At 42.2% G+C, this 534484-nt stretch overlaps 4 protein-coding genes across 6 annotated transcripts; 1 reads left to right on the top strand and 3 right to left on the bottom strand.

Annotated features, from left to right (window-relative positions):
- Positions 1-40803: 40803 nt before the first annotated feature.
- On the bottom strand, positions 40804-99399 carry ntsr1 (neurotensin receptor 1 (high affinity)). The gene is made up of 4 exons (XM_061696517.1): positions 98669-99399; positions 65274-65475; positions 54706-54790; positions 40804-41712 (listed from the first exon to the last, which is right to left on the bottom strand). Exons 1-4 carry the CDS (start codon positions 99368-99370, stop codon positions 41457-41459), a joined length of 1245 nt encoding a protein of 414 aa, XP_061552501.1. The 5' UTR covers positions 99371-99399; the 3' UTR covers positions 40804-41456.
- A 21073-nt stretch (positions 99400-120472) lies between these two features.
- plagl2 (pleiomorphic adenoma gene-like 2) lies at positions 120473-192270 on the bottom strand. The gene is made up of 4 exons (XM_061696651.1): positions 192053-192270; positions 128310-128437; positions 124905-125363; positions 120473-123172 (listed from the first exon to the last, which is right to left on the bottom strand). The coding sequence occupies exons 3-4, from the start codon at positions 125213-125215 to the stop codon at positions 121717-121719; spliced, it is 1767 nt and encodes a 588-aa protein (XP_061552635.1). The 5' UTR covers positions 125216-125363; positions 128310-128437; positions 192053-192270; the 3' UTR covers positions 120473-121716.
- Positions 192271-200557: 8287 nt separating this feature from the next.
- Positions 200558-210278, top strand: pofut1 (protein O-fucosyltransferase 1). 2 transcript variants are annotated; one of them, XM_061685427.1, is made up of 8 exons: positions 200558-200710; positions 201288-201409; positions 201761-201943; positions 203358-203470; positions 206071-206263; positions 207368-207610; positions 208680-209015; positions 210169-210278. In XM_061685427.1, the coding sequence occupies exons 1-7, from the start codon at positions 200572-200574 to the stop codon at positions 208974-208976; spliced, it is 1290 nt and encodes a 429-aa protein (XP_061541411.1). In that variant the 5' UTR covers positions 200558-200571; the 3' UTR covers positions 208977-209015; positions 210169-210278. The 2 variants fall into 2 exon arrangements, with proteins under 2 accessions (XP_061541411.1, XP_061541404.1); XM_061685420.1 differs by having other exon boundaries at positions 208680-210278.
- A 9369-nt stretch (positions 210279-219647) lies between these two features.
- Positions 219648-482521, bottom strand: plxna2 (plexin A2). 2 transcript variants are annotated; one of them, XM_061685441.1, is made up of 32 exons: positions 482069-482157; positions 442906-444206; positions 438802-438984; positions 371699-371833; positions 328433-328533; positions 319422-319545; positions 310518-310671; positions 302460-302556; positions 297197-297311; positions 295969-296169; positions 295273-295369; positions 292074-292273; positions 281314-281465; positions 278107-278224; positions 277861-277997; positions 273076-273243; positions 271868-271961; positions 260717-260956; positions 260193-260336; positions 252680-252914; positions 250526-250668; positions 248313-248581; positions 241179-241245; positions 240150-240296; positions 236976-237135; positions 236620-236723; positions 232115-232214; positions 228764-228954; positions 226922-227091; positions 226586-226798; positions 226253-226403; positions 219648-224249 (listed from the first exon to the last, which is right to left on the bottom strand). In XM_061685441.1, the coding sequence occupies exons 2-32, from the start codon at positions 444103-444105 to the stop codon at positions 224154-224156; spliced, it is 5706 nt and encodes a 1901-aa protein (XP_061541425.1). In that variant the 5' UTR covers positions 444106-444206; positions 482069-482157; the 3' UTR covers positions 219648-224153. The 2 variants fall into 2 exon arrangements, with proteins under 2 accessions (XP_061541425.1, XP_061541436.1); XM_061685452.1 differs by lacking the exon at positions 442906-444206 and having other exon boundaries at positions 482069-482521.
- Positions 482522-534484: the final 51963 nt, after the last annotated feature.

The raw sequence follows: 534484 nt of genomic DNA on the forward strand, positions 1-534484 counted from the left end.
GATCATGAAGGCCACGGACATATTTAAGTTGCCATTGGTTGTCAGTAGCTCATTCTGTATTTAATAAGGGTATCCGCTCACATTGTTTGTTGCTAACTTGCTATACCAGCTAAGAGCAGTGACATTGCTCGACTCACGCACGGATCGCTGCGATTACACATCGTCGTCTTTCACACACAGATGTCTTCGTCGAGACTTTCATTGTGCCACCTTTAAAGGAGAGAAGCTGCTTTGATTGTCAGCCGCCTGTAAACACACCCACTGTGGTGCAGCCCGCCCACTCACGGACTCGCTGGGCAGCGCTTGTCTACGAAATTTCCAGCACTGGTCTAATCCACCCCTGGTTTATAATTTCACCACCCGCAGCGCCGGATTTAATAAAATAAAATAATAAAAAAAAGCCCCCATAATGTTCGATCATGTAAAGTCAAGATCATAAACTGAAATACAAACAAATGGCCTTCCACTGCATCTACAGTACAATTCAGGTCCATGTCGCTCACAGCCACTAGGGGGCATACTTGCATGGCATCTGGGTATTACTATATGTTTTGATGTATTGACCAGCAATGTTTTCTTTTTTTTTAGTTAACTCACCTTAGCAAAAGCCTTTCCCGCATTCAAATTGCAATTTCTACTCACTTCTAAATGTTTCAAAACATGCTTGTGTCATCTGTCCGCTCTTGTGTCCCCAGTGGCAGAAATGCTGCAAGGTCAAACTGCTGCACCAGGAAATATGTCACGACTTCACGGCCTGCTAACGTTGACGCCGCACGGTGTGCTACAACTGTTGTGCACGGTGCATGCACGAGACAGCACAGCCTCCAAGCCTCCTCACCAAGAACCATGTATTTGCATAATGGTCAGGCCGATAGCACACAAACAGGTTGAGCTTTAACATGCATGACTGTGAGACAGCGTCCCCCCTTTCAAAATAAACTGACAGACTGAGTGCCATTGAGGGCTTCCAAAATAAAACACGCAGCTTCGATGTTTACATTTCATATACGCACACACAATCCATTTACACAGCATCCTCGGGTGCTTTCAATGACAAAAACATGCATCGGGCTTCTTACCAGCAGACCCACCCCCCTCCCTTCTGGCTATGTTGTGTTAGTCCTCCCTCGGCTCCAGGGGCTCCATTTTTGGGGAATATTTTCCTGTGGCCGAGCACTGTGCAGGATGCAGAGGGGATGTTGGCACAGGAGGAGGAGGAGGAGGAAGAGGAGGAGGAGGAGGAGGAGGAGTGGTCCAGAGGAGGGAAGGGGAAGAGGCAAGAGGTGCACTGGAGTGAGGGATGGATGTACACAGCGCGAGGGGATTGTTGATGGAGACATCTGCGTCACGCAACGTCACAGTATTTAAAGGGAAATGACACTCAAATGGTGCAAGGCCAGTGGAGCTTTTAGGATTATTTTCATATTATCCTTTGAATCACTTTTGATCATCTTTTCATAATTATTCAATGGTGATTTGTTTTATTTTACTGTGGTTACTGTGTGTTTTTCATATGACGAAGATTTTGGTGAGGTGAGGATTTTGGTGAGGATCCACACATTCATGATGCCCCCAAAATGCCCCCCCACATATACACAAACATACACACACACACAAGAAAAACAATCCCGTCCTTTTGGAATGGGCAAAACTCTTTAACTGTATGAAGAAGTAAATTTCCATCCATTGAAATTCTGCAGCGCTTCTCCTCATTAGGTTTCTTTGTGTATGACTGCAAATTTCACAGAACACTGCAAAAATACAAAACATTGGGCCCAAACATAATGGTGCCAAAAAAACAAAACCTCATATCACATGAAGTCATAACCTTCTTCCCACACACATAAAAAAAAAACAAGACAGTCACGCTTGGCTGTCTGTAATAGTCCCGTTGACTTTGTCAGTTTTCGTCCAAGTCTTCTGACTCAGAATTAAAATCAACTTTATTTGCCAAGTATGTCAAAAACACACAAGGAATTTGTGTCCGGTAGTTGGAGCCACTCTTGTACGACAACAGACAGCCATTTTGACAAAAAAAAAGAAAAAAATTTGAGAAAATGGAACATTTTTTTTGGGAAAATTTGAGACATAAAAATTTAAAAACACAGTACGGAAAGTCACTGAGGAATGATACCGGTAACCGTAATGTGGTAATGCTGATACAATATATATCGATTTTCTTTGACAATTGTGCAAATTTTGCAGATTCCTCTAGCAATTTCGAGCAGTTTCAAATGACCAATAGAGCGATAATCTGGTACAGTGACCATTATGCAAATGGGGCAGAGACTTCTCAAGCACGAGTGGCCAGTATTGGTCAACAACAGATATGCAAATAGTAGAGTGGCGAGACTACTACAGCGAGTGCACGAATCATGTAGAAATGTCCAGACAGAGATGTGACAATAACGCTAAAATTGGAGGCATATTACAATTGAATTGTAGGTTAGCTGTTTAAGAAGTTGAAGTTGCAAGAGGGAAGAAGCTGTTGGAATGCCTGCTAGTTGTAGTTTGCATTGATCGGTAGCGTCTACCTGAGGGAAGGAGCTGGAAGAGGTGGTGACCGGGTTGTGGAGGGTCCGAGAGGATTTTGCACGCTCTTGTCTTAGTTCTGGCAGCGTGGTAGGTTTCTTGGGGACTGGGATGACGTTGGAGTGTTTGAAACAGGATGGTGCTTCACACAGTTCCAGAGATCTATTGAAGATCTGCGTGAAGACTGGCGCCAGCTGGTCCAATTGATATAGTGACACAGTCCCTTTATTCTTCGAGCCTGCCAGTTCAGTGTTTCAAAGACACTCCAATCTGTGTAGTCTAAACAGTCTTGAAGTTGTAACTTTTCTTCATTGGTCTACATCGTCACTGTTTTTCCTTGCTTGTTTTGTTATGCTGATCTGAAGTGAATTAAGCAGTGATCAGACGAGTCCAGAGCTGCAACGGGGGATAGCACGGTATGCGTCATTTCGCGTGGTGTAGCAGTGGTCGTGAATGTTGTTTTCCCTGGTAGGACAGTCCAAAGCCTTTACTGGTCTTTGTGAGAAGATGAAGAAAGACATCAGCTTTGTGCTCAAAGAAACAGGCCCCAATTTCAAACTCAGTGAATCCATTTGTAAGTAAATGCAGATGAAATCATCATTATTTTAGTATTCATACTTTTTGACATTTTTTGTTTCGTGTGCGCTGTGAGATCTTTCGTGTACCTTGACTCAATAAAGGTTGGAAACACTGAGCTAACCTCTAAGTATAACACCTCTCCAGATAATAACACTATTTCATAACACAACTTCAATAACCATCGTGTAGTTTAATCATGTCAAACACAACTGCACTGCATGAAAAATTGCATGCAATCAATGAAATGCTAGTTATAGTTTGAGCTTGTATAAAACACACCTCTATGTACTTCACACTTACGCGCTAGTTGTGTGCTTCTGTTCAAAACACGCATTAATCAGTTATCATGTCGCAGTGACGCCATTAACACGGAAGGCCATTCATAAAGAAACCCGTTATGAATTTGCCGGTGCTGTCATCCGGTGGGCATGTTGAAACGTTGCAGAGAACGCGTTCAGAACAACGGCATGTAATGCTTAATATTGGTCAACAGAGGTCACTCGCGGATCATTTTGCTCAAGGGCCAGACTGCACAACCGGTAATAATAATAATAATAATAATAATAATTTACCCCATTTTGCTAAACATAAACATTATTTTGAAAAGCGTAATGTGGCCTGTTATAGAAATGACTCATTTACAGTGTGTGTCATTTTCACAAATGTCAAAGTCGCTGGTGAGCTACAGCAGGCAACATCTATTAAAATGAACACATTTCTTCGATGAATAATAGCTTTGAACTACAATAGAACTAAATTACTATAGAAAATGATGATGCAGCACGGTGCGCTAGTGTTGAGCCTGTTTGCCTCATAGTTTTCATGTCCATGGTTCGAATCTCAGCTCCAGCCGTCTTGCGTGGAGCATGTTCTCCCCATGCATTCCAAAAACTTGCACGTTAGCTTCACAGGGCTGGACGTTGCCCGTCGCTGTGAGTGAATGGTTGTTTTGCTATACGTGCTCTGCGATTGGTTGGCGACCAGCCCAGGGCGTATACTGCCCTGGGCTGTCAACTGGACGAGCTCACCTGGGACCATAGTGCCTAATGCCTTGAAATCATCTCTGTCGGGATGCTGAGGGTCTGGTGCGTGCGTGCGTGCGGGCAAAGGTTAGTTTGAAGTGGCGTAGGAGAAGACAAATGCATGTGATGGAATGAAAATGAAAAAGTATTTCATGAACATTCACTAGAGCCGAGGTGTCAAACTCAAGGCCCGGGGGCCAGATGCGGCCCGCCACATCATTTTATGCGGTCCGCGTCAGCAAATCATGCTCGCCAACGTCCGGGATTTTTGCTAAAATCTGTATCTGTATAATCATCAACAATAATGTTGAGATACTTGCCTTTTTCGGTTACCAAACCCTTCTTCTACAGTAACTTAAACAATACTTGAACAAACTATTATCCTTGCCTTCCATTTTCAAAACTACTTATCCCTCAATTTGTCGTGTAATGGTAATAATATGTTTTGGTCATGAAACATTTATATGGTTTCACTGTTCTAACGGCCCTCTGAGGGAAATCATAACTACAATGCGGCCCGAGACAAAAAAAAGAGTTTGACACCCCTGCACGATTATGGACTTCCGCACATCTTACTTGCTGCCAAAAGTAATTCCTTAGTTCAATTTAAGGGCTGACAATCCGGATGTTTCCGAGCTGGCAGGATGAGGAAGCTAACAGACACGACCGAGGCACAGCAAGCCAAGGGGCTCTGTTGTTACGTTGTTGTTATTTCCATCACGTATTGGACGGCCCCTGAACGACCATAAAAATGATCCTTCCGCATACAAAACACTACATGGCCAGGCACCGTCGTATCTTAAAGAACTTAAATTGCGATGCCTTATCAACCTAGTAGAGCGCTGCGCTTTCCAGAGCTGCCTAAAGTATACGCTGCATTTATTTTGACGTGTGTCGCCATTGCAAATGATGCCGATGCAGATTGCAGCTCGCGGGCACCATCTCGTCATTTAGAATAAATTCTCATTCACTAACATATGTACGGCGGTGCGAAGAAAATTGGCCGATACGCATGTGACATGAAGCCAGTGGTGACTGCGCATACGCTCAACTTGCGCGCAGAGTGAGAACATTTGTACACATGTATTGGCGAAATGAGGCCCAATGTCAGCACGCTTTAAAAATACAGAAGAAAATGACGTACTTTGAAAGACCATCACAGCTTCTGCGCAGTCCACGTAGGCCGCCGCTTCGTCACCGGTCTCTCCGCGATCAGCCGCCGTTTGTCGAGGAACATGCTTGAGATGGAGCTCAACTGAACTGAGGAAGGAACGAATCAGTTTATAAAGTGATTACATTCAGTATGTTCACTCAAAAGATTTGTTCATTTGAAAAAGTCGTTCACGAAGGACATTATCAAGCTCCATCTACCGCTGTTAAAAAAAACAACAACTTTAATACGGTGGGCTTTTAACATTTTCAATGTGCATGCGCACCTCTTATGCGCACCCCTGACAATTACTGTTGAATATACTGTACAGTACGACTGCCGTTGTGCCCATTGTTCTCTCATCCCTCCTCTATTCTGTTTTCTCTCTCTCCTCTCTTGCCCTCTACTCTGTCTCTCCATCTATCTATCTATCTATCTATCTATCTATCTATCTATCTATCTATCTATCTATCTATCTATCTATCTATCTATCTATCTATCTATCTATCTATCTATCTATCTATCTATCTATCTATCTATCTATCTCTCTGTATATTTATTTATTTTTTTTGTCACAACACTATCACTTGGTGGCAAAAAAATGAAACTCATCTGTCAGATAAGGTGAAACGTCAGTCATGACGTTGACATTGCCAAGTGGCCAGCAAATAATGTGGAGGCTTTGCACAAATATCCAGATGGTGTGCCAGATGATGTTTTTGAAAAATTTGTTAGTGTGCTTTTCTATAAAAAAAAAAAAAAAAAAAAAAAAAAAAACGAAACAAAGAAACAAAAACAAGTGGCTCGTGCACGCAACATGTCCTCCTCATTCAGCGTTTGCAGAAGGGGTGCTGGCTCCATTGTCACCTTATGTTGGATTTCGAGTGTGTGAAATATTATGTTGCACAAGTCTAACAGTGAATATCACGGAAAACTTTGTTTTAAGGACCCGAACAAATATCCTGCAGGGGCATTTGCACTTCCAACTGTTTACAGTAGATTAAACAACAATTGCATCTACCTGATATCCAAATGAATCAACTAATAGAGTTTAAATAGAAAAAATACAGACAAGCAAATGAACACATTTCCAACGTTTGACAATTTGACTAACCCAAACGAGTTCATTGCATCTAGGTAAGGAAACATGCCCAGTATGTAGCCAATAACATGGCGCCTTAATGACATTGTTACCCCCATGAAAGTTATTGAGAAAGGTCATTGTGGCTGTTCCATACATTCGCTATCTTGTAGACACACAGTTATTCGTTGTTTTCTTCGTACACTCCACGGCTGGCACCAGACAGCAGACAGCACGATAAAACAATATGCTGTTACAAACTGTTAAGAATTTAGATAATAATACCCGGTGTTCTAAAGAATTTTACATCATTTGAAACATGAATATCCGAGGAACTATATATCCTTGGCAAACTAAACAGGCTACATGTTGAAAAATAAAAGATTTAGTCAACAAAATTCCAACAACATAGTCAAAGTTTTTATATATAGGCAATATGTATATATGTTCAAACAAAGCAATCAAACTGATATCATTAATGACAAATTTCACAAAGCTTCCAAATGTTCAATATGTGCAATGCTCGTAACATGACACACGTTTTCCAAGTTTGTGTTCCTCCTTTTGTTTTGGTGACACGTCCAAATATGATTTCCAGCTGGTGTACAGTACTTTTATTGAAAATAAATACAGGAAGTATTTAGTATCAATTGGAAGTGCAGGGCACGTGAACATGTCAGCATAAATCCAAGCCAAAGTGATAATGCCAACTATTAGTCTGTGCCACATTTTCAGATGGGGATCGTTTTGAAAATGCTGTCATCTGTATGTGAGACCTTTTGAAAACACACATGCATGCACACACATCAAACAGATAGTACTGAAAACATGAACTCCCTAAAAAGCCAATTACAGGTATACTTATTTTTTCCCCCCAATATTATACAAAATGTGGGTTTCTCTTTTACCAGACATTCTCACGAGACAAAGCAAAAATGATTCAATGATCTGTATGTTGTTTCGGCGGCTGCTCCAGTGGTGTTGTGAAGCACGTGTGACAGCGGTCAATACGTCAAAGGGGAGTCGATGAGGTGATGGGTTAAAAAGCATCAATAAGTCCACCGAGCCATCTTACCTCAGCTTCAGCCACTTAACCCTGCAACGGCAGCCCCTCCTCCAGGGCGGGATGGTCATGTCAACTTTAAGTGCTTTGTGTCACTTCTAGGATGGAATGGATGGAAAATAACAAATAGATATGTGGGGGTGCAGTCATGTTGACACAGTAAAAAGTAAATAGTAGGAGATTTTTTCAGACAAAAGGGCTTGATAAAAGAATTGGAAAATGTGAGTTCTTTTTTTAAATTACATTTTATTTGGTTTTATGAAAATGATCAGTTTCGATTGTAAGCCAAATCAGTAATCATTGGAGATCAATGGGTGGCAGCACAATTTGCAAACCGGTTCCTCTGCGGTTCGCTGCCGCCTCGCAACACAACGCACGTACGGCCAGACGGCAGAGACATGTTAGCCCAAATAACATTACAATTCAGTATTTTTTTTTCAGGTTGTGGGCATGGTTTGATGGCTAACTTCACTCTATAGTGGTAGAACTTGGTCCATTATGAATGGGAAAGCGGCAATTATGGGCAGTGCATGGAATAAGGGCGCTGGGTGATTATATACTGAAGAACAGAAAGTTTCACGCGCACACAGGCAATAAGTGAGACGTGAGATTGAACGTGAAAGGGCACCTGCTTCCCTCTTTGTGTCGCAAGCTGACGTAATCAAAGGACCAGAAGATCAGAGTGAAGAACATTCATTCTTTGCGTGCTTTGTGTGACTGGAGCTGCTGCCGTGATCTAAGGGCTGACCAGGTCCAGAGACCAGACCATTGTTTAATAAACAGGGCCGCAGATCTTCTAAAAGTCTCTGCTGATTCATTTTGTTTTTCTGGGCCTTCGGTAGCCTGTGCATATCCCATCAAACGAATGTCACATGAAGGTTTTCATCTCAGTGCACTTGATATTTTCTCCAGCTTTGAATATCATCAGCCTTTGAGAACTATCCCAAGCTCGCTGAGAGTTTGGGATTGTGTGCAATACTTTAATCTAGCATTGCACACAATCAGCTGCCTCTGCCAGCTGCTGTCATATAAATCAGTGATGATGCACAGAGCAATGTAAAAAAAAATAGATAGCAGAAAAGAGATAAGACTTCACCTGAAAAAGATAAGCAAATTGTGTTGTTTAATCTTGACTTGATTAAACCCATAATTCAAATCTAAATGCTCCAGTACAGAACAAAATTATTACGGCTCAAAACTAATGCCACTGATGTTTGTCCACATTACAATACTTGCTCAGTTAAAAAGAAAGAAAATCAAGAGAGAGAGAGAGAGAGAGAGAGAGAGAGGGCAAGCGAGAGCGAAAGACTCAAAGCTAATAATCAGTCTGTCTGAAGAGACTGACCTTTTGTTCAAATTGTCTTGCAGAAAATCAATAATCCAACTTGAAATCTAATAAAAGAGCGGTGTCACAAATTCTGCCTTCACAAAGTTAATAATCCATCCTTCCATTTTCTGAGCCGCTTCTCCTCACTAGGGTCGCGGGCGTGCTGGAGCCTATCCCAGCTGTCATCGGGCAGGAGGCGGGGTACACCCTGAACTGGTTGCCAGCCAATCGCAGGGCACATACAAACAAACAACCATTCGCACTCACAGTCACACCTACGGGCAATTTAGAGTCTCCACTTAATGCATGCTTTTGGGATGTGGGAGAAAACCGGAGTGCCCGGAGAAAACCCACGCAGGCACGGGGAGAACACGCAAACTCCACACAGGTGGGGCCGGCGATTGAACCTGGGTCCTCAGGACTGTGAGGCTGATGTTCTAACCAGTCGGCCACCGTGCCGCCAGTTAATAATCCTTTTATGTCAGTCTGTCACAGCCTGACATGTAACGAGCAGGAGCACATTTCATTTCCTCATTGAACCTTTATGTATTTTGCGGTGTAATTTTTGCCTATACAGTGTATTGTCGTGGCGGCAGGTGGTAAAAAAGCTCCTCAGTGGAAGAGGCCGGCGGGTGGATGAGATCCGCCTGGAGTTCCTAAATTCTCTGGGTGTTTTGGGGCCGTCCTTGGTTGGCGACCAGCCCTCAGAAGTGTCTTCGATGGTGAATGGGAGTTCGCCCAACCAGTCTAAATGTGTTTTGTGGACTTGGAGAAGGTGTTCGACCGTGTCCCTCAGGGAGTACTGTGGAGGGTGCACCGGGAATATGGGATACCAGACCCAGAAGTGCTGTTCAGTCCCTGTATGACCGGTGTCAGACTTTGGTCCGCATTGTCGGCAATAAATCAAATATGTGTCCGGTGAGAGTTGGACTCCGCCAAGGCTGCATCCTTTATGGACAGAATTCCTAGGTGCAGCCGAGGTGTTGAGGGGGTCCTGTTTGGTGGCCTCGGCATTGCGTCTCTGCTTTTTGCAGATGATGTGGTTCTGATGGCTTCATCGAGCCCTGACCTTCAACTCTCGTTGGAACGGTTCGCAGCCGAGTGTGAACCGGCTGGGATGGAAATCAGCACCTCCAAATCTGAGACCATGGTCCTCAGTCACAAAAGGGTGTAGTGCTCTCTCCGGGTCGGGGATGAGATCTAAGTTGAGGAGTTCAGGTATCTCAGAGTCTTGTTCACAAGTGAGTGAGGAATGGCGAGGGAGATCGACAGGCGGATCAGTGCAGCGTCTGCAGTGATGCGGACTCTGTATCGGTCTGTCGTGGTGAAGAAAGAGCTGAGCAAAAAGGCAAAACTCTCTATTTAGCGGTTAATCTACGTTCCTACCCTCACCTATGGTCGCGGGCTGTGGGTTGTGACCAAAAGAACAAGGTCCCTGATACAAGCGGCCGAAATGAGTTTCCTCCGCCGGGTGTCCGGGCTCTCCCTTAGAGATAGGGTGAGAAGCTCGGTCATCTTGGAGGGGTTCAGAGTCGAACCGCAGCTCATCTGCATTGAGAGGAGCCAGATGAAGTGGCTCGGGCATCTGGTTAGGATGCCCCCCGGATGCCTCCCTGGTGAAGCCTCGGGGACGACCCAGGACACGCTGGAGAGACTATGTTTCCCGGCTGGCCTGGGAATGCCTCGCGTTCCTCCCGGAAGAGCTGGACGAAGTGGCTGGGGAGAGCAAAGTGTGGGCTTCCCTGCTTTAGCTGCCGCCCCCGCGACCCGACCTTGGATAAGTGCAAGAAAATGGATGGATGGAACAACTGTAAGTTCCATAAAATCCAAACTATTGGGCCAATCGTAATATTTTCAGAGGTTGAAGCTGCCATGAGTACAAATGTCCATGTAAATTTCAGTGATGATTGATGACAGTTTTGGACATTAAGTCACGTATATGATTGCTTAAGAGTTTATGAGGCTTGCAAAGATGTGGCACTCGCCTGCCTTCTTTGTATCATTTTAATCAATGACGCCCAAATAAATTTGTGATTTTTCAGCATATTAAATTCGCGATTGATCATGATTTTGGGGTGCTCGCTGTTGTTCATGCGAAACTGCAATGATACATAACAGCAATATAAGGTATAATACCAACTTGAACAAAGTGGTGTTTGGAAACTCAAGCAAGCGATCGTTTAAAAAAAATAAATAAAAAAATCCTGAAAATGTGTCACTTTGAGGGTGAGGAGATTGCACCCAACAACTACAATATGTAAAATATGACTTACTGCTGCCACTTTATATTAGAGTACATTTCCTTTTCCACACCAGCTATGCAGTGAAGTTCGTCTCCATTTCTGCCACTGACGTCACACCAAGTCATGGGGGAGGGCGTGTCAATTTTGGAGATGAATCTAATGCCCTTAAATCATTGAAATAATTACATTTAATCATCACAAAAAGGAAGAAAATATACAGCTTGATTTCTTAATGTTACTTTTTTTCCCTTGTAATTGATGTGTGTCCAAAGCCTTTTGTCCTTTCTATTCGAGTAAAAAAAAAAAAAAAAAAACCTCCTGTCTTGAAGGCATAAACATTGATCTTTGCTGAGAGCCAAGAAGCAGGCTTTATTTATTTCATTATCAGTTCTTTTGTCTTTTTTTTTTTGACTTACAGACTCCCCTGCAAAGCGAGATGAAGCCTGCTAACATCTATTAACACTTGAGACAGTTTTCATTTTACGCCATCAGTTAAACACCATGACCAGCCTTAAGAGCCAGGGACAAAAGAAGGGGCAGAGATAGATTCCAGTGTCAGTATAGAAAAGCTGAAAAACTCTTTTCATTAATGTATTATACCTAGATCGTAACTCATAGTTGTACGTAAGAAAAATCCAGCTGACATTTGGCAGCAGGCTTAGAACTAGTGGCTATCACATCGTAGTCTGTCAGTCGAGAGGTTCTGGGTTCGAATCTCGCTTCAGGCCCGCCTGAATGGAGTCTGCATCCTCAACCTGCGCCTGTGTGGGGTTTCTCTGGGGACTCCGGCTTACTCCCACATTCAATAAACATGCATGCTAGTTGATTGAAGACTCAATTTGTCATATGTGTGAATGTGCCTGGTTGTTTGTCTATTTGTGCCATGTGATTGACTGACAAGCAGTCCAGGGTGTACCCAGCTTCTCGGCTGGGATATGCTCCAGCTCACCGAGAATTGTTGGAGAAAATGTCGTTGTACAATCTCATTGGCATTCCACTGTATATTAAATTGAATCCCTTTATTCACCCACATGTTCATTACAAAATGTTCCAATCAATCGTTGAACTCAAAATCGACAAGTCCAGGAATAGCATTTTGTGACTTCTTGTGAGTAATTTGGCATTTGAACCTGATTAGCTGCACAGCAAAATGTAATGCTTCGCCATTAGTGAATAAGCATGCCTCCCATAATGGACTCTCCATCATCATCCACTCCATCAAGTTGAATTCTTTGAATGCAGGATCATTTGTGACATATGCATTTGCGCCCACAATGTTCTGAGTTGGACATTTTTGCAGGGCGGCACGGTGGCCGACTGGTAAGCACATCTGCCTCACAGTTCTGAGGACCGGGGTTCAAAGGTCAACCATCTCACATCAGGAGAGTAGACTTTCGCCTTTGTTATCGATTGATGTGATGTTGCTTCCATGTGTCATGGCAGTGAAAAACGCATGCAACTGGATATCCTCAGATACATATTAGACCACGATTGAATGTGGTAACAAATCTGATATGAAAGGAATATCTGCCAATGTGACAGATATACCCTCTCAATGCAGAACTTCATTGGAATGTATACAAGTCTATACAAACAAAGCGTGAATGTTTTGTACTGTATACCGATGAGAATGATGTAAATATGGCACATTGGAGCACTGAAACACATCCCTGGTTACCAGGGTGACGCGGCACACTATTGCACCGTGAGAGATCATCAGGGGTGCTCCTGAAGTTATCCATCACTTTACTACATCCATTCATCCATTTACTGAGCCGCTTCTCCTCACAAGGGTCGCGGGCGTGCTGGAGCCTATCCCAGCTGTCATCGGGCAGGAGGCGGGGTACACCCTGAACTGGTTGCCAGCCAATCGCAGGGCACATACAAACAAACAACCATTCGCACGCACAGTCATGCCTACGGGCAATTTAGAGTCTCCAATTAATGCATGTTTTTGGGATGTGGGAGGAAACCGGAGTGCCCGGAGAAAACCCACGCAGGCACGGGGAGAACATGCAAACTCCACACAGGCGGGGCCGGGATTTGAACCCCGGTCCTCAGAACTGTGAGGCTGACGCTCTAACCAGTTGTCCACCGTGCCGCCTACTTTACTACACATTCTGAAAATTATAAGTTTCAGTTACAAATATAGCTTTAATATAGATGAACATCTATCCATGCCAGTGACATATAGTGAACAATTAAAGGACCAAAAGCGTTCAGAAGGCCTGTATTTCTGTCATGGTCTGTGTTTTGCTTTGGGTTGTGTTTAGTTTTGTTCCATGTTTTCCTGTGTTCCATGTTTGTCGTGTGCTCATTAGGTTGTCGTGTCCACCTGTTCTCGTCTACTTTGTGTCGACCAATCAGCTCTCTCCAGCCACTCGTGTCTTGTCCAGGTGTTCCTCGTTGTCTCGTCAATCTGTTTGTATTTAGTTCCCTGGTTTCTTTCAGTTCTTGTCGGTTCATTGTCGTTGTCACATGTCTTTGCCATGTCATAGTCGCCAGTTGTCTTTATCATTGTGGTATGTCATTGTCAGGTGTCATTTTCCATTTCTATTCCACGTCTTACTCACAGGTCATAGTTTGTTTCCAGTTTTAGATATTTGAGTGTTTCTTTGTTACTTTGATTTGATTGGTATCTGTTGTGGGACTTTGTTCAGTTTTCCCTTTTTGAAGATTAAATATTATTATTTTGAGACTCCCACACTCCTGCCTTGCCTCCCTGCTTCCCTGCAATTGGGTCCACCAAGTTCTTGCCTTGCGTTACTCGCCCTCGCCCTAACCACGTACGTGACAGAATGAACCGACCAGAACAAGACCCAGCGGGAAGAACATGGCGTCACCCTGGACACCACCAAACTGCCTCCCACCGTCCTCAGCCTGCCATCCATACCTACCCTCCTCCAGTAAGCCCTATCGTTCAGGCTTTTCTGTCCTTTTAATCGGGTCCCCCCACTTGTCCTAGTTATTCACCATGCCCTACTATTTTACATCCACATGTTTCTTTAGATTCTGGTTTTTCTGATTGTGAAGATGGCCCCGATTTAGTTAACCTTCTGTTTGATTCTGAATCTGACACAGATTTAGATTTTTCTGGTTGTTTCCCTAGTTTATCCCGTCCTCGTCGGTTTTTGTCACGTCTCCCCGTTTCCAACCCCAGTGAGTCCAAAATATTTTCCTCGGACCGAAAACCGGCAGGCTCCCGTTCCTGCCCCTCGGCAGCCGCGGCAGGCTCCCGTTCCTGCCCCTCGGCAGCCGCGCCAGGCTCCCGTTCCTGCCCCTCGGCAGCCGCGCCAGGCTCCCGTTCCTGCCCCTCGGCAGCCGCGCCAGGCTCCCGTTCCTGCCCCTCGGCAGCCGCGGCAGGCTCCCGTTCCTGCCCCTCGGCAGCCGCGCCAGGCTCCCGTTCCTGCCCCTCGGCAGCCGCGCCAGGCTCCCGTTCCTGCCCCTCGGCAGCCGCGCCAGGCTCCCGTTCCTGCCCCTCGGCAGCCGCGTTCCTGCCCCTCGGCAGCCGCGGCAGGCTCCCGTTCCTGCCCCTCGGCAGCCGCGCCAGGCTCCCGTTCCTGCCCCTCGGCAGCCGCGGCCGCCACCCGTCCCTATTGCCTGGCCCCTGCATTACCATTGTGTTCGGCACCGTGGCCGGCCGCCTGAATGGCTCTGTAAAGACCCTGGTGCTTGGCGTCCTGGACGACCTCCTGAACCGCTCAACCAAGCACCTCAGCTCGGGTGGCTTGGATGGCCACCAGACTGACCTGAGGGGTGGACTCTGACTCTGACTCTGACTCTGACTCTTGATTGGTATCTGTTGTGGGACTTTGTTCAGTTTTCCCTTTTTGAAGATTAAATATTATTTTGAGACTCCCGCACTACTGCCTTGCCTCCCTGCTTCCCTGCAATTGGGTCCACCATGTTCTTGCCTTGCGTTACTCGCCCTAACCACGTACGTGACAATTTCATTAACAATTTCCCTTTATGTATTTTTTGTTGAAGAAAATGAAATTGACAGTCATTTCAAATATCAATCCATTTTGGAGCAATCGGTGAATAACTAATTGCCTCTGTAATCAGTAATTTATTACATTGTCATTGATTAAAATGGTAGGAACACGGACCACCCAGCTGTGCCCATTTAAAGTCACACAACGCCACCACCGTACAAAAGCCTTTGACTTAAAGCAAACACCTGTGTTACGTCATCTTCCCAAACTCATTTTCAAAGGTGAGTGATGCAATCACTGCAACAAAGAGCTGGCGAAACCTGTGGATACAGGAGGATGCACGTACCTCATGCAGCCTCCTCCCTTCTGCAACGATGCATTACAGCGATTAATTTTAACGAAACAAGACGACTTCAATGTATCTAAACTCACTATTTTCACTCGCTATTGTCTAAAAGGCAATTCAAACCTTTAATATAGACGACAATTACGCAGCAGAACATGTATTAGTTTAATAAGGAAATGTCCTCATTCTCCATCGCTGACGTCAGCAGGCTCACGGCGGTTTGGACCTAAATGTGAACAGGCCCAAATCTGGCTGACAAGCAAACAGTGTCATCAGAAAACAAGCTTTAAATTACTACTGAGTCTATTTTGGGGTAAATGTTACTTGCAGACATTGTTTCTAAGTCCAGATAATAAAAATAATTATAATAATAATAATCTGAATAATGCATACCACTTACATGGCACTTTTGAAGGCACTCAGACACGTTACAACTGCACACATTATTCATTCACTCCAGTCACATCCAAGTGGTGGTCAGCCACTTGCGTAGCCACACCTGCCTGGGGCATTCTGACATATGTGGTGGAAGGTACAATAAACCTGTGTACAAAATCACCTGTAGCCATTCCTTCCTTCAACAGAATATGTTCGTATTAACTTGTGCTCACTTACAGCGGCATGTACACCATTAATGAAAGCAATGTTTATTACTTATTTTATTTATTATTATTATGCGCTTTGTATTATCTTGTTGTTGTTGTTCTTTACTGTAGCTGTTTGTTCTCCTTCTCTCTGTCTGTCCCCTCTTAACCATTTAATGTGACATATACTGTTATAAGTTATTGTACGACTTGCATGACAGTTAAGATGTTACTTTTACTTTTTACAATGGTTAAGCAGATGATTTCTATTTCTATTATTTCCTATGGGGAAAATGTTAGTTTTCAAATGCAGACAAACTGGAGTGGAACAGTGGATTTCACATTATTAGCCAGACTGATAATAATTTGTTACTATGACGAATCAATTTCACTAGCCATACATAGCGTAATGCTCACTTACAGACACAAATATCACTTTGAAAGCAGTTTAGAAATATAGCATCAACCTTTTTCCCCTTTAATTTCTAGTTCAGCCACCTGAAAAACCTGTCACCTCGTCACAGTGAAAGCCCACTAATGAGTTCAAACTATAAACATGTTTCTTTCTTTCTTTTTCTTTGTCAAGCTTGCCCATGTCCCACTGGGTGTCGAGAAGCTGAACTTTAGACAAAAAAATGTCAAGAATGGAACCACAGCTTAAAAAAACATGATTTACAGACCTCCTTTCATAGTTTTGGATTAACATCACTGATCTTGCTCTAATTGGAAGGGTTAAATAACAGTTACCTAGGGCACATATAATTTCTGAAGCTAAGGCATGTTCATACAGTATATACATACATATATATATATATATATATATATATATATATATATATATATAGTATATACACCAAGGTCTAAAAGTGACTAATAGTGCAATGATGACTTGACTGCAAGTCATGTTAATAAGAATCCAGCAGTCTATGGTCCGTAAATCGCGGCTATATTTGTGGATTTGAAAAACACGGGCAAATAATTTTGAGACATATCTCTCCCTATATACCTCGGCAATATCTTTTGTACTGTACATGACCCCGCCCCGTGTGTCCCGATTCACTGAGCAGTAAACAGTAAATGTCTGAGCACAACGGCTACGCGCCCAACCCGGAGTGATGTCATAAAATGTGACGGTGGCGATATAAACCAGTTGTTCTCATCATTAACTATAATATTTATACTACTCATCTAAGAATAGATATACATTCATTCATTTTCTGAGTTGTAATATTTGTATGATATTTTGTTTTGTTATTTGACTTTTTTTTTCTTATTCAATGTGACTCAGCTGAGCTGTAGGGCAGCGCCCCTCGTGCCCTTATTGACCAGCTGCCACTGTACACAGGACATACACATAGATCATTTTACACTTGGACTATGTGAGTCCCAGCATGCACTTGTCTGGAAACAGGAAACAATGAGTCCCAGCCCTTGAGCATTGAGTCCCTGCGGCCTATCATCACGGAGTACAGCTACAGTGAGACACTATATGACAGTTGTTGCTTTGCAGTCCCACTATATTGCAGATTTTTATTTGTATAATTTGTACGCTTTTTTTGTGTTATCCATTGCTCTTGCTCTCTCTGAATATATTATGTTTCAGCCTGCCACGATTGCAATTTTTTTAGAATGATATAGTTTCCCAAAAATGATCACTATAAACCGATAGTATCGCTGTTATTCTTGATGCCACTGATACGATATTTTAGAGCATAATAATTCAAGTACATCCTTTTTAAGAACAATTAACTTTCAATTCTAAACAGCATTGAACGTTGGCATTGTAATGCAGAGTAATAAATAAATAAATCATATAACTAAATCTGACTCAAGTGTTTCACAAAAATTACACTTAAAAATGTTAAAAACTTGGCACATAAGTATAGAATCATCAACATACTAAGGAGGCCTAAAAAATGTCTTAAAGTCCGCCAAATTTGAATGAATTAAAAAAAGCACCATATATGTACTTGAAAGCATTTGAGCTTTGCCACTGTTTTTAAATCTGTTATTTTTTACCCTTTATGTTTATTTATACTATGAATGTTGTCGTTATTCACTGTATAATTTCTGCCGCCTCTTATCTTTAAAAAAAAAAAAAAAAAAAGATTCTATCTCTCAATAAGCTTTTACCTGGTTCAATAAAAGAGAAATGAAACTGAAACTGTGATTTGAGACCTTTGCCTGTCAATAGAAAGACATTGAAAATTAGTTCGCTGAAGTCAAATACTGCCTGAATATTGTTAACATGTGCCGCTGTGGTTATGGTTTACAAACAGTTAACTTTCCCATTTGTGTGTGTCTGTGTGTGTGTTATGTGGGGAGTACACTCAACTATGAGCGCTGACGTCACCGCGGTCAAGTGAGCTTTTAAGCTCCAGCCCTTAGCTCGTTAGCTTGCAAGCAAACGAGTTCCCTTTGTCCCAGTTGTGTGCATCTACGGAGCAAACGCCCATCTCCAATAATTAATAATGTATCAAATTAACCTGTAGCCTACATCTGACTAAAGAAGTGATGTTCAGCTTGTCCCTGTCAGAGGTCATCACTCGCATGATTTGTTTGTCCGACGCAACCCACCCATTTTTATCTGGGCTTTTTAATAAACCCAATTAACTTTTTTAACTGCACGTGTGCACGTTTGCACATAAAATTGCTTATGATATGATACATACAAGTGTTGCTTCTGCAGGAGTTTCACTAAGTCTCTGATTGCATACATGGATAGACGGACTGATCTTTTCTCTCTCTCATCTCCGTGCAGTCAGGCTTTAACACAAACACTTCTGATTCTACGGGGCTTGTGTCAAAATAAATGCAAGAGTTCCAAAGTAAGCGTCTGTAAATGAACTAAAACTTGCTTGACAGGCAGAACAATCCCCACGGGCCGGAATGGAGATTCGATCCTGTTCCCTACACCCCTGTTGCTGTTTCTCTTTACAACTTTAATTACATACCCTCTTGTTACACTTCTTATTGAAGATTGCAGATGTTTCTCATGGTTCACTTGTGTACAAAAAGTGTCGTGCTCAAACAAACACATTACAGACTGGCAAGCAGTGGTAGTGGTTATTGACCATGAGCGAGTTTTCACTTCTATTGTGTCAACGCCACCAATCAGCTCCATTGATTTCATGTCTGTCTACATTTGTCGAGATTGGCTGATTTGATTAACGGTCCAAAAAGCAATCAGAGAATGCAGATTATTTTTTCATTCTTGATTTTAGTGATGGCCAGATTTTCACTTTAGAGTAGCAGATATCATTTTATAATAAAAAATAATAATAAAATAAAAAAATAAAAAACCTTGCCTGCCCTTGTATTCTGCCAGTCTCATCTCAATTTTGGCTATCCTTGTTATGTTGTGTCATTTTTGTTTGTTTTGTTTCAGCTTCCACTTTTTAGGAGTGTTGTTCCCCTAATATTATCCAAGTTCCCTTGATCCTGTAAAGCTAAATCTGAAGGAAAGCAACATTGCTTAAACAAAAAAAAAAAAAAAAAAAAACCCTGAATCAGGACCAGAAGTATGGTGCTTTTATTTTGATGTGCACATCTGTGGGTGGTAGAAACGAGCTAGATTACCAACTTTTGTCTTCAGTGTTGCCCACTTAAACACTGTCTTTATGTTTAGCCACTTTTTCAACCCTTCTAGGCAAGGCAAGTTTCTTTAAATCGTGCATGTCATACACAAGATAACTCAATGTGCTCTACATGATTAAAAGCATTTCAACAGAAACAGCAAAAAAGACATTTAAAAACAAAGTACAGAGATGAAAATATGCATTGTTAATTATTATTATTATTATTATTATTATTATTATTATTATTATATAAGAAATGGAAAAATGTGCAATCATAAGCATGAGACAAAAAAACCCAATAGATTTTAGCCTGGACTTAAAAACATAGGCACTTAGGGCTGACTTGACTTCTGTTGGCTTCTGTATTTCATTTGTGTGCAGCATAACAGCAAAATGTTCGCTTTGGACTCTGTGCTCCACTATCTGACATGACTCTGTAAGATCTCTAGCAACTATTAATTCAAAGAAGCGGCAATGCCAATGGTGGTCCTCACGTTAGCAACATTCTTATTTCCAGGGAACAGGGCCAGGGGGCTTGCTCTGAGAGTGATTTGGAACTCCCAGCATGGAACGACTAATATGAGTTAGCAGTTGGGACTAAAAAAAAAAAAAAAAAAAAAAAAACTATAGTAAAATTGATGCATAATGTAGTTGCTGTTTTTGATGATTAATAATGATGTAATTGTAATGTGTACATCAAACTTATAATTTTTGTTTTCTAATTAAAACCAAATACCGTATGCTGTCTCTCCACAAATAGCAGCTTATTAAAACAATACAATTGACTGCTTTAGATAAAGAGATTGAAATCATATTGAAGACAATTAAGGATGGAATTTTGGTGTGGCCCTTGACAACCGTTCCAGTTTCTCACATAGCCCCTTTGGAAAATTAATAATCCACCTCTGATTTAAATGCTGCTGGTGGTAACACTGCGAGAACACGGGCGACATTTCTCAGCCAAGAGCGCAGTGCATCATCCTCCTCATTTTTGCACTCATCACAGCATTCATTGTGCTTTATTTTCATTTGTTAAGGTTACTTTCATTGTTCATGCATCTGTATGCCATAGTAATTGAGCTGCAATCACGAATCCAAATTGAGCCATTCTGGGGGGCACTGACAAACAATTTAATCATTTAATTTGGAGACGAGCAGCATTTTCTCATTTTGAATTGTCACGTGGCTTTCTGTTAGGGAGTTTGCAGTGGTGACTGCAAATGCAATTTTTTTTTTCATGCTCATTCAGCCTTTGAGCCTTTTTGCAAGATGCACTCCTCCCATTAAAGGTCCGAGTCGTCCGTGCATATTCTGAGGCCTATTCTAGTTTTTCTTGTTGGATTAATTAAATGAGACCTGATATTCTTCACGGTGGTCTGATTGCATTGTTAATTCAAATTAAATGTCTTCAAAAGAATCTTACCAATTTGTAACCACTGTTAGAAGGTTGCATCAATAAAATGACATAGGGAGATCTACTCTATTTCACGACAGCAGTCAGAGCCGACAAATTGGATTCCTGTGTTTTGTTGCAAACACAAAACTTCCTGAAGCCTTGGGGTTGGGGACGCAGGAATCAGGATGGCACCTTGCCGAGACTGTCGCTCGCCACTCGACTGACAAGGAGGAACGTGCATGGGGTTTACTAATCAAATCTATCTAGAGTGGATTCGTGATCATCTTGTTAGGATGCCTTCCAAAATCGAAATCAATCGGGCTCCTGCTTTGACGGTGAAACTCTGCAGGTTTGTGGAAAATTGACTGACTGGATGCGGACGTGAACTGAGAAGCTATTTGTGGAGCCTTTGTAAATAAACACCAGGCATTCAACATCCTGTTCGACATTGCAGTGATGTTTACTGATAGAATCAGTTGTAACAAATGCAGTGCAATAGGAGGATGTTGTACCCCAGCAACATGCTCTTACTAAGAATTTTGTCGGAAGTTGTATGAAGTTAAATTTTAGCACAGCATTGGCATACGCACTTTTCCTATTTTTATTTGTATCCCCAAGTTGTATACACTGCGAAGACTGGTCTTAAAAAAATAAAAAAATAATGCAATGAGGACTATATGAATGAATGTGATTCATGATCTAAGGACAGATAGTTTATCTGTCAATAGAACAGGAACGTTTGGCTTGCCAAGTAAACATAGTAAGCCTCAAAAGCCCCACTGATGTCTTAAAACGTATTCACCTACTGAATTGTGGTATTTCTTATTTTAGGCTCAACTTAATCATATCCATCCTTCCATTTTCTGAGCCGCTACTCCTCACTAGGCTCGCGGGCGTGCTGGAGCCTATCCCAGAACTGTGAGGCAGATGTGCTAACCAGTCTTCCACCGTGCCGCCCTTTTTAAACATCAACTGCATAATCATTTTGACCAATAGTAAGCATTTTTCATGTCAGTTGGTCTCCTGGATGTTACTGTAACACACTTACAGGTCATTGAGGAATGTTAATGAGTCTCTTGTTGGTGACCCAGCCGTTTCTGTCTGACTGCTTCTCCCCTCTCGGCCTGACTGCAGCTAATGAAAGTGATGGCACCCTCATGAAAACCTGTGGGAAAGCCATCTCTAAGCTCCTGCGCTGGCTCGACAACAATTTATTCTGCAAATTCCCAAAGACTGGATTTTAGTTTCCTCCTGCGTTGGTTTACTTACCTCCAGTGACTGGGTGGTAACATGCTGTTCATATGCTTGACCTGGCCTTTTGGGTTATTTCTCTTCCTTTTACAATCCATTTTCCAAGTTTAAGTGGCATCAGATTTGGGATGTTTGATGACCTGATTTGTTACATCATAGAAATACATTTTCCAGTAGGGAATTATGGAAATAGAAATTCTATTTTACAGGATTCAATTATTCCCATCATAAAACCTGAAGAAAACAATCAACTATCCATCCGTCCATCCATTTTCCCCACTGCTTCTCGTCACTAGGGTCACGGGTATGCTGGAGCCTATTCCAGCTAACTGCGGGCAGGAGACGGGGTACAACCCTGAATTGCTCTCCAGCCAATCGCAGGGCAAATAGATACAAACAACCATTCGCGCTCACATTTACACCTACGGGCAACTTAGAATTTTCAATTAACCTGCCATGCATATTTTTGGGATGTGGGAGGAAACCAGAGTACCTGGAAAAAAAAAAACACAGGCACAGGGAGAACATGCGCCGGATTTGAACCCCGGCCCTCAGAACTGTGAGGCGGATGTGCTAACCAGTCGCCCAATTTTTAAAGCAACATTTATGTGTCCTGTGATTGGCTGGCAACCAGTCCATGTATTCCATATGATTCCTCTAGCCCAAAGTCAGCTGGAAAGGCTCCATCTCACCTTTGACGCATACACATAGCAAAAGCGTAATAAAGTACATAATGGATTCCAGTCATCATAATGCAGAATCATTGGGAACCATTAATTTGGCATACCTCAAAATGGTTTTCAGAGATAAGAATTGTGATGAGTCAAAAGTGATGGTGTAAGCATTTTTTGTAGCGCTGTATATAATTCAACAATTCAGTTAAATTTTATTAATATGGAGTCCAATCACAAAAGGAGGTTTATACATGGAAAAGCCAAATCATTGTATTCCGTTTTTATTTATGGTTATACACATATATATATGTAGATTAGATTCACACTCCTAATTAAAGAGACCAGCTGAACCCCGCATGAGCAAGTACTAGGTGACTATATATGTGTATATATATATATATATATATATATATATATATATATATATATATATATATATATATATATATACACACACACATATACACATATATATATATATACACATATATATATATCAGTCACAAAGGGATTTTTCCCTGTGTGACTGACGCATCCACAATCTGTAGTGTATTTGTAACAGCATAAGTATATGATCATATATATATATATATATATATATATATATATATATATCCATCCATCCATCCATTTTCTGAGCCGCTTATCCTCACTAGGGTCGCGGGCGTGCTGGAGCCTATCCCAGCTGTCATCGGGCAGGAGGCGGGGTACACCCTGAACTGGTTGCCAGCCAATCGCAGGGCACATGCAAACAGACAACCATTCTCACTCACAGTCACACCTACGGGCAATTTAGAGTCTCCAATTTATGCATGTTTTTGGGATGTGGGAGGAAACCGAAGTGCCCGGAGAAAACCCACGCAGGCACGGGGAGAACATGCAAACTCCACACAGTCGGAGCCGGGTCCTCAGAACTGTGAGGCTGACGCTCTAACCAGTATATATATATATATATATATATATATATATATATATATATATATATATATATATATATATATATATATACATATACACACACATATATATATACACACACACACATATATATATACACATATATATATGTGTATAACCATAAATAAAAACGGAATACAATGATTTGCAAATCATGTTAATTGAATGCACTACAAAGACAAGATATTTAATGTTCAAACTGATACAATTTATTGTTTTTAGCAAATAATCATTAACTTAGAATTTTATGGCTGCAACACGTTCCAAAAAAGATGGGACAGGGTCATGTTTACCACTGTGTTATATCACCTTTTCTTTTCACAACATTCAATAAACGTTTGGGAACTGAGGACACTAATTGTTGAAGCGTTGTAGGTGGAATTCTTTCCCATTCTTGCTTGATGTACAGCTTCAGCTGTTCAACAGTCCGGGGTCTCCGTTGTCGTATTTTACGCTTCATAATGCGCCATGCATTTTCAATGGGAGACAGGTCTGGACTGCAGGCAGGCCAGTCTAGTACCGGCACGCTTTTACTACGAAGAGTGAGCAATTAAACTATGAATTATTCTGTTTTTATTTATGTTGAACACAACGTCCCAACTTAATTGGAATTGGGGTTGTATTATTATATCCTATTTGGACCAACCCTTCAGTCATTCCCCAAACAATAATCTGGAACCCTTGCTACATGGAATAAATGACAGATTATATTTACCCTAAATTTATCGTGACTGACACGTCAAAATTTGAGCGCTGCTGTCAGTTCTGACTCCCTTGAATGCCTTGTGACATATTTTGCTCCAACTACGCTGCAACAACTAATATTTCACGTGTATCATTCATATTTGAAGACATTTTGAACATTATCTTTCCACTCAGTTTTTGCACAATAAGCGCTTTTAAATTTTTCGATCATCAAGTGCATATTTAAAAGAAGAGCGCATGGTAAAATAAAAAAATAATGAAAATGTATGTATTGTATTTATCCTTTATTTATCCATCCATCCATCCAGTTTCTGAGCCACTTCTCCTCACTAGGGTTGCGGGCGTGCTGGAGCCTATCCCAGCTGTCAAAACTAATTCAGATCAAAAATGTATTTTCCAAGAATGTCCTGGCTATTGGCTGGCAAACAGCTTGCGGTTATTTTCGAGGGATGCATGGAAGTCTCTTCTCTGTTTCCGGGATGGATGAGTTTCACTGAGTGGCAACAACACCAAGTGCCCGGTAGGCTGCGATGCATCATCATCAGTGTAATGTCGCTTTGTCTGGGAGACAACAAATGGTGGTGCATCCTAATCTCAGCCCGTGAGGCAACTTTGTAAGATGACAAAATTCACTGTGATCAGCAGACAAAATATTAGTTTCTGCACAGCAGCTTCCTTCGGCAGGAAAGTGTTAACGTGTACCTCAGACACAGGTGTGTGGCAAAGTGAAAGATGTGCTTCATTATTCCTACATTGGGGAAATTTGCACTACTGTATACAGGAAGTGCTTATACTGTAGATGAGAGAGAGTCAAGTCTCTTGTGGGTGTAAATCATCTGCGGCACACCATAAGGTCTTCTTGGAGCAATCGCACATTTTTGGGGATAGACTCACCCATGGCTTGTGAATTTCATCCATCCATCCGTCCATCTTCTGTAACCTTTATCCTGTTCAGGAGCCAGTTGTCACTCAATCCCAGGGCGGTTCTGGCTGCTGCAACGAGTAAGCATTGGCTCTCACACCACCTGTCAGCTCTGTGAACAACTGCATGACCATGGGCTTGCCAAAAACTACTCTCAGTGATTCCCAAAGGTTTCCATGCCTTGCACCCTTAAAAACGTTGTGGAAGATGTTTTCAGACCAACTACAATATCTCATTTATATCTCACGCCATCGCTTCAAAAATCAACTTAATTGATTCAAAAATAGGACAGAGGGGACTCCCGGGCTGGCTTGAGCAGACTGACATGAAAAGCAGGGTGGACCCGCATCGACCTTGGGAGCCTAAACTTCACGGTGACAGGGTTGATGATCTTTGTGATCGGGAAGGGCCAAACGAACCTGGGAGCGAGCTTCCAGGACTCCACCCGGAGTGGAATATGCTTGGTGGAGAGCCAAACTCGCTGACCCACTTTGTAGTTCGGGGCCGATGTCCTCCGACGGTCAGCAGCAGTTTTGTAGGACCATCCCTGGTGCAGCAGCATCTGGCGGGCTTGCTCCCAGGTCCTCCTGCAGCGTCTCACCAAGGTCAGTGCCTCTCGGTTTGTCCGTTGGTTTCAGGGTGAAACCCAGATGACAGACTGACGGTAGCACCTATGAGATGGCAAAACTCCTTCCAAAATTGCAAAATGAATTGGGGACCCCTATCAGACACCACATTCTTGGGGAAACCATGGAACTTGAATACCTGGTGTATCATTAACTCGGCAGCTGAGGTGAGTTTCGGGAGTTCAATGAAGTGTGCCATCTTAGATAACCTGTCCACAACTGTGAGAATGGTGGTATTTCCTTTAGAGGCCAGTAATCCTGTCACAAAGCCTACGGAAATGTCTGACCAAGGACGTTGTGGTATTGGCAGGGGTTGCAACTCTCCAGAAGGACGTTTGCGAAAGGACTTGTTAGCAGCACATACCTGGCAAGCATTGACATACTTAGTATCATCCCTTCTAACATTGGGCCACCAAAAGCGCTGTTCGACCAAAGATTGAGTCTTGGCAATGCCTGGGTGACATACAGTCCGGTTAGTGTGAGCCCAGTGGATGACTCTTCCCCTTAAGGTCGGAACCACATAAAGCCTGTTTTCAGGGCAATTTTCAGGGCTAAGAGTGCTCTTCAGAGCCTCCTTTACCGCAGTCTCAATGTCCCAAACAAAAGCAGAAACGAAACAAGACTTGGGCAAAATGTTTTTAGGGTTGGACAATGAATTCTCTGCGCAGAAAATGCACGATAAAGCATCTGGCTTACCATTTTTAGAACCAGGTCGGTAGGATAATGTGAAATGGAATCTAGTGAAGAACAGAGCCCATCTAGCCTGCCTCAAATTTAATCTCTTAGCAGTTTTAAGATATTCCAGGTTCTTGTGATCGGTCCATACTAAAAACGGAGTATGTGCCCCCTCTAGCCAGTGCCTCCACTCCACCAAAGCCACCTTGACTGCCAGCAGTTCACGGTCACCGATGTCATAATTTATCTCGGCTGGAGTCAGTTTTTTAGAGAGATAAGCACAAGGACGTAATTTACCATCCTTGAGACATTTCTGGGAGTGCACTGCTCCTATACCGGCATCAGACGCATCAACTTCTACCACACACTGCTGTTTGAGATGGCAAAGTGAGGATGGGAGCGGAGGTAAAGCTTGATTTAAGTTTCTGAAAAGCTGCCTGACAAAGCGGGTTCCATATGAAAGGTCTGTGTGGCGAGGTAAGATCATGCAAAGGCAAGGCTATAGAACTGAAATTAGCAAACCCCAAGAACCTTTGTACATCTTTGCGTGACGTGGGAGTGGACCAATTAGTCACGGCATCAACTTTGCAAGGGTCCATTTTTTTTTTCACCTGGAGCCAGCACGAACCCCAGAAAAGAAACGGACGCCTTGTGGAACTCACATTTCTTAGCCTTGACATACAGTTCATTCTGCAGTAACTGCTGCAACACAGAGCGGACGTGAATGTTGTAAGTCTCCTCATCGGGGAGAATATCAAAATATCGTCCAAATATACAAAAACATGCACATTCAACATGTCACGGAGGACATCATTGACAAAGGTCTGGAACACAGCTGGAGCATTAGTCCAAAAGTCATCACCAAATACTCGTAATGTCCCGTTGGTGTGTTGAATGTTGTTTTCCATTCATTCCCCTCCCTTTTCCTAACTAAATTATATGCATTTATTAAGTCTAGTTTGGTGAAAACCTTGGCTCCCTCCAGGAACTCAAAGGCGGTGGAGATGAGACGAAGAGAGTACCTGTTTTCCAACGTTATGTCGTTGAGACCCCGGTAATCAATACAAAGTCACAGAGTCTTGTCCTTCTTGTCCACAAAGAAAAATCCGGCTCCCGCAGGGGATGAAGATCGGAGAATAATACCGGCTGCCAGTGATTCATCCACATACTTCTTCTTAGCCTTGTGTTCCGGCCCTGAAAGAGAGAATAACCTCTCTCGTGGGGGTGTGGTTCCAGGCAGCAAGTCAACAGCACAGTCATAAGATCTGTGGGGCGGAAGGGATTTGGCCTTGGACTTGAAAAAAATGTCTTTAATGTCCTGTTAACAGGTGGGCGCTTGGGATAAATCAGGATCCCCAGATGGGGTCTGTGGATTGTCATTTGAAACATAGCCCTGAACATCACATGGAGGCTTGAAACAGTTCTGGGCGCAATTCCTGCCCCATGACATAACCTGCCCAGAGGACCAGTCACTGCCCTTCCCAGTAAGCATTGACGTTCCTCAGGGGAGAGACGGAACCTGCCCAGGCGCATGGGTTCATCCGTGGTGGCGCTAGCCAGTGGATTGAGACCGGAAACAGGCGATCTGCCTTGGTTTGGCTGGTCACCGAGGCTCGTCTTCCAAGTGCGCGGTGACGCAGCCCTCCGCCGAACTCCGTCCAGCTCGCGATCCGAAAGCCTCTTGTCGATCTTTACGGCAAGAGCGATGAGAGTGTCCAAGTCGGTCAGCAGGTCTAGCGGGGCCAAATGATCCTTGACGGTGGGGGATAGTCCTTGAAAAAAAGATGCATTGAGCAGTGCCCTATTATTCCACTGACTCTCAGCTGCTAGAATGCGAAACGCAATCGCGTAATCTGAAACCCTGCGCTTGCCTTGTTGTAAGGTGACAAGGGAGCGAGCTGCCTCACGATCTGGTGTGGAAAACTGAAAAATTTGCTCCATAGTCTTTACGAATAAAGCCCACGAATGACACGCGGCGGAATTGCGGCTCCATTCAGCAGTAGCCCACGCCTCTGCACGACCAGTCAGGTGGGAAATGACAAAAGAGATTTTTGCCCGCTCGGTGGGGAAGGCAGCTGCCTGCAGCTCAAAGTGGAGTTCGCACTGAGTGATGAACGGCTTAATATTCCCAGAATCACCAGAGAACCTCTCCGGTCGAGAGAGCTATGGGCAGACAGCAGCAGAGGTGGCAGGTGGTTGCATGGTAACTCTTTCTCATGGAGATGTTGGTACCGTGGCGGCATTGTGTGCTGTGCCAACTGGTTCCTTCTTTTGAATCATTTTCCTGAGAACTTCAAACTGTGAGGCCACCTGTCTCATCATATTGTCCTGATGTTCTGATAGTCCCTCTAGATGAAGGTGGAGGGCAGCAAGCTGCTTATCCTGCTTCAAGAGGCGTTGACCCTGCGCTTGAAGGGCTTTGCGCACCGGGTCTGAGTCTGCTGGGTCCATGTTATGGTCAGTTCGTTCTGTCGTGAACGGAACAGAGGATAGGACCCAAAAATGCACGACTCCAAAACAAATGGACAGTTTCAAAAAGAGAGGTTTCATATACGGGCAGAGGTCGGTACACAGGCAGGCAATCCAAAAAAGACAACAGAATCCAAAAACATGAGGCAAAAAGGCGAGGTCGATAATCGGAACAGGGTCTAGTCTTACTGTGAGTCTGTGACGTGGAAACAAGGAATGCTGGAACGAGACAACAAGGTACAGCGAACTGGCGACGAGAATGAATGAGACACGAGGTTAAATGCAAGGGATAATTAGGGTAAACGAATCACAGGTGGTGAAGATGCTCTCAGACAAAAACCGGAACACACAACCATGACAGAATTATCAATTAAACTATGAATTACAGTATGCTGATTTCAATGTAAAATGATTGGATGACATTGGGCGCTTCATCAGAACATAAATAACTCATCACTCATAACTCATATATATATATATATATATATATATATATATATATATATATATATATATATATATATATATATACTGTATAAGATGTCTATGACTTGCAACTGTCAAATTATTCCAAGAATCTAAAATAATAGTACACACTCAATTTTGCTCTTGCAAATGAGCGACTGTACACACCGGACATTATGTAAATTGTGCAGAAAGGAAGTGCAGAAGGGCAGGCTCACAGATAGGTGGGCGGGCACTCCAAAGACCCAGCTATTTGTTTACAAAAAGTTTTTTTTAGAAGCGACTGATACAATACCTCAAACATTTGGCTCAGACGTCTCTAAAATCTCTATTATTCTTTGGTTTGCGTTGAACAATAATCCTTGAAATGTGGAATAAAACCGAATGGGAAATTTATATTGAGGAGCCTACTTAAAACATCTCTTTTTGATAAAGCTTACAGTTTTACCTACCTGAGGAATATCCTTAATCATAGTCATAGTCGCTTGTCATGCTGAAACAGCTGCAGAAGCTGCCACTTGCGTAGGTCATCCCCCTGATCAGGAATAATTATATACAGTATATAAGAAAGAAGAATTATTGGATCCCTCACTGAATTTGTAAGTTCACCCACTGACCAAGACATGAGTGGTTTATAATTTTAAAGGCAGGTTAATGTTAACAGTGAGCGAAAAAAAGATGAAAATGTATTTGCATTTGCGCAGTTTGGAGCTAATTGGCATACTGGTTTATTTGTAACCAAAATAGGTTTGAAGTGTGTGAATGCGTGTGTGTGTGTGTGTGTGTGTGCTCAGGGCAGAGCACCTTTTGTTTGAAGCCACCCACTTTTCAAGTAAATAAAATAAATCATCTTGAGGCTTCTGCTCCAAATTAGATTCTTCAGGGGTTGTGTTGTTGATGTCATAACACTTTAAAATAATGTACAGGTGATGTTTTAAGTAACATTTCAGCATATCTGTGATTGGCTGGCGACCGGTTCAGGCTGTTCCCCGCCTCCCGCCTGAAGATGGCTGGGATAGGCTCCAGCAGCCCGCGACCCTAGTGACGAGAAGCGGTGAGGAAAATAGATGGATTTCAGCATATGTAGTTAAGTGTCAGTGCAAAGTAAACGTCGTTATCTGGAAAACAACTTTAAAGTGGAAACTTGAGTTTTGCATGGTGTTTTTGTTGAGAAGTTCCTGTTTTAGTTATTTTCTATCACTAGTTTTGATAGCCTTGTGAAAAAGCATTCACCTGTTTCATATTTAAAGAAAATGCCCAAAAACTGTGAGACCAGGGTGCTTCTACTGTACCTATTTTGTGGTAGGTTAATTCAAACAGGATTACAGTAAAGTTCGGACTATAAACCACAATAACCCCCCCCCAGGTTTAACCCTTCTGCGAAAACAAAGATGCGGTTTAGTTACAGATTTTTCTGATACCGGAGTGTCATGTTCTTGTCTATTCTTAATTTCTCTTGAACTCACCAAACTTGTGTTTGCTGTTCATGATTGTATTTTTTATTTTTTTTTGATAAGCTCCATGTTGAAGTCTGTTCATGTTTTTTAAATCAAATCTACAAACATTTAAATCATCTCTGCTCAGCTCAAGTGCGCTGCACACACTCATCATGCTGAAAATGCGACATTATTTTTGATGTACTGTACTTATTTTGTTGTGGCACTATCTGTATTTCTGCTTCTGCGTTATAGGCTTGTATAGGTTTGTACATGAGTGGGGAAGCCGAGTATGTGCGGTTTCTAAACTAGTGCGGTTAATGTGTGAAAGAAATTCTGATGTTGTAATGTTTTTTATTTTATTTAGGTTGCGGCCAACTGACTGAATTTTAATCTCTCGGTACATAGCTGCTTAAAAACCGCTTAAAGGGGCTTGCTGAGTGCAATTCTTCTCTTAAGCCCACAGCTATCAATTGTCGGGAGTGTTCGTCAGAAAAGGTCACAACCTGCTGTGCTAAGTGTGTGTTTGTACACCTTTCAATGTCCGTACTCTGGTGTGCTGACGAGAGTGATCGCTGAGGAGAAAGTGCAGGAGAGATGTGGTTCGTGCCCTCTGCTTTTTCATCATTATTATTAAATCAAATAAATCTCCATTTATACAGACATGTGAGATGGATCGTTGGTGGACGACTGGCCATGAATCATCTGAAAATAAGCACGTTTCTTTGATATGAGTGTAGTTAATAATGGTTTGAAACAAATTCAACTATATTAAACTTTCATTTTCTTTACTTAAAACAGTTTTAGTGCTACTTACAGCGATTAACAGACTCTCAGTTTCAATACTTACCTCAAATATACAAAAAGTACACTATTAAAAATATGCTTTTGGCTAACAACACGCAGTGGTACTACTACCACACAAATTCAGTGGTGTAATCCTACCAGTGGTGGACTATCAAGGCGAGGAAAGCCTTTTCTTCTGGCCTAAACACTATCAGAGCACTCACCTTGACTCGAAACCTGACATTCCAATATCTGTTCCATGAAATGTATTAATTTATTAAGTCTATTCTCTTCATTTTGTTCTTGGCTGCACAGCTTCCAGTACATGTGGATACCAGACAATTAGTCCAATCAGATGTCAGCCTCTGTGTGCTACACTATAAACAATGTTTTTCCCTAATATACAAGAAGTATTATTTTGACTTCAGCTGTATTTGAAAGCAATTACACTAAAAGTGAATTTGATACGAATAATTAAATGGTATGCACTTACAAGTATAAAAGGGAATCTGGTAGTGGTGTGCAATATTGCATATTTTGGTTTCAAGCCGATACCAAGTCAATAGAAGACCATAATTGCCGACACTGATACTTTTCAATAATTATGGTAGATGCATAATCGAATTGCTAAATGTCAGTTTATTTTCATGACCTTTAAGTGTTTTTGTTGTTTTCATTCTTAAAAAAATATTAAATAGTTAAAACCCCTTTCTATTATTACATAGTTAAAACCTCATCCATCCATCCATTTTCTGAGGTGCTTCTCCTCACAAGGGTCGCGGGCGTGCTGGAGCCTATCTCACCTATCATCGGGCAGGAGGCGGGGTACACCTGGTTGCCAGCCAATTGCAGGGCACATATAAACAAACAACCATTCACACTCACATTCACACCTACGGGCAATTTAGAGTTGTCAATTAACCTACCTTGCATGTTTTTGGGATGTGGGAGGAAACCGGAGTGCCCAGAGAAAACCCACGCAGGCACGGGGAGAACATGCAAACTCCACACAGGCGGGGCCGGGGATTGAACTATGAGGCAGACGTTCTAACTCAGGGGTGTCAAACTTAAATTCACGGAGAAATGTAGCGTTAAGGTTTATCATTGACATCAAACTTAAATTTTGCTTAAACACTGAATCTGGAATAAACAAACTTTAATATAAACACGAGAAATTAAATTTGCGATAAAAGACATCAGTGGTATTTCTTTGTTGTTTTGTATTTAAGTAGATAACATGAATTATTCTGTCTCTCTATCTTCTATTTATCTATCTCCAACTACCTTTCTTTGTATGTAAATCTTTTTTTCAAAGGCCAACAACAAAACAACCCATAAAAATAAGAATGTCCTTCAATGAAAATCCAAACTTCAAACTATTAACAGTCACTGCCTAGGAGTTGATAAAGGGCATTAAAAAAAACAATTCAATGATGTTATATTCTTTGCTCCAGCCACGTTGCTCCGCACACGACAAACAGGTCTGTCTTTTACCTTAGTGAACAGACAATCTGCCTTCCACCTGTCTTGGATGTTAACAGTTTTCCATCTTTCGTTTGGCCATTTTTGGGAAGGGGAAGTGTAAATTTGCCCGAGGAGACTGGTAGCATAGTTGCTAACGACTGCAACAGAAAGGGAAAGGGCGCTCGCCGGTCTCGACTGATGGGCCAACACACTAGCAAAGCATTCTGGGATTTGTAATATTAGTGGCGCATGTGCTACATACTGGCGGACCAGCTCTAATACACATTTGATATGGTCTTGCGGGCCAAATATAATTACATCGTGGGCCAAATTTGGACCCCGGGCCTGAGTTTGACTCTAACCAGTTGGCCACCGTGCCACATAGTTAAAACCTAGGGCAGGACCAGGCCAAAGTTGATTGGTAAATAGAAAATGCTTTATTATCTTTATTTATTAATTAATTATTTTTTTAAGAAACAATACAACAGTAACAAAACAAATTTTCCTCATACATTGTCATGTCTGGATTATTTTTTCTTAAATAAACAATTCTAGTAAATGCATTCATGTAAATTAAATTTCAATGGTGTTATATTGTGTTTTTGAATAGTGTTGATGGATCCCTCGGTGTGGAACCTGTCCCATCCACCTGCTGCTGCTCTCGGGTGGACCCCAGGGCTCGATCCCGCCCCTCGATCGATTGGGTGGGGTCCCCAGCCTCAGCAATTACAGGACACTTCTGTCAGTCTTTGTGTATGTGAAACGGTCTCAATTCACTTGCATGTGTCCGCAGGCACACACCCCTGGGACTCTTTCGCTGGGTGTGGGGCCACTCACTTATTGCGACAAATAAATCATGAATATGCAAATTGCTTGTGTATCCCCTCACTCATACTCTCATCCTGTAGATTTTTATAATTTATATAGTTAATCCCACCAAACTTCAGTTGTACAGCCGGGTTCACGATCCTTGTCCTGCATGCTTCTTCTCCTGTCCTTGTTCTGTTCTATCTTGTCCTGTCCTTCCCTCACAGGGTGGAGCCCTATAGCCCCATACAACACTCATTATCTAATGTTTCATTGTTGGAGATATACAATGATTTACTTTTCTCATCCTGTTTACAGTTAGTGCTTTGTCTTTTGTCTTCGTTTCTCTCTCCCCTCTAGAAACTTTGTTCTGTTCGACTTATCGATTCTGATTCTCAATAAACATCAATTATAGTACTAAAAAACCACAGCGGAAGCTTAAAAACTCTACTGTGACACAGTAAAACTGTTGCGGCATAAGAGGGATACAGATCCTCCATTCTGCTTGACCTAAGAGCCGAATAGGACAAAAATAACAACAACAACAACAACAACAAAACAATCTCTATCTGTTGCTGTATCTTGAGCGCAGACATCATAAACTTTTTAATCTGCACCTCGGGGTCTTCCGGAGCATTGTCTGGAATGCCTGAGAAAATGAGGTCGCCGCGCATGGTTCTTGATTGAATGTCCAACGTAGTTTCTTTCATGAGTTTATATTCTTTCCATTCCAATCTAAGAGTTTGTAGTTCTGCTGACGTTGACATCATGTTTGATCGAAGCGCAGTATTATCTAATCTTAGCTCATTCACTTGTTGTTGCGTGAATTCCAAGCTCTTTCTTAGTTCGGTGATCTCCTGGCGAAGCAAATCAAGTGCAATTGACAATTACTTGTCGATTGAAAAGACGACACTCGTCTGTATCTCTGTCGAATCAAGCAAATCCTCCGTTGAGGTGGAAGGATCAGCTTTTTTCCTCTTCAGCGGCAGCTCGACGCGATCCTCCATGACGAGACCAGCTGGCGTTGACGTAGCTGCGCGGATAGCAAGTGGCTCTCTGTAAATTACCGCTGCTAGCATAGCTGGCGAAGGAAAAAAGAAAAGAATGAAGCGACCAGCCGCCGTTGAAAAAGACTTGTGAAAAGAGAAATTTTATCTTGTAGTAGCTGTTTTTTTTCAAGACTGTGTAAGGGGCGCCGCCATGTTTTTCGTCTTCGGAAATCACGCAATCTCTCGCATTGTCACAGCATGCTCCCATCCCTCCGAACTCAATATGGACCGATCTTCTAATGCGTAGCTAGCACAGCTATTAATGTTAGCTCACTGGAGCGCATTGATTGTTTAGTGAACTATAAGAGACAACACAATCACTGACATTTTAATGCCTTTTAGCAAAGCAAACTACATCAACACAACACTGTCTTGTTTCTCCTCCTTTTTGTGGTGATTTCAAGTAGCAAGCCATTTTAATCTGTGAGGCCGGCCACTAGATTAGGGACAGCGAGCAAGATGGCAGCCCTCCAGGCTTGTCGTCGCTGAACTTTTGCACACTAAACATTCTGAAGTCATATCCCATATTTAAATGGGTGTTTTTGCATTTTGTCAGTGGAATTTGCATAATTCTGAAGAACGTAAATAAATAGGAAACTGATCATTTGGGGGAAGCCAGCAACCGCAAGAGTCAGTTTTATTTAACTTAAATCGTACGTGCCCATCCTGCGAAAGATTGTATTTAAAACTTGGAACACCGGGAAAAGCGCGGAGATGCAGAGTTGAAAGGAGTTACGTCATACTTAAGGGACTTCATAGCGTGGCTCCACTCTTTGTGACTGACTAACTCCAAGTCAGCCTTGAATCATCCGTGGGCTCCAAATTAAAATTAGCAATGCGGTGCAGTATTTTCTGTTGGCATTATGTTTACATGATAGGAAAATGTTCTTCTCATTGCATTTTGCCCTATGCTTCACTCAGCGGTATCGTGTGTTGTCTCAAACTATATAAGCCTCACACAAAGGCACACATCAATTATCGACAGCGATGCTTTTTGTTCCCTGAAACTTGAACTGTTTAATTTTACTTCGGGAGCATGTCGTAGCATTTACTGGCAGGTAGCGTTTACAAAAATCTAACCCTGACACCGTGGCGACTTTTGCAGTGGCAAAAATATTTTGCCGGAAGTCGCACCCCTTCCTTAGCATAAACCCTGTTGTACCGAGTCAGACTCCAGCATCACAAGTTTTTAAAAATATTTTTTTTTTTATTCCAATCACAGTGAAGATGTTTTGTTCTGTGATATTGAAGAAATCAATATACAACAAATATCAATAAAATAATATGATTACACAGGTAGCGCTTGTCAGCAGAAAAACATTTTTAAAATAAAAGACCAGACACGGTAGGTCAGAAATAATTTGCTGTTTACTGTGATTAAATGAACAGCATTTTTGGAATAACCTCGTCAAGGAAATTATACATTTTTGTTTACCTATTGATGAACAATATATTGATGCAAAATATTTCATAGTTACGCAGCAGTGAATACATTAAACAAAATACATTGTTTCAGCATATACTGTACTACAAAGTTCTTGACAAAGGCAAGACAGAAAACAACAAGAAATTGCACTTTTGAATCTGTATGGTGTCAGAGAAAACACAAACAACAGGAATGCAAGTTTATCTACGGAATCCCAATAAAGGTTAGATTTGGACTAAAGTAGACAATCATTTACACTTCACAGCAACAAGCAACATTTACATTTAACTAATTGTACATTCACAGCCTTTATTTTTTCTTTCTTCTGTTGTATTTTTTATTTTTATATATATATATACACACTCACACACACATTACATTACAAATGACATACTGTAAGTATACGTAAAGGTAAATAATGTGTATGCATGTGTATGTACAGTATATTGTAATGTGCAGTGGTGGGGCCAAATCATTGCTTTGCAAGTCAGAAGTCTTTACCCTTAAGTCCCGAGTCAAGTCCCAAGTCGAGACAGGCAAATCCTGAGTCAAGTCGCAAGTCCAACACTTTGAGTTGCAAGTCCTTTCGAGTCAATTTATCAACAAAATAAAAAAAATAAAAAAATATATAGAATATTTTAATATTTAATTAATATGTGGCGGCACGGTGTGTGAGTGGTTACAGCGTCTGCCTCACAGTTCTGAGGACCTGGGTTCAATCCCTGGCCCCGCCTGTGTAGAGTTTGCATGTTCTCCCCGTGCCTGCGTGGGTTTTCTCCGGGCACTCCGGTTTCCTCCCACATCCGAAAAACATGCATTAATTGGAGACTCTAAATTTGTCCGTAGGTGTGACTGTGAGTGCGAATGGTTGTTTGTTTGTATGTGCACTGCGATTGTCTGGCAACCAGTTCTGGGTGTACCCCGCCTCCTCCCCGATGATAGCTGGGATAGGCTCCAGCACGCCCGCGACCCTAGTGAGGAGAAGTGGCTCAGAAAATGGATGGATGGATATGTATATATTATTTACTGCCGGCACAGTAGATGACTGGTTAGCACATCTGCCTCACAGTTCTGGGGACCGGGGTTCAAATCCCGGCTCCCGCCTGTGTGGAGTTTGCATGTTCTCCCCGTGCCCACTCCAGTTTCCTCCCACATCCCAAAAACATGCATGGTAGGTTAATTGAAGACTCTAATCTGTCCGTAGGTGTCAATGTGAGTGTGAATGGTTGTTTTTTTCTATGTGCCCTGCGATTCGCTGGCAACCAGTTCAGGGTGTACCCCGCCTCTCACCCGAAGATTGCTGGGATAGGCTCCAGCACACCCGCGACCCTGGTGAGGATAAAGCGGTACAGAAAATGGAGGGCTATTATTTACTGCATTCATATATTTAATATACTTTAAAATCTTCCATCCATCCATTTTCTGAGGCACTACTCCTCACTAGGGTCGCGGGCGTGCTGGAGACTATCCCAGCTATCATCAGGCAGGAGGCGTTGTACACCCTGAACTGGTTGCCACCCAATCGCAGGGGACACATAAACAAACAAACATTCACACTCACATTCACACTTAGGGGCAATTTAGAGATGTCAATTAACCTACCATGCATGTTTTTGGGATATGGGAGGAAACCGGAGTGCCCGGAGAAAACCCCCGCAGGCACGGGGAGAACATGCAAACTCCACACAGGAGGGCCGGGGATTCAACCCCGGTCCTCAGAAATGTGAGGCAGATGCTCTAACCAGTCGTCCACCGTGCGCCACTTTAAATCAAGGGCATTGAACCATGTTCTTGTCTACAAGCATTTCTAGTGAGGCAATTTCAAACAAATATTAATAGGCATTTCTTGTGATTATCAAAAACATAAGGCAATTTAAAAAAAGAGGAACACACGTTTATCATCTTGTTATAAAGGCACAATTTTATCCAACTGTGGTATCTCAGTTGGAACACTAGGCAGCACTACGTAAAAATATTACGTCAAAAAGAGGCGAAGAAGAACAGGACACGAAGAGGAATCAAGAATGTAGCTTCATGTCGAATAGATGCTAGCTGTGTGCTGATCGATTGGTAAATAAAGTGAATAAAAAAAGAAATACAAGACTGATTCTTGAGAACACTACACTGACTAAACCAGACTGTAATGAACAGGAAGCCCAGACAGCACCCTGTTGGTCCGCAGTGTAACTATTTGCGTGATCGCTCACAAAGCTAGCTGCTAATGCTAATGACAACAAGCATACGTGACGTCAAGCCATGCGATTCCCACAATGCAATGTCGGATCGGTCGTGGCCCGGGTTCACAACGTCCGCCACCGCCGCCGTCAACCTGCAGGGCGCCGTTGGAAATTCAGCTACTGTGGGTCGAAGTCGAAGAAGAAGAAGAAGAGTGGAAAGCGGGTTCTTCGGCATAAAGAGAAAAGGAAAGCACAGAACCTAGAACTGAATGTGGGGACTTTGAATGTTGGGACTATGACAGGAAAATCTCGGGAGTTGGTTGACATGATGATTAGGAGAAAGGTTGATATATTGTGTGTCCAGGAGACCAGGTGGAAAGGAAGTAAGGCTAGAAGTTTAGGGGCGGGGTTTCAATTATTTTATCATAGTGTAGATGGGAAGAGAAATGGAGTCGGGTTATTTTAAAAGAAGAGTTGGCTAAGAATGTCTTGGAGGTGAAAAGAGTATCAGATTGAGTGATGAGGCTGAAACTTGAAATTGAGGGTGTTATGTATAATGTGATTAGTGGCTATGCCCCACAGGTAGGATGTGACCTAGAGGTGAAAGAGAAATTCTGGAAGGAGCTAGATGAAGTAGTTCTGAACGTCCCAGACAGAGAGAGAGTCGTAATTGGTGGAAGGAGACTTGGTGGTGGAACCATACAGTACAGGAAATCATACAAGTAAAAAGCTTTGCTAAGAAGAAGTGGGACACTGAGAGGACCGAGGAGAGGCGAAAGGAATACATTGAGATGCGACACAGGGCAAAGGTAGAGGTGGCAAAGGCCAAACAAGAGGCATATGATGACATGTATGGCAGGTTGTACACTAAAGAAGAAGAAAATGATCTATACAGGCTGACCAGACAGAAGGATAGAGATGGGAAGGATGTGCAGCAGGTTAGGGTGATTAAGGATAGAGATGGAAATATGTTGACTAGTGCAAGTAGTGTGCTAGATAGATGGAAAGAATACTTTGAGGAGTTGATGAATGAGGAAAATGAGAGAGAAGGGAGAGTAGAAGAGGCAAGTGTGGTGGACCAGGTAGTGGCAATGATTAGTAAGGGGGAAGTTAGAAAGGCATTAAAGAGGATGAAAAATGGAAAGGCAGTTGGTCCTGATGACATTCCTGTGGAGGTATGGAAGCATCTAGGTGAGGTGGCTGTGGAGTTTTTGAACAGCTTGTTCAATAGAATTCTAGCCCGTGAGAAGATGCCTGAGGAATGGAGGAAAAGTGTGCTGGTGCCCATTTTTAAGAACAAGGGTGATGTGCAGAGCTGTGGGAACTATAGAGGAATAAAGTTGATGAGCCACACAATGAAGTTATGGGAAAGAGTAGTGGAGGCTAGACTCAGGACAAAAGTGTGAATTTGCGAGCAACAGTATGGTTTCATGCCGAGAAAGAGGGGTCCAAGCAGGTTGGAACGAGTGGAGGAAGGTGTCAGTTGTGTTATGTGACAAGAGTCTCTGCTAGGATGAAGGTCAAAGTTTATAAAACAGTGGTGAGGCCAGCCATGATGCACGGATTAGAGACAGTGGCACTGAAGAGACAACAGGAAGCGGAGCTGGAGGTTTCGGAAATGAAGATGTTGAGGTTCGCTCTCGGAGTGACCAGGTTGGATAAAATTAGAGAGCAGACTTCTATGGTTTGGCCACATCCAGAGGAGAAATAGTGAATATATTGGTAGAAGGATGATGAGGATGGAGCTGCCAGGCAAGAGAGTGAGAGGAAGACCAAAGAGAAGGTTGATGGATGTCGTGAGGGAAGACATGAGGGCAGTTGGTGTTCGAGAGGAGGATGCAGGAGATAGGCTTACATGGAAAAGGATGACACGCTGTGGCGACCCCTAAAGGGACAAGCCGAAAGGGAAAGAAGACGACTGTGTGAGAGAATGACCTCTTGATCATTTATTATTATTATTTTTTTTACAAGAGAGTGCCCATCAGGGCGGTAACTTCTCTTAAGATAATAAGAACACATTTTAGCAATGATAGCATAGTACACTCTGACCTAATAAATTATCAGTAAGATGCGCAGCATTATTTTGTCACTTGTCATGTTTTCCTGTAGTATAACAATAGGTGATACATATAGTGTAGAGAAGTTATGAATTTTGGTTTCTCAGTGCTTTGGTTAAATTAGCAAGTATTTTCAAGTCAATAGGTTGTAGTCCAAGTGAAGTCATAAGTCATTGCTGTTCAAGTCCAAATCAGGTTGCAAGTCTTGTAACATATTGTGAAGTCGAGTTTAAAATCATCAAATTCATCACTTGAGTCTGATTTGAGCCCAAGTCATGTAACTCGAGTCCACACCTCTGATAATGTGTATACGAAAGTGTGGATGGTTAAGCTACAATGATGTGGAATAAATTTGTCCGAAAATGTATATCAAGTAGATGCTGCACTGACAATGAAAATTTAAAATAAGAGCGCCTTTGTCATTGCAACTCCTTGATCACCAATTTTAGTGGTTTATACAACTAGTGGATCAGCCAGGACACAGTGGTGTTGTCGCGTTAGCATCATCGCTAACGTTCCTGTTCAGAGTTGTAAGCAACACACTAAAGCGAGCAGATGTTTATTTCACAACTGTTTCGCAATAAGGGTTAAAGTTGTGGATTATTTCCAAATCCATGACAGAGATGACTAGTAATCATAAAATGGTGGTGTTACTGCGATGTGTTCCAATGGAATCAGTAGGCCGTCTCCTTGATGATGTTTGTGGAGAGTGTGTGGTTGCTGGAGATGCTGAGTGAGTGGCGGGTCAGAGGGCCGGGGTGCCTTCTGGGGGCGTGACGGTAGGGCATGCAGAAGTAGCGCAGCGTGGAGAAGAAGATCTGGCGGAAGGGGGCCGACACCAAGTTGTAGAGGATGGGGTTGATGGCCGAGCTGACGTAGAAGAGGACGTTGGTCAGCATGTAGAAGTAGTGGTAGAAGTCGTACAAATTACTGGGAGGGAACAAAGGAGTCATTGTTACTTAATGGAAATCCCCCACGTTTTTTCATCTTAAAGGCTTCAATTGGAAATGTATACAGTTAATCTCATCTCACATCTCATGACATAATTATTCTATTCAAAACTCAACCAAAACACTTGTTCCGTCCATTTTGTTTACTAGCCTGCAGATATACGAGGTGTACTATTTGCATATCTGTTGTTGACCAATACTGGCCACTTATGACAGAGTAGCATCTGCTCCATTTGCACACTGACTGAGGAGTATCTGCAACATTTGCACAATCAACATTGTCCCAGATTATCGTACTACTGCTCAGTGACTGTTTTTTTTTTTTGTTTTTGGTCAATGTCTTTATATCTCAAAAGTGTTCTCTGTCAATTTATTGTCTGTTGCCGTACCAGAGTGGCTCCAATTACCGGACACAAATTCCTTGTGTGTCTTTTGGTCATACTTGGCAAATAAAGATGATTCTGATTCTGAGGTGTTATCTTTGTAACTGCAACTCAGCAATTTAGTAAATTCTCAGTTCATATCAATTCGTGGTTAAGTCCTCGTTTTTGCCTTCTTTGATAGATCACAGTATAGCTTCCACTTCAAGAAAAAAAAATTACCTTTATTGCCTTTACATTAATTTCACGGCCTTTATTCATGTTTGAGTCGTCTAACAAATCATCACCTTTTATTTGCATTAACCACAGTGGCTGTAGGATTGGGTCTTAATGTTCCTTTAATGACTTTTGTCATGGGTGGCACAGTGACTACTACATCTGCCTCATAGTTCAAATCCGTCTTCGCCTGTGTAGACTTAGCATGTTTTCTCCGTGCCTGCGTGGGTTTTCTCTAGGTACTCCGGTTTCCTCCCGCATCCCAAAAACATGCATTCTCGGTTAATTACCTACTAAATTGTCCGTAGGTGTGAATGTGAGTGTGAGTGGTTGTTTGTCTATATGTGCCAGGCAATTGGCTGGCAACCAGTTCAGGGTGTACTCTGCCTCTCACCCAGAGTCAGCTGAGATAAGGCACCAGCACACCCATGACCCTAATGAGGATAAGCGGTACTGAAAATGGATGGATGAATGAACTTTTGTCATATATGTGAAACATTAAATATGGTACCTTTGAGTGTGACAAAAAAAAATGTAACCTGTCCTGCTCAGCTGCATGAGTGAGTCATGCAAAATCTGTAAGCCTTTTGTGCTGGAACAAGTTTTGCTCTGCAACAGGGGAGTTTGAAATACTCCCTGTTTATTTATTTTTTTCTTAATTATTCTGATGTTTGTTGAAAATGCAGCTGGACAGAAAATACTTTTAGGAGACAAACTGAGGGACAGAATTGACAAGGGAAATGGGGATGCGAACCACAGCAGAACAATAGTTGGACATTCTAGATATTTGACGACAAGTAACATCGCAAAGTCAAACCGTATTCTTATTTGTGGACTGGGACACACACGGTGATGACATGCAACAAGTAACCAGTAGGACAAGATGAGAGAGGACAGAAAAAGGCATGGTAGGACAGGATGTGGGAAATGAGCAAGGCAGTGCTACTGATGAGTGGTGTGGTGGAATGCTTTTATCATGTCTTAACACCTGTAAGAACCTGTGAGTTAATATCCTAATACAACCTGCGTCTTTGTTAGTGGTCCCAGTACAAACAATTAAAGCCTATAGCAATTCTATGGAACGTATTAGTGAATAAACACCAAATAAAATGCATGTTAGTCAACTAGTGTACACAGTTCCTGTGCCGGCACACTGAGGAAGGGCGGGCCGGCCCCCTACACCCACAAGGAATGGTGGGGGCACCAGCGTGCCCATCCCGTGGGGGAGTCAGTCAGGGGGACGCTACCCACTCCCCAGGACCCAGGGCGGTCCCCCAGCCCAACTGAAGCGCACAGACCAGCCCCCAAGGGAGAGGCAAGGAGACTGAACCACCATCCAGCCCCCAGGGACCCTGAATGAGATGTGAATGTGCCCAATGTGTGAAATATGTGCAGTATGAGTAATAGAAATGTTCAGAGTGGGTGAAGTAAGCGGTTAGACCCCTGCGGGACTAGCCCGGTCCGAGCGGCTGAAAGAACCCAGAGAAAAGGGAGGCAGCCCTACAAAAAGGAAAATGGAAAAGGAAAATCACTTATTATCCAAGTGGAGCAAAAAGGTCCACTTTTTGAAAGTGTCGTGAATCCGTACACAATGAATAACAGCACTGCACTGAGTGGGTGCAGTGTATTGTTTATAACATGAGAAATCAAATGCAGTCAAATACAAGAATAATCCACACTAAAATATTGTACAATATTATGTATGAGTAAAGTACATTACGTATAAATATAAATACTTAATATACAGTAGTCATGGAAATTTGTTTTGATCCATTGTTAGTTTCTCATTAATTTTTAATGCCAGGTGTAACTAAAAATACATTTGTTTGGATAAATATAATGATGACAATCAAAATAGGTCAAAGTTTAATGTACGGTCTGGTATCAAGGTCTAGCAATTTTCAATGGTTTTCTTGATAATAACCAAAATCATATTTAATAATACAATTAAGTGTATGTGTTTTTCAGGTAAGATGCATTTAGTGCTACCAGGCATTAAGATGAACAGGAAATTGAAGGAACAAGAGTGGCGTAATATTTGTCATATATATTATATATACTGCATATAGGTGTATAAATTTGTTAAATTAAAAAAAGACAAAGGTTAAGAATAGGTTAATTCCATTATTAGATCATTTTTACAAATTTATCGAAATCTTTTGAATTAATACAATTATATAAGTATTTGAAGTTGTTTTGTCAGTTTTCATTCCAATGCTTTTACAAATTTTTGAGATTTGTGCCGTGGTATCGTTTCAGTACCGGTATCAAGCTACAGTAATTTCTCGTGTATAATGCGCATTTTTACAATGCATGATTTTGCTTTTACCCATTTGATCAAAACATGAAGTATTAACTGTATTTTGCTAGAATGTTAGAATTGTTAGAATTATTCTGAAGTGAAGTACAGGAAGTCCTCCATTTACGAACGAGTTCCGTTCCTACACTGGCGACGTAACACGAATTTCCGCGTAAGTCGGATTTCACCGTTAAAGTCGCAATTTACGGCGCAATATTGCGATTGCGACAGCAAGCTCAGTGTGCGTGGGCGTGTGCGTCGATGTGTGAGTGAGACGGGACTGCGCAGGCGTCATCTGGCGGGACTGTGAAGGAGTAAGGAGTGCGCGCCGGTGCGAGTGTGTACAGTAGCAAGTGTAGTGACGGCGACCGGGGAAGAGTAGCGATTAGCAGAGGACCCGTTAACGTTGAATGTGTAGAGGAGCTAATAAAGCCATTAAAGCAGCAAATCGGTACTTCGTGCCTTTATTGTTGCCACCACCCAGCTCAGCTGTGCAACGAGAGAGCGTCTCCCGACCACGGTCAGGTGACTGTAGCAGGAAAGGTTAACACTTCGTATAAAGAAACTAAAATACATTTTTAAAAATGCTGTATTTACCATTACTGCTGAGCGTGTGAAAAAAGGAGGGCGAAAAAGGCACGAGCTAAGTATGGTGCTGGGACAAAATGGCGGACGAGGCACGGGCGTCGTAAAGTCGAAACGTCGTAGGTCAAGTGCGTCGTAACTCGAGGACTTCCTGTACTTTATTTGAACACGTAATACTTTCTTTTTTATTTACTTGCTCTTTTTTATTTACTTGCGCCAATTTAGTTATATATATTTTTTAATAGTTGGGTTGGACCACAAAAATCAATGTCTGGTTTCCATTCATTAATTTTGATTATATTTCTATTCATTATTACTTGTATCAATTTCCGTGACCATTGTGTTCATTTCTTTCTTTAACGGAAGGGCGCCTACATGTGTACTTCCTTCAATTCTCTAAATACCCAATGAACACATCAGTTTGACTTCATGTACCCTCTCTCGTTCTCTGCCGGATCACTGATTCTGTTCATCACCGTCTAATTTATTCTAAACAATACAGCCAGATGACAGAAAAAGGTCAGCTGACCACCACCAGTGGTTTTAAAAAGAACGTTATCATGCAATTCCTGCAATTAGTTGTACAGATTTAAGCAGCCTATATCAATATACTGTACATACTGTATATATACATTTCATTTTGTCATGCCATTTAATTTAACTGTGATTGTGGCCTGATAACAGAACGGTGACTTGACTATTAAGAGACTCCACCATTTTGCCTCACTTGGGGGCTGGGCGCTTCGGTTAGGCTAGGGGACCGCTCTGGGTCATGAGGAGTGGATGGCGTCGCCCTGGCTGGGTCAACCGCAGGAAGGGCTCACTGGCTTGGCCCCCCCTCACGGATGGAGGGGCGGGCTCGGCACACTTTTCCTCAATATGCCAGCTCAGCAACTCCATACACCAGTTTACTAACATGCATGTGATATGGTGTTCATTCACAAATAAGTTCCTTGAATTGCTTATGCTGCGACAACTAACAATAACACAGGTTATATAAATATATCAGCTCACAGGTTCTTACAGGTGTTTAGACACAATAAAAAGTGTCCCACCATACCACTAATCAGTAGCACATTTCCCACATCCTGTCTTGTCCTCCCCTTTTCTGTCCTCTATTATCTTGTCCTGTACGTTTGTTGTTGCATGTCAGCACCGGGTGCAACCCCTGCCCCTTCATCCACAAATAAGAACACGATTTGACTGTTGTAGCGTTACTTGTGGTCAAATATCGAGACTGTCTAACTATTGTTCTGCTGTAGTTCGAACCCCTATTCCCCTTGTCCGTTCTATCCCTCTGTCTGTCCTCTAAAACCCCTTTCTGTCCAGCTCCATTTTCAACAAACATCAGAATTAAAAAAAAACTAAGCAGAGGGAGTATTTCAAACTCCCCTGTTGCACAGCAAAACTGTTCCAGCAAAAAAGGCATACATCGTCCTGGGTCATTCTAGGGGCCTCCTCCTCCGGAACACGTCACCAGAGAACCATCAAGGAGGCACCTAACCAGATGCCTGAGCAACCTCATCTGCTTCCTCTCAATGTGGAGGAGCAGCAGCTCGACTCTGAACCCCTCCCAGAAGACCGTGCTTCTCACCCTATCTCAATGGGAGAGCCCGGACACCCTGTGGAAGAAACATATTTTGGCCGCTTGTATCCTCGATCTTGTTCTTTCGGCTGTCCCTCTGATGAGCTCATTTCGAATTTTATCCAACCTGGTCATTCCGAGAGCAAACCTCAACATCTTCATTTCCGAAACCTCCAGCTCTGCTTCCTGTTGTCTCTTCAGTGCCACTGTCTCTAACCCCTACATCATGGCTGGCCTCACCGCTGTTTTATAAACTTTGCCCTTCATCCTAGCAGAGACTCTTTTGTCACATAACACACCTGGCACCTTCCTCCACCCGTTCCAACCCGCTTGGACCCGTTTCTTCACTTCCTGACCACACTCACCATTGCTCTGGACGGTTGACCCCGAGTATTTAAAGTCATCCGCCCTTGCTACCTCTTCTCCCTGTAGCCTCACTCTTCCACCACCACCACTCTCATTCATGCACATATATTCTGTCTTACTTTGATTAATCTTCATTCCTCTGCTTTCCAGTGCATGCCTCCATCTTTCTACCTGTTCCCCCACCTGCTCCCTGCTTTCACTGCAGATCACAATGTCATCTGCAAACATAATGGTCCACGGGGATTCCAGTCTAACCTCATCTGTCAGCCTATCCATCACCACTGCAAACAGGAAGGGGCTCAGGGCTGATCCCTGATGCAGTCCCACCTCCACCTTAAATTCATCTGTCACACCTACAGCACACCTCACCGCTGTTCTGCTGCCCTCGTACATGTCCTGTATTATTCTAACATACTTCTCTGCCACTCCAGACTTCCACATGCAGTACCACAGTTCCTCTCTGGGTACTCTGTCATAGGCTTTCTCTAGATCTACAAAGACACAATGTAGCACCTTCTGACCTTCTCTGTACATTTCCATCAACATCCTCAAGGCAAATAATGCATTTGTGGTACTCTTTCTAGGCAAGAAACCATACTGTTGTTCGCAAATATTCACTTCTGTCCCGAGTCTAGCCTCCACTACTCTTTCCCATAACTTCCTTGTGTGGCTCATCAACTTTATTCCTCTATAGTTCCCACAGCTCTGCCCATCACCCTTGTTCTTAAAAATGGGCACCAGCACACTTTTCCTCCCTTCCTCAGGCATCTTCTCACGTACTATAATTCTATTGAACAAGCTGGTCAAAAACTCCACAGCCACCTCTCCTAGATGCTTCCATACCTCCACAGGAATGTCATCAGGACCAACTGCCTTTCCATTTTTCATCCTCTTTAATGCCTTTCTAACTGCTCCCTTACTATTCATTGCCACTTCCTGGTCCACCACACTTGCCTCTTCTACTCTCGCTTCTCTCTCATTTTCCTCATTCATCAACTCCTCAAAGTATTCTTTCCATCTATCTAGCACACTACTGGCACCAGTCAATATATTTCCATCTCTATCCTTAATCACCCTAACCTGCTGCAGTTTTAAACCGGATGCCCTTACTGACGCAACCCTCTGCATTTATCCGGGCTTGTGACTGGCCTACAGTTTGCACTGGCTTGTGCCCCCCATAGGGCTGCATTTTAATGACTCTTTAATAGTCGATATAATAATATAATAATCCAATTGGGACTCCATGGAGGAACTGTGTGACATGGGACAGACAGGCAATAAACATGCAATATAGGTAAAGCTAAACTCCAAGTCATAACACATCGATATGTTGTGGCGGTACATCATCTCAGTTACGAGTCCACTCTATTGATCAATTGTTTTCGTAGAGATGGAGGCCGGAGACAAGGGTCTTGTACAAAGGTGTATACAGTCAATGATGCGTGTGCCTGTCAGCATACGGGTGCGACATTAAGGATGAATGAGTACAGGAGGGAGGAAGAAACCAGGGATTGTTTTGAGCGTGACCGTTTCATTATAAATATATACTTTCTGTGTTTTGTACATGGAAGGGAGGTGGACACATGCAGCATTAGCACTGGAAGAACTCTGAAAGAATATGAATCATTAGCTACAAAACTGACAATTATGACTACATTTGAAACAAGCATGATTAAACAAATGTTGATCCTTAATTATTTTGTCAATTGTGGAATTACTGCTAGCATCAGCATGTTATGTTAGAGTGAATACGTTTTTTAAAAATGGAGCCATAAAAGAATAAATCATTTTGATACTTTGGCAGTCAGTTGACTTGACGTTCCACTGGATTTGTGCATTTCAATGTGACAAAGTTCAGTGCAGTCTCATTATTTTCTAGTCCAGCTTTACATTCTGCCATTCATCCAGAAACCATGAATTCAATCCATCCAGCCATCCATTTACTATACCGCTTATTCTTCATTAAGGGTTGTAGGTGTGATGGAACCTATCTCAGCTGACTTTGGGCGAGAGGCAGGACAACGCTGGACTGGTCGCCAGTCAATCACAGGGCACATTTAGACAAACATGCCCACTCACGTTCGCACCTTTAAACAGTTAGAGTCTTCGATTACAGTTCGGACTATGTACTGCAACTGCAGTATTTCCCCTAAAGGATGAAGATTTTATTTAATTATTTTATCCCCGTTTCATTAGCTTCATTTAATATTCATGAATTTTTCGATGAACTCCAAGTTGAAATGTTAACTTCTCAAATTCTGCTCAAGCGCACACCCCCATCTTTCCGAAAAGATGATGTTATATTTGCTGTGAATCTGTGTTACTTTGTGATGTTTCCAGTTATTTATTTCCTACAGTGAGGTTGGAAAGTTGTTGTTTTCTCTCGTATTTGTTTGTGCCCTCCACAAATGTGCAGTGTTTAGTTAGTAAGATATATAACATCTCTCTAAATTAAAGGCAAAGTGTTCTTTGGGGTGTCAATATTTTTAGCATGACTGTATTGTCTTTTAGATATATTTGTCGTAAAAAAACATCCTCTCACTATTCTGGAATTTAGCAAATAGAAATAATTTAGCTAATCCTAATTGACCTAAAACAGGAAAACTTTAGTCAGATTTTATGTCAGACAGTCAAGAAAAAAAGGTGTAATGTGTCTTTTCATACAGTCATGGGCAAATCGAACATTCACCAATACTCTCAGGCATAAACTGTATTCTCCCTCTTCAGTGGAAGCAATTAAAACTGCTGGAGTTAAGTCTCCTTATGCTTATGCTTGTACCTGTGTAACACTACTGCCACCGTCAGGCTAAGGCTTACTGCACACTGCACGATCCGGTCAAACCCGATTGGAACGGACCATCGCATAAAAATAAGAGTTGCCGACACCCCCCACCCCACATTGAGCGAGTAGATATATGGATGCCCGAACAGCGAGCCTAGTATAGGCGTTTGATGCTTTATATACATTATATTGTACTTGATCACATTTCCACAACCAAAAAAAGATAGATTCATGGTTAAGAAAGAAGCGGGTTGCTGAAGAGTGGATGTAGTTGAGAATAAAAGCAAGTGTGTGTGGATATTTTGAAGGAGTTTCGCTGACTCCATTCATTTGAACATACCCATCATGTGATTGGCTGTAAATCTGCAACATTGCGACAATGTGCGCCGGCGATTAAAATTTTGAATAGCGGCAAAAACTGTGGCAAACTGATCGGCTATTCATGAAATCATTTGCCAAACTACGCATACTGCACGACAGTTCAGTAGGGTTTGTCGGTGTTGCTCGGTGTGCGGCAGCCTTAAGACATGCACACTAGATGTCATGATCCAATTATCTCTCTGCTCTGCTCTGTTGTGCTTTGTTTTACCAGTCGCCTCAGTGAATGTGGATGGGCGGAGTCACCTGCACACACTTGGAGTCAATGTCAATCACCCGGCTTCTTAAGCAGAAGAAAAGAGGAAAGGAGACTGTTGCTTACTTGTCACCTTTGCCTGTTCCAGTTTTGATAGTTTGCTTTGTGTCGTCCATGTTCCAGCAACGAACTTTCTTTTTTTTCCCTTTTTTTTTTGTTCCTGTCGATAGTACTTTTCATGTTTTTGTTTTCTTGTATATTCTTAACTTGTGTAGTTAATATTTAGTTCATTCTGTTGTGCTAGTTTTTGTTTTCTTGTGTGGTGAAGATTTTTTTCTTGATTATTTGTTGGCATCTTCCTTCCGCTGTGGCTCTTTCCATCTCTTAAATTTTTACTGTTTACCTCACTTATATATTTTTTGATTGTTTGTTGTCAATGTTTGCTGTTCAGTGGTTTGCGTCTGTATATAGCATCTACATGCTCCTTCTGTTCAATAAAACTGTGCGTATGGGGTGGATTTGGGCCCCTGCGGCCTCCTGCGGGTGGGCCGGTTTTGGGGTGCCTCGGTGGTGCCGATGGACCGCCTTGGGTGGCTCCGTATGGGTGGTGTCCCGTCCACCGGGCCGCTCTCGGGCCACGGTGAGGGCACAACAAGTACGGGTCACTTCAAAAGGTTACTGTGCATGCGAGACCGTGTCAATTCATTTGCATGTGTCCGCAGATACTCACCTCTGGGACTCATTACGATATACAACCCCAATTCCAATGGAGTTGGGACGTTGTGTTAAAGGTACTTGTATAACTCTTATAACTATGCGAGCTTCCTGGGTATCCTCTCCCTTGCACTCTGTTTCTATAGATATTTAGAATTTACATAGCAACTCCCACCACACTTCAGCCGTGCATCCGTGTGCACTACCTATGTCCAACAGGCTTCCCCTCCTGTCCTTGTCCTGTCCTATATTGTCCTGTCCTTCCCACAGAGGGTGTAGCACTACTGACCCATACAATACTTTCATTTAATGTGTCATTGTACTAGGCATATAATGATTTATTTTCTTCATTTTCCAGACAGCTAATGTCCTGTCTTTGTTGTCTTCTCTTCCTATGTTATTTAGTTATCCTTTCACTGTCCCTCCCTTTTGTTTTTTCTGTCACGCCCCTTTAAAACTTTGTTCTGTCCGACTGAATTTTCAATAAAAATTCACCAGAATACAAAGAACCACTGTGGCACCTTAAAAACGCCACTGTGGCACAGTAAAATTGTTCCGGCATAAAATGGATACAGATCCTCCTTTCTGCTTGACCTAGCAGCCGAACAGGACAAAAAACAAACAAATAAATACAATAAAAAAAATAAAAAAAAACATTGAAGGCTGCTTTGGGGTCCAAGATTTGGCGTATTACACCAGAGGGGGCAGTACTAATAAAATTAGATTGGTTTATATGGAGCAGATATTGTACCCCAAGGTTCCAAAAAAAAAAAAAGAACAACAACAAAATAACCCCCAAAATCATTGTGGCCTTCTGCACATCCACAGAGCTTTAAATGATTTGGGGTGAATTGCGATAAAGTAGTCTTGGTCACGTAGTACAATATGACGAAGCGAACATTGTGGTGTTTAGCTTCTTCCAAAATGTAACATTACTAGTTACTCTTGCAATAATACATTCTATGAGTAATACACATTACGTTACACTACTTTTGTGTTGCTTACAAAATAAAACATTACCAGTTCATTTTTTTATAACCACATATTAAAATAAATGGTGCTAAACAGAAACCTCAGTCATGGTGAGAGGAGCAACATGTGCCAACTCAGTGAAGTGTAGAAGGAAGAAGCAAATCATGTTAAAGTGCTATCAGAAGCATTTTAGTAGACATGTTTGGAAACCACAAAATTAAAATACTGGACGTGTGAATGAGAAATAATATTACCAAAATACTATGAGTTTAGTAAAGCGTTACAGAAAAAAGCGCTAGTTGCTGAACTTGTGTCAAAATAAATTACTCCCAATACTAGTTGGCAATGATATTAAAAATAAGAATGGTATGCACACCACAAAGTCAGATTTACACGTTCGACCCGTGTCATCAGGTTGATGCACAAATTACTGCTATTACTAAACAGCTGTTAACTTATTTTTTATAAAAAGGATGACAATAAAGAAGAAAAAAAGATGTAGTGCAAAATTAAATTCAAATTTAGAAACAACACGTAGTTTAATCCTCATTATTATTGGTTAACGTCTCTAAATATACAACCCCAATTCCAATGAAGTTGGGACGTTGTGTTAAACAAATAAAAACATAATACAATGATATGCAAATCATGTTCAACCTATATTTAATGGAATACACTACAAAGACAAGATATTTAATGTTCAAACTGATAAACTATGTTTTTAGCAAATAATCATTAACTTAGAATCTGCACTGTTATGGACGCAAACTTCAAAAGCCAACATCTGTGATGGAAAGGGGCTGTGTTAGTGCCAATGGCATGGGTAACTTACACATCTGTGAAGGCACCATTAATGCTGAAAGATACATACAGGTTTTGGAGAAAATATGCTGCCATCCAAGCAATGACTTCTTCATGGACGCCCGTGCTTATTTCAGCACGACAAGGCCAAACCACATTCTGTACATGTTACAACAGCGTGGCTTCGTAGTAAAAGAGTGCGGTTACTACTATGATTAACATATTTTTTTTGCTTCATATATCATGGCTTTTCATACTTTAGAGGGGACAACTAAGCAAACAAAGAAATGAACTTGGTATGTCTATAATGTCCGGTACAGATTCAATTGAATTCTAAATATATTGTGCCAAATCACACACATCACATCGAATCGCATCATAACAGAAGTTCTCTCAGGGCACTTTACACATGGAGCAGGTCAAAGATCACACTCCTCACTCATTAAAATCCAACTGAGCAAGCACTCGGCGACAGAGGCAAGAAAAAACTGCCTCTTTCAAAGAAACCTCAAGCAGACCCGACATTCAGTGTGGAGCGGCCATCTGCCTCGACTGGCAATTTCCACAAAGCAGACTTGAACTTGTCAGGAGTTGACTTTATCGTGAAGGGTTGATTGAAGCATGTCGCTTTAGAAGGGACCGCAGATGTTGTACGCATGGGCGCTCTTTTGGCTCATTTCGACCCCAGGCGGTATAAAACATACACAAATGTCAATATTTTACACACATTTGTTGTGGTTGTTGGTCCTAAAAGTAACATAACCATAACTGTAGTAGTGCAAGAACTATGTTGGTTCACACGTTGCATGACCAATTCTAAATAATTTGTCTTGGTGCTGTTTGTTCTTGCTTTCTGCTCTCTCTCTCAAGTGCAAATGACTTCTAAGGAAAGTGTTTTTGTTTTTAAATCAATGAGGTGCTGTTACCTCTTTTTGACAGCAAAAGTGACCTAAAGGAGACTGTGTCTGATGATAAGCCATCCTCTTCAGAGACTGATTCCCTCTGTCCCCCACCCCGCATTGTCTCTTGACTAGCAGCAAACACACTACTTTCCAAAATTGGAAAGTTATTGTGGTATGTCACCCCTAATGAACGGCCAGGTAGAGTTAACATTGCTAATGTCAGCTAACTGATTATAGATACGCTGTTAGCAATGTCCAAGACACAACCAGCATTAGAAATCCTCATCACACCAATAATCTTTTAATAGAGACAACACATTTAGAGGGGAGGTGCACGAATGGGGACAGCTGCCAAGACTTGAATGTGACCCAGATACAACCCTACATGGGGTTGAGCAGTAAGTCGCTCAAGGAGTGGTGGTGGTGTGTCTGCTTTATTTAAATTGAATGTGATATTTAGATCAACAACAAACAAATAAAGGAACCTGACACAGGTTTGGTCAGATCAAATTGACCCAAAGGATAAAAGATATCAACAAATTGAAAGGTAACAGGAGGATTACGAATGCTAATCATTACATGGAGGAGCAGAAACAGGAGGCATGATGAGAACGTTAAATGGGGGTAATCCAATCAACAAGATGAATCCTCCCGTTGGCAGATTCTCTTAACTGATGGCCTTCCAAGAGGCAACTACAGCCAATATGTGTTTGTTTGTACGTAACATAGTCGTGTTCAGACACGCGGTGCGCGGTGACACTCAAGGAGATGCTGAGAGAGAAAGAGCCATTACTCACTCGGACCAGTCAGAGACGTAGCAGAACATGAGGCGGCGGGCGTGGTAAGGCAGCCAGCAGACCACAAAGGCCATGACCACTGCTCCTAAACATAAAGAATGCATATGTTTTTTGCATAGTTTCCCAACTTTAATGTTTAAGATCATCAAACAAATGTAAATATCAGACAAAGCTAAACATAAAATGCAGTTTTGAAAATGGTAATTTTATTTATTAAGGCGGGGGAAAAAAACTAGTATTCAAATCTACCTGGCCCTGTGAGAAAAAGTAATTGCCCTTCTTGTTAAATCATGAATTAACTGTGGCTAATCAAATATTATGAAGCGGAGTTCATTTTCACTGACCCGATTACCCCCAGAGCTGTTCAAAAAAGGGGGGCATATGGAACAAGAGTTTGAAACGACTTAGCATGGCATTGCAGGCTATTCATGAAAACAGAATACGAAAAGACACTTGCCTTAAGGACACCAGGAATTGTAGTTTCGAGAAAAGGTGTGCACCATTTGCTTAGTTGTTAATGGGAATGATAACAAACTCACCAATTAGTATTTTAGGCACAAATTTCACCTATTTTGTGGTCATATGTTAGCATTTTGTGTGCATGTCACAACTATATTGTGGCCAAAATAAAATTCCCATGTCATGCCTGGAGCTCTGTATATGTTAGTGGATTTATTCTCTAGAACTGTTTTTGCTTTCAATAAAACACACAATTTTGAAATTGATGTTAGACTCATCACATTCGCTGTACACAGCACAGCATTAATTAAGCACCTTCTGCAGGTCAGTAAATAAAATATCTCAACAATACATTCATAACATCTGGACTGAATTTACCAGACCATCATCATAAAAGGAAAATGCATTAATGCAAATTGAACTTCTATTGCGTTAGAATACAATGTTAAATCACTACTGGCTTAACTGTCCAATTATGGCACATGATGGAAAGGAAGTGAAAAGGATAAAAATAAAAAATACAAATAATAAATAATTTAGATTTTTAGCCAAATCTGACTACTTTTTGATTTCCTTATTTGTGTTACCTTTGTGTTTCAAACAAAACAAGACATTCATGGAGTTCAGCTTTTGGAAAAGTGATCAACATTTTTGCCTGTTTTTTTCATTTTTTTTTTTACATGTTTTGAATCAAACGCTAACCCAATCATTCCCCAAGAAAGAGTGCCAGTCCAGAGCTCAATTTGAAATTGTAAGGCCCACCAAAACCTTAACTCAAAATTCTAATGTGATACTGTGATCAATCATTTTCATAACAATGTTCCATAAATGGGCGGCACGGTAGTTGAGTGGTTAGCACATCCGCCTTACAGTTCTGAGGTCCTGGGTTCAAATCCGGCCTCTCTGTGTGAAGTTTGCATGTTCTCCCTGTGTCTGCGTGTGACTGTGTGCCTGTTTCCTCCCGCATTCCAAAAACATGCATTGTAGGTTAATTAAAGACTCTAAATTGTCCGTTGGTGTGAATGTGAGTGCGAATGGTTGTTTGTTTATGTGTGGCCTGCGATTTGCTGGCGACCAGCATACCCGCGACCCTGGTGAGGATAAGCAGTTTGGAAAACGGATGGCTGGATGGATTTTCCATAAATATGTGCAAAGCAGTGGCTTTTTATGTTTCATTAAAATAGCTACATAGCTATTATATCTTAATGCGTTCTGTTCAGCGCGGTTACATTACTAGTATTACATTTTATTGTTTATTTGTTCAATTTTATTGATGAAAGGCCTCATGCACTCGCGCATATGTTAAAAATAAATAAATAAATAAAGTAATAAAAATATGCATTAAAAAAAAAAAACTGACATAGGGGCACCTTGGGCATCAAGGTCAAAAGGGCAGGTGCCCGGGCAACTTATCAGGTATAGGGGGCAATTACTTTTTCACACAGGGCCAGGTAACTTTTAATATATTTTGTTCCTTTAGTAAATAAAATCACAATTTAAAAGCTGCAATTTATTTTGACTTGCGTTATATTTATTTGATTTAAAAAAAAATGTAAACATTAAAGTGGGGAAACTATGCAAAAAAATAAGAATTTGGGGAAAGGAGAGGCAAATACTATTTCACGGCACTCTATCTATCTATCTATCTATCTATCTATCTATCTATCTATCTATCTATCTATCTATCTATCTATCTATCTATCTATCTATCTATCTATCTATCTATCTATCTATCTATCTATCTATCTATCTATCTATCTATCTATCTATCTATCTATCTATCTATCTATCTATCTATCTATCTATCTATCTATCTATCTATCACCTGTCCGTCCGTCCGTCTATCTCAGATATGTGTGATGGGTTGCATTGAAAACCCTTCAACTGTAATTTATCGTCCAAAAGGTGATCTAGACTGAGTTTTAAATGGGTCTGGTGTGTGTTTACTCTCTCCCCAGACCTGCATTATTAAGTCAGGGGCAGGAGGGGGAATCTCATTTTTCTGCAACCTTTTGCAGAATGGCAGCTCCACGCTCAGCCTCTCCCGATTTTCACCACCAGTCAGTCATCACATTCACACACACCTTCTCTCCTCATGCAGACTATCTTTGGCTTTTTTTTTCACCCTTATTTCAAACGGAGGAGCAGCCTCAACTCGAGGTGTTAAAAGAATATACGTAGGAAGGTGAGTCATGACGTAATCAGACTAGTGGAAGACTTCAGTAAGAATCAAGCACCAGCATAAATCTTGGCACTTGTTACAATTAAAGCTAAAATCTGCGATTTCTGGCACCCCCAAATGCTGGAATTCAGCATACAACAAAGCCGTCATCGCTTCGATATGACGTAGGCTAAATGCGTGTCCGGCCTCCCCCTCCTCCTTCCAAACCCGCATGCTTTCTCCTTTCTCTATGGCTCAGTCGACCTGTGTGCTGTCCATGAATGGGCCTGCCCGTTCGTATATAAAATACGGCATTTCCATAACATCATTCTAGAGCGCCACCAAGTGATCTAGTGCAGTAATGTTTAGGATAGTCACTAAATATTAAAAAAAATATATTGAAAAAGACAGAAAGCGGTGTCAGAAGCTGATAGGCTAAATCAGCATTTGTGTTTGTTTCAAAATTTGTGGTCTATCCATCCATCCATTTTCCGTAGCGCCTATCCTCATCAGGGCCGGGGCGTGGTGGAGCCTATCCCAGCAACCTTCGGGCGAGACGCAGGGTACACCCTGAACTGGTCGCCAGCCAATCGCTGGGTGCACAAAGACAAACAATCATTCACACTGACATGCATACCTATGTGCAATTTAGAGTCGTCAATAACGTACTATGCATGTTTTTGGGATGTGGGAACTTCAAAATAAAAGCTTAAAATGGCATTGATGTCCAATGTAGTAATCTATGTCGCTTTTATTTTGAAGTTGGACCTCTCAGCATGTTGGCGGAGAGCCGTCGTGACACGGTAAGACACTATTCTCAATCGTTGTTGCGGCTACCTTGACTTCAACTTTTCGGCTGCCCTGACCGCAATGAAAAAAAAAAAACAGGAGTAAATAGAGAGGGAAATGACAACTGTTGAGTTCTTTGCTGTTTGTGACAGTGCACAACTGACCAAGCTTAACAACCAAGACGTACCCGCCCTTGACAATTCATTATATTGACGGTGGGTATTTTCAAATGAAACAGACTAATGTTAGTGCCTTTTATGTTAGTGCCTTTTATGCAACTGTATTTGCTTCCATTAAGTTACAAATCGTAATTGCACTTTGTAATAGCACATTTATTCAGTTAACCCTTAGTAAAGTACTTTCTTTTTTTTTTTTTAACTCAAAGGTTTCTGAACTGAAAAGATTTACAGATTGTTTGTTAAAAAGTAGTGCAGTAAAATTAATGATTTTTCCCAACATGAGGAATAATCTTGATTAATAATCATAATTCCAATATTGAGTCAAAATAATTGTGATTATTATTTTGGCCATAATCGTGCAGTCCTAGAGGTAGGCGATTTATTAAATCTGATTTTGGACTAATTCATGATACCAAAAAAAAAAAAAAAAAAAGCAGGACTAACTCAAGATGAGTAACTCGCCTGTACATTTAAATTTAGACCATTGTGATACACGCAAATCCTTACACTGAGTGTGAGCCCTTGTCGAGGGCAGACTTGTGATAAGGTACGTAACGTGACGTCGCATTCAATGTGAGTCGAGTCGAGGTCAGCATTTGCTATTTGATGATGAAATGGTGACACTACGGAGAAATGTAGTTAAGCTAGTGGTGTCGCTAGTATCCACCACTGCTGTCTTTGGTTGTAAACATAACGTTACCCCCGGAGGACAGTGCGAGACCTCTCGCGCTTGTTTTTCGAGATGAAAACCATAAACCTTCAGGCAACTGATTCCTAGCCTCACGATATCCGGTCCACAGCCCTACAACCGTAATCTAAGGATTACTGGTGGATTTTGTATCGATAACAGAGTCTGCTATCGATACAGTCATCTCTCTCAACTTTACGAATGCATTTTTACACTTTACACTTGCATTTGGCGTGTGCCGTGTGCGGGGAAGAGGAGGGGGCTGGCTGGTTGCGTTCCAGGAACTCTCAACGACCGCTTCCAACGGAAATAATGAAGTAATAAGTAATAAATCACCTTTTTTGTTCACATACGGTATTTTATTTGCAATAAAAGACTGAACAGTGCTCTTCGGTTTAATTTCTCAGCCATGTCGCTGTCTCGATTTGTGCATTATGCCACCACATTGAAAAACAAAGCCCTTAATTTTATCATCGGTTGCACATGACTAAAATGTGGTAAACTGGTGTGAGTTCTCCTTTTCCATCCATCCATTTTCTGAGCCGCTTCTCCTCACTCGGGTCGCGGGCGTGCTGGAGCCTATCCCAGCTGTCATCGGGCAGGAGGCGGGGTACACCCTGAACTGGTTCCCAGCCAATCGCAGGGCACATACAAACAAACAACCAGTTGCACTCACAGTCACACCTATGGGCAATTTTGAGTCTCCAATTAATGCATGTTTTTGGGATGTGGGAGGAAACCGGAGTGCCCGGAGAAAACCCACGCAGACACAGGAAGAACATGCAAACTCCACACAGGCGGGACCGGGGATTGAACCCGGGTCCTCAGAACTGTGAGGCTGACGATCTAACCAGTCGGCCACCGTGCTGCCTGAGTTCCCCTTTTCTCCTTGAAAATAATAAAATTATATTACTGTATTACATTGAGGACTCCCCCCCCCCTCCTTGAGCCGTCACCTTGTCGTGGTGGAGGGGTTTGCGTGTCCCAGTGATCCTAGGAGCTACGTTGTCTGGGGCTTTGTGCCCTGGCAGGGTCACCCATGACAAACAGGTCCTAGGTGAGGGACCAGACAAAGCACGGCTCAAAGACCCCTAATGATGACGACAAACATTGGAATTCGTTTTCCCTTGCCCGGACGCGGGTCACTGGGGTCCCCCACTGGAGCCAGGCCTCGAAGGAGAGCGCCTGGTGGCCGGGCCTGCACCCATGGGGCCCGGCCGGGCACAGCCCGTAAGGGTAACGTGGGTCCCCCTTCCCATGGGCTCACCACCTCTGGGAGGGGCCATAGGGGTCGGGTGCAGTGTGAGCTGGGCGGTGGCCGAAGGCGGGGACCTTGGCGATCCGATCCCCGGCTACAGAAGCTGGCTCTAGGGTCGTGGAATGTCACCTCTCTGGCAGGGAAGGAGCCCGAGCTGGTGTGTGATGTCGAGAAGGTCCGGCTAGATATAGTCGGACTCACCTCCACACACAGCTTGGGCTCTGGTACCAGTCCTCTCGAGAGGGGTTGGACTCTCTTCCACTCTGGAGTTGCCCACGGTGAGAGGCGCCGAGCAGGTGTGGGTATACTTATTGCCCCCCGGCTCGGTGCCTGTACGTTGGGGTTCACCCCGGTGGACGAGAGGGTAGCCTCCCTCCGCCTTCGGGTTGGGGGACGGGTCCTGACTGTTGTTTGTGCCTATGCACCAAACAGCAGTTCAGAGTACCCACCCTTTTTGGAGTCCTTGGAGGGGGTGCTGGAGAGTGCTCCCGCTGGGGACTCCATTGTTCTGTTGGGGGACTTCAATGCTCACGTGGGCAATGACAGTGAGACCTGGAAGGGCGTGATTGGGAGGAACGGCCCCAACCCCCGATCAGAACCCGAGCGGTGTTCTGTTATTGGACTTCTGTGCTCGTCACGGATTATCCATAACGAACACCATGTTCAAGCATAAGGGTGTCCACACGTGCACTTGGCACCTGGCAGAATCCCCTGTCAGAAGGAGTTTCAACTCCCACCTCCGACAGAACTTTGCACATGTTCCGGGGGAGGCGGGGGACATCGAGTCCGAGTGGACCATGTTCCACGCCTCCATTGCTGAGGCGGCCGAACCGGAGCTGTGGCCGTAAGGTGGTCGGTGCCTGTCGTGGCGGCAATCCCCGAACCCGTTGGTGGACACCAACGGTGAGGGATGCCGTCAAGCTGAAGAAGGAGTCGTATTGGGCCTTTTTGGCCTGTGGGACTCCTGAGGCAGCTGATGGGCACCGGCTGGCCAAGCGAAATGCAGCTCTGGTGGTCGCTGAAGCAAAAACTCTGGTATGGGAGGAGTTCGGTGAGGCTATGGAGAAAGACTTCCGGACGGCTTCGAGGAAATTCTGGTCCATCATCCGACGTCTCAGGAGAGGAAAGCAGTGCACCACCAACACTGTGTATAGTGGGGATGGGGCGCTGCTGACCTTGACTCGGGACGTTGTGAGTCGGTGGGGAGAATACATCGAAGACCTCCTCAATTCCACCGACACGCCTTCCCAAGAGGAAGCAGAGAGTGGGTTCTCTGACGCGGGCTCTCCTATCTCTGAGTTTGAGGTCACCGAGGTAGTTAAAAAGCTCCTCGGTGGCAAAGCCCCGGGGGTGGATGAGATTCGCCCGGAGTTCCTCAAGGCTCTTCATGTTGTGGGGCTGTCCTGGTTGACACGCCTCTGCAACATCGCGTGGACATCGGGGACAGTGCCTCTGGATTGGCAGACTGGGGTGGTGGTCCCCCTTTTTAAGAAAGGGGACCGGAGGGTGTGTTCCAACTACAGGGGGATCACACTGCTCAGCCTCCCTGGTAAGGTCTATTCAGGGGTGCTGGAGAGGAGGGTCCGTCGGGAAGTCGAATCTCAGATTCAGGAGGAGCAGTGTGGTTTTCGTCCTGGCCGTGGAACAGTGGACCAGCTCTACACCCTCGGCAGGGTCCTCGAGGGTGCATGGGAGTTCGCCCAACCAGTCTACATGTGTTTTGTGGACTTGGAGAAGGCGTTCGACCGTGTCCCTCGGGGAGTATGGGGTACCGAACCCCCTGATACGGGCTGTTCAGTCCCTGTACGACCGGAGTCAGAGTTTGGTCCGCATATCCGGCAGTAAGTCGGACTCGTTCCCGGTGAGGGTTGGGATCCGCCAAGGCTGCCCTTTGTCGCCGATTCTGTTCATAACTTTTATGGACAGAATTTCAAGGCGCAGCCAAGGCGTAGAGGGGGTCCGGTTTGGTGGCGTCAGTATTGCATCTCTGCTTTTTGCTGATGATGTGGTTCTGTTGGCGTCATCAAGCCGTGAGCTCCAACTCTCACTGGAGCAGTTCGCAGCCGAGTGTGAAGCGGCTGGGATGAGAATCAGCACCTTCAAATCAGAGACCATGGTCCTCAGTCGGAAAAGGGTGGCATGCCCTCTCCAGGTCGGGGACGAGATTCTGCCCCAAGTGTAGGAGTTCAAGTATCTTGGGGTCTTGTTCACGAGTGAGGGAAGAATGGAACGGGAGATCGACAGGTGGATTGGTGCAGCGTCTGCAGTGATGCGGACTTTGTATCGGTCTGTTGTGGTAAAGAAGGAGCTAAGCCGAAAGGCGAAGCTCTCAATTTACCGGTCGATCTTCGTTCCTACCCTCACCTATGGTCATGAGCTGTGGGTCGTGACCGAAAGAACGCGATCCCGGATACAAGCGGCCGAAATAAGTTTCCTCCGCAGGGTGTCCGGGCTCTCCCTTAGAGATAGGGTGAGAAGCTCGGTCATCCGGGAGGATCTCAGAGTAGAGCCGCTGCTCCTCCGCATTGAGAGGAGCCAGATGAGGTGGCTGGGGCATCTGATTCGGATGCCTCCTGGACGCCTCCCTGGTGAGGTGTTCCGGGCACGTCCCACCGGGAGGAGACCCCAGGGACGACCCAGGACACGCTGGAGAGACTGCGTCCTTCTGCTGGCCTGGGAACGCCTCGGGATCCCCCTGGAAGAGCTGGATGAAGTGGCTGGGGAGAGGGAAGTATGGGCGGCCCTGCTAAAGCTACTGCCCCCGCGACCCGACCCGGATAAGCGGTAGAAAATGGATGGATGGATGGACTTTTTTTTTTCCAGTGCAGTTGCGGTATCACTGTCAATGGGTGGCAATTCTTTATTAATTTATTTATTTTACTTTTCCCTACAGGTGTTCCTGTGTGCATACGGAAGATTAGATAGGATTTTGGCCGAATGCCTTTTTCAGCTATTGTGTGTACGTACACTTTAATTAAGAAACCTATGCAGAGTTTGATTCCCTGGGAGGGACTCAGAGTAAAGCTGGTGCTCCTCCACATCGAGAGGAGCCAGTTGAGGTGGATTGTGCGTTCAATTTTTTTTAAAAAAAACACCTTTGTTTCTGTCATACGTGTCCATAAAAGGCCCCTCTGACAGCTACTTCTGTTTGACCCAGTTTTGTATCCGCTTTGTCCATAGTTGGGTAAGACCGCCCCCTTTCCTCTGATTGGTTGATTCTGTGTAGAAAACCCATTTGTGAGGGCATACGTGTTTGTTATGTTGACAGCGTTGACTCGGGAGCGTAGCGGGCAGAGGAGATCTTCGCTAGTGACGTAGATAAGCACGAGAAATTCTAATGACCTGATTTCAGGCCTCTCGACAGAAAACCGTCTGGAACTCAGGAATGCGTGGACGATTTTAATTCATATTTCACATGTTTACTGAGACACCATATAGACAATATTTCATCCCAAATACTTCAAAAAGTTGGCTTAGCAAATACAGCGGCTGAAATAAGTATTTAACACGTCACCAATTTTCTCAAATATATTTCCAAAGGTGTTACTGACATGAAAATTTCACCAGATATTGGGAACAACCCAAGTAATCCATACATACAAAGAAAGTAGGTCAAATAAGCTCAGAAAGTAAGTTGTGTGTAAAATTTTGAAATGACACAGGGAAAAGGTATTGAACATGCCAACTGGTATTTATTTAATACTTTGTACAAAAGCTTTTGTTTGCAATGACAGCTTCACGATGCATCCTGTATGAAGAAACTAGTTGCATGCATTGCTCTGGTGTGACACAAGCAGTCTTCAGATCTTGAAAGTTCAGTGGGCTTCTTTTATGGACCTTGAGTTTCAGTTCTTTCCATAGATTTTTGATTGGATTCAAGTCAGCCATTCATTCTGAGCCATTCAAGCAGCTTTACTTTTTTTCTTTGAAACCAATTGAGAGTTTGCTTGGCAGTATGTTTTGGATCATTATCCTGCTGAAATGTCCACCCTCGTTTCATTTTCATCATCCTCGTAGATGGCTTCAGATTTTTGTCAAAAATGTCTCGGTACATTTGCCCATTCATAATTTCTTCAATAATGTGAAGTTTACCAGTACCATTTACTGAAAATCAGCCCCACACCATCATGTTCCTACCTCTGAACTTCACTGTTGGTATGGTGTTTTTAGGGTGATGTGCAGTGCCATTTCTCCTCCAAACGTGGTGTGCATTATGGCATCCAAACAGTTCAATTTTGTTCTCATCAGACCAGACTATATTCTCCCGATATTTAACTGGCTTGTCAAAATGTTGATCAGCAAACTTTGACATGCTTTTTTTTCCTCAGCAATGGGGTCTTGCGTGGTGAGCATGCATATAGGCTATGGTGGTGGAGTACATTACTCACTGTTTTCCTTGTAACAGTACCTGCTAATTCCAGGTCTTTTTGAAGTTTTCCACAGGTGGTCCTTAGCTCTTGGGCAACTCTTCTGATTATTCTTCGCAATTCTCTTCCAGAAATCTTGCGAGGAGCACCTGATCTAGGCAAATTTATGGTGGTATGATTGGCTTTCCCTTTACGTATTATGGCCCCAACCGTGCTCACTGGAACGTTCAGCAGTTTTCCCAGGACCCACACAAACATGTAATGAGTTTCCTTTCTTTATTAAGCCACCAGGACAATCCCGTTGTCATTTTGGGGTTGAAGCGATATCTAAATCCAAACCTTTTTTCAGACCTTTAAATTAAATAATTTAAAAATGATAGCATTACTGTGTGCTAGAGTGTTGTTTCTGCAGGTCAGTGTGAAAGTGATTTTTTTTTTTTTACAATGCTGATGTTTGTACATGAAACATTTCAACATCAATAAATAACAGTGGATATTATCAGTGGACAAATAGTTTTGAAGTTTTGTTTTCCTTAATGCTGTAGAACAAACTGCTGCGCAAACAAGTGGTGATCAAAACAATACCTCTGGCCTTTACGCTAGGCTGTAAGTAATATAGTTAATAGACTACAATAAACACAGAGCATCAATACAGACAAAGACTTACGAAGAACAAGAACTCCATGGCGAAGTGACTGAGCACGATTGGGCTCCACTGAGACGTTGAGCATTGTGGGATTCCCACCAACGATGCAGATACGGTTGTCTTGCTCTGCCTCATGGAACATTCGCAACAGCTGATTGGCGATGATCCCGTTCAGCGCGGAAATGGCCACCATGGGTACCACAAAGGACAAGAAGGCATTCACCTATTCAGAAAGAGACATAACAACCAGGTTAGCGCTCAACTGTTTTTCCATCTGTATTTTACCTTCAACCACAACGCAAAAATGGCATTCAATAGCATGTAGGCCTCCATCCATCCATCCATCCATTTTCTTTCGCTTATCCGAGGTCAGGTCACAGGGCCAGTAGCTTTAGCAGAGACTGCCCTCTCCCCAACAACTTTATCCAGCTCTTACGGGGGGATCCCGAGGCCAGCCGGGAGACACAGTCTCTCCAGCCTGTCCTGGATTGTCCCCAGGGTCTTCTCCCGGTGGAATCTGCCCAGAAAACCTCATCAGTGAGGCGCCCAGGATGCATCCTAATCAGATGCCCGAGCCACCTAATCTGGCTCCTTTCACTGCGGAGGAGCAGCGGCTCCCGTATCAAGGGGTTCGGTACCCCATACTCCCAAAGCACCCCCCATAGGACTCCCCGAAGGACACAGTCGAACGCCTTCTCCAAGTCCACAAAACACATGTAGAGTGGTTGGGCGAACTCCCATGCACTCTCGAGGACCCTGCCGAGGGTGTAGAGCTGGTCCACTCTTCCACGGCCAGGACGAAAACCAAACTGCTCCTCCTGAATCTGAGATCCGACATCCCTGCGGACACTCTTATCCAGCAACCCTGAATAGACCTTACCAGGGAGGCTGAGGAGTGTGATCCCCCAACGCGATCCACGCGTTGTTGCAGACACGTGTCAACCAGGACAGCCCGACAACATCCAGAGCCTTTAGGGGCCCCTGAGGCCTTTCCACCAGGGAGCTTTTTAACCACCTCATTGACCTCAACCCCAGAGATAGGAGAGCCCGCTTCTGAGACCCCAGACTCTGCTTCCTCATGGGAAGACGTGTCGATGGAAATGAGGAGGTGTTCAAAATATTCTCCCCACCGACTCACAACGTTGCGAGTCGAGGTCAGCAGTGTCCCATCCCCACTATACACAGTGTTGATGGTGCACTGATTCCCCCTCCTGAGACGTCCGGACGTCTTTCTCCATGGCCTCAGCAAACTCCTCCCACGCCCGAGTTTTTGCTTCAGTGAACACCAAAGCTACATTCCGCTTGGCCAGCTGGTACCCATCAGCTGCCTCAGGAATCTCACAGGCCAAAAAGGCCTGATAGGACTCCTTCTTCAGCTTGACGGCATCACTCATCGTTGGTGTCAACCAATGGGTTCGGGGATTGCCGCCACGACAGCCACCAACCACCTTATGGGCACAGCTCTGGTTGGCCACCTCAGCAATGGAGGCACGTCCTCTCGGACTCAATGTCAGGACCTGTCCCTCCACCCAAAGCCGGAGGGAGGCCACAGTCTCGTCTACCGGGGTGTACCCCAATGTACAGGCGCCGAGCCGGGGGCAATAAGTATACCCACACCTGCTTGGCGCCTCTCACCGTGGGCAACTCCGAAGTGGAAGAGAGTCCAACCCCATTGTCAGTTAACACAATTCATCTCTACATCTACAAATGTAAGTTAAAACTGTACCATGCAAAGCAAAAGCCATATATCAACAACACCAAGAACCGCACGAGCTCATCTGAGATGGACTGAGGCAATGTGGAAACGCGTGCTGTAGTCTGTAGTCCGCATTTTGAATTGTTTTTGGAAATCATAGATGTCTTGTCCTTCGGGCCAAAGAGGAAAAGGACCATCCAAATTGTTATCAGCATCTGTGATGGCATTGGGGTGTGTTATTTCCCATGCCATGGGTAACTTGCGCATCTGCAAAGGCACCATTAATGCTGAAAGGTACATGCAGGTTTTGGAGCAACATATGCTGCCATCCAAGGAACGTCTTTTTTGAGGGATGTCCTTGATTGTTTCAGCAAGACAATGACATGCCACATTCTGCATGTGTTTCAACAGCGTAGCTTCGTAGTAACAGTGGGAGTACTAAAGTGGCCTGCCAGCAGTCAAGGCCTGTCTCCCACTGAAAATATGTGGCGCATTATGAAGCGTAAAATACGACAACAGAGACCCCAGACTGTTGAACAACGTCCCGACTACATTGGAATTGGGGTTTGTACAACAACAACAATAAACATGCAGTATTTTAAATGAATACCCCTCTAAAAGTGTCGCTGCTATGTTATTATCATTGATCTACAGATTGCCATTAGATTGTGCAAGTGTAATCGTGACAAAAATCGATAATACCTCTATAGCATATATTGGTTGAATTAAAATGCAATTAATTTTGGAGAAAAGAATAACCTGGAAGCAATGCCTGCGTTACTTCGTAATTTTAAATGTAATCATTAAAATCAAACTATTTTATCTCGTAAAGGGGAACCATGTCACTTTTTATATGTATAAAATTTAGGGAAAGTGACGAGAAACCTTTTTATCAGTCTCGTAATCTGTATGTTGCTACACTTTATGAAATTTTGAGTTCTAGATGACAGAGGCTGACTTAAACTCAGAACACACAAAATACAACCAAGAGTGGAAGTTTATGGTATATTTAATGACATCTACAAGGGATCTAGAGGGAAACACAAAGTTAGTTAGACAACTAAAGAAAGAAAAGAACACTAATAATGGCAAAAAAGAGGCTTACAAAAAGGGAAATAGAACATCGTGTGTTGGATTGAAGTGGAAAACGAGAGCGTTTAAACCGTCCATTCCAGACGAGAGAGAGAGAGAGAGATTGTTCGTGTTGTTCGTCACGCCTTGTTGGCTGTTGACCGTTTCTCTTCCTGCCTTTTTTTGTGGCTCGCTGGCAATTCCAGAGCGATCTCGCTTGGCTGGAAGCGTACCTGGTACCTTAGTAGCAGCTGCCCTGATCGCCTAGCGGTGGCCCACGGATAGCCTGGGAAGCCGAGTCGGTTCTCATCCCGGGGCCTTCGCGGTTAATGAGCTGTGTGCCCGAACAAAGAAAGGGCAGGGGGGAGGGGTGGCCGAGGCCAGCCCGGCTGGCGAGCTGCCAGCAAGACAAGAGGAGAGGGGGAAAAAAAACACAGAGAGTAAAAACACACCAGCAGTTCTGGCAACTGGGTCAGAGTCTCTACACCTACAATGGAGTCCTATTGAAGTTGGCCGAGTAAGCTGGCTGACAGCATCCATCCATCCATCCATTTTCTGTACCGCTTCTCCTCACTAGGGTCGCGGGCGTGCTGGAGCCTATCCCAGCTATCATCGGGCAAGAGGTGGGGTACACACTGAACCGGCCACCAGCCAATTGCAGGGCACATAGAAACAAACAACCATTCATGCTCACATTCGGGCAATTTAGAGTCTTCAATTAACCTACCATGCATGATTTTGGGATGTGGGAGGAAACCGGAGTACCCGGAGAAAACCCAAGCAGGCACGAGGAGAACATGCAAACTCCAAACAGGTGAGGCCGGGATTTGAACCCCGTGCCACCAATACGACAACATTTAATCTCAATTTCCATTTTGTGCTAAATGCACTTTGTCCATTTTTTGTTACAATTGTATAATGACATATAGTGGAACGAAATAAGCCCTAAAACTGTGTGCGTCACCACCCATTTCCCGGCTGTTCAAAACAAAGTGTTGATATTCACACAACCTTGTCCATCTGGACACCTCAAAAGCATGGAAGCAAGTGCGCTCATACCAAGCTTACACGCAGCACCCAATTCCCCCCCCCACACACACACACAGTGAGAGTTGTCAGCCTGATCCAGGGTGAAAGAAGAGCTGAGTGAGGACAACATCTAAAGAAGGTGTGAATCGCTGTGATCAACACAGCTTGTGGAGGTCGAGCAGGAGTGTTAGCCTCTGGCAGCTTTTGTCTATTATGTGCATATGCTGCCAATGTGTTTGTCATGCTCACATATATTGTATATGCATGTACAAATGTACATCAGAATCAGAATCATCTTTATTTGCCAAGTATGTCCAAAACACACAAGGAATTTGTCTCCGGTAGTTGGAGCCGCTCTAGTACAACAGACAGTCAATTTACAGAACACTTTGGAGACATAAAGACATTGACAAAAAACAATTGTGCAAAAAGATGCAGAGTCCTCTAGCACTTAGAGCAGTGTTTCGATATCAAGAGGTCATCAAGACCCAACAGGTATCATGGTGTGCAGCAGGTGCCAAGGTCAAGCAGCGAGGATGTCAAAAAAGACATGGGGAGCAATACTGTATATAAATTGTGTGTGTCTAGTGTTGGTATTTGCAACACACTACTGTTTTCCAGACAGTAGTGCTGGTTTCAATGATTATTTTAGTTTGTTTAATTTCTGTTTAGATATTCCATTCTATTACCATCTTTTTTTTTTTTTTTTTTTTTACCCCGGCAGCACATTTGATTGCGACAATTGCTATAGTAATAAAAATACTTAGAAAACAAACATAGAAGAATAAGTGGAACTAGAACTGGAGGACAATCCAACAGGTGAGAACGAATAGAGACATATCAATAGGCTTCACTTTCCACCAGTCTGTACTGTAGGTTATTGTTACTGTCTGTATGTTGACGACATTGGCTCCATCCTGTGAATATAACACTAGAAATGTATTAAAGTGTGACAGTCCTTATTTAGTTTAACTGACACAATGCTTGCAGGCTTCTGCACTTCCAAGTCTACAAAAGGAAATACCAGGTTCTGAGATTGATCATAAAGAACCCAGGAATTTCCCATGATGATTCCGTCATAGGGGCAGCACAGTGAACGAGTGGTTAGCACGTCTCCCTCACATTTCAAAAATATGTCTCATCAATAAAAAAATCATTGTAAAACTAGAATTTGATGTGGTTTCTCATTGGACATCGGCATGTCATGAGATTTCAGCACAGCTAGCATCAAGGACATCAGCATAGAATGCCAGACCACAGCATACTACACAAGAGCTCTTTTCTGGCAACATCCAAGGATAAATGCATTTTGGGGTTACTTTTTCTTTGGCTTTTCGTGTCTTTTTTGCCACACTTATTTCAAATGAAGGAGCTGCCTCAACAAGGAGTGTCACGTAATTGTCACTCAGTGCAAAAACCTATTGAAATAGGACGAAAACAATACTTGTCTTTATTAAAAAAAATCTCAATACAAATGATGGAGTGAATACTCAAAACCAGATGTGCTTCTTGTTTACAAATAATGTCAAGATGCAGCTCTTTTGTTGAACTTGTTCGCTTACACTGCATTGCGCAGCTTTGATGATGCAATATTTACATTGTTGATGTCATTATAGCCATCCTGCCTACACACCCAACTGGATTATACAAACCACATGGGCTGAACTTTCTAAACCAGCTGAACTTGACTGGACCACTTCGGAACCATAGCTTTTGGTTCATTTATAAGAAATGTTAAGCTGTTTGAAAGGATGAACAAACTCTTTATACTTTATACTTTTGCATGTAACAGTAGGAGTCATAGATCCCGAAAGCAAAGAAAACCGGATGTTTGATCAGGTTATACAAATACATAATAAACATTTTGTGGGGGGAAAAGACCAACAAACAAAAGATGTGAACTGACTGTCTTTCATAGGCCGTTTTTCACCCTTGCATAACAAAGTTGTGCTAGCTAGTGCTTCCAGCACACTTGGCAAGAGAAGTCTGTCATCAATCAGAACCTTGGTGCTGCTGTTCCATGATACATTTGAGGTTTATTTGTACATTTACATGATAATACAATTCATTCGATAGCTGCTATATAAATGTAAGCTACTATTATTATTACCGGATAAATATTCTCCATCTGTTTTCGAGACCGCCTATCCTGTTCAGAGCTGCAGGGAGCTGCAGCCTATCCCTGTCGACTTTGGGCAAAAAGCAGACGACAACTTGGACAGCTCGGTCACCAGTCAATCACAGGTCACAGACAACAAAAAGTGGTATTTGAACAAACACTGCTCATAATTACACCATCAGTGGCCACAGTCCAAATTAAACTAATAAAAACATTCATGTGTTTTTCTTTGGGTTTTTGAAAATATTTGCATAGAGATGTCAAAATGATCAAAGTTCACACCTGCAAAAACTGCAAACACTATAATATGCATGCAAAATCTTCTGATGAAGCTTTACAATTTGACATACTGTATGTAAGAAATATGACTCACTGAAAACACTGACAGACAATTAGTGGTGTCGTGAATGCACACTTTTTTGTCGTAAAAGTGTGATAAGCACGTCTGAGTGGGCCAACATTGCCGTTTTGGTTTTGACATATTCGTGCATGCCTACACTGAATATTTAACACACATCCTCTGTGAGCGCACATTTTTTTCAGTTTGTACAAGTAAACAATGTCATTTTTAAAAAAAATTCACTTTGAGACTAGTTTTCAAAGGAAAAAAAGCTGCCCTGTAAATGAAAGGCCCCAACACTTTCAGCACTTGTGGAATACATTTTGTAGACGTTCATCCATCCATTCTCTTACACCGCTTATCCTCACTAGTCCAACAACAACAAAAAGATGCTGGAGAACAAATCTTTAATTACTCCAAGTTTTTAATTACAACTAGAAAAATCTCATTTAACTTGAAGTGTGCTCTTAATCTGATTTGGAGGATGCTAGAAGAGCCACCAGCAGTCAGTCATAAATCTTCAGACAAGAAGGGAAATTAGACAAAACAGTGCCTTTGCACTTCATCAACATGTTCGAAGCCTGTGAAATTGGGACGAGTGTGAAGGTGCAGCTTGACCTTGACGCTGTGTTTTTTGCCTAAATGTCAATGCTTGACACCATTTGTCTGAACCGCTCAAGCATTGTAACTCAAGTGACAACATATCATTTGTTATTCTAAACCCCTACTGTGGACAGCTTTTTGACTGTAAATTTCCCTTTCCAACCAGAGGTTTCATCTCACTGTGACGCCAACGTTTGTCTTGCTGCTTTACCCTCAGCTTGCCCCTTTCAGCTTCAATCAATCTTCACCTCCTTGGAGTCAGAGAACCTTTCCAAGTCACCCTTCCCATTCATTAGAGCCATTAACTTTTTTTTAATCCATGATTCCCTGCGGCACAGCGCTGCATGGTTTCTGTCGGTATCAACATCCCTCACTGGTCACAGACATTCTCCGCATTGTCACTGCAGATGCAAGTAAGTAAGCCCAAGCAAATATTAACTTTTGAAATCTTTTGTAAAGGTTTATCCTATCACCCCAATCACACAATTTGTAAAACTGATTTATCTTTCGGATGCTGTCAGCCAGGACAGCACGGTGCTCGAGTGGTTAGCACAACCACCTCACAGTTCTGAGGACCCGGGTTCAATCCCCGGCCCCGCCTGTGTAGAGTTTGCATGTTCTCCCCGTGCCTGCGTGGGTTTTCTCCGGGCACTCCGGTTTCCTCCCACATCCCAAAAACATGCATGAATTGGAGACTCTAAATTGCCCGTAGGTGTGAATGTGAATGTGAGTGCGAATGGTTGTTTGTTTGTATGTTCTCTGCGATTGGCTGGCAACCAGTTCAGGGTGTACCCCACCCTCCTGCCCGATGATAGCTGGGATAGGCTCCAGCACGCCCGCGACCCGAGTGAGGAGAAGCGGCTCAGAGAATGGATGGATGGATGGATGGATGTTGTCGTATTCTACTGAAGTGTTTTAAAAAAATTAACCCTTTGAGCAGCTGTTACATGTTGAATATTGGCCACTAAAGCACGATGATGGTTGCTGCACAATGAGGATCATGCAGCAGAGACAAAGTGCCTTGGTGTGTCGACAAAAGTTAAGTGTCTGCACAGTCTGACATGTTTGCATTTTTCTAACTTATACAGACGGTTGTTAATGCGGACAATCCCTATTCTTATCCCGAATAAGCAAATAACTGTGATAAACATAAGAATACTCTTTATAAGAAAGTAGCTAATGGTGCAACACTTTGCTGTTCAATAAAAAGCATGTCAGCTTTTATTTAACATTGTTGTGTACATTCAATGCACTTATGTGTATTCTTCAACACTCCTTTTTAAGTGATCAATGACTTTTTATTTATTTATTTATTTTTTAAAAAATTGCAAAACGTTAATTTTACAGTGAACTCTAGACTGTCTCCTATGTTTACAAAATGTTTACGTTTGCTTAACTGAAGACGAAGGGGCCTATCTCACTAGTGGAGACGTCACTGTGACTGCCAAGGCTGATCAGTTGCGTCAATTGCGCCTGCGTGACAATATTTGTGACAATGTGACAACCAAATCACCCGGAGGTTCCTGATATAGGCATGTATTCAGTACAGTGGTGCCTTGAGATATACATTTAATGTGTTCCATGTCATGCTCTTAACTCAAAATATTCCTATCTCAAATCCACTTTCCCCATTGAAATGAATGGAAATGACATTGATGAGTTCCAACCGCCCCGTCTCTCCCAGAATAGTTTTTTTTAAATGAGGAAAAAATAGGACTCTATAATATTGTACTTTATAAAAACACATGGGTATAAAATAATTACATAGAATGTAAAGCATTATCACGGATTGTCCATAACGAACACCATGTTCAAGGATAAGGGTGTCCACACGTGCACTTGGCACCAGGACACCCTAGGTCGCAGTTCGATGATCGACTTTGTGGTCGTGTCATCAGACCACCTTGGACACTTGGGTGACGAGAGGGGCGGAGCTGTCAAATGATCAACACCTGGTGGTGAGTTGGCTCCGATGGTGGGGGTAGATGCCGGTCCGATGTGGCAGGCCCAAACGTATTGTGAGGGTCTGCTGGGAACATCTGGCAGAATCCCCTGTCAGAAGGAGTTTCAACTCCCACCTTCGACAGAACTTTGCTCATGTTCCGGGGGGGGGGACATCGAGTCCGAGTGTACCATGTTCCGCGCCTCCATTGCTGAGGCGGCCGACCGGAGCTGTGGCCTTAAGGTGGTTGGTGCCTGTCGTGGCGGCATTCCCCGAACCCGTTGGTGGACACCAACGGTGAGGGATGCCGTCAAGCTGAAGAAGGAGTCCTATCTGGGTTTTTTTGGCCGGTGGGACTCCTGTGGCAGCTGATGGGTACCGGCTGGCCAAGCGGAATACAGCTTTGGTGGTCGCTGAAGCAAAAAGTCGGGTATGGGAGGAGTTGGGTGAGGCCATGGAGAAAGACTTCCGGACGGCTTCGAGGAAATTCTGGTCCACCATCCGGCGTCTCAGGAGAGGAAAGCAGTGCACCACCAACACTGTGTATAGTGGGGATGGGGCGCTGCTGACCTCGACTCGGGACGTTGTGAGTCGGTGGGGAGAATACATCGAAGACCTCCTCAATTCCACCGACACGCCTTCCCACGAGGAAGCAGACAGTGGGTTCTCTGAGGCGGGCTCTCCTATCTCTGAGTTTGAGGTCACCGAGGTAGTTAAAAAGCTCCTCGGTGGCAAAACCCCGGGGGTGGATGAGATTCACCCGAAGTTCCTCAAGGCTCTGGATGTTGTGGGGCTGTCCTGGTTGACGCGCCTCTGCAACATTGCGTGGACATCGGGGAAAGTGCCTCTGGATTGGCAGACTGGGGTGGTGGTCCCTCTTTTTAAGAAGGGGGACTGGAGGGTGTGTTCCAACTGCAGGGGGATCACACTCCTCAGCGTCCCTGGTAAGGTCTATTCAGGGTTGCTGGAGAGGAGGGTCCGTCGGGAAGTCGAATCTCAGATTTAGGTGGAGCAGTGTGGTTTTCGTCCTGGCCGTGGAACAGTGGACCAGCTCTACACCCTCGGTATTGTCCTCGATGATGCATGGGAGTTCGCCCAACCAGTCTACATGTGTTTTGTGGACTTGGAGAAGGTGTTCGACCTTGTCCCTCGGGGAGTCCTGTGGAGGGTACTTCGGGAGTACGGAGTACCGAACCCCCTGATACGGGCTGTTCGGTCTCTGTACGACCGGAGTCAGAGTTTGGTCCGCATATCCGGCAGTAAGTCGGACTCGTTCCCGGTGAGGGTTGGACTCCGCCAAGGCTTCCCTTTGTCACCGATTCTGTTCATAACTTTTATGGACAGAATTTCAAGGCGCAGCCGAGGCATAAAGGGGGTCCGGTTTGGTGGCCTCAGTATTATATAATATATCATCATCTCAGAACCTCAGATGATGTGGTTCTGTTGGCTTCATCAAGCCGTGACCTCCAACTCTCACTGGAGCAGTTCGCAGCCGAGTGTGAAGTGGCTGGGATGAGAATCAGCACCTCCAAATCTATGACCATGGTCCTCAGTCGGAAAAGGGTGGCGTGCCCTCTCCAGGTCGGGGATGGGATCCTGCCCCAAGTGGAGGAGTTCAAGTATCTTGAGGTCTTGGTCACGAGTGAGGGAAGAATGGAACGGGAGATCGACAGGCGGATCGGTGCAGCGTCTGCAGTGATGCGGACTATGTATCGATCCATTGTGGTAAAGAAGGAGTTAAGCAGAAAGGCTAAGCGCTCAATTTACCGGTCGATCTACATTCCTACCCTTACCTATGGTCACGAGCTGTGGGTCGTGACCGAAAGAACAAGATCCCGGATACAAGCGGCTGAAATGAGTTTCCTCCCCAGCGGGGCTCTCCCTTAGAGATAGGGTGAGAAGCTCGGTCATCCGGGAGGATCTCAGAGTGGAGTCGCTGCTCCTCCACATCGAGAGGAGCCAGATGAGGTGGCTGGGGCATCTGATTTGGAGCTGGAGAGACTACGTCCTTCGGCTGGCCTGGGAACGCCTCGGGATCCCCCCAGAAGAGCTGGATAAAGTGGCTGGGGAGAGGGAAGTCTGGGCATCCCTGCTAAAGCTAAGCGGTAGAAAATGGATGGATGGACGGATGGATGGATGGATGGATGGATGGATGGGTAAAGCATTACACAGTTAGTGCCTCACGATCTAATGTTTCATCCATTAGTCTGCTGCGCCTTCTGGTTTGCCCGCCTTGGCCACCGGGAGGCATTATTGTATATTACAAGAATAGACTTGTTCTTCTGCTGTTCTAATGTTCAGTAAGTTGCTGTAATATTCGTATTTTTTTTTGTCAAGGATGAAAAATATATGCCTTTGAGTAATGTTATATTATCTGTCTCTCTGTGTTGTTACACTATATGCGTTCAAATAATTTCTAATAATTAAATTTCTTAAAGGGTTCTAAAACTGCGACTGTTGATGCTAACTGTTAACATGTCATTGGCGTTTTCCATTCATTTGGCCGTTATTTGTTAGCAGTGCTTTGTGGCTGTAAACTCAATTCAACTTACTTCACCATAGGCAGCACTTAAACAAAAGGTGAACATTTAATCAAAAAGAGAGGCTTCAAGCTGTTTAATACCACTTCCAGTTGAAGTTCATGGTCAAACTAAGCATAAAATAAACAGAATTATAAGTTTAAAATAACCACAGCTTTGCCTTCGGAAAGTCTGCTAGCTTAATGCTAACAGGAGACTCCTGGAGACGGCACGGAGACGTCTCCACGACCAGCGGAGACTCGGGTTACCATCACATCGCCAACTTGTCTCCAGGCCACTGAGCTCGTGGTCTAATTTGTCTACAGTGTTTAGGAAAACATCGGTGTTTGGTTCATGGAAGTCTATCAACTGTGTTTGATGTTTTCAAAACCATTATGTTCATTTACAATGAGAACGAGCAATATAGAAATTGGATGGATGGGATTCATTTAGTTTCAATAAAGCCTGTAAATTACCTTGTATTTTTACACAAATATCTCTGTTACGTTATTTGAAGAATTGTAATGGTCTTTGATGTTTACAAAACTGCATACAGTATTTTAGGTTCTTTGAAGACTCAATGGATTTTTGTCTTTACAAAAGTTTGCCCGTTAGGTTATTTGAAGAATTAAATGCTTCTGTAATGTTTATGAAAACATGTTTGGTTCTTTGAAGACCATAAAATACTGTAGTTTTACATGTTTACAAAACATGTCATTAGGTCATTGATTCCCAACCAGAGTGCGGTGGCGCCCTAGTGTGCTGTGAGAGATTGTCAGGGAAATTATCCAATTTCACTAATTTGTTCAAAAATATGTATTAATTACAACAGATCTTTGTTAATCTAGTACAGGGGTCACCAACCGTTTTGAAACTGAGAGCTACTTCTTGGGTACTGATTAATGCGAAGGGCTAACGGTTTGACACACTGCTGAAATAACACATTTGCAAAAATGACCTTTAATAATACGTTATTATTAGGGGTATAACCATTCAGTCATGTTTTTGGGATGTGGGAGGAAACCAGAGTGCCCGGAGATAACCCACGCAGGCACAGGGAGAAAATGCAAACTCCACACAGGCGGGGCCGGGGATTGAACCCCGGTACTCAGAACTGTGCGGCAGACGCTCTAACGAGTCGTACACCGTGCCACCCACACTGCTTCACTTCTAGCCATTAGTATTTGGCTGTTTAGACAAGGATTCTCAAACTTTGGGTCCAGCGAGGCACCCCTTACAGTGGAGACATTTTTCTAAGGACCCCCTCATTATTCATTCCCCCAATTAAACAACTCTTTCCAGGGAAAAAAAAACTACCTGAACCAGTAAATTCACAGCTGAAATAATATACCTGTAAATAAAAATAAGTTGCTGTTCTCCTTTGTTTTATTGCCAAGAAATGCAAGTACATCAGGAAAATCTTTATATTTAATGACCACAATTAATTTGACCTGATTTCCTTACAAGAAACAAGAGGAATCTTGGAAGTCACATTGGTTGGATTTTGGGCTAAAAAGTTACAGAATTTATTTCCAGCCACTGCATTGTTTCAGATCGTATCACTCTAAATGAACCAATATCATCATTGAATCGAATTGTAATAAAGATATGAATTAAATCGTTGCCAAAACAAATCATTACACGCCGAGTTATTATTATGTTACTATTAATAATAATGATAATCATTTATGTGAAGCCACTGATCATGTTAATGCTTTCTCAAGATAATTAGGAGACACATATGCAACACTTTTTTGATATAAATCTCTGCCAGTGTTTAAAAATTTTAAATGGTCACTTCCGCAACATTTCTCGAAAATCACAACGTCCCATCAACTTGTGAGCTATTTTTAGATCAGGCCCTCAGGCTACTCATGGGGTTCTTGGGGGCTACCTGGTGGCTTCAGGCACCACGCTGGTGACCCCTGATCTCGTATCTATGCAGTACACACATAGTGAAAGTCAGAACAGTTAAATGGTCTTCCATTAGTCCATTTGTGAGTAAACTAAGACGAGATCATCATGATTTCCGTTGTCCTACTTTTTGATGTTTCGGTTTGGTGGTGTGGCATGAGATGGCTCATGGCTTTGCTCATTAAAGGTTGGGAAACCTTATTTGAAGAACCAAAATGTTTTTGAAAAACACTAATGCTAGGTTATTTGAAGACTAAATCGTTTTTGATGTTTACAAAAATGTATCTGTTGGGTTACTTGAAAAATAAATGTCTGATGTTTACGAAAACATGGCAAAGTGCTTCACAGAGCAGGTAATAAAAGACAACAAATTCCTCTCACCTGCCTGCATTTCCTAAGACATCCCTATACTGTCCGTGCTGTGTAAGAGCATAGTCTAAAAGGACAATTAAAAGACAGTATGGTTGAGAACAAGATCCCCTCAGGCTACTCTCATTTCATTCACATAGTTTTGCCTTGCTGGATGACGTCAATGGAGGAAGACAAAAATAAAATAAAACTGTAGTTCCAACTGTAACCCATTACAGTGGTGATTTGAAAGGCATATTATACTTAGCATTAAAGGCATTCAAAGTCACCACACAAGTTGGAGAAGTTGATTTCCAGCTCACCCTGCCGTCACAATCATTAATTCCAACGCATATTTATCTCCCTTCCACTGCGTGAGGTATAAAAGTGAAGCATCGCCCAAATTAAGGCAGATGAGATGTACTGTACTTGGTAAACACAGACATAACTCATCCGCTTTGAGTCAGCTGCACTCCATCACTGCTCTGAGGACACGACGCAGTTGTACATGTTCACTCACTGACAAGTGGGATAATATTAATAATAATATATGTTTTCTTTGACAAAGCTGACACATTAAAAGACTTTCACTTGTGACAGGCCCTTGGAGGCATCTTCTAATGTTATAATATTCAAGACCAAACAAATATTCCATTTTCATCCATCCATCCATTCTCTGTACCCCTTATCCTCACAAGGGTGGTGGGTGTGCTGGGGCCTATCCCAGTTGACTTTGGGTGAGAGGCGGAGTACATCCTGAACTGGTTGCCAGCCAATCGCAGGGCACATATAGACAAACAACCCTTCACACCTATGGCCAATTTAGAGTTTCAATCAAATTCAAATCAATGAAACTACCATGCATACATTTGGAATGTGGGAGGAAACCGGATTACCCGGAGAAAACCCACAAACTTGATTTGAACCCACAACCGATTTCTGAAATATTAATACCAATGGGATAAAATTGGAGGTGTAGGCTAACGGCCAAATCCATTAGCGGAGTTGTTGATTCCAAAGAGCAGCATAATATTAGCTATGAGAAGGAGAGCTACATCCACGCTGTGGCAACTCCTGCGGGCACTATTGTTCCAAACAATATGACATTGACATAGAAAAAAAGTGATCCTATAATATTGGAAAGAGTAATTTTCCCCATGGTCGATCAAGGAAATAATGTCAAATGCGTCAAATCCCTTGTTTGTTTGTTTTTGTTTATGTTTGATGGGAACCTTTTGAGGTCAGACCGCGTCGGATCCACTTGCTCACTAGAAGTGGCTTGCTTTGGAAGAGACGCGACTGGTGTCAGAACCATAAGATAAGAGCCATGATAAATGATAAGGGACAAATGGAAAATGCCAAGTGTGTGGTGGGCCACAAGTGCATTAGTAGAAGCAGAAGCAGGTCAGAGTGGAGAGGGGGACAGCTGTGCAAGCAAGCCACTGCATTTGGGCTTTTCTGTTACGGGTTTCACCGTCAACGTCCTTCAAAAAGTCAATGTGTGTAAATGTCCTCAAAGCTTCACTAGCGCAAAGATTATGTCTCTGTGAGCTCCTTATTTAATGAAGAAATAATAATTAAAAAAAAGATTCCTACGGTTTATCTCTCTTAAATGTCTAACTTCCTGGCTGGGGGTGTTTTCATGCTATTAACAACCAGTAGAGGGCCTATTTATCTTTTCCTGAGGCAGCCTGCTCTCATAATTGCCGTGACCCGGTTGTTTTTATCTAAATAAACATCGATCTCACTTTCAGCAGGGAGCAATGCAAATATTTGCACAACTTGACAATGCTTATTCAAAGGCTCCGCATAGACTGTTATAGCACGTCGCCCACAGGATTTTACTGCATATAGAAACAATAGCATGTTAATGCATCTGGCTCTTGTTGGTCTGCAAGAAGTAATGGATGATGTCAAATGAAAGATTTTTGATGGAGAGGAAAACATGCATCCTCCCATTTGACTCAAGAGCAACATCAACCTCATTAATGTCATGTTTTCACACACAATAGGTTGAAATACTTTAAGTCTCATGGTATTTGGAGATTCTGAGCTTTTGAGATAATTACATTTAATTGATAGGTTGCAAATAAAAAAATTTCATTTAAATCAGGTACATCTATCCAGCATGAGTGCGCACATCTGTGACAACTACTCATTGAAGATGATGACATTGGGTCTTGCGTTTTTAATGACAGTCTCCCTTGCTTTGGGAATGGCTTGAGCGCGACAACCGGTAATCACAATGAACTGCACCTTCATTCTAAAGGACTTAATTTGTAAGTAACACTAATTAAACCCAAACAATAACCCCTCATTTGGCAATCTCCGTACTGTTTGGAAGCAGGTTTGTCATTTCCACAACCGTTTCCGATCTCAGCGACAGATTAGTTGCCAGGCCTACATCTTGTGGCATCTACTAAACTTCTGTGCAAGTGGTGGAGAACATTCAATGAAGGATTATGATAATCCATCCATCCATCCATCCATCCATTTTCAACACTGCTTATCCTGGTTAGGGTCGCGGGACGCTGGAGCCTATCCCATCTGACTTCAGGCGAAAGGCGGACTACACCCTGAACTGGTCGCCAGTCAGTCGCAGAGCACATATAGACACGGACAACCATTCGCACTCACATTCACAAAGTCACTGAGTGGAAACTGAACCCACGCTGCCTGCACCAAAGTCAGGCGAGTGTACCACTACACCATCAGTGACTCAGATTATGATAATAACAATTCATTTTATTTATTGGCACATTTCAGGGCCCTCAAGGAAAACGTGCTAACAGTAAAAGAAAAATAAGCAGTTCAATAAAAATAACATCAATTATCAATGATGCAATAAATTAATTAATCAATTAAAATAGAAAATGGTATAGATAAGAGTGGGCTAAGATAAATGACTGATGTCAGAGTGAGTAGGCCAGTGGTGGGCAACATAAATGATGAAGATGGAGACCAGATGTATGACAAAAATGTAATTTTAAATCTGGACAAAATATGTTTTATTTTTCTAACCAATGTAGATCACACTATTTTAATACATTTCAGGTTCAAATGCATGTATAAAAGATCCACTCTTCAACAACAAAAGGTTTAAAGCAAACAGCAAACCACGTGATTCCCCCCCCAGTGTAGAGCTTTTGTCCATAAAAATTAGCATTCAAAGATGGCACAAAATTGCTGAAGAGCAAACCAACCACAAAGTGCAAGAACTAATTTTGTGATTTTCCCCCCCCCCCCACCAAAATCAACTAACTCAAAGATCTGTTGCTGCATGTGTCATGGGTGTGTGTTCCGGTTGTTGTTTTCCCCCGGTCTCGTACACACCTGCTCCTGAGAGCATCTTCACCACCTGTGCCTCGTTCACCCTAATTACCCCTTGCATTTAACCTCGTGTCTCATTCTTTCTCGTCGCCAGTTCGTTGTACCTTGTCGTCGCGTTCCAGCATTCCTTGTTTCCACGTCACAGACTCACAGTAAGACTAGACCCTGTTCCGATTATCGACCTCGCCTTTTTGCCTCACGTTTTTGGATACTGTTGTCTTTTTTGGATTGCCTGCCTGTGTACCGACCTCTGCCCGTATATTAAACCTCTCTTTTTGAAACTGTCCATTTGTTTTGGAGTCGTGCATTTTTGGGTCCTATCCTCTGTTCCGTTCACGACAGAACGAACTGACCATAACATGGACCCAGCAGACTCAGAACCGGTGCGCAAAGCCCTTCAAGCGCAGGGTCAAGCAAGCTGAGCAGCTTGCTGCCCTCCACCTTCATCTAGAGGGACTATCAGAACATCAGGACAATATGATGAGACGGGTGGCGTCACAGTTTGAAGTTCTTATGAAAATGATTCAAAAGAAGGAACCAGTTGGCACAACACCCGATACCGCCACGGTACCAATGTTTTCATGTGAAGCAGTTACCATGCAACCACCTGCCACCTCTGCTGCTGTCTGCCCACAGCTCTCTCGACCGGAGAGGTTCTGGGAATATTAAGCCGTTCATCACTCAGTGTGAACTCCACTTTGAGCTGCAGGCAGCTGCCTTCCCCACAAAAATCTCTTTCGTCATTTCCCACCTGACTGGTCGTGCGGAGGCGTGGGCTACTGCTGAATGGAGCCGCAATTCCCCCGCGTGTCATTCGTGGGCTTTTTTCGTAAAGACTATGGAGCATATTTTTCAATTTTCCACATCAGATCGTGAGGCAGCTCGCTCCCTTGTCACCTTACACCAAGGCAAGCGCAGGGTTTCAGATTACGCGATTGAGTTTCACATTCTAGCAGCTGAGAGTCAGTGGAATAATTGGGCACTAAAAATGGAAAGCCAGATGCTTTATCGCGCATTTTTTGTGCAGAGAATTCTTTGTCCAACCCTAAAACCATTTTGCCCAAGTCCTGTTTCGTTTCTGCTTTTGTTTGGGACATTGAGACTGCGGTAAAGGAGGCTCTGAAGAGCACTCTTAGCCCTGAAAATTGACCTGAAAACAGGCTTTATGTGGTTCCGACCTTAAGGGGAAGAGTCATCCACTGGGCTCACACTAACCACACTGTATGTCACCCAGGCATTGCCAAGACTCAATCTGTGGTCAAACAGCGCTTTTGGTGGCCCAATGTTAGAAGCGATGTTACCAATTATGTCAATGCTTGCCAGGTATGTGCGGCTAACAAGTCCTCTCATAAACGTCCTTCTGGGGAGTTGCGACCCCTGCCAATACCACAACGTCCTTGGTCAGACATTTCCGTGGGCTTGAACCAGGACCTGGAGACTGGGCTCCAATGTCTCCCTTCACAGGAGCCACGATCCTGGTCTCACAAACTGGTTTGGGTCGAATTCTCTCACAATTCCCTCCCCTCTGCATCCACTGGTCTATCGCCTTTTCACGTTGTGCATGGTTACCAACCATCTCTATTTCTTGCCATAGCCCCAGAGTCCACAGTTCCAGCGGCATTGACCTTGGTGAGACGCTGCAGGAGGACCTGGGAGCGAGCCCGCCAGATGCTGCTGTGCCAGGGACGGTCCTACAAGACCACAGCTGACTGTAGGAGGACACCGGCCCCGAACTACAAAGTGGGTCAGCGGGTTTGGCTCTCCACCAAGTATATTCCACTCCGGGTGGAGTTCCATCATGGGTGTGTGTTCCGGTTGTTGTCTTCCCGCTGTCTCGTACACACCTGCTCCTGAAAGCATCTTCACCACCTGTGCCTCGTTCACCCTAATTACCCCTTGCAATTTACCTCGTGTCTCATTCTTTCTAGTCGCCAGTTCGTTGTACCTTGTCGTCGCGTTCCAGCATTCCTTGTTTCCACGTCACAGACTCACAGTAAGACTAGACCGTGTTCCGATTATCGACCTAGCATGTTTGCCTCAGGTTTTTGGATACTGTTGCCTTTTTTGGATTGCCTGCCTGTGTACCGACCTGCCCATATATTAAACCTCTCTTTTTTAATCTGTCCATTTGTTTTGGAGTTGTGCATTTTTGGGTCCTTTCCTCTGTTCCGTTCATGACAGAATGTCATTAAAAATTCCATAGTAGGCTGACTCACTGTTCACTGCATTGTTGAAAGAGCACTGCTCAAAATCTGCCCTGGTCGAAATGATACATAATGATAACCAAGCCATTGGCGAAGCAGGATGTGGGGTGGGATGAGACGAGAAATTAATTAGTAATTCTTAATACTTGGGGTATTTTTTATGAAAGCATGTTATACACACATTATTAAGGCACCTGGGAATTGTTTTCAATTGTAAAAAAGGAATGTTTCCTTGAATTGGACATAGAAAAGGTGTATTTTCTTCTAAAGTGACTGTAGTCACCGCAAAAAGACAGTATTAAGAGTGTTTTTGCAAAATGAATGTACAACCTGAGACAACATGCAAGTGTCCAAGCTGGTCCGCCAAAATTTCAGATCATTAAAGTTGGTGCTCTTAGGTTACCATAACAATTACCGTGATGTTATTCTCCTTACTACAAGCCAGTGTAGCATCCACATAGTTATTAAACAGTTCCTTCTGGCTACAATTAAATTAATTTGAGGGGATTCATCTGTTTTTTTTTTTATGATCCAATGTGGTCGAGTTGGGTTCCTGTTAAGGATAACCACACACGAGGTGACCGGACATCATGCAGTCGGGAATGATGTTGAACAACTACTTTTTAGACTAACAACAAAGAAAGACATCATTTTAGCAGGGGCTATTAGTTTAGGTGATTGTGATGTTTATACACTCAACAGCCACACACATTCAGTAGCTGTGATTGTGTTGAGAAGTCAAATTCTGGCAGTTGTCCTAGCTTGCGGGAGGAATAATTGCATCGATTATATGAAATTATCATGCAATGGAATGAAACCTCTGTGGTGTGTTCTTTTAATATCCATGTGCAGACAGCATGCAGCAGGTGCAAGCAGTGATTATCTCTAGTTGTTGCAGTATTCGTCCCAGTGGTGGTGAAATATTGAATGGGGCACTGTGTGAGACCCCTTAATTCCCCCCAGCCCCCTCATCTTTCTCCCCATCATCATTGCTAAATGGTAGTGTAGGCTGGCACAACCACTGTTGCTGGCACAACCACCTGTTGCCATAAAGTACAAATAGATGACGTTAAAATTTCCTCACGGGAATATACACTGGGTAGGGAATGTTTTCAGACCCCCTTAAATGTTTCACTCTTTTTATATATTGCAGCCATTTGTTAAAATCATTTAAGTTCATTTTTTTCCTCATCAATGTACACACAGCACCCCATATTGACAGAAACAAAACTTAATTGTTGAAACTTTTGCTGATTTATTAAATAAGAAAAACTGAAATATGACACAGCCATATGTATTCAGACCCTTTGCTATGACACTCATATATTTAACTCGGGTGCTGTCCATTTCTTCTGATTATCCTTGAGATGGTTCTACACCTTCATTTGAATCCAGCTGTTTGATTATTCTGATTGGACTTGATTAGGAAAGCCACACACCTGTCTATATAAGACCTTACAGCTCACAGTGCATGTCAGAGCCAATGAGAATCATGAGGTCAAAGGAACTGCCTGAAGAGCTCAGAGACAGAATTGTGGCAAGGCACAGATCTGGCCAAGGTTACAAAAACATTTCTGCTGCACTTAAGGTTCCTAAGAACACAGTGGCCTCCATCCATCCATCCATCCATTCATCCATTTTCTGAGCCGCTTATCCTCACTAGGGTCGCGGGCGTACTGGAGCCTATCCCAGCTATCATCGGGCAGGAGGCGGGGTACACCCTGAACTGGTTGCCAGCCAATCGCAGGGCACATACAAACAAACAACCATCCGCACTCACATTCACACCTACGGGCAATTTAGAGTTGTCAAATAAACTACCATGCATGTTTTTGGGATGTGGGAGGAAACCGGAGTGCCCAGAGAAAACCCACGCAGAACATGCAAACTCCACACAGGCGGGGCCGGGGATTGAGCCCCGGTCCTCAGAACTGTGAGGCAGACGCTCTAACCAGTTGTTCACCGTGCCGCCACAGTGGCCTCCATAATCCTGAAATGGAAGATGTTTGGGACGATCAGAACCCTTCCTAGAGCTGGCCGTCCAGCCAAACTGAGCAATTGGGGGAGAAGAGCCTTGGTGAGAGAGGTAAAGAAGAACCCAAAGATCACTGTGGCTGAGCTCCAGAGATGCAGTCAGGAAATGGGAGAAAGTTCTAGAAAGTCAACCATCATTGCAGCCCTCCACCAGATGGAGCTTTATGGCAGAGTGGCCCGACGGAATCCTCTCCTCAGTGCAAGACACATGAAAGCCCGCATGGAGTTTGCTTAAAAAAACACCTGAAGGACTCCAAGATGGTGAGAAATAAGATTCTCTGGTCTGATGAGACCAAGATAGAAATTGTTGGCCTTAATTCTAAGTGGCATGTGTGGAGAAAACCACGCACTGCTCATCACCTGTCCAATACAGTCCCAAAAGTGAAGCATGGTGGTGGCAGCATCATGCTGTGGGGGTGTTTTTCAGCTGCAGGCACAGGAAGACTGGTTGAAATCGAAGAAAAGATGAATGCGCCCAAGTACAGGGATATCCTGGACAAAAACCTTCTCCAGAGTGCTCAGAACCTCAGACTGGGCCCAACGTTCACCTTAAAAAAAGACAATGACCGTAAGCACACAGCTAAAATACCGAAGGAGTGGCTTCAGAACAACTCCATGACTGTTTTTGAATGGCCCAGCCAGAGTCCTGACTTAAACCCATTTAGGCATCTTTGGAAAGACGTGAAAATGGCTGCCCACCAACGTTCACCATCCAACCTGACAGAACTGGAGAGGATCTGCAAGGAGGAATGGCAGATGATCCCCAAATCCAGGTGTGAAAAACATTCCCAAAAAGACTCGTGGGTATATTAGCTCAAAAGGGTGCTTCTACTAAATACTGAGCAAAGGGTCTGAATACTTATGGCTGTGTGATATTTCAGTTTTTCTCTTTTAATAAATCTGCAAAAATTTCAACAATTCCGTTTTTTTCTGTCAATATGGGGAGCTGTGTGTACAATAATGTGAAAAAAAATGAACAATGACTTTAGCAAATGGCTGCAATATAACAAAATGAAAAATTTAAGGGGGTCTAAATACTTTCCGTACCCACTGTATAATAAGTATCTATAGTGGTATACACAGAATGCAAGGTATGGAATAATATAAAATGTGTCTATTGCTATGGGTATGTACAGTATCTACAGGCTGTGCACCAGCTGTGACCTAGACGAATACAACACAAAGTGCATGCAATAAATCCCCCAAAAATAAATAAAATGGTTATAAGGTCATAATACATCAAATGTGCAAGCAATTAATAGGACGTATGGAACTCTATTTTCGTGAACAGCGTAATTCAGCTTACCAAAATAGTCTTACACAGCGGTCTCCCTTGCGCCAAGATTTAGACATGGTCTGAGTTGGGCTACATTTACATCGACTTTCTGCCACCAAATTGTCATTCCACCAAGCATATGTCCAAGGATACTCTCTCTGCTGCTTCAGAATGCCCAGCTTGGCACAGACTTGTCTGCCAAATTGGCAAACATGCACAGGGAGCCAAAAATCAGGATATGCAGTCATTTGCGCCCCCCCCCCACAGATGCGGCATCCACGAAAATACAGCCTTATGTCTACAAACTGACATTTCTAGATTCTCAGTCAATAGACAAAAAGCAGATGTATGATGAGACATAAAGCTTGTTGATCCACTTTGGCAGGAAGCATGAGAGGAATTCTGAGACCAGTTCATGGGCGATTCCACAATACGAACGCAATGAGTGGCATTGCAATGTATTGTGGATTCACTTTTCTATGAGTGACCCTGCTCGCTTGCCGTACTGTGACTGTGGGATTGTATCATAGTGTACTCGTTGGGCTCTAGTTATTTACAAATATGTACATATTTTACCGATATGTCATGGCATTACCCATAGCATTTTATGTGGGAAGGGGTCATCGTTGCTGCTCCCCCAGCCATGCTGCACACTTTGCACATACCAATTACTGCCACTGATTCTTCTTGTGAGTTGGGTCACACATTTATCACCTCATGAGGTTCATCGCGGATCGCCAACGTGAGCTGAGAGCAAACCATCGCGGAATGGAACTTGGCAAATTGGACTGTTGACCTGATTCAGAGAGCCTGCAACAAGGCAGTGAGTTGCTGAGAAACTTTCATGGGTCTTAAGAGGGGAAATGCGCTTAATGTCAGAGACAGATGACAAGTCGTGAAAACTTTCCGAGAACGTTATCTAAAACTGGGAACTAAACTAAACTTTGTACTAAACTGCATACTCCTAAAGTTCACATATGTGTGAATAAAAACAAAACAGACGTTTAGCAAGCAGTATAAGCAACATCTAAACATGTTTTGCAATTGAAATTCATACTTTTACAAAGTGAAGTGTAGACACAGCAGGAGTCCACTTTGTGCAATGACAACAAACCTGCCTGAAGGTGGACAGCTAGGCCATTAGTGCACACAGCAACCCTCGCTTGCAAAATGTAAATATTCATCCAGCCATTTTATATAGCACTTATCCTGTTCAGGATCAGAAGGAGCTGGAGCCTATCCCAAATGATCACAGATGTAAAGCAGATTACACCCTGGACTGGTTGTGAATAGGCTTTTCACGATCAGGATTTTTGGGGCTGATCACCGATCAGCGAGTTTAAAAAAATGATAACCGATCACCGATCCGATCACAAGATGGAGGAATGTGTCTATTTTAATGACCTGTTCATTTACTGTATATACTTGTGTACTTAATTGCTCGAAAAATTATATTTACAATAAATAATGTATCTTTGTTCCTCTATTTATGCCAGTGAGGCATAGTGACAGACAGAACAAATGATAAATGGTCTTGTATTAGATAGCAGGAAGTAAATGCAGTAACTTATGTATCCACATTTTGTGACATTTTTGTTTGTTGGTGTTCTCTGAGATTTTTCAATTGTAAAATATGTTTCTTGGCTCCATAAAGGTTGGAGATCACTGCTCTCGTCAGATCGTGTATTCTAATCAGTCAGGTCGAACCAACATTCCATGACAGAAATAATGGGTGCTAACTTACTGTAATTACTTAATTTTTAATTAAATTACTTCACCCACACCGAAACGTTTGAGCATGATTCGACAGAACGGCGGCATGTTTACGTCCATCCGTTCATGTTACCACTAGCTTGCTAGGCTACATAACGTTTTGTTGCCTGCTTGCGAGCCGTATCGTATTAAAAGTAAGTGAAAATACCTCAAGCAAGCCTTAAACGAACGTCCTCTCCTGTCCTGAGCACTGGTGACCACCAACAAACATTTTGGCCCATTTTGTCCTTATAATACAGTCGAGCCGGCTCGCTCCAGTCTTATTGTCGGTAACGAGTGTATCCGGTCGCATTTGAGTGGACAAGATAAAGCCCAATGATCGTAAAAAACGGGATGCGGTGGTATCGGAATACAAGATTTTATTGCAGTAGTCTGACAGTGCAATCGTAAAAGAGCAAATTTGTCTTGTCGTCTAATCCGGGCATTACGTGTTTCCTGTCTCTGACGTGTTGTCTGTTCCACACCGCCGACATGTTTTTTTTGTTTTGTTTTTTAAAATTAATTAATTGGCCGTCAGATATTTAAAGTACTACGTCAAAAGACACGCGACAAGGATAAAAATAAACTAGCTTTTGGATTCAAGTATACTGTGCACGATGGCGACGCGGAGTAAATGTCTTTGCGGAGCCGATCGATGACGTCATTGATCGGATCGGCAAATTATGACATTAAAGCCGATCAGCCGATCAGGATAAAATGCTAAATATCGGCTGATACCGATCAGCCCAATAAAATCGGTTTAAAGTCTAGTTGCCAATCACAGGGCACATACTGTATGGTGACAGACAACCACTCACGCGCACATGCACACAGTCACTGAGTGTGAATTGAACCCACTCTGTCAGCACCAAATTCAGGCTAGTGAACCACCACACCATCAGTGACAACATGTAAATCTATTGGAATTAATTTAGCAGAGTCAATAGCACTGAGTTAAATTCCATTATAGTTTCTCCACATCCTGTAGCCTGCAGAAAAAAAACTAAGATTTGCTCTAGCTCAGGAATTCAATTAGCCCCCTTGCAGCCTTCTTCGCCAGTTTGGTTTATGTCTTCCATCTTCTGGGAAGTCATCTCAGTCATTATGAAAAGAGGAAAATATTAACAGGCGCCCTGTTGGAAATTTTTTGGGTTGTTACTATATCTTTAAAGACTTCTGTCATGGGCGGCCTGGTGTACAACTGGTTAGCACATCTGGCTCACAGTTTTGAGGACTCGGGTTCAAATCAGACCTCACCTGTGTGATGATTGCATGTTCTCCCCGAGCCTGTGTGGTTTTTCTCCGGGTACTCCGGTTTCCTCCCAAAAACATGCATGGTAGGTTAATTGAAGACTCTAATCTGTCCGTAGGTGTAAATATGAGAATGAATGGTTGTTTGTTTATTTGTGCATTCTGATTGGCTGACGGCCAGTTCAGGGTGTACCCCACCTCTCGCCCAGAGGCAGCTGGGATAGGCTCCGACACAATAAATGGATGGATGAATTAATTTAATCAGGGAACTGTATCGCCATAAACTAGAGTTAAGTTAAAAAATAAAAGACAAACAACCCCCCCCCAAAAAAATCCTAACATGGTTATTATATCCTAATGATTACTTATTCTGTTAATTAGAATACCATAAAAAACAAAAGACATCTATAAACGGCCAAAGACAAGTATTCAGTGTGATCTCCCCTCATTTTCCACTTTTATTCATCATATACATACATGCATGCCATGCATTCCAATAAGACTGTAAAATGAAAAGGTTAATACTTACAAAGGAACCTCCAAAGTGGAGCACACCTCATTTTGTAGCATGTCGAATTAAAACACAATTATTGGGAAAAGCATGCTGCTGAAGGCTTTAGAGTTGAAAACGTACTTCACGACACCACAGTACATCGAGGAGCGACAGATGAATTGCTTTTCTTTGGCTTTTTTTGCATCAACTTTGCCAAAAGCGGAGAAAATAATAAACATGAAGTTACATGAAGTGAGCAGACTCACTTTTATAGCTGTAAGTTTCCATCAACACTTGTCTTCACTTGTTGTGTTTTGTTTTGTTTTACAGTGGTTTATTTCTTTTTTCATTTGTGTGACAGTTAAAAATGTTGAAAAGTAAGATCTGTTAAATGTGATAGGAATCATCTTTACATTAGTAATTAGACTATGTTTTATTGTTTTTATTAATATGAGCAGTGGTAAACCTATTCTTAACCTTGTGTGAGAAGAATATTGAAATGTTACTTTTACCTGTAGAGTTAAAAAAATAAAAATTAAAAATAGAAATGTGTCCTTTCCAATGGGGAAAATTGTTTAGAGGGTGACTTGTGTCCCAGAATGGATTGTGTTTGACCTCAGACATTCCACTGAAGAAAAATAATAATAATAATAATAAAGATAATAATAATAAATAAAAAATAAATAATTAAAAAATAAAAAATAAAAAAATCACACACATATATACAATTGTAAAATTTAAATGCAAAGGAATAATTAGTCATTGCTAACCTTAGTCTGTGCTTGTCCTACTATCCTGTTTTATTTTGTCAAAACTATGTGGATAAAGGTAAACAACATACAGTAGCTCAGAGCTTTACACACTACTGTATATTTTTTTTGCGATATGTTCTATAAAGAATCTCATCCTTTAAAACTGATCACAGGTATACTTCCTTTGGCAGAAGCACAAGTTGATCGATCGATCGACATAATTGTTTTGTTTTCTTTCTCTGTCTGTCTCACTTTGATATAACAAGGGGGATTTTAGTCTGGGCTGCAGTAAGGAGCAACATGTAAGACTTGTACCTTTTCCTGTTTTTGCAAGGATTTTCTTTTTTGTAATACAAACCCACAAAGACAAGATTGCTTCCTTACTTATTCTGTCAGAAAAAGATTTTCCCAAAACAATAGATAGATAATATGCCGGAGCCTATCCCACCTAGCTGCGGGCGAGAGGCGGGGTACACCCGGAACTGGTCGCCAGCCAATCGCAGGGCAATTTAGTCTTCGATTAACCTAGCATGCGTGTTTTGGGGATGGAAACCGGAGTACCCAGAGAAAATCCACGCAGGCACGGAGAGAACATGCAAACGCCACACAGTCTTGGCCGGATTTGAACCCAGGTCCTCAGAACTGCGAGAGAGATGTGCTAACCAGTCATCCACTGTTCCACCAAATATTCTATTTCAAACTGAAAAAGCAAACAAGTTTCCCCCTTCAGTGTGTGCCATATGATCAACCAGCACGTCTACAAAGAGATTGTGCACCGTTTGCTTCGTTCAGTCCGCGAGAAGAGGCAAGTGTTGTGGCAGGACCACTCGCACCTGCTCACAATATCCTGAGGATGCGACAGTTCCTGGCCAAGAACATTGCCGTTCTGGAGCAACCTTGAGTCACTACTTCCCTGACCTGGCTCAGAGTGATTTTTTTCCCTCTTCCCAAGGTCATGGGGGTCATCACGGGACCTGTTTTGTCGACGTGGATGACATCAACATGGCTGTGATGACGGAGCAGCGGAGGTTCCTAGAAGAATCCTTCCAGGAGTGCGTAAAGACGTGCCAGATAAGGCTGGGAATGCCGTTCAACTCCAGGGGGATTACTTCAAAGGGGAAAACTTGTATTTATGGATGGATTTAAAATAAATATTTTGTGACACTACTGCTGGAACTTTTCGGACACACCTTATACTTTCTTCCTGCTTTGAGGAAAATTTGATAAATTACGATAAAAGACTTTCTGAGCACATCTATTGCGTTATGGGAGCAAAAGTTAATGGTCTTTTGACAAGGTTTTCCAATTATTTATGTTAGCCACTGCCTTTTCACTCCTCAGTCGTTCAATCTTCCCCCAGTGTCCCTCGAGGTTGACAAAACATGCTTGGAGTTTTTGGGGGGCGTACACCAGCTTACACAGCCTCCTTTCTCTGACTCGCTTATAAAATGTTATTGCACCGATTTGATCATTTCCTGCTTGCCACCATCGTCCGATGCCCGAATGTCCCCAGACTGCAATGAAGCCCAAGAGATTTTATAAACAGTTGGGAACATAACATCTATAATTATTTCAATTGCATGAAACAGTCTTGTGTGGTCAAAAATGCCTCCCCTCAGGTACTGGCTACAGTATTTGCTGAAGCCAACGGCCTTCCTAAAAAGCATCAGAGGATACAAATTGTTAGCCAGTATACTGCGCCAGTGGAGTGATGAGCAGTGGCGAGTTCACATTGGGGTCGATTGAGTGGAAGAAAAAAAAAAAAAAAAAAAAAAAAAAAGCTTGTAGCTTTTCTAAGAGTATGGATTTCATTGTAAAAATTAATGTGGATCACAAAACGTCTCATCACCCTCATGGTGGGATTTTTGCAATACTGTGCTCAGTATATGTCTGTTTGTCTCCCTATTCCCAGCAGTCCCTAGTCCGTCATTCAAACCGTGTCGTGGGCATGACTGACATGAAAATATTTCATTGGCTTTTTCCATACGAAGTAAACTGGAGCTCTGACTCCAGCTCCGGTTGGCAATTTAGCATGTGATTGTTCAGTGTTACCTTCTTCTCAATGCTCCTTGCAAGTGTTTTCATTTTGTATTTGTGTATTTGAATGTATGTGTCTGATTTTGCATCGGCGACTCTTGCTTTCCTTTCTCATTTTTCACTCGAGCAACTGCATAGCTGAAGCTCACTCGTAATTTAAATTTTGGATCAAATAACGAAGCAAAAAATATTGACCAAGCGACAGCTTGTAACTTAAAAAACTTGTGAATTGGGGCACTCAAATCAAGGTGCCACTGTAATTGAAATATGAATAATCTGTTACCAGGTGGAACCTGTACTTGTCCACAAGGTTTGGTCTACCAACATTCAGATAGTATTTTACTTTTTCAGTTGAGTGGCCAATATCCCTACTACATGTAGCAATGAGATGAAAATGTCAGCTGCAGCAGATAAAAATGAAAATGGGCGGCACGGTGGACGACTGGTTAGAGCGTCTGCCTCACAGTTCTGAGGTCCCGGTTCAATCCCCGGCCCCGCCTGTGTGGAGTTTGCATGTTCTCCCCGTGCTTGCATGGGTTTTCTCCGGGCACTCCGGTTTCCTCCCACATCCCAAAGACATGCATTAATTGGAGACGCTAAATTGCCCGTAGGTGTGAATGTGAGTGCGAATGGTTGTTTGTTTGTATGTACCCTGCGATTGGCTGGCAACCAGTTCAGGGTGTACCCCGCATCCTGCCCAATGATAGCTGGGATAGGCTCCAGCACGCCTGCGACCCTAGAAGCGGCTCAGAAAATGGATGGATGGATGTAAAAAAATGTTAAAATAAATTTCAAAAATAAATAAAATAAAAACATTACGATAGCAGGAAACCTGCAGCAGACGATACTGATGAAGATTGCCCCAACAAACCATTTGGCAGCGAGCCTGGGAGTTAATGTCCCATCCCTGACTCTCTCGCCTCATTCCAAGGCTCCAACTGGGTGACAAAGCATCCGTAGAACAAGTCACATCATTATTTCCTCGATTATCACAAATCTTGTTGGGCTACTGAGTCAATGACAACTGTGTGCATTGGAAACAATATCAGGGAAGTTGGAGCTATCATTTCTACACAACTTCAATTTATATCAAGGACACAGAATGGCAGAATGTTCTTCAGAAATATTGTTTTGTTATAAAGAGAGCTATTGTACTGTGTTATGTGAGCCAGAGAGAGGTAAATAAAATTCATTCACGCTGTTATTTTAGCATGCATATTCTACGTAGCATGTAAAATGTGCAGTGTTTCGTTGGTAGTAATTAAGCCTCCAATTGATTTCCTGAAACCCTCGGAAGAAGTGGCAGGATTAAGGCTTTTTATCGAATAAAGGATTAAGTGTAATGTAGGGTGACATGAGCTCATTCATTACTGATACTGATCCGTGACTGCATTTTTCAAACTGGTAGTTGGATTAAATTTTGTAATGACATATTCATGTGGCAGCCCTGTGGCCGACAGGTTAGCACATCCACCTCACAGTTCAGAGGTTATGAGTTCAAATCCGGGCTCTGGAATTCCAGTGTGGATTTAGCATGTTCTTCGTTGTGTACGTGAGTTTTCTCCGGGTACACCAGTTTCCTCCCGCATTCCAAAACATGCAAGTTAGGTTAATTGAAGACTCTAAATCAGGGTTCCCCAAACTTTTTTCTGTGAAGGCCACATAACTAACATAGGTTCGAGCAGCCCGCGACCCTAGTGAGGAGAAGCGGTAAAGAAAATGGATGGAAGGATATCTTAACTGAACCATTTTAGAGGTTTTGTATGTTCAATACCTTAGTTTTGTTTCAAAATGGCGTTTCACATAAATGCATTTTTATTCAGTCCTCCTAGTGGGAATTTCCCACTGGAAAGTACAAACAAAAATGGCTCAGCCTGTTCCATTTCAAGCACCATTTGTTCCCCATTTTGTCTTCCTTTGTCAGTCATTTTCTGATCTTACTCCATCTTTAAATCAACTTACGCATTCTCTCTCTCTCGCTCTCTCCTTGTCGCTGTCTGCTCTGCGTGCAGTCAGTGATTTCAGTGATTACCCCCTGCGATGCAGATTTGATTGGCCGAAAGGGGTGGCGGAACACGCATGTGATTGGTCGGTATAGTTCATCACTACCGTAAAGCCTGAAATATGTCGCACCGCTTAAAATCGAAGCACCCCGTATGTATTGAATCATAACCATTTTTGGCTATGGTGTGGTACCGTTTGGGTCTGCCAGCTAGCGATCTCTATTTTAACAGATGTCGCCACAATCGAGCGAGCCACGGCAAGTCGTTTAGCTCCTCAGCACAATGGCTACTTAGGTTGCGGACTAGCGACTGGAATAAATAGTTAACTTTCACTAAAATGTCTCAGTTGTTTGAATCTACGGAGCCAACACCGTTCCGCCAGCAGCTTGCTGGGTTGTGAGTGGGGCACCAGGTATCACCACAACAATGCAAATTTATCGAGTCCGGAAAAAGTCTTGTGCCCATTGCCTTTATGGAACAATAACCCGCCATATTTTTCCTCTGATTGGTTAGCACCAAGACAGGACTCGTACTTTTAGTGGATAATGATTCACTAAAGCACTTTAGCAACACACACACAAAGGTATTTAGTCAGCCACCAATTGTGCAAGTTCTCCCACTTAAAAAGATGAGAGAGGCCTGTAATTTTCATTATAGGTATACCTCATCTATGAGAGACAAAGTGGGGGGGGGGATCCAGAAAATTACTGTCTGATTTTTAAAGAATTTCTTCGCAAATTATGGTGGAAAATAAGTATCTGGTCACCTACAAATAAGCAAGATTTCTGGCTCTCACAGACCTGTTACCTCTTCTTTAAGAGGCACCTCTGTCCTCCACTTGTTACCTGTATTAATGGCACCTGTTTGAACTCATCAGTATAAAAAACACCTGTCGACAACCTCAAGCAGTCACACTCCAAACTCCACTATGGCCAAGACCAAAGAGCTGTCAAAGGACACCAGAAACAAATTTTTAGACCTGCACCAGGCTGGGAAGACTGAATCTGCAATAGGTAAGCAGCTTGGTGTGAAGAAATCAACTGTGGGAGCAATTATTAGAAAATGGAAGACATGCAAGACCACTGATAATCTCCACGCAAGATCTCTCCCCGTGGGGTCAAAATGATCACAAGAACGGTGAGCAAAAATCCCAGAACCACACAGGGGGACCTAATGAATAACCTCCAGAGAGCTGGGACCAAAGTAACAAGGGCTACCATCAGTAAGACACTACGTGCCAGACGTGTCCCCCTGCTTAAGCCAGTACATGTCCAGGCCAGTCTGAAGTTTGCTCGAGCGCATTTGGATGATCCAGAAGAGGATTGGGAGAATGTCATATGGTCAGATAAAACCAAAATAGAACTTTTTGGTAAAAACTCAACTTGTCGTGTTTGGAGGAGAAATAATGCTCAGTTGCATCCAAAGAACACCATACCTACTGTGAAGCATGGGGGTGGAAACATCATGCTTTGGGGCTGTTTTTCTGCAAAGGGACCAGGACAACTGATCCGTGTAAAGGAAAGAATGAATGGGCCCATGTATTGTGACATTTTGAGTGAAAACCTCCTTCCATCAGCAAGGGCATTGAAGATGAAATGTGGCTGGGTCTTTCAGCATGACAATGCTCCCAAACACACCGCCCGGGCGACGAAGGAGTGGCTTCGTAAGAAGAATTTCAAGGTCGTGGAGTGGCCTAGCCAGTCTTCAGAGCTCAACCCCATAGAAAATCTTTGGAGGGAGTTAAAAGTCTGTGTTGCCCAGCGACAGCCCCAAAAGATCCCTTTTTTGACCCACTGTTGGTAAGCAATGCTGTGCTTCAGTGGGCACAGATTCGCCATGCCTTATGTGTCCATGATCATTTTTGTGCGTGTCACGCACGTCAAATGAAATCCCTCTGGTAATGATGATAGTGTGTTGGTATTGAGTGGTTGAAATTAAGAAATGTGCCACATACCAGTATACTGGTTTAAGCCAGCTACTTACATCATATCAATGGAAGACATTCTATTGCGCTGCAGGTAAAGCGCTCAGACCCCACACGGAGAGAGGTGGGACTGTGGGAGGGAGTGGGTGGAGCAAACCGTTTTTGAGGCAATGGGTTGTTAATATATTACGTTAAAACCAAGTTCCATGGTTTTACACTACTCTAGGTTAAAATGACAGTTTAAAAAATATATTTCTCTAATTTTAAGGGTGCTTCGTTATTCCCCAAAATGGGCGAGAAACACCTATGCCATGAATCACTCTTTTTTTCTCTATTTATTTTACAACAATGTGTCATCATCCAGAGGTTGAAAAAAGTAACAAGCTTATTTTGACCTGGAGTAAAAAGTACAGATAACTGTTTTCAAATATAAGGAGGAGAAGCAAAGAGTGGTCAGAAAAAATATATATACTCAAGTCAATACCAGATAGGTCGACTGAAGTACATTTATGTTGGGCCACTGGTGAAAACCAATCACAAAGCTTGCTTTTTGAACGCAGAGGATTCCTGTTCTGCACGCCAGTCCAGCAGCTAAACTAAGCAGGGAGAATCCTTTCAAAAGTGGGAGAGAATAAACTTTTTTTTTTTTGGGGGGGGGGGGGGGGGGGTCAACCAACATTTATGAGCGAATTGTCTTCATCTTACCATCAAATGCCAAATAATGGAATGACTAACTGTCAAAGTCTAGTTGAAAAACAAAGAGAGCGAGCGTCACCCACCTGGAGCACCGTCTTCATGGTGACAGGGGCCACGGTGGCGGTGCAGATGTTCTCGCCCTGACGCGCCTCCTGGCCCATGATGAAGAGCATCGGCGTGGCCAGCGCGAAGGAAGCGAGCCACATAGCGCTGATCAGCTTCTTGGTGCGGCTGCCGGACATGATGCTCTTGGCTTTGAACGGATGGCAGATGGCCATGTAGCGCTCCACGCTCAGCGAGGCGATGTTGAAAGCGGTGGCGTACGAGCAACTGTCCCGGAGGAAGTAGTAGCCGCGGCACACTGCGTCCCCGAACACCCACGGGTGGTGGAACCAGATGAAGTTGTACAGCTCGATGGGCATAGAGAGGACCAGGATGAGCAGGTCGGACACGGCCAGGCTGGCCAGATGGTAGTGGACGGTGCTTTGCAGGTTCTGCAGACTCTTTTTGCTCAGGAGGGCGTACAGGGTGATGGAGTTGCCCAGCGAGCCCACGGCGAACAGAAGCAGGTAGATGATGGTCACGATCACTTTGGAGTACGCGTCCGTGTTCACTTCCAAGTCCTCCTGGTCGAGGTCGGGTGTGCTGTTGTAATGGAAAGAGTGATTGCCCAAAAGTAGCTCCGCCAGTGCGCCGTGGCGGTGCGCGTCGCGCCCAAAACGTGTCAAGTTGAAATCCATGTCGCCTCTACTCGCATGCAGACGCACACTTTTATTCAGGAACATGGACGTCCGAACAACGTTTGACCTGAACATCAGATGGACACGATCTGTGTGGGGACTACAGAGGCGATCAGCTTTTATATTTTGCAACCAGGAGGCGTGCACCGTATGCAATTGGCGCTGCTGCTATGACGCAAAAGTCAAGCCTTTTGATTTGCGTTTTTTTTCTCCATCAACTTAGTACACATTTCAAACCAAAATCATAAACATTTACTTGTAATGGAGGTGTTACCCCCCCCCCCCCCCCCCTCTCGATGTCATACGTGTATACGTGATTATATTATGTAGCAGTGGCGGTCCTATCTTAACTGGTACCATATGCCAGACCCCCTCCTCCACAAACACGCGCGCGCGCACTTATAAAAAGCACACATACTAGCGTGAGCCACATTAAAATGTATTTAATTATAAAGAAATAAGAATATTGCAGCAACAAAGTATATTTAGACATAAGAAAATAAACCAAAAATTAAAAAGATGCAGAAGATGCTCCAAAATATTTGAAGTGTTCCTCAAATGCATATAAATAAAATATAATTTGGATGTGAAACGTGCATTGAGTGAGCATGTTGATACGTGATATTCTTTCAACGTGTGAACTTACGTTTTGATCTAATTTCCTTTCATTTGAACCAAAGGGAAAAAAAACAAAGAGAGATGCAGAATGCATGGAAACTTGGAAAGTTGAGCCTATCTTAGCCCGAGGATCCAAAAACTCATAAGAGGTTATCGACGGTTTCAAACTTGAGGAAAAAAACAAATCTTACAAACTCATACTTTTCTATCTAATGTCAGTTTTGAAGCAAAAAATAAAATCACGCAAGCATCTTGGCGAGACGCTTATAAAAGAGACATTACCAGGCGTCATAAAGCACTATGATAATAAAATGTGCGCCGAAGATTGTAAACATGCAGACAAAATGGGAAAGGTAGGTACAGCTCGGCAATTCCCATGAGCTATAACTCAGCAAACTAATGCTTCTTCCCAAGTCCTCGTGGTCAACAATGTTGATACTGGGCGACCCTAAAACGAAACGTCCGTGACGACACACAGCCACGTATGTCCAGAAGCGGACAAAACAATCACCAGTTGAACTGAGCTAGTCATCATGACTTAAAAGTTCCAAAAGTCAGGCAGTATTCAGCAAGCAGAAAATCCCCCCCAAAAAAGCAGTGCGTGTGTGCAGTGGCGGTCCTAGCTTGAATGGCATGGTGTGCGAGACCACCCATGGTTCTTTAAATATTGTTTGTGCAGAATTTGTGAACAGAAAATCTTCAAAATAAATAGTTGTCTTGTTGTGGTCTATTTAAATAATTCATTTGACACTTAAAAAAAAATACAGAATATATATATCCATCCATCCAGCAGGCATGGTGTACGACTGGTTCGTACATCTGCCTCACAGTTGTGGCGACCGGGGTTCAAATCCTGGCCCCGCCTGTGTGGAGTTTGCATGTTCTTCCTGTGCCTGGGTAGGTTTTCTCCAGACACTCCGGTTTCCTCCCACATCCCAAAAACATGGTTGATTGTAAAACTCTAAATTGCCCGTAGGAGTGAATGTGAGTGTGAATGGTTGTTTGTTTATATGTGCCCTGCGATTGGCTGGCAACCAGTCCAGGGTGTACCCCGCCTCCGGCCCGAAGATAGCTGGGATAGGCCCCAGCACTCCCGCGACCCTAGTGAGGAGAAGCGGCTCATAAAATGGATGGATGGACACTACAAAGACAAAATATTTAATGTTCAAACTGATGAACTTTGTTTTTAGCAAATAATCATTAACTTAGAAATTTATGGCTGCAACACGTTCTGCGACAGGGTCATGGGACAGAGACATACCACTGTGTTACATCACCTTTTCTTTTAACAACATTCAATAAACGTTTGGGAACGGAGGACACTAATTGTTGAAGCTCTGAACGTGGAATTCGTTCCCATTCTTGCTTGAGGTACAGCTTCAGCTGTTCAACAGTCCGGGGTCTCCACTGTCATATTTTACGCTTCATAATGCGTCACACATTTTCAATGGGAGACAGGTCTGGACTGCAGGCAGGCCAGTCTAGTACCCGCACTCTTTTACTACGAAGCCACGCTGTTGTAACACATGCAGAATGTGGTTTGGCATTGCCTTGCTGAAATAAGCAGGGGCGTCCATGAAAAAGACGTTGCTTGGATGACAGCATATGTTTCACCAAAACCTGCATGAACCTTTCAGCATTAATGGTGCCTTCACAGATGTATAAGTTACTCATGCCATTGGCACTAACACAGCCCCATACCATCACAGATGCTGGCTTTTGAACTTTGCGTCCATAACAGTCCGGATGGTTCTTTTCCTCTTTGGCCCGGAGGACAAGACGTCCACAATTTCCAAAAACAATTTGAAATGTGGACTTGTTGGACCACATAACACTTTTCTACTTTGCATCAGTCCATTTGAGATGAGCTCAGGCAAAGAGAAGCCAGCGGCGTTTCTGGGTGCTGTTGATAAATGGCTTTTGCTTTGCACTTACGGGGAACTATATTTACTGACATTGGTTTTCTGAAGTGTTCCTGAGCCCATTTGTTGATATCGTTTACATATTGATGTCGGTTTTTGACTAAATAAGGGTCCTCCCTTCAGTACATCTAAGCTGCATGGCACTAAGATGACACCAGATGGCGCCAAATAAATTTCTTTATATTAGACATGCCTTTGACCCTATTACAAAAATAGCAAATGTGATAAATGGAGTGCACTTATATAGCGCTTTAGCTACACCATCATGGTGCCCAAACTGGTTTACAGAGACTCACATTTACCCATACTTTCATTCGCCAATGGGCGGCTGCTGCCATACAAGGCTCTGCCATGCTTAGTGGGAGCAATTTAGGGTTCACTGTCTTGCCCAAGGACACTTTAACAGCAGACAGTAGGAGTCGGGGTTCTAACCACCAACCTTTCGGTCACTAGATGACCTGGTCTACCAAATGAGGATAGATTCCTTTATCACAAAAGGTTCCTGTTCTATGATTATTATTAAACTTTTACTCTTTGCCCTCACTGGTACCCCACCTGTGATGGCATCACACAAAAGCCAAACAAAAATTGTCTTGTCTTTCGAGATTGGCCAAAACTATTGCGATATTTTGCTGAGGCCTTGTTTGACTTTGTGCTCTCTGGAGTATTATACTTTAGCTTTCTGGCAGAATTCCTAATTGCACATCTTCGGGGGCATTTGGCTTTAGATGTTCCACCATAATTGTTATTTGTTCCAAAGATCAGCGCTGAAAACCAGATGTTGGTGAAAAGGTTCCACTGCACATGCATTAGATTGGTTGCTTTGGTGTGTGTGCCAAACACTATGGACCTCATAAGCTCACTGGCATGTTTTGTTCGCAGTAAGTCTTAAATCTGCCAATTACTTAACTGACCAATCTACAGGTACACAGTTGTGAGGTAACTGTGTGTGTTCCTCAAATGTTCTTCAGACATGAGTACCAGTGTTGATCCTTGAGGTTAAACTGCTAAACAAAATAATCACTCCTGCACTGTAGATGGCTGTCATTAGTTGGCCCTTGAGTGTCTGGGGAAGCTCACCATCTAGACAATATGTTTCCCTTTAAGCGACACAACTTCCATTGCGTGTGTTAATGAGCATTGTTTCTTACATCTTTGCTCAGCATCTATATTTGTCAGCCTTTTAACTGATGTGAGGGGAGTTATGGACTTTACAAGCGTGGGCTGCGACTCATGTTTAATTGATACTGGGCATGTAATTACAAAAGTGTCACGGGTGCTTTATGTTTATGTCTATGCCATGATGGGCTGCATGATTGCACTCATCAAAATGCTGATTGAAGTCACTGATGCTTCTCACCCAGTCATGGTGTAAATGTGCGTGTGAAGGCTCGTCTGTCTCTATTCTTGCCCTTTGACTGACTGGCGATCAGTCCAGCGTAGTGTGCCTTTCGCTCAAAGTCAGCTGGGATAGGCTTCAGCTCTGGACAACACCGAACAGGGTAAGTGGTATATGATAAACACTTAAACCACAATTTAGTTGAAACATTTTTTTCTTCGCATTTTAAAAAGTTTCTCTAATGAGAATGTGACAAAACTGACCTTCAAACTGACCTTCAAAACTGACCTTCAATATGCATACCAAGGAAATAAAACAAACAAACCTGTGATGGCATCACACAAAACAAACAAACTGACGAGACAATGAGGCACACCTGGATATGATGAGTGGCTGGAGGGAGCTGATTGGTTGACACAACTAACAGTGTCAGAGTCAGCAGGTTTGCATGGCGGTTGGTAGCAAAAGGTGGTGGATCCAAGTGCAGGGAAGCAGGGAGGCAGGGTAAAGTATCTATTTACAAAAACAAAGAAGGTAAAAAAAAAAAAACAAGGATCACAGAAAAATTTATATACTAAATTAACAAAGTCTCGGAAAAATCAAGACTCATTGTACCAAAGAAACACTAATAAAGAAAAGATCACTACATAATACATGACAAAACCAGGGATACATGACAACAACATCAATGAACAGAAACAAGCTAAAAGAAACTAGTGAACTAAATACAGGCTAACTGGCGAGACAACGAGGCACACCTGGACAAGAGATGAGTGGTTGAAGGGAGCTGATTGGGAGACACAAGGAACGGGGTAATGAGTACAGCTGGCAATGAAAACCTAACGAGCAAAACAAGACATGAACAGGTCACAAGAAGAAACAAACTGAAACAAAACTAAATATAATCTAAACCACAAAAACACAGATTATGACACAAACAACTGTTGCTTTAATCCTTTTGAAGTTAGTAACAGTGTCGTGTAAACGTGAGGTTTTTACTGAGGTTGGATTTACACCGCCGGTCCAAGTACGATTTAATGCCTTTATTTATTTATTTGAAGGTCCATTCAAGTGACACATATCCGATATGGTTGTGTTCACATTCGAGATTCACACTCATCAAACAAAACTAACTGCGTGTGCAAACACACTAATTGCACCGAAAAAAAACCAATACTTAAACAAACAGTCCATGTTCAGCTGAGATAGACTCAAACCCACCCGCAACCCCAATGAGGACAAGCGTTATAGAAAATGGATGGGCTAAGTAAGTGACTCTTGACATATCAGTTCTCTTCAGACACATATTTAGTCTCCAGATTGTTCCCTCTATAACACCATTTATTCTAGGCTGTTTCCCCCCCCCATCCGCATATGTCACTGTCTCAGCCATTTTGGTCAAACTCTTATTCAGGTTTCTGTTGGGCCTTTTATATGGGCCCAGATTGCGGTGGCACATAGAGCCTAAGTGGTGATCGTGATCATCAGTCGTCTCGCCATTGTCCACATTTTATCAGCCCTGTTGCTCGAATGTGTCTTCCTCCCCTAGTACCAATAATCTCACCTCACCCAGGTTAAACTGTGGCTGGAGCTTGTGCGCAGCAACAACTGAAACTTACATTTCCAGTGGTAACCTCATTTGCAGTCAAGACCGAGTGTGCTCCAGCACCAGGGCTTGAGACTAATTTTTTTGCTCATCAGCCATTGTGGCTTCCCAGAGTCACTAGGCACTCGGCATTTTTAGTAGTCGCAAATTTTTGTTTGATAATCATGTTTAAAATGATTAAAAGTACTCCGGTTTCCTCCCATGTTAAAAAAAACATGCAACATAGATTCATTGAAGACTCTAAATTACCTGTGTGAAATTAAGTGGGAATGGTTGTTTGTTTTTACAGTATATGTGCCCTGCGATTGGCTGGTGACCAGTTCAGGGTGTGTCCTGCCTCTCGCCCAAAGTCAGCTGCAATAGGCTCCAGCACATCCTCAAGTGACCCGTCAGACGGATAAGCGGTACAGAGAATGGCTGGATGGATGGTTAAAGCGAGATGAAATAACCAGTCCTAACCAGTCCAGCTATTGAAAAGTTCCATTTGTAGCCGCTGGGTATTTGCAAACAACTAAAAAGTAAATGCTAAAGCAAGCATTAAAAAGTGTAAGAGTTGACTTTTTTTTTTTTTTTTTTTTTTAAATAATCAAAACATGCATAACTAAATACAAGGGACTATAGATTTTAATAGTGTAACTGCTTTCAAAATATACAATAATTCAAATTACTTCTAAATACATTAGTGGGAACAATTTTAATTTTTTTTTTTTATGAAGGCATTGTGAATTTATGGGTCCCATCAAATCCTGCATGGCAATATGAAGTAAAGTGGCATGCTGTATAGTAGTCTTAGATTAATTGTGGAGTGGATTATGGGTGTTATGTGAGAGACATGACTGTTCAGAAATTGTTATGGTCGTACTGTTCATAGAAGAGTTGTTAGAATATTATTTGTTCACAGGCACCTCACATACTTTAGGTTTCATGTTGTATTGTCTAATTTTGATGTGCACAGCTTGTAAGTGAAGGCATCACTCATGGACTGATTTTCATGTGTTTCATGTGGAGCATTTACAGTATCTTTCTGTCACAAAGATGCAATTTACACAACTTTAAAACGCTGCATTATGTTGTATAATGGCGTACATGGATGCTGACAGCAGTGTTGTACCTGAATGAGTTCAATGAACAAAAGTTCATGAACTAGTTCATATTTTGGGCAAATGTGAGCTGAACTTAATTCATTTCTGCCTGACGAACGTTATTGAGAATGCCGCATGATCGGTGAGGAGTGTCTGTGTGTGGGCGTGTGTGTGGACTCAACAAGGAAGGGGAGGAGCCAAGCGGCAGGCACACAGGCGGAGTAGATGAACAACAGCATAGCGGCAGAATCTGCGTGCAGTACAAACAAGTGAATACAATGCAACCCGCCAGTGGCTAGTAGGAGTGGCTGTGCTATCTGCCACGGTGATAATGGGCCCACAAATGGAAGCTTGACAGGCGTCAGCATCGAGCCCTGTCCAGGATGCCCAAGGGTAGACTCCTCAGCAATTCAAGGCCCCAATCCTTGTTCCTCAATAATTGCAACCATCTGCTTTTTTTCCTGAGCTGAAGACCGTATGACTTTTTACATTTTTTAAATGGGTTTTTTATTTTGTGCAAACAAAGGATGCTGATGTGTCCCAGTTGCATCCAAGGATGTATCTTTCACCATTCAAATCTGTCACAGCCAACTCAAGTTTCCAGATCATATAACATCAACACCTAACACGTAATTTCTCACGTATAATGCGCACCCATGTATAATACGCACCCCCAAAGTTTACCTCAAAATTATGGAAAACGCCTATGTATAATGCATTATTACAATGCACAATTTTGCTACCCATATGATCAAAACATGATTATCTGTATTTTGTTAGTTTTTTCAAAGAATTATTCTGAAGTTAAGCACTTTATTTGAACACGTAATCCTTTTTTTAATTTACTTGCTCTTATTTTGAAATTCACAGCCCTACTTTTGTTTAGTAAATGAGAAAACACACAGTTGTGCTCATATGTTTGATTACCCAGGCAGAATTTTTAAGATGGGTACAATTCTTTAAAAAAAAACATGAAGGGCCAGGCAAAACACATTTTATTTTAATGGAAATCAAGTTAAACGGTCAGGCATTTCAGAAAAGCATTATCATTAAACAAAACATAACCATAACGAAATTAATGATGGTTGTTCAGTCATCAGTCATATTAAAATCAACAACAACAATATTTCACTAATTCTGACAGGGTATGTAAACTTGTGAGCAGTCAGGCGTACCCCTGTCATATTGGAATTAAAGTGTAGACTGCACTTTTTTTATAACCACTAGGTGGCTGTGGCATTTTGGAATGAAAGTGTACAGCTTTTTCATAACCACTAAATGGCGGCATACATTTATCAAGTGTGAACGTTTTTTCCATTTACCCCTATACCTATGTATAATGCGCACTATCGAATTTTGATATTTTTTTGGGGGGAAATGAGCATTATACATGAGGAATTACGATATCCGATGTCAGATCGCTGAGGGAGCAGTTTAAGCAGGAAAGGCCAGACTTCCCTCTCCCCAGCCACTTCCGGGGGGAGGCCGTGGTGTTCCCAGGCCTGCTGAAGCTCACGAGGGAGGCGTCTAGGGGGCATCCTAACCACCTGCCACCTCATCTGGCTCCTCTCAAAAAAAAAGGAAGAAGCTCATTTTGGCCACTTGCATCAATGATTTTGTTCTTTCCGTCACGACCCACAGCTCGTGACCATAGGTCAGTGTTTTCCAACCAGGGGTACGCGAGCACATTGCAAGGGGTACGTGGAAACAGGCTTGGACAGGTGTTACGGTGTTACTCAGTATTAAAAAATTTTTTCACTGTAATCCGTTACTGAAACAAGACATAATCAGATTACAGGTACATTTATTAAGAATTTAGATTATTTCGCAGGGTTAAATTTTTAACGCAGGGAGAGAGAGAATGGTTGTTGAACTGTGCACTTACCTGCTTTCCCACAAGCGGGCCAGGCAACTTGTCAGGAGTTCAGCAGCGCAAAGAGTGGGTAAATGGAGACAACACAGCCACCACACCCACTGCATGAATGGCCATGTTGCCTTCCCAAAAGCGGCTTGTTTAAAAGCGAAGGAATGTACAATGACTGTGGATCGTATTCACTGGATGACTTACTGTATTTCATTTTGGATCACATTTACAAAAGAAACTGACATGTCAAAGTCATTCGGACTGCTACTGACTTCGGCCATGGGGGCGCTAGTGTAGCGAGCTAGCCCAGGAGCCTGCAGATAAATTGTAAGTAAACATTTACCGATGACTATTTAAATATATTATCACTGCTAAACCTGTCAAAAAAAATGTGTTTACGCAGTCATGTCAAGTAAATAAAGTCTGCCTTCTAGGACAGTTCGAAATCAGCTTTACTCATGCAACTGAGCAATTCTTTAAAATTCTAATTTTAAGGCAACATATTTATTTTTATGTTTAATTTGAGTTAAAAAGAAGACAATGCCTGAGAATTAATTTTAAAATTAAGGAGATCAAATGATTTGCATTCAATAATCAGTCGCATTAAGCTCTACGTTTTTGAGAAACTACAACACGTATGAGTGAGGGGGTACTCATAGGTTGACAAAATTGTTCAGGGGGTACACAAGACAAAGAAAGGCTGTGAACCACTGCCATAGGTAAGGGTAGGAACATAGATCGACCGGTAAATTGAGCGCTTTGGCTTTCGGCTCCGCTCCTTCTTTATCACGACAGACCGATACAGAGTCCGCATCACAGCAGACGCAGACACATGTCGCTCTCCCGCTCCATTCTTCCCTCACTCTTGAACAAGATCCCAAGATAGAAACTCCTCCACTTGGGGCAAGTTCTCTTCCTCAATCCGAAGAGGGAACTCCACTCTTTTCCGACCGAGGACCAAAAAGGCAAAAAGGGGGACAACCCCCTTACCAAAACAGAGGCACTGTACCAGTTGTCCACGTGATGTTGCAGAGGCGTCTCAGCCAAGACAGCTCAACAACATCCAGAGCCTTTAGGAACTCTGGGCGGATCTCATCCACCCCTGGGGCTGCCACCAAGGAGCTTTATAACCTCCTCAGTGATGGACACTCCTGCAGTCTTTGTTGTACAAGATATATAAAATGGGAGAGAGGACACAGCCGTGTGGCGAACCAGTGGAGGAGAGGAGGACATTTGACAGAGCCCCATTCATGCTGACGCATTGGAATCTGTCAGTTAAAAAAATCTAAAATTCAGCCAACAATACTCAGACCAATCTTAAAATTTGATAATAATTAAGAGGCTAAAATATGGGGCTGGCTTATGTTCGAGGGCGGAAGTAAAATCTAAAAACAATAAATGTGCATAGGTGGCGAGACCTTCGAGTTGTTTGAGAACAATGTTGAGAAGAGTTAAAACTGTCTCATCCACCCACGCCTCTTTTACTCTTATATGCGACTTGCAAGGGGTCCAATATGTCCTCCACAGCCTCCACCAGCTCTCTCGGTTATTTTCCCCCCAAAAGCCTTCATCACTAGTGAGGTCAGTGCTATGGGTCTGTGATCATTGATGTACTTTGGGTATTTTTCTTTAGCTTTCGATCTTTTCCGGCATTGTTTCCTGGTGTTGTTGATATACTGCATTGCTTTCACTTTGCATGATAGTTTTAAGTTTCATCTATAGATGAAGCAACAAATTGTGTTAACTGACAATGCTTTTCAGAAGTTTTCCTAAACCCATGTGCCCAACCTTGCTTGTAAACAGCTGAGCCTTTTGCAGATGCTCCTTTTATACCCAATCATGACACTCACCACTTGTTTCCAATTAACCTGTTCACCGATGGAATGTTCCAAACAGGTCTTTTTGAGGATTCCTCAACTTCCCCAATCTTTTGTATCCTCTGTCCTAGCTTTTATGGGATGTGTTACAGGCATCAAATTCAAAATGAAAGAATATTTGCAATTAAACAATAATGTTCCAATAATGAGAATTCATACACAACAATAATGTTGACTTCGAGATACAGGCTTTTGGGCTAGTTATGTTTATTCAGATGCCTAGGTGTCACAACAGCTGGTGTCAGAGTCACATTAGCAAAAAGACCGCCTAAAATTCTCCGTCCCAAGCTTCTAAAGTTCCAATCTAGTTTAAATCATCTTGGAAATTATTTTATACTCTGCATTTAACAAACTTAGGTGGTGATAGGAACTTTGTCAGGTTTAGGCAATAGCGTAAAAGCTGCTGATTCGAGAGTCAGTGGCAGTGGCAGTTTGATGTTCCTTCATCGTCCTTCCTTAATCGTATTTGTCATCGGAGACAGCAATTAATATTAAAACATCTTATAATACTGTCACAGGAAAAATGTGAACCCCAGTAGATGAGACACGACAAGGACTTTTAGAGGAATGTGAGATACAGTTAAATAAAAACTTGGATGCAAGGAGACAGTTCCAATACAACCAGGTTGGCGGCTGCAAAGAAGTGCCTAACAATTTATTTTTTTTAACTGAAGTTAATTATGCAAACATGAAAAGACAGCTATCTTCCATCTTTTATGTAATTGGCGCCGCCAACTTATCATAGTTTATTTTGTAATACTATGGTATCAGATTGAGTAGATAAGTAGACAGGAACAAGATAACCTTTTCTGTCTTCTCACTATATACCGTATGCAAAAAGAAATATTTTTGTAATATAAATCTCCTATTTCTTCTGAAATGAATTACCATTAAGATAATCTATTAATGTGATGTAGAATAGATTAGATAATTAAAGTGACAAAAACACTCAGCCCCCAAAGACAAGAATTACAAAGATAATGAAAGTTGTAGCATCCAGTTCGGTTCCCCTATCTCTTCCAACACAGGGCATTGGTTGACATACCATCGTTTTAGTCAGGATACGTTCAATCAGCCTTTGAAACAATCCTCGGATGCATGGAATGCAACAATAGCCGCAGGTAATCGGAACAGCTGTTGCTACACCCAATGACACAATATAGACCCCATCATTTTTGACCATTTGACCACCAGCTTTCTCGTAATCTTGTGAATTGATCTTCCAAACAACCTCAATTGAAAGACACGTCACACATTCCCAAGGCCCTCGTAACACTTCCATCTGGGGCTGTGTTATTCTACTAACCCCTCCCTCTTTAGCTAAGAGCATATTTAAAGCCATTCTATTTTGCCATGCTAGAAGAGAAGTGGGTGCAAGTTGATCAGACAACCCTTGAACAGCATCTTTAGTATAGTTGAACATTTCCTGGTTTTAATAGATGTCATTCATATATTTATATTAATCAACATTTTGTTAACAGTTGGCCAAAGAAGAATTTATTGAAAACATGCAGCAATTTGTTTTTTTGGCTTGAACACATCCTGAACAACCCTCGGAACTCCAATAAAATCAATGTAAACTTGGTGCTCAAATGCACCAGTTGAATTAACAGCACATTTAGTTCTATACAGGGAGATGTCACTGTGGTGACTTCCAGCCAATGTTTCAATGAAGAAGGTGCCCATTGGGTAGAGGAGAGTAAATGACCCAGTCCAACTCTGTGGATGAATTTGACTCAGTTTCATATGCACCAAAGGTCTGCTGTGGACGTCATTTGGTGTAGAAACATTCACACTGTCAATTGTTGGGGAGACACAACGTCATTAGAGATGTAGATGGTCTCCGTTAACTAAGACTGATCCTACCTCCTCGTTCCCGGGTGCTGTCCTCCCAAAATTGGGGTAGTTACCTGTATAGGCTGTCACCATTGGAGGCACTCAACCCCAGTTTTTACTTCTGGAAGTAGTTTATCACACTTAAAGGTGAAGTAAGCAGTTAGGGAGGGGACACACACACACTTTTTTTGGGTCATACTGTATATGTTAAAATTCTCTGCATCCCTAGACAGTAACATATTATTTTCATATTATATTTTCTCTTGCCTCATCTAATGCCTCCAATTTAATTTTCATTATTAATTTTGAACGTCTCCGTGGAGTAGAGAATTGTCCAATTAGACACTGCACAGAGTGGAGGCGTGGCCTGGGAGTGTGTCAATCATTTTCGCTTGTATGCACATTTGTGCCAGAAGGAAGCTCTGAGAACAATGGCGGATGCGGAGGCTTTCGACGGCCACATAATGGCGTCTCTGTGAATGGAAAAGTAAACGCCTACAGAGGTCTGTCAACCAATCAGCGTTCGTCAGATTGTCCACTGGTAATTCCTGTGCAAGGCTGGATGGTCCAGATGGATGGAGTAGTGGATGGTTGCTGGACGGCCACCATATCCCAACAACTCTGCGATGTCAGCAAAGAGTTGGCAGACTGGCAGAGTCATGTATTTAGCCGGAAACATGCCGGGGAGAGCTTGTCAGGGACTTTAGGGTCCCTGAAGGTGTGAAGATGACCTACGAAAGGCATGGGGACTTTCTGACTGACCACTTTCTTCAATGGTACCAACTGAAGAATGGTGCTTTTATTCGCAAAATCATCTTCAAGCATGACAATGCTCCATCTCAAAGAAATTCAAGCAGAGACTCCAAAAACACAAGTTTAATGGTTGTAAGAATTGTGAAGCTGTTATGAATAAGGGGTCCTATGTCAAAATACATGTATCTTGACTTATGTATTTGATTGAAATAGCTTTGGATTTCAGTAAATATGACCTACATATGCTGGAAATTCTATACATAATTATTTTCAGTTCTTTACAAACTGTCAAATGTCTTAAACTCTGTTGTGCGTAATAATTTGGAACATTTTCTGAGCCGCTTCTCCTCACTAGGGTCGCGGGCGTGCTGGAGCCTATCCCAGCTGTCATCGGGCAGGAGGCAGGGTACACCCTGAACTGGTTGTCAGCCAATCGCAGGGCACATACAAACAAACAACCATTCGCACTCACAGTCATGCCTACGGGCAATTTCGAGTTCCCAATTAATGCATGTTTTTGGGATGTGGGAGGAAACCGGAGTGCCCGGAGAAAACCCGCGGAGGCACGGGGAGAACATGCAAACTCCACACAGGCGGGGCCGGGGATTGAACCCGGGTCCTCAGAACTGTGAGGCTGACGCTCTAACCAGTCGTCCACCGTGCCGCTGTCAGGATTTCAGATGACAGAAATTAACAAAATGACTTTAGTCATCATTAACTAGATCCTGTCGATCCTGCTCATCTAAAAATAGACATACATATATTTAGAAGCATTTTAATTTCATTATCAGTAATTCTTTTCTCATTTTTGCGCTTTATGAAAAGTAATGGCGGCACCCTAGCGCCCTCTATTGACCAGCCACCACAGATAAACAGACAGACATGCCAACCAGTAGGTCACCCTACTGCCCCTGTATTTTAGTTCCTATATTATTTTCAACTGTGTAATCACAGAAAATCTGATTAAACATAAAATTTTGCTGACTCATGGCACACTCTAACCCTTAAATGTAAGCATACTGTGAAATGTTCTTGAGAAAACACTTTGAAAATGCATCAGTGGGACCCAACAACAATTTGTTCTTCAGAAATGAGGCCTACTTACCTTTTGTACAATTTTGATTTGATTTTCCAACAAAAGTCTTGAAAACTTATGTTGCTTTGGGATGTTTCTCGAGAACCATAAGGACCGCAGTAGTAGCTTGCGGGCTGGTTCCAAATATAGCTGGATGGGGTATTGTGATTTCCTTGGAATGTTGTAGAAATGATCATGTACAAAAAATCAAAATGTAAACATTTGAAGAGATTCATGGAAATAGTGTTGCATATTGATATTTTTTATCATTTTCTACCTTGTTAAATCATTGTTGGTAATCATTATGCTGTTTAATGAATGTAATCAGTCTCCTCACACACAGTATATAAATATCATTAATCGCTAAAAACAATCTATAATAAAATTTACTTTGTGAAATGTGTTTTCAGAAGTGTGAATCAAATTGGTAGCCCTTCACATGAATCAGTATCCAAGAAACAGCTCTCAGTTTCAGAAGGGTTGTTGACCCCTGGGCAAGATATATATATATACATATAGATATATATACAGGAAGTCCTCGAGTTACAATGCACTCGACCTACGACGTTTCGACTTTACGACGCCCGTGCCTCGTCCACCATTTTGTCCCAGCACCATAGTGTTTCTGCTTAGTTATTGCATAGTGCTTGTCTGTGTTTGTGCGTCGGGAGTATCTTTGCCTTTTTCGCCCTCCTTTTTTCACACTCTCACCAGTAATGATAAGTACAACATCTTATTTTTTTATTTTAATGTATTTTAGTTTCTTTATACGAAGTATTAACCTTTCCTGCTACGGTCACCTGACCGTGGACGGGAGACGCTCTCTCTTTGCACAGCTGAGCTGGGTGGCGGCAACAATAAAGGCACGAATCACCGATTTGCTGCTTTAATGGTACTTCCAGTGTTGCACACTGTCAGTGTCCAATGAAAAGCTTGTTTTAAACAAGACAAAATATATTCGGTTAACCCCCGCATATTGGTGTTTCGGCATTCACAAATTCACCTGTTCCCTGATTTAAACAAAATATTAGAACCGTTCCTGAGTTATTTACGGAACAACTAATTTGTTCCTTAAAATATAATAAAAATATATCTATAAATACTAAAGATATAGAAATATTATATTTGTATATTTAGTACGTGGTTTTCATTTCACATGAATTTCCACATGGATTGGTGAAATAGGCCATTTGGTGTGTCAAGTTACACTACCTTAGTAACTCTCGAGGGAAAAAAAGAAGCCAAACAAAAAAGGGTACAAAAAAACGTATGAAAGGCCTGTTTTGTATTTTTAATCATGTCAACATAACACATTACAACTCAAACATCATACACTATACTGTACAATAAGTCAATAGTTTTGTTGTTGTGATCATCATGTCTTTGGATCAACCAATATACAACTCTGTCACTTTTACATTGCAGCAACTGATTGCATGTGAGATATGTAATACAAAAAAGACTTATTGCTCATTGATAATTCCTCCTTTATCCCAAGCACATCGTTGTAATAGTAATCTGTGTAACTGAATGACATCCTGTAAGCAAATAAACCTGTTTTCACCATTTTTTTCTGTTTGTTCCAGAGGTGGCTGTCATAGCAAGGGATACAAATAAAATGGGCAATGGCAACAACAACAAAGGCTGGAATGCACAACTTTAACATTAAACTAAATATATAGAAAACTACATTTGGATGTTGTCTATCAGACAGTACCCAGTTTCTTAGTTGAAAGCAAAGAGAAGGGACAAAAAGATTTTTTTTTTTTTTTTAAAAATGCATGCACCTGCTAGAAAAGAGGAAGTGTGAGGGTAAGTGCATCCCTAGCAGGTGCAGCTTGAGGTCATGGAGAACACAACAGCACCACTGATACATAAGAGCCATGTCCGAGTGTAGTTGTCAGTGAGGCGTCAATAAAGACCATTCAGAACAGTACTTGGAGAGATTCCATTCAGTGTAATAGTGTAACTTGTAAAGTCATACACAATACTTGAGGAGCGCCTCACAATTAATTGTGGCTAAATAATCTGCCCAGCCATTTTCTGTACCACTTATTGTGCAGGGTCTTAAGTCTTTATTAAGTAGTAAAAATACATTTATAAACTACTTATTAACCCTTTATCATGTTGTCCTAATTGGTGAGCAGTACCAATTATTTTCATGATTGCTATTATTTTTCTGTACTGATTGGCTAGTGGAAGTCACATTGTTCTGCTGTCTTATAAGAGCCCCTAATTGAGTTATCCCAGAAAGTTCATTGATTTCAGATAAAGACAAAAACTAACTCATAAAAATTTAAGTTTGCTTCGTTTAATCTTCAATGTTACATGGGGTGTGACTGGTTGTTTATGTTATACCCCGCCTGTCACCTGAAGTCATTTGGGATAGGCGCCAGCACACCTGCGACCCTTGTGAGAATAAGCGGCTCAGAGAATGGATGGAAGGCTAGATGTTATATGGTGGTTTCTATTTTCACTGGACTAAATCACAATTCTATTTCTTTAAAAATAATATCAAATATGTTTAAGTGGCAGCACGGTGTAGGCGACTGGTTAGCACATCTGCCTCACTGTTCTGAGGTTGGGGGTTCAAATCCCGGCCTCGCCTGTGTGGAGTTTGCATGTTCTCCCCGCCCCTGCGTGGAGAACTCCGGTTTCCTCCCACATCCCAAAAGCATGCATGGTAGGTTAATTGAAGACTCTAAATTGCACGTAGGTGTGAATGTGAATGCGAATGGTTGTTTGTTTCTATGTGCCCTGCGACTGGCTGGCGACCAGTTCAAGGTGTACCCCACCTCTCGCCCGAAGATAGCTGGGATAGGCTCACGCACGAGTGAAGAGAAGCGGTACGGAAAATGGATGGATTATGTTTAAACTATGTGTGTTTCTGTGAGTTAAATGTAAACAACGTCACATCATAGTAGATGACACTACCTGCCCCCCCCACCTAATTTTTTGGGGAAAAAAGAGGTGTCCACTGTTATGTGAATATTTAAGTGGAAAATGCACTAATTGGGGCCTGGCAATATGGTTGGTTCGGTTCATTGACGAGCCTGAATTTTCTGGCGATGTGAATGGCAGGTGATTTGTCTTGAATAGGCTCCCCTACCTTACAGAGGTTAAGTGCTATAGGTTACAAAATGATAGTACATTACTGAAGTGGCTAGGATAAATACAATTTGTGTGCTACTCTGACACTACTCAAACATGTGACGTAATAATTAGTGAGCTTTGATTTCTTAATTTTTTCCCCCCCTTTTCTTCAATTGTGTTTCTGAGCCCTTCATACTAAACAGTATGCTGTTGTGTTCTTATGGCACTTGCCTGGAAAATTAGATTGGGTACATTAATGACAGAGGGCTTATTTGTTTTGTCGGGTGAGAGGACGTAGGAAAAGGGGCTTTGATGCATTAAAGGTTATTAGTGAAAAGTCCATCCAAAATACTATTACTCTTTTTTTTTTTTTTTTTTTTTTTTTTTTTAGAAGAGAAATACACAAACGCTGGTAAAGGTCTACACATTAAGCTAATGACACATACATATACAGGTTCAATACAAAATTTAAAAACCATATGAACATATAAGCTGAAACTTTATAAGGAAAAAATACTCTTATTTTTCAAAAAGGTTTGAAAGTGCTAGAACTCAGATTAGCTCACAGAAACCCAGGGAGGACAAACTTAATACATGCCAAAAGCTTTTCAGTTCTTTATGTCTTTTTGCAGTTTTTTAAAAATCTTTAGTAATATTTGTCCCAAAAATATAACATGTTCAATTTGATTGCTACATTTGGCTTAAGCCAAGAGGGTTTTTCTTGGAAACAACCTTTCATTTGAATCATAACACATATCAATTTAGAATCTTGCCTTATTTATTTTCCTCATGACATCTTGTCTTCATTCCTCAAAAAGGTGCTGTCAGCTAATTCCTTTAATGATCAATAAATCACATCATCACTCATTTATAAGAGTCCGATTTTAAAATAAGTACGTTGCGGGGGTAAAAGAGTTAAAAATAAACTTCAAATTAGTTCCGAAGTTGAAGGATGAAATCATTTAAGGGATGAATTGGTGATCACTGTGGGACAGGTATTATGCATTGAGCAGCTGCTAGCTGTCAAGTGTTTTCATCTCCTACAGTATATCAATCAAAATGTCGGACAGCATGTAGTATCTCTTGACAAGCAATTGTGCAAAAGTGTAGTTTCTTCTCCCCAGGTTTTGGTAAGAAAAATAAAAATGAGGTGATGTGTTGCGTTTTTTTTCTCTCGAGGTCCTTTGTACAAACAGACAATAACAACAATATCCACAAAACAAATAAATGACGACACAAAAAAAAACAAAAAAAAAAAACGAAACCCCGCCATTGTTTCAGACCCTTTTTCTTTGACTCTACTAAGCAGCCGAGAGAGAGGGAGGATGGGTTTGAGGGGCTGATGTACACTTTGTCAGTTCGGAGATGGTTGTGCAGCCTTTTGTCCATTTTGCAACAACAACAACAACAACAACAAAGAACCAGACAAACAAACAAAAAAGAGATCATCTAGTGGTCTACAGTTGTCCGCAACCGTAGCTACAAGCAGCAATTTGTATTTTATTTTTTTATGTGCTATGCTTTTTTTTGTATGTTACTTATCAACATCTCAACATCCTGATGTGGGTGTGGCCCTTCTATCACGATTGGACCAGCGTCTTTTAGCTGAGCTGCACGAGCTTGGCCACAGCTTTAGATGCAAGTCCATATAGTGGATAGAGAAAGTATTTTTGTGTGTTGAAAAGTGGAGCACACAAATGAAACTAAAAATTATTGTACACACCCTCAAAGTAATACTTTGTGGAAGCACCTTTTGCTTTAATGAATGATTGATAGGAGTCTATCAGCATGACACATCTTAACCTTGCAGAGCCGCACGACTGCGTCAGATCTTGAGGGCGTCTGTTGTGCACAGCAGCCTTCGGGTCCAACCGCCTTCAATGGACCTTATGTATGGAAACACATTAGGCATTTCCGGTGAAAATGTCAAATGGCATTACGGTTTCCACTGTCAGTATGTTACAAGCTAATGGGACACCACCTGACAGAAAAATAACCTCTGTTGTGAAACGTGTGATAACCTGGGTTTGTGTAATTGGAATATTCAGCGGGTGGGTGCTCGTGCTTTTCGAGTTTGAAATGGCATCAAAAGTTTTTACTTTTAAAAGACGAGGAGATGGCGGCACGGTGGACGACTGGTTAGAGCGTCAGCCTCACAGTTCTGAGGACCCGGGTTCAATCCCCGGCCCTGCCTGTGTGGAGTTTGCATGTTCTCCCCGTGCCTGCGTGGGTTTTCTCCGGCCACTCCGGTTTCCTCCCACATCCCAAAAACATAGCATTAATTGGAGACTCTAAATTGCCCGTAGGCAAGATCGTGAGTGCGAATGGTTGTTTGTTTCTATGTACCCTGCGATTGGCTGGCCACCAGTTCAGGGTGTACCCCGCCTCCTGCCCGATGACAGCTGGGATATGCTCCAGCACGCCCGCGACCCGAGTGAGGACAAGCGGCTCAGAAAATGGATGGATGGAAGACGAGGAGATAGCTCCTCCCGGCAACAGTTTGAGTTTTAATACGTTTCCCATGTTTTGTTAATTTGAATGTACTGTATACTTGGCTCATTTTCATGCTGAAAGATTCAATTCCTCTTTTTGGGTGACATATATTTCTTCCAGAAAACCCATCCATGCCCAGCTACAATAAAAAAAAAAAAAAAAGTTAAATGGTTAAACATGGACGCTATTGGAAAAAGCATACTTGTTCTAAAAACGTCAGCAGTAGAAGAGTATACCCACAGCGAAGCACGGCGTTGGCAGCGTCATGCTTTGAGGCTGTATTTCTTCAAGAGCAAGGGCTCTTGTCAAGATAGAAGCACGTGTGAAGAGGTCCAAATAGAAGTCCATTTAGACAGAAGAGTGGGCAAATATTGCCAAGTTAAGTCTACCAAAAGAGACAGTCATTAAAGCAAGATGTGCTTCAACAAACTATTGCCTTTTTGTTTTCCCCCCTACTAACGGATCGCTTTACTTTTATTTGTATTTTTAAAAATGATTTCTCACGGTCTCAAACCATACTTTCTATATCCACTATATACCTTTTGAGGCGTAGGGTTAACTTTGGGCTCAGGTTCCTATAGGCTGGCGGTGAATAGGTTTGAAAATATCTTAGCTTCATTAAAGAGCCATCCGGGAAAAACTTCCATCATCCGGACAACGACCTACGATCACACGTCGCAGGCCGTCCATGTCAGCGTTTCTATCGACACATTCTAGCTCGCTCAAATCCTAAGTGATGATTAAGCCACTAACAGCCTGCTATAAATATTGTAGCATCCACAGTTCTGATTCTACTACGTCAACTCAAGTACATGTGAAGGTAATAACTGGATAGAAAGCTTAAGGGAAAAAGCTAATACTTCATCCAATGTTTGATATAAAAAAAAAAAATGCAAGATACACACAAATGTAAACCTGCCAGACATCCAAAAAGAAAAATATCCTCACTTTGTTGAACTACCTAAAATACACACTTACTGAGATAAAAGTATTTATGAGATATTTCGTACACTGCAATAACATTCTTTAACTCATTTTTCCTCATCTGTCACTGTAACTCTTTTTGTTTTACGCATTCACATATGTCAGGGATCCTCATGACATCTTTTCGGAAGAGAAGGCCTAACTTAAAGAGGCGGATTTTATGCGACATGACCTCACAAGAATTTAGTTAGAAAGTGTACAAAAAATCAAGCAGGATTTTACGTTTGAATGGGATCTGAGTGATGCACTCCAGGCTAAAAACAAATAGCAGGTTGTCCAGCAACAGACGCGCCGCTGTGCTAAAAAGGATCTTTTGCCAAGTAAAGCATTACACTGGGTTCCCAAAAAAAAAAAAAAAAAAAAAAAAAAATTGTAAGTTGTCCGTTTTCTCAACTGACTGAGGACAATTTTTCATCGCTGACTACAAAAATGACATCCGTTTCTCTTATTCAGGTCACGTTTTTATGCCAACTTGTTAACAGTTTATTAATCAAATGTTACAAACTTTGCTAACTGTAAATTGAATAATAGACATTGATAAAAGTAAGTACCTGTAAATTGAATCACGTCATCATTGTTCAAAATTCAGGCCATGAACCTCTGTTTATTCGAATCTCTAATGCGAAAATACCTGTGCATGTAAACAAAAAGCTATGGCAATAGTTCCAAAAGTTGACCTGATTGACCAAAACCAATGTGATATTTGGATTCAGTCCATCAAATTTGTCCTAAATCAGCTAGAAAATCTTAGACAACAAATTGGTTGTTGACCAGTGTTATATTTTGCCATTTCAGTGAGGAGGTTGTGGCATATCTTTTTGATAACATTCAATGTTGAACAAAAAACCCCCAAAGATTTTACAAGAAAAAAATGTTTTTGACTTTCCATACAAAATCCTAAGAAATTCTGGCAAGAACAGGCTCTTTTTATTGGTTAAGTTAAGAATTCTCCACAAGAATCCCTTTAGGATGACTGCAGGGAGGAAGGATAGCCTGTGTAAAGTAGCCCGAGTGGATTCTGGGTGTTGCAACCTCAATAGTATAATCATGAGGGAGGAAACAAAGCGGATTCCGAAACATGAAGTGCCTTCTGCTAAAATAAAAAAATAAAAAAAGTGCTTCTCTTGAGGAAAAGTTTTCAAAAAACAGCATCATTTTTAAACCAACACTTTTCACATTTATTTCCTCCTTTTTCCCCATTAAAACGCCACATGCTTTTTTTTTCTGATTTCCATTCAAACTTGACTTCAACAGCCGCCAAGCAACAAAAAGGCCATCCGTCAAATTTCTTATATGGGAAAACAGCATCCCCCCCCAAGAAGGGTCACATTCATGACATTTGAGGTAAATTGTGGACTCTAGAGCTATTTTTTTTTCTCAAGATGAGAAGTTCTACCATGGTTTGGGGAAAAGGAAAATTAAGTAAAACAAAAATATCCACTTCAAACTATAGTTTTTTCTGGGTCACAACAATAAAGATGGTCACTAAACTTTGATATATTTGTTCTATTATTGCTTTAGGAAGTAAGCAGTACCATGCCTTTTGGCCTACTGATTCTGCCTGCTACACTACTAAATAGGGGGATGCAAATATAAGGGGACATAAATGGCAATGGAAGAAAAAAATAAGGGTTAATACATAATTAAAACGATAGGAAAAAGGGAAAAAAATTAAAATAAAAGCTGCTTCCTTTTCTTTTTCACCCCTTTTTTCCACAAAGTGATGTTTAATTTCCTTTTGAGGATTAATAAAAACTTTTGTGTGCTTTCATTTAAGGCATCTAAGTGTTCTTTCTTTCTTTTTGTTTAAATTCAAAATCTATTTATGTTTTAATCTAGCCCAAAACTCTCATTGAAAGGCCTGGTGGAAGCGAGGCAGTGTGGTGGTACTAAGGCTGGAGCTGAATACTGGTGGAAGAGGGTGCAGGGGCCCAAGTCCAAGACCCCCGCTGGAGCTCTGATGCTCCTGAGGTTGTGGTTGCAAAGAGGTAAGAGGTGCCATGGTGGCTGTTGCGGCGTGAGGCTCTGCAGCGTGCAGAGATAAGGAAGAGGAGGAAGACGAGGAGGTCGCAGACGAGGTGTAGCCCATCACCAGTCCTCCTGTGCTCATGGGGGCGCTGTAGGGAGGCAGGTTGAGCGGGAGGAAACCCAGCAAGTGGGAGAAGTCCATGTTAGCAGCAGACAGAGACTCGGTGATCACCGCGGGGCTCTTGGACAGCAGAGGATGACCGCAAAGTTCTTCTGCCAGGCCAGCAGGAGGCTCCAGTCCATCCTTGGGGGGTGAAACAGCAGCGTGAGGCTCCCCGGAGGGGAGTGGGCCTGGCAAGCCACTCTGCAGATCCATGAGGAAGCTCTCCATCTCCACTTTCAAGGGTTTGTCCAGCAGGTATGAGGTAGATCCCAGCTGGTACTTGGGGGCTTGCTGGGAATGGTGCTGCTGCTGGGGGACCAAGGGCTGGTGGTGGGGCGGGGGCACCGGCGGGGAATGGTGGTGATGGTGGTGGTGGTGATGGTGGTGGTGGTGATGGGAGTGTGGGTGCAGGGATCCAGTGGACTCCATGTGGCAACCCATGCCCACAGATAGAGGCGTGGACATCAGGGGCGGGTGAGGGTGGGTCACCCCTGAGTTTGACATGACCTGCAGGTGGTGCGGGTCGTACACGCCCATGGGAAATGGGGGCACGCTTGGGAAGGGCTTGCCCATCATGGAGTCCTTATTAGGAGCCACGCTGCACATCATGGGGCTGAGCTCCTCCTTCACAGAGCAAGGAGGCGACCCTGAGGTGAGGAGGCCCAGCATATCCGGCGGCTCGGTCTTGATCTTCAACAGCTCCTGCGAGTGGCTCTTCTTCACGTGACGCGTCAGGTGGTCCTTCCTGCCGAAGCGCTGGGCACAGTACTGGCACAGGAAGTCCTTTCGGCCGGTGTGGACCACCATGTGTCGCCGCACGTCCTTCCGCGTGTAGAAACGGCGATCGCAGTGGTCGCACGGGTGTTTCTTCTCCTTGGCCCCGCCTGAAGATTTCCCAGAGTGGCTCTTGAGGTGCTCCAGGAGGACGGGCGTGCTTTCGTACCTCTGCATGCAGACTTTACAGGTGAGGTCCCCCGCTGTGGCTGAGTGCATGGCCACGTGTCGCTTGTACCCCAGCTTGGTGTTGTAGTGCTTGCCGCACTCCTCGCACTTGAAAGCCTCCTTGTTGGGGTCATGGGTCTGCAGGTGGTTCTTCAGGTGGTCCTTACGGTGGAACATTTTCTCACAGAACGAGCACTGGTGGGTCTTCTGTGGAGAGTGTGTGGCCATATGCCTGCAGAGGACCACATGGGATGAGCAAGTCAGGAGAGATTGCATCTATTACATTATGGTCGAGGACATTTTGTTTTTATTGATTTGCAATCACAATCAATGAAAACGTATATGATTTTTACTGCAGCTGCATTGAAGGCAGCAGTGGAAACAAGACACATTAACAAACAATGGAGGAGAACAAGTGTCTCCTGTATATACTTCTTAGTGTTAGTGAAGAGACCGCAGTAAAGTGGAGATCTGCCGAGTATAATACTGCAGCGTCCAGTGTTTAAGCACAGCAACACAGAAAGCTAATACCAGTACCTCTATCTGTGTCTACGGTCACAATTTATAGCTGTCTATAGTCTGCCACAACATTAGGTATGATAGTATACACAGTAGTGGTAGTATTTTGCAGCGGTCACATATGTCAGATAAAAGTTATGTGAAGTCAAAAGTCACGTACGTGAAAGTTGCAAGTCTCAAGTCTTAACCGTCATGTTTCAAGCAAGTCCCAAGTTATGGTGGGGGAAAAAAAAATAAGTAAGTAAAAAAATAAATAAATAAACATTTAAGCAAGTCAAGTCATTACTTGGCTTTATCAAGTCATAAGCCAAGTCACACAATCTTGCTCAGTCACAACAATTATTGGAGTGCTAATTATTATTTTTTTACTGATCCTCACACAAAAAAATACATTTACACCTATAAAAATGAATTGAACAACTTCAATTTATATATACTTACATTATTTAGAAGTAAATCCCCCCCCCCAACATTTGCACGAGTATTTACAGCATATGTGATCATATGTAATATGTCATCATAGATCATATGTAAAGCTTGTGGTGCCAACTTGTTTTCCAAATATATAAAGTGTGTGTGTTAACTGGGTGAATGAGCGGCATTAACTTTGAGCACTTTGTAGGTTATCGCTTTATGAAGTTCAGTCATTTGCTTGCATTAGTTTACAGGTGGAATATACCACATCAATATGCCAGACGCGCGGAAGAGCAGCACGGAAAAGAGTCAGCCCACTCAAGGAAGCGTCTGCTGTATGTACTACACGTCTATGCTAACACATTTGCAATCACAGTTTTCTAATGGTATAGTGTACAGTCTCCTTATTGTCTATCACATTGTTGTCTTCTCAAATAAATGCATGAGATGAAGTTTAGTTGATGACTGAACAGCTATTGGTGTGCTAAACTGTGAAGCTAACCTAGCTAGTAGCTTACCTGCACTGTATCGGTTACATGGTGACAGATGACGGTAGACGCCATAGTGTCTCTTGTGTTTGAGTTACAAATCTTGCATGTTGCCATTTTCTTTTTCCCGATTTCGTCGAAAACGTAATCCTTGAATCCTAATGTTATTATCTTTGGAGCTCCCTCCATGATACTAGCTTAATGAGGGATGGTGGTTGGCAGTTTTGCAGTGCGCGTGACACAGAAAATCTAACTTTTTTTTTTCAAAAATAAAAAGCACACTATATTGAAAATTCAGATTTTCAAATGTAAACATTACGACTTGTCAAGTCATGTACTGTAGTTCAAGTCCAGTCGAGTCTCATGAATACCAAGTCAAAGTCAAGTTGAGTCTTCCATCAATTTTATCCACGCAAGTCACAAGTGAAATTGGCAACTCAAGTCTGACTCGGGTCAAGTCATGTGAGTCAATTTCCCCACCTCTGCTATTTTATATGTATATTGTGACTTTGACCTATCAAGCATATGATAAAGGCTGAGTACCTGAAGAGTTTGTATTTGGAGCTGAAGGCCTTGGGGCAGTGTGGCTGTGAGCAGTGGAAGGGTTTCTCTCCCGTGTGACTCAAGGCGTGGAGCCGGAGCTTCTCCTGAGAGGCGAAGAGAGCCCCGCACACTAAACACTCGTTCCCTCTTCCCACCTCTTCTTCCTCTTCTTCCCTCTCTTTCCCCCTCTCTGGCTCTGCGCGTGGCAGCGGGCCGGCGCTCCCAAACAACTTGACGGCGGTCCGTCGTCCCTCTTCCTCCGGCGTCAGTGCGGTAATACGGTGTGAGGCATCGGCGGCAGCAGCTGCCATGGCAGCACTAGAGTGCCGCTGCCATGAAAATCTACTTGGGGCTGCCGTGCCTTGCAAGCTCAATGTCAGAAGTTGGAGGGCCGGCAGGCGGGCTGATGGCAGAGTGGTGGCTCAGTAGAAGCTTGAGCGATGTCGGTGAAACAACAATCTGCGGGAGGACACATGGACAGATGCTAGTCTGCATCCTGATGATTGTTGAGCTGTGCTTGAGCAAGGCACTGAACCACCCTACACTCAGCTCAGGGGCTCCCCATCCCTCTGACTACCCTCCTTGCATCCCTTCATGTGGTTCTCTGTCAACTGTAATGCCTTCAACATAGTAGCTACAGAGTGCAAAATAAATTTTCTTTTGGGGATTACCGTAATTTCTCGTGTATAATGTGCATCTTCCCCCCCAAAAATTGTCAAAAATCAATAGTGCGCATTATACATAGGTATCGGGGCAAATGAAAAAAAAACTTTCACATTTTATAAATGTATGCCGCCATCTAGTGGTTATGAAAAAGCTTTACAATTTCAGTTCAAAATGCCACCGCTACCTAGAGGTTACGAGAAAGGTGTCGATTTTCATTCAAATATGCCACCACACCCTAGTGATTATAAAAAAGGTGTCACCTACACTTTCATTCCAATATGACAGGGGTACGTATGACTGCATATATTTACAGTTGTGCTCATAAGTTTACATACCATGGCAGAATTTGTGAAATATATATATATTTTTTTTTAAATATGACTGATGACTGAACAACAACCATCATTAATTTATTGATGGTTATGCTTTGTTTAATGATAATGCCTTTCTGAAATGCTTGACCATTTAATTTGAATCCCACTAACATAGAAGTAAATATGTTTCGCCTGGCCCTTCATGTTTTCTTCAAAGAACTGTAACCATATCACAAATTCTGCCTGGGTAATCAAACATATGAGCACAACTGTGTGTTTTCTAATTTACTAAATAAAAGTAGCGCTGTGAATTTCAAAATTAGAGCAATTAAATAAAAAGCAAAATAATAATAATAATTCTTTGGAAAAAAACTAACAAAACAGAGATAATAATATGAACAGTTTGTTCATATGAGTAGAAGCAAAATAATGCATTGTAAAAATGCATTATAAATAGGTAGAAGGTTTTTCCAGAATTTTGAGGTCAATTTGGGGGGTGCGTATTATACACGGGTGCACATAATACATGTGAAATTACGGTACAACTTGTGTAATAAATTAAACATTCAAAAGGGTGCAAGAACAAATTGAAGATATAACGTACTCATGAATTACCATGTTTCCGCAAACAGTGCCCCCTACTAAACACCTCTACCCAAATGCAGTGGTACATTGATTTAGGAGTATAGAATGGATATTAGATCAAATAGACCGCCGGGAATGAACAATGTGTCCAAAAGTAGTTTCTATTTACTGGCGTTGTGGCGCAATGCAGGCAGCGAATGGGACTGACGTATGCCCGGGGCACAGATGTACAATATGACTAAATCCAATTCCAAAAGGCGTGCCGCCCGTGCCTCCGTGGCAGTCATGTTGAATGTGGGGCATTGACGTGGCGGCCATGTAATGATGGTTGTATCTATTGTCTTTTGTGCATAAACCGTGAGAGAGTGGCATGGCTCTGAGGAATACAAAACACAAGTCTTTGGAGTCTGGAACATGCTATTTTTGGTACACTGACAGTTTTTTTTTTTTTTTTTTTTTTTTGTCAAGCCCTTCGCCTTTGACAATGGATTTGTAACTAGGAAGCACAAGAATTCCTCGCGGCTCATGAAAGCGACTCGCCAATGATGAGTACTGTACGTAAACAACGTCACCATGGCCAAGCACACCGGCATGGTAAGTTTGGATAAAATGTGAAACGTTCATACATTTTCAAGCTTTTTTTAAATATTTATTTACAATAACATTGTACTGTACTGGGCATTTTAGACCATGAAAAAACAATAATAATTTGTACTGTACAGTAATATGGGTGCATTATGGAGGTTCCACTGTATATCAAACTAATTTTCGGTATTAAATTTAATTGAAATGCTATTAATTGGTTCCATACACCTGAAAGATCAATTTTTCTAAATTAAAATGTTTTCATTTAAGAATAGCATATCATAGAATGGTATTGTATAAAAAAAAAAATTTTTTTTTAAATCTTAAAAAAATCATACCTGTATAAGAGAAAAACTGGTTTTTCGAAAGTGTAATTACTGTACGTAATGTAGTATTTGTGTGTTGGATGTTCCTTTAGGGAGTGTAGCCTAGTGAGTGACTTCAAGAGCGAGAGTCTGCTGGAGTTTTCTCATTTTTTATTCATTTGTTTGAGTGTTTGTCCTGTTCAATAAATGGCTGAAAGTGAATCGGCGGCTGTGGCTGGCCTTGCCCACATGCAAGGGTATTAACGAAACCCACTTATTTTTTACATTTTATTTATTTATTTTAACTTCACATAAAGATTACTTTTACCTCAAATTTTGTCACGCAGCATAAAAGCAAAAACTCGACCAACCAACATCTTGTGACTCTCAAAAACTTGGGGCACTTGTAAGTCGAGGTACCACTGGAGACGCTCCTATTGAGAAATAGGAGAAAATAACGAGGTAGTAGATGTAATTAACTCAGTTTATAGATGCTATTGTTCAAATATACTGTAGGCTCTAAAGAGTTAACTGCTAATCCAATTTGTATTCCATTACTAATAAACAGCAGCACCTAGCAAGGCACATAAAACATCTAAGATGAAATAAAGTGTGGAGACTTACCCCATATTGTACAAATATTCCCTGGCCACTATTAAACATGATGTTACAGTAAGTTATGTGGGAATGCCGCTTTTAACAGCGATTAGCTTCCTATTAGTATAATCGATAGTAAAATGTTGTGTGCATCCATGTTTATCCATTTAATAGTCAAAAGGTGGCACTGTTCCTTTCAGCATCTTGGAACTGGGATATTTCTGGGTACTATTAGGTCACAAAATAAGACACTGTAACTGTAGATTTTCACATCAAACTTTTGTGCAAGCTTGCACCACTGTCCCTGTTACTGAACATATAGTATTTGGTCCGATAGAAAGTGTCATACTTACTATTCCTGGTGTCCGTTTTTATTCCATTGATGTGTAACGCTTTTCCTCCTTTTACATCTCCTCCTCACCCAGTTCCAACAGCCAAGCTTGGCAGCGAGTGCCAAATACTCTTCTGCATCTTGACTCTTCTGCTGGGAGGGAAACAAACACAAAGTTCACTATCACAAAGTCGAGTACAGATAGATACAGACAGACTTTATTCGTCCCGTTGCGAGAAATTAGATTTTTCTTCCCAATAAAACGAAAAGCACGTAATGCACTCAGTGTAGAAAGGTATATAAATCGATTACTCAATCATTATGAATTACGTGGACTGTGTAAACTTGATTGTTGACTAATTGATTGAGGAAGTTGAGGAAAAATGGAGTGCGATCAGCAAAGGCAGTGTTTATTTAGTCTCAACTAGTTTGTAGCCTACACAAGAAAAACAGCTAAGAATATACGATACATGCAAGAAATACTTTAATAAGTTGCTAAGCAAATGTCAGAATCAGGGGTCGCCACAATTTGTTTGGTACAGTGTTTACGCCAGATGCCCTTCCCAAAGCAACCCACCCATTTTTATCCGGGCTTGGTACTGTCCGTGGCTGGGTATTGGGTCACCGGGAATTGAACCCGCGCTGTCTGCATGAAAATCAGCAGCAGGTAAATATTAAAAAATAATTCAAATGCACATTTTTTAAGAAATCAAATTTGATCACACAGATTTTTTAAAAACATTTTCATATTTTACTATCCTTTATCATGAAGTGCTTTAATGTGGACTCTTGATTTCAGTGTGCTCTTGACATTTTACCATTTGCAAAAGGAATGGAAAGGAACTTCATATCTATTCCCCTTTTTTACACCCGAATTATATTTATATAATATTTATATATATATAATTAACATAATTAAGGATGACCAGGCTGCAATGGATGTCGAGTGGGCAACAGTTATCACATCGTATGGTGGTGTGCAATGTTAATTAAGACGACATAAGAGTACATTTAAAGAGATGAAGCGCCACAGGGAGATGTCTCAAGAAAGTGGTTTGGTCTCAGGACCTGGCCCGGTCGGTCGGTGCAGAATCTATACGGCAACGGCCTCAGATTTGGTCATCGTTAACTAGCCCATTGTGTATTTGAATGTAGATAAATGAGGCAATCATATTAGGAACAGTTCTCATGATGTTTCTGTGCTGGTCTATGGGTCAGTGCCTTGCTCAAGGGAACTTCAACAGTAGTCTGGATTAGCAAAACTACCATGGAAATTAATGGGAATTAACCAGAAATTTACCAATTTGAAGGTAGGCTTTTATAGGGAACTTAAACATAATTGGGGAAAATATATTTTTGCATAATTCTGACAGAAACAACCATGCAAGTGCTGTTTGCATATCTATGCTTTTTCTCAATCAAATGCAGGTGGGTAGAGTAGCCAAATACGTAGGGTAGGTGGTTAGCGTAGCCAAATATTGTACTCAAGTAAGTGTACTGTTACTTCAGAATAACATCACTCAAGTAAAAGTAAAAAGTAGTCCTCCAAATAATGACTTGAGTAAGAGTAAGAAAGTACTTAGTGAAAAAACTACTCAAGTACTGAGTAACTAGTGAGTAACTTCTGATTTTATTTTAACTAGAGCATGAATGTTGAATAAAGATAATAAAAAATAACTAAATTCCTCTCGCTCTCTTGCCTGGCAGCTCATCATCCTTCTACCAATATACTCACTATTTCTCCTCTGGAGGTGTCCAAACCATCGAAGTCTGCTCTCGCTAACTTTGTCTCCAAAACATTGAACCGTGGCTGTCCCTCTGATGGGCTCATTTCTAATTTTATTCAACCTGGTCACTCCGAGAGCGAACTTCAACATCTCCATTTGCGCCACCTCCAGCTCTGCTTCCTGTTGTCTCTTCAGTCCCACTGTCTCTAATCCGTACATCATGGCTGGCCTCACCACTGTTTTATAAACTTTGCCCTTCATCCGAGCAGAGACTCTTCTGTCACATAACACACCTGAAATCTTCCGGGGTCCTGCTTGGACCCGTTTCTTCACTTCCGGACCACAGTCACCATTGCTCTGGACGGTTGACCCCAAGTATTTAAAGTCCTCCACCCTTGCTATCTCTTCTCCCTGTAGCCTCACTCCTCCCCCACGACCCCTTTCATTCATGCACATATATTCTGTCTTACTTTGGCTAATCTTCATTCCTCAGCTTTCCAGTGCATGCCTCCATCAATATCACTTCATCTAAAACATAGCATATGAAATCTTTATGAAATAAAACATTTGTAAAATAACAAATTAAAGAAAATTCAGCTCCACATATATTGTTTCTACAACCCCAGTTCCAATGAAGTTGGGACGTTGTGTAAAACAAATAAAAACAGAATGCAATGATTTGCAAATCATGTTCAACCTATATTTAATTGAATATACTTCAAAGACAAGATATTTAATATTCAAACTGATAAACTATTGTTTTTAGCAAATAATCATTAACTTAGAATTTTATGGCTGCAACACGTTCCATAAAAGCTGGGACAGGGTCATGTTTACCACTGTGTTACATCACCTTTTCTTTTAACAACATTCAATAAACGTTTGGGAACTGAGGACACTAATTGTTGAAGCTTTGTAGGTGGAATTCTTTCCCATTCTTGCTTGATGTACAGCTTCAGCTGTTCAACAGTCCGGGGTGTCCGTTACGCTTCATAACGCGCCACACATTTTCAATGGGAGACAGGCCAGGCAGGCAGGCCAGTCTAGTACCCGCACTCTTTTACTACGAAGCCAAGCTTTTGTAACACGTGCAGAATGTGGTTTGGCATTGTCTTGCTGAAATAAACAGGAGCGTCCATGAAAAGGCCGTTGGCAGCATATGTTTCTCCAAAACCTGTATGTACCTTTCAGCATTAATGGTGCCTTCACAGATGTGTAAGTTAGCCATGCCATTGGCACTAACACAGCCCCATACCATCACAGATGCTGGCTTTTGAACTTTGCGTCCATCACAGCCCGGATGGTTCTTTTCCTCTTTGGCCCGGAGGACACGACGTCCACAATTTCCAAAAACAATTTGAAATGTGGACTCGTTGGACCACAGAAGACTTTTCCACTTTGCATCAGTCCATCTTAGATGAGCTCGGGCCCAGAGAAGCCAGCGGCGTTTCTGGGTGTTGTTGATAAATAGCTTTTGCTTTGCATAGTAGAGTTTCAAGTTGCACTTACGGCTGTAGCGCCGGACTGTATTTAATGACATTGGTTTTCTGAAGTGTTCCTGAGCCCATAAGGTGATATCCTTTACACATTGATGTCGGTTTTTGATGCAGTGCCGCCTGAAGGATCGAAGGTCACGGGCATTCAATGTTGGTTTTCGGCCTGGCCGCTTACATGCAGTGATTTCTACAGATTCTCTGAACCTTTTGATGATATTATGGACCGTAGATGATGAAATCCCTAAATTCCTTGCAATTGTACGTTGAGGAACATTGTCCTTAAACTGTTCGACTATTTTCTCACGCACTTGTTCACAAAGAGGTGAACCTCGCCCCCATCTTTGTGAATGACTGAGCAATTCAGAGAAGCTCCTTTTATACCCAATCATGGCACCCACCTGTTCCCAATTAGCCTGTTCACCTGTGTGATGTCCCAAACAGGTGTTTGATGAGCATTCCTCAACTTTTTCAGTCTTTGTTTCCACCTGTCCCAGCTTTTTTGGAATGTGTTGCAGCCATAAAATTCTAAATTAATGATTATTTGCTAAAAACAATAAAGTTTATCAGTTCGAATATAAAATATATTGTGTTTGTAATGTATTAAATTCAATATAGGTTGAACATGATTTGCAAATCATTGTATTATGTTTATATTTGTTTAACGCAACGTCCCAACTTCATTGGAATTGGGGTTGCACTTGTTAAACAGCACAATAGGCTCATCAGACAGAGATTACAAAAACAGGAACAAGGATGCAGTGGATTTAAAAGGTATACACACCCCTGTTCAAATGCCAGGTTTTTGTTTTATCAAAGAATTTTGATCAAGATAAATCATTTTAAAACCTTTTCCACCATTAATGTGACCGAGAATTTGTACAACTCAACTGATTTATTTTTGTATCTTTTTCAGAGGAGGTGAAAATAAACAACAACACCAACATCTGCAACTTACGGCAGGTGTTTTCTCAGGTAAGAAGTGGGCTGAAATGGCTACGCTGCATGTTAAAGCTGTTGTTTTTTGTAGTCTGTAATGTAGTCGCGCACGGCTGTCACGACTCACTTTGATTGGCCCGCGATGCCTAATAGAGGACCTTGTGTCCTTTGATTTGTGAACTTGAGTCAAATATCAGTGGTAACATTTGAGTGTAGCAACGGCGCCTTATGCAGAAGTCAAAAATGAAAGTCTAGGTATGCTTAGTTAAAACTACTCTCACAAGTACAATTTTTTTCCAAAATGTTACTTGAGTAAATGTAACGGAGTAAATGTAGCACATTACTACCCAACTCTGCACATAGCATTACTCCATCACATGCGCAGATAATTTCTAGAATCTAGACTTTTTAGGAGAGGAGCTCTTTTCTTTTAACATGAATGGGACATCTTTGGTATTTTGGATGGAAGTGGCATTTTTGTTCATTTTAAAATGGGTTGGTTTGAGAAGGATGGGTAATATTTACCTCAACATTCATGTTTTAATTCTTCATTTAAATAATGGATTTTTCAATATAATAATTCAAACTTTAAAACAGTTTAACTTCCCTTGGTATACTACCCTTGGGAAATTTACAGTAGGTTTTACACCCCTATGCACCCTTAGTCAGGATGCAGTCTAGCATCTCTCTAGCAACTACGGGTCGTTGTCATGAGTGTCTGCAGCAAGTCCTTTACGGATGAGCTACTTTCACTCACTAGAGGGCGCTACATGACAAGTGTGACGAGGTTACCAAAAGTCTTGTCATGGCCATGACACTACATTAGGACCAAACATAACATCCTCCTGTTCTGAAGTGTGCTCGTGCATGTTTGTGTGTGTGTGTACATGTATGTACTTGTCATGAAAGTGGATGAGGATGCTGGAACACTTAAAAAAAAACACTCCTGGCATTCGGGTAGACAACGTCAACCCCAAATTCGACGCAAAATGGACACTTGCACACTTTGAGGTCAAATAAAAACACAACTCGCCCCACAGTTTAGCAGTCCACCTTTAACCCCACCAACCGTCAACCCCTCAGATTACACATTCCTTTATGCACCCCAAGTGACCTCTGCCACAAACTAACACGGCAGCGAAGTCCAAGGTTGAGCGGACACAACAACGGCAGGGTCATGTGACTCCAGAGCATGTACTTGGAGGTGTGTATACCCATGTGTTGCAGAACGCACACAGGCACTCACACACACACACACTTTCTGTGTAAGAGGTCACCAAGTTGAATGACAGCTAATAGGGTGGAATTTGCTGCAAGTGTTTTCACAGATGCGTCGGATATTTATGTGTACATAAATGCGTCCTTATATCTCTGTGAGCACCACATGTTGGTGTACACAACACAACGCACACACACGTACAAACACTGATATATATATGGATGCAAAAAAATGTGTCCTTATGGCTATACTTGAGGACCATATTAAATAACTTTTGAGTTGCTCACCACTCCCACTGTGACTGCTATGGTGCAAAGTGCATACCTGTACCCACAACACACACACGCACACATGCACACATGTACAGTATATGGTGTGGAATACTATTTATATACAGTGGGTATCCATTAATTGAAAAAGCAAAAACATGTGTAGGACATAATTTTTTCTTGATTGAGATGTCAAATTTTTGTTTGTTTTGTTTTGTGACAGTAAAAAAGATGTTTTCATGGTTGAATGTTATGCTTGTTTCAATTTCGGACTTTTCAGAGAAGCCCAGTGTAAAAAGGTGAATTCAATTTGAAATTCTTCATTCCTGTACAAAATTATAAGACAACAACAGCTAATGAAACCAAAATACTATCAACCGCATTGAAGCACCGCATGATGACAGATAAGCAAAAATGCTTAATATTACTGCAGCTTGCAGTACGGTGTCCGACTGGTTAGAGCGTCAGCCTCACAGTTCTGAGGACCGGGGTTCAATCCCGGCCCCGCCTGTGTGGAGTTTGCATGTTCTCCCCGTGCCTGCGTGGGTTTTCTCCGGGCACTCCGGTTTCCTCCCACATCCCAAAAACATGCATGAATTGGAGACTCTAAATTGCCCGTAGGTGTGACTGTGAGTGCGAATGGTTGTTTGTTTGTATGTGCCCTGCGATTGGCTGGCAACCAGTTCAGGGTGTACCCCACCTCCTGCCCGATGATAGCTGGGATAGGCTCCAGCACGCCCGCGTCCCTAGTGAGGAGAAGCGGCTCAGAAAATGGATGGATGGATGGATGAAATTACTGCAGCTTACTGAGTTACTTGTAAAACTCTTCTTCATGTTTGTCTCTGTGTGTATTATACTGACCCAAGGTGGCCAAGGTGCGCACACCAGAAGGAGCAGCACTATGTCCATTGAATTAAAGAAATGTGGCACAAACTGTAAATTTTTTATACATAAAAATATTATAGTGTTTTTTTTCCTATTAAAAAATGCATTCCATTTTTTGTTGATTTTCTTTTTGGAGGCTGGAACAGATTAATGCCATGTCCATTCATTTCAGTGGGGAAAGATCATTTCAGATACGAGTGCTTTGAGTTATGAACGTGGTCACGGCATGAATTAAACTTGTATCTAAAGGCACCACTGTACACACAACATGTAACACACACGCACACACAAACACACACAGGATAACTACTGTGAGATATTAAAATGTAATTTTGTGTGTTGCAAATGTTATGTCACATATGTCACGTGTGTGCTCTCCTGTGAGTGTGTGTGTGTTTACAGTGGTGGTTAAGAGGACCTGACAGCTGTAGCATTGTGCGGTGATCATCACCCAGCAGGGGCGATGCAGGGGGGTGACACCCATCCCATTGACCACCCTCAGGGAGCCCGGCTCCATTGTTGCAGCCTACCCACGTCGCACATTCCTGCCCTGAATCATGCCGTGTTGCACCGCCCGCACAACAGCGACATGCAGCACACATAGTTGGGCTCGTGCAGCATCATACAAACACATGCGCACACACACACACACGCTCACATGCTCAACTCTACCAAGTTGGAACCCCGACTTGAAGCAAAGTTCTAGTTTCCAATCCTAGCAACGTTCTGGAATGATAATATTATGCTGCAACAATGTCTTATTTATTTGTATAAATGTGACAACATTGAAGTCCTAAATCTGCAATGAATGTTTTTTCCTCTTAGAGATTCAAGGTGAAGACCATACACACATACCGATCCCATATTCAATTACAGGCCACCACTTGTTTCCTGATTTTACAATACAAATACCCCAGAACACAACAACCCGAAATTGGATTATCATCACATAATACACTTTTCATAGATACCGTCCAACAGTACTGTCATTAAGTTCAATGTATCGTCCACAGGTAAAGGAGGACAAACGTTGACAATGAGGTGCAAAAGTATCCTTTACCCAGATCTTCACTAAAATTGAGTAGATTCTTCTAATGTAATACGCCATCTCTCACTAATGTTTAGTAAAAATCGGTTTGTAAATTTCTGTGTAATACTGCTAGACAACAAACAACCAGAAATAACAATGTAGTGCAAAAAGTAAGAAGCATAGAAATGTATAAAAAAAAAATTATTAAAAAAAATCTTTGAGCTGCGATTTTCATCCAGAAATGAAAATAAATGTCAAATAAACTTGGTTTGAGTTGACTTCTGTATTATTTATATACATTTGTGTTGGCATGGCAGTAATAATAGCATCTAAGCACAGATGGTTTAAGAGCTTCAGCACAAATAACACAACTGCGAGCATTCCCATCGTCTAATTGCACAAGCCTCACTGCGCTCATCACAAAAGCCGGACCGGGAACTTTGCTTCCAAAATGTCTTCGCCGCCCTCGTACGTACGGTTGCTGGAAGTGCCGCTCACTTCCCCTAATCAGGAAGGCTGAAAGCAGCATTGAACTGCCACTTTCCGCCTGGGTGTCTTTGGTTTCTGTCCTGGATGAAAGAGCTTCCACATTCCTTTCCAGCAGGGTCAGAGGTCATCCTCTGCACTGCACTGCCTGCCCGCTCGCCACGGCTCCCGCATGCTGAGTGACTGCTATTAACCCCTCTGATGCCGGCCGTGGCCATATGCATGTGAGAAGGCGAGCGAAATGTTTGTTGGATGCTTTGTAATGTGGATCATTGTCGGAACAACTGCAGCAGGTTGACGCAAGCTAAACGACGTCGGCTAAATGCTGGCTCAGTGAGGGAGGGGAAGGGCGCTGCTCGACTAAACTTTATGAAGAGCCTAAATACAGAGGCTGTGGAGTTTAGGTGACAACAGCCGCTCTTGTGAGGAGGGGTAGTCAGGCAAGGGGGCGGCGGAGGGGTCGGTGGTGGTGGAGTAGTGGAGAGCAAGGGGGTGGGGGTTGTGCAGTTCCTCTCAGAAGGTGAATGTGCTGCACAAACATGCTAGCTTAATCACATTCATTTAATTCTACATAATGTTGCTGTGGCGGCACGGTGGCCCGGGTTCAATCCCCGGCCCTGCCTGTGTGGAGTTTGTATGTTCTCCACGTGCCTGCGTGGGTTTTCTCCGGGTACTCCGGTTTCCTCCCACATCCCAAAAACATGCATTAATTGGAGACTCTAAGATTGCCCGTAGGTGTGACTGTGAGTGCGAATGGTTGTTTGTTTCTATGTGCCCTGCGATTGGCTGGCAACCAGTTCAGGGTGTACCCCGCCTCCTGCCCGATGATAGCTGGGATAGGCTCCAGCACGCCCGCGGCCCTAGTGAGGAGAAGCGGCTCAGAAAATGGATGGATGGATAATGTTGCTGTCCAATAAAAAGCTCCCATCTTCAAATTGTGTGAGTTTCCTCGGTGACAAAAACTGTTAGTAAATTAAACATTCAAATGGCAAATTTAAGAAAATCGAACTTGTTTGAAAATTTACTTTGAGTTTGAAACGTGTTCTAACTTCTTTGGCATTGTGTTACCATGTTGTAAGACACGAGAAAAAAAATTAAGCATTTCTCTGTTTCACTATTTCTATTCACTTGTGATTTTATTGTATTTGAGGATAGTCTATAGACTTGCGCATTTTGCATGTGACCATAATACAGGTCTCATTTTTGGCAAAATATTTTCACGATTGTGGCATATAGTACAACCGTATGTCGTACTATGTCAAGTGTCGTGATGTTGATGCATGTTAGATCGTACAACCTGAGTTCTATGATGAATAATTTTCTTGTGAGCATACAGTTGTTTTCCATGCATTAGTGGACATAACATTTTGGCGATGAAAATGGAGCTTCCTTTTGCACCGCTGCCCTCTTTCCTCACCACCAGAAGATGGATGGATCGACAAAAAGGTAGCCTTAGTGAGTTTGGATTAAATTCAAAACATATGCACATGGACTAGTAGACCTGAAGCTTGTAAACAACAGTGGCAATAGGGAAAAGCATAAAAAGGAGGCAAAACAGTAGTTGTGTGTAGTGGTGGAGTCAAGGGTCTTTGCAGCAGTGCAATAAGTCTATTATGACTGGCGAGAGGTCAAGCTTTAGTGAACCCATTGAACAGGAGCAGCCACCTAAAAGGGGGAAGGAGGTCCACCATTGGCAGTGATCCTTTGACGTACAGGAAGGCTGTCTTTTTACAACTACACATTGCAATGCGCACACATATGAGAACATTAGAATACACATGTATATTTTCAATGCATTTTGTCTTCCATCCAGAGGGACACTGCAATTTTAGTCACTTATTCCAAAAACGGAGCAGCCATGACAAAGTCCGTTAAGAAAAAAACATGTGGAGAAGAAAGAAATATATATAAATTATATACATAACATAAATTATGTGGCCTAAAGAGATTACAAAGCAGTAGGAGTTCAGTGCCGCCATATGTGTCGTACATTGTCAAAGTTAGTTTTAATATAACCAGTGGTAACTTTTTTTCTGAATATGACAATTAAGAATGTTAAAAAATGAGATTATTTTTTTGTTTGTTTTTCATTTTATTACAATTTTATGATAGTTACTGTCATGATGCAGGCCCTGCAGTTCCTATTTTGGAGCTTGGGTGGCGCCTTGCGCCTCGTCTCTCCCCCTTTGTTTCCCCAGCAATCAGCATCACCTGTGCAGCGCACCTGTCTTCAAGCACCACTTATTACGGCCTGCATTTAAGCCTGCCAAGTCCCGCAAACCTTCGCTTGAGTATTATCGCTTGTCTGTGACTCACTGGCCGACGCTCGTACTTCCAGGTTTTGTGGTATACAAGTAACTATCAGATGACCCATATCTGTACTCACTCCTTGTCCTAACGGTTCACCATCTCGCCTTGGAGATCCTTCCCAGAGCCAATCCGCAATAAACCATTCTAAAATCTACTCCCTCCGCCTCAGTCTGTTCTTGGTTCCAATTCAATTCACATACGACTTCGTACTGTGACAGATACTCAGGCCATCATGGATCCAGCAACTCCAGAAGTGTTGAGGGAAACGCTCGCCCACCTGCGCGCTCATATAAACAGACAGGAGGAAGCCCACCGCGAGATCATGGACTCATTGAATGCCCTTAGTATCACTCCTGTTCCCAGCAATCCTTCCGTTAGTATTCCTCCCGAGCCCGCAGCCTCCCTTCAACCCTGCCTCCCGTACAAAGAGCCTCACGTTCCTCGGTTCACGTAGTCAATTTTTACTCAATTGTACTCTAGTATTCGACCTACAACCGCTGAGCTATCCTACAGACAGATCCAAAGTCGCTTACGTCAATAACCTGCTGCGCGGAAGAGCTGCCAAATGGGCCACTGTACTTTGGCATAATTCCTCCCCAGTCCTTTTATCACGAGGCTCCTTTATGGCAGAACTGAAGTAAGTTTTCGATCTCCCCGTTAAGTGTATAGAAGCCACTCGGCGCGTCCTAGCTCTCACTCAAGGTTCGAGTTCCGTGGTTTCCTACTCGATTGATTTCCGGATACTTGCAAGTGAATGTGGGTGGGACGACGCAGCCTGAAGGGGAATGTTTTTTAAGGGATTGTCAGAAAAACTCAAGGACGACTTCGCAACAAAAGAGGAACCCACCTCCCTCGAGAATTTAATATCAGTAGCCATCAAACTTGACAACCGCCTCCCAGAGAGTTTGTGAGCGAAGAAATGTACATGTGCTCTGCTCCACCCACGGGGGCTCCGCCTCCAACCACTCAGCTGCTCACTAAACCCTGTGCCGCCTCCTCTTCACCCACTACTGGAGTAGAGGAACCTATGCAACTAGGCAAGACCCGGCCGATTAGACCCCCTGGAACGGCAGCGCCGCTTCTCTTAACGATTATGTATTTATTGTGGGCAATCAGTTCACGTCATAGCCAATTGATCCCGCCGCCCAAAAGACCAGGCTCACCATGACCCGAGAGCGCCGTGGTGAGCCAAACCAACACCTCCCCAAGCTCTCCCTCCCGTATGACTGTTCCCGCATTTATTCTTGGTCCCGTTCACAACACACCAGTGACAGCCCTCATCGACTCTGGCGCTGATGACAATTTTATTCATGAGGGCTTGGCGTGTCAGCTCCAGCTTCCCCTCAAGCCCTTCCCATTCCCTAAGAAGGTTACGGCCCTGGACGGGTGACTCGTCTCCCACCAAACTGCACCCTTCAACCTGCTTATTTCTGGTAATCATCGTGAAACCCTCCAGCTATTTGTGATTCCTACCCCGGAAACTCCCTTAGTCCTTGGCATACCTTGGCTCAAAAAACACAACCCCCCCCATAGATTGGACCCGCCTGTCTATCACCTGTTGGAGTCACTTCTGCCATTCCCACTGCCTTCTTTCGGCCATCCCGACCTCCACCACATCTCAGCCGCCAGCTACTCCAACCATCCTCTCCCGGGTACTTGAAGAATATCATGACATCTCCCCCGTTTTCAGTAAGGACCTAGCCATCTCTCCGCCCCTATGACTGAGCCATTGACCTCTTACCGGGAGCCCCTCTTCCTTCCAGCCATCTCTTTAATCTTTCCCGTCCTGAAAAAGAGGCGATGGAAAATTATATCCGCGACTCTCTTGCCTACAGACTCATCCGGCCCTCTTGCGATCAACTTCTTAAACACCTAACCTAACATTCCATTACAATAAGATGGCAATTTTTTGACTTGAGTTCGTTGTCACATTTCTGTGGGGCCAATTATGTATTACTCGTGCACTCACTGTGGTTGTCTCGCCATGCTGCACTATTTGCATATACTGGCCACTCATGCCAGAGTGGCATCTGCTCCATTTGCACACTGATTGAGGAGTATCTGTAACATTTGCACAACCAACATTGTCCCAGATGATCGCACTACTCGTCACTTTAAACCGCATACACTCCTTGAAGTCTCAGCGCCCTTTGCACAATGGTCATTGCACCGGACTATTGCAATATTAGTCGTTTGAACTGCTCTAAGTGCTAGAGGACTCTGCATCTTTTTGCACAATTGTTTTTTGTCAATGTCTTTATGTCTCCAAAGTGTTCTGTAAATTGACTGTCTTTTGTACTAGAGCGGCTCCAACTACCGGAGGCAAATTCCTTGTGTGTTTTGGACATACTTGGCAAATAAAGATGATTCTGATTCTGATTCTTCGCCCCTGGGAGCTGGCTTATTTTTCGGTGAAAAAAAAGATAGCACTCTCCGCCCCTGCATCGACTTCCACGGTCTTAATGACATTACAGTAAAAAATAAAGCCCAGCTGCCCCACATCAATCCCTCCTTCGATTATAGGTATTCACAAAGTTGGACCGGGGGAATGCGTATCATCTTATCTGCATTAGAGAGGGGGACGAATGGAAAACTGCCTTCAACACCCACCTCGGACACTTCGTATACTTGGTCATGCTGTTTGGATTAACCAACCCCCCTGCCATTTTCCAAACCTTCATAAATGACGTCCTCCGAGACATGTTCAACTGATTCGTCTTCGTATATTTAGACGACATTCTCATTTTCTACCGCTCCCCCGAAGAACACCGCAGTCATGTCCTCCAGCGTCTCCTTGAGAACCGCCTGTATGTCAAACAGGAAAAGCGAGAATTCCACCTCTCCTCCGTACACTTCCTGGGCTATATCATCGCCAAAGGACAGTTACAACCAGACCTGGCAAAGATCCAAGCAGTCGTCAACTGGCCCATTCCCTCCACCCGAGCTACAACTTTTCCTAGGCTTAGCAATTTCTACCGCTGCTTCATCCGTGAATACAGCAAGGTTGCCATACCTCTCACCAGTCTCACCTCCACCAGCTCCCCTTTCCATTCAAATGCCTCAAAGAACTGTTCACCAGTGCCCCAACCCCTCCCTCCAGTTCGTGGTGGCGGTTGACGCCTCTGACACGGGAGCAGGAGCCGTTCTATCCCAGCAGGACCCAGTTTCCCAAGAACTACATCCCTGTGCTTTCTTCTCCCGTCGCCTTTGCACATCCGATCAAAATTATGGCGTCGCGAACTGTGAGTTGCTAGCCATCGTTTGGGCCCCGGATGAGTGCAGACACTGATTGAAGTGGACCCTCACACTTATCTCCGTTCCGCCAAGGGGCTTAATCCCCGGCAAGATCGCTGGGCTTTATTTCTCAGCCGGTTCAATTTCTGCTTCTCCTTCCACCCTGGTTCACGCACGCAATGGCAAGCCTGATGCCCTGCACCCCCCTCCAGTCCAAATGAACCAGAATCCATCCTCCCTTCCTCGTGCTTCGTGGGAGCAGCCACTTGGAAGATGGAACAGGTGGTTAAAGAGGATCAGAAGACTCACTCGGATCCCAAGACAGGACCTCTTAACTGACTGTTCGTACCCGATTCCGCACGCTCTGACGTCCTTCAGTGGGCCCACAACTCCAAGCTCACCTGTAATCCCGGCATCACCCGCACCATCAATTTCATCCAGCAAAATTTCATGTTGCCCCAGCCTAGTCAAAGACACCCGAGAGTTTGTTCTAGCCTGCTCCGTCTGTGCCCGAGTTAAGGCTGCACATCAACCCCTCGCTGGTCTGTTGCGCCCCTTACCCATTGCCGGAGCGGGCAAATCAAAACCTGGAATCCACTCTTCGCTGCGTCGCTGCTCGCCATCCTGCCTCCTGGTGCACCTTCCTCTCGTGGGTCGAATATGGCCACAACTCCCTCACCAGCTCCGCCACAGGTATTAATCCCTTTATGGCATGTTACGGTTTCCAACCTCCTTTATTTAAAGACCAGGAGCATGTAGTGGCATTTCCCGCGGTGAGGGAGCACCTTCGGCGAGTCCAATCTGTGTGGAAGGAAGTCAAGGCTGCTCTAACTCGGTCTACGGAGAAGAACAAGCGGTTGGCGGATCTTCATTGATCCCCACTCCGCAATGCAAGGTGGGTCAGATGGGTTGGCTCTTCTCCTGTGACCTCCCACTCCAATCGGAGTCCTGCATTGGTCCATTTACTATCACCGAACTCATCAATTCCACCTCTGTTCAATTAAAACTCCCTGGGTGGGGTGGGAGGGTTGTCTGTTGGGGTCGCCCCCACCGGCCCGCGGACCGCCCCGGGTCCCTCGGTGTGGGACGTGTCCCGTCCGCCGGGCTGCTCTCGGGTGGACCCCTCGGCCTGATCCTGCCCCTCGATTGATTGGGTGAGGTCCTCAGCTGCAACGGTGCGGCCACAGCAATTACAGGACACTTCTGTCAGTCTTTGTGCATGTAAAACGGTATCAATTCACTTGCATGTATCCGCAGACACACACCCCTAAGACTCTTTCACTGGGTGTGGGGGTCACACACTTACTGCGACAAAATCTCATGAATATGCAAATCGCTTGTGTATCCCCTCACTTATACTCTCGTCCTGTAGACTTTTATAATTCACATAATTCATGCCACCACACTTCAGTTGTACAGTTGGGTCCTGTCCTTCCCTCACAGGGTGTAGCACTACAGCCTCATGCAACACTCATATATTTAATGTTTCATTGTTGTCGATAATGTAATGATTTAATTCTCTCATCCTGTTTACAATTAGTGCTTTGTCTTTTGTCTTTGTTTCTCTCTCCCTTCAAGAAACTTTGTTCTGTTCGACTGATCAAGTCTGATTCTCAATAAACCTCAATTATAATACCACAGTGGAAGCTTAAAAACGCCACTGTGATACAGTAAAACTGTTCCGGCATGAAAAGGATATAGATTTTCCATTCTGCTTGACCTAACAGCCGAACAGGACAAAAATAAATATATAAAAAATAAAACTCCCCCAGTCCCTCAAGATCCATCCAACATTCCACGTGTCTCTGCTTAAGCCGGTCTCCAGCCGTGCCCCCTCCACCCCACCGTTTCATCGATAAACATCCTGCCTTTACGATGTCGCGCATCCTTGATGTCCGTCCGGCCTCGGGGCAGAGGATTTCAGTTCCTGGTTGACTGGGAGGGATATGGTCCTTAGCAACTCTCCTGGATTTCCCGCAGACTTATTTTGGAGGACTCCCTTATGAGGGATTTCTATGCCGCCCACCCTGGGAAGCATGGGTGGACGCCTGGAGGCCTCCGTTGAGAGTGGGGTGGGATATGGGGGGGTGTACTGTCATTATTTATGCCCTGCAGTTCCTCTTTTGGAGCCTGGGTGGCACCTTGCACCTTGTCTCTCCCTCTCCCCCTCTGTTTCCCCAGCTATCAGCATCACCTGTCTTCAAGCAGCAGTAATTACGGCCAGCATTTAAGCCTGCCAAGTCCAGCAAACCTTCACCTGAGTATTATCACTTGTCTGTGACTCACTGGCCGACACTCGTACTTCCAGGTTTTGTGGAATACAAGTAACTATCAGACGATCCGTATCTGTACTCACCGACCTTGTTCTCTTCCGTCTCCAGTGTTGCTCCCGTGCCTTACCCGGCTCGCTGTCTGCTCCAGCCATGCTGCCAAGCTTCCTCACCTGCGCACGTTCCTGCTTCCTGCTCACTCCTTGTCCTGACGGTCCACCATCTCGCCTTGGAGATGCTTCCCAGAGCCAATCTGCAATAAACCATTCTAAAATCTACTCCCTCCGCCTCAGTCTGCTCTTGGGTTCAATTCAATGGACCGGGGATTGAACCCTGCTCCTCAGAACTGTGAGGCTGACGCTCTAACCAGTCGGCCACCGTGCCGCCTATTTGGGAAAATGTGTTTCAAAATTCAACCATTGTCACTAATCTAACTTCTACTGTTTTTTTCCTTTTTGTAGGAAATCCTGCTATATTCTTATGAGAACAGGCTGTTTTAGAGACAGAGGCTGCTGCATCTCTCAAACAGTATCACTGCATTAGAAGGTGAAATATTCAGATTTATAGTAATTACTATACTGTTCCTTCATCATTTAAAAGAAAACATGTACATCAAAACATATCCTTTGCATAGCAAGAAAGCATAATAGAAATGACTGTCGCTAGTTGTATACCTATGACAATATTACTGTTCTGATCATTGTTGAAATGCCATGAGTACTGTTGTTAAAGATAGGAAGTATGCAGTGCACAGAGGTATCTGTATTCAAGCCAACAATGTAGCCCCTTCCTCAGCAAGGTTTCACTTCCTCTCCCACTTGCATCCTCTGACCCCGGGTGTTGCTCTGCACACAGAGTGGTGGCACCCAAGAGGAAGAGTGTGTGGCTGTTCCTCGTCAACCTCTTTATAGCCTTCCTACCGGTCGACATGGGATGTGGCCACTAAAACCGTTCTGGCTAAAGTTAGTCTACCACCCTGTGGTCTGCCTGAGACGTGGCACGTCAAACTGTCACAGTGGGACACTTCCGCCACTGGCCGCCACCGGCTTCCTGATGTCAGCCCGCGGCTGCGACCCAAAGGGACCCTTAACTGACGTTGTTTCCCTACTGATGACAACAAGTTACTGAACTTAAAGTTGATTTAAACAACAGTGTACAGCTGATTCAACAACAAATAAATATGACACAGCTGCTTCTTGTAAGATTTTAGTACCAACTTTATCAGATAAACCTTTCAACACAACCAGAAAAGTAGATAAGTCAATACCTTGTAAAATACAATGTAATACATTTTAATGCGCCCTGAAATACATGCACTAAAACAAACCCATACAAATAAATAATATCGTTTATTTTCCCTACTTCTGTTCAAATCTCAGCCTTAGCTTAGAAGAAAGCAAATGCTATTGCATGATCTTCGACCATGTTGGGATTTCAGCGACATAAAGCTTACATAGTGAATCATAAAATAGGTTTGAACTTAGAATTTGAAATACAAATACAATGGTACAGTAACAATATAATACAGTGGATATAAAATGTCTACATACCAGATTTTTGTGATTTTAGAAAATTATAGATAAATCATTTGACAACTTTTTCTATTATTAATCTTACCTGTAACCTGTAAAACCTCGTTGAAAAAAAAATATTTTAGAAAGGGATATAAAAATCACTGATAAAGGTGTGCGTACCCTTTTATTACTGATGATGTGACCACAATATGTTCAGAATTAAACAATCAAAATCAAATGTATACTAAACGGGAGTCAGCACACACCTGCCACCATTTTAAAGTGTGAGTAACGCTGAAAAATGTTTATTCTAGTTGTCCTAAAATTTTTGGAGTTACATTTCAAGGCACAAGCCCTGGTCCTCAGAGAGCTTCCACAGCATCAGAAAGATATCACTGATTCAAGGTAACCATCAGGAGAAGGGTAGAAAATAATTTCCTAGCCATTTAATATACCATGGAACATCATCGAGTGGAGAAAATACGGCAGAACAGTGACATTATCAAAAACTCCCTCCAAAATGGATGACAAGAGACGAGAAGAAAACTGGCCATGCCAACAGCCTCACTGAAAGTAATGTAGGAATTTCTGGCAAGTCCTGTTTTTCTTCAGCTCGAACTGGGGTCTTCGTCATGGTGGAGGGAATTATGAACAGGTCTATCGGACATCTGTGGGGTGGTCTGAACTTGCTGACAGATATTGGGTGTTTTTGTAAAGAAGCGTGGACAAATACGGCACAGAAAGATGTGCCACACTGATGGTCTACTGCCCAAAATGTCTGAGTGCTGTAATACAGTTTCAATTTCAAAACATGATCGTGAAAACAGGGCTCATTTTGTCAAAACACTACACACAATCCACACAACCACACACCCAAGTAGCAGAACACCTCAGATTCTTAGCAAAATGAATCAATCGTAAAAACTGAAAACAAATTTGTAAAAAAAAATATTTAGTTACCATATGAAATACACATTTCATATGACATTATTTTGTTTGAACCATTTACACACTGCTGTTGTTAACCTAAAACACTTTTAGCTATTCGACTTCTCAGTGATTAGAGGACTTGAAGTGAAGTACACAGAGAAAGTGCAAATATACAATACATAAATTCACCAAACACGAGACAAGACCAATACTGCAGACTCATGAAAAGCTAATTCATTTCTTTCCATATACCCAAATCAATCAACATGGAGAACCACAACAAAACGTCTCAGTTTTCATGCTACTACAGTAATGTGCATAAGACTGTAAGATCAGCAAATATCAGACAAACACAGGTTACAATTACAGTATTAAAAAGAAAAATACCATCTGGGCACTACTTGTGTCCAAAAATAGTTTCCAGTTGTCACCTGAACCGCGTTGGCAAAATCTGTTAGTTCCAGAATTGGTCACTGTTGTCTACACACGTATTTCCGGCTCACAAATATACAATAAGAAAAGATACAGCCAACAGACGTGCCCATGCCTATGTGGCGCCCATGTTGAATGTGGTGACATTCCATCAAAGACAATGCACTGACATGTGGTGGCCATGTTGAACGTGGTGAATTTCCATCAAAGACAATGCATTGACATGTGGTGGCCATGTTGAACGTGGCGACATTTCCAGGCAATGCACTGACGTGGCGGCACAATGGCAGGAGTTCTATCTATTGTTGCAAAGGGCTCTGCGTAGAGAGAGCGCACCATGGCGTGATGGCGCCGATTTCTTTTTACTTTAAGAGATGTATCTGGAGCTGTACTGGAGTCTGGAACATTCTATTTTTGCTACAGTAACAGTATTTATGTCAAGCCGTTCGTTTAATCTTAATGTTAAATTGGAAAGAGGAAACACACAAATTCCTAGCGCCTCATGAAAGCGACCCGCCTCGACTTGCCACAACTGACTGTTACCACCAAGCACACCAGCGTGGTAAGTTTGGGTAAAATTTAAAACTTTTCAATTGATATCTTTAAGCTTTTTTTATATTTATTTACAAAAGGTTTGTACTGCAATGTTGTACTGTGCACTGTTATGGGTGCATATGGCCACAAAAAAAGGTGCTTCACTATAACGGACAATCGGCTGTAACGGATGACCCACCCATACACCCCCTCCCCCCCACCACACCTTTCAGTCCGTTAAATCGAGGCGCCGCTGTACAGTACGGAAATCAACATCTCTTCTTCCATTTTGGTTGAGGACAGGTGAACTCACGTGCTGCATTTTATTGTGCTTAAACCTGATTGGTGTGTCTACAATTAAGCAATCATGTGGGCGTGCACCTGATGGCTGTTTAACCAATTGGCTCATGAGTGTGGTCATTCAGTTAGTGCTTTGGAATTGCAAGGAAGTGACTTCATGATATGCTGTACTTCTGTGTCTAATGTATACAAGTGTGTTAAGTGTTTATGCTGTGATTTTAGTGTTTATACCGTTAAAAAAAATGATAATAATAAATAAAAAGTTGATGCAACAAAGTATTAGTTTGAGGGTTATTTTACTTTTTTCCCATTAAAAGATTTCATTTTTTACAATTGAGTTCTATAGGTTATAGGTCCCAATATTGGTGAAAAAGTTATTAAGTCCCATTTTTTTATGTATATAACAAAAACCTGGCATTTGAACAGGGGTGTGTATACTTTTTATATCCACGGTACATCACATAATAATTTGCGCAAAATAGAAAATGCAGGGTGGCAATTGTACCCCAATATTAGTGCTCTTTCGTTATTTATAACAATTAATTAATTCTCTTTAAATCAGAAGTAACATGCTAAACTAACCATGTGCATGACACACATCATTCGAAATAAATGTTGACACATGGGGAAGCATTGTATGTGTGTGTGTGTGTGTGTGTGTGTGTGTCTAGGGGCAGTTCTGGGGAAAGCCCTGGCAGGGAGTCCCAGCCATGACACGGCGCACCGCAACAGCCGGAGATGTGGGCACAGTGCCAGCGGGCGTCACGCCAGTCGCACGACCCTCCTGCACCACCGCCCCCAACCTCTTCTTGTCATGTGTAAAGAGCAAAAAGTGCAAACTTGCACACTTTCACCACCTCCTCACTGGCCCTTTAATGTTTAAAAAAAATCACGCGCAGAGCAGAGTCCAAAATTAGTGTAAAATAGATATCGTATAAAATAAAATTAGTATAAAATATCCAGCAAGGTAGGCTACCTATCAGCAATAATACAGTATGTACTCTGTAACTGGCTGATGTGCTTTTTGTTTTACCAACAATTTATCGTTCAGCAACAACATACTAAATTGAAATTCAATAAATGAATTACAGTAAATATAATTCAGTATAAAACTGAAATCTGGAAGGTGCAGTCATGCAGATGAACAGCATGTTGCCAAGCAGAAAATAATGGGTAACTAACCAAGTGTTAACCAAACACTTGGTAACTAGTTAGTTACGTTTTCTCAAGTGTTTGAGAAAAAAAAATTGTTTTCCCATATGTTACAGAGCGTAAACGTAAAATGTGCAAATATTGTTTTAATTATTATGTCATTTCTCTTTTTACAATAATAATGCATATTTAATTCAATGAAAAAAAACGACATTTTTTTCCCTAAATGTATTGTTTTCAGTGCAATATGCCATTTAAAAATGTACTGGCATTACCAGATAACTAGCAAGCCTTTACTGCTCAGTGACTGTTTTATTTTTTTGGTCAATGGCTTTATGTCTCAAAAGTGTTCTCTGTCAATTGACTGTCTGTTGTCGTACTAGAGCGGCTCCAACTACCGGAGACAAATTCCTTGTATGTTTTTTGGACATACTTGGCAAATAAAGATGATTCTGATTCTGATCTGATTTTGATTCATAATTGTTGTAATAAAAACCTACACTTTAATTTATGAGCATATTGCAGCAATATCCTTATCAATTCACCTCACTGATTTATTGATCCAATTCTCTTCCATTGTGTTGCTGAACCTTAGTAAATGCTTGTGTAACATATTCTTCATAAAGCTGTTTCACAGCGGCAGAACCACTGCATATGGCCCAGCTGTTAGGACAGAAATGAATGCCCTCTCCATATATTGATTGATTAGCGAGCTCTGGCGCTCGTTCATTTTCATTGCGATTTCGCTCCCTATTAAGTCCTGGCGTTTTTTCATTGCGGTCAGGCCAGCTGAAAAGTTGAAGTCAAGCCAGCCACTACAACGATTGTTAATGGCGGACACTTCTGTAAATGAAGCACTTTTCATATGCAGCAGTGCTTGCATTTTAAATGTAGAAAGTCGCCGACGATCAGGCTTATTTAACTGTGGCAGCCAAAATTGCGGTCAGGATTCAAATTCGATTAATTGTGCCGCCCCAGAGTGTAGTATAAAGAGCTACTTTCATTTTCACCGCTGATTGTGTTCACTAGAGTCATCAGGTAAAATAAACACGTCCTCTGAGTTGGCATCACTATTTCTATCAAAGACAAGGTCACGTTTGACCGGGTAGTTGTGGTCCGTGACTGGCGAGTGTACATCAATCAGCCTGCCATTCATTCATTGTACAGCTACATTACAAATCGCAGCTCTGAGTGGATAGTGTGGTGAACACTTTATCACATTTATTGAACCATGAAAAGATAGATTAATAGTCAAGGAAGAAGCGGATATCTAATGGGAGGACTTGAGCGAGCTGACATTTATTTGAATGTGTGATGGGTAAACAAGCTTTGTTTTTTCATCCACAGGCACATTATAGATTATGAATATAGTTAAGTGGAAGAAAACGGATGGATGGATGGATGGATGGATGGATGGATGAAAGGTATTCTGCCCTCCTGTTTGATTGTTTTTGAGCATATTCAAATACACAAAATTCATTTTCATCACAGGTGAATATCTTTTTTCACCCTAAAAAATAGAATGTAAAACATTAAATGTAAACTTAAATTTAACATTAAACAGTTTGTTTTTATACACCTTGTTAAAATCTAAGATCATTTAAACCCTAATTTGCTATTTTATTAGACTAGAAAATGATAATTCATTTTTGAACACCCTGTATTTTAAAATGATACTGTTGCTTACTGCCACGATCACCTTTGTAAAACTGAGTGCTAAATATGGTGTGTGTGGACATGCGGCGTGTTGTGTCGGGGTGCTGCGACTCACTTTTGTTTAGCCGTGTGTGTGTGTGTGTGTGTGTATTTCACATAGGGTCAGCAACAAACAATCTCCAAGTTTGGCAACGTCAGCGTCGCTTAATACAACAGGCATTGTTAAAGCAGCTTCGCTTTACAAAAGTCTACAGGTTGCAACACATCCATGCAGCCTTCTTTCATGTTTTTTTCTCCCTTGTTCAAGTTTTATTTTGCTACTAACTCTCTTCTGTCTGGTGAGCGCTCCCCTTTCATTCTTCGTGTGTTTTTTTTTCAGAGTGAAGAGAGCATCTGTACGAGCGCGTGCTCAGGATTGCATGACTTTGACGTCGACTAGTAACTGATAACATCATTCATATTTTGTCATTACAGTAGCGTCTTATCAGGCAATGCAAAAGGACGAGAAGGGGTTGATCAACAGCCTGTTTGGTGAGACAATGAACGGTTACTGTCAGCTGTAAACACAATAACAAAAACATTCAAATAGTTGTCTGCTCAACTGTCTGCCTTCTGCCTCCACATAAGCGCTCCTCTCCCCGGTTGCACCCGCCCCCACCGCCCGATTCGCGTATCCAATCACATTCAGACACCTTTACGGACTGGCAGACAGTCTGAAATTCTAGAACTTTAACACCAATTCACCTAATAGAACTCCATTGTTGCTAAAGTACTATTACTTGAAAAAAAAAAAAAAAAAAAAAAAAAAAATCACAGGAGGAGGGAAGGTTTTGCGATCATCAGTGGTGCGCATGCTCACTAAAAATATTAAAATAGCACCAGATTCAAGTGTGTTACTGTGAATTTGCATACCAAACATTTTACGGGCCGCACAGAGTGAACAAAACCAAATCTTTTTTCTTTTCTTTTTTTAACAGAGCAGTTTTCGAATGACTCGTTTGAATCATTGAAAAATCAAATCTTTGGGGTAAATGTACTGAATGGAATAACAGTCATGAACTAATTTGTTCCATTCTCATTTCAGCTGAGCTCAGTCACGAGCACGTGCTCCGCGAGAAGCTCCGCTGCAAACGGTACAACTCAGTGGTTGAGCGCTGACGAGATGGCGGACTTCGTGGGAGTTTCGGTGCACAGCGGCAGGCCGAGGAGGTGCGTGCCACAAGTCTCCCACTAATTACAACAACTACAGTCAGCGTAATGCTTATTGTTTGTTTTTAATTGTTTCTACGCTGCTCCGTCAAAATAGGTCTTCATGATAAACTGGTCTGTGGTGCAAAAACCGTTGGGCACCGCTGCCCTACAGAAATCAGCTAATAGTCCCTCCCACAAGTCCTGAAATTCATGTGAAGATGTCGGTGTGTTGTAAAAGAGCACCAAGCAACAACCTCAGGTGCTCCTCTGAGAATCAGACTGAAATTTTTATGAGCATTCCTGGCAATAATCTATCATCACCAGTGTTGTACCTGAATGAGTTCAATGAATGAAAGTTCATGAAGTAGTTCATATTTTGTGTGTATGTGAACTGACCGTAGTTCATTTCTGGTTGATGAACGTTATTGAGAATGTACTCTTTCAGGCATCTGTGAGCACTTTCTGAACTATAGTTCATTTTCATTCAAGAGTGCCAGGTTTTGTTATGGGCTTTCAGGACAAAACCCAGATGAACACACTATATACGTGCCTTCAACATCCATCCATCCATTTTCTGTACCGCTTCTCCTCACAAGGGTCCCGGGCGTGGTGGAGCCTATCCCAGCTATCTTCGGGCGAGAGGTGGGGTACACCCTGAACTGGTCGCCAGCCAATCGCAGGGCACATAGAAACAAACAACCATTCGCATTCATATTCACACCTACAGCCAATTTAGGGTCTTTAATTAACCTATCATGCATGGTTTTTGGGTGTGGGAGGAAACCGGAGTGCCCGGAGAAAACCCGCGCAGGCACGGGAAGAACATGCAAACTCCACACAGGCGAAGTCGGATTTGAGCCCGGGTCCTCAGCACTGTGAGGCGGATGTGTTAACCAGTCCAACGTGCCACCTCCCTTCAACATATTTGGAAAAAAAGAACTGTGAACTAGTTCATTTTTCAAATGGTGAACTGAAATTTGAACTAGTTTGCGTAGAAAAGGAAGTTTCCCCAACTGATCATCACTGACAATGGACAGCACATACAAAGAATTTACACAGAATAGCAAGTACATCAACAACAAGCACCAAATCAGCTGTTACATTACGTTATGTTAAGCTTCATCTTCTATTTAGTCAAAGCGTAAAAGAAAACACTAATGCTCATAAAACAATTTAGAAGGACAACACACAGGAGTCTGTGTTGTCCATGTCAAAAACACATTTAACAGTCAACTTCAAGATGCAAACGTCATTGCAGAATATTAAAGTCAACTAGTCGAATCGTGTTTTAAATCCAGTGTGTGTGTATGTCTGTGTGCGCTTGGTCAAAGGTAGCTACTTGTAAAATAACATTTTTGCATTAACAGGGCCTTGAAAAATGGGCAATGGGAAGCCTGCATTTTTTGCATTTCTCTGGAACGTGATCACGTTCTGTGAATTGGAGGCTGCAGGCACCTTAGGGTGAGTAACGGCAGTGTGACGGCTGGTAAGGAGGGAGGAAGATGAGCGGGGACAATGACACAACAAGGAGAAATAAAATATGAGAATTAACAACATACCTTATGAAGAATTACGACAAAGACCTCAGCCAAACAGTAAAGTGAACGGAAGCAGAAAAGACCCAAATGCATGAAAGAGCCAAGCTGTTTGCAATCAAAAACAAATTTTAGGACGCTTTTTGAGGCACTCTGCGTCATTGCGTAGTGGTGGGTTGCCAGCTTAGCAGCGTGCACGACTCAAGAAAATAATAAATGTCACACTCTCTTGGATATTGCTTATCTATTGTCATTCGTAGAAATATGAATTGGGAATGAAGGGTTTCCATTTGTAAGAGTTAAGTAATAAAGAGTTTTAATCACCTTTTTTTCCCCCAATTTGGTGGTGGCTCCTGAAGCGACGGCGCTCTTAGCATCCACCTACTGTATATTGCCTAATGGGCGAGCCGGCCCTGTGTAAATGCTTAAGATATCAGCGTATAATTTTACTAGGTACTATTCATAAATAATACTGAGTCATAAATAATGTTCTAAATTTGTTGACAGCATTTGATTGCAAATTTACAAAATACGTGATGTATTGCCATAACATTAAAAAATACAAATAGACATGGTAAAGAACACAACAGAAAATATTCTATTACAAAAATAATAAATAAAATTAGCCATTTGCCAATAAATCATGTCTTTGATTCTCATTTGCTCTGACATGCACTGTGAGCTGTAAGGTCTTATATAGACAGGTGTGTGGCTTTCCTAATCAAGTCCAATCAGTATAATCAAACACAGCTGGACTTCAATGAAGGTGAAGAACCATCTCAAGGATGAGCAGAAGAAATGGACAACACCCGAGTTCAATATATGAGTGTCGCAGCAAAGGGTCTGAATACTTATGGTTGTGTGATATTTCAGTTTTGCTTTTTTAATAAATCAGCAAAAATGTCAACAATTATGTTTGTTTTCTGTCAATATGGGGTGCTGTGTGTACATTAATGAGGAAAAAATGAACTTAAATGATTTTAACAAATAGCTGCAATATAACAAAGAGTGAAATATTTAAGGGGGTCTGAAAACTTTCCGTACTTTCCGTATATACTTTCCGTAGATATATATATATATATATATATATATATATATATATATATATATATATATATATATATAGTAACTGTGTTTATAGTGTGTTACTGCATGGATATGTTCCCAGCATAAATTGTAATACATGTATATGTATATATTAGAAAGAGAATGATCACAAAAATCTATTCTGTGTAAATACTGAACACTAACAATGTGGCACCGTTGCAGAAAAACATTGTTCCGAATCAGCATCAGCTTTATTGGCCACGTATGTTAGAAGAAACACAAGGAATTTGTCTCCGGTAGTTGGAGCCAATTCTAGTATAACAGCAAACAGCCACTATGAGGAAATATAAAGTTAGGAAATAAAAAAAAAGAAGAAGTGGTCAGTCATTGACGAATGAAAGTGTACCACTTGTGTGGTGATACTGATATAATGGCAATTGTGCAAATTATGCAGTCCTCAAGCATTTTAGAGCAATTTAAAGTGACTAACAGTACAATGATCTGATACAGTGACAATTTTCCAAATGGTGCAGAGAATTCTCAAACACGAGTGGCCAGCAGTAATCAACATCACAATGCAAAGAGTGCAGTGTGATAAAACAGTGAGTGTACGAATAATGTAGAAGTGTCCCGACACTTAAGAAGTTAATGGAAAGTAGGAAGAAGCTGTTGGAATGTCTACTGGTTTTAGTTTGCATTGTTCGATAGCGCCTACCTGAGGGAAGGAGCTGAGGGGGTCCAAGAGGATTTTGCATGCCCTTGTTTTAGTCCTGACAGCGTGCAAGTTCTCAAGAGTGTGTAGGGGGGTACTGATAATTTTTTTCAGTGGCCCTGATTCCCAATTGTAGTCTGATTTTGTCCTTCTTTGTGGCAGGACCAAACCGGACTGTGATGGATGAACACAGAACCGATTCGATGATTGCTTTGTAGAACTGCCTCACCAACTCCAGTGGCAGGTCGTGCTTCCTCAGAAGCCGCAGGAAGTACATCCTCTGCTGGGCCTTTTTGAGGATGGAGTTGATGTTGGTCTCCCACTTCAGGTCCTGGGAGACTCTAATTCCCAGCCACTTGAAGGTCTCGACGGTTGACACAGGGCATTTGGACAGCATGAGGAGCAGCTGTGGAGAAGGATGTTTCTTGAAGTCCACGATTATCTCTATTGTTTTGAGCGTGTTCAGCTCCAGGTTGTCTTAGCCACATCAAAGCTCCAGCCGCTGCACCTCCTGTCGATACGCAGACTTCTTTGATGAGACCGATGACTTGTGGTGTCATCTGAAAACTTCAGGAGTTTGACAGCCAGGTGCGTTGAGGTGCAGTCGTTCATGTAGAGAAAGAAGAGTGGCAGAGAAAGGACACATGCTTGGGGGACCCCGGTGCTGATGGTGCGTGTGGATTAGGTGGTGTCCCCCAGCCTCACTTGCTGTGTCCAGGAAGCTGTAAATCCACTGGCAGATTACAGGCGAGACGCTGAGCTGTAGAAGCTTGGAGGAGAGGTTTTCGGGGATGATGGTCTTGAAAACAGAGCTGAAGTCCACGTTGACTGTGTCATCCGCAGACCTGTTTGCTCGCTAGGCAAACTGCAGGGGTTCCAGCAGGAGTCCTGTGACACTCTTGAAGTGGTCCAGCAAGAGGCGTTCAAAGGACTTCATGACCACACGTCAGGGCCAAAGGCCTGTTGTCATTCAGTCCTGAAATTGCAGGTTTCTTGGGGACTGGGATGATGATGGATCGTTTGAGGCAGGATGGGATTTCACACAGTTCTAAAGTTCTGTTGAAGATCTGTGTAAAAACCAGGGCGTGCTGGTCCGTTGTTGTACGTGCTTCTATTCTATACTGTACATGTGGGTTTGGTAGTAGCAGTATGTTTCCATTGGAAGAAGCTCATTGTAGATGTCAAGAGAAAAGAGCCTATTTCTGCTTTCAGGTAAGTTAATCAAATAGTATTGAGAAAATAATGATTCACAGCTGGTGTATGAGTACTGGGTCAAAAGAGTTATCAAAAGAACTTACAATTCTGCAGAAGTCTGCCATTGTTGTGATGGTCATGATATATGCATAGGCTATACTAAACACTTCACACTGATTTCCGTGTTAAAACCTCCACTTTGCGACCTTTTAACAAATGCTCCAAATGCCGTTGCAGTTTAAAGAATGGGCCAAACTTGGATTGAAAATGGTGATTTGATTTTGAAGCTCCAGTCTGTTTGAGATTGCTGCACCAAGCAATTGTCAATAGTTATTGTAATTGTTAATACTTTTTGGATCCTTTCCTATGAAACAAGTCGTCTGGTTAGGATTTCATAGCTGTGCTTTTTAAAAAATGCTGCACTTTGTTGCAAGTTGGTGGGGGATTTTCCATCAAAGCAAAGCTACAAAATTGTTTGCATGTGCTTTCAATTACAGTTTCCAATAGGCCAAAATTGCAATCGGCAGGTTAGACTTGACTAGAAAATTGGAGTGCAAGAATCTCAACATTACAGGCAACCACCATATGACTGAATAGGAACTTCCCACTGACTCCACACCAAACAAGAACATCATCAACATCAACAACAACAACGAAAACAAACAACAACACCAGGCAGACATGTTAACAACTACTCCACTGTGCTGCCTGTTATAACGTTACTGAATTCACAAAAGCCAACATTTAAGGTCCCATGCCATCAAAATCCCAAATTTTCCACTGTTCCACAGGTCAAAATGAGTCCAAGACCCGATTGAAGTTTGACATCTATGCAATTTGTCGGTTGAATGCAGTAGCCTTTGAACACCAAAAGGCTTACAAAAATGGGTGGATTTGAAATCGCCGACACTGGGATGTAGTTATGCCAATTAAAGACCCAGTGAAGTCATTTTTGCTTTTTTTTTTTTTTTTATATATATATATATTAAATATGTTTGAAGGTAAAGGCTAAAAACATGCAAAGACTGACAAAAAATAAGGACTAACTTGTTGAGATACTACAGCATTCAACAGTTTTTCACCATCTCAGTTGTTGTTTTTGGAGCAGGGCTAAAAGCTAGCCCAATGGCCCATGTAAACTGGGGCGTAAACTTTCTTGCATGAGTCTGCCCTCCCCCACTATAATGTATAACTACCAAGCACCCTTATTCCATGCAGTGGCCATTCAACATATTTGCCACTTCCTTATTCATAATAACTTGGCCCAGTTCTAACACTACAGCGGGCAGTTAGCCATCAAACTATGCCTACAACTCGAAAAAATACATCTTCCCTGAAGTGTTATGTGTTTTGTGTTAGTTGGGCTACAGTGTCTCTGCCGTGGTGTGCTCCCGCGCATGGCACATAGCGAGGCAGAGGAGAAGCAAACGTCTCATGCGCCCTGGTGGCAGTTAGAGTTCCCGCCAGCGGTCCGGCGCAACATCGTTAGGGCCGTCACAGCCTTACAGTCGCCGACCGTGACATCACGGGGCAAGGAGGAGGAGGAAAAAAAACCCATACTGCTTTGGCTCATTATGCCTAAGTGAGAGCATGACGAACAGCTGAAAGTTCCGCAGGGTGGGATTTTCAGAGCATTCAGCCCACAGCGTCTGGAAGCTGAAATGTTTCTTGACCAATATGAAGCTTGATTTCACATACTTCACTTTTTTTTTCATTTTCAACTTTGGCAGGCTTATTAAAAATACTCTTCAGTGTGGTGTGTCAAATTTACAATACATATTTTTGTGTCAATTTACTGGGCGTTTAATATTCAAGTACCTGCCGCCTTTGCTGGAGCTACATGCACTCTCATCTGAGGAAAAACGGCTGAGTGACAACGCGGCTACATCTTGTGCAAAACTTAAACTTTGCGTCACCTGCCAAACTCAGAGGAATTGAGGAATAAATTGCCACAATTTATTTTTCGAGAAATTCCTAAAAGCATTTCGGAGCCACAGTTGTGCTGTGTTTGGGCCCATTTCGTGGAGGATGACTTCATAAACATAAGCTTTCACACACTGCTGGAAAGGTTTTGAGCCGTAGAGCGGGCGGCCGGCCGACCCCAAGCCGTGAAAGTACAGTATATAAAAGCATATATGTGTTGTGTTTTGTAACAATACTTTTTTGTGTTTTTATAATGTATAACGTAACTGTGGATTAAATATTGAAGCTTCCTGTTATTGTTGCCAAAATGTGAGAGAGATAAAAGCTGCGCGCCGGTTACGTTGAAGTGACTGACTGGGAGCGGAGCACCATCCACTCTTCTCTTTTACTTCACACATCGCCTCCCCAGTGGGCTTGTGAGTCGTCAACTCTCATTTCCACCCACGTTCCCTATTAGTAGGCGAACAATCCAACGCTTGGTGTATTCTGCTTCACAGTGTAATACCCCATATCGAAGGATCCGTCACTATGAATGTTTGGCTGCCGAGATATCGCCAATGGCCGATCAGAACAAAGCTGTTTTCCATATTTAAACTAAGAATAACAGCGATCCAATCAGAGCAAAGTTTATTCACATATCAAATATGAATGATAAATCTGGCCGTTTCAACTGCCAGGCAAAAAAGACCAACTAGAATAGTTTGAAAAAGGGCATTCAGGCCAGTTTCAACCTAAATTATCTTGCAAACCCGATAAAAGGAACTCAGAAATTATTAAAAAAAAAAAAAAAAGTATTTGAATAGCATGGGACCTTTAAGCTTGACACTGTCATATACTGCCCTGCAGTTCCATTATAGTAGCCTGGAGGGCTCTTTGCGTCCTCTCTCTCTCCCCCCCTCCCCTCTCTGTTTTCAGCTCCTGTCTCCAATCAGCCTCATCACCACCGGTATTTAAGCCTGCCCGTTCCAGGAAATCCTCGCCAAAGTATTGCAGCCTCTCCTCGCGGTACCACGGCTCACCGTACTCAAGTAAGCCACTCAACTCCTCGGTCCCTTGTTAACTCTTGTGTCTCCTCGTTCCCAGTGTTCCTGACTCACGTCATTCCTGCTAGCCGCCTGTTCTGTCCACTGCCTGCTACGTGTCCATGCCGCCGCCTGCCAACACATCCAGGACCACCTCCAAAACCTTTGCTCAATAAACTGTTCATCATTTTACATCAGCCTCCGCCTTCTCTTGGGTACAGCATGTAGCCAGTTTATTCTTCATTGCTCACTCGTATTCAATCTCCAACCGTACAGTTATCCCACCGAACGTTTCAAAGTAGCATATGTGACTAAGCTCCTCTGCAGCAAAGCAGCAAAATGGTCCACTTCATTATGGCACAACTCCTTCCCGGTCCTCCTTTCGTTCGATTCCTTTTCTGCCAAGCTCCGTAAGGTTTTCGATCACCCCGTTCCCCAAAGAAGCCACCCGTCGTCTCCTCACACTCACTCAGGGCGCTAAGTCCGTCGCGGAATATTCCATCGACTTCCGTATCCTTGCTGGTGAATGCGGGTGGGATGACGCAGCCCTTAGGGGAATCTTTTCAAACGGTCTCTCCGAACAAATCAAAGACGAGCTTGTGGTCCGGGACGAGCCCTCCTCTCTCGAGGCTCTAATCGCCCTCGCCATCCGTCTGGATAACAGACTGCGAGAGAGAGCCAGTGAGAGAGGGCTATGCTCGCGTAAACACTCTCCCACTCTGAGCACCACGCAGTCAACTTCTCACCCGCCTTCTGCACCGTCTTCCGCACTTTCGTCACTCCCCGTTGCATCCGATTAATCCATACAAATTGGTCAAACACGTTTAGATCCACAAGAACGTCAGCGTCCTGCCATCCAGCGGCTGTGCATCTACTGCGGTCAATCCTGTCATTGTATTTCTTTGTGCCCCCTCCGACCATAAAGACCAAGTTCACCGCGTCCCGAGAGCGTCGCGGTGAGCCAAACCTGCGTTCCCTCGCGCATGACCGTTCCAGCTTGCATTATCATTTCTGCTCATAACACCCCCATTGATTCCGGTGCCGATGATAATTTTATTAACGAAGAAATAATTCACCCACTCCAAATCCCTCTCCAACCACTTCCATCCTTGAAAAAAATCACAGCCCTGGATGGCCGAGTAATTTCCCTGGTCACCCATCAAACCGTGCCCATCACTCTTCTTATTTCAGGCAATCACCGCGAAAACATTTCGTTTTTTGTCATTGCTTCCCCTGAGACCCCCTTAGTTCTTGGTATTGCCTGGCTCCAACTCCACAACCCCACCATAGACTGGACTCGTTTATTCATCACCGGATGGAGTCCTCATTGCCATTCCCACTGTCTGCTCTCTGCCGTTCCACCCTCAGAAGACCCACCACCCTCTGCCGCCCCAGTGGACCTCTCCCAAATTCCAGAAGAATATCATGACCTCGCCCCAGTATTCAGCAATGACTTGGCCATCTCTCTGCCCCCCCCACCGCCTGTATGATTGCGCCATAGACCTCTTGCCGGGAGCTTCACTTCCCACCAGCCGACTCTACAATATCTCCCGTCCCGAAAAAAAGGCTATGGAGGATTACATCCGCGACTCCTTGGCTGCTGGCCTCATACGCCCCTCCTCGTCGCTGGTCGGGGCTGGATTTTTTTCGTAGAGAAAAAGACATCACTCTCTGCCCTTGCATCGACTACCCAGGACTCAATGACATTACAATTAAAAATATTTTTTCACGTGGCTAGCAGAAAGAAATTATGACGTCGGAAACCTCCACCTCCAGAGAGCCCAGGCGGTTTTGAAGGACGTCCGGGCAGCGCTGAACCGGCCCGCGGCACCAAACAAGCAGCTCGCGGACCGTCATCGCTCCCCGACGTCTGAATACAAGGTGGGTCAATCAATCTGGCTCTCTTCCCACGACATTCCCCTTCAAACAGAGTCCCGTAAACTCGCTCCACACTTCATTGGTCCTTTTACCATCACCAAAATCATTAATCCCACTTCGGTCCAGTTAAAACTGCCACAGTCCCTAAAGATACATCCCACATTCCACCTCTCCACCTGCATAAAATATAACCACAACAGTAATGCCTGACATAACAATGTCACAGCAAAAAGCAACTGCATTTGTCATGTGTTTTTCCTTGCACACATGTAATTATTGGACTTCAATGTAAAGAATCGTAATTTTTCCAGGACCAAATATACAGTATGCAGCAATCCAAAGCTTAAAGTACAGAAACCCAAAGTGATACACTTGCTGTCAGATATTGTCGAAGTGAGACAGCAAAAGATTAAGTTATTTTGGGATAGATGCTATCAAGATGCTAAACTTGTTTGCTATTTAGCGATGCCAAAGTAAAAAACATAAAAAAGAAACTGCAGCACATCGGAGTGAGTCATTAACACACAAACACCGCCCTTTCCTTATCATTGAATTGAATGACCGGGATGCCAGAGGGTGGTCTTCCACCTCACTACCTTGCCAACACGTCATTGTGTGAGTGTGTGGGGGGATGCAAGTAGCTGTGCTAGTCACAAAGAAAGCTTTAGGTTTCAAGATGGAGAGATGGAGATGCGGTCAATTGCCAAACGTGGGTAATTTGTGTATGTGAATGGACAGACAGATGTGCAATTGAACAAAAAAAGGTGATGTGGCCATACCAGTCATTTCGCCCAGTACACCAGATAACTCAAAAGATGTATACTGCTGTTCGGTTTGTGAAATAAAGTGCATAATCCTTAAAATCAGTTGAAAAGGTTGGACAGATCACGAAAGTTTACCTACCAATCTCACCGTAGATCTCAGCTACCAAGCTTTGCCATATTAGGTTCATTCGACAACTAAATTGTCCCTGTGTTACCAAAAACATGTATGTTAGGTTACCTGAAGAAACCTGAGCTGGCATCTCCCAGAGCAGTTTTACGAGTTTTGTGAAATTGCTCTGGGAGATGCCAGCTCCAGACAATTGTCCCAGTGCACTGAAATAACCCAGACACAAAGAAATGCAGAGTTGAAAGGAATTTTGTCATAGGTGATATGGCATTACTCTATCTGGTGAATGGCTCCAAGGTAGCCCTTAGATCACGGATGTCCACATGAAGACCGGGGGGCTGGCCATTATTTAGTGGTTTGAAATTTCTAGTCAACGAGATGACATGCCGACTTTACCACTTCGCAATGATGTTTATAGCATGAGCTCGATGAATTGCCAATCGTGTTTTGGCAACAACACGGACAGACACCTCGCTGAAATTAACGGGTGGTGGGTCCGCGTGGAAAATTAGCAGCGGTGTATAAAGCATGTGGCGATATAAAAAAATGAGACTGGTACCATGGTCACTTGCAAAATATGTAAGTCTACCCTCAAACATAGCAAAAGAATAAGTGCTATGCACGCCCCTCTGAAAAGACATCCACTTTTAGATGCTGCATTTCAAGATCCAAAATCAGTCATTGCAATTTGTTTTAGGGTTGATAAATCACACTGCGTGTGCGAACGTTCAAAACGAACTATGAGGCAATTTAGTGCATTTGACAGACACAATCCAAGGTGCTCCCAGTTACTGCAGTGGATCAGCATCCACATCGGCCCGTGTGTGACAAGCGTACAGTGGACTTCTTATCAAACTGGATTATTTCTAATTCCTGTATTGCTTTTATATTGTGCAAAGTGGTGGTTATCATTAATAACTGAAAAGGTCAGCTCGTGTTACAGTAATTCTATTGATGCCTCATATGCCCGTGTGTGACCGAGTGTGCAGTGGACTTACTAGTCATTGTATTTTATTTATTGATGTGACGCAAAGTGGCAATTATTATGAATAGATGACAAGGAACAGTTGCATTTAAGTATTTGTAGGACACACCTTTGTTGCACGATTGGTCATGCACCTCTGCCTGTGCATGACCAATCGTGCCGGGCCATGGCCCACCTTTTCTAAGTGTGCCATATGAGATGAACTGTACCAATCTTGAGTACACATCAGAGGACTCATCCTAGTCAAACATATTGGACTGACAGCAAAGGTGGGTGTTAACGTGCTACATTTGCTCTATTACATTTACATAAGTAACTTTTTGGATAACGTCTTGTCAGAGTAGTTTTGATGCAACATACTTTTTACTTTTACTTGAGTATTTTTGTTAAGACGTTTGACTCCGTTACACTGACCTAAATTCTGCTTGCTAAATGTATTCTATTATTTACCTATTATTGCTTGCACGATCTCTTCCTTTGCGTTTGTCAGTTAGACTTCAGCCACACGTGCTTTCACATGAGTCTGTTTCACCGATCCAACGTAACCACTACTCCATTTCACCAATCAAACAGAGCCAGGCAGTCACATGACCGCGCACAAAGGGCCAAATTCTCCTGCTGGTGCATAAGTCTGTATTTTACACACCTGCCTTGCGCGCTGTCAAGGTGCGCCGATTCTCCTGTAAGGACTTTTGACACACCAACCGCGCTACCTGGCTAGTTTGTCTGTGACGGCTTGAGACGTGTGACTCACTGGAGTCTGCAGGAGAGTGGAGTTCCCGGAATGTGGAGTTTTCCTGGGACATGTGAATGCCATTGAAATCCATTTGGGATATTTGTCATGCTTCAAATGTGAAATTAACTCCTGTAGTGGATGGAAGTTAATCGTCGCCAGTGAGACGTACACACAACGCTAATCTAAAAGGCTACGATGAAAGAGCATGTGTTTTTGTTTTATGTATTCAATAAATCCATCCATCCATCCATCTATTTTCCATATCGCGAAGCCTCACTAGGATTGCAGGCATGCTGGCGCCTATCTCAGCTGACGAAAGAAACAACCATGCGCACTCACAGAGTTTTCAATTAACCTAGCATGCATGTTTTTGGGATGTGGGAGGAAACCAGAGTACCTGGAGAAAACCCACGCAGGCACGGAGAGAACATGAAAACCCCAAACATGGGAGACTGGATTTGAACCCAGGACCTCAGAACTGTGAGGCAGATGTGCAAACCAGTCATCCACCATTCCGCCTTCAATAAATCCAATAAAAGGAATTTAATCACAAATCGGAGTACTGTGCTCATGACTGAACTGCAGGGAGCCTGCCCACATCAATAGAAAAGTGAATGAACCAGCTTTTGTCATCACTTATACGGATTCCTCAGCTGACAATGATATACTTTAGATAACAAAAAGAAAATGATTCAAACTCTCACGCATCATTGCGCTATTAAGATGACTGCAATTGTTTCAGACTTGTGGTAGGGACACATTACGGCCATTGGGCAGTCTGTGAGTGGACCAGCTCCAGTATCCCGCCGGGCCACGTCAGGCGGGCCATAAATGGGGCCATTGGAGCACGAAAACAGTTAACTGAATCAAAACGCGCAATATGGAGTTTAACCTTTCTGGGGCGCTACCCTTACTACAACCTCTGGATTGCACATGAAAAAACGCGTTTGGTAAGTCTTACTGAGAATGCGCCCTCGGACATGTCAGACATGAGAGGGAACGCCCACACTTCAGGGTTACTCCACCCAGAATGTGCAAATGCTAGAATTAAGTGCAGATTGGGCACAGTCAAAAAAGTGCAGAGCTGCGTGCCACTTTTCACTTAAGCATACGGGAGAATACGGCCCAGTCTCTGTGGCCCCACACAGATGCCAAGTCTTCAAAGTGACTCATTTATGTGAAGACTGGAAGAAACAAGAGTGTAAATGTGCACATTCCTATTTTATAATTTTATCTATTTGTTTCATGCTCTGTTTTTTTTTTTTTAAATCAATGAATCAGAAGTTACTCAGCAGTTTTTTCATTGAATACTTTCTCTCACTTAAGTCATTATTAGATGGACTACTTCTTAATTTTACTTAAGTCATATTATTTTTTTAAGTATTTCTTTTTAAATACCCGTATACATGTAGACATAGGCCTGAGTCTGGTCATCTGAATCTGTCACTCTGTGTACCTCGTCTCTATGATTTTATTTATTTATTTATTTTTAAACCTGTCCTGTTCAGCTGCATGGCCTTGCGGAATGGTGGATCTGTATGCCTTTGTGCTGGAACAGTTTTGTTGTGCAACAGGGGAGTTTGAAATACTCCCTCTGCTTAATTAATTTATTTATTTTTTAATTAATCTGTTTGTTGAAAATGCAGCCAGACAGAAAAGGACTTTAGGGGACAGACAGGGGCGGCACGGTGGACGACTGGTTAGAGCGTCAGCCTCACAGTGCTGAGGTGCGGGGTTCAATCCCCGTCCCCGCCTGTGTGGAGTTTGCATGTTCTCCCCGTGCCTGCGTGGGTTTTCTCCGGGCACTCCGGTTTCCTCCCACATCCCAAAAACATGCATTAATTGGAGACTCTAAATTGCCCGTAGGCATGACTGTGAGTGCGAATGGTTGTTTGTTTCTATGTGCCCTGCGATTGGCTGGCAACCAGTTCAGGGTGTACCCCGCCTCCTGCCCGATGACAGCTGGGATAGGCTCCAGCACAGCCGCGACCCTAGTGAGGAGAAGCGGCTCAGAAAATGGATGGATGGAACAGACAGGGGGGCAGAGTGGACAAGGGGACTAGGGGTGAGAACCACAGCAGAACAATAGGACAGTCTCGAAGGTTAAACACAAGTAACATTTCAACTATGGTTTTGATTATAATTGTCCACATATATCTATCTAAATAATCTTTTTAACAGTGAAAAAAAAATCAAAGTCAAAACAGAACCTTACAGTGCCTCCTCTGCCAAGTACTATACTTCATTTTGCCCCAGTGGCTCCAGACACAATTAGTCAAACATCTGTTCCACACAATTGTCAGAATTCCAACCCATAAAAAGTATCTTTTATGATACCGAACCCGAGTACCAGTGATGGCAAAGAGGAAAAAATGTGATCGTTCCCGGGTGCTCAGTTCTCAGTAATATGGCTAAATCAACAATAATAGTAGAAGAATCAGACCAGTGGTGGCCAAAGTCCTACCCAGGGGCCATTTGCGGCCTTCTGCATATTTTTGTTGCCCCCCACCCCACATATTTTAACAATAAAAATAAATGTTGAAAGCTTGCACACTATTTTTTTAAATTAAATAAAAATGTAACGTTGAACTTTATAACTTTGCTACTACATTATTTGGAAATATTTAGTTTAAAAGTGGCGGCACGGTGGGCGACTGGTTAGAGCGTCAGCCTCACAGTTCCGAGGACCCGGGTTCAATCCCTGGCCCCGCCTGTGTGGAGTTTGCATTTCTCCCTGTACCTGTGTGGGTTTTCTCCGGGCACTCCGGTTTCCTCCCACATCCCAAAAACATGCATTAATTGGAGACTCTAAATTTGTCCGTAGGTGTGACTGTGACTGTGAGTGTGAGTGCGAATGGTTGTTTGTTTCTATGTGCCCTGCGATTGGCTGGCAACCAGTTCAGGGTGTACCCCGCCTCCTGCCCGATGACAGCTGGGATAGGCTCCAGCACGCCCGTGACCCTAGTGAGGAGAAGCGGCTCAGAAAATGGATGGATGGATGGATATTTGAAAAGTAAATGACATGGTGACATGATTTTTTAAAATCTAAAATAATTAACAAATGTGAACCTTACAAGATACCAGACTATTTGTTTAATTTAAAAAAAAAAGGTTTAAACTTGAATGTTGTAAGAACACACAATTTTCAATTACAAAACATCAGTATCACACCAACACTGATACCTTTTTTTCACTTTTTCTCTTTTTACGTACGGAAAGATTTCAAGGCCCCTTTAAATTTGTCCATCCATCCATCCATCTTCTACCGCTTATCCGAGGTCAGGTAGCTTTAGCAGGGACTCCCAGACTTCCCTTTTCCCAGCCACTTCATCCATCTCTTCCAGGGGGATCCCGAGGCGTTCCCAGGCCAGCCGAAGGATGTAGTTTCTCCAGCGTGTCCTGGGTCGTCCCCGGGGTCTCCTCCCGGTGGGACGTGCCCAGAACACCTCACCAGGGAGGCGTCCGGGAGGCATCCGAATCAGATGCCCCAGCCACCTCATCTGGCTCCTCTTGATGTGAAGGAGCAACGGCTCTAATCTGAGATCCTCCCGGATGACCGAGCTTCTCACCATTTAAATTTGTCACTTTGTTATATTGCAGCCATTTGTTAAAATCATTTAAATACTTTTTTCCCCCTCATTAATGTACACACAACACCCCATATTGACATAACAAAACGGAATTGTTGAAATTGTTGCTGATTTATTAAATAAGAAAAGCTGAAATATGACACAGCCATAAGTATTCAGACCCTTTGCTGTGGCACTCATAATTAACTGGGTGCTGTCCATTTCTTCTGGTCATCCTTGAGATGGTTCTACACCTTCATTGGAGTCCAGCTATGTTTGATTATACTGATTGGACATGATTAGAAAAGCCACACACCTGTCTATATAAGACCTTACAGCTCACAGTGCATGTCAGAGCAAATGAGAATCATGAGGTCAAAGGAACTGCCTGAAGAGCTCAGAGACAGTATTGTGGCAAGGCACAGATCTGGGCAAGGTTACAAAAACATGTCCGCTGCACTTAAGGTACCTAAGAGCACAGTGGCCTCCATAATCCTGAAATGGAAGACGTTTGGGACGACCAAAACCCTTCCTAGAGATGGCCGTCCGGCCAAACTGAGCAATCGGGGGAGAAGAGCCTTGGTGAGACAGATAAAGAAGAAACCAAAGATCACTGTGGCTGAGCTCCAGAGATGCAGTCAGGAGATGGGAGAAAGTTCTAGAAAGTCTGCAGCCTTTCATTAAACGCTGCTTTGTCAACAGGTTCAATAGCTACATCTCTTTGCAATAGTGTGAGGTTGAGAAGTTCCGCCTAGATATAGTCGGACTCGCCTCCACACACTGCTTGGGCTCTGGTACCAGTCCTCTTGAGAGGGGTTGGACTCTCTTCCACTTCGGAGCTGCCCACGGTGGTGTGGGTATACTTATTGCCCCCGCCGGGGACTCCAATGCTCACATGGGATACGCCAGTGAGACCTGGAAGGGTGTGATTAGGAAGAACGCCCCCCCTCCCCCCCGATCAGAACCCCTACCGGTGTTCTGTTATTGGACTTCTGTGCTCATCACGGATTGTCCATAACGAACACCATGTTCAAGCATGGCACTTGGCACAAGCACGGCACTTGGCACAAGGACACCCTAGGTCGCAGTTCGATGATCGACTTTGTGGTCGTGTCATCGGACTTGCGGCCACATGTCTTGGACACTCGGGTGAAGAGAGGGGCGGAGCTGTCAACTAATCAACACCTGGTGGTGAGTTGGCTCCGATGGTGTGGGAAGATGCCGGTCCGACGTGGCAGGTCCAAACGTATTGTGAGGGTCTACTGGGAACGTCTGGCAGAATCCCCTGTCAGAAGGAGTTTCAACTACGACAGAATTTTGGTCATGTTCCGGGGGAGGCGGGGGACATCGAGTCCGAGTGGACCATGTTCCGCGCCTCCATTGCTGAGGCGGCAGACCGCAGCTGTGGCCGTAAGGTGGTTGGTGCCTGTCGTGGCGACATTCCCCGAACCCGTTGGTGAACACCAATGGTGAGGGATGCTGTCAAGCTGAAGAAGGAGTCCTATCGGCCCTTTTTGGCCTGTAGGACTCCTGGGGCAGCTGATGGGTACCGGCTGGCCAAGCGGAATACAGCTTTGGTGGTCGCTGAAGCAAAAACTTGGGCATGGGAGGAGTTCGGTGAGGCCATGGAGGAAGAATTCCGGACGGCTTCGAGGAAATTCTGGTCCACCATCTGGCGTCTCAGGAGGGGGAAGCAGTGCACCATCAACACTGTGTATAGTGGGGATGGGGCGCTGCTAACCTCGACTCGGGACTTTGTGAGCCAGTGAGGAGAATACTTCGAAGACCTCCTCAATTCCACCGACACGTCTTCCCATGAGGGAGCACAGTCTGGGTTCTCTGAGGCTCTCCTATCTCTCTTTTCTATGACATCCAGTCGTAACGGAGATGGGAAAAGGATGCACGTTTATTTTGAGGCTCATAAAAGCGACCTTTGACTCGCCACCACAACAACTTTCTCCCACAAGCACGCCATTCTTACCCCTCCCAAGCACCAGTGACCACGGCGTGATAACAGCACTTTCAGGGCAGAATTAGACCATCACAGGAAGTTTGGATAAACTTCAAACATTTTCAAGCTCTTTTATATTGCGTTACATAATTTTGTACTGTACTGGGTTTTTCTAGGCCACGAAAATCACATATAAACATGAATTTTCAAATGTACTATTCAACTATAAAACTGCACATAATTATTACTTCCTGATTGAGATTGGTTCTCGTGGTTGAATTTTGCCCTGCAATTGGCTGACGACCAGTTCAGGGTGTAACCCGCTTCTCGCCCGAAGATAGCTGGGCTAGGCTCCAGCACGCCGGCGACCCTTGTGAGGATAAGCGGTACAGAAAATGGATGGATGGGTTGAATATTATGCTTTATTAATTTCTGACTTCTCTGAGAAGCCCAGTGGATTAATTCAGTTTGAAATTCCTCATTCGTTATCAAAATGGTAAATTGTCAAGAGATCATAAAACTTTAAAGAATCTATATTAAAGCATTTGAAAGGTCTAATGCTACGTTCAGTCAAACGCAAAGCGAACTTTCTCGCACAAGTTCAATCGCGCGAGCTATTTATACAGATGAATGCGCATTGGCTTAATTTTGCGGCACATTGATATGATCCTCCTAACTCTTCAGCGGGTTGTCGGCGCAGTCGCGTCTGACTATGAAGTGCTATGAGCAGCCACGGCAAGCTCTATGTGTCCTCCCGGCTAGTTCCTCTGATTGTGTGAGTTTTTCTATGCTTCCAGGCCCACCGCCTCACAATTCTCTCGGCTGGCGATGGTGCGATGTGAGCGTTCACGGCAGTGAGCCAGATGGCCCGTACCCCCGACTGGCCGTTTCCTCGCCATTGTCCAAGCCGATTGACTGTCACGATGCAATTTGTGACTTGAAGTTTAAATTTCCCAACCCAAGCTAATGGGCAAAGAAGCAAATTTTCATGTGCTCATCCCACTTGTATTGTATCAAACGCATCATACATGTGGGTATTCATGGGAACTGCATTGACCATTTATGTAATCAAGTTGGGTGAGTGGTTAAATTCGCGTCCAGTCTGAACGCAAAAAAAACTGTTTGGCATTCTGCGCGTCAGCAAAAGATTTGATTTGATTCTCTGCACGTTTGTAACAGACCCACTCACTTGTAATCAAAGTTACAGTATGTCTGAGAACACTTTTTGTTGTTTTTAACTTGTTTTAACACTTGTGTGATAGTTATGAATATTAATGAAGGCCTTGCGTGTCCAATTAATTCTGTAATTTTTCATATGGGGAAAAAATATTTAAAATCAGAACAACGGATTGTGTTCCTCTTTTTTTGTTTTTCTATTCTCTAATTTCCTCCATAACTCCCAAAACGTTGATGGATCTCAACATCTATTTGTTTTTCCTATGTGCCTATAATGTTACACACACACACACTTTGGTTGAATAGATACAGTATGTACAGTACAGGCCTACAAACAAATGCATGGTCCAATAGCCGGTACGGAAAGATGCTTGCTGGCAGAACAGAACGATCCAACCAACCCGAGCAGAGAGCCGAGGGAGCCGATGATATGACGAGATTGGCCCGGCTTCGAATGGGCTTTCGGGGGGTCTCACAGAGTGGAGGTTTGGTGGACACGGGAGGAGGGAGAGCGTGTCACGTGACCGAGTCCAGCAGAGAGTGTTATAATAGGCCCCCTCTCGGAGCTGAGAGGCAGAGGCTGGATCTGAACCAGAATCTCTCTACCACACACAGGCTGGCCATTGTTGCCTATTCACTGCACTCCATCTCTGGCCACTTTATCATTCAATTAGGACAGCTTTCACAGCGCACACCACAGAAAAGAGGCCTTCAATCAAACTGAAAACTTCACACTGGCCTCGGAGGGGACGCCGCAAAGGGGACTTGTCGTTGTCGGCCCACTTTCGCTTCCCCAACTTGTTGTTGGACGAGCACGGACAGGGAGGGAAGACGGGGAGGAGAGAATGGATGCAGAGATGTGAGGGAAGAGTATGCATGTGGAGGAAGTAGGGAGGGAGGGAGGGAGGTAGGTAGGTAGGTAGGTGGGTAGGTTGGATGGGATGGGATGTTGGATAGATAGATAGATAGATAGATAGATAGATAGATAGATAGATAGATAGATAGATAGATAGATAGATAGATAGATAGATAGATAGATAGATAGATAGATAGATGCACGGATGGACGAACAGAGAGAGACAGACAAACAGACAGACAGAGGTAAATACAGAATGGTATAAAAGATGATCTGAAGCATTGTCTCTGGCAGCGAGCTGCATAAATCTGTTTGAGTAAGAGCTCCTTTGCAGCCGTAGTGTGTCATGGAGAGGATGTGAACGATTGTCCAAGATAGAGAGTAGTTCCACTCAGTGATCTTTGGTCCCTCACTGAATCAACCATCTACTGTGCATCTTCAGTCCCATGATGTCACCAGCCTTCTCGATGAGTTTATTATTACTTTTTGCGTCCCTGGCACTGGTGCTGCTACACCAACAAACAACAGCAAATTAGATGGCACTTGATACTACAGACTGTTTGAACATCTCCACCATCTTGCAGCACACGTTGAAGGATCTGAGTTTCCTCAAGAAAAAAAGACTGCTCATTCCCTTCTTGTTAACAGCATCCATGTTGGTACTGTACATGTTTGCTACCACGTGTGTGTTTATGAAACTGGTGGAATGCGTGGAGTGGGTGAGGGATTAAATGTAGTTATGGTTATGGGGGGAGTGGCGGGTAAAGGAAGAGGTGGGGGAACAAAGGAAAGCTGGGGGGGAAGAATGGTACAGAGGAGCCCTCTTGAAGAAAGTAAGCAGACATAGAACTATGCTTGAGAAACACGGCAGAAGTGATCAAAACATGGGCCGGGCTGAACCCAGATCAGGGGATCCATAAACACCTCAGAGGAACAAATGCATGATGTTAACACATCCAAGCTCTCAGAGACCTACACTAAGGCTTAAACATTTGTTACCTGTGAAATCAATTATTTCATGAATTTTCTACAGTTTATCCTCTTGAGGGTTGTGGTTGAGCTGCAGAGTCCACCCTATCTAGCTGGGATAGGCTTCAGCACCCATGCGACCCTAGTGAGGATAAGCAGTACAGAAAATGGATGGGTGGATGGATGATTTTTTTAAATTATTATTATTTCTCATGCCACACAATAAAGCAATCAGCAATCAAGCTATCAATAGAATAAATCCCGATTCATTCAGTGTGGATTCCAATGAAAATGAATGGGAACATACTCGAAAGAAAACTCAACCATCATAAAATACCCAAGTTGATCAAAAACTATATTTAGAAAGTTGAGTGATTTTGTAAAATGTTTATCATACTATTTGTTTTTGTATATTTTTTATGTCTTTGCAGTACATGGGCAGCATGTTATGTAGGATGTAGCATGTCTTCCTCACAGTCGAGAAGTTTTGGGTTCGAAGCTTGCATGTTCCCCCAGGTTGCAGGTTTTCTCCAGGTACTCTGCCTTACTTAAGTAGTGAATTATTCGCTGGGATTCTGCGTTGTCCAATGTTTGGGATCATTTCATCCTTAATAAAGCGAGCTAAAGTGCAATGTGCCCATTGCAAAGTAGCCTACAAATAGCTTAAGTTAGTGGTTCTCAAACATTTTACACCAAGTACCACCCCAAAAAAAATCGTAATCTCTCCAAGCACCATTATAACGGCCAACATTAAAATACAGTAAAAAAAATTGCAGAAGTCGAGGTTTTAGTCCTAAAAAGCACATTGACTTCACTTAAGTTAAATACAGCTGAACTGTACTTGAAAAATGTAATGCACTTGAGAAGTAACAAAATGTGCTGTACATGAAAAGTAAAAAAAAAAAAAAAAAAAAAGTAATGTAATGGATTTAAGAAAGTTTAAATAAGCTGTTGCATAGCTACATGCCAAATTCTAAAGTTTCATTGTATTTCATGTTTTGAATGTTTTATATTTTCATTGTACTCGCAAAAAAACTAGAGAGAGCCCACGTACCCATACCATACTTTAGTAATCACTGGCCAAAGTTACATAACTGCACAATTAATGTTAACATCGTTAGCTAAATTAATATAGCCTACCACTGCTTGTTAGAACAAATTGTAATCCCGCCGCAAGTAGGTGGTTAGGATAGAGGGAGGAGAGACATAGCCACTGGTAAACTTTCAATCGCCTTATTGAGCAAAGGGTAACAAATACAGGAAACACAAGCGCATTCTTAGATGACCAGCCGATGGTCAAAACTGACGCCGTCACTCAACACGTAGAGTGCGTCACGGTTTAGCTAGTGAACAGCCAGCCAAGTCGACCTTCTCATGCACTGACTTCCACATCACTTCCACGTCAAAAGGCCAGGCCTGCCTTTTAAAGGCACACACACATTCGACGTCACAGATACAGTACTACAGTACTGTGAAAATGTATGGGCCCCCTTGTCAGAAGCTTTTATTTTTGCATCGTTTCCCCACTTTAATGTTTAAGATCATCAAACAAATGTAAACACAGTCTCGGACAAATATAACCCAAGTTAAATGAAAACGCTGTTTTTAAATGGTGATTTCATTTATTGAGGAAAAGAAAACTATTCAAAGTTAAATGTGTGCAAAAGTAATTACCCCGTTTGTTAAATCATGAATTCATTGTGATTAATCACAATTCCAAGTCTGATTACCTCCAGATCTGTTCAATCAAGAAATCACTTAAACAGAATCTGTCTCTCCAAAATCAAGTTGGAGAAAAGATCTAGAAAAGCTGCAACAAAATGACACGATCCAAAGAAATTCCGGAACAGTCAAGAAATAAAGTAATTGACATGATATTTACATTCTTTTAATAATGTTAACCATTAAAGTAGGGAAACTATGAAAAAATAAAATAATTTGAGAAGGGGGCCAGTACGGGGCAATACTTTTTACGGCACTGTATAGTGTAGAATGTGGGGATGGTGTTCCCAAGTGGGGTGCATCTGCACCTCACATGCATATGTATATTTCTGTAAAATATGCATGAAGCTTTACGATTCATTTTCACATTCATTTTCTGAACCACTTATCCTCACAAGGGTCGCGGGCGTGCTGGAGCCTATCCCAGCTATCTTCGGGCGAGATGCGGGGTACACCCTGAACTGATCACCAGCCAATCACAGGGCACATACAAAAAACAACCAATCGCAATCACATTCACACCTACGAGCGATTTAGAGTCTTCAGTTAACCTACCATGCATGTTTTTGGGATGTGGGAGGAAACCGGAGTACCCGGAGAAAACCCACGCAGGCACGGGGAGAACATGCAAACTCCACACAGGCGGGGCCGGGGATTGAACCCAGGTCCTCAGAACTGTGAGGCTGACGCTCTTAATTTCAAATACCATCATCATATTTTTCATGTTTTATTCTTTAAACATCACTGCTGTATACAGCACTTTGATCAAGTGTTGTTTTAAAAGTGCTCTGTAAATTAAGTTGGTTTCAATTAAATGGAAATCTTTTATGCAGTTGCTTGCTTCCCCTAGCTTATCAGAGCTATGGATTTCAGTATTTTTTGCTTGCCTCTTCCACGCAGACATGGCCAAGTGGTTAAGATTGTCACCTGCCACCACAGGAACTCTAGTTCAAGTCACCAATTGGCAGAAGAATGTGGGCAAAAAAAAAAAAAAAATCCACTTGAAAAGATGCAGCAACAGACCATCTGCTCCCAAAATCCCCCGGACCCATGGCTGTGGGTTCCTTGAACAAGACACCGATACCTGAACTGCTCCCAAGGCACTTAAGTAGCCCCCTGCTCCAGTGTGCCACTAACAGTGTGTGTTTGTTTTCTCCACAAATGTGATAGGTCAACTGCAGAGGAAGGAATTTGTGTGCATGTGTGTCCACGGCAATAAAAAGATGATTCTTCTTAAGACTTCATTTTACACTTGTGATGTGCTCTCAAAATTTCCAATAGTGAAAACCATCGGGGGCATGTAAAGTGCAGCCTCTGCCACTTTTACAGCTGTTGACAACTGCGACGCAATCTAAAGAGATCATGTGCAGCACACCCAACAACAGCGCTGTTGGAGGGAACACTCAATTGGGAGGCAGCTATTTGGGATTTAAATCAAACCCTACAATATCTGTACAAGCAGTGCGCATAGCTATTATCAGTAACATTAGGGTTACATTTGGTCTCCTGCAGGACCACTAAAGATGGTGATGCTAGGTTGCTACAGCAACAATAACAATCTACTTTAGCTACCCGCCATAACTGCTTCCTATGGAGCTTTCATGCATAATTTTGAAGGCTGTAAGAAGTTACAGCTGATGCAAACTTCCTGTTTTTGAAACTTTTCTCAATGAGTTGATTTGAGTATAATGTATTTACTGTAGGGTTCAGATAAATGAAGAGGGCATTAATTGTGAAGATGTTTCTTGACCTGGACTTTTTAAAATGCTCTGGAACATGCTTGATCAAAGTGGGTGTAAAGAGCCCACAAATACATATCTTCAGAGGCAAGTAGTAACGCGCTACATTCCCGCCGTTACATTTACTCAAGTAATATTTTGGATAAATTGTACTTGTCAGAGTAGTTTAAATGCACCAAATTGTTTACTTTTACTTGAGTATTTATGTGACGAAGAATCAATACTTTTACTCCACTACAATGATCAGAGGTGGGGCTCGAAGGTGAACGCCTGGTGGCTGTCCTGCACCCATGGGGTCCAGCCGGGCACAACCCGAAAGGGTAACATGGGTCTCCCTTCCCATGGGCTCACCACCTGTGGGAGGGGCCAGAAGGATCGGGTGCAGTGTGAGCTGGGCGGTGGATGAAGGCAGGGGGCTTGGCGATCTGATCCCCGGCTACAGAAGCTGGTTCTAGGGACGTAAAACGTCACCTCTCTGGCAGGGAAGGAGCCCGAGCTGGTGTGTGAGGTCGAGAAGTTCAGACTAGATATAGTCGGGCTCGCCTGCACACACTGCTTGGGCTGTGGTACCAGTCCTCTTGAGAAGAGCTGGTCTCTCTTCCATTCTTGAGTTGCCCACAGTGAGATGCGCCGAGCAGGTATGTGTATACGTATTGGCCCCCGGCTCGGCATTTGGGGTTCACCCCGGTGGACAAGAGGGTAGCCTCTTGTGAGGGGACGGGCTTAAGCACTAATAACTTGTTATTAGTGCTTAAGCACCAAACAGCAGTTCAGGGTACACAATCTTTTTCGAGTCCTTGGAGGGGGTGCTGAAGAAGCTGAGGACTCCATTGTTCTGCTGGGGGAGTTCAATGCTCACGTGGGCATTGACAGTGACACCCGGAAGGGCGTGACTGGGAGGATAATCGAATTTGTGCTCGTGTTATCGGTTTAGCAGCTGCATGTCTTGGACACTCAGGTGAAGAGAGGGGCGGAGCTGTCAGCTGATCACCATCTGGTGGTGTGTTGGTTCTGATGGTGGGGGAAGATCTTGATCCGACCTGGCAGACCCAAACGTATTATGAGGTTCTGCTGGGAAAGTCTGTCAGAATCCCGTCAGAAGGAGTTTCAACTCCCACATCCGGCAGATCTTCACCACGTTCCGGTGGAGGTGGGGGACACTGAGTGTGGACCATGTTCCGCACCTCCATTGCCGAGCCGGTCCGGAGCTGTCACCGTAAGGTGGTCAGTGCCTGTCACGGCGGCAACCCCCGAACTCGTTGGTGAGGGATGCCATCAAGCTGAAGAAGGCCAAAAAGCCTGATAGGACTTATCAGGGTTTTTTGGCCTGTGGGAACAGGCCAAAACAGGCTTCTGAAACAGCTGATGGGTACTGGCTGGCCAAGCGGATTGCAGCTTTGGTGTTCGCTGAGGCATAAACTCGGGCGTGGGAGGAGTTCAGTGAGGCCATGGAGAACGACTTCCAGACGGCTTCAAGGAAATTCTGGTTCACCATCCAGCGTCTCAGAAGGGGGAAGCAGTGCACCATCAACACTTTATAGTGGGGATGGGGCACTACTGACCTCGACTCGGGACATTGTGAGTCGGTGGGGAAAATACTTCGAAGACCTCCTCAATTCCAACAACACGCCGATCCATGAGGAAGCAGAGTCTGGGCTCTCTGAGGCAGGCATTCCTATCTCTGGGGTTGAGGTCACTGATGTGGTTAAAAAGCTCCTCGGTGACAAGGCCCCGGGGGTGGATGAGATTCGCCCAGAGTTCCGAAAGGCTCTGGATGTTGTGGGGCTGTCCTGGCTCTGCAACATTACGTGGACATCGGGGACAGTGCCTCTGGATTGGCAGACTGGGTGGTGGTCCCACTTTTTAACAAGGGGGACCGGAGGGTGTGTTCCAACTACAGGGGGATCACACTCCTCAGCCTCCCTGATAAGGTCTACTCAGGGGTGCTGGAGAGGAGGGTCCGTTGGGAAGTTTAATCTCAGATTCAGGAGGATCAGTGTGGTTTTCGTCATGGCCGTGGAACAGTGGACCAGCTCGTCACCCTCGGCAGGGTCCTCGAGGGTGCATGGGAGTTCGCCCAACCAGTCTAAATGTGATTTGTGGACTTGAAGAAGGTGTTCGACCGTGTCCCTGGGGGAGTCCTGTGTGTGTGTGTGTGTGTGTGGGGGGGGGGGGGGGTCTTCGGGAGTATGTTACTGAACCCCCTGATATGGGCTGTTGGGTCCCTGTACAACCAGTGTCAGAGTTTGGTCAACATTGCTGGTAGTGAGTCAGATTTGTTACCGGTGAGGGTTGGACTCCTCAAGGCTGCCCTTTGTCACCAATTCTGTTCATAACTTTTATGGAGAGAATTTCTAGTCGAAGCCTAGGCGTAGAGGGGGTCCGGTTTGGTGGCCTCAGTATTGTATTTCTGCTTTTTGCAGATGATGTGGTTCTGTTGGCTTCATCTAGCCGTGATTTCCAACTCTCACAGGAGCGGTTCGCAGTCGAGTGTGAAGCAGTTAAGATGAAAATCAGGACCTCCAAATTTGACACCATGGTCATCAGTCGAAAAAGGGTGGAGTGCCCTCTCCGGGTCTGGGATGAGATCATGCCCCAAGTTGAGTGAGGGAAGAATGGAACGGGAGATCAGTGATGCGGACTTTGTATCGACCCGTTGTGGTGAAGAAGGAGCTAAGCCGAAACGCGAAGCTCTCAATTTACTGGTCGTATTTTCCCACCCTCACCTATGGTCACGAGCTGTGGGTGAGAAGCTCAGTCATCTGGAAGAGGCTCAGAGTAGAGCCGCTGCTCCTCTGCAGTGAGAGAAGCCAGATGAGGTGGCTCGGGCATCTGATTAGGATGCCTCCTGGATGCCTCCCTGGTGAGGTGCTCTGGGCTTGTCCCACCGGGAGGAGAGCCGGGGACAACAAAGGACACATCCGGGAGACTATGACAATGATCGACATACCGCTTGCTAGTTTTATTTATCCATTATTGCGTGCGCAATCTATTTTTAGACTGAATGCTCGACTTCTGCATAAGGCGACGTTGGGCCAATCCAACGCGATCACTCTTGTTATTTGACTCAAATTCACCAATCAGACAGCACAAGGAAGTCACATGAACGCACACAAAGCCTTCGGGCCAATCAAAGTGACCCATTTTGAGAAAAAAAACAACAACAGCCATGCGAGTATTTACTGTACAGACTCTGAAAAACAACAACTTTGTCATGCAGCTCTTAAATTGTGACTTGGATATTTAAGCCCACTTCTAACTTGAGAAAAACACCTTGCGGTAAGATGCAGATGTTTTTTATTGTTGTTTTGGCAGTGCATCTAGCAACATTAGCCCAATCTTATGGTCTCACACACACACACACACACACACACACACTATCAATGGGTCTGTTCAGCAAACAGTTTCTTCATTCAGTCATTTAAGTGAATCAAGCAAATGTTTCTGTGGGGCCCAATGCATGGGTTGTTGGTTCTTGAGCACTTAAAAACTCCCATATATTATTTTTCATTTTATTTTATGTTCATGCTCTGATTTTTTTTTTTTTTTTTTTTTTAAATCGACCCAAGTGAGGATAAGCAGTTTGGAAAATGGATGGATGGATGGATATCAGAAGTTACTCACAAGTTACTCTTTACTTGAGTAGTTACTCTGCTACTCTTACTCAAGTAAATATTTGGAGGACTACATTTTACTTTTACTTGAGTCATATTATTTTAAAGTAACAGTATCTTACTAGTACAATATTTGTGTCCTCTACCCATATCTTAGTCGGTGGAAGAAGTTGTATGTTTTTTTTTTTGTATTAAGTGTTGGCTGGTGAATAGGGTGGGGTGGCCAAGACGTTAATTTAAATCTCTTAAGCGGAAGGAAGAGGGGATGTGTCATCAGACATGGAGGCTACATTCTGCCCCCCTCATACTTTTACACTGCTCGGTCTCATTCTGCAGCACAACAGTCATCGGACCCAACTGCGTGTGTATGTGCGTGCGTGTGTGTCTGTGATTCATGTGTTAAACCAGCTATGTATCAACTTTCATACAAACTTGACTGAATCAGCACTCAGCATCTCCGCAACAGCAGCATGCATCTACATAACTGTGTGCTGAATAATACATTAAAGTTAACAAGAACATCAAAGTCCAGATGTTTGAATCATAAATGAGCTCCAACGTCAATCACTCACCAAGCCTCCAAACACTGATTTTCATTTATCTTTAGGTATTGGTTCCTCACGTCAAATTTGATGAAGCTGCATATTTCTATCTATAACCTACTTAGCAGAAACTAAGCAAAACTATTACGGATAAACATTTAAAGTATGATGCTCACACTGAAAAAAAAGTCAAAAGGCATGTTGGTAGCCCTAGATCTGTCCTAACTGGCATCCTCCCATTAATCTTATATTAGATCTGATCGGCTCGATCGGTATCAGACGATAATTAGCATTTTATGCTGATTGGCTGATCGGTTATAATGTCATAATTCGCCGATCCGATCAATTATGTCGTTGATCGGCTCCACAAAAGACATTTACTCCGCGTCGCCATCATGTACAGTATATTTGAATCCAAAAGGTAGTTTATTTTTAGCCTGGTCTCGTGTCTTTTGACATAGTACTGTAAATATTTGACCGCCAATAAAGTTATTTAAAAAAAAATTATAATAATAATAACATGTTGCTGGTATGGGACAGACAACACGTAATGCCTGGATCAGACTGCAAGACAAATGTGGTCTTTCGTGATTCCACTATGTCAGACTACTGCAATCCAATATTGTATTCCGATACCACCGCATCCTGTCTTTTACGATCACTGGGCTTTATCTTGTCAAGTCAAACATGACCGGATACACTTGTTACCATGGCGACGACAACAACAATGGATCGCGCGAATGTATTGTGTGGGGGAGGGGGGGTGGAATAATAAAATGATGACAATACGTGTGATCGGCTCCAGCACACCCGCGACCCTAGTGAGGAGAAGCGGCTCAGAAAATGGATGGATGGATGGAAGTTAGCACCAATTATTTATGTCATGTTGTAATTAATGTTGGTTTGACCGGACTGAAAACTTAAACTTATGTCAGTGGCCAATTCTTGAATGCCCCTTAGAGGTTTTACCTTTTGTTTAAATGCTAGAGAATACTTTGAAAGATACTCAGTATAGTCTGCACAAGTAAAACAGTAAAAGAACAAGTCATTTAAATAGACACATTGCTCCATCTTACGATCGGATCGAGGATCGGTTATCGTTTCCTTAAACTCGCTGATCGGTGATCCGCCCCAAAAATACTGATCGTGTAAAGCCTATTTTATTATGTAATTGTACCATTAAAGTAAGTGTATCAAAAAAAATCAATCCGCTTCTAAAATAAAGCTATGGACGGTTTAAATGCCAAATACTTGGTCTGCTTTGTATTCTCAACTTTCTGCAGTGGAACATTCTCATCAAACTCATCTAATTTGACCAAGTGAAAGTCGCATAAAATCTTTGACACAGATGACATCACACTATACCTGAGCGTGCGTACCTCACAAGAACTCCAGCAGCCTCAAAAAAGGGTGTTAAAAAAGAATAGGAAGAACATACAACAGTTTTTTTATAATCGATTAATCATTTTGAGCCATTGATTGACTTAAAATTGTCTAAGTCCTCGGAATTTCAGCATTTCAACAGTAAATATTGTGAGATTTCTGTAGTACTCTTTGAAAGCAGACGGATTACCTTTGTGTTTAATAAAAGTAAGACATTTGCAAACATCTGCTTTTAATTTGCCAAACAATAATCAAAATTTTTCTGTATTTTCTGACGTGTTACGCACAGAATCAGTCACAGAATCATGATCAATTTATGTTTGTGGAATTTCTGAACTGCCAATTTGAGATAATGTGATGTTTTTGAATAAAGGGATGGAAATTAAAAAAATGTTTTTATCCGATTCATCGATTAATAGAAAACATAATCAACAGATTAATCAGTTATTAAAATAATGGTTACAGTCACACCGCAGTTAACTTCATTTAACACTTGTTTGATAATTAAGAATTTTAAAGTGTCACTTTGAAAAATAACACAAGCCCACTTATTATTATAAAATCAAGGGTTGACGGGGTGAAAATACTATATTTTAAAACTAACTTGACTCTACAGCCAAAACATGTGGAGAGACGAAAAAAAGTAATGTATAACCCTAAAAGAATGAGCATTTCATTACTTGTGAAACGAAACATTAATTTTGTTGTAATGATTCTGTATTTGTTCATACTTAAATATTTTCTCATAAAAGTGCATTTTCCTAATCATAGTACAATAATAAAAATGTTTTGCCTGTGCAATTGCAAATTTATTATTGATTAAAATTGTGATTTTTGCTATTGCTCTGTTTCCCTTCAAATCATTATCATGTATTATCTTATCAGTGCGGCCCAAGGCGTTCAGGTTTTGAAAGCGTGTCTCATTTTTGCTGTTACAGTTTAAAGCAATTTCAATATGTGGAATTAAACATGACTGTTTTGTTTTACTTTCAAAGGCATTCCAATGAATCCATCAAATATTAACTTGGGATATGAATATGAATAATGATTTGTTGCGGATGTATTCAACTAACTTTACTGTTTAATTTGTTTTAAACTATTCACTAGTTATTTTTAGCGCTAGCTATTATGTCATAGTTCAAAATAAAATAAAAAAGATTTTATGGAAAGAATACTACCTAAATCAATCCCCAGAAGACAATTAAACATACTGTATGTCTCAGTATGCACATCCGCATTCTACAAACAACTAAAAGAGTGAACCCTCAGAAAACTTCCAAAACGCTATGAAATAACTGTAATTATATCCAGAAAAACATTTGCATGAATACATGTAGTAATAATAATTCACTGCATTAATACATTTAATAGTAATCATTTCATTTTAAACTGTTGTCAAAACCATACCATATGGTAATCAAAACAAAAGCACTGATTGATTGATGAAAATGATTTATTTTTATACTTTTGGTTGAATCATTTTATTGTTGTGCATAACAAACTAAGAATCTGCTGAAATTTGCTTTGCAATTCACTGATTCAACATCAGGAATAAAAGGGGGGAAAAAACATCAGATTTCCAAAGGCCATTAAACGTATAAAATTATATTAGAACTAATGAAACTATAAGTATTCATATCTATCAAATAATCATCTTGAGCAATCGATTCTTCTGTCAATTGTTTTCTCAATCAATGTTCATCTTAAATAGAACAGGATATTCTCAAATGGTGTTTAGGCCACAATTCCAAGTTTAATTTACTGAAAATTAAACAAAAATATTTTAATTATCAAGCCTTAAAATCCAAAAGTTTGTGATTAATTTGAACTAAAGAACTAACTGTTGGATCTCTATCCCATGATACAAATAGTCAGCAACAAGAAAGGATTCACTTCACAATAATTTAATGAAACAATATCAACTCTTAATGGTTTAGACCCTAACAAATGTATATATTTATACGGTTAAGTGCTCTAAAACTTTACTTTTCAGTTGTTGTAAGGGTCTGATTAATTCAATTTGAAAACATTCATTGAAATGAAAAGTACACTGTAATTTGGAGAACTTTTACTTTATTTTTATGTCACTTCCAATCCAATCCAATCATCATCTCTCAGCAGTAATATGCAATAGCCATAATTCTCTGTTTTTGTTAGCACCAAACATATCTAGTTCCATACTTATTATTATTTTTTTCATTATTTTCTTTATTTAGGAATTAAAAACAAATTTCATCTGCATTAAGTATGCTCATGCTCATCAACAGGAATTATAATGCATTTGTTTTGGGGTGCGGGTGGGGGAGTTTCAGGTCAGTAAAACTTTTTTTTTTAACTTCAATGTATGCATGTTTGCCAATGATTTATAAGGATTTATCCAATATAAAACATTCAACAGTCAACGTTGATATGGTATACAGTTATCAACATAAAACTTAACAAATCTTTGTATAATTGATGATTGGTTGATTATTTGATGATTTAAATAAATAACATGATTAGTAAGAATGCAGATTAATCATGAAGAATTCTAACGAACTAAAGATAAATAAACTTTTTTTTTTTCCAACAACACTGGATGAGGAACAGACCAGGACGGTGATGTGCAGCCCTCCACCAAGGCCGAACATTCCCAGTTTGGATCAGCGGAAACAAATGGGCTTTAATACTGAGTAACACATTTAAAATCTGAACACATCTTTTTCATTTATGTCCCTGTCATAAAAATCCAGATCATAAAAGTTTATCCATTTGTCCTTTAGTCATACCAGCGCTACACTTAACGTATTACCGAATCTACTTTTAGTTGGTAACAAACTTTGTTGTAACTTGTAACAAACAATCAAGAAGGGAGTAGAAAACATAACATCCTGCAGAGGTAACGATAAAGCGTAAGTCAATTAACCTCTTTGAGTGAGAGTAATAAAGTCAATTTATGGCCATGTTTTGGCCCAGTTCAGACCTATACACTGTAACCAAGACAACAGTGTGCATGCTTTGGTATGATAGCATCGTTTTGCAATTCACTTGACAAAACACTTTCTGGCAATGAGTTTGTTGTGCTTTTTTTTTTTTTTTTTTTTGGCACTTGGAGCTACTGACTGTTTGACAACAAATTATCTATGATTAAAAAAGCAGCCAAAAAAATAAAAAAATAGGACAAAAAGTACAGATCGAGTGTGGAAATGTTTCGGGTATTGCTAAATTTATCATGACAAAAATCACATTCTAGGCTTTTATACACAAATTGATTGTTGCAGGGTTTTTGACTTGACAATTCAATTTTTTAATCACACCAAAAACTTTCGTGTAATGCTGGACACTCAGCATAATCTAGTAATTGTAGCTCAAATTTTTAAATGGGCCGGCGATGGCTTGTATCTTGGAAACCTTGTCAGTCGGGTAACCTGTAATGTGAGGTACCACTGTAATTATAATTTGGTTTCTTTCTAAAGCTGGAGCATTGATCTCGCTACACATCCAATAATAGGTATGCCGTGTCACTGTACAAAAGCACACACAGTTGCGGCATTACCCTACCTTTGCTGGGTTTCGTGTAAAAATCAAAGACAGCTTAGTCTCCATTTATATGTGTTTCTACATTTCACACAGAATAGTGTCACAGGGAAAAAAAACAGCTTTGACGGGATCTATGAAGGGCCAGTTATTTGATTAATTCCACCAAATGATGGCACTCATGCCATCCCTCCCTATTTTGGGTCGTTTTCACTTCCACTCTCGACCCAACATACAGCGACTCATACCAACAGCTCTTCCTACATTCACACGCATTAGTCTGAGTTTAAGGTAAAGTATAAGCCTGTCCTAACCTCTTTAAAGTTAAGGGCCTAAATTAGTGCTGCACTTAGTGAAGGCGGCCTATTAATAAACGTGCTGCAGACAGCCTGGCGGAAGTGGCCTCGGGGGTGTAAACTTAGCCTAGGAAGAGAGGGATGCATGAAGGACCAAACACAGAAGGACTGGATGGATTGACTTCAAAGATGTGGAAATGGACGAAACGATGTTGATGACTTGGATTATCAGTGCAAAATAGATAGCTCTCCTTCGCCCACAAGATTGCTAGTACCTCAAATTTTGGCTGGCAACACAAAAGTGACAGCTTATGTACACTATAACCGAAAAACCCCAAGAAAACTCCAAAGACTCAAACGTTCGGGCACTTGTAAGTGATGGTGCCGCTGTACTTGCGTGAAATTTAGTTACTGTCATCAAGATCATGTTTCCAAATCAGTTCCATCTTGACTGCATGAATGACTGGTAAAAAAAAAAAACAGGGGGTGGGGGGAGGACCAACGATCCATCCAACTTCTGCATATGTGTGACTTTTGTGACATGATTCAAGCATTATTCACTGAAAAATGGACGAAAATTTTGGAAAAAAAAATTTGAATTCTGTTTGGCTGTTATCTGGTTCCAAAAGATGGACCCCAAGCTTTATTTCTGAGATGAACTGTTCTATTTATGCTATAGCAACTAAAACGAAGACAATATGGGTTGTATGGCTGGGTTGCTCCCATGCCCATTTGTTATCCCACCAACAGATAAAAACCATCAAGGTTTTTTTGTTTGTTTTGTTTTGTTTTTGTAGTCCTGTTTGTTAGCAAACAAACCATTATCTATGATTAACATACTGTAACTTGTACTGATAATGCGATATTGAAAGGGAGATATTCATATTTCCAAATACTTCAAGCAATTTCCTTGAAGAAAGCCTGGGGGGGGGCTTCTTGGCCCCCACCCCTCAATGGCAGCCACATTGGCCTGAGCGTTGACTGAACATCCGGAGTATGTAGTGTGGGGTAAACTAAGGGTGCCGCTTGATGGATGGATATACGTTCTGAAAAGCCACAGCTGCCTGGCTCTTCCTAGAAACAGAGCCACAAAGAAAAGTGGCAGTATGTGCTTCAAGCATCTAGCATCCTCTTACTATTTCTGACTGGCATACTGCAGGGTCCGGCAGAAAGTATGCTGCACCCAAAAACTGTGCTGTTGTGAAGGGTTGTGAGCATGTGTATTATTGACTTGTGCGTTTTAGTTATGAAATAGTTGGCTTTCTTAAAGAAAACTACAAACTATAGAGGATGTGAAGTTTAACACCCGTTGCTGTCACATGCTAATGTTTCTAACCCATCACATGATCTCATCGTGTTCAACTGCGACGGCCGAACACGCAATGTCCAGCTCCGGTGAATTCTGTCCGAAAGGGGCAAGCCGCATAAATTGTACCGGCGCCGCAGTGTGAAACAGATTAGTGTAACCTTTGAAGTTCAACACCCCTGAGGTCAGTCTCGCAATTCCAAATACAACCAAAATTTTCGTGAAAAATAAGCCCCTCAGGTCTCACAAAACTTCTCCAGGGTTTCCATACGCGTCATCCCTTGTTAAAAAATGTATGGTTGTGTTTTATTGATTTTAGATTTGACAGTTTTTTTTTTTTAATTCCACTTGCGTGCATCTCCAACGCGACACACCTGTATTGTCTTTGTCATTAAGACCTTGTTTAGTTGTTAATGTATTTTTACAATTGTACAACAATTCAAAATCTTCTAATCTTATTTAAAAATGTTATCTGTACAGGTAAAAATGTTGTATGTTAAGTGACGTCAGCCCCCAAGTGTGCATGTTTTTAAGTCCAGGTTAAAAACTCTTCTTTTTACCCATGCTTTTTAGAGCATTTCCACTTTTAAATGATATTTCTTGCGCTGTACGCTTTTTAAAAAATGTTTTAAATGTTTAGAAGCTGGGTTTTTTTCTTTGTTTTTAAATGGTTTTGATCGTGTAAAGCACACTGACTTACCTTGTGTATGAAATGCGCTATATAAATAAATTTGCTTTGCTTTGCTTAGCTTATAATAGTGACAGTTTGATCCATTATTTCCTGTGGGAAAATGTTTCCAAAGCTGAACAAATAGGAGGTCAACCAACAACCATGATTGTGCTCAACTATAGAGGTTGGACTGTAATACAGAAAAAAAGCCCTATGAGTTTTACGAGCTTATCTTTAAACACTTTTAAAGCAAGCAGTTAAATCTCAACTTTGTAGGGAGAAATAGCATGTTTTTTTTTTCACCTGGTGGGAAGTGATGAAGGTAAAATGAGGTGATTAGCAACATTATCGCATTATCAATTGCATTATCACCATTTGGATGAGCTTTTCCGCTTTTCCGCCTTGTCGCGTTTTTATCCCTCAGATTTGTATAGAGCGCTGAAGCAGAACAGTGTCATAACATCCCCGCCACGACCTGGCGGGGCCTATTGTTTGACACCATCAACATACAGTATCTTACAGATGACAGATTGGAGCTGAGCAAAATACATCCAACTCCAATGTAATGCAATGACGTCATTTCCAAAGTTAAAAATTGTTTGCAAGACCTTAAATTACCTGGCTGTACATATTTAGAAAAAGCACATTTTCAAACCTATGTACTCATTTCAAAAATCACTCATACTGGGAGGAAATGTAAATATGTGGCAGATTTCATCTCAACTCAACTATTTATAGAGCAGTGCGGCTGAAAGAAAGTGCTGTACATAGATATAAAAAAAAACGCAATATGCATTAAAAAGAGTGAAACAAGTGAAACAGAGTTAACCCAATGTCTCTGCCAAAGCTGAACAATCCTGATTTGGATCAGCAACAAATTGTACAATGGCATAGATACCCGCCTCAGGCCCTAGCAATGCACATACAGTAGTTCAGCAGAAATAAGCAATGTGGCTTTAGTGCGATACTGCTAATGAATAAACAAGCAGCCACAAACGTAACCTCTTTGGTGGAGCTCTTACATATCTTACAGTTCCTGACTGTCCCATGACACAGAAAGCACACATGTAAACACTCAAAGCAAGTATGTTCACAACACAAGTACACAAACTCCTGGTGCGGTGCATTTGCTGCTTCTGCAGTGCAGCGTATACCATTTCACTTCTTCCTAAACTTCCCGTGTGGGCCGCATTCGTGAGAAAACAACAAACACAACAATCCTCTTGCAGCCCTTCAATGAAGAAAAGAAGCCAAAACATCCATTCTCACATGAACCCGTTGTCCTTTCTCCCCTCGACCACCTCCTCTGCTACGCTCCCCCCATCCCACCCACCCCCTTACCCCTTCTTCTTCCCTGGCCCATCCCGACTCGCAGAAGGTGAAGCAGTACAAAGAAAAGGGATTGCAGCTTTTCCGATTCTTCCCTGGTTATTAACTGCCATTTGTCCCCGCAGAGGGCTGTCCTTTCCATTAACCCAAGGGACGCTCTTTTCTCATGGAAATCAGCCTGCTGTTGCCTCTTCCACCAGCAGCGCCGCCGCTGCCCACACTGAGAGCAAAGAAATGAGGGGGATTTTTCAAAGACGAAGACCTCCCTCCAGCTCAAAGCCCAGCTCCAGCTTACACACAAAGACAAACGCACGCACGGACACGCATTAACACATCTTTGACGCACCAACCATAAACACGGGTGAGATATCAAAAATGCCCGCCTCGACGAGCTTGCTACATTCCGCGTCAGGCCACATGGGGCAGGCCAGCAACATGAGGCAATTTACTACATGAAATCAGATGTTAGATGTTTAGATATTTTCCCCAAAAGCCAACAGAGGTTCGCACTTGTTGACAAATAGTTGACGTGATCGTAGAATTGTTCAGATTCTTGTCCCGGGTCACAACACATACTCTACCTGTGCGTTCACTTGTTGCAGAATTCAACAGATACAAGTATTTGTGCCTCGAAATCTCAATTGAAAAAGAAAAAAATGCCACGCCGACGACCACGGTCACACCCACCTGGCACTTTCCTCAACATCTCTGGGGCCAAAAAGGACTAGGAGAAGCACATGCACAGAGGATTTTTTTTTTCCAATTACAATTTCTTAATTTCACACACATTCTGTATGGAAAAGTGGCACAACAGAGTAACTTTCCCTTTCCTTTGACATTTTGTAACTTGGGAGATGTGTTCGCTGAAGTAGCGGTACAAGAAAAAAATCGAACGGCCGTAGCGACAGATATGACATAGGGTGCGTTCGGAAACTCCAAGCAAGTCCTGCAACACACCCGACCATTTACAGATATCAATATGGCGGCTCCTGCGAGGCCGCAATGATTCTTGGTGAGAGGCGAAAATGTATAATAATGAATTAATAATCTTCGTTTTCGAATGAAAGTAGTGTGGCGGTGGCTTGACATAATTCTCTTAATTCTAAAGGGCTGATAAATGTTTTGCACGCGTATATTCTTTGGTGTGACGCACGTCCGGTTGACTTCCGTGTTTTCTTCCGAACCACATGTCCTTTTCATCAGTATTTCTTAACTTGGGAGGTGTGCTCTGTGAAATAAATCTGCCTTCTAGTAAACTAAGACACTAATTCCGATGCCGTCAAGCGGACGTGGAGGGATGGCGGCGCCCACGAAAATGTCATAATTCTCCAGTGAGCAGCGAAGCTTTACTGTATTATATATGAATTTGTAATAATAGACATTATTCATCAAATTGGATAGAAAGTCAACCTTTTTCACAAAACCCTAGGAACCGGGATACGTTTCTATAATGTGATTTTTGACTTTATCATCATAATGCAACAAGAGTGGCATCAACTAAGGCTAAGCAATAATGCTAACTATTGCATTACTTGGTCCTACTATAAGATCTATAATTTACTAACTGGGGTCTCACTAGAAACAAACATCCCCTTTATTACCAATTAGAACAAAGAAGTCTAACAGGTACATTTGACCAATGAACAAAAATGTGCTGTATGACTTGTGACCTCATATTTTAAAAGTTCACTTCTACTTCAGCATTGTATTTTTCCCCTCAGATGCCGTCGACCGATAACTTTATGAAGTCCTGCAGCTCTCTTTAAATTGCTTGCAGATTGGATGGCTGTCTTGATTAGCTTGGAGATTGGGCACCATTATTGAAATAACTACAAATTGCACATTCTGTTGACGGCCCGAAGCAAGTGTGTGCACATACAGTACATGCATGCATATGATGCCCATCTATGACTGCATTTGCAATACAGTAAACCCTCACTATTCACGGAGGAAAGGACTAAGCCCTACTGCGAATAGTGAAAAACGAATGCAAATAATTGATGCCCTCCACCTAGAAATGTTTAGAATAGCCTACATTAATAAATTAAACCATAAAAATACAAGAAGCAGCTGTCCCAAAACAATTTAATGTCATTTTAAACTTATTTTGCCCTTACCTTTCAAAATAAATATCTTACAGATTATTGTATTTCATTTTGAAAAAAAATACACTGGAGGTGTGCATGTATGTTGCTTTTGCAGCCTTGAGAAATATCACTTGACACAAGACTCACTGTAACGCCCACTAACAACCCAGGCTAAACTTAGCTCTTACACGACTTACAAAGATCTTAACAGTCGATCACGTCTACATACTTCCTTGACATCATTTACCACTTTCTTATTATCCAGGACCGTTAAGGCGTTTCAGAACAAGCACAAAAAAATGAATACAGTAGGACAGTTTTTCACTGCAGAGCTGAGTTCCACAGAAACAAAAAAAAAGACAAATAGGGGAACATGTAAGTAGTGAACTGCGAATAAGACGAGATTCACCATAGTGAAATACACTGTATAGATACAGGATGTGGATCTTAAAATGTTACTTGTACAGTTAATAAATGTTTTATGATGGCACGAGTTTAACCCTGGAACATACAACTTTGTATGAGAAAAATTGATTGCAAATCTGAACAAATTAGAGGTGGGCCACTTCACCAAAAGAGATTGTGTTCAACCATAGTGGTTACACTTGTATTGTCATTGTTCTTATAATCCCGAGTAACATAACAATATTTGACTTTGTGGGATTCAATATTTGCCACATTATTCTCCATTATAATCTAGGTAAACATAAAGTAATTTGCAAAATATCAGCAAATCGAATTCCACTGCAAACTTCAACCACAAAATAAACACAGATACAATAATCCTGTAATACAATAACATAGCAACCACTTCACCGTATTAGACATCCTCCACTTGTTCTACTTCCAAGGGGGAGGAAAAAAAAAAAAAAAAAAAACACCGTCACGCACGCGCGCGTGCACGCGCAGGCCAAAGGAACAAAAACAAACGAGGAGCCGCAAACATGACACAAGCCACGAGGAGGACAGTTATATACGTGTGGTACACACATCTCCACGCTTAATGAGCAACGTGACAAGTGAACGCACCATCACCATTAAATAAAACCAACGGTTAATCCCCTGGCACCGACGAGCCTCAATTAAAATCCACTTTCAACACACTTCTTACACGCTCCCACAATCTCGAGGGTCTTTAAATTCCCAAAATGGCCTCAAACTCAACAACTTGACATAAAAACAACAAAAATAAAAGGGCCCTAATAACGTGCCCAAAACTGTCTCGATCACTTTTTAGCGATATATTTGTCGCGGTGTTAAACGTCTGTAGCCACACACACACACACACACACACACAAACACACAAACACACACATTGAAATACGCCACAAATGACGCAAAGCCCAATGGCGCTTATTCAGAAATAACAACACATCCATAACAAGTCGAAGTGCACGTCAGCCGGACGGCGTCAAAAAGTTGCGTAAAAGTTGGCTCCAACACGAACACGCACAACAACGTGCAAACACAATATGCGAAGGAGGGGGAGAAGGGAGAAGAAGAAAAACAGAAGAAGAAGAAGAAGAAGAAGAAGCAGTTTACCCACCAAAAAGTTTCCAGCGCCGCATTTGTCAACTTTCACTTGGAGCCCCGGTAAGCGTCCATCCCGAGCAGATCGCCCACCGTGGGGGAAACCCACGCCACCAACAACACGCACCTCCCTTCGAAGTCTTCTTTGCTTGCTTTGTCAAAATGGTTTGATAGGATTTCCCCCTCCCAATAATGTAGATATTCGGGGCCTGGAAGTGAGTGTGCACGGCTCTCCTCGGGCTGCAGCCGAGTTGAGGGGCGGTAAGCATTGTGGGAGTGTGACGTCAGGCCACTTTCACAAACTTTTTTTTTTTTTTTCACTCCGGTACAGATTATACTGTGTGTTGCATTTTTAACACCGGCCAACAGCCAGGCTGTGTTCACTTAAAACGCCTGCACATTGTCTCCGTATGATGTCTGAAACAAGACGTTTAGAATATTACGGCATCTTTAACACTCAACGCAAAAATAATACGTTGCAATTATTTGAAAAGCGGTTTTTTTGTATGATTTAACAATGTAGCCAATCCACACGGAATTATTATGAAATTATGTTAATTAATACGCTCCTTTAAACCATTACAATTGTCACCGTCCAATGAAATGCATGTACAGTATCTCAAATTATAAAAAGAAATTATCTTTGTGTGTGTCAGACAAAAAGAAAACAGGTCACAACATTTGCATATGCATGCTTTTTAATGGGCAATAAAGTTTATCCACTTTCCTTTTATATTTACATTTTAATTATCATCTGTCAAACTTTTGTGTACAATAAACGCAAGCTAAATTTGCATGCTGTGCATTATAGTACGGCAGTGCCCTTTTATACATGTTTGTTTCATCATTTCAAATCAATTAAAATGTGTAAAAAAAAAAGCTGTTGCGACAGCATTTGGAGACTCGAGTCTAACTAGAATTGAAACCCCCATTTTAAATCATTCATCTGCACATTGTCTTTACATCGTGTCTTAAACGATGATGTGTTTTCGTATTCGTCACCTTCATAAACATAACAATAAATGAATACAAACAAACAAAAGAAATAAGATTCAATAAATTCAAAGTGCATGAGCCAAACCGCTGAAGGTTTGTGTTGCCATTTGTGTGGATTACACCGACAAATCCGGGATTATTGAACGTTTACCACACATGCATGCAGATATACAAAGATATGAATCAATTTGTCTTGTTACTTGAAATGGTTTAACACGTTTGACTGTTTTCTGTCTAATTGGTGTCGTTTCTCAGCGTGTGTGCGTCATGCGACAGTGTTGTCGAGGGGGTGAAAGAATGACTTCCAGGGCACATCAACTGGTTTCCTCTGTCCTCGTCACCCCCTCCTCCTTCGAGCCCTACCACAGGCTTATGGAGCCCTCGGAGAGGGGGGGGGGGGGGGGGGGGGGGGCATGTTTGTGCAGCCAGGGAACGTGGGGGTGGGGCAATTGACCGTGATGCCTTCAGGCTCATGTCATACGCACTCAATGTTCCATCCATTATAACGATCCGTTGTTACAAAAGCCTTTTTAGGAACAATTCCGTCACATGCGCTGGATATATTCATGTATTCATGAATAACTTGGATCATACTCTGTGTGTTTAAAATTCTAATTTCATTCGCAATACTTTCCCATTTTTTTAAATTATACAGTAAACTTAAAATCTTACTGTAGTTAGTCGCTTTCATAACTATATTCTTCTATATAGTGAGCCTCCGACATTTTATATATACATATATAGTCATCGCAGAAGTATCATATTTCCGACTGTTTGTGAAGGCACCGGAGGCCTCTTTCTAGTGGACACGCCCCCGAATCGCAACAGCGGTACCTCCCTGTGTTGTTGTTGTTTTTCCTGGTAAAGAAGTGGATGACAACAGTGACCATGCTCACTATTTGGGACATAAAATGTTCAGGTATTGTTTTAATACCATTTTTTTTTTGTATTTTTGATCATGTTGGATTTGCTGATTTTGTTTTTTGTTTTTTTAAATCGGGACTAAGTGCTTTAGTGTTCGTTCCGTTCCAGTTTATACACAAGAGGAGAAAAGCAAGTGAAAAGGCGTCTTCAATTACCAAGAGTGATTGAGAAATGATGTTTTATAAATTTAGCTTGATTGTCATTGTGTAAATAAAGTCGAATTCTTTTTTTTCTGATTTTGCTGAACTAAAACATACGAACAATTTAAAGTTGAGCACAGAAGGAATCTATGTTCGATTGTGTCCTCAATTAAGATGAATTCACACTCAAATTAACAGTGATAGATTTGGTCAAATCAGATTACTATTATTATACAATTTAAAATGTGGATATTAATTAACATTTGCATATGTCAAAATGTATCAATTGACAAATAAAACCGTATTACTTTTTTCAGGAACTCAATACCATGACATCATGTATACCATTTATTGCTTACTCATATACATGACTTTTTGGAATAAGGATTTTTGGCAAATGATTTTAAAAATATATCAACAGAAATACATTCAATATATTACATTACTTTCAAACAAAATAGATGATGAGCCAGGTTTCTGATATGGGAGAAATTCCACTAAACTTCTTAAAAATGATATAGTGACTGACAGACTTGAATGATGAAGGTCACATATAATAATTTTTGACATTCTACAGTTACATCCTTGCTCTGATTTCTGCTTCAATTTCAAATGCACATTTTTATTTGGCCAAGCAAGCCTCCAGGACAAAATTGTTTCTCACGCCAAAACCAGATACACTAGCATATGTCTCACTTTTATTATTAATATTTGTTGACAAAATTAAGGGAAATGTTGAAAAAAAAAAAGTGCTGTTAAATAAGATGTTTTTTTCCCCCTTTGATCCACTGGCGAAAAAGCTTAAATATTGGTTGAATAGTTGTCACATAATGCAATCTGTAACATCGTCTTATAGGTGGAAGTAACAAACAACTATTCTGTACAAGAACGGTGATTTATTTTATTTTATTTTGTTGTTGTCAATTATGATGTTGACAATAGTCCCTCACGGTGAAACTGCCGCTCTGCTGTACAGTGTATATTTTGTGTGTTGCACAACGCATACTTGGATTCTCTGTGCCCAGCCATCGGTCATTACATTATTATTTTTAACCTGCATGTGTGTGTGCGTGTGTGTGTGGGGGGGGGGAGAGGGGGGGGTGGATAAGGGGTGGAAGGGGATTGATTTTAACCATGTAAAGCACTTTGAGGTGCATTTCACTGTATGAAAAATGTTTTATAAATACTATAATATAATATTATTTTGATTATTTAGCAGGATTCTGTAGTAACCATGCAACTGATTTCCATGAAACTTTTGCAGAAGGATGATACAGTACATGTGCTGGGCAAGAATTCTGGTGCTAAGGCGGGTAAAACTGCTGATAGAGGAATTGCTTTTTCTCTTATTGCCCTTTTAAGTCATGATGGACGTATTCTCCCTGGGCCTGAAGGCAAATGGAAGAGTCCTGTCCATCAAATCCTAATATCATACAGTACATCATTCTCCATTACATAAAGCACACAACGCCAACTTCCATAAAGGACGTTTTGATGAGTGTAATTAAGTTTATGTTGAGGCAGCACGATGGAATAGCGGTTAGCACATCTGCCTAAGGTTTAATCTTGGCTGTGAACTTCCTGTGTGGAGGTTGCATATTCTTCTCGTAGTTGTGTGGTTTTTACTCAGCTTTCTCCCACGTTCAAAAAAAGGTTAGTTTAATGGAAGACTCTAAATCGGCCACATATGTGAATGTGAGTGTGAATGGTTGGCTGTCTGTACGTGCCTGCGAAGGGCTGGCGACCAGCTCCAGGATGTGTTGAACACACATCAAGTGTTATCTGGCTGTAAGTGTGACTTTTGTGTTTTTTGTTTTCGTTCACAATCAATGCCATTCTATGACATCTACTGCCTCGTTCTTGTAAGAGCACATGTTTGATTGCACAAACCACCGCTTCAGTCTGACAAGCCGACGCAAATATTGCACGCGATCATTTCTTTCTCACTTTTTGTGAACTGTTCAACCTTGGCAGAGGACTGTGGTCTATTGGTGCGCTTCTATTTTTTTGTTCTGTTTCTACTTTATCATACGCTTGTCACATCACTAATATGCTTTTATGTTCTCTAACAGCATTGGTATAAGCACTGGAGGGAGGAAAGGTTGTGGTGAAGAACAGCACCCGATACCTTGGAACCTTCACGGCTGAAGTGCTCTCACGCAAGGCATCGAAAGCCATGAGGTGCCCCCTGCCTCAGTGCTCACTACTGTGATGGGTTAAATTCATTTAACTCATCATTTCATGAAATGTAGTGAGCGCTAACAACAAAGATGATGGTTCTCCTTCACGTCTTAGTACGTTTGGATACAGCCTGAGGTGCAAGATAATGATGACACTGCCCTCCCCCACCTCTCCGCTGACTACACACCTCATTAGTTGTGATGATTTGCAGCCAGTCTCATGACAGGAGATAACAGTGAGCTCCCGAAAATAAAGCTCTCACATCTGTGTCTGCTTAATGTGACTCTTCTTCCTGTGTCAGTCTAACTCACCTTTGTCCTCACACCTCCTTTCTGCATTCGTCTAAGCGTCCACTCAAAAACACACAGGTGCACGTCGCCGCACACAGCTACTCCCTCACTGCAATTAGTTCACATCTGGAGTTTGTTTGCTTGCCAGCAAATAAACAGCAATCCCCTCGAAATGACGATGTGTGTGTTTGTTTTAAGGGTTTTGTTTTGTAGAACAGATGTATGGTTTGCTCTAATGGAGATTGGGCGACGAACAGCCACAAAAGGCTGGGCAAAAGCTGCGGCTAAAAGTTGAGGGATGAGATGTCGCTGTTGTGAGTACACAAAACGGACAAAACTATTGGAACGCATTCCATCCATACGAAGTGAAAGTGAGAAAACATGGGGTTGTCCCTGTCTGCATTTTCAACAGCTTCCACTCATCTGCGAAGTCTCTCCACAAGATCTCAGAGTGTCTGTGGGAATTTTTGTCCATTTGCGAGGTCAATGTTACAGATGTTGAACCTGAGCGAGGGCTTGCATGGGCCTAGCTTTGTGTGAAATGAAAAGGTCATTACCAAACTGTTCCCCAAAAATTGAACGCATCCATCCATCCATTTTCTTTACCAACTGCCTTGTTCAGCATCACAGGAGTTGAAGCCTTTCCCAGACAACTTCAGGTGAAAGGTCGACTACACACCAGATTGGTCGCAAGTCAATTGCAGAGTTGTAAATGCTGCCTGTGTAGAAGTCGAACAAATGAACCAATGAGCCACCAGGGATGAAGTTGGAAGCATACAAATGTCCAAAATATTTTGCTAAGACAAAGAATTAAAACCCAAGGACAGGAGAGGGCTCCAGTCCAAACTTTTAATTCATTGATTGAACTTAGTTTACTGCCATTCTGTCAATAGTCTCTTGCCTAAAGTCAGCAGGCATAAAGGCCATCATAAACTAAGCCTAACTCAAACTAACCTAACCAAAAACTGAACATTCAAATAGAACAGCTAAATAAAGAAAGGACGAGTGGAATACAGTATATCCGGTGCTTCAGTGCAAAATGGATGTTCAAAATGTACAAAGTATTCATTAAGTTATCCAAAACACAGTAAGGAGTTAATTAGTTAGGCGTAACGCCAAAATATGCATGTTGGTTTCACTGAAGACTATAAAATGGTCTGTAGGTGTGAATTGAGTCTGAATGGTTGTTTGTCTCCATGCACCTTGTGATTGACTGCGACCAGTCCAGGGTGTACCTTCCCCTTCACCTAAACTCAGCTGGGGATAGGCTCCAGCGATCCATGAGGTCAAGCTGTACAGAAAAAGGATGGACGGAGGATTGTCATATTAGAATACAGCACAATAATTTTCCAAATGATATTTTTATTTATTTTGTGTGATGTGTGCATAAGTGTGCAAAAGTAGTACTCTTGTATAGTGGACAGTTACAGATTTAATAAAATAAGTGTTCCTCAAAAAAATGGTCACAGGAGAACTTGTGGCACGAGTCCAGCTTCTTTAAATGAGACCAAACTTGCCCTCTCACACCCTGTCAGAGATTAGAACTGGTCCCAACACAAGTGTTTCACAACAGGTAGTCTTATGCTTGCTGATGTAACAAATGAGCAGCTGTGGCCTATCTTAGAGCAGCACTGTTCTGTTCTGTGATGAGGTGGACCATCGGGCTCTGCAGCATGTTGATAAGGTTGGGTGGAACATTTGCAGGGCCCAGTCCATGCAGCTAAGGCACTAAAACGCCACCTGCTGGACTAGACCGGAACGCCATCATAGGTCCAAATAGCTTTTTTTTTTTTAGTCCCTGGAAAACATACTGAAGGAAGACTACTAAAAAAGGAAACAGCATAGTGAAGCCTTAGCCTCTGAATCTGTCTATATATCTATCTTATTTTATTTTTTTAATATATATAACTCTGGGCTCCTCGTCTACTGTTGCGAAGTGTCATTGTCGCTTTACCCGCTGTTGTCAATAAAAATAAACTTGTGAAAATGTGACAAAAACATAGTCAGAAACTAAGTGGAGCAATTACGGATCGAGCTAAACTTGAACAGAACTTGTCAGTGTTAGAAATAAACTCACTGATCGGTCAAATTTGTTGACCGACGCTAGTGCTAACGTAACATGGTCGTAGCTGGCGCTTCATTACTTAGGCCACTGAATGAGGTTGTTAACTTACTAAATGATTCCAGGTTTCCATTAACATTGTGAGTTTGATTATTTGAGGTCGACTATAGTACGACTTCCTTGTGAAAGGCCACAGACTAAATGTTAACAATAAACATGAGCGGAACAACAAGCCCAATATGTAGCCTATTCCTGATCATCTTTCACAGACGTCAGCTTCTTCCTCTTAAGCACATTTTACGTCTGAGGAAGTTGTAAGTTAAAAACAAGGAAATGAAATTGTTACCCCAAAGAATTTGAACCAAATGCTAAGTCACTGCTGAGCTGAAATGACAATTTGAGCAGTTTTATCATGCGCAATGCACAATGCAGAGACGAGATTCTTACAAGTGACAATTGCATATCAGCACAGTCTTGCGCCAAAGTCCGTCCTCCAATATGACAAAGCTCGCCCCATGGCCTTGTGGGAGTAGAAAGGATCAACAGTCCTGACTTTAACATTTGTAGATCAGCTCGGTCATTGACGAGGGCACCCGACAACCTGCCAGTATGTCTTGTTTCGTCCTCGTTCCAGACGAGACTCTAATCACTCAGTCCACCGAAGAACGCCAAATGAGGCAATAGCAGCCACAGAGTAAACCAGTACTTGGCACAGGCTGTGAAGATTTGGCACATTTTACATGCTTCGCACTTTATTATTATTTTAACAGTGTAAAATGTATTGGCAAAAAAAAAGAAGCCTTGTAAGAACAGAAAAATAATCTACCAAATACGATTTCCATTTTTTTTTTTGGTTAATAACTGCAGTTTGAAGTATTTAATCTAGGCTATAATACGGAAGAATGGTTTCTTTGCAATTTGTTATGTGTGTCAGCGGTTCACCTGAAGAAAACAGCCCCCCGCCCCCCATACCCATTCATAGAAGGTTGTGAATTATGGCTCTCTGCATTGTTATCACTGCTGTCATCTCAAACAATGAAAAACAGTGTGCGTTGGAAGGGTGGGGGAGGAGCGTGCACAGGAACGGAGGGAAACAACAGCCAGCTGCCGAGCATCAGAGAAGAAGAAAAACGAGATTTGCTGAATGCAAAGAGAGAAAGAAAACGTCAATTTATCAATAACAATGTGTTTTATTCATTAAATGTATTTGATGACATCACACTCAGGGCTAAGTTGAGTCACTTCATCAAAAATGATTGAGGAATCTTATCACTCTGTTAGGTCATATCCACCCAGGCCATGTGTTGCAATGGTTACCCAGCACAGTGAGTGATTTAGGCATGTTGAGCACCTATATGAAGAGATGATGAAAAAGATGTAATAAATGAGCTAGGAACATTTTAGTTCCTGTGCGGGGATTTGCAAAGCAATTTAACGCAAAACAGGAAGGGCTTTTTTTGTCATATTTTGCAACATAGATGGTATAACAATGTTTTCAGGAGAACCAGAACAAAGGCATATACAATTATAGTGCAGTACGTTAAAATTGTGTCCTCAACAGAATCAAATGGAAAAAACGTCAGTAGATTAAGTGGATCCATGTTGCATTTTTTTTCTTTGTTTCTTTCCTCTTCAAATAAATACTCGAGTGAAACGTATGCTGTATTAAAACTACTTTGACAAGTACACAATATCCAAAATGCTACTTGAGTAAACGTGATGGAGTAAGTTTTCCGACTGTGCGGGAACCAGGATAAATCACAAACATAAAGCAGAAAGTGGTTGTCTGGGGTTTTTATGTTGGCAGGGGTTTATAACGGAGCCAGCATTCTCCGGTCCTGCAGATGGCAGCACACGCTTTAAACACGCTCCACGCCAGTATTTATTGAAAGAAAGAAGCGCTGCCTGGCGCACTGCATCCTGGGATATGTTATGAACTCCAATGGCGGTGTCCGGGCTACCGTCTCGCGCTCTCACGCTGACTTGTTTTCTTTGTTCACTCTTACCTCAAACTTATCGGACGGCTGCCAGAGAACTCAAGTGGGATGAAAATGGATATGTTTTGTACTGCCCGTGCATGGGTAATAATCGCTTTTATTTTAAGCAGCTTTATGACCGCAGAGGCCGTGACCCGTCGTAGTTAAAAGAAACAAACAGAAAAACAACAAATGTAATACTCCCGCTTCCAGTGAGGTAGTACAGGTGGTGGTTACGATGGTTGTGGAGAAAGCTTTCGACAGGGTGGAGTGGGATTATTTCTTTGCGTGCCTCGGTAAATTTTGGATTTGGCCCCAATTTTGTTTCTTGGGTCAAATTTATACACCTCACCACACGGCTATGTAATTGCAAATGGCAAGCAATACGTTTCGAACTCATACAGAGGCTTAAATTAAAAGGTGGCTTGGCACTTCCAAATTTGTGTCACTATTACTGGGCTGAAAACGTTTAGAACATTTTATACTGCTTCCTTCTCCTGACCCATACTGGTGTCGTTCTGAAACCACATCATGTGTCTCTGCATCACCTGATGCTCTTTCCTGTTCAGATTTCACTGAAAATCCAATAGTATTAAATACCCATAAAATATGGTCTTAGCTTAGACAGAATACTTACTGACATGAAAACCTGGCAATTTGAAATGTGTGTTTCTGTGTTCAGGTCGCTTTGGGAACCAGGCAGACCACTTCCTGGGTTCTCTGGCTTTTGCTAAGATGTTAAACCGAACCCTGGCCGTCCCTCCGTGGATTGTTTACCATCATCACAGTCCCCCTTACACCAATGTAAGTCTATCTATTGTTATGTATTAGAAGTTCGTTATGGACAAAAGTGCTTGGAGATTTGGCCTTGCACTTAATTAAAAGGCAAGGCTGCCTTTTAAGTTGGGCACTCTGAGGATTTAGTGTGGATTTCCACGCGATCATCGTTTGAACTTGTTGCGTTATTGAATAACCTTTATGATCCGTACAGTATCATGACCAATTGGAGGATGTCTGGTGGGATATCTTACGATGAGCCGCAGCGGCTCCATTTTAAACATCCCAACACAATTGAAAAATCATCTTTGTGCATGATGTCATGAGTGCCCTGTGATTATTATTTCCCCCCCCCCCCCCCCCCGATTATTCATCCAGGTCCATGTTCCCTACAGTGAGTTCTTCAAACTCGAGGCCTTGTCAGCATACCATCGCGTGGTGGCTTTGGAAGTCTTCATGAAGGAGCTGGCTGACAAACACTGGGCCAGAGGGCAGAGGAAAGCCTACTGCTTTGAGGCAGCAGCTCAGCGGAGTGCAGACAGAAGATCCTGTCCCATGAAGGTTGAGGGTGCAATGGAGCAGCAAGCTCTGACTTATGCGTGTGTGGGCGTGGGGAAAGAGGGGGTCCCAAAAAGAGGAACACGATACACACATTAAGATTATTTTAACAGAGTTTTAAAATGTGAGGAAACGCACATAACAATAAAAGGGTGTCATTCAATGATGACTAAACAAGCACAAAAACTCTATAAACAATATCTCCACCGACAAGTTACATTTCCCATTATGGGATTATTTTGAGTATAATAAGTTAAAATAAAACAAGTAAATTAAGCGTCTCATCACCCACGCCAGAAGTAAGGCATAGAAGTTGGACAGACTTGTGAGCGACCGCATGGTTCCACAGCGCACCCGTGCTGCCAAAAAATATAGAGAGCAGGGACTAGTAGAAGAAGCTAGGCTAGCTGTTAGCTTGTCTGGCAAATCCGTCCATCCATGCTCTATTGTGCTTTTCTTCATTAAGTGAGCTGCCGCCTATGCCCGCTGACTTGGTGATTGGCGGTGTCGACCCTAAAGTGGTCGTCAGCCAATTGCAAGGCTCAAATAGATGGACAACCATTCACATTTGCACAACTTAGATTGCAAGCACAGGGAGAAATATGCAAACTCCACACTTGAAGGCTTGAGCTGAGACTCCAACCCAGAACATCTCAACTATGTTGGCATACATGCTGGTAAATACATTGTGGTGGCAATTTCTGTTGCGGTAAAAGACTCGAAGGACGCATTATAGGTAATCATTGACATGTACTGTACATAGCCAGGATATAAATCCCCCAGATTTTAGCAGCCATAAGACTTTAAAATGTTTCAAACACACAAATTGAGTTATCGCACTAGTTCCAAGTGGTTTAATAGCGCTTAAATGGCCCAGATAATCATTTGCGTTCGCATTTTGTCAAATGGTATCAAACGCTGCCCTCTAGTGGCCTCTTCATCTATCACCAGCTCGTCCTCGAGCTTCCCACAGTATTATTGCTGTAATGTAGTGTTTGCCAATTTTTTTATTGAGCCAGGCCACATATTTTACATGATGCAAAAATCTCACAGCACTCTACTAAACAAATATGTCACAAAATTTATCTACAGGTATACTGAAATAGTGATCATCTCGTCTTGTTTAATAACAAGTGTACTTGGTGTGTGTGTGTGTGTGTGTGTGTGCGTGTGACATGACTTTTATGTTGGATAATTGGCAACAGGTTAGTTATATACCTTATGCCATCTAGTGAAAGAACATTAAATTGTTCTGCCTGTCACTATACGCTGTTGGCGGCAAGAGATACCAAAAAAATAAATACATAAAAATAGCAGTAAATAAATAATAATTTTCAGACAAATGAAGTGAAATTGGATAATGTAAGTTGTTGGGAATCACTGCTCTAATGTGTGTATGTGGTTCTGGTTCTTTCAGGATGGGAACCCTTTTGGTCCGTTCTGGGACTATGTCGGCGTGGAGTTTGGGGAGTCTGTGTTGTTTAGTGGTATTTCCTTCAGTGCGTACCATCAGCAGCATTGGTTGAAGAAGTGAGTAGATTCCTTTATTCAACTTTTGACAAAGTTGAGACCAGCATGGGCAATGATTAATTGTTCGAGAAGAACTCCGTGGATTGTGTAGAATTCATTGCTGAGTAATGTTGTCTTGAACCAAGTGAGGCAACATTGAGTGCTCAACTTTGCTGCAACTAACAGAGGTGCCTTTGATTCCTTCTCAAAAAGTTTTGAACAACAACAGGAAGTTGAGCTATGCTTTGCGTTACCAGGGTGACCGGGGGCCGAGATAATGAGTTACTAGCGTGCACAAAAGAAGAAGAGCCAGCCTTAAAGACAATTAAAGCATCGATCGTGTTTTCACTTGCAGAGGTAGCGCTTCATCACCAAGACTTTGTCGATTAGTGTGCGGCTCTGTGCATGTGGTTCATGTGGTGGCCATTTCGACATACACAAACTCCTCTCTACCTCCATCTGCACTTTCGATGAATAATCGAATACGTGCCTGTTACCAGAAGCTAATGCTAATGGAGCTCTTATGTAGAGCTAACCTATGCATTTCATGACATGTCATATGGTAGCGCTTTCGTCTAGTCTGGATGTCACTTGAAAATGGTGGATCTTCGCCCAGCCGAGCTGCCTGGTCATGGGTGGAGAGAACTGGTTATTATGTAAATCAACAAAATTCACAATGGCTCTATAAGACACATTTTCAGACAGATACTGTAGGTAACTTACAAAAGATTTACATGGTTGTTTCATTTAACATTTGATCGGTGGGCAGGCCCTTGAGAGACCCAACTATTAATGAACCACATTTCCACAATGTCTACCCTTGGAAAAAAAAAAAAAGTCTGATTTTAAGAACATTTTTAAAAAGTTGTTTCCCTCAAAATTGAGCATGCATTGAGTAGTCAAATGTTCATCTCGTGTTGTGCCTTGCTTTTGTGGTCTTTCAAATTCTCATAAACTCGGAAATGTATTTTCACCGTGAGGGAAATCTTCTTTGCATTTCCATTGAATGTAAACTGCAATGTTAAAACACTGCGCGACAGAGATTCAAATTTTGAATCACGGCAAAAGCAGTGGCCGACCGTTCGGCCACTCACGAACCACCCACACTGCGCCATAGTTCAGTCGGGTTCGACGGGATCGTTCGGTATGCGCCAGCCTTAACCCTAACCCACCATAATCCTTACCTTAACCCATCCTAAACTGCCTTAACCCCAACCCTAGTCATAAACCTAACCATAACAAACGTCCTTTGTTTTTTTATTTTGTACAAATGTGATGCATATTTAGGATGGTCATCTCGTTACATCTGGGTAGCCTATCCTCCCCGCAATGCAGAAGCCAATCATGTTGAAGCGGGGCGGGTCTTGTCAAGAAAGGGCGTCGGATTCCTAATACGCGTCAATACATTTATACGAGGCGGCACGGTGGGCGACTGGTTAGAGCGTCAGCCTCACAGTTCTGAGGACCCGGGTTCAATCCCCGGTCCCGCCTGTGTGGAGTTTGCATGTTCTCCCCGTGCCTGCGTGGGTTTTCTCCGGGCACTCCGGTTTCCTCCCACATCCCAAAAACATGCATGAATTGGAGACTCTAAATTCCCCATAGATTGACTGTGAGTGCGACTGGTTGTTTGTTTGTATGTGCCCTGCGATTGGCTGGCAACCAGTTCAGGGTGTACCCCGCCTCCTGCCCGATGACAGCTGGGATAGGCTCCAGCACGCCCGCAACCCTAGTGAGGAGAAGCGGCTCAGAAAATGGATGGATATTTATACGAAATGTGTCTCGGTTTATGTTAATTTGTTTTTTTAAATGTATTTTTTTGTTGTGGTTTTGTTCATTTGTTTTCTGAAATGTAGATTTGTTTTGACTTTTGTTAATTTGTTTTATGAAGTGTGTGATGTGTTTCACAATTTGTTACATTGTTTTGCACTTCCCAGCTGCCTTACGTTTCACATATGTGCACTTTTAGTAAGTGCTCCCAGTGGGAACTTCCCAACGAGAAGTAGGAACAAAACTTCCTGTGGCTGTTCCATTTTAACTGCCATTTGTTCCAAATGTTCTTTTGCTTTATCGGTCATTTTCAGATTTTTCTCTGTCTTTAACTCAACTTCCACACCGAGTCTCTTTCTCACCTGCTACATTTCTCCTCGTCTCTTTCTGGGATGCGCGTAGTCAGCGATTAACCCCTGAATACAGATTCGATTGGCTGAAGGGGGTGGCTGAACTCAGATGTGATTGGTTGGTACGTCACTACTGTAAGGCCTATAATGCTCAGTCAATTAAAAAAGGAAGCGCCGCGTATGTCTTGAGTCACAACCATTCTTTTTTTGGCTCTGGTGTGGGTCCGTATGGAACTGCTTCTGGGTCCGGACCCGGACTGCGGTGCGCCAGTTGGTGATCTCTGTTGCAGTTCCTCGAAATGGTGAATTTTGGGTTTTCATTTGGTGGAAGCTATAATCATCAGAAGGATACATCCTGTATTTACAGTATTAAAAAAGATTATGATAAAAATCACTTGGAGTGTGTGTTGTCAGTCAACTACTTAACTAAATCAAGATTTTGACACTATTCTAATTTATTGAGATTTACAGTATCTTATCCCCCTTGCCCGCATTGTCCCCTAGGTTCCCATCCAATGAGCACCCTGTGCTAGCCCTGCCTGGAGCTCCGGCCCAGTTCCCGGTGGTAGAAGATCATGTTAGCCTGCAGCGTTACATAATCTGGTCAGACAAGATGGCGGCGGAGGGACAGGAGCACATCGCTGCACTCCTGACCCGGCCCTATCTCGGCATTCACTTGAGGATTGGCAGCGACTGGGTGAGATTTCGTTGGCGATGAGGGTCTCCTCTAAGGATCAGCATTTGACTAAACTCATTGATTTAGTTTTTTTTAATATAATTTTTAATAGGATGGGAGAATCTCTCCGTATCTTCTGAACTCCTTTTTTAATGGCAGTGTAGTATTACACAGCATAATACTGCCTGGAGTTCTGCCATCTATGTGGATGTAGTGCAGCTTCGCATAGTTAAAGTCCCATACACAGACACGTGCCAAATTTGATGATTTATCCCACTTTCTGTTCAAGGTCAGTAAAGGCCCGACTCTCTGGTAGCTCTGCGAGATTATCCTGTGTTGTGGATTACGGTGTGTCCAAAGTCCCCCCCCCCAATCTGGGGCAGACAATCAGGAATGTTAAACCTATTCAATATTTACAATGGAAAATCTTTGTGTGTGGTCAACAATAGGTTCGGCCGAGCCACCTACTCTGCGATTGTGACCAGAAGCACAACCAAAGCCAATTAAGAAACCGTTTCGGCTGAAAAATTTCGGAAGCCGAAATTTGGTGGATCACTACTTGGTAGTGACTACTTGGTAGTGATCCACCGAAAGTTCCCGTTTGACGGGAAGGCACACATTTGTCGACAGACGCATCCTTGCGTGTGATGTAAAGTGTCATTTTGTGCTTTTGGTTTCATGTTAAAAATATTTTCACAACTCAAAACACAAAACATTTGCAAACCGTGCCTCAAACAGAATATCACAACTAAAACATTAATAGCGCACCACAGTGCTCTTGTTGTGTCTGTTGAGTGAAAATCGTCATATTTTATTTTTTACCCGATTCCCTAACAAGAAACAAGAAGAATCTGAGAAATTTCAGCCGCACTCTCACACTGGATGCATTTTTGGCTAAAAAGTTACTGAATTGATTTCCAGCCACTGAATCGTTTCAGATCATCTCGTTCTAAATGAACCAGTATCCTCCTTGAACCGAATCGGCAACCACAAATTAAAACAAATTGTTGCACTCGAACTGCTGTGATGGTCATTGTGGTGCAAACTTGCTCTTAGTTTCTGGAGCCTTGATGATGTACCAACGTCTCCTATCATTCCCCCATTCCATTATCTTCCTCCTTAAAGCAAAACGCCTGCAAATTGCTGAAGAGCGGCGAAGCGGGGCCTCACTTCATGGCCTCCCCTCAGTGCGTGGGCTACAAGCGGCAGAGGGCGCTGCCCCTCACCACGATCATGTGCCTGCCCGACCTGGCCGAGATCCGCAGGGCCGTGTCGCTGTGGGTGAAGAAGATCGCGGCGCGCTCCGTCTACATCGCCACCGACTCAGAGTCCCACAGCAGCGACATTGAGAAGCTCTTCAAGGGCAAGGTGAGGAAACAAGGGCAAGGAAACAAAACTCTCTCACGCTTTCTCTTTGCTACTGGCTCGTCTGCAGCACCGGTTTTTGTTGTAATTGCAAAATGTTTACAAAGTAGCAGTGACGTTCAAGATAGGTCAACAGCTGAGGTCCTGAATGCAACCTTCGAGGAAACATGCTTTTTTTCCACTGTTTAAAATAGTTCCCAGTTGTAATAACATGTTTGTGGCATGCTTATACCAAAATACCTGAATGATCAAGATTTATCGACAGTTTTGCAGCATATTTCTTGCCACGGGGACCTCATTTTCGGGGCAGATCTGTTTCCTGCAGTCTTTCAGCCTTGCTGGGCCAACGGTGAGTCTGGCTGTTGTTAGATTGACAGCCAGTTACGAGGATCTCAGTGCTGCTTTCTTGCCAGTGTTTGGCCATCTCCTCATCCGCCTCCCTCAACGGTGCTTGCCACGGCCTTCTGCTCGCTTCTACTAACAAAGCACACCATAGGGTGGAAAACAAGCGAAAGCCCAAGACAATGAAAGCATTTTGGTGGCGCATGGACACATCGGCTAACGCAGCGTCCCCCGGCCACACTGAAAAGAAACAAAAACTACATGGGGAGGAAAAAGAAAAAATATTACAAGAATAAAGTAGAATAGTCAATAACCTGTAAAAATGTTATTTTCATAACACTGTGACTCTTTTAGTAATCATAGTTTTCATTTTATTCTCAGAGTGGCCAGAATACTCATTTAATCACGAGACATTATAGTGATTTTTGTTAACCTTGTTGGTAACTTTTTTTTTTTTTTTTTTCTTTCCCCTGAGTTTTGGCTTCTCCAATGCAGTACGAGTGCAATTGTTCACGCCACACGATTTTTTCTTTTGGGTTAGTAGCAAAAGGTGTTAAGGACTGGGCTAAGGAACTGAAGTTGTCACAGTTGGAGTCTCGCTGTGAATAAAAAATGAAAATTGCACCTTGTTGGAAATATGTTAGTCTGCTTCCTGACTACTTTTGACAAATATACAGTAGAGTGAGTTGAATTCCATTTGAGGGATTAAAAAGTTGTCATCTTTCTGCAGGTGAAAGTGGTGAGCCTGCACCCTGACACTGCCCAACTGGACTTGTACATTTTAGGCCAAGCGGACCACTTTATTGGAAACTGTGTGTCATCCTTTTCTGCCTTTGTGAAGAGAGAGAGGGATGTGCACAACCTTCCCTCCTCCTTTTTTGGCATGGACCAACCTGGGCATGGTGACCCAGTCTGCACCGGTACACAGTGTGGATCAGTAATGGTACAGCAACACCACCAGGACAATCAACACTGTAGCAACCCTGATTTGCCTCTCTCCTCGAGCTGTGGCGAAGACGGGAACTAGGCAGCAGTGGCGGCAAAAACTCAGCGGCGATACAAAAGGGTAAGCACTACCCCAAACGTCCACAACGCAACTGCAAATCGCCGCCACGCAAATACAAACAAACACGACGGAACCTAACCCAAAGAGGAACTGAACTGACATAAACAGTAGAACTACCTTTGAAGCGGATCTACATCATGCTGGGTTAGGAGTTCCACGATAGCTCTATAGCTAGCTTGACACTTTAGACCAGTGATTCCCATGTGCTGTGCTTTGACAGATCATCAGTTATACTATGGGACATTTTACAATTTCACTCAATTGGTCTGAAAAGTACTCTCTTATTCCCAATAATGTATCTTTGCTCATCTACAGTAGCGACGACAGTGACATAGGACCAACAATGAAATGCCCTTCCACTAGATGACAGAACATGTAATTAACCTGTTGCTATTCATTTAACAGAATAATAGCTTAGTGTTCAATTGAACACACCCAGATATCACACTAAGTACATTTGTGGGTGAATTAGACGAGATAATCTTGCAGGATATAAACTTTTTCTTTGGTGGTGTGACTATGCTACTGTAAAATGTTTGCCTTGGCTCAAAGGTATGGAAACAATGCTTTGGCTAGATACTCTAGACAGACACTTTGGCGTGGTGATGGAGAAACTCGGGCTTACCATGGCGAGCACAGAGCCGCAGTGAATTTGGGCAACAAGCACCTCTGAGCCAGGATGTGTTTCAAAAGAAAAAAAAAAGGGATTTGATGCTATGTTAGTTCAGCGGAAGACATTTTACTATGATGGTGCAGCAAGTGAGCGAACAGCAGGAAAACCTTATTCAAAGTGATGAACAACAACTTCGTTAATACAGACCTGGAAGAAAACAACTTTGCGGACATCGCTAAACCAAAGACGGCTTTGAGCGTTAAAAAAAACCCGCTGTTTGTATCAGCCAAACACATGGTAAACAAGAAGTTGAGCACCACAACTTGATGACAGCAGTACGTGGATGGCTATGCTCATGTACATGTCATTCAACAATGTATAGTGAAGAGTTTAATCCCGTTGTGTAGTCATTTGAGAGAAGATGGTGCTCAGAGGCAGTGTGTGCGCAAGGCATCCAATATGCTGCAGCAAAGGTTAGGACTTTACAATAAACAGTTGCGACTCTTTTAGGCCTCATTGTCATCTTTGTCTTTACCACAGCAACCCATGCAGACAGTTCTGAACAACACGACTTGGTCCTCAGGAAGTTTTCTATTGCTACATCTTGTTTCATATTGTGTTAGTGAATAAAAGGAAACATTTGACAGTCATCAATCGTCTCTTTGATTTCCTCCCCTCCCGCAAGTAAAGATATATTACCAAACCTTTTTGGATACTGAAATGGAAAAAAAAAAAATGGATCTGTCTTCATTTTTCCACAGGTGGCGCTTCATTGGGTACACTTGATAACGATGAGATCCAGTCAAATCTGACTTGACAAAAAATTCTAATAATGCTTAGTTTGACACTGTCAGAGAAGGTGTTAATTTAACAGTATGTAATATGGTAAGTTTGCAGTGCATCCTAGCTGTCTCTCATGTAGCTCATGGAACTAAACGTGGTAACCAAAATATCAGCAAATACCCTGTGATTCTTTATAATTATACATCACCATGGAAATTGGCCTTCTGGAAGGTATTTTCCTCTTCATATATAATATATGAGTTGTACTTTTTCAAATGAGTTTTTACACTGTATTCACATATCTTGAGACGCACCTGTACGTATTTGTAATATTAAATGAATAGAACAAGTACAAGTAATACAGGAAAAAACACAATGTTTTGGAGCACAATACATGAACAGGTGATGTCGAGCCACTAGATGGCGCCCTAAACTCAGACGTGTGTGCGAGTGTGTTTTAAAAAGCACACTTTTCTTTCTTCACACAACCCTCAGGGTGCTAATCTGAGTCAGACCAAAATTGTATACCTTCACACCTATGTTTTGGATGTACAGATACTATGCGCCTAAAATATTATGATGAAAAGAAATCTCTTTATTATGGCGTTGTTGAAGCCGTCCACACCCTCACTAGCCGCCGCCTGTCTGAAGTGCTGCTGTGGGCTCACCTGGAGACGCTTGGGGGCCTTCGCATCAAATATTCATCACCTACAAACTCAAGCCTTAAATAATTCTCAAAGAAGTGCATCCGCAGCCAGCCCCTTTCATCCCAGGCACACCTGGACAATGGAAGGCAGGGTAGCGTCAAGTAGTTGGGTGGAGGCGGGGGTAACCCTCGGTAGACGCACAAAAAAAAAAAAAAAAACAGCAAGTGAAACGGATGGAAAGAGAGACAACTCAATGTGGCTAACGCTGTTAACGCTATATTGTCATGTAGCTCTACAGTTCGATACTGTACAGAAGACTTCGGCCAGCATTACGTGTACTGTTTTAGCAATGCTAATGGTCATACTGTATACCAGGTGTCAAAGTCAAGGCCCGGGGGCCAAATCCGACCCGCCACATCATTTTATTTGGTCCGCGAAAGCTAATCATAGGCATCAACTTCATATTTCTTACTAAAATACCAACATTTAATAACGTTGAGATATCGCAAGCATTTTGGGGGTTATTTTACTGACTTCTGATTTAAAAAATTTTTAAATTGGTTCTCCATTACTTTGTAATATGAGGCGATTATACATTTATATGGATTTAGTCATGATGGCCGTTCGACCGAATCCATAACTACGATGTGGCCTGTGACAAAACCGAGTTTGAAACCCTTGCGAGCAACCCTTTATTGCTCAGTAACTGTTTTTCTCAATGTCTTTATGTCTCTGTTGTCGTATCGGTCCCCCTTTATGTAGGACTCTGCCAGCGAGCCTGAGAGGGAGGTTCTGGCGACCTGGCACACCAGGGCTTCCGTAATGTTCGTCCAGGTTTACATCTGTAGAGGTCGTTGTTGGAGCCACGAAAAAACATGGGAGACTTTCAATCATTGATTCCTTTCTAATTTCCTTTTCTCCTGATTCATTTCTTCTCTTCCGACCGATCTTATTGTCCTTTTTCAGTATCTTCCATCCTTCCTTACTCCCGTTCTAGGTTTCCTTTCAAAATACAAAAGAACCCCGGAGTTGTCCATCCTATCAGTCACTATGACAGAAGACACATTTGCAGGTACTCACTTAAAACAAATAAATGGCAGAAAGGGATCCACGGTAGGCCTGGCTGTGACCTTTCAAACCTTTTCTTTGAAATGAAAATGCTATTTAAGTAAAACTATCGTTTATGATTTAGTCCGAAGGGGGAGTGAAGTTTGCTTAAAGTCAATGGCACAATCGTCTCACGTTCATCAGTGTACGTTACATAAATGTGTCTAAACCGAAGCATCCGAACACAACGAGACCACATCATGGATGATCTCACATTCTTGACCCGTGTGGATCTGACACTGAATGACTTTACCCCCTGGTGAGTTTGTGGCAGGTGGCGTGTCGACATGACATGCCCGCCCTGCCCCTGTAGATAAGAGCTCAGCGTGGAGAATCAGACAACGGCGAGCAGGAGGGAATGAGCCATGAAGGAAATGGGAGGTGATTAGCTTTTATTATCAGTCGGGGGAGTAAGTGTGCAAATGACGACCTGTGAGGGTGGGTGTCGGGGGTGCTCGGAAGAGCGGCACGTGATGCTCAAGCTGTCACGGCAGCCTGCTGATTGGCCTGCCCGTAATTAACATCAGCATATGCAAATGAGTGATTCAGCTTGGGAAATCTGGCAGGCGTATTCGTCACCTGCGCCCTGAAAGCAGCGGTTTCATGTGTGTGTACAGGTTTGTACACACTAGATCAACGTTTCCCAACCTTTATTGATATTCAGAAAAATCTCACAGCACACCACCAAACAGAAATGTTCATAAAAAGTATTGTCTATATAGTATATACTGATACAATGACCATCCCGTCTCCATTTTGCCAGTCACTGTATGTCGATGACAGAGATGAACAGAGAGACAAAAAAATAAAAATAAAATAACGTTTCGGACAATTTCAGCGAAATTGGATCATTTCCTGTGGCACACCACACCTCTCCCGGGACAATAATGTGCCATGACACGGTTGGTGGGAATCATGACATCCATCCATCCATTTTCTATGGTGCTCATCCTCACTCGGGTCTCGGGCAAAAGGCGAGGTACACCCTGGACTCGTCATCAGCCAACGGCAGGGCACATATAGACCACTTGTGCTCGGCAATTGCTCCTATGGCATCACTAGTAAGGAGACCCTTCTATGGCATTTGACCAAGGCACAGCGATTGAAAAAGATGTGGTCAATGGCTTGAATGGCGATTTTAGTCTCCTTCTCTGTCATAGTGGCTTGAATGTGTGAAGTGTTTGTGGGAATTAAGATTTTATGTCAGGTTAAGCTGCTTCGAAATCTGGGTGTAATTTTTCAACAGGTATGTTGATTGAAAAATGTAAATTCAGACATAGTTAGTGTTATGGCTCACTTTTCTCTTTTTTTCTTTTTTTTCCTTTTCTTTTGTCCTGTTCGGCTGTTAGGTCAAGCAGAATGGAAAATCTCTATCCTGCTGCTCCATTTAATTCATGGCACAGACGTGCTCTTTTGATGGTGAAAACGGATCGTACGGTGCAGAGATGATGTTAGGTAGCAGGGTGGCCATTATGTTTTGCTAAATTACTCAAAAGACAACCCAAGCAACATGTTATACATTTCTGTTAGAAAATCGAAAAGAAAACCGTGCCTGCGTGGGTTTTCTCCGGGCACTCCGGTTTCCTCCCACATCCCAAAAACATGCATTAATTGGAGACACTAAATTGCCCGTAGGTGTGAATGTGAGTGCGAATGGTTGTTTGTTTGTATGTGCCCTGTGATTGGCTGGCAATAGAATCATACTGCTCTATCCGCCCACGTCTCTGTCTTAAAAGAGAGGCGGGCGGGAACATCAGGAGGCCGTCAGTCAACCTGCTGCGAGAGCCTCATTTGCATATCAGGTAAGCAAGCAAGACGGCGACCGTCACACTCGTCCGCTGAAAGGTCAGCTGAGCTCGGCAGGGTAGAAATCCCTGTCAGCAAATGTCAGACGAAAAGTTTCCGTACGCCTGTATGCATTATGCAAACAGCTAATTAATGCCGCCAGCTCCGCTTATTGTCGCAGGACTCCGTGAGGTTGCCGCCAACGCCCGAGCTCGGTTTACAATCCGCTTACGTCAGCAGCTCCAAGTCGTAACCGAGGTGAGTAAGCGGAGTTGCATTCAAAATGGTAAGACTCCAGTGTCACCATATGTCAGTTGTTAGAAATGTTACGGTAGCCTTTGATTGATTTAAAAATGTTGGTGGTATACATCTTTTTGCACTTGCGACACAACAGCCATTCACACACACATTCACACCTATGGGCAATTTAGAGTCTTCAATTATCCTACAGTGCATGTTTTGTGGATGTGGGAGGAAACCGGAGTGCCCGGAGAAAACCCACGCGGGCACGGGGGGAACATGCAAACTCCCCACAGGTGGCGCCGGGGATTGAACCCGGGTCCTCAGAACTGTGAGGCGGATGTGCTAACCAGTCGATCACCGTGCTGCCACACTGAAAAATAAAGTAAAAAAAATCAAATGTTTTACTGTTAATTATATAGTACAATAACCATTTTGATAACTTTGATAATATTGTGTTCTGTGAAAATGTAAGCACCGACACTACCAAAAATAAGAGTACACTCTCTTCTTTCACAAGAAAAAGAAAGTTTTTTTCTAGCTTATTCCATTATTTAGTAATCAGCAGTAGGACATGGGTTGGTTTGACCCAAAACACCGGTTTCTGACCAAAAGGGCAAAAAACAAAGAAACGGGTCAAGCAGACCAGGTAACTATGACCGTAAGACCTTTTGCTTTTGTGACACCTCACAGTGTAAAACAACAACAAGACTGAGAGAACCTTTGATGGCAAAATAATAATCTGTTTACAGATATATAACTAAGAAACACACAGTCAGCGGCGTTGACTTCGCCGCATGGCTCGAGTGAGGCTTTTTTACATGGTGTTCGCCACTCACTCCATCAAGGGCGTCATCTCTTCTCCTCATCGCAAAACACACTTTCTGCCAACTATCATTATTCATACTCTATTCATCCCAGACATTTACATACTGGGCGGCACGGTGGACGACTGGTTAGAGCGTCTGCCTCATAGTTCTGAGGACCAGGGTTCAAACCCCGGCCCCGCCTGTGTGGAGTTTGCATGTTCTCCCCGTGCCTGCGTGGGTTTTTCTCTGGGTACTCCGGTTTCCTCCAACATTCCAAAAACACGCATGGTAGGTTAATTGACGTCTCTAAATTTCCCCGAAGTGTGAATGTATGTGCGAATGGTTGTTTGTTTATGTGTGCCCTGCGGTTGGCTGGCAACCAGTTCAGGGTGTACCCCGCCTCCTGCCCGATGACAGCTGGGATAAGCTCCGGCACGCCCGCGACCCGAGTGAGGAAAAGCGGCTCAGAAAATGGATGGATGGATTTACATACTGGTTCAGGTGTAAAGTTCCTAATCTTGTCCAACTTCCAACATATTGGCATAAATCTCCATCATAATCGACGTGACAAACCAAACGTCACCTCTTAAATGTTTATCTTCCACTCAAAGGTTGTGCTGATCTCCAATCCACAGCGATGCAACAGCATCTGAATATCTTCAACAGTGGCAGTAAACTGTTGGCTTCCGGTTGACTAATATAAACTTCCATGGCAGTGAATGACGTATTAAAAGGTTTCATCATGGCAAAATGTTGACCCTGTACTAGATTTATTTCGATGGAGAGTATTTCCTGTGGGAAAAACGTGTTTCTAAATTGTAAACCAGGTGATAGTGCGCCACCGTCGAACCAAACATTCTGCAATCGGTGACAGTTTCAAAATGTCACTCTAATGAGTTATTGCACGTTTTCAGTTTCAATCGGCAACTCAATGATACAGGTCCTTTAGTTTTCATACCCTTCACGATCACAGCAACAAACATGGCTAACATTTTTTATTTATTTCGTTTATGGACAATATGCACTTATTTTAATCGAATCAATAGCCGCGAAAACATGCTTGCACCAGATTTAGCAGAAAGCTAATGTCCATCCGACCAGTTCAGGGTGTACCCCGCCTCTCGCCCAGAGTCAGCTTGAGCACCCCCGCGACCCTAGTGACGATAAGCGGTACGGGAAATGGATGAATGGATGGACTAATTTCCATCCATGCAAACCGAACTAAACTATAAACAGTAACAGCAAAGTGACCCAAAAATGTTTACATTTGATTTTAAAATGGGCGGCACAGTGGACGACTAGTGAGCACATGCGCCAGTTCTGAGGACCCGGGTTAAAATCTGGCCTCGCCTCTGTGGAGTTTGCATGTTCTCCCCATGCTGCCGTGGGTTTTCTCCGGGTACTCCGGTTTCATCCCACATCCCCAAAACATGCGTGCATTAATTGGATAATCCAAAAATTGTCCATAGGTATGAATGTGTGTGCGAATGGTTGTTTGTTTATATGTGCCCTGCGATTGGCTGGCGACCGGTTCAGGGTGTACCCCGCCTCCTGGCCGCAGTTAGCTGGGATCGGCTCCAGCATACCCGCGACACTAATGAGGATAAGCGGTGTAGAAAATGGCTGGATGGGTGGATTTTGAAATCAAAAGCTGCACGGTGGACCCGTGGTGAGCACATTTGTCTCACAATTTTGAGGTTAGGGGTCTGAATTTTGCCCCACCCCATTCCTATGTTAAGTTTGTTCTCCCAGTGCTTGCATGACTTTTCTCGTGATACTGAAGCCTTCTCCCACATTCCGAAAAAATACACTTTAGGTTTATTTAAGTCTCTAAATTGTCCATAGGTGTGAATGTGTGTGTTAATGAGTGTTTGTCTTATCTGCTGTACGACTGGCTGAGGACTTGTCCAGGGTATATACCACATCTCACTCAAAGTCAGCTGGGATGGGTTCCAGCTCACCCGTGACTCTGATGTTGGATGTTGAAATCAAGCCTTGTGTTCTCAGTCAGCCAATATAATAAATATTGAATAGACCTTGTAATGCAGCCCGAGTATCCAACCCAGAATAAACAGGAATGGAATGTCATCTTTATGCAGCGACTGCTTGTAAAGGCATTACAGGGCATTAAATCCCACATGAATTTGAATTGGTCTCAGTGGTACAGGATTAGAAGAAAAAGGGATTAGACACCCCCCCCCCCCCGTGTGAAAATAGAAATTAATATAATACAACCCCAATTCCAATGAAGTTGGGACATTGTGTTAAACATACATAAAAACAGAATACAATGATTTTCAAATCATGTTCAACATATTTAATTGAATAAACTACAAAGACAAGATATTTAATGCTCAAACTGATAAACTTTATTGTTTTTAGCAAATAATCATTAACTCAGAATTTTATGGCTGCAACACGTTCCAGAAAAGCTGGGACAGGGTCATGTTTACCACTGTGTTACATCACCTTTTCTTTTACCAACATTCAATAAGCGTTTGGGAACTGAGGACACTAATTGTTGAAGCTTTGGAGGTGGAATTCTTTCCCATTCTTGCTCAATGTACTGCTTCAGCTGCTCAACAGTCCGGGGTCTCCGTTGTCGTATTTTACGCTTCATAATACGCCACAGCGGCCGACTGGTTAGAGCATCTGCCTCACACTTCTGAGGTCTGGGGTTCAATCCCCGGTCCCGCCTGTGTGGAGTTTGCATGTTCTCCCCGTGCCTGCGTGGGTTTTCTCCGGGCACTCCGGTTTCCTCCCACATCCCCAAAGACATGCATGGTAGGTTAATTGATGACTCTAAATTGCCCGTAGTTGAGAATGTGAGTGCAAACGGTTGTTTGTTTGCATGTGCCCTGCGATTGGCTGGGAATCAGTGCGGGGTGTACTCTGCCTCTCGCCCGAAGATAGCTGGGATAGGCTCCAGCACGCCAGCGACCCTAGTGAGGAGAAGCGGCTCAGAAAATGGATGGATGGATACTGCGTCACACATTTTCAATGGGAGACAGGTCAGGACTGCAGGCAGGCCAGTCTTGTACCTCCACTGTTTTACTACGTAGCCACGCTGTTGTAACACATGCAGAATGTGGTTTGGCATTGTCTTGCTGAAATAAGCAGGGGCGTCCATGAAAAAGACGTTGCTTGGATGGCAGCATATGCTTCTCCAAAACCTGTATGTAGCTTTCAGAATTAATGGTGCCTTCACAGATGTGTAAGTTACTTATGGCCATTGGCACTAACACAGCCCCATACCAGTCCGGATGGCTCTTTTCCTCTTTGGCCCGGAGGACACGACGTTCACAATTTCCAATAACAATTTGAAATGTGGACTCGTTGGACCACAGAATACTTTTCCACTTCGCACTTTGTCCATCTTCGATGAGCTCGGGCCCAAGAAGCGTTTCTGGGTGTTGTTGATAAATGGCTTTTGCTTTGCATAGTAGAGTTTCAAGTTGCACTTACGGATGTAGCGCCGAACTTTATTTACTGTCATTGGTTTTCTGAAGTGTTCCTGAGCCCATGTGGTGATATCCTTTACACATTGATGTCAGTTTTTGATGCAGTGCCGCCTGAGGGATCGAAGGTCACGGCCTTTCAATGTTGGTTTTCGGCCTTGCCGCTTACATGCAGTGATTTCTCCAGATTCTCTGAAGCTTTTGATGATATTATGGACCGTAGATGATGAAATCCCTAAATTCCTTGCAATTGTACGTTGAGGAACATTGTCCTAAAACTGTTCGACTATTTTCTCACGCACTTGTTCACAAAGAGGTGAACCTCGCCCCATCTTTGCTTGTGAATGACTGAGCAATTCAGGGAAGTTCCTTTTATACCCAATCATGGCACCCACCTGTTCCCAATTAGCCTGTTCACCTGTGGGATGTTCCAAACAGGTGTTTGATGAGGATTCCTCAACAGTCTTTTTTGGAACGTGTTGCAGCCATAAAATTCTAAGTTAATAATTATTTGCTAAATACAATAAAGTTGATCAGTTTGAACATTAAATATCTTGTCTTTGTAGTGTATTCAATTAAATATAGTTTGAACATGATTTGCAAATCATTGTATTCTGTTTTTATTTATGTTTAAGACAACGTCCCAACTTCATTGGAATTGGGGTTGTACAAATTAAGGATTAAGTGTGGCAACATCACCCAGCTCCAAGTCTAGCTACTTGTTTGGTACTCTGAATTTTATTGTGCCTTTGTATGTATGTACTGTATGTATGTATTCCCCCCCCCCCTATTTTATTATAAAACATTACATTTTAAAATGAATGAATATCATTAAAATATAATTTGGGTTGCGATTGGCTGGCGATCAGTTCAGGGTGTACCCCGCCTCTCGCCTGAAGATAGCTGGGATAGGGTTAGTGAGGATAGGTGGTTCAGAAAATGGATGGATATAATTTTGGGTAAAGTGCCTCTACATTCTGGTGTATTTACAGAAACATAAAAAAAGAGACTTTGGTAATTACCAGTGCTGTTAATTTAGGGCTGCTGTAGCATGTATCTTAGATTGGGTGGTGGTCTAATACTGTGTTAAGCACTGCATGCAAGCCAATTAGCTTTGAAAAGATTAAACGAAAGGCTGTGAATGCACTTTTTAACCAGCAAAGTTTATTCATATATAACAATGGTATAAAGTGAATCCTTGGTTTGCAAAATAGGTGTGCTTCATATTTACAATAGGTACACAATAATATATAATCGTAAAATCAAAGCAAGTAAAGAAAAAGAGAACAACAGTTTTTAAATACCTTAATTTTCTTACAATTTTCACAAGACTTTTATAAAATTACAAGGACAGACAGCCATTATTATCATTGCCAGTAATTATTATTTTACAGAACTCCAGTGTCTACGAAGATTTTTTAATTTTTTTTTTTACAAGTTGTGTTGAATGGAAGGGCAGTCATTTACTACTCGGGAGTAATACATTGATCCCTCTGTCTAATAGCTGCAGAGAAAATGTTTTTTTTGGTGTATGGAATGACACGAGCTAGCCAAAAGCACAACATCAGCCCTTCGACAAACCAACAGAGGATAAAAAAGTGCACAAAGCATCTTTTTGTTCGTGAACAACTCCAGGTCAAGTTGTGGAGTGACAATCCAGATGTCACGTGAGCAACCAAAAAAGAAGAAAAAAAGAAGAAAACAAAAAAGCATTCTCATGCTGTGAATCCAAAGTGCGGAAACAAGCTATCATTGAATAATTAGAACAAAAAAGAAATCTTTGAGCGAAGAGGTGCATTCAGCTGTGTTTCACGGGGTGCACAAATGGATTTTCAGGAGCTGCAGATAGAGGAGCAGGCCAAACTAAAAGCACAAATTAAAAACTCTCTCAGCCGACAATCTCTGGGGGATGAGGTACCTCAAAGCCTCGGAATGCACAGAATGTGAACACACTGAGACAAACATTTCATCCCTTGGAAGAGGAGAAGGCATTTAGGTCCTGTTTCAAATGATAGAAAGCATTACTCCATACAAGCAATGTGAGGTATGAGGAGGATACAATTCGTATACGCTGAAGACTTTGATCAAAAAGAAGCATTGTGTGTACACACACCAAATGGGCATCGTGATGATTTTACATGACGTCAGACGATGAGCGCTATGAAAGCAGTGTATTCCAAAATAAAAACAAATAAATAAACAAAAACATTTGTACAGATGATGATATTTGCTGAATGATACTGTTTTGATGATGAAAAATTCTTCTCTCTCTTAATAGAGGGGACGTATTACGGAAGATTGACTTTTTAACTGCTTGTTTACAAATAGTTGAGTCTCTGCCCACCCATTAACCCACCAAGTAAATCTGTAGTTATCTGCCGATTTCTGAAAATGTTTCTGTGAGCTAACGTTCTGAATTTCTGACTAACTCATGTCCATAATAACCACCCCCCAAACCAAGTTTCTCCGCTTATGACTTGGCAACCTAGCTGGGCGAAGATCAGCCATTGACAAACATCATGTCAAAAGGTAAGCAGAGCTGGAGGTTTGTCACAAAATAGTGTTAACTAACAGCGTTATAGGCATTATCGTCTGATTACCGCCACAGACTCGAATGTGGTGAAGTTGTCAAGATGAGGTCAGCGGGTGGCTATTGTATTTTGCAATGTGTCCGCCACACGGACGCTAATTGACAAGTGCAATTTGGTGGCTTAGTGATGAGGTGCTGACTCTGTGAGTGAACATGTCCTGCTCCTGGTCTTCTATTCAGACTCTGGGCTGTGGATAACAAGTACCAGCTAGCCTAGTTGCAAAACCCCAGCTGGTTGCCATGGAAACAGAAGTCACCCCTTTAAATGTTCAGTAAATGTTCCTTTAATGCTCAATAAAGCAGAGACGACCGTATGCAGCATTCTTAATAGTTTTGTCACAGTTGAGCTTGCACACGCTTTCCCGACATTACCCCTGTTAGTGCTACAGTTTTATTGTAATATAAGAGTCAGCGTATTACCCCTGGGATTTTTTTCATAGTACAGCATAGAATGTAGTAGGTAAAGGACCGCGTCAAAGGTCTATTAAGAGAAATGAGTGACAATAAGCAGAGGAAGAGATTGATAAGACTTGCAAGAAAAAAGGGCGACGAAACAAAAACATTTTTGCATGCAGGTTTCTGAAGTTTACTCAAATATTAAAATCTAACAATTGGGAACAACTAATAACATCAAGCAGAGATGAAAGGGTATTTACATTGGTATGAATGTCAATGTCCACAGACCTATTTATTTTTTTATTTTTACAAATAAATACATCAAAATAAATATAAAAAATATATATGAAACCTCATCACCTATTGTGGTTAGCAGGTATCCAGCATGACAACAGTATTTTCATGTCACCATTTGTAATTATTTTGTGGACCTATTGTGAGTTTGATGAATATGCTTGCAAAGGAAGTAAAAATACACGACTTGGTATTCGTACGGAAGTTGACTGACCACGGCATGTTCTCATGTGCGCCCCTACTGGCAGGACATGGCCACAGCGTCACAGTCATTACCTTGCCCTGGTTTCCTCTTGCCTGTTAGCTCACTATTTCCGGCGCAACACCAGCAAGTCCGATCAAAGAACAGCTTCAAAGCAGAAGCAGGAAGCTGAAGGGGGTCTCCTGACCATCCCTCCCCTCCCTCCCCATCGTCATTCCCCGATGCGTCCCTTCAAACGGCGAGTGGGGCAATGTCTGCCTGAACCAGCACATACTATTCTTCACCTTTGCTTTGTCGACTACTAATGATATTGGGAAAACTGAGGGGGAGGGTATCTAAGGCCACCTTTCACCCTACGTGGTTTCAACTATATGCTGTGAACAAACATGTATGGAGCCATAACACCATTGCCAAGTTTAGAATTTGCCTCCTTGCATCTAAAATTAAATGTTTTAAGTCAGCAATTCCTAACAGCTGTGTCGCTGAACATTAGTGTGCAGTGAGCGATCATCAGCTGTGATGTGGGAAATGATCCAATTTCACTGAATTGGTCTGAAAGTCATTATTTACAAAAAGCAATGTGAGTATCCCTTAATAGTATCCATCTTCATCTAGGCCAGCAACATATAGTGACAGGCATCACTATTAGATGCTTTTCCACTAGAAAGCAAAAAGTACAATTATCCTGTGTATCCACTTGCTGCCCTTCACAGAACAGAATAGCTTTGTGATCATATACAGCTGTTGTTGGATGGATTCCCACTCAGTAATATGTCAATTGCACTCTGATTGATAGGCTACCAGTCCACATGCGTACATGTGGACTACTATCTGGCCTACGATCGGTTCCCAGTCAATGCCTTGGTACCCGGATAATGGCGATCACAATCTGGTGCATCGCCAATGGCACTGCCAAGCCCTGATGAACTGGTCGGGTCGGCCCAGATCAGGTGACTAATCGTCAGTGGAGCAATCGCCAGTCAACCGCAGTCAGGATCCGGCTCTAGATCGGGCTTTAGGAAAATCCAACTTAAACTGCAGTTCTGGACATGTTCCGGTTACCCGGTTGCCCAGCCAATTACAACGTGATCCTTGTCTAATACCTGTGTTGGCTGATTGTTTGCTGAAAGAAAATGGACAAATCTACTCATAAGACGTAAACTACCAGCAGAAAGAAAGCTCACTGTTTTCAGGTTACTATTTGAATGATTCAAAAGCAACATGTCTGATGTTTTGGTTTCATGATTATCTCCTTTCTTTCATGTCTTGTTTTGTACCTTTAGCATCACTCTCCTTTAGCAAATCTTAGCAGGCTTCTAAGTTCCACTCTTAAAGCATTAACCGATTTTTGAGCAAGACTCTTTTGGCACTCGGTCAAATAAGACCCACGTAGCTTGGCTTCTTGCTGCTCTTGCAAAGACATCGGCTGTGGTCGTATCGAGGCCTGCGACTGGCCAGCTCGACGTCTTGGCACTTGGATTGATCGCTTGAACAGCTGACGTGTGTGATGTTGGACAGCATGGAAACAAAGGACGATAAGAAGAGGATGGGATGCAAATGAAGGATTTTGGCTTGGCATGAGCAGCGATGCGGGGAAGTACTTGAGGTTTAAGAAGCTGTTTGACAGAAAAATTATGAGCCCCAAAAAACATCCTGGAAGCCCACTTCCATTTACGCTCCAGAAAAAAACTGACAAAAAAAATTCTCTACATTCACATTGGCCCCATTTACCTGCTACATTTACAGATGAATGCTGCCTCTGTCCCTTTCCTTCACTCATTTGTCCTGTACACTATCTTAGTCATTTGACTCTTCCATCCGGAGGAGAGTGTGCGAGAGACCAACACCGACATTTAGGGAAGCGTTGGGAGGGTGGTTCCAATGGTAACTAATCATATTTAAAAGAGTATAAAAATAAAATCTGAATGCAGCAGTCCAGCATGACATCCCTTCCGCTTTTCTCCTGCACACACACACAACTGCACACTTACACGCACAAAAGTTCCATTTGGACAATGTCCCGGGAGACAACACCAATAAATAAATAAGTACTGTTGTGGCCTTCCATGCTGATGCCCCTTCCTTGGTTTAGGGTCTCAGAGCTCGAGGGCCATGTGCCTTGATGGACGGAGTCTGGGACACAAACTAAAGCAGGCGTACGCCCGTATTGCACGACGGGTCGAGACAACATCGGTCCTCAGTCTTTCTCTACCCTCAGCTCTCGAGGGACATGGCGGCAATGAGCTGCTCCACCTTGTAGGCCAGCCTCTGCTTCCTGGCGTGGTCGTCCTGCTCCAAGGCTTCTGTGATCTGTTCAGAAACAATAAGAGAAAATATCCAGGTCAAAAAAGCAGTCACGGAAGCCAAACACTGTATTCTATTTTCCAAAAAGTGTCAGAAAAGAGCAAAAATATATACATATGAATAAATAAATAAAGACGCTTTTGTTTTTGTTCGGGAATATTTATCTATAAGCCTTTTACTTTTTATCTTTTGAGTCCTGTCGTGTAAATGGGACGTTTGTCAAGGTCCAAACGTCAGCTTTAGACCACCGAGCAGCTTTTTAACCACCTCGGTGACTTCAACTCGGGCAAAGTTCTCCCCGAGGTGGGAGTTGATACTCCTTCTGACAGGGGACTCTGCCTGACGTTCTCAGCAGACCCTCATAATTCGTTTGGGTCTGCCAGGTCGGACCAGCATCTTCCCCCACCATCGGAGTCACCTCACTACGAGTTGGTGATCGGTAGACAGCTCCACCCCTCTCTTCACCCGAGTGTCCAAGAAACACCATCCATCCATTTTCCGAGCCGCTTCTCCTCACTAGGGTCGCGGTTGTGCTGGAGCCTATCCCAGCTATCATCGGGGAGGAGGCGGGGTACACCCTGAACTGGTTGTCAGCCAATCGCAAGGCACATTACAAACAAACAACCATTCACACTCACATTCACACTCACACAATTAACCTACCACGCATTGTTTTGGGATGTGGGGAAACCGGAGTGCCCGGAGAAAACCCACGCAGGCACGTGGAGAACATGCAAACTCCATACAGGCGGGGCCGGGGAGTGAACCCCGGTCCTCAGAACTGTTAGGCAGACGCTCTAACCAGTCGTCCACCGTGCCTCCAAGGCATACATAAATGTGAATTAATGTTTTTCTATTCTTTATGTGCCCTGCATCTGACTGGCGAGGTCGCCGGATCATGCCTTACCTTTTCCCAACGTCAGCTGGGATAGTCTCCAGTTAACCCGCGACCCAACTGAAAACAAGCATTAAATAAAATAGATATTTTGACGCTTATGGTTAGCAAGTCTGCCTCACAGTCAAAGGGATCCAGGTTTGAATCTTGGCTTTGTTTGTCATGTGTGGAACTTGACCAATCATTGCCCCATAAAGGACTATGTTTGTAATTGAGCACAAGTATTCTGTCTCTGGAGCATAACATTTACATTATGTAATACAACATACAGTAGAGTACAGAAAACAAACATGAAGGGCCAAGATTGTCAGTCATCTAATCTATAAATGCTTGGTAGCAGCTGACATCTGGTGACCATACTTGATGATGTTTTGACTCAATTTTGCAGTGAGCGCAAAATGTATATTTGGATGCTTGGCACAGAAGCTGCAAAACGTGATGTTAAGCGATCCATTGAGAGCAAAGGGGCAAGCTGACTGGATAATGGACGCAAAGAGAGGTTACATACAGGAATGGAGAGGGAGATAGAGCAGTGCGGTTGTCCCACGTAAAGGTCAGACTTCCCACTGGAGGAGCTAACATTAGAAGAAGGGAACGTTCCCATAAAGGTTTTCTCTTTTCTCTTTCCTTCCTTTTATGCTTCTTGTCTTCTGGTGTGTGTATGTGCGTGTATTGCCCATGTGTGATCCTGCTTTTGGTTTGTATCCACAAAATTATGTTGCGTAGTTGCTATCTTTTAAAGCACATGCAGTAGTGGAGGCACATATTATTCAGACCCAAACATTGAAGTTTCTTCCTTGCGTTTTTGAAACATTTCATATTGAGTGAAACATGTCAAAACGATCAACATGGACCAGCGAAAATGACGGGAAACGAATACGCAAGCCAAGCCAGAAGTTAGCAATATCATTTTGGATGACGAAACCGCCTTTTGAATACGCTTCATAAACTACGATGGAGAACTTTTATAAATACAACTGCTACTACAGCACTGAGTTTTTATTCATTCAGCAGTATTCAGTAAAAAGTCTCGTATCATATAAGCAGCCTCTTGCTGTCCTAACTAATGACACCCATTCATCCCAACCACCTTGTCATACAGGGGAGCACCTACCTCCTCGCTGTACTTGCTGATATATGAGTAGATCTCGTTCAGGGCGCTGAGCATGTTGAACTCGCTGGAGTGGAGTCTGGCCTGTTCCGCCAAGTAGGCGTTCATGTCCTGGTCGCTGATTGCTGGCAGCCGGTTGATGTCGGCGTAGTACCTGCAGGACAGCGCTTGTCATCACTCGCAACCAACAAAGTGGTTGGTTCTTTTAAGGTCACACTTTCAGAGGCGTTAATATCAAAGAGTGGATTTCGCGACCCGTCACACACAATGACAGAAAGTGAGATGAAGCCTTTAACAAGGATGCAATGGGAATGGTGCGTGAAGTTTAAAGCTTACCTCTCTACCCAGCTCTTGTAATTGGGGATATCTTTAGCGTAGAGCAGCTTATTGGAAGGGGAGTCTTTGCCCAGGCGGTGCTCAGAAGTGGAGCAAGAATCCATAAATGTCTGAGCGACCACAGACAGACAGGCGTCCGTGATGCTGCTCTTATGGATGTCAAACACAAACTGCGGGTTCTTGATCACATTCACCCAGAAACGCAGTGGAAGGCTGGAGGATGGAGACAAAGGAAATTAATAAGAGCGACGAGTGCTCACAGAGGGCGTATTCTCTGCAAGTGATCTTATTTCACAATACAAAAGATGAGTTTTACGGTCCTCTATCGGCTCTTACCAGTTGCTTTTCCACGTATGACGTACATCAGTGTCGTAAATGCCGTGTTTGTCGGCCTGTTCGTCCAGGAAGTCGAACATGTACTTGATGGCCAGCGGCAGCGTGCTGCCTCGGTGAACTGTGCTGAACAACGTCTCAAACAGGTCGTCTACAAATTTTTGAAGCGTTCCCTGTGGTGAACATGAGAGCAATAAGATAAAAGATTCGCCTTAAAGGATCGTCCATCCATCCATCAATCCATCTATCCATCCATTTTCCTTAGCGCAATTGGCCAGTGTACACCCTGGACCGATCACCTGTCACCATCAGAAGACTGACACATACAAAACATAGAGGTTACACCAGAAGATGCACAGCACATTATCAAGAATTAGCAAGAATACAAAAGCCAGGCTAGATTTTTCCAAAAAGTACAGAAACAAAACCCAAATACTTGTGCGACAACATTTGAGGCCTCGACGAATTTTTACCAAAGTGATGGAAAAGGTTAAAACTTGGAGAAAGAAAGGATCTGCTCATTATTCCAAACAAGATCAAGATGTAAAAACCTGGAAATAAAAACTGAACTGTTGATCTCTTGTCTCATATTCATCTTTTGACATCAAGCAAAATGTTTTCAACAGCGAAAATAATGGAATTGGTGTCACTGTTCCACTGCTTTTGGAGGAAAGTGTATAATGTCCAATATATCTGTAACAGAGAGTTTCTTAAAGGTCAGAGGACAAAGATTTAAAAATTTGTCTTGATAACTCTAGAACCCCTTTACAAACTACCACTGCCATTTCAAAGTGATTATATAGCAGATATACAGCAGTTAAATCGATAAATATGATGCAGAATGCGCCTTCTGCTTTTTGCATCCCGCAACTTCGTGTCTTTGTCTCTTTCTGTGGCTGTGACATCACACAAGCCAAGCATCCTGTTCATTCGACGTTGTGTGCTATTGTTACATGCTGTTGTTCCCGTCCTTGTATATTTGTTGTCGTATGATTTAACGATGCCACGATGGTTTATTGTGTGGCATTTGGTTGTACAAAAGGTTCAGGTAGCGGCAAGAGTTTTTTTTTTTTTGGCTTTTGACTTTGTCTGTGGCGTGTTATAACGCAACTCGAGCGAGGGGCACACAATATATAGGAATACTGCATCCTATGTAAAAGCTTGTGCCGTGTCACTGAAACATATCTGAATATATAATGCTTATAGTCGTGCTAAAAAATATTGGCACCCCTGGGGTGCCAATATTTCAAGCCATGACTATAAAAAGACATGCTTTTGACATATCGTCACATCGAGCCAGTGGCCACTCTCTTTTTCTGTTGTACAGCTGCTACTTGGCTGCTCGTCGTCGTCACTGTCTGATCGGCTCAAACGTACGCTTTGACGACGCCAAGTTCAGTTGGGTGCTCCTGTATGTCAAAATTCTCCTCCTCCACATATTCCAACATGTTGCTCGCCATTGCGTATAGTGTGTAGCGCGCTGTTTGTCAATTGCAACGTCACTTCTGGTAGCCCTTGCGGTGGATAGAGTAACTACACCCCGGTGTCTTAAGCTTCGGGTATGTTCGGGGAGGCCTCAATATGCGTCACAAAAAACTCATTTTTAGCTAAACTATGGTTGAAAACTTGCTGGAAGTTACGTGGATGTATTACATAACATAAACAATGCAAATATGAATTTTAACTGACCCCATAACGTCTTTGTCATCTGACCTTTAAATGTCATATTTCTACCATTTGCTTTGTATTCTAGAAATGTATAAGTCATCCTGTTAGCCGTGTGCTGTTAATGTTGCCATAATTTGTATTTTGACACGACAAGGATCATATATTTGCAGTGCCTACCTTGGTGGCAAGCAGTCTGGTCAGGTAGATCTCAGAAACCATCTTGCTGCCACGGTCTCCTTCCTTTTGGTCTCCGTGCTCGTGGTTCTTTACCAGGTGCCACACTTTCACGCCGCTTTCCAGATCTGGCGTGATCATGGGAGCGCGAGACCGGAGGCTGTCTGGACTGCCAGTGTAACGGAACGACGAATCTGTTTGAATGATTACAAAATAGTCTCAAATGATCTCAAAACTTATTTTGTCTCTAAGTCAAAGCAAGAACCCTTTACATTTTACTTCAAGGCAAGCTTTCAAGAGATGATCAAATCAGTAGCATGATTGTAGATAACCATAATGTACTCTACCAGGTATCTTCTGTTTTATAATAATCTACATGCAAACCTTATTTCCTCATATAATAACTCAGAAGTGACAGCTTGACGTGGAACTTAAATTTAATGGTTGGCAGTATTCCGAACTTGTCTTAAGGCTTCTCTAATAAGAGGTCACTACAGCGGGTCATTCTTTGTCATATGATTTGTGTATAGCTCATTTTTAGGGGTTAGCAACTTGAACCCTGTAACGGACACGCCACTAAAGATGACACCCAGCAACCCTCAGTCTCGTGCTGTTCCGCATACCTGCCTCGGCTGCCTGCTGAGTTAGTCTGCGTACACGAGACATCTAAGGAAAACCTTGTCTGTTTATCAAAGAAGAAGCATGGGCGGTTTAAACTTCGCACTCGGATGCTACGAGCTACGAGCCAGTCCCAAGTTGCATCAAGGATGAGACACAGACAACTGGTTTCTCACCCGGACGCTAAATTAATTGACTTCCACCCCCAGCCAGCCTGAAGAGTCTCACCAACAAAGACTTCGCTTTCCCGCTGTTTTCAGTGACATTTGTTCCTCCTGGCTGGGACAATAGATGGAGCACTAGCGACACCCACAAGTAGTGGAAAGCTACTACAACCCCGGATTAACTAATCACAATCTTCACTGGACTTGAATGTTATATAATATTTTAAGAACTTTAAATGAACGCCACCAGTGTTACCACTAGTGATTGTATTTCTGCAAATTTGAATGTCTGATGTCAAATCTGTTTGCCAACTGAAGCGGATGAAATGTTTTACCCCACACAAAACAAATGCCACATTGCAAATATTACAGTGTTCTCAACAACCACATACAATTGAAACATTCGTTACAGGGATTAAAGAGGATGTGCGCGTGTCAATGCAAGGCTGGAAAATGGTCTTAAATCCATCCATCCATCCATTTTCTTCACTGCTTATCTGGACTATGGTCGCGGGCTGCTGGCGCCTATTCCAGCTATCTTCAGGCGGGAGGCGGGGTACACCCTGAACCAGTCGCCAGCCAATCGCAGGGCATATTAGAAACAAACAACTATTCGCACTCACATTCACACCTACGGGCAATTTAGAGTCTTCAATCAACCTACCACGCATGTTTGTGGGATGTGGGAGGAAACCGGAGTACCCGTAGAAAACCCACACAGGCATGGGGAGAACATGCAAACTCCACACAGACGGGGCCGGGATTTTAACCCAGGTCCCCAGAACTGTGAGGCAGATGTGCTAACAGTCGTCCACCGTGCCTATCTTAAATCCATTAATTAATATTTTATCCCACTGGTTTTAAATCACAAAATAAAAAATTCCTAAAATGGAAAAGTAACATTGAGGGGTGGTCCAGTTTCACTTTTGGTCCTGGAGGAGGGAGAAAAGGGGAGGGGGGGTGGGAGCCACCCCCTTGGTGGCTGGCCATAAAGGCCAGAGCCCCCTTTGTTGTGCTCTTCGTTCGACCAACTTGCCGAAGACTGGTTCAGCCTGGACGCCCCACCCCGCACCACGAGGTGAAGAGGACACATCGGACCCTTCGCCGCTGCAGGGCAGCCTGCCAGCACTCCGAGCTACCCTTTTTGGGTGCCTGGGCAAACTCCGTGGGGAAGGAAGCGGGCAGCACCGGTCCGCTCCGAACGTCTTGCGAACAGTGACATACGGGCTCCGGCCGTCCTGCCAGGGAACATTTTGTTTTCCTGCTGTTTTTTTTGTCCTTCCTCCTTTTCCCGCCAAATTGTTTGCCCTTGCATGGTTATTTTGGAAATTTCGAGGGCAGTATCATGATTAACATAGCAATGGGAATAATGCACTGATCTTTACAATTCAGGCATCAGCCATCTTTTAGACCAATGTTTATGTTTACCACTCCACTTATTTGTACTATTATATAGTGCCAGATTTGCTAAGTGTGAAATATAGAGGCGGGGTTGTCTTAAAAAACTCCTTTTCTTCCAAAATGGGTAAAAGACATGCTTTCACACTCAAAATCCCGGCATCAAAAAATTTTGCTAAGCACCCAAAGGCCCCATTGTCCCTCAGCACGTCAACTCTGTTCTCACATTGCTGCCTCCTTGCTCTTTGGCGATAACACATCACTTTCTCAGTTGCTAATTAGTAAGAGTCTCCCGGCACTGGGATCCCCGGAGATTTGGGATCTGAGGATCTCAGTGAGGATCGCTCTCACCTAGCTTCAAAGGCCCAGAAGAGCTACAAAGCCCTTTTTTCCTGCCAATACAGCCACACAAAGTGTGGAAATATGACCAGGCCACATCTCGCCCCCAAAGGGACCTGGCCTAAAATGATGCGAAGGGTGGATAGCGATTTTAAATCTGAATTCAGCTTCTTATTTTAACACCTCTTCCTTTTCTGGATCTCCTCCATCTTCTCAAGGACAATGAGCTGGCTCAAACCTATGTTGGTATTGTGGCAGCCTCACACCTGGATGGTGTGATTTTTGGGACAGAGTTTTGACAAATGAAAGCGGGGGATATTGGTATCTAAATTGCGTCAAGCGCTGTGTGTCAAATGTAAAGAGTTACAAATCCATCAATGAATTTCGAGCTGTAGCTTTGTAGGCTCCTGATGGATGAGGGTGCACATCCAACAACAACAAAAATAAATGGAAGTACCATTAGTGCATTTTGTCCATTCAACTGAGCAGTAGCTGATTATCAAACATTTTAAGGTGCGACAATTCGGCCTCTAACATCACGCAAAACATCCACCTTCATGCATGCAATCACACGGGACGTCCCATGACACCATAATCACAATTTGGAAAGTGTGCATTGACTGTCTTGAATGTGCGATGCAGTTAAAAACATGTTTTAATTGGTCATTTAGTCAGGCAATGTTGACAGCAAATGGGAGACAAAAACACATATTCACATATTTAAGTCAAAATTATCAAATGATAAAGTGAACACAACATTTGAAATCCCAGTTAACATCTAGATACCATCGTCTATTTTGTATATGCACCACGGCATTCCGGTCTAGTGACTCACCGTATCTGCTGATGGATGAGCGCGATATGCTGGCTGAAGGCGGGATGTTGTATGATGATGTCTGTTTGGGCACCAAAGCTACCACACAACGGTCTGACACCTGTGAGGGCAAACACAAACGTCATCACATACATGCTTGCAAGCCCCCCTCATGCAGCCTAAAGTTGCATATCTGTATTAAATTAAATTAACATTTGCAGTTTGCCTTCAGTGTCAAGGACCTGGTGGCTTAGACTGTAAGAAGTCTAAGCCATCATTTAATAATACCCTCTGATGTCTTCATGTATTACTAATTCTCTATAAAAGTAAAGAAGACATTACATAAGGCCTGCGTGAATAATCCAAACATATTCCCCCCTGTCATGTCTGCTCATTACTCTCGAGCAGTTTGTGGTATGTTGGTTGTACTTGACATGTCTGTGGCAACAGAGATGTGAAAGTAAGCTTTGGAACTGCAAGAAAAGAGCGCTCTGGGAGAAGAAAAGTGAGGAAGCTGGTATCTTGTGTTCATTTTGCATTCCTACAGAAAAGTATAATAACATCAGTAGATGGAGGAAATGTCTCAAGAAGAAGTCCATCCATCCATTTTCTATAGCGCTCATCCTTATTAGGGTCGTGAGTTGGAGTCGCTCCCAGCTGACTTTGTACGAGATACACCCTGGATTGGTCTCCAGTCAGTCACAGGCGACAACATCTAAATGAGCATTGAAGCATTCACATCAAGGGACAATTTAGAACCTTCAAGTAGCCCAACATGCATGTTCTTGACATGTGGGACAGATACACAGAGAAAAAAACCTTTCGACTGTGAGGCAAATGTGCCAACCACCGTGCTGTCTACAAGAAGACGTCCGAACTCAAAAGCTGAATTAAAAAATCTGAGAACACAACATGGCCGAGGAAGGCAGGGTCAATTGTCTCTTTGGTGGTTTATGTTTCTTGACAGCTAGCAATTTACAATCACATTTGAGAGACTACTGTCAAAGTGATTTGGAATGATATTCAACATAAGATGGACCAGTCCATGCTACTGTTGAGTGAGTCTGAAGGTTGTAGTGCTAATGTCAACGCAATAACTCCCCTTTCTATGAGATATTTTCAGTGTGTTTGTAGATAATGCCCTATTCCTCAATGCCCTATGAGGCAATATCCTATTCCGATCGATTGGCTTCGCATCTAGTTTCAACGGATCCATATCTGATATTACCTGATTTATAAAACATCTGAAATATGCGTACATGCCCAAAAAGCAGGTAAACAACTACAAATATTGAAGACTCTGTTGGTGTGTTCTTTGCGCAGCCGTGTGTGTGTGTGTGTGTGTGTGTATGTGTGTGTGTGTGTGTGTGTGTGTGGGTATACGCCATCGATCATTGCAATTTACTAGCTCGCAATGACAAGGTAAACCTGATTTGCTTCCACTGCAGTCACATTGGAGTTCCGATGTGATTTTTAACCATTTGCTCAAGAACCAAACGTGGCCACTTGGGAGAGAGGAATTTGGAATTGGATCATTTGACCCTTATAGTGAAAGAAAACTCATCCAAACCAATCTTGGGTGCAAGTGTTGGCTTCTATTGGCCACATTGGAGAAACTGATGAACCTGTATGATCGCAACTCCTCCTTATTTGCCTCTCAAACCTCTTCCGTTCGCCTCCTTTCAGCCTGTGCTCTAATATACCAACAGATGCACGGACTATTATTATTACTATTATTCCTGTGACGAGTTCCCTACGAGAGGTGTGAAATAGCTTCTGTCTCAGCGTCCGCCTCGTACGCTTCCCTTACACAGAGGCAGCGGCAGAGATTGGTCCTTGTGATAAGAGGAAATGAGTTAAGGAGTACACATTCACCCTTACAGGGATAATCCAGTGTGGGTGCGATAGTGGGCAGGTGTGGTAGGAGGCTTACGATAACACCTTCCATTAGACTGACTTGATAGCGCAGAGATTTTGATATTTATCTTTCGTTCCCGAAGCAACCCCTCAACCCTGGACCTAACCTAACCTCCTTGGAGTATCCCCTTTGGTGGACCCCTACCCTCAGATCCTGATGCTAATCTCCCCCAGTCAACATGTGACCTTTCACCTTGAATGTGAGAAGGAATGGGAATGACAAATTAATCATTTAGAATTTTGGTGATCATGTGGAATTTGATCAATTTAATTTTCATATTAAAAAGGTAATCTCATCTCGTCTCATCTTCACACCTATTTCCATGCTGAACCTGTTGTGGTAAATGGCAATATTGTCTAAAACACAGGTTTCAAACTCAAAGCCCAGGGGCCAGATCTGGCCCACCACAAAATTTTATGTTGGCAGCGAAAGAAAATCATGTGCATTAACTTCTATGATTCTTTCTAAAATCTGTCACAAATTTCTGATAGTTATACGTAATAAATAATGAAAATATATTGCAAAAACGTTTTTTTTCTTACCAAGCGCCGTTTTATAGTAACTTGGTTAATAGTCGAACAAACTATTATCTTTGACTTCTGATTTCAAAACTGTTATCCATTAATTTGTTTGACACCCTTGGTCTAAAATAACCAATAAAACACCGATAAATGTAGTTGCAGATAATTGATGTTTTACATACACAATGGGTGTTGCCACCGTTGTGTGACATTATCATCATTTCCTCTTCTTGGTGAAGTCGAGGTACTGCAATGTGTGGCGAGTTTGCGTGTAGGGGGCGAAGATTAGAGAAATCTTAGGCTACCCCTGCGACTGGCTGGCAACAACACCAGGATGTACCCCAAAGTCAGCTGATGAGCTGGACCCTATACACCAGCTCATCCCCAATCCAAATGAAGAGAAGCACTATAGATAATGAATGGATTGAATTTTAGGCTGTTAAATCTGTATTACCAAGGAGTGAAAACTGTAAATCACCAAAAACAAAATGTTTTGGTGCTTAAAAAGTTTATGCTTTTAACTAAAAAAAAGGAATATTAAGGAAAATTAGAATGTACTGGCTTTATAGAGCACTATTCTAGATTTTCAAACCCACTTATAATTATTTGTAACACTTGGTTTCTGTATTTCAAAGTCAAGATAGCTCAGATCCCCAGGCATCAGCTTTTCAGCTTTCCTCATCCACATTTTTTTCTTTAAACAAGGCACTTGATGTTTAATTGATAAGAGATTTGTTAGAAGATAACATTTTCTCAGAACAATGATTTCATTTCAAATCTTGTAACTCCACAACTGTTTGTCCATGAGCATGTGAGATGTTCAATACACTTCTCTAAGATTGTGAGCTCAATGCAAATATATGCATTTATGCTTTCAACGTGGGTGTGCAGCAGCTGGGAAGGTGTGCAAAGCCAGGTTATGTAAACCAATAGCCAGGGGGGAGGGAAGGAGGTAGGGTGGCATCCCAGGATGGTGTGATATGAATTTTAATACCCTAGTCTGGGGAGAAGGAGAGCATTAGCAAAACCTCAAAGTGGTACTCACTCTGTGTCCCCAAGTTCCCTTTAAAATATTTATTCTTTTTTTTTTTAAAAAAGCAATTTCATTATGCTTCTTCATTATGCTTCTTGCTAAAGTCAGTTGAGCTTTCGCAATGAAGCGACAATACAAACGCATACGAAACAGCACATGAATGGCCCTTTAGAACCAATGGAGTAAACGCATAAATAAAAGGAGAGCACAACACAGGGGCTATTATGCCGTGGAAACAATACAGCTGCAGGGCTTCATCACGGATTAAAGCTCTGCAGGGAGCCATCCAAAGGGAGCAGGAAGAACACACATTCAACACTGCTGGTTTAAATGTGGAACCCCCCCCCACACACACACACACACAAATGGACACTAGACATTTCTCATATGGCTGTGTAATAATTATACCTACTGCTCCACATCGTGGTCAGTTTGCACACAATTCAATAAGAGCTCTTGAGGACAACTTGATCTTACTTGAAGAGCATGGCCGTCACCAAGTTTAGATAGATATCATTGTATTCTTAAATTATATACCAGGACGTTGTGTGCCTCTTCTTATTTCAAGTCAAAGAATGCAAAAAAATGTATGACACCAAAATAAATTATCACTACGGACAGTGCATACGGCTGTATATTGGCAATTTAATAATAATTAAAACATATTTTTTTCTTGAATTTGTCAAGATGCTGCACATCCCTCTGGCACCCCTTACCTCACAATTTGAAAAGTGCTGCTCTATGCTATTATGTGTTTAGAATATTAATAATAAAGGCAATAAATTAATATGTTGGTGAACATGTTGACACTCAAATGTTCACTTAGAATCAGCTAAACCACTTCCTTCCATGCATGTGAAATGGCACTGAATAAATGTATGTATGGACACGTGTGACTCAATGTCCTTTTAAAACACAATAAGGACGTTTTAGTTGAATGACCATTGGACGGCTGCGGGTTCAGCATGAGAAAGTGTCGCGTCACGAGATGTCTTGTGCCGAGTTGCTTGATGCTGAGACCTCCAGGTGCCCTGTGAGCTAACATTGCACTGACCTGGTAGTGCAAGAGCGTGTTCAGTCGCTTCCAGTCGCTTTCTATCTTGGTGGTGATGTCTTCGTCCTGCAGCACCACGCGAGCCATCCGTCCTTGGCGCCACTCTAATGACACAACAAATGCACAATATCAAGTCAACCTCTTCAGATATATGTATATTTATATGTTGCACACCACAGAGAGAACCAGTTCATACCACATGCAGGTATACAAGGAGAGATGTCAGAGTAAAGGGGCGCATAAACAGTGCTGCATCTCTTGATCTGCGCTTTGTGGGAGTCGCTAATATGTGTATGCAAAGGACTGCATGGCTTGCAGTTGCCCGCGATACGGTCCAGATCGTGTGGGAATCATACCGAGGTCCATGTCAACTGCTCGCGGCCGCTGAGAGTAGGGCATGTTCTTGTAGACAGCATCCAGGATCTTCTCCTTCACTTGGGTGATGGTGTCACAGTTTAGAACTTTGACCGGAATCTCTGGACTGTTCTCGTTGTCTGGGTTCACACAGTTTAGGATCTGGATCAGGGCAGAGAGGAGGCAAAAATACTCTTAGGAGGAAGTGTGGGATTAGACCTAAGGTATAAAGTACAGTCGGTAAACTCACTTCACGTTTTTAAATGTATTTCCAACTAACAACCTACAACAGTCTCCAGTATAAACAGTTTGGCTTGCAATAAAGCTTTGTGATTATTCAATTTTTTTAATGTGTGGAGTTTGCATGTTCTCCCTGTGCCTGTGTGAGTTTTCTCCGGGCACTCCGGTTTCCTCCCACATCCCCAAAACATGCATGGTATGGTAGGTTAATTGACAATTCTAAATTGCCCGTAGGTGTGAATGTGAGTGCAAATGGTTGTTTGTTTCTATGTGCCCTGCGATTGGCTGGCAACCAGTTCAGGGTGTACCCCGCCTCCTGCCCGATGATAGCTGGGATAGGCTGCAGCACGCCCGCGACCCCAGTGAGGAGAAGCGGCTCAGAAAATGGATGGATGGATAAACAGATTACTTCAGGGGTGTCAAACTCAAATTCACGGTGGGCCAAAATTAAATTTTGGGACAATATCGCGAGCCAAACTCAATATTTAAAGAAAAATCACTCAGATGTGCATGTTTTCCTCCTCTCCAGAAATGTAGCGTTAATGTTTATCATATGAGAACAAACTTCAATTTTGCTTAAACACTGAATTTGCAATATAAAAACTTACATTTTCTAAAATCGAGAAATCAAATTTGCGATAAAAGAACACAGTGGTATTTTGTTGTTGTTTTGTATTTAAATAGATAACATGAATTCTTCTGTCTCTCCATCTCCAACTACCTTTCTTTTTTATGTAAATCTTATTTCAAAAGCCAACAACAAAACAATCCCCAAAAAAAAAAAAAAATAACTTCAAACTAATAACACTCCCTGCCTAGAAGTTGATAAAGGGCATTAAAAAAAACAATTCAATTATGTTATATTCTTTGTTACAGCCACGACAAACAGGTCTGTCTTTTACTTTAGTGAACAGACAATCTGCTTCCCACCTGTCTTGGATGTTAATAGTTTTCCATCTTTCGTTTGGCCATTTTTGGGAAGGGGAAGTGTAAATTTGCCCGAGGAGACTGGTAGCATAGTTGCTAACAACTGCAACAGAAAGGGAAGGGGCGATCGCCGGTCTAGACTAATGGGCCAACACATTAGCAAAGCATTCTGAGATTTGTAATATTAATTAAATGTGTTATTTTCTTCCGTAATTAATCAAAATTAGTGTGTTTAAGTTCTGGCCCTACTTTACCTATATAGTGAGCAACAGATAGATAACAATATAGAAAGAGAGATAGAGAACGACATCCTGACAATGTTTTCTTGTTTTTTCATCGTGATGTGGGTGTGTGCGTGTGTGTGTATGTCTCACACACACGCACACACAAACACACACACACACACACGCACAAACAAATCTGAGGTCAGCAACAAAAGACTATGTTCTACCATAGCGGTTCCACAGTAGTTTGTGTTGTTCACACTAACTACAAAAAAAGACTTATTTCTGCTATTTACTGCTGTGTGAGTGCAGCTTAAGAGGCTGCGAGGTGTCCAGCTTGGGGCTTTGTTCTCTCCTCCAGAGAATGGCGGCGGCCTGGAGAAACCATTTCCGCTCCTGCCAGTGTACTGAAATCTAATTTCACACCTTCGGCGAAACACCAATTTCCAGCTCTGCCGGGGCATTAGCACATAATGAGGCAAATTTCCAGTCGGAGCAATGAGAGCGTTGCCATTTCGTATGCTGCTCCTGGCCGTGATTTGTTCGAGTGTGTGTGCAGTCTAATCTCCTCAGCAAGGCCTGATGTTGGGCCAAAAGGGAGCCTATGGGATGATTAGTTGATTTTCCTCTCACGAGGGAGGAAATAGCATACCTCAATCTTTAAAACAGCTCGCAGTGAGAAACTGCATTTTTTACATATGTGGCACATTATTAAGGACTGCAAGAATAATCAAAAGTGACATGTCAACTGAGGGCGATGATGAGGTAATCACCAAAATAAACCATACAAATGAGATTTAAAAGAGCCGCAAGGAATCTCGTAACAGAGATGCCATCAGATTGACCTTTCACCTTTGTTCACTGATTAATGATCAGGTTATGAGGTCAATCTCACGCCAAAACACTGTCCTTGTTTGGACCATCAGACCCCGAAGCATTAACAGGATTGCTATCTTGACAAGCTGATCTCAACTATTTACACATTCAGATTTTATTTCCATTGAGACATTCAATAACTACATAACATTCTCATTTAACACACATGCAAGTGTTTATATGACATAGTTAGTTTTTTGTGCTGTATTCATTTTTATGGCATCATTAGCGATCGGTTTTCTTTCAGTTAGGAACAAATAGTGCAGTACAATTGGCAGAGAGGAGCTATTCATTATTCGGTTCCAACATTTCTTGGACTCAAACTGTTAGAATGTTAGACGTTCAAGACTAAAAAGTATTTATCCACATGTATGTGCACCTTTAGAAATGTGCATTTTCTTAGCTCCAGGGTCCAACAAAGAAAACTCAGCTGATTTGGTTGTGCATACTGAGGCCTCCACTACTGTATGTTTGAAGTCAGCGCTTGTCTCATGAATGGGAGAGAACATAATTGAATATATTTGTATATTTATTTATTTCTCATATTTGTCAATTGTGTGTCTTTTGTAGAAATAATATATACATAATGTCACAAATTTTAAAATGAGATGAGCCAGAAAGCTCAGTTTTCCCCAGATACAAACACAAAGTTGCGGTTTTTAAGGAAAAAAACCTCTGTTTACAAGTGGACGAAAGTCCAAAAAGGACTGAAAAATGTATTTTGGAAAATATCTGTGTTGACCAGTTCAGGGTGTACCCCGCCTCTCGCCCGAAGATAGCTGGGATAGGGTCCAGCACGCCAGCGACCCTAGTGAAGATAAGCGGTAAAGAAAATGGATGGATGGATCTGTCTATGTGTGTACATGGTTTACAGAGGCATAAAGAAGCACAAGACATATTTTGACCAACCAGCGTTTTGTACTCGATCTGCTGGCGGATCAGCTTGTCCTCGCTCAGAGAGTAGCGGGCCTCTCCGGTGATGGCGTCGATGGGCCCTTTCTCCATCTGCTGCTTGATGGCGCAGTAGAGCATGAACAGAGGTTCGCCGGCGCACTCCTGTCAAGGCACATAAAGGGGTTGCATGAAAGTTAGCAGGGTTCATACACTTTAAAGACCCTGGAAAATAAATTCAGAGATTTGTTTTCTAAGTATATTATACATGTTTGGTGGAACAGTCGACGACTGGTTAGTACATCTGCTTCACAGTTCTGCGGACCCCGGTTAAAATCCCGCCTCCCCTGTGTGGCGTTTGCATGTTCTTCCCGTGTCTGCGTGGGTTTTTCTCTGGGTACTCCGGTTTCCTCCAACATTCCAAAAACACGCATGGTAGGTTAATTGAAGACTCTAAATTGCCTGTAGATGTGAATGTGAATTGTTGTTTGTCTATATGTGCCCTGTGATTGGCTGGCGACCAGTTCAGTTGTGTACCCCACCTCTCGCCCGAAGATGCCCGCAACTGCAGTGAGGATAACCGGTACTGAAAATGGATGGACGGATTTACATGTTTGAAGATCATTGATGAAAACGTGCAAACATTGAGACATATGTAGTTCTAAATTGGGGAGCTATAGCTTTAAACTGTTTTTCACCATTTCAGTTTTCCAGATTTTTTGGGGCGTAGCTAAAACGGGGCCCATTGACGCACTTGGCGTTTGGCTTATGTCGCCCCTCACCCCCTGTATAAGAAAGTTTTTTCGCATTAGCGTTTATTGAGCGCAATTGCGACATGCAGTTCGTTAGCTAGCTATGCCTATGCATCTTCCCATCAGATAATCAGCATAGAGCGCCTTGTTGTCAGCTGTGAGTGCACGTACGTCACAGAGAGAAAGGCAGAAGGGCACAAGTAAAGTTAAATTAGAGGATTTTAAACACCAATCTTCTCAAATAATGATATGAATGCAATATCCATGTGTGTGCGTGAGTGCAGTCCTAACTAACCTTCAGGAACCTGTGTAGAAGGAAGGCGAACCAGTTGGTGAGCATCTTCTCCGCAACCGACTCCGTTCTGCCGTGGTAACAAAGGGCATGAAAAGAACAAAACAGAGTTGGTCAGAACTTTTTACAAAAGAAAAGAGATCCATAATTCATCGTAAGGCAGTGGTGGAGCCTCTGGGCGGCTTCCCGTTGTTGCTTGTGAACTTCCTGCAACTTCTGTGGCTTAAAGGAACCGGAGAGGGCATTTGTGTGTGCGTATGTGCGCGCATATGCATGGTTGAGCACAGCTCGACATTGCAGTTGTGACAAGTCTCAGCTGTTGAGAGACAAGCGCAGTCAAAGCCAGATAATGTCTGACCACTACCAAAAAGTACCCTTGTTTCCATGCAACCACCGTCCCCTTCCTCGTGGCCCCCACTGACACCCACCAACATCACCCCCTCCTAGATACGGGGCTGTTGTCATTTGATTGAGCATGAAAACTGTAAAATGGCCTCTTTGACTGGTTCTTTCAGCAGATACTTTGAGTCACGCTTATTTTTGCAAATTGAGAGAAGGCGGCATGGTGAAAGATGCAGTTAGCACGTCTGCCTCAAAGCCAGGCGGTTCTAGGTTGGAATCTCTGTGTGAAGATTGCGTGTTCTACCTGTCTTTGTTTTCTGCAGGTATACCCGTTTCCTCCCACATTTCAAAAACATGCATGTCAAGTTCACTGGAGAGTCTAAAGTACCCAAAGGTGTGGCTGGGACTTGGTACTTCAAATATTTTGCATTTTTAGGCCGATTTTTATGAGGGTAATGCGAGGCACTGTTGAAAACATTTACATTGTTTGTTTTTTTATTGTCATGGATGAGCAAAATACAGATGAATTATTTTCAATCTATTTTCTATTTAACGTGAAAATATGAAAGTTTTGCAGTTTTTATGGGAGAGGGGACAAATTATGGAACAATGTTTTTTTTTTTTTATTGCTTGTATACAAATAGCTGGCCCTACAAGTGTGAAATTAAACAACCAGTACAAAAGCAGATCTTGGCTGCCATGTTTGTGAGGACGCGGTTCTTAATTTCAGCTGAATGTGACGTAAACCGCTCACACACCTAGTTTCTACGCCCACTTTCAAGCAACGGCTGAACTAAGCTGTCTGAAACACTATGCCAAAGCCAAAAGGTAAGCAGAGATGCATTCAGTTTGGTTAAATGCACAGATTTTCATGATTTCATGATTCATGAAGTTGTCGACGTGGTGGAGGTGGGGGATATTTGTGTTTGGCAATGTGTTCGCTGCATGCACCACATACACAGATCCTCACACTAATTAACAAGCGTCATCCGGCAGCGTGGTCAGGAAGTGCTGCCTCCATGTTGGAAAATACAATCCTGTGCTTCACAGTTCACAGGTCCTTTTTTTTTTTTTAAGACTTCGGGCTAAAACAGGCAGCCACCCCGAACTCCTCCCCTGGTCTCACCCTCAACATGTCACAGACCAAGACTGTTTGAAATGCATTATATTATGTCTCAAATACAACTGTTTGATACATTGACATCCAGAGATACTGTTGTGCTCATATCGTCACATATCCTGGCAGAATTTGGAAGTGTACCATTCCTCAAAGAAAACATGGGTGATCAAAGAAAACATGGGTGATCAGCCAGATCATATTGATTCTTTTTAAATGAGATTCAAATTAAACGACAAGAAATTTGAAACTATTAAATAAACCATTACATTAAAGAAAATAATGAGCTTGTCCTCATTCAGACATCAGTCATATGCCTCCCACCCTCCAAGAATTTTATGAAAAAAATATTATACTATATATATGATTGTAACATCCATTTATTTCCTAATTGTATTTTGGGTTTAGTTTGTTCTTATGGTGCTCTCATTCACAGTTTCCTTGCTGGTGGCTGCTTTTTAAATGTATTTTCTTTATTTTTCTTAAAATCCTCAACCAATCTCCTCCACCAAACCACCCACGCTCCCCATGTTCCCCTACTATGGTCCCCCTCCTGACGAGCATGAGACTTTGACGTGTCAGATGTTAATGGAATACCATAAGGTATTTTAATAAGCTCAGCAAGTCCCAAAGACGGAAGTCAAATAAAAGCTTTTGTGCGGGGGCTTTGCCGACTCCTTAAGACTGTATCTTTACTTTTACATGTCGGGGATGGGGGGGGGGGGGGGGGGGGGGGGGAAACACACTTTGTTCTTCACCTTCTCCTCGTCCTCTTCTTCCCATTAATTGACTTTCATTAACGAACATCCAGATTTCATTATCCAGCACAGCACTTAAGAGTTGTCCCGCACGCTCCTGTCTCTTCTAATAGCAGCTAGGGTGCAGTGAGGATATGGGGAGGGGTGGCGGTGGGGGGTAGGGGGGTTGCATCCCCTCAGTGAAACTAATGAAACAATGCTCTTGCAATGAATTACATTGTACTCCATTGCTCTGCATGGGCGGGAAACCTCATTACAAAAATGCTGAGGAGAAAAAAATAATGTTAAAGGACTCTGGGTGATTGAAGCAATATTCTGTGATTCCATTAAAATAACATTACGCTGGGTAAAACTGCAAAATTACTCAGGGTGGAATTTTCTATCACGTAATGTTCTTCAAATGAGGTCATAGCAATAACGGCAAAAATTATTCTGCTGGGAACAGACTGGAAACTCTTTTGCTAATTGTGAAAACAAAGTAATGCATGTGCAAATTACAGTGCTGACGAACATTTACTGATTTTACTTTGAGCCCGTGCATAAACGATGACGTCACTGCGCATTTACGTCGACACGAAGCATGCACAGACAGCTTTTCCCGGCTCTATTCCAAATGACGATTCACATGGCGAAAATGTACTTCTGATCGGGTTGGCAAAAGGAATATTTCACCCCTGTGAAACCGGATGAAATTTGGATTTGGCCTGTTTATTCTGATTGAGGTGTTTATATGGAGCGTTTTAATTAGTTTTGGGCTTCTAAACCGATTATAATCGGAATAGAAGGCTCCATCTAAACCAGACTAGTCTTACATCTTTTTATTCTTTTTTTCTTTATTTTCTTTCTTTCTTTATTTTATTCTTTGTTCTTTATTTCAGACCCTGGGGGATCCATATCACAGAGAAAAAAAACAAGAAATTAAATTGTAATAATAATAATAATAACAACAACAACAATGAAAAAAAGTAAATAAAAACAATAAAAGGGGGCTTATTTTTCATGATTTCCGAGGCATTAAAAAACCAACAATATTATGATATTATAGTAATAGTTTTGGGGAAAATATATCATCTTAAAAAATTGTTATCGTGACAGGCCTAAATACAGCCATTTTTTGTCATGATATGCTATTAAAACCAGGCTAGTGTCAGATGAGCATAGGTTCTGGGCAGTGGTGTAGGGATGCAGGAGGTCGATAAATGTGTGCCTGGGGCCATGCCATTGAGGGATTTATATGTCATTAGACAAAGACAAACAAAGCCTAAATACCAAACATGGTAAGCCACATCACCTTTAGCAGACAAAGAAGAAGGATGTTGTTTTATTGCATTTCACCTTTGGCCCAAAAAAACTATCCAGAAAGCCACAGCCACCTGATTGAATAAAAAAAAAATTCAGAAATGTGAAAATGCATGTACTGTATCTGCAGTGATGGCTCTATTAAAACTGATAGAAGCATACCTATTCTATTAAAGAGCAGATAGCACATCAGCAATTAAACACTCACATATGAGCAAATACTATCAGGAGCTAATCAGCCACGCGAGAGTGTGTGAGCGCAATCTGCAGGAAGGTGTGTTGATGTACAGAGGCAGGCGGCAGTGTGCTGCCAATACTAATGGACGAAAGAAAGGTTTATTGTTTAGCCCAGGAAATGGCTTTTCACACTCAGAGTTGCCAAATGAATTGTTAGTATTGAAAGGACAATTGTCTTCCTACTATGAAATTACAGTGCATCCCTGGAGGTAAATGTTTACCTATGGAAAATCCTTATTACTCTTACTATTGAGGTTATGCTTTCCTCAGCATATGTTTCTGTCTCTTAGATTGTTGTGAAGATTAGGCAAAAATTACGAAAGGTTGCTGAATTTCTCTTGATATAACTAAAAAAAAAATAAAATAAAATTAAGGGGAAAAAATATGCTGTGTACATCTGGATGCAGATCCAACCCCCCCCCCCCCAATTTCTGAAAATGCAGAATGCAGCATTTTGGACATTGAACAGTGGGACTTGCATTGTTGGAAGAGGTCCAAATAAAGGCATTTGCGCGCTCATCGGATGCAAGATTGCAGCTCAGAACGGCTCATATAACGATCCATATCAATACTAAAAACTTAAGTATGAAATTGTCAGGAAACGAATGGTCATAAATGACCTCCAACGTAAATGAGACTTGCATTACGGTGACATACTTTGAATGTGATCAGCTCAGTGGTGCACATGAAAATGGTAACTGTCTTCAAAACACTCTTGCCTCTTCATATGGATTTCCCGTGTGACAGCGTTGTTTTTTTTTGTTTTTTTTTTTAATGCTAAAGGCCTCTTTATACCACAGCGCTCGCGCGGCCGTCAGCGTGACCGACGCGCTTGCGCTATATATATATATATATATATATATATATATATATATATATATATTGCCTAATCAATCATGTTTTCTTTGAAGAATATTACAAATCCACAAATTCTGCCAGGATATGTAAACTTATGAGCATAACTGTCAGTACGCTGATGAATCTTGAGTAGTCACGAGAGCACAACACATGCTTAAACGTCTCTAAAAAGAAATCTTCAAATGTACTGTTTTCAAGAACTTACATGAGTGCTCTGTTTGAGGGTTGTAACATTTAGGGACTAAGCGTTCACAAAATAAGACCATCATTGATTTCGATTGCAGGCGGCACGGTGGGCGACTGGGAAGAGCGTCAGCTTCACAGTTCTGAGGACCGCGGTTCAATCCCCGGCCCCGCCTGTGTGGAGTTTGCATGTTTTGCCCGTAGGTGTGAATGTGAGTGCGACTGGTTGTTTGTTTGTATGTGCCCTGCAATTGGCTGACAACCAGTTCAGTTCAGGTGTACCCCGCCTCCTGCCCGATGATAGCTGGGGTAGGCTCCAGCACGCCTGCGACCCGAGTGAGGAGAAGCGGCTCAAAAAATGGATGGATGATTTCAATTGCGACGATAAGGATAAATGATAACATTTATGTTGGTTAATACCAGAAAACTGAGGGTTATGACCACTAGTCATTGTTGAATTATATAAAAATTGAGTGAAGTGCGTCCACGCAAACACAAGTGAGCTCCGTCGACGATACAGATTGTCGGCGTATGAGTGCTTGAGTCTGTGATGATGGTGAGGACAAGGCAGCACTCAGCCTTGTCTAATCGCTAATCCGCGGCAATCTTCAGAAACCAGGGAGCAATTATATATATATATATATATATATATATATATATGAACTAAAAGGCCCTCCAGGCAGCGGCCAAGGATTGTGAACTGCTGTGCTCCTAATAACAGCCAATCATAAAAATGGGGAGATGGCGTGAGGCCCCGCTGTCATGTGAAATAACAGCTTAATCCAGGTCCACTTGTCACCATGTGTCTTTTACACCTCTTTCTTCTTCTCCCCTGTTTATTTAGCAGACTGTCGATGTGGCCTTTTCAAACAGAGACGCTTTAAGGAGCATTAACATCAGAATGAAGGCGCTTGAAAGCTAACCAGCTGCCTCGCTCTTCAGGGCAGTACACGGTTTTCAACTGAAAAAGAGGGGGAATATACCAAGAATTGAATAAAAACTTGAATGTCGAACCGTTATCGAGAGTGACACTTCATCATCTCACACAATCTGTTAGAATTACAGTAAGTTTACGATTTATTTAATTTATTTTTATACTTGTTAAGATGTCAGTTAAGAATGTGATAGATGAAGTAAACTGCCTTCACGAAGTCTCCATACCTCATCATAACAAGTTATGTAGTTATATTATACAACAGTAAACAATTTTACATTTATATGATAGCTAAGGATGTTAAAATGTTACCTGCATGTAAAGCTAATAACGGCTTTGTGGTAACGACAGTTTGACCGTGCAACCGATTATTTGTATTTCCATTATTTGCTATTTGAAAAACAGTTGAAAAAAATATCTGAGGTTAACCACACAAAGGAAAAAGTACTTTACTAGATTGTGTCCATTTTAAAATTGCCGTATTGTTCCAGTTCATTAGATATGTAAATAACATCATAAGATGCATTCTCCTGTACGTTTCCAACCGCACTTTTTGTGTCAGACCTATTTGAAAAGCTTCAGAGCCGCAAAAGTGCTGATGACACAAAGAGACAAGGACCTTGCAGGTGTTTAAAGTTTTAGCAAAAGCATTGCTTCCTCCGGAAAACAATGTGCACCGGAGACCTGAAGTGGAGTGGGTGTGAGGGCCAGGTTGAGAAATCAAGTTGAATGTTTCATAAGGAGCTGAAGCCTGGAGGATAAGTGAAGCTGACATTGCGATCGAGGCCGTGGCACAAGACAGAATGTGGAATTATGCGGACGATTTAGATGTTTTCTGCTTGTGCAAAGAGCGCATTGCGTTTAGCTCGGTGTACGCCAATGACTAACAACTCAAGGGAGTTCTACTCTCGATACAAAATTGAACAGCGTACAGCTATAGTCAATAACCTTCCATCAGTCTTAATGCATGCTTGTGCACAAACGTGTTTATGCGCTATTCTTCTTAGGAGACATACAGGAAACGGTAGGAAAAGTTGCTAAATACAGCGACCAAATCAGCAAGTTGGCAAAAATAACTGGTTTTGTTAATGAGTTCCTGTGTTCACAGGTATTATGTTAGTGTAAGCAGTGCACAGCAGCGGAGACTCAATCTGAACTACGAAAGCCACAAAAAAATATTACAAAGAAAGACAATCATCATATACATATGATTAAAATCTATAAAATCAATAAATCGCCCAACCCTAGCTAGTATTTGGTCATGTCCAGTACAATTGCGCCAACAAAATTGCGCGCAAACATAGACCAAAATGAAGACTAGGTCCCACGCAAGTTTACCTAAAATGAGGCCAAACCATCTTAACAGGCCCCTCCCAGCATTTAATTCAAGGTCAAGCATGAGGGCCAACCTGCGCAGCAGCAGCTTGGGGTGGTTCTTGCTCTCCAGGTTGCGGTCGATGAGGTCTGATAAAAGGTGCTTGAGGACGTCTGTGGCGTACTCCAGGCGTCCCTGCAAGGCCGTCATGATGAGCGAGGCCACGTTGCCGCGGTCCCTCATGGAGAAGGAGCGCTGCATCTCCAGAGTTCGGATGAAGGTGAGCAGAAACACTTTGTTGTTGATGAGCTGACCAAAGATCTTCAGGGCCTTCTCCACGCTCTGCTGGCCATTGCCTGATACCTAAATAGAAATGACCGATATAGCCCCACATTTAACCAGAATTATACACAAACAGCCATTATTATTGGGAAACTGAGATGTCTTTGGGTGTTAAGTGATTCAACTTTCAACCTGACCTTGAGTTTTTGTTTTTTTTTTGTCCCGAGGTACAAAACCTACTCCAGTTTCAGTCCATGCAGGCAGACAGCCCCACTCATGATGCTTGTGGTGAGTAACTGAGAAGTTCTTAATCAATTATTGACCAGCGTCAGGAGTACGGCACCCTGATCCAGCAGCCAAATGTCAAATAACTTGCACAAGTAAGACGATCTCAGTGACGAAATTCAGTGCGTAATGTTTTGGTCGTTTTGAAAAGAAATCCCTTCATTACTGGCACTCGGAAGTTAAACGTACCCATAACATTGTCCAGAACTGTTTCCACAAGACCTTTGATTCATTCAATAAATATGTGGTTGTTTGTTAGGGCTTTTGCACACAACTCCACTGGACTGTAAAACCATCTAAAAATAGCCACAGTAGCTGCTGATCTTCAAACTCTCATTGTTGTCTTTCAAAGAAAAGAAACCAATTGATTTTGAGCGATATTAAGTGTAACTCACCAATGATTTCATTTTGAGGGATATTAGTGTCTGATGTCCTGAAGACTGTATTTTTTTCAACTGATTTGCAGCCGTGGATGACTGGTTAGAGCGTCAGCCTCACAGTTCTGAGGACCCGGGTTCAATCCCCGGCCCCGCCTGTGTGGAGTTTGCATGTTCTCCCCGTGCCTGTGTGGGTTTTCTCCGGGCACTCCGGTTTCCTCCCACATCCCAAAAACATGCATAAATTGGAGACTCTAAATTGCCCGTAGGTGTGAATGTGAGTGCGAATGGTTGTCTGTTTGTATGTGCCCTGCGATTGGCTGGCAACCAGTTCAGGGTGTACCCCGCCTCCTGCCCGATGACAGCTGGGATAGGCTCCAGCACGCCCGCGACCCTAGTGAGGAGAAGCGGCTCAGAAAATGGATGGATGGATGGATGATTTGCAGCCTTTAAACCTCCCCAAAATCTATGTAAATTAAAGACACCAGAATATTTTTTACTGCCTTGCTTGCATTACGTTTTAAAATACGTTTTAATGATATGCAAGTAATATTCATTGCATTATAACTTTTTCATTCACTTCTTTTCTTCGCTGATTGGCTTGGAGAAATCACAAATTCATGTTTCAATGCGGCGGCACGGTGAGCGACTGGTTAGAGCGTCTGCCTCACAGTTCTGAGGACTGGGGTTCAATCCCCGGCCCCGCCTGTGTGGAATTTGCATGTTCTCCCCGTGCCTACGTGGGTTTTCTCTGGGCACTCCGGTTTCCTCCCACATCCCAAAAACATGCACGTTAATTGACAACTCTAAATTGCCCGTAGGTGTGAATGTGCGTGCGAATGGTTGTTTGTTTGTATGTACCCTGCGATTGGCATGCAACCAGTTCAGGGTGTACCCCGCCTCCTGCCCGATGATAGCAGGGATAGAGCTAACAAGCTAGCCTGCGAACTAACAAGCCCGCGAGTTGAGCTAAACAGGTCGCTCCACCACGGCGATGTCGTTTAAAACATCAGCGCTTCGCTCCGCGTTGTTGTCTGTGTTAGTACCCAATTAACACAAAAGGCAAGGCTGGATTTGAACCCGGGTCCTCAGAACTGTGAGGCAGACGGCTAACCAGTCGTTCACTATGCCGCCGGAAAATATATCGTCTTGAAATTTTTTTTATCGTGACAGGCCTTCAAGATTAAATGCCAGTGTGCCACTATGATGTTATGCTGAGCTGCTGGGGAGTCAAATTTCAGATTGGGAGTGGGGCGAGAGGATAAGTAGCATGCTGCTCCCCTTTTCGCTTGAAAGGGACACTACGGTGGAGTGTAAAGGACATTTCCCTCGCCCTCAGTTCGCTTTGTGTCCCAGTTGTTACCTCCAGTTCTCTGAGGACGGGATGATCCTCAATGCCAGGGAAGAGCACCCTCATGGCGTAGGTCCTGTAGTCCAGATGCGGAATGCCGGCTCTGTCCAGGTCGCTGGTGAGCTCATTGATGTCTGTCTGCAGCTCGGCAAAGGCTTTTTGTTCAAGGGGGAAGAAAAAGGAAGGAATGCTAGTTAGGGAAATGCAGGAAAGAACTACGCTCTAATCCCTGAGCATGAAATATGAGAATCGCTCTTATCTTCACAGTGTTCACTAACACTATGATGAAGCAGACTGTAAAAGCCCAAGGTAGTCTTCACTTCAGAGAAACTCAATATTTTACATTTGAGCCTCGGCAAAAAACACAGAGCATGACCCCCCTCCTCTATTGCACCTAGCATTCTCACACAATTTTCATCTCGGAGCCAGTAAATTGGCCCCAGCAGTGTGCGGATCATCTCAGCGTGAGGCTGAAGGTGAGTTTCGACTAATTGGCTCCATCCTGACTCCTGTCTCCAGTTCGGTACCCCCCCCCCAGTCTCAGCTTCCTCGCCCTTGGGGAGGCCCCCTTCATTCTCCCTTGTCCGAAAACTACCACAGGAGCAGCAGCAGCCCTTCATGCAGTCATCCTCCCTCCAATTCCCTGTGGCCGGGGTGCCTATCTAAATCCGGGCTGCAGGCAACCACACTGCACCTTTTAATGACGAAAACGTTAATCGTCTGCCTTTCCAAGGCTGTTGAGTCTCTCATCAATGTCTCCATTCAAGAGGTTTTGTGAAATTTGAGTACAACTTTGAAGGAGGGAAGATTACACTAACAGACTCAGGTTTACACAGCATGTACCTCACTCTGAATAAGAGGATGCTTTAAGTGATTTCATAGTGAAAAATTAACTTCAGGTGTCGCCAAAACACTTGCCAAAAACTATATGGTCGAGCCTCAAAAGTTGAACAGCTCAAGAGATTTACAATTTGAAGGAAATGCATGCCATTAGAAATATTTCCCACTGTAAATGCTCCCAAAATATCCACCCTGTACTATCCCACTTTTCAATAGCAGTAGTCGTACGGTGCAGTTTGCTTGTGGAGGGTGGAGCAAGACACGTTGCTGTGTATTGATTGGCTGATCGTCCCTTCTATGGTGAAATGAAAATAGGATGCACGCATGACTGTACTATGTCAAATTTATTTTATTGTTTTGATTCATTGTGTTACATGCCGTCTCGCTGCTGTGATGTCACACTATCTCTGTGACACAGCTATTGCTTGCATTTCCCTGCGCTGGAAACAAAAGCGCGATCCAAATTTTCTGATCCCAATAGTACTGTGGTGAAGCAAACTGAAGTAGACCACTTGATGAACGTAGCTTAGATTGGATTTGGCAAGAAGTTAAACACTTTTATCTTAATGTTCCAAAATGAAATATAACACATGCATATATGGATATGAATAAATATTCATATAATATCTTTTGCAAGGTTAGGGCTCTCTAACAAGAACTTGAATCACAACGGTTTGCTGCATGATACGCTGGCTGAGATTTAACTACTGTGTCACTTCATTATTTAAACCACACAGACCACATGTGATTTGTTTTCTATAGGACACACACAAATGCAGTTACATTAGAAATACGACATCTTCAAAAAGGAATATTGTGAGCAAAAGTCATGTGTCCAGCAAGTTGTCTAGCCCAGTTCAGTAGCGTTTTGAAGAGTAAATCCTGATCGTTCTTTTATTTCCAGCATGGTTTGTGTACACTCAGTGGGATAGCTCTGTCAGCTACATAAACAGTGTGACAGCGTCAGCGTGATCATAGTGTCGCCAATCAATTCAACAAAGAGTGAGGCACAACCAAGAACAACAATAGAGGGCAGCTTTCTTCTTGACACGGGGATCTTTTTTAGAAGAAGACAAACCGAGTTTTGATCTTTTTCCCATTTTGGACATGACCAATGTCTGTCCACCAATCCACAGAGTCTAGCTCCACCGTTTAGGTACCCTATCACTGCAGTTAGTATACCAAAGGAAAGTTTTAACAGCGATGACACGGATCAGTCGTTTTAGTGTATATTACATAAGTGAGAGAATTACAAAACAAATACAATGTCAACAATATGGAAACAAGGATGCATAAATCCAGATGGTCGACTCCAGCACGACTAACCTTCTTTACACTCAAGGGCGACTCGTGACTCCAAGTTGTCCATTTGCATCTGCAAGCGCTTGAGTGTGAGATCGTTTTCACGTGACTTTCGCTTGTAGGCTATCAGGACGAGGATGACAATAATGAGAAGTAGGCCCCCGCCGGCGGCGATGCTGATGATGGCCGGAAGGGTCAGCAAACTGTCAGACATGATGTGCACAGCGCCAGGAGAGACATGGAGGCCGCCTACTTGAACCTGCGGAGACACACCTGAAATTTGAATCCTTTACAAACCTTCAAACTGCGAAACTAAAGACGTACAAAGATGTACAGTATCTGTCTGTCCATCCGTCAAGCCACCCATCCCTCTGTCTGTCCATACATCCGTTTCGTCTAACTTTTTATTCTCAATCAAATTATAATGGTATATGAGTTTAAAACTGTTTATTTTTTTATCATAGTTTATCTTCTGAGTGGCTAGGAGAACCGGTTATACTAGCTTATAGTAAGTCCTGGAGTGAATTTCAAAACCCATTTGCGTTACTAAATATGGTTCTTTCCGCAATATGCTGAAAGATCAGCACAGGACACTGACACTGCGTGAATGTGCAGTCTGAAGACAAACCCTGCACTCTGCCTCTGAAATACTGTGAAACCTGGACACATATTGTATGCTTCCATGTTGTACAAACACATACAGCTGCATACACAATAAAGGAAAACACTCAAATACAACCCAATTCCAATGAAGTTCGGACGTTGTGTTAAACATAAATAAAAACAGAATACAATGATTTGCAAATCATGTTCGACCTATGTTTAATTGAATGCACTACAAAGACAAGATATTTAATGTTCAAACTGATAAACTTTATTGTTTTTTTTTTCAGCAAATAATCATAAACTTTGAATATTATGGCTGCAACACGTTCCATAAAAGCTGGGACAGGGTCATGTTTACCACTTTGTTACATCACCTTTTCTTTTAACAACATTCAATAAACGTTTGGGAACTGAGGACACTAATTGTTGAAGCTTTGTAGGTGGTTCAACTGTTCAACAGTCCGGGGTCTACGTTTTCGTATTTTACGTATTTTACGCTTCATAATGCATCACACATTTTCAATGGGCGACAGGTCTGGACTGCAGGCAGGCAAGTCTAGTACCCACACTCCTTTACTACAAAGCCACAGTGTTATAACACGTGCAGAATGTGGTTTGGCATTGTCTTGCTGAAATAAGCAGGGGCGTCCATGAATAAGACGTTGCTAGGATGGCAGCATATGTTTCTCCAAAACCTGTATGTACCTTCAGCATTAATGGTGCCTTCACAGATGTGTAAGTTGCCCATGCCATTGGCACTAACACAGCCCCGTACCATCACAGATGCTGGCTGTTGAACTTTGTGTCCATAACAGTCCGGATGGTTCTTTTCCTCTTTGGCCAGGAGGACAAGACGTCCACAATTTCCCAAAACAATTTGAAATGTGGACTCGTCGGACCACAGAACACTTTTCCACTTTGCATGAGTCCATCTTAGGTGAGATCAGGCCCAGAGAAGTTGGCGGCGTTTCTGGGTGTTGTTGATAAATGGCTTTTGTGTTGCATAGTAGAGTTTTAAGTTGCACTTACGGATGTAGTGCCGAACTGTATTTACTGACATTGGTTTTCTGAAGTGTTCCTGAGCCCATGTTGTGATATCCTTTACACATTGATGTCGGTTTTAGTACCGCCTGAGGGATCGAAGTTCACGGGCATTCAATGTTGGTTTTCGGCCTTGCCGCTTACATGCAGTGACTTCTCCAGATTCTCTGAACCTTTTGATGATATTATGGACCGGAGATGATGAAATCTCTAAATTCCTTGCAATTGTACATTGAGGAACATTGTCCTTAAACTGTTCGACTTTTTCTCACTGTTGGATTTATCTCACCAAACATTATAATGAATAAACACAAAAGGAATGAAGACGTTGGTCATTTTACTCATGAGGAGGGCGCATGGGAGATTGTTCAGATTACAGCCTCTCAACACGCTCTAAACAATCTCTCCCGTCGCTCCTGCATTTATTTGAAAATAGGGAGGTTTCTAAGTTTACAAGACATAACGTACTAAGCTACAAGACACAACACACTAAGGGTAGGGTTTCAAGGTGAAAACATGGCACCTGCCACGTCCCGGCCACGTCCTTCTCTCAGATGATTCCTGCTGAGTCATCTTCTTGAAGGCGAGACATCTTTCTTTCTAAACATTGTCCATAATACTAATGCAAGCTAAGCAAATAAATGATAACTTCTACAATATATCTAACATTTCCCTCCTGTTTATCATGTATTTGCACAAATTCTCATATCATCTTACAGTCACTTCATTTCGATTTTTTAACTGTAGAATAATTTTTATGAAACAAATACATTTATACTCAGAGTAAATTTGTCATACATGAATTTTGTAGTTTAAACATCGTAATCATCTGAATCAGGAAACAAATCAGTTAAAGCAAAATCATCATCATCATCATCATTATCTTTATCATCAAACAGTAATGGATACATCATCTCCATACGGTTCTCCATGGTGTTATGGCTGTGGTGATTAATTTACTGATTAAAGCCCGAATGCATGGGATACAACAACATCCACAAAATGTCAGAATGGCTGCAAAAACAGCAATTGATATCAATATTGGTGAAATTAGGGTTTTATATTTACCAAAAACGTCCATCCAGCTGTCCCACAAGGAGTGTTGATTGAGGGTCCGTAGACCATCGATGGCTCTGGTCAAGCTGCCATCTGAAGCAGTATTGTTTGTTCTCCAAACATACCGCAAACACCTCCCTCTCTTGCGAGGAGTGTGTCGACAGCTATGCGGTTTTGGAACGTCCTTGAAGAGGTAGCTTTGAGCTGCTCATGCACAGCTTCCAACCCACTCTGAGTCCAATTTCCTAATCTCTGTACATTGAAGTGGATATAGTTTATCCCATCAACATTTTTATTAATCGTACACCACCAGCATATGAAGTCCTCCTGCAACTTGGTCAGCTAATTTGTATTGATTAGGAACTCCATGAGGAACACCTATGGCGTTGATGTATCCATTACTGTTTGATGATAAAGATAATGATGATGATGATGATGATTTTGCTTTAACTGATTTGTTTCCTGATTCAGATGATTACGATGTTTAAACTACAAAATTCATGTATGACAAATTTACTCTGAGTATAAATGTATTTGTTTCATAAAAATTATTCTACAGTTAAAAAATCGAAATGAAGTGACTGTAAGATGATATGAGAATTTGTGCAAATACATGATAAACAGGAGGGAAATGTTAGATATATTGTAGAAGTTATCATTTATTTGCTTAGCTTGCATTAGTATTATGGACAATGTTTAGAAAGAAAGATGTCTCGCCTTCAAGAAGATGACTCAGCAGGAATCATCTGAGAGAAGGACGTGGCCGGGACGTGGCAGGTGCCATGTTTTCACCTTGAAACCCTACCCTTAGTGTGTTGTGTCTTGTAGCTTAGTACGTTATGTCTTGTAAACTTAGAAACCTCCCTATTTTCAAATAAATGCAGGAGCGACGGGAGAGATTGTTTAGAGCGTGTTGAGAGGCTGTAATCTGAACAATCTCCCATGCGCCCTCCTCATGAGTAAAATGACCAACGTCTTCATTCCTGTGGATTGTCGTCAACCTTCAGATCCCAGTTGAGGAGTACGAAGACCAGTCCCGGAAAGGGTCTCAATTGCCGTGGCCACGGTCTCTTAACTGGGTGTGTCGGTTCATTGTGTCGGTTCATTGTGCAAAGATTATGGGTCACAATGGAAACATGTGGGAACATTACTGAAACAAGGATAGGAGACAAATGATTGGCGACAAATAGAAAACAAACTGGAATACAGTGCGTCAACTGGTCTAATCAGGAATGCGCTGTTTTGGACAACGCAGGCTGATGAAGGGAGACACATGCATCCTGTATGATTGGACCAAATGATCCTCACTGAAATTGATGAAGAAATATTGACATAAGCAATGCTTTCGTTTCTATACCAATAGAAAAGAACAGTCAAATTTGGTTTGCATTTAAATTTGAGGGAGAAAATATATTTTTACTAGATTACCACAAGGTTACTGTGAAAGTCCAACCATTTATTCACAAGTAATAATAACAAGCATGTCTAAATTCACTCCCCCAGGAGGGCGTGACATGCAAAGATTCATTAGCCTTACTGTGTCATCTAGCAGAGGAGGGACATAAAGTTAACAAGAATAAATTGCAATGGTGTAAAAAACAAGTCAAATATCTGGTACATAATCTAAGTGTAGGAGGAAGGACTATATTAGAAGGCAGAAAAGCTACAGTTTGAAAAAACCCTAAACCACAAACAAAGAAACATATGATGTCATTTTTAGGTCTGACAAATTAAGGGAGAGCATGGATTCAAAACTATGCAGAAATTATTGCACCATTGTCAAAATTTATGTATGAAGCAAACCTTAAAATGACATCACCTGTTCTATGGAATACAGAGGCGGAAAAGACCTTCTGTGACATTAAACAACATTTGGTGTCCAGGGCTGCGCTCGGCCTTCCAAATTTAATGATAAAACATTCATTCAAATTGTAGATTGTAAAAGCTATGACATGACCTCCGTACTTACACAACAATACGGTGATATACTAAGAAAAATGGGCTTATTTTTTGACTAAATTGGACAACGTGACGTGTGCATTACTGCATTGTGTCAGAGCAGTTGTGGCAGCTTCAATGGCAATAGAGAGCAGTTCCACGATTGTGTTATTTCATCCATTAACTCTTAAGGACCCACATACAGGGTCTGCTCTCCTATTGCAAACCAATATGGCGTTTTTAACACCTGCAAGATATTTATCTTGCATGGCCATCTTGCTGTCACAACCACATTTGACTGTTGAGCGATGCACAACCTTAAATCCAGCCACGCTAACACCCTTACCTGATGAAGGCACGCAGCATGATTGTCAGGAATTGGCCGAACAAACTGCTGAATTAGTAGCATTAACCGAGGCATGCAAACTAAAAATAAATAAAGATGGTACAATCTATACTGATAGCCAGTAAGAGGGTTCCACAACAAGAACGCAATTCAAAGTGCAAAACTACAAAATGAAATTTACATTAGCAAAGAGAAAAAAAATAAAAATAAATAACTATTCAAATGGGCTGCTATATTGAGACATGCTGTGTCACATGTCTCAACAGGAGGGATGGTAAGACAGATAAATCAATATTATACAACTTATGGTTTTAATTCCTATTAAAATAATAATAATAATAATAATAATAATTTGTAGAGCATGTATGATTTGTGCTAGGTATAATCCACAAGGCAATTTGAGGCCCAGGAGAGGAATATTGAATTAAACCAAAGTGAAGGAAAAAGTATTGTTTGGTTATCATAGATGCATTTTCTAAATGGATCGAATTATTCTCAACAAAATCACCTGATGCTCTGACGGTGGCAAAAGCACTATGTAAAGACATCATTCCAAAATATGGCATACCTGAAACCATTTACAGTGATAATGGGACTCATTTTGTAAATCAAATAATCAATAAAATAGGAACCATGTTCCACATCAATTTGAAAAACCATTGTGCTTACCACCACCCTCAGAGTGTAGGTCGAGTGGAAAGAATGAATGGGACAATAAAAAATAGCAGAAAGAAACACGTGGGTTCATTTAACACACTGTAAAAGAGTCATTTCAGCTGAGTACTCAAATAGGGAAGGTGAGCAAAAGTCTGATAACGGAGCGGGAGCAGATGTGTAGATTCTGAAAACGCTTGCTGGTCAGTGAAGAAAAAAGACACCAACCCGTTTAGTGAGAACTCAGCAGAATGGCACACCCGCGTTGGTTACGAGATTCGATGAGTTGTTACATAGCAACTTTGGTTACTATAGTGTTGATTTTGTTTTGTGGTACATGGGACGTCCCACCCTAAATGATACAACGCATTTTTTAGATAGGAAATCACCTACCAACTGGACCAATATGACCAACCCAATAATAAAAAATTTGGAAGCATTAACTCGTACCAAAAGGAGTACAGTTGATGATCAGAACTGTGGGCATGACCTCCAAATGCGGCAAAACAGTTTAATATTTTGTGCCTCCCAAAATCAAGATACTTTAATCATAATTCCATATGCGGCTCTCACCAATGATGCTCAAGAGAATGGGCAGAATTGAGGATAGGTGAAACAGGTTATGAATGGTCCAGTTGGTCACAAAAAAATAGCAAAAGAATATAGAAAGAAGTTTAACATAAGCAAAATGGCCCATAGTTTAATATTGAAATACAAATCATGTCACCCAGTGTGTTTGATGATGAGTTTGTGGGCATATTCTGGCGGAAAAGATCCCCACTTCCGAGTAGCATTGTGTTATGGCAACCGTGTTGAACCAGAAATGCCATTAAAAAACTTCAAAGAAAAGTGAACACATTTTAATGGTTAATAACATAACTACTTATGATTGGTTCCTTGTAGTCACAGGAGTTTCGGGACAAAATTCTATTCTAGTAGCACCGAATAATTTCACTTGTATAAACATGATTAGTAAAGGGAAAAAAAATAAAAAATAGGACCACTTAACGACACACGGTGTAAAGTAACCTTAAAAGTCGGACCAAAATTTATGCCAGTATCACGGAGCAGCAGCTGGTGGTGGTCCGGAGATGATAGACTGTTTGATAGATTACCTAAAGATCTGGATTGTGAACTATTATCACTTTGATATTGCATGTGTCAGTATACCCTATGCCTGTTCAAGATTTAATGGAAAGGGCACCAATGTTTTTGTCCAATCTAGAACATAGACAAAAAATAGATTTATCCTGGCAGAGGCAAAATTATCCAACACTCACGCACTTGTTCACAAAGAGATGAACCTTGCCCCATCTTTGCTTGTGAATGACTGAGCAATTCAGGTAAGCTCCTTTTATACCCAATCATGGCACCCACCTGTTCCCAATTAGCCTGTTCCCCTGTGATGTCCCAAACAGGTGTTTGATGAGCATTCCTCAACTTTCTGAGTCTTTTTTGCCACCTGTCCCAGCTTTTTTGGAATGTGTTGCAGCCATAAAATTCTAAGTTAATAATTATTTGCTAAAAACAATAATGTTTATCAGTTTGAACATTAAATATCTTATCTTTGTAGTGTATTCAATTAAATATAGGTTGAACATGATTTGCAAATCATTGTATTCTGTTTTTATTTATGTTTAACACAACATTCCAAATTCATTGGAATTGGGGTTGTACAAGCAGGTAATTACAAATTCTTGCAGTTGGTTTCCAGAACCTTTTGGCGGCTCAAGCGCACTCACACCGCTCTCCTTTTAACCCCTTTCCCTCGGCTGAATGAGCAATGATGAGGGCATGAATAATGGAGTTTGAAATTATAATGAAGATAAAATCCCCTATGTGGGGACAGATGGAAAAAAAATGTTGGCTGCCAAGTAGCTCTGGGTCCGCACTGACCATGACTTTGTATTGTCCGGTGAGGTTGGGCGGCTCACATAGCAGCTGGCTTTCGGACACGGTCACCGAGCAGGGGGTCTCTCCAATCAGCACCGTGTAGTTAAGCTTCACCCCTCCTGAGGTTGGGGGAAGCAGGTTTCTGCCCTGTGGGTACATGAGGGGTTTGCAATTAAGGCGTGCCACACCGAAACATATGGCCTAGTCAAGATCTGATTTCAAAAGTTCACTAAAAACCCAAGATGTGGCACAAATCTCCTGCCTATGAGATGCTTGTGTGCAATACGATAAACAGTGAAGGGTGGTGATGGTTTCTCTGAAGGGAAAATTGTGAGCTCATCCAAATTTGAGCCCATGACAATTATTGGATTCAATTAAGGACCCCTTCCCAGAGCCCACCACCCCTCCACACCTTTACTAGCACTGTATTTTGTACTTTCACTGAGCATCTTTTAGTCACTGGACATGAAATCAGCTTGCCCACCACTGGTGACAATTGGGCGTAGCGACCTCGAGAATGGGCATACCTTGAGAATGATGGGAGAGCCTGGCTTTTGCTCCAGCACCCCAGTGGTGCTGAGAGGTTCAAAGTAAGGATTCGGGTAATAGAGCAAGTTGGTGTTGTTGTAGACCAGCAGCGCCTGCACGTTGTTGAAAATGAAGCCAAATTCATCCGCGTGTTTCACAGTGTCCAAACCTGGATGGTAGTCCTCCACCAGGGAGGGAGCAGAGCAGCTCATGCTGGTTGCATTCAACCCTCTACACACCTGAAAAGGATAAGGGATGCAAATGTGAAAATCCAGTAGAGCCTCAAATAGTGCACTTCAAATTTACACTTTCATCTTGCTCCTCTGAAAAACAATAACAGGTGGTGCCACTAGATAAATGCGGTGGAGGAAATAATTATTTGATCCCTCACTGATTTTGTAAGTTTACCCACTGACAAAGACATGAACGGTCTATAATTTTAATGGTGGGTGTATTTCAACAGGGAGAGACAGAATATCAAAAATAAATCATAAAACACACACACATCACATAAAACAAAAGATTCAAATTATTTTGCAATTCATTGAGTGAAATAAGTATTTGACCCCCTCTCACAACATGACTAGGTACTTGGTGGAGAACCCCTTGTAGGCCAGTACAGAGGTCAGATGTTTCTTGTAGTTGATTGCCAGGTTTGCTGACATCTTGAGAGGAATTTTGGACCACTCCTCTTTGCAGACCCTCTCCAAATCCTTACGGTTTTGAGGCTGTGCCCTTGCAACTTGAAGCTTCAGCTCCTACCACAGATTTTCTATGGGATTTAAGCCTGGAGACTGGCTAGGGCACTCCGTGAACTTAATGTGCTTCTTCTTTAGTCACTCTTTCGTTGCCTTGGCTGTGTGCTTTGGGTCATCGTCATGCTGGAAACCCTATCCACGGCCCATTTTAGGTTTTATGGCTGAGAGAGGGAGGTTGTCACCCAGGATTTCATGGTACAAGGCTCCATCCATATTTCCGTCGATGCGGTGAAGTTGACCTGTCCCCTTTCCAGAGAAACACCCCGAAAAGCTTAATGCTTCCATAAATGCTTAAATAAATCTGCGCCATGATTAGGGCAAATACAAAAAAAACAACCTTTTTGCAATATAATCTGGTAATTTGATATGTTTTTTGTGATGGTCTGTGCAGCCTGAAATTAATTCAGGGCAATTCTCACATTTGGAATCACCAAGGAAGATGCAGAGAGACCAGTATATTTGGAATATAAAGTCCTCACTCTTTGCACAGTCAAGAATCTACTGTCGATCATTAAATCGATCTCTATTCTCAAGTAAGCCTCCATGAGATCAAAATTAAACAGCCGCTGGTGCTTGAGTGAAAAAACATCAGCCAGAAAGCATGGAGGAGCTCCTCCCCTGCCTTCTCAGCAAGAGACTGGGGCTGAGCTATGGCTCTTTTATTACTTCTCTCCAGTTTGCCCAGATGAGAGAGCTGTCTCCCATATATCCTCGCTGGCTCAGCTCTAGAGGGGAGAGGACAGGAAGGCGGTTGAGGGGGTTAGGGTTTGGGAGGCGAGGATTGATTGCTGAGCAGCAACTCCACTCACAGAGGTTTTTTATCTGCTTTCATTCCCGGGCTGCTCCTTCTCTCCGGGGAAGAAACTTAATTAGAAGCAAATATCACCAAAGCTGCTGAATGCGAGCAAATACCACGCCTACTACCTGTTGTGTGTGTGTGGCGACGCAGTCAGTCACGAAGATCGATGCAGAGTTGTTGTGTGTTGTCAAGACCATAGGAGTCTTGTGTTCTCTGGAGCCTATTCTCTTTGCATGGAGCCTATCAAACTTGTTTGGACCAGGGAAGTGAACTGAGACGAGTTCTGCAATTACATTGCATCATGTCAGAGCTACTTTATTGCTGCATTATTGTTGTCTTCCCCTGAAGCGACACAGAAAGGCCTCAGCCTGCCATTTTCTAACCCTATCATCTTAAATCAAATGGCATTGAAATTGTGAGTGATTGCCGGGAAATGTCGCAAAGCAGAAACGGTGACAAAAACGTATTGAGGATCCAGTGGCTTGAAATCAGGGCCTTCAAGACCTTCTCTGCTGGCCTATACACTATCAAAAGCACTGACCTACATTTTCAACATAATGAAATAATTAATTAATCATTATTTTCATAATATTTATTAGAATATTTATCATAAAAATATTAACAATATATATTCATTTATTTCCAACAGTAGTTTGTCTTCATTTCATAGCGTGTCTTGGCTGCCCAGCTTCCAGTCGTGTACAGTATATGTATATTATTTTTTTGTCCAATCAGATTTCAGCTTCTACGTGTTGCCATGTAAATGTAATCTACCCAAGGCCTTCAGAATCCAGAGTGCAGGCATCATACACACACACACACACACACACACACACGCTCATACACACACACACACACACACGCACGCACACACAGACACGCACACACAGACACGCACACACGCAGGCACGTACGCACGCACATACACACACACACACACACACACACACACACTGAAATGGTCGGTTCTTTTTTTAATCAACCAGATTTTAGATTCCTCATTCTACGCCTTGGCAAAGGGTGAGTGCCATCGGCATTTTCCCATTCTCTGATTGGTTCAGCTAAAGAGTCTGCTGTGTTCATCCCTTTGATTGATTGAGCTGAATATGCACACCTCAGATTGATTTACTGGGGACGGCGATGTCGGACATGATTCCAACCATCCATTTTCTGTACCGCTTATCCTCACTAGGGTCGTGGGCGTGCTGGAGCCTATCCCAGCTATCTTCGGGCGAGCAGTGGGGTACACCCTGAACTGGTCACCATTTCATTTTCAAGGCCACTTTTCAAGAAAAACTCGACTTTGTGAAGCTAGGTCAACCAACATAGTTGCTGCCTGTCTTTTTTCAACCCCAAAAAGGTTTTTTGGGGACTTTCAGAGCAGCATGTATGAGCACGACAACTAGCTTGCAGACAGGCAGGAGGAAAGGAAGGTTTTTGCGTCTATAGCAGCATCTGTGATGAGTACAATGTATTTTATTCAGTTTTTATGGTTTTTTTTCATGTTACTGGATAAATATGGATTGTGAACTGCTATATTGTAGTGTATACATTAAAACTTCGATTGAAGTTTGGAGGTGATTAACTGGAAGATAAAGGTAACTGTTTCTTGCTTTAGTAATAATGGTTTTCATCCTCAAATTTGTGAAATGCCTCTGTCTCTTCTTTAATGCCACATAGTTATATCGCGTTTTTTTTTGTACATTATTTTACGACAGGATGGTGTTATTAAGCGGTGGATTCTGTTCACTGAAGGCCCAGGTCTGAAACTGCCTGCAACTAATCAATACATTGCAGCATAGCATTGTAATCTTCAGATACAATGCTAATAAAGTCTATGAGTAATTTATGGGTAACATCAAAACAATTACATTGGATCCATAGTACTATTTTTTCCAGCGATGTCGTGACATTGCTTTTCTGTACATGATCTCACCTTTTCTTGCAGACACAATTTTTTAAATTATAATAATAGACAATGGACCTCTACAGACATCTAGAGTCTCACAATACTGCAAAACCCTCTGCCAAAGTTCTGGAGTTCTGCAGCAGTCTGAAGAAGGTCTTTGACAAGCAAGTGGCAGTCTAAAAGTCCGCTACAGAGACGACAGTCTGGTACGTTAAGCTGTCAGAAATGACTACTGTCAGTATTTTACTCTTCTTCTCTTATCATGTCATATGCTAAACCCTGTCAGGACCAAAACAGCTGCTATCATTTTTTTTCTGGCTGTGGAAGTTGGAATTCAAAGAGACGATCAATAAATAGTGATGCGAAAATGGGCCATTGAAGGATTTGATAAGCAAATGTGTTGTTTGGCTGTTGGGCTGGGACTATCAATGTCTGTCAATCATCATGTTGACAAACTGCAGCATGGTCACTGCCTTGGAATTCTGTATTAGCATATTATGTTCTTTTTACTCCCTGCAACAAAATACTAGCGGATGCACTCATGACATGGCACTGCACTGCTTCCAGATTACAACACTGTAGTTTGTCAAAGGGGCCTGGCTCCTTATCTGCTACTCTATCTGTGCCTTGCCAAATACTGACTGCACAACACATTCCTTCAGGCCATGCAGAGCGGGAGCTTCACATTGCTCAGTGTTGATAAAGTGGAATAAGGTCAACAGTTAGAGGAAATAATTGGAATCGTGGCCTCATCGGTCTGCACTCTCAAAGTGAAGCAGCCAGCAACATTCCCGAGTGCCTCTGGCTGCATATATTATAGAGCTAGTGTAGTGTTTTAGTACGGCCCAACAAGCTACCTTTCAAAAGGTCTCTGGCCGGGGTAGCAGCGAGAAAGGATTGCAGGATAGAATGTGGCATCGTAGAGATGTGTGTAGGATGAGGGTCAAAGAGTCAAGGGTCAACGGGAGACTAGCATTCAATAGATGGTAGGTCCTGTGCTGTGTTACTCCTACACTGTTTTGCTGCCAACCAACTGTGAAACCTGGCATCAAATCCAAAACTCCCATCCACACGGGCCTGTGTGTGGTACACAAGCCAACGAGCCTCTGCCATATTCACCAGGCTAGAGGTTAGTGAGTCAATTTGTCAGCATGGTTTAAAACAAGTCGACATTTGCCAACATCATTAGAAATCTGAGCCATCTCAGTATTGAATCCAAGTGCGTGGATTTATACAAACTGCAATTTCATGCAAATATTGAGGGATACAATCGCCGGAGTGCTATGCCGCATAAATAAATATATACAAAAAATAAACAGTTGCAGACTGTCACAAAGTGTCCTGATGGGCATCTTCCACAATCAGGTTCCAGTAATGAGATCAGTTTAAATGAAAATATAGAGAAAAAAAATATATATACAATTTTAAAGGTGGTGACTGAATGACTTCAATTGCAAGATTTCATCCCTGTGGCTTGTTATTCACAAGGGTTTTACAGTAGAATGTCACAGTTATTTAATGATGAGACTAGTACTGCTAATTTGGTAGTGCAAGTGGAGTAGCAAGTAGCATTACTTACCCTAAGAGACACATTGTGAACCTAAGATTACTCTGTTCAAAGAATGTTTTTTATAACTGCTATTTGGAAAAAAAAAGGCGACTATACATTTTATATATGCATTACCGCAAACTCACACACACCCAAGAAAAAGAAGCATGTAATTTGTCCACATGTTGTCATACCACTTAAAGCCATACACACACGGAGTCACATGAGTGATCAATCACTGCTACTGTGTTTAACGACTAAAAAGAAGACGATAATCTGGGACAATCAACATTGTCCCAGATTATTCTACTACTTGCTTAAAGTCTCGGCGCCCTTTGCACAATGGTCATTGCACCGGACTATTGCAATATTCGTCATTCGAATTGCTCTAAGTGCTAGAGGACTCTGCATCTTTTGGCATAATTGTCAAAAAAATTAAAAATGTACCGGCATTACCAGATAACTAGTAACCCCTTATTGCTCAGTGACTGTTTTTCTCAATGTCGTTATGTCTCAAAAGTGTTCTCTGTCAATTGACTGTCTGTTGTCGTACTAGAGCGGCTCCAACTACCGGAGACAAATTCCTTGTGCGTTTTTTGGACATACTTGGCAAATAAAGAGGATTTTGATTCTGATGCAGTCAGACAGACCAGTTTCACGTAAAGCTATCTTTTGACAGACCAGCATAGAAACAAATGAAAACATTAATCCGTCCATCTATCTTCTATACCCCTTGTCCTATTCAGGGTCGCAGGTGACCTGGGGCCTCATGTACAAAAGGTGCGTACGCACAAAAACGTGGCGTACATTCTTTTTCACGGCAAAGTTCAGATGTATCAAGAGTGAAATGACCGTGGAAATGTGCTTTGCCTCACGCCAACTTCATGGCTGGCATACGCACGTTTCTGGAGCTGTTGGTGCTTTGGTGACACTTAGAGGTGATGCTGGGAAACTGTTATAATAAATCTGCACATCAGAGACACATGAACAATTAGCACTGATGAACAATTCAATCCCGACAACATTTGATTTCAACAATGTAAAAGAAGCAAGGATTCGGAATTCACTTGTTGACCAGTGTATTTAATGAATAAAGGATATTTGTGAGGACGCCTATAAATTGATCAAGGCGATCATTTATGCCGCCTATTGCCCTTACAATCTCGTGACTCCAGCACAGCACGGGTGAGGACACGGCCAGTCGGGCGGGCAGCAGCAACCGGCTGTTGGAGTGTAATTGCGTCAGCGACGCTGGGGATGCCAGAGGAGACGCAAAGGAACGGTGGACGAAACCTCCGCTTATGTGACACCCGTGATGCCAGCACTGAAAAAATGAATCCTTTGAATTTAATTTGAACATTTACATCGGTTGCATATGATTAAAATCTGTGAAAATAACATTTTATTTTAGGAGAAGAGGGGTAAATGATGTCATTTTAACACTTTTTAATCATGCATGCAACTGGAAATTCAAAGGACTCTTTTTTTTCAGTGACAGACGCTGGAGGAATCCTCCACTTCTGTGACACTAGAGACACCGGGGATGGTGGACGAATCCCCCGAACATGTAGAACGTGGCTGCGCCTACGTGTCCTCTCCTGTGTATTGAAATAATACATTGAGTAATCAAACAGGAGTCACAGTTTTTGATATCTCCTTTTTTAGATGCTAATGTGCTTCTATTTGAATTAAAAAGATTTATTACAAATACCATACATACAACATTTACGCATGAACCTTAATCTCATAGGGCTGAGTGTAGGTTACTGTATGAACACATTTGTTGTGAGTTATACAAATACATGTTATTTACATACTGGGGTGATCAGTCAGCCACATGTGCGCCCACCACCCCTGAGACAGCAATGTCACCCTTGGTTACAGCGACTCTCTCCTTAAATGACGTGAGGCCCTCGGCGCCGATTCCTCCGCGTGTTTTGCCACACTTTGGCGGTGGGCAGCTGTCTTCCGCTTCACATCCACTTCAATGTCTGACCACTTCTTTTTTAGTTCAGCGTGTGTGCGCTGTTCTGACCCCACAGCATTGACAGCTGCAAACACGCTGTTCCATTCACTTCTCTTACGCTTGTTGTTAATGCCGGAGGACAGCGTGCCAAAAGAGGATTTTCACACCTCCACTTCATTGAGTAACTTCACCTTCAGAAAAATTATTTTTCTTCATTACCTTGCTCATTTTCCTTTTTTTCTGATCATGCAGAGATCGGATTTAAATATGGACGTGGACAGGGAGGTGTCAGCTACTCCAACATGTGCGCTCAATTCTACGTTGATTGGGATGTACGAAGGAAATGTGCTTGGATTCATGCGTACGCACAGATTCATACATCTGAATATTTTTGTGCGTACGACGTTTTCTGGATTTGAGCGTACGCCGTGTTTGAGTAGGAAATCCACGCAAGTCTTTGTACATGAGGCCCCTGGAGACTTTCCCAGCTGACTTCGGGGCGATAGCAGACTACACACTGGACTAGTCACCGGTCTAACGCAGGACACATGTAGACACAGACGACCATTCACACTGTCAAAACTGAACTGAACCCACGCTGCCTGCGCTGCAATCAGTTGACTGTACCACTACACCATCAGTAACATTAAATAGAAAGTAATGATTAAAAACACAACTCACCATGATGCTGAATGTACAGTGATGCCTTGAAATACAAGTGCCTTGACTTTTTCGGGATATGAACTGTCACTTGGACCATATTTTAAAATTTTGAGATGTGAGCAAACTTTTAGCTACGAGTGCGCTTCAGACCCCACCGCTGGATGGCGGCTGCACACTTTACAACATCCAGTCATTATCAGTTCACATTAGGTTCCTTGCAGTGGAATGACATGGCAGTATAAGTTGTCAATAGACCCAAAGAATAAGAACAAGGAAGGTCAAAACATTGGCTACAGTTGTGGTTTGTGCTGGAATTTTCCATGTTTGCAGGTTATGTGGAGAGCTACTGTTGTTACTGGGTTTTTGTACAGTACAGTAGTGTCCAGTGCAATTTTTCTTGCAAAAATCATGACCAAAAAATTGGGGTGTTTTAGGGGGGCTCGACAGAATAATGGCATTTCCATTCCTTTCAATGAGGACAGATGATTTGAGATACGACTGTTTTGAGATACAAACGTGGCCATGGAATGAATTAACCCTTTATCTCAAGACACCACAATAATTGTTGAAATTAGTGTGAATCCGACGCTTGTCTCTCTTCAACAACCAGTTCCATCTCAGGGTAATGGAAAACAATGACACCAGAAGTGTAACTTATGGCATGTCTTCTCCGTAATTTCGTTTTGGTTGCCGTCATTGCAGAAAATCACTCTAATCACAAAAAGTGGATGTTGAAAATGGAGGCAATGTATTCAGAGATTTTTTTGTGGGGACTTTATTGGATCATTTGTGAGTCTGTCACCACATACAGTAGAGTAGCAATATACTGTATGAGAATCACCTGTAGCAGTATACCTGTATTTTAAGTAAGACTGCTTATATTGTCTCAAAAATGCAGCTTTCTTTTTCTTGGAATTTGTATGCTCTACTTCTTTTGTCTTTATCATTTGACATGTTTCCTTTTCCTCTTGTTTTATCCTAAATTTTGCTAGCTTGTGGGCTTACTTATTTACAACTGTATTATGTGACCAAGACAAGGGTTGTGGCATGTCTACCGTGGCACAGGCAGACACCCCTGATTTTCAAAATAAAATGTATTGTGATCAATCAATAGGCAGATGTCCCACAGACCGGTAGCGGTCACCAGTGGTTAGTGCCTGCTGACCTCAATGCAAGCTGAAGCACAGCAGAAGACTACATGCTGAGTGAGGTAATGAAATTCAAAACGTCGATACATTAAATAAAGCACATCCAATTCCTTGTGGTTACCAGCATCATTTTTTCCGATGATACAATACAGTGCAACATAAATGTCCATCAGTGCGCATAAGTAGCGCTGCAGTTTGACACTCGAGAAGCTGCCGTGATTCAATGAACCACTCATTGATGGTGCTGAGACGTCAGTGAACAATGGAACATCAATAAGAACATGTAATGTGCAAGTATTGAGTATCCATTATGATTGATGGCCCATGCTCTCTCTTTAGGAACTCTGTGTATCTGACAATCACTGATAGGATACAATAGCAACCTCTGCCGAAACCTTTGATCAGCCCAGGAAACGTAATGTAGCAAATGCAGTCTTTGAAAATGAATCCTTTTAACTTGAATCAAGATTATGATAAATGATACAAAGCTCTTGCAAAGCCATTTTCTCCACTTGTACTGGTCTCTTTGTGCACAAATGCAGGTGACACCAGTGAGGGGGCAGCAAGGAGGTAATTTAGCGGCTGACAGGTGATCATTTGAGGCCGCCTGACAGACAGCAGCTCGTATTACTAAAGGTATTACTAATGCTGGCCGTCCTCTGGCAACAAAGGGAGAGGCGGCTGCAGGCGCATGAAAGATGTGTTGTGGTAACCTCAGCGTTTAATAGAAGTTCATTCTCCACGTGCGACCAAGACAGCGGAGCTTGCATCTTTTGTGAGCTGGAAGAGATGAACAAATCCCTTTCGAGGCCGAGGATAATGGCAGACACCAAGACGGAGCAATCACATTTTAACTGGCCACACAGGAAGTGTTTATGCGCCATTCCGAATATAAAACAGCACAATTGTAATGTACACACCCATAACATCTCACAAAGGTCTTTAAGGGAAACTGTGGCCTCGTGTAGGCAAACATTGTTGAAATAAAGACTCAAGGCTCAGTTGTGATCTTCCGCACATTTTTTTGTTATTTTAAATCACAGTCAGCAGTATGAAGCAGGACTGCAGATGGAAATGATTGAACAAAGACTTTCAGCATTTGAACCTTTAGATAAACTTGAAACTAACCATACCAGACAATATTTATATCACTACATACATAAAATGTGCATGTGCTCAATCAATTCCTCTTAATGCAACTCACCATGTCTGGAAACGTCCGTTATTCTTCACGCAACTTGTCGCATCAGGAAAATCCCTAAACTTGTAACTATTTCAATAGGATTTTTCTCTTTTTATCCACTCATCAATATGGATTTAATACTGTATGTCTGTTGAAACAATTATTTTTCTAATAGACAATACTTATATCAATACATACTGTATACACAATGTGCATGTTTCCCATCTGTTGAACCAATTCTCAATACAACTCGCTATGTCTATAAACTCCCTTGACTCTTTATGTCAACTATCAACAGATTGACGTTTGATAATGCATTAAAAAAAATGTGCACGCTACCGTTCTGTTTAATCAATTGCTTTTGCAACTCGCCTAGTCTGGTAATGTTCTAAGCCCTTTAACTCACAATATGCCAACAATCATACTTTTACAAAACATTAACTATAAGCAAGAAAAGGGTCTTCTTCTCCAGTCAACATTGATTTGCTAAAAAGTCAAACAAAAAGTGTACGCTTCTATTCATCTGATAAATTCTTATTCATTATTCTTATTCATGCAAATCGCCATGTTTACTTTTACCTTACTTTTCCCCTTTTGACATTTCAAACACACTACCCACTCAATATTTATTCCATAGTACATTACTAAAATGTGCTTGCTAGTGATGATGATGAATCTATTGTCCTAAATGTAAATTGACACCACCACTCTTCCACATTGTACTCCTCAGTTCCAGCCTTCTTATTTTACCCCAGTTGTCCAAGCTCCTTCTCTTCATTCAGAGAGCACTGAGTACAAATTCCATCCTCTTAATTAAAAAAGGGCCCGCAGGACGGATGCTCAAATGCAATTTGTAACGATTTCCCAACGCAGGGATTTTGATTATACGGGGTGTCTTTATGCTGACCAGCGACTTCCCCCTGCACTTAATCTTTCATTGAAACCCATTAGCGGTCCCCTTGACCCCAGTCATGCACACCTCCAACATGCCCCTAACTGCATTTCAGACTGTAATATCCAAGAGTCTGTAAACAGATGGGTAGTGTGCTCACAGCTAAATGCATTATTCAGAAGTAACAGAGAGCTGGACGGGGTGTTTTGGTTGTCTGTGTTATGTTTTCTGAGTCTCAAAGGAAAAAATAGTAAGCCAACCTCGCAATGAAAATGACACTTACATTGACTGACTCTTTGCCGGCATACTTGACCCGGATCCTGGGCTCCTGTATCACATCCAGGTTAGTGCCGGTCACTATCAAGGGGGTGTGGCCACTGAAGAAAACCAGAAATGCACATTTACCCAACATTTAGTCTTAGTTCTTGCTACTGTCATATTGAAATACTTCATTATTAGTCGTCCAAGGTCAAGATCTTCTCAAGACCAATTGTATAGCCATTATTTTATTCTATTTCACCATCCAAAAGTGAAATAATTGAACGTCGCTGATGTCGTACAATTTGGAATTATCCAACTGTTGGTGTCACCACGACGACTTAAACAATATAGGCTCGTTACCGAGGCAGATAAGTCATTTCATTTCCACTCCGACGTTACTTCACTTTTATATCTGTCAGATCGAATGAGAGATGGGGGCATTGTGCAGCAGAGGGTAAGTGTACGCCCTGCAACCGGAGGGTCAGAGGCTCATATCCCGGCCCGAGTGTATGCCATCATTGTGTTCATAAGACACTTAACTCACATTGCCTACGAATGAATGTGGTTGGATGTTTGGTGGTGGTTGGAAGGGCCGTAGGCGCAGAATGGCAGCCACACTTCTATCAAACTGCCCCACTTACACAAGTAGGTGGAACAGGGTCAACAGGTGCGACTGAGGAGTGAATGAATAATTCGTGAACTTGTAAAGCATCTTTGAGTGCCTTGAAAAGCACTATATAAGTGTAATGCATTAGTATTATTATTATTATAGATCAGGATGAACTTCGTTTAAAATGTTTATATAGATCTTATTAGATTTTGTTCACTTGGAGGATGTCTGCCCTCTGTGGGTGATCCTGTTTTTTTTTTTTTTTAATGTATTTTATTTTGTAAGAAATAAAGACTTCCATGAAAGTATAGCTCGCTTGACTTTTTGTGAGAGTTTCTACTGAATTCAGGTGAGAACACAAATTTCATTCCTTTCCTTTTAATTAGTCGTGCATCTGTGGATTGCATTCAGTGAGAGAGATTATCTGCAGACTGTGTGCTGCGGCAGCTCCATCACATCCAAACTAATAGAAAGAAGTAATTGAAAGTGCAGTATTGACTTACGCCTCCTAACGACCGGTTGCTTGGAGGCATATCGTCACAGGACTGAGTTGATGAGAATGCAAATGGATGTAGTGACTTGTATACGGTGTAACCTACAGGTCAGGTGTGTGTTTTTACCTGGCAATACTCCAGTCGGGTTCAATGCGCACAACGGTGGGATCCTCAATGTACTCGAAGGTGAGGCTTTCCCTGATTTGGGAGCGGTCCACGCTCACGCTGATCTGGACCGGGCTGATGCCGGATAGGGAGGGTGAGGAGCAGCACACAATCTCCGTCATTGTTCGACTGCAAGTATAGTGAACAATAAAAAATATTACCATGAATGCTGTAGAAAGCATCGGTATATAGGCCACATCCACTAAATAAGATTAAAAAACAAAACAATGAACGAATAATTGAACGACCTTTGTGTGAAGCCAAGTACAGTAGGTCTACTTCAAGTTATTGTTATTACTGATAAAATAAAGCAAACGTTGAACACTGTTCGCACTATAGCACTGTACTATAGCACCACCTGTTGGATGTGCCATAGAAATGCAGCTGGACAGGCTAATATCAATCATACCTCAAATAAAAAGGAACCTATACAGTCGAACAGTTCACTGGCCGAACAATTCGGCATTCATTTTCTGGAAAAATATTTTTGTATAGCCCTGTGGCTGTAATCATGAATTTTAAATAAGTTAAATATCTGGGATCAGAAATGTGTATTGTGATGTGGAATGGAGTGATAGCCAATCAGGAAGCAAACTGAAGCTCAAGCTGTTGCAAGATTTCAGAAATGGAGAAGCTCGTTGAGTTTAGTGTTTATGTAATGGGTCCTCCAAGTCATTTAACACAAGAGAAATGTGGAGGAGAGCAGTTGGAAAGGAATTCTAGTGATGTTATGCTCAAGCCTGTCAGCTCAAATCCAATTCAACCTATTGAAGTGGAGGTGTGGCGAAACAGTGTTTCGATACGTTGCTTTAACGTGCTGAAAATCACAGGACTGCTACGAATGAAGCCTCGCTATTACAAAAATGAGTCGAGTTGCCTCATACAAAATTTAAACTGGCTGGGCATTTCTATATCTCATTATAAACACTTTAAAATGGGTCAGAATTACTCCCCAAATTCAAATGGCTTATTAGTGCACAGGAGCTTACATAGAGCAACAACACATCTTTAATGTCGCAAATTATCATGTGTCTGATTATTTTTCCTCAAATTTCTTTTAAGGCTGACAACTAAAATTGAACGAGGCACTGGTCGACTATTTAGTGTGGCGGAGGACAAAGGCTTCACAGCCTTTGTGCAAAAGCTTGACCTCTCATTTGTCCTGCCTTCCCGACAGGCTGTAAAATGCACAGTGGAGAAAAAGTACCAAGAAGGCCGCAAAGAACCGAGTCAGTCACCCTGACTGCTGATATAGACATTCATGAACATGGATGCGTATCTTGGGGTCACTTGCAATTACAACAAAAATGGAGCTAGCAAGTGTCTTGCTTGGTGTCATCCAGTCCCACGCAGCAGAGACACACAGCGGAGAATCTAATGGACACATGGACTTAAAGCAGGACCAGTGGGGAAAAAAGGGCATTGTCTGGTAACAGGTTTAAAGAACTCAGTCTTGCAGATTGTTCCATATTTCAGCATTAGTGTTAAATATATTGTAGAAGTTATCATTTATTTGCTTAGCTTGCATTAGTATTATGGACGATTTTGAGAAAGGAAGATGTCTCGCCTTCAAGAAGATGACTGAGCAGGAATCATCCGATAGAAGGGCGCCTTGACCTAGGACGTGGCCGGTGTTGGTCTCATGTTTTCACCTTGAAACCCTCCCCTTAGTGTGTTGTGTTTTATAGCTTAGTATGTTATGTCTTGTAAAACCTCCCTATTTCAAATAAATACAGGAGCGACGGGAGAGATTGTTTAGAGCGTGATGAGAGGCTGTAATCTGAACAATCTCCCATACGCCCTCCTCATGAGCAAAAGAAACCAGCGTCTTCATTCCTTTTGTGTCTATTTTTATCGGTGTTGGGTGAGATAGATCCAACAATTAGTTTGTGATATGAATGAAGTGAATTTGGTGTGTTGCCAAAGGGTTTGTTTGGTGTCATTTTGAGTTCAAATATCAACAAGGAAGTAAATTGTTTGAGATTTATCTCGTTTGTCTTTCTCCCATGATTTACAGTCCAGCATTCCATTAATAGTGTTACTTAAATAATTTCTGTACAGTGATGGTGACAGACTCTGGAACAAATAATTTCTATTTCCAGTGCATGGGGAAAGAAAATGTAAATCCAAACAAATTAGAGGCTAACCAGCATCATGGATTGTGTTGTAGAATGTAAATAACTATGCTAAGGGTTTTGAAGGAGGTAATGTTTTAATGAATGTGAGTTGATGTATTTTTATCTTTCCCATTACGTCCCAAGCATAAGGCTGAAGAAATAATCTTTATTTTTCTACTACTTGACCATTTTCCACAAAACTTTTGTCTACTTTTGTTAATAGTTTGGTTTTGATTTTAGCCAAAGAACAACATTAAAATTGGTCATAAGTAGTTTATATATGAAAAAATAAAAAATAAATGAACATCACAAATAAAAACATAACCACCATAGAATTTCCACTTGTTTTAATAGTTAGGACTTGGCCTTCATCCTTATCCATGTCATGACAATTACAATTACAATTACGACATTCCAGCCTTTCAAAGGATGCATTACAGTATAGTTCTGATTACAGTATACAGGAAGTCCTCGATTTACGAACGAGTTCCGTTCCTACGCTGGCGACGTAACCCGAATTTCCGGCTAAGTCGGATTTCACCGTTAAAGTCCAAATTTACGTCAAAATACTTTTTATGAAGAAACTAAAATACATTAAAATAAAAAAATAAGATGCTGTACTTACCATTACTGCTGAGAGGTGGATGGATGGAGAAAAAGGAGGGGAGGGTTGCTGAGGAAGCATGTGCAGGTTCTACTGGCCTACGTTGATTCTGATCCTCGATCCATAACGTAAGTAATCGTTCCATCTCGGCAAGGATCGAAGAATGTTGCATCGTGATCACTGTATCCCTCATAGGGGCGAAACCCTTTACGTGCGCTAAAATACGGGCTTTGTCCTTAATAATGGTCGCCACGGTCGACCGACTGAAGCCTAAGTCTTTACCGATGTTCGTCGTTGTCTCTCCTTTCTCCGATCTTTTTATGATGTTAAGCTTCGTTTCCATGGTAATTTTCTTTTGGCTGGACCAGCATCGCTAGAAGACCCAGCTTTCTTCTTTGGGGCCATAATGTGAAAAAAGGAGGGCGAAAAAGGCAAAGACACAGACACGCACTATGCACTAGCTAAGCAGAAACACTATGGTACTGGGGACAAAATGGCGGACGAGGCACGGACGTCATAAAGTCGAAACGTCGTAGGTCAAGTACGTCGTAACTTGAGGACTTCCTGTACTGTATACAAATGACCACATGTATTATTGTATCGTATCTACTTTGTCAACAATTGACCCCTCATTCCATGAATTCACTTCCTTTCTAGTCCAAGCTCATTAACAGCATCTACTGTACCTCCCATGGCAGGTATACAGGGAAGAAACACAATCCAGTAATTAGGCCTGTATCTCATTAAAAGCTGAATTGGCTCTTCAACCTTACTTTATAGCCGTCAGACTATAGTAGAAGGGCTTAAAATAGCTGCCCAAAAGATGGAAAAGGAGAAGGAGGGCATGTGGGAAAATCCAGCACAGCGAAGAAAGAGTGAGTGAAAAAGGTTTGAATAAAAACAGGTGCACAATGTTTTCACGATACAAGTTATTCTTATCCAACTGGTGAAGTAATTTAGGTCATTAAGGCCATACTAAAATTTACAGAGGAAAGAGATAAAGAGGAAAGTAGCAAATATTCAATTTTAGTTACAGTATTAGAACTAATCCCATTGTAGTAGGGCACACATTAACTCGTAAATACAGTTTTTACATTACAATTCTGTCAGCCACCACCTACTGCATTTAGTATTATCATTACTTGGTGTTGGAATTAAATACAGACCAGATTTTTACTTTCTGTTTGGCTCGCTACGATTTGGGCAGTAGATTTGTTGGGCCAGAATGACAATTGCCCTCTGTAACGTTAAACGACATTAGCTTGTTGATCTGATTGGTAGCCGATCACAAACTTGACTAAATTGGATAATTAGAAAAGAAAAAGTAAAAAAATAAATCAATAATAAATCACCTTTATGTCCATCCCGCTATGGTTTTGTGTCAATCTTTCTCTTGCCATGGCCATTGAGGATTCTTGATGTTCATTGTTTTATGTGCTAGAAAATGCTAGAAAAAGCTCCAGGAAAACCTCCAAGATTGAACACAATTAATTACAGGCCTCACGCTGGTCGACCTTTCACGTGTTTACATTTCAAAACACGTTCTCCTAAAATTAGTCCAACTTAACAAAACCCCAAAATGACAATGCACATTGTGACGCAAGGGTCTTACTGCTTTGAATGTGAGTTTGCTTACTTCCTCACGTTTCTATTTTTTGAAGCTGCTCCTTTTTGAATAGGTGTCTCAAAAAAACAACAAAAAAAACACAAAAAGGCAACTACAAAGCAAAACAAAAGTATAGAATTCACCTTGCCAAATAAGCTGATGTCATGCATGATGGTGGTCAAACGCTGAAGTGTTGCGCAATTTTTACAAGAAATTGCTGTTGAAAAACTGGTTGAGTTCTGAAATGTACGACTTCAATGGCATTGACTTTATATGTTCCAATGTAAACCGGACCAGGACCCAGAAGGACCAAGGACCAGGAAGAATCCAACATCCAAAACAATGTATGGGCAATCGGTCAGTCTTGACCTCAGCCAATAAACAATTCTACGTACTAGCATCATAACAGTGGGACCCACCTGAAGAACTCACACGTCTGGTTTCCAAACTGAACACTGACGCTGCTGCCAGCACCAAGGTTTTCGCCCATGATTGTGACTTTGGTGCCGCCGGATTCTGGACCTCTGCTGGGTGACACACCTGTGATTGTAGGTGTCTCCAAAACACAAAATATTGAGATAAGTCAATCAGTCAAGAAAATAGGTGGATGATGACTGGCTGGCTTGCTGGATGGATAGATGTATTCTATTGGGTTTAAAGTGTACCACAAAGGAGTAGACTTGACTGGATCGAGCTCTGAGTTCGGGTCTGCAGTCCCCGACACAAAGCTGGACTGGACCAGGTTGACTGTCCGCAGGGGCAACATCCATCTCGCACACAATCCTACAAAAAAAAAAAAAAAAAAAAATATCTTCAAATATTAGTGTTTTAAAAACTTGCAATGTCGATCAATAATGTAAAAACAGAAGAATAAGCAGCCGAAAATATTTTAGGCGATTCAAGTGATATACATCAACCAGTCATTACATAATGACCACTTGCACAATATACAGTATACTGTATGAAATATGTTGCCTTTTCAAAGATAATAACTTGAACGGAGAGTTATGAATTCAACATTGTTTATTATGATCACTGTAGTTTTAGTGGTTTATGACCATACTGCCTCGTCCTGACACTGTCCCTAAAAATTCTCTCACATACTGTAATTGAGGCAAACAAAATATAAGACACAGCTCTCATTATGGCGTAGTACAGTTTTACACCACTGCAAGCTACAACCACGATAATAAAAACTATTCTTAAATTAATGCATCCCAAACATCCATCCATCCATTTTCTGAGCCGCTTCTCCTCACTAGGGCCGCGGGCGTGCTGGAGCCTATCCCAGCTGTCATCGGGCAGGAGGTGGGGTACACCCTGAACTGGTTGCCAGCCAATCGCAGGGCACATACAAACAAACAACCATTCACACTCACAGTCATGCCTACGGGCAATTTAGAGTCTCCAATTAATGCATGTTTTTGGGATGTGGGAGGAAACCGGAGTGCCCGGAGAAAACCCACGCAGGCACGGGGAGAACATGCAAACTCCACACAGGCGGGGCCGGGGATTGAACCCGGGGCCTCAGAACTGTGAGGCTGACGCTCTAACCAGTCGTCCACCGTGTCGCCCATCCCTAACATGTCAGTCAAAATCAATTAAGTTCCTCACTTCAAAGTGTAGAATTTGCTTTTCATGCAAGATTTAACTGCATACAAATGTTTCAAACAGGCTCCTCAATATCTGAATGGTCCAGGGATGATAAACCTCACAATTCTATTTTTTTCTAACAAGGGTTTGGCAATTTAGAAGGTCAAAATTTGAAATTAAAACATTTCCGTCATGACATTCTTGAGAACAGCAACAAAACAGATGAAGTCTGGTGAGTGAGTTGAGACCAAAAGCAACAAAAATGAGATAAGGACATGATACTGAAGGTAAAAGTCCACATCCAGTTCAAATAATCATAAAATCTCCCTGAGACTGGAAATTAGTACAGTACATTGTCTGCCCCCCCATACATACATACATATTTTAGTCAATTAATTCTGCCCATATAAATCCTGATGCATGCTAATATGAGGTCCCTGATGCAAAAAGATCCTATTCTCCTTCTTGGGGCAGAAGTAGGCCAAGTTAACTATTCGGGTTAAAGGCTCTACTAAGATCCTTGACTGTGGTAGCCTGCATGTGCATGTCCACGTGCAAGTCCATGTGCTCTTTTTCTTCATCTTTATTTCAGGGCAGGAATGAAAAACATTACTCTTTTTTTCTCCATGTGCTTGTAGTAAGTGTCATCAGGACTGGTGCATTGTACTCTAATCTACCGAAGGTTGTGTGTTACATAATTTATCATTTCCGCAAAGGAGCCTCTCGTCCGAAATCATCTGAGATAGGCGCCAGCACACCCGCGACCATAGTGAGGATAAGCGGTTCATAGAATAGATATAATAATAATATATTTTCATTGACTTGGGTTTGTCTGTTTGCTTGAGGAAAACTTTGTTAGTTATTGATTATAATGGGGAGGTACTTTTGCAGGACGTCACAGTGGACGACTGGTTAGCACATCTGCCTCAAAGTTCTGAAGTCTCGGGTTACAATCAGGCCTCCCTGTGCGGAGTTTGCACGTTCTCCCCGTGCCTATGTGGGGTTTCCCTGAGTACGCCTACTCCAGTTTCACATTCCAAAAACATGCATGGTAGGTTAATTGAAGACTCTAAATTGTCCGTAGGTGTGAATGAGAGTGTGAATGGTTGTTTGTCTTTCTGCGCCCTGTGATTTGCTGGCGACAAGTTCAGGGTGTACCCCGCCTCTCACCCAGTCAGCCAGGGTAGAATCTATCTGAGTGAGGATAAGCGGCATGGAAAATGGATGGATAGATGGAGGTACTTTTGTATTCATTTTTTTATTTTATTTTTTAAACACTTGTCCTGTTCGACTGTTAGGTCAATCAGAATGGAGAATCTGTATTCCTTTTATGCCGAAACAGTTGTACTGTGCCACAGTGGAGTTTTTATACTGCCACTGTGGTTCTTAGTATTCCGATGGATATTTATTGAAAAAAAAAGGAAGAGACAGTGAGAAGATAATTAAATAATACAGGAAGGAAAGTACACAAACAATGTAAGATGAAGATACTGTAAGATAGATAAGCAAAATAAATCATTACATGCATAGTACAATGACACATTACATTCAAGTATTGTATGGAGCAGTAGGGACAGGACTGTACAGGACAGGGGCAGGAGGGGAAGCATGCAGGACAGGGGTCGTGGACCTGGCTGTACAACTGAAGTGTGGGGGGAGTGGCTATATAAGTTTGAAACATCTATAGACTGTGAGTGCAAGTAGGGGGATACTCAGGAGGTTTGCATAGTTATAAGAGTTATTTATACCAATGAACTCCACACCAAACAAATAAGCGCCAGGGGTGTGTGTCCACGGACACATGCAGGTGAGTTAACACTGTCTCACATGCACAATAACCGTCAGAAGTGAAAACAAGTGAAAAAGGCTGGGGGATTGGGGTGGGAGTGGGGGGGTTATAGGCGCATGAGCCATGTTTGAAGGATAACCGGACGGGGTTGAACAAGAGCTGTGCGTAGTGTGAGCAAACTAAACACAGGCAGCTGCTATGTGATTGTTGCTAAATAGATGAGCTGCAGAGAGAAAGAGCAGGGCGGTATATCGGTGTCCAGCACCGAGCAGGGGGAGCAGAGACCCCACGGCCAAAGGGTTTTGGACCGGTTCCAATCAGGCTATGTACATTATGCATGCGTGGTGCAAGAAGTCAACCTTTGGCATTTTTGCCTGGAATGCATGTCCAAATCCAAAGGGTTTAGCTGCACATATTGTATGTGCAGCAAAGTAAGTTATGAGCAAAGTGATGTAACAATCTTACATACAGTATAACCCAAAGGACTTACTGTTCAGCAATGATGTAACCGTCTTGCACAGGAGCACACCTTACTCCGGCCACCTCCACATTGCTGACCACATCTGAGAAGGAAAGACCGAGGTTGGTGCCATGGATAGTCACCCGTGTGCCTCCTTCGGGGGGTCCGGCCACCGGGGTCAACTTTAGAAGGCAGAAGACAGCAAAAAATCAGGGTAAAAAAATAAACAACAACAATAAAATTATGAGGTTTCTCTCAGTTAATTAGTTGTGAAAGTCAAGGCTAGCAAGGCCCACTCTGATTGCTGAAACGCTATCAGAAAAACTGCCCTACAGTACATTTTCATCCAAATTTTAATATTTGTTCCATGAAAATGTATTCATTTATTCCCAACAGTCTATTGCTTCACTTCGTAGCATTTCCCTCGGCTGCACTGCTTTCAGTTTGTGTATGTTAGATTTTCTTCACCATTGAGATTTCAACCTATTTGTGCTGTCATTTCAATCTACTCTGCCAAGGGCCTTCAAAATCAGTAGTTCTGGCAGATGTAACGTAAACTGCAGAAGATATAAAAAGTGCAAACACCCCTGTTGAAAGGCCAGGCTTTAGTGAAATAAAAAAAAAGGAGACCAAGATAAAGCTCTTCAAAACTTTTTCCACCAGTAAAGTGGCTTATAAACTACACTTCTCAGTTGATTTAAAAAAAAAAAAACGTTTCTAGAGGGGAAGCAAACATTAACAAGTGAGTTAATGTGGTGGCACAAGAGTGCACACTCCTACAACTGGGGATGTGGCTGGAAGTAAGGAAGGAAAATGACCCAGAACCATGATGATGCTTCCACCATGCAGAGGTGGGTAGAGTAGCTAAATATTGTACTCAAGTAAAAGTATTGTTACAGTAGAAATATATGACTCAAGTCAAAGTAAAAAGTAGTCCTCAAAATAACTACTTCAGTAAGAGTGAGAAAGTACTGAAGTACTGAGTAAATGAGTAACCGCTGATTGATGTATTTTTAAAATCAGAGCATGAAGGTCAACTAAAATAATAATAATTAAATAAAATATGCATGTAAAAATGCAGATATTGCTGAACAATACCCATCCATCCATTTTCCGTACCACTTATCCTCACTTAAACTAAAACATAATAAAGAGAATATTTATAAAATAACCAGTTAAGGCAAATTCAGCGAGAAGAAATTGTCTTATATTATTTTTTTCCACTCGTTAAACAGCACAATAGGCTCACCAGGCAGAGATTACAAAAACAGGAACAAGGCTGCAGTGGATATAAAAAGTCTACACACCCCTGTTCAAATGCCAGGTTTTTGTGATGTAAAAGCATTTCGACCAAAATAAATAATTTCAAACTTTTTCCACCATTAATGCGACCTAGAATTTGCACAACTCAATTGATTTATTTTTGTGTCCTTTTGAAAGGAGGAGGTGAAAATCAACAACTGAAATGTTCTTGTATGTGAGTGACTTGGCCCGGTCTTCTTCTTGGCCCGGTCACCATTGTAAAAGAGTCGACAGGCCCACCTGCCTGTTTTAACTGGTGTTTTACATGGTTAGTTGCACAAGTGTGTGCACACTCTCTCAAAACTGGCATACGACTGTGTTCAGAATTAACCAATCACATTCAAACTCTTGTCACAGGGCCTTACAGAAACATGCTTTTCTTTATTAACTACAATAGCTGAACGAAGAAGCTGTTTGTTGACCAGATTTATTGAAAAAGTATGGGCTTTTTACTAGATCTGTTTTATGGTACTTGCACTTCAACTGTAGTGTGTGTGTGTGTGTGTGTGTGTGCGTGTGCAAGCAAGCAATAGAGCGAGAGATTTATTTTTTCCAATATGAGTCACTGTGATTGGCCCGCGAAGCCCAATAGATTTTATGTGTGAACATGTGACTTTCCTGTGTCGTCTGATTGGTGAACTGGAGTCAAATAACACTGCTGTTATGCTACATTGGTGCAACGGTGCCACTGCGGAAGTCGAAATCAAAGGTTTAGAAATAGATTGAGCACCCAATAATTGATCAAGAAAAGTAGCTAGCAGCATTTAGATCATTTTAGCAGCATTTTAGCATCATTTTTGTTTCTTCTTAACATAAATACTCAAGTAAAAGTAAAAAGTAGGATTCATTAAAACTACTCTGACAATTGATCCAAATGAAACCATATTTCAACTTTTAGGCCGTAATTCCCAAAGGTACGTTTGGCGCGAACACAACACGACTCATCACCAAAAGAACACCATACATACAGTGAAGCATGGTGGTGCCAACATCATTCTTTGTTTTATTTATTTGTTTGTTTGTCAGCTGGAACTGGGGCCTTAGTCAAAGTGGAGGGAGTTGTGAACAGTTCAAAATACCAGTCAGTTAGCACAAAACATTCAGGTTTCAATGAGAAAAAAAAAATGCGAGGAAAAACCTACTACAACAGCTCTAATTTATTTGGAGTTAATCAGAAGCACTTAAAATGAGGCTAGGTGTGTAATGACTCCCACTTAACATGAGTTTGAATGTGACTGTTTAATTTAACAACCACATCCCCAATTGTAAGAGGATATGCACACGTCCAACCACATTTTCTCATTTTTTATTTATTTTTTTTACTTTCCCTCTCGAAAAAAGGTCATCTTAATGGTGACAAAAGTTTTGAAATTATTTATCTTGGCAATTAAACAGAAACGTGTAGACTTATTTTTATAGCCATTGTACATTAGCAACTGTTATTAACTGTTGTACGAATTATTTCTTTAACTAATCAAATTCCAAATTTGCCACAGAGAGTCAGCTAGCTGACCCAAAATAATGGAAGCATTTTTTCATCTTCTGATTAGTTGGTTCCATTACCAAACAGTGTCTGAAGCGATCTGCATCAAACTTATTATAATTAACAAAAATGAATGAAATAACTACAACTAAAACTGAAAACAATATTTTCGGAAATGAAAGAAAATAAAAATGATAAGTGAAACTACATTTTACATTTACAAAAACAAATGTCTGTTTTCATCTTTGTCAGTTAATTTCAGATATAAGCTCTCGGGGTTAATTTTAAATGTATTTATTTCGGTACAGCCGTACGGAACAGGGACTGTCGATAGTCGTTTGGGAATTGTAGTTCTTTTACTGTATGTCGGCAAGACATACAGTATGTAAGTTAAACATATAAAAACATATTTTGAAAAAGGCCATAATACAGCTCATTTCTCGTGAACGGTTTTACTGTACGTTGTGATGCATCAACTCTAACCTGAGAAGCAGTATTACTGTATGCACTGCACTTATTACACTTTGAATTCTCTGGGTTGTCATACATTTGTGGATGGGTGTTCATATGTTAGTAAGTTAATATATTTTTCCTTCTTTCATTAAAATGGTATTTTTACATGGTAAAAATTTCAGTTTTAACATTGGTAACATTTCAGTTTTACATGGTAAAAATACCATTTTGCTGCATAGTATACTGTATTCCAGGATACTTGGTGTTCTGGGAACATACAGTGAATATACCGTGACCGGAAATTCAACAAAACTGAATAACCTTTTGTAGACCTCCACCGAGGCCAAACACTGACAATTTGGCTCAACACCAATCAAAACGTACTTTTGTCTGAATTAATAGTGCGGTGGTTCCATCTGCTGATTTCCCCATGGATTTCATGCTGAATGACTGCGTGAATGTGTGTGTGAATGGATGTGACTGTCCCTTTGTGTCCTGACTTCCAGGGTGAAGTCATCTTTTGGTCCATAGTCAGGCTCTATCTTTCACCTGATCCCAAACAGGATAAAGAGTATCCAAAATGGATAGATGAAAGGATAGATGGGTGGAAAATATCCAACAATGTCCTTGCGATGTTAATCTGCATTTTTCCCCAGATCAGCACCAACATGTAAATAGTTATTCTGTGACTCATGGCCCTCCTCTCCACAGTTTTATGGAAACCACTTAAGTTCCAAAACTGTTTTTTGCGTAAGCTTACTCAGAAAAATATATAAATAAATAAATAAAACAGATAATAAATTAGCCAAAGGGTGAAACATGATCTTCTTGGCAGGGGTAATCAGTTGGTGGTTGCATCTAAAAGCTGCTAAATGCACATATTGCCATGGATGATTGAATACATTTCAATGTACAAAAGGCGCACTGACTACCGGTACCTCCTTAAAACTACAATATGGGTGCCTAAAATGACCTAGTCATGGAGTACAACAGAGCAAATCTGGCCATCGTCTAACGCTTTGTTTCCCAAACTTTGTTGAGCTAACGTACACAATTTTTCCCACTTTTGATTCGAAATAATCTCACAGAACCCCACCAAACAAAAATGTCATAAAATGTGGATACACCGCTTAACTGCCATCTACTGAAAGAGCTTTTTAACTGTTCTGCCTGTCACTATACATTGCTGGCGTTGATAGATAAACAAATATACATTATTTTGAGTAAATAATTTCTATGATACACATGATGATCTCTGTTTGGCAAGCACTAGTCTAACAGGAGGGACAGCTTTGGGGAAAAGGGGTCAGGATAAAAATTAAGGGGTGGTTTTACACAATATCAAATGGCTAAAAACTACCAACTTGAACATTTGCTAACATAGCAATAGTTTTTTGTGGAGACTGAAAACAATCGAAAACAGATCTCTGCAGATGTGGATGTTTTTTTTTTTTTTTTTTAAATGACAGCCTTTTCATCCACACACTAAAAAAGGTGGTCTGTGGAAGCAGAAAACTTGTGCATAGAAGTTCAGCGTAGGAATGCAAATACTTCCAAAACAACAATGGCTGACCATCAGAACAAGTGACTGCACTGATTACACACTTTTGTTCAGTGTGAACGTGAGATTGTTTTGATCTATCCCAAAAGGATCCTATGCCAAAAGTCAAACGGGGGAACACTTTCCTTGGGTGTTGTCATGTAAACTCACCCTAAATGAAGTCGAAGAATGAGTCTCCGAGTGGCGTGCAGCAGAGTATAGAAGCAAGAGGAACAATCAATATGGAACTACCCACCATGCAAGATGAGAGGAAGAAAACCAACAGTCTGTTGTACCCGCTTACAGGGCCGCAAAGTGGCACTTGAAAACCCTCCCACCTGTACTCACTGGGGATTGCGGCGTCCCTGTGGGACAGCGGCATTGTAATCTAGAGCCTGTGGACATTAATTGTTCTGGATGCAAAGTAAGTGTGTCACTGCACCGCCTAAGGGGTCTGAGTACATATAAATCTTTTAGCACTGTTTGGGCATTCAGAGTATGTTGGTGGGGGGCCTTGGACTGATGGGGGATGCCATAATGGATAAATATATCCATGCCAGGAAATGGCAGCTATTTGAGTAGGCTTAAAAGATAGTTACATAAGCAATAGGGGAAGAAAAATCTCATAGCGTCACAATAGAGACTAAATAGTGGATTGGGGAGGAGGCCGTTGGTATGAGAGGCATTAGGAATGCGTATCATAACTCATTTCTTTTCTCATAAACAATTTGGTCAGAAATTAGCCAATTGATCAATGTAATCTTTGCTTCAAGGAAGTTGTAAAATTGCCAAATCTTTGCGCAATGGAGCCCTAATAGGTTGCAATAATAAATAATCTAAATAGATTCAGGCCCAACTAGTTTCCAGTCTAAACTGTTTGCTGTATGAATTGGGTGACAATTTTGAAAAAAAACTAATTATTGTTTATTATCTAGTAAGTGCTTATTATATCGTGCAATGTTTAGCAAGGAGTTTGTTTAATTGCTCAGTCAGTTGTTAAATAAAGAGGTTATTGTGGAAAACAATGTCCTTAGTATTTTCAGGGAATTTCTCTCATCTGTCCAAAGTGGCAATACAAACCAAAAAACAGGCCAGGGGGAAAGAATGGAACCTTCAGTGGGGCCAGCTAATCAGAAGAGAAAGTACAAAGACACTATCGTGAAGATGGTTTGTACAGTGGTACAAATCATATTAGTGCTATGGTACAAATCATTAGTCCTATTGCAATGACCTGCTTTTACATGTTTTTCTTTGCAGACCCAAACACGACCCTTCATCCAGCAGTGTCAATGTTTGACTTTTTAAAGTCTTATTGCACATGCAGGCACACTCTGGCCACCCTAACCTTCAATTCCTATCCAGAACAGCCACGTCACGCTCCCTGCATGATCCATTTAAGAAGCAGAGCTGTTGCCCGCCTATATTACCACACTGTCAATATAGGGTAATTCCCAGCAAACAGCCAGTCAACTTGCACGTTGTACAAACTAGCTCTCACTGTGGAGCTTTCTTCCTCTATCTCGCTCCGGCTTAGAGGATCAGAACTCTGTCCACTTAACACCACCACTTCCTTTAATACTTTTTAGATTTTGCAAGCTATCACAGCAGGATTTAAGATTGAAGTGATGACCTAAACTGCGCAGCGAGGCAGCCTAATTTGAGGTAAAGAAACTTTCAGGAACATAATTAGGCCCATTCGAGGGGATAATCTGTTTGTTTCAGCAAAATAAAGGCAGCGAAGAAGTACAAAAATGACCACCGAAGCGCCATCGGATGTCCATCAGGGTGCTTCAGGATGAACTAACGGTGGGGAAAGTTATGCTGAGGCAGGCGAGACGTCACTAAATACTTAGAGCGAAAAGCAATAATGCACAACCCCAACGGCCTGCAGGGTTTTTGCGCACAACAACAGTAGCTGACTGAGATCAGCTGTGTTCAGTGCTATAAGAAAGCAAAAAAGAAAAAATCTTCAATCAAATCAGGATGGATCCCACTGCAATTATTTCAGAATATAACATTAAGATATAATGTATCTGCTCAAGCCAAGGCCAAAGCCGTAAAATCACGAAAGAACACATGTGATGTAGTTAGGGTTGTCCATTTACTCTATTGAGTTTAAAATTACACTACTTGGGATTAGATCTCACTTCTCTGATCAAAATGTCAATCAAATAGTGCAAGATTTCCGCCTACAAAGTGTTTCCTGTTGTACAGTGAAACCTCTATGCACTGCAGTTGGTAACCTTGTGGAAGCTTGCCAAAAAGAAGTATCATCACAATTTTAATACCCTAAGTTATTACAATATAACAACATACATTTTGTTCCATATTGAGCTGCTTGGTATAACCAAGTCTACACGTTTTAGTTAACAGGCCCTCCCAGAATCAAAAAGGTGAGGAGTTTCTTTTTGCCACCAGTGATTGACAGTCCCACCTGTCGGTTGTGTACTGTAAACACCTTGTGAAGAAGTGAGACGGTTTTGTCTTTCCTGAGGCAATATTTGTATTCAGTGCAAGGCCAAGACGTCTATTTGCTGTAGCTATAAAGTGTAAAAAGTCGTCACAGAGTCATCTTCCATCAAAAGCCCATCAAAATTCATTTGATGTTGTTTTCCTATGCGACTCGCCGCATTGCCTTCATATTAATGGCCTGTGGTGGGAGGTGCCAGAGTACTTAATAGAAACATTAATTATTCAAAAGACTTATCTCGTGGTCGGCACATCTACTAATGTCCTCGTATGTATACAAATTAGCTCATGGTGGGGAGCTTTGGTGCATGCAATCTAAATCAAATGTAATCATACATTCAATACACTAGAGGGACGTTTGCCCCTTAAAGAAATTGAAATCACAGCGAGAAAAAGAGGGGAGGGACTTGTCGGAAGCGATGAACGCGAGACGCGAGATGTAAAGCTGTGTCAGAAGTGAAGACAAAGCAGACACAAGGCTCTTTACTCTCAACCCATTCAAACTCCCATAGACCTTCTGCTACCTTTGCCAAATTTGCTGAGCCAAACCACATTGTCTCAGTGAATGTGAAGGACTTTCATGGCGTTATCTAGAACAACGAGTCATAATTTATGTTGTTACAGTGCAAGATCTAACAGTCTGTTCAGGGACGCTGGTGGACCTCCAGTTGCTGGGACAGTGATAGATAAATAAATAAGTAAATAAGTAAGTACGTAAGTAAGTAAATAAATAAATAAATAATCTCTTTCAGGGTCAAACTGCTGTTGTAAAAACAGCTCAGTTAAATAATCAGCTAAATATACTGAATTTAAACAAAACTATGGAGACATCTGTGCATTTGCAGGAGCCTTTGAGACTTGGGGGCCGGCTTTGCTGCGCCTTGCATAGGAATACTTTGATGTTGTTCGGTTTTATTATCGGTGTCCTTTGCTGATGCTGATTAGTCACAACAGTGCACGCTGCTATGCCTTGAAAACACACAATGATATTTTCTCCTTTTAGTTTCGTTTCTTTTTAGTTGCCAATCTCAAATAGTGATCCTAAAACTCGATTAGAGCTATACAGAGCGACTTAGTTTCTTCAAATATGGTCTGTACAATCTGTATCTTGACTACATCTAGTATTAGTATCTATACAAATCCTGACGAGTTTTCGAAATTAGGACTTAGTGGGTGGTCTTGTCTGTTTTAAACGTTAAAATTGTACAGTAAACTGTAAGTTGTAAAGTAACTGTAAAGTTGTACTGTAACAGGTTGAGCATAAACAGATAAAAGACGGCCTTTGTTTCTGTTCGTCTTTTTTTTTTTGTCTTATCTAGCCTAAATACAGAAAATTCATTTAACCATGTCATTTACATCAATGTTTAATTGCACTTATATGGAAAGAAAATGGTCCAGTATATGATTCTATATAGGAGTAAAGGGGTGTGTTAAACCTCAATGCACTGGTGTGTAACCAAACATATTCAAAGGGTCGGACCTCCTGATTGCTCAGTGAATGTAACCCACTCACGAAAGGATCAGACAGAGCAGGGATGCACTTATGGGATAACAAACGTTCTAGGTAATGACCCTGTAGCGCATCTAACTTGTGTCTTGGGTTGCTGCATGTTTGGAGTCATTATTGCACCTCAACGTTGTGATAAAGCAGTACAAAAAGCCTGTTAGTAAGCTACTCAACACTGATCAATGTTGCTATAAAGAGAAAAGCTGATAGTCAACCATCAGTATTTGCTGGGTTTAGGACCAAGACCCACCACGAATAGTAAGAATTCGCAAATAGTAGACACACTCCTAAAAATTTTAATAATTACAAATATTAAACATTTTAAACCCTAAAAATATTAATGATAATGCCTGCTCAATGGATCCAGTGATGCTTAACAATAACTCAAAGGGGGAGTTACAATGTTAGGTATATGTTAGGAGCGCCATGCTCGTGGTATAGAATGGGAAATAGTAAATGGTATTTTTATGTGTTGCGAAGTGGTAGGAAACCGGATTGCCCGGAGAAAACCCACCCAGGCACGGGAGAACATGCAAACTCCACACAGGCGGGGCCGGGATTTGAACCCAGGTCCTCAGAACTGTGAGGCAGACATGCTAACCAGTCGTGCACCGTGCCGGCTGCGTAATAAAATAGGTTTGTTGTCGTGAGCTAACAAGCAAGCCTGCAAACTAACAAGCCAGCGAGTTGAGCTAAACAGGTGACTCCACCACGGCAATGTCGTTTAAAACATCAGCGCTTCGCTCCGCGTCGTTGTGTGTGTTAGTCCCCAATTAACACAAAAGGCAAGGCTGGATTTGAACCCCGGTCCCCAGAACTGTGTCGACTGCGTAATAAAATAGGTCGGTAAAATAGGTTATATAAAGAAAGGTTGTTTGAGTTTTCATTTTATGACTCAATTTACTGAAGACAAAGTTACTTTCAAAGAGTTTAGGTAACCTTGAAAAATGACAAAGCACATGAAAATCTATGAAAAAATATCAAACAGTATGTCTGAGGTGCTATCACTTATAATGGAAGAGTTTTGTTTTAGAGGATTAAAAAAAAAAATGAAGTCTCAGTTCATGAGAAGTTTGGAACATTGTATGGAGATTACATTTGAACTGAGCTACATAAAGGATAAGAATATTGGATCAATTGCGATCCTTGTTTTGAGAGCAATGATCAATCAATCTTGTCAGCAAAGATGCTTCATGTTGCTCCCAGACTTGGTTGGTATGCAAACTGGGTTACAGGATTTTTTATATTTATTACAGTAGGTCACTGATTCTGTCTTAGTGATCATCAAATGCGCAGGCATTTTTTTTGGTGAAAGGGCTTTTTGGTTGATGTTTGTAGCAAATTTGTGGCTTCATCATCAGTTATGTACAACCCCAATTCCAAAGAAGTTGGGACGTTGTTTTAAATATAAAAACAGAATACACTGATTTGCAAATCATGTTCAACCTATATTTAATTGAATCCACTACCAAGACAAGATATTTAATGTTCAAACTGATAAACGTTATTGTTTTTAGCAAATAATCATTAACTTAGAATTTTATGGCTGCAACACGACAGGTGAGGGCAAGTTGAGGAATGCTCATCAAAAACCTGTTTGGAACATCCCACAGGTGAACAGGCTAATTGGGAACAGGTGGGTGCACAACGTCCAATCTTCATTGGAATTGGGGTTGTACACAATTCTACACAAACAACACACCTACAATAATCCAAACCACGGGGAAAGTTTGGAGGTGATGTACATAGACCATTAAAAATTCTAAACAATGTGAAGTAATGTGGAGTTTACCTGCCTTTTGAACTCAAACTAAATATGAAATGCTTCAGAAAATGTTTGTTCACTTTTGTATTGTCACTACCCGATGTTGTCTGTATTGCAGGTAGTTACTCGCGTTTTGGGCACGTGTACATGCATGTTGTCTCAAGTGTTCAGTAAATGTAAATATACAATAGTGATATCCAATATGGGTCACAGTACAGCAGATGAGAGGCACGGCGATGGAATTTGGCATTAAAACATGCAGTGTACTGACCTCAGTGATGCGTGGGTTAGTGCACTTGACGTTTTTGCTGGACAGGTTCAGCCAGCGGGTGGTGTAGGGGTTGATGGGAGGGCAGTGTCGACGCAGGGTGCACTTCCCCTCTCCGCTGCACCAGCCACACTGGAACTTCCTGTCGGCCTTCAGACACACACCGCAGCTGTCCCGCTGGGCTGCGCACTTGTACAAGTGCACTGGGAAGTACAGAAAAAGGGAGACACGACTCTAAACACACACAGAGCACACACATTTTGTTAAACCTGGACAACATGCTTGATAGGGTTGCAATGGTTGGTGACATTTAGGGTGCACGCACAGTGGGCCAGTTTTACAGCGACGTGCTGAAGCATGGTTACCACTCCCTCCCATCACTGACTAGTCCAGGCTCACACAGCGCTATATACATTCATCTATACCTAAGCCTCTTTACATAAGCAATTTCACATCATGATATGACCTTGCATCCTGACTTTGTGGCTTATTTTGAGTGTTTCTAAAATACAAAAGATTCAGATTAAACTAAGGAGTATTAGGCTGACGCAAATATGTCACAGTATTAAAAAAAATTTTGTATTACAAAAATAAGGTTGTATGTTTTTATTTAAAAAAAAAAGAAGGATGTAACAATAAAAATATTTAGAGGCCAAGTTTTGTTGATAAAATGTTTTAATGATATGGTGGGCAAAATCTGTAATATTCATCCATCCATTTTCTGTACCCCTTATCCTCACTAGGGTCGCGGGCATGCTGGAGCCTATCCCAGCTATCTTCGGACGAGAGGCAGGGTACACCCTGAACTGGTCGCCATCTAATCGCTGGGAATATGTAATATTACAAGACTTAAATAATTAATTTTGGAGAGAAAGGTTCCATTAATAAAGTAGTAATGTTAAGCAGTAAATGTCAACATTCCCAACACAAATGTAAATGCAACAGTCTAAGCCCTGCAGCCACTGTCGCTCTACAGAAACCCGCCGTACAGTAATGGGATAATCCAATCCATTCTCAAAACTGCTTATCCTGTTCAGGGTCGAGGGGCACTAGAGCCTAACCCAATTGACTTCGGGAGAAAGGCAGACTACACCCTGAGCTGGTTGCCAGTCAGTCGCAGGGCACATATAGACACAGACAACCACTCGCACTAACGTTCACATCGTCACTGAGTGGGAACCGAAACCACGCTACCTGCACCGAAATCAGGCGAACGCACCACTACACCACCAGTGACTTAATCGGATAATATAATTACATAATATTTGTTCAAACTTCTTCTGGTCAGATCAGGCGTGTCCATTTTTTTTTGTCTGAGGCCCGCAGACATAAAAATCAAAGGATGCAAGGGACTTTAGTAGCATGTGTTTTAATCAAATGCACACATTTACACGTGTACAAGTGTATACATGTTGCAATTCTCGGACAGCGTTTCCCCAATTTATAGTTCACAAACTCCCCTCAAAAACTTCTAGGTGAGTAAGATAATTTTTCAAATCCATATGATAATCTGTATTATATATTGTTCTACGCTTCTGCCAGATGTGATGTAAACTGCCCAATACCCACACACATTTTTTGAACCCGCCACTGGCTGAGTCCCTCGTGATGTTACTCTGATCCGGCATGATGACTTATATTTTTCGTCATACAAAATGCTAATTTCAAGAATTTTATCAACTACAAATGCCTCTTTACTATGCTGTATTTATTCTGTTCAGTGTATTTTAACAACTTATTGAGTGTTTGTTCATTCTAGACTCTTAATTTGTTTTTTTCTATTCATGTTACAGTGCCAAATTACACCACCCTTCACCTGATCGTCATCTGCAAACTGTGTTCTCTGTGCTCTTGACCTAAACCTGGGCCGTTGGCTCGGGCTTTCTACAATTACTTTAAGTACATCGGTTGATGAATATTATATGTTTCTCTGTTGAGCAAGCTTTCTAATGATACCAGCCTTATAAATATTTAGCATCCATCCATCCATTTTCTGTACCGCTTTATCCTCACAAGGGTCGCGGCCGTGCTGGAGCCTATCCCAGCTATCCCAGGGCACATATAAACAAACAACCGTTCACGCACACATTCACACGTAAGGGCAATTTAGAGTCTTCAATCAACCTACCATGCATGTTTTTTGGGGGGATGTGGGAGGAAACCGGAGTGCCCGGAGAAAACCCACGCAGACACGGGGAGAACATGCCATCTCCACAAAGGCGTGGCCGGGATTTGAACCCCGGTCCTCAGAACTGTGAGGCAGATGTGCTAACCAGTCGTTCACCATGCTGCCCTATTTAGCATACAGTTTAAGAAATTTAATAAAGTTTGAAACTCAGATTAAACAAAAAAAGGTCAAATTTAAAATCTCAACCCACGTTGTATTAAGACGTTGGCCAGAAATTGATGCATTTTCACTGGTTTTAAAGATTGATAACTTTCTTAATATTTGTCAAAGGAAAATAATATGTAAGATCTGTCCAATAATGCTGGTATCTTGTAAATTGATTGAAATTTTACACACCTATTTGACTAATATGTCATCTTTCACTCCATTGTAAAGTGGCTCAGTTGGTAGAGGTGTCCACGGGCTATAGTTTGGACACCTCTGACTTAAGCGATGACATCCATCCATCCATCCATCCATTTTTTGAGCCGCTTCTCCTCACAAGGGTCGCAGGAGTGCTGGAGCCTATCCCAGCTATCATCGGGCAGGAGGCGGGGTACACCCTGAACTGGTTGCCAGCCAATCGCAGGGCACATACAAACAAACAACCATTCGCACTCACATTCACACCCACGGGCAATTTAGAGTCTCCAATTAATGCATGTTTTTGGGATTTGGGAGGAAACCGGAGTGCCCGGAGAAAACCCACGCAGGCACGGGGAGAACATGCAAATTCCACATAGGCGGGGCCGAGGATTGAACCCCGCTCCTCAGAACTGTGAGGCTGACGCTCTAACCAGTCGTCCACCGTGCCGCCTAAGAGATGACATGATTGAAAAATTATAACTTTATTCCCATAGTATTTTGACTTTATTTTCATAATGGCAGGAGACATGACTGCGTTGCGTACCCATGCATGTGCTTGTGCATGAGCAACGGAATCATGCCCAAGTCCGCCTCCTCCAATAGTGCTGGGGCCAGGGAAGAGTAGTGTGCTTGATCAAGGCACTGTGTGCCCTTATTAACTGAACTCACCCTGAATGTTCTCTGGGTTGTCAATAATGAAGTTGCCATTCCACACTACGGAGAAATCCACGGGCAGCTCGCTGATTTTCATCCCTTCGTACAAGTACTGAAAATAAAGAGAGTGCAAAGGAATTGCAAGATTTCAATGTGAGGTAGCTAAAAAAGAAAAACTTGTAGATGCTTTGGCACTAGTATGTCATTTCATTATTACCCCCAAGTTACATCATCTCATCATCAGAGAGTTGCCAAAGTGGAAAAGCAAAAGAAATAGGACATCTGGGCGGACACTCCAATCTCCACTGGCCTTGAAAGATGCTGTCCTGAAGTGCCTGTATTGTCCTTATTTCCAGTCTGACTTTTATTTCAAGTGTGTGTCGGGCCGACTGTGTGCGTGCGTGCGTGTGTGAGCGGGGCATGAAAAGTGTACGTCTATGGAATGGATCCCCAGGGGAATATAATGCAGAGGTCAGTGAGTGCTTGACTGTGGGGAAGAACCATGTTGTTTCCACGCTGGATTATGCACTCATAAAGAATGAGACAATGTGGTGGTTGTAATCTATAAAATCTACTGTATACTCTTCAACCAAATGAGCCAGTTATTTTTTTTGCAAAATATAGCTTGACATTCTAAATTGGCGACACGGTGGAAGGCACCAATGAAATCAAATAAACAAGAGGACGACAACAATGGGAGAGCCAGCCTACCGAGCTGTTCTGGCACTGCACGCTGGAGCTGTTGAATCGGAGGGCGGTGACACGGTGGCTGACCCCCTGGATGTGAAGGACGCACTCGTAGCCCCGCTGACCAGACTGCGGCTGTGGCAGGTTCTTGGCTTTCAGGGTGATGGGCTTCACCTCCCCCGCCGGGATTAGAATCTCTTCAGAGCGCACCAGCTGTGGACAGTCCTGCAGCAAGGCCACAAAAGAACATTGCTGCCAACTAGCCTTGCAAATAATTATTCAGGGTACAACTGTGTATAGGGTGGACCGCCATCATGCTGAGTGATGGACAGTAAATAGGCTGAGGTGTCAGGGTCCAAAGTAAGAACAATGGCGGACTAACTCCAGTAAATATGTTTGTGGCACTTTAAAGTCAATATAGCTCCAACTAATGTCGTTCATGTACACTACAGTTGTTGTTTTAAATGAACCTATAATTCTTGTACATACTGAATTGATCTTTATTTAGAAAATATATATCTTAAGAATAGAATAATAGAAAATAATAATAAACCTTAAGCAGCTCAGAAAATGGATGGATGGATTGATTGTCCTGCAATGAAGAGACTGATGAAAGATGTTTGAGGAACATCAAAGGCCTCAGTGCTCCGAGGTATGTTTTGGTTGTGACGTATTCAAGAAAAGCAAATTAAAACGTGCACTTTGAGACAAAAAGCAAATTAAAACGTGCACTTTGAGACACATTTTCAGGATCTCCTTATTTTTAGTCTCTAATGGTGTTGCGTATATGACCACTATGCACAATAATATAAGGATTGATCTTGAAACCTTAACTCTCAGGTTCCATAGCCAAGTCCTGAGATACTAGCACACTATAATGGGCTTTGCTTTGTAGAGCGTCATCGTTTACATTTTTAAAAGGTGGTAAAATACTTTCTTAGTTCGACTGTTATCGTGTAGAAAAGACAAAAATACTAAATCAAAGAGAAATCCAGTGAAAAAGCTGTATCAAAAGCAAAACAAAATTATGTAAATTTTTTGGGACACTGTCGATGAGGTATGAATTTAATTTGAATTTTATTGTTGTTGTAGTTTCCAGAGACGTACAGCTGTATTTCATCATAATTGGAGCTCTGTCTAATATTGGGCAAGTAACATCAGTTCATAATGTTGTGGCTGGTCGGTGCAGTGTGTTATTTTACTGTTTTTTGTTGTTGTTTTTTTTGTTTTTTGTTTTTTTCCCAATACCAACCTCAGAGGCGTTAACTCTTCCCTCCTGGAAAGAACAGCTGGACGGGTCGTGCGTGCACAAGTTGCGGTACTTGCACCAGTGACAACGGAAGGCGCTGTTCACACAGGACAGACACCTGCATAGACACACACACACACGCACACACACACATGCACACACTGAATGAGAGTGGCAGAGTCAATAGGGTGGGGGGGGGCGCTTTGCCAATGTTGGCCAACACTCTCGAGAGGAAATGAGTTCTGATCCCAAGTGGACACCTGCTGTTGTGTCCTTGTGATTGGCACTGGACCTGATAGATTCAGGGCCAAGTTCTCACAGCATGTACTTTTCTGCTGCTTTACATTCGAAAATGTACACTTTGGTCTGTGTGGATGTGTTGGTGGCGGGGGTGGGGAGGTGTCATATTTAGCCTGCTAAAAAGCAGCTGTCCTGATAAAAGAGGGTGGACGACACAGTTGGGTGACGTTGAGTAATGAGGACAAATAAGACACTGGCACTGTTTGATCCTGCAATTACCATTAGCACAGCATTGTGGGTAATTACCAGCTGTTGTGTGTGTGATTGTGTACAGTGCAATACATACAGTAGGTGTTTATATTGTGTGTGTGTGTCTGAATGTTGAGGATTACATACTATAGAGACAAGGGTGTACCGAGGGTGTGAGGTCAGAGTTAAGTAAGTCCCAAAATATCACTTTATCACTCACTAAGCACAGCAAATTTATTTTTATAGCGCATTTCATACACAAGGTAACTCAAAGTGCTTTACATGATTAAAAGCATTTAAAAACAAAGAAAAAAAGAAATTCTAAACATTTAAAACAAAGAGAAAACAAATTATCCATCCATCCATTTTCTGAGCCGCTTCTCCTCACTCGGGTCGCGGGCGTGCTGGAGCCTATCCCAGCTGTCATCGGGCAGGAGGCGGGGTACACCCTGAACTGGTTGCCAGCCAATCACAGGAAAACCAAAAAATAATAATCATAAAACTAGGAACTAGACACATTCAATCCACTACAGACTCTGTTTATCCTTAAGCACTTGAAGCTCTGACTGCACCGTCACAGTTCATGCAATCATTGGCCAGTCTAAATGCCAATCAATATACTTAGCACTAACAACTTAAAATAAGTAGAATATAAAGACACATTTGAGTAGTTGAATGTTATAATCTTGCCAGATTTAAATTCAGTGTGTTTCTTGTCCTTCTGTTCCTAGCCTTCCAGCCTTTACTGTATCTCTGCTTAATACCTGCCAGACTGCATTTATGCAAGCTAGTGCTCAAGTTAACAGCAAAAAGGTAGTTATCATGCAGCGGGCAGACCCTGTTTGTGTTGATCCCTGTTAATCTTTCTGACTATTTATATTGTAAAAGCCTTGAAATTGCAGAGCTTCTCGTCTATCCTGGCTTAATTTAATGTAATGTATGTACTAATTGCAATTTAATGTTTTCTTTTGTTAAAACAGGTTAAAGGTTAAACATATGTTGTCTGGTTTTATAAACTGGTTGACCTCCAGTTTGGTTGGATTTCTCAACAGATTTCGTGTGGGAAATAATGGAGATTAAATTAACTGTCACCATCTTTAATATAGTAAAACAGCAAAATACCTAATTCTAACTATAATGAAAAGGGCGTATTTTTGTCATATAAGCGTGAAAATAAGCTAATCACTGTTAATAGTAAAAGGCAAAAACTTTGATAATCAGTGGGGACACAAACTGAATGGTGATGCTGGCGTTTCAATGCTTTGAACGTGAGTCTGCTTACTTTACCTAACATGTACAGTCCTCTTCTGTTAACACCCCGTATGGAGGCTGCTCCTTCTTTTGAAATAAGTGTTACACAAAAGCCCACAAAGCCAAAGTAAAAACTAAACATGTAAAAGTTAATATTTTGGTGATTACATTTTGCCCATAGGGTTAGGGTTAGGCCTGTTATTCCAAAAGCTTTTGGTCAAATTGTAAAATCTCAGAGGCCTTGAACTTTAAAAGTTTCCACTGTAATATGATCCATTCTGATACATGCATCATGCTCAGAGTATAACAGGACATGTGTTTTAATGACAAGGTAATGTTTTTTAATCAATTGCAACGGGATTTGCATGTGCATTCAGGCACAGTTGATAACAGTGTTGTTGTTACAGCTACACTTCTGCTGCTTACGCTCCTCCTGGCGCTCAATGTGAAATATTCATGGATGACTGAGCCCACGGATGCAGAAGAATAAGGCCGACTCCCCCTCAGGCTAACAGAGAGCGCACAATGTGCGAGAGCACAAGTTGGCATTCGATGGTGTGCGAGGCGGCGCGTGCCCTTTTCTCGTTATGTGTGTGTCTAAGTGTGTGCAAGTTTGTGTCATTGCCGATGAAGAGAGCTGATGTGAGGGCTGGTAATTGCTTTTTCTGTATCGCTCAGACAAGGTTTTCATAGAGTCGAAAGATATATGGAGCTATAGGGTGAGCTCTGAGTGTATGTGTGTTGTATGCAAACTACAATAACACAGCCTGCCTTTGAGTTAGCAGGAGAGACACTGGCTGCAACATTTATTTATTTTGTTCATGTCGAGAGGGAAAGGGCTTTTGGATTCGTGTACATCTGTTAGCACGACCACTGTGAAACCTCCTAATCTCCCTTTCTCAATTGAGTGATACTCTCCAAGTCAGCAAGTGCTTTGGCGCTCACTCAACACAGCACAAACTGCCACAGTCAAGTGAAGCCAGCTATTGCAAATGTGCCACACAGATCTCCAAATTTAATTCCAAACTAGAATGGCACTCAGTAGAGCACATCACACCAAGGTCAAACAAGAATGCTAGATAGGGATAGTTTCCTCCATGTTTACATAGTGGCCAGAACAGTTTTTTTTTTTTTTTACACTTCATAATGCGCCACACATTTTCAATGGGAGACAGGCAGTCTGGACTGCAAGGAGGCCAATCTAGTACCCACACTCCTTTACTACGCAGCCACAGTGTTATAACACGTGCAGAATGTGGTTTGGCATTGTCTTGCTGAAATAAGCAGGGGCGTCCATGAAAAAGATGTTGCTTGGATGGCAGCATATGTTTCTCCAAAACCTGTATGTACCTTCAGCATTAATGGTGCCTTCACAGATGTGTAAGTTACCCATGCCATTGGCACTAACACAGCCCCATACCATCTCAGATGCTGGCTTTTGAAATTTGCGTGCATAACAGTCCGGATGGTTCTTTTCCTCTTTGGCCCGGAGGACACGACGTCCACAATTTCCAAAAACAATTTTAAATGTGGACTTGTCGGACCACAGAACACTTTTCCACTTTGCATCAGTCCATCTTAGATGAGCTCAGGCCCAGAGAAGCCGGCAGCATTTGTGGGTGTTGTTGATAAATGGCTTTTGCTTTGCATAGTAGAGTTTCAAGTGGCACTTACGGATGTAGCGCCAAACTGTATTTACTGACATTGGTTTTCTGAAGTGTTCCTGAGCCCATGTTGTGATATCCTTTACACATTGATGTCGGTTTTAGTACCGCCTGAGGGATCGAAGGTCACGGGCATTCAATGTTGGTTTTCGGCCTTGCTGCTTACATGCAGTGATTTCTCCAGATTCTCTGAACCTTTTGATGATATTATGGACCGTAGATAATGAAATCCCTAAATTCCTTGCAATTGTACGTTGAGGAACGTTGTCCTTAAACTGTTCGACTATTTTATCACGCATCTTTGCTTGTGAATGACTGAGCAATTCAGGGAAGCTCCTTTTATACCCAATCATGGCACCCACATGTTCCCAATTAGCCTGTTCACCTGTGGGATGTTCCAAACAGGTGTTTGATGAGCATTCCTCAACTTTCTCAGTCTTTTTTGCCACCTGTCCTAGCGTTTTTGGAACATGTTGCAGCCATAAAATTCTAAGTTAATGATTATTTGCTAAAAACAATCAAGTTTATCAGTTTGAACATTAAATATCTTGTCTTTGTAGTGCATTCAATTAAATATAGGTTCAACATGGTTTGCAAATGATTGCATTCTGTTTTTATTTATGTTTAAGACAACGTCCCAACTTCATTGGAATTGGTTTGTACAAATAAAAAATTATTTTCCCCAAAGAATCCCTCAAAAGTCGATAGAGCATACTATACACAGGTATAAGGAAAATACACACATTCTTTCAAATTATATAAACGTATACCAGTACCTTGGCGTTGTGAAAAAGGTCTACTTTCATTCCAATATGATATGCAATGTCTAATGTTACAAATGTGTGTATAATACAATACATTTTCACTGCTCACCTGAGAATCATGGTGTCGTTGCAGGTGCTGCCATATAAAATCATCTGTCCAAATGCAGTTCTGGGTCACAGACTGATCTGTGCGTGTTAAGTCAGCACGACGCCACTCGCGATCCACCTTTTGCTGTATATCTGGTAAATTACCGCTTACTTTCCACCGCAAAGCGATTTCCGGTTGGCTACCTTTAAGACATTTCTCTCGGAACTCACTCCTTGAATCTTTACTCTACGTCGCTACGGAACATTTCTTTAAAAAACCTAATCAAATAAAGATAATGTTTTGAGCGTGAATAGCAGCAAATCAATGGTGCGTGTTAAACATTGGTAGAAGGGTTTTCCTGATTTTTGGGTTGATTTTGTTTGTGCGTATTATACTCAAGAGTGCATTTATTATACACGAGAAATTATGGTAAGCGTCTTTGCGTCCCATGAAAGGAGCTATATAAATAGAAATAAAATAAGCTATCCATCTATATATACCACGTGTCCTCGTTAGAGTTGAAGGTAACTGGAGCACAGCCCAGCTGTCTTCAGGTGAAAAAAGTGGGGATGACCTGGGACTGTCAGTCAATCTCAGGCCACTAGTAATTCAGACTCACATTCAAACCTTTGTCCAATTTGGAGTCTTCAATGAAACTAGCACATTCTTTCTGATATAGTAGAAAAACAGAGTACCCCCTCAAAAACAGGGAGAACATGCCAACTGCACACAGAGATGTTCCAATGGAGATTTGAACATGGATCTCCTGAGTGTGAGGTGAAATTATTATAATTAGTAGTAGTTTCAGTTTGACTAACCTAACGAATAGATTTTCTGTAACGCCGGGGAAATGGTTAAGATGACAACCAATCTTTCAGCAAGGGGTCTCACTCAAATACAACATGATAAGAAAACCTTTCATCGGGGGCTGTTAGGGTTAAGGTACAAATTCCTAGCATTGATCCAGGGTGCTTCTGGGCAGCAAATGTGGAGATGAGAGAGTTACTCACAGTTGGTGGACACTGCAGTTGTAAAACTTGACCTCGGTGCTAATGAGCATCTGACCGGTCTCCTTTGAATTGAGTCTTAGCTCGACACCTGACCAATCTAAAGGAGAGGAGACACAAAATGATGATGAAGACAACTTACATTAGTGCAACTGTGCATGTTTACCTCTTGCACAATATTGGAGTTTTTTGTTGTTGTTGTTTTTACCAAAAGGTCAAAGGGGAGTACAGTGAAAAACCAATGATGTCATGGCATGTCATTAAAGTACTTACTAGGCATCCATGCGGTGTCCATTGTATTTCGGGATTACTATGATATGATTTTACATTTAAACCAGTGTTAAAGTCGTCAATTGATTTCTTTAGTTGGCATTTTGTTTCTCTGAAATCTTCTGTCAGCATTTACGGAACTATCTACTTTTGATATTATGCCTCCCTAATCAGGAACCATCCAATAATCTGTTTAAAGTAGAGGAATTTGATATTTCATAGAAGAATGTGTTATGTACAGTATGTGAGACTGTGATCCACCTGGTCAGCCAATTTAATACACTGTATTGTGAATTTAAAGGGTGTTCCAGAATTAAATGACATCATACCAGAGTAACTACGTCCTAGGCAATTGAACTAAAATAGGATCCATGTTGAAAATTAAGATTAATTTATCAAAATTCCAACAACACATTCAAATGGATATACTGTTGATTTTATAACCGATTTCGCAAAGCTTCACAAATGTTCAATATGTGAACATCTGACACAACACATATTTTCTTTTTTGGTCTCATCTTTGAATTCTTTGTGCCATGTACAAATCCGATTTCAGGTTGGTGTATTTTCATTGAACGTCCTTGAAAATGCACACCGCACACTATGTTTGACTGTGCTCGAGCATGTTCTAACAAATGCAAGTGAATATTATTTTTCACTCCCAAAAAATGGAAAAAAATAAAAACAAACCAGTTTAACAAACTTAGTTTTTACACTTCTCTTAAAATTTGAGATAATTTTAGTGAGAATTGCTTATATTACATTATACAAAGACATTTTTTGGAACACAAATCATGTTTCAACAAATTGTAAAAACTATACACTAATATATATTTTGTGTTCTGGTGGAGAGTCTGTTTTCAGTAAAAACAGTAAAACAGCCTCTCATCTACAGTATCTCATCAATCTACATGGGAATACAAACTGCATAAATACAGTGTATGTATACAGTGTATGTGTGTGTGTATGTGCATGCGTGCATGTAAGACTGAGATGTGTAAACTTGTTTGTGCAGAGCATTCTGAATTTCAGATGACATTCAGTGTGTAGGAGGCTTGCGTGACCCTCAATGCCCTGTTCTCTCCACAGCACCTGTTGGGAATTAGGCTCTGGTTTCACACAAGCGTGTAGACACGTTTGCCTCCCAACATCCGGTACGGCGTTTCTGTCCGCACAAACTCTTTTTCTAACGGATTAAAAAACAAGCTATTTTCCTGAATTCTGAACTGTTGGCAAGTAAAAAGCAACACGACAATGTTTTACTGCGACACCTTTTTCCCGATCGTACAGTACAGTGTGGTAAAAACACTACTGTAGCACATGATACTTGACGATTGAAATAAACTATACGAAACCCATCCATCTCCATTGCTAGTGCTATTTATTTATAGAAGTATTTTATTTTTATTTTTTTTACTATTTCTCTTGAAAGCAGCTCGTTTTCCAAATGTTGGTGTTCCTTTTTGTGGTAATTCAGCATCTCAAATTATATCCTACAGGGAAGTACAACTTATTCCACATTTGTGTTCCACGACATCGCCAAAACCTCTCTGTAACGTGACATATACATAAGTAATCCAGAATAGTTTTCATCAAATAACGTCAAATGACTTCCATAAACCTACACCACTGGTTGTGGAATGCCTTTAGTTTTTTTAGGTACCTGGCTATCATTACGAATTGTAACAGCTGTTGATGGACCATAAGTACTGTTTGTGTTTTTGGTGAGGCGAGATGGCCACAGAGTGATGAAACCAAACATGCTGAATAATAGATGATGTGCAGTGTGTGTGAGAATCACTGTGTATTTTAGGGAGGCAGGGCAGTGTGGGGTGCTAATCCTCCATCCTGTGAGTAAATGGCAGCTCTATTTGCCCAGAACTCCCACAGGGAATGAAGCATCGGGGCCCTGATATGAATGTTCTCCCTCAGGTAAATGTCATCCACACCCATCAATCTTCCATTAATCCACACAGCTATCTTACTCACTTTCCAGAAGAGCAATGGAAGAGTGGGGAAGTGAAACTAAAGTGAGCAGAATCAGGAAGCTAAGACTACGGGGCCGTATACAGTACATTCCATCGTCTCGCAGTTCGAATACCTTCCACTCTTCTAGGAAGATAAAGCACTGTACTGTATGTCCAAGCTCTGTTTTAGTTCATCCCTAAGGGGATTGAGGGTCCTTTTTCATAAGCACCAACCTCATCCAAACATCCCTTGATGGATGTTGATTTTTGCACTGGGGCACAGTGATGTTGGAACAGAACACGGCCTTCCCTAAACTGTTACCACAAATTATGGAAGGATTCAATTATGATTCAGCGATAACAAAGGGCTCTTCCAAACATCCATTGATTACCAAGGAGGTTGGTTTGCTTTATTCTTATCTAACATGGTAAGAAATTCTTGGATGAAAATCGACACATTACAATGTCACAAAAATAATCCTGATCTGTTTTGAAGTTTTTAAGATCATGAATGGTAGTCACTCTCTTATTGACACACGTTTTAGCCTTGGTGAAGGTCTGGCCCTTCTCTGCTCTGAGTTGACTAATTAACTATGTATAGGGCATTTATTCAAGTACAACCCCAATTCCAATGAAGTTGGGACGTTGTGTTAATCATAAATAAAAACAGAATACAATGATTTGCAAATCATGTTCAACCTATATTTAATTGAATACACAACAAAGACAAGATATTTAATGTTCAAACTGATAAACATGATTGTTTGACGACAACGGAGACTCCGTACTGTTGAACAGCTGAAGCTGTACATCAAGCAAGAAGAAAGAATTCCACCTACAAAGCTTCAACAATTAGTGTCCTCAGTTCCCAAACGTTTATTGAATGTTGTTAAAAGAAAAGGTGATGTAACACAGTGGTAAACATGACCCTGTCCCATCTTTTTTGGAACGTGTTGCAGCCATAAAATTCTAAGTTAATGATTATTTGCTAAAAACAATAAATTGTATCAGTTTGAACATTAAATATCTTGTCTTTGTAGTGCATTCAATTAAATATAGGTCGAACATGATTTGCAAATCATTGTATTCTGTTTTTATTTATGTTTAACACAACGTCCCAACTTCATTGGAATTGGGGTTGTATTTGAGTGTTTTCCTTTATTGTGTATGCAGCTGTATGTGTTTGTACAACATGGAAGCATACAATATGTGTCCAGGTTTCACAGTATTTCAGAGGCAGAGTGCAGCGTTTGTCTTCAGACTGCACATTCACGCAGTGTCCTGTGCTGATCTTTCAGCATATTGCGCAAAGAACCATATTTAGCAACGCAAATGGGTTTTGAAATTTACTCCACGACTTACTATAAGCTAGTATAACTGGTTCTCCTAGCCATTCAGACGATTAACTATGATAAAAAATAAACAGTTTTAAACTCATATACCATTATAATTTGATTGAGAATAAAAAGTTAGACGAAACGGATGGACGGACAGACAGAAAGACATGTGGCTTGACAATGGACAGACAGATACTGTACATCTTTGTACAGTCTCTATGTTTAACACAACGTCCCAACTTCATTGGAATTGGGGTTGTACTTGAAATTTCTAAAATAAGAACATTTAGAAATAAAATAATATTAAAACAAATCTAATCCGTAAATTGAAACAAAAGAAACATGGACAAATACATATTTACATTTAGTCTGTCAATTATTGTGAAAACATCATCATTACTGCTGTGGCCTTGAAGCTGCATTGCCATCATAATACTTTATGACGACATTTAATTTTAATATCTTTCTTTTTTGTGTTGCCTCAAAGTGAATTCATGTAGGTTTATGTTTGTTGTTGCATTTTTCCGTTGTTGTTAACATTCCCTATTTAGATATGCTGCTCCTCTCTATACTCATATGTAAACAATGTCATTATACTTTAATTTTTATACTTTCAAATTAATATTATAATTTTTCTTTTCTACATCATAGAGTCTGAGTCAATTATAAACTCCTACTCAAGTTACTAAATATTGTTCCTTGCCAAATAAAGTGTGGTTTCTTTGTCCAGGTAATCTATTTCCCAGAAGGAGAGCACCGCTCAGTACCAGACAGCTAATCCACCGCATTAACTTCCCGCCATCCCCAAGCTAACATGTTAGAACCTGTTCGTCTGCAAACAACCGGAGGGCCTTAATGTGCTCAGCCGCACAATCAGCCACAGGACGGGGGGTACCTATCTCGTCCTCCATCAGGTACTAATGTGGCTGGGCCTCTTGTCGGGCACACCTCTCAGCCATTCCGCTGATGCCGGCTCAGTGTGAGTTTGATGTGCACCAGTCTAAAGATGATGCTGAATCAATGATGCTTCAGTAAGTGTGTGTGTGTGTGTGTGTGTGTGTGTGTGTGTGTGTGTGTGTGTGTGTGTGTGTGTGTGTGTGTGTGTGTGAAAGGATTGAAGAGGAGATGGAAAACTTGGAAATGCCAAAAGGCTGTGCTGTTGCAATGCCAACTACCGTATTTTCATGACCATAAGGCGCACCGTATTAAAAGGCGCAGTCTCAGTTACGGGGTCTATTTCTGTATTTAACACATTCACAAGGCGCACCGTAGTATTGGGCACAGGCACGGTAAAACATACACTAGCTTAAAACATATGGTAGCATGCATGCGCACTAAAACAATGTTTTTAAAAAGGCAGCGTGAGCAAAACTGAGTTCGGTTGTACTTTATTGAAGTATTTAACAATGTACTGACGTTATTTTTTGTATCAATCCCATCCACAAATCCATCAAAGTCCTCATCTTCTGTATCCGAAATGAACAGCTGGGCAAGTTCTCCAACAAACACGCCAGGTTCTCTCTCGTCATTGTCAGAGTCAGTCTCGTTGCCGGGGGGCTGTTCAGCAATGATGCCGACTTTCACGAAAGCTCGGACAACAGTCAAAGCAGATACCTTAGCCCAAACATCCACAATCCATTCACATATGGTGGCGTAACTCGCCCGGCGCTGCCTCCCAGTCTTAGTTGTACTTGGTTTTTCTCAGCGGCTGTGAGATGTGCGCACATGGAGTCACAGATCAACAGGGACGGTGAAGATTGGAAAAAAAAACATCCGGTCTCTTTACGTACACCTCACTCAGCCACTTTCTCATTTTCTCCTCGTCCATCCAGCCGTTTTGATAAGCCTTAACGATGACTTCGGCTGGAAACTTTTCTTTCGGGAGCGTCTTCCTCTTAAAAATCACCATAGGTGGCAGTTTCTGTCCATTACTATGGCAACCAAGCACAACAGTAAAAGCCGGCTTCTCGTGCCCCGTTATGCGTATCGCTACGGTCCCCTTCTTCTCTACAGTGTGATTCACCGGGATGTCGAAAGTGACCGAATGTGAGCGAAAGTGAGCGGCACCTCGTCCATGTTGGTGATGTGGTTGGGCTGGATGTGTTTGTCGACAATCTTTTTACTGCAGTAGGAGCAGAAGATGCCCAGCTTTTCCTTGTAATTAGCCAGAAGTTGCTGCGCCACGTCAGTCCTTGCCCGAATGGATAGATGGCGCCGTTTCATAAAACGAAAGCACCAAGACGGACCTCCTTGAAAATTTTCGATTTTCCTTTCTTCTGCAAGCGTTATTGCCCTCAGTCGAATGGCAACTGTAGAGACGCTTCTCCCGGCTGTTCTTTGCTCATTAATCCATTGCTCGAATTGGTGTTCCAACTCGGGCCACCTCGCCTTGTTTCCGCGGAAACTCAGCTCCGTCTTCTTGACTTGGCAAAGCTCGTTTTCCTGCGTCCTCCACTTTCGAACCATGGATTCTGTTGATCTTGAATTCTCTCACGGCTGCTCGATTCCCATGTTCCTCCGCGTAACAGACAGCTTGCAGTTGAAACTGTGCTTCATAAGCGTGTCTCTTCATAGGTGCCATTTTAGGGGGTCCTTAGCCAAACCGATGTTGTTTTGCACAATCCACATGCCGGCACTATATACCTGCTGGGGGCGTGTCTTTAGCGTCCTCTGTCACGCGCACCCTTCCCCCTTTACGTCCGCATGCTGTCCTCAGTTATGTCCGGCTTCCTCTATATAAGCAGCGTGTCGGCAGGAAATGCTCCAAGTCAGTCAAGTGGAGCGCTCATTAAAGTCACACAACAACATTTACAGATTTTGGAACTCGGTGCACACATAAGGCGCGCCGCATTATAATGCACCCCGTCCATTTTGGAGAAAATCTAAGACTTTTAAGTGCACCTTATGGTCGTGAAAATCCGGTAACTAACTTACTGACTGACTAACTGACTAACTTACAGGATGCTAATGATCTTGCATCTTTTGTTTTATCTTTTAGTTTTAGTTTAGTCTTAGTAGTTTCATGATTCAGAATGACCATTGTGAATCATGGTGGATTAAGTAATGATCATTGTTGTTCTTTATTTTAATAATTTAGTCAGGTGTTCTACAGTTCTAGCAGTAATTTACATGCCAATGTTATAGAAATACTGTATATGGCAAATTTAGGTCCTGGCAAGGAACTATTCTTCAAAGCAAGAAGGAGATGGTACAATTAATTCAGGCCCAACTTCCGAAATGGGCTGTTTTAATAACATGAAAGTAGGAATTCTATAATAACCATACGTAACAAGAACGTCACTCAGTAGAGTTTAGATCTCTCTGTTAGACAGATGTACACTTCCACTGTTTCTGGAATGATTCAAAAGGTGAAAATAAATTCCTAAATGTGAAACTTTATCCAGATCCTCACCAATCGTAAATGGCTTCTTTATTGATCCATGCGCAACCTGCCTGCAATGTTTTACTGTATTACTGATTCACTATTTTACTATCAGCATGTTTAAACGCACTAAAGAAAACAAAATTTGTAGCTTGGCATTCGCAAATGACTAAATTATTGTTTTTGTTGTTGTTGGAACCTTTCCTCTGTTATTCGGGGAAAATATATATTTTCTTAAGTTGGTGGCAAAATACTGTCTACCCTATGTATGTATTTTATGTACTTTGGTAGAACAGTTCTGTGGTTAAACAGTTCTTTGTTTAAAAATCTCCCGCTGCAACTAACACAGTCATGGTGTGCAGTCTTGTTTATCTATGATGCCAGAGCTAGCGTTGTAGTCTTGTCAGACTGTCATGGGATGTAAACAGCCAGCATGAACATAACACTGAACTCCCTTGATGGATACAACGGTCTGCACTTTATGAGCAGCACTTCAATGTCCGTCCAGCAGTTTATTTTCCCCATCAACTGAACGTCTGCTGTTATCATGGCTTTCAGCCCATCTATCCTGTCGTCAATTAAGAGTTTGGACATTGGCTAGCAACATGCTAGTTAGCGGTGGTCGCATAGCTATAGCCTTTAGCTTCGCACTTCACCCACCTCTCAAGTCATGTGTCCATTGCCATACAGTAAAACCCCACATATTTGCAGTTTAGCATTCAAGAATTTGAATATTGGGAGATTATTAATATATTTGTTTTAGTTGGGGGGACACACATTCGCACATTCTTATTCACTTAAAAATTCACTCTTTTTGCTGTTTTTGTGTTCAGGCCAAAGCCATGTCTAATACAAAAATGTTATTTGGTACCAAAATATTACTTGGCACCATCTTGTGTGAGGTGAGGTACTTCTTTTAGTCAGGCCATGGCCTTGTCTAATAGAAGAAAAAGCTTTGCGCCATTTTCCTGCATCTATAGGCAATTACAAACCTTTTTGGATGTGCATCAGTTACTCACAGATTTCAGCTATTCACGTCAGGGTCCTATACCTGTAAATACCGCAGGTTCACTTTACTGTATAGTTATAATAATATCTACTGTACCTTGGTCGGAAGGGATGAGGGGGACGTCCTTTGCAGCAGGGGACACGCACAGTATCTGGTTACCGTTCACTTGCCCTTCCACCTCTGTCAGATTGCCGAAGGAACAGGTTATACCTGCCGAAAGGTCCGGCACATCGGTGACCTTCACCAACAACTGCAAGTGGAAGGGAGGAGAAAAAAACACTATATTGGAATACAACACCAAATACCAAACTTATAACAGTTTATTAAATCCTCAGGGCTGGAAATACAGTTCTGGCAGCCAATGGAGATACCCGTTATACACCTGGCTTCATAAATATTTTTTCATTTTTATTTTAAGTTTTTTTTTTAGTTGCATATATTAAAAGCACAAGCCAGAAAAAATGGGAAACCAAATTGTGTTAAACAAGTCAAAATCATAACATTGAGATACAGTCTAGATAAGGTTTTCATGGAACAGTGACCATATACTGTACTGTATGTTGTGCATTACTTATGCAAAAAGCCACACATTTGCACATATGGAGATGCGCCTCTTTGAAGTCATTCTCTGTGGTGGTGACACAGGCGAAACAGTTTTAGTTTCTCTGCCTGTGAATAAACTTATTTATAAATACATTTTGCAAACACATGTCTTGTGATAGTGCTCTCCATCCAAAAGAGACAGCGGCCTTGATAATTATCACCGTGGCATTTCGTAGTCTTGTTCTATTTGCCGCTATAAATGGGCCACACTGTTTGAAGTTTCTCTTTGTTTTTATCTGCCTCTGAACTAAACACCACAGGGCTGCTGGGACCAACGAGGCAGCCGAGCAGCTTAACTGTCGGCCTTTTAAGAGATGCACAATGTCCCGGCAGCGGATTATTTGGCGTCCCTCGTTAGCAGAGTATGATTATTATGAATATAATATAATATACACGCAAATTCACATATTCGCAGACTTTTGCGGGAAACTATTCTCTGATATTCGATGAAAAAAACAACACCTATTTGGTGATTTTGTGCTCACGACAGTGCAATAAAAGTATTACAGCTACTTATCACCGATGCTGTTTCCTTCACTGTTACATTGTGATTGTATTCCTTAACATTTATTTTTGTGTGGAAATGCCCAAATGTGAGTTTAATGACTTATACCATGTGTGTTAAATGCCTCATCTACGTATTTCTTCATTCCACTATGTGCTCAGCCATGTACTCAATAGCTATGTTTTGTATTTAATCATCTTTTCATTGTAACTACTTTTACTCACAGGTGTTGGGTGTCGCAGGGGCTCAGAGACTGCAGGTCTGTTTTTTTTTGGTCTTTTATCATCTGCCTTGTAAAGCACTTTGTGTTGCTTTTTAAGTATGAAAGGTGCTATATATAAAAAAAGGCTTGACTGATTGATTGACGACCAGTTCAGGGTGGAGTCCGCCTTTCGCCCAAAGTCAGCTGGGATAGACTCCAGCGCCCCGCGACCCTAACCACGATAAGCAGTGTTGAAAATGGATGGATGGATGATTGATGGATATTTGTTTGCCCTTGTGCCAATGTCACTTTGTGCTTGTGCAAAGGTGTCCAAACTATGGCCTGGGGGCCATATGGGGCCTGCTACACATTTTTTAGTAGCCCACGACATATATACAAAAAAAAAAAAAACATTTGACACGTCCCACAATGATATTGGGTGTGGTTGTTTAAAAAGTAGGAGGGATTGCGAAAACCAAATCCTCCATGTGTGCAACAAACTTGACAACTGCTAAAACTACTACTATTACTAATAAAATGATTTTACAGAGCTTTTATAGATATGCAAAGACAGTACTTAGAATGACAATAACAACAACAGTATAACAGTAACAACATTTCTATTGCCTCGTGAAGAAAACTAATTGAGTTTCAGACGTAAAAATGTTTTCCCGCGCTTTCTGCTTCATGTCAAAGTCTGATTTGTGAATGTATCACATTAATGATTACTTATGATCCTCAAGTAAACACTGCTTTAAAGATTGACATCTTATTACAGGTAGCTCTTGTTTTGGTCCCGAATATGGAGAGCTGTTCAAGGTCGGAGCAGGTGTATTCTACAGGGCCGCAGACCCCAAAATCATGAAAAGTCCTAAAGCTTATAACCTTTAACAAAAAGCTGTGATGTAGCTGTTTCTCAAAATAACTCCAATATATAATTGCTTGATAGATTGGTTTTAGCATGTTTAATGAAGTCGAAGAATGTCATAGTCGTGCATCCTTGCATCCATCAATTTTTCTGTATATGGCCTTCGGGGGAAAAAATGTGGACTTCCCATGTTCTTGATGCATAGTGTTGATGCTTGTTGTTACAGACCACAGTAAAAAAAATTAAAAAAAAAAAAAAAAAATCTATCAAAACTAAATACGAGTCTCAGGTTGAGGTGCTGTGCTGCCATTTTGTGGCATATATAGACAATTACAAACCCCTTTTAGGGGGGCATCAATTACTCACAGATTTTTGCTATCCACGGCAGGACACAGTGCCCAACCGCGGAGAAAAGTGGGGTTTACGGTAAATCCTTACATTCTTTAGTTACTACCAGTTTCCACTTAATAAGTTAGTCAAGTTATATTGACAACCAGTTCAGGGTGTACCCCACCTCCTGCCCGATGACAGCTGGGATAGGCTCCAGCACGCCCGCGACCCTAGTGAGGAGAAGTGGCTCAGAAAATGGATGGATGGATGGATGGAAGTTATATTGATGAATGCTTCACCTTGAGCTCAATAACACAGCATCTCTATTGGTCCACCCATTTGTGCACATTTTGGTTCCAATGTCTTCTTTTATTTTCTTCTCAAGTTCAGCGAACATAACATGCCCTGTCTTGAATAAAGAAGCTTATTTCCATGATAATTAGTTTAAAAAAAAAAAGAAAAAAAAACAACAAAACAAATAAAAAAAGCTTTCATTAGCGTTTACTTCTACCAAAATTAGCCTTCAAATGTCCATCCCCCAGTCATCATTTTGGGGATGCTTGATTACAGCAGGTGCAACAATCAGTGCCTTTTGTCCGACATGGAATTCCGCGCGTAACCTCTGATGTTAATTAGCCTCTCAGCGCTCATGCTGAGACACTTCGGTATCTCTGATAAACACTCAAAACTTGGTGCTACACAAAGTAAGCTTGTCTCTTGAGTGTCAAGCTTTTTTGTTTTGTTTTTGTTCCCTCAGCCGCCTTGCCGGTGGTGGAGTGGGAGGTTTTCAGATGCTGGCAGCCTAATTGGCATGAGGTGTAATAAAGGTGATTGGATTGTTTCCTCTCTGTTTCTATCGCTCCTAGCGAGGAGGCGGTGTTGTCATGGAGATAGTTAACTACCCCTGCGGAATCTTTGTGAATTCTACCACTGTGTTCTTGTGGATAGTTAGAAATAAGCATGCTGAGGGTGTTATTGACTAAGACATGAACATAATTGTAAGAAAACAAACACATGCAACAATAAAAATACATACTGTGTTCTTCAGTCAAAACCAATAAAGCCAAAATGCATTAGTTAACATTGGTCATGACGCTCTCCATTATACAGTGGGTACGAAAAGAACTCAGAACTCCTTAAAATTTTCACTTTGTTATATTGCAGCCATTTGCTAAGATAATTTAAATACATTTTTTTCCTCATTAATGTACACACGGCACCCCATATTGACAGAAAAAAACCCGCAATTCTTGCAGATTTATTTAAAAAAAAAACTGAAATATCACACAGTCATAAGTCTTCAGACCCTTTGCTCAGTATTTAGTAGAAGCAGCCTTTTGAGCTAATACAGCCATGAGTCTTTTTGGGAATGATGCAAGTGTTTCACACCTGGATTTGGGGATCCCCATGGACCATGTTCGCAGATGGCATTGTGATCTGCAGTGAAAGCAGGGAGCAGGTGGAGGAACAGTTAGAAAGATGGAGGCATGCACTGGAAAGGAGAATAATGAAAATTAGCCAAAGTAAGACAATATATTTGCACGAATGAGGGGGGTGGAGGGGGAAGACTGAGGCTGCAGGGAGAAGAGATAGCAAGGGTGGAGGACTTTAAATACTTGGGGTCAACAGTCCAGACAAATGGTGAGTGTGGTAAGGAAGTGACGAAACGGGTCCAAGCAGGTTGGGACGGGTGGATGAAGGTGTCAGGTGTGTTATGTGACAGAAGACTTTCTGCTGGGATGAAGGGCAAAGTTTATCAGACAGTGGTGTGGCTAGCCATGATGTATGGATTAGAGACAGTGGTACTGAAGAGAGAACAGGAAGCAGAGCTGGAGGTGGCGGAAATGAAGCTGTTGAGGTTCTCTCTAGGAGTGACAAAGTTGGATAGGATTAGAAATTAACCTAACCCTAACCCTCAGACGGACGGCCAAGATTTGATGTTTTGGAGACAAAGTTAGAGAGAGCAGACTTCGATGGTTTTGCCACGTCTAGAGGAGATATAGTGAGTACAGTGGAGGAAGGATGATGAGGATGCAGCTGCCAGGCAAGAGAGCTCGAGGAAGACCAATGAGAAGGTTGATAGTTGTAGTGAGGGAAGACGTGAAGGCAGTTGGTGTTAGAGAAGAGGATGCAGGAGATAGGCTTACATGGAAAAGGGTGACACGCTTTGACGACCCCTAACGGGACAAGCCAAATGCAAAAGAAGATTATGTGTGATTATTTAAGGATCTTAAAGGTCCGATATCAGAGAAAAAATCGTCTTGTCACCTCTAGAACCCCTTTACAAACCATAACTGCCATTATGAGGTGATTATAAAGCAGTCAAACAGCTGTTTAATCGATAAATATTCGGAATGTAACAATATTCACAATACCGTGATATCGCAAACTTAAAAGTGTCTTGATATTGTCATGGTGTTGTGTCGGTATAAAATAACGAGCTGCTGTGTTTAAAATTGTTTTTTGGGCGGGCTATACACAGCCACACCGCTTAGCCAGGCTGTTACAGCCAGACTACTGTGCTATACTTCCTCATTAAGAGCATAGACGCACCAGATTGGACGTGTAACCCATGTGACCATGTGGGTTAATCACAAAAAATACATTAATTGGCTGACTGGCCAACGTGCCCAAAAGGCTGCGTTGCGAGGGATGCAGAAACAACTCGGTGACCCGAGTCCCTACCAAGGCTACAGCGTAGCCACTATGCCAGTTTGAACGTCGCGTCTCAATCGACTCAGCGAGTGGCGCCTTGTTGTCCGCGTTGGCCTCTCTCCCAACAAACGCTGACCCACAGGCCGACAACGGCTGCTAGTGGACCTCTACTTCGCAATGTCGCAACCCGGCCGGTGGCGGCCACCACCAGGAAGCCCCACTAGTCGGCCCTCCGCAGGCCGCCACCACTGCTCCCTTTGGAAGAGATGATGCTCTGAATTATTTAAGCACATTGTACAAGCAGCACTCTTTAGTGGTATTCTCGTGTTTATCTCAAGTCAAAAGTCGTGGGTGAAAGAACATCACAAAGAGAGAGAATAACGAGTCCTCATTACAACATATCCCTCCGCCAATACATTACAGTTGTCCCAAAAATAAAAAAATGAAATAGGTCCACTCCATACAAATGCAGGTATCAATGCCAATACTTATGCCTCTTAAAGGCATAAGTATTCTTATGTCTTTAAGCGTGCTCCTGTGTTTATGACTTCACTTGAATGTTTGGACTCAAGCAAATAAATCATTGTTAGTAGGCAGTATCCAATTTCTCATGTCATAAACAAAATATGACAATACAGTAAAGACTGTTAAATTTTTGAACAGACAATTTCTCAATGGACAGTTTTGTTATTGTGAGCTTATATTATTGCTGCAGCAATAACACTGTTTTGGAGGTAGAGTATATGAATGTAAACAATGGATGGACGGGGATAGAAGTGCCGAGTAATTTATGATTTGAAGAGAGGTTTTTTGGTTCTCCTGCTTTTGCCCCACATGTACCATGAACCTTACTCCAATACCGTGAGCTTTAATCGCTTGAATGAGCTTTAATAATTCGCAATAATTCTCATACCGTGAGATTAAGACCGCAATAAAACCAAACCGTAGATATCGTTACATTCCGAATAAATATAATTCAGAATGCGTCATCTGTTATTTGAATCGAGCGCTATCCTGTCTCCGGCTCTCTTTGTGTTTTTCTGGCACTGTGACGGAGCAGTAGACCAACTACGTCAGTTCACTTCATAGATTTTAAACTGAAATTTATTTATATTTGTGTTTGAAATTGCCTCACGAGAAATGTTTGTAGTCAACAAATTTCAGTTTCCTGCTTTATGCACAATGTGAATTTAAGAAAAATACTGTTGATTATCTAAAAGAGGAAACCAATTGGTCGTTCATTACGTGAAATGTCTCATTTTCTCATGAATCCCTAATTGCTCTTTAACCAAGCAAAACTATGTTTTATCCTTATACTTGATTATTCTGACAGAATTGTCAGTAGAATACTCGATTACTAATTGTAGCACTACTGAATGGAAATTCGTATTTGTGACGGGTCTGCTAAATATCACTTCAGAAATAAAGCAAGGTAGTTTAGAACACGATTTGACTGTTGTAACGTTACTTTTGGTCAAATATCTAGACAGTCTATTGTTCTGCTGTAGTTCACACCCCTATTCCCTTTGTCCACTCTGTCTGTCCCTTAAAACCCTTTTCTGTCCGGCTGCATTTTCAATAAACATCCAAATAATTAAAAAAAATTAAAAATAAGCAGAGGCAGTATTTCAAACTCCCCTGTTGCACAGCAAAACTGTTCCATCCAAATGGATTTTAAAATATACTAAATATAAATGCAGTATACACTATGCATCCATCCATTTTCTGTACCGCTAATCCTCACTAGGGTCGTGGGCGTGCTGGAGCCTATCCCAGCTATCTTTGGGCAAGAAGCAGGGTACACCCTGAACTGGTCGCCAGCCAATCACAGGGCACATTTAAACAAACAACCATTCGCACTCACATTCACACCTACGGGCAATTTAGAGTTTTCAATCAACCTACCATGCATGTTTTTGGGATGTGGGAGGAAACCGGAGTACCCGGAGAAAACCCACGCAGGCACGGGGAGAACATGCAAACTCCACACAGGCGAGGCCGGGATTTGAACCCTGGTCCTCGGAACTGTGATGCAGATGTGCTAACCAGTCTCCCACCGTGCCACCTTCAGTATATAATATATACATATTCATTAATTATAAACATATAACTTTAGATATTTTTATTTTGCTTGCGAAAATGACTCGAAAGAACTTGATACTCCAAGTGTAGGACTTGCGACTTGCCTCGGGACTTGCATGTCTCGACTTGGGATTTGCCTGTCGACTTGGGACTTGACTCAGCACTTGAGGGCAAAGACTTGAGACTGACTTGTGACTTGCAAAGCAATGACTTGTTCCCACCTCTGGTAGTTGTTACTTAGCTTATCGTCGTCATCACAGATAGGCTCTGACAACCTGATCATCTCAAACGTAGGGTTTGACGACAAGTCTAGTTTTAGTCGGCTCTTGTGTGTCGAAATCCTCCTTCTCGAATTCTAAAACTTAGCTTATCGAGTGTACCATGTAGTGTGCTATTGTTAGACTACTAGTTAGTCGTTAGTTAGTAAATACCTGGAGTTACTCTTTTTAAAAACTACAGACTGAGTCCGAAACTTGGTGTGCTTATAAATTCCGAGCTGACTTTCACCAGTCTTATTAAATCAATCACTAAAAGCAGCCTTCTACCAGCTGAAGAACATGTCCAGAGTGAGGGTTTACATGTTCCAACCAGACAAGGAGAAGCTCAACCACAGTGTTGTGCAAATGGGGGGCGGAGGGTGCGGTGGCCCCAGGCAACCACCTGGAGGGGGGCAGCCAACTGGCATTGCTCCCGCCCTCACGCCCCCCGGCGAGAGACTTTTGGCAGTCCGCAATCCTATCGCAAAGGTCCGTCATCACGACGGCCAACAAACATCATCAGGATCAGTTCGCACCCCCCGTCATCAATTGGCTTCAGTGGGCATTAAATACACCATGTCGTCCCGGGCAGCAACGGAGATTTGCAAGCCACTGCTCATCAATGCTTTTAACTCTAGTAGATTTGACTATTGTAATGGTCTTCTGTACAAAAACAGAGTACAATGATTTGCACACCATGTGGAACCTATATTTAATTGAATACACTACAAAGACAAGATATTCTGTTTTTATTTATGTTTAACACAACTTCCCAATTTCATTAGAATTTGGGTTATAGATAGATAGATATATAGATAGATAGATATTCCTCTATTTGTCTTAATTTAATACAGCTATAGTGGCCAGGGTAATATACTTCTTCCTTGACAATCGCTCCATGTTGTTTATGGTAAAAAAATATATAACAATAACATGTGACGCATCGAAACTTTGTTTCTAATAAGAACACCAGGGTTCGCAGTTTCTAACTGCAGCTAGTGGGTCTGTATGCGAGGGTCAATCACCAGGTGTGTGGGTGTAAGCCGCCGACTGTAATTTGTTCGCGATGGTCCAGTTGAGTGCAAGCCTAAACCACGCTCATACATGCACACATCTTCCCCAAGTTAGCGCCCAAGTGCTCTGTCCTTCTCTGCACTTAGGCAACTTGTACCACCCACTCAACCTTCCACACAAACACGTTTTGGCAACCATTTTGGTTGCGCTGCACCATGCAAGCAAGCGTATGCGTGCTGAAACGCCAACACAAAGCTCTTATCAACCTTCCTGCCTCATGTTTATGCATCACACACAATCAAGACAAGGGAGTTATTTCATACATGATTGTACTTCTGTACGTGGGTAGTCGATATGGAGATGAGAACTCCTTTTTTACATTTATGTCCAAGTTGTTTGGCATTACATATGTACAGTATTGTGTGTGTGTGTGTGTGCATGCATACCTGTGTGTGTGTGTGTGTGTGTGTGTGTGCAAACTTACTGGTACACCAGGATCAGACACTGCGATGCTGCCTGGGTACACGGTGACCTTCACACACTGGTCCAAAGATGCAGCGAAACGGTATGGCTCGTTTGCACGACTGCAACGGTTCCTCTGGGAGCATCTGAAGAGAGGACAACAATTGTACTTACTGTGACAAAATGAAAGCGGTAGTTGTTTTATGAATAACAAGGAATAGGTGTTCAGTTTGCAGAGCTCCTTCAAGACTGAACAATCCAAAACATATGCAGAGTGTATATCGTAAACAAAGGACTTCCAATTGGAGCATGGGGTGGTGAATTTGAGTCCATCTGTGTGTGTGGTTTAACAAAAAGTACTTAGGGCCATAGTCTCCCATTTGTGCGCAAGTCTTTTTTTTACATGCCTGGCTTGTGCACCTTCCAGCTACACACATTCTCCCGTCCAGACTTCTGACACACCCACCGTGCGTAATCTGGAAAAGTGTGCGCAACCAAGTAAGAGACATGACTCATTGAAGTCTGAGGCTGGCTATAAATTATGGAGCATGGAGTTTTCCTGAGACCTCTGACTGTCACTCATAGAAATCCAATTTGAAAATATAGCACACTTTAAATATGAAAATACCTTCCGTAGCGGATTTGTCGTCACCAGTGAGACGTGCATTGTTACGGTCATGTATGTTGACGAGAGGAAAAGCGGACAGGAAAAAAGCTAAATATAGGAAACAACAGCGTATTTTTCGCCGTTTGTTTACACGATGGCATCTGATAATGCAAAGTTTTAAAAAAATTAAAATTTATAGCATAATCGTTTCCATTTAAATGCTGAAAATGTATATCTGAAAATGGAGGACAGCCACGTTTTTAATGGAGGTGTTCACAGTGAATATACATAGGTTCACTGCCAAAAAAACAATTGTGTGCCTGTGCATCTCCATCAATATTTACTCCACTATGCTAACTACGCTGTCCAGCAGTCACTTGTTGTGTTTCTTTACAAATGACCCAGCCAACTACTGGCCTGGCATATATGTATATCACATCGTTTTCAGTCATTTTATCTGGCCGTTGTTTTGTCAACATTGATGTCTTATCGTGCAACTTTTTTGCACCCTCTAGCTCCAGTAAAGTGTAAATGATACACTGTTTCCTCCTAATCGCAAGACCATGTGTCTCCCACACAATATCCCTACGATTCACCACGTCCCTCATTAAAACTCCGTCACAACCCCTTCCTTCCTCCCTATTAAGTGTGTGTTCACTTTTACAGTCTATCCTCATCTATAGTGTCTGGCCTGCTTGCTGGTTGTCTGGTCGCAGCAGCTCTAATTGGACTGCAACGGGTCAGTCCCTGTCCACGGCACTGGGTGGTGGTCCACTACAAGCTGTAGGCGTGCATGTGTGTCAATATGTATTAGGGTGTGTATCATGCTTCTGAAGCACACACACTCACCCCTGCTGTCTCTCAGACACATCTCTATCTGTGTCTGAGCTCTGGGAGCAATTACGTTGTCAGAACTTCAAGCAGCATCCAGTGGATGAGAAAGATGATGCATGCGCATGTATATGCAGCAGGCACATACTATACTGAGATGCACTACGCTTGGATTGGGGGTAGGGGTAGTTAGACAGCAAAGTGCAAGCGATTAAGGTGGGACCTCTTTGTGTAACATCAGTTCACAAATACGTTGGTTTACAAACAATATTTCGAGGGAACTATTGCTTGGGTTCACAAACTCTGACCGCTGATATCAACGCGGAACGCTCACATCTGCTTTCATTCACACAGCGTAAACATCATTCGCTCTGTGTATAACGTAATTCAGTTGTATAGTATTTTATTTTATTTTTGTAAATGAGAAGACTTATGTAAGGCCCCTAAGAAAGTGAAACATGTAAGTGATTGTGCCATTAAGAAATCCTGAAAAGTGTCAAAATGAACTAATTAATTATTCAATAATACAACGCTCGGTCTTAACTGACATGGAAATAATGTGACGCCGTTTTGCATTGCAGAATGTATTCCAACATTCTTACTTGTCATGCAAGTGTAAAAATAAATTGACCCAGTCCAACCCAAACAATATTAAGGTGAATGTTGGGTGGCATTCTCCACTGTGGCTTTTATTTAATTATTTTCTTTTCTTTAATAAAAGTGAATTTGGTCAGGCAAAGTGTGATGAGAGAGTGGAGAATGGGTGAGGTGGGTGTGGGTGCGTGGGGTAGGAGGGCAATGCAGGACGGCTGCTGTTGCCATGGTTTCGGGTCATGGCCATTATCTCTGTGTAGTTACAGGCTGACCCCTTGCCTCTCTCATTAGGCGAGCGCCAAATGTTGACGAGAAGCTCGCCTTACTTTACACAAACAAGGTCCTAATAGCAGCTAGGTGTACTTTGATTTTTCTTTTTATTAAAGAGAAATACTTTGCCACCGACATTTATGATATAAAGGCATTGCTCGTTATTATGCATCAGGCTATGTTTAATTTGTTTCAATAAAACATTAGAGAGCAACACAACGCCTGCATGCTTGGGCTCTATGGAGGTTTTGACAGAACTGCATGATGGTGGTCAATAAAACAATAAACACTGGTGGGAGGAGATACGTAAATGAAGTCTGACTGCTAACTGCAGCTGCATCGAGTTCCCCTACATGCACTAATGGGTCTAATTATTATTGTCAATTAATAGGAGCGCTCGCTTGACTTCAGCATTCTGCATCCACAAATCTCATCTAATACAATTGACACAAGGAACAACCTGATGTGTCCCCATTGGTGTTACCCCTCAACATGACTAAGACAAGGAAACATACTCAATAACTGCTAAGCCACTCAAATAAATTGGAACATCGAAAGCCAAACGCCAAAGAGTTTGTTGATTTCAGAATTTTAAAAAAAGGGGGTAAAATGTTGAACTTATCTTTACAGTTGTATGACAGTAAACAAAAATATTGCTTAGAACACTGCCGGGAATTAATAAAGATGTTATGGTGGTTACACTTTGGTTCAAGAATGGGTTTTCATTATTTCCGATGAAATATTAAATCTTAGAAAATTGGAGGCCAATCAGCTTCTGGAATGGACGTACTTGGACCTTAGAGGTTCCACTGAATGTGCAATTAAGGAATAGAAAATAAACTCCACACCATGTGGGGCAATACATTGGAAGTACAACAACCTTGGTCCAGTATGTTGTAATTGTTTTAGATGGCATCATCTGTCACCAGACAAATACATTAGATAAAGAACTTCAACCAGGGTGACTTGGAACCTAAGAGAAGCTATTTGTGCTAAAATGAGACCAGTGAGGGGGAACAAGGCAATCAAGGTTGGCTGACCAACAGACTTGACAAGAAACTCGACCACAGAAATAAACATTGGAACATTTTTGGCAGGAGTTGTCAAGAACTTCCAGTCACATCCTGAGCAAAACAGTTTGAGAGTTTTTATGTTGCAGAGCAAGATACTGGTAGTTCGTGGTTCATATGGTAAATGCAAGTGTAAATTATTGTTTGTCTCCATGTGCGACGGTGTCCAACATGGGCAAATGCCATATGAATTGAATAGGAATGATGAAAAACAAACAAGCACATAAAAAAAAAAACTGCAAAAGAAAAATGCTGCAAAATAAAAAAAAAAATCTGCAAGAACAGAAAACAACAGCAAAAGAAAAATGCTGCAAGATGAAAAAGCTGCAATCACAAAAAACAACAACAAAAGAAAAATGCTGCAAGAACAAAGGACTGGTCTCACAAGACTGGTCTATCCCAGAGGTCACGTCCTCTAGTGACCTCACAGACTTCCATTGTGTGGCGTGAACATGCAACATTTCTCTTTTGCAGTTGTTTTAGGATTCATGTGTGGTTTTTTTTGTGTTTGCAGCATTTTTCCTTTGCAGTTGTTTTCTGTGACTACAGAATTTTTAAATTGCAACAGTTTTTTTTTTGCTTTTGTTTTACGTGCCTTGTGTGTCTTTTGTTTTGTGTCATTCCTGCATTTGCAGCATATGGCCATTTGCGTAATGTGCCCTGTGATTGAGTAGTAACCCGTCCAGTGTGTGTCAAATTTTGCCCAAAGTGAACTGGGATAGGCTCCAGCTTTCCGTTGACTTCCCCCAAACAGTGTTGGGAAAGTTCATTTTCTACGTGATCTAGTTCTGTCATGGGTGTGTGTTCCGGTTTTTGTCTTCCATGTCTGTCCATTTGTTTTGGAGTCGTGCATTTTTGGGTCCTATCCTCTGTTCCGTTCATGACAAGTTCAAAGTTCACTCTTCCAAAAATGAACTCGTGTTTTGTTTTTCTCAGTATGTTGCTGATGGGCTATAACCTCAAAATACTGGCATTTCGTTTTCCCATCGTTGCCACCCATTCAGTCCACACTAGTAGCCAGCTGCAGCTTTCACCCTACATTCTCAAAAACATGAGGAAAAACGTGTTTCTCGAATAGTCTTCTTTAAAATGACAAATTAAAACAAAAACAGGACTTTTGTCCTTAATGTGCAAACAAAAACATACAACACAGTATGACACGAACGATGGTGAAAGGACATTGATAACTTTGCAGTCCTTGCAGCTCTGGCTGACTATACAGTATTAACAAGCCGGAGAGAAAACCCACGGAAGCAAGGGAAGAACATCCAAACGTCACACAGGAAGGTCAGAGATGAGATTTAAACCCCGGACCTTAGAGCTGTGAGGCGGCCATGCTAACCATTCCACCCCGTGCCGATGTTGCACAACCATTTCAAGTGAAATTAAGAAAACCAAAACTGAATAGATCAGTTAGCTGCTGACGCTACAAATAGCACCACTTAAGCCTGTGACCATAGCAACCAAGAAATCCGACCAAAACTACCTATCTTCTTTTGAAATGTGGCAGCATGCCTAAAGAATGGCCCTAGCATTAACATACACTGCTTCCCGGAATGGAAAAGGCTTTTTCGGGCATGCCCGAAAGGCTACTCTACAACCTAAAAACTTACAAGATGCTGTCTCGGAGGGAGAGGGGATGCTTTTTGGCTTGCGGTCAGACAAAGACTCAACTACCCTGTCAGCGAGACTGCAAGTGAAGAGCACTCGAGATGATGATGATGATGATGATCTCCCTTTGAGGTGGAATCAAAACGCTGGCGGGGCTGATGAGTGCACGTCATCAAACTCTCGCTCATTCTTCCGCTATCGTTCTCTGTCCCCCTTCCTATTCTTACGACTACGCAGTGGAGGCCGAGCAGCTGCGGTTAATTAAAGGACCTTGCAGCCTCCCATGAATGAGACAAAGAAGGAAGAAATTAGACAGCAAAAGGAAGGGGACAGCGAAGTCCCTCCCGGCTCGTCACCTCACTCACAATCACGCCAGCAAAGCAGGCCGATAGCGTTCTGTGTTCAATTAACCACCAATGCAAAGCATAAGAACGACAGAGAAATTTGGTAGGACAAGAAGAAAAAAGGATGGATATGGTGAATGGCAGCTGTGAGGGGAGTGAGGGGGGGTGATCAAAGCGATGGATGTTTACGTGTGGGAAAGCAACCATCTCTGGGGTGTGGAGGGGCTCATTCGAGAGGGGAGAACGTCTTAAGCGGGAGACGAGATGAGCGGCGTAGCTTAGATGAGAGATGCGCTTTGGCGGGGGGTACTCAAACATGGGAATGATAATTTAGGAGAATCAACAGCTCGGGAAGGGTAAAGGGGGGACACAGGGAGTGGGGGGTGATCACAGCTGTGGGTGGCAGCACAGCTGGCAAGATGTCATCTCAAATGCAAGAGATGAAGGCACGCTCTCGATGAAGGAAGACGGATGCAGTTGCTTTTGATTGACTTGTGCTCTTAGTTTGTTAGCACAAACTTCATCATCTCGTTGCTTGGCCAGGATTCCCTCAGAGTGAGCACACTGTGTAGAACATAAATAAACGTGTATAAGCACTTGATGTAATGATCAAACTTAAATCAGTCTGTACTAATGCCTGAAATACGTTGCAAACAGTTTGTGTAGAGGTGACAAGAATGTTCTACTTCAATTGTTATTCAATTCTATTGTTATGACTTCTTTATGACCTCTCATATGTACTGTATGAATCAAGCCCGATTCGTCTGCATATCGAGCCGGTCGAAAGAGGGACAATTACAAGTTTTGTTGGGCATCGTTTGTCGTCCAATGTACCTGTGAAACAAGGAGCAGTTGGCAGTTCCTGAGTGGTTGTACATACGACTATCGTAGGCTGTTAAGATTACATAAAAAGAAAACGGAGGTCTCACTGTGCCTGCGCAAAGACACATTATGGCATAATAATGTTCCCCGAATATTTCCTTCTTCACTTGTGGTCTTAATGGCTTGTTACAAGTCATGAGGGGTCCATTTTGAGCCAAAACAATGATTCTTCATTCTTAAAATATGCAATAACGTGACTGTGTGGTGTCACCAAATGTTGTAAAAAAAGAGTTCATCAACACCATCGTCATTATTCGTTCAGAAACTTTCTGGACTAGTGCTGTCAGGGGTACTGCCACACTCATGAAGGGGTCAGGGCGATGTGAAGGAGATTAGGACCAAGGACAGGTGGCCATAGGAGAACAGATGGCTGCCTGTTGACCTTCTTTATCCCCAAATGTACAGTACAGGGGTCTGCACGTGTCTTTGGACAAATACACACACACACACACACACACACACACACACACACAGACACACAGACACGCACATGCTAAAGAGACATAGATGTTCGCACTCCACAGCTGCTTGACCACGTTAAAAAGATCTCTCAGTTCCAGTGGCGACTCTCCAATAGGAGGAGAGAAAGCAGCACCCCAACAAGATCCACCAGATGGCAACAGTTTTATTCTTTAATTCCGGCCAATATGAATTTAATATTTAATATGGTGTAGTGATTTAATTGCAAAATTAAATGCATCCTATAAACTAAAGTTTCCAGCTGTTCCAGTTCCATTGTAACTTTTTATATAACTTCCTGAAGTGGGATACACACATACCAAAAATCGGTTTGGCAAATTGGCACTCTTACTAAGACTGTGACGTGAAATGGAATGACAGCCTATTTCTTTATCTACTACTACTCTTTTTCTTCTTTTTTATATTTTCAGTCTGGCACTATGACAGATATCTGGTTTGGGGAAGGAGATGCGCGATTGTTGTTGTACTGATGAACATTTAACTTCAAAACATTCAGACAGACGAATATTTCGGTGGAAGTTAAAATTTTGTTCACATAATTGAATTGTGTAGTACGATGTTATGCCGCAACCAATAACAGGCAGTAGTGAGGTGTACTTTGACACATCCACGCCATCCAATCATAACAGTGTCAGTTTGGAAACAGCACCATCACGGCTAATGGCGGGCGTAAGGCTTGTGCTGATAATGGCCCAGCTAAGGCAAGCAATAACAATGGAAACAAAGGGTTGCAGTGATTATGAAATTAGATTGCAGCAAAAACATGACAAAAATGGCACGTTCGTACAACATGAATGGGTCTGGCCCCACAAAACCGACATTCGACATGGGGAGTTTGTCGAGTGAGCGACACAAAGAAAAAGTATCCATGCTCGGAGTCTGGCAGCCAGTAATAGTGACACCGCTGTCGCTCCTTCCACCTCCACCGCATAGGAGACTTCGTTCCAACCGGCCCCGCACCCCCGTGTTCGTAAAACATGAATCGATTAAAGTACTTGGACATGCTTAGGGAAATGACAGAGAAGGAAAGCCACAACTGACAAAATACCAACTTACTTACTATTCAAAATACAAACAGCCTCCTGGAACGTAACTTATTTCCAAGTAAGTTAGTGACCAAATCATGTCATACTGTATTATTCTATATCGTGTTTCAGATCGTTCTTTTGTTTTTTCCAATACCTAAGACTTTTTAGGTCAGTTTTGAAAAGTTGAGCAGCTTTTTCGTGTGCTGCACTTTCTTTTTAAACTCCAACATAAAATGTACAGCTTTACAGATGCCATATCGGCTGTGCAGGTGGTGTGGGTTAAACCAAGTTGTAATTAGAGCTTATGGCACCACCTGCGTATTTGAGGTGCTGAATGTATTTGTTCATTTATTTATTTGATGGTGCATTTAATGTCTATTAGTGCAGAGGGGACCTTTTGATATTGCTGTGTCCGTTTTTTTTAACGGCTATGTGACCATAATTGTGTCATTTAGTTTTGTCTTGTCAGTTGCTACCTTTTAAAGGCGGCAGATGTAAAACTCCCAAAAACCTCAATTGCTCTGACTCCATCCCCCTCACTCACCCACACATAAGCATATGATTAACATGGAAGCATGGAAGCTAATGTTGTGCTAAATGATCTCTGTGTGGAAGTATGCAGACAGTAAGGAATACAGAGCCCCCCAGTCCATGACCCCCCTCTTCCCACCTATGCAAGCACATGTTGAATTACCTTGTCGCTAGGCAATTATTTGTCCTGTCCCCGGCTTTGGAGTGATGCAAATTACTTTAAGTGCACTTTGGGGCTGCCATCGCGATAATGATGATTGCAGCCATGCTCTGACACACACAACTATTCGCCTATACATTTAGAGAGAGGAGCTGCTTTACACCCCGCCACCCTAAAAAAAAAATTATTTTAAGTGGGGAATTTAAGATGTGGCAGCTGACAAACAACACAGTCTGATGACTGTGTGCTCAAGAAACAAAGAACAGACAAGATAGGAATATTTTTCAGCTTTTCTCGGGGCTGTGCCGCATTCAACGTCTGTCCTTCCTGCTTCAAGACATAATTTCATCAAGCTCACTTCCATTTCCAATAAATGGATGCATTCATTTTCTCCCCTCTCTACCTGTGCTTGTGATTTTATTACATCTCTGAACCAGCAGGTGTCACTCAGTGCTTCTACATTCGGTGCCTTATTGGGGCATATTGATTACACAGCCAACGGAAGTGAGGAAATGTAAAGGATGTACAAGTGGTCTCATTTCCTCCTCGACTCAGACTTTAATTGGTCTTTTATTTAAGCATATGTTGTGTCTATTTTGTGCATGTTTGTGTGTTTGTGACTTACATGTTGTGCAGCACACACCAGCCGCAGTGCGGGTCCCCGGAGCTCAGGCACTCGCCACACGTCCCATACTGCTCACAGGACTCAATGGGAACTTGGGTCACCTGGAAGCAAACAGCAGAACCATAATTCAACTTAACAACCTTAGCAAGCATGGAAAGACTCAACAAAGAACTTGTTGTCGAGCTACCGATATGCAATGGGAAAATTTTCCTTTTTCAAGTCAATATATTTGAGTCGACTTTAGTTACATTAGTACGTCTGTATATGAACGATTATGAAAGCTGATGGGACTGGGCCCAATGAAATTGTTGTATACACATTTTTGTCTACATATGCACCAAAATGCAATGGGTATTTTTTTGACATATGTGCCATCCCTTTCGGAAATTGTGTAGTTTTTGTTTGAACCCAAACCAACCAAGAAAAGTTGAACATACAAATACCTTACACTTTTGTGTATTTACTCTCATCAGGGTGTAATAATCATAATCTGAAAAATTGTTTGAACAATTTGAAAAAAAAATCTTAACAAAATAACACCAAAGCACAGAGGAAATAGAATTTGAAGCTCAGAGCTAAACCTCTTCACATTTAATCACAAAAGACAAGTAAATCTAAAGTTGAGTCTACTGATTCTTGTTGAGAAAGTCCAACAGATGAAAATAATCAATCACAAGGCATCACGAGTTATTTATTCACCAGTCTTGCAATATTTACATTTTCAAACATCCTCTCCTATTTTATTGATTTCCTCTGCAGATGCTTTAGGCCAGGGGTATTCAACAAAAATTTGAAAAGGTCCAGATCGAGAAAATCATCTGGTGTCTATTTATTGTGATATACTGTATATTTTAAGTAGCCTACCTAGTCGTCTACATCGGCTTGTAATCAATACTTCAGTCAAATCCAAAAGCTTTTGGCATTTATTATTGTCAAGTAACACAGAAGTATTCAAATATGTCAGAATATCTACAGTTGTGCTCATAAGTTTACATACCCTGGCAGAATTTGTGAAATATTGTTTTTTAAAATATGACTGAACAATGACCATCTCATTATTTTCTTTATGGTTATATTTTGTTTAATGATTGATCTTTTTTGAAATGCCTGACAGTTTATAAGTTTATTACAGTTTTTAAATAAGATCAAATGTGCTTCATGTTTTCTTTAAAGAATTGTACACATCTTACAAATTCTTCCCCTTCTGTTTGGCATCTAAATTGACACAACAGTGAAGTCTCGAACAATTTTACAATTTTACTTCAACAAATCTTAACGTTTTAGAAGTTATGTTTGTTTCTCCGTCTTTAACTCAACGTCCACACTGAGTGTCTTTCTCTCTCCTGCTGCGTTTCTTCTCGTCTCTGTCTGGGCTGCTCACAGTCAGCGATTACTGTCTGAGATCCTGTTTTGATTGGCTGAAGTGGGTGGCTGAACTTGTGACTGGTCGGTACGGTTCGTCACTACCTTAAAGCGCCCTGTATGTCTTGAATCATAACCTTCCTTTTTTGGGCTACGGTGTGGGTCCGTATGGGACTGCTTCTGGGTCCGGACACGGACTGCGGTCTGCCAGTAAGTGACCGCTGGTTTAGGCTGCAAACAACCTGGGCCTGACTCATGTGAGCACTCTGCTGTTGCTGCCGTGTAGTGAAACTTGTAACCTCAATCAAATTTCTCATCAACAGTCTACATAATCAGAACTCGATGATCAATCTCAAACAACAACACCACAACACACCAACAGTTGACTGATATGATTACATTATGCGGTTATCTTCACCACTTTAAATGGTCTAATGAGTTCACTGCTTTCTTTCAGTGAATATGAATATGAATGGTTTTGCTTCCGCTTGTATGTCGCTGTGAACTATGCAGGCAACTGTTGCCTTGATGGCCTGCCAGAGAAACAGCAGTGAGCAGCTGGGATCAGTTGGCCCGCAGAGAGAGGCTTCTCATGCCATCACTTGGCTTAGAGTGCACCACAGCATCTGTCCACCATGGTAGGGCAGTGCATAGCCAGACTTAAAAAAAAAAAAAAAACACAAAAGTGTCTTTTTACAAGGTTAAGATGTGCGAACACAAAAACAAGACAGCCATCTATTGTTCAGTGTGTGTGTCTAAGAGTTTTACAAGATGTTTTGTTCATACCAGAGAACACTGTGACACCACTTAAGATAAAAATGATGGCAAGGATATTTTACAGAGCCAGTCACATCTCACTCCTGTCTGTCTTTTTTCTCTATTGCTTCGCTGGCTTTTGACAACAAGCTCTGAAAGAGTGCAGCCACAATCAATAGCTCATGAGCTGCCCCCTCTGCAATCGGTGACAGGTCGAATGACCGAATGAAAATAACGGCGTGTTTTTGGAACTAAGGCCGACGAACGTGTGAAATTAATTGAGGTGAGCTTTTTGGGCTGTAATAAACTGAGAGTATAAAGGAGGCAAAATATGTTTTCTTCTAAGAAAGACAATTTCGGGGCATTGATGAAAATAACCTGCATGTTGACATGAGAATTTTGAGTCTTGAATGAAACTATGGCACCTCTTTTTTGTAAATACTTAAAATGTAGAATCTTTGAATACCCTTGATGTATGTGCTTTTGTCATCATCAAGAGAATTTATAGTGACAAATATGATGGACGTTTTCGTAAACATCTAAGGCAATTTAGCAGTGTTGGGCAGTGGCAGCGCTACTAGCCTAACTATATATCTCAGTAGTGTGGCCGTAACTTGACGGCGTTCAACATCCAAAAGCTTTTCAGTAGAGATTCATGTTCACCTAGCGACAGTGCGGTACGGTTCACAGATGCTACATTTTCACAAGTACTTTAAAACCTTAACTGCAACTCATCCGTTTCAAGTCACAAATTCGATAGCTATCTTCCGGCTGACGACCGCATTACACGATGCCCGCGATTTGTGCCGAGCCTTATTGATTATGGTAAGCGCGTGATTGGATACCAATGGCAGAGCAGATTCATGCTAGTTATTGGGGCCTTACAGAACACTTACATTCCAGTGTTTATTGCACCTTACAGAACACTTACATTCCAGTGTTTACTATGTAACTCCAAAGATAAGGTCTGGGCAACTTTCAAAACGTCCGGCAAAAAATTAAGGACATACAGTCAGGTATGTCCCAAAGTTAACACAATCAGCTAGTTAAGGTAGTCATCACAATGCCGCAAAAATCAACAGCTAACATGGCACAAGCTGACAACCTGATTTTGGCATCAATAGAATAAAACTATTTATGTATGTATGCACGTGTGTGTGTGTGTGTGTGTGTGTGTGTGTGTGTGTGTGCATTTCTGTGTGTGTGAATTTTAAACAAAAGAGGTAGGAAAAATGACAAGACAATGCACGATAATGCCCAATATTGGGAAAAAATAACGTCACACTGATCGGTCAGATACAAAAAAAAGAAAGAAAAATGAACTGGACTACCAGCTAAACGGCTACGATTGCATTGGCTCGTGACAGTAAAGGATTTTTTTTTGCCAAAATTCTTTGCCTAGGACACCAAAAATAGTCAGTATCTGCAGTAAATTAGTATTTGATTGCCAGCACTTGCTGAAAGTTAGAGTTAGTAACAACGACGCTCACGGTAAGACCCAGCGGCCCACGAAGCAGCGGACTCGCTTAGCAGCTCAAGCCCACAGAGGAGCAACCCGGGATGGTTGTCACAATGGGCTAACAGCTGAGGTAACAACTAAGGCAGAACACCGCTGCTACATAGCTTCTTTTTCAACGTTTGCTTACTGGCACAATAAATGAGATCTAGTGTTAATTAAAGTAACGTAACGTTGTTGTCCAAACCGAAGACAGTTAAGTCTTTGACTTGTGGACTGTGCGTACAGTACAAGGTGCAATACAATTTAGAGAGTTCAATGAATCCAACATAGAGTACAAAAGACCAGAGCTGACATACTGTACTGTATATTCAAATCCAGGACCTTCTGTCTATGGCAAAAAGGCTAAGCACTCATCTACTGTGTTGCCCCTTCTCGATTATATCATATTAAATGTAGCTGACAGCAAATGTTGGCCTCAGCTGCTGTGAAGAACACTCTTCCAGACTGTATCATATCAGCTCTTTGTTTAATATTTGCTGCTCAAAAGCTCAATAAGCCCCCACCTGTCTGAACCCCTGCAGCAATAGAGTGACAAGACCAGGGGGAGGTCCGTAGTTTAGGGGAGGGGGACAAAGAGGGGTATTGACACTGCGGGAAAATCCTTACACTGTGCTGCGGGTCTGCCACGGACGCTCCAGTTAGACTAACCCCGCATCACCTCAAGGAGGACTAGCTTGGGGACAAACAGGTGGCGCGCTGTAATGAGTTGCAGACGCGGTCACATCGGTGGCAGTGACTGATGACGAACACGGCCGCCGGCTAACAGCAAGTTGGCAACTTGGGGGGGGGGGGGGGGGGGCGCAGCCAGACACAAAATGAACAGGGGGGTGTTGCAGGAAAACAAATAGGAGAGTTGAAAAATAAGAGTGTTTACTGCTGTGTAGTCCATTGTGCTGAGAGCAGCATGGGCCAGCAGTGCTGTAAGTGTGGGGTTGAGGGGTGGTGTTGGCGGAATACAGCAGCTGTTGCCCAGCACACGCTACAGTCACTCAACACAGCAGGGCTGCACAATGAAGCCTCTTCTCCTGTGTGTGTGCGTGCGTGCGTGTGTGTGTGTGTGTGTGTGTGTGTGTGTGTGTGCGTGCGTGCGTGCGTGCGTGTGTGTGTGTGTGTGATTAAACCTGTGTGCACACAGCTTTGTTTTTTGGTAAGACACACAGCGGTGGCTTGGATCACCTCCGCTGACCTGTGGGGGAGTGTTAGCAAGAGAGCCCTCCACTCCTGGCAAATTAATGCTAATACAATACCAGTTTAAGAAGACCTTAGCGGGGGGGGATTTTTGAAGTGCTGGAGTTGCACTGTATGGCAACATCGCTGACTGACTGGCAGCTGAAGTGTTAAAACAACAGCTTCCTCAAGATCAATCTGAAAGGGCTTCCATTATTAACACAATGTCAACACAGCTTTGGATCTGTCAATAAAGCTACTGTGTGTCATCATGTTAAAAACAGCTTCAGTTGGATACCACAATGACTTTTAATAAGGTGAACAGGGACATTGGTGTTTCCATGACGACCCCAGATATAATATTGGTGGACCAGCCAGGACTCCTCTCATGTTGTGTTAGAATTAGCATCAGTGCTAACATGTTGTGTAGTGTAAAAACACACTCAAATTATCAAACCGTTTATTACAAGACATGACATTAAAATGCAGACAGCACTATGATGCATTTGATTAGAGCCTCACAGTCAGAGGTTTTGGGTTTGAATCTGGGCTTGGTGTTTCTGTGTAGTTTGCATGATCTCCCCATACTTGTCATATTTTCCCTCATCCTACATGACTAAAACATGAATTTTAAATTAATTAAATATTCTAAATCACCCCAGGTGTGAATGTGAGCCTGAATGGTTGTCACAGTATATGTCCCTTGTGGTTGACTGGCGACCAGTCCAGGGTGTATCCCGCCTCTCACCCAAAATTAGATGAGAGAGCCTCCAGCTAACTTATGACCCTGAACAGGAAAAGACGTAGAAAAATCCTGTAAGGTGACTTTGGGTGACATGTGAGGCACCCAAAATAAAATGTATTATCATTATTTATAACAAAACTGTTAGATGTTAAAACACAGACAAATACATTCATTGTCTTAACATCTTTTAACTTTTGTGCTTTTCACCATTTTGTAATTATATTTACAGTATATCTAAAATGTGTTGCCGTTTCATAAAAAGCATGTATTTCGAATTGCATTTTGTTGTTTTCTTTGCATCCGTAAAACAGTAAAGAAGAATTCAAAAATTGTCGATTGAAGAAATATTTAAAAATCACTCCTTTTTCTTTGGGTAAAAGTTCAAAGGGTATGTTTTCTTTTAACAAAAACAAGTGATATTTTGTTTGGAAATGAGTAATGCTAGCATGTAGCCATCTATTGTCGTGATTGCAATGTGAGTGGACTGGACCGTTGACTGAACTCGGAGGATATTGAGAACACCAACCACAGAAACATGATCTAAGACCCGATTCAGTCACATTCCTACTACGGGTTTACGACAGTTTGGAAGGGATGAGTGTCGACAGTGGCATGAAGGTGTTTCCGCTATGGCACTGACAATGTGCGTGCTTTTGCGAGAGAGGCTTTCATTTGTTCTGTGTCTTTGTGGCAGAAGACAAATGGCTCCATCTCAGCCCCTCCACGTCGCTGCTGCGAGACCCGGCCAGCGTCCGCCGCGGCTCAGTGATGGATGGCTGAGCAGCGACAGCCAAGGAAAAGAAGAAAGAGACAGAGAGAATAAAGGTAGATAAAAGAGGGCTGAGTGAAGTGGAAATGTCCCATTGCTCTGTTGTTGTGAGGAGATCTGCGCTCTGTGGTGCCAGATGCGCCTCTTTGGTTGAGGCGACGAAAAGAAGAAAAAATCCCAATGTCAGCAGGAATGCGCAGGAAGCTATTTTGTACGCTGTTTCCAAGGCAACAGTCCTGACTCTGACCTCAGGAACAACCCCTCACGTACGCCGCCACACCTCCAACTTTCAAAACCTCTTGATGGTGCATGGTGAAACAGCTGGCACCTTTGGGATCTTCTTTACCTCATTTTAAAGACGTATAGACATGCACATCGACTCCTCCGCCCCACGCTCTCTATTTTTAATGAGGGCTAGCCAGGCTACCACATCACTGGAATGAGCAACATCGATCACCAACACAATACCATTGCAGCAGGGAGAGGCAAGTGAGCCCGGAGCCTATAAGCGAGTGTTTGCAAAGGACATGAGCACAAAAGAAGAGCAAATACTCCCAGTTCAGAAATCTAAGGGCCCCCAAAGTCCTACATAGATCCCGAAGCCAGCATTTTCTGCTTTAATCTGCACTCTTTATCCCACTGAGAGTCCAGAGGACAATGACCAAATCTTCTCATGCCAACACATCCTCCGTCTGCCGTGCTAGCGAACATCACGTCTGTGCCTCTGAAGAGTAGCTAAGAGTGTAGATTAGAACCTTCTGAGAAACAAAAGTACGTCGCAGCAGAGCCATCCCAAATGATTCACCTCCAGCAAAAATAAGTAGCAGCCTGTCATTTATTTATTTTCAATTTATTACTTGTTGGTGTCCCTCAAGGGGAAATTCAACTCACACTGTGATTGTAACCAGATCACACACATGCAGGCATGTAAGGAGAGATTCAGAGTGAAACGTACACAAAGAGTGCTGCACCACTTGAGCTGGGATGGTGGGGACGATGCCTTGCTCACGGGCACCTTGACAGTAGCCAGCAGGCAAACTAGCATCTTTCGAGAACTAGTTGACATTTCTTTACATTTTTGTCCATAGTGGGGCTCGAACTATGTCCTCTGATTCCAAAGCCCAAGTCAGTATGACATAACTTATTTTTTACTTGTTGAAATTACAAGTATAAAGTGATAATCAAAAGATACAATTTTAATTAAAGGATTTAAGTTGTATAAGTCATTGTTATACAAGCATTGCATTTACAAGGATACAGTCCGATTATTATTACAAGTATTAAGTCATATTTACGAGAATGAAGTCATACAATAGGGCAAATAAAGTCATACCATATTGCGCATAAAGAATAAAGTCAAATCATTTTGAGAGTAAAATTGTTATATTCCAAGGATACAGTCTTAATTATGAGAATAAAGTTATACAACTTTAAGTCACAGTATTCCAAGAATAATACCATGAGGCGGCACGGTGGACGACTGGTTAGAGCGTCAGCCTCACAGTTCTGAGGACCCGGGTTCAATCCCCGGCCCCGCCTGTGTGGAGTTTGTATGTTCTCCCCGTGCCTGCGTGGGTTTTCTCCGGGCACTCCGGTTTCCTCCCACATCCCAAAGACATGCATTAATTGGAGACGCTAAATTGCCCGTGACTGTGAGTGTGACTGGTTGTTTGTTTGTATGTGCCCTGCGATTGGCTGGCAACCAGTTCAGGGTGTACCCCGCCTCCTGCCCGATGACAGCTGGGATAGACTCCAGCACGCCCGCGACCCTAATGAGGAGAAGCGGCTCAGAAAATGGATGGATGGATGGATAATACCATGAAAATTTGAAGAATAATGATTACAAGATAAATGTAAGAAGAATAAATTCATATAATTAAAGAAAAAATGCCAAATTCCAAGAATGAAGTCATAAATCTAAGAATAAAGTCATAGAATAATGAGAATAATCTCATACAATTAGTAGAATAGTGTGCACTTATAAAAATGCTATAACACAATCAAACTATCGTATTACGAGAATAAAGTTGTTGTATTCCAATTATAAAATTGTAACTACAAGCATGAAACATGTGAATATTAAAAAGGGACGTGTCCTGGCTTGTCCATCAATATTATAAAATGCCAAAGGAGCTCATCTGGGGTTGTCACAACAACAAACAAAACACTATTCTCCTCAATATAAGCCACTGAACTCGCTAAATGATTTTGATGCAGTTATTTTAAATCATCCATCCATCCATTATCTGAGCCGCTTATCCTCACAAGGGTCGCAGGAGCGCTGGAGCCTATCCCAGCTATCATCGGGCAGGAGGCTTGGGTACACCATGAACTGGTTGCCAGCCAATAGCAGGCCACATATAAACAAACAACCATTCACACTCACATTCACACCTACGGGCAATTTTGAGTCTTCAATTAACCTACCATGCATGTTTTTAGGATGTGGGAGGAAGTACCCAGAGAAAACCCACGCAGGCACGGGGAGAACATGCAAACTCCACACTGGCGGGGCCGGGATTTGAACCCCAGTCCTCAGAACTGTGAGGCACATGTGCTAATCAGTCGTCAATCGTGGTGCCCTCATAAAATTTTGCACAAACTAAAAGGTCTCCTTATTGTGTGGTGTCCTTTAGAAATCAGCATTTCACTTTGTTTTATAAGCTTTATGAAGACAGACAGACGAAATGTTTGGGAGGAGTGATGAGAGGTTCTTTGGAAACGTCATAGCCAGTCCAAGGATCAAATAGCATTCATACCAATTAACTGGCTTGGATTTAGGGACAAAAAAGGCATTAGTGGTGAGGGTTTACAGAGCCCTCCATGCCTTGCTCTGCCACAACAGCTAGAACGTTTGCTTCCAAGCCACATTGTGGGAGCAAATGTGTCAAGAGTAATTAACTGCATCCACAAGACCTAAAATAAAATAAATAACCTGGGCACGAGGTCAGAAATTAAACTGTCTCTTTGCTCGCAGACAGCTCAGTGTCACAGTACAAGGAAGTGCTTTCACATGTGTTGTTGCAGATGTCAGGGGGCTCGCTGACACGCTGTCTGACACAAACACGTTTTGTCTTGAAATATACAGCATTGATTTTTTTTTGTCCTGCTCTTTTTAAATTGCAGTGTGGGGAGTCAGTGTGGGATGGGTCGGGGTAAATATAAGGTAAGAGAATTCAAAGATATACAGTAATGCGCACAATTGTTAGGTCTCTACTAAGATGTTATTTTAGCAATGCTACAATGACCACATACAGTATAGAGTAGACAAACAAGCATTCAACTCACATTCCCACCTATGGACAATTTAGAGTCTTCAATAATCCTAACAATCCATGTTTTTGGAATGTGGGAGGAAACTGAAGTACGCAGAGAAAATCTAGACAATCACGGTGACACAAAGGGAAGTGAAGGTGAAGGACATTCGGAGCAAGGTGAGCTAATTAAACCACTACAGCACCATGCCAATACATGGTGAAAGAAATATTGTACTGTATTGAGAACATCACAAAATTTTAATGCCTTCTTCAATGGTTCTCAACAAATGTGTGAAATGCAGTACATAACTGTTACCGTAACATCAAAACAACAACTCCACAGGTGGACTTTTAAACAGCGCTGCCTGGTTTGAACCCTTCATCCATCAATACATCTTCGGTACCGTGTTTCTTCACGTGACAGATGGGGTAAACCCTGAACTGGCCACCAGCAAATCGCAGGGCACATACAGATTAAAAAACAAACAAAAAACAACCAAACATTCACGCTTACATTCAGACAATTACCGTAATTTCTCGTGTATAATGCACATTTCCCCCCCCCCATAAATATGTCAGAAGTCAATAGTGTGCATTATAGATAGGTATAGGGGAAAAAACCCTTCACAATTTAAAAAGGTATGCCGCCAACTAGAGGTTATGAAAAAGTTGTACACTTTCATTCCAATATGTCACTGCCAACTAGAGGTTATGAGAAAGGTGTACACTTTCATTCTAATATGCCATCGCCACCTAGAGGTTATGAAAAAGGTGTAGCCTACACTTTCATTCCAATGTGACGGGTACGTATGACTGCATATATGTACAGTTGTGCTCATAAGTTTACATACCCTGGCAGAATTTGTGAAATATTGCTTTTTTTAAATATGACTGAATATGAACAACAACCATCATTAATTTATTTATGGTTATGTTTTGTTGAATGATAATGCTTTTCTGAAATGCTTGACAGTTTAATTTGAATCATTAAAATATAATTAAATGTGTTTTGCCTGACCCTTTATGTTTTCTTTAAAGAATTGTACTCATCTTACAAATTCTGCCTGGGTAATCAAACATATGAGCACAACTGTGTGTTTTCTCATTTACTAAATAAAAGTAGGGCTGTGAATTTCAAAATAAGAGCAAGTAAATAAAAATAAAGTATTAAATGTTAAAATAAAGTGCTTAGCTTCAGAATAATTCATTGAAAAAACTAACAAAATACAGATAATACTTCATGTTTTGATCATATGGGCAGAAGCAAAATCATGCATTGTAAAAATGCATTATACAAAGGTAGAAAGGTTTCCCAGAATTGTGAGATCAGCTTTGGGGGTGCGCATTATACACGAAAAATTACGGTAAGCTTTGGGGGTGCGCATTATACACGAGAAATTACGGTAAGAGTAGGGCTGCATGATTACGGTCAAAATAATAATCACGATTATTTTTTATCAATATTGTAATCATGATTATTAATTACAATTATTCCTCATGTTAGCGAAAAATCTTCAGTTTAATTGTACTACTTTTCAACAAATACGTAACAGTTTTCAGTGCAGACTTAATCATTAAATAAGAATAAATGATAGATAATAATAAAAACAAACGTACCCCAAGAAATTCTACTTTAGCAAGGTCTAACTGAATAACTATGCTATTACAATGTGCAATAACGAATTGCAAGCAAATACAGGTAATGCAAATAAAGCAATAACATTAGGATGCAAGCACCGACTTTTCATTTGAAAATCCTCGTCATCAATACAGTGAATTTGGTACGTCTCCGTTGATCTGCTTGACCATTGGTCAGTGGTGCACAGTCACAAACTGCAAAGAACTCGACAGTTGTGAGTTCCCTCTCTATTTACTCCTGGTGTTTTTTCATTGTGGTAGGGCCAGCCGAAAAGTTGAAGTCAAGGCAGCCGCTACAACGATTGCTAATAGCGTGTTACCGTGACATGCCGCCACTCTGCCGACGTGCTGAGAGGTCCAAATTCGAAAATAAAAGCTTCATATATTACTAAATTGGACATCAATGCCATTTTAGGCTTTTATTTTGAAGTTGGCCCCGGAGCATGGTGCAGGCCCTTAATGAAACCTTAACCATGCTTTCGCGCCTTGGTGGCTAGCTGACTAGGTTGCGGGCACTGCTGCAAATGAAGCAATTTTCATATGCAGCAACCAAGCTCAGTACTGTGAGAAGTAGGTGTTAAACACTAATCCACACCTCGACAGCGCGGGGACCTACGCGAGGATCCTGTTCATTGACTTCAGCTCAGCGTTCAACACGATCATCCCTGAACTCCTTTCCTCCAAGCTTCTCTAACTCAGCGTCTCGCCTGCCATCTGCCAGTGAATTTACAGCTTTCTGATGGGCAGGACACAGCAGGTGATGCTGGGGGAGGCCACCTCATCCACATGCAGCATCAGCACTGGGGCACCCCAAGGTTGTGTCCTCTCTCCACTGCTCTTCTCTCTTTACAAGAATGACTGCACCTCAACGCAATCAGCTGTCAAACACCTGAAGTTTGCCGATGACACCAATGTCATCGGCTTCATCAAAGACAGTGATGAGTCTGCATATCGACAGGAAGTGGAGCAGCTGGAGCTGTGGTGTGTCCGACACAACTTGGAGCTGAACACGCTCAAGACTGTAGAGATGATCGTGGACTTCAGGAGGCATCCTTCGCCACAGCTGCCCCTCACGCTGTGCATGCCTTTTGTCAACCATCGAGACCTTCAAGTTCCTGGGAATTACAGTCTCTCAGGCCCTGAAGTGGGTGATCAACATCAACTCCGTCCTCAAAAAGGCCCAGCAGAGGATGCACTACCTGCGGCTTCTGAGGAAGCACGGCCTGCCACAGGAGCTGTTGAGGCAGTTCTCCACAGCGGTCATCGAATCAGTGCTATGTTCTTCCATCACAGTCTGGTTTGGTGCTGCTACAAAAAAGGACAAACTCCGACTACAACGGACAATCAAAACTGCTGAAAAGATTTTTGGTACCCCACTACCCACCTTTGAGGACTTGCACGCTGCCATAACTAAGACAAGAGCGTGCAAAATTCTCTTGGACCTCCACATCCTGGTCACCAGCTCTTTCAGTTCCTTCTCTCAGGTAGGCGCTACCGATCAATGCAAACTAAAACTAGCAGACATTCCAGCAGCTTCTTCCCTCTTGTCATCAACTTCTTAAACAGCTAATTTACGATTCCATTGCAACATGCTGCCAATTTTTTTGTCACATTTCTGTCGGGCCAATTATACATTACTCGTGCACTCACTGTGGTCATCTTGCCACACTGCACTATTTGCATATCTGTTGTTGACCAATACTGGCCACTCATGCCAGAGTAGCATATGCACCATTTGCACACTGATTGAGGAGTACCTGCAACATTTGCACATTCAACATTGTCCCAGATTATCGCACTACTCGTCACTTTAAACACTCCTTGAAGTCTCGGCACCCTTTGCACAATGGTCATTGCACCGGACTATTGCAATATTAGTCATTCGAACTGCTCTAAGTGCTAGAGGACTCTACATCTTTTTGCACAATTGTAAAAAAAAAATAATAATGTTACCGGCAATACCAGATAACTAGCAACCCTTTACTGCTCAGTGACTGTTTTTTTGTCAATGTCTTTATGTCTCAAAAGTGTTCTCTGTCAATTGATTGTCTGTTGTCGTACTGGAGCGGCTCCAACTACCGGAGACAAATTCCTTTTGTGTTTTTTGGACATACTTGGCAAATAAAAATTATTCTGATTATGATGACTGAGGAATATCTGCAACATTTGCTCAATCAACATTGTCCCAGATTGTCACTTTAAACTGCATACATTCCTTGAAGTCTTGGCGCCCTTTGCACAATGGTCATTGCACCGGACTATTGCTATATTAGTCATTCAAGTGCTAGAGGACTCTGCATCTTTTTGCACAATTGTCAAAAAAAAATAATAATAATTGAACCGGCATTACCAGATAACTAGCAACCCTTGCTCAGTGACTGTTTTTCTCAATGGCTTTATGTCTCAAAAGTGTTCTCTGTCAATTGACTGTCTGTTGTCGTACTTGAGCGGCTCCAACTACTTCCAAATTCCTTGTGTTTTTTTTACATACTTGGCAAAATAAAGATGATTCTGATTCTGATTCTGACTGTGCCATTATACATATATAATTGACTCCTATGGGAATTCTTTTTTCTCATGTATCTTTGATCAGCATGTGCCTATTGGTTTTAATCTATAATCTATATTTAAGATCATTTTGAAATAAGGCCACATTTCAAAATGATATGGCTTGGAAAATGGAAACGTTTAAACCACTATTGTGACTGCCAGCTACTTTGGTCCTTGTCTACTCGATACAATCAAAGGCAAAACAGACAGACACATGGATTGTGTTCATTGCATTTGGCCAAGGCTTCGGGATATGGGGCAAGTGAAAACATCAGCAACGGGCTGAGCTTTAGGTATTTTGAATACTAACCATCTGATTACATCTTTCATGAAGCCATCAGATCCCTTCCTTCCTTCCTAACTTCCTCTCTTGCGTGGTGACTAATTAGAGCTGACGTGAGTGAGCGTCGTCTCACATTACAGGATTAATCACCAGGAGGTCCATGACGAGTCTCAAACGTACATTCTCACAAAAATGTTATTTTTACCTAAAACAAGCACAAACAAGTTTTTGGGGAGTTTTAGTAAGTATTGAATGGCTTCCAATCCAACATCCCTTGGGAATTTATTTCCTCCTCTTGGCACGGCAAGGATCGTGGCAACTCATCGGGAGTAACGGAGTGGAGAAAACAGGGAGGAGGCTCCATTGACCGCCGCTTGAACTCGAATGACGGTCCTGCATTAACGCTGACCCACTGGTCATGATAGAGAATATAAAGAGGTAATAATACACTTCAATGTGTTCTCCTGACTTCTAAATGTGCACTTATTAGTGTCTCCTCTCATGTGGGCCAAAATGTGTTCTTTTCCCATGTTCAACATTAGTGTTTCACACAAAATTAACACAAATCAGTGCTCAAAATACAGTATGTTGGAAGCAAAATCCACTAGAAAAGTCCAAAAGCCAACATCAACATATGATTGACGAACTTCAATCCCATGTGTGCTACATGCTAAAGGGGTAGCATGAAGATATGCAGCATTAGTCAGTCACATGCGGGGGAAGCAGAATTAGATGCAAGAGAAGATTGAGGGGGAGCTACAAGAAGCAGGAGAGAAGAGTAGAGAGAAGCTCCGAGGCAGGAGAGGACAAGAAAAGAAAGCAGGCGGTCTGAAGATGCAGGAGGAGAAACAAAAGGGGGTGTTAAACACGTTAGCAAGGGGAGACAGAAGAGAAGACACAAGAAGAGAACTGGAATATGAAGATTAGTACGGGGAGGCCCCTGGGGAGAAAAGGGTGATTAAAATGAGATGGAAGAGGACTAGCTGGTGTACACAAATAATGAGAAATAGGAGAAGTTAAAGACCCAGAAGGAGATACAGGGGCAGAAGCAGGATTGGAAATAGAAGACGTACGAAGAGATGCTGGAGCAGACAGTAGAGGAGAAATCGAGGAGACGCAAGGGAAGACACAGGAGGAGACGTAGGAGGAGATGCAGGGGCGATAGAGAAAAGCAAATGAGAGGAGACACAGGATAGTAAGCAGGATAAGACAAATCGATGCCCATGGGGAGACACAGAAAGGAAAGCAAGGCTGTAACGCACGAGACAAAGCTGGGGGGGGGGGACACACAATAGGTCTAGAATTGGAGACATACCGTAGAAGGAAAAGACGAAAGTGAGCAAAAGAGTACGAGAAAACAATTCACTCCATTATTTTATACAAAAAAATAATAAAATAATAACATAATGGAGTGAATGAATGAAGCAGTGTGGAGTATAAAAAGAGTCAAAGCCGTCGATGCAGTCAGGAGTGCTTTAATTATTTATGTCCTCAATCCTCTTTTTGGACAAGCGGGGAGTCAGGTACTCCAGCTGTACTCCAACTGTTCTTTTGTTTACTGAGCAGACCACCGAACACCTCCTTTCCTCATCCTCTTCCAATTAAATAAAGCATTCATCCTCAAAATAAAGTCAATGGAGAAAGTGTGGCCTGATGTAGAATTACTGGGTCGATTAACATTTCTGGCGGCCATTGGAAATACTAGTTAAAAACATGACATCCATGCATCCATCCATTTTCTGAGCCGCTTCTCCACACTAAGGTCGCGGGCGTGCTGGAGCCTATCCCTTTATATTATTATACTTGGCGAAATAAAGATGATTCTGATTCTGATGACATAATAAAACACGCATTTGTCGTTTAGTCATACACAAAGTGAACTTGTCAACACAGGGTTAACCGTCAAGTTAGCGTGCATGAAACCCAATGATAACGACATCATATGTATCTTCTTAAATGTGCTTTATGACTATGTTTGATTACTGTCAGTCCACACATTACACATTATTTTCCTCCAGCTTGCCTCAGGCATGGCGAGGGTTAACTTCTGGCACCAGAATTTCGATGAATTTCTCGACTGTCTGTCAGTGTGCCTCTGTCTCTCTCTCGACGGGACGCCCGACTGTCAATGCGGCAGCTAATGAGGGACCCGCCAAGGCCATCGCACATCAACAAGCGTGAGTGTGTGTATGTGTGTGTTTGTGTGTCTGGTATTTGGGAAGTGTGCGAGGGATAAGGGGTCCTCCCTAGTACACTTATGGATGTCTGTCTACAAGCACGTGTATTGATCAGAGGGGAGGGTCCACCGTGGGCTGATGTCTAACAGTGTGTGCATGTGCACCTAAAGCACATAAAGTACATAATGCACAAATTGTAAACAAGACACACTAAAATGGAAATCTCCATGGATGATCACAAAACACCACCATAGCAAAGATAAACACATACAAACATACAGTACAAATACGTCCATCCATCTTCTGAGCTATGTATCCTGTTCAAGGTTACAAGGGAGCAGGAGCCCTTGGGCAACAGGGGGGGTACAAACTGGTGGTCAGTCAAGCATAGGTCACATCGAGCCAAACGAACATTCACACTCACATTGAGACCAAGGGCTATCTTCACTTCCTTAACATGCGTGTTTTTGGACCGTGGGATGATGGGGAGAACATTCATAGTCACTGTGAGGCAGACACGCCAACTACAGTAAGTGCCCTACTGCAGTGTCTCCCAACAGTGTTTCTCAACATTTATGGTGTCAAGGCAAATAATTTACATTGGAAAAAATATCATGGCACAACACCACACAAATGTGTCATAAAAGTAGACACATAGGTTAATTATGTACTTTCTGCCATCTTGTGTAAGAGCATTTAGTTATTTTTTTTCCGTCAATATACATTGCTATCATAGATACATGAACGAAGAAACATTATTTGAAGCAAATAAATCAATTTTGGATCAATTAAGTGAAATTGGATCATTTCCAACAGCACACCTGATGCCTGATCTCTTCGACCAGTTGCCATGATGGATTGTGTTGGGCTTTTCATTGTGTTGAACTGTAGTTTTATTGGAGCAATTTTTTGGAGTGTGTCTGTCAGATTTGTCTGAGAGAGAGACCTCCTCAGAATTGTATTTAGGTTGTGAGCATCAGGATATGACAATTGTAGCGATTTGCACAAAGAATTTCTAGTTGTGGATAGAGATGATTGGATCTCCCTGTGAAGAAGCTCTGTGGGTGAGAAGAAGAAGACTTTTTTTTTTTTTTGACTTTTTCAAGAAACTTTATTTAGCACACCTTTTGACAAAAAAAAGATCCCAATATGTATTTACTTTAAAAACATGAAAAATGATATCACCAGAAACATATTTAACACAAAACAAATTAAAATGTACACAAAATAAAAAATTAAAATTAAAAAATTCAACACCAGTGATCCATATTCATCTACTGAACACAAAACATTCCCAATAGCCCACCGATCCACAAAATCCTCCAGATTATTGGTAACCGTATAAAAGGTGTGCTCCACCCTTAAACGGGCTGCCACCAACCCTCTCAAACAGTAAAGAGGATCAGTCCAACTAGCTCCAACAATCTTGTTTTTCCTACTTTTCCATATAGCCAATTTAGCACTTGCAAACATAAAATTCATTAACACCACAGTTTTCTTTCTTTTTCTGGAATAAATTGGTCCAAAAATAAAAAGATGGAAAGAGAAAATCTCTCCCAACCCCTCCACCCACTCCTTTAACATTTTAAAGAAAACAGCCAAACGGGGACATAGAAGCACTAAGTGGTCCAATGTCTCTGGGTGTAAACAAAAAGGACAACCTTCCCCAGTGCTAGGGTCAAAGTGAGCTCTGTATCTGTTCGTAGCTATTATTCCATGTATAATCCTCCATTGGATGTCACCCATCCGTTTTTCAACAGGAGGTTTATACAGGACCCACCAGCTTCCTTTTGGGGAAAATTCCGAACCAAACACCTCTGTCCACCTCGACTCTCTGACTCCAGTGAGCGATCCATTGTTCAGCACCTTTACACAGCTCTCAGTACAGCCGCTTTCCACTGCAAGAGCTGAAGTTCCCAAGTTTTGGAGTTTTTAGGGACAGTACGATTCCACATTGCTCCCTCCATTCCCCACCAGCAGGAATCACGCCAAGAGGAGGAAAAACGTACACAGCCCCCTCACTCCACTGGCGAGCTAAATCACTGTTCCGTATATAGTCCTGGTGTTTTCCTGACAGCGAGTGCCACACCTCCTTCACCAGACCCTGTAGAACCCGGTTGGAGTGGACACCAGTCTTCTCCGCCAGTGTCTCTGGTGATGTCCTCATTAGGTGTCCCATCTTCACAATCCCTGCCTCCCTGAAAGCGCTTCTCATTGTGTCAGACGAAAAGGCACTCAAAGGTAGAAAACTGTTATTGAATAGTGGCTCTTCAAACAACCACAATCCAGGCTCTGCAGAGGCTCGAGTAAAGTCCAAAGTCTGCCAAGCATCAAGGACAGAGCTGTAAAAAAGGTGACAGTCCATCCAAACCGGAGCTAGAGGACAGCAGAAACAGATGTTTGTCATAACCTAGCCGTCCGGCCCTCCGGAGCAGCAGACGAGCGACGGCTGACCAGCAGATTGAGTCTTTGTACAACAGTCTCTGTGCCGTCTGTAAACGAAAACCAGCCATCCTGGAGGCAATGTCTATAAGGCCTTGCCCCCCTTCCGTCACAGGGAGATGCAGGACTGACGCTCTCATCCAGTGATGACCAGACCAAAAAAAGTCCACCAGCATCTTCTGTAGCTGTTTAATCAGTCCTGGTGGGGGTGCTAACACCTGAAGTCTGTGCCACAAAAGAGAGGCGACGAGATTGTTTACAATCAGAGTTCTTCCCCTGTAGGACAGCTGAGGTAGCAACCATTTCCATCTAGACAACTTAGCTTGCACTTTTCCCAGCACTCCCTCCCAATTTTTAGAAACCATCTTGTCGTCACCCAAATAAATCTCCAGAATTCTCAACCCACTATTTCCCCATGTAAGGCCACCAGGGAGACCATACGCAGTCGCCTGTGTTGGATTACCAACCCAGCATGCCTCACTCTTTTCCCAATTTACCTTAGCTGAGGAAGCCTTTTCATACAGCGTTAGACTTTCTCTCAGTGCCTCTATGTCCCCATGTCTCTGGACCATTACAGTAATGTCATCAGCATAGGCTGACACGACTATGGGAAGGCTATAAGTCATCTCTGGGAGACATAGACCTCTCAAGGTTTTCCTAAGTCTCAATAGGAGAGGCTCGATAGCAAAACTATACAATAGTCCCGAAATAGGACAGCCTTGTCTAATCCCTCTCCCGACCACGACTGGTCTGCTCAGTCCTCCCCCAACCTTAACTACACAACATGCACTCTCATACAGGAGTCTCACCCATGATACAAAATGCTCCCCAACTCCAAATGCGTGCAATGTGGAAAATAAGAAAGAAAGATCCACCCGGTCAAATGCTTTTTCCTGATCAATAGAAATAATGCCTACATCAACACCGTATGCCTTGCACACATCAAAATATCTCTCATTAAAAATAAATTGTCCAACAAAGATCTGCCAGGGATGCAGTACGACTGGTCTTCACCAATTACGATGTCCATATAAACTTTTATTCTATTTGCCAAAACTTTGGATAAAATTTTATAGTCGGTACATAGTAAGGCAACAGGTCTCCAATTTTTGAGCAAAGTTAAATCCCCCTTTTTTGGCAGAAGAGAGATCACCGCACGCCGACAGGAAGCTGGAAGAGTCCCTCTCCCAAAGGAGTCCTTGAAAACCTCCAACAAGTCAATCCCAATTATATTCCAAAAGTGTTTATAGAAATCTGCTGGTATTCCATCCAAACCTGGGGCCTTACCAGAGGTCAACTGGGTCACCGCAGTCGTCAATTCCTTTAGAGTAATGTCAGAACCCAGGACATCTTGTACATCAGATCCCAGCTGAGGGACACCCTGAAGTAGTGTCTCGGTAGCCCTTCCATCGCACCTTTCTGCCTCAAACAGGTTGGAGTAGAAAGACACCGCGAGCCTTCTCATTTCTGCAGGATCTGAAGTCAGCGTCCCATCAGGCCGCTGTAGGCACACCATTTGTTTCCTCTGTCCAAAAGATCTCTCCAGGTTAAAAAAAAAGGAGGTGGGTGCATCGATGTCCCTCAGTGTGGTAAACCGTGACCGGACCAGAGCTCCTTTAGCCTTCTCTTGAAGAAAACAAGTCAACTGCTGTCTTTTTTTTTTTAACTGCTCGGTATTTTCAGCAGCCACACTCTCCAAAACCTCAATGTCCTCTTCTAGTTTCTCTATAGCCTTCCTAGTATTAATACTAGAGTAGGATGCGTACTGTTGGCAAAACACTTTCACTTGACTTTTTCCTACCTCCCACCACTGAATTAAGGAGGGAAAAAACTCTTTCTTGGCTCTCCAATTACTCCAAAACAATTTAAAATTTTTACAAAAAACAAAATCATGTAAAAATTTGACATTAAAATGCCAGAATGATTTCGGCTTTTCCATGTGGGACAAAATTAGTTCCAATAATACCAAATGATGATCTGTAAACCCAACTGGGGAAATTTGACAATTAATTGCCCTGGTGTTAAAAGCCACAGACATATAAAATCTGTCTAATCTGGCTGCAGTAACCACGCCATCAAAAACTTTCATTCGGGTATATTGTCTGTCGGTCGGATGCTTTGTCCTCCACACATCATCTAAATCCAACTCCTTAGTCATCTTTGACAAGAAACAGGACGACTGGGTATGGAGCTCCTGTCCTATTCTATCTAAAGCGGGATCGGTGCAACAGTTCCAGTCCCCCCCAACTAAAACACATTCTACTTTATCACAGTTGTCCAAATTTTCCTTTAGTACTTTGAATAAACTCAAACGGTCCCGCCCGCAATTTGGTGCATATACATTCACAAATTTAAACATAATGTTTTGGATTTCCGCTTGAACCATTACAATCCTCCCTGCAACTATTTCTGTGATCGCTAAAACATTAACACTAAGAGTGGGACTAAATAATATACCGACCCCCGCACTAAGATTAGAGCCATGACTGAGAACGTACTGACCGCCCCAACATAGCCCCCAGTCCGTTTCATTTAAATTATCACTGTGTGTTTCTTGCAACATAGCGATATCGATTCTTTTTTGTTTTAGGATTTCTAACACTAGCGCCCTCTTCTGTGCATTTCTACCCCCGTTAATATTTAAGGATGCAACACGTAAAGAATTCATATTAATAAAAGAGAGAGAAAACCAACCAGCCAAGAGACAACAGCAGAGAAAACACCCAGTGTTGTAGTTCCATTCCTAATTTAATAATCAACTTTCAATTTTTTCTGTCTTTTACCACTTAAAATTTTCCTAGCAGCAGTCACATGCTTCCTCAGGCGATATCTCTTCTTGTCATCAAGCAAGTCTGTTCCTACCACCTTCTGTAGGGTACTCACAGTCTTCACAAACTTTCTAACATCTGGAAAATATTCTTGTACATCAACCGTTTTACCGAATGTATCCTCCAAAAACTCATCTAATTCTTTCAAAGGGTATAAATCACCATCAGAGTCACCATCAGTCTCCAGCCCCATAGCCTGGCTACCATCACCATGCTGAACCTGGTCTACTATATCAGCCTTCAGCTGCTGTCTCACATCACTAGCCGGTGCCATTTTCATCCGAGCAACAATACTATTCTGTTCTATAATTTGCATGTCATTCTTACTTTCATCTTTCTCAATAATAGCACGTTGTCCCTCTACCTTCGCCGCCACCGATCCACGGCTTTCAGCAAGGGGTACCTCCGCCGTCGAGACGGCATTCACACTCATAGGGCCCACTCCAACGGAGTCAGGCTCAGCCGTCCGCTCCTCAACGTCAACGACCCCGTCCACAACCGGACCTGCCTGGGCGTGATCCTCGGGGCTATCAACAGCAGCAGGTCTCACTGTAGCATTGTTATGCGGACACGCCACCCGTTTATGACCAACATCTCCACACTCAAAACATTTGATGCTTCCCGAGCTCGCATACACCATGTACATTCCTTCCTCATGACGAACACGGAAAGAAACATCCAACGTCTGCGTCTGAGAGTCTAAAAACATGAAAACCTGTCGTCTAAAAGACTAAACATGCTTCAGTTTTTCATTCTTGCATCCTAACCCAACATTACGAAATCCGCTAGCAAACTTACCAAAACGCTTCAGCTCCCGTTCCAGCGCCTCGTTCGAAAGAAACGGAGGGACGCCCGAAATAGTGATCCGTGTTGACGGTACGGCCAGCGGGGAAACTGGGATAAACTCGTCATTTAGAATTAATCCATTCTCTATAAGTTCCGTTACATATTTTTGTTGCTTAAAAAACACGACCACCGCTTTATTCATGCGGGATGCATGTGAGATATGCATATATCCCACCTGTTCGCCAACAGCCAGCAGCACTTGCTCCACCGTGAAGCTAGGCTGTGGCACAATCCGCACGCCGTGCCTCAGAGACGGTGGCGTCTCAGGCGGCGCCATCCTCGCCACGAGGCACGGACAAAAACCTTACGAAAAAAAAAAACTAACCTCTATTAATACACAAAAGCCTACACCGTGAAGATACAATAATCACACTGTGAGAAAACATGTATTTACATAAATATACAATTTTTTTCTTCCAACTCTCCCTCACACTTCTCTGAAACACACCACCACAGAAGAAGAAGAAGAAGACAGCCACTGATCTCCACCGGTGAGAGGTAAAACGCCTACATGCCTTTGTTTGGTAGGAGAAGAAAATCAACATAATGTGCCCAAACTGCCTTGTGTCTGTGTGTGTGTGTGTGTGTGTGTGTGTGTGTGTGTGTCTGTGTGTGAGAGAGAGAGAGAGAGAGAGAGAGAGAGAGAGAGAGAGAGAGTGTGTGTGTTTGTGTGCTTGCCTGCGCGTGTGTGAGAGAGTCTCTCTCAGGAAGCCGTTGCCAGATTAACTGAATAAATATGTCCTTCATTTACCACCTTTCGGGGCGCTTTAGAGCTGTTGGATTGGGTTTCCCACCCAAAGCCCTTATCCAACTCTGTGAGCCTATCTGTTACCACAAGGTGATACTCTAGTGGCTGTACATATCTGATTTACAAGTCAAGAAGAAGAGTAATATTTCAACAGGTTGCCTTATCTGGCCTGTGTTCTTTCAAATATTCAGCATTATTGTTTGCAATATTGCACAGCGATACGCTATCCATCCATCCATCCATCCATCCTCCTGTAGTCTGACTACAGGCACTCAAAAGCAGGTGGTTTTCAAGCCCAGTCCACCAAAGTCAATTTCATCGCAGTAAATGAATGACATCGAGACACCGCCTCTCACCAGCGATTGATGGGCTTTCAGAGAACATGAGGAACATTGCTCCGCCCCAGAATGATTAGATCCATTGATTGTAACGGCATTCTCATGCTGTCTATGAGATGAAATGCCACAGAAACAGAATGAGGACTACAAACCTGGTTGACACATCATAGCAATATACAGATACCCCGGTGGCTGTGAGACGATTTGAGATGACATCAGAAGAATCTGATTGGATGCACAGAAGATGCTGGAAAGTGATAATTGTTTTTCTGTCCGTTGATTGGCTGAAAACCAGTCCAGGTCCTTTCGCCAAAAGTTAATTGGGATAGCTCCACCTCACTCACAAATCTAATAAGGACAAACACTATAGAAAATTGATGTATTTTTCATACTAATTTGGAGTTACCGTTTTGGATGAAGTTTTGGCATAGATTTTATGGCTGGGTGCCCTTCCTGACTTCATCCCTCCTTACTTATCCAGGCTGGCTTATGCGTGGATCAGACTACAAGACAATTTGGTCTCTCACGATTGCACTATGTCAGACTACTGGCATCAAATCCTGCCATATCTCGGGCAGACAGTGGCAACACGATACTACCGCATCCCGTCTTTTACGATCACTGGGCTTTATCTCTTTATCAAAAACTGTTGGAGAGGTGGAACCAGAAAATGTGTCACCGGTGAATGCAACTGGATACACTCGTCACCATGGCGATGACAACACCAATGAGCTGCACCAATGTATTGTGTGTGGGGGGGGGGAGTGGGGGGATAACAAAATGAGGATAAACGTGTGGTGGTCGTCCCTGGTGATCAGGAGAGGACGTTCATTTAAGTATGGCTTGAGGTATGTTCGCGTACTTTTAATACGATACGTCTCACAAGAAGGCAACAAAATGTTATGTACCTTAGCAAGCTAGTGCTAGCACTAATGGTTGTACGTAAACATGCTGGCGTTCTGTCGAATCATGCTCTAACGCTTCGGTACACATTGGTACGTTGATAACGGCAAGGACCGGAGGTGATGCGCCGGTCACAATATGCAGTCCTATTGGTCGACGTCAAGGTGCAGTGTCGGATGTTACACTACACGGAAGATATCCAAAAAAATCAAACATGCTAGAATTTTCATTTGGCGTCATAGGGCTATCGTAGGGCCAAATCGTTGGTCGTGGATTATGTCACACTACAAGAAGTTTTGTCGTTCCTGACAAAATATGTCAGACCCGATCTGGGAAATCGGCTGCGATAGCTAATTGGGCCAATATCAGGGCTAAAATCCTGTAGTCTGATCAAGGCATTACCCCTAAATGAGTGGAAGACTTTTTTGTCCATTTTATTGAAAAGTGAACGATGAATTAAAACAGGCTTAATAAACAGGATATCTTCCATAATGAGAAAAAAAACACATTGCGAATGTATATAACCCTGTTTGTCTATGAAATAATTGTAGTGAAAGAGATCTTTCTAAATGGAGGTTAGGGAGAGGTGGAAAAGGAGTTTCCACAAAACTCATATTTAACGTTCATTTTCTTAGTGGAAATTCTTTACTTTTCTTTTAAAAATCAGTATCCTCTCATATCACACTTTTGATAAGTAACTGAACTGCAATTGTAAGGCAGTAGGTCCTCTCTCAGGTCCAGCATAAGTGGCCTCTGACCTAACAAAGGGATAGAAAACTCCCACTGACACACTCCAACATCCTGTACAAAGTCTAAAAGGGAAAGAAAAAAAACTTGTGAACCAGAGAAAGATACAGACACAAAGTCTATGACACTACATCCATCACCAGAGCTCACACTGACAGCCTTGCCAAAGTGAGCTACAGGGGAGAAGACCGGAATAGTGGGACTGAGACCTCCCCCTGGATGGTATGTTGACAGGAAAGAGGGAAAAAAAAGAAGAAAAGGAATAACCACATATACATGATAATCCATTGGGAGACGAAAGGATTGCAGCCCATCAAACAGACGACTGCCGGCTCGGGCGAAGGATGACACGCAAAGATTATATTGCCCAGCAGCACACATTGCATCAGGTGTACTCTATGAATATGTCCACACATACACTGTATAGAGTTATTTATCAAGCCTTTGCTTCTCTCTCCAGGGTAAAGAAACTAAACGTGTCTGCTATAAAACATAGAAAAAAGGTTGTTTTAGCCAATCAAAAGGAATAATACATGTGGACTGACAGTGAAGTGGAGGCAGTTGCATCACATTGGAATTTAATGATAACAACAACATCCATCCATCCATCCATTGTCTGTACCGCTTTATTTTTTTTTCACAAGGGTCGCGGGCATGCTGAAGCCTATCCCAGCTATTTTCGGGCGAGAGGCAGGGTACACCCCAAACTGCTTGCCAGCCAATCGCAGGGCACATATAAACAAATAACCACTCGGGCACACATTCACACCTATGGGAAATTTAGAGTCTTCAATCAACCTACCACGCATGTTTTTGGGATGTTGGAGGAAACCGGAGTGCCCGGAGAAAACCCACGCAGGCACGGGGAGAACATGCAAACTCCACACAGGCGGGGCCAGGATTTGAACCCGGGTCCTTGAACACTGTGAGGCAGATGTGCTAACAAGTCTTCCACTGTGCCGCATAAAAAAACAACAACAATAATAATAATAATAATGATAATAATAACCAACTAACTACTATGATCAGTCAAAATCCACATCAATACACATCTACAGTGACTCTATGTTATTCTTTATTTTTTTAACCTGTCCTGTGGTTCTAAACTAAAGCCACTGAGGTCGAAATTTGACTTCAAAACACCTCTAAAGTCCACCAACCTAAGGAGTTCAAACCATCATCATACTGTACATGTCCTGCGAAAACTCAAAGCAGTGTTAGGACAAAGAAATGCCAGTATAGACGAGCATAATCTACATAGGAAGACACGTAGAGCAAGTTGATTCACAAGCATTAATACTCCAGTGTCATCAGCATCAATTATTATTTATTGTGTTTATTGTGTTTGATTTTTTTTAAATGTTTTTCTAATAAGAGTGGTTAACTTCTTTTTATGAGTGTATGACCATTGAAAATGGCGCTTGAAATACTGCCTGTTTAATTAATAATGGTTCGATGATGGCGACAGTTCCACCCTCTTACATATTATTTCTATTTCTACTGTAAACTGTTATAAATTAATATCTGAGTATAAAAATATATAAACCATAACTATGCATGATGCTAGTACAGACAAGACCTTAAATGAGTTCACCAACAAGAAATATCACATGACCACAAATTTAGGCACCGAAAGCCTGACAATCTCCACCTCCCTCCCAATCCAGTTATGGTCTATTCAGCTGCTCCTGTCTGTCTGACACTCTCCGGGCTCTAATTAGGCTTGTAAATAATTATTGCAATTAAAGCCTAAAATTAGGAGCAGTGAAACGCCACCATTAGTCCCACAATAAATGTCAGCCCCGATCTGCACAGGCTAAGAGATGGGTGGGGGATGGTTAAAGAAAAAAAAGAAAAAATACCGGGCCATTAAATAGTCAGACAGAAATTAGGGGGGCAAGAAAAGGAGGGTGCATGAAGGTAACTGACAGACTCACGGCTCTTAATTACAAAGTTGATTAATGTGGCTGAATGGCTTCTTAGTATGTGCACACACATGCACGCACACACGCACGCATACACACGTTGAACATCATCCTACAACTCCGAAACACAAAAACAGCAACAAAACTGAATGGCGTACATCAATTCACACAAGGGCCTTTTCAAATTTCAGAATTTAATTTATGACTTTTAAATTCTTAATATAGAGTGTACCCATTAAATAAGGGCAAAAAATATTTAGTTTCAATCTTAAACAGGTATCTGACATTATTTTGACATTAAAAGTGTGATTTTTAAAATTAATTTTATATTATTATTATTATTATTAAACAATAAAGGTTCAAGGGGCTACCCAACAAGCTATGGTCAAATACAGTTTTCTGGACAGTAAGATTTTTTTAAAAAATTATATTATTATTCAATACATTACAAAAGGACAAAGCGGAATATTGTGTAACCTGACGACACAGAATGGACAATTGTGTGTGAGTCAGGAACACAATAGTAACACACAATAAGAGTGTCACACAGTCTGAGTGTCAGGTATCCTTTTCCTCATTATCTCTTATTATGTCACACGGCCAGTGGGGTGTTGAGTGGGGGTTTGTCTAGTGTGTGTGTGTGCGTGTGTGTGTGTGTGTGTGTGTGTGTGTAGTTGCGTTTCGGGTCTTGGGGTTGTCCGATTTAGTGCCACAAGGCCATTACTGTTAGTGTAAGAAGTGCACACAGACACGTGATGATAAAGCCAGAGATACAATATCAGATACTTGCTAATTACAAACTACACAATACCTCAAATGCATCCTACATCACACAACTACATGCCACCAACAAACTATGCCAAACAGAAACTACATTCCACGGCAATGACATACTACACCACACAGCAATCATGTATTGAACTATAATACACTTCAAAGTACAGGATACACTTGGGACACTAGATTTACATTACATTACATGCAAAATATATACTGCATACACACCAACTACATACTGTACTGCAGTATATTCTCCAATGTTATTGGAGAATATATAATATCCAATGTTACAGTGTATTCTCCAGTTGAATTCGCCAACATCATACATATAGTACATGCAACACATACGCAATGTTGTTTTGCACACTATAGGCAACTGTAGGCCAACTACATAACACATCCATCCATCCATCCATTTTCCATACCGCTTATCCTCATTAGGGTCGAGGGCATGCTGGAGCCCAACCCGGCTGATTCTGGGCGAGAGGCGGGGTTCACCCTGAACTGGTTGCCAGCCAATCCCAGGGCACATACAAACAAGCAACCAATTGCACTCACGTTCACATCTACGGGCAACTTAGAGTCTTCAATTAACCTGACATGCAAGCTTTTGTGATGTGGGAGGAAACCAGAGTAACTGGAGAAAACCCACACAGGCACGGGGAGACAGGCGAGGCCGCATTTGAACCCGGATCCCAAGAACTGCGAGGCAGATGTGCTAACCAGTCGCCCAATGTGCCACCCTACAAAACACAGTCCAGGCCAATTACAGGCAGCTTTATTGTTTGGAAACCAAATATACACTAAACAACAGAAAAATTACACACTGCACATTAACTACAAAAATTACAATAACGCAATTACATACTACACGACACGGCAATTATATTCAACACAACACGTACATAGTAGTAGTATATAACATAGTACATACTATGTTATATGCAAACAAGATAATATGTACACAACATTCCAACAACATACCGCTACTACACTGCACACCAGGTTCTGCTAACCACCGAAGTCTCATTGACACCCACAGTCTTGCTATCTCTCACAGTCTTGTTAACACCTCCAGTCTTGCTAATATACAAAGTCTGGCTATGGTCCAGAGGCTTGCAAATCCACACAGTAATGCTAACACACAGTTTGAACAACGTTGTCGGCCTTACTGAAGCCTGCAGTCTGCTACCTTTTCAATTTATGCAGCCATTCTCTTTATTGACCTTGGCTAGTTTACAAAGAAAGTGAAAGAGAACGATGGAGATGGAGAGTTAGATGAGTTTCAAAGAGGGAGCTAGGTGCTCAGGTTTCTATCAATTAACTGCCTGATGGGGGGCTGATGGGATGCGCTCACCTCAACTAATGAGGTTAGGATTGGCCACTGGTTCCGGGGCAGAAAACCTGATTAGCACTAATCCTGCCTTAAGTCAATTAACAATGCCTACTCATGCAAATGAAGCAGCTTTGTCTGATGGGCTGGCACCCAGGGAACAAAGGCCGGCATGCAAGCTTGTACAACACGACTGCAACCCGCACAAAAGGGGGAAGGACGCTTGAACCGATCATCATGAAATAAATGACAAGCGGTGCTTGAGCAGACAGACCCTATATGAACATGAATCTGTGAGAGGGCCTGTGTAACTGACCTCGTCCACCCTGTGGCGACCTCCTTTGGTTTGATGAACAGGCTCAGTTAACGCCGAACTTACCATAACCCCTAACCTTCATGAAGCCATGTACATGCATTAAACCAACCATGTCGCATTGCAATGACATAGCTGCATACAAACCAGAAAACGAGGCATTCAAGACAAAATTTGTCAATAATGTTTCATTTACAGTCAGGATTTCTCAAGGAAAGTCCAAGTTACGGACAATCTGCAAGGTAGTATCATTTAAAAATATATATATACATTTTAGTACCAACATAAGTATAGTGATATTTTCTCATTAGAGGCCGGGTGACGATCTTTATCCAGAATGTTGATCGACAAGATTATTGTAGCAAATCAGTAGGACAAGACATTGACATTGTCATTGGGTTCGAATGGTCTTGTGCAGTCAAACATCTGGATTTTAGTGTATCTGCAAACTTGTCAAAGTTTTTTCTAAAGTCAATTTATCTAACTAACTTTGGTTAACTTTGCCATCATACTATGTTAAATTGTAGATAGGTGTGAACCCATATTTGCTTCAGGCTACGTTACCTTAGCATGCTACTACTATGAGTTATGTACTGTATATTCAACTAAACAGACTGAGACGTGATCTTCTTGGGAAAATTTATTCAATCGGCTGCGTCCACAGCAGGGCTTGAAAACACACTAAAGTCTGACCTAAAGTCCCCACAGACTACAGCCAACATGAATGCACGCGAAAAGGCTTCGGGGAACAGGGTTTGACCAGAAAAACAGCTAACAAAATGTGGCCTCTTCACAATGAAAAAGCAAATGGCATCATCAATAACAATGGATGAGAGTATCGACGGGGGAATTTGTCCTCATTTGTTCAGGTGTCAATACCAAGTGAGCCTGTCAGCGAAATTGCGGAGACGCTCACAGACCCCCTCGATCTTAAAGCACCTGTACCAGGAAGCGGCAATGCCATTGATTTCCTGACCCTCGTCCACCACAGCCACCAAGCAGACAGACGCTCAATCAAAGCCAGGACCTGCTGTCCCAAAGATTATTGTCTCATCCCTCTGGACCGAAGGTGGCAAAAGCCACATGCACATTGTAGTAGAATAATGGTAAATACATAACATCACAGCTGTTCACCTATAACCCATTGCTGGACTTTTAACTGCTGTTTGCGTTAACCGTACCCCACTCCCTGACCCCCTTAACTTTTCTGTTTAGTAAATCACAAACGAGTGAACTTAAACAGTTTTAGTACTGGAATGTTCATCTATGTTTTCACAGTCATCACTGCATGTTGTATGTTTAATGATTTACATGCCATTTATTTTGGTGTCACAAAGTGCTTCTACAGTTCCTTTTCACATGATACTGTATATATAAATCATTTTAATACATGTTTATTTTTAAGTAAAGAGGATTATATATACAGTGCTTAGCAACTTTATTAGATCAAGTGTCATTAAGAGACCAATCAGCAACATGAAGTGTTTTAATGTGGACTCGTTCTGTTTGCTTGTGAGTTGGGGAATGAAGACATTCACCAAATTTGAGCAAGTCTCTGAGAAGTCAGAAATTAATTTAATTAATTAATTTAATTAACATTCAATCACAAAAAAAGAGAAATTAAGTAAATAACTAATCTGACATCTAAGTAATAACACGCCTTGTTTTTTTTCATAGTTGTGCATTACAAAATGTATTATCTTTATTGTCTATAAAAGTTATTTTACTATGCTGCTGGCACCTGTAAAACAAAATAAATGACTGCGGTTGTCGTAGCAGTTGTTGTCCTTTCAAAGTCTTCCTCCAAATAAAATGTACAAGGTTGTTGCAGAAGTGCATGGTTTAATTGACAGATCCTGGAGCCAATTTAGATGTTTCAAATTAATATAATGTTATAAATATTTTTCTAACTGTATTAAAAGGGGACGTTCATATCAAAATGTCAAAGTAAATAATCAGTCATTTAGTGGACATACATGGAGAACTTTGTCCCAGATGTAAACAACATGGAAACTAGAAAGATAAACATGTACCAGAGTGACATATGACCCCCGCTACTACTGTGGAATTCACATTCCACTGACCTCTTTCTTCCCGAGCACTGCTTCCTTTTTTTTGTGTGTATCTTGGATGTCAACTCACTGAAACGCTTTGTCAGAACGTGACAGAGGCCAAAGGTCAAAGCCTCTGGGCGTGTTCGCTCTCTGGCAGTTGAAAGTCAGCCACGCTGCCCTGGGGCAAGCACAAGGTGAGGTGGGCAGTCTGTGGTAGGAGTACCAAGGACAGGCCAAAAAGAAGTAGACTTTTAGCCTTCTCTTGTGTCCATTCATTGGCAAGCTGACTCTTTTTTTGGCTCAAAGCCGGCCGCTTTGAATCTTGAATCTGGTTTGAAATGTTGAAATATGATCTGGCAATCAGGAAAAAGAATTACAGTATGTGTTCCAGGCCCAGACAGTGTGTGTAGGGCTGGCTTTACACTCTAAGTGCCCAATTGTGATTTAGTCCCTATATCAGCGTTTTTGACAGTCAACGTGCATTTTAAAGTGACACATATCCAAAACCACTGTGTTTACAGTCACTGAACATATGAAACAAGCTCCATACGCAGACATACAAAATGTAGGAAAACAACTGCATGACTGTCAACACCAGGCAGCAGCAACACAGACAAAACAATCAAATTATTTGAGTCCTGCCCCCATTGGTTTTAATCAGGGTAACCTTGGCATTTCTCAGCTGGCTGTCATCTGCAATTACTATCCTTAATTAATGATCACTACCCCTTTAATGTACCATATTTACACTATATTAATGATGGATGCTTCTTCTGAAGGTTTGTTTTCTGTGTTGTTTGGGCAAACGCTGGTGTGCATACATCAACGACTGGTATATTCAAATGACGTCAAATTCGCATTGACAAGGTATATCTATATTTGTTTACTCACATGGGCAGATATCCATAATATATTGGCTTTTGATCCACATTTGCAAGAAGCTTGATTCTGAGGATATCAGATTTCATGCATGTTTTTTCTTGTTACGCTGGGATGACATTTGGCATGACATTTGGCAAAAACAAACAAAAACAACTATTTTGTGCTTATTGGAAGTTACGTACAGACCACGAATATTAGAATTTTATCATCTTCCCTCTTTGGCGGACGATTAATGGATCAGTGGTAAGCAGTTTTGCCTCAACGAAAGAAGGTCCCTGGTTTATATTCCGGCTTGGGGGTTTTGGGGGTGAAGTTAGCATGTTGTGGTGCTCTTGTTTCTCTACGTGTAAGATTACAAATGGCTCACACAATTTAGAGGTTTAAGATATGGATCAGGTTGGCTTATGTGAGTTATACACATTTGTCTATTATTAGTTAGTCACCTTGAAACTCTCTCTATAAAACCTAATCGCATTAGAAACCAGGGGGCAATATTGGATGCCGACCTGAATTTTAACAGCCACATTAAATGAATAGCGTCAGAAGCTTTTTACCATCCACAAACATTCCCAAATCAAAGGAATAGTGTCTAAATCTGACTTGGAGATACTAATCCATGTTTGTCTCCAGCAGGTTACACTACTGTCACAGTCTCCCAGAAGATGTGAGAAACACGTCAACTCTGACAATTTTCAAATTCAGGCAACAGTTTTATTTAGCCATAGATATGACAAGTACGACTGAAAGTATTGAAAGTATTTTATGGCCACTGCTCCCTTTTAATTAATTATCTCTTTATATTTAATTATTCTAATGTTGTATGGAATTATTTTATCTGCCTTCTTGTAATTTTATGTAGCTGTACTTTGAATTGCCTTGTGTATGAAATCTGCTCTCCAAATCAATTTTCTTTGCTTCGCATTGCTTATTCTCCTCAAACTTTCAGTGGTAACTATTTCACGTCACAGAAAGGTCCCTGTTGATTTTGAATTGTATCCGAGAACACAAGGGTGTGCTTCGAGGACATAAATACATACATGATGAGCCATGCCAGCTATAATCCTGTATAATGTGAGAATGAATTTAATTTCCTCATGCCTTGGTAACAATTGAACCAATTTCTTTCCAAACCACCTATACCGACTAAACAAAGGTTTTTTTCGGTGTGTGTGTGTGTGTGTGTGTGTGTGTGAGAGAGTGTATGTTTGTATGTAGGTGTGTTTGTGTGTGTGGAGAGTGGAGGGTTCCAAGGGGAGGGACGGTCGATAGAGGGAACCCACAGTGAGAATGGCTGTGGTGCTTGAAAGGGGGAACAGGCTGACAAGAAGCCTCATACAAAATGTCTAAACCAAAAAAGAAAAAAAAAGACAGAAACCGTGCATGGATTTCAAATTTCACAGCTGAGCAGCTGGGAGAAATTGCCATGCTTGAGAAAAAAGGTATTTTCTTTTGTGATGATCTTTGAGTAGGAATGTCGGTATTTCATGAAACCAGGTAAGGAATGGAGGATGAAAATGGTGAGGTGGTTAAATGTGTGCTAAAGAGACTGACAGCAACACTTGGATAAGCAAACCTTTAGTGTGGAAACTCTGTCTATAGTACAAGGCTACCAGGTGTCTTCATGTTTACCATTCTACACAGCAAAAAAATGACTGACCACACCTCCACATGGCTGAAATTGGCAGGCGACCAGTTTTTGGCGATCCCGCCTCTCGCCCAAAGTCAGCTGGGTTAGGCTCCAGCTCAGCCGCAACCCTGTGAAGAAGCGCTTCTGAACATGGATGGCTGAAACACTTTTATGATGTTTAAGACTATTACCAAAACAATGAAAAAAAGCATCAACCTCTCAGCTCTATTACAGTCAAACAGTAGAAACTGAACAATTCCACACACTGAACCTTCTACAATTAGGACCTGACCAAAATAAATAAATACGAAAATAAGACATCAAAGGTGTACAAAATCATGGAGGCTGAACCATCATTAACATCAACTATCAGCATATTGCTTGAGATCTCAGTCTAGTGAGCATCTTAAGGATGAACTCCATTAGTGTATTTTGCCTTTTTATTTTATTTTTTTAATTTTTTTGTCATACCAGCAGATGGCTTTAATATACACAGGTTGACTTGCTTTTACAACTTGGATGATAGTTAAGAATGGTAAACTTGTTCTTTGAAACATAGTCTGTGCAGTGAGTAAAGGTTGATTTTTGCCAAAGTTTGACCCTGGAACTGATTATTTCTATTCATATCATTACTGAGGAGGAAAAAATAGGTATCTCAAATTGAGAGGTCAGGTTACACTGAACTTTTTACTGATCAGGCAATTATTAATGTACAAGAATACACTGGAGAGTTACAACTTTTTTAAAAACATTTTAAAAAATTCAACTATCACACCAATCACTAAGCTTCTTTTATACTGTAAATATACTTCAAATACCTTCAGAATCCTTTCAGATGTAAAGTCTCTCCATGAATAGTACATCACAGCCTTGGCTCGGTTTACTGGCGCCTGACAAAAGCAACCAACACTTAACACACTCACTGACTATTCTCCGCTGTGTGCGATGGCCAGCAGCCATAAAAGCACAGGATAATCTGCACAAAGGGGAACCAAAAACATCATAGATATAGTGGCAGTCCAAAATCCGATTGAAAGCAAGCAGGAGTAACTGGAGTCATTAATGCCAAAAGGCCACATTGTGTTGAACAACAACATAGCTGAATGGTTCTTGTGCTGTCCACAATGTAATGCGATGAATGAAGCTAAAGTTAAAATTGTCATGTGAATGCCAAACCATTAGTTGGCAGTGCAACTATGTGATTAAATACCACACGACTGCACACAAATGGTCAATACACACTGAATATTCAAAAATAATTTCCATTTTCAGTGGCCGTGGTTCATGTTGGCTATTTGGCTGGAAATCGGCATGAAGGCTTTTAGAGTCACAAATCAATTACTGTATAGCTGTATAACTGTCCCTCTGTTCAGTCCCCTTTCACTGGTGTGCCGTCACAGTTATACTTTTTGTTTTGCTTGTGGAGAGTGGAGTTGGATACTGCTTTTTTTTTTGTTGATTGGTTGACAATAAGAATGGTCACTTCCATGTTACCATGGAATAATGGAATGGAAATAAAAATCTACCGATCAATGCAAACTAGAACCTAGCAGACATTCCAACAGCTTCTTCACTCTTGCAATCGACTTCTTAAACAGCTAACCTACAATTCCATTGCAACATGCTGCCAATTTTTTTTTGTCTTGAGTTTGCTGTCACATTTCTGTCGGGCCAATTATACATACTCGTGGACTCACTGTAGTAGTCTCGCCACGCTGCACTATTTGCATATCTGTTGTTGATCAATACTGGCCACTCATGCCAGAGTAGCATCTGCCCCACTTGCACACTGACTGAGGAGTATCTGCAACATTTGCACAATCGACATTGTCCCAGATTATCGCACTACTCGTCACTTTAAACTGCATGCGCTCCTTGAAGTCTCGGCGCCCTTTGCACAATGGTCATTGCACCGGACTATTGCGAGATTAGTCATTCAAACTGCTCTCATTGCTGGAGAACTGCTGCATCTTTTTGCACAATTGTCACGAAAAAAAAAAATTGTACCGGCATTACCAGATTACTAGCAACCTTTTATTGCTCAGTGACTGTTTTTCTCAATGTCTTTATGTCTCAAAAGTGTTCTCTGTCAATTGACTGTCTGTTGTCGTACTAGTGTGGCTCCAACTACCGGAGTCAAATTCCTTGTGTGTTTTTTGGACATACTTGGGAAATAAAGATGATTCTGATTCTGATCTAGACATTTTGTTGACGCTTTTCTAATTTTCGCTTTTCTGAACTGTACTACTAACTATTAAGAATATGTTATGAGAGTTCATAAATTATTTAAAAACAGGCTAATAATCACATTAGAATAAATAATTTTAAATCTGTTAATCTCTTACAACCATGGTAAAAAACAAACAAACAAAAAAAAAACTTTTCGCTACAGGGCATGTTTAAGATGCGCTCTGCTGTCAAGCTGTTATGTTAATGATCTCAAGCACTTTTTACTTTTTTTAAATTACTAAGTCAGTTGGCCACAGTTGTACCTGTCCCAATGGGCTGCTATTATTTATACCTGTCAAGAAAGAGGGCATTATTTAAAGTATAAAATTGTCAGTGTCCCCTTAAAACCATGTATGGTATCTCTAAATGTTACATGCTTTTCATTCGACAAAAACAAAACTAATACTGTGCTACTAACATGTAGCAGAACAATTTAATAGATGTTCAGAATTTGACTGAAAGGTGGTTTATTACATATAAATTATTTATTATAATATTTAATAAGCATTAGGTTAATACCTATTATTTAATTCTTCATATGGGTTGTGTTATTGTAAAAATGCCTCAATGCAAGGGTCAAATTTGCATGTCCAAGATAATAAAAAACAAGTCTTGGTCCTAATTTGAATAGTGAATGTGACAAGAGGCGGGCATGTGTGCACTATGTCGGTATCTATGCAAATGTAAAACAGAGGCCCATGTGGTTGGTGTGTGATGGTGAGGCACAATACACTTACACGCACGTGCACACACGCGCGAGCACACACACACACACACACACACACATAATCAGGTGTGAGGAGTGCAAATATCTCTCTCTCTCTTGCTCTCTCTCTTTCTGTAGCCAGTCCTTCCCACTGTGCCTCTGTGAGACCCTCTTTGTTATTCCGAGTAGGAAATGCAACTCGAGCCAAACTCTGTCCTGCTTTGTGTTTGATATCATCCCTGCTTTGTTCTCGCCGCCTCCCCTCAGAAAGCACTTGGCCCCGGCTCGCTCTGAGATGCACAACGTGCAGGTTGGGAAAATGATGGTGCTCATGATGTTGTCCTTAGTTGGTCACTGGTCAGTCACAGGGCACATATAAAGACATACGACTTTTCACCTTTGCAACAAGATTGAGTTGGAACTGAATTCAGAGTGCCTGCATGGTTACAGTAAACAACAAATGAAGCCATTGAATCAAACCAAACTAGTTTGCTGCCTCAACAGGCTGTTGTAAAAATTGAGAAATTATGTAATGACAAACAGAACAAAATTTGGCATGGACCATTCTGAAACTAAATTGCACAATGTACCGGTAAATATTGCAGTACATTTTATAGCCATAACGCAGGCTATTGTAAAGTGAATGGTGTGAGCTTGACCTAACTGGTAAAGTTAGCATATCAATATATCATACCTTGCTTGTTTTCATCTACTGAACTGACTGTCAATAGACTGCTTTGACATGTTGACATGCTCATATTTCCTCTACATACAGTAAATCAGTCGACTAGCTATCCTTGATTTTGTCATGATTGGTTTGTGCATTTCAACGTGAAAATGATTAGCTCTGCACCTCAGACTGTGCTTGCTGCTTGTATTCCACTATTTTTTTTTGTTATGGTATATTTAGGTAATGGTTTTGAGTATATATTTCTGGAATAAATATATCATTGTGTTTAGCTCAAAAATGAAAATGAAAACATTTTTCAACATTTCACTGTTGATGATTTCTGCATACCTCAACTGCATACTGCATACCTCTGATTTCAACATCATCATTCATCACTTGCTTTGCAATAATTTCACCGATCACTAGTACCATCACTACAGGATTTACTGTATGTTGGACAAAAATACCATGTAGCGGTTTGTTTGCTATGTACACTATGTAAACCTGACAAGATGCTTTTAATTCGCTTTTTTTTTTTTTTTTTTTTTTCCTTTTCTTTAAAATTGACATATGTATATCATGTCACAAAAGTTCCTAATATATGTTATACAGAACAGGACAAGTACATGAAAAACAATAGTTGTCAATAGCAATATGACCAGAAGCTGTCCCTGTCTGGCGTAATGCTTGAGTGGTACCCTTGAACACGAGCCTGAACTATATGTGTGTATTTGTCTGCTCCTGAAGAACGAGTCTGGCGGAGGGAGTGTATGTGTTGAATGCTAATGCCATATCACTTCTCATTCATACCACTCGCACTTAGAGACTCCACATCAAAAGCTTGTTTCATCTGCCGAATAAATGGGAATAAAAGATTTTGTAAATACAGAAAAAGACTTCAGAGACAAACTTTTCTTTGCTGGGGAATCTTTGTGAACGTCATGCCGTAGGGTACATGAACCGGAATGTCTGCACCATTAATGACCTTTATAACGTTTAAATGCAGGGGGAACATACTGCAGCAATACCTAATCGTGCTAGGGCTTTGGAATTGGAGGTTCACGGTTCGAGTCCTACTATGGACAAGTGTAACTAGTTGTTGGAGATATAATAGTCTGACTCCTGTCAAGGTCTGACTCCTGTCAAGAGTAAGCCAGTGACCTCAATCCTCCAGTTCAAGTCATGCAGCACAGTTTGCACACCGCTTATATACATTATTATTAGTATTATTATCCATCCACCCATCCATTTTCTACACCGCTTATCCTCACTAGGGTCACGGGTATGCTGGAGCCTATCCCAGCTAACTGCCGGCTGTGGGATACACCCTGAACTGGTCGCCAGCCAATCGCAGGACACATATAAACAAACAACCATTCGCTCTCACAGTCATACCTACAGACAATTTAGAGTTTTCAATCAACCTACCATGCATGTTTTTGGGATGTGGGAGGAAACCGGAGTACCCGGAGAAAACCCATGCAGGCACGGGGAGAACATGCAAACTCCACACAGGCGAGGCTGGATTTGAGCCCGGGTCCCCAGAACTGTGAGGCGGATGCGCTAACCAGTCGTCCACCATGCTGCCTATTATTATTATTATTATTATTATTATTATTATTATTGTTATTATTATTAAGGGACAGTGAAAATTCACAGTCAAAGCAGTTCAATCCAATATTTGGGGTCTTGCGTGAGGAATTGCAGCTTCATCCACCCAGAAGTTTGAAGGTTTTGTTCACATGAATGGCTGGATAGTTTTTATGCTGCTACAACACTTCCTCATGGCTGAGTCTGCATTGTTAGGCCCACAGTGTCGCCTTCAGGCTTTACCTTCTCTTGCGGTGCTCCAATATAAAGTGGAATGCATGCGTTCGACCCCAAGTTAAATAAAGATATCATGCAAAGTCTGATATGCACACAAACCTGTATTGGACGATGCAGAAATGTAACCAGTCACGCTGGATGTGGGGGTGAAAGCTAATAGAAACTCCTGATGGAAAGGCTGTCTAGTTCTGATAAAATCCCTGCAACGTTAGCGACATCCCTGCATCCATGCTAGTCTCCTTATGGGGGCCATCCATCCATTCATACTGGTCCACATGTAGTAAATAATGTACATACTGAAGGGACACTGTTCAACGTGGTGGAATTGCAGACAACGTGCGGGAGCCTCAGTGGATGCACTAGGAATGGCGATGGCCAGAGTCCTCTACTGACGTGAAAACAGCAGAAAGCGTTGGCTAGCCGAGGCCAATGAGTGAAACGGTTGAACAGGGCAGCGCCTCAGACAAATGGAGCGTTGGCTCCAGCCAACGCTGGAGGTGGACGTTAGCCACATCAGGTGACCAGGAGAAAGTGGAACAGGATCAACCACCACATGGCAGATGGAAAAGAATTGAATGTGGACCAGGATAACCAGAGCATGCCAGCAAGTGGTCCACCTGAGCCATCAGCATGACAGCTGACAAGAACTAGCCGGCTAGCTGAGCGAGCTGGCTAGCAAACGGACACGAACAGGGGGTAGCAACAACCAGTAATAGTTTACCGCTCTGAGACAGGTAAATGTCTGCCCAGGTTCCATCTTCAGCCACAGTACGCGATTGTGACTGCCAACCGGGCGCCCACTAAGTTATTTGGGAACTCAAGTCTTTATGTAGTGGGAGAGGGGCAAATGATTCTGGGGCACAAGTGTGTTAGTGGACCTTGTCTTAGTGAAAAATAGTTTTCCGCTATTATTTCCTCAATTCAGTATTACATAGTTCTCAGTCTTTGCAGGTTTTCAGCAATTATCTTCCAACGTATATTGTATTGAGAGATAAATCCACAATTTTACTTTGTAGGAACTTCAATTTTATAATCTAAACCAGTTCCCAAAAATATCTGCTGCTGTAAGTCTCGCTTGCGCCACATTTGAACCATGCCCTTTTACTGCCACCTCTATCTCCTTAAATAAATGAATTATTGAGATTAAATACTTGCACTGTCACTAATCCAGCTGCCTCATTACATTAGCTGTCCTTAGCTGTCATTGTGGAGAACACACTTATTCCATCCAACAGCACATTTAACTGCTTCCCTCCTGCAGTAGCACACATTTAAATGCATTGTGCTCCATCTTAAATAACAAAAAGACAACTGCAAGCATACTGTGTTAAACTTGCATGTCCATGAAACCAATACATCAGAGTTTCTAAAGCACACGTGTATTAGAAGAGACTTGAGATGCAAAATTTTTTGTACAAGTCAGCAGTGGTGCAGGTTGCGACCGAGCTGGCCGCAGATGAGATTCAATGAGACACTGTTATATTTTTACACTCCCAGCAGGCAAACACTGACTAAAACAAAGCTGTGTGTTTTTTACAGTGTGAAATAAAACAAATCACACACCCCAGAGCTATTTGTGTCAGTTGCTTATCTCCTGGGAGATGCTCAAGCAGTGGAAGTGGAAAATGCCACTGCCATGCGCTAACCTTTTAGCTCTGGGCGGTTGGTTGCTATGTTAAAATCATCTGTCTGTCAATTCACATACACCTATCCAGTAATTAAAGCGCCTGTCTTTCATACACACAAACACCGGTCTGTCTGTTTAGATACTGTACATATCAAATACACCTGTCCATCTATTTACAATATGTCTATCCATTCACATACACCCAAATCTTACTTTGGGAGGAAAAGGTAAGTGAACCGTTTTGGAGTTTCTTAACTTTCTGCATGAATTGGTCATAAAATTTAGTCTGATCTCCATCTAATTCACAGGAATAAACAAACTGAGTATGCTAAACTAACACCACACAAAAATTATTGGTTTTTATATTTTTATAGGGCATAATGTAAATATTCACAGAACAGGGAGGCAAAAGTAAGTTAACCCTTTGATTTAATAATTGGTTGACCCTCCTTCTCCTTTGGCAGCAATAACCTCAACCAAACGTTTCCTGTAGTTGCAGATAAGACATCTGCATCAATCAAAATGAATTTTGGACCTTTCCTCTTTAAAAAAATAAAAAAATAATAAATACAAATAAAAAATAAATAAACTGCTGCAGTTCAGCAAGATTCCTGGGATGTCTGGTGTGAATAACTCTCGAGGTCATGCCACAGCATCTCAATCGGGTTGAGGTCAGGACATTGACTGGGCCACTCCAGAACACATATTTTCTGAAGTCATTCTGTTGTTGATTTGCTTCTGCATCATTGTCCTATTGCCACAAGGTCTTCTGCAAAATATCTTGATAAACATGGGAAATCATTTTTCCATTGACGATAGTAAGCTGTCCCGGCCCTGAGGTACAAAACACACCCAGTTGCACAGTAGGGAGAAGGTTTTCATATTGGTGTGCAGTTCCATTTTTCCTCCACACATGGTATTGTATGTTCCTCCAAAGTTGAATTGTTTGAATTTGGTTTAATATGTCCACAGAATATTTTGCTAGTAGTGTTGTGGAACATCTAAATGTTCTTTAGCCAACTTTGAACGTGCATCAATGTTTTTTGGGGTCTCCCACAGCAAATTCATTTGCCCATTCACATACAACCAACATCGTTTGTCAATTCACTCACTACCCACATAATGTGAAGAGCTGTTTGTTCATTCACATCCACGAACAATGGTAACATATTTGTACAATAACATACACACGCATCTTAAATATACATCTGTGCAAACATATTCACCCATAATCTAAACATACAGTATGTCTGTTGATTCACGTATATCTGCAATGTAAACATATCTGGGTGTGAATGTGAGTGCGACTGGTTGCTTGTTTATATGTGCCCTGCGATTGGCTGGCGACCAGTTCAGGGTGTACCCCGCCTCTCGCCCGAAGATAGCTGGGATAGGCTCCAGCACGCCTGCAACCCTAGTGAGGATAAGCGGTACAGAAAATGGATGGATAAACATATCTGTGCATTCACATACACCCACATCAACGTCTGTCTATTCAAATACAGCCTTAAAATAAACATTGGTCTGTGCATTCATATACAGAACACCTGTACTGTAAACATAATGTATGTAAGGCCATTCACATACTGAACGTCCGTAGTGTAAAGATCTGTCTTCTCCATTCACATACACTCATAATGTATACATTAATATCCATTCACATACAACCATATTATATCTACTGTTCCTTAATATAGACCCAAAAGGTAAACTTGTGCCTGACCATTTATATACACACACACATTGTAAACAGTTGTATGGCCATTCAGTCTTACATGGTCCACCTTCACCTGTGTCCCCTCCCACTTCGTTTCTCTTGTATGCCATTGATGGGCTGCTCATCCGCTGATGATGCTGTCACTTCATAAGACAAGTACATGGACGACCTCTAGCTGTCGCTTTTACCTTCATCTCTCTTCCTCTCATCAGGCTCAGCCAAGCAGCCGTCCTTCACTTCAGCTTAATTTCTCTTTTCTCTGATCACTTGTTTCCTAGACTCTATTTCTTTCTTGCCCTCATTGTTCGTCTTCATTATGAAATGCTGCCACAATGTCCCCTGCTGTGCCACCCAGATTATTTATAGCCGACAAGAGGCTGTCGGTCACACTCATGTTGTGAGGGGAGGCCAAAGCGGTTCCTGACGCTGCACACAGTTTTTACTAAAATGTAAAACACACAAAGCGAGGCTGCAGCACCTCTGCAAGTTTGCACCACTTACTTGTCTTTCAGACATGACGTAGAGGTGAGCACGGTCCAGGGAGAAAGCCATGTCTCGGAGAATGGGACTGCCGTCCTTCATGACCGACACTGTCTCGTACTGAACGCCGCCATGAGGAGGGCCATCAATGCGAATCTGAGGAGAAATATAATGCGGAACATGGTGTTAAGAATAGGGACACCATCTTTGACAAGCCAATAAACAAGAAAGCAAAAAACCCTTGTTGCTTTGCGGCAAGTTTGTTTTATCAGTTGCAACTGATAGACCTAAAAATTGGTAATGGTCCATTACTACTATTGCTTCTGTTTAATTACTTTCAGAAAATTATAACAGAAATACTACCAAGGTGTTTTTTCTTTGACATATAGCAAGAAACTCTAGAAAGGAAAGGACACACAACACAGACCCTCTCCAGAAAATGTGAATCTCATCGAAAAGTTTATTTATTTCCAATTACATTTTCAGAGATTATAGATCCAAGGTCCACAATCTAAACAATTTCAAGTGTTTATTTGTTTATTTTTACATAATTTGCGCTTCCAGCTCATAAAACCCATGAAATTAGGAATTTAAAAAATTGGAATATGTGAAGAAATGCGCCCAAATTTTGCAGGCCATAAATGTTTTAAACTGAGTGTCACACACTAATCATCTACTAAACTCAAGGAACCTGCTTCGGTTTGGTTCTATTGTCTCAGTTGGGTTCAATATGGGGAAGACTGCTGACTTAACAACTGGCCAGATGACCATCATTGATACCCTCCATGGGATGGGTAAGCCACATACGTTCATAGCTAAGGAGGCTGGCTGTTCACAGAGTGCTGTGTCCAAGCATATCAATGGAAAGTCTAGTGGAAAGATAAAATGTGGCAGGAGAAGATGCACCAGCAAAACAGATGACTGTGGGCTTCAGCGGATTATCAAACAGAGAAGATTCAAGAAGCTAGCAGAGATCCAGAAAGAGTGGAATAAGCCCAGAGTCAAAGCTTCAAAAACCACCACATTCAGACGCATCCGGGAGATGGGCGACAACTGTCGGGTTCCTCGGGTCAAGCTACTTCTGAGCCTGAGGCAACGTAGGAAACGTCTCAACTTGGCCAAGGAGAAGAAGGACTGTACTGTTGGCCAGTGGTCCAAGGTCCTCTCTTCCAATGAAAGTAAAGTGTCCCTTCCATTCTGGAATCAAGGTCCAAAGATTTGGAGGAAGATGGGTGAAGAACAGAACCCAAGCTGCTTGAGGTTCAGTGTGAAATATCCACAGTCAGTCATGATTTGGGGTGCAATGTCCAGTGCAGGTGTTGGTAAACTCTGCTTTCTTAAATCCAAGGGCAGCGCAACAGTCTACCAGAATGTTTTAGAGGACTTCATGATTCCTTCTGCTGAGGATCTGTATGGAGAGGCAGGTTTCATCTTCCAGCAGGACCTGGCCCCTGCCCATACCGCCAGAAGCACCATAACCTGGTTTGATGCTCATGCCATCACAGTGCTTGATTGGCCAGCCAGCTCGCTGGGTCTAAACCCCATTGAGAGTCTATGGGGTATTATCAAGAGGAAAATGAGGGGCACCAAACCCAAAAACAAAGAAGAATTGACAGCAAGCATCAAGGAAATATGGGCTTCCATAACTCCCAGGCAATACCACAGGCTGAGTGCCTCAATTCCACGGCGCATCGAGGCAGTGATTCAAGCAAAGGGATTCCCAACCAAGTACTGAAGATTAACATATTGTTTTGAAAGTACCATATTTTGATTGATTTAATGTGACCCTAATTTCGTTCCTTTTTTTTCTACAAAAACTGAGAAGTAAATGGTGATTTCTTCACAGTATTCACATTTTTTGAATTCCTGATTTCGTGGATTTTATGAGCTGGAAGCCCAAATTATGTAAAAATAAACAAATAAGTACTTGAAATCGTTTCAGTTGTGGGCCCTGAATCTATAATCTATGAAAGTTTAACTTTTTGAATGGAATTATGTAAATAAATAAACATTTCCATGGTATTAAATTTTTTTAGAAAGGGTCTATACAATAGTATAATGATTTGGCCTTTGGCTATTAAGCGTGGCTATCTTTAATAAATCAAAATGAATAGGATTTCCATGCAGTCCCGGAATGTTATGTATACCAGTCAAAAGCAATAGGATTTCTGCGCTGCTATAGAACAATAGAACTTGAACATTTAAAGAGGCTCAGTTGTAAAGTACAGTTTCACAGCTGTGACAACAAAGGTACTGAAATGCTTGGTCACGTGTTGCCAAATATCAACCACAGCCAAGAGGATTCCCTTGAATATACTGAACAATAGTATCTGAGGATCTGAAGATCAGATGCTACTAGAACAGAAGGGATGACAAAAATCTAATAATTTGACCTGTAATCAGCTACCTTGGCCATTTGGCAGGCATCAGTTCAAATCATTACAATTCCCATTTTGACTTTGAACATCAGTAGCCGAAGGTTTGACTATAAATTAGCAACTTGGACAAAGATGAAAAGAAGAATGTACTGTTTTAAATGAAAGTACACTAACTTAGCCACATTGTGCCATAAAACACTATAAAGCAAAAGGACGGTTGTGCAGATATGGATAAATATATCTGACAAAAATAAAGGGTAGTACAAGCGGTAGTACAAAGGTTTTCCCTCCACTCCACTGCTAATGTTAGCTTACTCTGTTGCATTGTCTAAGCTGTCTGACTGCTGCAGTATTATAGTCCACAGTCTCCACTTTGCTGCAGTGGTCCTTTTTCCTGCTCCCGCAAGATGGCGCCTACCAGTGTGGCCGCCTCGGTAACGCGCTCTCTAGTATTGTCTTTGTTTTTGTGTTTTTCGTCCGTCTTTGGAGACCTTACACGACTCACTTACACAAGGGGAGACCTGCTAACCATCAAGGAGGCTACTCCGGACTTTCTGTCACCAACTTTCGAAAATCCGCTCAGTTTTTTCCCCGAGTTACTCACCGGAGCGGCGTCCGCGGTTTTCGGCGCATGGATGCGGAAGCGGCGCCACAGAGGAAAACGAGCCGGCATTCAGGTGAAACTCCGCAAGAGAGGACACAGATTGGCGTTCCCGTCGATCCACCTCGCGAATGTACGCTCCCTACCCAACAAAATGGACGAGCTTCATCTTCTGTTAAAGACCAGTAAAGACTTCGGACGTTCCGCGGCCATGTGCTTCACGGAGACCTGGCTTTGCGACGCTGTACCCGATGGCGCCGTCACGCTTCCCGGCTTCAACATTCATCGAGCGGACCGCGACATGGAATCATCGGGAAAAACGAAGGGCGGCGGGATATGCCTCCATATAAACGAAAAATGGTGTACGGACGTCACGGTGCTCAGCACACACTGCAGCCCGCATTTGGAGTCGCTGTTTCTGAACTGTAAACCATTTTACTCGCCACATGAGTTTGCATCGTTTATACTGGCTGGAGTCTATATTACACCGCAAGCTAACACGAGCGCCGCATTGCTAACGCTCGCCGAACAAGTCAACGAAATTGAAAAAAAACACCCTGACTCACCCCTCATTATTCTCGGGGACTTTAACAAAGCTAAACTCAACCACGAACTCCCTAAATACAAGCAGCACATCGACTGTCCTACCAGGGAAAATAATACTTTAGACCACTGCTACACTACGGTAAAAAACGCATACCGTGCTATACCTCGTGCAGCCCTGGGCTCGTCTGATCACTGCTTAATTCACTTAATACCGACGTACAAGCAAGAACTTAAATGTGCGAAGCCTACAGTGAAAACAGTCAAAAAGTGGACCAATGAAGCAAAGATGGAACTTCAAAGCTGTTTAGACTGCACAGACTGGAGTGTCTTTGAAAATTCAGCTGGCAGCCTGGATGAATATACACTGTCACTGTCTATATCAGTTTCTGTGAAGAGGTTTGTGTACCAACAAAATCATTTCGGACATTCAACAACAACAAGCCGTGGTTCACTGCTAAACTTAAGCAGCTTCGCCAAGCTAAGGAAGATGCATATCAGAGCGGGGACAGGGCCCTGTATAATCGAGCTAGAAACCAGCTTACTAAAGAAATTAACATTGCAAAGAGGATCTATGCAGCAAAGTTGGAAAAACAGTTTAGCGCGAACGACTCGAAATCAGTCTGGCATGCATTCCAATCGCTGACTAATTACAAGCGACGATCCCCCCAAGCTGAGAACAATAGCACACTAGCCAACGACTTGAATACCTTCTATTGCAGATTTGAAAAGGACAGTTTCACTCCACACACCCACCCGGCCGCACCCGCGACCACAACCACACCTCTGACTTCTGCGTTAACCATCCATGAACAGGATGTGAGATGGATCTTCAAACAACAGAAGATTAACAAAGCAACAGGACCGGACCATGTGTCCCCATCCTGCCTCAAAGTCTGCGCGGACCAGCTCGCTCCAGTCTTCACTCAGATCTTTAACAGATCTTTGGAAATGTGCGAAGTTCCATCCTGCTTCAAACGCTCCACCATCATTCCAGTCCCCAAGAAACCTGCAATCTCTGGTCTGAATGACTACAGGCCTGTCGCTTTGACATCTGTGGTCATGAAGTCCTTTGAACGTCTCGTGCTGGACCACCTCAAGAGTGTCACAGGTCCCCTGCTGGACCCCCTGCAGTTTGCCTACCAAGCGAACAGGTCTGCGGATGATGCAGTCAACATGGGACTGCACTTCATCCTAGAACACCTCGACAGTGCAGGGACCTACGCGAGGATCCTGTTCGTGGACTTCAGCTCAGCGTTCAACACCATCATCCCTGAACTCCTTTCAACCAAGCTTCTCCAGCTCAGCGTCTCACCTGCCATCTGCCAGTGGATTTACAGCTTTCTGACGGGCAGGACACAGCAGGTCAGGCTGGGGGAGGCCACCTCATCCACACGCAGCATCAGCACTGGGGCGCCCCAAGGTTGTGTCCTCTCTCCGCTGCTCTTCTCTCTCTACACGAACGACTGCACCTCAGCGAACCCGACTGTCAAGCTCCTGAAGTTTGCAGATGACACCACTGTCATCGGCCTCATCAAGGACGGTGACGAGTCTGCATATCGACAGGAAGCGGAGCGGCTGGAGCTGTGGTGCGGGCGACACAACCTGGAGCTGAACACGCTCAAGACGGTAGAGATGATCGTGGACTTCAGGAGGCATCCTTCGCCACAGCTGCCCCTCACGTTGTCCAGCTGCCTTGTGTCAACCGTCGAGACCTTCAAGTTCCTGGGAATTACAATCTCTCAGGACCTGAAGTGGGCGAACAACATCAACTCCGTCCTCAAAAAGGCCCAGCAGAGGATGTACTTCCTGCGGCTTCTGAGAAAGCACGGCCTGCCACCGGAGCTGCTGAGACAGTTCTACACAGCGGTCATCGAATCGGTCCTGTGTTCTTCCATCACAGTCTGGTTTGGTGCTGCTACAAAAAAGGACAAACTCCGACTGCAACGGACAATCAAAACTGCTGAAAGGATTTTCGGTACCCCCTTACCCACCATTGAGGACTTGCACGCTGCCAGAACTAAGACAAGGGCGTGCAAAATCCTCTCGGACCGTCTGCACCCCGGTCACCGGCTCTTCCAGCTCCTTCCCTCAGGTAGGCGCTACCGATCAACGCAAACTAGAACTAGTAGACATTCCAACAGCTTCTTCCCTCTTGTGATCAACTTCTTAAACACCTAACCTATAATTCCATTACAACAAGCTGGCAATTTTTTGACTTGAGTTCGTTGTCACATTTCTGTGGGGCCAATTATGTATTACTCGTGCACTCACTGTAGTTGTCTCGCCATGCTGCACTATTTGCATATACTGGCCACTCATGCCAGAGTAGCATCTGCTCCATTTGCACACTGATTGAGGAGTATCAGTAACATTTGCACAACCAACATTGTCCCAGATGATCGCACTACTCGTCACTTTAAACCGTATACACTCCTTGAAGTCTCAGCGCCCTTTGCACAATGGTCATTGCACCGGACTATTGCAATATTAGTCGTTCGAACTGCTCTAAGTGCTAGAGGACTCTGCATCTTTTTGCACAATTGTTTTTTGTCAATGTCTTCATGTCCCCAAAGTGTTCTGTAAATTGACTGTCTGTTGTACGAGAGCGGCTCCAACTACCGGAGACAAATTCCTTGTGTGTTTTGGACATACTTGGCAAATAAAGATGATTCTGATTCTGATTCTGATTCTTTAGTCTCCTCCTGAATAGAATTAATTTCCTGACTTTGGCCAACACCCACATGCCGAGAAGTAAATACAGAAGACCCTCGTTCTCCACCAGTGATGTTGTCAGCCTGTCTTGTTCTGACTTATGTATCCAATATTGTTTGTTATTTGCAATTTCAAGTGGCAAAACTGACCGCCCCATACGGAGCAAGTACAGGTCGTAGGGTGCAGTGGAAAAATATTGATTTGCCACCAGCTATCTTGTCCATCTTGCGGGAATAAATGAGGTAAAATAAAGGGGGTTCTTTCTTGGATACAGGAACCCATGATACTCTGGGTAAGAGTTGATTATCATCAACTCTACAGTATATCTACTGTATATTACGCTGACAAGAAACATCTACAAATCGTGTTTGATAACACTGCCAACATTATCAAACAAGCAAATTGTATTTCTCATTTTATTTTTAGAAAGACCGTGCTTGTAAGAAAAAACATCTTTTTTTCTGGCTGATTGCACTGATTAGTAGACTATTTGCAAGTGCCAAGATATGTTTAATCCACTTAATTAGTATTGTTCACATTTATCCACATTGTCAAAAGCCCAACAGGCATCAACACTAGCCAAATAAAAGCTCTTGGATTGTAATTTTAGCGCGTGTTTGTGTGTACGTGTGCGTGCTTTACAAATGTGCTCTAGTCTGCTGTTGCAAAAGTGAAACAAATTATTGCAAAGGGTGGTGGTAATTTCTCCATCTGCAGTCTGTCAACTGTATTTAAATCTTGTGTAAAAAGAGCATTGGGGGCAGTTTTATGCTTTGTGCACATTCAACTATTTCACATTTTGTTTTAGTAATTTACTCTCAGGGAGGAGGTGACTGACTGACCCCGCGCTGCAGGATGGGGTCACCACTAAATTATTAGCTGATATTATTAGGCTTTTGAGAAATGTTAGCTCTGTTTATCTTCCATTGCCAGGCTGATGGATGATGGACCAGGCCAGTAAAACTTTGAACTTGAGGCTAAGTTACCACAAAAACAGTGGAAAAAAATCATGTCATGTAAATTCTCCCCTCTTGGACCCACGTAACCGAATGCCAGCACGGTTCCCAATCAAGTTGGACGAATGTAAATCTTAAAGGGCATCATGAGGTTTCCGATGCATCAGCGGTCTCGTCATGTGAAATATCACCGGCCCACTGTGAAAGCTTGATGGCTCTATCATTCGACGATGGCCACCAGCCTCCCTCCACCCGAACGTTCATCCATCTATTCAGACGCTGACAGCATCAGAAAGCAGGCTGACTCTCAATAAAGCATGACAGAGGGGAAAGTCAAGGTCGTAAGTCAGTCAAGAGAAAATGTAGAGGGAGTGTCGGAGCGGTTTTGTGCTGTTGTGTTCGCATAAATAGCATCCAATCACTTGATGGCCCTTTCTAAAAGCTGACGACAGGCTCATATCATGAACAGTACATCATGTTGACAGTCAAAAGGACATATGACGTTAGCAAAATTACAAAAAAATATACAAAACTTTGTAGTGGTTCGGTCCATGGGCCAAGGAAGAAGTAAATATCCATAAAGATCTGGAAACCTCCCTGTTTATAACACTTCATCAACGAGGAAAGAGTCTGCTAACTAGAAAAAATCCCAACGCTCAAAAAAGAAGATGTGTGAAAACCATATGTGCATGAAGACTGGGGTGTGTGGGGTCATGGGGGCGCCGTTTTGTCCATAAAGCATGTCTGACAAATTGTGTTGCTGGCTAAAGTGTGCGAACACTGTAGGAGCAGTACAGGAAATGTATGTCCTTGCAAGCAGCCACCAAGGATCACTCGTCAGCTGACCTTCAACCTTCACCCCCCCCCCCCCCCCCCCCCTGATGCATTTGTAGTTGATCAGCTGCACGCACACACACACACACACACACACACACACACACACACACACACACACACACACACACACACACACACGCACATTTTCTGAGCCGCTTCTCCTCACTAGGGTCGCGGGCGTGCTGGAGCCTATCCCAGCTGTCATCGGGCAGGAGGCGGGGTACACCCTGAACTGGTTGCCAGCCAATCGCAGGGCACATAGAAACAAACAACCATTCGCACTCACATTCACACCTACGGGCAATTTTAGAGTCTCCAATTTATGCATGTTTTTGGGATGTGGGAGGAAACCGGAGTGCCCGGAGAAAACCCACGCAGGCACGGGGAGAACATGCAAACTCCACACAGGCGGGACCGGGGATTGAACCCCGCTCCTCAGAACTGTGAGGCTGACGCTCTAACCAGTCGGCCACCGTGCCGCCAAGATAAGCAGTAATTAGATGAAATACTGTTACACCTGAATATTGACATGTTCCAAGAATAAAGTCTTAATGCATGGTGTGTGTTCATGCTCACATCTTTTTCCCTTTAAACTCATGTCAAATTAAAAAATATTGTATCTTAAAATTATGATTTCAGAATATAAGGTAAGATATTTATTCCTCTTAATATTATTATTTTTATCACTTACAATTGCGACTTTAGTCTCATCATATGTTGATTTAATTCTTAGAATTAGTTTCTTAATTGCAACCCCAATTCCAATGAAGTTGGGACGTTGTGTTAAACATAAATAAAAACAGAATACAATGATTTGCAAATCTATATTTAATTCAATACACTACAAAGACAAGATTTTTAAATTTTCAAACTGATAAACTATTGTTTTAGCAAATAATCATTAAATTAGAATTTTATGGCTGCAACACGTTCCAAAAAAGACTGTTGAGGAATCCTCATCAAACACCTGTTTGGAACATCCCACAGGTGAACAGGCTAATTGGGAACAGGTGGGTGCCATGATTGGGTATAAAAGGAACTTCCCTGAATTGCTCAGTCATTCACAAGCAAATATGGGGCGAGGTTCACCTCTTTGTGAACAAGTGCGTGAGAAAATAGTCCAACAGTTTAAGGACAATGTTCCTCAATCTACAATTGCAAGGAATTTAGGGATTTCATCATCTACGGTCCATAATATCATCAAAAGGTTCAGAGAATCTGGAGAAGTCACTGCATTTAAGCGGCAAGGCCGAAAACCAACATTGAATGCCCGTGACCTTCGATCCCTCAGGCGGCACTGCATCAAAAACCGACATCAATGTGTAAAGGATATCACCACATGGGCTCAGGAACACTTGAAAACCAAAGTCAGTAAATACAGTTTGGTGCTACAACAGTGTGGCTTTGTAGTAAAAGAGTGCGGGTACTAGACTGGCCTGCCTGCAGTCCAGACCCGTCTCCCATTGAAAATGTGTGGCGCATTATGAAGCGTAAAATACGACAACGGAGACCCCGGACTGTTGAACAGCTGAAGCTGTACATCAAGCAAGAATGGGAAAGAATTCCACCTACAAAGCTTCAACAATTAGTGTCCTCAGTTTCCAAACATTTATTGAATGTTGTTAAAAGAAAAGGTGATGTAACACAGTGGTAAACATGTCCCTGTCCCAGCTTTTTTGGAACGTGTTGCAGCCATAAAATTCTAAGTTAATGATTATTTGCTAAAAAAATAATCAGTTTATCAGTTTGAACATGAAATATCTTGCCTTTGTAGTGTATTCAATTAAATATCGTTGAACATGATTTGCAAATCATTGTATTCTGTTTTTATTTGTGTTTAACACAACGTCCCAACTTCATTGGAATTGGGGTTGTGTATGAATATATTTGAGGCATAGAAAACACTATAATTGTACCCCTTAAGGGTCGGACAGAGCCAATTGGTAATTATCATGACTTGAGTTGATAAAAGACACACATGGATACATTGAGGTGTTGGTCCTTGGGTCCCTTATTTTTATTATGATTATTATTACAATGAAAAGTTTGTACAAAGAGTGTTTTTAACAACATGACGTTATACAATTACTTACAATATATAATATTATATACTTACAATTAAATTGGTTTTCACTCTGAAAAACCCTAACATTTATGACCAAAGCAAAGCTTCAAGTTGCACTTAATTTACATTATTTTTACATTTAGTAAGGAATCAAAGCTTTTATCTATTCATGCTGTTAGTTTTAGCCTACGGTTATTGTGCAGAATCCTTGAATTTGATTAAAATGAGAGAACGAAAGCTTTTGGAAAACTCTAGACCACTGTGGTACTTTGCCTGGCCTTGTCAGATTCACACACCCACATCCAGTTGCTATTCATAATACCAAGCAGATCTTTTATCATTGCTGTAATTTATGGAAAGAGTGTCTCATTCACATAGACACAAACACACCCCCACGGCCGTGGAAACAGATGCATGAGGCGTATTTGTAGCATGTGAAGCCGTTCCGTAGGTTCACCTCTGGGTGGGCGACACAGGCATGCAAGGGGAAAATGGAAACGGAGGAACCGATGTTTACCGGATCATTGGACCAAAAATAATTTAGTGCAAAACGCACTCTTAACCATACCACCTTCCTCCCACGCTACCATCTTGTAGTACCTGTGTAAGTGAATCCTGTGCCAAAAACAACTCCATTAGCTTCACATTGCAGCCACTTCAAACCATCTCCTGTCCGCCCCATTAGGCTTTATTTTACACGCTGGGTGTCAAGGTTGTTTTTTTTGCAGTGCCGCCCCTCTGCACCGGGAGAGCACAACCCCAAAGAGCCGACCAATGTGTTCCTGGGTGATCCCCTTTTATCCTCATAGACTACTGCCATTAGCCTGTGTCTGTTTTACAGTGCACTAGAAAGTCTAGAAGGACATAAAATATCATGTTTTCTCCTCCACTGACTATGAGATTACTTTTGATTGGATTCCTCACTTACTGCATGAGAAGAATTTGAATCGGAAGTGATGCGAAGTGAGCTCACTCACATCTAAAGCAGTAAGACTCCGTCATCGCTTGTTACCAAAGTTAAGCTGAGCTTTTACTGTTGTTAACAGCAGCTAACGTCTCTTCAACGCATCTGTTGCGCATTCATTATGTAAGTTAAGACAAAATCAACACATGCAAATGAGCAGAAAGACCAGATCACAAATTTTTTTTCCGTGTTTAACATTACCAAATAACAGCTTGTCAAAATATGCCAATCGTGTTTGCACATTAACAATGAAGGTGGATGCACTGAGAGAACCGAAAACCGTGTCCACTCATGCATGCAGTGGAGAGAAACGGAGAATCAGCCTTGATGTTCAGGTACCATTGAGTTCAGCCCTTGAGTAGCAGACAAAGCTCCTCTGCACTCCCGACTATAGTTTGGAGCCTCAAGAAAAAAAACGGTTAACACATGGATACGAGTTTGAGCTAACAAAAATTCCTCTAAAACCTTGAACCTTAAAAATGTGTTGCTATGGTTTCAATGCGTCTACGTGTTTTTTATCTTTTAGCAATATTGTGATAATAATAATAACTGTTGTACATTGTTGTATGCAATTGCAAGACGAGATGTGGTGGGGGCCGGTGGGATGGACAGCAGGGAAGCAGTGGCAGCAGCATCAGAGGCACCCTCCTTGTGGCTACAGGCGCCAGAGCCAGAGGGGTGCTTTTGATCCGAGCATGTAAGCATCCTGGAAAACTGTTTGAAGGTTGACCAAACTCCAATTCAGATTGGCCTTCTCTCACTTTCCCTTTCCGCTCCCTCTGCCCTTGCCCGTTTTGAACAGCGAGCCAGACTGTGAATCCCCCACCGTGTGAAGCAATTTGCTGAGTGGAAAGCAGTAAATAAAAGCAAAGGTAGTGGTGCCTTGAAATGCATGTCTGCATTTTGCATTGTGGAGGTTGCCACTCACAGATAAAAAAGAAAATAACCTGCAGCAAGCAAATGTATTCCCCCTATTCAAATGTAAATCACAGCGGTGAAGATGTGAGACTGATTGAACACTCTAAGAATGTTCTTATTACTTACGATAAAGTGTTTCGTTTTCGGGATGCTTGGCAGCTTGACTGAACAGCAGACACTCTCGTTTGTAAAGAATATTTCTGCGTTAACAACCATAGCTGCTCACTATTACCTGAAGAGATGTTTTCTTTTCAGATTTAGAAAAGTCTGTTTTCTCACCCCGGCCTTGAGGGAGGTTAGCGTTTATGCAAGTGGATGCTGGTGTACACGGGTGGCCACCAACACCAACACACCCATCTGAAGGAGGCGAGTGCTTGACCACCATGTTTTAGCCACTCAAGCAGATTATGACCCGCAAAGGGTGACCACAATCAAACAACAATGTAGAGCACATTCAACAAAGACACCTCACACCAGGAAGCTAGTAAACCAAAGAAAGAAAAACTTATAATTTGCCCTAGAATAGTACAGACGGTATATACAAACTGTATGCAGTGGAACCTATTAAGGTCACCCAGCAGTTGATGATGATGTGTTCAAATTTCCGCCCTCCGTGACGGCCCGTGAGCGCATTTGTATACTTTGACCTCCGATCAATGAGGATTTAAATGATTAACTGCACAAGTGTTTTGCTTAGCCTTTGGCTTTTTGCTGCAATATGATGACAACCATAGAAAGAGAAGCAAATTATTACAACAGCCAAGTGGTACGTGAGTCCTGTCCTGGCCACTCAGTATAATATAGGTAAGGGCTCATTTCTGCTCTGACAGCACATACGAACATAGATGCATGCGTTTTAAATGGTTTAAACACTTTCATGTGTCCATTGTGTTGTAAGGAACACTCCCCAGAGGGTTACGCTCTGAAATCAAAATGGGATCCAAACAGTTGCCATGTGTTTGTCAAAAACAACATGGCAACTGTGGAAAATATTAATAATGTAATAAAGTGTAATAATCCTTTAGAAGGCCAAATAAAAGGCAGCAGGCTGCGGTGGTCTGTGAGGCTGTTAAACACCTCCAAAATGTCTTTTTTTCCTTTTTTTTTTTTACATTTTACAATTATTCATTTCTGAGATTACTGGTATGTTTGGTACAAAGGTTAAGCTTCCAAAATAACAGGCCTGACACTGAATGGAAGTGAGTTGTGGTCTGTGAAAAGACTCACCTTCCAAGCCCAAGCAGTCATTTCTGGGTGTTTTCATCACGTTCAGAGTTAAGTCTTTTGGTGTTTTTCCATTTAAAAGTACTGTATGTTCAAAATGTTTTCTGTCCACTTAATAGGTTTTATGTTGTTTCCAATGGCAAAAATGTATTCTAAATTCAAACAACCAGGGAGTCGTCCAGCACCCGGGAGTGGATTGCATTCTGTCTTGTGTTCCTGTTATGAGTAGAAAGAGTCCCAGAACACATCTGGCAGCAACCGTATCTCCCGCGTCTGCGCCAATCCAGCCCAGCCATCTTGGGTGCCAAAGTGAGAGATTTTTCCCTTATTTCCCAATCCCACGCTCTGGATTATACTCTGTGAAAGAACACCACTTCTGCTTTTTTCTTTTTCTTTTGCTCTCAATGCGCTGACCCCTGACACTTACAGTGTCCCAAAGAAGAGGCTTAACCGAGGAAAATGTCTCGTTTTTAAAGTCGAGCGGTGTCTTGAAGCATGTGAAGGACACAGGTCAGAAGGATTTGAGGGGGACCATAATAACTCTCTTGCCAAGCAATCCCAACCAATTTATCCGTAAAAGTCGTTCCGACCCTTCGTAAAAGACAGCGAATATGATGGCTAGATTGAGAACCTACAGGAATTTGACAGGTGACAGAGTGATGACAGCGATTTCGGATAAATATTTTCACTCAGATACAACGTTGCTCTCTTCCACATAATGTAATTCAACACACATACCTGTACAATATAATAATGTATACAATAACATGAATACAATATATACAATGTTGATGAAATTGGGTCCAGAATGGCTTCAGTCGAAGCAACCCTAACCCCTAAACCAACCTAAAGCACCAGACGGCCAAAGTTGGCTCACAATTTATTTTACACCTAAGCAACTGTATTCATGAAGTGGACTTTTTAAACTGGACGGTGGGTGGTCAAACTGTGACTTTTTATGTGTGTGCTTGTGTGACAATGCCACTGAAGGTTTGCATCAAACTGTGAGGAGAGCTGGTTGGCAACTTGTCAGTTCACCCTGCTGGGAACTACAGTGACAGATGCCAGCGTGTTGTAAGGGTACTGATTTCACCTTTGACTTCAACTACCTCAGGCCATATATTATTAAACATCTGTTGTAGAGTTCATGCTTAGGGAAACCTTTTTTTTTTTTTTAAACTACAAATGTTTGTAGACGGGTGGCACAGTGGAAGACTCGTTAGCACATCTGGCTCACAGTTCTGAGGACCGGGGGTTCAAATCCCGGCCCCGCCAGTATGGAGTTTGCATGTTCTCCCTGTGCCTGCCTGGGTTTTCTTCGGGTACTCCGGTTTCCTCCCACATCCCAAAAACATGCATGGTAGGTTAATGGAAGAGTCTTAGTTGCCCGTAGGTGTTAATGTGAGTGTGAATGGTTGTTTGTTTATATACAGTATGCCCTGGGATTGGCTGGCGACCAGTACAGGGTGCAGCCCGCCTCTCGCCCGAAGATAGCTGGGATAGTGTCATGAGCTATCCTTGGAGTACCTGTTTTGGAGCTTTGGTGGCGCGATGCGCCCCCCTCTCTCTCTCTCTCTCTCTCTCTCTCTCTCTCTCTCTCTCCCTTCCCTGTAATCAGCACCACCTTGGCCGCGCACCTGTTTTCAATCAGCCGTCGTCATCTCTGCCTGCATAAAAGCTTGCCAGATCCTGAAAATCATCGCCAGAGTATTAACATTCCACCGTGGTACACCGGCCTTGCACATTCATGTAAGCTACAACTTGTTGGTATTATTCTGACTCCCATGTTCTTCTGCATCCTCAGTGCTCCTTCCGTATTCCCCCCCTTGCTGACTTGTTCCACCATGCCACCAAGCCATCCACTTGCTTCCCTGTCTCGACGACCCGCCATTACGCTTCAGAGATCCAATTCCCACTACCTTTTCAATAAATTATTCACCATAAAATTCTCAGCCTCCGCTTGCTACTGGGTCCAGTGTAAACGGATACCTTCGTATCGTGACAGATAGGCTACAGCACACCCGCGACCCCAGTGAGGATAAGCGGGACAGAAAATGGATGGATGGATGTTTGAAGACGGTCACATTATTGTAACGGGAAATCCTCCAACTTTTTATGATTATGATTGGGGAGAATATATGGACCATAAATGTACAAGGATTTGTTTTATACAATACACTGTAAACACCCCGCCTTTCGCCTGAAGTCAGCTGGGATAGGCTCCAGCGCCCCGCGACCCTAACCAGGATAAGCGGTGTTGAAAATGGATGGATGGATGGATGGACTATAAACACCGATTGGCTACAATTTCATGACCACCTGCATGATCAAATCCATGCATTCATTAGGGCCATGGGTACCTGCCTATGAATATGAATCTATAGTATGCCCCAATTTAACCCCGGTGGGATACAATTATTGGTAATTAACTGGAAATTTGGGGTATGTATAAAAACAATTATTTTTATGCATTCATTCTATCTAATAGAATGTTAAGATTCTGGACTTGGATTCATTTGTCAATATTGCTTTGCATTTGAATCAAGTTCTTCCATTGTTACTTTCCATAAATTCCAATGAATAGTTTCCATCGTTGTAAATCCTCAGACTTTTGGAACCCTAAATTCATAAGGGCATTTTATTTTCCTCCTTTGTTTGCCAGGCATGTAAATGTATTTCCACAACACACAAAACTAGAACTGTATATTCATAGACAGGCATTGGAAGTGATAAGAATATAGTTCTTCCTATTCCATTATCGATCAATCAATCGGATCCGTTATCTCTTATCGATTGTTATTGGGTAGGAAATAAAATAATACATGATATAAGACATCATTCATGTAGTTTACATTATGGATAACATTTTATGATAAGATAATGCAAAAGCTGTTTCTGCATAGTGCAGTGTGATATGGACAAGTTTTATATCCCTTTAAAGGTACTGTCATACCACGATAACAATATATATCCTGATATAGTTTTACAGGAAATTAATGGCTTTTTAAAAATCTTTTCTACATGGATTTATAACTCTATATAAAAAAATAAATGCATAAAGTATACATAAAAATACAACAAAAACAAATATCTTTTTCTTTATATTTTTCCACTGGCTATTTGTTTTTGTGGTACCACAACCACTTTGTTTGTCTACATTATAATGAAGTGTAATGTACAATGTTGTTTATATCGATGCTACTCCAGAAGTGCCGTAAACGAGTATTTGCAGGTGATCTAGTAGGATTGCTGCTATTTTAACCTTCATTCATTTTTCACACAATGTAAGTGTTGCGGTTTTCAATTCCCACCCTTAATCATATATTACCACAATGTATCCATGGAGATCCTCTGGCATCACTGTTCTATCTACAGTAACATTTATGTTAATTGTTTACAACTTCATTAACCCTTTGACATAAAGAAATGTGGGAGATAAAATGTTTTGGCCCATATTGTGACGTCATCTATTGCTATAAATAAATGTGTTTAAAAGAAAATTGGAACACAAAAATTTAATTGAAACAGATGAAGAACTATGAACCCATTTGATAATTTTTGGATAAACTCAGACTTCAGAATACAGAAACATACGAGCTAACTCACATATGGTTTAATCAGCTGGCGGTGTTTGATCGTTACAGTGTACTAAGCAAGCGCCGAATCTCTATCGACTCACACAAACATGGCATGAAATGTAGCTATTCTTTTTACTTGACTTCAGGTGGAATAAAGTACAGAATACAGCCGCTCCTTGTGTGTTTCTTTCTTTTCCCGTCACAGTGACGCCTCGCTCTGTCTTGATAACGCATCTAATCCATCACCACTGTCAGGTTGAAGAATTTGTGTGTCAGTAAGGAATGCCACGCAGAAATGTGCTGTGTGTGAGTGTGTGTGTGTGTGTGTGTGTGTTGTGTGCATGTGTGCGTGTGAAAGAGACACCTCGCACCAGCACAGCATTTCTGTAGTACAAGATACGATCCCATAAAGGCCTCTTTATACTCCCGTACGTATCATCTGGTCATCTAGGTCCATTTGTTCTAGCGGACACTGTTCCACGGTCGCCATTGTTGTTGCTTTGTTCCTTGTTACGGAAAGGAAAGTAAAAACGGCTACCGGAAATGGCCACAAAATGCAGAAGAAACTCCACCCTGTGGCATCCGAGCCAATACCAGCCAATTTTTGCATGTTTTTTGGGATGTGGGAGGAAACCGGAGTGCCCGGAGAAAACCCACGCAGGCACGGGGAGAACATGCAAACTCCACACAGTCGGGGCCGGGGATTGAACCCGGGTCCTCAGAACTGTGAGGCTGACGCTCTAACCAGTCGGCCACCGTGCCGCCGAATATAAAACAATAAATAAAATTAAACTGAATTTGTGGCCCGCTTGCGTCACATTTAAGGTTCTGGTTTCAAAGCTTAGGTTTTCCTGTGCAGAGTTTGCATATTCTTCCCAGTTTTTTACAGTAAGTGGGGCTTCCTCCCATAATATGCATGTTAGGTTATTGAAGACCCTATTGCACAAAGGTGTGAATGAGAAGGATTGTTTGTCTGTCCTGCTATTGAGTGGTGACGAGTCCAGGTTGTATCCCTCCTCTCCTTTAAAGTCAGCTAGGACAGACTCCATCTTCGTTTGAAAACAAATTAATGAATGAAGTCAGCATGATATAAACATCAAGATAAGAAACTGACTTGAGGATTCTGCTACCCAGGACTGCAGGAGAAGGGCAAAGCTTCAAATGAAGAGGCCACCATTCAGCACGTTAGCCAAGCCGCCTCTACAAACCTCCTTTGGATCAGATCCTCACCAAGGCTTGACAAGCAGCCATCTACAACATGTCCACAAGCCATTCATTTCTATTTGAATGCTGTAATGTTGCCGTCGCTGCTGTAACTTACAACCTAAAACATGATTACATCAGCACTTTCTCTTCACTTGCACCCCCCCAACACCCCCTCGAGTCGAAAGCAGAGACCGCAGCGGCTGTGGCTGGATGAGATCAGGCTTGAATACTAGTCAGCCCAAACACAGACATTACAGCACAGCAGCAGAAGAATGAGGCACCATGTGAGGTCTATATTTAGCTCCATGTTCAAAACACCTACCAGAGGGCCATGTGGTGGTGATGGAAGCAGGCCAAGGAGCTCCATGGGGAGGGAAAAAGGATGGCTTGTGTTCCTGTTTAGTACTCAAAAGTTACCGAATGGAGAAGCAAATCTATGTACTGTATAGTATACTGTATGTAAACAGGACAAGGGGACAGTAATACCTTTTAAATGAACTACAGGTCACTATGTACTTTCACTTCAGTCATAACCTGAATACAATATTGTTGTTAGTAAGCGTTATTCAAATCTGTAAAATAAACCAGTTCTATGTTCATTTGGACCAAATAAAGTAATCAATATCTTCAATACCATAAAGATCACGATATGATTAAAAAAACAATCCAATGTATTATTATTCGACACAGTACAGTCCTGTCCAAATCTATCAGTAACTATGAGATACAAGTGATATAACCAGACAGCAAGGATGAATGAACTGTTTACCAATAAACCATTTGACACTAAATTTCACGACAATCATGAAATTCAATTTTAATATAATTTCATCTCTACTAGACAGCTACAACATTCACTAATTGCAGTCTGGAAAATGTGAGGATATGTTACGCTATATTACACGTGTAGAGTGACACAAGATAGCTATTTCATGCTAAACAAAATCAGTTGAACTGCACAGCAAAAAGGAATGTAACCATACTGTAGTCACACCTGTATGATCTTGAATTATTTCACGTAGTGGTTGATATCACTATTAAGAAACAATCCCTATGGATGATGAGCATGAGGTTGATTAACGTTAGCTTGCTTCGACAGCCAATGATATTTTCATCAAGGTTGCGTTAATGTAGGTCATCCTTTGTGAAAAGACAACTCCTTAGACATACTGTAAGTGTGTATCTCCTCTATATTCCTCCTTTGAAAGATCAAACAATGTGGACGGGAAAAGCATTACTTTGAGAAATAAGGATAGCTAGGGAAAAAGAATACAGCCATAACTGGGTGGTATAGAAGAATGCTATCCAAAAAAATCCATATATGTTATGTATGTCTGGTGCCATTCTCCACTGTCAATACATTATCGATGAGTTATTTTGGTACTAGGCTTGTTGTGCAGACAGTTTCTTGGCTTCATAGTCCTGACTGTGGAAAACCCAAAGGGATGCACAGTAGCTCTTTATCAACTCATCAAACAATTTGTTGTTCCCCCTGAATCTTCATAGATTAGATATTTCAGAATTTGGAATTTGTATGCATTTTACTTTGTGGGAACAAACAGTCTGGGGAACGTTCTTTTCTGGTCCATCATGACTGAGCCCCCGTATGGAATAATTACATCAGACCCATTAAGGATGAACTCAGAGGGAGAAGAAAAGACAGGAAAAGCCCCAACCCCCACCCTACCCTTACCCAGATGTACATCACCATAACCATACAAGTTGCATTAAACCAAAACTGATGCCAGCCTTATCCCTAGTCCAACGCATACCACAACAGAGCTCCACAGTTGGTGATGGTGTCACAACCCTTTGCCTCTCGCACCAAGAAATTGACCACCCTTGAGTAAGCACAATGAGACTGGGATAAGAAAGACAACACTCTGTGAACCTCTCACCTTGTTAACCAGCAGAAGCACAGTGAGAGGGGACAAGAAAGTGGGATGAACTGCGGGGGCCCCGGGGTTATCCAATCAGACCTTTTGCAAGGCCAGGATTGGGGGGAGGCTGTATTGTCTGACCCCATTCAACATGCTTTGAGAAAAGCAGACCAAAAGCAGTCACAGTTGTCATGGTGACCCGTGGTTATATGATCAGTGGGGAACCAACTGAAAATGGGTATGACTAGATTGTCTCCTTAGAATTACTTGTCATCACTTTTGACAGACAGACTGACTGACTGACAGGCAGGAAGGCAGGCAGACAGATGCCTTAAAACATCTCCGAGTGTTCCTTTTACTGTGGTGTGAAAAAAAAATCACACAGAAAAATAAAACTAATTGTGATTCACTGTAAAATGTCACAACTAAAATAGATTCCACCTTTCTAAGGGGCACAGCATTGTAGATCAACGGAGTTGCTCATTTTTGAGTGAAATGTAATACTGATCAGAGTTACAATTTTTGATGAATTAATTATATGGTACATATTTCAACCATCCATCCACTTTCTGTACCACTTATCCTCACTAGCGTCACGGGCATGCTGGCGCCGATCTCAGCTGCCTCTGGGTGAGAGTTGAGACACCTTGAACTGGTCGCCTGCCAATCGCAGGGCACATATAAACAAACAACCATTCGTACTCACTTTCACACCTATAGACAATTTAGAGTCTTCAATTAATCTACCATGCATATTTTGGGGATGTGGGAGGAAACCGGAGTAACCGAAGAAAACCCACACAGGCACAGGGAGAACATGCAAACTCCACACAGGCGGGGCCGGATTTGAACCCGGGTCCTCAGAACTGTGAGTCGGACGTGCTAACCAGTCGTCGGACGTGCCACCATGCATTTCATTATTATGAATATAACACAAAATTAACTTATAATAAAAAAAAAAAAAAAAAAAAAAAACCTGATATCTCATACTAAAAATACTGAAAAATTCCAAAAGGGTCAAAAGGGTTTCACAATTAATTGATAAATCTGTGAGAAAACAACTCCTAGTTTTTCTTCACCACAGTGCCATTTGCTGGACCAATGGACACAAAATAAACCACACAATTGTCCCTACACACACGTGTGGGCATTGGACAACAACAATAACAACCCCCTCCAAAACCAGGCCAGAATATCTTCCTAAAACATAGAGAGGTATTCATACACGTCACATTTTTTTTGTGTGGTCTCACAATTGACTCAAAATGGAAGAATAAACAGTGTATGGTGGACAGATGACAAGCATACAAAGAGTCTGACTGAGCTGAATAATGAGCGTGCATGTTAGTGTGCAAGTTGGCTACTCTATGAATCTCCTCTTAAGCTTTATAAAATTACTCAACAATATGTGCCAGAATTTAATGCCAGCCTTTCTCTGGCAGGGATAGAGCAAACCAGTTAAAGTATGCTAATTTGGTGCCACTAAATACACTGCTTTGAATGTCAACCCTCCTTTACCACACACACTACAGAGACACGCGCACATAAACACACAGAGTCTGCCTGGGGCAAGGAATCACAAACACACACACACACACACACTCACAAACACAGGTGGTGCACATGTGCAATGCACAGCCCTGGTCTTTGTGCAAGGACAGTATAAAGAAAATAGACAAATGGATCACAGTCACTTTATAAATCAATAAGTGAATGAACAAACGACTTTCGCAACAAAGCGCCGTTATCAAAGAGGATCGGGTCGGCTTCAAAGGGACGAGCTGTAGGATGCAGCTGAACATGAGTAAATTCAGAATGCAAATGTAAAAATAACAGTTAAAAAAAAAAAACATCAGCCAAGTAAGAGCTCCACGCTTCGCCCACCAAGCAAGGGTGACAGCCACATTAATTCCATTAAGTCTATTAGTATTCCATCCTCATCGCCACACTGGGTCAATAGCCACCTCCATCAAACCACAAAGCGTCTGTTTCCCTCTTACACATGCAGACGGGAGCAGTGAAGGATTTAGTGGCAAATGGATGAATGGAAGCTTGTACAAAGACACCTCCCCACCTCGGTTCAGCCTGGTTCTCTTCTGTCAGGATCTCACAGGAGCCGGGAACGAGCTGAGGTGGCCCTCACGAGCCATTCGCTTCTTTTGTTGCAAGGCAACGTATCGTCACTGACCAATGAAAGACAGTGGAACCTCTATAGTCAATTACGATACGTTCCACTGACTCAGAACCCTTATCCCATATCAAATAATGGAAACAGAAAACTTGTTTATTCCGGAACAAACTTTGGCCATCATAAAACCTTAATTAATAATAAAAAACAATAAGTCTTTTTTGACAATGGTGTAATTCCATTAGCATTTAGTTCAGCATTCCCTTAACGTTGAGCTTTTGTGTTTAGTCAACTTAAACATGTTCCTAACTGTCAACTGTCAAATCCATCTCATTAGTTATTTGGAGGGTACTACCTTGTTTGTTCTCCAAGTTATAGTCTCTAGGATAGAATAGTCTGTTCTTACAGAGGCAACAGGGGAGGAAAAATAAGTTACAGCCTAGAGACCATCTTCTCCTTTGGTCTTTTTGCCCTCCTGTTCCAGTCTGCCTCCAGCATGGGGCGGCTGAGCAAAAAGTGGCCAACAGACACTTGCGGAGCAAATATGTAGGACAGCGCCATTAGAGCATTAGTACCGGTCAGTAGCCTGTGTCTGTGTGTGTGTGTGTGTGTGTTAGTGTGTGCATGCGGTGAGGCAACCCACCGTGTATGTGCACGACGCACTACAGGGGGAGACGTCATTTGTTTGAGATCCTGGATCATGCGTTTTTCCAGGGTAAAAAAAAAATTTCACCTCAAAGAGCTGAAAACAGTGCACGTTGTAATGGTCATGTGCAGTGAGGATGTCTGTACCTTATACCTTCAGGGCTTAACTGTAAGGATCTAAACTAACAATAGCCCAACTGCTTCATTTACGTTCAAACGACATTTTGTGTGTTTACATGCAGTGATGACATTGAACTGAGAAGAAGTTTCACCTTTATTGTCATGTACATTCATGTATGCAGAGGAAATTTGTTCTCTGCATTTTACCCATAACAGTGAACACACACACTTGTTAGTGGAACACACTGGAGCAGGGGGCAGCTTTTTTTTTTTTTTTTTTTTGTATCTTCACCTCCACTTCCATAGGTGGGCTCTGTCCAAACATTGCATCTTAAGTGTTAGGCTTTTTCGCATTTTAAATATTCTATCACAAAATATGTTACAGCTCTGTACATTTAGTATGCACTGTACATTTGCTAATTACATTACATACAAACTGTCTGTTCTCGTGTTTTATGTTCCGAGTATACAGGCAATGTTGTCTCCTTCCCACTTAAACCTTGTGAGGGGCATGTGCTGATTGTGGTAATCTGGTAAAATTACATTGCCTGTACACGGGCTGAAAAACATCGATTTCCATTATTCCATTATTTCCATCTGTATGTGTTAGCTTGATTAGGATTAATAGTAGTTCATACAATTAACAAAATTCAGTGGGCCCTTGGATGTCGAATGGGTTGGTGGTAGAACAAGTCAAGAAGAACAAGAACAAGAAAGTCCACAAATCAAACAATAATCCAAAACCCAAACAAAACAAGAGAAGACAAAGCAGCTGGGCATTTGTTTTTTACGGTACGTTTACGTTTTTATGTGTGCGTATACTGCAATTCTTTCAAAGTTTGTGTGTAATAAGTGATCAGGCATCCTTAAAACAATGCTCATCAAGGGTAAGTTTGGCTCCATGTTGTATTGTTTTAAGTTTTGCTTTTAGTAGCAGTTACAGTGGTGCCTTGATATACGAGTGAACCGACTTTTGACCATCTGGCATTTTATTTATTTTTTTTTAGTTTGGCAAGTCAAAGTAAAAAAAAAAAAAAAAAAAAAAAAAACTTGACTTGCAAACTAAAATTCAAGATATGAGCGCTATTTGGTGGTATTAAACTCAATTCAACTTACTTCACAACAAGCATCAGATTGGCAGATAGGGAACAATGCTTCAAAAAAAAAAAAGAGGCTTCAAGCTGTTTAATCCCACTTCTGGTTGAAGTTTATTGTCAACCTAAACATAAATAATAATATAATATGTCTATCCATCCATTTTCCGAACCGCTTATCTTCACTAGGGTCGCGGGTGTGCTGGCACCTATCTCAGCTGACTTCGGGCGAAAGACGGAGTACACCCTGAATTGGTCACCAGCCAATCACAGGACATATATAAACAAACAACCATTCATACTCACATTCACACCTCCGGACAATTTAGAGTCTTCATTTAACCTACCATGCATGTTTTTGGAATGTGGGAGGAAACCGGAGTGCCCAGAGAAAAAACAGGAGTGAAGACCCATCCAGGAGACCACTTAGGAACTCAGGACAACTTCCAAAGAACTGTGGGGCTCCCTTGCCTCAGTTATGGTCAGTGTTCAAAGACACAACAATAAGGAAGAGATGGGGCAAAAACGGCATCCATGGCATCCAGTTCCATGGCGAAAACCACTGCTGACCAAAAAGAACATAAAGTCTCGTTCGTCTTAGGCAAACAAAAAAAACATGAGAATGATTCCCAAGACTTTTGGGAGAATATTATATGGACTGACAAGATGAAAGTTGAGCTTTTTGGAAGGTGTGTGTCTCGTTACATCTGTAGCCATAAATGTAGCACAGCATTTCAGTAAAAGAACATTATACCAACAGTCAAAAATGGTGGTGGCAGTGTGATGGTCTTGGGCTGCTTGTTCCTTCAGGACCTGGACAACTTCCTGTGATTGATGGAACAATGAATTCTGCTCTTTAACAGAAAATCCTGAAGAAGAATGTTCAGCCATCAGTTTGTGACCTCAGGCTGAAGCTGTCATGAACGGAACAAAGGACAGGACCCAAAATGCACAACTCCAATTCAAATGGACAGTTTCAAAAAGCGAGGTTGATAAACGGGCAGAGGTCGGTACACAGGTAGGCAATCCGCAAAGGCAACAGTATCCAAAAAACGTGAGGCAAAAAGGTAAGGTCAATAATCAGAACTGGGTCTAGGCTTACTATGAGTCGGTGACGTGGAAACAAGGAATGCTGGAACGTGACAACAAGGTACAACGAACTGGCGACCAGAAAGAATGAGACACGAGGTTAAATGCATGGGGTAATTAGGGTAAACGGGGCACAGGTGGGGAAGATGCTCTCAGGAGCATGTGTGTACGAGACAGGGGGGAGACAACAACCGGAACACACACCCATGACAGAAGCGCGATCTAAAACACACCAGCAAGTCAACTTTTTTATGGCTTAAAAAAAAAAGAAATGAAGGTTTTGGAGGGGCCTAGTCAAAGTCCAGACTTTAATCCAATTGAAATGTAGTGGCATGACCTTCAAAACGTTGTTCATGCTCGAAAAACCTCAGTTTTTGCTCAATTCAAACAATTCTGCAAGTTTACCGAGTTTACCAAAATATCTCCACAGAGATGTGAAAGAATCATTGCCACTAATAAAAAAGTTTGATTTTAGGTGTTCCTGCCGAGGATGGCCAAACCAGTTATTAGGTTGAGGGGGGCATTACTTTTTCACATAGGGCCAGGAAACATGAATTTTTTTTTTCTTAATAAATTAAATCACCATTCCATTCATTAGGGTTATATTTGTCTGATATTTAAATTTGTTTGATTACCTTGGACATTAAAGTGGGAAAACTATGCAAAAAATATAAGAATTTGAGAAGGGGCTCAGTACTTTCCACAGCGTTGTAGTCATTGTTAAACTCTTTTTGTTTGTCTGAATGACTGTATTATATTGCCCCCTGGTGGCAATTCGTATCCACGAAAAAGGCGCTGCAATTAATCAATTATGACGCACAAACTGTTTAATTCCTTACATTTGATTCAATTATGTTATTACGATATGTTTTTATACAGTACAACATTATAGAGTGCTATTTTCGTATTAAAAACGCATCACGAAAAATTTGGGGAGCCTGGAACGGATCAATGGCATTTCCATTTATTTCAATGGTGAAAAATGATTTGAAATGTTTTTGGAGTTATGAGTATGGTCACGGAAAGAACTGAACTCATATCTCAAAGTACCGCTATACAACTATAACTTACAAGTCGACTGCGCTAAAGCGTTACTTAAAAAATGATATGCATATTATTTAAACATTTTATGACTGCAAAAGTTAGAATCCTGTAAATGGTCAATCACATTAAAATGAATAGACTGAAATTAACAATATTGTCTTTGTTTTGAGTTTCTGACTGTCATCTCACACACACACACACACACACACAAGAAACAAAAACAGATTCATACACAGCTTGAACGACTGCCCTACTGAAAGTCTAAAGGGTTGTAATAGCTCGTCTCCACGTGCGCAGTGCAGCTGAGAGACTATCTCTGCTCTGATGGATTCTTAGAGGGTCCGAACATGAGCTTTCCTGCTGTCTACCTTGAGTGACTCATGCCCATATCACCTGAGGGATTAACCGCTTCCTTCAAATGAACCACTTTTTGTGACTGTCTTGCTTTAATAAACCACACGAGAATCTTAAAAGGAAAAAAACAATCAGCTTTTGGATGGTGGTCAAGCTCCAATTTAGACATTTAAATGTAGGAAATTATGGAAATGTGTCTCTTTTTTTTTTTTTTTGCGCTTTAGCAATAGTTTGAGCGTTTTGTCGCAAAGCTACCTGTACGCCTCAAAAGGTTTCACATCATCTTTCGAGTTACCATCACTATTTTCTTTTCCTCTCTGCCACCACTGCTTCCCTTCATCTGCGCCATCATAGAAAATAGGAGAAATCAAAATAGAATTTTGAAGTTGACACTTTCGATCATGTCAAGTTGCCGACCCACGGGCCACTTCCAGCCCGCACAGCAATTTTGTCCGGCCTGCGGGATCAATTTGAAGTCAGCGTGACACTGGCCCAAGTGACTGGCGAACGACAACAACGGAAAAAACGCCGACGGACATCTTATTTGATCGGAGGAAATGATGTCTACAGGAATGTTTTTCAGCTTCTTGCAGGGTGAGTTTTTATTCACATTATCTACATTACATTAGTGTTTATTCGAGGTTTTGACAAAGATGAAAATGTTCCTTGTGGTTGTTATAGAACAAATCTCATATGCTAAATTACTTTGGATATTGATTATCTTTGGTGTTGTAGGAAAAGTATTTTGGTGGAAATATCAGTGACTGTCTCAAGCCGCAACCGCTGCCGACATCCCCATTAGTTTGTGCCCTAGCAGTTTGCTAATATTGCTGGGGTCCACATATAATCAGTACAGTACAAACAATAGATTAGTGCAGCACATAGTACATCACAAATGTAGTTACACATGATTAATTGATACAGTAGCTACTCAAAATACATGCTTCAGTCAAACAAAGTAAACAACTAACACAGAGGACACCAGTTATTCATTTGATATGATATGAAATCAAATACTGTTAAAACAAAAAAAATATTTTAATAATGAAAGCAACACCTCTCAGATGAAAAGAGTATCTAGTGGATATAATAAAACCAAATAGCAGGCATGTGAAAGTCACAGCCCGGGGGCCACATCCGGCCCACCACATCATTTTATGTGACCGGTGAAAGTAAATCATTTCCTTCAACTTCCATGATTCTTGCTAAAATCTGGACCAAAATTTAACATTGTATTATTCATTCATTCATTCATTCATCTTCCGTTGCGCTTATCCTCACTAGGTTCACTGGCGTGCTGGAGCCTATCCCGGCTATCTTCGGGTGAGAGGCGATGTACACCCTGAACTGGTCGCCAGCCAATACATTGTAATATGTAATAAATGTTAAGATATTGCAAGCATTTTTTTTGTTTGTTACCAAACCCGTTTTTACAGTAACGTGAACAAATGGTTGCAAAGAAACATTGTTCTTGACTCCTGATTTGAAAGCTAGTTGTGTTTATATATAATACAATGATTAGGCAATTATATGGTTTCACGGTCATAACGGCCCTCTGAGGGAAACTGTGAAACAATGTGGCCCGTGACAAAAATGAGTTCAACACCCCTGCTTTAGATGCTCACCCAGCTGTAGCTTGGTATGATATGCTGACATCTTACCTGACATTTCACATCATGACAGGTCAATGTCAAAGCATTGGAGCTATTTTGTGCAGTACATTTTGCGCAAAAGTCGGTTTCCAAATTGTGAGACATTTTGGACAATCGAAAGGTAAGGTTCTACTGCCCAAAAAAGCTCAAGCAAAACTAGTGTAAACTACAACAGGGATGCAACGTTACGGGTGTCACTTTGTCTTCCTCGCATCCCCTTTCATGACCACATTTAAGTGGGAGATCATCCTGCTAATCGGATATGCTAATCTGCTTTCACGCTTTCAAATGGGAAATTTCAGGGTCTTCTGATTCTTTTGCAGAGTGACCTGTCAAACATGGGATGGACCGAACTACAAGGGCTTCATGTCAAACTATTTTATTTTTCATACAGAAGACCACAGACTCCGTCCAGACGGGTTCTGTGTTTGGGTTCTGTGAATCAAATCTCTCCTTAGCTCTGTGGCTTCCTGTTATCTCAACAAATGGGCTTTAAACCTAATTCTGGAAAAGTCATCACTTTTCTTTTTCTTTCTTGTCCTTTTTTTTTTTTTTTTTTAAACACAAACCACACTAATGCTTGAGAAATTCGAGCCGGCACCGTTTTCCAACTACACAGCATGTAGTACATTCAAATATTATATCTTCATAGCCCCCCTCCAAACCTTCCCTGTCTTTGTCCCCCTGATGACAAAAGAATAAGTAACTGTGTCCATATGTGGGAAGTGACTATGAGGAGACAGAAAAGGAGGACCGACAACGCTTGTTTAGTTAGCTAACGTTTTTTGGCAGACACAGTGAGTTTTTTTTCTTCTCTGTCTTCGAGGGGCCAGGCGGCCGAGACACACACAAACATACGCGCCCTCCTCCGAGGTTTTATTACGAGGGAAAGGTCAGAGTTCAACACGAATAAGCCGCGAGCGCTGTGCTCTTGAAGCCCAAGTCAGCAATTGCAATCAAATGCATTTTTTGTCAAAGGCTTCTCATGGCACGCTAGCTGTCTTCTCTATGTGGACCACATTTCCCTTGATGACACACAAACAACAACAAAGAGGCAACAACAATGCCACAAACCATTTTGCAAGTAGCCCTCCATTGTTATGGAATACTGGAATTATTCACTATGACCAATTTGCAATTGATAGATTATAGTATATCACATACAGCTGTGTATGTCCAATATAGAGAGATGACCCAGTCTATGAAAGAAATAAAATCCATCCATCCATCCATCCATTTTCTGAGCCGCTTCTCCTCACTAGGGTCGCGGGCATGCTGGAGCCTATCCCAGCTGTCATCGGGCAGGAGGCAGGGTACACCCTGATCCTGGTTGCCTGCCAATCACAGGGCACATAGAAACAAACAACCATTCGCACTCACAGTCATGCCTGCGGGCAATTTAGAGTCTCCAATTAATGCATGTTTTTGGGATGTGGGAGGAAACCGGAGTGCCCGGAGAAAACCCAAGCAGGCACGGGGAGAACATGCAAACTCCACACAGGCGGGGCCGGGGATTGAACCCGGGTCCTCAGAACTGTGAGGCTGACGCTCTAACCAGTCGGTCACCGTGCCACCAGAAATAAAATAAAATGGTTTATTCAATTCACAAAACAGATTATTTAAGCAATGGAAGCTTGATATGCTACAATATACTACTAATACAACTTGTGTCATGTGATAGACATCCTAGCTGTAGTTACGCACTCCATCCACGCTGACAAACTATTCCAAATAGTGTCAAATAAATGGTCATTGTCTTTCCGTTGAGTTTGAGTAATAAAAATGGACCAAAAATTGCCCTGTAAAACCGCCCACACCCAGTCGCATGGTGTGTCAGACAAAACTGCAGATGGCGAGAATGACAAGACAATTCCAGAATAAACCTGGGGAGTTTAGTCTCTCGGCAGCTGAGAGACTAGTGACAACAATCTGGATTCTTGGCAGCTATAAATTTTTATTGATTTATTTATTTGTTTATTTGAATGCATCAAGTGTAAGAATAGACAAAGGAAATGTGGAAGCTTGATGTCTTTGCCACTGTTCTCCCCAGACAATTATTTCTGTGTTTGGGGTCCCAGAGGTGATCATTCAGGGCAGCATGCAGGATACCATATGCTTTATTTCCCCCTACCGTCTGGTGTTGGGGGGCAGAGCAAAAGGGGTCATGTGAGGTCAAAAGTTAATTTAATTCTGTTCACAATTCTGAAGAGAATGGAGGGTGACGAGGAAACATGGATTATGATCTTCATGTTTCCTTTGATCAAGCCAATAGTGTGTCGCTGATATGTTATCTAAATCTACACTGTGCACATGCCACATTCACCAACACACCATCGAAGTGCATTGGTGTGTGTGTGTGTGTGTGTGTACAAGCGTGCAAACATTTATACATGCATAAATGGTTTACAGTCTCTTGGGGGTCTCCTACCCTAGTTTGTCTGCATTCACTAAACACATGCATGGGTCTGGGGGTGGGGGTGGTGGTGGTGGGGTGGGGTGTGTGTGTGGGGTGGGTGGGGTGTTCAGGCCAGACAGCTGCATGTGGGGGCTGGGGTGATTTTGGGGGTGTCAGTTGGGCTTAGGTGGATGTGAGGAATGCAGCGTCCTGAGGGCAGTAAGACTGGGTTGAGTAGACAGGCAACAACATGGAAAAGGGAGGACGCCCCCACCTCCAAACACACAAAACACACATCTGATCCCCTTCATACATCTCATGTGTCTGTCTCACACTCTCGCCACCGTGCTTGCAAAAGCAGCCAAAAGGCAAATGACTATAAATGGTGTTCTGCTTTGCCAGCTGAGCAGGAATTTAAGTCAGAGCATCAGATGTTTGAAACTCCGCTAAAGATGGGGAGGGGCCAGGATGGGTTTGTGGGCGGCGTGGTTAGTGCGTCACACCTCAGCAGTTGCAGGGAGGCCCACCGCTGCTGCTGCCTCTCGCTCCTGCCACAGATGGGTCCAAAAGGGAGGCCCTCCATAATTCAACAACAATAATCTCCACTGAAAGCTCAATAAAAGCAGGCACACTGCTGTGTAGAACTAACTGAGCATGTGCTTCCCTCTCAGTCTAGGCAAAAGGTGGGTGGGTGGGAATTCGGGGGGGGGGGGGGTGCACTTTGAAATGGGTTAGGGCCCAGACTGACACTGGTTTGACGCGCAACCCTCCATATTTGCCTGTATATGTGAACACATGAATGTAAATACGTGTGCATTAAGTCAAGTGGTGCTTCGTATGGTTCCAAATGAATATTGGTGTTGCTCAGTTGTGGTAAGAAACCAACCAACCTCGACCCATTCCAACTGTCAAATGAACGACCCATGTAATATACACCAAACCTTTGTTCACAGAATGTGATTGTGGCGTAAATACAGGTATGAAAACATGAAACCATTGACTGAAAAAAAAACCACTTATTGTGTTAACCTTGAATGTGGTTAGGATTCGGCCTGTGTGTGATGCCGGAGGTCGCCCACTCATCATCTTTAGGTGGCATCACTCAGTCATGTATGACTGACCTCTGTAATCCATAACGTTGAAAACCCATGTCCGAGCTCCTTGCCGTCCAGACTGGGGTACCTTTGGAGTTACTCAACCGGGACAGGACAAACAGCGAGTTTGAAATTGAAACCGAGCTCAGGGAAGCCAAGAAACGGAACGCATAAGAATACAGACAGCGACTTAGGGATCAGAGGGTTTAATTAGCAAATTAAAGCATGGGTGTTTGATATCTGTAAAACGATCAGTCAAGCAGAAGAAGCTGATCTGGCGATTTGTGTAGTTGGATTAGCCAAGACGCAGCAGTTTCAGACTCAGTGGTCACAAATCAGAGCCTTTGGATGCTCTCTGACCAGCCAGAGCAGTGAAACACAGAGACATCATGCGGTTCTCATTTTATCAAATATAATTGCCAGTAAATGGCATGTTGTTAGTCAACATGCTCTTCATATACTGTAAATCAAGCAAATTCTCTGCCTGCTAAGCACACTGTATGTAGTACCTTATGTTTATGAATGCAACCAAACAGCATCAGGCAGGACAAACTAAAGGAAATAAACTGCAAAATATCATGTAAAAAGGGCTCATGTCCAGTTCTTGTCTGATGGTCATAATTCTGAAACGAGAATGGCTAATTTAGCCCAGCACCAAATTGTACATCTTCATCAAAACCGCCTCTTGCACATGTCTGCATTTGTCATTAGATTCCATGCATTATTAACTTGGAAATTGAGCAAAATGTTCTGGATCGTTTATCCTGATCTGGACCAATATATGTCAGCTTCTTTTTAGGCCATTGCCCTACTCCTCTAAAAAGATCCATACCAAGGTGTTTTTCACAAAATTCTGCAAATTAAACAAATGAAGGGTGATGACTACAACAAATTAATGAATTAATAAATCTCCTTGACAATATATATCAGTTTCTATGCATTAAACTCTTTGTAAAACAAAATAAAAACGAATGTAGGAACATGTTGTGTTTTCCAATTATTGTTTATTTACACAATCACATAATGTCGAGAAGCTTAGTGGTGTAGCTTGTTTGGAAGCAGGACCTTGCTTAGCTTTGCTTCAGCCTCAATAATTGCGTAGTTCTCTTGGTTGAGCTCGGACGCAAAAATGTGGCCCGACCCATGCCCTATCCGCGCCCAGCTTGTGTTTGTGCGCGTGCACGCTCCTGTGGATGTGAAAGCACGGCAGTCTCCGTTGACACATTAGAGTGCTGCACTATGAGAGGTCTCCGAGAGGCCTGACAGATTTGTGACAAAGTGTGCCTGAGGAGAGAGGCTTCCATGTTAATCCACTCACATACATGTTAACTACACTTGAAGAGTTTGATGAGATGCTGGTATGACGACATGCATCGTCGCTGTTGCATGATTGCTCGATCGTGAAGGACCTTAATCACACTGCAATGCTTCAAAGTACAGTGAACCTCGCATGCTCGCAGTTCCGCATCCGCAGATTCACCTATTCGCTGATATTTTTCCAAGTTTTGGCGGGGTTTTTCCCCCCCTTTGTTTTCATTTTTTTTTCTTTTTTGGGGGCCTACCAAACCCCAAAAGTGGCCAGGTCCCTACAGTGTACAGTGAATGCTCGCAATTCATGGGGGTTATGCTACATTTACACTATTTTCCGGATGGCCATGGCAGCCCCATCTTAGGCTACCTTAAACAAAATGGGATAGCCGTGAGACAACGGCGCGAGACGAGATGGACAAACATGACTGGCCACGATTGCTGTGGGTGCTTGGCGATATCTTTAAATTGTCAGAAAAGATGAGAAACCTAGTTGTTAGTAGATGGGGTGAACGCAACTCAACCTGACAGTAAGTATTAGGGTGTAACACAACTTGGAGGGCACCTAGAACCTCACAAGCAGCTTCACATGCCTGCTGAAATCTTCTAGTACGCTTGAGTTTGATGTCAAAAATGTCGGCTATCACAAACTATTTATTCATCCAAACATCTAGCAATTTCTTGTAGCAGAACTAATTGCCTGTCAATCTTAGGATGACTGTGGTTGGAGCTTTGACTGTAAATTGTATGTCAACATGTGAACCACTATATAAGGAGAATGCCCCGAGTGCCCAGAAACCCAAAGTATGCCTACCAGAGCAGAAACGGACCTCTCCAAGACACAAGGTCTCGCACGTGAGCTCGCCAGCACATGCGTCCACCATCATTACATCGAGTGAAAGGCTGTCATTAAGGACTCAAACTCCAGACATTGAGCTAACAAAGCAGTCAGGAAAAAGAAGATGGCTCATTTGCACATTTGTCTTAAATTAGCAGCCACTTGAGCAATGATGACTCTTGTCCATATTTTGACCTCCAAGCCCTTAAAGAAACCACTTAGGCAGCTGCAGTTAGCACCGCATATTTGCTGGGAAAGAATACTTCCTCTCTGGTGGGTGGCAAATATGGAACTGACCGGGCACCACATTTAGTACCACGACAGTACATTCGAAAATAGCATCGTGGCAGAGGTATAAAGGGAACACAATTATCTTTATTCCTCTTTGGGGTTTAACGTCAGAATTTCATTTAATGATGAAAAGACGAACAATCAGTACTTCATCATATTCAAATAAATACAAAGGGAGGGAGTGTTTACTTTGAGAAGAAAGGTGTGCAGTCTAATCCACTTCTTATGGGAGGGCAGAATGCCGTCTTACTACCTGTTAAGACCACAGACTGTTTGTTTAGCCCACAGACTCTTTACAGAGACGCACAATGACGAATCGAGTGACGAGTCACAGCGAGAACCCAACTGTTTTTTGAATGATAGGCAACACCAGGTCAAAACAGTGCACGTTCTTTTTCTTATTTTGACAGATCACCATTTTTACAACGTATTGACTTTAGATTGGGAGCAAAAGGTTCCTGTGGCCCATGTGGTTCGTATGTTGTTGCTTGGTTTGCATCGCACTTACTAGTTCAGGGTAGCATAAGCAAATGGGGCTGATATTGCTCAAAACTGACCCATACTGGATCTAAAAAACGCTGGTATTTCAAGCTTTCAAGTTAATGTCTTGACTGGATTGGACCATCACAGTGTCCCCGCCGTCCAGCCTCACGCCGGTGTTCGTCTCCTGTGGCCCGGCTGAGGAAGACACACGGCGCTTGGGCTCAGACCACTGCTCCTTAGCAGGACACAGTCGGCCAGCGGTGGACCTTGCCACCGTAATGGCAGCGGAACTCCGGGCGGCGTCACAGCTCGTCGCCGGGCAAAAGCTGGGCTTGGCAAGCACTGAGTCTGTCCAGCCTGGCCCTTGTCCACCAACTGCGGCTCAGCAGGAAAATGTAAAGATCAGTGTTTGGAAGTTTTGCTTTTCAATGTATTTTAATTCTATTATTTCTGGCATTGCGGCTCTATGAATGAATGAATACATGCCTACAGAGGTCTGTCAACCAATTTAATATTCGTCAGCACAGCCTGTCCCCTCAAAGAGTTCCTGGTAGCTCTAGGAAGACCCTACTGGGCAGGAGGAACAAAATAATCCAGGGGGAACCTTCCATACCCTGGTAGTTTTTTTGGTGGGGACACAGGGGGAACTCAAGCTACCAGGGTAGCTCGGGAAGTTCCTGCGGTGGGAAATGTTTTTCAGATATTTTTTTGTCATTTTAAGGCATAACAACTTCTGAAATTGACTTGTAAATTCAGTACTCAGAGTGATAGCAACAAGTAGTGAAAATAATAAAACCAATAAACAGTCAACAGTATTTTATATCATATTTTTTTATAACTTTAATGGAAGCCCTTGGGTCAAATGCCCATAAAGTCTTACAATTTGGAATTCAAACAAAATTTGGGAAACATAGAGTAGGGCTCTTCTGCCTGGTGATAGTGATGCATTATTAACTTTGGAGAAACATAGTTTGAATTCAGAATGGATTATGTTATTCTTTGGAGGTACTACTGTGCAAAGACAATCTGACTCAACCGAGATGATTATTATGGGTGGGGACATTTTCAACAAATCTCAAAGAATGATGATAGGAGCAATTGGATATCAACCATAAAGGTTTGATTCATGTTTCTTAGTGCTACATACTGTAAATAGATATATTATCATCATTATTATTATTACATTTTGTAAATATGTGTATCGTCATTATTATTATTACATTTTGTAAATGTGTATTATTATTATTATTATTACTCTGGGCAGCACGGTGGACGACTGGTTAGCACATCTGCCTCACAGTTCTGAGAACCTGAATTCAAATTCGACCTAGCCTGTGTGGAGTTTACAGTACATGTTCTCCCCGTGCCTGCGTAGATTTTCTCCCACATTCCCAAAACATGCATGGTAGGTTAACTGAAGACTCTTAAATTGCCCGTAGGTGTGAATGTGAGTGCAGATGGTTGCTTGTTTATACTGTATGTGCCCTGCGATTGGATGGCAAACAGCTCAGGGTTTACCCTGCCTCTCGCCCAAAATTAGCTGGGATAGTAGGCTCCAGCACGCCCGTGACCCTAGTGAGGATAAGCGGTTTGGGAAACGGATGGATGGATTGATGGTTTGGGAGCCGACAGTCGTTCAATATATGACTAACAATGCTTGACACAATTTGAAATTTGGCTATTTTAAAAGTATGTTGGACAACTCAAAAATTTGGTTAAACACACAGTGTATCCACAGTTTAAGCAGAACTTGTTTTTTATTTTTGTTTAGATGTGATTTATTTTTGTTATTGATGGTCATTTCTAGGTTTGCGAGAGAATTTGATATCATATTAAGATATAATGAACAATATTGAAAAATCTGATGTTTGCACACATTCAAATACACACAAACAAGTGTTTTTATGATGATTTGAATTGTAAGGAGAGGCAAGGATAAGATTAGCTTTTGCTTCCCGCTGCCCCTTCCTGAACTTATTAGTACTTGTATATGGACTCAGTGATAGCCTTTGATATAGTCTTTTTGTTTATTTGATTGCATTTTTATGTTTTCTTTGTTTGATGAACTGTAAATAAAGATCAAATCAAATGTATAAAAATGTGAACCGTACCAAAATAACCAATCTGCACGGCGTTGCTTTTGTTGGATTACCAGTCACAGTGTTCCGAGCCACACCGCAGCAAGCTACACTTGTTGATGTGCCTCTCTTTTAGAACTTTCCGTGCCGCATCAACGCCTTCCAATCAAATGAATAAGCATTGTTATGATGTGTGGCCTTCAGTAGCCTGCATGTGTTTGTCTTTGTAATCATGGCACTTGTCTTTGTGGAAGGACACGCACAAATTGAATAGTGCACTGAACAATAGAGCCAATCAGGTAAAAGCCGAGTTCACTGTATGTGCAGAAGGGAAGGCCGCATCTCACGATGAACTATGAATGTCATGGACTATATGCAGTCTTTTAGTCTTGCAGTCTAAAGTAGCATACAGCATCAGCAACACAAAGCCACTTCATGTCACCGGCTCTTCCAGCTCCTTCCCTCAGGTAGGCGCTACCAATCAATGCAAACTACAACTAGCAAACATTCCAACAGCTTCTTCCCTCTTGTAATCAAGTTCTTAAACAGCTAACTTACAATTCCATTGCAACATGCTGCCAATTTCTTTTGTCTGAGTTTGTTGTCACATTTCTGTCGGGCCAATTATATACTACTCGTGCACTCACTGTAGTAGTCTCGCCACGCTGCACTATTTACATATCTGTTGTTGACCAATACTGGCCACTCATGCCAGAGTAGCATCTTCCCCATTTGCAAACTGACTGAGGAGTATCTGCAACATTTGCACAATCAACATTGTCCCAGATTATCGCAGTACTCGTCACTTTAAACTGCATACACTCCTTGAAGTCTCGGCGCCCTTTGCATAATGGTCATTGCACCGGACTATTGCGAGATTACTCATTCAAACTGCTCAAAGTGCTCGAGGACTCTGCATCTTTTGGCACAATTGTCAAAAAAATAAATAAATTGTCCCGGCATTACCAGATAACTAGTAACTCTTTATTGCTCAGTGACTGTTTTTCTCAATGTCTTTATGTCTCCAAAGTGTTCTCTGTCAATTGACTGTTTGTTGTCGTACTAGAGCGGCTCCAACTACCGGAGACAAATTCCTTGTGTTTTTTGGACATACTTGGCAAATAAAGATGATTCTGATTCTGATGAAACAATCGGAGTATTTAAATCATGTTTAAAAAGGACTGTGGCATAGCAAGCGGGGTAGGAACCTAGTGCTACCGTCATCATCCTCAGTGGTGTGCAAAGAGAGAAAGAAGCTAATGAGGTAGTTATGCTGGCAGTAAATGTCATTTTTTTCCTCCGGTTGGCCGCAGGCAGCAGCACTTGTATGAGCCATTACCTGTGCAGGGATGGCGAAAAAATATCTCGAGTCAGCACTTATTGTGCTGCTTGGCATTCGAACACGCTGCACAAGGAGAGCTACGCACACAGTGACGAGCACAATGTTACACGCTTTTCATTAATAGCACGAGTGGACGACGCTCAGGAGAATGTGCTAGAGTCTTGAGTCGTTTTTAATCTCTCCATTGACAGAAAGTGCAATGAGTAAAGAGCTTTTCTGGCCACGTTCCACTCAGGTGTGGACCATGGGCCACCACCGGGTTTGCTGACCTTTAGCAATTTGTCCCTGACTCCATCAAATGATTGCATTCCAAAATTGGATCAGTGCTTTCGACAAAAAAAGCAAACAAGGGCAAACATATCACCACAAACAAATTGGCAGGGAACAGAATTTTCCTTAGTCGTTTTAACAATTAAGTTGGTGTCTGGTAATGACTTACAATCATAAAATATTCATACCGGTGGTAAACTTTTAAGTGAGTGAGCCAATATGGAATAATGGAACCAGCACAGACTTCTAATACCGTCAGTGGGGGGAAAAAAATTAACTTTACAAGTTTTTCATAGATCGACACCCAAATGTATACCTATGGGTTTAATGTTAAGACGGAGCGTTTTATTGTTTGTACATTTTTACAGTGTTTAACTTTTTTTAACACATGGACGACAGTTAAAGATGTTTTACTTAAAATATTGACAATACAGTAAAAAAGGTTTAATCATTGTGATAGTTTGACACAAGAACACATATTTCTTCATTTGCTATGACAAAGATTACTTATATATCTATATTTCTTATATATGTCTTACTTAAAATCTGATTAGTGCATTACATTATGCTACATTTTTCCTCACTCTTTTTTTTTATTCATTTTGGTCAGAATGAAAATTTACAAATTACTTTTTGGACAAAGTCATACACACCAACATTTGTGATTCACAAGGAGAGGCTTAGTAAATCCTCCCCACACAGTTTACCTGGGTCCAGCGTAAGGAGTCAGAGAGCGGCCCATATGTTCCCCACTGGATTCAGAATCAGAATCTCTTTATTGCCAAGTATGTCAAAACACGCAAGGAATTTGTCTCCGGTAGTTGGAACCGCTCTAGTATGACAACAGACAGCCATTTGACAGAAAATACTTTTGAGACATAAGAACACAGCATGGAGAGTTACTGAGCAAAGAAAGGTTACCGGTAATGTGGTAATGCCAATACAATTTTGTTATTTTTTTTTACTATTGTGCAAATGATGCAGAGTCCTCTAGCAATGTAGAGTGGTTTGAAGTGACTAATGGAGCAATAATCTGGTACAGTGACCATTGTGCAAATGGTGCAGAGTGACGAGACTACTACAATGAGTGCATGCATAATGTATAATTGGGCCGACAGAGATGTGCCAACAATCTCAAGACAAAATTGTCATCTTGTTACAATGGAATTGTAAATTAACTGTTTAACCCACTCACATCCATTGACGGCTTAAGAAGTCAAATATCCATGTTAACTGGGAAGACTGGCAGTGATTAAGAAATGAATGGCAAGAGGGAAGAAGCTGTTGAAATGTCTGCTAGTTTTAGTTTGCATTGTTCGACAGCACCTACGTGAGGGAAGGAGCTGGAAGAGGTGGTGACCGGGATGTGGAAGGTCCAAGAGGATTTTGCATGTTCTTGTCTTATTTCTAGCAGCATGCTAGTTCTCATGGGTGGGTAATTTTCAGCAGTTTTTATTGTCCGTTGCAATCGGGGTTTGTCCTTTTTTTGTGGCAGCACCAAACCAGACTGTGATGGATGAACACAGGACTGATTCGATGACTGCTGTGTAGAACTGCCTCAACAGCTCCTGTGGAAGGAGGTGCTTCCTCAGAAGCCGCAGGAAGTACATCCTCTGCTGAGCCTTTTTGAGGATGGAGTTGATGTTGGTCTCCTACTTCAGGTCTTGAGATAGTGTAATTTCTTGGAACTTGAAGGTCTCGATGGTTGACACAGACCAGCTGGACAGCTTGAGGGGCAGCTGCAGCAAAGGATGCCTCCTGAAGTCCACAATCATCTCTATAGTCTTGAGCGTGTTCAGCTCCAGGTTGTTTCGGCCGCACCACAGCTCCAGCCGCTCCACTTCCTGTCGATATGCAGATTTGTCACCGTCTTTGATGAGGCCGATAACTGTGGTGTCGCCTGGTGCGTTGAGGTGCAGTCGTCCATGTGGAGAGAAGACACATCCTTGGGGAGCCCCAGTGCTGGTGGTGAGTGTGGATGAGGTAGTGCCCCCCAGCCTCTCCTGCTGTTTCCTGCCCGTTTGGAAGCTGTAAATGCACTGGAAGATGGCAGCCAAGACGCTGAGCTGGAGAAGCTTGGAGGAGAGGAGTTTGGGGAAGATGGTGTTGAACGCAGAGTAGGTCCCCGCGCCGTTGATGTGTTCTCAGTTGAAGTGCAGTCCTATGTTGACTGTGTCATCCACATACCTGTTTGCTCGGTAGCCAAACCCGTGACTCTCTTGAGGTGGTCCAGCACGAGGCTTTAAAAGCACTTCATGACCACGGATGTCAGGGCGACAGGCCTGTAGTCATTCAGACCTGAGATTACAGCTTTCTTGGGGACTGGGATGATGGTGGAGTATGTGAAACAGGATGGTACTTCACACAGGTCCAGAGATCTATTGAAGATCTGTGTGAAAACTTTGAGGCAGGATGGGGACACAAGGTATGGGCCTGCCGCTTTTGTTTTCCCTGATAACTCCGTGATGCGGTCTGCCCGGTGTAGTTACAGTGAAGAAGCATTACGGTGCCATTGGGGATGCGTTCACAAAGCCATGTCTCCGTGAATCACAGGGCGGCAAAAGGCCGAAATCTTTACTGGTTTTGTGAGGAGATGAAGCTCGTCCATTTTGTTCGGTATTAAGCACAGATTTGCGAGGTGAATCGACAGGAGCAGCATTCGAAATCCTCTCTTACGGAGCTTGACCTGCACTTCGGCTTGATTCCCTCTGTGGCGTCGCCTTCGCCTCCATGCGCCAAAGACCGTGGCCGCCCCAACGGTGAATAGCTCAGAGAACATTTGTGAAAGTTGGAGAAAGAAAGTCTGAGGTAGACTCCCTAATGTTTAGCAAGTTTTCCCTTGTGTCAGTGAATCGCGTAATGTCTTCAAAGACAAACGAAAAACACAAAAACATTAGTCTACTACTAGAGAACACGTAACAGAGGTGACCACACGTTTAGGCGCCATCTTGACCAAGTGGCTTTCAAATATGTGGTACCATTAAAGGCTTATTCATTTTAAAGTTTGAGGCTCTTTGCAGTGATGACATTTTTCTTGATTTAAGAATGGAAATCAGACAATTGATACTGTAAGCAAGGTGACGGAGGGGGTGGGGGGGGGGTTACATATGTATAATGGTAAAAATGCAAGCAGCACTAGGTTGCTGAATGAAAGGGAAGGCCTGCAGGTAGCTGGAAACAAAGAGGTCAGTGCCATGGAAAACATGGAGTTTGACATGGAGGTCATGCAGTTGTATTTAGCTGATTCACAGCCAGGAATACGAAGTGGAAGCGGAAAAAATGGGAGAGGGCAGGACAGATGGGAGGGAAAAGTGAGGGAATAAACACACAGGGAGATTTGAAAAATTAAACATGGACAGCCAGCAAAAAGCAGCCATCTGCATAGCTTCTGACCGTCCAAGCTTTTGATAGTGTTTACGTGGCACAGCCAGGTGGCGCTGTGCTTTCGGAATTTTGCTTATCTCCGCATGCCTTGGTATTGCGAGCGGACGGGTGAGAGCGTTAGAAAGGCTAAGTCCTCACCAAGCTGCCGCCAGCCAGGGGACCACAACGCAGATTTGGGATGCAACCCCCCTAAATAAGATTTTGGCTTTTCACTGGCAATTACTCCCAGTATACATTTCAATGGCCGACCCAGCTCCAAAGAGGACTTGGGCTAATCTGAGACTTGCAACTGCACCAGAGGCTTACAGTGTGTTTCCATCTGAACTACAGGATGTCAAAGCTGCTGCTTACCATGTATTCAATATCCATCACTTTTGATTTCTTCTAAACCCTGCAAAGATGTTTTAATTACAGACAAAAGGCACATGTACAAATATAAATATTAACACATATCTGCAGTAAAGAGGTAGCAGAAAACACCAATTTGAACAGTGACCACTGATGATTTGGCCATTTTGTGTCAGATACTATTCAAAGATCATGTCAATAGCTTGAAAGTTGTTTTACTTTGATGATGAACATGTAATAAGCAATCTGATCTCAGACATCAGTTTCTTACTCGGGTCAGTTACAATTGAACATGTACCGGAAAGTATTTATTGGTAATAAAAATTGGATTCCCGGTATAGTTGAACCTCCAAACATCAAACATGGAATCTCTTAAAAACCAATAATATTGTACAGTGAAAAAAAATAAAAAAAAAAATATACCTCTAAAATGGGATAAAATATGTAAAATATGCTTCAAATGTAAAGTTTGAAGCAATTTTCATGCATGAGGTCACTTGTGAAGTCATTAGATCTTGTTTTAGTGGCCTCAATAAAAGAAGGTAAGAGAAGAAGATTACATAGAGAAGAAGAACATCATCACAATCAAAGCAGCGAGACTCCGGTGTCGACATCATACATGTTTTCACTTATCAATGTTAAGGTGAAATTGTTATTTTTAGGTTGTATCATTAACAATTAACAATATTTTTTTTCTGTGGCACGGTGGACGACTGGTTAGAGCGTCTGCCTCACAGTTCTGAGGTCTGGGGTTCAATCCCTGTCCTAGCCTGTGTGGAGTTTGCATGTTCTCCCCGTGCCTGCGTGGGTTTTCTACACTCCCAAAAACATGCATGGTAGGTTAATTGATGACTCTAAATTGCCCGTAGGTGTGAGTGCGAATGGTTGTTTGTTTATATGTTTTATTGTTTATATGTGCCCTGCGATTGGCTGGCAACCAGTTCAGGGTGTACCCCGCCTCCTGCCCGATGATAGCTGGGATAGGCTCCAGCACTCCCGCGACCCTTGTGAGGATAAGCGGCTCAGAAAATGGATGGATGGAATATATTTTTTCCCCCCTTTCTTTTACACTTGTGTGACAATTCAAATGATATGCATGAGGTACAGTATGTACCACATTACTGACTTCACATTACACAATTTTAATTTTCATAATAATTTAAGTTCACACCTGTATGGCAGTCCAGAATAGGACAATATTATGATAAACATAGCTTGTTAGGTTAATAAAGGTTTCATAAACAAACACATCACAGATTGACCAGCTTCCTTGAACAGATTGTGTTCATCATTCATGTATCTCTCGTTTCTGAAACACATTCCTATAAAGCTGACCTGGAACAATCACACTTAATTGGGATAGTCAAAGATTACTTATAAACAATTTATTTGTGGATGTTTGTGCATTGATCCCTGTCTCTCAGGGTAATCAAGCTTCCCTCCACATTTCAAAAAGACGTATGTTAGCTTAACTGGAGACTCTCTCTTAATTGCCAGTAGTTAGGACTTTGTCTGAAAAAATAAGTAGTCTAGAAAATGGACATACAAATGTCCATTTTCCAAAGGCTTTGTGCTCCCAATATGGTTGCTTTTGGCATCAAGATTAGTTTGGAATGTCACAAGAAACAACCCAGCAGAACTGAGAGAGGAGAAAAGTCAACACTTCAACATCAATAAATGGCACCATTACAGGAAGAATCCCAGAGGGTCACTATATGAGCTGGGTAGGCTAGGGTGTAATGAGTCCTTCTCCCAAGAGTGTTAAGGATGCTGATGGAGAACAAGGAGAATGGTCGTGTCATTTCCCTGTCAGGCCCTTGGGAGCCAGGTGTCTCCCTTTAATGGAAGCATGTGGATACTACCGTAGGGTTAATGAGCTTTGAGAGAGCTCCCAGAGGAGATAAGCCTTGTAGGCTACATCAGATTCCTATCTTATCCCTTCATCCATGTATGCGTGTCAGACCCTGGCAGAGGAGGGAGAACGTGGAGGTGCTGTAGAACGCAGAGTGAACAAAGGACGGAAAGACACGTCAAAAGGAGCCAAGCAGAAAGTTAGCGCTGCCAGCCTTTTTAAAACAATTAGAGCCTGGATGAGATTCACTGACAGTTTACGTTGCCAAGCAAAACCTCCAAATGTGGCGGCAAAGGGAAAGCTTAGTGAGAGTGGGCCCTAATCAGAAACAGACCCTCTATGACAACAAACCACACGCACGCAGACAGAGTCTACATTACAAATTTAAGCTCTGCAGGAAGGGGAAAGGCCTGTGGAAACATAAAATTGTAATGACAAACATGCTGAGTGAGCACAGACTGACAGAACGATTTAAGGATGGCAAAGGAAAAAGGGCTTTTGAATACAATGGATGCTGAACCACAGATTCCTTTGAGGCTGTTTTAAGAGTATTTGCTGGAGACTTGTACTATGTGGCTTTACTGCATTCGTCTTTTTGTCTTGCACTCAGACGCGGCTTAGCCTTTTGTTTGCCTTTCTGTTTACGCAACTGGCTAAAAGTAGGCAACCATCTGAGCAAGTGTGTACTGCGTCTCCTTTCCCCAAACCCATGTGAAGCTAGAAAGACGCCATCGGGCGCAGTGGAGAAAGAAGGAAGCAAAAATAAGGGATGTTGGGATAGGAGAGCGAGATGGGAGTAAGGGTGAAATAAAAACGGGAGCAGAGGGAGGATGTTCAAGAAAGTTTGCATCGCGGAAGGTTTGTGCCCCAGCCAATGAAAAAGCAGCGTGACATTCCAGGCTTGATCCCATATAAACCCTGTCTGTTACTGCAAGATCTTATTTGGAAATAAGAGCCCAGATAGGGGCTTCGACTGGCCTTATAAGGGATGGTTACTTGGCCTGGATGCATTGCAGCTGATGGTAACACTGTGGAGAATGAAAGGTGGGAGGTGAGAGCATCAACTGGGCATTTTGCAAAACACAAGATGACTTTTGGACTTGATTGATCTAGACTCTGACCTTTAAAAATATTTGAGGGGAAAGAGCTCATATGGTGACTAACGAAGTGATATTCTGTTGATTTACTGTATAAGCTTAATATTTTGTGAACCTTTGTGACTTATTTAAGCTGTTTTTGTCATTGTTCCATCAAACAATGACTTATTGACAGAATATTTCTAGAATTGGAAAGCCATCATCTTGTTAATATGAGGTATACGTAGTATGACTTCATGTGGTTTGCTGAAAATTTAGTTTTGACAATGTTTCGAGTATGTTTTGATCTAACAGGCTTCCCATCAAGGTGACCGTCAATCGCTTATCAACCTACTGTACACGTCCAACACGATTAAATAAAAAAATGGACACCATTAACAACTGTTGAGGCCTATTAGAGTGCTTCCTCTCACTATTTTACATTTTCATATTTTTCTCTGTGCTCTACCAGATCCAACTTTCACGACTTTGATTTAGTGGAGATTATGTGTATATCCCTCTTGACCTAACATATTATAATACAGTGTGTTTTGTTTAAGAATGATAAACATGATGTGTATTTGGCTACTAATAATGTTGCACGTCTCTGTTTTCCATCTCCTCATCAAGATGCTCAGACAGCAGAATCCGACAACCAGCGGAGGATCCCGATCCACCCCGCTAATCTGATCAACGGCACTTTGTTCAACAGAGTCTTATTTAAAGGGATGCGTATTCCCAGCATGTTGTAACCCAGACACCCACTTATACCATTTTGAGCCAACGATTTTGGAGAGCTGACGCAGTCATCCGATCTGAAACACCTTCCGGGCCGAGCACCATAACTCCCGTGGCCCAGCTCGCAGCCCAAACACAGCATGTAACACCCCTCCCTCCCCCACGCCCCCTCCCCCAAATGCTCATCCAGCCACAACGATCCAGGCTCATTAGGTTAAAAACCCGTGACACAAGCATTTCTAGTCCTCACTCCATTCCTCCCCAATGTATCCATGCGTGCGGGTGCATGCATTTACGTGTGATGAAACACTCTTGAAACAGAGTGAAACACAATGTCTTTGAATGTATGATCAAGGGAGTTCTCGCACACCTCCCTCATATAAATAGGTGACTAAATTTGAAATGTCCACCCTGCCAAAGAATCTGGCGTGTACCCATCGTCAGAATAGAAAAGTATTGCTACTACGATAATGTATTACTTTCTTCTATAACACAGTTATAGAAGCAAAATTACATTTGAACATTGCAGTGGCCAGATGTCTTTCTTGGGAAGGGAATCAGTTTTGGCCTTGCCGTGTTAAAGGAAATCGATGGATTAAAGAGGACACATAGAAAATTTACTTTAAATGGTTTGTATACCATTAGTTGTGTGTCTGGAGTATTTGCCCATCCATCCAGTGTGGAATTAAACAAGTAAATCCTTTGCTATCTGTCTTTTTCAAAAAGAATTGCCTTTGAGTACGCTTTTCTGGACTTCCTCCACACTGTTATGTAACAGTTGGGACTACTTTACATAATAACAACCACATTAGTGGTAATGCAATTGAATCTCTATGGCCGTTCGCTTCAAGTGTGCGTGCGTGTGTGTGTTTGGGGGTGGGGCTAAATTAGTCAGTGGTGGCACTGGGCAAGGTGAGCAGAGCTGCATTGCATTTTGTTCCATGCACAAGTTAGCATCAGCTACCAGCGTTATTATAGCTTTGGATAAGTGGCAATCACTTGATTGCGTTGTAAAGTTTTCGACGTGATGGCGCTGGTGGACGGGATACATGTGTTTGGCGATATCAGCATAAGCCATATACACAAAGTGTAGTGTTGCCTCCACGAGCTAAAATGCCTTCATTGTCTTCAGAGGTGCTCGCTTGTTTTCCACATTCTAAGCTTTTCTTCTGCAAATAGAAGCAAGCAGGCAGCTGCAGTGCACGCTCACCGATGACAGCCAGCCCGCTGGTCGTCATGGTAATGAAAGCTGGACTCGGCATTGGCCCAGAAGTATATGGTATAGGGGGCTTGATTTCAGCAAGACAAGAAATGGTGTGTAAAGTATGTTACCATTATTTATCCTTGGGGTATTTTGACGAAATCCTGTTACATCTGTTATTATGAAACCTGTCTTCTTTAAAGTTAAATTTCAACTTTATTGTTTGGTATTTCCACAGGTTTTATGGCGAAAGTAAATAAGTAGTCTATGTCATTATGATGACTTTCAAATTATAACTAGCAATATATAATGTGAAGACATTGCTCGAGAGTATGGAAAAACAAACGCACCTTCTGGAAGCAACATGCAAATGATCTTCACAAGGTCTTTGCCCCTCTGGTTCCAAACTGGCAAAAACTCTCGCCTGAAACTGGTTCATCTGGCTTACTATCACACATGCACACAAACATCACACACAAGTCTTTGCACCATACATGGCCAACAGCTGCTGTCAACTGAAGCTGCAGATCGCGAGGTAACACTTAGCAATTTTTCTCAGGAGGCTGCTTTAACTGGTCCTTTGAGTCACAGACAACTGTTGTGGGTCCACAGCTGCCATTTGATTCAAATAAATCACATCTCTGTCTTGAGGATGTCTGACCCTTACCTTCGACCTTGACCCCTACTCTTAGTCAAGTTTCCAGAGGCCCCAACAGTGTTTTGCCAACCGCGAACCATTAGGGTTTAATGAGTAACAGTGGTGACGGCATCGACCTGTGAAGGAAGAAGGCCGCTCACTCCTGCGCTGAGCTTTGAAAACCTTGACCTCGCTAATAATATGTCAGTGGCCAGTCACTGGCGCTCTGGCGATGCAGGTGCCTTTACCAATTCCAAATATTCCCATGTCAGTTTCACTTTAGTGACAACTCAGATCAAGATAATTGCGAAAACACTTTCGCTCATAAAGCAATAATTGCGCAACAAGTTTTCGCCAATGTTGACAATGTCCCATCATAACAATGAGGTAGGAGTTATTTCTTGGACATATGACAAAAAGTAATTGACATTCAAAGAGATTGACAACTGTAACTGTTCGAGTGCTAAATAGAAAAACTTTACAGTCACATCGAACTGAGAATCTGATGAGGGCTTGTCGCAAACACTGTAGGTTACACATTTTTACAAACTAAATCTTAGTCAAAAACAACATGTGGTGTTATAAACCCAAAGTGAAAGCCATAGTCGGAAGCATTTGCGGAATAGGAAGGCGCAAAAACAAGAAGAGTTGAATTAGCAAATGAGGCCTGAAGTGTCTGTGTAGACATGCATAGTGACAGATTCTCTGTGTATTAACGCTGAAGTGGCGAACAGGTAAAGGTTGCTCGAGTGACTATCCCGGGTGAAATATTATCTCACGCTATTATCACTTCATCACACTTCATTAGACTGACGGTTGGTTGAAGTGGTGGGTGGCAGGCCCTCAGTTAGCCCGGGCGAAAGATGAAGCGTTATAGCGACAGAGGGAAAGGCTGTAGAGAGCACAGTGGAGTACGACGTAAACAAGAAAAAGGGACAAATGTCTTTTCTGCAATCTGTCCCTGTCAGATGCTGCAGTAAACAGGAAAGATCTCATGGCTGTGGTATTTCATCTCCAAACAAGAAGGCACATGACACTTTACCACTAACCCCAATTGTCATAATTATGAAGCATGTCGAGTGAACGGAATGATGAGCTTGCAGATCGTAAAGCTTCAGTGTCGGGACAGAAACGCACAAACGCGCCGCTCAGAGGGCCTGTCTGGAGCCGTAGACCTGCCTTGTCTCGCTATCGTGCTTAAACATTAGTCGGTATCGCTTTGCCTTTGCGTCGGCAATAGTTGTTTGTAACAATTATCACATCTATCAAGTTGAACGGACACATTGCACATGCAAAGTAGATGAGGAGAAAGCTGCTCTCGTCCTAGAAATTACAACCACTCTATCAAAAACTAATAGCATTTTTCTGTTGATTTAGTCCCTGTCTGTGTCTAACAAACATGACTATAACCTGAAAAGTGCATGAAGCTGTTCAAACACGTGTCCAGAAGAACTTCTGAAGTCGAATGTCTGTGGGGCCTTACAGCAAATACTCGACCAACATTATCAGAAAAAAATTGTCTCAGTTGCAAAAAAACACAAGACGTAAGCCCGTGGCACGAGACCTGAGTGAATCAGCTACACCACTTCACATGGTTAACTTCTTTTTGTACTTGTACGACAAATAAGAATGTTAAGAAAATACGTGTGCATGTCAAGTTGAAATTGACTGTAATTTAGGTTTTTTTTCATCATTTTTACGTGTTCCATTGAGAATGTTATACATTTACTTGATTGGACAGTTAAATATTTTATGATGGTCATCCCAGCGTCCTTTTGCTTATCTTGGAGGTTCCACTGTATATGTGGTCAAATTTGCTCCAAGTTTACAGAGTATTAGTTTATGTCCTCCTGTTGTGTCCTTCCAAATCCCCCTTTAATCTAATTTGGGAGCACTCAAAAAGGCAACAGTAATGAATTGGCTAATCACAGTTATCTGGCCCATTCAAGCGCTTTGTAAAGCAAATCAATAAGAGTCTGGAACTGGGCCAGTCATCCACTTTGACAAACGTGGCTTGCTAATCTATTTTTAGCATTACTGTTTTCATGACTCCAAACAAGGTGTATGTCTGTCCCTTTGTGTACATCAGCAAGGTCAGCAGGGAAAATGACATCAAAGACTCTCCATTTCGTTGGAGCTGCTCACTGTGAGGAGAAGATGTTTATTTACTTTTTTTCTGTGGTTGCTGAAAATCACTGGAACTTTTTAAACCCCAGGAAAGGAAAAACATAATGAGGGCTACACCCTAACTGAGTCACTTCTGCAGCAACAGATCAATAAGAACAACACCAGCTGATAAGAATTTCTATGAATTTGAAATGTTCTCCCATGTTAATTCCATTGGCTACAGTATAAAGAAAACATTAGCAGGTAGCCAAGTACTGGGCTTCCTCATTTTGTATCTATTTTGCAACATCTGATTACATCTGAATATTATATTATAACATTGACGGCGGGCGTGGGGTGCGGTGGTCCCTTGCCCTTGCCCTTGTCCCTTCCCCCTTGGGACTGGTCGGGGCGCTTCGGTCGGGCTAGTTATTGCATGTCTTCACCGGGTGTCCCCCACGAATCTACAAATAACTCTTGTAATGCTACTTATGTTCAAATATCAAGACTTTTTCATTATTGTTCTGCTGTGGTTTTCACCACTCGTCCCCCTGTCCACTCTGTCCCTCTGTCCGTCCCCCCTAAAACCCTTTTCTGTCCGGCTGCATTTTCAATAAACATCAGAATAATTAAAAATTAAAAAATAAACAGAGGGAGTATTTCAAACTCCCCTGTTGCACAGCAAACCTGTTCCAGCACAAAGGAATACAGATCCACCATTCTGTAAGGCCATGCAGCTGAACAGGACAGGTTATAAAAAAAATAACAATATTTTTTTTTTAAATTAAATAATGAGGAAAGGCACGATGGACGACTGGTTAGCACATCCGCCTCACAGTTCTGAGGACCGGGGGTTCAAATCCCGGCCCCGCCTGTGTGGAGTTTGCATGTTCTCTCCGTGCCTGCGTGGGTTTTCTCCGGGTACTCCGGTTTCCTCCCACATCCCAAAAACATGCGTGGTAGGTTAATTGAAGACTCTAAATTGCCCGTAGGTATGAACGTGAGTGCGACTGGTTGTTTGTCTACATGTGCCCTGCAATCAGTTCAGGGTGCGTTCTCTCGCCCGAAGTTAGCTGGGATAGGCTCCAGCATGCCCGCGACCCTAGTGAGGAAAAGCGGTACAGAAAATGGATGAATGGATAATGAGGATACAGGAAATACCCGATGAACTGTAAAGCTCAATGTAAATGAGCACTTAATTTATGAAGTATGAACAACAATGTAAAAATGAAGATCAATGCAAGCCACAAATTAAACATAAGTGTACAAAAAAAAATAAAAGGTCCCAAACAAAACACAACCCTGGTATCAAAACCTCAACCAAAACTAGCAAATTTTCATCCATCTCCATTATCTAAAAGTTTGTTCTGCTTATCATGTTGTGTGAAAGTCAGTCATGTAAATGGATACTCTATAAATTGTCAGATTTCAAAGAAATAGGGTATAAATACTTCCAGACACAAAAAAAATAAACAAATATTGTACACAACTACAATGTTCTTGTGTGGCCCTTCCTAAATAACCAGTCAAATTGCTGGCAGAAATGCTTAAAAATCTGTGCTTATGAAGTCCCAAAGTCATAGAATGCAATGCAAAAAAAAACACTATTCCTAAACTCGGGAGATAATTGTGTTTATGGCTCATATATTGGAAGGAAGGATTGGAAGAGTCCTACTGCACAAAACATTGTGGATTTACATGACTCTGTCTTGGTGTCCTTTGGGAGTCTGGTACGTTTGCTGTACGTCTTTGGGCTAAATGAGGGCTGCGATTATAGAATTTGTATGTAGTAAAAATGTAGGCACTGTACGAGCATTAGTCTCCTGTTGTTAGATAATGAAAAACGCTTCCTTGGAGACACCAGCAGAGAAAAGAGCAAGCAATTAGTGGAGGAGAAAGGAATGGGAGAAGGATCGGAGGCGGGAGAGCGCTGTTTGAATGCGATTAATGAGATCACTGCAGGGTAGAATGTGCCTCTGTGATAGTCGGAGTAGAGAAGGAGAAGACGGAGAAGAGCAAGGAGATATGGAAAGGACGGTGCGAAGGAGAGGAACGAAATGGAGAATCGGGAATGAATGGGGCCAGCTGGAGTGGGACACGTTTAAGACCTTGCTGAGAAAAAAAAGGCTGAGACAGAGAGCAAAGAAGATGTAAGGCTTGCTTGAGTGCAACTGCAGGGGCTCTCCAGGCCTCCACTGGCCTTTTAACACTCAAGTGTTTGGGAGAGCACGGGCGAGGTCTGCTAAATTGCGGTGATGAATGAAACGAAAGGCAGCCTGATGCCCTCCTTGGCCTCGTGATCTGGATTAGGGTTGACAGCCAAGGAGGCGGGAGTCGGGGAACAGTGGTCAAGTGGAGGTCAAGTAGGTGGTCAACCAGATCAACTGGACTGTCCAAACTAGAGCCTTTTTAAACTAAAACAGTTTGGGCCACTTGTTTGATCACATGACAACGGTGATTAGCATGCAGAAAACATATCTCAAAGTGGATGTTTTTTTGAAAATGACACTGCTACTGTTTCTCCATAAACTAATGTTCAGTGTAGAAAAGCACAAGTACTTCACTATCAAAACGACAATCGTGACCACAACACCATCATAGTGCACGCTAACCAATGGTATTCAAAAATAACTTTTAGATTAACCCAAGCTGGGACAAGCTGGAAGTCACAACGGGGGTGTGGCCTAGAAAGTGAGGGACTTCAGGAGCATGGCTGGATTGTGTTTGTACTCTTCTAAAAGTGCACCAGCGACTGTGAGTCTCTTTTCACTTCACTGGAGCGGTGGTATATCTGAAGCTGGCATGTCACTAAAAATTTGGCTCGCAACACAAAGGAAACAGAAAGAAAATAATAATCTAACAAGCGACAGCTTAAAGGTACCACAGGTACCTTTAATGTTTAATTACACATCAATAATGCTTTAATACTAAATGAATGATTCATTGATTGATTTATCTTGTTGTCTTGTCATGTGACATACACAGTGTATAAACAGTAATTTCTAAGTGAATCTTTCTCATAACTGAGTCTGAGCTTTATTCGTGTTAACATAAGTGACAATTACATTGGCTACTACAGAAGAAAGCAAGATTCTAATCAAAGTAAACTGGAGAATGTAGACTTCTAAACTACCATTGCAAACTCTATACTGCAGGATATTTACACAGAAAACAACAAGGTTTAAGTGGCGATAAATATGTAATTTTTGACTTGTTTGGTTATGTTTGCTAACCTAAGCTATGTTATTTGGCCTATGCTTTCCTGATAAAACTGGATTTGTCTTCACAAACAAGGATATTATTCCCTCTTTTTGTAGTTTCAGTACAATTTATCTACTTCAGGATGAGTCAAAAGTGTTGTAAGCTGTGTTTGAGGCCGGTTTTTGTATTTTGCTGAAGATTGGCTGCAAAACAAAGAGCGTGATAATGTATTATGTGTTTTTTAAAATTTTCTATTTGGAATTTTGTCACAATTAAATTGCAATCTTCAAAACTGTCAACTGTTTGATAGTAAAATAATAATGATAGACGTTCAATACTGTATTTGTTTTGTGCATAACTATTAAAACTTGAAAAATCCACTCTGACAGAAGTGTTGGAGAGTGTGCACAGCGGTATCCCTCACGGTAATTATGACAGCTTATCTTGGTCAGACATGCTGTCACAATGAAGGTTTTAAAATACAAATAAAAATTCAAATAACTGTGTCTTCAGAAAAGTATGTTGTATTTGTTTTTTATTGCATGACAATACTTCATCCTTTAAATTTGTATTTGCATTAGGAGTATTTAAAACATATATTTTCCCCAAAAATCATTGAGATTGTTTCATTCTGCTATTAAAGGAATAGTGGTTAAAGACTGCCAATCCTGAGCCACACACCCCTTGTAATGCCACATTGTATTGCTTTTTGTTCTTTTAAACAAGTCTTTCCATTTCCTAATTTTTATTGTGTGGTTTCATGGCTTTAGTGTCTTACATTCTTCAGTACTTTGCTCAACTTTGCTTTATAAATAGAGCTGACTTGTTGGGATGAGCAATAAGACTGTGGGCGCGCTTTAAATTGATTCATGTGTATTGGACTGTGGGTGGGTAGAACTGAGAATAATTATTTTTTTATTAGATTTTTTTTCTTTATTACTATTTCCTTCATTCAGAACAGTCTGTGGCTCTGAGCTAAACATCTACACATTTAAACGCACAAAGCACGTCAGTTGTAACAAAATAAATATACTGTACACAAGCATGTCAACAAGCAAAAAGAGCACTCGAGTAACAGTCAGTCCAGCAAATGAAAACAAAAGCTCACAATGTACTGACGCGCTAATTTTACTAGCCTGGGAAACTTGACTCCATTCGCACTCAGAGTATAACAAAAATTTTACACATTCATTCATTCATTCATCTTCCATTCCGCTTCTCCTCACTAGAGTCGCAGGCGTGCTGGAGCCTATCCCAGCTATCTTCGGGTGAGAGGCGGGGTACACCCTGAACCGGTCGCCAGCCAATCGCAGGGCACATATAAACAAACAACCATTCGCACTCACGTTCACACCTACGGGCAATTTAGAGTCTTCAATTAACATGCATGTTTTTGGGATGTGGGAGGAAACCGGAGTACCCGGAGAAAATCGGAGAAATTCCAAGATGGCGCCTACCAGTGTGGTCGCCTCGGTAACGCGCTCTCTAGTATTGTTTTTGTTTTTGTGTTTTTCGTCCGTCTTTGGAGACCTTACACGACTCACTTACACAAGGGGAGACCTGCTAACCATCAAGGAGGCTACTCCGGACTTTCTGTCACCAACTTTCGCAAATCCGCTCAGTTTTTTCAGTTTTTTCCCCGAGTTACTCACCGGAGCGGCGTCCGTGGTTTTCGGCACATGGAGACGGAAGCGGCGCCACAGAGGGAAACGGGCCGGCATTCAGGTGAAACTCCGCAAGAGAGGACACAGATTGGCGTTCCCGTCGATCCACCTCGCGAATGTACGCTCCCTACCCAACAAAATGGACGAGCTTCATCTTCTGTTAAAGACCAGTAAAGACTTCGGACGTTCCGCGGCCATGTGCTTCACGGAGACCTGGCTTTGCGACGCTGTACCCGATGGCGCAGTCATGCTTCCCGGCTTCCACATTCATCGAGCGGACCGCGACATGGAATCATCGGGGAAAACAAAGGGCGGCGGGATATGCCTCCATATCAACGAAAAATGGTGTACGGACGTCACGGTGCTCAGCACACACTGCAGCCCGCATTTGGAGTCGCTATTCTTAAACTGTAAACCATTCTACTCGCCACGTGAGTTTGCATCGTTCATACTGGCTGGAGTCTATATTACGCCTCAAGCTAACACGAACGCCGCATTGCTAACGCTCGCCGAACAAGTCAAGGAAATTGAAAAAAAACACACGGACTCACCCCTCATTATTCTCGGGGACTTTAACAAAGCTAAACTCAACCACAAACTCCCTAAATACAAGCAGCACATCGACTGTCCTACCAGGGAAAATAATACTTTAGACCACTGCTACACTACGGTAAAAAACGCATACCGTGCTATACCTCGTGCAGCCCTGGGCTCGTCTGATCACTGCTTAATTCACTTAATACCGACGTACAGGCAAGAACTTAAATGTGCGAAGCCTACAGTGAAAACAGTCAAAAAGTGGACCAATGAAGCCAAGATGGAACTTCAAAGCTGTTTAGACTGCACAGACTGGAGTGTCTTTGAAAATTCAGCTGGCAGCCTGGATGAATATACGGACACTGTCACATCCTATATCAGTTTCTGCGAAGAGGTTTGTGTACCAACAAAATCATTTCGCACATTCAATAACAACAAGCCTTGGTTCACTGCTAAACTTAAGCAGCTTCGCCAAGCTAAGGAGGACGCATATCAGAGCGGGGACAGGGCCCTGTATAATCGAGCTAGAAACCAGCTGACTAAAGAAAGTAACATTGCAAAGAGCATCTATGCAGCAAAGTTGGAAAATCAGTTTAGCGCGAACGACTCTAAATCAGTCTGGCATGCATTCCAATCGCTGACTAATTACAAGCGACGATCCCCCCAGGCTGAGAACAATAGCACACTAGCCAACGACTTGAATACCTTCTATTGCAGATTTGAAAAGGACAGTTTCACTCCACACACCCACCCGGCCGCACCCGCGACCACAATCACACCTCTGACTTCTGCGTTAACCATCCATGAACAGGATGTGAGACGCATCTTCAAACAACAAAAGATTAACAAAGCGGCAGGCCCGGACCATGTGTCCCCATCTTGCCTCAAAGTCTGCGCGGACCAGCTCGCTCCAGTCTTCACTCAGATCTTCAATAGATATCTGGAAATGTGCGAAGTTCCATCCTGTTTCAAACGCTCCACCATCATTCCAGTCCCCAAGAAACCTGCAATCTCGGGTCTGAATGACTACAGGCCTGTTGCTTTGACATCTGTGGTCATGAAGTCCTTTGAACGTCTCGTGTTGGACCACCTCAAGAGTGTCACAGGTCCCCTGCTGGACCCCCTGCAGTTTGCCTACCAAGCGAACAGGTCTGCAGATGATGCAGCCAACATGGGACTGCACTTCATCCTAGAACACCTCAAGAGTGCAGGGACCTACGCGAGGATCCTGTTCGTGGACTTCAGCTCAGCGTTCAACACCATCATCCCTGAACTCCAAGCTTCTCCAACTCAGCGTCTCACCTGCCTTCTCCCAGTGGATTTACAGCTTTCTGACGGGCAGGACACAGCAGGTGAGGCTGGGGGAGGCCACCTCATCCACACGCAGCATCAGCACTGGGGCGCCCCAAGGTTGTGTCCTCTCTCCGCTGCTCTTCTCTCTCTACACGAACGACTGCACCTCACCGAACCCGACTGTCAAACTCCTGAAGTTTGCAGATGACACCACTGTCATCGGCCTCATCAAGGACGGTGACGAGTCTGCATATCGACAGGAAGCGGAGCGGCTGGAGCTGTGGTGCGGCCGACACAACCTGGAGCTGAACACGCTCAAGACTAGAGATGAACGTGGACTTCAGGAGGCATCCTTCGCCACAGCTGCCCCTCACATTGTCCAGCTGCCTTGTGTCAACCGTTGAGACCTTCAAGTTCCTGGGAATTACAATCTCTCAGAACCTGAAGTGGGCGACCAACATCAACTCCGTCCTCAAAAAGGCCCAGCAGAGGATGCACTTCCTGCGGCTTCTGAGAAAGCACAGCCTGCCACCGGAGCTGCTGAGACAGTTCTACACAGCGGTCATCGAATCAGTCCTGTGTTCTTCCATCACAGTCTGGTTTGGTGCTGCTACAAAAAAGGACAAATTCCGACTGCAACGGACAATCAAAACTGCTGAAAGGATTGTCGGTACCCCCCTACCCACCATTGAGGACTTGCATGCTGCCAGAACTAAGACAAGGGCGTGCAAAATCCTCTGGGACCCTCCGCACCCCGGTCACCAGCTCTTCCAGCTCCTTCCCTCAGGTAGGCGCTATCGATCAATGCAAACTAGAACTAGTAGACATTCCAACAGCTTCTTCCCTCTTGCAATCAACTTCTTAAACAGCTAACCTATAATTGTTTGACTTGAGTTCGTGGTCACATTTCTGTGGGGCCAATTATGTATTGCTCGTGCACTCACTGTAGTTGTCTCGCCATGCTGTACTATTTGCATATACTGGCCACTCATGCCAGAGTAGCATCTGCTCCATTTGCACACTGATTGAGGAGTATCTGTAACATTTGCACAACCAACATTGTCCCAGATTATCGCACTACTCGTCACTTTAAACCGCATACACTCCTTGAAGTCTCAGTGCCCTTTGCACAATGGTCATTGCACTGGACTATTGCAATATTAGTCATTCGAACTGCTCTAAGTGCTAGAGGACTCTGCATCGTTTTGCACAATTGTTTTTTGTCAATGTCTTTATGTCTCCAAAGTGTTCTGTAAATTGACTGTCTGTTGTACTAGAGCGGCTCCAACTACCGCAGACAAATTCCTTGTGTGTTTTGGACATACTTGGCAAATAAAGATGATTCTGATTCTGATGCAGGCACGGGGAGAACATGCAAACTCCACACAGGCGGGCCCGGGATTTGAACCTCGGTCTGCAGAACAGAATTATATTGTTACTCCAACCAATTTTGCTTTGTTGTGCTTCACTTTAATTCTAATAATAATTAAGTAATTAATAATAACCCCCCCTCCTGCCCGATGACAGCTGGGATGGGCTCCAGCGCGCCCGCGACCCTAGTGAAGAGAAGCGGCTCAGAAAATGGATGGATGGATAATTAATAATAATAATGCATTTTATTTATGGGTGCCTTTCAGGGCACAGAAGGTCATCGTACGAACATAGTTAAAAGAAATCAAACAATTGAATAACAATTGGAGAACATAAACCATGAAATAAAATAGCAAATGATATGGGAAATGTTAAAGTGAATAGGCAGAGTATGTGTTTCAGAGGTCAGTTGGTAGTGAGTTTGAAAGGCAGGAGGTGGCAGAGCGACCAAAGGCTCTGCCCCCTGTGGGGGACAGACTAGCAGAAGCGACGGTGTGTTGGATGGAGGACGAAAATCGGAGAGAGCGGGAGGGTATGGCAACGTGACAGTGGTCAGCAAGATATGGCGGGCGAGGTTATTGATGGCCTTGAAGGTGCAGACCAGTATTTTATATTGGGTGTGGTATTGGAGTTGATGTAGGGGGTGAGTGATGTGGTGAGTGGAGGGGGTCCTTGTGATAATACGAGTTCTGGAGAAGCTGCAGTTTTTGTAATGACTTGTGGGGGAGACCAAACAGGAGCGCGTTGCAATAATCCAAGCGGGAAGTGATGAGGCTTTGAACGAGGACAGCAGCAGTGTGGAGGGTGAGGGATGGACGGAGGCGATTGATGTTTCCTACGTAAATAAGCAAGCAGACCAGGTGATGTTGTTTATGTGTACTTGGAAAGAGAGTGTGCTGCCCAGGATGACGGCATCAATAGATCTTCAAGTTTACTTTGTGTTTTGATTTCTTTTTGCAGCCAGTTTCGACAGCATTGTGTCATCTGCTGTGAAAATTGTTATGCCTCCGTTGTTTCAAATAGGAGTGACAACAAAACCTCCATCACAGATATTTTTGAATGATATAATTCCACATGATCAAAAGTAATCAATTGCTTTATCAGGCCTACTCCCATTTAGAAACTCGGCATACCTGTTCGGAGGTATTTAGTAGAAAGGAGCTTCGGTTCAAAGTCATTTGGACCACTTTGCCAACTGGATGAGATTTGATATTACAAACCTCAGCTGTTGTCCCGAGCCTCACTCCACGTTTCCTTTTCTGTCGTAGTCTCGGTGGTCGGGGAGGGGTGTAAATTGGTGGAAGAAAGGGTTGTTGACCACTTGTTTATGAGGGGTCGGAGGGAGCAGCTGCATGCGTTTACGAGCCTTTCAAGCACCCGACGCTTTAAGCATCTCGATCAGCTGCGGCCCTCGGCAACACCACGCTAATTTACACTCTTCCATTCTGTGTTGGCAGCCAAGCGAGCTGGCCATTAAAGCGCTGTGATGCCAACCAGCCCGACAGGACACAGGCCCAGTTAAACACCTGAACCACCCTCTGAAGTGGTCCAGCTCAGCTGCCTGGCATCACGTCCAAACAGGCTGCAAATGACTCATCAGCGCGTGATAGGAAGGATTAATTAGACTTTTAGATGCTCGTCAAGGCTGAAAGCTTCCTACATAAAGAGCCAGAAGTCTTTCAGTGCAAGTCAACTTGTGACTGTCATCAAACATAAACACCCAGCGCCCAGAGTGTAATGAGAGAAAACGTTTGAATTTACAGGCAGCTCTGTCTGTGCTCTTAAACGTTGCATTGCCCGATTAGAAATATATTTTAGTTGGGTCCACACCTTTAAGGTACCACCTAAATTTCAGATTGTCATACGTAATATAGATTAACGTTGAGATGTTTCAAGCATTTTTTGTGACTAAAACCCTTTTTACAATATCTGAACAAACTATTATGCTTGACTGCTGATTTGCTGATAACTTGTTAACTTGTCAACTTGTTGTGCAATTATAATAATATGGTGAGGTGATTAAATATTTATATCGTTTCACAGTCAAAATGGCCCTTTGAGGGGAACTGTAACGACAATGTGGCCTGTGACAAAAATAAGTTTGACACACCTGGTGCGTCATTCATCTGACTTCGTTTAAGGAAACGTGGGTTCAGTTCCCACTCAATGTTAATTGTTGTCTCTTCTTAATACGTGCCCTGTTATTGACTGGCAACCAGTCCAGGGTGTAGTCCGCCTTTCTCTCAGTCAGCTGGGATAGGCTCCAACTCCCTGTGACCCTGCACCAGATGAATTGTGGATGGTGATAGTTTGCAATGGTGTAGAACTGTACCGAACCTTCTTGCATAGCTAAATGTAACCACAATAATATCCAATAGACTACTGGGACAACTGTACCTCAATTGTGAAGAACTTTGTTACGTAATACAGCTCTTGCATGACATCTCCTTGACCCAGGCAAGTGAGTTTATTTTGTAACATTTCTTGCCAGGAGCAACCCTGAATAAAATCCTCCTAAATCTTAAATCCAGTATTTTTCCAGGTTCAACAGTGCTTAACCCACACTGTGCTATGTGAGGGGCACACAGGATGGATGATGTTGTTTGTCGTTGTCGAGCAGGGGGAATCCACAATGTGTGTCGACTGTGCTTGCCTTTAACACCCCCATTCATCTATCGCTGGCAACATCTTTTAACATCCAATTTCACATGCGCAGCCGTCTCCATCCATATCAAAGGAAGAGCTCCCAGCAGCTTGTCTCCTTCTTAATGTTGTCGTTACTCCCCGCCACTGTCGGCCCCAGCGTGGGATATGTCTGCATTGCGCGCCGCACGCAAGCACTAGTCCAATTTGCATGATGCAATTCTTGGCTGATGTGTTACTGGAGTAAACCGCACAGCGGATTGCTATTCGGTAATTTGACCTGCGGAGATTCCTCGGAGTCGTCCTCTCGTCTCCGGGTGACTATGATGCACCAGTGCAAGTTTTGAATTTGAATAGAACATTAAGTCTAAAGCCTCACTTATGTAGCTGCGCTGTCACTGACCTGTTTGGCTTCTTTTGCTGTACGTGTAACAGAAAAGAAACCGTGCCATGGCCCATAGTATTGATTTTTGCCTCGCTGTTTTCTGCTGAGGTGAACACCTTCTGGCCTCCATAATCAATCAGCACGATGCACAAGTCAACAGCCTTCCTCCTAGACTGATGTTACTCCAGGTTGGAAATAAATATACTCCCACATGCAGCATCACAGCATGAAGACTAGGTTTGGGCGTAAGTGATCGGGAAAATCATTCACATCCATGAGGTTCTGAGCTCAACCTCTTCAACTTGAATGCATAAGACAAGGTTGTAAAATAAATCCAGCATACTGAGAAAAATATGAGAATGTCAGCATCGTTTTGAAGATATATCGATGTGCTAAACTTGCCACAAGTTTAAGAACGTCACTCAATTGACTCTGTTCTTATACTGTATATGCTATTGTAATACTTACTAAAAGAATGTTGTTTGTTTTTTATTCAAATTGGCCATGTACCAAATTTCCTGTTTCCTTTGTGTTTTGATTTCAGACCCACCCTTTTGAGACCTTGTCTACATGGCAACCTTTTTTCCTCTTGTTTTTTATAAGTTATCTGTCAAGACAGAATCATTTCTGGAAATATCCCCATCACACAAAAACATTGAAAATGACTGAAAATGATGCTATACATATGCCAAATGTGTACAGAGCGATGTAATGAGGCCATAAAAAAAACTTGAAGGGGTGAACAGGTGACCAAAAAAAGAATCGGAACACCTATGAGGAGTGGCGACAAAGTCAAACTTTTCTGCGAGTTACTTTAGACTTAAATTCCAACAAAAGCCATGCCAATTGTGAAACCAACAAATGTCTGGCGTCTGGCTGTCCGCAATCGCAAATGAGCCACCCTCTTCTTCGTTTGTCTGTATGACTGTACAGACCCTTTCCAAATATTTAATATCAAGGTAAAAGTTTATTTCCATAATTCCATTCAAAACGTGAAACTTTCATATATTATAGAATCGGGGCCCCCAATTTAAACAATTTCAAGTATTTATTTGTTTATTTTACAGAATTTGGGCTTCCAGCTCATAAAACCCACAATATCAGGAATTCAACAAATTAGGATACTGTGACGAAATCACCATTTACTTCTCAGTTTTTGTAGGAAAAAAAGAAAGAAATTAGGGTCACATTAAATCAATCAAAATATGGTACTTTCAAAACGATATGTTAATCTTCAAAACTTGGTTGGGAATCCTTTTGCTTTAATCACTGCCTGGATGCGCCGTGGCATTGAGGCACACAGCCTGTGGCATTGCCTGGGAGTTAAGGAAGCCCAGATTTCCTTGATGCTTGCTGTCAGTTCTTCTTTGTTTTTGGGTCTGGTGCCACTCATTATCCTCTTGATAATACCCCATGGATTCTCAATGAGGTTAAGATCTAGCGAGTTGGCTGGCCAGTCAAGCACTGTGATGGCATGGGCATCAAACCAGGTTTTGGTGCTTCTGGCAGTATGGGCAGGGACCAGGTCCTGCTGGAAAATGAAATCTGCATCTCCATATAGATCCTCAGCAGGAGCAATCATGAAGTCCTCTAAAACATTCTGGTAGACTGTTGCGGTGGCCTTGGATTTAAGAAAGTAGAGTTTACCAACAGCTGCACTGGACATTGCACCACAAACCATGACTGACTATGAATATTTCACATTGGACCTCAAGCAGCTTGGGTTCTGTTCTTCACCTGTCTTCCCCCAAACTCTTGGACCTTGATTCTCGAATGAAAGGCACACTTTACTTTCATCGGAAAAGAGGACCTTGGACCACTGGCCAACAGTCCAGTCCTTCTCCTTGGCCCAGTTGAGATGCTTCCTACGTTGGCTCAGGCTCAGAAGTGTCTTGACCCGAGGAATCCGGCAGTTGTCGCCGAATGTGGTGGTTTTTGAAGCTGTGACTCCCGCCTCATTCCACTCTTTCTGGATCTCTGCGAGGCTCTTTAGTCATCTCTCTTTGATAATCCACTGAAGTCCACAGTCATCTCTTTTGCTGGTGCATCTTCTCCTGCTAAATTTTTTCCTTCCATGCTCAGACACAGCACTCTGTGAACAGCCAGCCCCCTTTGCGATGAACTTTTGTGGCTTACCCATCCTATGGAGGGTATCAATGATGGTCTTCTGGCCAAATCTGCAGTCTTGCCCATATTGAACCCAAGTGAGACAATTGAACCAAACTGAAGCAATTTAATGACACCTGGGGAAACCTGTGCAGGTGCTTTGAGTTTAGTAGATGATTAGTGTGTGACGCTCAATTTAAAACATGTATTGGCCTGCAAAATTTGGGCTGATTTCTTCACAGTATTGTAATTTTTTTAATTCCTGATTTTGTGGGTTTTATGAGCTGGAAGCCCAAATTATTTTAAAATAAAAAAATAATTGAAATTGTTTAAATTGTGGGCCCTGAATATATAATCTATGAAAGTTTAACCTTCTGAATGGAATTATGGAAATAAATGAACTTTTCTTTGATATTAAAATTTTTTGGAAAGGCTCTGTATTATACTGCCCAAACCACCCACCACTCACCCCCCACCACCCCCGGTGACCAAGGCAGGCCCACCAGATAAAATTTAAGTATAAAACCACAATGCACAAAGTGTTAAATTACTTTACATTCTAGTTAATTATTTTTTTGGGTTGATGCTGGAACAGATTAAAGGTTTTTCTATTGCTTTTAATGGGGAAAGATTATTTGAGATGCACGTTCTTTGAGTTAAAAGCATGTCACGGAACAAATTGAACTAATATCTCAAGGCACCACTGTAACTACGTTGTAACTCCTCTTTTCATCTCAATTGGCTTAACCTTTACCGACTTTTTTGTTTTCACAGGGAAACCTCAGCGTCCAATAAAAAAACGTTGCTGTACTAACTAGCAAGTATTTATGCTGGTGTCAGTTCAATTATAAATGGTAACCGACCCATTTGCTTCACCTCGCCTCCTTAGTGACTACTCACTCTTAACCCCTCAACCTTAAACAATCCCCGGCAAAAGCCTGCCAGGAAGCCTGTGCGATCCCCCATGCCTTTGCTAAGCCCCTGCATAGCACTGGGAACAGTTACAGCACATGCTGCAGCTAGTCTGCTGGGAGAAGGTTAAGGATTGAATGGGTAAGTGAGGGGTGTAGCGCCAGGGGAGTGGAGGTTCTTTGGGATGGGTGCCAATCCAATTACAGGCAGCAGTGCAGCCTTGGTTGCTTTGGTATCAGCGCTGAATTAGCATTTCGATGCTGTTTTCCCCCGTCAACCCTCTTCCAAAACACACAAACACACACACACACACACACACACACATCGCCATCCTTTTGCTCCCATATCTCCCTCTGATGACTTGTTGTTGCTTCTCACTCCCTGTACCTTTCCCCAAGATGCTTATTTCTCCAATAAAAGAGGCAGAAGGTATAAAAGTGGAGATCATCAGCAAAGCATTGAAATTTTGTCTCCCTCAAGCTGTTGCTTGTGAAGGAAGCCGGCAGCGTCGAAGCACGCTCGGTGGGAACTTATCAGCCCCGTGCAGGGCTCCTGCCCCTCTGGGACACCTGAGGGAGTGTATGGGTAACACTCCCGATAAAAACACATCTATGTTTTCGACACTCCCTAATGATTCATTAGTCACAACCCGGTGCAGAGGTAATATTTTGCTTTTGCACATGGCTGCAACTGCATTTGGTCACTCTGTTTCACGCACATCAGGGTGATAGTCATCATTGCAGCATGCACTCCCATGCAAATTGTGACTAGCCCTCATCCAATGACATATTTGCATGGAAATGTTTGCACCACTGGGGGCTGTTGTGCAAGACGGATTAATTCAACACGCAACATAAGAGCTAGTTTGATGCAACTCAAGTCATGTTAACTGGGTCTTGGAATGCAGATAAAAAATTAAACGTACCTTGAAATGCATGGCTATAGCCAACCACAATGCACCCCACATTTCATTCATCCATCCATCCATTTTCTGAACCGCTTATCCTCAAGCGGGTTGCGGTAGTACTGGAGCCTATCCCAGCTAACTTCGGGCAGGAGGCGGGGTACACCCTGAACTGGTTCCCAGCCAATCGCAGGGCACATAGAAACAAACAACCATTCGCACTCATATTCACCCCTCCGGGCAATTTAGAGTCTCCAATTAACCTACCATGAGTGTTTTTGGGATGTGGGAGGAAACCAGAGTACCCGGAGAAAACCCATGCAGGCACGGGGAGAACATGCAAACTCCACTCAGGCGGGGCCGGGATTTGAACCCCAGTCCTCAGAACTGTGAGGCAGATGTGCTAACCAGTCTTCTACCGTGCCGCCACATTTCATTCCATTCATTATATTGTACATAAACTGTATATAAAAGCTCCACAATAAAACAAACATTTCGAGCTTGTCATCTTAAATGAAACTGGTGGTTGTCTTTGGAATAACATGAACTCTATGTGGTGAAAAAAATCATAACTTTATCAAAGTTAATGAAAGAGCCAACCTTCTGGCCCCAAATACTGCTACAAACACATACAATTTGAATCTTTCCAATTAATACAGTGACCTTTGTCCCGCAAACAAATAATCTCTGAAGACTTCGAAGAGATTTTTTTGCAAACCGATATACCCAAGAAAACGAATTGAAGGGACTATTCCCTTGTGAATACATTACAGTGTATTTTAGCAACTACCTGATATCATGAAAATATGCTCCCTGGTGGCTGTAATCAATATCCTATAGGGATGATTGCTTGTCATCATTCAGAATCCCCCAATATCCTGAAAATAACAATTATGGGCACTTGAGTCATCCATTAACTTACAATTATCGTGAAGATTTGAATCTACATTAAGGTTATAAAATTTGGAAACCAATAATTATCTTGAAAAAAATATTCTACAAGTCTTTCCCATTGTAAAAATTATTTAAAATCTGAACAGTTTGATACAGAGTAACCATAACAGTTTGTGTTCGACCTCATATGTCCCACTCTAAATATTTAAATAAACCATTGTAGAGTCAATTGAATGATCAGTCCTGCTTGCTGAAGCCATTTGGAGATGGAAAAGCTCAACATTCATTTCCTGCGCTGACTACTGGACCGTGTAAAAATGCTTCCATTGTAGATGGCCTTCTCCCATCCTGGTTAATTCCTACCAGTGTTGGTGTTACTGTGGTTACAGTCACGCCCCTGAGAGCAGCCAGCCTTAGTACACAGCAGCAGGAGAAGCTATTCTGCATGGATTCCCAAGCAAGTGGCAGCAGATCAGAGCTGTCAGCCTCTGGAGGACTCGGGCAAGTAAGACAATGGAGGAAAACCCCACTTTTATGTCTCATCTCATTTTACCAAGTATGAAAAAGGGATGTAAATAATTTAGCACCACAAACATTAGAATACATCCAGTGAATATTCTCTTCTCCACACCCTGACGTATTGATTAAATTATGAATAGGCAGAGACCAAAATAACTCATGCCACGACTATTTGTGAAGCAGCAGACCTGAAGGAACTTTTTTGAAACAGGTGTCCATAAACCTTTCGTGACAATCTTTTTGTTTTCATTGCAGCTGTTGTGGTGTTGGAGGAATGGGGCCCACAGATGCGGACACTCTGCTGCTGTCAATAAAAATGAAAAATAAAATCATCATGGAAGGTGGGACAAACCACTCAACCAGGGGAGTAAATGTATAGAAAGCAGTGACTGCATGCAATATTATAGTTTAATTTTTAACATCAAGACCAAATAAAAACAAAGCAAAGTCCATCGATCTAACCAATAAATAGCCAACAGTGCTTCACTGCATCCTAGCGGTGCCTGTGCAAGTCACGTGTTTGCAACCAAGACGAATAGCAAATGACTAGAAACCACAAATTCCAACATCCATTGTGGTAGCTCTGAGTACGGTAGGAACCAAAATTTGCCTCACCAAAAACAAGCTAGCACCTTACACACTTTATAAACATGGGTGTGAGCAATTGCATCAATTTAACAAGAACTCATATTTTGGAATTCTACCAAGACAAATCTTATAGATTACATTACACACCATTGCACCTTTCAAGGGAGAGGTCCGGTGTAATATTGTGTTCCTATGGCTTGGGTGTGAACTTCCTCATTATAGACTGGCCTGCAGCCATTTACACACAATGACGTCCCTCATCCAAGACCGGAGGGGGCAGGGGTGTTAGTGCATGGGTCAACTGTCAATGGGCCGCAGGCGGAAAGGTGCCTATTTAAATTAATGGGCCATTGCAGTTTATTCAACACAGCGACTCTGGAGCTCACTTAACTAGCAACTAGAAATGACAACTACAATGAACCTTCCATCATCATTACACCTGGCTGACAGCCAGCATTATATAATAATATATAAGGAAGGATGTACGTTTCTCTGTAATCATGATCTGTCTGTGCAGAGTCAGAGCACTTTACAACAGTCATGTTTTGACTGACCAATAAAGTCCAGTGGTTTGCCATGGTATGGTTGGAAAACGATATACTGTAAGTCTACATCCTCCACGGTAGTCCTTGCATCACCCTCTTCCAGTGCAAGAGAAAAAGAAGAAGCACTCACCTTCTTAAGGCGTCCACTCTTTGTTCCCACAAAGGCCACGCAGTAGCCACTGTAGACGTAGGAGATGACTGAGGTCATCCGGTCGCGGGTCTCAGTGTAGAGGGTGTGTCCAGTCACCAGCTGGGAGCCACCGAGAGGCTGGTTTATGTCCAGACCGCAGAAAGAGTCATCGATGGGCACCGGCTACAGATTGGGAGAATGAGAAGACAAGTGAGATCTATTGCGGTCCCCTTTGACTTGAAACACACTGCAGGGAAACAAGACAAAAATACTTCAGAGTGAGACAGCCGAGAACCAGACGAGGCATATAAAAGACGACAGCTCAGTGAGGAGGGAGGATGAAGGTGACAGAGGAGGCAGAGTTTTGGTTACAGTGTCAGAGAATCGCGGGCCGATCAAGGTGAGCTTAGGGGGAGAAAGGTGGAGGCAGTGGCATGCAACACAGAGAGTGACTCCTCAGATAGACAAAGGTTTGCCTTTATCTCGGGAGACGTGTTTGGTCACCGCATGACAACGCCACCTTGCCCTGACTGCGGCTCATTACCCCTACCTACAATGCCGCCTCAGATGTAAAACTGATGCTTTTTGATAATGATGAGCTGAGCCACACTGACATTCCTACACAATCAACACAAAGATGGTTTTCCATGTATCTTGGTTGGAGGGTTGGACTCTATGACTACCAGAATTGATTAGATTGACTTGATTGTAACAGAAAAGTGAATGAAGAAATATTTACAAATAATCATTCATGCATGTAAACACATACTAAGTGTATGAATAGCATGGAGCATTAAGACCTTTTAAAGGGTCTTCTAAAATATCTCATATTTATATATTACGTGCAAATGCCATGCATATTGACCAGAGAGCTGCAGCCTTTTCATTTTTTTTCAAGCCAAACCAAAAAAGATATTTTTGCTTTTCGCTGTTATCTATGCCAAGGGTGTTACATCCATCCAGCCATTCATTTTCAATACAGCTTGTCCTCATTCCTCATCCTAGCTGACTCTGGGCGAGATGAAGGGTAGATCCTGGAATGGTCGCCACTGTCGCCAGTCCATCGCAGGGCAAATATAGACAAACCACCATTGACACGAACACCTACGTCAAATTGAGAGTCTTCAATTAACCTTACATGCATGCATGGGGACAACATGCAAACTCCGGAGGGCCTGGGCAGTGATTCAAACTGGGAGGTAGAAGTGCTAAACACTACGGCACTGTATTACAGTAGTATACTACAATATAGTTTGTCCATCCATCCATCCGTTTTCTGTATCGCTTATCCTCACTAGGGTCGCGGGCATGCTGGAGCCTATCCCAGCCTCTCTCTGGGTTACGATTACTGTCTCTTCTTCATCTCTCCCTACTGTATGTCAGCAAGGTTTGTTAAGGGAAATGAGAGGGGATTTTAGGAGAACAAGCTGTATAGCTGGAGGGGAATAATTGCCTAACTATTAACAACCACGCCCTCCACTTTATTTCCATTTATTTCCTTGTTTTCCTTTGTCACATTAGTGACTATCGCTACGGGGACGTTCCACATCAGTGTTCTTGATTATAAAATGTGAATCTCTCAGTGTAAATATTTAATGTTCATTTACATTGTGCTCACACCAAATGAATGTGATGGGAAGACTTGCAGCTGTTTGGGAAAAAACATAGATAACCAATAGCAATAAGTTAAAACAGACTTTTATGTTTTTCGGGGCTCAAGAATATTTGGTTGCGATTACATCAGGATTGTTTCAATGACGCACACATTTGCACACTTGGCACTGCAAATTCCGATGGACCCCATGTGGTTTAGCCTAGATCCTCCCCCACTTTATCACAAATCTCACTCAGGCAACATAGCAGAAAACCTATAACCATTATCTTTAGTGGAGCTAAAAAAAAGCACATAACTCTTCATCAAAGAATAGTGTAACATTTAATCCAAGTAGAGAACATGGTTGCTACGCCCGTCCTTCTTCACATTCAAGTAATCTCATTAAAAAGTCTTTCATTTGGAATGGAACTGGAATTAAGTTTGTGCAAGATGTGACAGGATATCGGCGTTTAGAAATTCCTCTCCCAGCATCGTTATCAATCTGAACATCCCTTTGCTCTGACTTGTGCTTAATTGGTAGCCCTGCTGTGCGATAGTCGATAGGCGTCAAGCTATTCTGATAAGACAGAATTCCACAGAGCAGTCTTTCCTCTGCAGGACCAGACTATGGAGATGTCGTGACGCTCCAGATGGCACAAAGCTGGACGGCCAGGCAATAAATCTTTGATTGGCCGCTGTGTATGAATCCCTCAGCTCTATATCCCAGCCCCAGCGTGGCGGGCTAAAGGATCTGCAAGAAGGGAATGAGAGCTGGGGGGATACTTATGGAACACGCTGCCTGCCGACTGTTAGCAATGGAGCAGAGGAAAGATGCTTTTACTGCATGTGAAAATGAGGGAGTCTTCATTGTATTTGGATGCCTGGTATTCTTGACTGGCATAATTTAAATGGCAATGAAAATGTGTAAATGTCTTATGTTTGAGTCGAATAAAAAACATCCATATTCAATTGTGTCTAATGTGAACATTATATGTATTCTTGTGCCATGTCTGTCACACTTCACTTCAAATCAAAACTAATATCCAGATTGGTGCTGTCCAGAGACAAACTTAGATCTCCACGTAAGATTTTGACTTTTTGACATACTGGTAATATGACTCTTTTCTCCTGCATACGCTATTAAAAAGTGTGTATTCAACCAACCAATGCAAACATCTTATGTTTTATTATTCCATGAACTGCCCTTCCAAGACATAGTTCATCTTTAGACCACACATCCCAACACATTATTGTTTTTGTAACTTTATATCAATGACGTCACATCATATCATCTCCATGGCAGACTTCAATGGTGCAGCACTGTTCGATTTGGGGATTTAACAGCATGCAGACATTGCTAGCGCAGCTGACATCCTCTTGTTAAATGTCATTTGTATAAGCTTCGAGACTTTGTCATCCATTGACACCCATCTACATAATCCATAATACGGGATGGATTTATGGGTAAGAACACGGTTTTAAGGACGGTATTATTTCACATCTTCTTGTCACAAATATTGTGCATCCTGGGCTGTGGCATGTTACAGCAGAGCCCCATGATGCTACAGCTGGCAGAATGTAGTGGGCGGTACAGCATGGCAGGTGACGCCTGGCACCCTTCAGCACACGCTGGGATGATTTGGTATTCTGCTGGAGATGGTTAAAAAAAAATAATTCACTAATTTGTCACTACTGTCATTGCAGTTTCCTCTGTCTCCACATTGCCCTTCCACTAACCTCTTCTCGCATCTCAGAGACAATGAACCCAATAGAATCCCCTAATGCTAACCACCTCTGACATTCTACTAATTAGTAAGTCAATGATTTTCACAAAAGTGGTCAAGTGTTTGCCCAAGGGGGAGGGATTAGCTACAAAGGTAAAATGATCTGTGTTCTTCAACATCATGAGACCCTAAAGATATATGTGGACCTACAGGACAGATCACAGGCTTATACTATTGACATGCGTCACCCACAACTCATTAAAATATTCTTAAATATCTATTAGCAATTAAAGGCAATGGCGGACTACAGCCTCCTGGGGAATGAGGGAAAATCAAGAGACTTCAGACCTCAGTGGCCTTCTTTCAAAATGATAATTGGACTTTTTACAAGGAATGGTGTCTACTCCTGCATCTGAAGCACTCACTACTGCTTCCTGAGCCAGGAAGACACGATTGTTGGTTTTAAACCCAAGGAGAATATTATCACTTATTGTACTGTATGTACATTTATGACATTAACATCCATATTACAGGATGTTCCATGGACTGGTTCAAACTGCACATCTAAACGGCAAAACATGTTTATTTGTATATACAGTAAAACTTCAAACAGTCACAATAAGGGCCAGTCATTGGTACTTTCATTTAATTGAGTTGTAGTGAGAAGATGCCATAATTACTGTTATTTTTTTCCATGTTAATTTTAGTCTATAAATAATAGAACAGAAACATGTAACAGTGTATTTGTAAAAAGGTGTTATTGAGTGTCTAACGAGTGTAACTCACTGCTTTGGTGCACTGCACATCCTTCCCAAGAAGCCAGTTGAGCTCCAGGTGCCCTTCGCCCTGGTAGCAGGACTGCAGGCGCTCTTTGATGCGTGCGTTGATGTCGCGGATAGTGAAGGCGCAGAGCGCGGAGTCATCGGGCGGATGGTGAAACTGCTTCTGGCCTTTGGAGAATACGGCGAAGAGCACGTCGTCTTGAACACCGATGTGAAGCGACGCGGCGAGGATGCTGCCCGGCTTGCCGAGGTAGGCGGCCTGCAAGAGCCGGTACTCAACGCCGTTCTTCACGCAGCCAATGGGGAGGGAGACGTATGAGTGGAACTTGCGGTCGTCCTTGCAGAGGCGAACGATGCGGGAAGTATAGAAGAGGTCACTGGCGGAGCCGCTTGACGACATGCCGTTCTCTGGTGTCTCGGGCTGAACAGTCAAAAAGTACACAAAGCTGCCACTAGCAAAACCATAAATGTAGTAGATGTCGAAGTGGGACACGAGTGCGAGCGTGTCTGATGGTATCTTGATTAAAGAGGAAACAAAGTCGGTGTGCAATTCGTAGTCAAGCATTGCGGAAGATTCCGGGTCACGGGGAAGCTTTCGGCTGGATATGGTAGGGAAGTAGTCCTGTTTTCCATCAACTGCAGTACCGATAAACAAGGTGCAATCCTGGCCTTGTGAGGGCACAATGACCCCGTACATGGTCCCAGTCTGGTTGACACTGGAGAGGTAGTGCTCTTTCTTATGGGAAGGCTCCACTAAAATAAAAAGGTCATCCAGTCGAAGGAGTTTGCAGACACCCTGGTAAAGGCTGCCGCACGCCAGCAGACGGTTCTGCGAGTAGTCGATGAGAAGAAGCTTGTTGACGTTGTTGGTCGAGACCAGAGGCTCTGAGCAGGGCTGCACTATCAGGGGTGGGTAACAGGCCTTGTTGTCATCCTCTGGGCCTGTGTCATGCGACACCAGGAGGGTCAGGTTTCCCGAGAGCTTGTACACACGGTTTACGGCGCCGATGTACACGGCTCCTGTGGTTTGGTGAACAGTGAGGTGGTTGAAAAACCAGTCCCGCCGCTCTGGGTGGAAGCTAGTGAATGTCTGCCCGCTGGACTGAACCAGGAGCGCTAGGAGCCAGAAGGTTAGCAAAGGAGCTAATAATCCCATTCTGGCCTCAGGCATTGAAGTCCTGTGCAAAGCCTTTATGTTTACCATGCCTTTTAGGAAAGGATGAAGAGTGAATGGAATAAGAAAGGAAGACTGATGGAGATCTTGTTTTGGTTGTTGAAGGCTAACTTGTCAGTCCAAGAGTCTTTCTGGGGAAAAAAAAAAAAAAGAGAGGAAAGCGAGTGTTAATTAGCCCATATGACTCACATATAAAGAGGGTCAAGGTTCATCCTCAGTTAAAGCAGTGTCCAATCCAGTTGGAGCGAGCAGATTAAAAAGACAAAGGGAGGAAACGGTTACAGTGCACATTCCAAAGGAGCTGCTTGAACACCGCAAAAAAGTCAAGGCAAGTTACAGCAGTGGAAATTAGCCTGACCTGACTCCCCCAGAAGCCCCTCATACCCACCTGCCCCACTGCCCGCGACCACTATGACACAATGACAAAGACACATATTACTCACAAACCCCGTTCACATCACAGTGACTCATCACATTCCAATTATTACAAACAAAACTCATTTCTCAAGTAAATCACCATCCGTTCCCTTTGTCGCTGGGATTTGATATTATCACAATATACACAATGTTACCAATAATACCATGATACATTGATAGTGGTGTAATTCAATATATGTATTTTTTAATTCAATTTTATTTATATCACACCAAATCACAACATACTGTAAGTTGTCTCGAGGCACTTAACATATGGAGCAGCTCAAGAACCACATTCCTCACACGTCAAGACAGCAACTTAAAGCAATCTGAAAATGAAAAAAATAAAAATAAAAATAAAAAAACAGAACATTATCTAACATTAAAAGGTTACTATTACTTAGTTTGTTTGCTAAAAACAAAACACAGGACATTTTACAAACTTATTTAAAATAAGAGAAGATTTAACTGAAAATCGCATTAGGGTAAAAGGTCAAATTAAGTAACGGGACATCCGGCAACCCTAAAAACAATATTTGACACTTGTGTCGATACTTTACCGTAAGAGTAAATGTTTGTCACATGCCTGGGCTGCTGTTTTGCACAGGTTTACTGTTTTCATCTGCTGCTGATATTAACAGATTGCATAGGACTGAATCCCAGACAGGCCCAAATTCCTCCCTAAATATGTGTGTATCAGATGCACGTTCACAGCCACATCACGCAGCATGTATCAGCACACTCGATCATAAGCAGCAGTGCGAGGGGCTAACAAGTGGAGAGACAATGGGGCTAAATCTCAAAATCAAGTACGATTAGGCGTAGCGATGCAGCAAGGGTAATTAGAGTGGAGCTAGAGGAGGTGAGCGGGGGTGAAACGGGTGTTGGTTGAGCTGCCCTGCATCGTTCACCAAGCTCTGAATTTACATTTCCAGCAGCGAGGGGCGTCACAAATCAAAGGTGATGAATGTTTGGAATAATCAGAGTATTAACAAGCACTTGATGGCATGATGAGGATGCATTCAAGGCAGGTTTGATTCGAAGATTTGGGATTTCCTCTGAAGCTTATCAAGGCATTTATAGACCTCATTCTGAATCTGCTGGCAACGATGATAATACAACATTTCAATATAACATGGCTTGTCCTCAGGTCCTTCTCAGACTCACCTATGGACTAGGCTGTATACTGTATGTGGTGCAATTAACCTTACATAACATAATTTTTTCGGGTTCATTTACATACAGTATTACTGACAGTGGTTAGCTTGTCATTCTTGTATGAGTTAAGAATGTTAAAATGTTACTCAAAATATTAGTAGAATTAATACAGGTTCTGTGATAGTGACAGTTTGACCCTGGAACTGTTTCAAACATTTTTATTTTATTTTATTTTATCTTTTTTTTTTTTTTATTCAGTGGAAACCTTGGTTCACAAATGCCCCTTCTGAAGAATAACTAAAAAATTCAGAGAAATATTGCTTTAGTTCACAAACTGAGATTCAGTTAATGACACAATATATATATTATAACCCTCGGTATGGCTACCAAGAAAGTCAAAAGTAGAAGTGATATGAGGAAGCCATGAAAAGTGTTGCATTTCTGGAACTAGAATTAATTAATAATTAATCCTATTTCCATTAATGTTAATGGGAACAAAAATATATTCAGTTCACGAAGAGGCCCCACTGTACAAACAAATGCCTGAATAGTTTTCAGCCTCAGAGGTTCTAGTATAAAGAGGGTGATGTCTTATTTGTTCAGAATATCTGTTCCTAAATAGTTAAAGCAGGCTAACCACGTAATGATTTTTAACATCTTAACAGATGTGTGATGTAAAACATTGCAATGTGTGCTTCATGCTTGTATAATGTGTGTTGTGTAGATGACCAACACATCACAGTCACCACACACATAATATGTTTGCTGCTGTATTACCAAGAGCGTGAGAGGCATCCAGACTGCTAGAAAATACAAGGAATAGGAAAGAGTAGCAGGAGAAGCAAATAGAAGAAGCTATGCTAACTGTTAGCCTCTCTGTTCTGTTCTTGTCCTTTTGATTCTGTGACACATTACACAAACAGTCAACACAACTAGTTGCTCCTCTATTTGTGTCTGGCAACAGTGTGAGCTTTAGGTCGCTTTCTCATTGACTATTTTTCATAAATTACTAAAGTATGATGATGATTATTATTATTATTATTACAGCTCAGTCAAACTTGGACTGAACTACACTTAAGGACTTGGAAGCGTAAATATTGAACAGGGTTAGGACATTTATGATTGTCAGGTACAGATTGTTTTTGAGCAGATCGAGGAGGAAAACTTACTTATAACACACCCCACACCACAGGATAATCGCTCAGGATAATCTTTCAGAGACATTCGAGAATTGGGCCTTTGGTGACTTTGATCGAAAGAAAGGGGGAAAAAAACACAAATTTGGCCCAATTGTTGGTAAAGGTATGCGTCTAGCCTCATGCTTCAGGTTGGACCCTCAGCAATTAATTTATGAACAGTATTTTAGCTGTCATCTAGTCATCCCAACACCTTTCTTATTCCAGGTCAAGAAATGAATATGACTAATCAATCGCTATTGTTTGCATTTATATGGTAATTTCTGTCTCTGTAAATCTGACTCTGCATAAAAAAAGAGCGGCACTTTTAAGTACATAGTGCAAACGCTTACAGCGCCGTTGTTTTCATTCTTTTCCAATCCAATACTCAAATGCTGAACTCTGCGAGGTCGACATTTAGTGCGACAAAGACGCAGTCATGCTATCAATCAGAACAAAGACTTGGTTTCAAGCCATATGAATTAATCACCTTGTGGGGGGCACATATTTATACTGTTTATTCAGTCCCCATGTGCAGCATGAAAAGGGAGTAAGTAAAGATGGATGTGAGTCAATGTCGTACAGAAACCATTAAAGGGTTTTGGGGCAGTCGCATAAAAATTCCCAGGGGGTAAACGGCCGCAAGACTGGTGTGAAAAGCTGGCTCAGCAGCGGGCTTATTTTACCTCCAATGGGATCTACTTTGTACACCGAGTATGTACAAACTCAAACAAAGAGCACGGCGGACTACAGGCAAGTAAGACGTGGGCGGGGATTTTTCTTGAAAATACCTATTTCTAAGAAAAAAAAACGGAGAAAAAGAGCTTTTTGTGAAACGATTCATTTCAAGCAGATGATAACCCGGATCAGGCTCATTGTAATCGGAGTCCGAATGTCCGTCGGCAGTCGACATTTCGGGGGAGGTGGTTTGGGATATGGTCGCAATCTCACCGCGGGCCTTCGAACACTCGACGCCACCAGTGTTACACGGCGTTCGTTGTTGTAGCGTCATCCCTTTCTTTTTTGGGAAAAGCACCATCGTCATCCTTTTTGGCATGAGCGAAACTCTGTTTTAGAGTAAATTGTCTGTGTTTATCCATGGTTTTTCACTCTAACTGTGGATCACCCTGTCTGTCTCTCTCTCTCTCTCTCTCAACCACGCCCCTACAATGTTCCAACACGTCACATGGGTCCTCACCGGTTATGGGCTTTCTCTCACGTGCTGAGAAAGTTCTGATCAAAGCTACTGGTGTCATCTGGTGTCAATTTATCATGCTAAAATCCTTCCCAAGCATTAGATACTGATTGTGGAGCTTCGCCAAACCCTCTATAACAATTGTATTAAAAGAAACACTGAAAACATATTAATAGGTCTTTGGCACTAAACGAATGGGTTTACACTGAAAACAATACATCATTGGCACTAAATTAGTTAACATAGCTAGAAGCTAAACATGTGCAAACAATAACTCGTTTTTTTTTGGGAAGGGTTCATTTGTAATTTGATTATTGCTCTACATTGTACGGATGTTTTGTCGATTGTGCAGAATGCACAACCCTACAGCTGGGAAAGGCCCAGAAAGGAGGGCTTTGTTGACTTTTGAGCAGAGGTTTACAGAAAAGACTACTTGGAACGGCCAGCATATCACCACAGAGCACCACAAGGACCAAGCATCTCTCACACTCACTTTTCAACAATGAATAGGGTAAGTTCATCATTTTAATAAGCACATTTAAAATAAATTTTGAAAAGGCTTTGCAATCATTTTTAGGAACCTATGAAAAATGTAATGCTCCAGTGAAGAGTGCAAACTGTTCAAGAACATTTAACACTTGGTACTTATTTTGGTTTGTTATCTACCCTTTTACCTGTTAGAGTAAGCCTTTATATTTTTATTAAAATGTTCTTTATTGCTGGGATAGGCGTCAGCACGCCCGCGACCCTAGTGAGGATAAGCGGAACGGAAGATGAATGAATGAATGGTACGTGTGTAGCGGACATGCTCCCCGCAACCTGAGGTGTCACGGTGACTCCCCCACAGCTTGATAAACTGCATTCTACCCTGCGGCCTTGCTGTTCGAGACAGCCACTAGAAGACACCTACTGGACCCTAAATTAATTAGCAGGGTCCCCTCGAAATCTTGGTATACAATCATCATAGAGTACTTTTCTTCGTTTGAACTGACATGAGCCAAAAGGGACAGATCAACAAATGTGCACGCAAGGCGCCACCCACTGGCATTTGAGAGTACTGCAACCCGTAACCAAAGATAAATGTCTGTTTTGATATTTCACGAACTCTGCAGAAATATTCCAAATGTATGCCTTGATGTCTGTGTCAGTGTGTCAACTTTACCGGTGCAGCTGCAAGACTTTGAGAACTGTTTGTCCTGATTTGAAACCCCAAGCAGCATGAAATACGACTGAACCACAAGCAGTTGATTTGCCAAGATTAAAGCTTAAAAAGTAATTTTATATGCTTGACCTATGAATAAAGAGTACAAAGTTGGGAGTATTTTTACATAAATATATAGTTTTAAACCCATTTTATGGGTCAAAATGTAGACTAGATTCAAGCTGACTGGTGTGGTCTTGTCTGGTCCTCGGTCCTCTTTGAACACGCCACCTGGGTATTTAACCCATGACTCCAGCCGCCCTCTCTCTTGGTTCTCCGCTCTTGCCTTGCTCCCTGGCTCTTGCTATCAGCTCCCTAGCTATGGGGCGGCCTTCGGCCAACCTTCCCCCCTCCCCTTTCTTTGTTCGGGCACACTGCTCGGTAACCACGGCTCTTGGGTATAGAGATCCAGCTCCCTGGCCTCCGTGAAGCCTCTGAGCCTCCAGAACAGTTACTGCTGAGCTACCAGATACGCTCCCAGCCAAACGTGAGTTCTCTGAACTTGCTAGCGGATCCCGGGAACAGGCGGAGAGAGAGACTGTCTTATTCTCCGAACGAGGCGTGACGAACAACAATCTTTCTTCTTCCGCCTCTTTTGTTTTGGTTTCATTTTTCTGCATCTTTTTTCTCATTCGACCAAACCTGTCTCCGTGCTTCCGGAGAAGACTGAGACAGATCACCTCACCGACAAGCTGATCAACGTTCATGAGTAGATATTGCAATTGTCGCCAGGATGTACAAGATTAGTGCCTTATTAATTTTGGGGAAATTACTAGTTTCACACAAAATCCAAACTTTGCTCTCTCTCGCTTTGACTCAACCCATTAAAACGCTCACATTCACATTTTTAGCCCAACAGCACACGATGTCCTATTTCCCTTTTTAAGCGCCTAGGTTTTTTCTTCTTTCACCAGTATTACAGTTATTTTCTTCCTCTTTGTGTTTCCCTATAGATCCCTCGTAGATTTCATTAAATATTCTATAAAATTCCACTCTTGGTTGGGTTTTGAGTTTAAGTAAGCCTCTGTCATCTAGAACTCGTATTTCATAAAATCTAGCAACATTTAGATGATGAGACTGACACAACCTTTGTCGTTGCTTTCTCCTAAAATTTTTATACATATAAAAAGTGACGTAGTGCCCTTTGAGGAGACAAAATTAGTTTGATTATAACATTAAAGCGGCGGCACGGTGGCCGACTGGTTAGAGCGTAAGCCTCACAGTTCTGAGGACCAGGGTTCAATCCCCGGCCCCGCCAGTGTGGAGTTTGCATGTTCTCCCCGTGCCTGCGTGGGTTTCCTCCGGGCACTCCGGTTTCCTCCCACATCCCAAAAACATGCATTAATTGGAGACTCTAAATTGCCCGTAGGCATGACTGTGAGTGCGAATGGTTGTTTGTTTGTATGTGCCCTGCGATTGGCTGGCAACCAGTTCAGGGTGTACCCCGCCTCCTGCCCGATGACAGCTGGGATAGGCTCCAGCACGCCTGCGACCCTAGTGAGGAGAAGCGGCTCAGAAAATGGATGGATAACGTTAAAGCGTAAATCGGACTAACCCGGAGGTTCACCTTCCTTCGTATCTTTTTCCAAATTAATTAAATTTCACGCTACAAGTGTTTGACATTACAGTTTACATTAACGTATTTGTAGTTCTTTAAGTTAGCGATTGTAATTTTGTACTTTTTCACGAGTCGGTGTTTGTTTAAACTCAACATTAATTTATTGTTGTTAAATGTATTTTATTGTTTGCATCATTAACATAAAATTACAGTATTCTTTTAAAATCCAAATCAAACTCCTATTTTTGGTCGTAAACATCGTTGCGCGAAAAGAGATCCCCCTGACCCCACTAACTGGGCCAGCCGGCAGGTGCCTAACGCCGCAAATAGATTCTGGTCCTGTGGGAAACACTGCTATAGCCGTGCTAATTTTGAGTGAAAGGCAGGGTACACTCTGGATCAGCTGCCAGACAATCACAGGGCACATACTAAATGTCGACAAACAAATTCACAACAATATGGACAATTTAGTCTTCAATTAACCTAACATGCTTGATTTGGAATGTCGGAGAAACCCAGACTACCTCCAGAAAAGGAAGGCCAGACTCAAACCCCAAACCTCAGAACTGTCAAACAGATGTGCTAACGAAACACATAAATAAAAAAATGAATGAAAGATGAATGAAAAATAGTTTGCATTACGTTTTCATTTTCAATAACATATTTTTTTGTTGTTGCAGGATGTCAGTGAGCCAATTTGGCTGTTTGAATGCTTGAGTCATTACATAATTATGATCCCAAACAGTTTAAGGCTCCTGAAATGCATTGTCGCAGACAAACGTTCCGACATGCCACTGGGCTCCACAAACTTCCCCTTCATGATGAACAATCAGGCGTGCCAATGCGCTCATTAAATAAAGCGGTGCCTGAAAATGATGTTGATTTTCTCCCCAAACGACACTCAAGCAAGTCAGAGGCGGCTCCAATGTTACTGGCGATGAGACAAAAAAGAGCACCGGGAGACCAAAAGAATGGGTAATGTGAAAGGATAAGCATGTTAAAAGTGTCAGAAGTGAAACCTCATGGTACCAGAGATGTAAGGCGGCGTCACCCAGGAACCTGCTGCGACTCGTCTACTGTAGGATATTGTCTTTTTCTGTATGTGCTAAGCTTCTTAATAAGACAGCCAAAATGTGTCTTGAGCTCCTCAATTCATACAGCAATTGTCTTGCAGGAGATAAAGAACATCAACATGGAAATCCTTTCACAGAGTCGTCTGTTGTCAGACAGGAAAAGGAAAAAAGAGATTGTAATTTCATGCCTCGGATTAGTGCGTTATTCCCTTAATGATGACAGTAAGGCATGAAATCTTTACGCCTAAGTAAAGTCGATGCGTTAGCGTTCAAAACAACATCAATAAACCGGTTAGTCAGTCAAGACAAGTAGATGCTGTTATAATTATTTGATTATTTTGACATCCTTACAAATAGCTTCATTTCTGTTGAATGCTTATTTTCTATGGATCGGAAATACATTTTTTAAACTCAATTTCTCCGAGTGAGACGACCCCCCCCCCCCCTCCCAACAGGATTCTCCAAGATTCTGGTACATTAGCTTTTACTTTCTCTCAAGACCTGCAATAATGAGGGGACTTTCTGGCATGTCTTGCTGACTTATATTTGTATATTTCTTTGTCTTGCTAGGAAATGACTAGCTCTGCTCCAGTGCCAGATCCATCGGTTGGCTTCCAAGCTGCTCCTCATAAATGTTCCCTCATCCATCCATCCATCTTTGCAGTCTCCATAAGGGAACCTCCCCCCCAGAAACCGCAAGTGTCTTCAGTAATTGCTGTCATTTCATCTGGTCTGGTTTCCTGTGTTGAGGCCACAATGAAATGTCGGCATTTATGCATTACTGCAAACCACACATTTGAACAAGTCGACATTGTGGAACCATAAATGTGTTTCCACTGAGGACCAAAGGCGGTGATGATGACATTGATGCAGAGCTCATCACTGAGTCAAACTCTGATGTCATTTCAAAGCAAAGTTCCAGGGATTCTATTGGTTTTCTTTAATGTAAAAGGAACGTGTTCCTGAGTCAACAAGGAAGGCTGTGTCTAATTAAAAACGAGAAATGCATAGCAGTAGATGACCAAAATGTATCCCACTAGAAATCCACATCCAATTATTAATGATACAGTAAATGTTAAATGAATAGTTGTTAAATAAAACAATCAGGTCAAAAAAATAAGACCAGCACAAATGAAAAAAATCATAACTTTATCAAAACTGAAGAGAGAGATACCATTTCTGGGCGCTCCAAAGCAAACACTCATCCAGCGTTGGACTCGCTATGGGGATCTCATCTCCAGATACACGAACGCTTTTTTGGTTGGTTGAGTCACTATGCAGTCAATGTAATCATTTTACGCATCCAAAATCATCCACCTCAAACAGGAAGAAGAACTAACTAATAGCAAACATACCAAATATTTTACTTTTTTCTTTTTTTTTCTCCGCACAGTTTGACCTTGGCAAGGTTTGATGCTTTTTCTTTTTACTTTCTAGTCTTATATCATAAGTAAGAGGTCATGATGGCATTATGGCACAGCAGTACAACGGTGGCCTCAGAACTTTGCTCTATTCATTGACTTTGTATTAAAACTGCAGTAATTTTGTAATTAATGGCAAATTAATGTGCACTTGTACACGATTAAGTGCACACTCAAGTGCACTTTACATGCAGTGTTTCGTTAGTGACCCTCATCATCCTCTGACGTATCATTAAAAACGAAGACGTGTTTTGAGAAACAAGGAGTGGTAGAGGTGATAATTGAGTCTCAGCAGCACAGATCAAGAAGGGCATGTGAATACATCACATTGTAAAACTGTAACCTATCCCCCCACCCTATGCTGCACTTCAAGCAAACAAGCACAACTTTATGTTTAAAAGATGACACCCACCAAGGGTGCTTATGACGTTATTGTCACTCTCTTGACTTTTGCTCGCCCTCCACTAGCACAAAAAAAAAAGATCCCTGTCATGATCTCCGACAAGCCATCCATCCATCCATTTTCTATTGCTTATCCAAGGTCGGGTCGCGGGGGCACTAGCTTTAGCAGGGACGCTCAGACTTCCCTCTCCACAGCCACTTCATCCTGCTCTTCCGGGGGGATCCCGAGGCGTTCCCAGGCCAGCCGAAAGACGTAGTCTCTCCAGCGTGTCCTGAGTCGTCCCCGGGGTCTCCTCCCGGTGGGTCGTGCCTGGAACACCTCACCAGGCAGGTGTCCAGGAGGCATCCGAATCAGATGCGCCAGCCACCTCATCTAGCTCCTCTTGATGTGGAGGAGCAGTGGATCTACTCTGAGATCATCCTGGATGACCGAGCTTCTCACCCTCTCTCTAAGGGAGAGCCCGGACACCCTGCAAACGAAACGTATTTCGGCCGCTTGTTCTTTCGGTCACGACCCACAGCTGGTGACCATAGGTGAGTTTTGGAACATAGATCAACCGGTAAATTGAGAGCTTCGCCTTTCGGCTTAGCTCCTTCTTTACAACAACGGACCGATACAAAGTCAGCATCACTGCAGACGCTGCACCGATCCGCCTGTCGATCTCCCATTCCATTCTTCCCTCACTCGTGAACAAGACCCCATGATATTTGAACTCCTCCACTTTGGATGTTGGACCAGAATTTCCTCAAAGCCGTCCCGAAGTCTTTCTTCATGGCCTCACCAAACTCATCCCATGCACGAGTTCTTGCTCCAGCGACCACCAAAGCTGCATTCGGCTTGGCCAGCCGGTACCCATCAGCTGCCTCAGGAGTCCCACAGGCCAAAAAGGCCCGATAGGACGCATTCTTCAGCTTGACGCCATCACTCACCGTTGGTTTCCACCAACGGGTTCGGGGATTGCCGCCACGAACATGCGCGGAACATGGTCCACTCGGACTCGATGTCCCCCACCTCCGACAGAACTCATGTTCTGGGTTTGAAACTCCTTCTGACAGGGGATTCTTCCAGACGTTCCCAGCAGACCCTCACAATACGTTTGGGCCTGCCACGTCGGACCGGCATCTTCCACCACCATCGGAGCCAACTCACCACCAGGTGGTGATCAGTTGACAGCTCCCCCCCTCTCTTCACCCGAGGGTCCAAGACATGTGGCCGCAAATCCGATGACATGTACCATAAAGTCGATCATCGAACTGCGACCGCGGGTGTCCTGGTGCCAAGTGCACATGTGGACACCCTTATGCTTGAACATGGTGTTCATTATGGACAAGCCGTGATGAACACAGAAATCCAATAACAGAACACCGCTCGGGTGCTGATCGGGGGGGCCGTTCTTCCCAATCACGCCCTTCCAGGTCTCACTGTCATTGCCCACGTGAGCATTGAAGTCCCTCAGCAGAACGATGGAGACCCCAGCGGGTGCGCTCTCCAGCACCCCCTCCAAGGACTCCAAAAAGGGTGGGTACTCTGAACTGCTGTTTGGTGCATAGGCACAAACAAGAGCTACTTTATACAGCTACCCTCTCGTCCACCGGGGTGGACCCCAATGTACAGGCGCCGAGCCGGGGGGGCAATAAGTATACCCACACCTGCTCGGGGCCTCTCACCGTGGGCAACTCCAGAGTGGAAGAGAGTCCAACCCCTCTCAAGAGGACTGGTACCAGAGCCCAAGCTGTGTGTGGAGGCGAGTCCGACTATATTTAGTCTGAACTTCTCGACCTCACACACCAGCTCGGGCTCCTTCCCTGCCAGAGAGGTGACATTCCACGTCCCTAGAGCCAGCTTCTGTAGCCGGGGATCGGATCACCAAGGTCCCTGCCTTCAGCCACCGCCCAGCTCGCACTGCACCCGACCCCTATGGCCCCTCCCACAGGTGGTGAGCCCATGGGAAGGGGGACCCACGTTACCCTTGCAGGCTGTGCCCGGCCGGCCCCCGTGGGTGGCCAGAGGAAAGGGAATCCTTGGCAGGTGCGGGAAAAAAACAAAAAACAAAAAACTGACTGGGATGTCACTAGAGGCGAACGGGTCAAACTATCTCACCTGAACGTCACACTAACACAAACATGCACACGTAGATCAGAAATGTCTTCGATTGGTGCCATAGCATCAAAGAGTCTGTCTCTTTCAAAGTTAAGTTGTATATACACTATGACAACTCCAGTGAGGAACTGTATTTGTTTACCAATTGCAACCAGAAGTGTGTCACTTTCTCAACAAGAGAGTCAAGTGTGTACTTTAGCAATGTCATCCTGCTCCAACTACCGGAGACAAATTCCTTGTGTGTTTTTTGGACATACTTGGCAAATAAAGATGATTCTGATTCATGTCTCCCAACTGTTCCCACAAAGTTGGAAACGTCCAAAAAAATTATCCCCTGAGCGCCAGTGAAAGGAACTCTGAATGCTTCAGCATACCAAGAGATTTTGGACAGTCAAACAGTTTGGGGATTACCCCTTCCTGTTCCTACATGTCTGTGGACCAGTGCACAAAGCAAGGTCCATAAAGACATGGATGAGAGAATTTGGTATGGATGAACTTGACTGGCCTGCACAGAGTCCTGCCCTCAACCTGATGGAACACCTTCGGGTTGATTTCGAGTAGAGAGTGAGCCAGGCCTTCTCGGCCAACATAAGTGTGTGACCTCAAATATGCTCCTGGAAGAATGGGCAAAAATGTCAATAAACTCACTCCTAGATGTATGGCATGTTGGACACTAAAGAAGGAGAAAAGGATCTATAAAGGCTGGCCAGACAGAGGGCTAGAGATGGGAAGGATGTGCAGCAGGTTAGGGTGATTAAGGATAGAGATGGAACTATGTTGACTGGTGCCAGCAGTGTGCTAGCTAGATGGACAGAATACTTCGAGGAGTTGATGAATGAGGAAAATGAGAGAGAAGGGAGAGTAGAAGAGGCAAGTGTGGTGGACCAGGAAGTGGCAATGATTAGTAAGGGGGAAGTTAGAAAGGGATTAAAGAGGATGAAAAATGGAAAGGCAGTTGGTCCAGATGACATTCCTGTGGACGTATGGAAGCATCTAGGTGAGGTGGCTGTGGAGGTTTTGACCAGCTTGTTCAATAGAATTCTATCGCGTGAGAAGATGCCTGAGGAATGGAGGAAAAGTGTGCTGGTGCCCATTTTTAAGAACAAGGGTGATGTGCAGAGCTGTGGGAACTATAGAGGAATAAAGTTGATGAGCCACACAATGAAGTTATGGGAAAGAGTAGTGGAGGCTCGACTCAGGACAGAAATGAGTATTTGCGAGCAACAGTATGGTTTCATTCCTAGAAAGAGTACCACAGATCCATTATTTGCCTTGAGGATGTTGATGGAAAAGTACAGAGAAGGTCAAAAGGCGCTACATTGTGTCTTTGAAGATCTAGAGAAAGCCTATGGCAGAGTACCCACAGAGGAACTGTGGTACTGCATGCGGAAGCCTGGAGTGGCAGAGAAGTATGTTAGAATAATACAGGACATGTACGAGGGCAGCAGAACAGCGGTGAGGTGTGCTGTAGGTGTGACAGACGAATTTAAGGTGGAAGTGGGACTTCATCAGGGATCAGCCCTGAGCCCCTGCCTGTTTGCAGTGGTGATGGATAGGCTGACAGATGAGGTTAGACTGGAATCCCCGTGGACCGTAATGTTTACAGATGACATTGTGATCTGCAGTAAAAGCAGGGAGCAGGTGGAAGAACAGTTAGAAAGACGGAGGCGTGCACTGGAAAGCAGAGGAATGAAGATTAGCCGAAGTAAGACAGAATATATGTGAATGAATTAGAGGGTTGGTGGGGAAAGAGTGAGGCTACAGGGAGAAGAGATAGCAAGTCCACCCTTGCTTTAGATACTTGGGGTCAACCGTCCAGAGCAATGGTGAGTGTGGTCAGGAAGTGAAGAAACGGGTCCAAGCAGGTTGGAACGGGTGGAGGAAGGTGTCATGTGTGTTATGTGACAGATGAGTCTCTGCTCGGATGAAGGGAAAAGTTTATAAAACAGTGGTGAGGCCAGCCATGATGTACGGATTAGAGACAGTTCCACTGAAGAGACAACAGGAAGCAGAGCTGGAGGTGGCGTAAATGAAGATGTTGAGGTTCGCTCTCGGAGTGACCAGGTTGGATAAAATTAGAAATGAGCTCATCAGAGGGACAGCCAAGGTTCGATGTTTTGGAGACAAAGTTAGAGAGAGCAGACTTCGATGGTTTGGACACGTCCAGAGGAGAAATAGTGAGTATATTGGTAGGATGATGAGGATGGAAGCTGCCAGGCAAGAGAGCTAGAGGAAGACCAAAGAGAAGGTTGATGGATGTCGTGAGGGAAGACATGAGGGCAGTTGGTGTTCGAGAAGAGGATGCAGGAGATAGGCTTACAAGGAAAAGGATGACGCACTGTGGCGACCCCTAAAGGGACAAGCCAAAAGGAAAAGAAGAAGGTTGCGATTCGATTTGATATAAATTCTTTGGGGTTGTGCTTCAGATTAGATATTGATTTAAATGCTCCAATAGAGATTCAGTGAGAAATAGAAATACACAAAAATTTGAGTAAATTTGGCAATTTTGAAACATTTATTTTTGATGACATGTAAACATCCTGTATGTTTGTGTAACGTCACATTTTTTAAAATGCATGTAAACTTAAATAATGTTGACTTCCTCTTGGGAATTGTAATTTAAACAAACACTATGAATTAAAAAAATACAATATCTTATTTAAAAACATACATACATTCATACATACACACATACATACAAACATTTTTTTTAAATATAAACTCAAACACAGGGGTCTACACTAACTTCCATTGGTAAGCAGTGGACCATGCATGATGTAGTCTTGGCATGCTAGCTTCATATGAAATAAAGATTGACAGTGACTCAAGTTATAGCTGTAAAATAATTTACTGTGGGTATGAATTAACAAGTCATTTCTTTTTTATAATTTTAAAAGACAATGGAAACATCTTCAAAAGAAGAACAAAGCAGAACAACGTTCATGCACGTGTTTACATGTATTCTATTTTTTGACTTTTCATACATGCTGTAATTAAATGAATGTAACAGCTGCATAACATAAAATTAATATTAGCATACATGGGGTGTTGAGTTAAGGAAAAAAACAAGGCGTGTTATTTAAATATAAAACGCTTATTCGTTAACAAATGAGAAGAACTTGATATTACTCACGATGTAGCTACTTTCAAAACATGTAATACATAAAATTACAACTAAGTATAATAACTTGAAACCTGACAACTTTAAAACTGTATAATTGTGGACAAAGGAGATAATGGAGTTACTGTAAATTAAGCTCACAAAAACTTGCCTGGGGGGGTGTGGAACGCCATGCTCGCGCTTCAGCGTTGGTTCACTTCCAGTAATAGCCTTAGTCTTACTCAGTAGGTCCTGATGACTGTACATAGGTTTTGCCCAAAATGGAGTGGTGTTTCAAAGCGAAAACACACACAAATACAACAAAAAGAGCACCAAGTGTGCTGTGACAAGACTGTCATTAAGCCAGCTGGAGTGGCGTCACTGGCGTGGGGAATGATCGACAGTATGTGAAATGTCGATTCCTCTGATACCAGAAGATCAACCCTCAAAATTAAATGGAGATACTTTTGATACTTCAGTCATTTGAAGGACTGCATTTGCAGTATCTTATCAGAAAGGAAATTGCTGTTGTCGATTAGCACACACAAAAGAAGCCGCGATGGCACAATCTCAGCCCAGCAAAAGCCATACAACTCGAAACACACAAACCGCCCCCCACTGGCCGGAAGGTTAATCGATTCAGTGGATTTGCTGAATCGATTTTGAATTGCATGGAGAAGAGAATTCCAACGCACTGATGAATCAATATTTTTACCCACCCCACGTCCTACTTCATACTTCATTGGCGTATGTACTGTATAGGTTTAAAATTTCAGCTCCATCTTTGCCAATACAGCGGTGATCATTTTTCAGTTAAATACCGTCGGGTGTAAGCGTAAAGCAGACGAACGGGCTTGGAAAATGAAGCCACTTGTCGCTAGCAGCTGGAAAGGACAGCCTGGCGAGTAGAAGTGCAGTGAGCAACAGATGTACAGTATAGCGGGAAAAAAAATAATAAACACCTTACTTTTGTGGCTTTGATGCTCTCGCATCCCACTCTCCATATACTGTAGCTATTTGGACATAAAGAACAAGTTTGTTCCATATAGCATTAACCTAAATGAACACGACGCGCAGCATGACCCACATCAGTGTGTAAGTGTATGTGCATTCGAACATGATGTTTGTGTATTTTGGGTCTCATGATGTATTTGCTTTCTTTATCGACGCAAGCTCACCAACTGAAGCGCTATCTGCCTGCAGTTGCACTCGGCTAAACAAATGTTCGACTTTGACCTTTGCTGTACGCACCCAGAATGTTTTAGAATAAGTTGTCATGTCTCTCCAAATGTTATTGAATTTGTTGTTTTGCACAAAACGTGACAAAACTGACTTTTCTTCACATTTACTTACTTTACTTTTTTTAATTAAGACAGTGACAAAATGATCAAATATAAAGCACATACTCTAATCACAGGTGTCAAACCCAAGGCCCGGGGGCCAGATCAGGCCTTCCACATAATTTTTTGTGGCCCGCAAAAGCAAATCATGTGCGTCAACTTCATGTTTCATGCTAAAATACCAGAATTGCCTTCACTTTTTACAACATTTAGTTATTGTAAGCATTTTGTGTTACCAATCCCCCTTTGAAAATACTTTTTTTTTTACAGGCTTTGGATTTCAAAAGTAGTTACCCATCAATTTGTTGTATATACTGTATGCACTAAGATGAGGCGATGATACATTTAATTTGAGTTCAGTCATAATGGCCCTCCAAGGGAAGCCATAATTAGGATGTGGCCTGCGACAAAAATGGGTTTGACACCCCTGTTCTATATCCAGAGAATCAGCAGGTCATTCCAGCCAGAATTTGTAAGAACTTGACCTTAAAGGAGCTATATTATGCTTTTTTCTTTTTTTTTTTTTACAACTTAAAACTATTTCAGAACTGTTCAAAACTGAAAGAAAAAAAAGTGCAAAGGGCACCCAAGCATCCGTAATGACAGTAGAAGCATCAATCTTATTTTAGCTCGTGGAGGCGGCACTTCATCAACAAGCCACCAAATTCTACTTATCAAGTGGTGTGTGGATCTGTGCCAATGGGGCCTGTAGCCAACACTTCGCCAAACTGTGAAATCAGAATTGAGCCACAATCTGAATGGCTTGCTCACAGATCCATGTCAGAAATACGCATCTAACAAAAGTTTATCTTGCTTGTGCTATTAAAATAACAGCATCGAAAAAAAATTGTTGGCTTGTGAAAAGGAGACTGTTGCTTGCTTGCGAGGTAGAGGGAACGACGGTATGAGAGCTTGAGAATGAAGAGGGGAGCCATAAACCACAACCAGGAGAGAAGGTGTGGAGATAAGAGGGTCAGAAACAGTGAATGATATCCTGTGAAACTGAGCGCAAAGGACGAAACAATACAGCAATCCTCCTGCTTTGAGTGTACGAGCTTGGGTGGGGAGGGAGGGAGGGAGGGAGGGAGCAAGGAAGGAAGGAAGGAAGGAAGGAAGGAAGGAAGGAAGGAAGGAAGCCATGCAATCATTACTCTCGCTGGCTAACAAGCTGTTTGAGCAGCAGCAACAACTCCCAAAACCAGCATGTCATGTTGGATGTTAAATTGTCATGTTGGATGTTGGCAAATTTACACAGCCTGGCATGCATACTCCGCCCAGTCAAGGGTAGCGCATTTGGGGAGGGCTGATGTTGGCAGGGACATCAAGCAACTATGCAGTACTATTCTGGTCTACACACAAACACACAGACATATATATATATATAATATATATAAATATATATATATACACACACACACACACAGTATACGCTGTATGTATATACTGTATAGAACAAATCCAACACAGAATAATCTTTCAGAGACATCTGAGAATAGGGCCTCTGCTGATTTAGATTAGAATTTGTCCTCATCATCAGTATTTGTGTACCCCAGTTAATACAGACAGGATCTGTTATGTAACAGTTCCTGGTGGTGGCTTGAGGGAGAGGGGGCCAGGGGGGGATCATGCCAGGGATGCCATCAGTCAAAGTAATCCCTTCATTTTCTACCACTAGTGTTTCGTTGACATTCTGATCATGCACAGATCAACCACTGGAAACACAGCGGGGAAACGAATTCTTCCGCTAAGCCCCCCCCGATGATGGGCTGGGTGGTACCCACTGTTTTGTAACTGTGAAGTGATCTAATACAGACACATCGGCACAAACACTCCCCAGCCAAGCCTCAGCATCATCCATGCTCAAGTCAATTAGCCATCAATTCAATTAACAACACGGTGGTGTGCATGTGATGTCAATACCCCCGCTCTCCTCCAATTGCCAAGTCCTGGTACTGTCTGTGGAAGTTTTTTTTGTTCTTGACTTGTTGATAGTCGAGTCAATATCGACTCATCGATGACATCAGTGATTTTTTTAATTATTTTTTTTAAAAATCAGTCTCAACTCTCTGCACATGCCAATGTAAAAATAAATAAATAAATTGCTATGTCAACTCAAACAAAAGCTCACTCACTCAGTCTCCCTACAGTGCTTAGTTGCAGAGATCCTGACCCCTGACTCGTTCGTCCAATCACATTGAGATACCTTCGTGGTACTCTCAGAATTTGTACAACACCAATTTATGTAACACACCTACAGGATCGTTACTTCCAAAAGTATACTAGTAGGAATAGTATGTACAGTAGTTTGAAAGAAAAATAAAGGAGGAGGGTAGCAGACAAACAAATAACCATTTGCAATGACAGGAAATTTTGAGTATTCAATTAACCTACCATGCATGTTTTGGGAGGAAACGGGAATACCCGCAGAAAACCCATGCAGGCACAGGGAGAAGATGCAAACTCCACATAGGTGAGGCCAGATTAGAACCCAGGTCCTCAGAACTGTGAGGCAGATGTGGTCACAAGTGGGCTACCGTGCCACGATACCAGTCTCATTTTTAGTAAAATATTCCTACATGGTCAACCACCTGCTGATTTCAGTGAGGCATCTGTTTTCAAAACATGTGATTGGCGCTTAGTCAACCTCAAGTTCTAACCATCATTGAGGATTGGCAAAGTCGACGCATTGAATAGCTGTGTGTTAGTCCCCAATTAACACAAATGTGGGGAATGTTAACAGTTTATTAAGCACACACTCAGTGGCACACGTTATTCAGCCAGTAGTTGACTACAGGGAACGTCAATGTATATTGGATTGACAGGTGAAGGGTCGCCTTCAGTGGACCAACCACACAGGGGACTTTTGTGACATTCCGACTGAAATAATTTCAATTATTTCAATTGAAGATCTCTGGTCAACTGTTTACATGTGACGTGATCTAATCCATTTAATCGGAACAGCTGTGTGACGTGCACTTCGTCGTGAACGTCACTTCAGCACAGTAGTTGTGATTGTTTTTATATATTTATTTTAAAAAATGCTTGATTAAAACCAAATTCTAAGTAGCTTAAAGCAAGTTCTCTGGCACATACGAGGTCTGTCAGGAGCCGCCATATTTACGCCATCCGTAAACGATGACGTCCACGTGCATTTTCGTCGAGAAAAAGCATCACTGGAAACCCGAATGAAATTCTATTCGAATTCGACCTGTTTATTCCGAGTGAGGTGTTTATATGGAACATTTTCATTCAGTTTGGGGTTCTAAACCAATTCTAACCAGAACAGAAGGCTCCATCTAAACCAGGCTAGTCTTGCACCTCTTTATTCTTTAATTCAGACCCAGGAGGATCCATATCACAGAGTGAAGAAAAATAATTCCATAGAGAAACAAGAAAGGAAATAATAATAATAATAATAATGATTTAAAAGCAAAAAAATTATTTAAAAAATACAAAACAATCAGGGCAGGCCTTATTTTTCATGATTTCAGAGGCATTAAAAAAACATCATCATGATTTTTGGGAGAATATATCGCCTTTAAAAAATGTTTCATTGTGACTGGCCTAACCATCAAGCTTATTAGCCTCCAGTCCAGACCACTGGAAGGTGCAGAGAACCCTGAGCTTGCTGCTGCAGGCCAAACCTCCAAGCCACTTCTTTAAATAAGTCGTTTCTGGATTTTGTGGTCTTAATTGGTTTTCGTAAAGGGCAGCACAGTTTCTAAGAAAATTCTTATTTGAAAAAAAATAATAAAATCATTCCTCAAATGACCATACTCATTTTACATGCAGCCACTATCTTGTGCTGACATTCTTACAAACACCATGCTGACTTGTGTGACCCAGGGCTCCACTGTGGCTTGCTCGAGGGTCAAAGCTCAACCAGTAGCTCCTGACAAACATACCAGCCTGATCATGGTTATGCTTTTGGCATCAGGAGGAATCGAACCAACCACCCCACATGACCCGCTTTTCCTAACTCCAAGACACCGCGAGGCTGTTATCAATGTGTCTTCTTGCAACACCACTTTAAGTCTGACATTGAGTATAGTCTGACGAAAACCAGGCATTTTTAAGAAAGGCAATGACCACTTGTGGGTTCACGGCAGCGATAGTAGAAACATCTACAAATGTGGCCACGTCCTGAGTATTCCAGTCACCTCACATGGGCGACAATAGGAGTGGCGGTTCCAGACAAATATTAGTGGGGTGGCCAAGGTTTTTCAGAGGGGCCATAATTGCGGGGGGAGTTTTGCCAGACAAGTCCAGTCAGAAAACAACTCGGCTGGTACATTTGAACCATCCAAATCAATTTCGTCAATGGGGCAAGGGGTGTTCTAACTGAAAATTTTTAACCATCCAAATGGGAGTGGGGTGCTGACAGAAAATGTTGACAGACAAGTCATCACCAAACAACTTAGTTGGTACATCCAAATGCATTCGTGGGGGGAGGGGGAGGGTACAGTGTGAGCGGGGCACCCCCCTAGAACCACCACAGGACAACAGTAGAGGACATTTGTGTTAATAGAGTGTATTGTTTGTTATGAAATCAAATAACAGGAAGCAGGAAACACATTTTGTTCCAAGATTGAGTGCCCACTATGAGAATTACCAGTGGCTTGAGCTTGGGCTTGTCTGTTCTTCTTCCCGCCTCAGCCAAGTACACATTCCTCTAATTTCATCAGGGGTGATAAAGCGCCGCAAAATCGAGTCTGCGGCTACTTACTTAGCCCAATCTAGCCTCGGGCGAGTCATATTAGCAGCATGTGGTGAGGAAAGTGGGCACCTACATGTAGAAAGGAGCAAACATGACCAACAAACACAAGCGGGCCAAAAATTGGATTCGAAATATGTTTTATCAAGTAAGAAAAAAAATCCTACTATTTAGTCCAATCTTCTGCCATCAGAACTTTTCCCCAAACTCTATTTGAGTATGGACGCAAGGGCCAACTGTTTCCAAGTGTGTTGTTGCATGGTGACCCCAGATCACCAAATTTTAGTGCTCTATAGTAATTCCATACCAGCCTGGATATCACCTTACCATCCATTTGTTCTCTGTGCCGCTTTTCCTTTCGACGTTGGTGGGTGTGCTGGAGCCTATGCACTTATCAAGAATTATGTCCCTATTGTTGCCACGGCAACCCTGATTCACAACCTTTATCAATCTACAATACTGTTGGACCAGCCAGCACACCTCTCATGTTGTATTAGCACTAGTACCTATGCTAATATTGCAGTATAGGTTTGTGTATGCTTGCTAGCATTTAGCATGTTCAGCATTGACTGACTTCATTAACTTCTGACCATGTCTTTGTTAATAAATGTATGTCACCGACTGTCTATGTACCACAGCGGCTTCAAAATATATCACACTTCACAATAAGTGTTTCTTGCTTTACGATAAATGAGAAAAATCTACTGAAGCAAGTCTAATGTCCCTGTCCGACGAAAATCCTGTCACTCCAGATTTTGTGAGTTTCCAGCCTCTAAAAAACATTGCACAGGATCGTTATGCTAACAATTGCTGTGAAATTGGAAAAGGAAGTAAGAGACAACAGATTTGTTTCCTGCACTATCGTTTAAAACCATGAAATATTGCCTGAGAAGTCCATTAGGGCAGAATTATCCTTGCGGACCTTCCTATAGACCTCTTCCCCTTCCTGTCCTCATACTCATAATCACCTCCTCCAGATTTTGCAGTTTGCATGTTTACCACATACAGTACGTGACTAATACCACATGCTGTCGTTTCTCTATCAAGATGGTTATAAACCGTATACCTTCTGTTGTGTGTCACAGTGGCACACCCAACTTCCATCTCAACCACCTGAAGCCCTGTTTGTGTTGTTTTGTGTGAGCTTGTTGCGTTTAGCACAAAACTACTACACAAAAGTATTACCAAAGAAAGTTACCTCTTAAAATCTTACAGTGTGTTGGAGATCTTTGTTCATTATAAAAGCAACAACCGTGATGGTAGCGTGCTGGCCACACTCTCAGGACTTGGGCTCATAGGAAACCAGCCAGCTCTGATTTTCCACCGTGTCCAGGTCAGAACTCCATCCTGTGCAACACCACACAGAACAGGCCTGGAAGGCGCACACATCAACAACTCAGTACCAATTCCAATGAGACACAGAGACTCTACCACTTCTTTCAATAAATGTGCATTTAATCTTTAACAACGGTTTGTTTTTGAACATCTGTTTTGGTACATTTTTCATCAATTTTATGTGCCCTATATTTTAAATGAATCATTATTGAAGTACATTTGTTTATTTTCCTAAATTTACTGTAAATGCAGTGTTAATGTTCAAACTGTGCAAATGTTGACTTGACAATAATATGGAACAGAGTTTTAGGATTTTTGATGGCCACTTACTACGCTACTGTATTTCTGTGTCAGACATGATAGTGGTACTTGGAGAGATAAGTATTTTTGAAGAGGTATTTGGTTTAAAAAGATAGAGAACTACTGCAAGAGAGATGCATGTTTGTCATTAACAGCAAATATTTAAGTTTTTCATTCCGTGTTGTACGATTATTTCTCAAGGTCAGCAGTAAGATAAACTATTGTGTATTAATTTTTAATATGGTCAAAGTAAGTATATGCTTGAAACCGCTAAGGTTGAATTTCATTCTTATCACACAAGCTTAGAACTAATTAAGTAAACCACTTTTAATAGTACAATATAATCTAAAAATAGCAGAGGTAATCATATTTGTTCCTTGCCACCTTTCTTCCAGCAACAATTCGCATCAAATTCTCCTCAAAACATTCAGCAATAAATCTTCACTATCAGGACTACAACTTTATTTTGAGTTGCCCGCTGCAAAATCTGCTTGTAAGTAATGATTTGTAGGACAACACACTGTCATCTGTTGGACAGTTATAACACAGTTTGAAGTTGTGGGTGCTAAGGTTATGCCAAAAGAGGACACAAGACATAGCATAAGAGCTGACTGAGGTGGAGGAACCCGTCGTAGGACCTCACACTGTATCAGTTTCATCGCTGTCAGCTGTACTCTGACGCTTCACTGCAACACTCCGCAGCAACTACAGTCTGTCTGTCAGCGACATCAGAGTGTCTCCGAATAAGAGCTCTACTCTCATTTTCACAGGCCAGCAGCTCCCGGGTCGCTCCGCTGCCCGCTTCGCAGACATAACACGACCATCCATATTCTTTAGGCCTGATGTCGCAGAGCTTCATGCAACTGTCTCCAGGCATTCCTCTGGTGCTACATCTTGATCTAGTGGACCTTGAAGAGAGACTTCTAGAAACCTCGTCACTGGCATAATTGCACACATAATAAGCGGCTCTCGGGGAGGGAAAATGTCAGTAGTCAGAGTTGGAATTTCTCAACTCTTGCTCCAGCTAGAAAGATGCTGGCCAGGAGAAATAAGGACATGCACCAAGGGTTTAGTGTAGACATTTGGCTAAATTTACTTGATCAATGATTGGGACAGTTAACAATAATAAATCGAATTGATAGCTTTTTATACGTATAATGGAATTGGGGGGGGGGGGTTGTGTTCTTTACGATTGTTCTGAACTCAACTTTCCTTGACAGTGTTATATTAATCATAACCATGCTGCCCAGTGCAGCTGTGCAAAAGTGGGTCTTCAATGATGTACAGCAAGCTCAACTTCCCATAGTTGACACCATGTTGCTTGTCTTTATGACCCAAACTAGTTGGGACTGAATTAACAGCACCACTGGTGCTTGTTAATTCAGTCACTCCATTTTGGCTTAATTGCTTCACAACACAAGTCATCAAGAGTTATAGAAATTTGAAAAAAATCTGAAATAATTAATCAATCAATTATGTATTCATCCATCCATCCATCCATTTTCTGAGCCGCTTCTCCTCACTAGGGTCGCGGGCGTGCTGGAGCCTATCCCAGCTATCATTGAGCAGGAGGCGGGGTACACCCTGAACTGGTTACCAGCCAATCGCAGAATTATTATGTACATCCCGATAAAGTCAACAGTTTAGCAACAGTCTCTCTTCCCTAACCACCCCCACCCCCCTGCCTCTCTCCCTCTGGGTGTTAAGTTTGATCAAAGACAAATCTCTGCTCGTAAGATGATTAAAATTAGCATCTGTTTTATTGTTGAGGGAGGGGAAGCGGGCTGGGATGAGAGCCTGCAGTGCAAGTAGAGAAAGCCAGAAATACTACTGCCAATAACAAAACAAAAAAATGTAAAAATAAAAGAGGCAAGGGGGGGGAAGAAAAAACAACATGTAACAGTGAATGAACGAAAATTGTATCGCCATGCTCGGCTTTGAAAGACGGCAAAGCCAGGCAATCGGAATTCCGACGTGAAGGCTTTTAAGTTATAACTTTTTTTCCCACCAGTGAGACCGCACACTCAGACTATGATGATGATGATGAAGCAGAGCTTTAAAAGCGATCATCCCGCGAGCCATTAAATGAGCCACCTCTCCATTCAAGTGAGCGACGTAACTGCAACCTCTTGATGATAAAAATGCACTGTGGCGAAGCACATTATGAATAGAGTCAGCATAAACAGGACATTGGCCAGCTCAAGTGTTTCCCTACAGTTGGCCAACTTAGTACATTCACTTACTGAGCCAAACAAAAGAGCCCCGCTGCTCCATTTGAAACCACATCAGCAGCAACATGCAAAAATATCATCGCACTCCAGCAGAAAAAAAGTGCAACAACAGGAAGGAGGAAAATGATAAAAATCAACTTTTTTCTACCCTCGAGAAAAAGTATGAAAAAAGGTCCCATTCAGCATTTCATCAGCAACACAAACAGGAGCAGCTGGGGAACACAAACATGCTGAAGTGGGCTAATTGGGACACTTGGAGGCTGTTTCACTCTGGGTGGGAGTCAGCCAGAATTTCTACGCCTCTGTATCACACCTCAACACAAACGCACGTGTTGTATGACTTTGTACACAACAAAGACATTTCATTGCAGCCTGCCCATTGTATCGGGTTTGCAAACTTGGTCTGTTTCTCTACTGATTCCTTTTAACAGAGTAAAAAGTTTATTGGTTACAAAAATGGAAACAGGAACAAGTTTTGATTTACAAACTTGTGAGTAAATCGGCTAACAAAGACAACACGGAGCAAAATTGTTTTTTGGTAACTTTGATAATGATGTGGACAATCTAAAAACGATATGCTGCCATCAGACTACATGCTAACCCATTACATGTGAACCAATTACTTCATTATATTGTATTCATCCTGCAATTTTAATTGTCTTTTTTTTTTATCCCTGTGAAGCACTTTGGGTTGCATTTTCTATGTATGAAAAGTGCTATACAAATAACATTTTCAGTTATCAAATCAAGCTTATTTGGAACTCTATCAGATTTGTTTCATCTGTAGCTGTGTTCAAACCAGACCGAACAAACTGCATCGAGGATGAACAAACACTAGCAGACCAAAAGATGCTTCAGACAATGAAACAGCTATGCATGAAAAAGCTAATTAATGGAGACCCACAAGGGTGTGAACTTGGACTAATGTTATTCACTTTATATATTGATGCTGTTGTAAACCATGCATAACCTATTTATGGCAAGTTTTCTTAAACATAATAGGAACATCACTATCCTCAATGTAATGTCAACAACATTGACCTCAGTGTACAGTGGAAACTGTTTGTTTGTTGGAGGAAGAATAAAAATATGGCCAAAACAACCACCCTTGCTTTATTAAGAAATCAAGAACCTTGGATAAAGAAATAATTGAGCAGATGATTCATAATGAAAGCCAAAATTTATATTTACAGTATTTCGCAACATCTGTCTCACAGTGCTTGCTTGTATTGTGTTTTTGCCAAATACAATGTTGTAAAATGTTCCAGCCTCAAGGGGGGAAAAAAAACAGCCTTCAGTTAACAAAACCCTAAGCTTGTTTTTAATTCTGTCTCCTCAAGCCAACTGGTCAAGACTGATGTCCGCCCCGGACAGTCTTGTTTTATTCATGTATTGGACAGGAGTCTTTGCCAACACTGTGCTACCCTGTGGGGTTCTGCAAGTCCTCTTTAATGTGTAATTCAACATCTGGTTTTGTCGTGCGAATAAAAACTGAATCAAATCGAATGGAATTAAGTGTATGTATTCGTCAAGTCCAATCAGGATCTGCCATGTTCCAGTTTTCTGTTCAAGCCAAGTAGTGTTTTGAACAAGTTTCCGGCACATGACTGTGAAAGCCACTGTTCCTTCATGTTCCCTTCCAGCTTCCCCTCCACTTCCCGTCTGACTCAGTGTAGCATTCCCAGACCACCCTTTTTCCTTCTGTGCTTTAATGCTGGATTTCAGCACATTGTCAACGTGTTACTCCAATATGCCCACGTTTTTGGGGGGGTACCGAGCAGTCTAACGCGTCACGTATGCGCCAAGTCACGTTTTCAGCATGAAGACAACTCACATGTACATACTAAGAAGTAAGCGACATAAACAACGGAGGGAGGAGAGAAATTTACATTTTCAAGTTGGAAATACGGTCACTATTTTGAGTTTGGGTCAGCTAAAGATTAAATATTAAGCTTCATTTTACGCTCAGTGCTGGAGACAAAATGGTCTCAAGCTTCAAAAACACTACATCAAAAGTTGAAGAAAATTTTGGAGTTGCAGCACAGTACAGTCAAACAGGTTGTGCAAAATCAGGTAATCAGTAAAGTAACTAAGTTACTTTTTTAAAGTAACTGTGCCAACACTCATTGTCACAGTCCGTCGGACCTTTCAAAGCCATACTGTGTGGGGTTCAATGAAAAAACCTGAGCCAGCATTTTTTTAAAAATGTATCCAAACCTGCATAGGTAACCTTATGCAGGTTTGGAAACATCCATCCATTTTCCATACCGCTTATCCTCACTAGGGTCAGGGGCGTGCTGGAGCAGAATCACTGAAATTACAAAAACAAAAAAAGACTAGGTAGAAGTCGATGACAGCTTAAGAGAAAGTTAAGGGCTAGCTATTTCTAAAGCTAATTTTAAAAAGGTACTATTGCCTAAAAGCTTGGAAATAATTTCAAATATATACTGTATTTTTAATTATAAATGTAATCATAAAAATATCTCTATAGTGGTGCTGCCCTGCCTCTGTTTCTGAGGTACAAAATATATATATATACACCGATTAAAAATTGCCTTGTGTAATGCATGCCTGCATGTTTGTCATTTTTCTTCATCCATTTGCGCTGCTTTCCTTTCTTTCCGAGTGGCTTCACTTTTAGTGTACAAAGGGAGGAGAGGATGGTTACCTTGACTTAGAGTTGGTGGACACAGATGTCTCAGGGTGAAATGCAGGCAGATGCACGTTTTGGTTTTTCAGACATTGGTGATCCATGCTACATGTGACAAATGCAATGAGGACGCAGGCCTTGGCTGAACTAAATATTGTCTGGGGATGAGAAACGCAGCAATGCAAAGGTTACAACCTGCTGCCCTGGCTCAAACCAATAGTAACTGACTGGCAAAAAGAAGACAACATGCAGGAGAACAAAATGCTTTTTCTTGCTACACAAAGGTATTGGCCCTCTTCTCAAATTCTGATATTTTTGCATAGTTTCCCCACTTCAATGTTTAAGATCATCAGACAAATGTAAATATCAGACAAATATATTCCAAGTGAACTTAAAATGCTGTTTTTCCAATGGTGATTTCATTTATTAAGGAATATAAACTATTCAAAGTTACCTGGCCCTGTGAGAAAAAGTGATCCCCCCCTTGTTAATCATGAAACAATTGTGGCTAATCACAATTCACAATCACTGATCACACCAAAGCCTGATTACCTCCAGACCTGTTCAATCAAGAAATCACCTAAACAGAATGTGTCCCGACAAAATCTAGTCGGACAAAAGATCTAAAAAAGCTGCAACCAAGTGACACGATCCAAAGAAATTCCAGAAAAGTCAAGAAATAAAGTAACTTACATCTATCAGTCTGGAAAGGGTTACAAAAGCCATTTCTAAAGCTTTAGGATTTCAGCGAACCATAGGGAGAGCCATTACCCTCACATGGAGAAAAAAAATGGAACAGTGGTGAACCTTCCCAGGAGTGGCCGGCCTACAAAGACTACCCCAAGAGAACAGCAATGACTCATCCAGGAGGCCACAAAGGGACTCAGGACAACTTCTAAAGAACTGCAGGACTCACTTGCCTTAGTTCGGGCCAGTGTTTATGACACAACAGTAAGGAAGAGACTAGGCAAAAATGGCATTGAGTTCCAAGGCGAAAAACACTGCTGACCAAAAAGAACATACAGGCTCGTCTTTGTTTGGCAAAAAAAAACAAAAAAAAAACATCAATATTATATGGACTGACGAGGTGAAAGTTGAGCTTTTTGGAAGGTGTGTGTCTCGTTTACATCTAGCGTAAGTGTGGCACAGCATTTCAGAAAAGAACATCCTACGAACAGTCAAACATGGTTGTGGTACTGTGATGGTCTTGGGCTGCTTTCTCCATGAATTATGCTCTTCAACAGAAAATCCTGAAGGAGAATGTTCAGTCATCAGTTTGTGACTTCAAGCTGAAGCCCACTTGGGTTCTGCAGCAGGATAACAATCCAAAACACACCAGCGAGTCAACTTCTGAAAGGTTTAAAAAAAACAAAATGAAGGTTTTGGAGTGGCCTAGTCAAAATCCAGACTGGAATCCCATTGAAATGCATTGGCATGGCCTTAAAAAGGCCATTAATGCTTGAAAACCCTCCATTATTGCTGAATTAAAACAACTGAAGAGTGGATCTCCGCAGAGATGTGAAACAATCATTGCCAGTTATAGAAACGCTTGATTTCAGTTGTTGCTGTTATTAGGTTTAGGGGCCCATTACCTTTTCACACAGGGCCACGTAACTTTGAATAGTTTTTCCTAATTAAATAAAATCACTATTTAAAAAGAGCGTTTTAAGTTCACTTGGGTTATATTTGTCTGATATTTACATTAAAGTGAAGGGAGCCAATACTTTCTTACAGCACTGTAAGTACACCCTGAAAAGGTTTTCCAAAGCGTTTGTGTTCAGTTTTGTAGCAGCAAACACACAATTTTGACAAAGCTGTACCTCGCCACATTCTTCTTTAGGCCCCATTGGGTGAATTTCCAAGCAGTCATATTCAATAAATATATTCAGGGATTTAAAGAGGGATGGAACCGGAGCTGTCACATTGTGTGTAATTGTCAAGCAAAAGACAACGCTTGTTGACCCACATTCATTGTGAGAAGTTCTGACTCACATCATAGCACCGATACAGTAAGTTAATGATTTTCCTCGCAACTGCTCCCGACGCCGCAGTCGTGTTTAGTGCATTTGGGCGCGCTCCTGCTGCTGCTTCACCAAGCACACGCAAGCTTTCAACAGTAAGGGTCACTGAGAAATAAAGAGTAGTAGAACAGAAACAAGCAACTTCCCCCGCGAAGGAGTCGTGCTGCTAATGTTTGTCTGGGATGAACAAATTTCTTCATTCAGTACATCTAACTGCAACCACAACAGGCATTTTGTTCATCACAGAGATTGCTTCAAAGAAGATGAAAATGTCCTCTGTATTCCACATTAGTGCATGTCTACTACAAAGTTGGAAACTTAAAGATCCATCATAGGTTAAATCTGACGAAAATCAGGTAGCAAGTGTGACCAGGGTTAGATTTACGTTGCAGGTCCACCTGTCCAATTCCTATTTAATGTTGATATTAAATTTATTTTATTTTATTTTTTAGTTTTTTTTACACGTACATTTTCACATTCAATGTGGCTGTGTTTCAGTCACACATTTTCTATTGATTTACATTTATTTCTGGACAAGTAAATTTGGGCCAATTTGCGCCATAAAAAGTGGCATTAAAGCCTTGATCCTGATCTGATTCTTAAAGACTTGGGTCTATTTCGATATACAGGTGGTTTGAAAATTTTAGTAACATACCTAACAATGAAGTAAAAACCCAGCCTTGGTAGACACGTGAGATCAAACTGTACTGATTTGTACCTTGTATCCGATATTACTTAAAGTGAATAAGGTCCTTCTTTCATATACAACAAGCCCTGAAAGTTAGCTTCGCTTGTGTTAAATGCTGGCTAGTGCTAAAGCTAGTTTTGCCAGCCCAAGTATAGTTCAGCATTGTGAATGTGAGATCATTCAGTCGTTTCTTTTTTTCTGTAACATAAAGGAACAACCCAAAAACTATAATTAAAAAAAAAAAAGCAAGATAGATGATAGCCATACGAGGGCTCAAGTTAACATATTTGAGGCTAGCTAGTTTAATAAACTAGGTTTGGTTAGCAGCTCAGCTCTTAAATGTGATATGGCTTCTTGCCTGCAAGAACAACAGACATTTAGATAATCACCTTGACAAATATAGGGGCTGAAGTGAACAGCTTTAGTGCTAGATAGCACTTAACCTAGTTTCACAAGCAAGCACTGGCTAACACCTCAGCATCTTGAATGTGCGTTCATTCAAAATCACACAAATGGTACTGTTAGTCATGCATTCCTGTGGAAAAGAACAGTTGTCTAAGGAAAGGATTCATTCATGTGGTCGCGATTAAATCACCTCAGGTCTTGACTTCCAATGATTCATCACTCTTCCAGCACAGAGTATCACTGTATCAACACGACATACAAAGAACTACACTTTGAGGTTACCTTTGTACAGCAGCGATTTTGCTTCAATCTACTTTACAAGGAAAAAGGACAACACAACCAAAGGCTGTGGTTGGACTGGCTATTTTCTCAGTTTTAACAGTGGAAAAGGAGTTGATTAAGGAGCGGATGCAATTGAGGCAGCACACTAGCCCTTGTATTAGCAGCGAGAGAAGATTTTCCAAAAATGATACTGTCAAAATAGTGCATCTGGTTGGAATGGCCACTTCAACCTGAGTACAATGTACCAAAAACTTTGAAAATCGGATCATAGGTTACAGAGAAATTTAGATTTTTCTGTCAGAAAAACATCAACTATAGAAAAACTGGTCATAAAATGCCTTTGAACTAGAGGAAAACAGTTCAACTTCATTATTTTGCAACATACCACCTTGAACCTTTCCTTTTGTCTGCAATTCGGGGGAACCCTTCTCCAATTGGCTGGAAAGCACTATAGAAAATGGATAGAATTTTCCTCACATTAGGCACATTTGAGCTGAAAATAAATTATGAATTCAAATGTTTTCATTTTCAAAAATCACAGTTGCATTCTCAGTTGATGAAGCATACCGTATATGATGTCATGATGTGTTTTCTTCCTATAGTAAAGTGGCACGTGCCACTAACCTGAGCATTCTTTGATGCGGTCACCATGGGAACAACAGCGGGCGCAGGCATCCTCATCAACAGGGGGCAGTGTTGGGTCAAGCGACATGTTGCTTTCCACATGAACAAACAACACACGTCTATAGAAGACATGTGTTGCGCAGTCAAACAAATCTAAATTCATATTAACAAAATCACACGCAGCCATACACGTCTCACATACACACACTCACGCACGCACACAGGGACAGACGGACACACGCACACACACACACACACACACACACACACCCATTCACGCATGCATGCATGCACGCGCACACGGACACACAAACACAGACACACACACAGTCATCTGTTCCTGACAGCTGCCCCTTGGAATCTAATACTACACCCCCCCCCCTCAGCCTCACCCATCGCTTTTCCTTTTTTGCTGCTCACTTCTTGTCAAGTTGCCACAAATAAAACTAGCGGACCCCCCATGACACCAACTAATTGATTATTGATGGCAACGGAACACAAGTGACTTACATCCGAGCCAACGTGAGAAGTGGGAAGAGACCAGGACGGAGTAGGCTGGTATGAAACTGACATCAGGACATGAATATTATTTTTGGTTGCTTTTGTTTTTGATGCAAATATGGATGTGAAGACTCAAAAATTGTTTCTTCCGAGCATTACCTCATTTTGTGATGGAATTTAGACCTGCCCATGATCAAGTACATCATACAAAGAATGGCGACAGAACCAAAAGGCCCAACTAGACAATCCATGCAGCAAGATTTGGGAAGTGTACCACAAGGGATTATCCTTTAATTCAAGGACCTCTCTAATGCTGTGAACATTGGCCATTATTCCATAGTTCTGGACTTGATGATGCAGAAAAAAAATTAGGCTCAATAGTAATTATATGCTTTTTTCTGATGACATGTATGATTTTCAGACAGATTTTGGCCCGCTCCCATTTTGATCACATCAGCCTGTCACACATCAGGTGAAGAAGGCAAGGGCATTTCCTCATTGAACTGCTAATTGTTCTGTGGTGTAATTGACACCTTTATTGAAAGACTGGATTTTTTTAAAGACAATAACGAGTGAAAATGGTGATAGCATTACATTTTAGTAGGCTTATTTTGTTAAAATCGATCATTGAAATGCCTAGTTGAAGAATGAAGACACATGAGGTAAGTGCTTGTAGATTCATTTCAGACTATACGCGGCGTTTCGTCAGCTCGTTGTGTTGATTGCATCACGAATGCCACTAAGATCTTTGAAAAGAGTTTGGGTGGATGAAGTGACACAGACATTTCCTTTAAAAGGCTTTTTTGTACGGTGCTATCATATGCAAGAGCATTGGCTTGTGCCAAACTTGTGATAAGTATGTCCAGCGCCTGCCACCGTGTTCATACTATTTTAATCGATGACAACGTAGTACATTTTATCATAAATATTTTTTTAGCATATTCAATTAGCAAGTGAAGATCATTTTGGAGTGCTATTGTGTTCATGTGTAACGGTATATGATAGAAAAACAAGGTATAACAACACCTTAAACAAAGCGGTGTTTGGAACCTCAAGCAATGTCGTTTTTTTGGGGGGGGGTTTTCTGAAAAGTTGTCATTTTGGAGGTGGGGGGGATTTCCACCCGATAGTGACGACATAAAATATGACTTAATACTTTATAGTATCATAAATTCCTTTTCACACAATGGTTATTCAGTGAATTTGAAAAAAGGGGCGTTCCAAGTGCAATTAGTTATTTAGCAATGGTTTCAAAATTGATTAATATTATTGGAAATGGTGCCCAGTTTCATTTTCTTGAGCAAAAAAATACATAAAGAGAACGTTAGTGAATTATGCTAGACTCCCTAGTTCCTAAAAGATTCCCTATGCCGCCTCCACCACTCACATGGGGGACCAAAGGCATCAACTAAACATTTAACACAGACCATTATTTCCACTGTGGGAGTGCTAGGGCTTTCTGATGGAGGTGCTGAAAAATACTCCCTGATAAATTCCCCATTCCTTTTCCTTTTACACCACAGGTGTCAAACTCATTTTTGTCACGGGCCACATTGTAGTTACGGTTTCCCTCAGAAGGCTGTTATGACTGCGAAACCATGTAAATGTTTAATCGCCTTCTCACAATATGATATATATATATATATATATATATATATATATATATATATATATATATATATATATATATATATATATATAAATTTGAAATCAGATGTTAAGGATAGTAGTTTTTTCCACTATTGTTCAAGTTAATGTAAAAAGGTTTTGGTAAGAAAAAAAATGCTTACCAATATCTCAGCAATATTATTCATTTCATATGACATTTTGGTGCCGTCTATTTGTTGGACTGAGCAAGAGGACCAAATGCTTTGTTTCAGTAAGCTGGTGAGCTTTCAGAAAACAGGGGTGACCTCATTGGTTTATCATTAGCGCCATCAATAGATGACTAAAGTTGGACTGCTCTGGACTGGCAGAGAGATGCCCATCTTACCTCTGGTGAGATATTTTTGCAGGAAAGGCCGTTTGGAGATGGTAGGAGGTCAGGATGAAAGGTGTTCATCAAAAGCTTCATCGTCAAAAACTGGGACGCGTGTAACTTTTGACTTTCAACTGAGCTTAGCCAATGTGCCACGCCACCAGAGTTTCGTAAATGGTTTGGCATTTGATCATGGCAACAATGATAAAACCATCAGCTCCTTGAAAGTAATGATTGTATCCAAAATTTCAGGGATGACTATTCTATGGCTATACAAGAAGTGTGATGATTCTGAAAGACATTTGCCACAAATTGTCTATGGCACCTAAGGGCAATAAACCATTCCTTGTGACAATTTTTAACCAATCATCTGCAAACATTCAGAGGTTATTCACACTCTCAAGTGAAGAACCCAATTGGTTTTATTTGAGGTAGGTCGTAACGAATGCATTTTTTTTTCTTTCCAGCTCTTAATACCACACTTTAGGCCAGAGAGTGCGTTTTAGGGATGCAACTCCACCACCAATACAGATCACACATTTTACAGTGCACTCTGTCCAAACGAGACAAGAATTTCGGACAAACGAGCACATGGCGACGCTGCGATGGAGAGCGGGAACGGAGCACTCCGTTGTGACAGCTGGACAGTAGATCAGGGTGAAATGCACACATTGAGGGAGGGGGTGCAATTGCATGAAAACAAACCCCGTTGACTATTTGTACACTGGAAAAAGACAGAAACAGAAATCAGAAACTAAATCTGAGGCCAGAGCGAGCCAGTCAGTGGTAGCACAAAAGCACCATTATCTTATATGAGTGTGCGCTAGGAAAGACAGTTGGGGTAGTGTGGGGTTGCCATTGGATGGGGAGGGGGGTCAAAATACATAGCCACGGATGCATTCGCAGTATTCATTCATTAAGATATAGGTCAAGGATTCTGCCTCCATGCGCAGCCACTTGTCAAAATCTCTCAAGCTACACAGCAGTGAGTCTGGCTGCCTTGAAGGGGCGGGGGGAGTGGTAGTGGGTCGTAGTAGGGGGTGGGGGGCTTCTGCTGGGGGTTGACATGGCACCCAGAGGAGCAGCAACGACTCACTCTGCAGCGAAGTGATATGTTATGATCATAATCAACTAACTATAATGAACTTAGCGTATGGGGCTCACCGGCTGGCCTTCAACAGGGGTCACTCTTGAGCAAATGTGGTTTGGTGAGAGGAGTCTGACAATGTTGCTGAGCACTACAGATGAGCATTGGAGCAAATGTCCTAATCAGTGATCACAACGATTTCAAGATTTGTCAAATTCAAATGATATGTGCATACATTACAACAAAATAAAGTCCAGTCTTCTTGTAGCAGAAGACGACTACATCAACATGTCAAAACAATCTAGTAACAGTCAGTCAAGCAGATGAAAACAGTTCCTCCAACGCTACCACAGTCGTTGATGCGCTAATGTCACCTGCCTGCCAATTTACTTACAACAATCTGTGCCATAGTAATATACAGTATAGCAATAGTTAAAATGAGTTATCTTTTTTTTTAGTTCAGAATGCATCAAATGTAAATCTATTATTGTTTACTTGGAGTTTTGAGTCCTACTGCAACCCGTTTAGGCAGCAAGCACGTTGGATCCGACTTAATTCCGCCCTCTGCTGGTTGCTGCCAAGCAGTAAAAGCCCTTAACGTCACCATTCCCTCAACATAAAGGGACTACATAACCTCCTCGATACTAAAACTTGATCGATCAAATTTAAAATGACCGACTGGAATCTATGAATGGATCCATTCATCCATCTAGCTGTTTTTTATATTACTCGTCTTCTTTATAGAGCTTATCCCAGCTGACTTTGGGTGAGGGGCAGCGGAACACCCTGGACTTGTCGCCAGCAAAACGCAGGGATCATACAGACCAACAATCATTCACACTCACACCTATGAACAATTTAGAATCTTCATTTAATCTCAAATGCATGTATTTAGAATGTGGGAGGAAGGCCAAGTACCACAGAGAAAACCCGCCAAGCACAGCAAGAATATACAAACTCAACACAAGAGGACCTGAGCCGACATCCGGATCCAGACCTTCTCGACTGTGGCGTATACAAGCTAAACAATACGACACTGTGCTACCTGTATGGATCCCTACAGAGTAAACAATTATTTGACTTTAATTGAGTTTATTTACTTCAGAGAGCATTCTTTCAAAAAATGAAATTGCACCTCTTTTGTTTTAACCATTAGCATTGAATGAGTCGAAACAAACTGGGCAAACCATCCGACCACACACAGGCTGCCCGTAAAGTCTCCCTTGTACAGCTTGCCTTGAAAAAGTAAAGATAAAGTAGGATTCCTAAACAAATCACATCCATCACTCAAAAATAAGATTCCGTGACAATGAAACAGAGCTTTAACAGTAAATATCTTGAATTTAAAGATGTCAGTGGCAGTAAGCCAGTAAAGTGATACTTTCCAGTATATCACCAACAGCATTTCCAGCAGAACTGTGTAAAACAATAACACATTGTGTCTGTGTGTGATTTCCCTAATAAGATTGACGATAATTAGCTTCAACCAAATGAGCTTGTGATAATCAGACCATTGCTGCGAGCTAGTTTGTTCTCTTAAATGCAGCAATTTGCACCCCAACGGCTGCTATGTCCAACACACACACACACACACACACACACACACACTACTGCTGCACCATGAGATGGGTATTAAAATAATGATGATGATGTGCCGACTTTATAACAGAACGTAAAAAAATAGTGTGCTTTCGCAAAGGTTTGATTGCAAGGGCAGAAGGATTAATATGCTGGCCATCCACACAGATGTACATTATTTTCACGCAAATGTGCTGCAATTTTTAAGGGAAGACAAGTTTTTTTTTCTTTGGCGGCATTACAGCACAAAGATTTGTAGGCACCTCCGAATAGGAGGTCAGCACTTGGCTAAGAAAAATGATACAAACTAAACTGGTCTTTATCCTTGTTGTCGTGTGCACATAAGAATCATGGCTCTTCAAATGGCAAGCAATCATTTTGGGAAGATCAACCTAGGTCACATAAGGGTAGTATAACACTGCATCTTGTGCCAGCCAACAAGTCAGATCATGACTATGATGGAAATGTTACAAAACAAGGAGACATGTATATCATAGTGACATATTTTTAATTAAAGTATTAATCAGGAGTTTAAAAAAAAAAAACGTACAAGAAGGAAACTATGGGAACCATCTTATAAATTCATCGTTATTCATTGACAGGTACATTAGGGGGAAAAAATCTTGATTGTGCAGTATTAAATACAGGCTAATAATGATATGCTACAATATTTGAGTGAGCAGTCACAGCCGTTTTCAACAAGTGCGGGTTCACTTTTTGGCAATTCAAGCATATCAAACTTTACATTACATAGTAAACGACCCTGTTGAATGCATTTTCTTCAGTCAATATGAGCTCTGACCAGTGAATGGGGCCAACTTGAGCGTGGGTACTGTTTAGTGAGCAGGACGGTCGGTCTTATTTTACTCAGTCTCTTTTAACAAGATAGGGAATAACCAATTTATAAACCCGTTATAAGGCTACCATTATTGTAAAGTGGTAACAAAATGAGTATCCACTCTTGTTAAGTGATATTAATCTAATAATAGCCAATTTGTGAACCATTTATAAGGGTACCGCTTTTGCCAATAGTATCAAAATGCAAATGTCCAAGTGTTAACAAAATAGAAGGTTGAGGTCACTTATTACAATGCCCAAATTGCACGTATGGCCAAGCTGGTTACATTTCGCATGTAAAAGGTGCCCTTTTAGACTCTGAAGTCATTTTGCTGTTGTCACTTTGGGAGCCCAATCGGAAGCTGTGCACAGTGTGCGTGGCATACAGTAAGTGAGCTGCAGAACAACTTGAACATAATTTAGGAAATGTATTAATAGCTGCAGCAGGCTTGGGGTGTTTGGGGGTAAATGACAGGGTGAGGCGTGCACGGCAAAGTGGAGGCGCACATGCGTGTCGTTTGAGAGCTGCAGCGATAGCCACCGTGCGCGTCACGGGGGATGAGAGCACATTTCCACCCCCAATCCTTTTTAACATCATGGAGCGGAAAGCGGAAAGCTCACCTCCTCATCCCGAGTGTTCTTCGATATTCCCTCGCGGTTCCCAAAACCTCCTCCTCGTCCTCCTCCAGCCCAGAATGTGGGAGCTGATGCCGGCGGGTGGACTCGCACCCACCGACTCAAACGTCGCACCAAACGCGAGCAAAGTGTCGCCTTGTCCGATGCTCGCCTCCTCTTCCTACTGAGCGTTGATTTCCGCCCACCTGTTTCAACCGTCATTCAAGGCACAGCCGGCACAGTCGCAGACACACGCACACAAAAATGCGCAAACTTACAAAAAAAGATCATTTACAAGGTCGCGCGGTCAGGACGCAGCAAATTCCTTCAGTAGAGCGCGATGGGAAAAGTCCTCCGAAGTAACGTGACGTGACGTGGGGCTGTGAGACGGAGGTGGTGTGCGGGCATCGTCCGAGCAGCGGCGCGCCACACTGAGCCGGACTGACTCGGACGCGCGGCTCCATCATCATCATCGTCGTCGTCGTCGTCGTCACCATCATCATCATCATCATCATCACCGCGAGGTGGTGCGCGCGCACACTCGCTCACTGGCAGCGTGCAAACAACCAACCTACCCGTCCCTCTTTACACGCACGCGCACACGTTTTTCACCCCGCTTAATTGTGTCCGCTCAAATCGACACTAAAAAGGGATCAAGGTAACTTAATGTAGGGTTAATCCCATTGTTCATACCATAACATTTGCACTATAGCATATTTTTTCTTCTTATTCAACATGTACTCTGCTGTATATTTATATCTTGCTCACCACACACAACCAAATCACACACATGCAGGCAATGCCGGGCATGCAAAGAGAGATGTCACTAGCCAAGAAGCAGACTAGCATCTCTCCAACAACTAATTGTCATTTATTTTTTAAAAGAAAGAAAAAAAGAAAACGTGCCCACAGCAGGACTTTAACCACCTCCAGTTCCAAACGTCAAGTCTTTAAACTGTAAACTGACAAAACAAATAAAAAGAAAAACGACATTTCATTCACCACAGAGAAAAGTATTAACAAGTCTGACAACTTTGAATTCAAAAAATAAATACAAATAAGGTTAAAAAATGTTTTAAAATAGAGCTCACCCACCAGCTGCAGGGGCGTGTGGGCATATCCACTGAGTGCGCTACGCAGAACCTTCACCTGTCAATCACGTACATGTCTGGCTCGTGGCCCTTTGCGGCTCAGCCACAACCTGACTGTCACTGTGTCTATTAGTTAACTTTCCCTGATGTGTCGCGGTTATGTGGACGCACACACAGCACAAAACCAAGTGAGGCGGCGATATCGGATGAGCCGACGCTGTACTGGTGAGCTTGCTGGCTTGTTAGCTTGCTAACCGGTTAGCTTGTGAGGTAGCGCACATAATAAAGAGCCATCTTTCCCCGAAGCGTTTCTGTTGTGAGAGCCTGCGCGAGGCGTGGCTGAGGAGAGTTGGACGCGACCCATTGCAAGACCACGGCCGGCTACTCTAGCGATCGGCGTTCAAAGAAGCTAACAAAGAAGTAAGCGCGCCATTAGGGCCTCGGCGCAATGTGGACAAACGGCAGACACACTGTAGACCAAATAACACAAAAACACATCAGGGGAAATGTATTGTTGGTTTGTAGGCATAGCTCGATGGCTGACTTCATTCTGTAGTGATAGAAATGGCCCAGGTTACTATCGATAAGGAAGTGGCAGTGGCGCAGAATAGCCACTACATGGAATTAGGCGGCTTGGTACTTATATAATGATTGGGGGGTGGGAACTCATGCCAGAGGCCTGCTTGTGTCGTCTGGCCTCATTTTAGCTCCGCCCGAAAAGTCCGGTCAACTGAGAAAGTGAAAAAGAGTTTAATGCAAAATCTCAGCAATTCAGTTCTAAAATTGTTCTCAGTATTTGCAGCACTTCAAATATATTTAGGGGAAAAAATGACTTTACTGGGTCTTTAAAGATGAGCTACTGCCAATATATTTATTATTAAATTCCTATATTGTGCTGAGTGTGCAAAGCATGGTGTACGAGTGGTTAGCCTGTCTGCTTCACAATTCTGAGTTTGGGGGTTGTAATCTCAGCTGCTTCCTGTGTGGGGGTTTTCATGTTCTCCCCGTGTTTGTGGGAGTTTTCTCCAGGTACGTTGCCTTCCCCCGACATTCCAAAAACATGCATGTTAGTTTGAGGAAGATTCCGGTGTAAATTGTCCGTTGTTGTGAATGTGAATGCTAATTTGTCTATTGCAGGGCACAAATAGCTGGCCATCAGTCCAGGGTGTACCCCACTTCTCACAAAGTCAGCGAGGATAAGCTCAAGCTCACCTGTGACCCTAATGAGGATAAACCCTATTAAAAATTATATGTTTGATCTACAGTAAATACACCGACTTTAATTCCGACTATGACATCTGGTTTCCCTCCATAACTTAGAGGACTGGCTTATTTGTGAATAAATCCCAATCTTTAGGTGAGCAAGTGTAACTACAGTTGTGGTCACTATTACTGGCACCCATGAACTTTAAGTATACTCAATGTGGAATATCTCCTGAAGAAAATGAATCAAGTGAAAACTATAGAGAACTTGTGTTTGAGATACAAAAGAGCAAATGATAAACAATATTTTATGGGGAGATGAAACAAAAATGTTGCTTTTTAGCAAGGCAGACACGCAGTATGCTTACAGACGGTGCAATGAAGCCTTTAAGGAAAAGCACACCCTACCAGCAGTCAAGCATGTCGGAGGATCTATAATGCTGTGGGGGTGCTTCACCATATCTGGTACTGGAGGCCTTGACCATATCACAGGTTTCATGAAATAAGAAAATTATCAAGAGATTTTAGCGAAAAATGCCTTACCCAGACAGCACAGTGCATAACTAGGTAGCACATCTGCCTCACAGTTCCTAGGACCCGGGTTCAAATCCGGCCTCACCTGTGTGGAGTATGCATGTTCTCCCCGTACCCTGCGTGGGTTTTCTCCGGGTACTCCGGTTTGCTCCCACATCCCAATTAACATGCATGGTGGGTTAATTGAAAACTCTAAATTGGACATAGATGTGAATGGTTGTTTGTACATATGTGCCCTGCGATTGGCTGGGGGCCAGTTCAGGGTGTACCCCACCTCTCGTTCAGAGTCAGCTGGGATAGGCTCCAGCATGCCTAGTCACCCTCGTGAGGAGAAGCGGTACGGAAAATGGATCGATGTCTTACCTAGTGTAAGAAAACCTGATTTGAGGCGAAGATCATGGGTCCTCCAGCAAAAGAAAGACCCAAAGCACACATCCAAAAGCACTCAGGAATGGTTGCAAATGGGAAAATAGACAGTTTTAAAATGTCCAGCAATTGAAAATCTTTGGGGGGAGCTGAAATCTTCCATTGGGGAAAAGAACTCTGCAAATGTTCAAGAGCGTGAACAAATTGCGAAGGAAGAGTGGGAGAAAATACCACCTGAGAAGTGAAAAAAAAGCTTATAGATGGATACAAGAAACATTTGGAGGCTGTCATTGCTGCCAAAGGGTGTGCAACCAAATATTAAGGAGGGGTGCCAATATTGCTGCACATGCTGTTTGCCACGGTTTGTACCAAACTGTATTGGAAGGGCCCCAAAAGCAGACTGAGACAGAGGAAGCATTTGGAAGGTTTTGTTGGGGGTGAACCGCAAGGTCAGGTATTTCAAGGCATGATGGTGGTCCGCAGGAGCAGGGAGCATGCGGGAGACTGGAGCATGAGCAGGTGAGGGAACTTCGTAATGCGGGCTGGAGTGAGCGTTGTGGCAGGAGACACAGTGGGGCTCTGGATGAGGAGGAACAACAGGGAGTAAGTTCAAGCACTGGTATCAGAGAATCTATCCTTACTATTAAGAGCAAAGCGTCGGCCGGTGTGCCGCGTTGGAGTGAGAATACTCTGGCGCTGCAACACAGGAACACGTTCGCTTAAGTGTAGGCAGTGATGAGGGCTGATTGGAACCAGGTGCGCAGGCAAGGAGGTGATTAAAGCTAGAGAGAGACAGGGGGGAAAAAGAGGCAGAAGGCGCCACCCACGCCTCACAGAGGAACTGCAGTCAGTGCATGTACTGCAGTGCATGCGTGTACTGCATGACACTGCTTTCTCTTTTTTTCCCCCTTTAAAATTACAATATCTAAGTTGGAAAAAAAAACAACTCTTTGTTAAATTACTTTGGACCTCCAATTAAAACATCCTGATGATATAAGTTTGGTGCATTTCCATTTATTTCTGAAGATATTATGCAGGTTATGCAAAACAAAATGAAGGGGTGCCAATAATGATGAGCACGACTGTATATAATGTAAAAAACTTAAAATGACAAACGGTTCCCAAATTTCTTCATGTCTGTGACATGCTTTTGACAAATCAGAACAAGGATCAACACTTACAGCACATTTTAATTTATGCTTTCCTTAATAGCCTTTTTTGAGGGGGCGTCCTCACCCATGCAAATGAGCCACTGCTCACCTTGCCCCTCAACTTCTCGGAGTACACCTAGAAACTTCATCATGCAACACACACTGCCAACACAACAAAGGACTTCATGAAGGCGAAAAGAGTGGAAGCCCTTAGACTGGCCAAGTCAATCACCGGACCTTAACCCAATAAAGCATGCATTTTACCTCCTGAAGAGGAGACTGAAGGTTAGAAACCCCCACAAACAAACAAGAACTGAAAGAGGCCGCAGTCAAGGCCTGGAAAAGCATTTCAAATGAAGAATGCAACAGGCTGGTAAAGTCAATGGGTCGCAGGCTTGATGCAGTTATTGCAAGTACGGGTTATGGCACCAAATATTAAATGTTTTTCACTTTAAGTTCATTTTATCACGTCTATTCCAATACCTTTGCTCACTTGCCAAGTGGGTGGATTCAAACAAAAGGTGCACTTTCCTGAGTTGTTTAACACATCTGGATATAAATACCATGAAATAAAAGCGGAAATTCTGAACTTTTGTTTCATATTCATTTTTTGATCTAAAACCCAAGTGTTTTCAGTATTCAACAAAGGAATTGACCTTGCTGTTCTAATACGTTTGGAGGGGACTGCAGTAGGCCAGACCTACTTTCATGTGAGCCCCATAAAGATTTTAACTAGTGGACTTCATCACCAAGCTGCCGAATTTCGCTTTGCAAATTTGTGTGGACCTGTGTATGTTGCACATGCTGCGGACACATCGTCCAAACACAAAACTATCTTCAAAGTTGTACATCAGATTTAGATGGAAATGGACAGTTTTGTGAGGTTTTTTGCCGATCAAACCTCCTCAGAGTCCTCTGTGATTGATAAGTCTTCAGTTTCAAATGAATATTTGTTCATGACAGCTTGATGAAGAGACCCCCAAAGGAGTGTTAAAATAAGTGGTAGTATGCAATAATCAAAGACACTTGCATAGCAGTTGAGGGGCTGAAGTAAAAAAAACAGTTACAGTACCCTATAATACAGATTTTATGAACAAGACAATATTAATCAATTTATTTTTTTCCATTTTATAAGCTAACCATTTAGTCAGACAGCTTTATATTTTAAAAGAAAGTCAGTTATAATCACCTTCCAAAATTTAAGCAGCCACAGGAAAATTGCAGCCATTTCAGGAATTTCAAGCACCCTTATCGAATCTGTATAGTATTTAGAGACACTCACTATTCCCCACAGAAGCAAATGTGTGACACGCTCCACTGCAGCCCAGTTTCTGTAGGAACACTGCCATCTATAGGTACAGATGTGAACGACATCTGTATCCCACACAACTGTCTTGTCTTTCCTCCACTTTTGTTGTTGTTGCCTTTATTCTAACTTTGGTCGCGGATGAGCTGAAGCCATCATAAAAGCAGTCTGTCTGCTAACATGGTTAAAAATGAAAGTCCAAAACGTTGGATTGAAAGTCAGTTGATACATACCACAAAGCTCAAAAAAAATCTGTCTGAACATTTTGATCAAATCAAAAAATGATGAGGCAGAGGCCAGTCAAAATTCTGGGGGAAAATACCAAGATAAGAATACTAAGAATGCTAGGAACACTAGTACAAAGGCTGGAACATGCACAACAGTGAACAAGCAACGGGAGCAAAAAAGGAGAAAATAGGAAACAGGTGTCACACATTAGGGAGCAATGGGCCAAAGTACATAAAGGAGTGGAAAACATCACCAAAATAAAAAGAAAGAAAGAAAAAAATTATCATTAAACTTACATAAAACAAAAATAATGTTTGAGAATTGCAGACCTAATGTACAAGTTCAAATACAGATAGTAGATGGGGTGCAGATAAATAGGATTCAAGACAATAAATTAACTGGGGCCATAATAATAATTAAAAAAAATAAATAAATAAATAAATAAAAAGTTGAAAGCCAGACATCCAACATATACAAACAAAGAAGTAGTTCAGTTTTGAATAAAGTGAAACAGGTTCTGGGTCAATAATTCACTCCGCAGCCTTTGCTGTTTCATAGTCTTGTCATTCAGATACTGTCCTAAACCTCTTCAATACATCCGATCGCAAATCCTTATGTGTGTGGTTTAGCGGAGCCACAGACTTTGTGATTGTAATGTGAAACGGAACGATAGCCAATTAGCAAGTGACCTTTAGTTCGGGATGTTCCCAGACACAAATAGAAGAGCAAGTGGTTGTGTGTTTGCAGAACATGTCATTCGCCATGATAAAAAAGAGGCAAACAAGTTTTCAACTGCAGATAAGCTAACTGTTAACCTATCTTTTGTAGTTCTTTTTTACTACTACTCTTTTTCCTCTTTGTATTTTTCAAGCAATCTGTATGACCCATGGCACCGTGCTGCCCTACAGGTCAGTGTTGGTATTCCAAGAGACACCTGGTTGGAGCAGGAGACTTGGCGGATATACAGGTATGGTTATGTGCGTGGTGAGTTGTGATGGTTCTCATCTTGATTACAACGCAGACGATAAGAGCAGTTAGCACACTCAGATTTTTTTTGTCTTCGTCGTGTGCAGGATCTTCACATTTAAAAAAAAAAAATCAGTTAAGATGTTTAAATCGGTACATGAATTCCTCTCTTTACTGCTTTGTATGTGAGTCCGCTTACTTCCCATAATTTCATGTGTACATTTTTCTTCTATTCTTCTGATGTTCCTATTAAGCTCTTTTTGAGGTTATTCATTTTAAAATAAGTGTTGCAGATAAGTCACAAAAAGCCATAAAAAAGTGAAACATGCTCAGAGTTAACTCTTTGGTGCCCACTGAACTGAGGTCCTGCACGATATACTGTATGCTGACATAATGCATGATAGAGGTTCAAATTCTAAATCTTTGTGCAACTATAGCGGCATTTATTTCCTTAAAGTTTTGTTTGAATTCCAAATTGTACGACTTCCACTGCAGTCAGAAATTTCGATTCGAGGGGGTGGTGGTTGTCAGCTATTACTTAATTAGGTCAACACAATTGCATTTATCTGTCCATCATTGTGTTGCAAGGGCAGTGTAAAATTCCTTATCTCTTATCTTGACTCAAAAAGTAGGCTATTCACATTCTGTGACGCGTCAATAATGGATGAGCCAGGAGAAGGAGCCGGGGTGGGGCGCCATCACAAGTATTGCCGAGCTGCCGGGAGGCGGACGACAGGCAACAACAACTGGCGAACATGCACTAAAAGCATGGCACACACGTACAAAGACGGGGTCGATAGCTGGAGGGCGTCCATATTGGAATTCCGCCAGGCTGCACCCTCAAATGGATCTCCGTCAACGCAAGGCAGTAATCAAATAGCGACTTTGTAGATCTCTGGCCTCGTTCGGTACAAGACTTGATTTGCTTGATGGGAACATAACTCGATTCCGATGGAAGACATGGGCCACACAGGACGTTTGAAAGAGAGTTTTCTCTGTTTTGTGAAGAGAGAAATGAAAGAGTTGCAAGTTAAAGCTACACACTGAGCAAGGCTATTAGTATTAAGATGACAATGCACTTACTCAGGCCACTTGCTGAGAGACAAAGAGCCAATCAACGAAGTGACACTCTGAAGTGGCAAACAATTCAAAGATAATTGTGAAGTGGCAGTGCAGCTTCAGCATGAATCCATATTTTTGACATCTCATTAGACTAGTCTGGCTTCTACATCTTTTGGCAAGACTTGTTCTGATCGCATTCATTGACTCTGAATTTACTCAGACACAATTTGGTGCAATTTGCATACAACTTTCACATATCCAGACATTATTTTAAACATTGCACATGCCAGTCTCAACAGATATATGTCAGTAAAAGTAACATGTACAGCAAGTACCACAATGCTCTAACCCTGTCCAAATCGATTTACTGATGTTTAAAGGCTCTGTGACGTAAGGTTAGCTGGAAAAAAGCAAAAATGCTGAAAGGGGGCATAGCGCACAGATTTTCCTCCCTTGTGTGAACTATATACTGGGACAAGTATAAGTAGTCCAATTACATCAAACTCTAAGTTGAGCTGTACTAACTGCTTTAATTGTGTGATGCTTTGTAACTGTTGTTCATCGCTGGATGCTGCGTGCGAGGAGGCATAGCCATGCAGTGAGGCATGTGTGACCGAGACTAATTCATAGCAGAGCTTATTTCCTGGAAGTGGGCTCACCCAATGGTGGTCAGGTGGAATAGCATTGAGGGTCAAGGCTCCCCGCAGCGATGTGTGGCCGTGGGGCTGGATCAAAGCAATCGCACGCAACTATTTCACACTGAGTTTGACGCCTTCAAAGGAGCCTCTCGTGATGCCGCTAATTCCCACACCCAGCGGCCATATTTGAGGCTGTCACGAGGGCGCATGGCAACCTGTCGACTCCAGTGAATCACCATTCCGTCTCCTTGCTGACCCATGAAAGTCGTCAGTCGGACTGTGAGGTTAAGCAAATACAAGGAAGCAATTAGATGAGAAACCATACCTGTCAATCTCTTACATGACACTAAGGATCTTCCTGGGACAAACTGTTACATGCAACTGTCTTAAAATATCTTAGCTCAGATCGCTTTTATAACCAAAAGGGTTTTTGCTTTTGAAGTCAATGATTAAATTACCCATGTTCATTGAAAATATCCACTTGGCAGAGTTGCAGCAATAAACATAAACCAACCAATATAACCTTTTACTTCTGGTATTGAAAATAGCTCAGTTGGGATAGCCTTTTAAATCAAAAGGGTTCTTGCTTTTGACCCCAATATTCATAAAACATTCAATGAGCTGAACACTTACAGTGGGCATGGACTTTACCTAGAAATCAGAATTTTGATCTTAACTACCAGTGTGTAGCTTGGAGTATAACTGGATTGAGTAGTACAGTTATTGATGTAGAAGAAAATTAGAACTGACCAACCTTTCACCTTAGCTTTCACAAATATCTTCAGTCAGATTAAAAACAATGGGGCTCATGTTTTGGTACTGATGGGTTGTAAAATCAATAGGGTTTTATATATATATATATATATATATATATATATATATATATATATTTTTTTTTACTTTAAATAGTAATCTTGGGAATAAATATTGAAAAATGCAATTGGTAGACAGCTGAAAAGGGGATATGTACTTCACTTAAACATCATGTACAGTATCTGAGCCTTCTTCTGTCAGATAACGTTCAGTAAGAGTTTAAGCCTTGACACCTGGAGATACTGAAATTGCGAAACACCAACAAGTAACCCCTCGAGTTGCGGCAGAACGGAACACGACAAATAAACATGACCCATCTTCCCATTTACTAGCACCTACTCCATTCTAGCCGTCCAAATAGTGTTTGTGCACAATATGATGAGAATGGTGAAGTTGAATGTTGTTTCTGTAAGTGTGTTGCTTCTCCAGAGACCATCTTGAATATAAGAGGCCTGATCTGTGGCCCAAAAGCACATCTCTGACTGGAAGCAATCTTGTCAGAGGGAAAACAAAATTTAAATGGCAATTAATTTCCCTGGGGATACAGTCAGAATCACAAGGGACACACGATAATTGTGAGGAGAATGAGGCATTGTCTTAAATTGTTTTTTCATTATTATTATTATTATTATCATGATTAGTCATACTAGTAGTAGTAGTAATAATAGTTAATGGTAATAGTTATAGTAGTATTTGCCCTTCTTGGAGGCATTTGGGCATTCTTCAATCTCGCACGTCAGACTTGTGGCGACGAATCATTGGGCCCTGATGGCTTTGGTATGGAAACATGCGGCACTGAAAGAGCTGCAGAGCACGAGGCAAACATACACATGGACCATCTCTCGGCACATCAGAGCAGCCATTCAGCTGGCAGACCGGGTGAATTACAGTGATATAAGAAAAAAACAATTAGGCACTTTGTGCCAACAGAGGTATGTGATTTACTATGCTGCTTTAAGTGCAAGCTAAGTGAAAATACAAAGCCTTGCGAAAAACATGCCAGATGCTGTGTCCTATGGCCCGCCGCACACCAAGATGTGGCCGAAATCGCCGGTATCAGGCCTTGCAAAGTTGCAGATGTAAGTGTTGAGCTTTCGAAGAACATACTATATGTCCTGGGTTTCTAGCATGTGTGTGTATATATACAGTGGGTACGGAAAGTATTCAGACCCCCTTAACTTTTTCACTCTTTGTTATATTACAGCCATTTGCTGAAATAATTTAAGTTCATTTTTTTCCACATTAATGTACACACAGCACCCCATATTGACCCCAATTGTTGAAATTTTTGCAGATTTATTCAAAAAGAAAAACTGAAATATCACACAGGTATAAGGATTCAGTCAGGGCTCTGGCTGGGCCATTCAAAATCAGTCACAGAGTTGTTCTGAAGCCACTCCTTCGTTATTTTAGCTGTATGCATTGTCTTTTCTGAAGGTGAACCTTCGGCCCAGTGTAAGGTTCTGAGCGCTGTGGAGAAGGTTTTCTTCCTGGATATCCCTGTACTTGGCCGCATTCATCTTTCCTTCAAATGCAGCCAGTCTCACTGTCCCTGCAGCTGAAAAACACCCCCACAGCATGATACTGCCACCACCATGCTTCACTGTTGGGACTGTATTGGACAGGTGATGAGCAGTGCCTGGTTTTCTCCACACATGCCATTTAGGATTAAGGCCAACAATTTATATCTTGGTCTCATCAGACCAGAGAATCTTAATTCTCACCATCTTGGAATCCCTCAGCTGTTTTTGAGCAATTTTTTTAGGAATTGCAGGCTACTTATGTTATTAGCACTGCTGGCTCGCCTAGACTCTTGATAAAGCATTTTGTTTTAATTAGGCTCGATTCCACACTCCAGCAGGGATGACCTGGTATTACGATGAAGTGCCTGACTAGCCAATGAGCTGCTGCGCTTTCACGCATTGCAATCATTCCTTACCAGCGCTCATCTCAGGGGCCCGGGACGGAATCAAAGGAGTCCATATTAAGCAGAACCAAATTGTTCAACACAGTAATCTCCTACATATTTTTTCATTCCTTTATTCAGTCACACTTGGAAAAGGAAATGTTGGGGAGGAATTAAGTATTGCTCTGCATACCAACGAGGAACCTTGGATATCCTTCAAGGACTTGATTGTTTTAATGTATTTAATTAATATATATTATGGTGCTCTATGAATTGCTTGCAACCAGTCCAAGGTGTACCACCAGCCTTTTCCCCCCCAAGTAAACTAAGCTCATGCATGACCCTAAACAGGACAAGCCGGTAGAAAAAGGATGGGTGGATGGATGGATGGATGGATGGATGGTTGTATTACTGCCATTTTGTTTATGCGCAAGGGACCATGTGTCCGTAATCAGGTTTTAAGAACTTGATTGAATTTGTAAGATTTTTGCATCTATCTTGGTCAACCCAATTCCTTGAAAATAATAATAAGTAAAAAAAACATCCCATTCTCCACAGAAGGACATGAATCGAGAAGATGTTGAAATAAAATGATTATTTGAAAGGCATTGGTTGCCGTCCTGCAATTGAAAGGAATCGTGGCTATCCCACACTAAACTTGGACTATACTGTACAAAACTCATTGAATGGAGTGCTCGTCGCAGCGCTAAATTGAATTTAGTGAGTGTATTTGGATTATTTAGCAGCATAATTTGGGTAACTAATGAGGATGACATGTCTGCCACCGTGCTGTCAATTATATGTGTTCAGTGTTTGTAAGATTTGTTCTTAGCTAGCAACCAATCTCCCAAGAAAAATAGGTAAATATCACTACTGTATCTATCCAGAGTTAATGGCTGGATTTCCACTGCATGCATGGTTCAAGTGACAATTCTGATTTTTTTTTTGCTATAAAGTGGCACAATTTGGTTATACTGTGTACTGTATGTCATAGCAGGGTAAACACTGGGGGAGGGAAACAAAATTGGTTATCTTCAGATCAGAAACAGGCCTTTTCCAAATATGGATAAAAATCAGATACCTTTGTGAGTTCAGCATAAATGCATAAATTGGCTATACCCCAACAACAAGAGCTTGACATTAGTGAAATATGCCAATCAGTGATAAATATACGCATCTGCCTAAACAACACAAAAAACACCCGTTGTAAGTTTAGACTACAGTGGAAGCATAGACCATAAAATAAGTCAATATGGTACATTAAAGTAATGTCAATCACGAATTAAGCAATATAATTGCTGACATCGGCCAGTGGAGTAATGCCGAGGTTGTACTCATTTAAATCAATGGGTGGGGAAGTCAACCGAGGCCAACTAAACGGTATGTAATGTTTAATATTTGTTTTATTTATGGATAGTTTACTTCCAACTTGTCACTGCCCATTGATGTTACTTCAGAGCAATTGGGGCGACTGCGCATGCCATGGGTTTCGTGTTAATTTCCACACTTGTGAACACTTGTGAAAGTGAATGCATGAGTGGACCCTATGGCCCGATTCCGCCCCTCGATTGATTGGGTGGGGTCCCCAGCCTCTGCGGTACGGGAACAGCAATTACAGGACACTTCTGTGAGTCTTTTTGCATGTAAAACGGTGTCAATTCACTTGCATGTGTCCGCAGGCACACACCCCTGGGACTCTTTAACTGGGTGTGGGGCCACTCACTTATTGCGACAAATAACTCATGAATATGCAAATCACTTGTGTATCCCCTCATTTATACTCTCGTCCTGTAGACTTTTATAATTTACATAGTTAATCCCACCACACTTCAGTTGTACAGCCGGGTTCACGACCCTTGTCCTGCATGCTTCCCCTCCCGTCCTTGTCCTGTTCTATCTTGTCCTGTCCTTCCCTCACAGGGTGTAGCACTACAGCCCCATGCAACACTCATATTTAATGTTTCATTGTTGAAGATAATGTAATGATTTACTTCTTTCATCCTGTTTACAATTAGTGCTTTGTATTTTGGCTTTGTTTCCCTCTCCCCTCTCAAAACTTTGTTCTGTTCGACTGATCGACTCTGATTCTCAATAAACTTCAATTATAATACTAAGAAACCAAAGTGGAAGCTTCAAAACTCCACTGTGACACAGTAAAACTGTTGTGGTATAAAAGGGATACAGATGTTCCATTCTGCTTGACCTAACAGCCGAACAGGACAAAATACATAAATAAATAAATAAATAAAAAGTGAATGCATGTCAGTGTCAATGCCTACATGTCAATGCAGTCATGAAGGCATTTCACTTTAACAAGCATTTATTCAGCAAGCATTCGTCACTCACCATCAGTTGAGGGTAAGCACAATGTGTTTTTGTTTTGCTATTAACAAATATTAACTTATTCCTATGTATAATATATACTTAAAAGATTGCCTGCCTACGATATGAACAAGTAATACAAAAAAAAAAAGAAAATTTAATGGCCAAAATCTCCCTAACTGGTTACTTCAGAATATCTTATGTATCACCTCAATTAATTCGCTTCACTCCAAATCAGAGAGGAAAAGATAGTTATAGGTTAAGGCAATTACCGGTATATCCAACTTTACACTGCCACCATGCTTGATCTCCAAGGTATTGGTGCAGGCTGGTGGTGGTAGACGATGACTGATGAGAGCTTAGCAGCATCTTGAGAGCTGCTCCGTTCCAAGACAGGGATTTAGGAAGTTTGCCCTGCCACCCAGCCTGTCCACTGGATAGCGGCCAATCACCGTGATACCTTAATCCAGCCTGGCCTTTCACACGGGGGCGGCCTCGTCGCTTGATATGAAATGTAAATGGGAGGGATTGAAGGTGTCGATAGGGAAATGTCACCATCACAATCTGACATACTCATTAAATCTCAGAAAAAAAATACAAAGAAAACGACAAAGGGAATGTGTGTCCTCCAATTAATCTCTCACCACAGGTCCGGAATCAAGGCTATAAACCTAGTTGAATGATGTCAAGAAGGTGTGTGGCCTCATGGGAATTATTGCATTTCTGCCTCTAAACTAAGCGTCATGGGCGTAAAAGAAATACGACAAGAGAACGTGGAAGAAAGCTGAGTTAAGCTTGTTCTTGTGTTCATTTAAAATAAAAACAGTCAGCCATTGATACACTGGTATAGTCATGGCAGTGCATGGTATGTAGCAGTCTCAATACATTTTCCTCAGTTACTTTTTTGTGATATCTTTTCTATTTTTAATGTTTTCAAGACTTCATAATACATTTGACGGATATTTGTCATGTTGCCAACGCGGTGGACCTTGTGGCGAGCATGTCTGCCTCACAGTTGAGCGGTATCAGATTCGAATCTTGACGCACCCCCTCCTGTATGTCATTAGTATGTTCTCACCATGCTTGTGTGGGTTTTCTCCAGGTACTGCACCTTGAAGTCCCAAACCATACGTTTGATTCATTGAATACTCTAAATATGATTGAGAAGGAGAAAGAAAAAGGAGGCCTGCAATCAGTCCCGGCTGTATTCCGCCTCTCTTCCAAAGTCAACTGAGATAGGCTCCATTTTAGCCGCGATGCTAATGAGGACAAGTTCAATAGACAATGGCTAGATTAAACATGTTCACGTCATCTTATATTGATAACATATCAGCTGCTCATTCAGAAATACTAATTGTGACATACAATATTTGAGGGTTGTGTCTCTATACAGTAGGTAGTCACCAGTTAACCTAATTACTTGCCAGACACAGGCATTTCATCCTCAAGAGAAAGGTCACGTTATTGACATTGGCTGACTTTTCACATGCTAATGCTAACTAATGAATTGAAGCTATAGAGCTAGCTAGCCACAAGAAAGTCAAAATTCCATTCAGCCCATTCATTCTCTAAACCGCCTATCCTGTTCAGGATCATGGGGGGGTGGGGGGCGGGTACGTCTGTTTCTAGTCGCCACTCAATCACAGGGCACATACTGTAGATAAACAGAAACATTCACACTCACATTCACACCGCCACGGAATAGGGACTGATTGATGTTGCCTGCACGGTAATCAAGTGAAACACTGCACCATCAGTAAAGTAGAAGCCGAAAGTCCACTCTTGTAGTTAGATACAACTTGTTCTGAAAATGCATCATTTTATGTGGGGAAAAAAAATCATACACAGCACACACACAGATTGTTAACATCTTAACTGCTTTTTATGTGTAAGCCCCACATACAGTATGATGAGGAAAAAATATCCATGTAGAGTATGTGCCTACTACTTTTATAGTGTGTGGCGTACTCTAGATGACCAACAAAGAACACCCACACACATAACGATCTCCACTAACAATCAAAAGAAGCAATAGAAAGACCTTGGGTTACTGTTCGATTACTGTATCTGGTAAAAACATTGTGGTCAAAAACTCTTCTTCTCCTTGACATTACTTTTGTGGTGAATGACTTCTGGGACAAACACTCAACACACCCAGTTTGGGTCCGGCAACAGGGGGAGCTTCGGTTTCTTCCTAATTGGCTAGCGCGTCAATTTCCATTACAATCACGTCTGTAAATCGTGGTTCACCTGAACTCAGTAAAGACCACACACATAAACATTTGTAAAATATTGTACACATTTGACATTTATGATTGCCGGCCCGACCGTCTTCCAAGGAGGTTGGGAAGGAGAAAAAAAAAAAAAAGATAATAATAATAATAATCTTTCAGCGATATTCTATCAAGGGTCTTTAGCTGACTTTGACTGGCTCTCATTAGACCTGATTAACCACATGGGTGGACCCCGCTTAAACTAAACAGACATACTGACATGAGGTTTATAAACTTTATAGTAAAGTTGAAGTCAAAAACATTCATTCAGTCATTCATCTTCCGTTCCGCTTATCCTCACAAGGGTCGCGGGCGTGCTGGAGCCTATCCCAGCTATCTTCGTGCGAGAGGCGGGGTACGCCCTCAACTGGTCGCCATCCCATGGCAGGGCACATATAAACAAACAACCATTCACACTCACATTCACACCTCCGGGCAATTTAGAGTCTTCAATTAACCTACCATGCATGTTTTTGGGAAGTGGGAGGAAACCGGACTACCTGGAGGAAACCCACGCAGGCACGGGGAGAACAAGCAAACTCCACACAGGCGGGGCCGGGATTTGAACCCCGGTCCTGAGAAGTGTGAGGCAGATGTGCTAACCAGTCGAACACCGTGCCGCCAAGTCAAAAACAATGTTCATCAATTAAAAAAAAAAAAAAAAACGGTTTCAATAGCAGTAGTAATAGTTCAACAGGGCATAGATCAGTGCTTACATTTAAAAAAAAATACACATATTCCACGTAGCTTTACCTAAGACCACAATGAGCGAGAAATAATATTTTTATTCTTTCAGAAGTTGAGATCCTCCTCTGACCAAAGCTGCTGTGTATCTTATTACTTTTTTAACCAAATCTCTCAATCACTCTCCTCTTTACTGCACAAATCTGATTCCAATTATTTAATCCAATATCTCACCCATCAAACATGAAATATTGTTCAATGAAAATGCACTGAGGGCTCGCCAAACATATCTTGTTGGAGTAGAGTGTGCTGTCATTATCAATAAAAATGACATTAAAAATGTACACATAGCCTGAGGAGTGTCTTTAAAATTCCTCATTTGCTCTCCCAAAAGCATTTTTCGCACATATTGGCTCTGCTGCAAACTTTCATTGAAAGCAGGTGTAAGTGTGACTTTCAATGCAGCACTTTCCAGTGTGCATCACTTTCACAAATGTGACAGATGAAAGTCCCACACTGAATTGAGTGATGAGTACTATTTTATCGCATTCTCATCTGGTTGTTTGTCTTTAACAGTGAATAATGTATTTTTAGTTGGTACTGGGTGGTGTTATCATTAACAGTCTTGTTACAACTCATCAGTAGACAATGCACACGCCTACTGGATGTTGTTGTTACTGTATATGTTGCATTGCGGCCTTGATAAAGAAACAGTGGTATTTTTATGGGGAATTTGATTCTATCGGAATCAATTTAACAATCACTATTGTTGTTAAATGTGCTCTTAATTATTGTATATGCAATATATTTTTTTCTGTCACGATGCGAGTTGGATTGGACCCAAGAGCAGACTGAGGTAGAAGGAGTAGATTTAGAATGCTTTATTGCAGGTTGACATCGGGTAAGGATATCCAAGGCGGGGTGGTGGACCGGTAGGACAAGGAGCGAGCAGGAAGCGGGAACATGAGCAGGAGTGGCTCGGCGGCGCGGCTGGAGCAGGCAGCGAGGCGGGGAAGGCACGGGAGGAACGCTGGAGACGGGTAAGAACACAATCGGGTGAGTACAGTAGCCGATTGTAGGATAGTTGCATAGCAACAAAAAAACTATACGTACGAGAGTCGGCCAGCGAGTCACAGTGTCAATACTCAGGCCAAGGCTACAGGACTTGACAGGCTTTAAAGGCAGGCAGTAATCAGTGCTGCTTGAAGACAGGAACGCTGCACAGGTGATGCTGATTGCTAGGGAGACCGAGGTGGAGAGGGAGAGACAAGGCACCACCGAAGCTACAAAAGAGGAACTGCAGGGCATGGATCATATCATCTTGTATTTGGAAAAAATTATTCAATGACTACTGTGTAGAACTGCCTCAACAGCTCCCGTGGCAGGCCGTGCTTCCTCAGAAGCTGCAGGAAGTACATCTTCTGCTGGGCCTTTTTGAGGATGGAGTTGATGTTGGTCTCCCACTTCAGGTCCTGAGAGACTGTAATTCCTAGGAACTTGAAGGTCTTGACGGTTGACACAGGGTAGTTGGACAGCATGAGGGGCAGCTGTGGCGAAGGATGCCTCCTGAAGTCCACGATCATCTACAGTCTTGAGCATGTTCAGCTCCAGGTTGTGTCGGCCGCACCAAAGCTCTAGCCACTCCACTTCCTGTCGATATGCAGACTCGTCACCGTCTTTGATGAAGCCGATGACTGTGGTGTCGTCTGAAAACATCAGGCGTTTGACAGTCGGGTGCGTTGAGGTGCAATCGTTTGTGTAAAGAGAAGAGCAGTGGAGAGAGGACACATCCTTGGGGTGCACCAGTGCTGGTGGTGCCCCCCAGCCACACCTTCTCTGTCCTGCCCGTTTGGAAGCTGTGAATCCACCGGTAGATGGCAGGCGAGACGCTTCAGCTGGAGAAGCTTGGAAGAGAGGCGTTTGGGGATAATGGTGTTGAACGCAGACCTGAAGTCCACGAGCAGGATCCTCGTGTAGGTCCCCGCACCGTCCAGGTGTTCTAGGATGAAGTGCAGTCCCATGTTGACCACGTCATCCATAGACCTGTTTGCTCGGTAGGCAAACTGCAGGGGGTCAAGCACGGGTCCTGTGACGCTCTTGAGGTGGTCTAGCATGAGGCGTTCAAATGATTTCATGAGCAGAGATGTCAGGGTGACAGGCCTATAGTCATTCAGACCCGAGATTGCAGGTTTCTTGGGGAATGGGATGATGGTGGAGCGTGTGAAACAGGATGATACTTTACACAGATCTAAAGAACTATTGAAGATCTGTGTGAAGGCAGGATAGGGACACGAGGTCTGAGCCAGCCGCTTTGTGGAGCTCTTGTAGTTTGAAGATGCGTCTCACATCCTGTTCATGAATGGTCAATGCAATTTAGCTATTAGGATGCTAAATGGTAGTCTTTCATTGGTAAGAAACATTTAAGCCTAAACAGGAATCTGAATTCTATCATTTTTATTTATTCATGTTTGAAAGGAAAAATCAAGTAACATTAGGTGGATTGATCAACACCGAATCTCCCTCAGCATGCACACATCATCATTTTGCTTCTTGGTGTTGTGTTGCTTATTACCAGCTGCATTCTGAGCGGTAAATTACAGCATCAGTAATTCAGAAAAAAACTGCTTGTTGTGGACACCCGGTGCGTCTGTGCACAACTTGCACTTACGGCACTGTATGATGGCAGTTAAATGTTTATGAAGGCCACCAGGGCCACATTCTTACGCGACTTTGCGACTCCATCAAAAATCACAGAATGCTCTTTTAATTCATCTTTTAATCGCACTGTAAATCCAAGTGGTTAACTCAAGCTGGACCACTGGAGAGTCATTTTAGACTTCCTATCCGCAACTTAAAGACATTAATAAGTGCGCAACTCCATCCTCAAAAAGGCCCAGCAGTGCAAAAGTATAAGGAACATGCTCTTTTTCCACTTCAAAGGCAGGTCAAATTCTGAAGACTTCTAGTTCCAAAATGTACCTAGTGTGTGGCTATTTCTGGTGAAGCATATTGGATCAGACTTCAGTCTTTGATCTCAATAATAATGTGGTGGCATTTCATTTCATCCATTTTCCGTACTGCTTATCCTCACTAGGGTCATGGCATGCTGGCACCCATCTCAGCTGGCTTCGGGCGAGAGGCAGGGTACACCCTGAACAGGTTGCCAGGCAATCGCTGGGCACATATCGATAAACAATCATTCACACTCACATGCACACCTAAAAGTAATGGCGTCTGAGGTTTTAAGGTTTTCTACTGACTTCCAGAAAGATGAGACGTAAAAAATTACCAACCTACACCTAGGAAAAGTGCAACAAATATGACTCAAACAATTTCTAATTGCAAAATCTCAGCACAAAATAAGAAAGTAAGGTATCATTTTGAAAAAAGTGAAGCCAAAGAAAGATTCGGTTTTGGGGCGGCATACTAGTAGTTTTCTGTATATGGCACTTACAGTAATGATAGGCAACTATGAAATCTCCCAGTTTGCTCAAATGCAGCATTCGCCTACTGTACTATCTGCATGGAGGAATGGGCCAAAATACCAGCAACCGTGTGTGAAAACCTTGTGAAGACTTACAGAAAATGTTTGAGCTCTGTCATTGCCAACAAAGGGTATATAAGAAAGTATTGAGATGAACTTTTGTTATTGACCAAATACTTATTTTCCACCATAATTTTCTAATAAATTCTTTAAAATTCAGACAATGTGATTTTCTGGATTGTTTTTCCCTTTTTTTGTCTCTCATAGGTGAGGTATACCTATGATGAAAATTACAGGCCTCTCTCATCTTTTAAGTGGGAGAACTTCCACAATTGGTGGCTGACTAAATACTTTATAGCCCTACTGTAAGTATGTCTCAGCGAAATAATCTAAAAACAATTGCTTTGTCACTAGATTCAGAAAAAGCTATTGACAAAGTTAACCGGTCTTTTCTTTTTGCTGTTCTTCACAAATTTGGCTTTGGTGATGCGTATATTCACTGGATCGCAACGTTATACATCTCACCCAAGCAACTGTCACCACAAATGGGGTCACATCACAAAGTTTCACTAGAAAAGAGGAACTAGACAAGGAGGCCCACTGTCGCCCCTGCTATTCACACTATTTATCGAATCACTGGCAATGGAAATACGGCAGAACACTAATATTAACGGTATCTGTACCCCTGTGTCAGAACACAAAATCAATCTTTACACAGATGATATCTTTATTTACAAGAACCCAAGGTATCACTTCATGGTGGATCTGTATGCCTTTGTGCTGGAACAATTTTGCTGTGCAACAGGGGAGTTTGAAATACTCCCTCTGCTTATTTTTAACATTTTTAATTATTCTGATGTTTATTGAGAGCCGGACAGAAAAGGGTTTTAGGGGACAGATAGATGGACAGAGTGGACAAGGGGACTAGGGGTGAAAACCTCAGCAGAACAATAGTGAGACACTCTACATATTTGAACACAAGTAAGATTGCAACAGTTATAACGGTGAGGACATGCAATAACTAACTAAGATAACCAGATAAGAGAGGACAGCAAAGAGCAGGACAGGATGTGGGAAAATGAGCAAGGCAGTGCTACTGTCGAGTGGTGCCCACAAGGGGGGGAGGGCCAAGTCAGCGAGCCCGTCCAACAGGGTACCCAACAAGAGGGATGGTTCCAAATGCTAGACTCTGCCATTTTAAAAGTTTACTCTAAAAATAAGAAAAATATAATCAGCCTCGCTACCCTTCAGAAAGGTAAAACAGAAGGGGGACTTGACACACCAACTTCATACACTATTACTTAGCTAGTAACTAATACAGTACCTCATTAAATGGTTACATCCAAATGAACAACAATCTTGGCTGGAACTAGAACAGATAGACTGCAATAGCACCAAAGTTTCAGACCGCCCATTTATCAGCAGTCTCAAATGCCACAATTGTTTTAAAAATCTGATTATTGTGGCCCACTTTATCATCTTGGCAGAAAAGTCTTGAAACAACGCAATCTCAGTCAGCACCATATCATTCCTCGCCAATTTTGAGATTAACAAAATATCCCTTTACTGCAGCACATGGGAACAAAGTGGAATGGACCGCCTACATCACTTATTCAAAAATAATGCATTCATGTCATGTGAATGCTTATTCCAAGAATTTCAAATTAGAGGTGGTAACTTCCTTCAATACTATCAAGAACAACAATCCCAAAAATATTCTCAATTCAAACATGAATACTTTAGAACGACCCGTTTTTGTTCAGAAAATTGTAGAACTACTCTCACAAAACAAAAAACTCCTTTCAAAAGTCTACAAATTAATCTCAAGTAATAATTCAATACAATTACCAATTGCAAAATGGGGAAAAGACTTCTCAGTGTCTACTGACATTGATTACTGGGCACAAATCTTTAGAAATCCATAGTGAATGACAAAAAAAACTGTAATTTACAACTAATCCAGTTTAAAGTATTCCATAGATCACACGTTACGCAATATAGTATGCATAAAATGGGCTATTCAAAATAAAAGATTTGCAGTCATTGTGCTGAAAACGGTCCAGAAACTTATTTTCATGCTCTTTGGCATTGTACACCCATACAGCGCTTCTGGTCAATAGTTACACAGAAACCTTCCTCAGTTTTGAACCGTAGGATTCGGATCCCTAATCTTTGTCTGCTGTGTGATTTAAAAAGGTATAGATCAGGGGTGTCAAACTCATTTTTGTCACGGGCCACATCGTAGTTATGACTTCCCTCAGAAGACCACTACGCTACTGTGAAACCATATAAATGAAAGATTACCGCATATATTCTAATTACATACAGTATACACAATACATTGATGAATAACCAGTTTTGAAATCAGAAGCCTATAAAAACATGTTTTTCAACCATTACATTTCTTTTCAAAGGGGGATTGGTAACAAAAAAATGCTTGCAAATATCTCAACGGTATTACACTAGAACACAATGAGCAATTTTGATTTGCTTTCGTGGGCCACATAAAATGATGTGGCGGGCTGGATCTGGCCCCCAGGCCACCAGTTTAACACCCGTGGTATAGCTCTTCCAAATAAACATGCCCAACCAAGACTTCTAATTCAAGCAATCGTAAAAAAAAAAAAAAAACAATAATGTTCAACAGGAAATGTAAACAAGCTATCAATATTAAGCAATGGCAAAATTTTGTGATATATATAATATATAACACTCAAAAATATCTCTGGCAAATGTAATTAGGAAATGGAAAACTTTAAGAAAAGTTGGTCACCTTTCAGTAAAATGGTGAACCTTGAAGCTTGATTCTGTTTGCCTGGAAAAGATTATCATACAGAAATGTAATGCAATGTAATGTGCAATGTAAACGTAATGTAATGTGACAAAATCATATCTTCTCATTTTAGACCCCTGTGCACGCCATTGGGTCACTTGCATGTACTTGAACCCCTATCCTTCTGGATCTGCAATGTGGGCCACTGGGGTAGCTGGCCCTGCTTTCCCCTCCTCCTCTTGGGTCTGGTTGTGTCCATGTTGGCCCCCTGAGCGGTGCCAATCCAGGGGCTGCTCTCCATCCCTGGGTGCCGGGGAGGTGCCCCCTGGCCTGGTCTCCGGGTGGGGGGTTGGCAGCAGTGCTGCTCCGCCCCAAGCCTGTGTCCTCCTTTTCCCTCTCGCTGGGGCGCTCCGCCGTGGTTGTCGCCCCTCTCTCCCTTGGGCTGTGTAGGGTCCCCCGGCTAAGTAGGGGCTTATGGTAGGGTGTCAGCACCTCCTGCCTTGGACGAGCCCACCTTCTGGGTCCTTTTCTGGTCGCTGGTTGGTCTGGGGGAGATGTGGGAATTAGCTGTATGGTGGGGAGGAGCGCCCTCACCCGTCCTTGCTCACGACAGGCACTTAAAATGGGCTCGCTTTTGGTGGGCTATGACCGTTTTTGGACGGCGGCTGGCTCCTGTGTTGGGCCCTGTTGGTGGCTGGGGCGCCCATGCTCTTTGGGGGTGGTGGGGGCGATGGCGACGGTGAGGCCCGCTGGGTGGGGGGTGTCAGGGGGGGGGGTTCTGGCAGCTGGAGTTTTGGGCGGTGGTACGGTGCCCTTGCCCCTCCCTTTGGGACTGGTCGGGACACTTCGGTTGGGCTCGGGACCTCCCTGGGTCCTGGGTGGCATCCCCGTGGTTTGGTCCCCTGCTCAATGGGCTTGCTGGCTTGGCCCCCCTTGTGGTTGGAGGGGGCCGGGCCACCGTCCCTCAATGTTGACTCACATGCATGTGATATGGTGTTCATTCACTAATAAGTTTGATAGACACGCTATAGGCTGTAATTGCTTGTGCTGGGCCCACTAATAACAAGACAGGTTATACTAACATAACAACTCACAGGTTCTTAGAGGTTTTTAACACTAAAAAAGAATCCCACGCTCAATTCCCACATCCTGTGCTGCGCTTTTCTGTCCTCTCTCATCTTGTTCTCTAGGTTAGTTATTGTATGTCCTCACCCCCATCCACAAATAATAACACGATTGGCTGTTGTAATGTTACTTGTGCTTGGATAGCTAGACAGTCTCGCTATTGTTCTGCTGTGGTTCACACCCCTATTCCCCCTGTCCACTCTGTCCTTCTGTCTGTCCCGAAAACCCTTTTCTGTCCAGTTGTATTTTCAAGAAACATCAGAATAATTTAAAACATGTAAAAAATAAGCAGAGAGAGTATTTCAAACTCCCCTGTTGCACAGCAAAACTGTCATAGCGCAAAAGGCATTCAGATCCACCATTCTGCAAGGCCGTGCAGCTGAACTTTACAGGTTAAAAAAAAAAAAGTATGATATTTTGCAGCTATACGAGACGGAAAGCTGGGAAACCGTCATAGAAATTGAGGAGTCTAAATCCGCTAACGTTAAATGTTTGCGATCAGGGGTTATCGCGGCCGCTGTTTGACTTCTCTTCAATTCTCTGGCAGGCAGAAGCTGCCAGAGGTGTTGATTCGTCCAGCAGCGGCTTGAATCCTGAGTGACGGCTTAAAGCTAGTGATTGACGCCATGATTACTATTCACATGTGCTGTTTGTCAGTATGCTGGCCTCATGGCACTGACCTCAGATAACTTAGTAACACACATAAAGAGGCACATGCAGAGTGTCGGGGCGTGCAGTTATGACAGATTCCTTATTAGGTTTTAAAACTTGCTCCAGAAGGTCATTTATTGGGAGGTGGCAAACACCATATTCCTAATGGGAAAAAGCATGGGGGCAAGCTACTCTGCGTCCCTCCAAGAGTTGGAGAGTTAATGGAGCTGCAAGTACATTAGCGGGTCCCCGGCGTCATGTGTGCATTGTCACGGATACGGAAGTGTATGGTACATCTCTTGAAAGTAAAGTAGATCATCCATTTCAAATGTCCCCTCCCAAACCCCAGTGAGTATTGGATTATAATTGAATCGCTCATAGTCATTATGACTGTACATCCTTGGATATGCACAAGTATTTCCACAAGTGTCATGATGACGGTATCAGACTAACATCTGCTCAAATAGACAATCTTACAAGATATGACGCTTTGCTTGATTCAAGCAAACAAGTGGATCTTGTGTGACCACGTTGTACATTTATGTATCATACGTCCAAAAATAGAGATATAATCAAGCAGACCATACGGAGTATCATCTGTTAAGACGTCAAATTTTCCACATGACACATCCACGGTCTGTTCCCTGGTGAAATATTATCCTTTTTTTTTTTTGAGGGGGCGAAAGGACATTTCAGACAACAGCAGGCAGAAGGATGCGCAGTATGCCTTTGAAGGTCACGTCCATCATATCAAAGTGACACAATGTTAAATATATATCTAAATCATCTTAAATCTCAAATGTTAAATATATATATCTAAAGGTTAAATACATGTAGAAACATTCAATATGAATTTAAATATTAAATATTAAAACTAAATGTTAAATATGAATATAAATATTAATAATATTGTATTCATATTTAACATTAAATATAAATGTTAAATGCCAAATATAAATGTTTCGGGTCGAATTAAAAATATTTAGCTAATATGCAAATTCACACTGCCAAAAAATAAAAGCTGTGTGTTTGTAGCATCAAATAACAACATAAAAAAATAAAATAAAAAACATCTTATACAGCGTAATAGAACCTTGGAAATATATTATCACTCCACGTCAGCCCGTCAGTCCGTCGGTGTGAATGTGAGTGCGAATGGTTGTTTGTTTCAATATGCCCTGCGATTGGCTGGCGACCAGTTCAGGGTGTACGCTGCCTCTCGCCCGAAGATAGCTGGGATAGGCTCTAGCATGCCAGCAACCCTAGTGAGGATAAGCAGTACAGAAAATGGATGGTTGGATGGATATATATTTAACACAGTTCTGCTTGACTGATTGACTGTGATTCTCAATAAATACCCCTTATAATACTGAGAAACCACAGCCGCAGCTTAAAAAGTCCACTGTGACACAGTAAAACTGTTCCGGGATAAAAAGAATACAGATCCTCCTTTCTGCTTGAAAGAAAGAAAAAAAATATGGCTCCCGACGGAGCTCGTATGGGATGGCGATCTTGTTTTTAAATACTTATAAGCTGTTTTCATCAAGCGTTTTTTTTTTTTAAAATAAACAAAAACAATCCCTACAACCGTGCTGAATAGACGAGGGACCTCCATCTTGATAAATGACGTCACATTCGCGACGAAGTGCATGTCACACGACGGTTCCGATTAAATGTAATGCAAATCATGTATACACCCGATCGCAATACATCACATCATATGTAAGCACTTGACCAGAGATCTTCAATCGAAACGATTTGAATCGGAATGACAAAAAAAGTATCCATGTAAACCCGGCTACAGTGTGGTTTGTCCATTGAAGGCAAGCCCTTCACCTGTCAATGAAATATATGTTGACGTTCGCTGTCGTCAACTACTGCCTGAATAACGTGTGCCACTGAGGTTATGCTTAATAAACAGCTAATGTTCCCATGTGTGTTGATTGGGAACTAACACACACAACAACGCTGAGCGAATCGCTGATGTTTTAAACGACATCGCCGCAGTGGAGCGAGCTCTTTAGTTCAACTTTTTTTTTTTTTTGTCTGTTTAGCTCAACTCCCTCGCTCGTTAGCTTGCAGGTTAGCTTCTTAGCTTGGAAGCTATCTCGTTTGCTCATGACAACAAAAAGTTAACTTTCCGTTAAGTGTCTCTGTTGTGTGAATGTATATGCATATGGAGCAAGGCTGTGGATTTGCAGACACATTTAAATTTTACTTAAATCGCACATTCATACATTCAGTGCAATTGGGCCGTTTCATTTTTGCACAAGTAACAAACGATCAAAACAATACCTCTGTCACTTGTGTTTTTGAGCTCAGCAATGGTAAATATTTTGCATTAAAGTATACATCGAAACAATAAAAACTCATACAAAAGAAATACAATTTGATTTGCACATAGTTCCATGCCAGCAGAATAACTAAAGTGTCTCCTAAAAGAACAAGTGAGGTGTCAGATGACTTTTTCTGTTTCTTTCAGCGCAAACACGCAGGAGTCCACACCTGGGCGAGCCATCTGACAGGTACATTTGTTTGCCTTGGCCCCCTGGCTGTGACCCTGGCTCCTTCTTTGCTTTGTGCAACTGTGAAACCAAATCCCTGAATCAATCTCGTACAAGTTGCCCCACACCTCTCCTACCATTAAGGCACTTACACATACAAGTGGTGACTCCTCAATGCTGATAATATCAGCAGGGGTGCTACACACCACACTTGTATTTTGGGCTGCTGGAGCAAATAAACAGTCACACAAACTATATAATCCCCAGAGGCAAAATGTGGATATAAGTACACCACTTATATCCACAATACGTCACTATATCGAATGATTTGGTCAGACAGGCATGCAGACAGACAGACAGATAGACATAGATAGATAGATAGATAGATAGATAGATAGATAGATAGATAGATAGATAGATAGATAGATAGATAGATAGATAGATAGATAGACAGACACTGTAATGTCTTTTTTTTTTTTTCATTGGAATGTGCGAATTGATTTGATTACCAAATCCATTCTTCCTAGCCCTAACAAATGTGTGTGTGTGTGTGGGTATATATGAGGACCGGGGTTCAAATCCCGGCTCCGCCTGTTTGGAGTTTGCATGTTCTCCCCCGTGCCTGTGTGGGTTTTCTCCGGGAACTCCAATTTCCTCCCACATTCCAAAAACATGCATGGTAGGTTAATTGAAGACTCTAAATTGCCCATAAGTGTGAATGTGAGTGCGAATGGTTGTTTGTTTCCATGTGCCCTGCGATTGGCTGGCGACCAATTCAGAGCGTACCCTGCCTCTCGCCCGAAGATAGCTGGGATTGGCTCCAGCACGCCCGCGACCCTAGTGAGGAGAAGTGGTCCGGAAAATGGAGGGATGGATATATAAGAGGACCGCCGTTCAAATCCCGGCTGTGTGGAGTTTGCATGTTCTCTCCGTGCCTGCGTGGGTTTTCTCCAGGTACTCTGGTTTCCTCCCACATCCCAAAAACATGCATGGTAGGTTGATTGAAAACTCTAAATTGCCCATAGGCGTGGATGTGAGTCCAAATGTTTTTTTTTTTTATGTATATGTGCCCACAATTGGCTGGCAACCAGTTCAGGGTATACCCCGCCTTTCGCCCGAAGATAGCTGGGATAGGCTCCAGCACACCCGTGATCCTAGTGAGGATAAGCGGTACAGAAAATGGATATATATATATATATATATATATAGTATGCGTTATTAGACATAATAATCTGGCGACAAAACTGCTATGGACGCGATGATTAGTGACTTGGTAACGCGATGACTAGTGAACAAGCTAGCCTGGCTAAACACAGTGTAGAGCGTGACACAATCTCGCTCTGTTCTGCTGTCCTGTATGTGGTATTGGACATAACGGTAATAATTTGGTGACGAAGCTGCCATGGAGGCGAATGATTAAATTTAGCCATACTAGCGAGTTAGCTACAGCCACGGAAATGCAGAGTTTCCTGTGTGACATAGTCACAAAACACGCAATTTAATTTCAACAGTCCCATTGAAATTACAATCTCTATTCCATATGAGACTGGTTCAAGATGAGCATAAAAAAACAACCAAAACATTTCACGTGAGCCATAAAACAGGAAACATTTTTAAAAAATGTGACACAAGATGGCAGAGGAATCCTGACAGCAAATCAAAAGATTAGTGACTATTGAGACAGATTTTAAACTAAAAACAGGTTCTTCGTGTATAAACGTCCCATATTTGCAACTGTCTCACCTCCGCTACAATCTTATGCTGCACAGTTCTTACATGGCAGAGGCTGACCTTTTGTGACCTATGCCCTACACGGTTCATGCGACACATATCGACTTTCAGGATGAGCGCCTCCGCTAACTGTAGATTGGTGTGTCCGCTCACACAAAGGAGCCGCTCGCCTGTTATCCAAAGTCAGATCCAGCTCGGACGACAATCCATTTCCGGGGCTCCTCTTTGCTACCTGGTGACAGCAGCTTTTCCGCTTCATTTCAGCTGTGAGGTCCGTGCCACGCACCTCGCCTCTGCAGGCTCGACCCCGCTTCAATCAGCAATCTTGCCTTTAACTCACTTCTCCAGGAAAGGAGCAGGGAATAGATGATATCAATATACGTTAGCAAGGCAGAGGCCAAGGAGATGCTTTGGAAAGGCAATGACAACATTAAATCTTGAAAGAGTTTTTATATTTTTTCTTGTACATTTTTTACCCTTTAACATTTAATTTATACTCCGACATATTTTTGTTGCACACCAAACAGCAGACGAAACACATGTAGGTATGCAATCAGCACACAAAGGGTTTGCAGTGGGTGGTCCAGTGCCTAACTTAAGGGCACATCGGCATTTGTCCTGATGCAGACTAGCATCTTTCTGATAATTAGTTGCGATTTATTTTTGTCCACAGTGGGACTGGAACTGTGATGCTCCGGTACAAAAGCGTGAGTCCTTATGGATGAGCTAACACCGCCCCGACACAAACAAAACAAAGACATGCAGATGTTTTGATTTCATCCCCAGACAAGTGCGCGCAATGAGGTCACACTACACCTTCCCAAAACAAAAAAAGAAATCAGTTATTGTTTCGCTTCTATTGAAGTGGGGTGTGCCTTAATGACAGTGGAAAAATGAAAAAGGTGTGTCCCTAGCCTACATCATTTAACCAGTTCAGGGTCTACCAAGCTAGCTAACAAAAAACAAGAAGTGGGGAACACCCGGAATTGATCATCTCTCAGTCAAAGGATTGAAGAAATTGAGCATTCAAGGCACCTATGTAAACCACTTTACTACCACTGGTAAAAGTGATTTGATAAAAACTGTGATGAAGGCTGTTTGACCTTGAGACAACCAGGGTCCTGAACACAGATGGCGCCAACAGCTGACTGAGCAAATTAACGACATAAGTCAAGGTCAAGTAGAGACTAATTATGTGAACCTTATGCAAACCAAACATGCTGCAAATTCTCTTCACCTCTGTAGACGGGAGTATGCACCTAATTCCATGTCACATTTCTCTTCACAACCTGAGAAGTGGTTCTGTAAGCACAAATGCTTTTGTTTTTGTCTTTTGCGGCCCAGCAGAAGGGAAGGGGCTCACTCACGGAGGCGGAGCAACATCATCGGGAAACGTGTAAATCAGGATGCTGTTGATTTGAGATGTTAGTGTAGTGGAGTGGCTAATGACACGGGCACCTTGTCTTGTTCCTCCAACAGATGGACCCATGCTCACGTAAACACATAGCCTATATCCTATAAGACTGGCAACCTGGCTTTGATGGTTATAAATTCACATTCATCTAAAGCAGTGATTGTGAAAGTGTGGTAACTCTAGGTAATGGTACGCAAAGAATCACTGAATTAAATGCTCAAACTTTGAGCATCGTGTCACAGTGGCTTATTATTTTTTTTAATGAATAAATTACATTTGTAAACTGGTTGTTTTCATTCATTTACCTGCAATTTTTGAAAACTTTATGTACAGTACATTTTAATTGCATCATTATTGTAGTACAGGTTTTTATTTTCCTATATTTAAACATGGTGTTCATGTTCAAACTGTGCATAATGTTACAGCGGCTTACATTTATACAGTATTAAATGTACTTTTTAGGACTAAAACCTGTCTCATTTTTGATGAACACTTGGGCGTACTTTAATGTTGGCCGTGACAGTAGTACTTGGAAGGTTGAGTATTTTTTGAGAAGTTACTTTTTGTTAAAAGCTCAGATCTGAAGTATTCTCCTTCAAATGATGGAGGTGATGAAAACGCATGTAAAAATGATCAAAGTTGAACCAAACTCATTGTCTTGTTTTGTTTCTAAATACATTCAATATTTTTGAAGGCAAGTGATGAAAACGTGAGAACAATTTAGTACTGAATTGCTGAGATACAACTTAAGATTCTTTTTCATCATCTCAGTAGGCTGCATTTTTTAGGGGGGCGGGGCTAAAAACTAGTCCCGCGATGACTGCAGACTGGGGCATATACTTTCTAGTTTAAGGCCCTCCCCCACGACATAAACACCAAGTGCCCTTATTCCATGCAGTGGCCATTTGTCAGAATTGCCACTTTCTCATTCATTATAACCTGACCCATTACTCCCAGTATAGCGTGCATATGGCCATCAAACTATGGCCACAGCTCGGAAAATAAATTTCCCCTGAAGTGTAACGTGTTTTGTGTTATTTGGGCTACAGTCTCTACCGACTTGCCTGGAAACATGTTTTGGTGGCATCAGTTATCTCCACAGAATAGCCGCACTCAGAGTGAGTGCTCATTACCAAAATATTTCACAGAGATGACACGAAGCCAGTGTGACTCATAATGCAGACTAAAAATCATTTACTTGATGATTGTTGCGACTCAAGTGTTGCAATGGCAGCAATTGACAGGGCGCTGCAGGTTCCAGAAGACAATGCTGGCTGATCCTCATCTGATTACCCACCTCCATGTCGACCAGAGGATGAAATTCCCGTCAAAATTAGCTTGACTCAGCTGCATTTCTTGCATGCTTGTCGAGGGCGACTCTTTGTTGGCCAATTTACGCCTCACCAAAATCACAGAAAACACACAACACACAAACCTGGGCACTACACACAAACCTGGGCACTACCTGTCATGGGTGTGTGTTCCGGTTGTTGTTTTCCCCCGGTCTCGTACACACCTGCTCCTGATAGCATCTTCACCACCTGTGCCTCGTTCACCCTCATTACCCCTTGCATTTAACCTCGTGTCTCATTCTTTCTCGTCGCCAGTTCGTTGTACCTTGTCGTCGCGTTCCAGCATTCCTTGTTTCCACGTCACAGACTCACAGTAAGACTAGACCCTGTTCCGATTATCGACCTCGCCTCTTTGCCTCACGTTTTTGGATATTGTTGCCTTTTTTGGATTGCCTGCCTGTGTACCGACCTCTGCCCGTATATTGAACCTCTCTTTTTGAAACTGTCCATTTGTTTTGGAGTCGTGCATTTTTGGGTCCTATCCTCTGTTCCGTTCATGACACTACCAGCCACGATGTATTGTCCTGTCACAGAAGTCTGATTCAGCAGCAATGACAGCCCATCTTTAGGCTGCAATGAAGTGAGAAGGAGAATAATGAAGTGTGCGCCTGAGCCAATACATCCAGCACAGACACACACTACAGTTACCGAAATGTGGGTACGTGATGGAGATACCAACAAACCATATTTCAGCAAAAGTCTTGTGTGTCTGGAGGATAGCAATAGCTGCGTGACTACGAAAATAGCATGATGTTATAATGTGGTGACACAGTGTAAGATGCCAATAAGTTCAATAAAAGGAGAAAGGCCACACACTAAACAAATGACAACAATGGAAAATCTTCTGTCTTCTTCACATGTGGCTCTTAACTGTATTGCAAAGTGAAGACAAGCTTTGACTGCCCCTTTCTCTGTTCACCAATAAACACACAACGCTGTTTTTGGCTCTACCCCTTAAAGTCTCCGACCACTTCACATCATTGGCAAAGTGGTCAAGTATAAATTTGTTATTTTGGTACAAAACAAAATTTTTAACAACACAAACAATAACAAGTTCGTAGCTGGCGGCACGTTGACCGACTGGTTAGCACTGCCTCACAGTTCTGAGGACCCGCCCGTGCCTGTGTGAGTTTTCTCCAGGTACTCCGGTTTCCTCCCACACCCCCACCCCCCCACCCCCCCAAAAAAACCATGCATGGTAGGTTAACTGAAAACTGTAATTGGCGCTCACATTGTGAATGTGAGTGTGAATGGTTGTTTGTTTATATGTGCCATGAGATTGGCTGGCGACCAGTTCAGGGTGTACCCCGCCTCTAACCCAGAGTCACCTGAGCTATGCTCCAGCACGCTTGTGACCCTAGTGAGGATAAGCGGTACGGAAAATGGATGGATGGATGTTCGTACCTTAATAGTAATTAAAAAAATAAAAATAAATAATTTGTTTGAAGCAGATCTAAAGGAAATGTAAGAAAGATAAATAGATGCTACTTAAAAATCCATAACAAAATCTATAATTACTTTTTTATGTGCGAGTGAAACTTTCAGTTGGTCAAAACAACGCAAATAACCACAAAAAGATGTAAGACAAGAACAGTGTATTGTTAATAAAAAAAATAAAAAAAGACAAATAACAGTTCAATGAGCAATTCAGCTTAGCTTTTTCTTTAGCTTTTTGGTGGCTTTTCCAACACATTCCAAAAGAAGGAGCAGCCTCAGCAAGGGGTGTTAAGAGGAGACTAGACGAATAAGAATAGACAGAAGACCGTGCAGACTCACATTAAAAGCAGAAAGACTCCAAGCATCACCAACACTTGTTATCAAAGTGTATTGTTTTAATATTGTCTTATGTCTATATGTCTTAATATTAGCGGGTGGTCATTAACTTATTTTAACACTTGTTAAAATGTTACTTACAATTTTGCCTGTATGATGGTCCTATGTTACGATCCTATGACATCCATGTAACCTTATTTTGTATGAAGGCTAACGCAGCAGTCAAGTCCCAATTGCAGTTAATATTTGTATTACAAACACACCATAAGATTATGAAATACAAACAATTCCTTACCTTCTTACATGCACACTGGGAGGGGCGTGAACGACTTTCTTTGTGCACTGTTTGAAACTACGAAATGGTACTACGAGATCACCGGAAACCGAGGACCCCTGTACAGTTTTTTTTGTCCTGTTCGTACTGTGTCACACCCTGTACAGTTAATAAATGTTTTATGATGACAGGAAGTTGATTCTGAAACTTAGGTCTTACTGGGAAAATAATTTCCAAAATAAAAAGTGGATGTTAATCAACTTTCAGGAATATAGTGATCTACAATTAGAGGTTCCACTGTATTGTATATGATTTATTTCTCTACATAACCTAATCCTCGAGTGACAAATGAGAGCAATGTCAAGGCCAGGTCAATTCACTACAGAGATATCATACGCAAGATACCTTGCGTATGGAGCAGGTCAGGAACCACGTTCCTCACATATTAAAGAAAGCCAAGTGAACCCCACATGAGCAAGCAATTTGGAGGCAATGGAAAAACTAACTCGAAGGAACAAACCTCACAAATATGACATCAGAAAAGTTGTTTTCTTCTTCAATTGCACAACCAGATTTGAAATGTTACACTGTAATTTGCAAATATCACTGCAATTACTGACAAGTAGCAATAAAATATGGACTCTATCTTCTGCTCATGCCCTACCTTTTAATATTAACTCTCTGGTTCCCCTGTTTTTCATTTTATTTTCCATTGCCCCCAGAGCAGGCCGAACAACTGCCACAGACGATAATGATGCCTACTTTGGCCTACAGCTTATGATGAATTTTCTATAAAGGTTACTCTGTACTGGATACCATTCAGCAAAATGGCCCATCATTATAATGCAATTTATAACCCGTGGCCGAAAATGTCTGTTGAAAAAAAAAAGTTTAAAAAATTGGTATGTTGTATTTCTGAACCAAACAGGCCCTGAAGGCAGCGTGCCCAATGATGAAGCAGCTGCGGCGGGCAAAGGAATGAGAGGAATGAGCCAGAAAAGCGATGACAGTTGAGGAAAATGACCTTGTAATTGAGGCACAGGGACATGACAGATAAATTAGCCACTGTCAAGGTATTCAGCTGCATTTGTGTGTTATTTGTTGGAACATGTTGACTTTTGTTTGTGTTTGTCTGAATGGTTAGGTTTCTGCCTTCTTCTTCCCTGTATCTATTTTTATTATTATTATTTTTTTTAATCAAAACGGAACTTGCCATTCAATGGATCCTCCATAGTTTAACAGCATCGCTGGACCTCTCAGGTTGGTCTCATTTAAAATAAAAAATCCAGGGGAAAAAATTAACAAATTGGAATAATATGTTCGAGGCTAAATCCTTTATGAATAAAACGAAAATAAAGTAAAAGTACTCCCACATTGACGACGTGACAGGAAGGTGTTTGCAGAGCATTACTGGACCTTGTGGTGGTTTATAGATATGTACATTCCTGCTTAAATGGTATCACCACACATTTCATCTTAACATTGTAGTACAAAGCAATTTTGTATACATTGAGTACTGTATATCCTGGTGATAAACAATAATGTAAATTCCCCTCAAAGGGAGTCATGACTCATTTCAACACAACATGAGGAGATCAGGCAGAAATATGCGTCCCACTCAGTATGTTGTTAAATAAGTCATGGCGTCCCTCGCTGGTGGGCAGTCTGAGGTGCGAGTGTTCCTAAACGGAAGTCAGGTGTAATTACGCAGGCAGGTAGCAGTCAGCCAGGCAATCATTCCTCCTGATTGAAACACAACGTTAAGGTCTGAAAGGCCATCGGTACGTGAGCTGTCGGCAGGTGCAATCTGACGCCTCGATAAACCCGAGTGAAATTAGAAACTTCACGTCGGAGGCCCGACACTTTCACTGACGAAGAGCCCGTGCTGACACGACGCTATCTGCTTTCATGTCAAGTGTTTGGACAAACTTTCAAGTTGTGTGAGCTTACTTGATGCACACCGGATGCAGGTAATTAATTCATTTATTTAAAGCAAGAATCAAATGTATTTCCTGTGTGCACACTCTATGTAAATCAGATGAGAACCAACATTTGTTTTTTCTTTTTGGAATACCCCGCGATAATGCAAAGCTTTGTGACTAATTATATCATGGCTCATTTTGTCTCGGGAGAATAAGCAGCCTCGGGCAATACGAGATTGACACTGAGGGTGCGAATCCCTTTATTTACCAATTGTGAGTCCAATCCTGACATTCCAAAGAAAGTTATGTTTAAAGTACCGAAACAAAGCTATCAACTAAGAGAGGTGATTTTAATGTGATATGCATGTTGTTATTCTCTCCAGTACTGTCCACTCTTAATGACCAAGGAAAATGTTTGTTTTCCGCCTCTGTCTGCTCATTTTGTTTTATTGAATGACAAGTGGGCGGCACGGTGGCCGACTGGTTAGAGCGTCAGCCTCACAGTTCTGAGGACCCGGGTTCAATCCCTGAAAACGCAAAATACAAACCCGATTATTTTGTGTGTCAATAATAAAATATATTGTCATTTAAAGTGAAGGCTGCTCTAATATCTGTGTTTATCCCGTGCTACACTGACATAAGTTAAAAAGTTTGACCTAACGCCAAAAGTATGTTGCTAGCCATAATGTCCGCTAGTCAGAAGCTGAACTGCATTGTATTTGTTTACAGAGCATACATGTGGATCCAACGTAAGGTAGTTCCATACACTTCCTATCCCTTAGTTTACATGTTTCGCATGGAGCTCTGTAGGTCTCTATGCCATACAGCATGTTTCCGTGTTTCAAAAATCAGAATACAAATACATAAAACATTACACCCATAGGATGAAGACCCTAATAAATAAAGAAATATTGTTTAAGTCTACATGCACGCTACTTTTTCAATACAGAGCCGTTTTAATTTTTGTACTCCATATAAACAAATAAGTTATTATTGTTTTTTATTACAATTTCTTAGAGGAAATAAACAATTTTATTTTATATACACGTTACATTTTCAATGTTTACACACAACTGCAATATTTTTTACTTTTCTACTCCATGTATACAAATAAGTTACGTGCAAGTTTGTATTTTGAAATGTTTTATTGCTTAAACATTATGATGTGACACACGACATATTTTTTACATGGGATCAAAAATAAATGTTTCAAAATTGTCAAAATGTATTCTTAATTATTTGTGTATTCTTACTTCTTACTGAATCGATATTGGAACATTTAAATCAATATTGATTCGAATCGAATTTCAACCCTAAAGAATCGATATTGAATCGAAACCTAAAGAATCGAAATTGAATTCAATCGTGAGGTTAACAATGCCCAGACCTATTGCTAACTAAATAAACAAACAGTGACCCAAATATTATCCCGCTAAGAGTTGTGTGCTAATTGTGTGGTTCAGTTGTAAGTGAGAAAGATTGTATTGACTGCTGTGAATCGACGAAGGAAAAGCGTTCCACTATGAAAGTTGTATATAACCTGTACATACATTGCGACATTTTATTGTCAATTAGCAGCACATGACAAGGACGTTCAGATGTGAGCACTTCAGAACATTTGCCTCCCCGGGCGATACGTTGCCTTGCCTATTAACTCCCTACTGTGAGAATGGATGCTGAGAGACGCATGAAGCTGTGATAGTTTAAAATTGGCCGTCGCCAAGACAAAGCTGTTTATTACATTGGCGTACTGTGAATTTAAATTACTTTATCACATGCCTCTGAATGCATGCAGTGATTCATTCGATGAAAATAAAACGAGAATTGCACAGAATAATGCACCACATCCTTTTCGCCGGATGACAACATTAAAAGGCTCTCTGCTAAAAAAGTCATCTTTACTTTTTTTTTTTTTTTTTTTCAGCTTTAGACACGTGACATTTTCCATCAGGCTTGCCATTAAATTCCATTTCTAGGATAGCCATTCACATCTCAGTCTGAGCTATTCAACTAACTGACAGCCTCCCTTTGCTGATTAAGAAATAGCAGGTGCTGGAAGGGGATCTTAAATATTTAGTGAGGACTTTAAAATGCCATTATTCACAGCTTTAGTTGTGTGGGCATTCCATCAAAAAGCAACGGCTTGAGGAGAAAGAACCCGGCAATTTTTCAACTACCACCTTCCCGTTATTTTTTTTCTCTCGCTAGAGAGAAATGTATGTCCTTTGAGCAGTGGAACGTCTTAGCACAAATGTGAAGAGATGGACGAGCGTCACACTCGCAGCGAGGTTTTGTAAAATAAAGGCTGTGGTCAGACCAGACACAGTTTGTCTTTGACGTGCCGCATCTCCCCATAGTCCACATTTCAATTCAACATAATGAAGAATTCCCCTCCCAGCCCACGGACAAACACACTGTGCATCCAGCTGTCACGCATGCAGACAGATAGGCATTCTATTTAACATCTTTTGAATTTCACATCGACACGATCGACAATTAAAGTTTTGGTAGGCGGACAGTTGAAACAAACTGTGCCCACCAGCAAACTGTCTCTTCATCGTGTGCATTGCATGATGGGAAAAGACTTGTGTGTAGTTGCAGACGAGGGTGGTACAAACAACAGAGATGCTCTTACGATTGCCATTCGGGTGACTAAATGGTCCACATTAACATAGACCACCAAAAAATACCCCCCAAAAACAAATATACTCAATTTCTACGATTCAGATTTCATTTTCATCCATCCATCCATCCATCCATTTTCTGTACCGCTTATCCCCACTAGGGTCGCGGGCGTGCTGGAGCCTATCCCAGCTATTTTCGGGTGGGAGGCGGGGTACACCCTGAACTCGTCGCCAGCCAATCACAGGGGACATACAAGCAAACAACCATTCACACTCACATTCACACCTACGGGCAATTTAGAGTCTCCAATTCATGCATGTTTTTGGGATGTGGGAGGAAACCGGAATGCCCGGAGAAAACCCACGCAGGCACGGGGAGAACATGCAAACTCCACACAGGCGGGGCCGGGATTTGAACCCCGGTCCTCAGAACTGTGAAGCAGATGTGCTAACCAGTCGTCCATCGTGCCGCCATTTTCATACATATTCACCTAATTTACAACGTCCAAAATGTTGGTGTTGGACAGCATGTTGGTTGTGTTTGCCTCACAGTCAAGAGATTCTGTATGCTTTTGTGGAGAGTTTGCATGTTCTCCGCCGTTTGAGTGGTTTTCCTCCCAAAACATGACCGTTGTTAATTGTAGACTAAAATTGGTGTGAATGGTTGTTTGATCCAGTGCCCAGCTATTAACTGGTGATGAGCCCAGGATGTACTCTGTCTCTTGAGCAAAGCCAAAGACAACTAATAGCTGTATAGTTAAACCTCCGATTAGTTAATAAATTGATTATGTGTTGTTTCTCAATACTTGTGGATGAAAACTACTCAGCGACTTTATAGTAATCCGACAAATGCAAGGTGACTTACTACTAATATGCAGCAGGTCACGGTGTTCATCCTCCAACCTTATTATTATTCACTTGATTTTTCTGAAATTTCTTAAACTGGTTCCACATTGGGCGACTGGTTAGAGCGTCTGGCTCACAATTCTGAGGACCGGGGTTCAATCCCCGACCCCTGTGTGGCGTTTGCATGTTCTCCCCGTGCCTGGGTGGGCTTTCTCCGGGCACTCCGGTTTCCTCCCACATCCCAAAAACATGCGTGGTAGGTTGATTGAAGACTCTAAATTGCCCGTAGGAGTCAATGTGAGTGCGAATGATTGTTTGTTTATATGTGCCCTGCGATTGGCTGGCAAACAGTTCAGGGTGTACCCCGCCTCCTACCCGAAGATAGCTGGGATAGGCTCCAGCGCTCCCGCGACCCTAGTGAGGATAAGCGGCTCAGAAAATGGATGGATGGTTCCACATTGGCCACTTTCAGTCCAATTGGCCTGGCTACATTCCAGACATTAAACCCGCCACAGAGTGGCTATTAACAAGCATGTTATTCTGTGCAAAATTGAGAACGAGGACACTGACAAAGGGCGGCAGTGACACAAACATAAAGTACATTAATACACAAACACAAAGTACACCACTGAATGGGCGGCATAAATGGCAAAAACAGGAGGCAGTTAAGTGACTCCTCTCTCTCAATGCACTGCCCGGGGCAGAAAAAGATGCAAGAAAAGACACTGGAAAAAAAGTCCTGGTTCTGAAACATGGATGTCAGTTTGCTCAAATTTCTAGCCCCAGGGCCTCTATTTTCCTCTATTAGGTGATGTGACCTGGACAAGATGGGTGTAAACATGCTGAAAGGACACAGTGAAGAGGAATGCTGCTCCTTTTTTTACTACCGGAACATCAGTCCGTGGGGACTATCTGATGGACAGGAAGACTTTGTTAAGTGTGTGCGTGTGTGGATGCAAGTGTGTGAAAGAAATATTTTTTGGGGGCGTCATCAAAACGTGTTTGTGTGGGCATGAATCCCCCTCTCCCGCCCCCGCCCCCACACCCACACAAACACTGACGGATATTTTTCGATAGGGAACATCACCCACCGCTGTGTTGGACATGGCAAACAGATGCAGGCTAAAGAGGTGCACGGTCCCCACCTGATTGGGCCTGTAATGCCATTCATGTGTGCCGAGGTACATGAATGCTAATTACTGCCGCATCCCCGTGGCAGAGTGTGACAGATACAGCTGCGAGGGCGTCGGCCGGCATTTTGAATCGGCGTGATTACGCCCGTAGGATGAGGCGACCACAGCAACTGGATGGGAGGGTGTAGACGCACGCTGTGTGACACACTGTGCTGCATGGTCTCTATCATTGCCTGTAGCCTCCTCAACCAGACTCTGATTAACGAGTCTCGTCAGGCACCGTCCGTTGCCACTCGCACCAATTAAGACATGAGTCTTTCCACATGGATTCCCACTCAGAAGCAAACAGCCAGACTGTGGCGTCCACCCTTTCTCTCTTTCCAACCCAGCGGGCACTGAGCCTCTTGCCCAATCACCGTCCTCCTGGCCCAGTGGGAGTCACGCTGTCCTCCCACCGGTCTTGAACTGGCTCCCTTTTAACCTCCTGCAGTTGAGCACAGTGCAGGAAAATGGAGCAATCAAAGCAGAGTATCAAACAAAAATGCTATGTGACAGACAAGCCTCCGCTGGAATCTCTTCCTGCCCACTTTGTGTCCGCTGCGAGGTGACACGGGGTCCTAATTGGATCAAGTAAAAGGCTTTAGCAACGCATCGGGTAGAAAACAAATTACTGGCTTGATTTCATTGGATGCATTCCACCTTGGTTCTCAGACAGACCCTTGAAAGTTAATTACGTCTGACCTGCCGCTGCCCATGTCGACAAACTCTCTTGACCCTGATTGGGAACATTGTCCTTCCTCTGAAGTGGACATTAAAACTTGAGGAGCAGTTTTGGTGTGTATGCAATCAAAAGGAAGAGTCCTTGCAGTGTCTATAGCGTGCTGCACTCTGCTCTGCTGGTTGCATTACGGTGAAATTGCCAAAGTTATAGACAATTTGTTCCAAGATGCTGGCTGACCTCCAATTTATTTGGATAAATTAGAAATATCTAAAATGTTGGAATATCAGGAACCTTTGCAGAGAAATACTCACATTCCATAGGGATTGCTAAAAATCACATACAGCGTTTGTTTTGTCATTCTACTCAAGAATGCCATATCAAGATAGCAATGGTTGTGAAATTCCATCCATTTTCGACAGTGCTGGTTCTCATTACTAGTATGGGTGAGCTCGATTCCAGCTTACTTTGGGGGAGAGTTGGGGTACGGCCCTGGACTGGTCACCAGTCAAATACACAGTAGATAACCATTCACACGACCATACACACCTACGGGTAATTTAGTCTTCAACTAGTCTAAGATGCATGTTTTTGGAATGTGGTAGGAAGCCAAAGTTGCGGGAGAAAATTCGCACAAGCACAGGGGGAAAGATGTAAACTCAGAACCCAGAACCTCTTAACTGTGAGCCAGACATCCTAACCACAAGGGTACGGTTTTCGCGTCATTTTCATGCTTACCATGATGCAGTCATGCTGGCATCTGTTTGGTCAATCTAATCTGTGTATCTGATTGTGGTCACATTTAATTGTATGGCTCATATTGTACTATGCAGCCAGGAAGGTGAAATTACATTTCCAACGTCGCAACATTTTTTATGGTTAATTGTCTTTTTTTACGATCACTGATACCCTTGTGTAGTTAATCAACAAAATGCACACAAAAACTCCCAAAAGCTATAGAAAAAGTCAAAACACGCTTTTGGAGCTCACTGAGCTGAAGTCTCACCTGACGTCATGCATAATGATTGTTTTGTGAGGCCTTTGAGAACGTATTGGTCCTTTGGCAACTCATAAGACTTCAACGGCCACGCGACTTCAGGAGTTCCACTGTTATTTAGAAGCCGTACAGCAGAAAAACGAGCTTTTAATGTGCAACCATCATTTCCGTGTGCCCGAGCGCGTGGTGAACACGTCGTGGCGCCGGCGGTCTTTGTGTCTCTTCACCCGCAGACTTGGCGGCCATCGTTTCACGTTAGTATGGCGGTCAATCAAGTGGCGGGGGCCCGTCTCTCGTCAAGGTACAGTCTGTGATTGCCAGTGATGGGATGCGAGCAAATCTGCACCTCCCCCGGAGAGAGTGTCCCCTGCGAGGAGGGAGGACTCACCCGTCATGTGCAGCCTGATTCAAGTGGGTGACAGCAGGGTGCATACATGCATGCGAGGTTGTTGACATACACTAGCCATCAAATGTTGGTCGACATGTGTGGTGATGATATATAAACAGGGAAAAACACAGAAGTATATAGTATTACCTCTGAATTACTAGTTGGAACTACCAAACTTGTCAGGAAGAGGAAAGCATCTAAAGTCACACAAAACCATTTCTACACTGTCATGAATGACATCAAGATGTGCGACGGCACTTCAACAAACTTCAAAGCATTAGTTTGCATGTTAACTCGTTTTGGTTTTTCTTTCCCTTTTTGCTTCCTTGATGCAACTCTGACTCCAAAAGAAAAAGTAGCCTCAACAAGGTGTGCTCAGAACCTAAAAAAAGAATACACACAGGAAGGGAACAGACTCACATTTAAAGCGGTCACCATGCAATTTGTCAGTTATCAAAGTTGAGGTAGACAGTTTTATTGGTTTTGCTTTTTGTGAGTCAATTAAGAATGTTAAAAAATGAGAGGCACATTTGAAATGTGAAACTATTGTTTCATGCCGTCATCATCAAAGTATTTTTACACTTCTATTGCAGTTAGGAATGGTGACATTTTACTTAAAACATTGCCTGTACAGGTAATAAAGGCTCTCTGATGGCAACCGACCCGGCTGGAACAGATATTTCTGTTTCCATTATCCAAAAGTTGTTTATGGTTCCAGACATTGGACAAAATTGGCACTGATCAGCGTCTTGGAATTAATGTGTATTCAACCTTCCACTGAGGCATTTCACTGCATGAATGTGATTCTCTGTGCTGCCTGAGTAAAACAACTAATGTGGGAAGGCTTAATAGTCATGCAAAGTGTTGCGCTATTAAGATGTTTCTTCCGAGGCCTTGCTGAGAACACAGAAAGTAATAACCTTCAATTTTGACACACAAGTCTCCAAATATCCTCCCAGAATCCCTTGTGTTTTCACCTTTTATGACAGTTGAGAAAATGCACTTCCTGCTCGTTCTCATTCCTGAGTTTGATCGTCCCCCCCCCAGTGAAGCCACTCACGTTGCCATCCTTTTCCCACCTGACTCTTGGGAAATTTTGTCAAGTCTTTTGACCTCTAACACTAAGAAATGTGAGGCAGGTATTACAGCACTCAGCAAGGAAATTTGCAGAGAGGCAAAACAGTAGGGGGGCACAGTGCTCAACGAGTCAAGAGGGGGGAGGGGAGGGAATGTTTTCTATGTCACTGACGTCCCACATTGTCCCCAGAAAATGTCAGCGTGCCCTTGGGAGTCGGCGCTCTGGGGCGAGACTCATCTGTCTGAGCGCATTTACCAAGATGCTTTGTGGCCACGTCACAAAAAGCCTGGAAGCTTCTCCGCTGCACTTTGCCCACCAACACCCCTCAGACTACTACGAATGACTATGGCCACCATACAACCAGGAAGACAGCACCGTACAAAAGGCCACCAATAGATTTGTTGTTTTAGCAATGCTACAAGGACCGGACTGTATATTACTAGAATGCCAATCAGTAGAGTCGAGACCTTAACCAAAAGTGAAAAATGAATGTGGTGTGCTGTATTTGAGTGTGTTGGTACATCTGTTTGTTAGCTAGCAGACGACTTCCTGGTTTATGGAGGGTGATGAACAGATGGGAACAGATTTCCATTATGATCCTGAGGGGTGAATGTTTTCATTGATGATCCATCCATCCATCCATCCATTCATTCTCCGTACCGCTTATCCTCATTCGGCACGCGGGCGTGCTGGAGACAATCCCAGCTGTATTCGGGTGAGAGGTGGGGTACACAGTGAACTGGTCGCCGGCCAATCGCAGGGCACACATAAATAAACAACCATTCTCACTCACATTCACACCTACGGGTCATTTCGAGTCTTCAATTAACCTAGCATGCATGTTTTTGGGATGTGGGAAGAAACCGGAGTACCCGGAGAAAACCTACGCAGGCAAGGGGAGATCATCCAAACTTCACAGAGGCAAGGCTGGATTTGAACCCGGGTCCTCAGAACTGTGAGGCAGATGTGCTAACCAGTCTTCCAACATGCCGCTTCATTGATGATATAAAAATAAATTCCTGAATCCTCATCTTTACCTAAATGTAATGCCTTGTTACTTGGCCCCTACACCACCTTTCTATAAAGTTGTTGCTAACTGAATGTGTTGAACTATTTCCTACAAGTAGTATTTCATGGCTTCTGTGAAAGGTCACCACAACAACAAAGCTAGCGGTGGCCTTAAGGTCTTTCACACTGCACTTTGCAATGTGCAAGCCGCCGCCGACTTTCCTGTTTATTGTGTCGGTGCTGAGGGGGCAGCAGAACGGAATGCCGTGTCGTTGCTCGGCAAGTGCAGAGGGCGACCATAGATAAAAAAATAAAAAATAAAATTTCTGGAGCAGTGTTGCTGTGACGTCAGAAAGCCACTGACTGCCACTGGTGAGGGGCTGGCGGAGTGATTTTTGAGTGCTATTTTGGTGGATTTGTACTGTAAACAGCAATGGAAGAAGGCGTTGGAACTTCAGGACAATAGAAAAAATGATATGGAGAGATGTCGCTCCAGGAGACTTTCCAACTCCATTTCAAGCTCCCTGTTCAGCCTGAACTACACCTCGAAGTGCTCTTCGAGGAACTATAGCTAATGAACAAGCTTAAACTCTGAGATCTTTAGATTAGTATGGGAGCCACCCATTCCGTTTTTTTTTTTATTATTATTTTTTTCCCCTGCTACGTCACCCCTTCCTTCTTAAAATAAGCAAAGCCAGGGCTTTCCCCCTCCAACTTAAAATACAGTATATGAGCAATGGGACATTCAGATTTTAAATTAATCCTCACAGAACAAGAGCACTGGCCCTCGACGTCAGCATTTTTCCATCCAATGATTGGTTGGTCAGAACAAAATTTGTTCCAACAAGACATCTGTAACAATCTGCACAAATTAGTAGATTTAATAATTCACATCTATGGTGATTATGATAAATATTGATTTTGATTAACTCCAGATGATGCATTGTGGCCCAGTTCCATGCTTTTCATACTGTGTTTTTGTATAGCATAATGGTTTCTGTAATTGTGACATGGTATCGTTGGTATTAAAAGGTGGATTAAGTCAGGTAAGTCCTGAAGGCCCATTAACTAAAGGCGCAGCCTGCCACTGGTGTAGAGATACTGTACAGCACTACACTAGCTGCTGTGCCAGTAGCAAGGACTCCTTAAATATTTGACATTATTGATTGGTCTTGAGCTGCACTCTGTACTGAATGCAATTTTTATTGTGGCTACTCAATAAAACTTCTCATTCATTCATTGACGTTCATCATCAAAAACTGGAATTAATCGCAAACATAAACACACCGTGAGTGATTCTGATTCACTGTACTCATCTCTTAGTCATTACAATGGTATATAAACCTGAAGTTCACAGACAAGCTCCGAGAGACCCTCTTCCACACCTACCGGATGAAAAACGTACTTCACGAATATATTCGTTAGTGGCAGTGAACTGTTGGATTCCAGTTGACGAATATAAACATCCACAGCAGTTAATGAGTTAATTAAAGTTTGAACACCAGCTCCTAAAGTCAATATAGTTATTGCTTGGTTGAAACAATTTTGGAAGAGAAGTTGGAAACTTCAAGGCTCAGATCAGGAAATGTTAAATGGAATAACATTCGAAGTTCACATCCTTACTTCTCAGGGCTGATCATTGTACCTTAACTTTGGCAAGATGCAGTTATCTGACATCACATATCAATGCTAGCACCCGCTTAGACACATGACAAAAATATTAAAGACTAAATTCTGTGTATCTGTATTTTATTGGTAGTATGATCGCTATATGACACAAACTGTTCGTCCGTGGAAGTTGGTTTGTAGCTCTATAAATACTGTATGTTATTTAGCTTTTTTAATGCTCAAGACTGACAAAAAAAAAAAAAAAAGATGAGCCATAAGACTGCAGCCAATTATGTGTAAATTAAACTCCTCAACGCACTTCAACATACTTCCTTGAAAGCAAGATGGCGCCTTTTGCTTTTTCAGCAACAAACAGAGGACAGGTAAAAAGATAATTTCTTTTAAATCAGTGAATAGCCAAATTTGTGAATGCCAAATCATGAATATGCAGGGATTCACTGTATTGGTAGGGCTGCAGACAATAATTTCTTTAAAAACAAAAGAAACACAAGCTAATTGTAGCTGTCAGCCATGTTTTTTGTTTATGTTTGATGGGAATATTTTGAGATGGGACCAAGTAAACTTAAAATGGGATCTTTCTGACTTCTGAGCAGTTTTGAATGCAGCATTACTGCTACCTTCCACCATTTGTGTAGTCAGGTTTTAGAATGTACTGTCATCAATTTGTGTCTTTTTTTAAATTCAAGATCAGTTTGTCTGATTACCATACAACAATATTCTTGTGCTAATTAGCTGTAATAGGCAGTAAAAACTATCAATTAAGTAATAACCACCAAATCGAGGGTCCAATATGGTTCTCCCACTCGCCTAATATCCAAGAAAAAATATCTACCTACTCCTATTCCCAGCAGGATGAATCCCCTGGAGCAATGATGTCACCTCTCGCATTCCCCATTGTCAGAACATCCAAAACACGCCGACTCCGGGAATGGCTTGTTTTCATAAATTAGTACATGAATACAAAAATGCGAGTAATCCTCTAATCTAACGCATTTCTGTCATGCCAAGAGGCGAGAGACGCTAGCTGGCGAGGATTAAAGCAGCTCATTAGGGAGAGGATCCATGATTGAAAAAAGGCCGAGAGCTCTTTTCTGTGTACCAAAAAGAGAAGACAAAGGAGCTCAAGGAAATGAACGCTTTTTATCAGGCCTGGGCAGAAGCCTCGCTCTGTTGACTATAAGCCCCAGACACGACATCGGTTGCATCGACTCGGCTCAGCGACGAGATTAAATGGCTTATTGACTGTGACAGGGCCAAGGCATCAAAAAAAAGTCCAGATGTCGCAAGTCACCTTCAGATGTCAGCCGGCTGACAGAATCTTTCAGGATGCAACTTTCAAAATAACAGTTCAAACAAAGGAGACTGTACTATTTAGCTCACATGGTATAAATGGCTGTCTTGCCTCCGTAGGATCACACAGTCAACTAGTAACACTTTCGAGGAATGACTTTATTAAATGTAGAAATGCATCTTTTGCCCTTCGGTACCACTCTGAAAGATTCAGAAAGGCAATTAACAACTGTGTCACCTCTGAGGGCAGTCACGCCGAGCTTGGAGATGTGACGTGGGAGTAGTGAACCATCCCCATCCCTCTCTAAATCCTTACTCGGGTCCACAACAACACTTGGAGCCTATAGGGATCTGTACGATATCTTCAGAGTTGGCAGTAATTAATATTTCATAGGAGTTCATTTCAAATAATAGAAATTGAACTGATGTCATCCAGGGTCAAACACATAAGTGTTTTTTTTTTTTAATGTACTGGCAATGTTGAAAGTAACAATTCAAAAATAAAAATACAGTCAACTTTAATCAATGAAGGCTTGAGCTGCTTCGTAGAAGTGGCACACTGAAAATACTTACATTACTGTTAATAGCCAAATGTGAAAAGAATACATAATAATGACAGTGCATATGTAAAGTTATGGAATCAGATTTGTGCCAAAAAGAATCAAATAAGACTATCAAACACAATTTACTGAGTTGCAAACATAAAAAATTAAGCTTTGAGAAATATAATCTAACTCAAGCAAAAAAAAAAGAAATATATATATATTTATATATTATATATATTATATATTATATAATCTAACTCAAGCAAAAAAAAAAGAAAAAAAAAAAAAAACGACTTCCGTGTTTGCGCTGCCTGGCTTTTGATTGGGCTTTTTGTTACAAACCTCTCGGGTGGGTGGGCTTTATGAGGAATGCATCCTCATTGGCTAATTAGTTTTTGAGTGACAGCTCTATGCCCCGGACATTATTCTGTCGATGGTGCAGTAGACGTAGCGATATAAGGCCACTAGAAGGAGTTTCTGCTGGTTGAGTGTGTGCAAAACCTAGCCGCTTACTGTATATATGATATCTGCGGCCGTGGGGCAGAAATCCTCTATATGTTACTGCATATGCATTTCATATGGAAGTCAAGCAACTATTTTTACATTTAACTGAAGTGAATGAAAATACTTCAATCCTTGTCCACTTGCTCTGCTGGACTTCCATATCAGACGCATGCACAGTAGAATATAGTCAACGGCATCAAAGGGGTATTAATAATATATATATATATATATATATATATATATATATATATGGACTGAGGGGCATCTCGGAGGGCAAGGTAGAATATTTCAGTAGACTTTATCTGGCTCTTGCAGAGGGTGAAGGTGTCGTCTGTAGCTTGTCAATGTGCTTTGGTCATACAATCTGTGACATTGGATTAAATAGGTTATTGATTGGCAGGTGAACTGGCAATAAGACCGCCACAATGCACACTCACTAAGTGCTTGCTGACCCCCACCTGCCATGGATCAGTGCTCCATAAATCAAGAAGACAATAGGTCCAGACCGGGGACTTGTTCTTCCTCCCCTGCAATCTTTATTTAAATTTAATTGGAGCCGAATCTAAGGTACCACTCGCAATTACGGTAACAATAAGATTTGACGTCTAGATGCGTACCTTTTCGGGGAAGACAAGGTAGCTCGCAACATCTCTTAAAGGGAGCATATTATTGAAAATGTAGTTTTTAATATTTTTCTACAAATAGTTGAGTCTCTGGATTTCCTACCCAACCATCAAGTGCTACCAACATTAGATTCTAATAATAATGTTCAGTGCAGTTCAGTTCAGTCCACTTCTTCATCTTAGCGATGCCATACGCCTACATTAATTGACGTGTATTTCGCTGGTTTGGTGATGAAATTCTGCCTCCACAAGAAACAAAGTAATGTAATTTCAATGGGCACTGACTTTAAGCACAAGGTAAGCAGGGCGGCATTGAGGCAGATTACCACGAGTTAACACTGTTAGCTTCTGATAAATGCCACTTACTTGACTGATCAGTGAAGTTTTTGCTTTAAGAGGCAAATATGGTGGAACGTTGCAAGTCAAATGCCCCCTGAGGTCTTACAGTTCAGAATTTCACCAACATTTTTGTGAGAGAGAAAAAAATCCAGGGTTCAAAAGGCCATTGTGAATGATGTTAAAAGGTTTAATGTTTTGCAAGACTTTAGCTCTGTGAAGTCTCAAAAGAATCAACGTGTAGACTGCTAAAGGGCTCTTGGTGATGTCCCCACAGAAAGAAAAGATATCAATGATGGCAAACAATAAAACTATGATGATGACAACAGAACTGAAAATGGGACGGTTTCACTGCAATGTCAGGGATAGAAAATAGTCTGAAAAGAAACAATGGATTTTCCAACCAGTCTTGGCTATGTTTGATGGATGCCACGCCAGCTGCCAGGGCAGCCTCGCCAGCGAGACATCGTTTGCCTAATGTTGTGTGGCCATCGCTGCTGAAATGACAGAATATCACATCACAGCTTCTTTCTAATGGAGCACAGAAAAGGGAAGAAGTATCCACCGTCTGCGAAACGAGTGTGGACCTCAATGACGGCACGGCCATATTCACCTGTGAACTTCTCTACGGACAGCACAGTGTTGTCGTGGTGAGCACGTCTGCGTCAAATGTGTTCTCACCATACGTGAATATTTTGTTTTATTCCAGCATTGCCGTTGAGCAGTTCATGCTCTCCACTCTTTCCTTCTTGCTAGCACATCACCCAAAAAGTCATTTCCTTCTTGCCAGCATTTCACACACAAAAAGTCAAAGTATGGAGGAGAGCCCGTGCTATGTACCTCCTCTTCACCACCACTCCATTTTCTTGTATTTACTTTTAATTTGTATCGATCTTCAGCCTGCGCCCGCAATTCTGCCGATGTCAGAGAGGTGAAGGAGCATTACAATATACAATAGCGGGTCCCCTCTCTTATCGTGGAGGAAATGAAAAGCAAATGGCACCTTTGTCTGGGACGTGAGCTCGTCCGGGCGGAAGGGCTTTGAGGCACAGAGGTGAAATTGAAGAGGTTGTGAGTTCACATCCCTGGACAATGACAGCCTCTCTACTGCCTCCTCTCCAGAAGCTCACAGGAGATTAGAGGAGCATGACAGATAAGAAGCAGCATTGGCTAAATGTTTTTTTTTTTTTTTTTTTCTTAACTGAGGTGGACAGATCGAAAAGGCTGAGGCGGGCTAGTTAGCCAGAGGACGACAAATAGAAAACGACAGAAAGGCAGAGAGGACACAAAGTGAATCATTCACGGCTGACCTTGGATTTGGTTTGTTGTGCTTCAAAGATAAAATAGTCTGGAAACATCAATAGCAACAAACAATATATCAAAGTGCACACTTGTACGAATAAATGAGACAAAATTTGGTCATTTGGGTTACAATAGCTGTGCAAATACATTCTCAAGAACAATGCAAGTTTATGCTTTTTATATCAATTATGCGAATGCATGCAGTCAGTCTGTGGCACAGGTGACGCTTCACGGAAATGATGGATCACAACGTAGCGGAGGCCACCGTGCGCAATTGCACTCTGTCGACATCCCGCTGTTTCCCAGAGAAACACAAGCCATCTTGCAAGCTCACTCCACGGACCATTCAGCCTCCAAATTGAAAACGTAATGAGCTACAATTGTCATTGCATCAGTAGTGCAACACAAACAAGTCCTGCAGATTACAGTGAAACATGATCCGTTGCAGAGCACTTGTCCTCGAATTTGCTCAAAGTTGGACCACATTTTTCTATTACAAAATAATAATAATAAAAAAAATCTGTTTCATGGTAAAACTGGGCGAACAGCTATTTAAAAACAATGTTTTAACTAATTTTGACTGTTGTACATTTTAAAAAATATTTAACCATGATTAATCATAATACTGTTCTTAATTTAAATGACGAATGTGCATTAAGTGGCTGTAGTTTGAGAGCGCTGAATGCAAGTCTGCTGACTTTATGTACCGTCCTGTGTAAATTCTCCTTCTCTTGTCACCGTCGCCTTCCGTTAACACCCCTTGTTGATGCTGTTCATTGTTTTAGAATAAGTATTGCAAAAACCCAAAGAAATTGCAAAACAAGAGAGTCAATCATTGAATGCTCACGGAACCAAGGCCATAGTTCGAACACTATATTGTATTGTGTGACTTTGGAGCCCTAGTCCAATGATTGTGACATTCTGAGTTCTAAACTGTGTGACTTGGTAAGGAAATATGGTTCTGTTTGTGGCAGCTGACATGATTTTAAGGGATATACAGTATGTACCAATCTGTCTGCCAAATTTGCTTACCATGCAGTTACAAATGTCGCACTTCTACAACTGCAGTTTTGTTCCACCCCATTACAGACATTCCTGTCACAAACAGCTGGAGATCATTACTTTTCCACTCCTATGGAAGAGCTATCTGGATAAAAAAATGCGAAAGCCCTTTCCATCTTGTAGACAGCCAATCAAATACAGACAGAGGAGAGAAGGAGTAGAGGGAGTGCAGGCTCTTAAAAATGCATTGTATTTGCTTTTTAAAAGTAATTATTCAAGCTGAGCCTGTGGCTCGTGTGTCCACTGGCGGTCTGCAAGGCTGCATCCTCCGGTGGCCTTGCACCCACCTGATGTTTGAATTAGCCGCTTTTAAATGACAGACGCCCACAGGGCCCCGGCTCTCCCAGGGTTTCAAAGGCCCCGGCGACCTGCAAGCTGTCGGCTGTCTGGAAAGAGACGGGAGTGTGCGGTGGCAAGATAACCTGGACGGGACAGAGCCCGGAGTCACGTGCCTCTTTGACAGGCTTATTAAAGGGGAAACGCAGAGGGAAAAGTGCCTATCGGTAGAGGGATCTGAGAAAAAGAAACCCTCTCTTATCACCAGGGATGAAAGCCTGGCTTGCTCTGATAAATTAATTATTCTCTCTTATCTGTCATGTTTAAAGACTGTCAGGCGAAGATACCTTGAGCATTGGCGCTGGACAGACTACAATTTACCTGAAGACAAAGCTTCATGAGTCTCTGATGTACTCTTGAATCTCAGGATGTTTGCTCCCCTTATCGACTTTAAAGAGAAATACCAAAGAAAAACCAAGAAGACAAAAGTTGTTTTATGAAGTTTCATTTTTTTATG

Source organism: Phycodurus eques, chromosome 1, assembly GCF_024500275.1.
Source record: "Phycodurus eques isolate BA_2022a chromosome 1, UOR_Pequ_1.1, whole genome shotgun sequence".
Classification (NCBI taxonomy): Eukaryota; Metazoa; Chordata; class Actinopteri; order Syngnathiformes; family Syngnathidae; genus Phycodurus; species Phycodurus eques.

What these genes read in the sequence shown, in the direction of transcription:
- ntsr1 (XM_061696517.1), bottom strand. Translation starts at nt 99,370, where the DNA reads ATGTTCCTGAATAAAAGTGTGCGTCTGCATGCGAGTAGAGGCGACATG. An exon ending in CCATGAAGACGGTGCTCCAG is followed by an intron (nt 65,476 to 98,668) that starts GTGGGTGACGCT and finishes CTTTCTGAATAG; the next exon opens with GTGAATGCCTTCTTGTCCTT. An exon ending in CCATGGAGTTCTTGTTCTTC is followed by an intron (nt 54,791 to 65,273) that starts GTAAGTCTTTGT and finishes CTTTATGTTTAG; the next exon opens with GAGCAGTGGTCATGGCCTTT.
- plagl2 (XM_061696651.1), bottom strand. Translation starts at nt 125,215, where the DNA reads ATGGCAGCTGCTGCCGCCGATGCCTCACACCGTATTACCGCACTGACG. An exon ending in TCCAAATACAAACTCTTCAG is followed by an intron (nt 123,173 to 124,904) that starts GTACTCAGCCTT and finishes GGTCCTCTGCAG; the next exon opens with GCATATGGCCACACACTCTC.
- pofut1 (XM_061685420.1), top strand. Translation starts at nt 200,572, where the DNA reads ATGGCGGTGTCCGGGCTACCGTCTCGCGCTCTCACGCTGACTTGTTTT. An exon ending in TGAGGATTGGCAGCGACTGG is followed by an intron (nt 206,264 to 207,367) that starts GTGAGATTTCGT and finishes TCCTCCTTAAAG; the next exon opens with CAAAACGCCTGCAAATTGCT. An exon ending in AGAAGCTCTTCAAGGGCAAG is followed by an intron (nt 207,611 to 208,679) that starts GTGAGGAAACAA and finishes ATCTTTCTGCAG; the next exon opens with GTGAAAGTGGTGAGCCTGCA.
- plxna2 (XM_061685441.1), bottom strand. Translation starts at nt 444,105, where the DNA reads ATGGTAAACATAAAGGCTTTGCACAGGACTTCAATGCCTGAGGCCAGA. An exon ending in CCGGCAAAGAGTCAGTCAAT is followed by an intron (nt 260,957 to 271,867) that starts GTAAGTGTCATT and finishes TATCCTTTTCAG; the next exon opens with GTGTGTAGAGGGTTGAATGC. An exon ending in CGCCCTTGAGTGTAAAGAAG is followed by an intron (nt 250,669 to 252,679) that starts GTTAGTCGTGCT and finishes TTGAACAAAAAG; the next exon opens with CCTTTGCCGAGCTGCAGACA.